Source organism: Rhinolophus sinicus, linkage group LG09, assembly GCF_036562045.2.
Source record: "Rhinolophus sinicus isolate RSC01 linkage group LG09, ASM3656204v1, whole genome shotgun sequence".
In the NCBI taxonomy this organism is placed as follows: Eukaryota; Metazoa; Chordata; class Mammalia; order Chiroptera; family Rhinolophidae; genus Rhinolophus; species Rhinolophus sinicus.
Window position 1 is genome coordinate 39,473,098 of NC_133758.1, and position 576,716 is coordinate 40,049,813.

The following is a 576,716-nucleotide window of genomic DNA, read 5'->3' on the forward strand; positions in this document are numbered from 1 at the left end:
AGACATTGGTATTAGGTAGAGAGCTGAAGGAAGGAGTCTGTACACCATATCAAGCCTTGAATATGGTTGTTTTCATAAATCATTGACCTCCCCCCATGAAGAATTTCCCCTTGTCCTCTCAGGCACAGGATTACAAGCCATGATGCCATCTCCCTGTTTCCTCTTCCCTACCCCCCTTTTCCCTTTCTTCTGTCATCCTATGGTTCCTCCATCCCAGATTCGTTTTGGAAACCCCACCATTCTCAATTTCTTTGTTATATGGAAAAATTAAACTCTCTCTATATATAGTTATTATGCCCAAATTCAGCTTTTGCCCCCTCACTCCTTTGTATATCACACACATCAAGCTGCTCACAGAGTTGATTTTTACAACATAAATCCATCCTCCTCAAAAAATCCTGTGTGCTGATCAATAATTATTTTAAATGTAAATGGACTAAATTCTCCAATCAGAAGACATAGAATGGCTAGATGGATAAGAAAACAAGACACAAAACAAGACCCAACTTTATGGTGCCTATGAGAGACTCCAACTTCAGCTTTAAGGACACACATAGGCTGAAAGTAAAAGGATGGAAAATGATATTCCATGCAAATAGAAACCAAAAGAGATCCAGAGTAGCTATACTTATATCAGACAAAATAGACTTTAAGTCAAAAACTGTAATAAGAGATAAAGAGGGTCATTATACAATGATAAAAGTCCATTCATCAAGAAGAAATCACAATAGTAAATATTTATGCACCCAACATCAGAGCACCCAAATACATAAAGCAAATATTAACAGCTCTGAAGTTAGAAATAGAAAGCATACAATAATAGCAGGGAACTTCGATACATTACTTTCAACAACAGATCATCCAGACAGAAAATCAATAAGAAAACATTGGACCTGAACAACACTTTATACCAAATGGACCTAACACACATATTAAGAACATTCCATCCAACAGCAGCAGAATACATACTTTTCTCAAGAGCACATGGAACATTCTTCAGATTAGATCATATACAGGTTCCTCAAAAAATAAAAAATAAAACTATCATGTGATTCAACAATCCCACTTCTGGATCTATATCCAAAAGAAATAAAATTACTGTCTCAAATCAATATCTGCACCCTCATGTTCATTGCTGCATTCTTCACAGGAGCCAAAATATGAAAACAACCTAAGTGTCTGTCAACAGACAAATGGATAAAGAAAATATGATATATCTGTATATATAGAGAGAGATAGATATATCTATATATCAATATCTACATAGATATTTCTATAACTACATAGATATAGATATATAGATATATGTTATTCAGCCTTAAAAAGAAGGAAATCCTGACATTTGCAACAATATGGATGAACCTGAAGGACATTATACAAAGTGAAATAAGCCAGACACAGAAAGACAAATATCACATGATCTTATATGTGGAATTAAAAAATAAAAAGTCAAACTCATAGTAACAGAGAGTAGAATGGTGTTTACCAGAGGCTGAGCAGTGGGAAAAGGGGGACATATTGCAAATTCTGACCTATAAGATAATTAAGTTCTGGAGACCTAATGGACAGCATGGTGACTATAGTTAGTAATATTGTATTGTATACTTGGAAGTTTGCTAAGAGAGTAGATCCCAAGTGTTCTCAGCACACACACACACACACACACACACACACACACACACACACACAAATGGTAACTAGGGGAGGTGATGGATATGTTAATGTATTTCTTGTGTTAATCATTTCACAACACACACATATATCAAAACATCACATTGTATACCTTAAATATGAGCAATTTTTGTCAAAAATAAATACATAAGAATAAAAATAAAAGCTCTGTAAGCTATACATAGCAATATTTCTTCTTCATTGCATAAACTTATTGGAAGTTCTGAGATTTTTTTTCCCGCTATTTTTTTTATAAGCCCCCCCTCAATACATATAATCAGAACCTGGATTACTTCAATGGTTTTTTGCTGCTAATGCATATAAACTTTCACAATTGTTCTAATCAACATGCACTTTATGTTCTTTGTCTCTGTGCAGATGGTGTCTACATCATGTTAAGCAAACAGGTTGACTGAAACAATCCGATGTTGACCTTTGCTAAGTGAAAAGAGAGACTCCATTTTTAATTTCATGTTTGATGTACTTTGTACATTGTAGGTATTCAATAACACTGGTTAAATGAATAGCTGTAAAAATATGCTGCTGGTAAATAAACTCTGAAGTCTTGGCTGCAATTAACATTTTAAATGGGGAAGATAAAAATGATAGCTCAACATTCAACGTTTGTCAAGAAGGATATTAGCCTGAGGGGCAATGTTACCAGTGTGCAATTTAAGTAGCACCACTATAATAATTAGTTGAGTAAAAGGAAATTGATTCTGAATATTTTTTAAGCCACACAGTATGTACTCACATAAAGCTTAAACTGGCTTAAACATTGAGGTGATTAAGTGTTAGGTTGGTGCAAAAGTAATTGTGATTTAAAAGGTTAAAAATAATTGCAAAAACCGCAATTACTTTTGCACCAACCTAACAAAAGCCCAGCAAGAATGACAGGCAGTATATTCAGAAGGGAAAGTTATTATCAAATAGAACTATGAATGCACTTGTGGTGTCTTTCTGGCATTCCTAATTTTATTGCTCTGAACATTAATATTTATATGGTGAAATAACATAAAAGTCTCATTTTTTTCAAAACACTTTTCAGGTATACTGCTTACTTAATAGCTCCACTTCCTCAAGAACACAGTAGACTATCTATGACGCCATGTTTACACAACCACCTTTTTACAACAGTCCAAATTTCTGGATTTTGCAATAACAGACTCCAACAAGTTAAAAAATTAATTAGATACATCTATTATATTAAATTTTCATCCATGGAAGTTTAAGTCTCTATGCTTGGTACTGCCTAACCCCTGGCCATATTTTTGCTGTTGCCTCCACCATGGGTATTATAATTATCTGTTGGTATATGTCAGCCACTAGACTATCAGTTCGCTGAACATAGAAACTGGGTCTTGCTCCATGCGTCATGCCTGACAAGAAGGCTTTCAAAAATGCTTATTACATGAGTGAACGCCGTGATCTGATTATTTGCTCTTTGGGGCCCCTCTGAAATTTATAGCTACAATGTCAACTTTAAGTTTCTTCTGTCCTTTCTTGAGCCATCTCATGCATCTCCATACAAGCAGCTAGCTTTTTGGGAGCATGTTGCATGTACAGGCACTGTGCTACACACCCCTAAATGCATTCTCATGTAATCCTTAGCATGACCATGGAGGGTTGATAATATGGTTATCACTGTTTTCATCCTCAAAAGAGATCACTGAAGTTTAAAATTCAGTCATTTGCCTGAGGTTACACAGCCAGAAAGAGAGCCCAAGGAAAAACAGTGCCCATTAGTAATGGATAAAAAGCATTTTGTTTCTAAGGGCCTTGGGGCTTGTAAAAATTCAGGGAGTTCATCTCTTCTATCTTTTGTTTCTCTACATGGAGGCCCTGAACTTGGGTTTCTAAATGAAGGAATGAGTGCTGGAGGAGAGACGCTCTGGGCAGTAAGTAAGATGAAGACACAGTCTCCACTGAAAGAATGGCTGTTGGTGAGGGAACAGGAAAGGGTAATGCTTTCTCCTAGTAGCTTTAAAATGCAAAGCCTTTCTGTGGCTGAGGTTCTACCATTCTATACCAGAAGCGGGTACAAAACTAGGATTCAATTACGGGATCTCACCTTTACATAGCTCTAGGGAGGCAGAGAACTATATTAATTACATTTAAGCACTGTGCTTACCAGGGGCATCTCCATAAAAATCACGCTCGCTATGAGCAGCCAGAGTAAGCAGTCGCTCTTACAGGATCCAAAGGAGGCCAGAAAGCCCGCGGCCTTTCTCCTAAGCCCCAATTGGCTTGCTCCAGGAACAGAACCTTCCACAATTGATCCTTCCCACACTCCCTAGGGCTGGGCCAAGCCACATCCTCTAAACTCCCACAGCATCCTTTGCAAAGTACGTAACATCATATGGCATTCATGAAAGAACAGCAAAGATGTGATTTAAAGAAAGATCTTGCTTTCCATCCCTTCCAGTTCTGTTCCAGCACTCCAGCTGGAACAAGCTGCTTGGTGAATCTGTGAGCGTGGTTTCTGGAGTGTTCAAACAGAGGCAGGTGGCTGTTCATTCAGGTCCTAGAGGGGATTCCTGTATTAGGCAGAATGTTGGAAGAGGTGATCTCTAAAATGTGATTCTTCAGTTCCATGAATACTGTTCTAATGTGTGTTCTATGTGTGGCACAGACCTTCAACAATTTTGGTATTCAGACAAAAGGGAAACTATGGCTTTCCCTCAGGTTATTCTGAAGACAGTTTGTAAGTACCCAAACAGCTCTTCAGTCACATAAATCACATCATCAACCACAGTTAATCCTCGGTAAAATGAATTTTATTTCTTTGTCGAGCTGCTTATTCATAATCCATCCTTGCTTCAAAGAAGCTCTGGGTGACTGTAATGCAAACTGGACAAAGAAGGAGTGTTAAAAATGCAGCGACAGACCTACAAAACCATCCAAATCCTCAAACCTAGTGGCTGTGCCCACAGTATTTATATGGAGCAGGAGTGACATCTAGTGGTCAATTAAGTTATACCTGGATGAAATTTATAATTTGCCCCAACCTAGAAGTAATTATACCTGGAATATTATTTTTTAAGCAACTCAATTTAGGGCTCTTCTGAACTTCAAGGAAGGTCTGAATTTTGTGTCCTCAAATGTAGGAAAACACTTTCCTCTGTCTTTCAGCTTGTAGCTTTAATGTCTGCAGACAGGCTTTGCTCAACTGTAGAAAAAAAAGAGCTCTCTACTGCCTCATCTATAAAATGGAGCAGGTAATAAACTACCTGCCAAATTGGAGCCAGCAATGAGCTGCCACGGGAAGCACAGTGTGTGAGGACGGCCATAAACACGCACCGGAGGAAGAAAGGAGAGAAGGTATTCCATAAGTCAAACCGAGAACAAAGAAAGGAAAGCTGAAAGAATGAGGCCAGATTAATGCTCTCAGGCAGAGAACTGTGTTGAGGGTAAAGGCTTTTGGCTTATTTGCTGTTGCATCCCCAGCACTTAGCACAATAGCTGGCATATAGCAGGTGCTCAGATGTTTTTTCTTTATGAATAAGTGAATGAATGGGTGGAGGATTTTCTAGGCATTGTATCCCAAAGGATCTGCCAGTTAAGGGTGAGGTGAGTTTGCTCAGACCAATTTTGATCTGAACAATGCCCCTCAAGGTTGCATCTGAAGACCAGCAGGAAGAGAGAAAGACTCAGAATGATCTTACTGGTCTGAGTGTAAAACAGGCTAGAACCGTAGCAGTGTTAAGGATCAAATCAATATAAATTCCATATCTGTGTAGTTAACACTGAAAATCTACATGTTTAGTTATCTAATGTGATAAGTAAGCCTCTGGCGGGAGTTCAGTGGCTGACCCACCACCAAGCGGTGGCCCCAGGAGAAGGGAACAGGAGCCTGTGACAGACAGCAGCCCCCAAGATCACGGTTCAGGCAGCCCTCCCCTCATTCCCTTGGGTCATGACAACCAGATGTATCAGAGGTCAGTCTAAAGAGCCTTTTGTGTAATCCTGCTCGCAATAGTTTTGCATAAACTATAGTTTAGATTATCTCATTTTAAATAAAATATTTGTTACAAGAAAATTTTATTCAATATAAATACTTTTCCTTAACATTTTAGGAGCCTGTTACACAGAAAAATATCTTCATTGTTTAAGAAGCTTTTACTACAAAATCTGTTGATCATATTGGTACAGTGCTAGCAAACAAAGCAAAATATTTAAAGATATTGTTCAAATAATCTGATCCTACTCTTCTCTAGATGCACTGGATTCACCTTTGGGAACTGAAAAAAAAGTTAAAAAAGTCTTTAAACAACATCAAACGGCAGTTTTCCATTGCCTGTAAAAAAAAAAAAAAAGGCCAAAAATGATTATTTCCAATTCATATCACTATTTATCATCCTATAACCTCACAAAAATGTAGTAAAATATGATATTCTTGATAAAAGTGGTATATATGAGATTCTAATTACAAGAAAATATAGAGAACTTCAAGTCAATTTCTTCCTAAAACTGTAATTAGTACAAAAGAGCAGAAAGTCTTATAACAACAATAACACATTTGTGTTAAAAAGATAATCTTTGCCATTACTAGAAAATTGTTAAATCTTGAAAAGGCAAAGGTATATAAATCGTTAGTGTAATTATTATACTGTTCTCCCTACATGAAATATGATAATGTCAACATTACAACTGATAATAAAGAGTGTGTGTGTATGTGTGTGTGTGTGAATTCATTTAATAATTTTACTATGTCTCCTGTACAGATGGGTTGCAGTCTAGATTAAAATAAAGACTTGTGAGATTCAAGAATTGCTGAAATGAATCACTAGGAGTATAATACCATCTTCGTGGTTATGGTGCACTCTGACGTCATACATAATCCCCACAACTTCCCAAGAGGAAGTTCCGCGTACTAGAATGAATTCAGCCCTCAGTTTTCGCAAGTAATTCTTCTCAAGGTCCAAAAGACCAAGTATCACAGAAAAGAGAAAGGTACAATCTGAGACCAAAGAAAGAGGCCTTCTGCATCCGTGATAATGGGTGCCAGCCACACTCTGTCATTTGATTTGATTTAATTCACTACATAACATAAAATGCATGATACAGAAATAAAACTGTTTTAAGTAAAAATCAATTTAAAATAATTTTCTCTGAGTGTTTTTGAGGATTTCAAGGCAACTTTTAAAATATTAGACATATTGATACCTTTTAATAATGGCATCATTTCTCAGCTAAAATCTCTGCAGTGGCTTTCTATCACCTGTCACATGGATTCTAACTGCCTGAAGTAGCATATATAAGACCTCAGTGTGCTAAACCTCCCTCCTCCATCCCTTCATACACCCTACATACTCCACCCCTCTGCCAAAGAACACTCAATATCCCAAACAAGAACAAAACCAAATAAGGGACTTATTTATCTACATTTCTCTCATTCATTTAGCAAATGTCTATTCCACACCTTCTACACTCTTGGCTCTGAGGATAAAATGATGGACAAAACGTTGTTCCTTTCCAAAAAGCTCTTAATCTGGGAGAGCTATCAAATGTTGCAGTTACCTCTACCTCTTATCAAAGAAATGAGACACCCACCATCTTTCCAATCAACAAGAAGAAAGAGACTGAGGCCTTAACAACAAATTGGTAACCAAAGCTTCCAATTAGAGAAGTAGCTTCAGATTATCAATCACATCCAAATATGGGCCAACCCAGACTAGCCGCTCCCTGGGCGCACCCCCACCCCACCACCAAAAAAAAAAAAAAAAAAAAAAAGATGAAGAATAGGAACGAGAACTGGCCTTGGAAGAGCAAAGTGGAAGATAAGAGTGCATCATCAAACGTCAAGCAGGTCTTGCAAGATCCCTGATTTCTGATCATGTCAGAAAGAAACAAGGCCCACCAACTGACCATGATGAGAAAAATGATCAGGCCTGGCAGGGTATGAACAGGAGATGAAACTTAGGGATCTGGAAGGTTGTGGACAGGAGAGGAAAGGAGAGGAGGAGGAGGAGGGAGGGAGGGAGGAGGGAGGAGGGAGGGAGGAGGAGGGAGGAGGGAGGAGAGGAGAGGAGAGGAGGAGAGGAGAGGAGAGGAGAGGAGAGGAGAGGAGGGGAGGGGAGGGGAGGAGAGTGGTGGATTTAAACTCACCAAGAGATCATTCAGGTTGGGAAATGGATGTAAAGAAAGATCAGTAATTTGGCACCTGGAAGAGTCAATGATTTCTGCCCTTTGACAGAGAACAGTCATTAAAAGGTGTAGATGAAGAGTGGAACAAGAGTGGCAGTGCCCTTGGCAGTCCTGTGGATCTATCGCTTGCTTCAACAGTGTTTGAATCAAACAGACTCAGGGACGACCCTTCTTCCAGCCTCCGACCACCCTCCAACCTCTTTTCCAGTTGCCACCGTTGGAACCATCTCAGCCATCCTCAGCCTCTGAGACCAGCCAACACCATTTTTTGAGCTTAACTCCTTATTGCAGAGCAACCATGAGCTCCAAAGTTCAGCAGAATTATTCTACCAAGATGGAGACCGCAGTCAACCACCTCGTCAACCTGCACCTGCAGACCTCCTATACCTACCTCTCTCTGGGCTTCCATTTTGACCACAACAATGTGACTCAAAGGCTTAGGCTACTTCTTCCTAGAGTTGGCCAAGGAGAAGCACAAGAGTGCTGAGCATCTCTTGAAGATGCAAAACCAGTGTGGTGTCCACACCTCTTCCAGGACCTGAAGAAGCCCTCCCAAGATGAGTGTGGTAAACCCCAGAATGGCATGGAAGCTACCATGGTCATGGAGAAGAACTTGAACTAGACCCTTTGGGATCTCCATGCCCTGGGTCTTACCCACACAGACCCACATCTCTGTGACTTTCTAATGAACCACTTCCTAGATGAGGAGGCGAAACTCATGAAGAAGATAGGCAACCACCTGACTAACCTCCCCATGCTGCCCAGCCCCCAGGCTGGGCTGGGCAACTATCTCTTTGAAAGGCTCACCCTCAAGCATAACAAGAAGCCTTTGAAGCTCAGAGGCCTTTGAGGAACCCCTTGCATCCCCTTGGTGTTGGGCTTCTGCCTGAGCCTCTTCCTGTAACCACTAGGCAGCATTCTAACCACCCAGGTGCCCTCTTCCATGCCAGTGGGCCAAACCGAAACAATAAAGCTTTTTGCAGAAAAGAAAAAAAGGTGGAACAAGAGTAAGCTGACTAATTCCTTAATGGATATAGGGAAGGGAATATTGAACGATGAAAGACTAGGTGCCCAGCTCTCATTGATGACCAATATTTCTCATCAATGTAAGGAAGGCAAATAATGGAGGAGAGGTCACCAAATGAAGAGCATATGCATCTCTCATTTTCTCAAAGCTACCATTTATTGGGCCCTTGTGAATCCTCCTGGCCATCTATGCAATGTTATGATCTCCATTCTATAAATTAAAAACTTGAGGCCCATTTAAATTAAGTAACTTGCTCAATATCCACATAATTTACTATATGCTAGGTAACTTGCTCAATATCCACAAAATTTACTGCACGCTAGAGCCACAATTCCAAAACCAGTCGTTTTAATCACTATGCTATGCTGTCTCCCTATTTGAATCATTTAACTGGCCCCAAGTCTCAGAATTGGAGCCCTATTGGACACCATTAGGCAAAAGGTAAATGCAGTTATGCTGTTCTCCACAAAAGGTCTTAAGGAACACTGGTCACCTCAGAGATTTCCAGGTTGACTTCACACCAGCGGAGACTTCAGGATTGAAGGTATTAGACTCTTAACAAAAAATAATAATAATAACTAAACAGTTTTAACCCTGTCTGATCAAAACATAATACCAGCAACCATGTAAATGCACACCTGGTATATACTACAGAGCATTCATTGCTAATTAGAACTAATTTCTCTTAAAACGAAAATGCAAGACCAAACTACAATGAAAAAGAAAAAAAAAGCTATTCCATTTAGAAGTCAGTTCTACAAGATGGTCACATATGAAGGGAACTAATTTTTAGCCTATAAGCACGACAGGATGGAGTTGGTGGTCATCGTAAGTTTTTGCTGTGCTACACAGAGATTGTTTATGCTGCAAGCAGTGCGTATGGAGGCAGGGCCTGGAATGCGCATGCCTCAGCAGAAGCAAAAGAGTGTGGGGACCTGCCAACCAAAACTTGGTGTACTGAATAAAAATATTTACAGCAACATTTTATGAAATGATCCATTTTCAAGGCATTAACTGCTTTATGTAATATTCCATCGCGCTGAAAATGTTCCCTTCTGGGTCTACATATAGAGGAGGTTGAAATATGTTCTTATGAATATGTACATGATTGGAACAGTGAGTTGTAACTATTCCTAAAAATGTATTTTAAGGGGCATAGGATTAAAGATGCTGCAAATTGAAATTTTGGATGTATCTAATTTCGTATTGTGAACAGGACTTCTGTAAGCTTTTTTTTTTTTTACTTTTTTCATGCCATTAAAAAGCTATGTACACTGTGCAATTTCAGAATATAATGGAATGAATGCCGCTGAAAATTTGTCTCTGCAGCACACCTAGAATACTAATATCCCAGTTATCATATAACTTGCATTTATTTAGAAAGATGAGACAAGTCTCTCTTTTTCTTTTTATTCATTCAGTTCAGTAAATGCTATATGTAAGGAAAAGAAATATGTATGTTCCACTAAACCAAACATTCTCAACCTCAGCACTACTGACATTATAGGCCAGATAATTTTCTCTTGTGAGGGGCTGTCCTTTGCTTTGTAGGATGTTTATTAGCATCTCTGGCCTGTATTCTCTAGATGCCAGCAACACCCATCCCCCTCAAATGTGACAATTAAAAATGTCTCCTGACATTGCCAATGTCCCCTGTGAGGCAAAGTCACCCCAGTTGACAAAAATATTCTGCACTGTTCTTCAAGATGTACTTTCAAAGCCCAAAGGGCAGCATAATGGAGCCCTGATTTTCCTGACATGCGGTCAACAGCTATCTTCTTTACCAGAGGCCATTTTATTTCTGGATGAGATCTCCCTATTTAAGCATCTCAAATGCAAGTAAATTGGATGTTCCGCTCTCATATAGCTGAGAATAATGACCAGTTTCAGGTGTACACAAAGAGAGTTCTCCCCTCTAATATTTAAGTACAATTTTGTTTTTGTTTTTTAACTAACCTCTGTTCCACTACCTTCCATACATCTAATAATGTTGTCAAGGAGACAACCACCAACTAATAGATAACAGCCAGACCAAGATAATATGATCTTGGTTCCTTTCTGTTGATCCCTAGTACTGCATACAGTGGACCTTGCAGCCTCCTTAAATCAGGGCCGGCTGCATGATTATTGTATCCAAATGAGAAACTCACAGATCCTAATCTCCTGCTCTTACCTGGTTTAGAACCAGAGACACATTTCATTTCCTTCACCAGATCAAATAAAGAGGGAGTCTGGCAATAGCGATAAACCCCAGAGATCAGCTAAATTGTGTCCCAACTTGACATTTATATGAGCACACACCTCTCAATCTCTGGTGGTGATTAGATTAAATGTATTTTATCATGCACTTCATGCACGTACCTCCTAAAGACTCAGGCACAGGGTGGATTGTGACTAATAGCATCACTATTTTTATCCAAATGCTTTGTATTGCCAATATGCTTCCTAAAACGTTTCTTAAGATAAAGAACTGCATTTCCACAAAGTGCACACAAAACCTCTTACATTTTAAAAGCAAGGTTTTCACACCTGCCCTAGCTCAGACCCTGAGCAAATATTTGTGCCCTTGGGACATGTGATCATGGTTTCCTATCTGGGCATCATCCCACATGGCATACTCTACCTCCAGGGACTGAAACTATTTTGCTCAGAGATTTTGATTGACTTCATTAACTCCAGAAACCTCAGGAGAGGCTGTGAGACAGTGCACTGGAATGCAGGCTGACGGCAGTGAGCCTCCTGGGAGAGTGGTGAAAGGCTCAGCCCTACCTCTATTCTAAGTTAAAAGCAAAAAAAAAAAAAAAAAAAAAAAAAAACCAGAAACACTGGTGTATCATAAAATTCAGAATTAGAGCTGAAATGCCAAGTCACCAACAGCTAGCCAAAACCAATCTCTTTGTCCTGGTATGAGTCAAAAATCCCATTGATGTCATTCAGGGGATAGTGTATTTGTCATGGAGACATCTGCTCTTAAAAGGAGAAAGAGCAGTCAAGAAGGGTTTCGGATCAGATCTGATAAAGTACATCTCAAAATGCACTCTTGATGGGCATGGAGAAGGAGGAAAATATGACAGTCTTTTGTTTTATAAATTACTAAATTCTTCTCACCCAAGATATGTTTCAGTCTTGGTTAAAAAAAATTCTAAGTCGCAGTTTAATGCTATGAATTATAAAATTACTTTATCTGTAACTCATCAAATAAAACTTAAATTCTTTCAAGTTTTGTAGAAATTTATATTCTTTTCTCTGGCTTCTCCTTGGCTCTTTATGTATTATTTAATCTATAGATATTATGACAATTCATCCTCTATTTAGCAGGCCTATTGCAAAAATTCTGTCCTATTGTCATTGTATCAGACCCTACTTCAGAACATGTGTCCCAATTTTAGTGTCCAAAAATAGCCACAAGTGTCTAATGAGTGCAAAACACAAGCTACTGTGGAAGGAGAAATCCCTAATCGCAGCCAAACTCCCAATATCCTATTACACAGAACTGTCAGGCACAATGAAAACTCCATAATTCATTGTCTTTCTTTCTTACCCTCACCTCAATCCACAAAGGATCTCAGGCAACTTAACAAAAGTATATACATTACAAAAGAATAAAATAGGTGAGGGAATCACAGCAAAGGTAAATGAGGATAGGAAGTTGGTGAAAGCCAGAGGTAAGATCAGAAGGCAGACATGGGTAGCCATGGGACCCTGTCTAGTTGGGAGAGGTGAGCCCAGAGCGTGACTTCAAGCTTCCTAGTGACCGTATCAATGACAGAAAGATGATCAATTGTGAGATTGAAAGCAAACTGTTCAAGAGTGACTCTGTTGGTTGTCAAATCTTGAGAGGAATCCCTGTGGGGCTGCCTCCTACAGAGGCTGTAAAACACAAGGACCTCCAGGGCACCTGAATTCATTTTTTTCTTCATATTTTTTAACCTTTATTAAAGCAACTCTTAAGCCCTCCCAGTAGGACATGGATGATCTCATTGTTAAAAATAATCTCTAGGGAGGGAAACTTGGAGATATCATCCATGACTCCGCTCTGCAAACATTTTTCCTTCTTCCTCCTAGTCTCTCACAGTTGTTGTGGTTTTTTTCTCTCATTTAAAGTTTATTGGGGTGACAATTTTAGTAAAGTTACATAGGTTTCAGGTGTACAATTCTGTAATACATCATCTACATACCACATTGTGTGTTCACCACCCAGAGTCAATTCCCCTTCCTCAAAAAATTAAGACTAGAATTGCCATATGACCCAGCAATACCTCTCCTGAGTATCTACCCCAAAAATCTGAAAACATTTATCCGTGAAGATATATGTGCTCTGATGTTCACTGCAGCTTTATTTACACTGGTCAAGACATGGAAACAACCAAAGTGTCCTTCGACAGATGATTGGATAAAGAAGATGTGGTATATATACTCAACAGAATACTATTCTGCCATAAGAAAAGATGAAATAGTGCCATTTGCAACAACATGGGTGGATCTCACAGTTTTGTTGCATGCCTTCTTTTCTTTCCGCAGCCTGCTCCCTTACTATCCTATTATAGAGATGAAGACATAACTACCATACAGATCCATTCTTGGAAAGTAATATATGTATATAATCTCAGAGCACCAGCCCCAAAACACATTTTAAAGTAAAAATACATTTTGTTCTAAAATGCACCCTACCAATTTCCATGGGAAATAATGGCAAATCTGGATTGTTTTTATTTATAATTGCCTATGATACACATGTCCTACCTAAAATGGTTAGCTCTCAGTAAAACCTCTTTTTCTGTTTGGTTGGGGGGCGGTGTATATCATGGAAAAAAGCAGGCAGCAAAGAGTAATAATGAATATTAGATGCTCTTGTAAAGAATGGCTTCAAAGGAGAGGAGGCTTGCCAGCATTACTGAATAATGATCTCTGAATACAACATTAAAGTTGTAACATGAAGGAAGGGAGATAAAATATTTAATGACATCTTAATATTCCCAGCTCTTGCAAAAAGCCAAGAACTGGTCACAGTTTATCAGTGACTGTACATTTTAATATCATTAGACAATGTTTTCCCTCAATCAGAGTATTTAGAATTACCAAAATCATGGGGTGGTAGAAAGGAAGGAAAATAAAGTGGGCTATAAACTACTTGGAAATCCTGTCTTTTCCAATTGACTTTTAATATGAATGTGGAAACTGGGCTCAACAATCAATTGGCTCACTTGGTTAACAGCATGGCCAGAGCCTCAATAAATATTGAGGATATCTCTATGAAATAACCTTTGACTAACCACATTCTGAACAATATCTCTAAAACCCCACTCACCTCCTGAGACAAAATGTTGCCAGAAGTCATATTGGGGTCTAGTATGTCATTGCCCCCAAATTTCCCAATCCTCCTTATCACCTTCAGTTCAAGGAGAATTATACATCTAGAACTTTGCACCAGGCAAATGGGTGTTTAATAAGGATGGGTGGGGGAAAAGATAAAGCAAGGAAACCTATTCCTCATAAAGAAAGAAGGCAGGAGTGAAGAAACAAAGGTGTGGAAACAGAAAGCAGGCTATGGAGACATCAATTTGCTTGTGTTCTCGGTGCATTTGCCCCTCCTCCACTCTGCCACTCCTTCCAAATAGCAATGTCCTTACTATTTTCCTGCCGCAGAAATTTGAGAGGGAACACAGAAGCTACTCAAAGGCAATCGATTTTCCTCCTTTTGTAAATACCGGAGCTGATCAAGGAAGAAAAAAAAAAAAAAGGATACAAAGTATATTAGTCTGCTAGGGCTGCCATAACAAAGGACCAGACTAGGGGACATAAACAACAGATATTTATTTTCCCACAGTTCTGGAGGCTTGAAATCCAAATTCAAGGTGTCAGCAGTGTTGGTTCTTCTGAGGTCTCTCTCCTTGGCTTGTAGTTGGCAGCCTGTCCTCTCTGTGTCTTCACCTGGTCTTTTCTCTGGGTGTGTCTGTATCCTAACCTCCTCATTTTATAAAGACACCTGTCATAGGGGATTAGGGACCTCCCTGATCATGTCATTTTAACTGAATTACCTCTTTAAAGGCCCTACCTCCAAATAGTCAGCTTCTCATGTGCTAGAGGTAAGGATTTCAACATATAGATTTGGGGGAGAACATAAGTCAGACCATGACACAGAGAAATATACATTTGGAGATGGAGAGAGAACTGTGTGATTCATTGAAGCAGGAAGGTGATAAGAACTAGGAGTCGCTCTGAGGGATACCTAAGGAGGACAGAACTGAGGCAGCAATTGCTCGGCCGCCTCCGGGATTCCTCTGCTGTAAGCACTCCGTTCAAGTAACAGAGTCTCTCAGTCTGAAGACCAGGACACTAAAAGTTTCTGCAGTTAGAGGAGCGGACTGGTGAATAGTGACCAGATGGTCTTCTCTGATATCCAGGCTCAAAGTCCCAAATCCGTGGCACAGTTCAGGGCTGAGAGCATAACCAAAACTGAATTTCTAGACATCCTGTGGAATAGGGGCTTCACAGCAGATTTATATTAATTTAAAGGAAATACAGAATATGATACTTTTTATTGTATGTGAACTGAGTTCATATGTGCTGGACTTAGGTGAGCATGTATATAACGTTTGGAAAAGAATTAAACAAAACAGAAACCAGGTCCATATCTACATAGTAAGTCGACCAAGGTAACTAACACAGCACAGAAGCAGTCTCAAACTAAGAAGTCTTGGGGTTCTAAGAAATTTATTTGGACATTGGAGGCAAGCATACGTCAGGTCTCCTCACCTACTCCAACAATACATTCATCTCCTCCATGAATGATAATAACAGTAGTTAATGGTGCTACGTGCTAACATGCTCAGCCTTCCCACCCCATCCAATCGTGCCAATACTCTCATTTCTGTTTGAAATCCTTCCTGCAGATCTCCGGTATAGCTCAATATTTTAGCATCATTTGTGGTTTTATATATGTTTTGTTTATGCAGCTCTCCTTCTTAAAGGATAAACTTTATGAGAACAAGATCTCTGTTTTCTACCTCCTTTCGATTGCCTCACAGAACCTAGAGAAATTTCACTCAGTTACACAGGTCACAGGCATAACTAAGACATCCTTCTTTTTCTCCCTCAATAGGTCTTAAAAGAACCTATGTGTTGGTTCATTTGTACTCTTGAGACAGAATAGTCAAACTGGATGAAATCTCCCCAGTTTTCCATTAACACAGGTTAAGGGTGATTTCAGGAAATTTTTATTGGAGATAGCTAAGTTCTAGAAAGACCACTGAGAGAAAAAAAGAAATCTGGCCTGAGAAAGATAAAAGAAACCAGAGGAGAAGCAAATTCCAGAAAAAAAAAAACCATGAGAACATGATGAATGAAGTTTGGGATAACTTTAGCACTTCAAAGTCCTAATCCCACTCCCCTACCTTTCCAAGCTTTTCCAAGCCTGGGGTTCTGAACCAATTAACAAATACAACAAAAGAGTAAAGCAAATAGGACACCAAAATGTCCCTTTTGTTTAAAATAAAATTGATGTTATTCAACATAGTGCACACCTGTAGGCCAGTGGACTTCCTAACATGGAGCCACTGAATTAGACTATCGTCCCCACCTGGGAGAACTGAGTGTCCTTTGGCTCCTCGGATAGGTGCCAGGCCTTTGCCCCTACATTTCCTGCTGATCAAGAACAATCAGGAGCACATGGTCTCTGAGAGCATCTCACCCGTCAGGGAGGTTTCGCCTCTCCAAAATGGAGAGAGGTTTGAGAGAGGCTAATAGGGTCATGTTGATGAGCATAACTCCCCATTGGAAGAAAACAAAAGAAGTGAAGAATAAGTGTTCTCCCTCTAATGGGTATGTTGAAAGTAAGGTTTCATAGAAGATCTCAGTGGACCATCCCACTGGCAGATTCAGAGAAAGAGATGGGGAATGTACAGGAGAGACATCTGGGCTGTGACACGCATTTGGATGTCATCAGTGTAGAGTAGTGGCTGAAATCACAAATGGAGATAAGATTCCTCAGAAAGAGGATGCACAGTGTGAGAAAAAAGGACTAGGAATAGAGCTCTTAGGAAGATGAACATTTAAGGGTAGAGCAGACAAAGAGAAGCCAGGAAAGAAATGAAGAAGGAAAAGCCCAAGAATGGCATTACAAAAGTCAAGAAAATAAAAGCTGGAAGAAAAGAAGACAATAACATTAAACGCTGCCAAGCCGTTACGTAACTGAAGATTGGATGCAGGGTTTTGCAGCTAGGTGGTTTTGGAGGACACTTCCGCCCTTCTGCAGAGTAGTTTCAAGGGGCTGGTGGTGAGAAGCCATACTGCAGTGTGTTAAAAACTGAATAGGAGTCGGGCCGGCCCGGTGGCTCAGGCGGTTAGAGCTCCATGCTCCTAACTCCGAAGGCTGCCGGTTCGATTCCCACATGGGCCAGTGGGCTCTCAACCACAAGGTTGCCAGTTCAATTCCTCGAGTCCCACAAGGGATGGTGGGCAGCGCCCCCTGCAACTAAAATTGAACACGGCACCTTGAGCTGAGCTGCCGCTGAGCTCCCAGATGGCTCAGTTGGTTGGAGCGCGTCCTCTCAACCACAAGGTTGCCAGTTCAATTCCTCGACTCCTGCAAGGGATGGTGGGCTGTGCCCCCTGCAACTAGAAAACAGCAACTGGACCTGGAGCTGAGCTGCGCCCTCCACAACTAAGGCTGAAAGGACAACTTGAAGCTGAACAGAACCCTCCACAACTAAGATTGAAAGGACAACAACTTGACTTGGAAAAAAGTCCTGGAAGTACACACTGTTCCCCAATAAAGTCCTGTTCCCCTTCCCCAATAAAATCTTAAAAAAAAAAAAACTGAATAGGAGTCGAAAAAGACCCTGTTCCCCAGCAGTAACTATCAATAATTAAATGAGCAATTACAAAAGGTATTGTCTTTATCTTAGATCCATGAATATGTTCCCAAAAAGTCCCCCCAAAAATCATATGCCAAATTCTGTATGCTCTATGTGTCTGTATTTTTCTGAGGAGAGATTTATAGCTTTCATAAAATCCAATTATCCAGTATTAGGAGTCAAGAAACAAGATAACTGAATGCAGATGGGTCATAATTCTAAACCCTCATAAGGGGACATATGTAGTTATAGTCATTTATAGGCTTTGGGGTCCAAGTTGGATAGAAAAAGAACTAAACAAAGAAGGCAATTCTTCTGTTTAACCAGTTGATGTGTAGGAGATACTTGAAGGGTCAGTTGAACAGATCTCGGTAAAGAACAGGAGAAACAAAAGCAAGCATGAGAGAGCTTGTAGGCCAGACTGCCACCCATTCATTTCCCAAGCACTTGATAATTTCCTGCTATGTCCCAGGTGCACTGCTAGGTCCTGAGGAGATAGCCTAAGAGAATTTGTGTTTAGAAAGCAAGAGACTAAAACTTGAGATTTCGTGGGTAAAAACAATTCTTTCACTATCTCAGCGTAGGTTTGCTCAATTATTTCATTCATAAGCCACAAGGTTCACATTTGGAGAGAAAAAAAAAACAAATGAAAGAAAGCAAAACCACGCATGGTGAATTAATCCACCAAGCTGCCAAGATCAATCTCCTATTCACTCATTTGAGTCATGGGGGGAAGGAGAAACATTCAGGACAACAATAGAAAAGGAGAGAAAATTAAGATGTTCAAACTTTGCATTTCAACTTTGAGCTGACATTGTGGTGAGGCTCTTTCCAGCTGCTTTGTCTGGCCATGTCAAGAAGTGACCATGATTTATTGTGCCGCCTCCATAATTTCAATGCTCTTGATCTCCCACCGGAAGCAGTGACAAGTAAGGTTAACTGCTGTGTAAAGAGACAGTATGAATAATGCTTCATGCACAGAGCTGGCACTGATCTTCAGTTCGAGGTAGGGGAAGCAGGGATGTTAGCCATTGGTTAAATCCCTTCCAAACAGCAACCTCCCAAATGCCCTAACACCTTTTGGAACAATCTGCACTTGTAGTGGGAAACACCCTGAATTGTGTTAGAAATTGTTTCCTTGTTCTCGTCCCTCACAAACATACAAACAGCCAACTTTGCTCACATTTGCATCTTGTATTGTTAGTAATAGCTAACATTAATTGTCCCTACACCATGCCATCCTTGTCTGCAGGCTTTATACTCGTTACTTCAGTTAATCCTCAGCTTGTCATCCACTATTATCATCCCCATATACAGATGAGAAGAATAAGGCACTGAAGGTTAAACAGCTCATCAAAGAGTAGGAAGCAAATCCAGGATTTGAGCCCCTGCGTTCAAACTGCATGACCCTGCTATCCTGCTCCTTTACTGGCCCATTCTTATTCATTTAATTCAATCAACTTCATCTAACTTGTATTTCCTCTTCAACATTTCTTTTTTTTTTCTTTCTCTTCAACATTTCTAAAGGACTATTGCTCTGCCACTACTGAGTAAAGTTGGGTGTGCATGACCATAGAATACACTTTTCAGTCTTCCAAAGTCACAGCTTGCCTTGATGAACAGGTTCTAGATTGGAAGTTTCTGTACCTGCAAATATTTCATTAATGCTAATCACTTTTTCCCCTGTTGACCTCTCATTTCCCACAAATAAAGGAAGAGGAAGAACCAACATTGACTGAATACCTATTGCATTCCAAAGATGGTGTCAGGTGAATTAAGCATACAATGACCCCATGAGGTTAGAATAATTATCCCCACATTATAAATTGGAAGATGGATGCTCAAGAAAGTTAAGGAAATTTCTCCAGGTCTAACTATGTGTGAGGTAGAAGTGGGCTCAAAGTCCTCCATGATTCCATTTCACCAGGACTGGACTCATGCTGTGTATGTCTTAGTAACACGGGGCTTTATTATACATCCTATTTTTCATATGGGTGAGGGAAAATCAAAGGGGAAAGAAAAAGGCAGGAAGAGAAGAGATTGAGGAATAGGATGAGAGTTGGCTTCAGAGCTTAGATATCCCTGAGAAACTGGAGAAATGGCTTCTCTACCTCCCAAGTTTCCTCAAGTTTTGTCTAAACTATTGTCAAGGACTTTCGTTTACAGTAATCTGGATGGCAACCTTGAGACGCTACACTCAAAGTTTCTTCTCTGGCAAAAAGCCAAACTCCCTCCATCTTCTGGCAAATGCACAACACCTGTGTGAGGTCTTCTGCTTTCCAAAATGCCTGAGGACAAGGTCAAGGATGAGCTGCTATTGGGATCTCAAGCCCCACAGTGACTCAGCTGGTAGAGATTGGGTTCCTGGAGAAGGAGGTAGGGGCCCAGGCTCCTCTCATCACAGGAATAATTGCCTTAATCTTATCTTCTAAACTTTCCCTTTACTGAAAAGTTCTGGAAAGTCAATTCAAATCTCACTTCAAACTCCTTTTCACCTAGAGAAAAAAACGCTGTTGTTTTTGTCTAATGGAAGTACTATGCCGTGACAGGATTTGTAACAGCGGCGTGTCAAAACGCCAAAAAAGTGTATCAAAAATAACATTTAAAAAAAACTCCGGGGAGACATGTTATAGTCCTAAATGAGTATCTTTATTTCTCTGTGTTGAAATTTGTTAGCCTCTTCTCAAGGGTCTTAGTAAATCTCAAAGAAACACACAACACTTAATGAACACAATTTAAGGGCCAATTCAGCCCTCGATACTCCCATTACTGTCAAAATGTCTCTCACTTGTATTTCTGAGTTCTCCTCTTCCAAGTCTTTCTATTCAATTTCTTTTTCAATGAATGCCTGTTTTCCGAGCATCCTTAACCTCCAAAGTATATGCATAGTGCCATGAAGTTAATCAACTAAAATGAATTAATTTCAATTTATTTTCTTTGTCATTGCTGAGGAAAATACCACAAAGTATTTTCTGACACATTACAGATAACAGTCAAATTCATGGCAATCCCATGTTGCCGAGGGTTTGTATATTTAATTTAACTGGCTTTTAAATAATACTCAGGCACATCTATAGGCAGGATGCTGGCCTCCCATGATCTGGCTGAGAGAAGATAAGAATATTAAAGTTTCCAAGGATATTCAGATAATTCAAAGTATCACAGTGTCCTTTGCATAAATTGAACAGAAGATATTTAGTTCCAATAAGACAGGGTGAAGATTTGCTCAAATGCCAGGAATCTCCTTGAATTTCCTGCTTCCACCACCTCAATAGTCATCTACTGTTTGTTGACTGCTTTACTTCCCCACTGCAAAGGCAAATGCAAATCAAATCAAAATCAAAATTACCTGATTTCCTGGGCAAAGTGATTAGAAAACAAGTGGGCCTATGACATAGCGGGGCCATAGTCATTTTGCAAGAATTATTTTGATACTAGGAGGGATAGTGTGTCTCTTCTTAGTTCAAGAACAGTAAAGGATGATATAAACCTAGAAGAGCTGGTGGCCATTTTGCTCTGATGTGGAGAACATCTTTCTAAGCATGAATTCAACAAAGGTAGCTACCGCCCAAGAACTGAAGAGCAGTCTTTGTAATAGTGTTTCTACCCTTGGATCCAGCTGTCTCTAAAATCAGATTCACCCTCTTAGATTTCCAAGTTACACAAGCCTTTGTGCTCATGTTAGTCGAATTTGGCTTGTCTGCATTCCTGAATAACATACAGGATTATTCCCATAGGCACCCCAAGCAATGCTTCATCAGCTAGAGGAATCATTGTTCAACGTGGGTGGGTTGTGAACTTTTCTGTTGCATAGCTGCGTGCTGCAAAAATGCAGGGTGCTTATACCCAGATGGTTTTACCCGGAAGCCAACTAAGGTTGAATATCTGCCCACCCCTCATCTTTTTAGTGGTAACTTTTCACTGCAGAAGACCACTGATCACCCAATACTATGTTTGCTAGATGCTCTGATACATCTATGGTGGGATTATAAACCAGTGCAATCTTTCTACACAATTTAGCAGTAAGGATCAAGAGTCTTTGATATCCAGGAATTATTCAAAAAATCCTGAGAAAGCCATCCATGGATCAAAAGTGAAAACTCACACAACTGTCTCATAAATGCTGAAAGGATATTTGAAAATTCCACTATCTGCTTTTCACTTTTTAAATCAAAATAGGAAAAGATGGATACTTCCTTAGCATGATTCACTATGTCTATCTTAACCCCAAACCTTCATTATACTTAATGGGGGTAAAACTACATATATTTTCAGTAAAAGGTGAAGCAAAATAAAGATGTTAATTATGTTAAGTACTATTTAACATCATATTGGAAATATGTATCTCCAAATACAGTTTATATAACAAAACAAGAAAAAGAAATGAGGAGTAAAAATAAGAAAAGAGTAAGTAAAATTATCATGATTTGAAGTGGTCTAACATTTTACTATGTAAAGTCAACAGAATTAATTTCAAAACTGTTATTAAAACTAAAGACAAGTCATAGTATGACTAGCAACAAAATTATTACAAGTATTTATAGCCTCCATATAGTATACAACCACCAGTTTTATTGTAAAAATGAGGAAAGTCCCCCATTTGCAATAATAGCAAAATAAATAAGTTTTAAAATATCTAGGAATGAACTTAGCAAGACATGTGCAAAATATACGTAATGTACTAAGGAGTAAGTAGACAATAAACACATGGAAGGGCAACTATTTTCTGAAACAGAGAAAATCAAATTATAAACGTCATTTATTTAAAAAAAGAAAATGCATAATTTAAAAGAAAAAAGTCATTTCTTTTCAAAATGAATTTAAAACAATCAATGAAAACATAAAATTAAGAGGAAAAAAGCAGAAAAAATAATTCTAATGTTTCTCTGGAAAAAAATAAATGGATAAAGATATAAAAAGAAAGAAATCTGAAAAGGAATAATAAAGAAGGGAGACTAGCTAAGCTAAATATTGAAATATATTATAACGCTAAAATAAGCTTATAAATAGAATACAGCTCATGAAAAACAGATATATCAGTAGAACAGAATAGAAAAACTGAAATAGACCCAAATATATAAGGGAATTTAATATAGGATAATTCTGGCATTTTAATATAATGGGGAAAAGATAGATTATACAACAAATGGTATTGGTTAGCTACCTGGAAAAAAATAAGTTGTATCTCTTTCTCGCACTTTATACAAAAATAAATTTTAGATCGAGCAAAAATTTATGTAAAATATAAACTCGTAAATGTACCAAAGGAAAATAAAATAACATATTTAAAATCTCCAAGTGAAGAAAGGCTTTCTATGTATATGACAAAACTTAGTATCCTTAACACTAAGAAAAAAAAATTGATAGGTACAACCATATATATAAAACGTTCATGGATGGCGAAAAAACAAATAAACTAATAACATAAACAACTGAAAAGATAACCTGGACAAAAAATTCTTGCAAAGAAAAGCCAAAGATCTAAAATTTCATCAATATAAAAAGAATGCCTACAAATTAATAAGGAAAACACTAAGAACCCAAAAGAAAACACCTCCCAAAAATACCCACCCCCAAAAAGAAAATAAGTGGCTACTGGAAAATGTTCAACCTCACTCAAAATAAAAGAAGTTTAAAAGATAATGAAATAACATTTTAACCTCTTAAACTGGCAAAGATCAAAACATTTTGTAATATATTATGTAAATGGGAATAAAAAAATAGACTACTGAAAAAAATAGACTCTTCACTCTCATATTACTACTTTCAATGGAAATACAGTTCGTAACATTTATCAAAATGTTAGATGTTCAGAACTTCTGACCCAGCAATTCTGCTCCTAATGTCTGTCACACCGTGAGAAATAAGGTCTGTACAATGATAGTCAATACAGTATTGTTTACAGAATAAAAAGATTAGGATCTATGTACTGTTTTTCCCTGAACATAAGACCGGGTCTTATATTAATCTTTGTTCCAAAAGACACGTTAGGGCTTATTTTCAGGGGATGTCTTATTTTTTTCATGGATAACAATCTACATTTATTCAAATACAGTCATGTTATCTTCCTCTGGAACATCGTCATAACGTACTAAATGCATCTGTCTGGCTGACCATCTTAACTGGGGCTTGTTTTCGGGGTAGGTCTTATTTTCAGGGAAACATGGTAAGTGTCCACCAACAGGAGACATACCCTCAAATATTCCACAGTTATTAAAAAGAAAAATGCGTCTTATGCACTGACATGAAATGATCTTCAGGACATATGTGCTCACAATATAAAGATTTCTCTGAAAGGAAAAATCAAGAAATTGAGGCTGGTTTCTTGGTGGCTGGGAGACAGAAATGGGAAAGAGACTCAATTTCATTATACAACATTTTGTATCTTTAGAATCTGTATCTTATACATATTTATATAATTCATTAAAATAACTAAAATAATTTCAAATTATTAAACTGTTTTTAAAATGATAAAGCATATCCATACTTTAATAACGTTAAGATCATTTCTAAGATGCTATTTTAAGAAAATAATCTGAAATGCAGACCAAAGTACATGCACAAAGATATTCATCACTAGGGATTTTGTTTGTTTGTTTTGTTTTGTTTTAATAATAAGGAAAAATGGCAACATCCTAAATTGCCAACGTTAAGGGAACAGTAACGAAATAATATTACATTCATAAAATGAAATATTATGCAGCCATTAAAAATGATGTTTATGAAGCACTTTAACAACACGAGAACGTGCTTAAATGATATGATTTAGGGGAAAAAGCAAGCCAGAGAATTTTTATACACTGTGATCTCAGCTAAGTAAAATCATAGAAAACATGCTAAAATATTAATAATAATCTCTGAGCAATGGGATTATAGGAAATCTTTTTTCCTGTGTACTTTTTCACAGTTTCCAAAAGGAGAATGTATTTTTACTATAGTAATCAGAAAAGTGTTTAATAAAAACTGAAATCTGTGTGCCCTTGTTCACAATCTCTGGCCTCCTTACTTACTAATGACTTACTCAGAGAAACATGCCCTCTGGGACTTTATCTTACACAGCATGTAACGTTGTTCTCTGCTTTCTAGCACGATGCTACCACAAGTGATTTCATTTTATGCCTTCACTGGATGCTGAAGAGATCAGTGCCCGCCTTTTCATCATCGCGCCCCCTGTATGACACTGGGAGTCCAGCAGCGTGGCAGTTTCTGGGGTCAGCCTGCTTGGATACACAGTCCATCCTACCATTTTCTACTTCATTTCTCTGTCCTTCATGGGGACACAAGATATCCACCATGAAGTGTCACCATGTGGATTAGATAATTCATGGAGGGTGCAAGCTCATAGTGCCTGACAAACAGCCAGTCCTTAATAAGTATTCCATATTCTGTACAAGAGACATTTGCTTTTTGATTCACAACTGTGACTTCAAAACATAAAGATAAACTCTCCTAATAACACCTCAATTCTCTATCAATTTATCTGCTTCTATTGTTTCCCAACGGTTTGAGGTTCTGTCACGTGGCTTGAGGTTTTTTTTCTCAGCCTCTTTGCATTAATTCCACATTGATTCAGCTGCCTTTGAAACCCACACCAGCAGGAAGCTTCAGGGACTTTACAAAGATTTTAGTGCTGATGCCCTAGGAGGGCTGTCTGTCCTAGGACAGAGAAAATGAGTAGGGTGAAGGGAAGTTCCGAGGAAGCCCATGACCAATAGGCCTCCAGAAGATTTGTGTTACCTCTATCCCTTATTCCCCTGAAAGGCCACAGTGATGGTCAGAATTCTTTATGCAGAGCAAGAATACAAGATTTCTCATTGACCAGAAGAAGCAGACTGATTCCAAGGCGACACTCAAAGGAAAGTGAACTAAGATCTTGATTTTATAAAGACTATTCTGCACTAAAAGGAACCAAGAGCTCCTTGAAGGAAAGTCTGGTTCCAGGACTGGGGCAGAGAAAGTAAAAGGTGTTCCTGGAATATTTTGTTGTGCCAGAAAGTAAGGAAAGGCTCAAAGAATGATGGGAATATGTCACAGGAACACAGAAGCCAGCTTGAATGGGCTCCCACTGGCCAAATTGGGGACAATTCCAGTATCAAAATAAATAAGGGTAGTATGAACGATAACCATTAAAAATAAAGTAAAATTCCAAAAGTACATACTGATGGAAGGAAGGAAGGAAGGAAGGAAGGAAGGAAGGAAGGAAGGAAGGAAGGAAGGAAGGAAGGAAGGAAGGAAGGAAGGAAGGAAGGAAGGAAGGAAGGAAGGAAGGAAGGAAGGAAGGAAGGAAGGAAGGAAGGAAGGAAGGAAGGGAGGGAGGGAGGGACAGAAGCCTCTTCCTTAGAGAAGAAGGCCAACTAATAAATATAGAAGGAATAACGGGGTTAGAAAAGCATCAATGATACAGGGAATTGGGAATTAACAGGGGCGGGGTGAAAATCCTGCACAGAGGATTTCAGGAAGGGACGTCAGGCGATGGTGGTGATGGCAGTGTGTAGCAAGCAGCAGCCCATCTCCCTGCAGCTGCAGGCATAGCAGGGCTGAGGAGCAGCCAACAACAGAGATGGGAGACCACAACAACTTTAAGTCTCAGAAAAACTAAAGGCATGTCAAGCAACAGTATCTACATATAAAATGATGAGCCCCCAACTTCCCCATCTAATGTGCATTTTCTAGCACCTTCTCCCAGTGTCTAACAATGAAAGGCAAAGCAATCATGTGATATATTATTGATCTCATCTGTAACACATATAATAATAAAGGCAAGTACTTACATACATTTACTGGGTACTAGGCACTGTTTTAAAGCACATGGTAACACACCTAATATAACAATTATATAAGGGAGACACTTTTATTATCATCCTCAGTTTATAGGTGAGGAAACTAAGGCACATCCAGGTCACAAGGCTTAGAGAGCAGTGCTAGAATGTGAATGTAAACTGTCCAGTTCTAAGACTATGATCTTCATTATGACACTCTACTGTCTCTGCATATATATCTTCATCTGTAATCACCCCAAAAACACCTCTTTCAATACAATTTCAGTGAGTCGGGACAGTAAATAAAGTGGCAGGTCATATGTCATTATTTCTGATCTGGGCAATATGTGCCAAAGCTTAGAGACTCCCAAACACAGACTCAAACACTTTATGACAGAATATCCAACATTCCTTCCAAACTGACTGGGATTTAAATCTTTGATTCAATGATTAAAGTTTCTGTTGTGGAATTTCAGGCAGCCTCCTAGAAATGTAGGAAAATCTAAAAGGGGGGAAGTTTCCAGTCAAGGACACTTTACTAACACCCCAAATTGCTCTGGGTGAGCAGCTATCTTTTTTCGGGATGCATTGGGCTGGCCCCACCTGCAATCTCCCTGCACCCAAAGTCTCTCTTCCAGTGTTTAGTGGGTTTTTCCCCTCAATTCCATATTTGCCTCTTGATGCCTCAATTTCCTTATCTGTAAAATGGGCTAATTAAAGTACCTATGTCATAGGATCATTGTGAGCATTAAATAGATAACACATATGAAGTTCTTTGGCTGGCGCAGTGTTTGGTAATGTTTGTTGTTATTGTCATTATCAGCCCTACTGAAGATTTTCGTCTCCCTTGTTTTGCATGTTGTGTGATGTATCCAAAAGGATATTTCTTTCCTGTGGTCTGTTCTACCCACTTCGTGACACCATCATAGACAGCTTCAGTAACATAATGCTGTAGATTGAATTGTGTCCCTCAAAAAGACATGTTGAAGTCCTAACCCCCATAACTTTATTTAGAAATAGGGTCTTTGCAGATGTATTCAAGTTAAGATGAGGCCATACTGGATTACAGTGGACCCCAACCCAATATAACTGGTGTCCTTATAAGTACACACATACACACACACACACACACACACACACACACACACACACAGAATAACACATCACAATGGAGGCAGAGATTGGAGTGATGTATCTACAAACCAAGGAATGCCAAGGATTGCCGGCAACCACCAGAAGTTAGGAAAAAGCAAGAGCCTTCAGACATCTTGATTTCAGACTTCTAGCTTCCAGAACTGTGAGAGAATAAATTTCTGTTGTTTTAAGCCACTCAGCTTGCTTTTCACATTCACTATATGGTTGTCCTTCTCAAACTTCCGTCCCCAAAACAGTGTCTCTCGTTTATGTTTTTGTGTATGAACTTCCCCTCATCTTAGGAAATATCTGAGGAAATACTTAATCACAGTGGTCTGTGTTAGAAACTGCCCTGTTCTCTAGGGTGTCTTTTTTTTTTTAATTCATTACACGTTAATTCTTTCCCTACCACTAAATATGATAGTGCAACAAAAGGATGTGACACAGAACACTGAATTTCTTTTATTCAAGTTCATCAGTGGTGGCGAACCATCTGTTATCATTGGAATCAGAAGCCACTCTGATCCTGCTAGGTTATCGTGAATCCTCATTTGGCGCCAGCCATTCATAATGTTGATGTTCTAATATTCTTTCAACTGGGAGATTGACAAAGAAACCACTGTCGTTTTGCTGACTGATTATTCAATTCTATATTCCTAAATCTCATTTTTTCCAGCTTCTCTGAGTTAAACATTACATTTTATTTCAGCTAAATCACCCCTGTAATAAGCTGAATCTTATTCTGTTACAGATTTTGATGACTTCTCCACTGATGGAACATAAAACAGGGTCTAGCATATATACATTTTTACAGTTTAATTCTGGGCTCCCAAAAGATAAATTGTGAACCAAATGGGGAAAGAGACATGAATAAATAATACCAGCTGAACAGACTAAAATATGTAGGAGAAGTTAAGCCCCTCTCTGTAAATGTCAAGTATGAAATTGTTTTATATAATTTTATTCATTGGACCTAACCTACTCCCACAAGATTTCATTTGATTTTCAGTGATTGATACTATTATGGTCTCCATTCCAAGTATGCGATCAAAACATTCCCAGTCCCAGACTATAGCTTCTTGCACAGTGACACAAAACTTGCTCTAACAATGGTGCATCCACCGGAACAGAGTCAGGTCAGTGGTTCAGCTAGGCCCTCCCCAGCACTACTCACTGAGCCCTGCTGTGTGGGGGTCATCACCGACTGAGGACAGGGTTGAGACACAAGTCTCCATTACTATCGCTGATCAGAGCAAGGAAGCTTAATGCAAGAGCAGAGAAACCAGTCCTCATTTCTAACAGCTATTGACCCATCTGGGGTTGGTTGGAGAGAGCACAGCCATTGAGCTGGTTGCACATGGAGGCAGATGTGGCAGGTTATTCACCAAATCATTTGCCTTTCCTTCTAGACACACAGCTAGACTACAGATCCCAGCCTCTCTTGTGATGAGATGTGGCCAGGTGACTGAGTTCATGGATCCATTGGTGAATCAAAGTGGTATATTCTACTTTCAAGACTGTGCTACAAAATGTCCCATGCCATCCTCCCTCTTCTCTCTCTTTCTTCAGCTGCCAGCCAGACTCAGAGGATTCAAGGGGAAATGCCAAGACCCTGGGGCAGATGCCAGCAAATTTTTTCTATAAAGAGACAGAGAGTATATATTTTAGGCTTTGGGAGAATATACAGTCTATCATGACTACTCAACTCTGCTGTTCTAGCAGGAAAGCAGCCATGAACAATATGTAAACGAATGAATGTGCCTGTGCTTTCAATAAAACTTTATTTATTGCTATCCAAGCAGACTGGATTTGGTCCACAGGTTATAGTTTTTCAAACTCTGCCCCCAGGGGACCATAGATGGAAGGATCTTAGGTTCCTGAATAACTGTGTGGGTTAGACCATCACCTCCCATGTGTTGACCTTATTGGCTGGGACATGAGTGATGGGTTGTCATGGAGTTCTGCTCATAGCAATCACTCCAGGCCAACAGAGGCATCATCTTTAGCATACGCTTCCACAATCACCCCTCCTGTTGAAAGGAAGTAATTGAGATTGCACCCTTCTCAAACCTTCCTCCTAGAAGTGGCATGTGTGATTCCCAGTCACATTTTCTTGGCTAAGTCAGGCATATGACTACCTGTAACTTCAAAAGGAGAACAAAAAGGAAAAAGAAAAATGGAGAGGTGACCCAACCCTAGGCCCAACAGGAGAACAGATTCCAATTATTTGTGAATGGCACTGATGATACTACAGAATGTTAAACAAAGCTATCAGTCATGCACATTCTAAATGCAAGAAAAATGTCATCAGACTGCTGTCCTCCTAAGCTGTAGACTGACCTGCTAAAGAGAAGTGAAAGGTGATATTAGAACTCAGGTCTCTGTGGGTAGAGCAGGCTTGGATTAGTTGACCAGCTCAGGGTTTTCAGAAAGCAATGTATGACACAAGGGAAGTGGGAACTGGGGTGGGGGGTGGGGGTGTGCTATGGGTAGGGGTAAGGAAAAATAGGGGACCTAGGTTAGCATCCTGGATACAATTTTGCTTCCCATTCATCCTGTTCTCTTTCCTTACAGGAATGACAGAATTAAACTGGCCCACTTATAAATGATTCTCACTTAGGTTGAGATTACCAACACTTGACTGTTTTTACCTATAAAAACAGTTTCACGTGGTCAAACCTAATATAGTTTAAATATTACTAACATTGATCTTAAAATAGAATAGCATAAAACAGTTACATTATATTCATAATATTGGAGGGTTCTATCCAAAACTGTGCTCAGAAAACAAAATATTCACCAGACTGTGTAACTAGATCTAGTCCTTAAACATACTCATAATAGGAGCAAAACTGACTATATTCTTCCCTTGATGCTGCTTTTGAAAAGTTAGAAGTCACCTCACTTCTAAACCAACGGAAGAGAGAACCAGTGTATATTGAGCTCCAATTATGTAAGAGGCTTAGAGCCAAGGTCACAGTTGAGCTGAAATGGGGATGAATGGTCTGGCTGACCTCAGGCACCCCCAAGGATCTTTTTGTCTAGAGGAATGGAAACTGCAGCCATGCAGAGGCGGAGAGAAGATGAAATGAAGATGACAATATAGAGATGGCTCTGAGCCCTGCACTAAAAGTCTGGAAGGGCTGTTTTCTTGAGCGATTTTGTGAGATACAAGACTTAAGTGGTGAGTGTTCAGGGCCATTGGGATTTTGCACCTTCTGGGTAGCAGGAACCAAGCACCTGCAGTAGAGTCTTGTTTTGCTGAACAACAAACAGCAACAAGTAGAGGGCTGTGAGAAGACTGTTCATAAGCACAGGTGAGATAACCCTCAGGAAGCTCAGAAATAATGAAGACATAGGAAAGAGGGGAAGACTGATGATTTAGGCAGATGGGGGCAACTGGCCATAGAAATGTGGGCATTTCTTATAAAGTGTGTTAGGGTTCTCCAGAGAAACTGAACCAATAGGATGTGTGTGTGTGTGTGTGTGTGTGTGTGTGTGTGTGTGTGTGTTGAGAGAGAGAGAGAGAGAGAGAGAGAGAGAGAGAGAGAGATTCATTAAGGAATTAGCTCATGCAATTAAGGAGGCTGGCAAGTCCCAAGAGCTGTAAGGTTAGTCAGCAAGATCAAGGCCTAGGAAGGTCAATAGTGTAATTCCAGTGCCAAGGCTGGCAGGCTCAAGACTCAGGAAGAGCTAATGGTCAGTTCGAGTCCAAAGGCAGAAAAAAAAAAAAGCAATATTCTAGTTTGCAGGCCATCAGGCAGGAAGAATTCTCTTTTACCCAGGGGAAGGTCAGCTTTTTAGTTCTATTCAGGCCTTCAGCTGATTGGAGAAGGCCCACCCACATTAAGGAGGGCAATCTGCTTTATTCAGTCTACTGATTTAAATGTTAATTTCATATAGAAATATCCTCTCAGAAACACCCAGAATAATGTTTTACCAAATATCTGGGTACTCTGTGGCCCAATCAAATTGATATAGAGAACCATCACACAAAGTAATCTCATTTATTCACACAGACCGATGATTTTCCATTTCACAGAATCTTTCCAACAAACTCCGAATTATGTATTGCTGAGGCAAGTGAAGAGATTAAGTGGATTACTTGAGGTCACAGCTAGTGGAGGAGCTAGAATGTAAACCCATGACTTCGTGTATCAGTTGTTTTTAAGTTTCCAGCATAAAGATTCCTTTGTCATAGCAACAAAGTACCATAACTTTGTTTATGTCTTGATTCAAGAAAATAAACTACTAAGAAAAAATTTTTGAAACAACTGAGGAAAACTAATACAATCTGGGTTGTAGACTATATTAAGAAATTATTGTAAATATTTTTAGGAGTAATATGGCATGGTTATGTAAAAATTAAAAATCACAAACAGACCATTATGTGACAGTATTTTTCTTTCAGATGACACATCATAAATAAAGTTTTGTGTTTTTTTAAGCTATGCATTCCTCCAGGCAAGCCCCAAAATGCTCTCCCCCGCACCCTTTCTTATCTTGTAAAACTCCTGCTTACCTTTGGTGTACAGGTCAGATGCCACTTTCTTCACAAAGGTTTCCCTGAGCTCCTCTCCTCACAGCTCTCCCCATACAACCTGATCCAACCTTTTTGAACCTCTACAGCACGACACACCTCTCATATGACACCTCTACTCTTCTCATGAATTCAGGGGGTGCAGTTTAATTGTGTTGTCATCTCATTTTTCCCTTCCAGACTGAGGCAAGCTTATTTTTATTCATCTTTATATGCCCCAGCACCAACTCATTGTCAGCACTCAACATTTATTAAATTCCATTCAACTCAGCAGCCAAAGATATGTCAATTCCCACAATGATTTCAACCACCATTAACACAAATCAAGATGTTCTTTTTTTAAAATCTGGATGGTGGGTTCAAGAGCATCATTTTAATTATTATTATTATTATTAAATTTTTAATATGTGTGATATAAAAATGTTTTAAATGCAAACAGGAAAAATGGAGCCCGAGTTCTCATGGATTCGCCATCATCTACATATCACTTTCACACACGACAAGCTGCTTAAATTGTAGAGGGTTCTAGGTAGACAGTATCCTGGCTCTATTTGCTCTGAGTCCCCCCTAAGCTTCTTAGAGCTCAGTCACTGCTACCTTAAGAAAGAACTAGTTGAAACTTGATGCCTATAATTCTTAATTACAATTGCAATGCTGGCTTTATGTGCATCTCTGCTCATTTAAACTCAATGCTGACTGACAAATTGTGCTCATCCGCCTAGTCGACAGTAATTTAGTCAGGCAACCTGCAGCTTGCACCAGACTGATGAGCAGCTGTTGGATCTGTTTGGGGATGTATTGTTGTTTTCTTGGTGTAGGCGGCTTTGTGCTGCTGCTGAATAGATGGATGGTTTTGTCTCCTCCAGTGACATTCTGGACACTGGATGGCCTTTCCTGTAACTCCAAATGTACATTTTTAATAAATCAATCACCTTCCATCCCAGACATAGCATCACACAGAAGAACAGAAGAGCAGGATGGAATGGCTCATCAGATTCAACTCAAACTCACATTTCTGCTTTTCCGACCAGCCAAAGTCCAGGTTGATTCCCCAAAAATGGCTATCTTTAAACTGCCAATTAAAACCTATTGAATGGTTACACATGGTGACTTCTCTCTAAAGAATTTTATGCTAGTAAAGTTGCCTTCGGTAGAATTACCCTACTCATAACAATACAATACGAATTATAGTTCTGAACTGCCCACTCTTCCTCTGCCAGGCCCATGGCCTACAGCCTCTTAAGTATGGCGAGTTTTTGAGCTAAATATCGACATCTCTTCAAGCTGTGAGGTGATCTACCTCTCCCATGACTCACACCTTATTTTTTTTCCAGTTCAGGTTTTTCATGGTCCTTGTGACCTGAATGCATGCAGAGTTAAGAGTTCCTAAAGTATCAGCAACTCCTTTACTGAGATATAATTCACGTACCATGCACTTCACCCGTTTTATGTGTACAATTTAATGGTTTCTGGTATATTACAAGTATTAACTTTTTAAAATTGTGGTAAAATATATGTAATGTACAATTTGCCATACTAACTATATTTAAGTATACAATTCAGTGGTATTAATTCCATTTGCAATGCTATGCAATCATCATCACTATGTCCAAAACTTTTCCTCACCCCAACAGAAGTTTTGTAACTGTTAAGGAACACCCCATTGCTCTCCCCCCATCTCCTGGTAACCTCTATTCTACTTTCGATCTCTATGAATTTGCCTATTCAAGATACCTCATGTAAGTGGAATCGGACAATATTTGTCCTGTGTGACTGGCATATTTCATTTAGCATGTTTTTAAGGTTCATCCATGTTGTAGCATGTGTCAAAATTTCTAAGTCTGAATAATACTCCATTGTGTGTGTGTGTGTGTGTGTGTGTGTGTGTGTGTGTATAATTTTATTTATCCATTCATCTGTTGGTGGACTTTTGGGTTGTTTCCATTTGTTGGTTATTGTGAGTAATGCTACAATGAATATGAGTGTACAAGTATGTGTTCGGGTCCCTGCTTTCAATTCCTTCAGGTATATGCTTAGAAATTGAATTGCTGGGTCATATGGTACCTCTATGTTTAGCTTTTTGAGGAATTGAACTGCCAAACTGTTTTCCCTAACATCTGCACAATTTTTCATTCCCCCTAGCAATGCACTAGGGCTCCACTTTCTCCACATCCTCACCAACACTTGTTATTTCTCATTTCTTGTTTTTATAGCCATCCTCGTAGATGTGCCCGCCACCATTTTAATTCTTAGAACAATTTTCACAAGTAGCAATAGAAAGGAAGTAGGAGATTGTCAATGTGGGTTTGAAAATATTTTGACACCACCACACTTTAAGGAACTTAATCTAGGTCAGTTTTAGTTGCAGATGTGTTCTGGTCATCTCATTTTGTGCCCTGTGACGTTGAGGGAGGGCACTAGGGACCCTCAGTTCACATAGATCCTCCCCATTTGCAAACATATTACTTGGTTCCTGTTAAGGGAAAATATCAAATGAACTCATGACAATAAAGCATAGGCACATAACAGTAATATATTTTATATCCCATGTGTAAGGAAGTCTCCAAAAATTGAAGACAAATATCAGGTGGGGTGGGCGGGGCGGGGGGGGGGAATTCAACTTCTGAAACTGAAGCTAGTAAGAACCACATACATGCACTCTTTTCAAACTCCCAACCTGATACCAACTCAATATCATAACCAATAAGGTCAATGCCCTCTTCACCGAGAAAATAAAAGAAATTGATGTGGGCTCCTTAAATCTCTGTTCTCCATCAAAATGTGTCTTTATCTTCACTTACTATCTCTGTCTCCTTTCCTGTTGTCTCTTCTTCAAGACTATTTTCCCTCATTGCTGGCCTCCACCTCCCCTCAGTTTTGCTAGGATCTTTCCTTATAATGCCCCATCAGCTTTTTTATTCTTTCTCTCTGCTCTTATCCCTCCAAAATCACAAGCATATTTAAGTTTCCTTACCATTCCTTTGTCTCTCTCCCTCACCCCACCATCTCATCTCTTTTCGACACAGTAGTTTAAATTCACCCTTTCCAGTTGCTCATCTCATATAGACTCCTTAACCCCTTACAATTCTGTATTTCCACTAGCCAACCCCTAGAAGATTGAACACAGAGTGAAAGGGCACTGCTCAGTGCTGAGTGACGTCTAGAAACCAAGAAAGAAGGAAGACCAATGAAACAGTAAATTCAAAGGAGGCAGGCAGTAAGGTGATGATAGAGTTGGAGGCAAAGATGCGACAACATGGAGAAGGAACTTGAGCAGGCATATAGAAAACGGAACATGAAACCTTATTCATAATAGAACCAGGGCCGTTTTATGGGGCTCCTGTGATCTTGCTCCTAAATAAGAGAACTGAACTCACCGGGACACTGTAGCAAGTTCTCTAATGAAATCCTTCTAATCATGCCATTTTCAGGTTGTCAGAGTTAGCAAACAAAAATGTAAGATGCCCAGTTAAGTTTAATTTCAGATAAACAAATATTATTCATTCTTCTTTTTTATTTGTAAGTATTTTATTCGTAAGTACGTCCAGTGCAATATCTCAATGTCCTCAATATAAGTATATCCCAAACGATGCATGAAAAAATAAATGAAATTTTTTGTTTGTTTATCTGAAATTCAAATTAAATTGGGCACCTTGTATTTTATCTGGCAATCCTAGTCACACTTCACCTCCGTGGAAGATTTTTACCAACCTCTTCCTGACTCTTCGTTCTCATTTGAGTTCCAGAACACTGTTCTCTCTCAGTTTCTGGCAATGGTTTCTGTTCTTCAACTTGATCCTTGAATTTAGAGATTCCGCAGTGTTTAAGCTGCAGGCCAGTTCCTGTATCACTGTGTCTCCCCCCAGTTAATCTATTCCCCTTGATTTCTTTCTCAAGCTGAACTTATGGCTCACATGTCCCCAGTCGGTATCTCCAGCCCTCACTGAATTCCTTTTATCTTTTTTAAGCATTTTCATTTAGAATTTCCCTCCCTTATCTCAAACATAACACATATAAAACTGAATTCACCATCTAACTCCAAAACCTGTCCCCAATTTCCTCATCTAAGCTAATTGTGCTGACATCAACCCGATCGTCCATTCAAGAAATGTCAGACCTAAATTTGATCCTTCTTCTTTGGCTGCTTATATCCAATCACCAAATCCTTTCTATTCCACCTGTGACTCTGTCGTCATTGTCACCAGGGCTTCCCCTTTGGTCATTTCTTGCTTGAACAATTGTAACTGCCCTCCCAGACACCCATTCCTCATCTCTCCAGTTCTGTCTTCAAACTACTATCACACGACATCCAGAAATACCTTCTAATCACATCATTCTCTTCCTCAAAGTTCTGCATGGTTTCCACTAACTAAGAATAAACTTTGTTTGGGTCTTACATCCATTCTTGAAGGAGGCTTCTCTAGTTTTCTGAATCAACGTCTAGGGCCATTATGAGAGTCAGCTTTTGCTCAACTACAATGTACACCTACATCTCTCTTTTTTTTTTTTTTTTTTTTTTTTTTTGCGTGTGACTTGTAGACAATTTGAAAATACATAAATTATGTTTTTAAAAGATTGAACTTTTAACCCCTTAGTAGGCTGTTCAAAGTTTCAGTGATCTGACCCAAATAATATCTACAGGCCCATCTGGAATTAAATGTTGGGGTTTACTCATTATTTCACAACTACATCATGCCTTTTCATGCCCATGTGCCTTTTTCCAGTTTGAAATTCCCTTTCGCCCATTCCCCACCTACTCAGTTTTCAAAAGCAGCTCTTCGGTGAGGTCATCCCCAATTCCTCTGCCTTCGCCAGTCAGAATTCATTTCTTCCTTCTAAATTCTCACATTTTGCACCTTTATATAGCACTTACTTATTCACCTTCTCACTAATTTCTTGAACAAACATGAATTGATTGGGTTAGTTACTGTGACAGGCATTAAGAGAGGCAAGATCTGATGAAGATTGCAAGACCAACTAGACTTAGAGTTGGGTGATGTGGGCTCAGGAAGTGAGAAATAGTCAGAACACCAGGACTCATATTGGACCCCCATTACTGACCATAACGTGTCTCACCCAAATCTCCTTGGAAAGGGCCCCCACCTGTGGCCTTCTCTGAAGCCCTGGCCAACAGCCACTGTCTTGGCTTAGGAGCCTGGACAGTGACACAACCCACACTACTCATGGCCCCTGCCCCTTTGCTAATGACCGATTTTGGGGTAAAAAAAACTCAACTCCTCGACCTTAATGGGACAACTTTTCAGTCAGATTTAGGCTCCAAAAGACCTCTCCCAGCCCTCCACCCTCAGCAGGCCAAAGCTAGATTTTACCTGAGGACACATTTTGCTCAGCTTCTTCCCATCCCTCTCATGCTTCCCTCGGTTTCCTGGTGTCCTGCAATAATAAATCACAAGTACCTGAAGGTTTGGCTGGTAATTAGGCCTTGCACCTAGAATGCATTCTCTCATGGACCTATTCTCATTTCTAAACCGGGGATGAAGTTCTTTCCCAGGGTTTTGAAGGAGGACCTGCGGCAGCACTTAGCAGGCAGTCAGGGAATTAACAGGCATCCATTCATTGTGGTTGGAATCTGCACTTGAGCCCTTATGGTATACAGTCCTCAGGCGCAGATAGTAAACAACACTGAATACTCAGGTGGAGGTGAGGGTGAGGTGGTTGGCCTGGAAGGATGGGGAGAGCTCCATGGCTATTGCAGCTCAATCCAGACACCCCTGGTGACTAATTTTAATAATTATTTCTAGTTATTGCTATGTGACACCCCCCCCCAAGAAACTAGAACTGTTAGGCACCCCATGGTTGGTCAGTAAGCACTGAAATCCTCTGGTGAGGGAAATACCGCCTTGTTTCAACATGCATGGTCATTCAAGAGGATGATGGCATGCAGTCTGACAAAATGGACACAATGCAGAGGAGATGGGGTGCTATTCTGGACATTTAGGGCCCCGAAGGAGAGTCAGGGGATGGCTCTCCTAAGGCTACAGAATGCGTTTTCCCGTTTGTCTCTTGGTATACTACTCTCCAGCCCTACGTGTGCAATCATGACTTATGGTCTTTGTCTACTTTGTACTTTGGTCCTCAAACACTGAGAATTCTGCTTGCTTAGACTTAAAAGTCCTGCCCAGAACATTTTAATTTGCACGTAGATAAAAGATCTTATTACAGATCAACCAAGAGCATTTAATCTTTCCTTCCTATGACTTCCATCCCAAAGTGTACAATTCAAGAAACAGACATAATACTTGTGAAGTCAGACATAAGCAGATGGTTCTCCAGTCCTGGCTCTCTAAATACCACGTTATCTGTGTTACATAATTCTTACAGAAAGCACACCGCTTTAATTGTGCAGCACAGAGCATGACAGATTGCTCAGTTTTTTGACATCATTTTCTTTGGTGTTTTCTCTGCTCTGAGCACAGGGAAACTAATTATGTCCAGGTGGGGTCCAGGTGCAAGTATGTGTGCTAACTCCAGAGGGCCCGCTTATATATAAAACGGTTTTGTTGGAGTGTTCTACCTTTGAAAACTTGCTCTCTTGGCCCTTTTTAATAAGTGCTCATCTCTCTCTAAATATTCCCCCACCCCACGCTGACTAATGACTAATTGAAGTTCTACGGGAATGGAATGGGCTCTGAGAAGGAAGAGAGCATTTTCAGGCTCCATTGCAGAGTGTGGGCTGCCATTCTTAACAGTCTCTCTGGAAACCTATCTTTACAACATATGGGCTCATTCCTTAAATTATCATCATCACACACAGGGCTGAGATAATTTAGCTTCACTTCAAATTTAGAATAGAAAATTACACTTGTTAAGAAGATATATTTCCTGTTATCAAAAGTAACTGGAGTTTCAAAGATGGATGATGGTGATGGTTGCTCCACTTTGTGAATGTACCTAATGTCACAGAACTGTACATTTAAAAATGGTGAAAATGGTACATTTTATGTTATGTATATTTTACCACAATGAAAGAAAAAGTAACTGGTTTTGTTTTAAATTCAGGAGGTGGGGTCAGTAGAAAGTAGAGTAACATGCCAACTTCAGAACAGTAGTATTTACAGAATCCTTCCATTCTGTTAGTTACCTCAGAGATTATCACCTTACATTGGCATAGGATTGCTTTATACTTTGAAAGCACTTTAATATACCCTATCCTTTTTGAAATACAAGTCAAATGGGTTTATCACCAGATTGCAAATGAGGATTGTTGCAATTAGCTTTGCTGAGTAACAAAGTACTCCAAAGCCTAATGGCTTAAGAAGAACACTCATTTGTTTTGCTCTCCAATCTGCAGCAGTGGGCAGTGCATGGCCAGGATGGCCATCTCTGCTCCATGCAACATTACTTGGGGTGGCTCAATGAGGGCCAGAGGATCCACTTCCAAGAATGGTTCTCTCACATGGCTGGCAAGTTGGTGCTGGCTATCAGCTGGGAATTCATTCGAGTTTGTCAGCTAAGGTTGCTTCTCCACAGGACTGCTTGGGCGTCCTACAGCATAGTGGCTAGGTTTCAAAAGTGAGTGATTCTGTTCCAAAAGACCGGAAGTGGAGGCCCCAAGTTCTTAAGGCTTGGGTCCAAAAACTGGCGCATCATCTCTTCAGCTGTGTTCTATTGGTCAAAGCAGTCACAAAGCCCACCAATATTCAAAGGAAGCAGACACAGACACAACCTCTTAAAAGGAGAAACATCAACAAATTTGTGGCCATCTTTAGTCTGCCACAGGACGTCAAGGTTTAGAGTGAGTTAACCATGGTTACTGAGCTAGTAAGTAAGATTTGACCCTTCGTTTTCTTCACTAGATCATTCTGGATTTGTGTGATGATTTTTACACCAAAATCCATCTAAGTCACTTGAAATTACTTATTTCCCTTGAAGCCAGCGGATAATCATGCTTGAAACACTTTTCCTTCTTTGTCAGAGTACAGAAGTGAGTTCTTAAGAGTAATTGTTTAAACTACCAAATGCTTTGAAACACATTTCTTCTGGATCTGAGATCTAGGTTACAGTTGACCTTGAACAACACAGGGGTTAGGGGCACCCACCCCCAGTGCAGTTGAAAATCCATGTATAACCTTTGACTCTATAGTTGAGAGACTAAGGGCCAACTGTATTTATTAAAAAGAATCCACATACAAGTAGACCCATGCATTTCAAACCCGTGTTATTCAAGGATTAACTGTATATAAGGAAAACCTTAATTAAGTTTCTACCAATGGTTTAAACACTACCTCCCATAATATTTTTAACACTACCAAAATATATATGAATATGTCTTGAGTTTTAGCAATTTTAATATCCAAAATGTCGTGTTTATCAAATTATCTCAAGTAGGAAAGGAATTCATTTTATGTTACCTAAAAATCTCAAAGATTAGAAATGTTCTATTACAGTTAAGATATATTTTTCATGGCATGAAGCTCTCATTTTAGGGAGAAGCTCTATAAGTGAAATAGCCATTTTGCTTTGAACAATTTTACCATGCAGCCAAATTTACTGGAAAGAAACTATTCCATCAAGTGGGAAATACTGAACTTTGAGTGCTTCATATTGACAAATGAGGTTGTTAAGCCATGGAGATCTGGAAAAATGTCCTTTACAATAGAGAAAACTGGCTGTCACCATCTTAACCATGTGATCAAACTCCACACCCACATCACTAATAGTGGAACAACCTGATGTTAAATGGCTCTCAGTGTGATACAGTAGGAAGTACACAGTACCACCTGTAAAATATTCTTGCCAAAAATGTTTAACTCGACTCTAGTCAGCCTTCAGACCTAACTTTCAATGATCTTTTCTCAACTGGGGTTTCTCCACTGAACCATAGATCACACAAAATGAATTGAGTGATGATTTGTTCGATTCTCCCAAGAATGGAACATTACTGGTACCATTCTAGATGCACAGGATAGAAGTTAACTCATCATATAACATCAATGCCTCAGGACAATACAGCTCAACTTTCTCACGGATCCCCAGTTATGAAGGATCAAGTTAAATGAGAAGATGATCAGACAAATCCGGAGAGTGAGACATTCTACAAAACAACTCACCTAGTCTCTGCAAAAGAAAATACCATGAACAAAAACGGGTGATTGTTAATTAAAAGAGACTAATGACTTTTCTCACAATAGCTGATTTTTCCCTGACTTTTTTTTTTCCCTTCATCTACAAGGATTCATACAGTATGTACTCTCTTTGTATCAATATTGCTTCACTCAACATAATATCTGAGCTTAACCCAAGCTATTGCATGGTTCAGTATCTGTCTCCTTAGTATTGCTGTGTAGTATTCCTTTGTGTAAATACACCACAATTTATTTATCCATTTTATTATTGATGGACATTTGGGACAGTTCCAGTTTGGAGAAATTATGAATAAAGCTGCTATGAGCATTGTTGCACGGGTCTTGTAGTGGTGTATACACTCATTTCTCTTAAGTATGTACTGAGAAATGGAATTGTTGGGTCAGCCATAAAGTCAGTATATGTTGGAATTTATTTGGTGCTGGTAAACAATTTTCCTAAGTGGATAAACCTATTTACACTTCCAACCAGAAGATCTGAGAGTTCCAGCTGTTTCACATCCTCTTCCTTTCTGGTAGATGGGGAGGAGGAGATATTGACAGGGAAAGAGCATAAGGAAACCTTCTGGGGTGATGGAAATATTCTATTTATCAATCTGGTGAGTGGTTACATAGCGGTATACTTAATGTAAAAAATTTATCAAGGTCTAAAACTGCTATGAAAAATAAAACCTATTTTTAAAAATTCATCAAGTATACATTTAAGATGTAAACACTTTGTATGTAGGGTCCACCTCAATGAGAAAAGAGAGAGCAAGAGACTAAAAAAGACTTAACAACCAAATTTATGGATGCCTTGATAGGTTCCTGGTTCAAAATGAAAACCAGTTACGAAAGGTAGCTAGGCGTCAATTGGAGAAGTTTTAATATGGAGTGAATGTTAAAGGTTATTAGAGAATTATTTTTAACTTTCTTAGGTGTAATGATTGTATTGTGGTTATGTTGGAGAATGTTGTTGTTAGGAAATGCATGCTGGAATATTTAGGGGTGAAGTAAGTCTGTACTTACTTTCAAATGGTTCAGCAAAAATGTGTGTGGGCGTGTATGGGTGTGAATGTATACACCCATAAAAAAAGATAAAACAAACATGGAAAAATGTTTACCATTGTTGAATCTAGAGAGTGAATATAAAGGTGTTTGTCATATTATTTCTCAACTTTTCCGAATATTTCAAAATTTCTATAGTAAAAAATTATTTGGCGGGAGGGGGAGATATAGAGACCTGATGTGACCAGCTTAAAATAATAAAATAACTAAGAAGAAGACCCTAAAACAAAATCTAGGAGTCTTAACACCTAACTTTCTGTGCCATCCCCTGCATTGTTGCTTTCTGTATTACAAACTGATTGTTAAATTTGAACATGCTTTTTAAAATTAATTTCTTTCTGCAAAGTACCCCCGATAGTCTAACCAGGCAGCACAGCAACACCCCAAGATTTCTGTTAAAAATAAATCGAACTTGCATTCTGCCTGTACTCACACCTGCCTCTATAGATCTTCCTCCTTCCCTCTCTCCCTCCCTCCCTCTGCTATCCCCTCTCTCCATCTCTCTCTCTCTCTCTCAGGTTACACAGCCACTTTCAAAATCTCACCACAACCACTTTTCCCATGTCCACATACCCTTTTTCTAATGCAAAAGCTGAATTGAAAGCTGAGTGGCCCTGGCAGCCCACAAAGCCCGGTGATCCCCTTCCCCACCCCCAGGGCAGGAGGGGGACCTGGTAAATGCAGCACTTCTGTTTGAGGCTCATAGCTCAGCTGCAGAGCTCAGCGGAGCTTCTCAGGTGGCTGTGCCGCTTTGAAGGTTTACTTTCAATTAAAAAAAAAATAAGAAAGAAGCCAAATCAGCAGCTGTCAGGGATGCAAGGAAGATTTATTCAGGGTGGTCAAAGGGGAGCATGGCCAGCACTAAAGGCCTGAAGGTAGACAGGAAGGAAATTCAAGCTGGAGAGAGAAATTCCTCCTGGCAAGGTCAGGCCGGCACTGGGCTAGTCCTTCTGGGCAGGGCTGCACGGATCCTATTGCTGGGCTTGGTCACCAGGGAAAGGAGGGTCCTGTTTGCAGACACTTGAAGCGTGGGTTTGGGAAGGGGGGCACCCCAGGGGAAGGAAACGGGTAGGGCCTTGAAACCATAGCTTATTAATCAGACGAAACCAGGCCCACGGGATCAGAACATGACTGATTTTAAAATTACTTCCTGATTCAAAAGCTGGTGTTGCCCACCTCAAAATGTGATGAGGGGTGAAAAGGCCAGGTCCCCAGGCAGTTCCGCAGGCACAGAGCTTCCCTTGAAGTCGGCCTGCTTGGAAAAGCAGCACAGATGTGCAGAGAATAGTGGCCGCCAGGGTCTGTGGTTTTATCACCTTTCATTTCCTGTCTCTGTTCTTCTATGGCTTTAGACATTTGACATGCTATTGTGAAAACTAATGTGTGCTTTTCAGAAAGAATGAGCCAAGTCCCATGTTAACCCTAATCAATGACCGAGTAACTTCTAGAAGTAAACAGTTAAGCTACAGGCCTGAGTTAGAAAAAATTCTCCTCAGCTCCTCTCCCCACATTTACACCCCTTTTCCATCTCACCCAATCTTAGATACAGTTGGAATATAGAAGCTAGCGTGGGTTCCATGCCCTATCCTTTTCCTGCAGAGGTGGGAATTATCCAAATTATACCTGTTCCCACTTGTGCCACGAGTAACAAGGGTTACTGCTGAAGCTGCTGGCTACACTAGTAGATGTTGCCCCAATATCCCAGACCTCATTAGCCTGTGACTATTTTAAACCTATATATGTATATATCTATAAACAGATACATGTATATATACACATGTGTACATAGATATCATAATTTGATAACAATATATACAGAGAAAGTTAATTGTTTTAAACAAACAAAAAGGATGGTATATTAAGCCCACATTTGTCTGATTTCCAGATATTGGCTTTTTTGTACCTGTCCTGTCATTTCTAATGTCCCCAAAGAGATGCCTTTGCACATGCCCACAAACCAGTCTGTCAGCTGCAGGCAGCATGAGCAGATCAGCCTCTTTTCAGTATCTGGTTCTCCTTTGTCCTTGGCCATCACACATGAGACCCCCTGGGTGAGGAAGGCCCAGTGCTGCCAGCCAGTGCCCATCAGGAGAATCCACTGGACTCCAGACAATGAGCTGTCTAAGGTGAGCCCAGCATGGCAGACCAGTTGTCAGAACAATGCTGAGTTCCTGGCAGTGTGAAGTGAATGGCTTCCTTCCCAGCTCTGTGCCACATTTTGACATCTGGTCACCAAGGCAGCACTGTTATGCCAAGAGAATCACAAAGTCTCTCTTGAAATGTTTTATCAACTTCTGGAATCACCCCTCATCTGGAAGGGAGTCCTTAAGTAAAATAGTTCCATCAACTTCATTATGCTCTCCAGAGGAGCTCAAATATAAGCCAGGAAGATAAATATATATTATTATTCACTCCTTTCTTTTTCTTCCTCTTTTTTTCCTATCTTTTCTTCCCCAAAAGAAATTTGTATCTCTTTCCCAAGTTGCAGAACAAAACCTCACAGGGTTTTAGTAAATGATATTAATTGATAGAGATGGAATGAAAGTACTGTCTGCAGTGTCTGGGACTCTTCTTAGTGTGTCAAATTTTTGAATAAGTCTAAAATGCCTATCTATCGTCACCGCCAACACTTGGCTTCATTTTTTTAACAGCCGAGATTTTCAGAAATCTCCGTTTGTCTTGTGAATCATAAATAATGTCCACATTATGAAATTGATTTATTTCTGAAAATCTGACCATAGTACAGTTTTCACCAAAATATATATTATTTCCCATTAACATCCATTATAATATCAAAGATAGCCTCTTAAGAGCAAAAAGTTTGGAAGTCAGGGAAGGAAGCCGCAATTAGTCATATGGAAAAATTTTAGTAAGATAAAGATTTTAAATATGGCTAGATTCATGGCACATGGTATAACATGAAGTTAGAAATTATTTTATAATTGAAATAATTTCCATTTTTACATCCTGATCATATAATTACTAAATAAGCTTTATTGCTTCCTTTGGGACTGGACATTAACTAGAACTGAGCTGCAGTACCAAATTTAGCCAGTTGGTGGTGCTTTTTTAAATAGAGAAAATACTTGTTGAATGTTGTTTTAGATAAAATATTTGAAGTTAGAGGATCATGCGTTTACAGCGGCCTCTAACTTAAAGTTCTGGGTACTTTGGGTTATGACTCTAACGATGAGAAATAGACAGCTACTTTGGGGGAATCACAAGAAATGTAAAGAGTATATGTATGTAAGAAATACCAATAAAATAAAATGATGAGAATTACTTCTTTTCAGTGAATTATAAGGAAGATTTTTTTTTATATAAGCTTGGAGGTCCTGAAATGCAGTGATTTTTTTAAGCCAATAATTTGTAATATTTTTACAAAGAAAAGATAAGCAAATGACACTAAGGAAATAAGCACAGAAAAGTGTTCGACTTTCCTTATAGTATTAAGAGATTTTAAGGAACTCTTCTTGGAGTGTGTGTGCATGTGTGTGCGCGCGCGCGCTCACGCGTATATGCATGCCCTTATGTGGCTTTACCTTTTAATGGGGGAAAAGGAGAAGTCATTGTTTTGTTTTTATAGAGTTGATGTAGCCTTAACTGATTTTATGAGTTTAATTCAATAGAAAATATTGACATGTGAGAGGACTGTTATCAGATTTCTTTAAATTGTGACATAAAACAATATTACCCGTTTATTTATTCAGTGGCTGTTCAAATGGGAATAAAAGGGGGAGAAAAACTATGTGGAATTACTGCCATCTGGTGGGGAAAATAGAGACTGCTGTTGCGGAGGGGGAAAAACAGACCCTTAGATTTGGTATTTCTTGATTTGGATTGTTTTGTTTTGATTTAATTTCATTTGGAGTTTTGGTTAGTTCACTTACATTCACCTCCTTCTAAAAGCTCTTACTAACTTTCCTGTGTGAAAGAAGAAGTGAGAAGAGATTTCCTAAGCGCTGAGAGGCAGTGTAGGATGGGGCTTGTGCATCTGGACTAGTTTCAGACTCCCTGAGTACAAGTTCTAGCCTCATTGCCTGCTGATTGTATCACCTGGAGCAAGTCATCTACTCTCTTTATTCTTTAGTTTCCTCATCTATGGACTAATAATAAGAACAGTATCTGTTTACACAGGTGTTCTAAGAAATAAGATAATTAAACCAGTCTGGCACAGAGAAAGCACCATACATAAATTTCTGAATATCATTATCCATGCAAATCCTATTCTAGGCTTCTCCAGTCAAAGCCTTGTCTATACTAGTCAGGAGAACAGCTGCACAGCCTTGCCACGGAAGGATCAGGTTGCTTGGAAAGAAACAGGGCCAAGCAGGACAGTTCTGCAGCAGTACAGCGGTAGGAGCACTGCTCTCTCTTGCACCCCTACAAATATTACTATAAAAGAAACAATTCATTATTCTCTGTCGTATGGACACGTGAACCTGTTGATTCCAAGCCAAATGCTATATAACTCCCTGAAGGCAAGGATTCTGCCTAATTTGTCCTCCAGTACCCACTAAATGGTATGAAACATGTTGAGGCTATTATCTCAAAGCAGCAGACATTTTCCTCAATCCAGAGAATAGTATACAGGAGTATGACCTTCACACTCCAGGCCATCCTTTTCTTGGTTCCCTAGAGTGAAAAATACTGAGGAATAGATGGTGGTGACCAATTCCATATCAGGGGGACCACAGTCCCTTGAGAGCTATTCTTAGCTCAGTAATAATTAGGACCTTTAACTCAGCCTGAGCCTTGTGCAGCCAGAGGAATAAAACCCCAAAATAAGTACTGAACTCAAAACAGGTGGATTCTAGATGTGGGAAGCCAAGAAAGGCAGAACATCCAACCAGTTGCCTAACCACCACTTCAGCCATGACCCAGGTGCCCTAGATTGGGACAAGGACACAGGAAGGATGAAGTAGTAATTTTAAAACCATTTGTCTTTCAGTTTCTAAGAAGGAACTGGTAAGTGCCTTTCTATGATCTGATAAAGACTAACTGGAACTTTAAGCAAACATAATCAGTCAGGAGCGTCTATGAAAGCAGCTAAGGTTTATGGGAGCAGTTCTCCAACTCTATGTAACAGCAAGAACCCTACAGGAAGAACTCTGTGCTTATAATAAAGCTCTATGGCTCTGACTTTCTTTTCCCTTCTTCAAATACCACGCCATCATGGAAAGCCAGTGCGTGTATGTGGCTTGCCATGTCTGCATGCACTGAGTTGCAACTCTTTCTTTTTCCCAAATAAATCCATTTTGGTGATGAAGCACTTAGTTGATATTATTTTTCATTTGACCAGAAGAAAAAGCATATTTTTCACATCTTTATCTTGACTATTGGAACTTTTAGGTACAGGTGATAATCAAAAATAATGTTTCAACAGTTCCCTGAACTTTTCTTAGAATTTCCGTGTTTCTGCTTACGTGGCCTATCTTGCATGCTGCCTACTTTATCCATCAGATCCCTTAGCATACTCATCTTAGTTGTTTTAAATTCCAGTTCCAGTAATTCCAACATTTCTACCATGTCTGGTTATGATGCTCTCTCTTCTCTTCAACTTGTGTGTTTTACCTTTTGGTATGCCGTACAAATTTTTCTTCATTGCCAGACTGATGTACTGTATAAAAGGAATTGCTGTAAATAAGCCTTTAGTAATGAGGTGGTGAAGTGTGGGGGAGGGGAGCTATTCTATAGTCCTATGACTAGATCCCAGTCTTTTAGTGAGCCTGTGTCTCTGGACTGTGAACTTCACAAGTATTTCTGGGTTTTTTTTCCTCCCCACGTAAGTGGGTCAGGATGGCTAGAGTGGGAGGAGGTTGGACATTTCCCTTCCCCCGCATTCAGTTAGGCTCTGATAAAATGCCGGCAGATTAGGCTCTGGTTAATTAACAGTTATCTAAACTTTTCCTGCAGGATGTTACTGCAGAGATACTCTTCATTAACCAAACTGGCTGGTTCTGTTCAAGGTTCCCTCCCTTTTCCTCTTATTCTATAGTAGAAGTTTAAGCAGGTAAAGAAATGACTACAGGCATGAGCAAGGAGAAGAGCATCAAGGAGAGAGGGAGAGAGAGAGAGAGAGAGAGAGAGAGAGAGAGAGAGAGAGAGAGAGAGAGAGAGAGACTATTTAATACAAAGTGCAGGACCAGTCCTTAGGTTGCAGTATCTGACTTAAGATGGAAACTTGAACAGACTGAATGAGGCAGTTAAGGGAGATATACACATAGCTAAAAAACAGTTCGTTATAACTTTGATTTCTCTTCCATTCCCATGATGCAACTTTCCTACTCATGGGTACATCTCTCCTACTATTGTTATGTTGTATAGTTTATAATATTTCAGAATCAATTATCCTTGCTATTAAATAATTTTGTTCCTGTAGAGAAGTAGTCATGACCTTTTTACAAAACTCTGTCCTATTGCATAATAATGTTTCTATCTTTTGTCTCAGCTCCCACAAAAGAACAAGTGATATAAATATCTACATCCCTCTGGTATTCAACTTTCAGATTTAACATTTAATACACAGTAGGATAGATATTTGACATGTCATTCAGCAATTGTGGAATAAGGAACCACTCCCAAAATACAGTGTCTTATCACTGCTCAGGATTATCTGGGTGAGCTGAGTGGTTCTTCTGGTCTGGGCCATGCTAGGCTTCTTTCATTTAGCCTTGTTTAGCCTTCATTTGTCATGAATCTCCAATCAGCTGCTGAGTCAGCTGGAGGTTGGCTGCTCTAAGATGGGCTCAGTTACAACAGCTTGATTCTGCTCCACGTGGTCTCTCATCTTCCAACAGGCTAACCTGAGTGTGTTTACCTGGCAGATGAGAAAGGTTCTAAGAGATAGAGCAGATGTGCACAGTTCTCTTGAGGTCTAGGCTTGACACTGACGTGATGTTACTTTCATGGCCTGTTGGTAGCAGTTTATTGGCCAAAGCAAGTTCCTCTTGATGAGAACAATTACAAAGTAACATTGCAAAGGGTGGGGTAGAGAATTGTGACCATTTGGATAGTCTTACACAATATATGAGGAAGACAATGAAATGTTCGTGGCATCTCCAATTTTTGAATACCCCTTGAAGTAGACATTTATTATCTCTACCCCCTTCTGGTAACTGCATTGCCTTTTATTTGAAGAAACTGTTCCTCTCTCTTCTGGTCACATGGTTTGAAGGAGGCTGATCCTATCTCTCTGTCACAGAGACTAGTGTGAAGGGGAACTGACCCAAGGCGGCAGTACAAGTATCCACTTTCCTATGTAGAGATTGATCCTGGAATATCCACATGTGATACCCATTGGGTACTCAATTCATCTTTTCTGAGATTTTTTTTCCTCACTGTTATTAGGAGAGGCCCTTTTCCTATCTGATGAAGAAGGATGTGAGCATTCATCATCCCAGCCTTGTAGAGAAGCCACAGTATAAAATAAAGTTGTAACAGAGTCTCTGGTTTTAATCATCGCTGGGGCCTCCCACCATTGTCTTCATGCACTTTGGTCATGGGAACTAATCTGCTCACTTTTGCCCAGATGGTTCAAATTGTGTTTCTGTCACCTGTAACCAAAGAATCCTAACCAAAAGAGCCCAGAACATAAAATTTCCAACAGGAAAGGCAATGTTTCTGGGGTATTCACTAAAATAGTTTTATGAATCACTTTTTCTTTTTACATATAAAACATGGGTTGCAATTTAGATGCCTAAAAGGAACAGACAGGTAAATGAAATTGACTAAATGAAGGAAAGTGGAACTGAGAAGGACTGAAGGGTATCTCCCTGTCTATAAGAAGCAGCAACTGCTCAGATTTGGCAAACTGTTTTCTTGAGGGAATGTGGGCCTACTGTTGCTGGATCCTGTTTTTCAAAAAAGCCAAAAAATATCAATTTAATGTTAAATTCACTGATTTTTAAAAAACAACAAAATCAACTCATCTTGTCGACCAGATCCACCCTTGAACCACCAGTTTGAAATCTCTGTTATGAAATGTATAGTGAACCCACCAACTATAGGACTGACACGCTGCTGAGTTCCATGCGTTCTCGGACTTCTTCATTCCTCCCTCACTTCCATCACCAGCACAAAAAGGTTGAATACTTCATAAGCATTGCAGTCCGTGTGATAATAATAGAGGTCAAGAATGAGGATGCTAGGCTTAGCAGCCAAATTACTCAGCATACCAACCTACAGGTACATGATTTGAATTTGTGCCTTAAAAAAATTTACAAATTATAATGTTATGGGCCAGCAGGTTGCTTATATACAGTTAAAACTGTGAATGTCAAGTGCCTGAAGACAAAGTTCCACTTTATTATGCTTAAATACAGAATAAGATTTGCCAATTATCTGTTGTCCATTAGCTCCAATCCTACCTTTTTATACACAGCACTGGATTGGGGCTAGGAGTTATATAATTCCCTGACTCTCTTGACAACTGGCTTTTTATTAGGTTCTACTAATAGGAGGCACTGGCAAGAGATTGGAAGGCGGGAGGTACAAAGAAGAAAACTCACTTAGTCCTTCTAACCTGACTAGGCATCCTTCTAGCATCAGTTCACAATAATGCTTCTGCGTTGTTGTGTCTCACTGAAGGTGCCAACAGCAAACATGGCTGCCTGCCCCACTTCCCGTGGTAGTCTGAGCACCAGCTCTTCCCACCTCTTTGGCTGTTCAAATCCTAACTATTTGTCATCATGCATCAATCAGAGCTCCAAGCATCAGTTCTCCAGGGACTTCTCCAAAATCTTAGATTCTCTTTTATTCCTCTCTAGTCCTAAAGATAGTAGTTGTTTTCTTAAGTTATTGGTGTCTGGGTTTTGTCAACATCCACTTCTTGCTCTTTTAGCTTCCCAATACCTGTATCATCCCATTGCTTCTATTAAATTCCTTCTGTTTGAAATAATAAACATGGTTTTTCTTGACTCAATCTTAATTGGTAATTATTAGAACAAAAAGTTTACTTTATATGTTAGAATTTCTTTTTTTCTGAAATCATAATGTGAAAAATAATTTCCTCAAATGCCGAGATCCTTGTTATAGGAAGGTAGTTACCAAAAATCCACAAAAGGCACTTCTGTAAAATAGTTATGATTGTTCTGTCACTTATATCTAAAGCCTTCATAATTCAAAAAAAGCCTAGACTTAAAGTGTCCATCATAATTAGCATTTATATCCCTAAATCTAGCTTTATTCTTCTTGAATCTATTTCTATACAAACCAACTGAAGCCAATACTTCAGAACTAACGTTCAAAGGAATATTCTGCCTATTATGCCAGTAGAGTTGGGTCCAGATTAATAAGTATATTAATAAGTATATAAATAAGTATATTACAAGCTAATAAGTATATTAAAATTTTAAAAATACTTATTGAAAATTAAATATTGTCTATTGAAGTATTTCAAATCAATTTTAAATTAACTATTTTTAATTTAGAATTTAGTGAGTATTCATAAACCAGCTCAATTTGGGGAAGGGAACAGTAATTACTCATACCAAATCAGCAGCCTTCATTTTATGAAAGGATTCACCTGAGGCTATCCTGAAAACTTTAGACAAGCACGTGTTTCTAAAAAATGGGATTACATTTTGTTTCCTCTAGAAACATCTACACCAAATTAATAATTATGGTTGCTTCTTGGGTATAGGAATTGTTTTATTATTACCTTTTCCTTTTGTGATAAGTACATATTACTTTCATTGTAATGAAAAACATTTTAAAGTTCCTCCAGTGCAAATTTAAAATACTTGGATTTAAAAACTAGGATTCACATTTCATTTTTAAGGAAAATGCCTAATGCATGCCTTTTCAACAACTATCTATTGAGCACCTATGTGGTGCCCAGCATTGTATTAAGAGAACCCAAAGTCAACTTTCTACCCCAGGGAACCTCAATCATATTGGCAAGGTTCATAGACACCTTTGCAATAAGTAGCTAATGCATGATAGACTCTTAATAAACATTTGTATAATGACTACATGAATGTACCACCAAAACTGTTTATTTATTCAAACTCTTATTTCATAGACTATTAGCTCTGTTCTGTATATTTATTTTACTTATATCATATTTCACCACTTCTAAGACACACATCACTCACTTTTCAACAACTCTGAAATCTGAAGGGGACTTACTATCAATGTGATTTTTTAAAGTATTGTTTCAAAGACAATTTGCAACATTTTCTCTTTTATAGTGGTAAATAAAATAACAGTACGTTTTGCATTGATGACATCTTAGATTGAATAAACTACAGCATATATTACATTTGATATATTTTAGAAAATACACATGAATATTTAGGCATGTATCCCCGAGATTGAACTGAAAAAAGTTTTCATAGGGCTACTCCATTCAATGAATGTTCAAGCCTCCAATGATCATATGAAATTCACAACTACTAATTTATAAATGTTAAAACCAACAGCTGACAAATAACAACGTTATAAAATGTGCATATATGAGAACTTACTTTTCAAATTTTTAAAATTACTATTGAATGTTAAACATTAACTTCTATTTTTAACTGAATGCAAGGCATAATGTACATAAAAATTATGGCACTTCTAAGCATTATGCACTTAAAAGATTTTCATCTTTTAGAGTTTGAAATTAATTAAAGGTTTAAAAGATCTGAGAAATATTAAAATGAATAAACTATGTAAAAACTTATAGAAGAAATGCTGATAAAACCTTCTAGGAGAGATTAAATTAACTATGAAATAAAAACAAAAAGTTATAACAAAGACAAGCAAAGAACACTGAAAAAAAGAAAAATTAATAATGAAAAATAAAACTCACCAGCCTAATAAAATGTTACTCATCAGTAAGGAATAACCTACATTCACTGTATAATAAAGGAATCAATGTGAGCGTTGCAATGTAAAACAGTGGGTACACAAATTAAAGAATCAGAAAGTATAGAAATGTATTTTATTAATGATTATTGACACACAGTTCTATAACTGTTGTACCAGGTACACCAGGTTTTATCATATAGTCCTTCACCATTTCTTAGCCTTTCTCTTTCTTTCATATTTTCTCACAGAGAAGTTTCAACTGATACGGAAGTTTGGAGAAGTCAGGAAAAGACAGGGAAAGCCATCCTTTCAACCCATCGGTGACCATTGACTTTTCCTCACCCTTTCATCCTATGATTGCCAGGAATTCCAGGGTAATTTCACTGAGGACCTTTGAAAGCTGCAGTTACCTACTCTTTCCTCCACCACCCCACACTTCCTTCTTTTCTGGAATTAGGAATATAGAGTCTGGAAGTACACGTTACATGTACCCTCCACTCCTCCATCTGTGCACTCCCTCACTCCATGTTCCTGCCAATTCAAACCCCAACTTGCCTGCCCACTGGTCATGACAGAGTTGCACACCTCCAGGAGAGAGGGCAATATAGCTCCTTTTTCTATTGTATACTTTAGTGAATGGTTTTAAAACTTGACAAGTTTTTATCACTATAAAATAAAAAGGGAAATTTACTTAAGACTGTAGCAAACACCAAGCAGACAAAAAATCTTGACTTTCACAATCAATATTATAGCAATATCTAAAAGACAAGGAAGAGGTGATAACTAAGAAAAATACAGTGCTTTTGTGGCTATGAGCTTAGAAAAATATTATCAATTTCTAATGACACTGCTATTCACCAAAATAATTTTCCACTGACTTTCAGGTTTTGATATTTTTTTAAGTGTTGCAATTTTATGGACTTTTTTTGTTACAGTGAAAAAGGCAAGATGAAAGCCAGATCAAATTCATTTACGTGAGATTAAGACTAAAATATCTGTCAGCAATAAAATTATCTTTAAGCAGTGTCATGCAGGGCGGCCTGCGGGGTCTCTTCTGGGGTCTCTAGTCCCGCTCCCCACATAAGAACGGAGAACATGGTGAGGCCAAAAAGGAACACCCACGGAGCCGTAGATTCGGGAGTCATACCACTATAGTCTGGCTGGTGGCTGGGTTGGAGACACAGGAAGCAGGACCCACGCGATCTGCAGCCTGCTGCCCGCTTCTCTGCCAACCAACCTCACCTGCTAACTGCAATCCGCCATGGGAACTGCAATCTGCTCTTGCTAGCTCAGCCACCATCTTCTTGCTAGCCCCCATTTTCTGCTAGCGTAGCCACGGCAGTTATATTAGTGGCCAATGGCTCCCTGGTTACAGCTGACGGCCAACTAGCCACAGCTGATGGCCATGCAATCACAGTTGATGGCCATTTACTACCTGAGCCAGCACCTTTCCACGTGAGGCTGAGAGCCTGGAAACTGCACTCCTGGCTCTCTCCCCACAAGCAGATACTGGCTGATTGTGTGGTAGTATGAGTTGCTTTTTCATACAAAATATTTTCAAGAAAGCCTTCTGAAAATGCTTGTGACACAATGGATACAAAAAAGATTTGAAAAAGGAAGTACACCACTGAAGCACAAATGTGACATTGTACACAAATGTTTGAGGATGCTGATTTTGGTCTTAAAATGAAAAAACAAACATGAGCAAAGAATAAGGAGCCCAGCAAATGATGAAAACACCTAAGAGAATGGCCAGTGACTTGGCTAATTTCCTGGCTCTAAGCAGTTCAAGATGTTCCCTTTGGTGAAGAGTTAGGCTTTCTGAGTGGGAGAGGGAACCGTTTTGGAAGCAATTATATCACTCTTCTTCTGGGTTCTTATAGAAAACAAGAGACTACTCTTTCTTTCTTGTCTCTTGAAATGAAGGAATACTGCTGCTTCCTTCGGTTCAGCAAGAGATGCCCTTGAAAACAGTCCACACTTGAATGGGTGTACAGAGTTACAGGGAGAAGCAGAAGTGAGTCCAGGACGGCTTTGCCACCTACTGAGATGACCACACTTCCATAGTCTCCAGTAAATATACATGTTGAAATAAGCCACTGAGAAGATTGGGGCCAGGAATTCAAAGAATGATGTAATGGCAAGGACATTCCATTTTGAAATGAATCCAGGTTCACAACGTTCCATGTCTGTCTTCCAAGTCTCTGAAACTATAATTATTGGCCCATGCACTAAGAAGGCCAGCACCCAGACGGCCACCATCAGAGCCACAATCTTACGGATCCCAGTGTGTTGAGATCTATAAGATACCTAAGAGGCCAAATAAATTATTTTCAATGTTATGAGCATATGTTGCGTGCATAAAGCATACCACAGGCCCTCAGGAGTTTCAGGGAGGTGCAAGAAGTCAGGATATTAACTGGACCTGGGTAACTGACATGTGCCAGGACAGAGGGTTCAATTTCAGTGGAGCCTGCACCACAATGCAGACTGTCTTAACGATTTTCAAGGGGAAAGCTGTAACCTTCAAGGTTAAACCTCTTAACACTATAGAACATGTCAAAATCTGAACTGTTAGATGACTGAAACTGGGTGTACCTTCTCACGGTGTTTCCCAATCTGCCGGCTGGGTCATGACTGGCATATTTTTTAATGAAATAAAATAGTCAACGTTGCACTACATCACACATCATCAGGTATGTATTGTTTGATGAAACTTTTGCTTTGGGAATATAGATATATGTATATAGAGAGAAATGCATGTACTGAATCACAGTGTAAAATGTATTTCTCACTGTAATCATAGTCAAAAAAGTTTGAAAGCAACTGGCTTTCCTGGTTCTAATATAGGAAGAATCTACTCTGCAGTTTATGCTGATTCCTTAAGGTGGGATCAAAAAGAGAAAGAAAAACTCTTACATCACTTCCAAGAAGATAATGCACAAAAAGAAAGAAGTTTAAACCTGCTGTGGATAGATACTACAGTGTTATTGAGCATTTCATTACCAAATCAGTTGTTTCCACCTGACAAAAATGGTGCCAAAGCTATGGTGAGTAGCCATTTTGAGATACATACCTGTGGCAAGTGCCACAAGCTTTTTTAAGGGTTAAGAATGTTCTAGATCCACTTGGTCACAAGGGCAGGCTGCTAAAAGGAAAAATGAGGTTCTATCAGTGAGGACTGCTCTCAGGTCACAGGACCCATGATCTTTGATACATCCTGAAATTTTCAAGAATATTTTCTATAAGAAATGTAAAGACACCCAAGACCAACAACTCTATCCCAGGGATAAACATATGCATCAAGAATTTTGTAAGGAGGCCTGTAACAGGGGCCTCTTTGAACTTCTTTTAGATCAGTAAGTTTCCTTCTATCACAATGTTCCACGTTTCTCTGATTTCCTCACTGGAGGGAAAAGAAATGATCTACTCATGAAATTGCAACATGTCCCCCTTTCACCATCTCTCTTATACTGTTTTCTCTGTCAGTTTTTAAGTCTTGTTCTGCAATGTTTTCTCATTTTTATTACAAGGGTGCAACATTGCCCAGCACTGTCTCTCTTTGATGGATTATACATGCTGGGAAGGGCTCACCAATTGGCTAGAAGTAAGAAGAAACTGGTTGTTGTTTTGTGTTTTTTTTAACTGAGTTATTTTTAAAAACTGCAAGGAAGTGGGTTTTGTTTTGGCTTTTTTTTTTTTCCAAATTACTGGTATTTCTGAGGCTAAGCTAAAATGCATATGGTGCTGACCACAAACTCCTATGTATGATAGGCTTTTTTGCCTTCTGCTTCTCTTGCCACTAATTAATACATCTTTTGCACTAAATCTAATGATTATGAAGATGGTAACAATACCCAGATGGTCATAAAACTGCATTTAGTTTTTTAATTGCTCTGTTCAGCCTTTGTAATGATATGATGCAATATGCTGGAAGGTGATCTCTTTTCTATTATGCATAAGGTCAAATGGGATCATGGACATCCAAGGGAATAGAGAAGATGATGCCAATCTCTTCATCTCAGCATAGCATTTTTGACAGACAACTCAGGCATTGCTTGAACCTAAGCTCAGGACAGTTGGCAGTGGCCCTCCTGAAATCAGTCTGTGGCCCACTTCTCACCCACTACAGATTATGTCCATTATTCAGGATATTGCCTCTTACCCTGCAACAATATTTTTCATGGTCTTGATGTTACCACCAAGCTTTTTTCATCTGCAGGTAAAGAAATACTCTCTTCTTGCTATCTTAATTCTGCATACATTTCAATTTCCATTTCTTCCAACTACACTGTTTTCTACTTTGCCCCACACACTCTTGCTTCAGCCCCAGAATCTCCCCCTCCAGAAAACTTGTCTGAGCACTGTAATCTTGTGCTACCATCTGCACTGAACCTTCCTTTCCCAAATTATTGTCAGATTTCCATTTTCCAGGCTCGGCACACTACCCTGCCTTATCGCTCTGTCTTCTCTACTTTTAGCTACAGCAAGAGCCCAGCTTCCCCATGACTGTTTCCTACAAGCTCCAGTGGGCTTTGAAGGATTCCTTCTGGTTTCACACAGCTGTGTTGAAACCCTTAGCCAACAGACGTGCAAATGCTGCCTGAGCACCCCATACAAGCATTCATGCACTGATGTGTGGAGCTCTTGTTAGACACTTAGCTCTGGGCTATGTATTAGGAACCCGGGATCCAGCTTACCTGGCTTTCACCAAGTTTATAGCCTGCATTGCCAGAAAAATTCCTCAGAGCAAGACCAGGAAACAAACCTACCCATTTTCTCTCTGTGCATCATTCCTCATCTCTCTGTAACTTCTAAACGTTTTTTTCTAACTGGGCAAGCTTTCTAAACCTAAGTTAGATCCAACAGTTTGGACATTCAGTGAAGCAAATCCTAGAAATACCCAGTGAAGATTAAAAAGAAATATTAACTCAGAAAGCAAGGAAATGGGAAACAGCTTTTTGAACTGTTTTTCAAGCATTTTGACTGTGACCTAAAGTAAGAAATACATTTTATACTTAACCAAGTACACAGAAAGAAGTATTCATAAAACAATACGTACCCTTATTATGTGCAAGGTACTCTGATATTTTATACTCCAAACTTCTTATTCTATTCTATTCTGTTCCTTTTTGTATTTTTTCATTTAAAAATAAGTGACTGGTCAAAACCCACTGAACTGATTTCAAGACTAAATAACCGATCTTGAGACCTGCTATTTGAAAAACATGAGATTATAGACATCTGAATTGCTCATCCAAACTGCTCTGCACTCTCTCCACAGTTTGTCTAGTACAAATTGGACTCTGGTGCCAATGAAGTACCTAATGCCATCCTCCCCTTCTTCCTGGCCATATGGTAGCTCAGCTAGAGACCATGTTTTCCAGCTTTCCTTGCAGTGAGGTGGGACCATGTGACTAAGTTCCACCAATAAAATGTGAGTGCAAATGATTGTTGACTGTGCACTACCTGGTTAAAAGAAAATCCTTTGCCCTAGGCTTCTGCCCTTTGCCCTTCCTTTCTAGAACCTGGAGTCACAACAACCTGACTTTGACCATGCAGAAGAAGACTATGACGTAAAGAAGGGGTGACCAAACCACCTGTTCATGGAACAAATGTTTATGGAACAAATGTTTGAGTCAATAAAGTTTTATTGGAAGACAGTGAAGTCCTCCCCCCACTTTTTTTCTTTTTTAAATGTTACCTATGGCTGCTTTTGTGCTATAACAGCATATTTCAGCAGTTGCAGCAGAGAACATAGGTCCCTTTATAGTAAAAGTTTGCTGACCCCTGCCCTAGAGGATGCAGAGAGCCATCCCGCTAGCCTGGATCCCTGGGTTAGTTCCTGGAACAGACCCTCCCACCATTCCTGGATTATTCTGTGAGAGAAACTATACTTCTATCTTATTTGAGCCTCTGTCACAGCAGTTTATCCGTGCCTCATCCAATATACCCTCCCAATCCTGTATGCCTCCAAACTGCACAGGCTTCCCAGGCCAGAGTTATCACTGTCTTCTAAATGCCTCCAGCACCACACTTAGCCATTCTACTAAACCTATTTGTTTATAATTCTATCCCCGCTTTAGACTATTATGTGCCTCAAAAATAGAGATTCTGCTGGCTCATTTCTTTGTCCCAGCACTTAGCAAAGTCCCTGTCACCCAAGCATCCCTGGGACTTAGGAATAAAGGAAGTTTCTCATCTAGGACTCATTGCTCCATATTTCTATGGCCACTTAATTGTATCAAGGACAAGTTTTCTCCTTTGTTCTATTGCTGATAAATTTAGCTTGCTTAAGACTTGTCACTAGGGTGGACTGGTGGTTCAGTTGGTTAGAGCGCGAGCTCTGGGCAATGGGACTGCCGGTTCAATTCCCACATGTTCCAGCGAGCTGCGCCCTCCACAACTAGAATGAAGTCAATGAGCTGCCGCTCAGCTCCCAGGTAGTCAGATGGCTCAGTTGGTTGGAGCGCGGGCTCTCAAACATAAGGTTGCTGGTTCGACTCCTCGAATCCTGCAAAAGATTGTGGGCTGCGCCCCCTGCAACTAACAACAGCAACTGGACCTGGAGCTGAGCTGCACCCTCCACAACTAAGATTCAAAGAACAACAACTTGACTTGGAAAAGTCCTGGAAGTACACACTGTTCCCCAAAAAAGTCCTGTTCCCCTTCCCCAATAAAATCTTTTTTTAAAAAAAGTAAAAAAGACTTGTCACTTACTTGTTGAAGAGACTATTCTAATTCTTAGGTAAGTTCAGACTTTCTTGGTATGTGTCCTAAACTGGCATTGGGAATTGACCTTTCTGATTGGTTCTACTTTATAATCTATTTGTATATTGTCTTTTCCTTTGGCCATTAAAAATTGGTTTTCTCATGACATTCCTAAGTCTTGGAGTCTTTCTACTTGCCCACCAAGTTTTATCCTCAGGAAAATATTCAGGTCTCAATTTGTCTAAGGAGTCGAACAGACAAAGCTATTATGAACCTCATGTATAGCCAATGTACTATGGACTCAACTTCTAACAACTTGCCTTGAATTTCCTTTGATGACTTCACATTTTAGTAGCACAAAGGGGCCTGTCTTACCCAAATCACATGCAGAAAATGTTCACTAAAGGACAATAAGAACTTAGATAAAATAAAATAAAAACATAATCAGGCTTCTCTAAGAGTTTGTCAATTAAAAAAATTAGACTTAAAAAATTTTGCTTGGTGACCAAAAATTTTTAAGTATATACTCTTGTAAGGAAGATAAATCAATGGTTTGACTTACAGCATTGAGACTGACTGGTATTGATCATGGCTGATGAGTACAATGTTATACACAGATGCTGTACACAAGATAGTCAATAGTGAGCCAAAATACACAGATTTTACCAAATTTCCAATTGAACAGCATGTAAGTGATGTACAAAGGAATGGAGATCACACCTGTACGGGGGGGGCAGGGGGGGAAGGGGTAAAACAATAGCACATATCAATGAAAACAAAGAGGCATAGTACACAACACAGTGATGTATCTGAATTGACCAATAATGCCTTGATAATAATTTAGAAATTCACAGTATTCATCAACAAACTCAGGACTGCTTTCCTATACATTCTTTAAATACCATTTTTATAATAGCTGTCATAAACACCATACCTTCAATGGCTCCTTATTGCTTTCCAAATTAAGTTCGGATCCCAACCTGTATTTCCAGCCACTACAGCACAAATTATCTTTATGTTCATTATCCAACCCAAACAGAACGGGCCACTCTTCCCTCAAACACATCCCACATTTTCACATCTCTCTGCCTTTGCCAACATCATTCTTTCTTTCTAGAATGTCCTCCTCTCTTCTACTGAGAAATCTATTTACTTCCTTCTCATTCTTCACTTCACAAATGACTTCCTTCTTATCATCTTTCTTAGGACTTCCTTGGCAGAAGTGACTCCTCTGTCACCTGCACTCTCCTGACACTTTACTTATCTCTCCCTCTTTCATGTACAAAAACATTCTACTTTATATTGTCATCATTTTTTAACTTGTTTCTTCTGAGGATTAGAACCATGTTGTAAGTAGATCTTTGTATTTTTCGTAACATCTAGAGTTGACCAAATGGCTTACACATTTAACTTAAATAAATGAATAACTGTTAATATATATTGCACAATTACCACATGCCAGATATTGTGCTATGTGTGTTACATATATCATCTCATTTAACCTTCATAGAAACTTTGTGCGGTAGAGACCACGCTGAGTTAAATAAAGAACATGTAGCTCAAAAAAGAAGCCATAGTTAGCTCAAGGTCCACTCAGCAAGTAAGTGAAAGATTTGATTTGAAACCAAGCAATGTGATTTCAGAACCCTTGATTTTACCACTACTCTTCCCTGAATCAACAAATACATAAGTGATAATACTCAGCACCGAACCTGCTTAAGTGTGAAAAAATTACTAAACTGAGCTCCCTTTCCTTTAGCTTTGTTAGGGGTTCTTAATTGTATTGACCTTTCATACAGGTGGCACTAGTCAATGAAACCATAATTAAATGGAAGCTCAATTGAAATCTTAATTTGTTGAGTATCTTTATATTTTATCAGGCTCTTGCAGAATTTCCCATTTTTTATATCAGAACCAAGTTAGCCTATTATAAAGAACAATAGTAGACATAAAAGAAAGGAAAAGGAAAGGAAGGATGAAAGAAACGCTGTATTTCTCCCAAAACAAGACACCATGAGAATGTAATGGTGTGGTTTCAGAATCAGTGAAGGAAATGCAGAACTTAATATTCTGTACCTAGTTTTACACAAGTATGAGAGAGAAGACACCGTAGAGATGAAGAGTTATGTGGTCAGTTCTTATATATAGTTCAAATTGTCTGCTTGTTTTATGTTTCAATTATATTTTTAATGATAACTAACCTTCCTTATGGTGCCTTCCATCTCAAAAGTGTGTGTGAGTGTGTGTGTGTGCGCGCGCACACCTAAGATATATAATAGGTCACCAGGTTCACCTGAGTTAAATCAAAGTATCTTCAAAACAGAGGCATTCATTATATTAGGTTGATGTAAAGGTAATTGTGGTTTTTGCAATTATTTTTAACCTTTTAAACTACAATTACTTTTGCACCAACCCAATATTTTGACCTAGAGTTATAGCATCCAATGTTCCCCAACTGAGTATTTTCTGTACACATACTCATTTCCTCCAAAGATTGAGAAAGAATAATGCAATGCCAGTAATCATTTGCATCACAGACACTCCTATCTATTTAAAGGTTAAAGGGAGAATTTGAGTTAAATAATCTTTTCACACACTTTCTGAATAGACGAAAGGGAAGGGTGTGTCCAAAACCTTAGGAGTTGCTTGAAATAGCAGTTAGCTTAAAAACAAATTTATTCTTTTGGTTTTAATGAAAGCCTGCTGTCACCTTGTGTTCTACATGTTTTAGTACAAATGCCAAGCTCAGTTCCTGTCTTGCTGAATGGAGATGTTTGTGGCTCATTCCAAATGAGTTTCAAAAACTGTGACTTAGAAATATTTCTATGATATACCAGTCTAAAGGGTTTCTACAACTTTCACTCTGAAATCATGCTTCTGGGACAAATGGACTTGATATGTAAAATTAAGAGCCAGTTCCTTGAAAAGAGCAATAAGCCTTTGGCATGAGAAATTAAGGGGAGCAGGGAGTGAGAGAAAACAAACTATATTTTTAAGTGGTGGTGAATGGAGGTGGGAGAAGGAGGTGGAGGAACAGGGGGAGGAGAGCTGGAAGGGGATGGAAGATGAGAAGAAAAGCCCTATAAGACCCTTGATGACTTGGCAAACCCAGCTGCCCCCCAGCTCTCTGGTCTCATCTCCTGCTACTCCTTCCACCCCTCACTCTCTCCACTCCAGCCCTCTGGCCTCAAATACACCACACACTCACTGCCTCAGATCCTTGTACTTTCCTGGATGTGATACGCTGCCCTGCCAGAGTGCTCCTTGTTTGTTCAAATATCTTGATTAGGGAACCCTACCCTGAAGTTTAAATTGCAACCTCCACCTCAAACACACATTCCTTTCCTTCATTCCTGCTGTTTTTTTCAACAGCAATGATCACCCTCTAAAATGCTATGTTGTTTTATTTACTGTTTTATATTGTTTATTGTTCATTTCCCCACCTTCACCCTCAGTAGAAACAGAAGTACCATGAGGGAAGGAATTTTTGTCTGTCTTTTCACTGCTATGTCTTCAGTACCTCAAAGAGTTCCTGGTTCACAAGAAATCAGTATTACCCTGTTTCCCCAAAAATAAGACATGGCCAGACAATCAGCTCTCATGCATCTTTTGGAGCAGAAATTAATATAAGACCCAGTATTATTATATTATATTATATTATATTATATTATATTATATTATATTATATTATACCCATTCTTATAGTAAAATAAGACCCTATCTTATATTAAGTTTTTCTCCAAAAGATGCATTAGAGCTGATTGTCCGGCTAGGTCTTATTTTCAGGGAAACATGGTAGATGAATAGATGAGGACAGGGAAGCCCAGTTTGCCACCAGTCTGGTGTTGTCCCTGCTTTCTGAAGCCAGCTAAGAAGCTACATCATTCATAAAAAAAATGATAATCTGAAGAGGGGGGAAGCTAAAAGCCCCAGTGAATTCTTTGGGCCAACAGAAGACTGCATGGCTAACAGTGAGTGTATAGAGAATGTTATGAACTGAATATTTGTGTGACCCCAAAATTCATATATTGAAGCCCTAATCACCAAGGTGGCTATATTTGGAGACAGGACCTATATAGAAGTAATTAAAGTTAAATAAGTTCATAAAAATGAAGCCCTAACCCAACAGGATTAGTGTCCCTATAAGAAGAAACACCAGAGAGCTTGCTTGCTTGCCTTCATTCCATGTATACTCAGAAGAAAGTTCATGTGAGGATGTGTCAACAAGGCCGCCATCTACAAATGAGGAGAGCTCTCTCAGGAATCAAATCAGCTGGCACCTTGATCTGGGACTTTTTTAGAACTATGAGAAAGTAAATTGTTGTTGTGTAAGTCCAAACTATGGTATTTTGTTGTGGCAGCCCAAGCTGACTAACTCACAGTGAAAGAGAAGAGTCCGGAACTGAGACATGAAGGTACTAAAGAGAAACTTTGCCATCCTGAAAATGTGATTCAGACTCTGTGGCAATAACAACCTTTGCCCTTGAAGATCTTGTTTGGGCCATCTACCCATGGTCTTGTAGACCATAAATACCACACAATTGTCGATGTGAAAAAATTCCCCATAGATGGAAACATCAATCATGAGATACCAATTTTATAGATATTGATATAGATATAGATAGCATGTTTTTTCTCTAGAATAGTGTATATATGAAATATATTTATATCAATGTAGCTGGTACTGGAATTTTTCTTCAATTAACCTTTGCTATTTCCAATGAAGATGGTGATAGGTAAACACTGTGCTAGCCATCTCCCACAACCACATCAAAGATACAACTAAACTACATAAAAACCATCACTGAAAATTGCCTGAAGTCTAGCTGAACAGAAGTCCTACTTCTAAGGACATACAGAATAAGCCACCTTGAGACTGATAAGAGGGGCAGAGATGCTGAATGTCCTCGCCCCACATCAACCAGTAAAAATTGTGAGGGATATCTCAGCTGCAAAGTTCCCCCTAGAGGAATGAGGGATTTCAGCCCCATACCAGTCTCCCCACCCTAGTGTTCTAGTGCCAGGGAGAGATGACCCCATAACTTCTGGCTGTGAAAAACAGGGGGGACTGTGGTTGAGTAACATAAGGGTGGCTGTAGTCCCAGGCACTCCTCTTAAAGGGCCTGCACATAAACTTACTGACAGATTCACTCACTCAGAGCTCTAGTGCTGGGGCAGTGACTGGAAAGGCAACAGGGACATAGGGGGAGGAGCTGAGTTGTCTGGCTTCAAGATGAGGGCTGGAGGGGCAGCTTTCTCCCAGACAGAAGTGCTGATACACTCCATTGTTTCTCTGTTGAGCCCTCCCACCTCCTGGTATGCAGACACAGGCAGCCATCATATCTGAGTCTCCATTAACCTGGCTAACACCATTCATCTGCCTCACCCTGGTGGTTCCCTGAGACACCACCCCACCCAATTCTCATGCACACCAATCTATTTCCAGTGGCTTTTCATACAAACAGCCTGCCTTAGTTCATACTGCAGACTTTCCTAAAATCTCTCAAAGGTTCACAAAACCCAAACAAGCAGCATCTGGCTTCGACATGTCCCATACCTTTGACTGAGCAGCTCTAAGTCAGCACTAGCAGGAGCCAGACTCAGTTTGAGGTTTGGCCTCTCAAGGCATCTCCAAACCCAGCATGGGTGGTGGTCAACTGCAAGTTGCTTTGTGGCTCCTGCCAGGTGGCCCCAAGCAGGGCACAGGCTGAGGCTGAATTTGGCCTGCAGTGGGGCCCCTGCTAGGAGGCCCCAGTGCTGGTATACCTGGTGGCCAGTTTTGGACTGAGCCAAAACATCACTCGGCCAACTCCAAGGATGACACACCCAAAGGGTAGTCTGGGCAGAAACCAGAGCCCTTCTAAAGTGAATCCCGCTCCATAGAGTCAACCCCTGCACAACACTGTAGTCATGGCCAGTCCTCACAACCAACCAGCCTGAGGGTCAGTCCCTCCCACTGAGGTGCAAATAGCAACCAAGGCTCAATTACAACAGGAGGACACCCACAACCTATACAAGTGACACATCTGGAGCACCCAGCTCTGGTGACCAAGAAGAATGTGCCACTGGACCCCACAGAACAAATACTAGATAACACCCCTCTACCAAAATTAGGAGACATAGTAGCTCTAACTAATATGTAGGAACAAACACAGGGAGGCAGCCAAAATGGTGAGACAAAGAAACATGTCCCAAATGAAAGAACAGAACAAAACTCCAGAAAAAGGACTAGGCAAAATGGAAACAAGCAATCTACCAGATACAGAGTTCAAAACACTAGTTATAAGGATGCTCAATGATATCAATGAGAACTTCAACAAAGAGATACTAAACCTAAAAATGAAGGTAGAAAGTATAAAAAAGTACCAGTCAGAAATGAAAAACACAATCACTAAAATGAAGAATACACTGGAATCAACAGTAGATTAGATGAAGCAGAGGGTCAAATCAGCAATTTAGGAGATAAGGTAGCATAGAATACCCAATCAGAACAGCAAAAAGAAGAAAGAACACCCCCAAAAATTAAGATAGTTTAAGGAGTCTCTGGGACAACATCAAGCATACCAACATTCACATCACATTCATACCACCAAACCAGTATTGCAAGGAATATTAGAGGGACTTCTTTAAGACAAATCTTTTTTTAAAAAAAGACTAAAAATATTAATAATAAAATGGAAATGACTACATATCTACCAACAATTATTTTAAATGTAAATGGATTAAATGCTTCAATAAAAACATAGGGTGGCTGAATGGATAAGAAAACAAGACCCTTACATATGCTGCCTACAAGTGACTCATTTCAGATCATACTGTGCTGAGTGGAGTATGTCAGACAGAGAAAGACAGAGGCAATGTGATTTCACTTGTGTGTGGAATCTAAAGAACAAAATAAACAAACAAACAAATAAAAAAGAAACAAACGCTGGCCAACCCAGGGGCTCAGGTGGTTGGAGCTCCGTGCTCCTAATGCCGAAGACTGCTGGTTCGATTCCCACATGGGCCAGTGCCAGATGACTCAGTTGGTTGGAGTGCAGGCTCTCAACCACAAGGTTGCCGGTTCCACTACTCGATTCCTGCAAGGGATGGTGGACTGTGCCCCAGCAACTAAGATTGAACACGGCACCTTGAGCTGAGCTGTCGCTGAGCTCCAGGATGGCTCAGTTGGTTGGAGTGTGTCCTCTCAACCACAAAGTAGCCGGTTTGACTCCCGCAAGGGATGGTGGGCTATGCTCCCTGCAACTAACAACGGCAACTGGACCTGGAGCTGAGCTGTGCCCTCTACAACTAAGATTCAAAGGACAACAACTTGACTTGGAAAAAGTCGTGGAAGTACACACTGTTCCCCAATGAAATCCTGTTCCCCTTCCCCAAAAGGAAAAAAAAAAAAAGAAACAAACTTGTAGATACAGAGAACATTTTGATGGTTGCCAGATAGAAGGGGGTTGGGGGGGTGGTGAAAAAGGGGAAAGGATTAAGAAGTACAAATAAGTTGTTACGAAGTAGTTACAGGGCTGTAGGGTATAGCATAAGGAATATAATCAACAATATGTTAATAACTATTTATAGTTTCAGGTGGGCACTACACTAGTCGGGGGGGGGTCACTTCTTAAATTATATAAATAAATGTCTAACCAGTATGATGAACACTTGAAATTAAAATAAAATAATATTGAATGTCAACTGCAATTGAAAAACTATAAGCAGACATGAAAAATGGTGAAGGGCGAATAAGAGGTTCAAATTTCCAGGTTTAAACAAATAAGTCATGGGTATATAATGTACAGCATGTGGAATATAGTCAATAATATTGTGATTGCATAGTACAGTGTCAGATGGTTGCTAGACTTATTACGTTGATCACTTCTTTAGTTGAATAACTATGGTGTACACCTAAGACCAATATTATATTGTATGTTAGCTATATTTTAATGGAAATCTTTAAAAAAATAAAATAGCACCCTCAAATAATAAAATCTTTGCTTCCCAACACTCAATTCAGTCTGGAAGCTACTCAGGTGCCACAAATTTAGATTCTCTGCAGGAGGCCAGTTCTGAAACACATTCAACCAGAATGCCCACAATACTGAGCACATGTGATGCTTTAATCTGCCATCACCACATGGTTCTGGAGCTCTAGGTCTCATGATTCCAAATATTAAGAATTACTGGCTTAAAGCTACAGTAAACTTCCCATGAGCTCTGCTCTGGTTCACAACCACCACCATGAGGTCATATAGGCTCAGAGCTGAATGTCACACTTCTGAGCATGACAAAGGAGTAAGGACAGTCTTGACACAAAACTCAATCTCTTTACAAAACGCACTGCAGACTCTCCTAATTCTTATGTTGTTATGCAAATACAGACATATCTTGCTTTATTGTGCTTTGCAGGTACTGCATTTTCATTAACACTGAGGCAAGACCCTCCATCAGCAAAAAGATTATGACTCACTGAAGTCTCAGATGATGGTTAGCATATTTTAGCAATAAAGTATTTTTTAATTAAGGTACATACATTGTTTTTCAACATAATGCTATTGCACACTTAGACTACAGTACAATGCAAACATAACTTTTATATGCACTGAGAAACCAAAAACTTTGTATGAATCACTTTATTGCGATACTTTATTGTGATGGTCTGGAATCAAACCCACAATATCTCTGAGGTATTCCTGTATTACATTAAATAAGTGGACTTCTGGACGCACCTGGCAGGGTGCAGGGGATATGTGAAGTATGGGACTGGTAGATTAATAGAGATTGATCTGCGTCTGACTGCTCTTATCACTAGCAAAGCCATCTCTTTTCCCACCCATCTGCTGATGGCGGGGCACCACCAGGACTGGTGTATAATTACATCTGGAGAGCTATTTCTCAAAGACAAACCACATCTTCGTGGGTGCTCAAACCCATGATGGAGCTGCCATGATACAGACCCTGGGCCAACACATAGACACTCCGTTCTTATCTGGAACCATCTTTGTTCAAAAGATGAGCCTTAGGCCTCAGCATCTCTCATTTGGTTAAGTTTTACCCCATCTCTCCCTACCATCAGGTATTCAGGACCTCACTCATTTGGGGCTAGTCAAAACACATCATTGACTTCGAGTGCTCATTGTCATCTAAAAGTTGTACAGTTCTGTGAGGAAGGAAGAGAAGAATCCGTATATTGACAGAATATTCTTTCTGCTTTACAAGATTCTTTACAAAAATACATTTGTATATTTGCACGTGTTTATATTATCATAAGAATGATGAGAAGGATTTGCAAGAAGTTTTTAATGTTGGTTACCTGGAGGGGCAGAATTGAGGAGAGAAATGGGGAGATTGTTGCATGTTTAAAATACTTCTATATTGGTTAGCTACCTTTATCTGTGACCCTGTCATTTCTATATCATAACTCCTAAATCAATCTCTCCAGCTAGAAATTTTCTCCATAAGTTTTATCAGAACAACACTGGAAGTATAAGCGGCCCTCCCAAAATGTTTCCTCTTTCTATTAAGAGTTTTATACTTTTCTTAGTCCCCAGAACTCAGTCTCTAACTCATCTTTCTCTTTCTCCTTCCCGAGCCCACCCTTGCAGCTCTGCCTCCCAAATTTATTTTCCACTCTCACCCTAGCCCAGAGCCTTCCTACCTGACTTCTGTCTCGATTGCTATAGGATGGTCTCTGAAATCAAGCTGCCCCCTGCTCCAGCTTCTCCCACTACTAATGTCTCTCAGGTAAAGCTTCGATCCATCCGATCACTCACCTGCTTTAAAATTTTTTCAATCTCCACATTGCCTGCTGACTAAACTCCAATCCAGACTCACATTAGTATTCAAGTGCCTTCATTACATAGATTCCAACCACTCTGACTTCATCCCCTACTGTTCCCACGCAGCCACTGCACACCAGCCAGTCTGGAGCCCACCCTTAGGAAGATACCCACCGTGTTCCAGGCCATACACTAAGTATTCTATGAGTTTTGTTTTATTTTAATATAAATGCAAGCATTTATGTAGCTATAGACAGTGACAGATTAAATTATGCTAGAAGCTCCTATAAAATAATACCATCAGCTGACTGCACATTTACTTACGATAAACAGTTAAAAATCGATGCTCATCGAGCAGTGTAAAATTACAAAGTACATGTTTTCAAAAACTTTGATTTCTATGATCTCTTATAATGCCACGATGCCATATTATATGCAAGGTAGTTTAGTGTTGGGTATATTTTATAATATTCTATACTATATCATAAAATAATATTATTAGCTATATTATTTAATTGACCTGAATATCTCATTTTCTGATTGTGCTGGTTACCAGCATATACATTATTTCCTATTACTCCAACATTGTGATACTAAGGAAACTATGCTTACTTAAAGAGTAATACTTATAAACCTAAACATACAAGGAGAATAGCTCCAAAAACAATTCCCTCTTAGATTAAACAATTTTGGATATATTCTGAACTTACTTTTATTTTAGAAAAAGAAAATCGACTGTTTTCAGATGAAAATTCCCCTACAAACCTGATTCACATATGTATAACATTTTCCCAAAGTGCCATATAGCCTCCCCTGAACTTTAATCCTTAAACTTTTTGTTTTTAATCATTCCCAATTTCACACACTTCCTTGAAATAACAAAAGTCTATTTTAAGGTTTTATAAATAAATTATAACTGGAAAAGTTTATCTTAAATAAAGAGACATAACTTACCAACAAAGAAGTCAGAAATGGCTAAGTTAAGGAAAAAAATTACTTCGATGTCTAAGGTTTTTGTCCACCACAAAAGCTAAAATGACAATGGCATTTCCTAGCATTATAGCAAAAGCTAGTAAGCCCATTAAGAATGCTAAAGTAATGTTAGTGAAGCTCAATATAGCAAACTAATCCAGCAAGACAATTCTGCAAGTAAGTTTCTAATTGTAAACCTACAATATATGGTCTTCTACTCATAACAATATTTTTCAAAATCTAATGCTGATAACAATACTTCCTGATCTTGATAAGCAAACTTGTGGTAACAGTTTCCTTTTAACTAATACTGAAAAAAAATATTTCCAAAGACAGTGAAATTTTTATCTTAAACATTTTAATGTGATTCATCCACCTCCCATTAATAGAGCAATATTATATATTTGATACATTATATAGGTAAGAAATTGGGTGCAAATAAGATTCATTTTTACAACTAATATAGATCCAGTCAGTTAAACATTTTCTTCTAATCATGACAAAATATCTAGATTCACCATCCCATCTGAAACAACAAAAAATCTGGAAAACATATATGAAACAGTGGTTTTTCAAGGCACTGGACATTATTGGCCAGGTGAGAGAAGGAAAGAAAATTCAGTGAGCCATGCAGTGCCCCAGCTTAGTGTCTTGAGTTTCCAAGGTACAGAGCAAGAGGGGACACCAGGAGGACCCTAGAAGGTTCCTTGAGATGGGGAGATGGGGCTGAGAGTCTGGGAATACCAAACAGGGCTCTGTGCAGCAAAGGGGGACTAAAAGTGGGTTTCTGTTAGATAGACAATTATACTTTTGTGGTAGAATTAGAGGAAAAGTGGTAAGGGGTGTAATTTATTTGCAAGTCTTCCTTATTTCACCATAATTTTCTTTTCCAGTGGTGGATCTCACAGTCCCTAAAACCAGACCCATCATTAAGGGTCCCAAAATCTGGCATTATTATAAAACAAAGGAATATGTATATTAATTTGAAATTAAATGCAAAAATTCCATAGAGATAGTGGGATGAACTATCTATTCCATGCCCTTTGCTAAACTGGGGCTGACTCTTAATAAATGTTTTTGCCTAGTGGAAGAGATAATCCCATTGATTGGGACTGGACCTAACAGGAACCCTGGAATATTTCAACTTGCTACTAGCAATATAGACCAGCTCAGTGACTTGACCAGAGAAAACTACATTAGGGAGAAAGATTTGGATTTAAATTAATGATAAATGGAAGAAAGGTGAAATTATTGCTGAAGGGAGGGTAGCTAATAAATGGGTGTTACAAAGTGGAAAATCTAACATAATTTTGGAGCCTTAAGAGAAGTGTAGAGCAAGAGAATATTATTCTCTCTCAGCTTTGACTCAGGTCCCCATTGGGTGTAGAATTGGGGTTGCCAAACTCAGCTCTTTTGAATAACCACAAAGTAAGCAGAACAACAGCCAACCCAATGAATATACATTATACTTCTGAGAGTGGTCTGTTTCCTCAGAATGGATTAGCAGATGGAAGCTCTGACTACAACTCTATGGAATAATACTAATGAGGCTGTGTCTTTTGATTCCCATTTCACAGAATAAAGCTATTATTGAAATCCTGGGTCAGGAAGAAAACTATGGGAATATGTATCTGGTTGAATCTGGAGAACAACTGCATGGCCATTAATTTTGATGATGAAGGTTTAAGGTGCTGGGATCTAACAGTAGAAGTTTATCTCCTGCACCTCCCATCCGTCAAAATGTTATGTGTAAAAATAGCTCTTTGTCCTGTTATTGTGGTTGGAAAGCCATAAAGAGGTGGAGGGACAATTGGGACATTTGGATCATTGACAGAGGAAAAGAATTTAGTCTAATTTGGTGGGCCTGCATTCCTGAGAGTGAAAAGCCAGAAATGCTATATGGATGGCTATGGGAAACACTATGGTATCCCCAAAACAAAGCCCATTTAGTAGTGAGGTCTACTCCTAGGACCTTAGGCTAAGGGAGTCTACTTTATTGGGTCCCAAGTTTATTTCCAAATCATAAGAATGCAGTTATTACTCAACATCAACAACAGGTCTGGTGTATCAAACAGCTTTTGCCTGCTTGAAAAAAGAGAGCCTTGTGACAATTACGAGCTGAGCTAGGAGTAAATGACGATGAGGAATTCACTTTTGATGAGGAAAGATATTTTGGAAGTAAAAAAAGAAAGAAAGATTTCTGGAGCAAATGGGAAACCTCCAAGGCATGCATCCTCATCCAGGAGGAAAGACAGGATGACAACTGGAACAGCAACACAGTACTGGGAAAGAGGGCCTTGCAATCAAAGCAGACACTAAGGCAACAGAGTTGGAACCAAGATTGCATATCAACACAGCTGGGTTCCCATTTTCCTAATTCAAATGGAATCTGAGCTCTCCCTGGCCCAATAGCCAGAGATTCTCAGAGCATGGGAGACTTATGGGCTACACAGTCTATGGAAATTTGTAATTGGAGAATTCAATCTACTGAGGTGCTCTTTAACAATTTTAGTGCCATGACTGAGTGCTAACCATTCCTTTCATATAATATAATTCATGGGCATTGGACAAACTTTAAACAGAACGAGAGGGCCCCCCATGGAGAATAGATGGACCTAACTGTGGACACATCTCCCTGGGAAACGCTATCTCTCAAACCATGTAACCAGGTATTTGGCTGTGTTTTCAAGAGGTTTGAAATCCTGAAATAACAGATGAGTTTTCTAACCTATATTCCTATGAGAAAAGGTAGATTTTATTAAGAAGGACATAATAATGATATGTAATTACATCTGATGTATAATGTAGCATGTATCCATGATTTTACTGTACGGTATAATACAGAAATCATAGGTAAATTTAATATTATAGAAGCTAATAAAATTTGTGATATTACTGAGGTGGTTGATCAAATGTATTGTGAAATTGAATTAAACCCCTTTCATGATGTTATCCCTATGGAGGAGAATTGGATTGAAGAAGATTTAGACTTGATGAATAATAATTTGTATTCTCATTCACTCAGTAGATGTATACCTTAAAGTGCAGATTGCTGGTAAGTCAGGGAGACAAAATAATTATAAAGTTAGTCCAACATATGAGAAAGTTTTTGCTATTCTGTGCTAATAGTATTGGGTTGGTCAGCTGGTTAGTATTCAAATCCATACTAACCCCTTACTATGAATAGTTATTACAGGTATTTGCAATTTGGTGCATTTTGATTGCCTACGTGAATATATGATGCTTTAGGGGCAAATAGTTGCTGTCAAATCAAGAGGTATCATCAGGTCTTAAAAAGGCCTTGATCACGGGTCAAAGGGCTGGACTGTGCTGTGAGGGGTGATTCCAGAAAACCTGGAATTGACCGGAGTTGTTTTTCTAAACTACCTGCAGGGCACTAACCCCTTGATCAAGACATGAAATGTGCTGACGAAGAGTGTTGCTTTGTAACTATGGGTCTCAGGAGTTTGGGGCCAGTTTGTTTCAGCTTTTAGCATTGTTTATCAATAACAGTGAGATTGATGATTTGCACCTGGTCTCTACGGGACTTCAGAGGGCTGTGCTGTTGAGGCTGATTATGTAGCAAGAATATATCTATATTACCAGCAAAACATAAGAAACCCCAGCAGAGACTCCAATTTGGGCTCCCCGGTTTCAAGGTGTCCCATCCACCAGTCAGTGGGTGCTGGACCTTGAGAGGAAGCCTCAAGGATATATGTGGCCTTTACAAAGAGAGGACATTTGGACCTCAGGCCTGGTTTCTCTAGACCCCTCACTGTAAAGCAGCCCTGGGCTGTGCTCATGCTAGATTGGATCCTTTTCCTGCAATAAACCACAGCTTTATAAGTATTGTCATTTTGGCTCCTGTGAGTCTTCCTTAGCCATGTCATCATTAGTGCAGTTAAATTCCAGATACTTTAGGAAAAAACAGTTATTGTCATCATTTCTCACCCTTATCTCTTCCTCACTTTGCCCTCAACACACACACACACACACACACACACACACCCCTCTAGGACATCTCTTACCCAGCAGAAAGCAGACAGCCTAATGGCATGCAGTGAAAACTTGAGGCTGTCAAAATTCCTAGATACAAGAAGATACTGGAACTTGATCTTTTCTATAAGGGGTTAAAAAAAAAAAAAATCCCAGGAAGTGGAGAGGGAAGGGCTTTGGTAAGAAAGGTGCTGGTCAAAGATGACAGACTTCAAGGATGAGACAGAAGATAAAAATGGAAATTAAGGCTGAGAGAGCATTCACTTGGGAACTTCGGAAAGCTTATACGGTGAGGGCTCATCCTTTGTGCAGCCCAAGAGGTCAGTCACAAGACCAATGGCATAATACCCAATCTGCTCTCCACAGTATTGGCCAGACTCTTCTGAAGGCTTACAATGAAGAGCTGGGATCAGTGTGTATTCAAAACCAACAAGAGAAGAAGAACCCAGAGAAGGTGAGGAGCAGCAGACAAGTTGACGGGTATCTTAGTTTACATTATTCCAGAAGCATATCCTGAGACAAAGATCTGTACAAGTAGTTTATTTAAGAGATGATTCCCAGAGCACTGGGAGAAGAGTAAGGAAGGGAAGAAGACCATTAAAAGTGAATTGTCAGGTTACCACTGTGGCTATCGAAAGTTTAATCCCACTGGGATCCTCTGGAAGCCAATTTAGACCATGCCCCTCAGACTTATTCCCATTGTCAAGGAACCATAAGTCATGGGTTGAAGATTGCTAGGGTTCGAGGGTGGCATTAGTTCTTCGGTATTTTCAGCCTGAGGTGCACATGCAGAGCAGTCTCAGGCCTCCAGAGAAAGCTGTCTGGCAAAGAAATGCAGATGCTGACAGGTGGGAGGTCAGCAGGTGGGAGGTCAGCAGGTCCTAGCTAGAGCAATAAGGCCAAAGGGGATCAGGCTGGGCGGAGACAACATTAGTCACAACCCCACAGGCTTTTCTACAGCAAAGAGTAATAGCAACCACCATCCCAACTTTTACTTTTCTTAGATCAATTTGTAGACAAACAGGGGAGGCGTCTGTCTCATGGGTTACATTGGGTACTCCCTTTTGGGATTTTTTAATGTGGGTGCTATGTCCAGTTGTATCATACTTTAGATTCATGTCCTAGAACTGAGCCACCCAGGAAGATACATGCCACCCTCTACCAAGTGCTACCATGGACACAAATCTATTAGCAGAAGACACTATGAGGCAAAGTTGGCCTAACTCAAGGTATAAGGGTGTTTAGAATATCTTCACAGAATAAACAGAATATGATAGAATTCATTGTGACCTCAATGCTGGATTTGATGAAGTGCTAAACCATCTGAGAGTGGATTTTTCCTGAGAGTAGGTCAAACTTGGTGGAGAAAGCTTATTTTGCAGGTCTGGCCTGTATTGCAGCAGAGATGGAATGGTCTGCAAAGCCTAAAATATTTGTTATCTGATCCTTTCACAAAAAAAGTTTGCTATCCCCTGGGTTAAATTCTGGGTAGGAGTTCTAAAGGTTAAGGGGACTGGGAATCCCCAAGGCCCATACACTATAGCTAGAAGCCCCGGTCCAACTCACATGCTAACAAATATGTCCCAGTTTTTGCTATCAATGTTTATAAATTGGTTCCCACACCCAATTCCACCATGGGGGACAGGAGGACCCCCCGCACCAACAAACAATTCTCAGACACCAGCAGGGTGCCTGAGAATTCACCTCAATTCTGATACTTTCCCTCTCCTTGGGTTGAATTAATTTTCTGGAACAGCTTACAGAATTCAGAAAAACATGTTACTTACTAGATCACTGGTTTATCATAAAAGGAAGAGCCAGATCAAAGAGATACATTGGGCAAGGTATGTGGGAAGGGGCACAGAGCTTCCATGCATTCTCCAGGCACTCCACTCTCCCAGCACTCCCACACCTTCAACAACCTTCAAAACCCATCCCCTTGGGTTTTGATGGAGGCTTCATTCCATAGGGATGATTGATTCAATCTCCAGTCCCTCTCCCCTCCCTGAAGGTAAGGGAGAGTGGGGCTGAAAGTTCCAAACCTCTAATCACTTGTTTGGGTCTCCTGGCAACCAGCCCCCATCCTTAGGTGCTTCCCCAAAATTACCTTATTATCATAAGAAGACACTATTTTTACTCTCAACACTTGGAAATTCTAAGAGTTCCCAGAGCTGTCAGCAAGGAATTGTGGATAAAAAAACAGATACATATGAGAAATATATTTCGGTCATTCAGGTGACCAAATATGTATTTCTTATAAATCACAGTATCGCAGTGTGCAAAGTAGATATATAATGACAAGAACACTCTTCTAGAAAACTACTCTCTAGTGTTGGAGGAAACGTGAAATGGGTCATACACAAGAGCCATCTGGCCGTGTTAGGCTCAACACCCCAGCCATCCAAGTGTCCCACGGGTTGGACCACAGGCAAAGGGAGTAGGCCAGGCCAAGCTGAATCAGACAGTTCCTCTAATATTTAGAAGTTAAGTCGGTCTAGATCAGTACCACATACGTGTTTGATTGCAAAACCTGTGGTCTATCTACAGTTAAAGTAGATTATAGGGAACCTAAAATTTCTAACTGAGGTTGCTGGAGATGAAAGAAAGGTTGCTCTTACCCTAAGTCCTGTCAGGACTAGAACAGGGTTGATTAAGACCAACCGTATCTTCACAGTGTTAGCCCAGTATTGCAAGCAACAAGTGAGTCCCGCAACGCTAGTCAGGCTCCTACAATCTTACCAGCAGTGGGGAGCTCAAGAGGGAGCCAGAGAGACTGACTAGCTTTCTTACTGTTTTTCAGGGTCCCTAAGACCATATTCAGCCTCAATGATTAGCTAGAAAAACTCACAGAACTCAGAAAAGTCCTTATATTCACAGTTATGGCTTATTATAGCAAAAGAATACAAACTAAAATCATCAAAGGCAAAAGGCACATAGGGCAGATCCAGGATAGACCAGGGGCAAGCTTCCAGTTGTCCTCTCCCAGCGAGGTTATGTGGATAGTGCTTAACTCTCCCAGCAATGATGTATGAAAACATGCAGTAAGTATTGCCAGCCAAAGAGCTCACATGAGCCTTGGTGTGCAGGGTTTTTATTGGGGATTGATCACAAAGGTATGTAGTACCCACATGGCTGACCTTAATTACTCAGTCTCCAGCCCCTCCAGAGGTCAAACTGATATCATATGGCCCAAGATCCCCGCCATGAATCACATTGCTAGCATAGACTATCTGGCCTAGCCAAGGCCCCAGGTAAACAAAAACACTTTAACAGGCAAGGCATTCCAAGAGTATAGAGGTTACCTCCTAGGAGCTGCTCAAGGGCAAAACCTTTCTTTGAAATCTGAAGGGTTTGGACTACTTAGGCCTGCTGAGTTAATCCTTTGCTGCACATTTACCTTTGGTGATTCCCCAGACCTGGGTGAATGTGGAAAGATAAAGAAGTGGCTGCAGGAAAACAACAGCAAAAGAATCTGGATGGAGAACAGATTGGGAGGTGCTTTCAGCCCTGGAGAACCAGGGGCTGTGCTCTCTGTACATCACAGTGGGCTTTGTCCTGGACACCCATGAATGACAAATGTTTTCAGCTGTTTTGTTCTCTACATGGTCTTTTAAAAGCTCTCCACCAGGTTAGGGGCCATGAGACAGAGGCAAGTAGAGCTGTGGCAGCTATAAAACCTGACGTCTTTAAAAAAGAAGAAAGCTTTCGTGGCTACTTTAGAAATGAAAAAAAAAAAAAAAAAAAAAAAAATTAAATGCACAAACTAAAAAGCATACAGAAAATATAAGGCAGCTTAAAGAAGTAAAAAAGCAGACAAAAAAAAAAAAAGCAGTATGTGAAAAAGAATGAAAGAGGGAAAGAGAGATAAAGAAAATGCAAAATAGTCTCAGGAAGAAAAAAGCCTGGTCCTCCTACTTCCTTTTCATTTCTAAATGTAAACCTGCTAGAAAACCCCTACATGGCAATGGTTTTAGTCTCTCGTTTGTTGAAGGAGATGGACTGTTACAGACCAGGATGCAGAGTCCATCACCTGATGGGTGAGGTTAACGTTCTTGCTGTGTCACTGTTGACATTAGCAAAATGTATCTTTAACTCAATGTTCAATTGCCTTATATGTGCTTTTTGTCACAGTGACTGGATGTGGCAAGGTGAGGTCTATTTCTGTTCTTAGCTATATAAGCGTTGCTAATGGATTAAGTTAAAGGGCCCAAACAATACCAATAAGCCTTGGATCAGTGATCACCGTCCACTAACAGTCAATTATTTTAATTTACTATTAAATAGCAAACTGCTACTTGATATATAAAAGCCTCTAGATGTTTAACAATCTTGATTTAAAAGGCTTAATCATGACCTTTTGAACATTAAAGCATGATTCTAGAACAGTGTCTGTGAATCAGTTGATGGGGTTCTTTATTTGTATTTACTTTTATTTACAGAATTTGAATTTTAAAAGTATCATAGATATTTAAAAGGAATAGTCAGACTATATCAGGTGTGATAGAAAAGGGGACTGCTACACACATTTACAAAGATACTTGACACTTCAATAAGTTTAAATAAATTAAAATAGAGTACCTAGAATGAAATTCCGACCTTTGCATGTAACCAAATCTATTTTCACACAAAGAGAGCAAAATGTAGCCCAACATAATCCATCATTATTCTTTTCTTGAATGCTGCTTACCTGGCAGCCCACTTGGTGAAGGCAGTTCCCCACACACAACCTAAGGCCACCAGTTAAGATCCCCAAGGCTGTCAGGTTTCCTTCTCTTCCCACATCAACTATAAAAAAATATAGTGCAGATTAGTACCACACACAGTCCCCAGAATAAACTGTTTACCCCTGTGGCAACGCACCCAGTGCGTCTTCACTATCTTATCTACAGTGATTGCAGTCATCGTGTGTATTGTTGTACCTTTATCTTATACTACAAAGTCAGCCGTGTACTTATCAGCCTTCCTTTTCTCGCCCCTTCACACTGAAGCCTCTCTACAGACTCCAGTTTAGAGGTTAGAATTACACGGAAATCAAGTGTTGCATTGTTTTTTTAATAGCAAGTCCTTGAAAGCTGATTAAGCATAAATACTGGCTATTTTTGAAAGGAACTTTATAATCATGGAAGAATGTAAAATAACCTAGTGCCTCTTGGTAGTGAATTTATAATGAATGAATAAAAAAAAGAAGAAAGGTGAAGGAGAGTGACAAATGGGGAAATCATGTAGATGTCTTTTAAAGATTATTAGCATAAATTTGTATTCCATGAGTAGAACAATAATCAACTCAACCCTATTTTAAGTCACATGTCTCTATGTAATGTGGATTTTTATCTTTATCAGATACATTTTTTAAAAATCACAAGTACCATTTTGCACACAAGACTTCCAGCTTGTGTGCAGTTAAAACAAACAAACTACATACATATATATGGATGTCCGTCAGGATTTTGAAACAAATTGCTAAAACCTATAACGACCAGGTTATTGGAAGTTATCTGTTATCATACACACTCATCTATTATTAAAATTAAACTTGCTAGAGTTCATTCATAAACAACTACTTCACAGATATCAAAATGCTGTGATCTTTATCTTATATTAGTTGATTTATTAAGGCTTCGCACCTTTTTTACAGACTAGATTATGATTGTTAACATGTGGGTAACACAACATTAGTAATTTTATTGAAAGAAATGAAAAAATTACATATTATGATGTAATCCTACAGTAGACCCATAACATCCTGCCTGGTTCATGTTGTAAACTGGTCTTTATTTCTATTCACCTACAGTGTATAAATGTATATACTTGTCTTTTGTTTTCAAAATACTGAAATAAAACTAGAGTAATTTCCAAGATGATTTTTAAAATTAAATTCTTTATTGGAATGTGAATTTAATCATATTTTCCTCTTATATATGAAATTGTAACACTAGGTGCTTTGGAATCATTTCAAAAAGGAAACTTTTGAGAAATTCATAATGTTTTAAATATCAGATAAATTTTCTATGCTCTTCAGTGTATTTTGGTGACTGACTTATAATTTAATTGAAAATGTATTTAACAAAAAGTGTACCACAAATAATTATTTTGGAACATATGACACCAAAAGTTTCATATCTATATTTTATAATACCACTGTCCAAGATGGTGACAATCACATACATTATTCTTCTTTATTTTTAATCTTTATAGAGATATTCAACTACCATAAAATTAACCCACTTAAAATGTACATTTGGTATGTTTTAGTATATTAACAAAGTTGTATAATTGAATTCCAAAATATTTTCATTACCCCAAAAAGAAATTCTATACCCATTAGCAGCCACTTTCCATTCACTATCAACCTCCTGTCCCAGCCCCTTGTAGCCACAAATGTACTTTCTGTTTCTATATAGTTTTGCCTATTCTGGGCAGTTTGTATAAACAGCATCATATACTATGTGGTCTTTTGTTACTGGCTTCTTTCACATAGCATAATGTTTTCAAGGTTCATCAATGTTGTAACGTGAATCATTACTTCATTCCTTTTCGTGACTGAATAATATTCCAGTTATATGGATATGCCACATTTGTTTATCCATTCATTTATTGATGGGCATTTGGGTTGTTTTAACTTTAGGGCTGTTACGAATAATGTTGCTATAACACTTGTTTATAAGTTTTTGTGTGGACATATTTTCCAATTCTCTTGAGTATATACCTAAGAATGGAATTGCTGGGTCAAATGGTAATTCTATTTTTAACTTTTTGAAGAACTGCCAAAGTGTTTTCCAAAGTAGCTACACCATTTCACATTCCCATCAGCAATGTACAAGCATTCCAATCTCTCCACATCCCTGCCAACACTAGTTATTTTCCTTTTTAAAAAAAATTATTACATTCATTTTAGTGGGTATGACATGATACCTCATTGTGGTTTTGATTTACATTTCCCTAATGCCTAATGGTGTAGAATATCTTTTCATGTGTTTTTTAGCCATTTGTGTATTTTCTTTGGAAACATGTCTATTCAAGTCCTTTGCTTACTTTTCAATTGAGTTGTCGCTTATTTTTTGAGTTGTAAGACTTCTTTATATATTCTAGATTTTAGACCCTTATCAGATATACAGTTTGCAAATATTTTCTCTTATGTTGTGTGTTGTCTTCACTTTCTTAATAGTGTCCTTTGAAGCACAGTTTTTAATTTTGATGTATTATGACGTATCTATTTTTGTTTTTTCACTTGCTTGTGCTTTTGGTGTCATATCTAAGAAACCATTATCTGATGCAAGGTCATGAAGGTTGGCTATTGCTTTCTTCTATGAGTTTTACAGTTTTAGCTCTTACATTTAGGTCTTTATACATTTGAGCTAATTTTATATGTGATCTGAGGTGGGGGTGCATCAATGTTTTGCATATGGATATCAAGTTGACACTATTTGCTGGAAAGACTAATTTTTTACCCATTGAATTGTCTTGGCATCAATTGACTATAAAAAAATCAATTGGGGGGTGGCCAGATGGATCAGTTGGTTAGAGTGCAAGCTCTGAACAACAGGTTGCTGGTTTGAGTCCCACATGGGCTAGTGAGCTGCGCACTCCACAAGTAGATTGAAGGATGATGACTGGAGCTGATGGGCCCTAGAGAAACACACTGTTCCCCAATATTCCCCAATAAAATTTTTTAAAAAATTCAATTGACTATAAATGTATGTGTTTGCTTCTTGACTCTCAATTCTAGTCCATTGATCTATGTCTATCCTTATGCCAGTACTATACTCTATTTTTATTCAGTTTAACACTATCTTTATAATTTAAACATCAAATAAAATATATCTCAAACTTGCAAACAGAAATTTAAGGTGACTCAATGAAGCCAACATTAAAGAGAAAAATCACCAACACTTAAGATCAATATGAAATCACATTTTAACATTCAAACCATGTTAAGATTCTTCCAAGTTTTTATAAACACAAAAACATAATAGCATGACAGCATAGTTGACAGATGACAGAACTGAACAGTGTGATTTTACAGTGTTAAGTATAGAATTTATTTCCAAATCTGGTCATTATGATTACAAATTAGGTAAGATATACAAACATGGTCTTAGACTTCTAATTCCACATGTAAGCAGCTTGGAAGTCGCCACTCCATCCTACCAAGTAAAAAGCTGAACAAAAAAATCAACTCTTCTTGAATCCATAAGAAAAGAAAGACCACAAGGCAAACCTCTATCCCCAAGATTAGAGAGAAAGATAGTCAAGTATACTGAGTTGTGACTTACAAGAGCAGAGAGTATGAAAACAGAAAATGCCACAGGAATTAATGCCAGGGTAGGAAAACCTGAACCATATTTGATGAATTGCTGGAGGATCAGTGTAGACAACTCTGAAACTTAAAAATTCCAGAGGTATCCAGTCATAGGGAGGTCCTCACAATATTGTGAGATTTGCCTGCAGGAGCTTGACCAGAGCCTCACAGTAAATATCAGGAAAATACTCTCATACTTCCAGCAAGGGGAGGGGAAAAGGAACCATTTTGAAATATGCCAGAGCATTCTGCTCTTCTTAACAAGGCCTGTCCTACAGGAAAACTAGTTAACCAGAGCCTAACTTGCTCAGGTTTTATAAGAGGCTACCAGATCTAGGGGAAGGGAAATATCCAACTCCAGCCCACTCTAGCCATTCTGCCCCACCCAAAGTGGGGAAGGAAAGAACTAAGAAACACTTGTGAAGTTCATAATCCAGAGGCACAGCTCACTAAAAGACTGAGATCTAATCATAGAACTGTAGAACACGTCCCCTCCCCTACATCTCACCACCACATTAGTAAAGGCCTACTTGTAGCAGTTCCTTTTATAAATTACATCATGTCTGGTTATCAAGAAAAAAATTACAGGGGTGGCCACATGGCTCAGTTGGTTAGAGCACAACCTCTTAACAACATGGTTACTGGTTCGATTCCCATATGGGCCAGTGAGCTGAGCCCTCCACAACTAGATGGAAGAACAATGACTTGACTTGGAGCTGATAGGCCCTGGAAAAACACACTGTTCCTCAATATTCCCCAATAAAAAAAGAAAAGAAAAGAAAAGCAAAAGAAACAAATTACAAGGCATACCAAAAGGTAAAAAACACAATTTTAAGAGATAGAGCAAATATCATAACCCAGAAATGCAGGGATGTTGAACTGGAATTTAAAACAACTGTGATGAATATGCTAAGGGCTCTAATGAATAAAGTAAGCACCATGCAAGAAAAAATGGGCAACCACTAATTTGAAAAGATATCTGCATGCCCATGTTCATTGCAGCATTATTTACAATAACCGAGATATGGACACAACCTAAGTGTCCATCAGCAGATAAATGGTAAAGGTAACACACACACACACACACATGCACACATACACACACACACATGCACACACACAATGAGCCATTATTTATCCATAAAAAAATAAAAAATGAAATGCCATTTGTGACAATATGAATGGACCTTGAGGGCATTATGCTAAGTGAAAAAATCAGACACAGAAAGAGAAATACCATTCTTATATATGGAATCTAAAATAACAATAACAACAACAAAACAAGCTCATAGATAAAAACAACAGACTGGCAGAGACAGGGGTTGGAGGATGGGCAACATGGGTAAAGAGAGTGAAAAAGTACAATCTTCTAATTATAAAATAAGTCATGGGGATGTAATGTGTTGCATGATGATTATAGTTAATACTGTATTGCATATTTGAAAGTTGCTGAGACATTATCTCTTAAAATTTCTCATCATGAGATAAAAAACTCTATAACTACATATGATGACAGATATTAACTAGACTTATTGTGGTGATCATTTCACAATATATACAAATATCAAATCATTGTGTGTGCACCTGAAACTAATATAATCTAGTATGTCAATTATAACTCAATTTTATAAAAAAAAAAAAGAACGAATGGGCAATGTAAACAGAGAGATGGCAATCCTAAGAAAGGACCAAAAATTAAACAAAACAAAAAAAAAATGCTAGAGATTAAAAAAAAAAAAACACCTGTACAATAAATGAAGAATTCCATTGATTGGGCTCATTAGTAGACTGGACATGCCTTAAAAAAGAATCTGTGAGCTAGAGAGTATATCAATAAAATCCCAGAAAACCAAAAAGCAAAGAGAACAAAAATTGAAAGAAACAGAATGTAATATCTAAGGACTGTGGAACAACTGAAAATGTATAACATATGCATAATGGGAATACCAAAAGGAGAAGAAAGAAAGAAACAGAAATATTTGCACAAACAAGGATTGAGAATTTCCCCCAAATTAATAACGTCAGATGCCAAACCATAGACCCAGGAAGCTTAGAGAACACCAAGCCAACTAAATGCCCAAAAAACTACCTTGGGTAAATCATTTTCAAATTACAGAAAATGAAAGGTAAACAAAAAATCCTGATAGAATTTGAGAGGAAAAAAATACTTTAGCTATAGAAGAACAAAGACAAGAATTACATCCAACTTCTCAGAAAGTACGCAAGCAAGGAGAGAGTGGAGAAAAATATGTAAAGTGTTGAGAGAAAAACCACCAACCTCAAATCCTGTACCCTGAAAAATTATCCTTCAAAAGTAAATGAGAAATAGATATCTCAGACAGAGAAAAAAATGAGAGAATTTGTTCCAGTAGACCTGCCTTGCAAGAAATTTTAAAAGTTCTTTAGAGAGAACGAAAATAATATAGGTGAGACACTTGGGTCTATATAAAGCAAGGAAGAGCACTGAAGAAAGAATAAGTGAAGGCAAATTTAAACTTTTATTTTTATTCTTAATTGATATAACAGATAATTGTTTAGAATAATAATACCAACAATGTATTTGATAGTGTATGATTATGTGTATATCATATATATGCTTACGTATGCTTATATGTAAATGAAATTACAGCAGTGGTAAAAGGGACAAGAGCAAGGAATTAGGATTATTTTGATATTATAAGAAAGTTACACTAACTGTGAAGTACTGTAGTGTTATTTGAAAGTGGACTTGGGGAATCCAAGATGGCAGAGTAGATAAACACTGTGCCTGCATTCTTCTGTGAACACATAAAATTACAGGCTCCCCAGCGCAGAGTATTGGTGCCAAGAAAAGGAGCTTCCACAAGAACTGGTTGTGAAAAACAGTGGGGATTCTTACCATTCAGGTGAGCTGGAAGGCTGCAGGACATCCAGATGTCCTCTTAAACAGCCCGCACACAGACACACTAACTTAGAGGCACACACCTTGGGCTCCAGTGAAGAAACAGTGACTCAGGGGGCCTTGGAGACATACGAGGGGAGGGACAGACTGAGGTATGTGGTTTCAGGGGAAAATTGGAGGATAGTTGGCATTTTCCTAATGAGGGGTCTAACTTCCATGCAGCTAGCAGGAGGGCGCCATTTTTCCTGTGTTGAGCCCAGGCCCTCCAACCAAATCTGAATTTGATTGGCCTGCTGAGCTCCGCTGCTCCACCCTGCTAACTCACTGGGACCCCACCCACCCCAACTCCCGCTCTGCTAGAGGCACTTTCTCAGCGAGCAGCCAGCCCCACACTCATTGAACTCTTTCTTGGAGTTCAGCAGGCCTCAGGAGTCCAGCAGGCCTCAGGAGGGTGGTGATTGGCCTCGATGTACTCTGAGAATTTTGCTGAGTCACTCCAGGCTAAGGACTGGCAACAAACCAGAGTCTACATTAACCTGATGGCCACAATTCTTCCCACTCTAGTGACTCCCTGGGACCCTGCCTCACCCAACTCACACAACCTCGAGGTGTTATCAGTGGCTGAATCTTAAGGGAGCTGACAGGTGGCAACAGGCTTGGGGTGTCCTGATTTTTTACAGAGCTACTCTAGAAATAGTACTGGTGGCAGCCATCTTCAGTTTGCAGTGTGGCGTCTCCGTGTACCTCCAGGTCAAGCACAGCCAGCAAAAAAACTACAGATCAATTTGTAGCTCCTACTAGATAGCCACCGGCCAGTCATAGGCAGTGGCTGACCTGGGCCTACAATGAAGCCCCTCCCAAAAGGCCCCAGAACGAATATATTGGAGCTTGGCTTCAGACCAGAGCAGAGCACTACCCAATTAACCCCCAAGAGGCACACACAAAGGGTGATCTCAACAGGCACCAAAGCCCACTGGTGTGAATCTCACTCAGTGGCATAACCTCCCACATAGCAGCCCAAAAGCTGTGGATGTGGCCAACCCCACAGCCAGTCTGCCTAAAGGTCAATCTCACTCACTGACATGCCAAGAGCAATCAAGGCTCAACTATAATAGGAGGGCACACACAATCCACCCAAGGGACACTCCGGGAGCACCTGGCTCAAGTGACCAGAGAGACTGTACACTGGGCCACACAGGACACCTACTACATAAGGCCACCTGGCCAAGACTGGGAGATATATAAGATCTACCTAATACATAGAAACAAACACAGAGAGGAGGCCAAAATGAGGAAACAAAGAAAAGAGTTCCCAGTGAAAGAACAGGAGAAAAATTCAGGAAAATAACTAAATGAAATGAAGGCAAGCTATCTACCAGAGACAAAGCTCAAAACAATGGATATAGGGGGCCGGCCCGGTGGCTCAGGCAGTTGGAGCTCCATACTCCTAACTCCGAAGGTTGACGGTTTGATTCCCACATGGGCCAGTGGGCTCTCAACCACAAGGTTGCCAGTTCAACAACTTGAGTCCCGCAAGGGATGGTGGGCTGCGCCCCCTGCAACTAAGATTGAACACGGCACTTTGATCTGAGCTGCCACTGAGCTCCTGGATGGCTCAGTTGGTTGGAGTGCATCCTCTCAACCACAAAGTTGCCAGTTCGCGCGCCCCCCGCAACTAACAATGGCAACTGGACCTGGAGCTGAGCTGTGCCCTCCACAACTAAGACTGAAAAGACAACAACTTGAAGCTGAATGGCATCCTCCACATCTAAGATTGAAAGGACAACAACTTGACTTGGAAAAAAGTCCTGGAAGTACACATTGTTCCCCAATAAAGTCCTGTAAAAACAAACAAACAAAAACAATGGATATAAGAATGCTCAAGAAACTCAGTGAGAACTACAACAAAGAGATAGTAAGCATAAAAGAGGATATAAAAACCATGAAAAAGAACCATTCAGAAGTGAAGAATACAATAACTGAAGAATGCACTAGATAGAATCACCAGCAGACTAGATGAAGCAGAGGATCGAATCAGCAATTTGGAAGACAAGGTAGCAGAAAACACCCAAATTGGAACAGCAAAAAGAAAAAAAATCCCAAAAAATGAGGATAGTTTAAGAGATCTCTGGTTTAAGAGACCCACACAATGTGAATCCTGTAATGCAGGATTCACATTGTGTGGGTACCAGGAGGAGAAGAGAGAAAGCAAGAGATTGAGAACATATTTGAAGAAATAACGACTGAAAACTTTTCTAATCTGGCAAAGGAAATAGACATACAAGTCCAGGAAGCATAGACAATCCCAAACATGATGAACTCAAATAGGCCCACATCTAGACATATTTTAATTAAAATGTCAAAGGTTAAAGACAAGAGAGAACCTTAAAGCAGCAAGAGAAAGGGAACTTATAAAGGAGCTCCCATAACACTGTTAGCTGATTTCTCAACAGAAACTCTGCAGGCAAGAAGGGATTGGCACAAAATATTCATTCGATACGTTGAAAAGCAAGGACCTACAACCAAGACTATTCTGGCCAGCAAGCTTATCATTTAAAATCAAAAGACAAATAAAGAGCTTCTGAGATAAGAAAAAGCTAAAGGAGTTCATCACCAATGAACCAGTATTACAAGGAACATTAGAGGGACTTCTTTAAGATGGAAAAAAAGAAATCAAAATTATGAATAATAAAACGGCAATAACTACATATTTATCAACAATTACTTTCTATGTAAATGGATTAAATGCTCCAATCAAAAGGCATAGGAGGGCTGAATGGATAAGAAAACAAAACCCTTACATATGCTGCCTACTAGAGACTCATTTCAGATTGAAAGATACTCACAGAAAGTAAAGGGATGGAAAAAAATATTTCATGAAAATGGAAATGAAAACAAAACGAAACAAAAGCTGGAGTAGCAATACTTATACCAGACAAAATAAACTTTAAAACAAAGGCTATAAGAAGAGAAAATGAAGGACCCAATAATCCCACTCCAGGGTATTCATCTGAAGAAACCCAAAATGCTACTTCAAGGGGCTGTATACATTCATATCTTCATTGCAGCATTGTTTACAATGGCCAAGATGTGGAGGCAGCCTGGATGTCAGTCTATGGATGAATGGATAAAGAGTAGGTGGTACATATGTGTGTGTGTGTGTGTGTGTGTGTGTATATATATATATATATATATATATATATATATATATATACACACACACAATGGAATGGCCATGGAAGAAAATGGGTTCTTGCCATTTGTGGCAACATGGATGAATCTGGAGGGTGTTGTGCTGAGTGGAGTATATCAGACAGAGAAAGACAGATGCAATGTGATTTCGCTTAGATGAGGTCTGACAATTATGTTCGCGAACTTGTTGCAATGATTTTGCTATATTTCTTTGGTATCAAAGAGATTATTCTTTATGAGTTTGTACCAACTGGACAAACAGTTAACCAGGTTTACTATTCAGAGGTGCTGAGATGGTTGCGTGAAAAGGTTAGATGACTTGAACTTTCTGCCAACAATTCATGGCTCTTGCATCATGACAATGCACCAGCTCACACAGCACTGTCTGTGAGGGAGTTTTTAGCCAGTAAACAAATAATTGTATTTCAACACCTTCCCTACTCACCTGATCTGGCCCCCAGTGACTTCTTTCTTTACCCAAAGATAAAGGGAATATTGAAAGAAAGATATATTGATGACACTCAGGACATCAAGGATAAGATGATGACAGCTCTGATGGCCATTCTAGAAAAAGAGTTCCAAAATTGCTTTGACGGTGGACTAGGTGCTGGCATCAGTGCATAACTTCCCAACGGGAGTACTTTGAAGGTGACCATAGTGATATTCAGCAATGAGGTATGTAGCACTTTTTCTAGGGTGAGTTCGTGAACTTAATTATCAGGCTTCGTATGTGGAATCTAAGAATAAATTTAACAAAGAAAACAGAAACATATTAATACATACAGAAAATATTTTGATAGTTGCCAGATGGGAGGGGGGTTGGAGATGTGAGTGAAAAAGGGGGAAGAGATTAAGAAGTACAAATTGGTTGTTACAAAGTAATTATGGGAATGTAGAGCATAGCATAAGGAATATAGTCAATAATATTGTAATAACTATGTATAGTGTCAGATTGGTACTAGATTTGTTGGGGTGATAGATGGGAGGTGGCTGTGGGGTAGGGTGTAAAAGGTGAAGGGATTAAAAGTATAAATGGTAGTTACAAAATAGTCATGGGGATACAAACATAGTCAATGATATGGTAACAACTGTATAGAGGTAGGTGGTACATATGTATAGACTAGTCAGGGGGATCACTTCTTAAATTATATAAATGTCTAACCATATGCTGTACATCTGAAATTACTATAAAATAATATTAAATGTCAACTGTAATTGATAAATTTAAAAAGAGAGGGCAAGGGGAAGAGGAATAAGAGGTCCAAATTTCCAGGTATAAAACAAATAAGTCATGGGGATGTAATGCACAGCATGGGGAATATAGTCAATAATATTGTGACAGCGTGGTACGGTGTCAGATGGTTGCTGGACTTATCATGCTGATCACTACTTTAGGTACATAAATGTTGAATAACTATGGTGTATACCTGAAACCAATATAATATTGTATGTTAGCTATATTTTAATTAAAATCTTTTTTAAAAAGAGAGTGGACTTGGGTTAGCTCTAAGGGTGTATTGCAAACACAGTTTTATGACTACAGTACATAGACTTTGTCATCAGTAGATCGGTTCCATATCTATCTGATTATATGAGCAAAGCCAAATTTATTTTTTCCAATCCCATGTAATAAAAGCCAAAAGGAAATTCAGATTATTGAAAATCAAAAACAAATGAAACCACATTTTTTTCTCCAGTTATTTTTCACCCTGTTTAGAACATTTAACTAAATTTGCAAACAAATAAGCCAAACAAAACAAAATCAATTAAAGTTAAAAATAATTTTTTAAATTGTCATATGCCAATGAAATTCTGTGACATTCCAGTTTTGGAAACAGTAGCATTCCTTTATCATTCCTATGTCGAGTGATGGCAAACGTGTGTGTCATAGACAACTCACAAAAACCTAGGGTTAGGAATGCCAAAGAAACCCCCAGAAAATAAACCAAGAAAGTTCAACAGGTGTATTCATGAGAGAATCAGAATATGGATCTATGCCAGTGGCTTATCCTGTTATCCAATCTATCACCAGATTCTAATTTTGCTTCCTAAATATTTTTCAAATCCATCTACATAGTTTCATCTGCATTGCGATTAGTCTAGTCCAAATTACTACCATCTCTTCATTACCATAATAGGCCCTTAAATGCTTCCTATTATCCACTCATTTAATTTCAATCCACTTTCTGCTGAGCAACCAAAGTTATCTTTCTAAAAGACAAATCTGATGTGTCATTCTTCTGCTTAAAATCCTTCAGTTGTTTCATGTTGCTCTTTAAGACTTTATCAAGGTCTACAAGACCCTGCCTAAAGGACTCATTGTTTACATCTTCTGTTTCATCTCACAAAGTTCTTTCTCTAGCTCCATGCACTCCAGCTATACTGGCCCTTCATTTCCTCTAAACAAAATTCTCAATAAATTTATGGTTAACAAATGAATAGTAAGATAGGTCCTTCCACCAATGCAATTCTTCAGGTCCATTATTTTATTTGGGATTTTTTTCCCCACACTCATCAGCTGCAAGCCTTTGGACAATTTCCATCAGCTACTTCCACTGGAGCTTTCTTTCTGCCTGCCACCTCACCTTACTACAGTTAGAAGAAAGCCACTGCTACCCCAGGCGATCTAGGATCCTATTACCTTTTTTTAATTGTGGTGAAATATACATTAGATACATTAGATAAGATTTAATATCTTAATGGTACATTTTTAAGTATACCATTTGGTAGTGTTAAGTGTATTGACATTGTTGTGCAATCAATCTCCAGAAGTCTCTTCATCTTGCAAATCTGAAACTCATTACCAACAACTTCCACTTCTCCCCTCCTCTCAGCCCCTGGCAACTATTCTACTTTCTGTCTCTATGACTTTGTGTGTATGTGTGTAACTGGCTTATTTTACTTAGCATAATGATAATATCCTCAAGGTTTACCCATGTTGTAAAAAGTCAGAATTTCCTTCCCTTTTACAACTAAATAATATCCCTTTGTTTGTATATAACAAGTTTGATATATCCATTCATCTGCCGATGGACACTTAAGTTGCTTCTACCTTTGGCTATTGTGAATAATGCTGCTATGAACATAGAAGTACAAATCTCTTCAAGACCCTGCTTTCAATTCTTTTGGGTATGTCCCTAGAAGTGGAATTGCTTGGATCATATGGTAATTCATTATCTAATTTTTTTGAGGAGTCACCTATTGTTTTCCATAGTGGCCATACCATTTTACATTCCCACCAACAGTGCACAGGAGTTCCAATTTCTCCACAGCTTGCCAACACTGTTATTTTTTTTGTGTTTTTTTTTTCCATAGTAGCCATCACAATGGGTGTGAGGTGATGTCTCATTGTGGTTTTGATTTGCATTTCTGTAATGTTGAGCATCTCTTCATGTGCTTATTGTCCATTTGTATATCTTCTTTAGATAAATATCTATGCAAGTCCTTTACCCATTTTTAAATTAGCATTTTTTTATTGTTGAGTTTTAGGCATTCTCTATTAACCCCTTATCAGATAGTTTGCAAATATGTTCTCGCATTCCGTAAGTTGCCTTTTCACTCTGTTGATTGTGTCCTTTGATGGAAAGCATTTTTCATTTTGAAATAGTCTAATTTATCTATTTTTACTTCCCTTGCCCGTGCTTTTGGTGCCATATCCAATGAGTCCTATTAGTTTTTAAATATTTTATTATGAAAATCAGAAAAAGATAAAGCAGAAAATGAGAAATACTGAGTTTAAAAGAAGAAAAAGTTCCCCAAAGAAGAGTCAACATTGATGCTTAATTAATCCATCTATGGTCCTATTTTTCTTCGAGCTGTATACTCTTTCTATTATCTTTTCCATGATTATTCATCAATGCAGACCCAGAGAAAAGCCCCGTGACTGAAAATCTACTTCCATAATCAGAGGGCAGGGAAAGACCAAAGAAAGAGGCACACCACTCCAGTCTGGGAATTCACAGAGTTTACCAAAAGAAACTTACATATGAGGTGTATCTTGGGTGGCAAAACGATGAAGTGGATGTCCTCTACACCTCCGGGCAGGCACTAAAGAATTATATAGAACAGGGCAGGATGGATAGGGGTACTGGTGCTAAAACTGCCCAGATAAGGGGAAGTGTCTTACATGCTTGCCCAGGGCGGGGCAACAGCTGTTCCAGAATCAGCATGCCAGGAGGCATAGGGGAGCAGTCAAACAGTCTCTGAGGGGATTTATGGGAAGCAATCTCTGTTCTAGCCCAGATCTAGTTTGTGGGTCCTGCAGAAGTCCCATCATGAACAGTCTCTCCTCTAGAACGATACAATTTAAACATCTAGTTCAAATGCCTAGGCATTTTTCTTTGATATGTTCTAGAATTTTACCTCTGACAATTTGTTAATCCTGCTAACATCCCTTCTTTCAACTTTAAAATTAAATTACCTCTTGGCTTCAAGTGGTGCCACTATACTTGAGTCTGTAGTGGTGTTTTTTGTTGAAAGGAGAAAAGGCTCCTTTGGGACTTCTCATCACACCCTCCCACACATCCCACCAGCTGAGAATCACAGCTGTACACAAGCCAACATCCTTCCTGAATTCCACGGCTGGTTTCCTGACTCACTTTCCTGTTTGGACTCCAAAGAGCAACTGCATTTTGACTTGCAATCATCCAATAATGCTTATTTTGGTCATTTCCTTTTTCTTTCAAGGAAGTTTCTATGGGTTCTCTCCTCAGGAAATACAATTTTTCTGATGTCTGTCTCCTTTGTCCAATGTAATGTATCTGGATCAGCCCAGCCAGAACCAAAACATTACATCCAGGCTGACAGTATTCAGCAAGCAGCTACCTGAAGGGCACCGTGTAAATGAGTAAGACAGCAGAGCAACAGCAATGAAGGGGCCAGTGACATCTAAGTGGCAGTGAAATGGCTTCCCAATTAGGAAACCAGGTTTTACTTAAATGGCATCATCATCTACCCAATTGCCCAGCCCAGTACCTGAATGTCAATCTTAACTCCTCTCTTTCCCTCAGCCTACTCACATTCAATTGCCAAGTTGTCTCAATTTTACCTCCTAAATACATCTTAAATCCATCCACTTCCATCCATTCCCACTGTCAATAGCTCAATTCAGGCCACCATCATCTCTCACTTGGATTTTCTTCTGACACCCTTTTGTACAGTAAGGGAGGAAAAATAACTTTCCCTCTACACTTCTGAGTCCTTTGCTAAGACTCCCTGTAATAAAAAAATAAAAATAAAAAATAAAAAAACAAAGTAGAGAAAAACAAACAGAAGTATATTAACATGTATGCCTTATATCCACCTGAGAGATACCCAGAAAAATGAGTACAATTCCAGAGATAGCCCAAGCTACTACCTTAAATACCATCTTCAGTTAAAGACAAAAGAAAGATGTTGTGGTGAGGGAGTGGAAGGGGAGGCAATTCACAGAAAAGTGAGAAGAGGAAGGTTACCCTTTGCCTTATACCACATGAAAAAGTTGTATCTGATAATAGCTCTCTTCCTGGCACAGGAAGACACTTCCTGGCATGTAAGACACTTTCCCTTTCCAATGTAAATTTCATTTATAAATGTAGATTCCCCATACTAAAGGATAATCTCTGTTTTCAGAGCTTCTGATGTGTCTGCAGATTCTTGAAAAAATCAGCTCAAAATAATCCTTAGGCCAAAGAGGCATATTTCAGGGTGGTATATTCAGCTACTCTTACCACTAAGCTCTTACTGATTACAGACTAATCTGATTTCCTTCTTTGACAATGAAAAATATACTAAACATCATTTATTGAGCTCTTACAGTGTGTGACGCTTTAGACCAGTGACATTTCACTCATTATCTCATTTCATTTAACCCTCAAAAAATCCTATGAGGAAGGATTATTAGCCCCATTTTATAGATAAGAAAAATAAGGTTCAAAGAGGTAAGTAACTTGTCCAGAATGGCTTCCATGTCCAAGTCATGGAACCAAAATTGAAATACAACTCTGACTTCCAAATCTACTTCTCTTTGATTACAAACACACACATTTATGATTTATCTCTTGCCTGTCAAATGACATTTAAAATAATACAATTTGGTAATGAGTTTGATGTCCTTTATTCAAGGGAAAACAATCTGTGTATCAGGGAAAGTACAGGGCCTCACAGCAGTGGAGCACTCTGTGGGGGCAGAGCCCCAGAAAGTAGTTTACAGGCTCTCGGCCTCACGTGGAGGAGTGCTGGCTCGGGTAGTAGATGGCCGTCAGCTGTGGCTGATTGGCCGTCAGCTGTAGCCAGTTAGCCAATTAGCCGCCAATATAACTGCTGCGGCTACGGAGAAGAGAGAAAAAAGAGAAAGAATGGGGCTAGCAAGAAGATGGTGGCTGGGCTGGCAAGCGTGGATGGCAGTTTGCGGAAAGTGTGGATCCAGCCTCCAGTGAGAGTATAGTGCCGCCAGAGAGAATATAGTGGTGTGACTCCCCTACCTATGGCTCCGTGGGTGTTCCTTTTTGGCCTCACCATATCCTGCGTTCTTATGTGGGGAGCGGGAGCAGAGACCCCGCAGGCCTCCCCGCACGACAAATGGCGCAGCGAGCAGGGTATGGTGCCAGCCAAAGCTCTCCAAAGAGTGGTGGAGCAGTTTGTGTGTATGAACACTCAGTCTGAGGAAGACCAGGAGGAGCAGCTGCCGGAGAGCTGGACCCCCGTGGATGGGTGGGAGGATGTGGACGGTTCTCCCACCAGCACAGGAAAAGCCATGCAGCTGCTGGAGAGATGGAGCCCCGTGGAGAGGTGGAAAGATGTGGACGGTTCCCCAACCAGCACAGGCCGGAGAAAGCGAAGGTCGTTGCAGCCCTGTGGGCCGGGGAAGTTCCTGCTCAGGCAGCCCGGATGCAGGACTTATAGTCCCAGGAGGTAACGCTTGCTGAGTCCTCCGTGGGAGATGAGGGTGAGGTCAAGGTCATCCCTCACCCCCAGGACAGCCCTGGTGAATGACTATGGACTATGGGGAATTGCCTTCCATCCCTAATTTAATGGACCGCTTGACTGTTTGTTTGGGAACTGTTGTTAGTGGAACTGGGGGATATTTGCTTTTGTCTCTTGACTGGCCGCCGTTGAGAATATGTAAGCACCTTGATTGTGAGTCGCTGTTGTTCCAGCAGGGTGCCCTGAGAGGCACAGAGAGAGTGGCAGTGCCCTGAGAGCCCTGGCTGAGTCCAGGAAGTCTGGCTGAGCCCTGAGATGCCCTGGCTGTGCCCAGGAAGTCGGGCTGTTCCCAGAGAGAGAGTGGCAGTGCCCTGAGAGCCCTGGCTGAGTCCAGGAAGTGTGGCTGTGCCCACAGAGAGTGGCAGTGCCCTGAGAACCCTGGCTGTGTCCGGGAAGACAGGTGGTACCCTAAGAAGTCCAGGAAGTCTGGCCGTGCCCAGAAGTACTGGTGGTGCCCTGAGAAACCCTGACTGTGCCCAGAGAGCCTGGCTATGTCCAGGATATTGCATTCACCCCAGGCTCCTCGCACAGGGCCCCTCGCGGAAGACGCTTGTCGCGTAGATTGTGAGGCGAGAGCCTGTAGGGGTGGAGTGTGGGGGCGGAGCCCCAGAAAGTAGTTTACAGGCTCTCGGCCTCACATAGAAAGGTGTTGGCTCAGGTAGTAAATGGCCAACTGTGATTGCATGGCCATCAGCTGTGGCTAGTTGGCCGTCAGCTGTAACCAGTGAGCCATTGGCCACTAATATAACTGCTGTGGCTACGCTAGCAGAGAGAAGGAGGAGAGAAAAAGAATAGGGGCTAGCAAGAAGATGGCGGCTGGGCTGGCAAGCGTGGATGGCGGTTTGCGGAAAGTGTGGATCCAGCCTCCAGTGAGAGTATAGTGCCGCCAGAGAGAATATAGTGGTATGACTCCCCTACCTATGGCTCCGTGGGTGTTCCTTTTTGGCCTCACCATATCCTGCGTTCTTGTATGGGGAGCGGGAGCAGAGACCCCGCAGGCCTCCCTGCATGACAAATGGCGCAGCGAGCAGGGTCTCCCGCATGACAGTTGTTAGAAGAAGCAAGGTAGAAACAGGGCACGATTAGCTAGGAGGTCAGGGATTTTCTTAGAAGGCTAACAGGTCCTATTTTCTAGAGTAAAGTAAGCTAGTTAAAGCTGAGTTGGAGGATTGTGATTGGTGTAAGCAGGTTTCCTTAACAGATGTTTCCCATAAGTGCAGGTTGACTTAGCTTTAGGTTTGTGATGTGGCCTGGGCCTGGGACAGCCTCCATTTTGTGGGTCCTGATACACAAATTAACTACATCATGCCCCTAAACAGTACACAGCTCAAAACAGGGATAAATGGAAAAAACCTCTTCCCTAGGCTCAGAAACCAAAATTCTATGTGCTAGCATTACACTTTTTAACTTGCCTCTCTCTTTCTACCTGGTCTTTACCCCCTTAAGGATGGGGGCTGGTTGCCAGGGGAACCAAACAGGTGATTAGAAGATTGAAACTTTCATTCCCACCTGACCTCAGGAAAGGAGAGGGAAAGGACTGCAGGGTGACTCAATCACCAATAGCCAAAGATTTAATCAATTGTGCTTATGTGATGAAGCTTTTATAAAAACCCAAAAGGATGGAGTTTGGAGAGCTTCCAGGTTGGTGAACATATGAACAGGGAGGCTGGCATGCCCAAAGAGAGCATAGGAGCTCCATGCCTCTTCCCACATACTTTGCCCTGTGCATCTCTTCCATCAGGCTGTTTCCTGTTACAATAAACCAGTGATCTAGAAAATAAAATGTTTCCCTGAGTTCTGTCAGTCACTGTAGCAAATCAATCAACTGGAGGGGGTCGTGGGAACTTCTGGTCTATAGCCGGTTGGTCTGAAGTACAGGTGATGACCTGGACTTGCCATTGGCATCTGAAGTGGGGGCAGGGGTATTCTTGTAGGACTGAGCCCTTCACTGTGAGATCTAATGCTCTCTCCAGGTAAACAGCATCAGAACTGAATTGAATTATAGGACACCAAGCTGTTTGCGCAGAAGTTACTTGACCTGAGGAAAACTACACATCTGTGTCAGAAGTGACATATTCTGTTAGTAGAGTTTTGAGAATAGAGGAGACACACAGGAAGAGTGTTTCTCTTTACACATATTTACTCAGTTGAAAAAAATCAAAAGAATATTTCATGACACATGAAAATTATATGAAATTCAAATTTCTGTATCCAGTTTATTGGCACACATTCATGCTATTATTAGTGTACTATTATCTATGACTGCTTTCACACTACAATAATTGAGTAGCGGTGACAGAGATGGCTCACACAGCGTAAAATATATAGTATTTGGCTGTTTACAGAAAAAAGTTTGCCAAGCCTTGCAAATATTCTCCTTGACTAGATTCAGAGTTCTCTATTGCATCTCTGTAACTAAGCAGACTTTCAGTATCAGTCCCTGACCTGGTTAGTTCTTTATAAGCTTTTCAAAAGTGAAATTAGTTTGCCCACGCTTACAAGGCTTGCAAAAAGCAGACAGAATTCAAACCTGACAGATTCCAGAGACCCAGTTCTAAGCTACTATGCTTTATTGCCTCCCTAGGGGAGCCTAACAACTTAGTAACCTCAATGTCAACTTAAAATTCTAGGTACTGTTAAAATCCTCAGAAATAGCTTATCTCAAATGAGAGGTATCGGTATAGGACAGTTCTCCCTTAAAGAGTGAGGAAAAGATAATATTTACTTAATGACTTTATTGGATGCAAGTCACATACAAAGCACCATGGAAAGCATCTCATTTAACCCCCATAATCTCCCAGAGAGGCAGGAATCATAATCCACATTATTACAAATTAGGAAACTAAGAGCAAAAAATATTTTCTGATAAATTCACAGACTTAATATACCAATGGGGTGATGATGAAGTGCTGGAAATTACAGACTAGGTGCTCAGATATACAAAATTGTATCCTTATTTCCCTGTGTCTGAATCAAAATCAAAGTTGATAACAAGCCTCCATATTTCCATTCCTGGGTGAGAAAGAAATATGTCATTACAAGATTACTCAGTCACTTCAGGTACAAAATGTGGTAACCAAAGGTGTTCAATTTCATTAGTCATCAGGGAAATGCAAATAAAAACCAGGAAGTGATGCCACTATACACCACACAGCACAATTAAAATGAGTCAGATAATACCAAATATGGATGTGCAGCCACCAGAACTCATTCACTACTGGTGAGAATTGATGTAACTAGTTTAGAAAACTGCTTGGCAGTATGAGTGATGGGTGCTGCAGCTCCAAAGAAGTGATTGTTAAGTTTTAAAGAATGTTGTGAGCCTGTTGATTTCACAGGTGACATGTGAGCACCTTTCCATGTCAGGCCGAGAGCCTGGAAATTGCACTCCTGGCTCTGTCCCCAAAGGCAGTATACACTAAGCTCCACACATACAGAGGGTGCCAAAAAATGTATACAGATTTTAAGAAAGGAAAACCCTGTATTAATTGTAATACTCAATATACACCGATAACAAAAGATGAATACAAGTCACGTTTGACTTTTGCAATTACAAGAGGTGCTCAAAGTGGTTAGTTACCATCAGCGTCCAGACACTTCCGATTAATGGTGAACTACTGCTTGAACATAGATAACATTTCTTAAAAAGTGTATACATTTTTTGGCACCCCCGGTATACATCCTAAGACTCAATAAATCCATTTCTAGGTATGTACACTTAGGAGATGTGTACAACTGAGTATGTTGACCAAAAGCCATGTACAAAAACGTTCATAGCAGCGCTAAATAGCCTTAAACTGGAAACCCAAATATCCATAAATAGAATTTATGAATTGTCATGTTCATTTAGTGGAGTACTTATGCAATCATAAGAACTGCCACATGCAACAAACCAGATGAATCCCACAAAGTGTTGCAACAAAAGACCAAACAAGGATATATACTGTGTGATTGAACTTATGTAAGTCAAAACAGACCAAATTAACTCTAGTGTGAAAAATAAGAGAAGTGATTACTTTAGGGGGAGAGCAGCTAATGACTGGATGAGACACAAGCACTGTACAATGCTGGTACTGTCCTCTTTTTCAATCTAAGTGCTGGTTATTGAACTGTTTGTGAAAATTCATGAATAAAAGGTTCGATTTAAAAATTAGTCACTTCCATAATTGGACATCTATGTGCAAAAAACAAGAACTTCAAACTAAATCTCTCATACCTTATACAAAAATTAACTGAAGATGGGTAACAAATCTAAAAGAAATACATAAAACTAAAACTTTGTAAAAAGAGAACAGACAAAAATCTTCATGACCTGGGGATAGGCTGAGTCCTTAAACATTACACTAAAAACATGATCCACAAAATAAGATAAATTACATTCCAACAAAATTAAATACTTTTACTCTGAAAAATAATGAAAAGACAAGCTACAAACTGAGACATACCTAACCAAGAATTTGCATCCCGAATGCATTTCTTGGTTTTGATAATACTGTAGTTATTACCTATGTTTTCTTACATGCAGTTTGTTTCAGCTCTTATGTTTAGGACTTGGATCCATTTTAATTTTGGTATATGGTGACAGATCGCAGTCTAGTTTCATTCTTTTGCACGTGGCTTTCCAATTCTCCCAGCACCATTTATTGAAGAGGCTGTCTTTTCTCCATTGTATGTTTTTGGCTTGTCGAAAATTATGTCCATATCTGGGCTTATTTCTGGGTTTTCAATTCTATTCCATTGGTCTGCGTATCTGTTTTTCTGCCAATACCATACTGTTTTATTGTTACAACCAAAGTGTCCTTCAATAGATGAATGGATAAAGAATATGTGGTAAATATACACAATGGAATACTACTCTGCCATAAAAGATGAAATAGTGCCATTTATGACAACATGGATGGATCTTGAGATTATTATGCTAAGCAAAATAACTCAGACAGAAAATGTAGAGAACCATATGATGTCACTGATATGTGGGATATAAAACTGAAAACAAAGGAACAAGACAAATGAAGAAACAAAAACTCATAGACACAGACAATAGTTTAGTGGTTACCAGAGGGTAAAGGGGGAGGGAGGTGGTAGATGAGGGTAAAAGGCTAAATATATGGTGATGGAAGAACTGACTCTAGGTGAACACACATGATATATAGATGATGCATTACAGAATTGCACACTTGAAACCTATGTAACTTTACTAACAGTTGTCATCCCAATAAACTTTAATTTAAAAAGTTTGTAACAGAAAAAAAAATACTGTAGTTATGTAAGCTGTTACCATTAGAAAAAGCTGAGTATTTTTATAACTTTTTGTGAGTCTATAATTCAAAACAAAAAAAGGTAAATTAAAAAAAAAAGTTATTGCTACTCTTATCTACCAGACTTCCTCTTTTCCACATCTTTGATTGGTATTCTAAGTATATTCTAACACGATGCTAATGGAGATATAACTGATAAGCTTTTCCAGAGAGTAATTTGGCTAATCCAAATCAAGTTATTAGAATATGCAACCATTTGACAAAGAAATTCCATTTCTAGGAATTTTTTCTAAGAAAGTAACCAGAGATAATATATAAAACTCGGCATACAATGATTTTTTCATAGCTATTTATAACCGTGAAAAATGAAAAAACTTAAAAACTGGAAACAAGTGGGAACTAGTTAGTATATTATGATACACCAGAAGACAGAATATGACATAGCCATAAAAATTTAAGCCATAGAGTAATATTTATTGACATGGGAAAATGTTAACAATATATTTCTATATGAAATATCAAGATACAAAACAGTATATACAGTTTAATACCATTTTTATGGGAAGAAAAATAGCATATGTACAAAATCATGCATAGGAAAAAAATAGAAGGATGTACATACCAAATGTCACTAATGGTTATATTTAGATAGTGAAATTAGAGGTGATTATACAATTTCCCAATAAATTTCACCTTCTCAACAAACAGTATCTGCTTCATGCTATTCTTTCTTGGTTGTGATTAGTTTGATATAGCTCTCTTCAAATAGGCTCTGTTTCATGATATATACCTCCAAATCATACTGCTATTCCCATTTAAAAAGTAGATGCTACTTGCTCTTATATTCTGGCATATGGAGAATATTTTTAACTAATACAATATACTATAAAATATGCCACAGCATAGATCTGGCTATAGAAAATTATTATTTGGAAAAGTTGAAAATCCTCTAGTTGAGATAAATTTTAAAGAGAAAAAAGATATTATCACTAGTTAGGGTCCATAATGGTAGAGTGTGAAATAACTCAATTTTCAGAATTGGAGATTTTTAGATCTCTGTTTACTAACTTACTGGACATAGGAGATTAAGATTTTTAGTCGGGAAAATGTGGTTAATAATTTTGTAGAAAGAAGCAATAATAAGATTGTTTTTAAAGAAAGGAAAATGAAATCCCAGATATACAGGTTTTCCATAAAGACCTAAATAAATATTAGATAAAACAGCAAGAAAGAAATTCAAAGTTGCTGGTGCAGACAAATTAACTCACATTTATTTTTCTGCAGCACCAAAGTCTTACTGTTTTATATCTTCTATCACAGGTCTGATATGCCAAAATTGTGAAATTATTTTAATTAATGGTTTTTAACTTCACTTATTTTAAGTTAACACATAGGACATACTTAATTTTTCATGGAATCTGAAGTAAGTGTTCTAAATACATGTCATCCTCTGATGACTTGGTAACTGGTAACATTAAACACACAACAAATATCATTTAGATTTTATTTCTCAGAATCCATCCTAGGGTAAAGCTATTTACTAGATTCTTATTAAAAATAGCAAGAAACAAATAGCAAGTAAGGATGTTTTTTAAAGGTAAAACATCAGAGAACAGAAAAAAAAAAACATGTCTGTGTCCACTTTGCTTTGATGCTTCCCATGCTCCCACACCATCCCAAGTTGCCTCCTAATTTCTGTTCCCTCTCTTTGGAAGGGAATATTAGGCAAATCTGTGGTAATTAAAGTTTAATAATTATAATCAATCTGAAAGGGAATGGATAATGACTTGTTACATCTCAAAGTCAGATTTATTGTCTAGATGCCTAGAGATAAACCATACAACTTGAGGATGAAAGAAGGAACATAAAACACTGATGAAAAGGAAGATTTGACAAGAATAGGGGGAAAGAGAGATTTTTCTTTGTTTTTCCAATCAGAGCATTTGTTCCTTCTCTCCACAAAGTAATGGAATTGAGAAAGATGGCTGGAGCACAGGTGGGACACGTGCACCACATTTCCATAACAACACAACGTATCCTTGCCCTTCACCATTGTCATTCTGCCACTTCTATCCCATTCTATAAATGTCCTTAACCACAGCATAGCTTCTCGCGCAGTTCTAACTCCTCAATGAAGATCACAGGAAAGGAACTTCTAGGTTGTCAAAAGAAGTGAGAATATTACACCAACACATTTCAGGGGTGGGAGAAGACTACTGACACTCCACATTTATAGCTTCACATTACAAGAATTAAACAAAAAAGGTAGAGGCTAGAAAATCACTTTCTGAAATTTCACAATCACCAATGTGCGACAGAAATTGAGGCATAACACTTATGTGATCAAATGTTAGATGAATTACTTCAACACATAACTGCAGATGGATACTCCTGGATTTTCACTTAATCAATCCATTACTCAATGATGAACACTATAAAATGAAAGGTGACATACTTATGAACTAAAATCACAAGAAGAAACTCTCTAAGATCAATCTTCGGTGAGCTCCTGTTTCAATAAGCCATAAAGAGCAGTAAAAGGCAATATTCATTTAACAAAATGAGAATCCCGATGACAAGAAATCAAGTATTTATATTCCTCCAGAGACATATCTTCCTCACCTAACAAAGGCACTTGACATGTACTGAAATGGACAGTTAATTCAGGTACTGCCCTGGGCAACTGTTACCTTCCAAAAATTAGGTGAAGTGGTGATTAAGTTCAAATCAATCCTTCTGAATCTGCCTTGAAACACACATGAATATATCACAAGTTCTCTATTTTTAGCAGATGATATAACCAAAGAAGAAAAGATAATGTTGGTGTCCACGATGAATTGGCTGACTTGAGCAGTCTAGGATTCCCTCTCTGCACAATATATTCTTTAATGACTGTGGAATTTGTATATAATTATAGGCAAATTAACCTTTCATATAGTTTCAGGTATTAATGTTCACTCCTCTTCTTGTCCTTTCTTACTTTTTTATTCTTTCCCAAAGCCTTAGATGATTCCTCCTGAAAAAGACAAAAATCAATGTAGTATCTTTTCATTTGTATGAAGATACTTAGCTTAGGAACCTTAAATCTAATCACATAGAACATAACAGAGAAAGTATAATTACTTCCATATTTATCATCTTCCTGTTTTATAGGGCATTTTCACTTAAAATCTATTTAAATATTTACAAAACAATCAAGGATAATCAAGGAAAACACTCATTTATCTAACAGATTTATGCATGAATAATTGCAATATTTAATCTATTATCCACTTTCCAAAGTAAGGCAGCAGGGTTTAAATACAATAGATATGAACATACTTACAAAATATGAAATAAAGAGAAACCCTTAAAGTATAAAGGAAGAAGGCATCTAAAGACATGCCAGGGGAAAGAGGAGATGCTTTGATACTAACAAAATGTTAGAATTTTATAGATGTCTAAAGAACATCTAATTCACTGTAGTTATTAGCTGCAACCTCTCTGAGCCTCAATTTTAGGGAGTGTAATTAGTCTTGAAGGCTTTTATAAAACTCTATGAGTCTATGAAATTAAGGTTTGAAGAGACGAAGTTATCTACCCAAGGTCGCACAACTGGCCAGTCACATGGTTTTGACTAGAACGTAAGTCTCCAGTTTCCTAGTCCAAAGGTTGTTCTAATGCACCCCACAAATTCTGATTCATTCTTAATTTTGCTTTTTTTTTGTTTTTTAATTTCACAGGCAATGGTGAGAAACTCTTAGACATAACATCAATAACCACTTACCGGTGAATTTGTGTAGTTCTTCTCCACTAGTATGTTTCTGGCACAGTTGTTGATATGTTTGAAGCGATCTGGTCCTAGCAGAATCCCTCCATACCAGCGTGATACTACCACCATGACATTTCTCACATTCAAAATCTGTTATTTTCAGAGGCATAATTAGATATATATATAGACATGTACAAATGTGACTTTTAAAGGAGAGTGAAATAATCCATATACAAAACTGCACACAAAATTTCCCCAACTTTAACGGCAGAACCACACGCGTGAGCAGAGTGAGATTACTAACAATTCAGGGGAAGAACGTTATGAGAAGGGAATTTGGAAAACAAACACTGTGCTCCACAGTGTCCTCAAATTCCAAACTTTGGGGCAACCAGGCAGAGTGAAGGGGGAGATCATGCAGATAGGGTTCCAGTTCTTGGTGACTTCAACCAGAAAAGCTGTTTAGACAGCCTTTTACTCCTGGACAAAACAACCACACACCCTACTTCTGAACAAACTAGTAGAGCGAACTGGGACTGCATGGGTAATCGCTGATGCCTACCAGTAAGGTCTTCCTCAGTTTGATATTTGTCAAATGCTGCCCTTAAGGTGAAGCCCACCAGTCTACAGGCCTGACCCACACACAGAGTTCCTATCAAGGGAATGGCCTGGTTAGAAAACAAACCTCCACATACAATAGCAGAAGAAACTATAGCAACTACCTTAGGAAATAAAAAACAATCCATTCTTAAAACTAATGGACAATCAATGATCACCAGACAGATGAAGAAAATCCAGCAGCATGAAAGAGAAAGGACAAGATAAACAAACTAAAATGAACCAGGCAAAATTTGAGAGAACATCTTAAAAAAAACCAAAAAACAAAAAAACCACCTCTAATTAGTATATTCAGAGAAATTTTAGAACATATTGCATCTATAAAACCAGAACAGCACACCATGAAAAAGGAAAAAGAAAACAAAAAGAACTCTTTGACAATTAAATACATGGTTGCTAAAAAAATTTTTTTAATTCAATAGAAATTTTGGAAGACAGTCAAGAAAATGTCTCAGAACATAAGGCAATGAAATGACAACTTAATAAAAAAGAAACATTCTGGATCTATCCAGAAGGTCCAATACCCAACTAACAGGAATTTCACAAAGACAGAATACAGAAAATAAAGGGGAAGAAATTATCAAAAACCAAAAAGCAGTTTTTCCAGAGTTGAAGACAACCTTCTATTGTCTATGACTGAAAGAGCTTGAAAGCACAACACTTATTAACCCTTTGTTTTCTATCCCATATCCAATGGTTAAAATTTTCTCTCAGTCAGAGTTAAAAAATTAACTACTAATTCAACCAAATATATCGTATGTTACATGGTCTACCTGATTTACTTATTCCTAAATCAAGCTCTGTTTTGTTGAGAAATTTTCTGGCTCATAGAAGAGAATTAACAGGGTTTAAGTTACACTTACCTCCATGAGATGGAGAAGACGCCCACCAGCGGCTGTTTCCCCATCATCTTCACAATCCTGTAAGAAGGTCTGTTTATCCTCACAATATATTCTAGAAATACATATAACAGTGTTACACCTTGAAATCTCAAAATGTTATAATAAAAGTTACTTCTTTATACTTATTGCAATCAATTTACTTCCAAAATCAGCACATTTGTTTAAAAAAAAAAAAATCCTTCTTGAACTACATGTTAAGATATATTTTCACTGATAACTTACTATCCAGTATGTTTCACTTTTTATATTTGGGAAAGCTAGGAATCAAGGTGTCTCCTTCAAATCAGAAACACTGCAATTATGGGAAGGTGAGTTTACCCATCTGAAACTTCCCTCACTTAATTTAACCTTAAAGCTATGAGGTTATGTAAAGTACTCACTGAAAAACATTTATTGAGAATATACCATATAGAATAGGCATTGTGAAATGACATAAAAGAAATAAGTGGTGTACTCATGTCTTCAAAGACCCTAAGATCTGGTGAAAGAGAGAAAAGTATATAAAAAAGATGGAGGTGACGAAACCAACAAAAGTTAATATTTTATATATTTTTCACATCTTATTCTAGCCATCAAGTATTTTTCTACCTTCCCCATTTTGAGTTAAGATTTATAAGATTTCTTTTTCTCTGTAATTTACCGCTGGAGAGTTATTAATATCAGAAATAAATCATGGTACTTTTACCCATTCAAATTATCTGGAAAGTTAGTATTTGTAATAATAACGTAGGGCTTTGTAGTAGAATAAGCTTGACAAATAAGTGCGAGAATAAAAAGAAAATAGTACCAGTTAAGGTATGCCATCTAGTGGATTGCTAAGGCCCCTACAAGTGGTACCATCCAGGACTAGGCAAATGTAGCAAAAATATCTCTCTGGCTATGGCCATAAAAAGCCAGATACTACTTTATCTATACACCTAAATCAATTATGTTAATTTTATTATAGCAATCATATTCATTCATTCATTCATTCATTCGTCTTTCCATCCACTGTCCATCTATCCATTCATTCACTCAATAAATACAAAGGGTGCCAGAAAAATGTATACACATTTTAAGAAAGGAAAAAAACTATTAAAATTGTAATAGTCAACATATACCAATAACGAAAGATGAATACAAGTCACGTTTCCGTTCTACAATTACAAGAGGTGCTCAAAGTGGTTATCATCAGCGTCTAGACACTTCTGCTTATGGTGAACTACTGCTTGAGCAATGTTGACCAAAGTGTCCACTTGTACACATTTTGGGTTTTGGCACCCTTGGTATTTACTGCCCACCTACTATGACCAGGCTGTATTATTATTTAGAGTTGATTTTGTTCGAAGAAAAGAAAGTTAGTACTATTAAACAAAATTTTATATGGCAAATTTAAGGCAAAAAGGAATCAGCGACTGGTTTATATTAGGCTTGTAATTATAATTTAACACCATAATTTTATGAAACAAATGAAGAAAATTTGTCTATATAAATCAGTACTGTTAGGTTTTTAAAAAAATGAAACACCATGGACATTTTCACTAACTCTTTCCTTGTAGAAAGATAATGATGTGGCATCAGGCAGCTGTGTGTACCAGTAGCCTGAAGATGCCCCACAACTCCAAAGGGGGAACATAACCCCAGAACCAGGAAGTAACCTTAAAAGGACCCTAAACATTCAAAATACACAACACAAAGTCCATGTACCAAATAAAGGTCATTTATTTTACTCCCAATGGAGTCCTTCAGGCCTCAGCTTTGTGCCTTTTTAGTCTTATCTGACAATATAATTCTGACAAGTTTCTCTCTTTTATTCCCAAGTATCAATAATGTAAGGTGGAGGGGACTGCTACATGTAATCACGTTGACATTTGTGAGAAGTGACAGGTGATCACCCATTAATATGCAAAAGCAACAAAAACACAAGAACTTAAGACCCAAAAATCTGCGGCCTGAAATAGACTATCCAGCATATTATTTAATTTTTTGATAACTTAGAATCAGAATTATGCACAGCAATTGTTGAAGGTGCAGCCTCACAGCCATGTAGGAATAAAATAGAGATAAATGAAATTAGATTATCAAATTCAGCTCTACCACTTGACAATTGTGTTATCTTGAAAAAGTGAACCTATCTACAGTGGCAGAGTTGCTGAAATAATCAGAATTAACTTTTATAAAGTGCTCAGCACAAAATAGGCACTCAATAAACACATGGGATGAATGAATGTAACTATTAATACTTTTACAGCATAGTCTAAACACTGAGAGCAAGCACAATCTAATTCCTCATTTTTATACTGATGATCTAACTCATAAGAAAACATCAAATTTCTGTCAAGTGCTACTCTGGAATTATATAACAAATAGTGTTTCTAAGTTTTGGCACTTAAAAGGATGTGACTTAATAATATTAAAAACTCATGTACCCAAAGTGATGGATTTTTTTGAGTTCAAATAGCCTAGATTTTACAAATAGTCACAATCACATTTTAAATTGGCACCAAGTCCCTATGTCTATATTCTGATTTATTTCCATCCTAAACTATGTTCTTTACGTCTGTACTAATCTGCATATTTATACCATTCATCTCTTTACTAACAAATCAGCAAAGATTTGTATGACACTGTAGTACTCAAAATGAAAGAAGCACCCTGAATTCATTGTTAATGGGAGCATAAATTGGTTTAAAAGAAAAACTCTGAAAAAAATTTGGCAATATGTATCAGGAGTTTCAAAAATGTTCATACTTTTTGATAATTAATACTTCTAGGAATCTATTCTATCTTCCTATTTAGTTATACTCCCATTTCATTTCAAAAAAAAATCTGAAGCAACCAGAACCGATCCCAAGAAAACAGTCTAAAATGTAAACAAAGATGTTCATGGGACTATCCTTTACAATAGTGAAAAATATGAAAAACTGAAACAAAAACGGAAATGGTTAAACAAATTGTAGTTTGGAGCCTCAAACAAATATTATACAGCCATTAAAATAATGTTTATAAATGCAATTATAACAATATGGGAAAATGATTTTGTTAAATTAAGAAAAAATAGGACATACTAGGGTAAAGCATTGAAAAGATAAACTTTGCATAGAAAAGACAAAATATATCAAAATATTATCGGTTACATTTAATGGTAGAAATACGGCTAATTTTCCATCTGACTTTTCTTTTCTGCAGTTTCCAAATATGCTACACATGATTATTACTTTCATAATGGAAAAAACACATAACAGTTATTTTTTAAAATCATGCATGTTTCTTCTGTTGTTTTATAAACTGCACATTCCTAAAATTGTGATGATCACTCACCGGTACGCATAAATGTTGTGGGTGGCACTAGCTATTTTCTTATTCTCATACAATTTGGCAAGAACCATTTTCACCTTAAAAACAGCAGTAATATAAATAAATTAATGTATACTTTTTATTTGCTTTGTAAATAAATACTAGAAAAATATCTTAAAGCATATTTATATAAATACTATGGTATTGCATCGGCTATTTAAAGAATCTTCTATACTTTGAAAAAGCCACTTCCAAAGTTTCCTCCTCATTTTAGAGGCATAAACTGGTGCTCTCAATTGGAATAAAAATGCCGGACCTGGTATTTTTGAACACCAATTATCAACAAATATTTGAGCACTATGTCTAGGATGCTTGAACATGAAAATTTTTTCCCCATGTAGAGAATTTTAAATGTAAATATGAGAATCCCTAAAAATGAACTCTGAAAATTTAACAAATTTATGTATCCAGTGTGATAGGTACACAGTAATGGTATGTTCCAAATGTTATGAAACCAACTCTCTCTGGGAGTCACATAAGGTTCACAGAGGAGGAAGCATTAGTCACATCTTGAAAGATAAGTAGCAATTTTCTGCATCAAAAGGGAAGAGGGATGTGGGGCAGGAAGAAGCCATTTCATTCAGAGGAAACAGCATGTGCACATGCATCAGATTTAGCAAACAAAAATAAAGGATGTTCCGTTAAGTTGGAATTTCAGATAAACCACAAATAACCTTATTATAAGTATGTCACATGTAATAATGTTTATCTGAAATTCCAATTTAACTAGGTATCCTGTATTTCATCTGGCAATCCTATCAGAGACATAAAAGAGAAAGGTTCAGGAAGTGGCCAACAGTTTTATGGAACTGTAACTTAGAGTATGCATGAGAAGATGATAGAAGATACTTCCTGAATGATAAAGCTCAGGTCAGATCACAAATGACTTTGTACAGTAAGTTTAGATTTTTCCTTAATGACAATGGAAATCATCAGATTGTGTGGGGGTGGGGGCGTGGGGGGAGTGACACATGGTCAGATCTTTTAGAAAGGTAATTGGCAAAGAGTGTAGAAGAAATATTACAGGTAGGGACGACTGAGTTGAAATCAAGGAGACGAATTTGGATCAGAAATTGTGCAACATTATGTTTATCATTTTTTTAACCTTTTGGATTCTCAGATTCCTGATCAATAAAATAGACACTGACCTCTAAGAGTTATTTCAGCGCTCACAAATCATGATCCTTCAAGTCTAAGTGTGACTATAATTAGAAACAGAAAGAGGATCCAGGATGAACAGATAAAGAATAGAGTATCTAGGGAGGAGCTTGGCAACAAGATTATGAGCAAGGGCCATGGGCAAAATCAGGTTCCAGAGAGAAAAGCCCAGAAGCCTACACCAAAAGCTGTTATCCTGACCACAAATCAATGCAGAAAAACACTTGCTCTTCCAGAGGCTAAAAGAGAGTGAAAGGGGAGCCTGGTACAAAGAACTGTATCCCTATAGGTCAAGTCTTTAGAAGAGTTGAGAAAGTAGAGGAGCTGTAGAGACCAAAGGAAAGAGACTAATGCTTAAAACCTATGCTAAATTAATGAGACTTTATTTTTCGTTAATTTAACTTTATAGGTAGTGTTGAAATTGCCTCTTACATCAATAAAGTTTAAATAGGGCTAGATTGTAGCACCAAGGAAGAAGAAAATGATTCTGCCGAAAAAAGAGTGAAAAAGACAAAGACCTAGAAATACAGTTTTTCAATGAAAAGTTTCCCATTTGATATTCTTGGGTGAGAATCAGATCGCCAAAGATCAGGAAGCAGTAAGGAAAAGGAATTCAGGTCAGTCCCCTTAATTTGGCAACAATGGAACGGACTGGTTTTCTACAATGCCCATGCAAAAGGACAAATAATTCTTTTTAACAAGTCATAATTTTCTACAGCACCACAATGAGTTTTTCCTGTTTGAAAATCCATTAAAAGGTTAAGCCCCAGTCAGAGTTTAGATACAATTTTGAAAGCTGTGACAAACAGAAACAAAACAAATCTTCCATGATTCAGAATAATTTAGGGGCAGGTAAATCAACAAATATTTTTTATCTTACATGAAAATTAAACTATTAACAATAATAAGGATATTACTGCAAAACCACTTGCTTGAATTACTTTGGTAAAAACATCAAAGTGAGCTGGACTTAGTAACTTTACCTGTTTGGGACAAACTACTGGAGCCAAGTGTGCCTGAAAAGTACTTCTTCGGTCTGTAATAGGAATGCCATGATCAATCGGAGGTAATTCTTCTATTTCTATAAATTTAAAGAATTACATTACTTTTATTTTTAAAATTCAAATATTCAAATAATAAAAAATTGGCAATGGTGTGAGCAGGGGTGAGGGGGAGAAGAAAAGAAATGTAAATTACATGGAAATCAATGCAAATACCATTAATAGTTATTTATTAAAATTAAATTATAATTTTAACTAAAATGTTTCAAAATATATTGTATATAACATAAATCTACTTGACTTATAAATGATTTTCACCTGCCAAGATCACCCAGTGGAAGTGGTGGGTTGGTACTCAAATCTTGGACTGCTGCAGTAGTATAAGGTGGTACAGTATCTAATTTTTAAGAGTAAAGGGGTCCTGAGACCAAAAAAATTGACAGCTGTTAATATACCATAATTTATTTATCCATTCTACTGTTGATAGACTTCTGGGTTTGGAAACTTATGATTTTATTTTGTATAGTTATAATATAATGTCTTCTGCTAATAAAACTGTTCCTACTTCATAGGATTGAATTAAATATATTAATAATACATCGAGGTGGTATTCCATAAGGTATCATGATTTCCACTTATTCTGTCTCTTAAACAAGTCTAAGAACCACTAATTTACCCTTAATTCTGTTGAGAAACTTACCAACCATTCTAGCTGCTGTACCTGACTCATTTAAGATGAAAAGTTATTTAGGACAAAAGAATTACAATTTTTCCTATTTCTATTCACTAATCCGTTGAATCTTACCAAGTCAGCTTACCTTACAATTGATGAAATACTTCAACTAAGACATGTAAAAACATTTCTGGAGGGCTTTAAATAACTTTCCCAAAATCACTTCACTGCTTTGTAGCAGGACCAGGAAAAGAAACCAGGTGTAGCAGGATGTTTTACTTTGCCCCCGATAGTGCCTCTTCTTGAATGGATTGTGACCACTGCACAAGTACATTTCTAAGGTCAATATGAACTGGGTGTTATTTATTATGACTGTGATTTTCACTTTTTTAAAGGTGGATCCTGTTTCCCGAAAGAAATCTTATGCCAAATCCACAAAGACATAAATGAATAAAATGGGAGCTACTTAGATTGAAGCTGGACTAGGAGTCCTGGATCCTTTCCCCCACTCTTCCATTTCCTCTTCATCCCCTTCCACTAGTCCTGAGACACAATGTAAGAACTTTAAACCTTCATAACACTGTTTAAAAGCTGCTGTATAATGGATAGGAGTTCAAAGAGAATGCATGTTCCCTCTGATCTATCATGTTTTTATAAGAGACTGAAGGAAACTAGTATCATTCAAAATTTTAAAATACTAAAATGGAACATACTTTTCAAACTTTCTGGAACATATCATTCAAAATTTTAAAATTAAAGTGGAACATACTTTCTGATAGAAACACAGAGCTGATTTATCACATCAAACTTTCATAAGTTGAATACCACTTGACTATGGAACAAATTTGCATAAGCAAAAACTAAAATCTTAAAGGCATTTTACTAGCTTAATTCAGTGGTTGTACTTCAATTACTTATTTTGTGAGCATAAACAAAAATTTAACTCAGACATAAGAAGACAACAGAGGATTTCAAAATAGAAATATAAAAACACGATGTGAATTGAAAACATTAACACAACTTTTCTTGTTTTCAATTTCACCAACTACTAATTCAAAACTCTAGAAAGTAGAAAAAATAAAAATAAAAGTAAGTTTCTACTTCTTGCCTCACCAGGATAGACCAAGCAAACACCAGAATGACCAGCAGTCAGGGGGCAAAAAACCCTCAAGTCTCTGCAACTTAGTAACTATTTCCTAACATGTAGAAGTTTACTAAATTTCTAAACCATTTCTAAAACAATTCATAATACTACAATTCACTTTCCTCAAAGGAAATGAGTAAAACTATACCTGTTCGATTTTTACTGATATCAAAATGTAATGCTTTGACTGGATTTTCTGGTTGACAGGCTAAAATAATATCCTCGTCACATTCAACATCTTCCTCTTCAGTTTTCTTCTTTATGTCTGGGCCTATGTGGATATGAGACATTGTGTGAGTGATCTACAAAGACAACAAGAAATTACACTTAACCAATCATTGGTATTGGTCTCTAAACATCATTTTTTCAATAGAAGGAACCAGGCTTCTATGAGAAGTGGTTGATTCCATAGTTGAAGCAAGAAAAATGCAAGATGAGCCTGGAATATTTTGTGATTCCAGAGAGTAAAACAAGTGTTCAAAAAAAGATGGGAGCTCATCAAAAGAACACAGGAGCCTAACCTGAAGGAGCTCCTAAAGGGCAAACCTGAAACAATTTGAGCAAAATAATGACAATATGAAATTTTAACCCACGGAACAAAATATACATGAGTTCATACTGGTATAAATAATCAAATAAATAAATGGGAGAAAGAAACATCTCTTCTTCACAACAGAATTCTAATTAAATTAAATGTAGAGGGAAAGAAGGAAATGCGATCACCATTAGGCAAACACCTAAATATTGTAATAAATAATGTAAACAAGATATACTAATGGATACTAAAATTAGTGAGTGAACCTTTAAGGTGGAATAGAGTATTAGCATAGTCTCAAAGTATCTCCCCCCAAGATACTTATGAACTGCAAAGGAAAAGACAGTAACTGTGATGGTTAATTTCATTTGTCAATTTGGCTAGGCCACAGTATCCAGATGTTTGGTCAAGCACTATTCTAGATGTTTCTGTAAAGGTATTTCTCGGATAGAATTCACATTTAAATCAACTGACTTTAAGTAAAGCCAACTGCCTTCCACAATGTGAGCTTCATCCAGTTAAAGTCTTTATATAAAAAAAAAGGACTGATTTCCCCAGAGGAAGAAGGACTCCTGCCAGCAGACAGCCTTCAGACTTGAGCTGCAATGCAACATCAATTCTTCCCTAGGTCTTCAGCCTGCCAGCCTACCCTGCAGATGTTGGACTTGCCATCTCCACCATCTCAAGCCAATTCCTTAAAATAAATTAATTGCTCCCTCTCTCCACCCCCTTCCTCCTCTCTCTCTCTCTCTCTCTCTCTCTCTCTCTCTCTCTCTCTCTCTCCCTCCCTCCCTCCCTCCCTCCCTCCTCTCTCTCCTCTCTCTCCCTCTCTCTCCCTCCCCACATCTATTGGTTCTGTTTCTCTGGAGAACCTTGACTAAAACAGTGACTTTGCAGTGGAGACATCTGGCAGATACCACCTTAACCAAGTGATCAAAGTAAACATAACCAATAATAAAGCATACTAGTATCATGTGCTCCTTGACATAATGCACTGTGAAGGACACAATATCATTTTTGTGGTATTCTTGCCAAAATGCCTAATCTTACTCCAATCATGAGAAAACAACAGCCAAACCCAAACTGAGGGACATTCTATAAAAACAGTCAATCAGTTCTCTTCCAAAGTGTCCAGTCATAAAATGTCACAAAAGTCAAAGAAAGACTGAGTAACTGTTTATAGACTAGAAGAGAGTCAGGAGAAATAACAACTAAATGCAACATAGAATCCTGGACAGCATCCTATAAGAGCAAAAAGGACACTAGTGGAAAAATAAGTGAAATTTGAAGAAGCTCTTTAAAGTTGTACCAATGTTATTTTCCTATTCTTCATAATTATACTATGGTTATGTAAGATGTTACTAGGGAAAGCAAGGTGAGAGATATGAGAGCTCTATATTCTATTTTTGCAACTTTTTTGTAGTCTAAAATTAGTTCAGAATTTTTAAACATTGTAAATAGTTGTATACAATTATTTCAAAATTTCTATTGTAGAAAAAATGAAATAATAAAGAAATTTCTACTGAAGATTAACAATAAAATCAAAATAATTACTTGTCAAGTAGGTGCCTTACAGAGGATACTAATTCTCATGAGATGTCCTGACCACTAACTTGTACCTTTATTAGTTCTATGGATTTACTAAGCCTTCCATTTAATATGAAGTTTACAAAAACAATTTTTGATTAAGAAAAAATTCCAAACAAAATTTCTAAAAATTTCATATTGTAAATTTTACAAAAATCAGTAAGTAAAATTTGAAGAGTTGCTAAACTAAATTATGGCTATAAGGAAGAAAGGGAAAATATCATTTTTAAGATCAATAATTTTTAAAACTTCCTAAGAGCTGAGTGATCTCAAACTTTTTTGAGTGCTGTATTTTACTGGTATACATTCCATTTTTGCAATTATCTGACACTCTAGAATAGTGGATTGGCAAAAATCAATTTTTTTTTTCATTTACAGTTGACATTCAATACAATTTTGTTTTGAGACCACTTTTCTCATAGATGCCCTGAAATGCTGCAAAATCAGAACATGGGTTATAAAACCTTAAGGAAAATACTTAAAGAAAATTGTCACATGAACAGAATATCTTCATTTATCTCTTTGATTTTAATGGAAGCAGTAAAAATATTTGCTTCTATTGAAAAATAGTAAAATTATCTGAAAAAAATATATACTATCAACTATATGTATACTGATTCTGCTAAGGGAGTCCTAAATAATTGGTTCCCTGTAAATAACCTTCAAAAACATTAGTAGATAAACTATCGGGTTTTTTTTTTTTTAATCCCTCTTTTTCCAAATTGAAAACCATTCTATCAATAATAACAATACAACTCAATTTGGAAATAAAATCAGGTTAAATAGTTATTTCCCTCTCTAAAAGGCCTCTATGGTAACTGGAACAAAGACTAGCAAAGTAAATAGGAAACATCAGAAATTTGCATGTTGTCATATACTTAATGATTCAATAAAATAATAATAGAACAAAATAATAATTTTCAAATGTCCTGAAATTAGATAGTGGTGATGGTTGTACAACTTTGGAATATACTAAAACCATTAAATCATACATTTATAAAGGCTAAAGAATTATGGTATGTGAATTATATCTTAATTTTAAAAAATCAATTTTCAAAGTCAATTTTTATGTTAAATTTCAGTCAGTGTGGTTTTTAAAGTTCTTTTTCTATAAATACGATACTCATTTGAAGCTAATGTCTAACTTATATATTCTAATAATTCATAAAGAATGCTACATGGTTCATAATACCTTAACAATAATCAAAGAAAGCAAAGATTTTTTGACCTAAATTCTATAACTATAAAATTCTATTTCTATAAGACTATAATATGAAACCAGAGGCTAAACTGTATACAAAGAAATAACCAAAATTACATGAGTAAATGAACTTTCCACAGCAATACATATTTTCATTAAAAATTTCAATTAGAATATCAATGTGAAAATGTGATTACTGTAAGTTAAAAGAGCACTGATAATATTTTTCAATCCTACCTGGTTCTGTCATCTGAGATTTCTGTATTAGAACATCTCTTATTTTCTCCACCCAGAGGTAAAGAATACTTTCACCAATATTCTCTCTAAACAAAATTCAGGGGAAAAATATTTGTTATTTTAAAAAGTTTCCTTCTCAAATTCAAGAAAATACAACATATTTTCAACCTGAGACATTATATGCAATCTAGCCATGTCTTTTAAAAAAGAATTTATAAAATTTATAAAAACATGAGATTTACTAACATTCGTGGATGAGTATTTAATATAGATTGTTTATATCAACATTAAAAATTCCAACTGGCTCCAAAATTAACATTGCTTACTTAAAATAAGCAGAAGAGCTACAGCAAAAGAAGGGAAAGAAAATTTCTGAACTTGAACTAGATGAATTAGATAGCTATAAATGTGATTTAGTTTTTCAGTGGATATAGTTTCACTAATTGATGTCCGATCAAGGGAGTCCTCAGAGAGCTTACTTGCTTTACAAGACTTAAAAGACAATCAATGCAACAACTTTATATTCATAGTTTGTTTTTGACAAAATATTCTATTGCCCAGATTGATACATTTGGTTTCCAAATAACATCTGGTTGCCTCAGATAATTAAATCTATCTCAAAGGATCATTGAGAAAAAGAACGTATCATGGTTCATGTCCACAGAATTATGTTAAATAATGGCAACAGCAATGAAATAAAGGCCCAAGTGTTTACTCTTCAGGGAATGACACTAATTTTCGATAAGTTTTAGTATGTATATTTACAGAAATCACCACACTATTTCCTAACAACACCTTACCTCCCTCTAAAAGTTTCCCTTGAAACCATTATCTTTATCATCACTCATCAGCACCCAGCAAAGGAAACTTTCAAAACATGCAAACAGAAGAAAACAAAACTGTTTTCAAATAATTCGGTACCCTCAAATCTTCCCCATGTCACCCGTCCAGTAACTCCTTAGCACTAAAACAATCCTCTGTGTTTTTGGTAACCTGTCTTTTTAGGGGGAGCAAGAAGAATCAATTAGAAAGGTTTATAAAAATTAAGGATGTTGGTTGACTTTCTTTTAAACAATTCCCACTCCCATCCTCTCCTCAATAAAACTTAGTTAGAGAGGCAGAAAAAGGTAAAAAGTATTGAGTATATACTAAGCCTAAAGTACATTATGTGCATCAACACATTTAATACTCATAACTGTCAAATAAATAGGTATTATTTCCCCATTGTACAAATGAGAAAACAGACCTAGAGAGATCAGTTAATTTGTGTAAGACAGTCTTTTAAGTGTTAAGAAGCCCACAGCCAGATGGAATGCAGACTTACTACTCCAAAGCTCAGGTCTGCCCACAGCAGTTAGCTCTCCTATCAAGCAGGGGCGCCCTCAGGCAAGTAAGCCACTTGAACTCTGAGTTTCAGTTTCCTCATCTATATAAAACAGATTTAGAGCATCTTGTCTTACCTTACAAAATAGTTTCTTTTGAAGTGAACCTATCTTCATTCACTCAACAAATCTTTCAGGGTCTATAAACCAAGCACTACATGCAGCCCTGGGGGTATGGTTAGTTAATGAGAAAACTGGGTCCCTTATCTCAGTGTTTATAATTGTCCTTACAAACGGATGGTTTTGCAGGCAACTCTCTCCATCTCCAAATCTCATTCTATTGAATTCTCCATATCATCATCATTACCAAAATTAGTAATACTAATATCTAGTGTTTACTGAACACCTACTATATAGATGACAGGCAGAAACTGCTTTGTTAACTCATCCTTACAACCAACCACTCTTTGAGACAGGCAAATCATCCCTCTGCAAATATATGTTCACATTCAGATTTTGTTGCTGGTTAGGGGGGTGGGGGGTGGGATACCTTGGAAGAATTTTAACAGTATTTCCAAATAATAAAGAAAAAACTAAACCTTAACTCCAAATCTCCTCTCCTTTGGCCCATGGCTTCCTGCGAAAGAATATAGAACAGCACTCAGCATCGTTTACTAAATGCTTCCTTCTTCCCTGGCACTTAACTAGACTTAGTAAAATCCAGTGTAGAAAGTTGTAGTGGGTGTAAAAGGTTTCCTGAAGAAAATGAAAACTATTCTTTCCTTCGGACTCCAAAATTCTATCACTGATGGTGGGATTTTTTAAAAATGTGTTGTTGGGCCGGCCCGGTGGCTCAGGCGATTGGAGCTCTGTGCTCCTTACTCCGAAGGCTGCCGGTTCGATTCCCACATGGGCCAGTAGGCTCTCAACCACAATGTTGCCGATTCAACTCCTCAAGTCCCGCAAGGGATGGTGGGGTCTGCCCCCTGCAACTAAGATTGAACACGGCACCTTGAGCTGAGCTGCCGTAGAGCTCCTGGATGGCTCAGTTGGTTGGAATGCGTCCTCTCAACCACAAGGTTGCCGGTTCGACTCCCGCAAGGAATGGTGGGCAGCGCCCCCTGCAACTAGCAACCGCAACTGTACCTGGAGCTGAGCTGTGTCCTCCCCAACTAAGATTGAGAGGACAACTTGAAGCTGAACGGCACCCTCCACAACTAAGATTAAAAGAACAAAAACTTGACTTGGAAAAAAGTCCTGGAAGTACACACTGTTCCCCAATAAAATCCTGTTCCCCTTCCCCAATAAAATCTTAAAAAAAAAAAACAAAAACGTGTTGTTATTACTGCTGTATTTGTATCTTCTGTTGTGGAAATAATTTGTTCTTATCTTTTAACTATCCACTAGGATTTGGTCGTTTTCAAACTTTTGCCATAGCTGTAATGAAACCGCTCGCAGAATCAAAAATAAATTAAAACAGACAAAATCTGGGAGTCCTCTTTCTTGTACCCCGCCTCCCTTCCCCCAACAATTCTGGAGAAAGTCAGGTAATTCCTAAGGACTCTGGTGCAAAATCTGAGAACTACTTATTATAAAGCGAAATGCCAAGCTTTTATTTATGAAGTTCAATTATGGTAAAGTAGCTAAATATAAAAAGTTTGGAATAAAATTTGTTTCAAATTGAATAAAAGACCGAACTGGATTAAAAACTGATATTTTAGTTGAGATATTTTGTGAATAACTAAAATATACTATCCATTCTAGAATGATCAAAACAAGGTCAAGCTACTTTTGACTCTACTTTTACTTGTAGCTTTAATTTTTCTATCTTTAATTTTCCATTATTTATTGATTTAAGGGTAAAGCTACTCACTAAAATGCACTATGCTATGTGACCTTAGACAAATCACTCCATCTCTGAATTTTCGTTCTCATTTTCAAAATGACAAAATTAGATGATACGATTCTTAGTAAGAACAAAAATGAGAGCTGTTATTATATAGTGCTGAAGTACATTACATGAATTATGTCACTGAATCCTCACAATGATATTACTCTGTTATCCTCATTTTACATATAAGAAAATAGACTCCAAGAGGTCACACTATTTCAAAAACTGACTCCAGAGGCCTAAGACAAAAACCTCAGCTTGACTAAACTTCAGACGGGCACAACTTCTGACTCTAGGCCCTGACCTCCCTTTTCTTAGAGTATTTGCTCTAGAAAACTTGTCATTATAAACTTTTTGCTCCTTTGGGATATATAGACTCCTTTTAAGAAGACTCGTCAGTTTTACAGCCTAGGAGTGTCTTTCTCAAGGACCTGCGAGCCACCCTTTTGAAACGTGATCATGAAGGGAGACAGTATTTCCCAGCCTCTGACGGAGAGTAGGAGCCTAACTTCAGATGAGCAACAGTTAGCAAACACAGATGGCCTAATCACAGAGAAACACATTGCAAACTCAGGAAATAAAAATGTGCCGGACATATCTCATTGATCAACCTCCCCCGAACACCCTCCAGTACTTTTCTACTAGCACATCCCAGCCCTTAAAAATTCTCCTGCCTTTGTTTCAGGAAGTTGAGTTCAAACTGAGTTCTGCCTCTCTCCCCTATTACAAGTCTTGAATAGTCTTCTTTGCTTGTTTAACTTTGGTGCAATTTCTGCTTTGACAAGCCTCACTTTCCAACTTTCAAATCTAAAACTCCGCAATACATGAAAATATGAAGAGCTGTGGGAAATTAATCATTGGATTTTAAATTAAATATTGTTGACAGGGGCCATCATAAGTTCACTACTACAAAAAAAAATTCTAATCCCTTTCATTTTCTCTTAAACATCACCAATTTGTATAATGTTCTAAGTATCTTTAAATCTGTTATTGATCTTTGGTTTTCTTAAAATAATTATTTTCAAATATTCAAAATATCCACATAAAAAATATTTAAAAATAAGAGATAAGCAAATTAATCTACAGTTAATCACTAAATCCTAGTTTTATTCTTAAATATTTCTTTAACTGACCATTCTTCACCCACATTCTTCTTGGCTTAATAAAGGCCTCCATCATCTCCCTCCTGAGTTACAGACTGCTCTGCTCTTCCTATGGTGTCCCTTCCTACAAACTCTTCACAGCCCATCCTCTACATTGCTATACAAATCTGATTAATTCACCACCACCCACTGCCCACCTAAATGGCCTAGAGCCTACAAGATAATGCCCAACCCCCTTATCCCAGTTTACAGGTTCTTTCTTCTTATACGTACCTCAATTTATACCTGGTATCTTATACTACTTGCTGAACTCTGAAGATGCTTCAGACCTACATGATTTTACTCATGCAGTTTCCCCTTTGATCACCTGGCAAACGCTATGCTCAAAGGTCACCTTCCCAATGGAACCCTCCTTTACAGCCTCACCCACATGTCCAGAGATAATCTGTTCCTAAAACCTCTAAAAAATGCTACTATAGCACTTGGTTCAAATCTGGCAGTAATTATGTCACTATACTGTATTGGTATCTTAATTTTTAAATTTCAAACTCCTAACAGAATGCCAGCATATAGGAGATACTCAATAAATGTTTATGGAAAAACTGTTGGTTTTCTGACTTCTTACCTCCCTACATAAGAGGAAACAAACTATAACATCTTACTTAGGGAAAAATCCAATTTAGCATTCAAAATGATGCTAAATAAATATGAAAATCTCAATAGTTACAATATTTAGAACACAGTGAAATTATAAACATTGAGAACTTTATTCATACATTTATCTCATGTTTAATTTTCCAAAACCAGTAATATTTTTCACTTGCTGCCCTCTGCTGGAATTTTATGGAAAACTATGATTAAAAGTTGTCACATAAACCTTAAAAACAATGGGTATTTCTATTTAGACCACATGTGTGAAAATACTACCATTGGACTTGGGTTATTCAAGTCCTTTAGTAAGAAAGGAGACAGTATGAACCATATTCTATCTTTAGAACAAACTGCTTTGTAATTTCTGATCCATCCTAATTCTTAAATAGCTCAACTGAACTAGTCAGAGAGAATAGTTGTGTCCTATGGAAGTGTATCTTTCAGTAAAGGAGGAGGCAGGAATTTGGAGAGAAAAAAGACAGATGGGAAGCCACTTCAGAGTGCATGACACTGTGCATAGGTAAGAGAAAAATTTAACTAATGAATATGATTAAATGATGGAAGCCAAGTGTGGGAAGTTGTTTGAGAAAGAGGAAGTATTCAACCCCCCAATTTACTGAGGTTAAGTAAGAACTGAAAAATGTCCAGAAGAAATACAGTTACTAACTACGTCACTGGTGAATAAATTTTCAATATTTTTATCTTATTCTACTTAAAGGGGGGAGATAAACTGGTAAAAAAGCATAAGAAAGAATTACACAAAGCAGTTTGTTGGGGGCACAAAAATAGGAGTGGCCAGTAAGGTTAGGGACAGGTATCACAAAACATTTGAGTAAATAAATAATACTGATATGCTGCGGATGATGGAAACACTAAATGGCGGCATCTCCTATTGGTATGTCTAGTTCTCGGTTATTTCAGGAGTCAAGTATAAAGCTGGAGACTCAAGAAGACTACACTTCCTCTAGGAAGGAACAAAAGAATCAAACCATTTTTAAATTAAATATAGTATTTTTGGGGAAAAAAGTAACCTGGCCTAGATCCCAGAAATACAAAGGGGGTACTCTCACTATACCAAATAGGTGGCCACTTAGAACACACAAGACAATCCTTACCAATTCATGGATTACTGTAAAGCTGATATTCCAAAACATTATTTGTCTTACTAAATTAATATCTCATTAAAAGGTGATTTTTTAAATCACCTGTCACTTACACAAGTCAGTCATATCTTCTCTGGACTACTGCATTAGGCTCCTAACTGATGTCCTACATCTATATTCTTGTTCCCTTCCTATCAATCTCCACACAGAAACAGAATGGTGTTTTCAAAGCGAAAATCTTATCACGGCATCACACCACTTAAACCCTTCTCTGCTTCCCATGGGTATTAGGATAAAGACAAAAATCTTTAACGTGGCCTACAGGACTATGTATGACTTCCCTGCAGACCTCGCCAGGTCATTTTCTCACTAGACACCCTTCTCTTTCCTCCTCTCTCTTCCCACTTCATACCATTACTCTGTGTCTTTAAATGTGCCAAGCTCCTTGACACAGAGGCTTTGTACACGTTGTGGCCTTTCACTGGAGTTATCTTCACCTAAGTAATTCTGCTCTTAAGTCAAACAAGGCACCTCTTACCTCCTAAACTAGGCCAGGTCTTGTTTTAAACTCAATTAGTACTACACATTAATATCCTTCTTTTTATAGAATTTATCACAGCTGTAGTTTTACATAAATTTTTACGATGTTATTAAGTAATACATCTCCTACTGGCAAATTCTAAATGCCATGAAAACAGGAACCATTTCTGTTTTTGCTAACTATATGTATCCAGGAACTAGTACGATGCATGGCATATAGTATTTGTTGAATGAATGGAACAGTGAATAATATAGTATAGCAAGAGACTCTAAGTCTTATGGCCTAAGACAAGAAAATTACCATCAAAAGTATACCATCGTTTAATAAATAATTATATTTACAATTCTGCTATTACCAGTTTCATTCAACATAGTCTGTGAAAATATCAAGACAAGAGTAGTATCTCTGGATTTACTTTCACAAGCTGGTTAAGTGTTTTTTATAGTTACTAGTTCTATATATTACTACATGTTTGTATCTAAGCAGAAGTCATATAAATGTATATCTAAAATTATATTATTTAACCAATCTTTCAAGGACTCTTCAAGTGCATCCTTTTGTTAATGGAAAAGCAGCTTAACAAAAAGTTTGGGAAAGGCCCTAACGTATCACAGTATCAAAAAAGCCCACAATAGAACCACTAATAGAATTTTTTAAATTACCTGTCACTTACATATATATTTCCTCAAGGCTATTCGATAAATCCGCACGTTCTTGCCCTGTAAGCCAAGGAGCACTAAGATTAAATAAAACACAATAAAGATTATTTGAGGATTCTGTTTATATCTCAAACAGAAATTAGTGACTAAATCACAAGTTGGTCTTATTTAACTTTTAAAAATCATCTATTTTCATTAAAACGTTATCTTATATCATAAATCTATACAGTTCCAAAATGCTTTCGTTGGCATTAACTCATTTAGTCCTCCCAGGAAAATATGATGAAGCTAACACCAATATTATTCAATTAAAATATCATTTAAAAAACAGGGGTGAGTTCATAGGATATCATAAAACTGTCCAAGTTTACGTAAGTGGCAAAACAGGTTCCAGAATCTGAATTTCCAGATTTACGCATTTGCCACACTCTCAGGAAGTACCATTTTTTTCTAACTGGTATCTCCAAAACAGCTCTAACAAATAAGTTAGTTGCCACATAATTGTTAAAAAAATATTAACTTTTTCTGTGAAATGCATTTATGTTTACAACCATTTTATAATTACATCTATTGTTTTCAACAAATAAAAATTTTAAAATTACAGAACCATTATTAATGGCAAATTTTACTTCTGTGGTTTTAAAACATACTAAAAATTCCACTGGAAAGTAAAAATTTTAGTAATTGAGATTCAATGCAATTCTGTTCATGGAGGTTTATACATCTTAGTAGGTCAAGTAGGCAAGGCTGATCAAAGGTTAAGTGCAATCAACAGGTCATGACTCATTAAGATTAAACTTAGGCTGCTGAGAAAATAGTTCCTCAACATTAAGGGGAAGGAAGAAACACGAGAAGAACCATGGGTAAAATTCTTGGAAGGCAGGGGGTCTTAGGCAGAGGCATGTCAAGGAACTGTGGTCAGACCTGTGGCAGAACCAGGTTAGGAGAAACTCTACAGACCAGGGTTTCTAGATTACTAGATTGTCTAGGAAGGAAGATTACCTTCTTCACTTCAAAAGACAATTCTGTAGCTATTTTACCCTATAAACCCTGTGATTCTCTTTTATACTAAGTGGCATTCTTCAATGTGTTTATATATAATTTAATTTTTAATTTAAACGCTCTATAGAAAGTCCAAAGGCATTAACTTCTACACACATTGTAACTTCTATATATATTGTTTGCTATATTTTATAGCAACATAATGTACAGTATAAACAATTATTGAAAAATTTGACATTTTTATAAAAATGTAAATGTGGAAATAGAGCTTACTTCAGTTGATAGATAGGTGGAGCTGTACCTGGGTATTCATTTGGTAGCATCACCTACAAAGCAGTTTAAAAACAAATCTGTTTACACTTCACGGCTCAAAAATAACAGTATTTATAAAGCTAGTCACTGGACAAATTTCTAACTTGCCAAACTAAAAAACAAAACCATTGTTTTGTTAAATCTTGGGAGAGAATTCCCTCCTATTTATGTTTCTACCTTAAATATTTTGCGAATTACAATACCAATTTTTTAAGGAGCTTATTACTTGCAGAGAAAGTATAAAAGCAATGAAAGTAAAAAAAAAAAAAAAAAAAAAGGTGGGAGGACAAAGATGAAAGAAAAGAAAAACTGAATAGGGGCATTATACCCTAACCCTAAATAAACAGAGAGGCATTGTAACATGTTACAGGAATTTTTCTGAAGAAATACTAAAAAACAATATTATTAAATACATTATCAGCTAACACTTAAGTAGAAAACCATACAGATTTCTTTTCAAAACAGTATTATTAAAGACAAATACTGATAAAAACTCAATTTGTCATCTCTTACGCTGTAAGTATAGGCAGTCATCAAAGAATAAGCATTAAAATAGAAAGCCGTATCAATCTTCTCATTTTTTATCTTACCCACAATTAATTTCCAACTAATAAAGAAATGAGTATCTACTCTATGAATCATCTAAATTACTAACCTATTCTTCCTCTTAAATGTTAGCTATCTTCCCAGGTTTAGAGTCTCTATTAAAAGGACAGGATAATGAAAGGAAATGAAACTCAACTCTGTCAATGGTACATTAAGAAGATTTCAATAATTAAAATAACTAGGATAGGAAAGATTGACACTAACAATTAAAGCATGACTTGAGAATGAGCTGAGGTTTAATTACCCATACGTTTAGATAATCTATTGTTAATGAAAGCCAACAAAAAGACAATTTAGAAAAAGCCATACAAGAATAGTTATTAGAGAAATACAATAGTTAACCATACAAAGTCAACGTTGTAACTAGTAAATGGCCACAAAGAAAGGGGAAAAAAATACCTGCAAGCAAAGTGTCCATTTGGGGTCATCTATATCGTCGCTAATTCTAATACAAAATATTTTGGCACAGTCATCGATGACACACCATTCCTCGCCATATATAGCTGCCATTGCTTCAATTTCCTCATTCTGAAAGAAGTTGATGGGGGGAAAAAAGTCAACGCATGTACATACCCTAAAAAACTGAGTTTTCCTTACTCCTTTATAAGGCATTTGTCTGTAACATTACTAGCCTAAATGAAGGATCCCTGAATGAACACTGCCAAACCTTCTTAGCAGCAGGTCACCATGTTGTACTCTGGGTGGTTGCCAGACACCATTGCAATGACGGGAACCAGCCTTGCTACACTACACACACGGTGCTTTGGGCCACTACTGAGCCAAAATATGTATGCACCCCCCTGTCCTGTAGTGAGATCCACAAGTGAAAGGATAAATGTATCTTCTCCACCTTTTCATTTTTAACAGGTAACCCCACCCTCACTCCCCAGTAGCGTTGTTACTTACTAGCCCTATAGTCCTACTGGGTATCACCTCCGTTGGTTTTTGTTTTGGATTTGGGCACGAGGATGGGTGATTGGCTTGGGTTTTTGGAAATCAAACATTTCTGAAATTATTCTTTTGGGGTTAAAAAAAGAAAAAGAATCGGACCTAAAGGTGAAATGGGAAGCAAAGCATGCATTCAACTTGTTATCTCATTTTGTAGTCACAACCCAGTAGGAAAGCTTTAAGGGCGCCCACGTGAGCCACGCACAGGGGAAAGCTCAATACCAAGAGGAGTAAGAATCAGTGGGTCCTCGAAGAACTCCAGGATCTGTGTTAGTATTGCCCGTTTTGCAAAGGCAGAAACCGGGGCTCCTAAGTGGCTTGTCCAAGGTGACCCGGCGGAGACTGCGCGAGGAGCAGAACCCGGGTTTCTGCCTCCGGCCCGGAGCTGCGCAGTCACGTGCTGATGGTTTGACGATGACACCATCCGAGGCAGGCCCAGCCCGCCGAGGCCGGGCGAGGCCGGCATGAGAGTGCTCGGCCGAGAAAAAGCACCGAGAAAATGGAACCCGGTAGAGCATACGGCACGGCTAGCGGCCCGGGCGGTGCAGGTGGGACCTGGGGCGCCCCCGAGTGGAGGGCCCCTCGGCGGAGGAGGCCCGGGGCGGCGAGGCGAGGCCTAGCCGACCCTGGAGGTCGGCACCCCGCCGGGGCCTCACCTGCCTCTGGTCGCTCCCTGCGTCCCCCTCAGCCATGTGGCCCTGGGAGCTGTCGGGCGGCCACTGACTGCTCAAGTCCGGAGCGCCGGGGCGGGGCGCTGCGGCGACAAGCGAAGCGCAGGCTGCGGCGCGGCCCGACCCGGAACCGCAACCCCTGCTGCGCCGCGCAGTCCGCATCTGCTTCCGGGTTGCGGGCCAGGTGGCGTGAGGGGTTCCCGGGGCTTCCTCCCCTGGCCTGGCGCCAGCCGTACTCCTCCCCCTTGGCCGCGCCTGGAGGAAGCTGTACTGCCTGTGAGGCGGCCGGAGACCTCGGCTCACTCACCTGGCAAATCGCTGGGGCGGGGGGCTTCTTCTCGCCCGTTGTGGCCTCGGGACCGTCGGAACCCCCAGGAGACGCTTGGGGAGTCGGGTTTACAGCCACTTCCCAGGAAGAGAGTCGGCCGCAGTCCACAGCCCCAGGCTCGTCTTGACACCTCAAGGCTGGGGTTTTTTACGTGTTTTAAGATATTTTCTCCGACTTGAGCAGGGATGGGTTTTATTTCCCAAAAACAGGAGAGCAGGAGAGCGCCGGCGGCGATTTTGAAAGCGTGCGGAAAATCTTACCCACTCACTGTTGTATTGTGACAGTTTTCTTTCGTAGTCTTGGATATTTTGGGAGCAAGGACCATTGTTTCATTATCCAAAAAATTTGTATCAAATTGTGTCATTTCTCCCCTGCGCACCACGCATACATTCCAGTAATTGGTTGTGAATTGTATCGGTCACCTTATTGGAGACTCCTGGATCAGGCCCTTATTCCTTCAATGAAGAGGCATTCTATCCTCTCGTCTCACTTTTTCACATATACACATACAAACAAAAACTCAAAATGTTACTACATCTTTCCTCCTATCTGCCTTAATCATGGGCATGTTATAATTTCTCTTTAAAAACGAATTCTGAGTCAAGGGCGCACTACATAAGTACCTGTAAATAATTCCACCTGACGTACTGTGAGGGGATCCAATATAAACCTTGTGGATTTATTAATAAAACAAATATTTGTTAGGTTCTTACTGTGCTACGCTTTGGAGATGCAGAATCAGATATCATGCATTGCCTTTACTGAGCTAAGATCTAAGATGTGGGGGAACAAAAGTAAATCAACATTCAAATGCACTAGAATTGTGTCCTACTATTGTGTTAGTAGCACAAAGAATGGCCATCCATCCAAATTTTATTGAGCGTCTTGTTCCAGAGAATGTTTGAATTGAGTTAAAGAAGAGCAGGTAGAGAGGTTAGCTAATTGAAGAAGGGGAGGGATGTTCCAGATGGAGAGAAAAATGTTGGCATAAAAATTGTGGCCTGTTTAAGGAACTTCATGCAGTTCATTGCCTCTGACATCACAGCTGTCAATTTCCTCTTGTCATATGGCTTGCATAACCCCTCTCTGATTGTCTCCATAAATCTGCACATGCGCATTCATTTTGGTTCCAAGAGAGGCCTTGGAGGGATTTAACCCTCTGTGATGTCAACCACATCCCCTCCCTCCAGTTAATGGGTTTGGACAGTGTATTTTTTTATTCCTTAGTTGGGAAGCCCCAACCAAGTTTCCAACCAAGTTGGGCACCAGGATCCATGGTACAACTATTCCATCCTGGTATTTCTCTTCTAGGTGAGGAATTTGCCTTCAAGTGCTGAGGGTTTTTGGCCACACTGCATCTCTAGGTTGCCTGAAAACCTTCTTCAGTTATCAATGCTCATACTACCTAGATGGCCATCTATTCAACAATTTCCTTCCCTCTGACCTGTCACTGATTTCTTTATGTGGTTTACAGCTTGTCATGCAGGGTGTCATGCAGGGTGTCATGCAGGGTCTCAGGCCCCGCTCCCCACATAAGAACGCAGGACATGGTGAGGCCAAAAAGAAACACCCACGGAGCCATAGATAGGGGAGTTATACCACTATAGTCTCGCTGGTGGCTGGGTTGGAGACATAGGAAGCAGGAGCCACACCATCCGCAACCCGCTGTCTGCTTCTCTGCCAACTAACCAACCCCACTTGCTAGCTGCAATCCGCTGTGCCAACCACAATCCGCGCTTGTTAGCTCAGCCACCACCTTCCTGCTAGCCCCCATTTGCTGCTAGCATAGCCACGGCAGTTATATTAGTGGCCAATGGCTCCCTGGTTACAGCTGACGGCCAACTAGCCATAGCTGATGGCCATCCAATCACAGTTGATGGCCATTTACTACCTGAGCCAGCACCTTTCCACGTGAGGCTGAGAGCCTGGAAACTGCACTCCTGGCTCTGTCCCCACACAGCTTCTATTGCATAAAATAATGGTTTTCACACTTGCAGAAAAAACCATAGAACCTTCTTCACTGAAAACTTATGTGAAACAGATTTGGTTGTTCTGGCTGAAATAATGGTGATGAACTTGAAGTCCCAACTACTCAGTATCCTCCCTCCTGGCTTCTCAAAGACTTTAAACACAAATTTGAAAACAACCACATTAAAATGTGACAGCAAACGATGCACAGCAAAACTTAACCTTCTAAACAAAGCACAATATATCCAGTTTATTACACATAGCACCTCTTTTCTTATAACATGTCAAGTGTTAAAGAAAAAATTCAATCAAGTAAATTTGAAGATCTAATTGGCTTTATTAAGAGATTCATGAATCCAGCAGCATCCCATCCAACTAAAAGGGCGCTCCAAGGGGTTGTACAAAACAGAAGGTTTTTTACAGGCAGAAAAAGGTGGGACTTAGAAGTTAAAAGTGGATTATTTCAGGCAGGGATACCTTCCCTTAGGGGTTCTCATCAGGCAGATACCTCACTGGTGTTGATCAGGACCAGACTGATAGGTTTAAAATTCCACTTGTGGGAAAGGCTGAAACTGCAGTTAGATTAGTTACTAAGTTTCAGTTTGGTGACATGGCTTAGCAAAAGTGACTCCATTTTGGGGCTGTTGTTTTTTTAAACAATAGCAACCACGTCCATCTTCTGCAGATTATACCCATGGTTTTCTTCATTGCTAGTTCCTCTAGCTAGAGTCTTTAAATCTTCTTTTGAGCTCAGATTCTAAATGGAAGTGATTCTGCCGAAGGGAACTGAACAAAACCCTCCCTGCTTCTCGGAGTGTTGAAGCACATGGCCAATACAGAGAACCCTGAATAAGACTCAAAACTCAGATGTGCAAAAGCATTTTGGAAATAGAAGGAGAGAAGTAATTACTAAAGTAACAAGTGTAGCAGACAAGCTATATTTTGCAGAACATATGGGAGGAAAGTAAGACTAGATAATTCAGTTGAAAAAGACCTTACTTTATGTAAACTTTGAGCAGTTGTCTAAGCAGAAACTGAGAATGGTCTGGAAACAGTAACATAGACTTGGATACAAGAGGGGTCTCTAAGCCAAAGTCTTGATTTCCACATTCATTTACCCAAATAGTTCCAGAATGGCTCCCTGAAACTCACTATGTTCAATATATTCAACTCAATATACTCACAACTCAATATCAGGTAATGTCTGTTTTTTAATTCAAATCCACAATAAATAAATAATCATATTTATAAACTGATTGATTTTGAAAACCTTTGTTAATCAACTGTAACAATGTTGTTCTCTGGTGGCTATACTTCAAAGCTAAAACCATTTATATCATGTGCGTAAAATAAAAATTTGGCAATGCAAAAAAAAACACAAAACAAAACTCAACATATTTCTCCTTAAACCTGTTCCTCCTCCTCTTTCTCATTTCAGTAATTGCCAACCCCTGAACTCCTGCATCAATAATTGTCCAAGCTTGAAACTTGAGACACATTCTATACTCTTCTCTTCCACTCCCTCCACACCCATACAGCAAGTTCTGATGATTCTTTATTCCTTATGTCAATGTAAGAAACGTCCAAGCCTGTAGAGAATTTTTATGAGTTTCTTTGAGCCAAACTGACAACATTGCCCGAAAGCAAGATCTCAAATGCTCCAGACAAGGACAGTTTTGCAGTTTCTTTTATACATTTGGAATTAAGGAGGGAATATCAGGAAGATTACGTGAAGGTTGCAAAAAGCAAGGTACAGGACAATTAATAAGATTATGTGTTCTTGAGGGTGGTTATGTGCTCCCTTTGAGGGGTCTCGAAAAGAGGATTACTTCTGGTATTTCAAAGGTGTGTTAATCTAGATGCACAAGAACAATGGACAGGGCTTGCTTAAAAACCTTTTACTAAAGAAGTTACAGCCCTTTATATCTTTCTTGAAATCCTTATTTGCTCCCTGTGGGGACAGAGCCAGGAGTGCAGTTTCCAGGTTCTTGGCCTCATGTGGAAAGGTGTTGGCTCAGGTAGTAAATGGCCATCAACTGTGATTGGATGGCCATCAGCTATGGCTAGTTGGCCGTCAGCTATAACCAGTGAGCCATTGGCCACTAATATAACTGCTGTGGCTACACTCGCAGAAAATGGGGGCTAGTAAGAAGATGGTAGCTGAGCTAGCAAGCAGCGCAATGAAGATTGCGGATCATGTGGCTCCTGCTTCCTGTGTCTCCAACCCAGCCGCCAGCGAGACTGTAGTGGTATGACTCCCCTACCTATGGCTCCGTGGGTGTTCCTTTTTGGCCTCACCATGTCCTGCGTTCTTATGGGGGGAGCGGGACCAGAGACCCTGCCTGACAACCTGCATGACACTCCCTAATGCTTAAACACTATAATACACAAGATATGTTCCTGGCCACCTCTCTAATTTTATCTCCCACTGTTACAGCCAGACCAGCTTAATTTATTTTACTTAAGTTTTCTTTCTGATAAAAGAATTCCATGGCTTTAGAAAAAAGTATGAAAACTACTACTTATACAATAGTCACTGTGTAGAGAATTGAGCTGAAATACACAAAGAGGCCAGTAACAAGTGGAGGAAGAGAACAGACCTGTTAAATGATAGATGGACAGCTGCATGGTACTAGAATGATTAATGGCAGAGGTCTGGTGACCTGGAGGAGATGCATGTGGCCAGATTCCTCAGAACTCTCATATAAAAGAGAAACATAATGATTGGCTGCACCAGAATTTCTACATAGGGTGGACTTTAGATGGTTGGAAGGAGGGTCTTAAAACTTTTTGCTTAAGATTAAGCAACATAAACTGTCTAAACCAAATAATTGGAGGGGAGAAGGGAGATGTGATTAGATCACAGATCACAAAGGGCTAACATCCTCTCTTGTTACCCAAAATGAATGAATATGTATATAAAGAGAGATGATCGTTAAAGAGTTGTGCAAGCAGTGTGACAAGACGGAGTGACAGCTATGATATTAGAGGCAAGAGAAATGAGTTATTCAAATGGAAAACACTTAACCTAGAAGTGTATATATCTTCTGACTGCAACGGAGATGGCTGTCCATCGGGGTTGAGGTGTTAAGCCTCTGAAGGATTCTCCATAAACCTACTTAGATGGTTTGAATAGGCTCTTCCAAATAGTCTCTAGGACCTTGCTACTCAAAGTGGGGTCTGTGAGCCAACAGCATCATATTACCTGAGAGCTTGTTAGAAGTACAGAAACTTAGGCCCTACACCAGACCTACTGAACCTGCATTTTAATAAGATTCCTGGGTAATGTGTATGCATATTACATTTTGAGAATCTTGTAGATGACCATAAGAAAGTGCCTCTCAGATCTTAGAGGGCAACTAAGGGCTCCAGCGACTGTGCCCTGAGATCTGTTATTTCCTTAGCACTAAGACTATGCTTTCCATGGGCTGCTCTTAGCCAGAGAGCATGGCAGTTACTCAAACAGGTCATTTCTGGGAGACAAGACATTCCTCTGATGGGGGCTTGGCCTCCAGGGCTCCCTGAAGGCCTTGCTGAACTTTCCTTAGAACAATACACAATCTTTTTCAGTCCTTTCTTTCCTCTCACCATTCAGTCAGGGTCACAGCATTAGTCTGATGGTTGTCTGAGCCCCTTTGGGCTTCCTCCCCATTTTCTATCACAGGCATTTGTCACAGGCAATAAATTTCTCGCACATGTGACCTCATTTTGGCATGTGTTTCTCCAGGCCCTGACCAGCACAAGCTGCTTTAGGATACAGGTGAATTCTTTCCATACAATATAGACTTGTAGTAATATTATCTGTTTCAGAAATATTTTTTTTAGGGAAAGGTCCTTAAATATTATATTTAAGAAACAAAACACAAACATCCAAGCACACTGTTAATAATGTCTTTCCCCTGTTCTCTGTGTTTATCTAATATGCTCCCAGTTAATGAAAGCCATTGTGGTAGGCTACAGGCCAATGAATGCTGAGGCTATAGGTTCTCTTTGTGCCATTTATTTGTGCTCTAACCAGCAGTTTGACCAAGTATGGGCAAGAAAAGTAGCAGAGGTACAAAGGAAGATTAAAATTCTGGACATTAAACTAAGTTTTATGGAGAAGCTCTGTCAAAGAAATAGTCAAGGAAACTGTGGGGACAGAGCCAGGAGCGCTGTTTCCAGGCTCTCGCCCTCATGTGGAAAGGTGCTCACTTGGGTAGTAAACGGCCATCAACTGTGATGGGATGGCCATCAGCTGTGGCTGGTTGGCCGTCAGCTATAACCAGTGAGCCATTGCCCAATAATATAATTGCCATGGCTATGCTAGCAGCAAATGGGGGCTAGCAAGAAGATGGTGGCTGAGCTAGCAAGTAGCGGAGTGTGGATTGCGAATTGCAGAGAGGTGGGTTGCAGCTAGCAAGTGAGGTTGGCAGACAGGAAAGTGGACAGCAGGTCGCACGTTGTGTGAATCGAGACTATAGTGGTATGACTCCCCTACCTATGTCTCCGTGGGGGTTCCTTTTTGGCCTAGCCACATCCTGCGTTCTTATGTGGGGAGTGGGAGCTGAGACCCCGCAGGCCGCCTCGCACGACACATGGCACAGCGAGCAGGGTCTCCGCATGACAGAAACAGAGTCAAGATTAACCAGGCTTTGGGGAAGGGAGGAAATCTTTGAATATTTTAGTGTCACCATAAATAACATGCAGCCTGGTAAGATTAGCCTGCAATTGTATAAACAATCACTGGAAAAAGTAATGGTGCCAGGCTCTTCTTCACTTCAGGAGATTTGAAGGGGATGGAAGGGTGATGTCTAACGCAGAATGCCAGAGCGCACCTACAGTGGAACTGTGCTGTGAGGACCTTGCTACAGCACCGACCCATCAGCACTCCATTTCAGAACCGACATCTGCTAACATGTGGGCTAAAAAATAATACTTTTCCTCCCACCTTCTAAGTTTTTCTAGCTAGGCTAGTAATCAAATTAACAAAGACAGATTAACAGGAGAAAATCAAATGTTTAATACATGTACATGGTGAATTAACATAGGTATGAAAATTTGAAAAACACTGAGGCAACAGTGGGTATATAAGACATTTTTGGTCAAAGGAGAAAGGAGTGGGAGGGGTATTAGATTTCAGAAGCAAGAGATTTTGAGGTAGTTGAGGAAGAAGAGAACGTACACAGCAGAAAAATTCTTTCTGGGCATCTCAGAAACAATGGGACACAGGGGCCTGTGTGATGTCCTCTTATTTACCAGACTTAATTCAACTTAGGCTAAGGCAGCATTCTAAGATTTCCTTCCTGAAGGAGGTTTTTCTGTCTGAATCTCCAGGGCTGGAAAAGGGGGAGGGTCAAAAGGTCTTTCTGAGTTTTTTGTTTCTTAATTGGTAGCTTAAAGTCAATATCCCCGTAGGCGGCTATAGGGTGGCAAAATTTTGGTTCTCTTCAACTAACAAGGTGTGTAACCACTTCAGTGACCTTGTGGACAGTGTTTGATTTCCCAGTGACAGTGTCAAATATGTATTCCACAGAAATTAACCTCTCAGAGTGTAAAGTGGTCAAGGAGAGAAGGTGTCTGGTCAAACCAGTTTATCATCGCAGTGCTAAACACCCTTTATCTGATCATTTCAACTTAAAATTTTCAGAGCCCTTAACATTCTAATGTACAATATAAATCTCCAAGAGAGAACAATAGTATGTAGCTTTTCACAAAGTATTTGACTAAGGAATCTTTCTTTCCCCCTCCTTCTCATTCCCTAAAATCTTGGAACAGTAGAATTACTAGAGCACTCTTTGATAAGCACTACCCCATTTAGTATCGTTATACTTCATGTTCCCCTGGCGGTAGCAGTTCAAATAGCAGTCACTATTATATCTATTTCTGGTCCAATATTAAGGACCTGGATCCCCATTTACCAAAAAATGTTAACTCTGATTTTTTTTATTTTCAAGAAGCCTCTTCTTAATGAATATACTTCTAGAAGGGCTAGTTACCAGTTCTATTGTTAAAACCTTAGGAAGGACTGAGTTCTAGCCAACAGAGAGCAGGATACTGGATGGGAATGGGAGAGGGATAAGCCTTCCTCTTCAGCATTACGCACGCTTACTCTGTCTTAGAGCGAGTATCTTCGCATGCTACTTACTGACCGCTTACATGACACCTCAAATTTCTTTTGCTGTAAAAGCTTTTCTTGATTAAAAGTAGACTATTAGAATAGGATTAGGTCCTGCCTTGCCTCAAAATCAGTGGTCAAAGAAGATGACATATGTGAAATAAAAAAAATGTTGGATAAGAAAATACAAGTTACTTGCTTTTCCTTCTGATGGGAATGTTCTCCCATCTTCAAATGGCTGTCTCCTTACCTATCAGTTCTCAGCACAATGGCACCTCTTCATCAAAGACTTCCCTGACCACCTTAACTAAAGAAGTTTTCCCTTCTCCCTCTTGTTGATGCACGTTAATCAAACACCACCAGGAACATACTGTAACCGGACAACTCCTGGCAGCAAGTGAGACTGCACACATAGTTGAAACATGGGACATCTCAGTAAGAAAGTCTGTTGGGCCTTGTGTTCAAGGAATTGGGGTTTACTCTGGATGGGGGTCTGTCAGGAAATGAGAGTAATTTTATGATTGGTTACTTTAATGAATTCTATCCTAGAGGCAGAAGGAGCAGAGTGGGGCTAAAGCTGCAGTTAGTAAAGCAGCACTCACTCAAGTTAGCGAGGAAAGGGGGCTATTTGGTCATATTAGTGGTTTGCACAATGTACTTGGTTTTGTCTATGCTCAGACATGATTTCAGAGTAGTTTTTGTTTTTATTTTTTCTCCATCACGGTCACAGAGTGACCTTATCTCACATTGGTGTACCACGAAATTGTTATGTTTGACAGGAAAACACTTCCGTCTAGGCCAGCTCCCAGCAAACAGAGATTTTTTTCTTTCCCACTTTATCCCATTGTCCTGTGTTATTTTCTTCACAGTATGAATCTGTATCTTACAACTATCTAATTTACATATTTTTAATGTGTGCGTGATCTGTCTTCACGCGCACACACACACACACATATATACACACACTGTCTTTCATGAGGGCATGATATTGTCTTCTTGTTCATCACTCTGTCTCCAACATCAAAGCAGCCCCAGCACAAGGTAGATACTCAATAAATATTAGTTGAATGGATGCATCGATTAGATGCTTGGGGAAAGGGCTCCTCTGGAAGTGGGGGAGAGGTTCATGAAGAGAAGTGAGGAAGTGCCAAAGCGTACACCTGATTGTGCAGCCATTTCAAATTACCTCTGGGGTTGCCCTGTCATCCTGTGATAGAACATGTGATCTGGGAGGCTAGGGAACTACTGACCCTAGAATGAATGGTTGTTGAATTCTACCTAAAGAGTTCCGTGAGACTGTGAAATGTTAAAATCTGTATTCCTTCATTCAGTAGGTGCAGAGGTATTCTAATGCTTGCCAGTTTGGATTGTTTTACCTTCAGGAAATAGAACCTGAAAAAACCAGTCTTTCAATCACCTTCACCCAATGGACATCATAAAATGTCCTCTCGGAGGTTTTGTCTTAATGTCCAGGCCCAAGAGTCCCCTACATGTGAAAAGACTGTCAGTGACTGTAGCTCCTTGCCTCTCATTAAAATACTGTGGTATACTTGGATATCATTCCGAAGCTTTCAAAGAAAGCCTTCCAGGAAAATATATGTGTTCAACTGCACTTAAACACTTAAAGACTATTAGTGACCATTTTAAACAGTGTTTTTAAAAATATTCATTGAGCTATTTTCCCAAAGACAGCAAAAATTTGTATCTGAGAGGCAATAATGATGATTTATGTTTACATTTACTAGTTGTATATTTTACTACCACTGTTTATTAAATACCTTCTGGTACTTTTCTTACAAAATTACTGAAAAGTTACTAGTTTGGTTGAATTCAATAAATACCAAAAGCCTGTTTTGTGCCATGTACAAGACATTATGCAGTTCATTTCCAAGAAGCCTACAAAGGTATAAAGGAAAAGGCATAACTGCCTTTTTCAGTAAGACCTATTTTCAACTATGTGTAACACACTGATTTATCCTCATGCATTTGTGCTGAAGAGATTTAAAATTGTTAGCCTTAGCCAAGCGCTATTTAACATCATTTTGTGAGGTTGATATGGTATAAATTTAAGCTGCAATAAGCATATAGTTTCTTCATGTACTTTGGGAGGGCTCTGAGCCAGGATGCGTAGGTACAAATACTGACTTTGCAAATGACTAGTTGTATTACTTAATGGTTCTGTGCCTCAGTTCCTGGTCTGTAAATGGGGATGATAATAATAGTATCTATTTCATAGGATTACTGTGAAAATAAAATGATCTAATCTATGTAAAGGGCTTAGTATATTGCATGGCACACAGTAAACGTTCAATAAACATTAAATACTATTTGTATTATAAGTTACATTATAATATGTTATATTACTACATGATATCATAGTTTTATCATGGAGTTTAGAAGACTTGCATAATTAATAAACAGTGATTTTACATTAAATATCTCAACAATGTTTTATACAGAAAACAGTATGGAGTATCACTATCCACTTAGTAAATACATGGTGGGAACAAAACTCTAGACTTCTTACCTACTTTTTCTAAGTGTATATGCAAAACCAAATTTTTCTCCTTCCTATCTCCTGTGACCTATGTCAGTTAGCTAACGTGATTCTTGCCACCACTGTGTAGCTCTGTTAACCATGATCTTTGTACAATGCCAAGCAAATCTCTGTTCAAATTACTTATTTATAGACCCATTCTCTCTCTCCTTCTTACTACTACTATTTTATAATTACCCACTACTTACTTCTAAGCACATCATCTAGTTTATTATTATTTTTGGTCCTAGCAAAATAGCATAGAGGTTAAGGGCATGGGCTTTAAAAGTAGACTATTTGATTCGTTTCTTGACTCATGTAGTAGTTATAGTTATTTAGCTTCTCTGAGTCTCAGTTTCCTTACTTGTAAAATGAAAATGTCAATGTCTATTTGGAGAATTGTTTAAAAAAAAGAAAAGAAAAGAAAAAAGGTGCACCTAGCACATTTCTTGGAATGTAGTGAGCTTTCAAGAAATGGTAGCTAATGCTACTGAAAATACAGCTATGATATTAAATCCTTGGGTGCATGATAAGTAGAGTTTTATTCCCACCACATAGGTCTCCAACAGGAAAAGGAAGAACAAAACTACTGAGAAAGAGAATAGAGTGGCTCAAATTACTTTATGGGGTATCTATAGCTATGGATGAAGACTAGAGTTACCATGTATAACCATTTCCAGAATTAAGCTAATGAAAAGAAAGGATTCTTTCCTGGAGAATGTGTGGACTGAAAACTTTCAGGATGAGGTTCTAAAATGGAAATTTGACGACAGTGGTCACTTGTACCCCTTCTGATGGAAAAAAACTCAAGTAAATCACCCATAAAATCGTACATTGGTAATTGAAATGGAATGAATGTGAATCAGTCAACAATGTGTCAGCGTTTCAACAGGAAACAAATGACATACACAAAGGATTTAACTGAAGAGAGACTAAGGAAGGGATGATTTACAGAAGAATGGACAAGGTTAAAGGACCCCATACGGGATGGAAAAGCAGCCAGGGACTCTAGGAAGTTGTTAAAATATCCCGAATGGAAGGAACAGTGTTTTTGCACGCCAGCAAGAGCTGTAGCCACAGGACAGGGACTGCCCAACAGACGCCGTGGCTGTAGAAAAATGCAGCCACTGCCAGGAATTCTTGACAGTGTCAGGAGTAAAGAAGTAATAGATACTTCAACCTCTCTCTCTTCCTGTTTACACTCTCCTGCTGGTACCTCTCCTGAACCCAACTGGAAGCCAGAGGGCAAGGGAGCTCAGGTGGTTCAATTCCTAGAGGCCAGGATACAGAGCTGAGTAGAGAAGGGCAGAGAATGGATTGAGAATGCAAATGGATAGCCCGGAGAAGCAATCAGTCTGAAGCCAAGGAGAGGACAAAAACAGATGGGTAGAGTGATATAAACCACTTCCAGGCCCATCCATAAAACCTCTAGGACAATCCTCTATGCTCTCTGTCCTCTGCAGGGACTCTGGAGGCCATGCATTGACAGTGCTGATGTTCACCGTGGAAGAAACCTGGATCTTGAATGACTGTTCAGAGCAGAACCTCCATCTTGACCACGTTGCACTATATTATGAAGTCCTTGAGGCTTCTGTGTAGTTTGTTTCAGATGTCAGATGGCGGTAAGGGCCGAGGGTTGTGACTCACACTGACCTAAGGTACCTCTGTCCAGGCTTCTTCTCTCAAATGAGCTTCTGAGCACTTACTCTTTCTGTAAGTATCTATAAGATATTTACAAGTGGATATTTTAGATGTCATCTTAAACTCAATGTTTCACAGCCATATTCAAAAACCTTCTCAAAAAGATTTGTTTTTTTTGTAGATACCCTGCCCTTCCAACTTCTGTATTCACTGAGTTTGTCATTTCAGGATATTTAGTCAGACTTGATGTATGCCATAATCTGGGCTCTACATTAAAGATATAAAATTAAAGAGGACATGGTTTCTGATTTCAAGCCCATAGTCTGATAGAGGCCAACATGTAAACAAACAGTCACACACTGCATGATAACAGGGATATGTTCTGAGAAGTGCATCGTTCTGTGGTATCGTATGTGTGAACATCATAGAGTGACTGACACAAACCTAGATGGTACAGCCTACTGCACACCTAGGCTGTATGGTATCGCCTAGTACTCTTGGACTACGTCTTTCTGGCATGTTACTGTACAAAATGGCGTAAGATTAAATCAAGTGTAACAGAAAAACGACATAATCATGAGATGTATGAGGCTGTTGCTAGCGTTACACAGCATACTGTTTGACAGCAAGCCTTTTTTTTTTTTATAAGTCCAATGAGTACATTCTAAAGTAACAAAAAGTATAGTATAGTAAGTACATAAACCATTAACATAGTGGTTCATTATCATCAAATATTATGTACTGTACATAATTTATGCATTATGCTTTTATACAGCAGGCAGCACCATAAGTTTGTTTACAGTAGCATCACCACAAACATGTGAGTAATGCATTGTGCTGCGATGTTATGATGTCACTAGGCAATAGGAATTTTTCAGCTTCATTATAATCTTATGGAATCATAAGATTATATGGTCCCATAATCTTATATATGGGATTGTATAAGATTATATATAGTCCATCATTGACTGAAACGTCATTATGCATTGCATGACGGTAATTACTGAAAATGTGTTATGTGCCACGGTGTGTGGCAGTTGCTCTCTCTCTCGTTTACACTTCACAGCAAATGAGCCACAAGTATCTTAATTCTTCCTCAGTAATAACCACTTTCTCACAGTGCTATGTGTGAATAATAACCACAGTCTCCTTTGCTGCCTCTTTCTTCCCTCACTCTAGTTCTGGTTTCTTCCTTTACTCCTTCTAGTTCTAGTGTACCCTTGTATACTATCGTTAGACTAATGTTCCTTAAATTCTACTTTGTTCAGTAATATTTTAAAGTTTTCTCTCTTCCTACCAAGTCAAGTCTCAATTCTTCTGCTTGGCTTTCAGAGATCTGCATATCAGCTCCTCTGATGCAGCTATTCAATACTGCCCTTCAGAAAGCTCCATGGTAATCGCCAAGCCCTGTCTAGTGTTACTTCACTCTCCCTTCCATCCCCACTGCTCAGCTTGGTTCAGGCCTCTCATCTCACCCCTAGACTAAGGCAGGAACTTCTTAGCTCATTTTCCTGACATTTCCTTTTCACCCATCCTGCTTCCTGCCAACAGAACTCTCTCATTAAAGCATCACTTTGATACTGTCAGTTCTCTGTTCAAAAGCCTTTTCACCTTCTGTATTTCCTATCTCAGTAAAGACACCTCTATATACCAATGTCCCGTACCAGAAACGTGGATGCCATCTTTACTCTTCCTTGTTCCTCCCCCCCTCATACAGTCAATCACCAAGTTCTTTGTTCTCTCATTGACATATTCCTTGAATCAGTTTACTACTAATTTTCTCCATCTTCAAAGTTCTGGCCAAAGTTCAGGCCACTTCTGTCTCTTGAGTGGACTACCGCCAACAGCTTCCTAACTGGTGTTCTTAGTGCTAACATCACCATCGTCTTTTCAACCCATTATCTACCTACCAGACTTATCGCTTTCTGTGATAAAAATCTAATATTGTGACTCTCCTGCTTAAAATTCTTTTGGGTTTTAATTCCATATTTTTAAGGATGAATCTCAAACTCTACGACACATTGTAAAGGACCTTTCATGATGTGACTTCTATTTATCTCTCCAGTTTCCTCTCTTGCTCCCAACTCGCTCCAGTTGCCTGTTCTGCACTTCATGTCCCAGCTTCATTGAAGTATGTCCGCTTCCCACAATGGGGCACGTCATGTCTCACCTGCGATCCTTTTCACTTGTTACTCGCTCTACTTGTTCTTTCCTCCTACCTTCTCCCACACATTGTTTGGACTCAGCTTCCTTGATGGCAGTTACTATTTCTTTCTGTATCCTTGCATTGCCAGCACCCATTACAATCCCTAGCACCTGGTGGGCTCTCTATTCAGAGAAGTTACATACATTTTTCATGGTCATACAACTGGTTAAGTGTCAGAGAGCTGGGATTCAATCTAGCTTTCTGATTCTAAATTGTGTGTACATTCCGTTTCACTATACTGCCTCCAACCTTAGATTAAAAAAAAAAAAAAAAATGTTAGACATAGTTTAAAGTCCCAGTTCTTTCATTAATTCAACAATGATTGATTTCTGTAGAGGAGAGACTGTTCCATGACGTGACCACTGCCTGTCCTACGAGCTGGACCAAGGCCTGCAGGGGGAGATTTTTCACCACAAACACCCCTCAGAGACCATCTGATTATAATCGATGTTCCCTCTGGCATACATCAGCACCCCTCCCTTGCCTCCTGCTATGTGCTGTTTCCTGGAACAGGTTGTTGTCCTGACCTGATTAAGCATGTGAAGTCATTTTCCATACCTGGTAGCATTCACGTACTATTCCATTTTTATTCTATATAATTCTCTGGCACCTGTGAAGCGGCACAGAAGGCATCCACTGGTCTTGAGCTGCCCAAGTACACCTCACACGTAGGTTTCCCTTAATAAACTATGGTAACTGACAGACTGGAGTGGCCTCTTTCTTGGGTCTTTCCCTGCCCTCCACTTACGAGATAGATTTTCAAGCCTCAGGGCTTTTCCCCAGGTCTCCGTGTACTAACAATTTCCTAACATGGGTCATGCACTGTGTTAGATAAAGGGAGTAAACTGGCATACAAGGCATTCCCTCCCTGCCTTCAATATACTTCTAGCCTATGAAAGACATAGATCAATATGGAGGCATTTGTAGCACAGTGTGGTTAATGTTATCCTAGAAGTAAGTACAAGGCAGATTGGAAAGCCTACAAGAGGGACACGTAACCCAGTCAGAGAGTGGCAAGGAAGGCCCTTGGAGAGAAGTGATTTCTAAGCTCAGACTGCATGAAGCGTAAGCCTCAGAAGGATAACGAAGCTGTGGAAGAGATTTCAAGGCACAAAAGAACGACACGGACAAAGGTCCTGAAGTGTCAGAGCCTGCATCAGTACAGGGAACTGAAAGTTGTTCCTAACTGCTGATGTGTAAAACACCACGGTGATAATGATGAGGGATGAGTCAAGACAGTGTGAGCTTTATGATGCTAAAGAATTTAGACTACATCCCACAGCAATTAAAAGGCACAGTGGAATTTTAAGCAAGATAATTAATTGATCAGATTTAAAATTTGGAAACATCCTCTGACTACAAAGTAAAGAACAGATTGAGAATAAATTAAGATTGGGTGTGCTAGGTAGGGGCATAGGGGAACAGATAGGATGGAGAGAATGGAAGAAAAGAAACAAGAATACTTGCCACTGAGCTAGAGAATATAAGGGGGGAAGCAGGTTGCGGGAGTGGGTGGGATTGTCCAGTTGTATTGAGTGTGACTTACAGATTTGTGAGATGCGAGCATATAGAGGGGTAGTCAGCCACAGCAGCACATGACCTCACCCGGAAAGGGTATGAGAAGTGGTAGAGTTTAAGGCAGAACTTGCAACATCTAAGGGAAGGGCCAAAGACAAGGAGCTCAGGGAATTAAGGGAAAAGTATTCCAAGGAGGAGGGAAGGGGTCATGGGTGTTGAATGCTGCTCAAAGCGCAAATAAAATTAGGACTTGTAAGGGTCCATTGGATTTTGCAATAAGGAGGCCTTTGGTGTCCTCAGCAGGACCAATTTTAGTGGAGTAGTGGGAGCAGAAGCCAGGACAGAGTAGAGAGGAAATGGAGAGAGCCAGTATAGACCACTCGTTCAAGTAGTTTAATTCAGATGGAGGATTGAAAAAAAAAGGTTTTTAAAAGGTCACAGAGATTAATAAACACTTGTGCAGCAAGTACAGCGAGAGCACTTAAAGATGTAGAAGAGAGAGAATTGATGGAGTGAGGTGAGGAGGCATCATGAATATGGGTGGAGGCTCTGGCCTTAGATGGGAAGGGTAGGAAAAGTAGGAAAGGGTATGGCTGCAGGTACACTTGTACATTTGGTGGTAAGAAGTATGAGGCCTTCTCATCTAACAGCTCTTGTTTTCTTGGTAATGTAGGAGGTGAAGTTATCTGCTGAGCATGTGCTTGGGAGCTGGTAGGGTAAGGGATTTGAGAAAGTGAAGAACGTGCTGTCAAAAGCAGGAAACAAAGCTCAGTCCTGAGCTAGAAACATTTATGAACCACCCACAAATGTCTTATTCTCACTCTATTCTTTCTCCCTAAGCCATCTCCTACAAGACTCACAGCTTCAAGTCACTTCTACACAGATGATAACAAATTTATAGCTTGAGTCCAACCTCACCTCTGAGCTCTCAACCATCTACCATCACCTACACTTGAGTGTCTGAAAGGCTCCTTCAACTCCTTACCCCTCCAACTACAGCTCAGAATGGACAGGGAAGGATCTAAGATTGTTGGGCAGTGCTGAGAATTCAGTCAATGTTTAGTTTCATGCATTTGCAGTGTGGTCTGCTCTGTGCAAGACCCTATGCTAGCTTTTATGTCCACTCATTCTCCCGTTTGTCAGTTTTTCTCATATATTTTCATCTGCTTAACATGTCATTTCCCCAACCATTTCCATGTGTTCAAATCCGATGCATTGGAATGACTTAACTTTAAAAGTCATCTTTTGGGGTGGGCGGTTAGGTCAGCTGGTTAGAACGTGGTGCTAATAACACCAAAGTTGCTGGTTTGATCCCTCCATGGGCCACTGTGAGCTGCGCCCTCCTTTAAAAAACACACACAAAAAGTCATCTTTTCTGCAAAGCATTCATAGTCCCAGCTGGAAAACAAAACAAAGCAAAACTTTCTTCTTTTCTTCCTTATCTGAATTATTATTTTCTATCTCTTAATATACCTGCTGATTTACAAGTCTTATATTGTCTTAGCTGCATCACTGGGTTATGTTCTTGAAGGGAAGTCTGTTATCAGATTCATCTTTTATCTCTCAGCCTAAAACAGTGCTTTGCACATGTATCCACATACAAAATCATCTTTTACTGAGTTAATATATATTTACTGACAAATTAATAATCAATGACGAACGACAAATTCTCTGCTCTGGTAAATCTTTACATGTTATTATTGCAATCTTCTTTCCATTGGTAATCCTATAAAATGTCATAGATACTTGTGGGCGATTCGTAAATCTGTTTCTAGTTCTAAGTTCTTAAAGTACATTCCCACAGTTTCATTTTCTTGCCACTTGTCTTAAATTTACTATGTTGAAGGTACTCATTTCCCATTTCCTGGTTTTTCCCATGTAAAGCTGAAGCCAAGTGTATATACCACTCCTTCTAAATGTCTCTATTGTAGTCCTCACTAATCTAGTCTTTCCAAGTCCTTTAGAATTTACTTATTGCTTTTGGGTGTTCTTATGGCTTGTCTTTTTTGTTAGTTTTCGTTGTATACTTTGCCTCCCAATTAGATTATAAACTTCATGGGCCCAAGAATTGCCTATAAATGTATCACTTTTTGCCGCACTCCCTTCCTCCTTTCTCCAATCTCTCTGCTCTCCAATTCTTTCAGTTGAGAAAAAATAAGTACCACCAGAGGGCAGTAGAGAGGTCAGATGATAAGGATAGGAAAAAGGCCACAGGTTTAGCAAAGTTGATACAGTAGGACTTAACACAGATTTCTCTAGTCTCTTTAGCTTCATAGCAACGCATGTGATTTGCTTAATTCTGGGTGTTACGTTTCAAGAGAGAAAAGTACAAACTGTATATCAGAATGCCATGACCAATTGGAACATGAGCCCAGGTTGGAGCATCTGGGAACGCAAGAAAACAAAAAACAAGGCCGCTCATACTAGTTGTCTTTAACTTTTTAGAAGAATGGTGTGTGAAAGGGTAATTAAACTTATTCAGTTCAGCTTTATATTGAGAACTAACAAGTGAAGCTGTTTGGAGCCAGCGTTTGTCGCAGTAAGAGGAACTTCTAATAATAATGATGTTGGGGGGCAGTGGTTTGAGCTCGAAGGGGCAGAAAACGTTTCCCTTCTTCCCTTTAGGTTCTTTGGCTGGTCTCATAATTAGATTGACATACGGCAGATTGACAGGAGAAAAAAAAATTCTGTACATACCAGAGCCCTATAAAAATAGGAGACTTTCCCAGCAGTCAGGTAATTGAGGCTTATGTACCATCCTGAGCTAAGGCGAAGGGGGTACGTATCTGGGGCTTCAAAGGGGAGGAAGACAATTCACAAGAAGATGAGAAAAGCAAGTGTTTGGTTAACAAATGTCTGCCAGGCCATGCAGGTAAGTCTTTCTGATATAAAAGTTATCTCTGATAATAGCTCTCTTCCTGGTACAGGCCCCCTGTCTAAATTATTTTAGGCAGCTAAAGGAGAGGTAAAAAGCTCTGCCTGAGTCTGTTGGCCCCAATTGTCTTCAGCTCAAAATAATTTACATGCCAAAGTGGTGCCACTCCGGGGTGGCATATTCTGTTCCCCCTCAAGATGCACTGTGAAGCAGTGATCTGCCAGCCTATGAATTTCCCAGCCTCAAGAAATATCTCTTCAGAATGTGGTTAAGGACATTCCGGCTTTAGGTTTGGATGAGATTAATTCTGATGACTTCCAAATTTAAGATTTGATCTATACTTCCAATTCAGGCCCCAAGACTGGCCCATCGAATCCCCTTACTTAGATCTTTGTGACTTCAGTAAATGAACTGAAATCTCATACTTTGTAACTCATTGAGATTGGGGCCTTTGACTGGACCATGTCAGCTGTTGACAGGTGATGCAGGAATAGTGGAGGTTAGTGGAGATCTGGAAAAGAGATGTGTTTTAGAAGGCTCAGAAGAGCAAAGAGCAGTAGAGACCCTAAAGGAAGAGGTGGCTATTGAAAGAAAGGCGGTATTGACACGTTGTTAAAGATGAAGAATGAGAGCAGAGAGCAAGAAAGGCGGTAGTAGTGGCGTGTTAGGCTTTCTCTACATTCAAGGAATAGAGAAACCCTCAGGTTACATACATTAGGTAAAGAGTAGGAATTTATTGCAACAATGCAGAGATAAAAAGCAGAAACATCTGTGCTCTTTGAAAGGTTTTTGAAGATAATGCTGCAGCCACCAGTTATCACCCTCTCAGCAGGGAGACACACTTGGCTCTCTATAGAGTTTCCATACTGGGGTCTCCATCCTGCTCTCTCTGCTCTTGCATCTGCTGTTCCCGATTGCCTTTTTTTCTACTCTCCTTGATGTCCCATGGTTTCTGCTTTCTCTCTGCCTTCTCTTCCTTCTGTATGCCTTTCTTCATATACCCTGGCTGCAGACTCTACTTTGCATATTTCACAGTCAAACAGACCCAGAGAGAATCTAGATGGTTTAATTCTACTAAGTAGAGAGCTTTTCGTTTGCGCAGAACAGATCTCCCAGGCCTTTGGTAAGCCTAATAAAAAAGTGCCATTTCCTTAGGTCCTGACCCTACGCCTTCTGCTGAGTCAGGAATAATAGGCTGCAGAGGAAGCTCTCAAAATGGGCTATGGGCAGGGCAAACTTGCTGAGGCTTCCAAGAAAGGGTAGTCAGACACAGTGCTTCGCCAGATCATTATGGATGGGAAATCAGGGTATATTCGTGATGAAAAGAGCTAAGGGCTAAAGGTAGACCCAAAGATATTGCCCAAGCTGTTTGTGCCTTATGGGAAAAGCTATGAAAGGGAAGGGCTTGATTGAAAAAGAAAAAAAGAAGCTGTAGTGGATATTTTTGTGACTGTGGCTGCCCGTTATCTATTGCCCCTTCTTCTGATAATAGCACTGCATCAGGATAGTGTGTGTGTGTGTGTGTGTGTGTGTGTGTGTGTGTGTGTGTGTGTAGGTGGCATATACCGCTTCTATGGAAGGTAGTAGTGTAGGATTTTCAGTCAAGCTGCCCTGCCCTAGAAGTCAAAAAGTTCTCTCTCTCTCCTCTTCTGAAGAATGACAAAAGGACAGAAAAACTTATTCTTTCCCACTGGTGGCACCCAGGAAAAACCGTAGACTAGCTCTTCTACCCAGATCCCTGCAAGTGTGCTGGCCAGTCCAGATTTTCAGCTGTTTCTTTGATCCTGTCCAGTACCCTCCCTATTTGCTTAAGTTAAGTGCTTGTTGCTTGCAACTAGGAAACAACATATAGGGGACTTTTCTAAAATTTTCGAGGGAACCCAGCAAAATCAATCATTGGTGCTTGGACATCTGTGTGTCACACCCCTAGGAAAAGAGGGACAGGCACGGAATTAAGTCTACATAAAAATAATTTAATATTTGAAAATATACCAACTCACTTATTTCAGTTATTAAATAAACTGAGTGTAAAGGCACAAATGACCAGCTAAGGAAAAAAAAAATTTAAGACAGCTTTTAAGAGAGAAAAAGCCCCAGTGACCTCATAGCCTTGGTGGTCTGGAGTTATAACTACAAAGGGTTAATAGTATGTAGGTGTAGGGAATGGTTACTTTCCGCAGCTCAACGATTTATCTGGCTTTGCCTGCTGACATCTGACCTACTTTTTAGCATTCCAGGCAGTAATTACCAAAGCCCTCCCCAAAGTCTTAGTCCATAAAATCTTCCTTTTAATAAGATTTAACAAGCCTTTAGGGTGCTCCCACAGCACTTCAAAGACACACTAGCACCAGGGGAGTGTTTTCAAAACATGCAACGCAGGAAGTACATTCTGGGGTGTTTCAGACCTAAGACAAAACTACAGGGACACAAACGTCAGGTGCTGTATTCTGGAGGGAATTGGTGGGATATAGAGAGTGCAATAGGAGTAGAGAACTGTGGGCTCCTAAGGTTCCTGAAACAAGCAAACAAAAGAATCCTAGGCGGATCCAGTCTGAACCAGGCAATGGGCAATTCTGATGAATCGCATTGTGGTCTAAAGTTAATTAGACCATGGTTAATTTTTCAACTGGGTCAGTCAGGCATGGGAATGGTAGGGTAAAGGGCTCGTTACTCCCAAATCCTTTTCCATCCATCCGGAGCTCCCATTTCTGTTCCTATTCACATGCACTGTAGATAAGGATGACATACTAGTTACTTTAACATGCTCTATCTGCAATACTAAAATATCTACCTACTCATAAGCTCAGAGAAGAGTTTGAAGAAAATACTTATTGTTTCCAGAGATGCTGTCTGCCAAACGTTTCTTAAAATAGATTATGGCATGATTTGGGACAATATAGTAATTGATTTGTTGTTCTAGAACAGCAATGTCCAATATGGTAGCTGCTATCCACTTGTGGCTATTAAAATGAAAAGATTTAAATCTTCAGTTGCATTAGCCAAATTTCAAGAACTCAGTAGGCATTTGTGGCTAGTGAATACTATATTGGACAAAACAGAATTATAGAACATGTCCATCATCACAGAAAGTTGCATTGGACAGCAGTGTTCTACAATATCTGTACTAGGTTTCAATAAAAATGCCAGAGATATATTTTCCTAACCGTTATTGACGTAAATACGAAAGAGACTCCTTAGCCTAAAAATAAAAGGGCCTTTCAAAGTGAGAGGCAAACAAGAATTTATTTGAGATAAGAATAGCTATTCAGGAATCATTAATGCAGACAGAAGCCCAAATAATGTTAGCAGACGAAGACAATGGGTATTTATGAGTAAGGGAAGGGAAACAATTACATCAGTAAAGGAAGGCATTTCTATTGGTGCAGAGAACCCAACATAGTGATGTTAATTCTAAACAATGTTTCTAATTATCAGTTCAGTAGTCATAATAACTGCTTTTTTGTTATCTTTGCAAAAATTTCTTTGGGACACAATGTTGCCTAGGCCTAGTCCAAAATTATTTGCCCTGTTTTTAACATTTCAAGGTTTGAAATGCAAGGCAATACCTCTGGCATGGCAGCTCCAGCTCTGCTTTAAAGTGGCTCTGTTTATATTATTGCTTACGTGATGATATTATGAAGATTGGAACTTCTCTTATTGGTAATCATGATTATTTTCTATTACCTTCATCCTCCTATTGGCTAAGATCTGTTATTTATTTACAAATTCAAGAAGAGCAAAGTGAATTGGAAAATCAGAGTAGTGAATTTAGGCAGTTCAATCATAGTAAAAATGAAGACTTTAGGGGAATCATGGAAAATTATTTCAATAGTCAATTTTTATTTTGGCTCTGAAGATAATTTAGTATCCTTAGAAAATAAGACCTGAGGTTTCTTCTTCGCAAGGCAAATATGACTGCCTTCATTACTACACATTTTGCAGTTGAAGTATTGTGCTACTCAAGTCCTTTTTTATTAGTGAAAGATGATGCTAGCCTGGGATACACAAGCCAGGCTGCCTGTGCTCTCCAAAGACATTCTAAGATCTGCCGCGTGTCACATGTAGTGCTTAAATGTTCTCAGTACGTTTGTAGACTTGAATTGACTAAAAAACTACAGTCTCTTAAAAATGATACCTATTTGTTAATTTTTCATTACAAAAGGTTGTTTATTAAATACACTGGAGAATACAAGAAGTTGAAAAAATTTTCATATGCACATAACTTTACTTTGTCTCTTAGTTATACATAATTATATTCGAGTATAAACCTGCACATTACGCACTATGTTAACCCCTCTGGCTAGACCTGTTTTGCGTTGAGCCTGAAGGGGTGGACTCTTTATGAAAGATCATTTGATGGGGGCAAGAAGTGAAGGACATTTTGTAAATCCTTATCTCTTTAAGCATCCCTCATTCATATCTATCTCAGAACGGTTACACCTGTATGGCATTTTAAGACCATCCTTTGTCGTGTGAAAAGGAAAACGGGTGTAGTTAATTCACAATGCCAATTAAGTTCCCATGGGCAAGTCGCAACCAGAGCAGAAAAGAAAAAATGTGGGCAACTGGGTGATGTATTTGTTTAATAACAAATTTCCAGAGCATTAACCCAATACTCATATTTACTTCGGCTTGGGGGGCGGGGGTCCCGTCCACACCACAGCTCCTACGTGTCCTTCGGTAGTGTCCACTGCTTCTTTCCGGGTGTGGTGGGAGGAGCGCAGAGGCTTTGGCCCCTCCTCGCAGGCGTTGGCAAAGCCTGGAACCGGCCCCGGGTGGTCGAGGCGGGACTGGAGCGGGGCGGGGGCGGGGGCGGGGGCTTGCCGTGTCGGAGGCGGGGCCCGAGGCTGAGCGCGCTGCGGAGTCCGCCCGCCGGTCACATGCTGCATAGGCCGGGCACAAATAACAGAGGCGCGCACACTCGCGCTCGTGGGGCGGGCGGCGCGGAGAGGCGGTACCACTGCCTCGCTGAGCCGTGTCCCCGTGTCTTGCGCTCCTCCGGGTTCTCGGCGCTGGGATCAGGGAGACTGCCCTTCCGCGGTGCCGCGAGTCCTCGGTGAGTGCGAGCCTGGTGACGGCTGCCTCCTTGGCGTGGGTTGAGCAGACGGGAAGCAGCCTGGGGTCGTGGCCTACGTCCCTGGAGCTCTGCGTGCCGGGTTGACCGCGTAGGTCAATTTCCGAAGCCGGCTCCCGTGAGAGCGGGTTCCACGCTGCGTGGTCCTCGGGGGGAAGTCTGTCCGCACCTGGTGGGGGGCGCGTGCTCGTTTCCCGCGCGCCTCTGAGGATGATGAGAGTCGTGGCGTGGCGATGCTGGGCTCCAAGCCCGAGTTCGGCTTCCTGGCAGCCGCTGGCTGCTCCAGAGCTGCAAGGAACTTGTTAAAAGTAGCAAGCTGTTGGCATTTGTTGCACTTCCACTGGTGGTGCTACGATTTCGTGCTGATGCCACATGCATTCTCTACCAAGTCATCAACTGCGTGCTTTCTCGATATGTTGATGTTTGCATCATAACTTAGTTTCCTACTAATGTGAGGAGAATTGATTCACAGGGGAAGTCACGAGCTGATCATGTGACCGTTCTCACTGTACAGCGTGGATAATTCGACAAGCATGAAAAACTCAGAGGGATTCAGAAACAATATGAAAGATTGCAGCTGCACAATAGAAACAAAGCTTCATTTACTCGGTAGCCCTATTGATTGGAAGGAGGCATTGGAAAAGATTGTCCTGATTTTGTTAATATTAGCTTTCAGTTGTGGAAATCGTCGCTTTATGCAGACTGTATTGTGAAGTTGAACTGTTGGCATTGTGATATTAAGTTAACTTAATCACGGTGCTTGAATGTTACAAATTTGGGTATTAGGTTTTTGTGGATAGTTGGTAATATAATTAAGTCAGCGATGTTTTCCCTGAAAACTTTAGCCTTAGTATTGTAGTTAATGCATTCTGGATATGAGTTAAGAACATCGTCAGCTCTTTAGCCAACATTTGGAAAATACTCTGTTGGTTTGTTTTGAGGGCTAGCAATGTTCTGTTCTAACCCTGATAGAATTTTTTGCAGTCAGTGTGGTAGGTATAATTTCTGAATCCCCCAGCTGAAAATTTAAGATCTCTGTATTAATTGTAGAATAGTTACAAAATCCACTCTTTTCATCTCCTAGTTCTAAACGAGGGACTCTACTATCTGTGGGGGAAAGTGAGATAAAACTGTCCTTTTTAAAAGTTAACTATCATTTTCTTTCTCCCAGGTAGAGCAACTTTCCTCAGCATTGAGCAACTGATATTCAAAACAGAGGAGTCAACTGCTGCAAGTTGAGTAGATTTATCTGAAGCAGTTGTTTATCTCAGTGTAGGGTTTTGCCAAGGTCTGTTTATCAGATGACACTTGGCTAAATGTCTCATTGTTCGTTGGCAGAAATTTGCGGTGGGTGGCTAATCCTTGTCTCTGGAGCCAGCTGTTGTGCAGGTGTTATACCTGTAATTCAGAGCAACTGAAAGTTATTTCCGTAAAAAAGACCATTGCTCCCTACTTTTCCCCCTGAAACAAAGGGAAGTGATACTTGTTGAGAACCAACAATTAGGTAGATATAATACACAGACAACAGTATGGTGGTTACTAGAGGGGAAAGGAGGTTGGGGGGAGGTAGAAAAGCATAAAGAAGTCAAGTATATGGTGACAAAAGAGACGACTTTGGGTGGTGAACACACAATGCAAATATACAGATGATGTATTATATAGAATTGCACACGTGAAACCTAATCTTATTAACAATGTCACCCTAACAAATTTAAATAAAATTAAAAGCAGGGTTAATGGAAGTATGAGCAGTTAACTATATTTTACTCTTATCACCAACTTTAAATAAAAAATTAAAATATGAAAAAAGAATACAGCCAGTTTCTTTTGAGTAATAACGTGGTGTAGTGTCTGTTAAATAAAACATTTTCTTCTTGTGTCTTTATTTTACTTAGAGGTGCATTTATATTTCTAATCAAATTTTTAAGTTGGAACTCTGCTGTGGCAATTTCTTACATCTTAATATGACTGGAAGCTGAGCTTTTGTACATTGTATGAATTCACTGAGAAGAGTAGTCAGTAGCAAGTAGAAATCAGCTTAACTAATAACATATGGAGGAGAAAGAATACGATAGCAAGTGCATATGAGAAATTTGAAGTGGTTCTGAACCTTGTCAGTTTTTTCAAGCCAAGCCTGATGGTGGTCAGAACTTCACTGATGACTGGTAAATTCTCTCTGGTTCTAGAAAGAGGGCAGTTGTTAGCAGTGTAGGCATCAGCTTATACCATCTGGCCAGAATTTATTAATGAGATGTCAAAAAAGATACTGTCATGCCCTCTCTACAGTATACGTTGGTTATCTTATGCCATATAATTACAGGATGTTCTTGATTCCCAGAAATGTTGGCTTTTGCCTCACTTCACCCACTAATAAGGCGGGCAAGAAATAGAAATAGTCTTAATGCTTTTAGTTAAGAGTTATACTAGGCCACTTAATCTGAGTTCTTTGACTCATCCACTCGCAAATAGGAAATTACTATATAGTGAAAGCAGTCCTTAACTACATTTTCCTATCATGTGATGATGGAAAGTAACCACATTTTTAATTTCTTGTTTAACGTTTTTCTTTAAAGAGAAACTTCTGAATATATGGTATGTAACTGGTCAGTATTATACATTCGTTTGGAAGATAATTTTCAAATGTGAAATAATCAAAATGGGGAACCTTTATATTTTGTCAGTAATTCAAGGATTTTTATCCTTGAAAGGTAACAATCAACCTTCTTAGTATTTTTATTATCTAAAACTGGATTTATCTAATTTGTGGACATCTCTGGCCTTTCCTTTTATGGATCCAATCTGTTTTGAAATAGTAATGACTTTCAGAATCAAGTCAAATTCCAATCAGTTTAGCATCTCAGGGTTCTTGATTGTTGAAGTAGATAAAATGTATAGCAATTTAAGGTTAAACAGTTTCATAAAGCAAAGACATGAAGCTTATTTAATTTTCACCAATTTTGATAAACATTAAAATTTTCATTTGAATAAAGATAAAATGATAAATATCTTGCAAGTAGGATTTTTCTTTTACTATGTTTATGTGGCATCTAAGGCACTGAGTGTGTAATGAATACGAATAAGAAGGTAATGTAAATGTGTCAAATACGAAGTGAATAATAGGGTGTAAACATTTTATGATAGATTGATTTCAGTGGTTTACAAACTAATATGAAATGTTACAAATATAGTCCGTTCTCTTATTTCTCCTTCAAAAGAGACAATGCCATTTATCTGGGCTTATGAAGTCTTATCAAGGGAGTTAGAGAAAAAGTTTCACTGAATTAAAAATTGAATGATTTTTAATTTTATATATTTTAAAAGAAAGAGTGAGTGCTTTCTAAAGTAGACTTTAAAATTTGTTGTTTTTTTCCTTAAATTGCCATGTTTTGGATATCTCATTTCAGTTAGTAAATAAAGCTCCTAAAATGAGTAATGCAGAGTTGACTTAATGCTCACACATGAACAGTAACTAGGATCAGTGGCATTTAATTTTAGAGGCTGATTTGAGTTTTATGAAATATATACCATTAATATTATTTCACCCCCTGAGTTAAGTTCTAGATTCTGGTTGTGGCTTTACTGTCATACAACACTTAGCAAGTAACTTTACCTTTGTTCTTTCCAGTTTCTCCATCTCTAAAATCAGTATTAGATTAAATATGAATCTCTACCAATGTTGAATTTCTAAAACAAAAATGCATTTAGTTGTGTTTATGTTATAACAAATGTCATAGTTTTCTCTCTATATACACATATGTTTGTATATACATACACATATGTGTATACACATACATACATGTATGGTCATACCAGAGAACTTACTGATTGTTTGCTAGTAACTAATAAGATTGAGAGCAAAATTTATTGTTTCGCTATTGCTGTGATTTTACATAGTAACTTTAATTTTTAATACTTTTCTCATATTAAAAGAATATATTATCACAAAGAGCCAACACCATTGAGCAGCTACTTTGGAATGCAGTGCTAAGCACACTACGGATTTTTTTGTTTCTAAGATTTAGATTGTAATATATATGTATTTGTTCATGAACACATTTAATTTTTTTCACTATTCAAATTCCTACTATACAATGTGTTTCAAATATTTTAGTGTAATACCAACCATAAAATCAGTACTTGAGAATTTAAAAAATAATCACAACAGAGTTGTAACAATTTTTGAATAATTAGGCTCCAGTTGGCTTTGTTAATAGGATAAAAGCTATTTGGCAATTGTGAGAGCCATATGTCAAATGCTTCCTGATTTATTTTTTTATTGTGGTAAAATACACATGACACAAAATTAACTTTTTTTCCATTTTCAAGTGTACTATTGCATGGCATTAAGTACATTCACATTGTTGTGCAACCATCGCCACCATCCATTTCTAGAACTTCATCATCCCAAAAGGAAATTCTGTCCCCATTAAACACAGACTCCCCATTCCCTCCTCCCTCAGCTTCTAGTTATAACCATCCTACTTTCTGTTGTATGAATTTGTCTAGTACCTCATATAATAGTGTAATAGTATATCTGCCCTTTTGTTTATGGCTTATTTCACTTAGCACAATGTGTTCACGGTTCATCCATGTTGTAGCATATATCAGAATTTCATTCCTTTTTAAGGCTGAATAATATTCCTCTCTGTGTGTGTGTGTGTGTGTGTGTGTGTGTGTGTGTGTGTGTGTGTACCACATTGTTTTTCTATTGCTCCATCACTGGACACTTAGGTTGCTTCCAGCACTTGGCTGTTGTGAAGAATGCTGCTATTAACAGGGGCGTGCAGATAGCTCTTTGCGTCCCTGCTTTCAGTTCTTTTGGGTACACATAATACCATATGAATTACGGATCATATGGTAATTGTAGGCTTAACTTTTTAGGAACTGCTTTACTTTCATAATGTTTTATGAAGTCCAGTTGAAGTATGTATTGATAAAATTAGCTGGGATTTCTTTGAATTTTTAGCTTTTCATATACCATTAACTCAAAGGATACATTGTTTAATATTTTGAATTTAGGATACTTGGGTGAATTAGTGCTGATTGTTGAACTTTATTTTCTTATTTCTCTAGGAATTTTCTGCTTTGATCCTGTAGAAATTAAATTTGAATAGTAAAGTAGCAGTTCAAATCATAAAATAGTAGACCTCTGACCAAATTTAACAAGTCATGATTGCCCTTTAAACTGTAAGTTATAGGGTCTCTGCCAGGATCTCAGAGTTGTCAGCGCTAGCATTTAAGCACTATACAGAATGGGGATATAGTGGCATGGACTGTCAACTATGGGTACCACTTTAATTAGGTAATTTGCTATGTTTATAAAACAACAAAACACAAATTTGCTTTCCACAAAATAATTTTGAATTAGAAGCCTAGCTTCCCCAATGGACCTTGGAGGAGAGGAAAGAAGGCAGAATGGTCTCTAGTCTCCCAGTTTTTGAAGCTCAGAATGTTTTTTGTCTAGTTATTTCCTTGAAAATATTCCCTTGACCATTAAAATCTCATTAATTGATCTTAAAAACAGAGCTTGGAATTGCGTGAGTGTGAAAAGAGCACTTGAAAACATCCATAAAGTGATTATGAAAAATACTGTGTGTGCTGCTAGGACATGGCTCAAATCCATTCTGATCAGCTGCGTTAAGGGATTGCTTGTCTTTTGGCTTAAACATCAGAGACAAAGTACTTTTCTGAAATAAGCTCTTATAGTTCCAACGAACGTTGTAAAAAGTCTGTTCAACATGTGAATTTCGATTCTTTTATTTTGTATTTTTTCTGAAGTTAACTGTTAATCACAGAAATTAAATAACATAAATTAGAGATGCATCAAATTAAAGAAGTAGCGCCAATCCTAAATAATCCTAGAGTGTGTATTTTTAAAATTTGTCCCTCTTGGTATCAATTTACTTCTTGTGGCATATAAGAAGAAACTTAAATTAATTTTTTTGTCACTAGATAAAGGTGTGCCACTCATAAATACATCGTCTTCAGACCCTGCTATAGGGAAACTTGATTGCCTTGTTCTCAAAGAACTAAGTCCCATCCATTCATCCATCTGTCCGTTTAATTAATATTAGTATTTGATTGTAGACTGTGTTCTAGGCACCTTGCTAGGTACTAGGGATATAGTGGGGAATGTAATAGATACAGGATTCGTTTTCTAATCCAGTTTACAGTGTAGTGTAGGCAGGAACCAAAGAAACGACCCCATCTAGTTATACCTACAGGCAGACATGTTGTGGCCAAAAAAAAAAACAAAAAAAAACAACTGAGGGTTTATAAAGAGGATCCATATAGTTGAGGGTGGAGGTGGAGAGGGAAAGTCAGATCTCTTGAGAGATGTGGCTAGTAATTTATTTGTGCACTTGTCTTCCTTATAGCATTTATAAGTTCTCCAGGTCTAGTAGAAGTCCTGGTTTTATTCATTAGTGTGTCATCAAAGTTTAGGACAATATCTGGAATGTGGTAGGCCCTCAATTAAGTGGTTTATTTATTTATTAATTATTGGGGAATATTGAGGAAACACTATGTTTCTCCAGGGCCCATCAGCTCCAAGTCATTGTCCTTCAGCGCAGCTCAGCTCCAAGTCTAGTCGCCGTTTTCAATCTTTAGTTGCAGGGGGCGCAGCGCAGCATCCCATATGGGAATTGAACCGGCAATCTTGTTGAGAGCTCGTGCCCTAACCAACTGAGCCACCTGGCTGCCCCAATTAAGTGGTTTATTGATTCATCTCCTTGTGTGGTAATCGCGATTGGAATGGTGATACAGCTGGTCCTTGAATCCTTATTCCTTATAATGATGACATGCCTAGGAACTTAACTCTTGTTTATATCACTTATCCTATGGTAAAATTGGTTTTATTATATGTCATTTAAAGTTGCAGAACCTATTCACACACAAAGTGAGGACTTAAATCACCCTCATCACCACCAGGTGTTAATGGGGAAACTGCAGCTTCTAGGGGCTGTCACATTGGACACCTTCCCAGCTGGTGCTGGTGACTTAGTAGGTGCCCCTTAAGGAATAAGGTTTTAGATACTAGTGATACTAAGAATGATATTCTACATATTGAGGTCTGCATAGACAGCAATGGGCTTTTAGTTGTGATGGTTCTTGGATGAAAAAAGAAATAGGAATGTTTTTATGCCTTGGTTTGGAACATTTTCTTAGTAGTTTCTTTGTAGCATAGCTGAAAGGAACTTAGAGATCATTTTATTATACTGGTATTTTAGGATGTTCAGTTGGTTTTTAAATTACAGGTATTTTTTTGGAATTGTGCTATTTTGACTGGGTGTTAGAGCCACTAGGAAATTATTTTGCTATAAAAATGTAGTTTTACTGTTTTCTGCTCCAAAAAGATGATTTGTTTGTGGAAGTAAGTTTTAAATGTATACATGATTTTATAAATTTGTTTCTAAGGGGAGATAGGAGAAAGTGTCAGTCCCCTCCCACCAGTGCCACTCATTTTTTTTTTTTAAATTGGGGAACAGTGTGTTTCTCCAGGGCCTATCAGCTCCAAGTCATTGTCCTTCAATCTATTTGTGGAGAGCGCAGCTCAGTTCTAAGTACAGTCACCATTTTCAATCTTAGCTGCAGGGGGCACAGCCCACCATCCCATGTGGGAATTGAACCGGCAACCTTGTTAAGAGCTTGCGCGCTAATCAGCTGAGCCACCCGGCCATCCCTGCCACTCCTTTTTAAAGTAATGGAAGTTGATAAAGGGAAAGGCTCGAAAATGCCTGTTTGCATTTTGGAATTTATCCTCATGGTATTGCTTATTTGAGTAAGTTCCAAGTTTTACAGTTGACAAACCTTTAGAGTTGGTTCAGTCTACAGATAGAGTAACTAGTTTTGATGGGTGAAGTGTTAAATTACATTGAAAAGGAGAGAATGTCTAAGTTGCCTTCAGAATATTTTGCCTGTGTTAAAATGGATACATATGGGATTTAGGCATAGAGCAACAAGAGTTTTGTTTTATTTTTCTGTCTTGGTGAAATTTAACTGGCCTTGTTCCCCTCTTAATTTTAAAATACTATTTTATTTACTTCTGTTCCTCCTCCCCTCCCCAACACCCCCAACATCCCGTTGTGTAGTAAGAACCCTCTTTCCTGTTAACGGTACCTAAGAATCTGTTTCTTTTTTTAGGGAAATGGCAGTCATCTTGGGCTTTCATCCACCTGCTTCAGTCTCTTCTAGGATCTTGTTCAGTCTCTCCTTCTCCCTTCCTTTCACCTGTATTTACAGCTTTCCCTCTCTCCTGACACTTGCCCCACTGCCTATAAACATACCCAGGTATCTAATATACTAAAACTGAGGCTATCACCAGCTCTTCAGAACCAAGTTATCTTAAAGGAGTCTGGTGTACTCCTCCCCATTATCCCACTTTAACTTCTCAATTTACCCAAATCTGTTTTTTGTCTCTGTCATTTGCACTGAGTATTCTTGAGTTCATCAGTGGCCTCCTACTTGCCCAACCAATTGTCATTTGCAGGTCTGGTCCTTGCTTTTCCTGGGCATTTCACAGCAATCTGACTCCCTTGAAACACTCTTCTCTCTTGGTTTCAGTGCTACCACCAACGCTCTTCTGTGTTCTCCTCCACCCTTAGTCCTTTTTGCTAGTTTTCAGTCCCTGGTCTCCTTCACCTTAAATGTTAGTCTTCTTCTAGGAGAAGGGGTCTTTTTTACCCTTACGAATTTAAAGACCAATGATATGCTGATAACTCACTGTTGGAATTCTAGCCTAGGAGAGCATTCTCTAGCGTACTCAAACTGGTATTAGTTAATTGCACATGGGATACCTCCCTCTCCATTTCCCATGGGAATCTCAAACTCACCATGACCAAAATGGAATCACATCTTCACCCAAGATTGTTTCTTTTCTAACAGGTGTTCAGGTTAGAAACCTTGTTCAACCTGGTGGTCTTGGTGAATTCCTCATTCAAGTCTCAGCTTAAATTTCACTTTCTCTGTGATCCCTTCCATAACTAATGCAGGTGAGTAGCTAATCTCCCCTCTTTTCTGTACAGCCGCTGTCCCTTGTATTTTACTGTACTTGGCACATGTTGGTGTGATTATTGTTTGTCCTGTTTCTGGGCGGCAGGGATTGTCTTGTTCATCATTGTACCTGCAGTGCCTATAGCAGAACCTACCATTGGTACATACTCAAGAAACATTTGTTAAATACATTTTAACCCCAATCCCAGCGTTTATGAGCAACTGGCATGGCTAATATATTACAATGGCCTGTTTAAATACATGATAGATGTTTATCCTTTTCATATTTATTACACAGAAATTGAAGAACTTAAAAATATTCATTTAATTTTGACTTGAATATTTGTTATCTTTAATAACTTATATTTTCTTATAAAGGAATTCCTTTATGTTGTAGGAAATTTAGAAAATACGACTGTGAAAAGAAGACATTTAAAACCATTCATAATTTTACTGCATGGAGTAAGTAACCACTGTTATTATCCTGGTGTATTTTCCCACTCTTTATGACTATATAGAACACATGTAGAGATTATGCTGTGTTGAGACCATCCGACCTAACAATATATTGCAATTCCACAGTTTTAGAAATTATTTTACCTTTTTAATGGTTTCATAGTATTCAGTTAGGTGAGCAAACCTTTATTGATGGACATTCTTTAATGTTTTTGCTTTATATCAGTGCTAAAATGAATATAAGTACAATGAAACTTTTAAAATGATTAGTCAGATGTTTAATTTTAATAAATATGCACATAGATGAATGCAGAGGTGGTTAGTGTAAAAGCTGATTAACGAGTTATGTGAAGAAAGGGTGTCATGGTCACTATTAGATGAAGTCTCCCAGGAAAATATACACTGAAAATAAGTCTGTTGGTCAGAGTTTGGGTTTGGCTCCCGTCAGAGGTTATGTGAGCCCTTTGAAGAGGCAGTGAGCCTGGCCTTGAGTGAGTGCTGGGAACAGGGTTTACAGTATGGTTACTTGATAGGCCTATAAGGGGACCCCTGGTTCTGGGTTCTGGGCCCCTGCCTGGCAGGAGTTTGTGTGGGTACGGGGGGCGGGGAGAGAAGGGGGAGTCTCACAGAGACCAACCTCTACTTCTCAGGGATAGGTGGAAGCAGAACACTTCCTGGGGTGGAATGAGTACCCTCAGCTGGTCAGGTAGAAGAACATGGAATTCAGAAATGGGATTAACAGAAAACCCAGAAGAACCAAGAATGGATAAGAGCCAGGCTAAGCACACAGCTAAATTTCAGATGTCTCCCTTTACTCTGGGGAACTTCCTTTGTGAATTTCCTGTATTTCACAACTTCCTTTCTTGGTTTATGAATTTTGGTGGACCATATCCTCCAGTAGTAGTTTCCTGAGAAATGATGCGTGGCAGGTGAGTGCATCCTTGCATGGCTAAAAACGTCTTTATTCTACCCCTGCCTTTAAGTGTCTGCTTTAAATTTTGGGTTGGAAATAATTTTTCTCTAGAACTTTGGGGTATTGCTTTGTTGTCTTTTAGCAGCTGCTTGTGTTGAGGTTGAGAAGTCAAAATCATTCTGATACCTGCTCCTTTATTACCTTATATATATATACTTTTCCTTCCCTGGAAGCTTATGGGATATTCTTTGTCTCCAAAGTTCTAAAATTTTGTGATGATGTGCCTTAGTGGGGTCTCTTTTGTCTATAGTTTCAGCACTGCTGGGCTCTTATTGGGCCCTTTTATTCTGTAAAATTTTCTTGCATTTTTTTATTTCCTCCCTATTTTCTTTTTCTAGAACTTCTATTATTTGGAAGTTCAACCTCCTGGACCAGTCCTCTTAATTCTCTTATATTTTCTCTTGTGTTTTCTTAACAGCTTTATTTTCTAAGACATATTTCAGTCTTATTTTCCAACTCTTTTATTGCGCTTTTAACTTTTGCTACCATTTTTAATGGCTAGAGTTCTTTTATTCTCCAATTTTATTGTTATTTTACATTTTAGTATGGCATCTTGTTTTTGTTTAAGGACATATTTTTTTATCCTCTATGAATGTTAGTTTTTCTTTTTTAACAGATCCTCTGAATAATTTGTTTTCTCCAAGTTGCTTTTTTTTCCTGCCTTTTTGCTTGGCTTTGGTCTCTGCCTTTCATATTTTAGAGGCTCCATCCTTGTTTATTGGCTCTTGTTTAAAAGTGGGGAACTAGAAATCTGATTGGAAACTGAGAAAGTAGGTGGGCCTTATTGACTGCCAGCTTCATTATAGGATTTATCTGGCTTGGCCATTTGTTTGGAGCTCCTGGTATTTTTCTTCTTAGAATATGTTCTTCTCTAGGGTCCATAACTAGCTTAGTCTCCTCTTGGAGGGTAGAACCTGGATTGCCAGATTAGAAAAGCTGATGAAAGAAAGAGGGCTGAGGGTCATGGTGCTCACTATGCATAGATGGCTATTTTTTGAAACCATACGTTCAATTCTGTCTTCCATACTCCAGTTTATAGGCCATCTCTTTTAGCTTCTCTAGAGGATGTATTTAACCAGTCCTCTATTGAGGGATGTGGACTTGTTTCTACCTTTTCACTATTGTAAATTGTAAATAATAGTCTTTAAGAACATGCTTAGAAAATAATCTCGTGTAAACATTTCCACAGGATAGATATCTAGAAATTGAGCTATTTGGCAAAGAAAATGACGTATGTGTATTTTTTCATTTTTATTCTAAAATATACGGTTTACCATCTTAAGTATTTTTAAGTGTACAGTTCAGTGGTATTAAATACATTCATAATACTGTGCTATGATCACCACCATCCGTCTCTGTAACTTTTCATTTGTAAAACTGAAACTCTGTCCCATAAACAACTCCTCATTCCCCTCTTCCCTAATTCTCTGGCAACCATCATTTAACTTCTGTCTCTATGATTTTGACTACTCTAAGTACTATAAATCATATAATGTTTCTTTTTGTGGCTAGCTCATTCACTTAGCATAATGTCATCATGGTTCATCCATGCTGTAGCATATTGCAGAATTTCCTTCCATTTTAAAGGCTGAATGATACTCCATTGTGTGTACAAATTGTATATACCATATTTTGCTTATCCATTTGTTTGTTAGTGGAGACTTAGGTTGTTTCCATATTTTAGCTATTGTGAATACTGCTGCGGTGAACATGGATGTACAAGTATCTCTTCAAGACCCTGCTTTCAGTTCTTTTGGGTGTATACCCAGAAGTGGAATTGCTGGATCATATGGCAATTCTATTTTTAATTTTTAAGGAATCACCATATGGTTTTCCACAGTGGCTGTACCATTTTACATTCCAGGGCTTTTCTTTGTCAGGAGATTTTTTTTGATTACTGATTCAGACTTACTTGTTGTAGGTCTGTTCCGAGGTCTCTTTCTTTATGAGTTGGTATTAGTAGAGTTTTATATTTCTAGGACTTTGTCCATTTTATCTAGGTTATCCAATTTATTGTCATGTAATTGTTCTCAGTACTCTTTTATAAATCTTTTTATTTCTGTAGTAATGTCCTTCCTTTCATGTCTGATTTTAGTAATTTGAGTCTTTTTTTCAGTCTAGCTAAAGGTTTGTCAGTTTTACTGACCTTTTCAATGAACCAAATTCTGATTTTATTGATTTTTCTCTAATTTTCTATTCTCTATATTGTTTATCTCTGGTTTAATCTTTATAGTTTTCCTTCTGTGATCTTTGGGTTTACTTTGTTCTTTTTAGGTGTTTTTTTTTTTTTTTTTCTATTTCCTTAAGTTGTAAAGTTAGGTTGGTGATTTGAGAGCTTTCTTGCTTTTTAATGTAAGCATTTGTAGCTATGAATTTTCCCCTTAGCACCACTTTGTATGTTGTATGTTCATTTTCATTTGTCTAAGCATTTTCTTATTCCCTTGTGATTTCTTCCTTGATCCATTGGTTGTTTAAAAGTATGTTGTTTAATTTCCACAACTTTGTGAATTTTCCAGTTTTTCTTCTGTTACTGATTTCTAACTTCATCCCATTGTGGTTGGAGAACATATTTTATGATATGTATCTTTTACAATCTATTGAGACTTAATTTGTGACCTAACATATGATCTCATGTTGGAAAATGTCCATGTACACTTGAGAAGTTGTGTTGGATAGAGTCCTCTATGTGTTAGATCTAATTGGTTTATTGTGTTAAGTTCTCTATTTGCTTAGTTATCTTCTGTCTGGTTATTCAGTTCTTTATTGTGAGTGGGGTATTGAAGTTTCCAACTATTGTGGAACTGTTTCTTCCTTTAATTATCACAGTTTTTGCTTTATATATTTTGATAATCTGTTTTAGTTATGTACATGTTTATAATTGTTATATATTGCTGCTGTGTTGAAACTTTTTTTTTTTTAAAGATTTTATTGGGGAAGGGGAACAGGACTTTATTGGGGAACAGCGTGCACTTTCAAGACTTTTCTCCAAGTCAAGTTGTTGTCCTTTCAATCTTAGTTGTGGAGGGTTCTGTTCAGCTTCAAGTTGTCCTTTCAGTCTTAGTTGCGGAGGGCGCAGCTCAGCTCCAGGTCCAGTTGCTGTTGCTAGTTGCAGGGGGCACAGCCCACCATCCCTTGCGGGACTCGAGGAACCGAATTGACAACCCTGTGGTTGAGAGCCCACTGGCCCATGTGGGAATCCAACCGGCAGCCTTCGGAGCCAGGAGCACGGAGCTCCAACCACCTGAGCCACTGGGCTGGCCCCTATGTTGAAACTTTTATTAATACATAATGCCTTTCTTTATCTCTTGTAAACTTTTAAAAATTTAAAGTCTCTTGTGTCTGCTATTAGTGTCATCATACCTGCTCTGTTTTGGTTACTATTTGCATGGAATATCTTCTTCCATCCTTTCACCTTCAATGTACTAGTGTCTTTGGATTTAAAGTGAGTCTCTTCTGGACAGCATATAGTTGGATCATGTGTTTTTATCCATTCTTCCAATCTCTGTCATTGTTGGAGAATTTAATCTATTTACATTTAAAGTAATTATTGATAAGGAGGGACTTCTGTCATTTATTTATATGCCTTAATCACTTTTTTCCCCATTTCCTGCATTATTGTCTTGTTTTGTGTTTAGTTGATTCTTTTGTACTGAAATATTTAAATTCTTTTCTCATTTTCTTTTGTGTACATTCTATAGCTATTTTCTTTGTGGTTGCCGTGGGGATTACTTTCCACATCCTAAAATTGACACACCAGTTTGAATTTATACCAGCTTCAATAACATACAAAAACTCTGCACCTTTTGGTGGTTGTCACAAAATTTCATCTTTATAGATTGTATGCCCCAAATCATAAACCAATAATTCTTTGAAATAGTCTCAGATTATCCAGAAAACAAGATTTGGAATTACAAACCAAAGTTACAATAATACTAGCTTTTAGACTGTGAATGTAAGAAATGTCCAAACCTATAGAGAAGTTTTATGAGTTTATTTGAGCCAAACTAAGGACATTGCCAGGAAGCAAGCTCAGATGATTCAGAGAATGTCAGTTTTGGAGTGTTTTTTTAAAAAATACATTTGGAATTAAAGAGGGAACATAAGTGAGATTGCAGTAAGGTGGGAGAATGCAAGGTACAGGCTGGTTAACAGGATTATTTGCTCCCACGAGGGTGGTTAGTCTTTGAGGGGTCTGGAAAAGAGGATTACTTCTGGCATGTCAAAGGTGTGTTAAATTAGATTCGCGAGAACAGTGGACAGGGCTTGCTTAAAAACCTTTTACTAAAATTATAGACCCACCATGACCTGCCCAGTTAGGAATTTCTGATCAGATCACCCTGTAAGGTAACTCTTGGTTTGATTTATTACAGTACCCCCTTTTTATCAACAAGACTAATACTTGTTTTTTTCTTTAAATGTGTTTCTTAAATCATGTAGAAAACAAAGTACAATTAAAAACCAGTGTTACAATAATCAATTTATATTTGCCCTTGTATTTACATTTATTGAGATGTTTATTCTCCATATGGCTTTGAGTTACTGTTTAATGTCCTTTCATTTTACCTTGTAGGACTCTCTTGAGCATTTCTTTCTAGGCCAGGTCTAAAGATAATGACCTCCCTCAGCTTTTGTTTTTCTAGGAATGTCTTAATTTTCCCTCATTTTGAGGGACAGTTTGCTAGATACAGGATTCTTGGTTGACACTTGTTTTCTGTTAGCACTTTGACTATATCAGCCCACTGTCTCCTGGACTCCAAAGTTTCTGACGAGTAATCTGCTGGTAAATTTATTGAAAATCCCTTGTATGTGATTATTTCTTCTCTCTTTCTGCTTTCAAGATTATTTCTTTGTCTTTGGTGCTTGAAAATTTGATTCCAGTGTGTCTCGATTTGCATCACTTGAGGTTAGCTCATTTGGAGTTTGTTGAGATTCTTGGATGTATTCAAGTCTTTTATCATATTGGTGAAGTGTTCAGCCATTATTTCTTAAAATATTCTCCCTGCCCCTCTCTCTTTGTTTGGGACTCCCACAATGCATATATTGGTCCCCTTAATAGTGTTCCAGAGGTCCCTTAGGCTTCATTCACTTTACTTAAATCTTTTCTTTCTGTTCTTCAGATTCAGTAACTTCCATTGTCCTATCTTCAAGTTTGTTGATTCTTCTGCCTGCTCAAATCTGCCTTTGAATCCCTCTAGTAAGTTTTTCATTTCAGTTATTGTATTTTCAGCTCCAGAATTTCTTTTTGGTTTCTTTTTAGATTTTCTCTTTATTGATATTCCCATTTTGTTCATACGTCATTTTCGTACATCTTCCTTTAGTTCTTTGAGCATCTTTAAAACAGTTGTATTAAAGTCTGTCTAGTATATATCTGCCATCAGGTCTTTTCAGGGACAGTTTTTGTTGATTTACTTTTTTCCTTTGAATGGACCATACTTTCCTGTATCTTTTGTTGCCTTGTGATTTTTTTTTTTTGTCAAATAGTAGACATTTGAATCTAATAATGTGGTAACTCTGGAAATCATATTTTCTCCCTTCCCCAGGATTTTCTGTTTGTTGTTTATTGTCTTTTGATTGATGTAGGCTGTCTCTGTGCCACGGATCAGCCTAAGGTATAAACTTAAGGTCTACATAGGTCTTTCCTGAGCCTTTCTCTGGGCAAGAGCAGTCACATTCTAATTTTTCCCATATATGCAGTTGTTTTGAATCTCCTAGTCTTGAATGTCTGGCTCTTAAAAGGGGAAAAAGAGAGAAATGGAGGGGGGGAAAAGGGCACTGGCCCTTTAACTTCCTTGGAAGTCACTTTAATGGGAGAGGGAGGGTCTTGCAGCGATTACTGCCCACCTCTTTTCCTGCACCTCTGTGATCAGAAGCAGCAGTCAGTGATCAGAGCACAGAGCCCTGATATTTGGAGGACAAGATCCTTTTTGTTAATCCTGGCTCCCATAGGTTGTTCCAGGAATACTGTATAGCTGCCGGCCATGAGGCTGGGGTTGGAGGATGGGTAGTTGTTTCTGAGCTAAGAGCTGAAATTGATCAAAATTAACTATAGTTTACCTTCCAAATCTTTTCCTGGTAGTTGCAAGCCTTCAATAAATTCTAGAGTTCCAAAATAGTTACATCAGATTTTCCTGGTGCCTTTGTTGTCTAGGTGGGGAGAAAGATTTCCGGTGCATCCTCCATGCTATCTTCCCAGAATTCTCCCTAGGTGTTTGTGTATTTTGAAAATTATTTGATATTATCAAATTGTTGCATCTCTCCCTACAACATATTAAAAATTGTATCCATTTATATTCATTTATATTAGCAGTTTATCAGAGTGCACATTTCCTGTCCATACAAGCATTGGGTGTGTTTAATCTTTTTTTTTTTTTTTGCTAATCTGGTGTGCAGAAAAATTCTTTGTGTTTATTTGTATTTATTTGATTAATAGTAAGAATGAAATTTGTATTAGTTTTAGGAATTGTTATTCATAACATGTTGACATAAATGCCTTAGATTTGTTCATAGTCCTCTATATTTGGTAAGAAAATATGAAAGAAAAAATTTATTTCTAATAATAGTGACTCCAAGGTACTTATCAAAATTTATTTTTTTCTGTTTAAAATGGTTTTTTTGAACAGGTTTTGAATGTTTTAATTTATGCCAGTCTTTTAATAATTCTTTTTGAATGGCAATATTTTAACTTTATCTAATTATTGATGTAATAACTGTTTGAAAAATACTTTGTATTTGACAGAATGCTTTTATAGACACAATTTTACAACAGCTCATGGGATTGGTTGTATTTTGTAGATGAGGAAACAGAGACTTGGAGAGATTAAGAAACTTCCCCAAATGTCTAGTGTACTTCTTTGATAGTAATACAAAAGGCAGGGCGTCTGGCTGGGTTATGTTTTGGCCCTGCAACTGATTTTTTTAAATCAGTTTTTGTGTCTATCTTATTAGCTGCAAAATCAAGATCATTCTTTTCCCTTTTTGGCAGGTAATATCTGAACGCTATTTAGATAATAATAATATTATCTTAGATAATAGTAACATTATTACTTTTTAAATATAGAAATGAACACAGAAGCAGAACAACGGCTTCTCCATCATGCCAGAAATGGCAATGCTGAAGAAGTAAGACAGCTATTAGAAACTATGGAAAGGAATGAAGTAATTGCTGACATTAATTGCAAAGGTAAGTTTTGAATGGATTTTTAAAATTTTCTCTTGCACCTACTTATGTACTTTCTCTTATGCACTACTCTATCATTTACTTAGCACTGAGTTTTGTGGTTTTGCTTGCAATAAATGTCCATTTCTTATTCTAAAAAGAACCCCCACGAGAGTAGGTAAAATGCTTCTCCTAATTACTTCAAAGTCAGAGAAGTTAAGATCCAGTCTTACAACTGTCAGTGGATCCCAAACCTTATGATTTACAAGAGTAAGCCTGTGCCCATAAGATGCATGCTGTGATAATTTTTCTTCTCAGAGACATTGTAGTTGAACCAGCAGGTTTGAATGTTTCCTGTATGCCCAGAGTCGTGTGAAGTACCTTGGAGATCATATCAGTCAGAATCCCTTCCCTCACTGAGACTAGTCTAGTTGATTAATAGATCAGACTAGTCTGCATTAACAATATGTATCAGAATACAGAAGTGCAGGATGTCATGGAACCTCTTAGGAGAGGTATATAAATAGACCTTGAAAGATTAACTTCGTGGAGGAATTGATTCTAAGGTGACATATGAAGAATGTGTAGGACTTACCCACGTGAAACTAGAGAAGAAAAGGGTTCAAGCCAGAAGAAATAGCATGTGCCAAGGTCCTGAGGTGAGAGGTGACCTAGATGGCAAAGACCTGCAGGCAGGAGGGGGTGAGGGATAAGGCTAGGTGGATAGGTAGCAGCCAAATCATAATGTGCCTTGTGCAACAAGGTTGCACATACATTATACTCAAGTATGCAAAGAAATAGAATTTATTTTCTACAATAGTTCTGATATTTCAACCAGCACCTCTCACTCTGGGAATATGGAGGACTAAATGTTAGTCTTTGGGTACCTCACTCTCAGGAGCTTTTTTGGTAAATGATTGATCTTCCAGAGCCTCTTACCTCTCTCCTTCCCCCATCTCCCGTGAGGTGGCATTTAAATGTAAAGGTGAGCCTTGCTGTGTGTTTGTATAGCCTTTGGTTCCTCAGTGACCCTTTTCTTCCTAGTTCTCCTTAAGCATTTGTAGCTGAAGTAGAACTTAGGGACAAAGTCAAACTCAGGTGCCTCAGTTTGTTATGTGATATTGGTGGTACTCCTGGACTGTCAGGAAAGTCACCTTGGCTCTTGTTAGCTTTGTGTCACCCCGACCCTCTGTCACACTTCCATCTGCTACATGGCCAAGGTATGCTGATTGAACTCATCCACACAGGAGTGTGGCCGAGGGTGACATGTGGGAATTCAGTGACATATGGGAGCTAAGAGCAGCTATGGTTAGCCAGAATTTGGCCTCCCCTGTGCCTACACTACAGAGTTTACTTTGCTGTGGCCACCTTGCAGGTGAGTGCTGGGATAGGTGGTCTGCTAGGGTAGCTTTTCCTAGCATCCCACATGCCACACGCTTATTGTCAGTGTTCCCTCATTTTACTCTGTGGGCTTACAATCAGGAGCCACAGATCTCATCTTATGTCTTTTCCTCTTCCCAAATCCTCTGTCCTAGATGGATATTTCATTCTGTATACATCCTCTTGTTCTAGAGCAATAAACCTCATGGCCTCACCTTCAGTGGGGGAGGAGTATTATTATCTGTGCAGCAAGGAAGAAACTGTGATCTGAGTTGTCCAGGAAGTACAGTCTGATCTGGTTCTTGGTATGCTAAGGAATTCTAAAATTACTCCCAAAGTGTTTGAGGTCCAAAAGCATATCTGTTACAGAAGCACTGAATCAGGCTTCTAAGAAACCCAAATAGTGTTGTAATTAGGAGGCGAAGGCAAGGGGTATTTATGAGAAAGGGAATTGGAGTAATTACATTAACAGAAGGAAGGAATTTCTGTAGGTGCAGATAAGCTAACATAGTGATGCTAGTTCTAAAGAATATCTTGATTTTCAGTCCGGTATCATAACAAACAGTTGTTTGGAATACAGTGCTGCTTTAGGCTCGACCCAAAGGTTATTTTACCCAATTTTAACATTCCAAAGTTTTGAGGAGTATGATGTTCAAGGCAGTTCCTCTGGGATGGAAGTTCTGGCTCCATTTTAAAGTGGTTCTGTCTATATTATAGTTCACATTTCCCCCTTTTGATCAAGATCTTTCCTTGAAAGCATCACAGATCAATCATTGGAAAGCCACACTGATCAATTATTAAAAGCATCATTGGTCCTTTGTTGCTGGGAAAGCACTTTCCCAGTATATCATGTCCCACAGAGGAAGGAAAGAGGGTGTATGTTTGATTTTTTTTGTTTTGTTTTTGTTTTAAGGAGCCTAAGACCACATTTGAGCAATAAGAGCGCCAGAACAGAGTAAGACTGTATGGTCCTGTTCCTTTAGGCAAACATCCTCTGTAGTTTCTTGAAGTTTCTCATATGAAGTCTCCTAGTTCTTAGTGATCATCTCACAGTGTTGAGATGTTTGATTGTTTCATCTGCTTTCACTGGATATCTGAGCGGTGGCTTTGTAACATCAAGCTATGTAACACAAAGTTTTGTAACAGGAAAAATTTCTGTGATAACAAACCATTAAGTCCAATTTGAAGAATAAATCTGAACCAGGAGGCAGTACCAGAGGGAAGCCAGCTGAAGATACCAAAGAACCATGAGGCACTGTATTTAATCATTTGATTTGTGCCTAGATTTTTATCTAATTCCATCTCTGTTTCATCAGAGGTTTTTTTTTTCCCAGGTACAACAAGACATGTTAACAATAGAGCAAACCCTACCTTGTTCAGCTAGGATATGGTCAGGAGCAATTCTGTTACCTGATACAACTAGTGTAAGGGGATTTAAACATTTTTCCTGGTTGGTTATTGCTTTGGTGGTAGCTCTCGCAATTTCCCGTAAGATTTTTTGATAAGTTTCTAATTATGTATTCATTCATTGCAACACCTGCCCAAGGAAAAAGGTATTCTTCCAAATCTGGCATCTTCACTGGGGTTGGCATCGCCAGGCATCGAACACCTGAGACTGTGTTGCAACCACTTGCGTGTTTTGACCTGTGAAATAGGTTTAAAGATCATATCCAATGCTGAGTTTATCTTTCCAGGAAGAAATTAAGGGGAAAAAAGGAAATGATAACTATCACAGTGAGTTGTTGGCCTCTTATTTGTGAGTATGAGTGAACTAAAGTGAGGGAAAATGAAGATGTAGAACATACACGCCTGGCCAAGAACCTTGGATTAGCTGATCACAACAGATGCCATCTACTTCACTTCCTTAGTAATTTTTATTTTCAAATTTTCTGTTGCTGTATACTGATTACTTAAAATTACCTGATACGGTCTTTTCCTTCTTGGTTATAAAGAGTCCTTTTGGGGGGTGGCCGGTTAGCTCAGTTGGTTAGAGTGCGGTGCTCATAACACCAAGGTTGCTGGTTTGATCCCTACATGGTCCACTGTGAGCTGCGCCCTCCACAACTAGATTGAAACAACTACTTGACTTGGGGCTGATGGGTCCTGAAAACACACACTTAAATAAATAAAAGTTTAAAAAAAATTTAAAAAGACCTTTTGATGGTGTCTTTTCCAGTACACATAATCTCCTGGTTGTTAGCTTGTGATATTTGATTGTTTCATCTCTTTTCATTGGAAATCAAAAGCAGGGAAATCTAAACGCATAGGTCTCCCTGGTAAGGCTGCTGGGAACCCTGTAAGCAATGTGTACCAGGCTGATTTTCCCAAGGAGGCTCCCGTAAGTCAGTCTTTTTTCCTTAAAGCTGTCTGGTTATGTCTGAGACTATTCATGAATTTCTCAAACATGACGTTCCAGTCAAGGCCTTGGTAATATAATTAGTGTTTCCAATTGAGTCCTAGTATAAAGAGAAAAGATTCTGATTGAAGTTATGTAAATAATTACATGGCCATGAAAATAGGCATGCTCACTAAGAGTTTCCAAATTCTGAGGGATCAGGTAGGAAGGAAAAGATAAATGTTTGAATTCTGCTTACAAAGGTATAATTTACCGAATTACTGTAGGTTGTATGTAGCTTCAGATAAAAAATTTCCTTATATCCTGAAAACAAAGATAAAAAAAGTAATATATTTTTTTATCCTTTTTTAAAAAATTTATTGGGGTGACAATTGCTAGTAAAATTACATAGATTTCAGGTGTAAAAAAGTAATATTTTAAAGAAAAAGTCATAAAGGTTATAATCATCCTTATCAGTTCTTCAGTCCCATGTTATGAATTCTCACTGACCTTTATCTTTTGTTAGCTTGAATCCGGTTTTTCCTTAGAGTTCTGCAAATCCTTGCCGGGTTTAATGGTATAATCTGGAAGTTTATCAGAAACCTTTATTTTAGAGTAAGTGTCAAGAGTTCTCTCCATGAATCTCTCTGAAGATGAATCAGATTTGCAAAAAGTGTGAGACAGTGACTCTCTGTAAATGACAAGACTTAATAACATGGTTAAAGATCTGATTACAGTGCGATTGACAAAGAAATTTGTTGCTTTTCTTTGCAACACACAACTTTTTAAGATACCAGCTAGAATTACAGACCAAAACATTATATCAGGGTATTTCAGATTTTTAGAAATTTTTATAAAATTTTAGAACATTTTAATAATATATGCATACAAGTTTATTTCTTGTATGATGTCTTCCCTTTTATTAAGAGAGAAAGAGAGATCTTTTGAAATATTTCAGGGATCCTTCTGAAAAACCTGTTTTTTTCAGGTTAAGAAAGAGACTCATTTTTTATTTTTGGGAAGCTTATCAAACATATCAAAACTTTTAAAACACTTGATCAAATAGATTCATAGGTCATTGTGAAATAATACTCATTCATATAATCATGGTGACAAACAGGTAAATACAGAACATTAACAGGTAAATACAGAAAGTTAAATAGTTGTAAGCAAAATTTAGCTCTTTTTATATTTGGAAAACTCAGTTTACCTAAGCAATCAAAGACCTGATGATAAAGAACATAAGAAATCACAAAATCTTTGCTTTCCCTTTATAATCTTTTATTGACAGCATACCAAATGTACAGGAGAACTTTGTCCCTTTAGCAGATGAAAGAATACTGTTTTATTTTTATATAAATACCCTGTTGATATTAAAGCTTATAATAAATTCATTCAATCTTATCTAGCTTGACCATACACAGAATTTTCTCTCAAGATTCCTTTTCACAAACCTTTTATAGTTTTCCTTGTATTAATAATTTCCTCAAAAAAGGATTTCCATACCTTTTACCTCAGTTTAGTGAAAATGCATATCCACCTTACCTTACATTTGTTTCCCTTATTATTCCTAGTAGTTTCAATTACATATATTGGAATTTTTAACCCTTAAAAGCCTCAATTTCTAATGAAAACGAATTGTGAACTTTCATATCAGTATTTTTTTAGATTGACAAATTTATGAATACATTTCATAGTTTCAAGAAATGTGCACTTTTAAATAGTACAGTCTTTCATTGTGACACAAAAGATGTTTATTAATAAACCCAAATTTATATTTTAGTTTCTCTGTAATAAGAGCTAAAAGTAGGTACACTTAGGCTTCTTTAGCAATTAATGAATGTTTCACTATTTGATCTTATTTGGAAATGATCTAAGTATTCAGCAGATTTCCATCAGATTTCCATCATTTAATTTAGCTAGCAAAATGTTCAAGTTTCAAGATACCAAAAGATATTAGGAAATTATCTTTAAGTGTATATACCATCATACATAATTATTGCTAGAGTTTCACTGAAAAATCTTTTATTCTATTTACATTTATTTATTAGTTCTTAACAAATATGTTTAGATTACTTATGAAAATTTCATTATACCAGGTTATTTTTCTTGACAAATTTCTTAGTTTAGGTAGAATAAAAGTATTATACTTTATTCTGATAACTCTAAAGACATGTCTATTTTAACTAAACCAACAAACTTAAATTAGCTTTAATACCAAATAATTTTTCAGAACCTGAAAAACATTTGGATGAGTTTCTGTTATAGTTCTTAATTTATGTAAGTGCTTAATTTCTTTAAGTTAATTAAACAGCTTTTTACAAACTAATTTTATTAATATCTTCTGGAGGTAGATGTCCATATACATATATAGACAGATGTACACAGAGACCTGATTGTTTCTTTTTTAAAGTTTAAGCCAGGAGACAGGTACAATAAGGCAAAAATCCACTAGTTTACAACAGTTGGAGTAAGTTAAGTTTATTCGTTCAGATAGCTAAGGCTTTTACTATTTTTAGAGAAGCTGTAAGTTTTGTATTTGTCCTTGACAATTTTTAGGGAGGCTGGGGCTGGAACGGTGAGGTCAGTTGTAGGCTGTGTTTACATTCCACAGGATGGCGCGGAAAGTTGCTGAGGAGTCTTTAAAAATTCTTATCAGACTTTTAATTCTGTCAAATTTCTGATCATAGTCATTAAATTCTTTGAAGTATCTTGCCAGGTTTCAGGCAGGACAAAGAGTAAGAAATTTTAAAGCACCTGCTCAGATGGCCACGTTTCTTTTCGGATCATTTTAGAGCTGTTTTTTAAAAGTGGTTTTGTCTTTTAGAAGCTTCTGCATATCAATCAAGAATGTATTCTACTGACCCTGAGATGCTGGGAATCCTTTCTTTTGAAGGGGGAAAAGGGCTTGAGGTAGACTTAAAATGAAGGCTTTCCTGAGTGGCTATTAGAGTTTAAAATTATTTTGGCTAAGTTGGTCCATTTTATTAAAAAAGCATAAGAGGAGGAACCGAAACATTATGCAAATACTAGCTAGAGTCTCAAGAAAGGAACTTTTAGAGGGTGAATGTCTCATGTTAAAGACAAATTCCTGAGAGCTGTCATGTTTGGACAAAAAGACAAAAGAGATATTAACTACAGCCCCAGGTAGTTTGACTGCCAAAAATACACTGACACTTGCACTTTTTGAATGGCAGGAAACAAAAAGTCAACATTCTCAAGATGAGAGAAAAACTCCCTTTTTTTCGGTTTTTTTGTTTTATTACATACGCATTGATGGCTTTAGTTAAGCCTTGGTTCTTGGAGCCAGACTAATACCTAAGGGGGATGTGCAATCTAATCCATTCCATGATGAATTTATCCTATTACGGGAGACTTTTTTTTTTTTTTTTTAATCAGTTTCAGGTACACAAAACAAAGTAATACTTAGACGTTTATCATTTATATCCCTCACACTGTGTGAACTCCCCTCCCCCATCTACTATCCCTCTGACAATCGCACAGAGCCATTACATTTCCACTGTCTCTATTCCTAATGCTATACTCTGATTCTTGTAAGTATATACATACATACATACATATATATATGTATATATATACATACATACATATATATGTGTGTGTGTGTGTATATATATATATATATATATAATTATAGTTGGCATTCATTATTGTTCAGCTTCAGCTTCACGTGTACAGTGCAGTGATCAGGCATCTACATCATCCCTGAGGTGGTCTCCCAAATGGGACAAGTGTCCATCGAATACCCTACAAAATCTTTACAGCATTATTGATTACATTCCCCAAATTAATTTTCAAAACCCCGTGGCCATCTTGTGGTTACTGACTGTTTTCTAATCCCCTCACCTTCCCCCTTATCCCCACCCCCCCATCTAACAACCCTCAGTTTTTCCTTTATGTCTCCAAAACTGTTTCTGATTAGTTCATTCACTTACTCTTTTCTTTAGATTCCACATATAAGTGAGATCATATGGTATTTGTCGTTCTCTGTCTGACTTATTTCACTTAACATAATGTTCTCTAGGTCCATCCATGTTGTTGCAAATGGTACGATTTCTTTCTTCTTTATGTCTGTGTAATACTCCATTGTATAAATGTACCACAGTTTCTTAATCCAGTCATCTACCGTTCGGCATTTCGGTTGTTTCCATGTCTTGGCTGCTGTGTATATGTATAGTGCTGTAATAAACATAGGAGTGCATAAAGTTTTTTGAATTAGTGTTTTGGATTTCTCCGGATAGATACCTAGGAGTGGGATTGCTGGATCATAAGGTAGTTCCGTTTTCAGATTTTTGAGATACCTCCATATTGTTTTCCATAGTGGCTGCACCAATCTGCAGTCCCACCAACAGTGCACAAGCGTTCCCTTTTCTCCACATCTGCACCAGCACTTGTTGTTTGTTGATTTATTGATGATAGCCATTTTGACTGGGGTGAGGTGGTATCTCATTGTGGTTTTTATTTGCATTTCTCTGATGGTTAGTGAGGTTGAGCATTTCTTCATATGTCTGTTTGCCATCTGTATGTCCTTTTTAGAAAAATGTCTCTTCATGTCCTCTGCCCATTTTTTAATTGGATTGTTTGTTTTTTTGGAGTTGAGTTGAGTGAGCTTTTCATAAATTTGTGATATTAACCCCTTATCAGATATATCATTGGCAAATATCTTTTCCCGTTCAGTAGAATCCCTTTTTGTTTTATTGATGGTTTCCTTTCCTTTGCTGTGAAAAAACTTTTTAGTTTGATGTAATCCCACATGTTTATTTTCTCTCTTCCCTCGCAAGAGGGGATATATCAGTAAAAATCTTACTCCAGGTAATGTCTGTGAAGTTTTTTCCTATATTTTCTTTCAGGAATTTTATGGTTTCAGATCTTACATTTAAGTCTTTAAGCCATTTTGAATTTATTTTTGTATATGGTGTAAGGAGGTGGTCCAGCTTCATTTTTTTGCATGTGTCTGTCCAGATTTCCCAGCACCATTTATTGAATAGACTGTCTTTACCCCACCGTACATTCTTGCTTCCATTGTCGTAGATTAAATGGCCATATAGGCATGGATTTATTTCTGGACTCTCTATTCTGTTCCGTTGATCTATGTGTCTGTTTTTATGCCAGTACCATGCTGTTTTGATTACTGTAGCCTTGTAGTATAATTTGATGTCAGGTATTGTTATACCTCCCACTTTGTTCTTATTTCTCAAGATTGCTGAGGCTATCCGGGGTCTTTTATGGTCCCATATAAATTTTAGGATTATATGTTCTATTTCTGTGAAAAACGTTGGTAGTTTGATAGGAATTGCATTGAATATGTATATTGCCTTAGGCAGTATGGACATTTTAACTAAATGAATTCTTCCTATCCATGAACATGGTATATGTTTCCATCTATTTGTATCTTCTTTCATTTCTTTCTTTGGTGTCTTATAATTTTCTGAGTACAGATCTTTTACTTCTTTGGTTAAATTTATTCCCAGGTATTTTATAGTCTTTGAAGCAATTGTAAATGGGATTTTTTAAAAAAAATTCTCCTTCTGATGTTTTATTATGGGTATATACAAATGCAACTGATTTCTGAATATTAGTTTTGTATCCTGCTACTTTACTAAATTTGTCTATCAGCTCTAGTAGTTTCTTGGTGGAGTCTTTAGGGTTCTCTATATATAATATCATGTCATCTGCATATAATGACAATTTTACTTTCACCTTACCGATTTGGATGCTTTTTATTTCTTTTTCTTGTCTGATTGCTGTGGCTAGAACTTCCAGCACTCTGTTGAATAGAAGTGGAGAAAGTGGGCAACCTTGCCTTGTTTATGATCTTAAGGGGAATGGTTTTAGCTTTTCCCCATTGAGTATGATGTTAGCTGTGGGTTTATCATATATGGCCTTTATTATGTTGAGATATGATCCCTCTATTCCCACTTTCCTAAGGGTTTTTATCATAAATGGCTACTGGATTTTATTAAATGCTTTTTCTGCATCTATTGATATGATCAAGTGATTTTTATTTTTCATTTTATTAATGTGGTGTATCACATTAATTGATTTCCGGATGTTGAACCACCCTTGCATACCAGGGATGAATCCCACTTGATCATGGTGTGTGATCTTTTTAATGTATTGCTGAATTCTGTTTGCTAGTATTTTGTTGACGATTTTTGCATCTATATTCATTAGAGATATTGGCCTGTAGTTTCCTTTTTTTGTGGTGTCTTTGTCTGATTTTGGGATCAGGGTGATAGTGGCTTCGTAAAAAGTGTTTGGGAGCCTTCCCTCCTTCTGGATTTTTTTGGAAGAGCTTGAGGAGAATAGGTGATAATTCTTTTTTGAACATTTTGTAAAATTCACCTGTAAAGCCATCTGATCCAGGGCTTTTGTTTGTTGGAAGATTGTTGATTACTGATTCAATTTCCCTGGTGGTAATCAGTCTATTCAGGTTTTCTGTTTCTTCTTGAGTTAGCCTTGGAAGGTTGTACGCCTCTAGAAAATTGTCCATTTCTTCCAGATTGTCAAATTTGTCGGCATATAGTTGTTCATAGTAATTTCTTAAAATTTTTTGTATTTCTGTGGTATCTGTTTTCACTTCTCTTTCGTTTCTGATTTTATTAATTTGGGTCCTCTCTCTTTTTTTTAATGAGTCTGGCTAAAGGTTTGTCGATTTTGTTTTATCTTCTCTAAGAACCAACTCTTGGATTCATTGATCTTTTGTATTGTTTTTCTGGTTTCTATTTCATTTATTTCCGCTCTGATCTTTATTATCTCCTTCCTTGTACTCCCTTTGGACTTATTTTGCTGTTCTTTTTCCAGATCCCTTAAGTGTGAAGATAAACTGTTGATTAGTGATTTTTCTTGTTTCTTTAGGTAGGCCTGCAATGCTATGAATTTCCCTCTTAGGACTGCTTTCGCGGCATCCCATAGATTTTGGGTCGTCGTGTTTTCATTTTCGTTTGTCTTGTGATATCTTTTGATTTCTTCCTTGATCTCCTGGTTGACCCATTCATTATTTAGTAACATGTTATTCAGCCTCCATGCATTGGTGTGTCTTCCAGTTTTTTTCCTGTGATTCATTTCTAATTTCATAGCACTGTGGTCAGAGAAGACATTTGGTATGATTTCAATTTTCTTAAATTTATGAAGACTTGTTTTGTGGCCTAACATATGGTCTATCTTGGAAAATGTTCCATGTGCGCTTGAGAAGAATGTGTATTCTGCAGCTTTAGGGTGAAATGCTCTGAAAATATCGATTAAATCCAAATGGTCCAATGTGTCATTTAAAGCTGTTGTTTCCATATTGATTTTCTGTCTGGAAGACCTGTCCCTTGTTGTCAGAGGTGTGTTGAAGTCCCCTACTATGATAGTGTTACTGTTGATCTCAGTCTTTATGTCAGTCAATATCTGTTTTATATACTTAGGTGCTCCTATGTTGGGTGCATAGATGTTTACTAGGGTTATGTCCTCTTGTCGAATTGATCCCTTTATTATTATATAGTGCCCATCTTTGTCTTTAAATATTTTCTTCATTTTAAAGTCTATTTTGTCAGATATAAGTATTGCAACTGCAGCTTTTTTCTCATTTCTATTTGCATGAAACATCTTACTCCAACCCTTCACTTTCAGCCTGTGTGTGTCTTTTGATCTGAGGTGAGTCTCTTGTATACAGCATATACAAGGGTCTTGCTTTCTTATCCACTCAGCCACCCTATGTCTCTTGATTGGAGCATTTAATCCATTTACATTTAAAGTGATTATTGATAGGTACATAGTTATTGCCATTTTTAAATTTGTAGTTAGATTGTTTTCATCTTTCTTCTATTTACAGAAGTCCTTTTAGTATTTCTTGCAATGCTGGCTTGGTGGTAATAAATTCCTTTAGCTTATTCTTTTCTGGGAAGCTCTTTATCTCTCCATCAACTTTAAATGATAGCCTTGCTGGATAAAGCAATCTAGGTTGTAGGCCTTTGTTTTCCATCACTTTGAGTATCTCCTGCCACTCCCTCCTGGCCTTCAATGTTTCTGTAGAAAAGTCATTTGATAGTCTTATGGGAGTTCCTATGTATGTAACCCTCTGTCTTTCTCTTGCTGCTTTTAGGATTCTCTCTTTGTCTTTAACCTTTGCCATTTTAACTATAATGTGTCTTGGTGTGGACCTGTTTGGGTTTATCCTGGTTGGAACTCTCTGCACTTCCTGGGCTTGTATGTTGGTTTCCTTCATCAGGTTAGGGAAGTTTTCGGACATTATTACTTCAAATATGTTCTCAATCCCTTGCTTCCTCTCTTCACCTTCTGGTATTCCTATGATGCGCATGTTGTTGCGCTTGATGTTATCCCAGAGGTCTCTTAAACCATCTTCATTGTTTTTTATTCTTTTTTATTTCTGTTGTTCCGTTTGGGTGATCTCTGCTAACTTGTGTTCTAAGTCGCTGATTCGATCCTCTGCTTCATCTAACCTGCTGTTAATTCTTTCAAGTGAGTTCTTTATTTCAGTAATTGTGTTCTTTAGTTCTAACTGGTTGTTCATTATGATTTCTCTATCCTTTATGTTGTCTCTAAGCTCCTTAAAGATTCTTATCAGCAGTGTTCTGACCTCTGTCTCTGATAGGTTGGTTATGTCTGTTTCATTTGGTTCCATTTCTGGAGGTTTCTTCTGTTCTTTTATTTTGGACATGTTTCTTTGTTTCCCCATTCTGGCTGACTCTTTGTGTTTGCTTTGATGTATTAGGTAGATCCCCTAGCGTTCTTAGTTCTTGCTGGGTTATCTTATGTAGTATGTGTCCTTTATATTTGACTTGCACTACTTCGTTCTTCTCCTCTGCGTGTGCTCCAAAGGTGACTCTTGTGTTGTGTATATTGTCCTGTTAAAGAAGATCTTTAATTGCTTTTTGCTTGTGAGTAGGTGGGGTTAACTCCTAGGCTGACTAGTTGTGAGACTTGGCTCTGCCCACTGCAGGGTGTTCTGCTGCGTGAGGGTTGACCACTTAAATGTGGTTTGGCCTCTATGGGCCCTTGTGCCTGTAGAGAACTCCCTCTGGGTGTGTCACTTGTAGGCCAAACCCGGTAGTACTCTGGTTTGGTCTGGAGTTTGCCTCTGGGTGTGTTGAATCTTGTGCCTCTTAAACTGGGCCCTGGTAGGGCAATTTCAGAACAAAGCAAATCACCAAGCACAATAACAACAACAACAAAGAAAAAATCAAATACATTCACATGTAAAAACAACCAACAACCCACCCTCAACACAGGCAGAGATATCAAAGATATAAAGACAAAACAAAACAAACAAACAAACAAACAAAAAGCAGCGCCAGTCTTGGCTTAAGCCCACCAAGTAATCTCCAGGTTGTCCTCTGCTATACCAAAGAGTCCTCTGTATTGTGCAGGCAGAGCCAGTCACCTGGTGCCCAGGGTGATGTTGGGACTGCAGATTTAGATGCATGGGGCTCAGGCGTCTAGATGGTAGTTTCTACAAAGTCAGTGCAGTTTCTGCCCTTGCCTGCACATATGCGCACTGAGAGTAGCACCACCAGCCCTGTGTCCAGTTCTCCTGAGTCTTAGGGCACTTCTCCAGTGTGTGTGTGTGTGTGTGTGTATGTGTGTGTGGTGGGCGGGAGATTTCTGAGCTGCCGAAAGCCCAGAGCTTCGTCTGCTGCCTACTGCTGATCCCTGGGAGTGCCTCCTCCGATGTAATTGCCCCGCCCTAGGCAGGCCAGAAAGGGTGGGGGTGGGGATGGAGGGGTCTTCTCTCTCCCAGCCCAGCTGTGTCGCACTCCTCCCGCAGGCCAGAAAAGGTGGTGGCTGGGGGTGGAGGAGTCTCTTCTCTCCTAGCCCAGCAAAAATCACACTCTTCCCAGCCTCTTCCCTGGGTCAGAGCTGCACACCATTCTTCCCAGAGCCTGAGCACTAAGACTCCTCTGTAATCTGACACTACTCCTCAGTTCAGGGGCCAGTTTAAGTCTCTGGAAGGGCGGGGATAGGATTGGAAGAGCGGGGAGGGGCCCAGGTATGGAGTTTGTGTCCTTTGTCCGGCCTAGGGCCCAACTGGAGGTCTCAGCTGAGGTTATTGCCTCAAATGCTGGATATGCTGCCCCCTCAGAGGGAGAGATCAGCTGTGGGACGCAGGGAAAGAGCCCACCTCCTGGCTTTTGTGTTCTCTGTTCCGTCCTGGGATCCCCTGCGTCTCTGCAGCTGCGGATGCTGGCAGCGTTTCCACAGCCGCAGATTTGGGCCGCGTCTCCACTCCATTCCCTTCTCTCTTCCCCTGCTCGCCCAATTTGCCCACCTTCAAGTAACCCTTGCACGAGTCTCTTAGCTGTTCTGCGTGATGAGCAGAGAGTCCTTTGATGGGTTATAGATGTCCCGTTTGTGATAAGATCCGGAGGAGAACTCAAAAAGTGCTCCTCGCTGCTGCCATTTCTATGACGTCGCTCAGAGACCTTTTTTTAAGGTGGTAAGTGTCTTAATGACCTTTACATGCTTGACCCATGCCCACCAATTTGCGGCTTTGGCCTCCGAGATTCCTTTCATAATAGCTTTTACCTCATGTTCATGTAATCCACAGTAAAGTTTGTTTAAATAAATGCCTGTCCGTCAATATCCACAAGCTCTTCAGTTTGCGGGTGTCGGCCCAAAGAACAGGTTTATAGGATTTAGGAGTACGTCTGTGTCCTCTCCCCCGAAATTTCTTTCTTATAGCAGCAATACAACAGACAGTGATAAGGAAAGGAAAAAAACATTCCAAAGGTTTGAGGAGTAAGACATGCAAGGCATTTCCTTTGGGATGGCAGCTCTGACTCCATTTTAAAGTTTATATTATTTTTTACACAATCAACATAGAAATGTTATTGGTTGGAAGAAATCCACTGATGTCAAGTCAAAAGCCAGAGAAGGAAGTGCTCAGCAGTTGAAAGTTAAGGTCAACATTTCTAGGCGAGGGGCACAAAGGAGGATCTAATCAGTGTTGCCTGTATGCTGTTACCATGTTATAAGTGTGTGTTCATAGTTTCGTCTGTTGCTAGTGGTGAGACATTCTTGCAAATAAAATAAATATTAATGTGTTTATATGTATATATGCATAGTGTACTTTATGTAGCTTACAAGTGGTGTTCCAAGAAATAAGTTTTGGAAGCAAAATAAGAATTTATATTGGCAATGTCAGCACAGCACTCTGCGTAGTGCTGTTCTGTCACTCTGCTAGAAGGTCTGAATATGAAGTTACCTAACTATTACCCATAACATATGCTGGTGTTCCCCAGTGTTTTAACATTCTATATTTAGGGTATAGCTCTTTGTAAATATTCCTAAGCTTGATATTTCTTATTCATTGAACAAAATATTTTGGATATCTGTGATAGGTAGTAAAGAGTATAAAGAACGTTTGGAGTATTTTAAGAATAAGTTAGGATTTTGGAAATTTTGATTTCTTCATCCATAACCCCATTTGGGAACACTAGGTGTGCAGAGACCAGTTAACAAGCTGTCATAGTAACTTAGAAGATACCATTATGAGTTAGATGGGAGTAGAAGCAATGGGAATGACAAAAAGTAGATATAGTTAACACTTAGGTGATAGAATCAATAGCACTAATTGAGTACAGGGATAAAAAGGAGAAAGCAGGCAAGGGTGATGCCTATTTCTGACTTGAGAAATGAGGTGAATGATGGGGCAATTTATTGAGAAAACAAATGTGGAGGGGAACAGGTAGTTTTTGTGTGAACATGTGTATATGTAAGATGACAGATGAGTCCAGCTTTGTACTTTTTGAGCATGAGGTATTGTTGTATTATCCAAATGGAGGTATCTAGTAGAGAGTTGGAAATACGGAGTTTGAAGTCAATAGCATATAAGCAAAACAGTGGGAAAGTGCCAGGAGATATCATTATTGGAGAAACCAATAATAATGGACTAACCAGAGAGCTTCCAAAGGACTCTGGGAAGAAGTGCCAGAGCAGTGAGAGAAACTTCACAGATTGCAGGGCTGCAGGAGCCACAAAGGCACACAGCTATGATATCTGGTGTTGCACAGTGACACAATAGGGTGACAGCAAAAAGTGCCCCTAGGATTTGATGACAGAATTTATTGATAACAATTGAGGACAGTTTTAATGATGTGGTGGGAGGTTATTTGGTGAGGGGCCAACCACTGGGAGGCAGGTACCTAGATGGCAGCAGAGAAGGCATTTGAGGGAGCTATAGCTATGGCTTGTTGGCAGAAGTCTCAAAGGAGGGGTTGTAACGCGAGTGAAGTCATTGTCCAAAGATAGCATTGGGTTTTGATGCAGAGGTTCACATGGCTTCTTTTCTGTGATGACGAGTGGGTGTGCAAATGGGGGGAGGCTCTACCTGAGGGGTAAGGAGAATCACTGTCAGGACAAGCTAGGTTTCAGTTAAGAACAGCGGGTAAAAGAAATGTTCCATTAAATAGACTGAGGCTTTGGGGATTTGATAGGCTGTATCCTCTCAAGCCCGATTTGGAATTTTGGTAAGCTTTTGGAGTGATCTCAACTCTAAGCTATAGTGCCACCCCCGCCCCTTCTTCTTCTTCTTCTTCTTTTTTTTTTCTATATTGAATTATATAGTTTCGGTTTTTGCAACACTCATCGTCTTATGCCTCCCCTCAGTTCCGCTAGGGTCTCACATTTCATTGCTTTAAATTTTGGTTCTTGTTACCTAGTTGGCCTCTCTACACACTGGTAACCCAATATCCTCACTACTTGAGATTTTATCTGAAGTCAAGACTCCATTTTCAGTCACTACCTGCAGAGCTAAACAGCTTTCCAAATGCTGCAGGAAAGATTTTTTTTTTAATCCTCTTTCCCATCTACCCTTCTAACATGGTACAGGTTTTCAAAGACAGGTGCTTTTCATGAAATACTGGGAAAAGAGAACTACAGCTTTGCTAGATGAGGTCAAGATGGTTAGAGACTCAGAACCTTAAAAGCCAACAGGCTACCAGAAATCATCTAGTTTGAATGTAACCCCTCATGTCTCCTTCCACCCTTTCAGGAATGAGAACATTGACTTTGGAAAGTGGCATCCAGAATCTGGGTCTTCTAAGTTCTAATCCATTACACTCATTATACTTCTAACTCTGTCATGTAAAAGGGAGCCATTGGCCAATGTACTGAAGTAGCCTGTTAGGGAGAATTTAATTTTATTGTAATATTACCTAAGTAATATCTAAAAACATCTTTTTTCCATTTTTAGGAAGTAGTAAGTCTAATTTGGGTTGGACACCTCTTCATCTGGCATGCTACTTTGGACATAGACAAGTGGTCCAGGATCTGTTAAAGGTATATTTATGGTTTTAACTTTTAAATGAATATAATAAATAGTGCTATTATAGAAATTATAAAAGTCTTAGAAAAGCCAATTGAGCCGTAATGGTTTATTTAAAGCAATAGCTCATCACTAACAACACTTAATTGTTCTTTACTAAATACATGAGTTAAGTTAGTTTGAAAAATTAAAATTCGTTTTTTTCAGTCATTTGAATTTTGCATTATTGACTTTTTAAAATTGCAAAATGGACCTATGAATTAATGAAAATATGTTTTCAGCTTTTTTGAGCGTAACAGTTAAAAAAAAAAAAACCAAAGCACATCGTAAATAATTCAAAAATAATGTCAGAATCTCTTAATGAGCACCATTTAAGACTGCCTATCTCTCAGGTCTCTGAATAATTTTTCACGTATTGATATTTTTGAACTTGTGTTTCATCGTAAAATTGATCTGTACATTAAAATGGTGGCATCTTTTTCATTTTGAAAACAATAATCGAATGGAGAAAATAGGGTATTGCATTCAGGGACCATTCTTTTTTCAATATGACTGTTTCTAAAGTAGAGTCAAGGTGTAGAGTTTTAAAGAAAATGACTTTTCATGTTTTTACTTATCAGGTAGATTTTCACCTTCAGGAAGCTTGCTATTTACTTTTATTTTGAATTGAATTGATTTTTAGTAGTGACAACCAGTCAACATTAACAATTTAGTATTTGGAATATTTAATATATTTTTAAGGAATTATTTTCACCTTTGTATATTTCTTGAAAGATGTTTAAAGTTTTCATATTTACTAGGCTGGTGCAGAAGTAAATATATTAAATGACATGGGAGATACGCCACTTCATCGAGCTGCCTTTACGGGACGAAAGGTGAAAAACATTTTGTTATTTAATGTTTGCAAGTGAAATGTTTGGAAGAGTAGTCACAAATGTTTTCTCTTTTATAACCATATGAATTGCAACTGGGAAAAGTCACAAAAATGTATAAACCAGAACTTTGGGTCAAAAGGCCACAAGCTCAGCATTGGACAGTGAGGTCAGGTACGAAGGCCGTGGAGACTTCCACTTTAGCATCCCTGACAGGAGCTCATTCACTCTCTGCTTGTGTACTACAGGGATGAGGAACCCCTGACTGTTCCTTTTAAAAAAAACACAACAACAAAAACAAAAAACCAGCTTCACTGAGGAATAATTTACATTGCATAAAACTCACCTGCTATGAGTGTACATGTCAGTGATTTTTAATACATTTACACAGTTGTAGAACCATCATCACCATAGTCCAGTTTCAGAACATTTCCATTCCCCCCAAAGTTTCCTCGTGCTGATTTGCGTTCATTTTCTCCTAGCTCAAGTGTCAGACTACCACTGATACACTCTCTGTCTCTAGATATTTGCCTTTTCTAGAAATTTCTTATAAATGGAATTATACAAACTTCTGTGTCTGGCTTCTTTACAAGTTGAGCATAATGCTATTGAGGTTCATCTATGCTGTAGCATGTATCAGTAATTTGTTCCTTTTCATGGCTGAATAATATTCCATTGTGTGGATATACCACATTTTGAAATTTATTCACTGTTTATTATAAAGACTCTTTTTCCATTGTATTGCCTTGACATCTTTGTTGAAAATGAATTGACCATAAATGTAGGGATTTATTTCAGGACTTTCTATTTTCTTCCTTTGATCTATATGTCTATCATTATACCAGTACCATGCTGTCTTTATTATAGTAACTTTAAACTAAGGTGTGGTATTGTGTAGTGTAAGTTCTCCAAATATGATCTTTTAAAAAATGTTTTGGTTATTTTTAGTCAAAAGTCTGTCTTTCCATATAAATTTTAATATCTCATCTATTTCTATAAAACACCTGTTGAAATTTTGGTAGAAATTGTGTTTCCTTGAATCTCTACATCAATTTCAATCCATAAACATATTGAAGTGCCATTACATTGATTTAGATCTTTTAAAATTTCTCTCAGCAATGTTTTGAAGTTTTCAATATACACACCCTGTACACATTTTGTTAAATTTATTCCTATGTATCGTATTCTTTTTGATGCTATTAATGAATGGAATTTTTCTCTTAATTTCTTTTTTTTAAATTTCTTCTTGCTACTATATAGAAAGACAATTGATTTTTTATGTTGATCTTGTATCCTGTGTCCTTACTGAACTGTTTATTAGTTCTGGTAGGTTTTTGTAGATTCCTTAGGATTTTCTATATACTGGATGATATCATCTGCAAATAAAGATAGATGTATTTCTTCCTTTACAATCTGGATGCTTTTTTCCCCCTCTTTATTTTACTTTATTTATTCTTGAATAAATATGGTGAGAACAGAAATCTTTGCCTTGTTTTTTGATCTTAGGGGCATAGCATCTAGTTTTTTACCAGTAAGTATGATGTTAGTTGTAAGTTTCTATTAGATGCTCTTTATTAGTTTGAGGAAGTTTTATTCTATTTCTAGTTTGTTGAGAGGTGTTTATCATGAATGGGTGTCACGTGCTTTTTCCTCTGTCTTTTGAAGTGACTGTGATTTTTGTCCATTAGTTTATTAACATGGCATTTACATTAATTGATTTAGGGATGTTAAGCCAACCTTGCATTCCTGTACAAAAGGTGTATTAGTTGATAATCTTTTTTTTTTTTAATGTTTTAATTATTTTTGTTAGAAACGCTTTATTTTATTTTATTTTTTATTTTTAGATTTTTATTGGGGAAGGGGAACAGGACTTCATTGGGGAACAGTGTGTATTGTTCCAGGGTTTTTTCCAAGTTGTTTTCCTTTCAGTCTTAGTTGTGGATGGTGCTGTCAGCTTCACGTTGTTGTCCTTCAGTCTTAGTTGTGGAGGCCGCAACTCAGCTCTAGGTCCAGTTGCCGTTGCTAGTTGTAGGGGGCGCAGCCCACCATCCCTTGCGGGAAATGGAACCACCAACCTTGTGGTTGAGAGGATGCGCTCCAACCAACTGAGCCATCTGTGAGCTCAGTGGCAGCTCAGCTCAAGGTGCCGTGTTCAATCATTAGTTGCAGGGGGCGCTGCCCTCCTCCATCCCTTGTGGGAAATCGAACCTGGCAACCTTGTGGGTGAGAGCCCACTGGCCCATGTGGGAATCGAACCACAGCCTTCGGAGTTAGGAGCATGGAGCTCCAACTGGCTGAGCCACCAGGCCGGCCGATAATCTTTTTTATATGTTGCTGGATTCTGTTTGCTTATACTTTGTTAAGGATTCTTTGGGTCTGTATTCATGAGAGATATTGCTGTATACTTTTCTTGAGATGTGTTTCTCTGGCTTTGGTAACAGGCTAATACTGCCTTCATAGAATGAATTGGGAAATGTTCTTTCTTCCTCTATTTTCTGAAATAGTTTGTGAAGGATTGGCATTATTTCTAGAATTAGAATTCAGCAGTGAAGCCAATTATGCTTGGAATTTCTGTGTGAGAAGATTTTTTTTTTTTTAATTTTTTTATTGGGGAATATTGAGAAAGTGTTTCTCCAGGGCCCATCAGCTCCAAGTCGTTGTCCTTCAATTTAGTTGTGGAAGTCACAGCTCAGCTCCAAGTCCAGTTGCCGTTTTCAATCTCTAGTTACAGGCGGCGCTGTCCACCATGCGGGAATTGAACCGGCAACCCTGTTGTTCAGAGCTCATGCTCCAACCAGCTGAGCCATCTGGCTGTCTCAGTACAGGCATTTTTTAAAGCTATATTTTTTCCTCTTTGGTGCATACAATAAATTTTGACATGTGTTTTTGTTTCATTTATTTTAAGATATTGTAAATTTTTCCTTAGGATTGCTTCTTTGACCCATAGGTTATTTAGAAGTATGTTGTTGGCCAAATATTTGGAGATTTCCTAAACTTTTTTCCATTGTTGATTTCTAATTTAACTTCCCTTATGATCAGTTAACTTAATTTGAATTATTTATTGAAGAATCTCTTTTAAATTCTTTTAAAATTTATTAGGAATTATTTTATAGTATAGCATTTGATCTGTCACTCACGGAGAATGTTGAAATGAATGTGTATTTTTCTGTTTTGGGGAATTCTATACCCATTAGGTTAAGTTAGTTGATAGGGTTGTTTAAGTTTTTTTTAAAAATACTTAACTGATTTTCTGTTTGGTTGTTTTATCAATTATTGAGAGTACAGTATTGAAATCTCCAACTCTGATTCTTAAATTGTGTCTTTTTACTTTTGTCAATTTTTGCTTCATGAATTTTGGGGTTCTATTAGGTGCATATCCATTTATAATATGACTATGTGGGGTATATGGGATATGTCTTCCTGATGTAAAGTGTACAATTCTATACTACATCATCTATATATTGCATTGTGTGTTCATCACCCAAAGTGTAGTCTCCTTCTGTCACCATACATTTGTCCCCCTTTGCCCACTTTATCCTTCTCCCCACCCTCCTTCCCCATGGTAATCACTGTACTGTTGTCTGTGTCTGAGTTTGTGTATTTGTTTTGTTTTTTGTTTACTCTCTGTTTTCTATTCCACATATGAGTAAAATCATATGGTTCTTGTCCTTTTCCATCTGACTTATTTCACTAAGTATGGTGCTCTCAAGACCCACTCTGTCCCCTGGACCTGGCTCTGTACTCCCTGGCATATATCCTATGCTCCAGAGCCTGTAAGTAATAAACTCTGTCTTTTCCTTCAAAGTTTCCTAATGGTTATTGCTGAAGGGTGTCTTGCAATAGTAATAAGAGCACAAGGGCTGATCCAATTGTAACATTGATTTAGAAAGAGTAGATGTCTGGGGGAAGCTCACCTGGGCCCAGGTGAAGCCCCTGGGCATTTCTGGCAGATACATACCATTCATTATTGTTGATGATAGACTGAAACTGGCACAGAACAGCAATACGTTGCACTTTGACTGGACAGCTAAGTCAGAAGTGAGCAATTTTTCAGTTCCATTATAATTTTATGGGACCACCATCATATATGTGGTTCCTCATTGAGGGACCATGAAACATTATTCAGCTCATGACTATTTAAGACTAGACATTCTCTGTAATGTATTTTAGCAACTCTGAGTTCTGACTTTTCCCCATTCTAGTTATTATTATTTTTTTACTTATTAGTAACTTGTCTGGGCTTCACCTTGAAATCTAGAATGTATCTGGCCTGCTGATATCTCTATATTTAAAAAAAAATTGTTTGAATGTTTAATTAGTGTGATTTTTGTTAAGGACTGATTATGTCTCCATAATATTCACATGTTGGCATCTGAACCCCCCAGTGTGACGGTACTAAGGGATGAGGCCTGTGGGAGGTGATTAGGTCATGGTGGTGGAGCCTTCATGAGTGGGAGTAGTTCCCTTATGAAAGAGGCCCCGGAGAGCTCTCTTGCCCTTTGTGCCATGTGAGGACACAGCGAGAAGACAGTCATGTGTGATCCAGGAAGAGGGCTCATCAGACACTGAATCGGCTCGTGTCTCGATCTTGGCCTTCCCAGCCTCCCTAACTGTGGGAAATAAATGTTTGAGCCACCCATCTATGGTGCCTTTGTTATGATACCCCAAATGGACTAAGTTTTGTAGAGTTTGCCCCCCCATCTACATAGCTTAGTGGTCAGGCAGTGTTTGGGTAGAGCTTGTGCTGGAATATTCAATCCTCTTGGGCATCTACCCTCTGCCTGTGGATCTGTGTATAGGCTGGAGAGTGGTGTCAGACTGCAGGCATTACTCACTTCTACTTCTGCTTTTACTTTCTGCAAGGCCTGCTCTCGTGTCCCCCACACATGTGTGGAGTTACCCAATCAGGAATGTGAAGGCAGCTTACCTAGTCCTCTGGTTCTCTCATTTCCAGGCTATTATGCCATTTGCCCTATGTGTGTGGGCATAACAGGGGCCGTCCAGTATAGCCCCATCTGAATTCCCGAAACCTGTATATATATTTGGTTACATGACAAGGGGAAATTAAAGTTGCAGATGGAATTGAGGTTGCTAATCAGCTGACTTTAAGATAGGAAAATTAATCTGGGTTATCTGGGTGGGTCCAGTATAATCACAAAGTTCCTTAAAAGTGTAAGAGGGAGGCAGAAGACATAGTTAGAGAGGGTGATGTGCCTGTGAGAGTATGGTTGGAGAAATGCCACATCTGGCTTGGAAAATAGGGGAAAGGTGCCACGAGCCAGGGAATGTAGGTGACCTCTAGAAGCTGGGAAAAGCAAGGAAATGAATTCTCCAGAGCTTCTGAAAGTAATGTAGCCCTGCTAACACTTTTGTGCTGGCCCCGTGAGACCCAGCTCTGAAATACAGAATCATAAGATGATAAATTTGTGTTTTAAGCTGCCAAGTTTGTGCTGATTTGTTAACAGCAGTAATAGAAAGCTAATACACTTTAATGGGAAAAGCAGCCTCATGCTATCAGACCTGTAGGTTTTCCCATTTGTTTCTTACTGAATTTGCTACTTATACTGATAATGCCTCTTGGCCTTTTGCTCCAAATCAAGTCAGTTCCCTCTGGCAGCAAAACTACTGGTTTTCACTGCCAGCCCTGGCCTGGTCAGACTTCTGGGGGAGGTAGACAGGAATAGCTTGTGACTAGAAGGCCAAAGGTGGCTGATGTTCTTATCTGAAGTTCTAGTTCCTGTTGATTATCCTTCTTAATTTGTTGTTTGTATTTCGTGGATATCCAGCGTCATAAAATGATTTGTTTTGTCATTTTACCTAGTTTTATAATTCATTTTTTAGGATGAAAATTCTCTGATCTTTTTACTCCACCATAACCCAAAGTTGATTCACTCCTTTTTCCTGATTTTTTTTTTTATTATTTGAATGATCTGGTAAATTAACTTTATGACATAGGATGTATTTCTGATTATTGACCATAGTCTAACATGATCCCTAAAGCTTATTTTTTCATACGCCCATAATTGGAAGATGTACATTTATCATGAGTTAAAAAGAATGAATTTATTATATTTCACACTTTTCATTATTCTGATGACTAGATTTAACTATTTTTATATAAATTATGAATCAACTCTGTAAGTATGTGCTAAGCATGTTTGAATTAGTACATTTTACAGCATTCGAGTCTATTTGTTCATAGTTTGATACTTGTGAACCAGATATGGAGTCTCATTAATGCTGAGACTAAAGTACCTTTTATAGTAAAACAGTAAAAAAAATAAGGTACTGGGTTAATTACAGTGCTCGTCTCTATAAGGTTTCAAAAATGAGATGCCAATAGTTTAATTTGCCTGACCATACGTGAACTACTTGTTTCCTTCATAGCCCTGCACTCCTCATTCTTTTCTATGTACCTAAGAAAGTTCTTTGCCTTCTAGTTCCATATGGCCTAAGCCCACCCATTCTTGAAAGTACAGTTCAAATGCTGTCTCCATAAATTCTTTCCTGGTTTCTTGCAGCTGAAGGAAGCTGTGTTTTTCCAGATTTCTCAAGCACATTACAGCACTTGCATTCATCTTCCTCCTTGTATTATAGTTATTGTTGTATCTTTCTTAACTCTACAATTAGATTGCATTCATCTTGCTCTCGAGGAATGAACGCACTTCATTTTTTGTATCATCCATGAGTACAAGTCTTATTGCCCACCTCTAATTACCTAGATCAAATCGGTTTCATTTATGTATGCTTGATTCTTCACTTGTTTGACCATTTCTGCTATTTTCTTGAACTCTGAACATGATGAAACTGTGCTAAATTGGCCTTAGTTTGATTTGAACATTAGCATATATATTATCTGTTATATTAGAAAATAAAATTTAGCGGAAGCTAAATGGTTATGTCATATCAGAAACATTAAAAATTTATGTGCTTAATATCTAAATGATTGAATTTTGCAAAAAGTTTAATTTCTAATTGTACTCATAAAAGGAATCAAATTACCTTATTGCATTGTAATCTTTTACCCCGAAGATAATTTAAATTATCTTATGATAGTAAGATTCTGTGATTTAATAAATAAAATGATGAGTTGAACAGGGATTTGGTTTATTATAGAGCACTTTAAATTGCTGTCCTTTGGACTATATAAAAATACAACTCCAAAATTTTGAGGGACCTTTGGGCTTTACTTGGTACATTAGCGACCCCTAGTGTTCCTTAATAAAAATTAATATACGGTACCAGAATTTTAAGATGTATTTAACAGTTAGTTGTTCCTTACTTTATTTTTCAAATGCAGTTCAAATTCTGAAGTTTTTACATCTTTTGTAAATAGTTTAAAATAGGGATAAAGTCAATATAGTAAATCATTGGGTTGTGGTACTGACCTTTGTTTTGATTTACTATTTTCTAGTAGAACTAAGAATACATTTAGAACAAATGCTTCCAATCTTCTGTGTCTCAGAAATTGTGTATTTCTCACCTGGCATATAGAAGATACATATAATTCTGGGATTTTTGTAAGAGTATCTATCTTGAATGCCTACTATGTGTTAGGCACTGTCCAAACAACTTGACATGTATTATTTCATTTAATGGAAAAGTAACAATCCTGAAATATAGGTATAAAAATTGCTATTTCTTGTAGGCTGGGCTTCCCAGGAAGCCAACTGAGATGGAGATTAGTATGCAAAAGGTATATTGGAGTGCAGTCGTATCACACCTGGAAAGTGTGGAAGGGACGGGAGGAAACAGGAGTGGGAAGAGGCTGCAGCCAAGCTGTGATGCGCTCGTAAGGGATGCCTTAGCCAGCCATGGGGAGCTCTGCAGAAGAGATGACCCTTCAGAGCTGTCCTGATTTGAGGTGAGAGGGCTTGACTTCTGGGATGGTCGGTCAGTGGATACAGGCTGCCCTGGGAAGGGGAATGACCTTGCGTGAGGCAGCTTTCTTCACCTGAGACAATATGTGATGTAGCTGCTTCCTGGGCACTCAGCATCTGGGGTAACAAGTCCTTTACTCCTCAAGGGGGATCTGGGTGGGGCGTCACAGCTTTGACCACAGACCACCCTTTATTCCACTCGTATTCATTTTTTCATACATTTCTGGGAGTATCGCCTTCAGGGATTCCAGTGGACCTTTCCTCCTGGGAGAAACTTAGAAGAGGAAGGTTGGTGCCACAGACTATAGCTCCTGTTGCTGTGGTTGGCCTTGGGGTCCCACGTGAATCATCACTTCTTTGCTGTAATATCCATTCTAGATTCCTCCTCCCCTTGGCTAGCACATCGTGTGACTCGTGTGCTAGCATTGTGTGGTGGTGTGACTCAGGCCCTCATCCCTGGAGGTCTGAGCTGCTGGTTACCATGTCCGTTTACTGTCAAAATAGGGTAAGGGACTACCACGAGACACCGAAGAGTATCATCTGCATGCCAAACATATCCCTCCACATCCCCACTGTGATTAGTCCCACTACTGATGTTCAAACTCAGTTACCTCTGCCGAGACGGTGACTCTTCTTGCCTGCTGGTCCTTGGACACAGGAGCCCAGTGTTCAGGCTGCCTGTCTCATCTCCTGAAATACGGATCAGAACATCATCCTGAGGTATGGAATGTGCCGCTCTAGAACCTGAAGAAGCCAGCCAGGCATTGTGCTTCCTTCTCTGTTTTGGGCAGTGCAAGATGGAATAACTTGTTCTTTGGAGGCAATATCTGTCATTTCCCAGACCACTGAATCCCTAAAAATTTGCTGACATGGCATAGCTCCTGAATTCTTCCTAAGATTTATCTCCCACTAGGTGGAGCATATGGGTCTTAAAAGGCTTTCAACATTCTAACCTCTTCTTGCTCGTCTGGTTCTATTAACATGATGCCGTTGATAAAGTGGACCAGTGTGATGTTCTGTAGGATGCCCAAATGGCTCTGAGGCAAGACTATAAATGTATACTGTTGTCCACGTGAGTGTAAACTGCCTTTGGTCTTTTTTTCCTAATAGGGATAGAAAGAATACATTTGTCAGATCAGTGCTGTGTATTGTGTACTTAGGTTGTATTATCCTGCTCTAGCAGAGATACCACGTTTGGCAGAGTAGGGCTACTGTTTGGTTGTTTGTGGAAGTCCACTGTCATACTCTATGTTCCATCTGCTTTTTGCAGTGGCAAACGGGTGAATTAAATAGAAACACGATAGGGACCATCACCTCTGCATTCTCAGGTTTTTAAGGGTGGCACTAATTTCTGCCATTCCTCCCCATGTGTGATACTGGTTTTGATTTATCTTGGCCAGAGTGTGGGGGAGGGCAATTTTAAAGCCTTCTCTTTGGCTCTTCCGACTATAGACCAAGGAAGAAACGTGAGAGCTTGTCATTTAGATGCAAGATTTTGTTGTGGGCTTATATTTTCTTTTTTTAAGATTTTTATTGGGGAAGGGGAACAGGACTTTTTATTGGGGAACAGTGTGTACTTCCAGGATTTTTTCCAAGTCAAGTTGACCGCAGTTCTGCTCCAGGTCCAGTTGCCGTTGTTAGTTGCAGGGGGCGCAGCCCATCATCCCTTGTGGGAGTCGAACAGGCAACCTTGTGGTTGAGAGGTCACGCTCCAACCGCTGAGCCATCTGGGAGCTCAGCGGCAGCTCAGCTCAAGGTGCCGTGTTCAATCTTAGTTGCAGGGGGCACAGCCCACCATCCCTTGTGGGAGGTGAGGAGTCGAACCGGCAACTTTGTGGTTGAGAGCCCACACTCCAACTCAGCCACCTTGCAATGGCCCATGTGGGAATCGAACCGGCAGCCTTCTTCGTTAGGAGCATTGAGCTTCAACTGCCTAAGCCACTGGGCCGGCCCTCTGGACATATGTTTTCATTTCTGTTGAGTATATACCGAGGAGTAGAATTGCTTTGTCATATGGTATCGCTGTTTAGTATTTTGTGGAGCTGCCAAACTGTTTTCCAAAGCTGCACCATTTTACATTCCCATTGGCGTTGTATGAAGGTTCCGATTTCTCCACATCCTCACCAACACTTGTTATTGTCAGTCTTCTTAATTAGGCATCTTAAAGGTTGTGAAACAGTATCTGATTTGGTGTTGATTTGCATTTCAGTAATGATTAATGATGTTGAGCATTTGTCCGTTTGCTTATTGACTATTCTTCTTCAGAGAAATGTCTATTGAATTCGTTTGCCCATTTATTAATTTTTTAAAATTTTATTTTAAAGACTTAAAATTTTTAAAGCCTTTTCAAGTTTACAGCAAAATTGAGAAGAACATATAGAGATTTCCTGTACATGCCCTGCCCCCACCCATGCATAGCCTCCCCCAGTATCAGCACCCCCCACTAGAGTGGTTTTTTAGAATTGATGAACCTACATTGACAGATCCATCATAACCATCCAAAGCCCATAGTTTACCTTAGGGTTCACTCTTATTTTATGTTCTTTGGGTTTAGACAAATGTATAATGATAACGTATCTATCATGATCGAATCATACTGAGTAAATGTGCAGTGCTCCACCTGTTCATCCCTCCTCCCACTCCAACCCCTGGCAATCACAAAACTATTCTCTCCGTAATTTTGCGTTTTCCAGAACATCATATGGGTGCAATCATATAATATGTATGTAGACTTTTCATATTCTTTGCCCGTTTTTTAATTGGATTGTTTAAATGAGTTGTGCCATTACCAAACTCTTTTGGTCACTGTAGCTTTGAGGTAAGTTTTGAAATCAAATTGTGAGATCTCCAACTTTGTCCTTTTTTTTTCAATACTGTTTGTTTTGGTTATTCAGGATTCCTTGATATGCTGTATAAATTTTAGGATGGGATTTTCTATTTCTGGAAAAAAACATCATTGGGATTTGATAGGTATTGCATTGAATATGTAGATTGCTTTGGGTAGTATTCACATCTTAACAATATTAAGTCTTCCCATCATGAAGACTAGCTGTCTCTGCATTTATTTATGTTTTCATTAATTTCTTCCAGCTGTATTTTATAGTTTAAGTGTACAAGATATTTACCTCCATGGTTAAGTTTATTCCTAAGCATTTTATTCCTTTTATTTTTATTTTTTTAAAGATTTTTTTTTCTTGGGGAAGGGGAACAGGACTTTATTGGGGAACAGTGTGTACTTTCAGGCCTTTTTCCCAAGTCAAGTTGTTGTCCTTTCAATCTTAGTTGTGGAGGGCGCAGCCCAGCTCCAGGTCCAGTCGCCGTTTCTAGTTGCAGGGGGCACAGCCCACCATCCCTTGCGGGAGTCGAACCGGCAACCTTGTGGTTGAGAGGACGCATTCCAACCAACTGAGCTCAGCGGCAGCTCAGCTCAAGGTGCCGTGTTCAATCTTAGTTGCAAGGGGTGCTGCCCACTATCCCTTGTGGGACTCGAGTTGAATCGGCAACCTTGTGGTTGAGAGTCCACTGGCTCATGTGGGAATCGAACTGGCAGCCTTCGGAGTTAGGAGCATGGAGCTCTAACCGCCTGAGCCACCGGGCCGGCCCCTAAGCATTTTATTCTTGATGCTATTGTAAATGGAGTTATTTTTCTTAATTTCCTTTTTAATTAATTAATTAATTTTTTAATTGGGTAAGGGGAACAGGACTTTATTGGGGAATAGTGTGTACTTCCAGGACTTTTTCCAAGGCAAGTTGTCTTTTCAATCTTAGTTGTGCAGGGCGCAGCTCAGCTCCAGGTCCAGTTGCTGTTGTTAGTTGCAGGGGGCGCAGCCCACCATCCCTTGCGGGGGTCAAGGAATCGAACTGGCAGCCTTGTGGTTGAGAGCCCATTGGCCTATGTGGGAATCGAACCGGCAGCCTTAGGAGTTAGGAGCACAGAGCTCCAACCACCTGAGCCACTGGGCCGGCCCTTAATTTCCTTTTCTGATTGTTCATTTTTATCTTAGCTCATTTTTAAATTGAGATATTTGTCCTTTTATTGTTGAATTGGAAAAGTTCTTTATATGTTCTCGATACAAGTCCCTTATCTGATATATGGTTGGTAAGTATTTTCTGTCCTTCTGTGGATTGTTCTACTTTCTTTACTAATATGAACTCTTTACATACAGTATATAAAAAAACACGTCTTCCAAAATGTTACCTTTGATAGGAAATGCTAAGATATTTTGTAAGACACACTTATTGAAATATTAGACTTCTTAACCATTTTTCTATTTTTAAAATGTGGTAGTACATTTTATAGAATAATATTCAGCCATGGAAAGTGTGTTTTTAGGTCCTATGTAATACCCTGGAGCGCATATGATATATTAGGTGAAAGGGCTATAACATGGACAACTGTATCATATAAGTAATATTAGGTTTAAAAAAAAATCTCAAACTTATGCATAGGAAAAACAATTAGAAAGAAATAGACCAAAATGTTTATAAGGGTCATATAATGACTAGGACAATGAGTATTTTGTTTTCTTCTTTCTTTGTTTTTTTAGATTGTATTTAAGCATTTTTTTACTACAATTTTTGAAAAAGAATGTAGGATATTTTATGGCCCAAAGGAAAAATGAAAGTCATTGGAAAACATAACTAATGACATGTGCTATCACTTCACACGCATATGTATCATTGCACCATCAGGCTGGAAGTTAGAATAGCACTGTATTTCATCCTGCCTTAGTCTAGAACTAAAGAGCATGTGTTACCACCACTCCTTCCCAGGAATCTGCACATCCCAGTAACATTAAACATCAAATCTCTAATATTCTCCTGCAAATCTTGCTGCAATCTTCCTCCATTTTTATTGAACCAGTGCTACTGGACTCATATACATTGCCAATTGATGTGAAATTCCTAGATGGACCGTTAGCCAGTTAGAGTAAATATGAGCTACGTAGTTTATTCTCCATTGTTGAATACTGACTTTAGGAGAGCATTTGCTTCATTATAGGCCATTGCTTCAATAGTGGTGTATCCTATCACTTTAGAAAATAATGTTGTATTTTTCTTTGTCTTTTATTTATTTGTAAGTGTGTTTTTCCAGGACCCATCAAGTAGTTGTTTCAATCTAGTTGTGGAGGGCACAGCTCACTGGCCCATGTGGGGATCGAATCGCTAACCTTGGTGTTATGAGCATCGCGCTCTAACCAGTTGAGCTAAACCGGCCGCCCCAATAATGTTCTATTTCTTATTAACATCAAAATTAATTAAAAAATTTCTAGGTCTGTTGGGGAAATTATTTTTTCCACAGGTTTTGGAGGAATAATGTTAAATGAATGTACTATCTGCTGTGATTTAAATAATGGCTTTGCTAACTTACACATTTAGTTTGATCAGATGAGTTTATTTGGTAAAACAACCAGATAGTTTATTTTAAAAATCAGTTATAGAAGTTATCTGTGTTAATTGTGGATTGGCAATAGTTTAGGCAATCATCAATTATTATTACTATTAATTTAATTGTAGTATTTGACTTATGTAGTTACTTAGTATTCATTTACTGTAGACAAAACTGATATGATATAAAAATTCCTACATGGTACTTTTTTCTATTGTAGAAACTCGGTAGCAATTAGTAATTTATAAAAGGACTATAAAACTATGAAGACTTAGTTTACTAATAGCTAAAATAATTTCTCTGCTTTTTTAGGAGTTGGTAATGCTTCTTGTAGAATATAATGCTGATACTACTGTGGTTAATGGGAGTGGACAGACAGCAAAAGAAGTCACTCATGACAAAGAAATCAGAAACATGCTTGAAGGTAAATATTATTGATTTTAACATAAATAGCATTTATTTTAATTATAGTCAAGGTCCAGAATATAAGTAGAAATGGCTTCTAAGATGCCAAAATAGAGGTCACGAGACTACGCTCTAAAGATGATGTAATTTGGGAGTCAGTGATTAGACACAAAATGATCTGTATGAAAATCTCTTCACAGCTTTTAAATTGTTACAACATAATGTCAAATTTTTAAAAAAATCTATCAAATCTCCAGCAAAATTAAAAGTAAAAAGTTGGAGATATGAGGGACGGTGGCTGCTGGGCTGCAGAAGCATAATGGAGGAATCCAGAAATGCAGCACAGAGCCTGTAAGAAGCATGGCTTTGGGAGTCATTTGATGTTGGGGAAGATAGCTATGGCCAGCTTCATTGTCCTGAGGACTTCATTGTAGCTCAGAAGCTAACAGAAATTTCTTGATGGATCAACTTGATTGTTAGGAACTTCAAAGATTAAATTGCACTTAAGACATACGAGTCTGCGGTTACTCAGAGGGATTTCTCTAAAATAGTTTAAAACAAAAAATATTTTGATGCTTACAGTGGGAAGCCTTCATGCTTTAGGATTATCCTCCGAAAGGCTAGGGCTTTGCTATAATTACTTTTTGGTAGTAGTTATACGGTAGAGAAGAGAAGCTTTTCAAATTACTAATTTATAAATAACGACATTGAATTAAAGTGGCACTTTCACACATATCCTGTGTTTGTAATTCAGAGAGGGGCAAGATAATTTTGTATTTAAAAGGGGTTAGTTTCTTAATCATTAGTATTTGTATCTATGAAAACCAAGATCTTGCTTTTTATTACTTTCTAATTGGCCTTGAGAAATGAAACCTTTCTTGTTCTCCAATATAATGTGCTTGTCAGACATCTTTAGATCGGTGTCTTAACTCACTCTTGCATTTTGAATGAACCTTCTCATTTTCAATAAACAAATCAACACATAACATCTTCTTTAAGGCTCTGTATTACATGATTTTTGGGGAGATCAAACATATTAGATGTGATCCCTGCCCTTTGATAAAGTAAATGACCTAATTGGGAGGATGAGGTACTTTGATCTTGTTCTGTCATTTTAATTGTAACAAGATGAGAACCCAGAACTGAGGGTCACCACCCCCCCACCCCCACCCCAGTTAGGTTAGGTTAGGTTAGCCTGACAAGTTGACATTTAATGTGGCCAGTTGTAAAGACATGCTCTAACCATGCACCTCCCTCCCCCCACCAACCCCTTATCCTCAACCCAAATTACTAAGGACAAGGGCTTAATTGACTTTATTGGCACTGTGATTTGTCAGTTAATGGTCCTAGCCAGGAAAATAGAAGTAGAAACTTAACTGAGTGATTCTGCTCTGATGAGATCACTTTAACCGAATATAATATCATTTGTAGATAGCATGTTAAATGGGTCAGACTGCAGGGACTACCCACAACCCACCAAGGTCACAGGTAGACCAGAAACCATATCGTAGGGTATTGCACATAGAGACAGGAAATGTTTCATCCCAGAAAGACATCGGTAGACACACAAAATCATATGAACAGCTGTCTGGAGGAGGGAATCTTCCCAGTGTCAGACCAGGGCCAGTTGATGGTTGAGTTGATGGATTGCCAGGGAGTTCATTTTTGGGCCCAATGTATTGTAATGGGTTGCTTGAAAGGTTGAATGAGTTTCCCATGATCAGAGGTACTTGGGAGAAAATAGATTACTACTTCTTAGGCACTAGAAAGGAATACCTTCTTCTGTGTATGATTTGGCTTTCTTGTTATTTTGAGAAAATTTCCAGTGTATGGGAAAGTTTCAATAATGGTACAATGAACACTTGCATTAGGTTGGTGCAAAAGTAATTGTGGTTTAAAAGTTTAAAAATAATTGCCAAAATCGCAATTACTTTTCCACCAACCTAGTATATCCCTCACTTAACTTCACCAGTCATTAATATTTTACTACATGTGGTTTATCCTTTTATATATTACTTAATGTCGTTTTTTTACTTTTTCTGCTGAACTATTTGGGAGTAATTTGCAGACATAGTGATATTTTTGCCCTAACCTAAATACTTAAGTATGTCTCCTAAGAACAAGGATATTTTCTTACATAATCATAATATAATGATTAATTTCAGAAATTTAACATTAATATAATAACATTATATAATATGCAGTTTATATTCAAATTTTGCCAATTGTCCAAATAATGTCTTGTTGCATTTTTCCCCTTAAGCCAGGATCCAATCCAGAATCCCACATGGCATTTAATTGTCACATCTCTTTAGTCTTTTATCTGGAATAATTCCTTAGCGTTTGCCTTTCATGATCTTGACATTTTTGAAGAGGAAGGCAACTGTAGAATTGTTTATAGAATGTCCCTTGATTTGAGTTTTTCTCTTTTCATATAATTGTATTCAGGATATGCATTTCTGGCAGGAATGTTGTAGGTGAGGTGGTATCCTATATGAGTGCGTCACATAGGAGATGCATGATGTCATTTTGTTCCATTACTGGTACTGTTAACTCTGATCCATTGGTAGTGCACTGCAGGGTTTCCAGGCGGGAATTCCCGCCCCTTCTCAGGAATGTTTTTCGCTTTCCCATTCCCGAATCCCAAGATATAAACCATTTTCTGTTCTCTGCAATGAATCGTTTCCACAAAGTGACTGCCGATACTACCAACCACCTGGGTTTAAGGAGCCGATTTTCCTGATTTCCCGACCAACTTTTCTCAGGATTCGGGAACAGGAAAGTGAAAAAAATTCCTGAGAACAGGCAGGAATTCCCGCCTGGAAACCCTAGTCCACTGCACAGGTATCTTCCCCATTTTGTAATAAATAATTTGTGGGGAGAAAAGTTGAGACCATGTAAATATCCTGATTACCAGTAAACTCTTAGTGGCTTTAGCATTCATGGATAATTCTTGCCTGAATCACTTATTACTGTAGAGATTGCAAAATACTGATTTTCTGTTGTCAGTGAAGTACATTTGCCTGGTTCTTGCCTGCATTTCAAGTGCACTACTATTTAACCTACCCTGTGCATGTGTATGAGTGTCTTGTCAGGATGGAGTTAGACTTCATAATCTCTGTGATCCTCACTATGGATTCTGATTGAAAAGAAAGATAAAGAGTTATAGTCATATTAAACTTAAAATTTATAGGACAAATGATTTTTTTGGATGGAGTATTTCCTTGAAAGAACATTTATTGAGGTGTGAAATGTAGGGGTAGAAGTGAACATCTTTAATGAACAGCTCACTGTTTTCACAAATGGAAAACATCCATGTATACAGCACCCACATCAAAGCATAGAACATTACCAGCACTCTAGAAGCCTCGTCTTCCAAACTTGAATATTTGTTTTCATTGGCTGGAGCAATAGTCTTTTTTTCAATGTCCTAAATGAACACAGGACAGGAACATATGGAGGGTTTTCAACTCCAAGTCTCTATTTTCCTTCATTTATGAGCCTGGGAAATGGAGAAAGAAACTTAGGGTTCCCTTTACCTCCCTTCCTTAAAGTCTAGAACTAGTATTATTAAGGATAATTTGATTATTCAATAAATATTTATTGGCCAAATATGCATTATACCAGACACTGTCATAAATGTCTTGGATTCTCAGGAGAGTGAGAACAGGTACCTGACTTCATGAATGACAGAGGGGATGAATGACACTGAGTAATACACGTAGTAGTAGAGGTATGTACAAAAGGGATAGGGACGTGACTGTTCTCAAAGAGCTCACAGTCCAGTAGCCATAGAACGAGTGAGAGGAAAGATTGAAGAGAGTGAATCTCAGCGAAAGAAGAAGGCATAGAGAGTCTGTGTAGAGACTTGGCCGCCCTCCTGCGCAGTAGAGAGGTAGTTTGGATGTGGTAATAAAAATGTTAGAGTAGAAGATGATGGTATGTAGTACTGTTCGTCATTTCTTAAGACAACGCTAAACTAATTCCAGCTATTCCTGTATTTAAGAGATGGGTTCCCTGTAGTTGAAATGCGGTGGCTCAAACAACACTTAACGCATTGTAATCGCTAACTGTTAATAACTGTTCATTATTTCTCAGGAAGACCTGAGAAACCTTTTATAGGTCTTTCCTTTCGGTGTTTGCACAGGACATTGTACACGTTTTAAGTGGGATTACTAAGCCTTTCTACGAAATTGCATCATTTCTGTAAGCTATTATAAAACAATGAAATGAGGCATTATTACATAGTCCAGTCTCTTCAATCAGATTGTCAGTTGCTGTCATTCTCTGCAAGTATGATGTGGGAAGCAGCATAGAGTAGTGATAAGAGCACGGACTCTGGAACCAGCCTGCCCAAGTTCAAATCCCATCTCTTCTACTTCCTGACTGTGTGACCTTGGTTAAGTTCCTTAATCTCTTGGTGCTTCAGTTTCTTTACTTATAAAATCAGGATAATAGTAACACTTAACTTCATAGAGTAGTTATGAGGACTTAATGAGTTAATACTTTTAAAGTGCTTTGAATAGTATTTGGCACATAGTGCTATAGTATTTGTTAAAGAAATAAATTTGTATTCTTACATGGAAGTATATATATAAATCTAAGTACATTTATGTTGTTTGTACATCTTTCTACCAATGCTATTTTCTTTTATTACTTTTAACACTAAGGTTCTAGAAGGTATGAACGCCTCTCCCCATTTATCTGCCTTTCCAAGGCCGATACATAATACTGTTTCAGAATAGAAAAGTAATTCATAATTATTTGTGATCGGTATTGTAGTGGGTAATATACTTAAAGACCTCTGAATTGAACGCATAAATTCATTCCAACCTGAAAGAAGATGAAATCTGTAATTTTAAATGTAAGGCAATGAGAGTAACAATAGTCTAACTGCATTTGAATCATAATTCAAAACATTGTGACTTTTCTCACCATGATCTTTATTCTTTATACATCTTTGTAATGAATTTGCTCATAGAATCCTGACTAGATGTAGAGTAATATATATGTATTTTCCTTTTGCAGCTGTAGAAAGGACTCAACAAAGAAAGCTTGAAGAATTACTTTTAGCAGCAGCAAGAGAAGGCAAAACAGCAGAACTCATAGCTCTGGTAAAAAAAGAAAAGCATTATTTCTTTACACTTCAGGAAAATTTTTTACATAAGTTAACTTTATAATTTAGTGGAATTGTTGGGCAAAAATACTCAAGATCATAATGAGAGAAGAAAAGTCCTTACATACCTAAAAATACTTAGCATGGTAATAGTTTACACAGGCTACGTTTTAAATGATAATGTTTCTGTCTGCATTTTTGATTTATATCCCACCTCCTACTAAAAACCTGATGGATTAAGAATCCGATTTTTCAAGGCACATACTTAGTGTAAGGACAATTTAAAATTGAAGAACAATGTATAGGATACTATAAAGGAATAAGTTTCTCTAATTTTGATGTGCAATAATTTCTGAGAGGTATGCTATACTTCTAGAAAGTAACATACAAAGAAGGGACAATATTTTGGAATGTTTGTATCATGTTAGAACAGACTGAAAGCTTTACCCTGTTTATTTTCTTCTTAGGAGACCTACTTTCCAGTGTGCATTACCTGCATGGTCTCATTAAACATGAAACTCTAAATTTGTTCTAAGTTCAAGACTGAAGCATTGCCATTTGCTTTAAAGTTATTTCAGCTCATTTGAAAGGCCTCTTTGGTTTCCAAATATAGTGCCTAAAACATTTTTTTAACTTTGTGACATGGAGAGTGTATAAAGAAGTGTTTAAAGCAGTGAGTTGGGAAAAACAAATTCAGTTGAACTTCAACATTTACACAGTTAACATTTATGGCTTTAACTCTTCTGAGTGACTGTCTCTGGTGGATTGATTTGTAATTTTGTTGTAACAAGTATGAGTTGCAAGCCTGGCAGGGACAAGTAATCTTAGTAAAATCTTAATATGGGTGGAGTGGGTGGGGTGGCACTCATGTGGTGGCACTGGTATAGTGTGTAGTGTCTGTTGTCAAGGGAGTGTGGAACCTGAGATTTCATGGCACCTTGAGGACAAGCATGGGGCGTGACATGAATTGGCTGGTTTAGTGTGCAAGAAGCCACTGACAGTCCCGATGCCAAGGGGCCCAGATGTATGTCAGACTCTAGTATGAGGGTTCACGTGAACATTCAGTTATATTATACCTTCATGTGTTTTATGGGAGAAAAATCTAACTTTGATATATAATTGTGCACTGCATTTCTTCGATTGTTAGCTCAACAGGCCAAATCCTCCTGATGTTAACTGTTCGGATCAGTTAGGAAACACGCCTTTGCATTGTGCAGCTTACCGGGCTCATAAGCAATGTGCCTTAAAGCTTCTAAAAAGTGGAGCAGACCCTAATCTGAAGAACAAAAATGGTAAGCATGTTGGTGAAAGCCACTGTTGGTCATTTTGAAACTATAAAAAGAAGTCAATGCCATATAAAATTAAGTGTTTTCTTTCAGCATCCAGCCTTTGTTAAATTGTACGGTTACTACTTAATTTTGAAGTGAAGGCATTCACACAAAAGAAAAAGTAAACTAGTTAATTTACTTCCCAGTTAAGACTGTAATGTCTAATAATGCCTACTCCATAGAAGGCACTAATGATGACTAAGATAGATTTCCACCCTCAAGGAAACGATTCTCCTTATTTGTACTACTTATGTTCTATAAAATTATTGTGATTGCTGAATTAGTGAATACTGAACAAACCATTGTTCCTAGGGGAAGTACAGAGTTAGGTTCCTGCAAGCCTCTGGTCACAATATTTTTGTCTATTGATCAATACATAATCTTGTTTTGTGTGTGTTTCTGTTTAAAAACTCCTTATTTAATGTATATTACTGATTAATTAGCACCGAGCTCCCTGCCAACAGCACTGTAACTCAAGTCTGAATGAAGCTTATCTAACACACATACTCAAACAGTATGGTGAATGTTTAAATAAATAAAAAAATTATTACAGTAAAAGACACATTGCAAATAATCCCCCTCAAAATACTCCCTCTTGCTTTGAACACATTTACCCATCATTCTAGCCACTTTCTGAAACAATTCTGGAAGTCCTCTTTCGTTAGTGTCTTTAGTTATGCAGTCATGGCTGCCTTGATGTCCTGAATCATTTTGATTTTGGGGAAGAGCCAGAAGTCACACGGTGCCAGATCTGGTGAATAAGGTGGATGAGGACACACCATAGTGTTTTTATGTGACAGAAATTCCCGTATCAGAAGCGATGTGTGACACGGAGCATTGTCATGATGGAGGATGATTTACACAGCACACTTTAAAACACACCTTCTCTCAACCGTAGCTCACACCTGACTGACTGTACCAAACAAGTTGAAACTTGTCAGACACTGTTACGAAGGCTCGATTCACTGCTTCCTGTGTTGAAGATCCCTGCCTTTCCATTGGATGGCACTGGGCTGCAGCATTCACCATCTTTTCTTTATCACAACAGAAAGGCTCTGTGTCACACATCGCTTCTGGTAGGGCAATTTCTGTTAAATAAAAACATTGCAGTGTGTCCTCATCCACATTATTCACCGGATCTGGCACCGTGTGACTTCTGGCTCTTCCCCAAAGTCAAAATGACCACGAAAGGTAAATGTTTTGATCAATTCAGGACATAGAGGCAGCCATGACAGTACAACTAAAGACACTCACAAAGGAGGACTTCCGGAACTGCTTCAGAAAGTGGCAAGAACAATGGGATAAGTGTGTTTGAAGCGAGGGGGAGTATTTTGAGGGGGATTAATGACAATGTGCCTTTTACTGTAATTATTTTTTTTTAAATTTAAACATTCACTGTATTTTTTAATCACACCTTGTATATTTTTCACAGCCTTGTGCTTAACACTGAACAGCACTTCACAGTATGGTTGGCAGCTAGTGTCAACAGCAGAATCACTAATAAAGAGCTCAAAATATGAAAAATGTGGCACTAGATAGACTGTGACAAGGACACTTGTGTATAGTGTGAAAGCTAAAATAAGAAGGCAGAGATCACCTTGATCTACCTTAGCTGGGAACGTGTGCATTAGAAGACTCAAATTTTCACCATTCTGGACATACCTGTGAATGGCTGAGAAATTGCCAGGAGTATTGATTTTGGGCTTATAAATAAATTTTGCAATAGGTGAATTTGCAAATACGGAATCTACAAGTAATGAGTATCAATTGTATATTCCTGATAGTACCAAAGAAAGAATTGGATAATCAGAAGAGAAATAGCAAAAGGTGTCTTGGGTATTCAAAGGGAGAACATTCCATTAGGGCCTTTACACATCACTTTTTAGGGTACTTCCCTCTGCCTGTCACCAAGCTGGATTAGGACTTGTCAGTGGTCCCATAGGACCCTATGTTCACCTCCACTGTAGCCTAAATCATATTCCATGGTAATTGTTGGCTTATATAGCTGTCTCCCTTGGGCAGGGCTAACATTTCACTGTGTAGTTTACCCAGCACCTAGAGCACATCTACATGTAGTATATTTGTTGAAGGTTTTGGTGATTAGAAACACCTTCGTGAAGGAATAGGTATTTGATAATAGACCCTGAAGTCCTGGTAGGATTTAAAAAAAAAAAAAAAAAAGTTTCTAAATACTTCAGTTTGTATCTCTTACAAAGCCCCCTTCCCGATATGTTTTTTCTTTTAAAATATAAACTGAATACCATTATTATCTAGTGAGATTTTGATAAGCAGAAATTGAGAAAGGGTATTCTAAGCAGAGGGAAGATTATGAGCAAAGACATTAAGGTGAAAAATATAAGTCAAGTTTAGGTGACTGGCCCATTTTGACACATCCAGGTGTGTGAAAGGGAGCAGTGCTAGGTAATCTATAAATGCAGATTAGGCTGGTATAGTGGAAAGCCTTGAAATGCCAGACTGTTTTCCCCTTACTTTGAAAGGTCAGGGGGACCATGAGAAAGAAACAGGTGACCAGTGGAGGGATGAGGGTGTTTTGAAAAGATTTAATATGTTCTTCTCTCTGCCTGAAATGCCCTTTTCCTGCTTGTTCATCTGGTAAACTCTAGTCTCACTTCAAGAGTTAGCTCAAAGTCTCTTACCCAGAGATTCTTTTCCTGTATCTCTTCGGTATAGGTTCTTCTTGGAATAAAAATTAGAAAAGAAATTGGGGGATGGAGAAGGAGAAGCACTCGGGGGACATGAGGGTTAATACCAGTTCCATGGTAACCAAAGGAAGAGGTAAAATGCAGAGTAAAGGAGTAGAATATTTTTGTTGTCATGTGCTCCTTAGACTGAAGAAGATAAACACTGAGAAAAGGCTGTGGAATCCAGTGACACAGTGGCCAGAGGTCCTTTCTGAACAAGCAGTTTCCACTGAGTAGTTGCACACAAGCTGGGTTAGGGATTAAGGACTGAGTAGGAAATGAAAAGGCTGAGACAGCACTAAATTCTTATCTTCTACTTTGTAGTATTTAAGAACAGAAGGAATGGCTCCTTGGCTAAGTGGAAGACGTCTTAGGCAAAGAGAAATTTAAGCATGTTTAAAGTTAAGGAAGACCAAGGCAATAGATAAAGAGCTTGATGATTTAATTATGACAGAAAATGAATTTTTAAAAAGGTAATGCTTTGATAATAGCAGAAAAGAAAGTAGAAACATAATTGATAAAAGATGCTTAATTTTTGTTGGAGACAAATTTAAACATAACTGAAAGACAAAAGAGAAGACCTAAGAAATGGAGACACCTACAATGTTTTTGGAGTGAAAAACTCAGCATCAAGAAACGAGCAATTCTCCCCAAATTAATCCATAAATTCAAAGCAATTCCAGCCAGAATCCTCAAGGGTTTTGACAGAACTTATCTAGCTCATTGTACATTTACATAGAAAAGCCCAGGGCAGAGAATTTTAAAGGACAAGAGAAGCAGGGGGCTTGCCCTGCTGTATAAAAAGACTAATTATGAACCTATAGTAAGTAAAACATTCATTTATTCAACAAATGTTTATTGAGTGCTTATGTGCCAGATATCTTTCCAGTAGTTGGAGAATCTAGAGCAGTGAAGATGAAAAAAAACGAAAAACAGGCAAGTTCCTACCTTCACGTAATAGGGGAGGGCCAATAAAAAGCAATATTTAATATGTCATGTGATAAGTGCTATGAGAGAAAAAGAGGCAAAGAAAGGGGATCAGAAGTGTGTTGGGTGTATAGAGGGTTGCTACTTGTAAAGGGTGACAAGAAAAGCTCTCTGGTCGGATGATATTTAAAACTTGAAGTGAGGGAGCAAACCATGCCAGTATGTGGGAGATGAGCATGGTTCCAGGCAGAAGAAGCAGGAGAGACTGTTTATGTGTTGGGAAAAGCAAGGAGGCCAGTATGTCCACAGTAGAGTGAAAAAGATGGGGAGTGGTTGGAGGAAGAGATTAGAGAAGTGATGGGAACTGGATCATGAAAGGGTTTGTGGGTTATTATAAGGATTTGGCTTTGATTCTGTGTGAGATGTGAAGATGTGGGAGGGTTTAGAATGGAACAGTGATATGATCTGACTTACGTAATAAAAAAATGATCACTCTGGTTGTTGTGAGAATAGATTCTAGGACAGCAAGGAGGAAAAAGTGTTATCAGTTAAGAGGCTATTGGTTGGCATAATGATGGTTAGAGATGGTACTGGCCTGGATCAGGTTAGTGGCAAAGTCCCTGTGAACGCGAAAAAGTTGTTATTGGTGTTCAAATATACTTCTACCCTGTAGTTTATGTTAGTAACCAAAGTTGAACATTCCTGTTAAAGTGTTCTTGATAAAAGTCAAGATGACACCTTCTGAAAAAGTGTGTGTATACACACACACATATAAGTATATATGTATATACACACATATATATATATATATATAAATACAGATATCATAAGAGTTATATCTGCATTATAGAAAATTTTACGTATAGAGAAAAAACACAAATTACCAAAATACAACCTTTGTTACTTTGACATATTGCATATCCTTCTAATCTATTTTCATACCTGTTTTAGAATATTTTAAAATTGCAAAACTAATGCTTTTTTATGCTCAAAATGAGGAAAATGAAGTGTAATCAACTATAACCCAAACATTCAAAGATTAAGTTTTAGTTGTCAATGTTTTATGGTAGACTAGATTTTTAAAAATGGATTCTTCTGTGAGTGTCCTTTATTAAGTTTCTTACTTTTTAAATTGAGATATTATTGACATATAACATTATATTAGTTTCAGGTATACAACATAATGTTTTGATGTTTGTATATATTGCAAAAGGATCACCACAATAAGTCTAGTTAATATCCATCACCATACATAGTTACAAATTTTTTTTCTTATAATGAAAACTTTTAAGATTTACTCTCTTAACAGCTTTCAAATATGCAGCATAGCGTTATTAACTATAGTCCCCATGCTATACGTTACATTCCCATTTATTTTATAGTTGGAAGTTTGTGCCTTTTGACCCCTTTCACTCATATTGTCTACCCCCGCCTCAGACAACCACCAATCTGTTTTTTTGGTTTTTTTTTAAGTTTTAATTAACATATACCAACTCAAGGGTATAAGCAAAAGAATATCATGTATTCTTAATATAAGAATACAGAGGTATCTCATGGTATTCCAAAGCAGGAAATGGTGTTAGGCGTCAGAAGGGATGGAATCAGGAACCTGTTAGGAAACAAGATGGCTGCCACTTACTGTATGTGTATCTTCCATTGCGTGGTCTCTCATTTTGGTCTTTTAGCAGATCAGCTTTTTTTCTGTTTTTAAGTATAAATGATGGAAGATGGCTGCCCTGTAACTCTGTAAACAAGGATCTCCTAACCTCAGTTTTAAATTTCAGTGAGAGACAATCTGATGATACCTACTTGTGTTTGGTGTCTTCTCTGGTACAGTCATGTGGGACAATGTGGACAGGGCTACATGGTACAAACATGGCTGTTACAGCCTTTCCCTAGGGGTATAGAAAGGGCAGGGCTTAGGGAATGGGGAAAGGATGTGTGGTCTGGCAAACAGCTCAGAAAGTCTCTACTACTTTTAGTTTATGGCTTGTAAATAGAGTCGACATATTAAAATCCTACTTTTTGTCAAGCATCAACAGTTTTTTCATATTGTCACTGGAAGCATAGTCTTCAGGGCTCGCCTTTTGGATAATAGTATTTCACATGGGTATAATACAACGTTTGTCCCCCTAACTCTGTTGATAAGGACAACAATTATTTCTATATTTTTTCTATGATTAAATTTTCTTAATCTTTTTTCAAAACAAAGATGTTTAAAAATTTTAATCAAATTTGTTGATCCTCTTCTTTGATTTCTTCTGACACTTCTAAGCTTAGGTAGAGATTTGGTAAATATTTGATTTTATTTTTTCCTAATTTATCTATAATCACATTCATTTATTCATCAAATGCTGAGCTTCTGCTGTGTGCCAAGAACTATTATATGTGCTGGAGCTCCAATAGTGAACAAAACCCAACAGTCTCCATGCTCTTGGAGCGTGTGTTCTGGTGGGAGGAGTTAGACAAAACATAAATACACATATAATGTCAGGCAGTAAGGTGCAGAAAAATAAAATAGAATGAAGGAGATACAGAGTGATGGTCATGGGAAAGAGCTATTGTTTTGGAAACGGGTTACGGTAAGGCCTCCCTGAAGTGACTGAACATAGAGCTGAATTGAGTAAGGGAGTGAGCCCTGAGGATACCTGGCAGAGGAACCTTAAAAGCAAAGGGCAAGCAAGTGTGACAGCTCTGGGGTAGGAGAGCACTTGGGATATTTGAAGAAGAAAGCTGCCAGGGTGCCTAAAGCAGGGCAAGTGGGAGAAGATAGGTAATCTCAGAAAAGTAGCCAGAGACCCAGCCCTGTTTGTAGGTGTGGTTGGAGGGTTTTGAGCAGGAAAAGTGATGTGAGAATGTGTGTTAGGATGTGAGACATTTGCTAACCACTTATCTTTACTAATCACCTACCCTTTATCAAGCAATCTTTCGCTTTCTGTTATTTTGTTATGCATTACTCATGCATTTGAAGAATTTACTTCCTTCTTGTGTTTCCTATTCTCTTGCATTCCCTCATCTCTTCCTTCCTTCACCAGTATTGTACTTTTTTTATTTATTAAATTTATTGGGGGTGACAATGGTTAGTAAAACAATATAGGTTTTCAGTGTACATTTCTGTAATACATCATCTTTTTTGCAGTGTGTGTTCGCCACCCAGAGTCAGTTCTCCTTCCCTCACCTTATAGTTGATCTCCTTTACCCTCTTCTACCATCCCTCCTCCCCGTTTTCCCTCTGGTAACCACTAAACTGTTGTCTGTGTCTATGAGTTTTTGTTTGTTTGTTTGTCTTGTTCCTTTGTTGCTTTCAGTTTTATATCCCACAAATGAGTGAAGTCATATGGGTTTTTACTTTTTCTGACTTATTTTGCTTAGCATAATAATCTCAAGATCCATTCACGTTGTTGCATATGGGAGTATTGCATCTTTTTTATGGCAGAGTATCATTCCATTGTGTATATATACCACATGTTGTTTATCCCATCATCTTTGAAGGTCACCTTGGTTGTTTCCATATCTTGGCCACCATAAATAATGCTGCAGTGAACACTGGGGTACACACAAGTATATCTTTGTGTTTAAATGTTTTCAGAATTTTTTGGTAGATACGCAGGAAAGAGATTGCTGGGTCCTATGGTAATTCTATTCTTAATTTTTTGAGACACCTCCATACTGTTTTCTATTGCGGCTGTACCAATTTACATTTCCACCAACAGTGTATGAGGATTCCTTTTGTGCCACAGCCTCTCCAACACTTGTTATTGTTTTTCTTGTGGATGATAGCCATTCTAACAGGTGTGAGGTGATATCTCTTTGTGGTTTTGGTTTGCATTTCTCTAATAGCTAGTGAAGTTGAGCACTTTTTCATATATGTGTTGGCCGTTTGTGTGTCTTCAGGAATTGAAATCCAGAAATAAACTCATATATATATGGGCAGATAATTTTCAACAAAGGAGCCAAAAATATACAATGGAGAAAAAGCCTCTTCAATAAATGGTGCTGGGAAAATTGGAAAACCATGTGCAAAAGAATGAAACTAGACTGCTATCTGTCACCATATACTAAAATTAACTCAAAATGGATCAAAGACCTAAATAAACATAAGATCTGAAACAGTAAACTGCATAGAAGAAAGTATAGGTACTAAACTTATGGACCTTGGTTTCAAAGAGGATTTTATGAATTTGACCGCAAGGGAAGTAAAAGCTAAAATAAATGAATAGGACTGTATCAAACTAAAAAGCTTCTGCACAGCAAAAGAAACCATCAACAAAACAAAGAGGCAACCAACTGAATGGGAGAAGATATTTGCAAACAATGCCTCCTATAAGGGGCTAATAACCAAAATATATAAAGAACTTGTATAATTCAACAATACAAAAACAATCCAATTAAAAACTGGGCAGAGGAGCTAACGGTCACTTCTCACAGTATTGCACTTTTTAATGATTATTTTTGTAATGTTTTAATATCTGATAGTTTCTCCTTATCACTCTTCTCTTTTGAGGATTTTCTTGAACATTTTTATCTGTTTATTCTTCCAGATGGCATCTAAAATAAGTTTCATACATTCTTAATAAATACTTCATACTGTTGGCATCTAATTGAAATTGCATTCTATGTAAATTAATTTGAGGAGTGTTGACATTTTTATTTAGTTTTCCCATTAAGGGACAAATCTGTATCATACAAAAATTTAAATATGGGTCATTCCTATTTTTTACTTTATTTTGTTGTGATTGATAGGAAATGTAGTGCACTTTTGAAATGACTGGTATAGTGCCCATCCGGGTAGGGATGCTATTTAATTCAGTTCAAAAGCATTTTGTTGAATTCTTACTGTGTGCCAGGCATTTTTGGCGTTGAATCCGTAAATGAGGGCTCTGTCCTGGGAATTCAGCTAGTTAGCAGGAATTCAGAATTTATTTTTGGTGTTAGGGCAGAATTCTATAAAAGAAATGACATTGTCATTTTTGCTGCCTAAAGGAATAATTTCTCAAATGCCGGAATGAAAATAACAGAGTTGACAGACATTTTTATAAGACGTCTTCCGTATGCTAGCTAGAAAAACTAAAGTGATTATTAATTTCTCAGTTAACATTTTAAAAAGGTTTTTTCCCCACTGAAGAAGTAATACATGGTCAGCCCCAGTTTTATCTATTAGCCATTCTGTAACCCTACCTCTCAAATAAATCTGAAACCCATAAACTTCTCTCCGTATTTACTACTGTCTGCATTTTACTGCTAACTCTAGTCCAGACCACCAGTGTCTGTCACCTAGACTGTTACTGTTGCTTTGTGACTATTGTCCTTTTCTCTTGTCCACATTTATAAGCTATTTTCCACACAACAGCCACAGTGACCTTTTTTCTTTTTTTTAGATTTTATTTTTTTAATTGGGGAAGGGGAACAGGACTTTATTAGGGAACAGTGTATATTTCCAGGACACTGGGAATTTTTTATTGGGGATCAGTGGTGTGTTTTTCCCAGGACTCATCAGCTCCATCCAAGTCAAGTTGTCCTTTTCAATCTTAGTTGCGGAGGGTACAGCTCGCTGGCCCATGTAGGAATCGAACCAGCAGCCCTGTTGCCCAGAGCTCGCACTCAAACCAACTGAGCTACTCATCCGCCCTCCAGCCACAGTGGTCTTTTAAAAAATTTTTTTTTTATTATAGAAATTATCAAAGCTTAAAAAAAATAGAATAGTGTAATTAATTGATGTGTACTCATCACTGTCTTTCAGGAATTATCAATAATGATCGCTTTCCAAATATGTTATTTCATGTGTAAATGCTTTCTTATATTTATAAAAGATTAAGGTCTCCTTTAAAAATACCATAACCATGTGATAGTTGCACAACTCTGAATGTACTAGAAAGCATTGCATTGTATACTTTAGATGGAATTATATGGTATGTGAATTATATCTCAATAGAGCTATTAAAAAAACAGCCATTTTTGCATTATCCTATTAGTAATGTTACAATAATTTCTCAAAGTCATCCAAGTTCACATTTCCCCAATTATCCTTATAAAAATTTTTTAACACTTTGACAAAGTTTTAAACATAAGTCTGATCATGTTACTTTTGTACTTAAAACCCTTCAATGGCTTTTCATCGTATTTAAAATAAATGTAAACTCAAACTTCTTATACTAGCTTGCTAAGGTCTGGCCTACAAAGCTCTTACTTAATGTGGCTATCTGTATGTCTCTGACTGTATCTCTTGACAACTAAATTGTTCCTACCTCAGGGCCTTTGCATTAGCTGTCCCCTCTGCTGGTATGCCCTTCCCCTGTATTTTTACGAGGCTGGTTTCTTTCAATTTAAATATTCCTTTTTCACAGAGCCTTTCCCTGATAGTCCCCCAATCTCTAATCTAAAATGGTATCCCAGTCATTCTCTGTCAAATCATTCAGTTAAAAAATATTCGCATAGTATGTATTATCTGTTATACGAGTATATCCTTTTTAATTAATTTATTGTCTCTTTCCGTTTTTCTATACAGCACCCCCTTTTTTCTGTCATATTCACTGCTGAATCCCCAGTGCCTAAAATATTAATTGGTGCATAATAGACTCTCATTAGGAGGAGATATTTATACAAAAAATTGCCCAACCCAAACCAGGTGTTTGATATTTATAAAAACGTTATTTGTACATTGAGGCCTGTGCAGATCCCAACCTGTCTGTGGTTTGAGGTTGCCATCCACCTCATGAAAGCAAAGTAGGGGATTGTCTTCTAGGAAGACAAAGTCTTGTCCTCTGAAAAAGCCTCCTGTACGAGACTTCATAAATCTGAGTCTTCAGTTGAGGTAGAGAGAGAAGACAGTGGTTATAACCAGGAAATCCAGAGTAGGGTGTAGTCACCCCCAGAGTATGTTACTGTTAACCCAGGCTTCATGACAATCATTAAAGTGGATTCCTTAATAAAATAATAATACAATTTCAATAAAACAAAAAAGGTTATTTGTAGAATATATTCACTTACTGCATAAACAGCGTTCCAGAGTTCCAGGCTGATACGCTATTTGGAAGGGCTATTTTTTGCTTTAAATTTTTATGTGTGGCTTTTGTTTCTCTAGCAGTTAGAAGCTATCTGAGGTTACGAGATGATGACTTTTTTAGTTTGCATCTTTCATATAGAGTTCTCATTTCAGAATTCAACTTGGATAAACAAACTCTGCTTTTGTTGTTATTTGGCAAAACAGGGAGTACTTGCATATGTAAGGTTGAGAACTGTCATGTTGATGTCCGAGTGGACGGTGTCCGGTGTCCGGGGGTAAGGTGTCTGTGCCTTGGGGAGCTGGAAGAAGATGCATGGAGCCGGAGGCAAAGCAGACAGTTTATTCACAGGCTTCCTGGGATATAGCCAGGGGTTTTCATTGCTTCACACAGCTGGACATTCTCAGGTTACAACCTGCAGCCAGCAGCAGCCTCATAACTCACAGCAGCCTGTTTCTCAGCAGCCTGCTTCACAGCAGCCCAGCTCGGCAGTCGCCCTTGGGCACAGGCCCCACAGCCCCACATCTCAACAGCCCTGTACAATACAGCCCATGGCCCCAGCTGTATCCACTCCTCCGGTCCCCTAAAATGGCCAGGCCCCTTTATACCATACAGAGACAAAAGAGGCGCACAGCCAAGGTGCTTACATAAGCATATACACAAATAACAGCTTTAGGATGGACGGCGCCTGCGCTGCATTCCATCTTACTGGACACTGGGTGAGGGCCAGCAGCTGGCCAGGGAGGGAGCCTGACCAATTCTATTTTCCCTGTAGAACGTTACCATCATACCTTGCTAGTTTCATTCTCCAGTGTCACGTTTTCCTTTTGTCCCTGGTGGTGGACCATCACACCCCTAGTTTGTGAGTTATCTCTGCTACTTTTTCTCCAGTGAGGTAGCTTAAGAGTAGCTGTACTAGGCTGAATAATGGCCCTCAAAGATGTGATTAGTTAAGTATCTTGAGATAGGGAGATAATTCTGGATTATCCAGGTGGGCCCATTGTAATCACAAAGGGTCCTTACAGGAAGGAGGCTGAAGGAACAGAATATCGAGAGAGAAAATGTAAGGATGGAAGCAGAGGCTGGAATGATGTGCTTTGTGGATGGAGAGAGGAATCACGAATCAAGGGATGTATGTGGCCCTTAGAAGCTGGAAAAGGCAAGGAAACAGATTCTGTCTTAGAGCCTCGAGAAAGAATGCAGCTCTGCCAACACCTTGACTTTATCCCTGTGAGATCCATTTCAGACTTCCGGCCTCCAGAACTGTAAGAGAAGAAACGTATGTTGTTTTAAGCAGTAAGGTGTGGTAATGTGTTACATACAGCAGCCATAGGAAGCTAATATAGGGACTTAAGGCAGGAAAGCTTGAAGGATCCCAGAACCTGTACAAGGTGTTCTGAGGTTAATTTGATTTGCTGGTTTAATAGTTAGCTACTGAAAAGGAGCTTAAATAAATAGTTGAGATGGCAACTTTGGGTAGGTAATTTTGGGGGAGAAGAAAAAGGTGTAGTTGATGGAATAATGAAAGAATATTATGTACTGCAGCTGCAGCATCAATTTTATAGTGCGATTAAGCTCCTGATGGCTTTTTTCCTTGTATTTTACACAGATCAGAAACCCCTTGACCTGGCCCAGGGGGCTGAAGTGAAACACATTCTGGTGGGTAATAAGGTATGTAGCAATGGGTTCCACTTATATCATCATTTTTGGGAAAAAAATGTAATTCTTAAAATATGTGAATGCATTTTAAATGAAAATATGTTTTTCAATAGGTCCTCTACAAAGCATTGAAACGATATGAAGGCCCTCTCTATAAGGTAGGGTTGGGATGGTTTTTGAATTATGAAACTGGAAAGAATTCTCAGGTGTTCTGTTTTTGTTAAAATTTTTTTCCTGTTATTTCTGAAATATATGTGATTTAATCATTCTTGGATTTTTATAATGCAGCCATTTTTGACTGCTGGACTTCATTAGGTGTCCACTTACAGCAGTTACTACCTTTTGTGTTGATGGTCTAACACTTCTAGGTGACCATGTTTGCAGAAAGCAGAGTGGGGAAAAATACGTTTTTTTCTTACTTCATCATAGGATTATAGTATTTTTGTTATGAAGATTGAACCATGGAGGACTTAGGAAGAATTTAATATATGAATTGTCACAGAGCACACATAGTCTTTCTGTTTCTAAAAATTTCTATGTATTTTGGAGTTCATTTATTTTCCATGATTAACTATTTTAGAGCACATAATTTCTTCTGCACTTGTAAGCACTCTCTACATATTTATGTACATGTATGCTTATATTGTATGAAATAAATTTAGGATGATTCTCTTTTTTTTAGAAGTTCATTTGGGACTTTGAGGGAATTGTCTTTGCAGCCCACAACTGATATATTTCCTATAAATATCCCTGAACAGTATTGTCAGAACTATAAACTGTGCGCATTGTTCATCTTATCAGTATGGCATTTCTTCTGTTCCTGTTACCCTGTAATGGTCTGTTTTCATTACTGCACCTAGTACCTACGTTCATGTTTGATCATTTTTTAATGTTCAGTAGTACTAGTTGAAAGACTCAGGTAGAACTGTTATAACTTAATTACTTTTTTTTTTAATTAAAATTTATTGGGGTGACAATGGTTAGTAAAATTACATCGGTTTCAAGTGTACAATTCTGCAGTACATCATCTATATATCACATTGTGTGTTCACCACCCGGAGTCAGTTTTCTTTCCATCACCATATGTTTGATCCCTTTTACCCTTCTCCCTCCCTCCCCCTCTGGTAACCACTAAACTATTGTCTGTGTCTATGAGTTTTTATTTCTTTGTGTGTTTGTCTTGTTCCTTTGTTGCTTTCAGTTTTATATCCCACATATCAGTGAAGTCACATGGCTCTTGACTTTTTCTGACTTATTTCGTTTAGCATAATAATCTCAAGATCCATCCATGTTGTCACAAATAGTACAATTTCACCTTTCCTTATGACAGAGTAGTATTCCATTGTGTATATGTACCATATCTTCTTTATCGAATCATCTATTGAAGGACACTTTGTTTCTTTCCATGTCCTGGCCACCGTAAATGAAGCTGCAGTGAACATCGGAGCACAAATATCTTTACAGATAAATGTTTAATTACTTCTTAACAGTCAAAGGTTTGAATCTAGATGTTTTAGCTTGGAAAATCTTTGTTCTTTTTCCCCTTAGAGCTCAAGATTTTTTGGCTGGAGATTATTCTGGGTAGTGTTAGAACACGGAGTCCTTTCATGGTATAGGAAACAGTAAGTATTATGATCCTTATACTTATTAAATTTCAGCATCTAAAATTAGAAAAATGAAATGTTTTCACTTATCTCTTTTCCTTTTCCCTTGATAATCTAATATTTATTTTGAAGGCCTGATGCAGTCCATAATATTTATCGCCAGGGATGCAAACACCTAACTCAAGCAGTGTGCACGGTAGGATGACACACGCATCTTTTGCTCAAACCCTAAAATCAGTTCTGCAAGTGATTGCCCTAAATCATTTATATAAGCTGCCTTGTTAAAACTGGGGTAGAAAGTACTTGTATATGTTTTTATTTGAGAATAAGTGAAGTTGGGGGATCTTCGTTTTAAAACTGTGATCAACTTTTGTTTATCTCCACATATTATGGGATGAGAGATGAGTGATCTAAACACATTTACACAGAGCTTTTAACATTTTGTATGTGTATGTATGTATGTACATATACATATGTGCATGTCCCTATATGTGTCTGTGTGTTAGTACATGGGTAAATCAGGACAATGCAGATTTTTCTGATGTTAAAATACAGTTTAAAGCCTATGTCAAAATCAGGATTCTTAGGTTCTCCATATTCACATCTGGCTGTTTTACTTTTACCAACCAGGAGACAAAGCAAGTTTTTCCTCTTTAAAGATTAGTCTAAGTCTGTAGTGTAGACATACCTCCTTGGTTCTCACGTCAAGTCCTTCAGGGTTGTCAGCATGCCATGGCTGTCTGTGTACTCCTTAGAGCTCAATACCTGCCATTTCATTGTGACCATTCTCAGACCAGCATATGATATGATCTCGTCTTTTAAGGCTGAATGATATTCCGTTGTATGTATACACCACATTTTCTTTATCCACTCATCATCCATCAATGGGCATTTGGATTGCTTCTATTTCTTGGCTTCTATGATAATTGCTACAATGAACATGGGTGTGCAAATATCTCTTCAAGATCCTGCTTTCGATTCTTCTACCTTGAAGTGGAATTGCTGGATCATGTGGTAGTTCTATTTTAAATTTTTTGAGGAACTTCCATACTGTTTTCCCTCGCAGCTGCACCATTTTACATTCATTATCGTCAGTACACAAGGGCTCCAATTTCCGTTTCTTCACATCCTCACCAACCCTTATTAACCACTCAGGCCTTCTTATGCTTACTGTTTGCATAGTCTCTTTTTCTACTTCTGTCCTTTCAACCTATCTAAAATTTTGTATTTTCTGTCTTTTGTAGCTAGTATATATTTGGGTCCCTAACAACCATTCTGACAATTTTTGCCTTTCAATTAGATTTCTTTTTAGAACGTTCCACTTTTTAGAACGTTCCACTTTCTTATTTTGTCGTATGTCAGGTAATTATGGATTACATCTTTAATATTATGAATGTTAACTTCTGGAGATTGAAGATTCGGTTCTTTTCCCTATTAAATGTTATTTCCTTTGTTTCAGCAGGTCATTTTCTTGGCCAGGTTTGGACTATAAACTGTTTCTTAGACAGCAGCTCTTGTCCTCATTCAGATAGGCTGTATTTATCGGTTAGAGATGTGTGTACACAGTTTTGGGATCCCTCTTCTTCTGTCTCTTTTTTTGGGGGATTCCCCTACTCTCTTTAGTGTTTATGTTTCCCCAGCTTTGTTTTTTTAATTCCCAAAGACAGAAAGACTGGATTTTTCCACCTGTGCCCTTGCTGTAGTGTCACCATGTGGTGTACTTAGTCCCAGGTGAAAAACCTTGGGGATGGGAACTCATTGGCAAAACTCCTTGTTTCCTTTCCTCCAAGAGAATGTGTCCCTCTCCTCCCCCATCAGAGTCTGTCAGCTTTTGTTCACTCTCCAGTTCTTCCAGGTAGTGGCTATTTGTTTTGTGTCTAGGTTTTATAGTTGTTTTTTGCAAGGGGGTGGAGAGGTCCCCTGGTAGGGTCTTGAAGCAAAAGTCTATCTTTCCATTGTTAAATCCCCTCACTTTCCAAATTTATATTTTAAAAAGACATAATTACTTCTTCTTTTCCTTTTCCCCTTCTTTGTCAGTCTTATCTATCGTGTTCTTTTAAACTCAGTTCACACATTTTTCTAACACTCGCCTCAAACAAAAGGTTTAGGAGACTGGTATGAATAAGAAATTGGAGCTGTGCTATTGAAAGGATTTTACAGCCCAAGTGCATGCTAAGCTATATTTCATAGAAAGAATAAAACTACAACTACATACATAGTGGACTGTTAGCATTTACATTGAGTAACTAAGAATATGAAAGCCAGGTTTGACATAGATAAGCTACAATGCATTTGATAATTCCAATGTATCAATTTTTCTCCTAATTCTTATCAATCGGTATTTTAAATGTTCAATTGGGTACAATTAAGTAATGTTAGTACCTTTAATTTTATGTGTAGGTAATTTCAGAGCGGTGTTTTATGTGCATGGATGGTATTGCCTTACTGACTTCTTTATATCCAAGGTAAAATCCACTGATAGCTGCCTCTTCTTTATTAAATGTTTTGATGATACGGTTCATGGCTTCAGTGTGCCTAAGAATAGCCTTCGACAGACAAGAGAGGTAATTTTATGGATTCTTTTATCTTTTATAAAACTAACACTTAGAAACAAAGAGGATAGGTTCAATATTACCATATCAAATCTTGTTCATTGTACCTTCTTAATGGAGGCAAGTCTATGAAACTTTTGAAATATGGCTTATGAATTAGGTCTTTATCAATACGTGCCTGGAGGAATTTTCTGTTCATAATTTGTTTTTTTTTTCCATTTTGATTCTGTTAATATAAGGGGCTCTCATTGGTTTTGGAAAAAAAACTAAATGATTATTTAGTTTGCCACTTAATTTGTAGGTGAAAAAACTGAAAACAGTAAGATTGAGATCTCCCAAGGTCAAGTAGCTTGCAAGTGACAGAACCTGGACGCCAATCCAGGTGTGATTTAATACAGTGTAGACTCAGTTCTTGTGGTAAATTGAACAATAGCAGCAGGCAAGAAAATTGGGACTCATGCGACAGAAATTCACAAGCAGTTATTTAATGGAGAAGCCATATTCCTTTGGATCAAAGCAATATTCGTAGACCCTTTATTTTTTTTTGTAAATTGTGTAAGGGTTTGAAAGAATCTATCTTCCAAAGTGGTTAACTTTGGCCCTGCAAAGAACCCCTAAATAATCCAAATCATGACTGTCCCAGCATTTCATAAAATGGTAAGATTTGACCCTGAGTAATGGCTATAAGAAATGAAGAAGTAAGACGGGTATTTTTAGTGGAAATATTCTGTCTTTTTGTGAAATCATTGATTTTTTTTTTTTAACTTAGTAAAAGTTAAAACATCAGGGCAATTGTTTGTTGACTCTTTTAAGATGATCTGAGTTTTTTGTGCTTATAATTTGATTGCAAGTTAGTAAAATTGTTTTTGGATACATTATTATACAATAATTTCAACAGGTTTGAGAACCTATCATTTTAAGTGAAAAATTCTCTATCCATCATTTAGTTTTTCTAATGCATTTGAGTATTAATACTACTGAGTATAAAAGCTTATAGATGATATTTTTTATAAGTATTGGGACTTTTTTTTATCTAGACATGTCATGAACAAGAGATCTGCATCATTATTTCATTGTTGGTTGTTTTTCTTAGGCCATAATATTTTTTTCTCTATGTTAACTTTTATGTTTTCCAGATTGTCCTATTACGTAAAAATGCATTTGACTTTTATTTAAATCCCGGGATTATTTCAGGACTGGCTGGAAGCAATAGAAGAGCATTCTGCTTATAGCACTCACTACTGTTCCCAGGACCAGATGACTGATGATGAAGAGGAAGATGCAGTTTCTGCTGTAGACTTGAAGGAATCCTTAGAGGTAAACAGGAAAACTTAAGCTGACCTTGATAGCTAACTCTATCATTCAACCTGAACCTCATTCAGGTTTTATCATGAATTAGAAAATATTTTTTTAATATGAAGTTTTGAAATTAAGCTTTCTGACCATGGCAATAGAATTGTTCTTTGTCTAGTAATATTCTATTGCTGTTTATAATGTCTCTGTTATGGTAATACCTGTTTACCTGAAAATAAGACCTAGCCTGACAGTCAGCTCTAAGGCGTCTTTTGGAGCAAACATTAATATAAGACCCAGTCTTATTTTACTATAATATAACACCAGGTCTTTACAATATAATATTATAATAACAATAATATAATATAATACCAGGTCTTATATTAATTTTTGCTCCAAAGGACTCATTAGAGCTGGTTGTCTGGCTAGGTCTTATTTTCGGGGAAACATAGTACTATCAAATGTCTCTGTAGATATTCTCTGAAGCTGTAGGCATCTGTATCTTTTTTTGTTAAAATTTTTACATTGCTGTAATCAGATGGTCATTCTATTTGAAAACTGCCGCCACTAGGGGGAGCATCCATAACTTGACTTGCTGCCAGTTAGGACTTCACTGCATATTTCAGAGTTTAAATAATGCAACCACAGGGATACATTTCTTGGTCAGTATTTTCATTTAAAATCACTGGTAACCTGTAAACTTTGATTAGAGATAAAGTAAAATGTCAGTAATGAATGGAGAGGCCCTCATGTGAAGTGACACCTATATCATATCCAGAAAGAAATATCAACATATATATTATAATTGAAATGAAATAGGTATTTTTGTCTTGTCATAAATTTTCTGGCTGTACCTTTTAAGTGGGGATTGGGTTCGGAAGAATTGGAACTACGAAAGGATGATGAGTTTCAATCCAAACAATTATGTCAGAGCGTATGAATTTGCGTACTAAATTTAATTCTTTTCTTTTAATGAAATGAATTACTTGTAGTATTTGAGTGTTTTTAAATCAACAACTTTATTGAAATTAAGCTTGCTTATACGTAAGGAATTATAATAAGGGCCTATACATTTAAATTAGAAAGACATTTTGACTCTTTTGATCCCTAGTCTTAATTTACTATGGAACATGAAAGAATTTTAGCTCTTTCATATTATGTTGAAGACATTCCCTGGAATTTATTGACAATGGCCCTACCAGTACTGCTTCTGTTTTAAAGCCTATTGTGTAATGTGATAACCATGAACATAATTTTCAGATCAGTGAACTTTGCAAAAGTTACATCTAACAGAGCATCTAAAGGACACTAACACTGTTTGGATAAATAAAGAAGACTTAAATATTCATGGCCAAAATCATGTTAAACAAGTGAAAAATAAGACTATGCTAAATGTTTTAACTTTTATTCAGTATTCCCTGAGTGAAAAGAAATCCTTTCCTATTTATCTACCATCAATATAAGATAAATAATAAAACCTGGAAGACTAAAAAGTATACCAGTATCTTTCCAGGACTATGGGGTAATTTTAAAACCTTTTTAATGGAAGGTACAGGTGAAATAAATGTGTACTAATTTACATATTGTTAAAAACTTTCCTGAAGAAATATTTCTTCTTTAGCATAGTTTTCAAATTTTCGTGTTCTCAGCCTCAACTATGCCTTTCATTTTACTCATTTGAATATTGTTTTTCTGTGTTAACTTTACAACCATGAAATTTCTGTTTTCTAGATTTTATAACACCGAAGTCAGTGAGAGTTTTAGCCAGTGTTAAGCACTTTTAGATTTTGCAGGTTGTAGACATATCTCTGTCCAACAATTTTAATGCTAATTTCGTGACTCTTGACTCTGTGTCAGTTTCTGAAGGTTGGTCCAAAATAGGTAAAATCTGAAATGAGCTTTGATGTGTGTTGAATTATAGCTGTGGGAGACTGGCTCTAGAATGCCCTTGATCCTTGGATCCTTAAGTTGCAAGGAAATTCTGGGACCCATTTGTGAAACACCTATTCTAAATGTCTTTAGACTTTCTAAAGGAAATTAGGAACTCTAGGACTGGAATACTCTAAAACCATCTGAATTAACATAAACTAACCTTATTTCCTCAACATGCTTTTGGACTTGTAAGTAGACCTATTAGAAATTACAGGAAAAACATGTCGACACTGAAAAAGTTGACTATAGTTACTTTTGATTTCAGTTTACTTCCACTCAAAATGAGGGCTTCCAAAAGCTGAAAACATTTTCTGTTAGCTCTCTGTCTGTCACTGCCTTGCACTTACACCTCCAAGAGAGAAAATTATTAGACAAATCATAGAAATATTGGCCTCCTGATTTTTGCCTTAATGGCAACTTGAACTATTTCAGAAATAAAAATTGGAAGAGAAATTCAAACACAGTATTGGTATAGAACTGTATGATAGCTACTAGACACATGTGGCTATTTGCATTTAAGTAAATGAGACTCAAATAATAAAGTCGGATCCTCATTTTAACTAGATACAGTCAAGGCTCAATAATCCCACGTGGCTGCCATCGTAGACAGTGCAGATATAGTAATAGAATGTTTCCATCATCATGGAAAGTTCTGTTGAACACAACTCGAATAGGCCATTAGATTTGGGGTGCTGCTAGCAAAGTGGGAGTTTATTTGTTGAATATATCTTGATTCTACAGGATCTGAACTCCTTGTTATAACAAGTAATAAGCAGATGATGCTAAATTTTAACCAAATGAGAAAGTATTAAATGAGGTGGATTTATGTAAAAATATTTAAGATATATATTTAAGTGAAAATGGCAAGGTATAAAATGCTGTATTATGCTACTAGGGAGAAAAAAAAGTAGTGATGTACACCCACAAATTTGTGCAGGCTTAGATCATCCCTGGAAAGATGAGAAATTATTAGCAGTTTTGTTTTGAGGCTGGGAAAGAGGCATTACAGGGACTGTATGGCTGATACGTAGGTATGTGAGGACAAATTGCCTCTCTGTATAACTTTTCCTTTTTTTTTTTAATTTTTACTTTGTGTAAAGATCTATTGCAATGTAAAACATTAAGAAGTTTACAGAGCATGGCCATAATAATCACCTGGTAGCAAAAGAATAAATGTGTTATGGATTGATTTAGATTGAGGGAAGATGTAGTATGGGGCTAGAGTTAGGAAGACTTGGAGATGAGTACTGGGGTACCAGTGCTCAACAATACTGCCTATTTCCTGCAAGGAGGAAACTTATCAGAGTTCTACAGTCTATTAAACATTTAATATATTGAGGTATAATTTTTATACAATGAAATGTATACGCTTTGTGCCTTCAATTTGATGTTTCGACAAGTGTATGTACCCTGTTTAACTACCACTCCTGTCAAGATACAGAACATTTTTATCACCTCACAGAGTTCCCTTGTGCCCCTTCCCGGACAATGCCCTCCATCTTCATCTCAGGTAACCACTGATGTGCTTTCTGTCATTTATAGGCATTGTCAGTTTTGCCTGTTCTAGACTGTCACATAAATGGAATCAAACAGTATGGTGAATGTTTAAATTTAAAAAGTTATTACATTAAAAAACACATTGCCATTAATCCCCCTCAAAATTCTCCCCCTCACTTCGAACACACTTATTCCGTCATTCTTGCCACTTTCTGAAGCAGTTCTGGAAGTCCTCTTTTGTGAGTGTTTTTAGTTGTATGGTTGTGGCTGTCTCCATGTCCCAAATTGATTCAAAACGTTTACCTTTCATGGTCATTTTGACTTTGGGGAAGAGCCAGAAATCACATGGTGCCAGATCTGGTGAATAAGGTGGTTGGTGACACACCATAATGTTTTTATTTGACAGGAATTACCGTACCAGAAGTGATGTGATCCCAAAATATGGTGAATACTGCTGCTGAGTGCCATCCAATGGAAAGGCAGGGATTTTCAATACAGGAAGTGGTGCCTCGAACCTTAGTAACAGTGTGTGACAAGTTTCAGTTGTTCGGTGCAGTCAGTTGGGTGTGAGCTATGGTTGAAAGAAGGTGTGTTTTAAAGTGTGCCTTAAATCATGGATCATGAACCATGCATTAACATGAAATGTGCAAACAGTTTCATCTTCCATTATGAGAACGCTCTGTGTCACACATCGCTTCTGGTATATGGCAATTTCTCTCAAATAAACACATCATGGTGTGTCCTCATCCACCTTATTCACCAGAACTGGCACCATGCGACTTCTGGATCTTCCATAAACTCAAAATGACCGTGAAAAGTAAACATTTTGAATGGCTTCAGGACATGGAGGCAGCCATGCCAGCGCAACTAAAGACATTCACGTAAGAGAACTTCCAGAACTGCTTTAGAAAGTGGCAAGAATGATGGGATAAGTGTGTTCAAAGCAAGGGGGAAATATTATGAGGGGGCTCAAGGGCAATGTGTCTTTTACTGTAATACATTTTTAAAAATTTAAACATTCACTGCAGTTTTTGATCACACTGTGTATGTACTCTTTGGTGCCTGTCTTCTTTCACTCACTATGTTGTGTATCAGTAGTTTGCTCTTTTTGATTCCTGAGTAGAAGTCTGCTGCTGTTCTTAATTAACCAAATGTGGATTGTCTGTAGCAAATAGCCTGGAATTAATGACGTCTCCCTTTCCTTGTCCACTCTTCCCTAGATGCTCTCTCCTTGATACATATTTTTAAGTTGTCTCATAGGACAGGGATCATAAAGCAGTTTAACATCAATTTGAATCAAATGAAAACAACAGCTGAAACCTTGGGGGGGGGGCAGAGGTGGGAGAAGGGGTTCTGGGTTGTGAATGTGTCTCGGCTGCTCAGCTGGAGGCTTCTGGGGGCTTTTGGGCCCCGCGTCTGTGGGTATGATCCTGGCCTTGTGTTCTGTGCCGAGATGGCAAGGGTTTAAAATACTGTCACACTTTGAGAGTTAGAACATTGCTTATAGTGGATTCCATATATGCAGGATAAATAAAAATTAAAACCTAAAGAGAGTCCTGTATTCACCGTAAGGTCAATGGCATAGATGTCAAGAATGAAACACTACGCTGGACTCTGCAAAGAACTCATAAACATTAACCTTCACAAATATATTTTAAGTTTTCATAATATAACCAGTAGCTGCAAAGATGTAATTACAGCAAACTGAAGAATGTGTTACAGTTTTTTGTTTCTCTTTTTATTCTTTTTGGTTTCAGTTAAATGGCACTAATTGTTTAGAACAGAAGATACTTCTTGTACCCAACCATAAAACAGTATATGGAGAGTGAACCTTCTCCAGCTGACCTATTGTATACCTTTTAAAACAAGTAGCTCATCAGTTGAGAAAACTTTCTTTAGTAACTGTCAAACACGCTAAAGGAAGTTAAATAAGATTCAGGTATTTAAGGATAATGCTATGGATAGTGAGTGATTCTTGTTTTAATTATAACCTCAGGAACTATCATCTTTCTTACAAATTTGCAGTCTGCAAATGAAGCCAGTGCTTACTTTTATGCATCCAGCTAACTATCGCCATGAAAAGGAAAACAGTAGTCTTGACTTGAACATGGGGAGGAGTATTAAATATGGATAGAGTGAAAATGATGATTTTGTATTAATAAATTATGAGTGTTACATTTGGTTGTAGTGCATGTTTGCAGTGCCCCCAGATGGACTTTTTTTTTTTTTTCCTGCCTTCAACCTGTATTCACAGGCTGTCTGAAAAAACTATCCATCATACCATTTCACTTTCTATGGGGTTTTAAATTGCATAGTGTAAGTATTCTCTCTCCTAAAAAAAAAAAGTAAATTGCATTTTTATGTTGTTAGAGCTCTCAAAACAGAATAATGTCGATTTTCAAGAGAACATTGCCTGACACTAATGTGGTAACATGAATAATTCTACTGTGGTTGAGCTGAGCTTCATAAGCACTAAAAAATTTATAAGGGGAAAAAGGAGCAAAGGGTGCTTACCTATGTCACCTTGGCACATAGATCTGACTTAGGGGGACAATCAAAAATGTTTAGTGTTGGGCAGTTGAGATTAGGAATATAAAGTAGGGAAGATTCATAAAGCTAAATATATTATTCTGTCTACAACAGTGTGATTCTAATATTAATAAGGTCAAGGTTCTCAGAATAAGTATTTTTTTATTGCCGTAACCAACCAACTTTACAAGGATAATTGTCTGGCTTATTCTCCCACCTCTTTAAAGGGAAACTATAAATAAAATTAACTCCAAAGTTACATTGTTGGTATAATAAATGAATTTATCTAATTTTTCATTTTGGACTTCCATATATACTCATACTAAAGATGGGATTCAGCTTATACCATAAAACTCTGTATGTTTTGCTTTTAGAGATCTATATATGGAGAAATTTCAAGTTACAAGGAATGATGCTTTCTGTAGTTGAGTTTACCTTGTTTTTACAAGCTTTTTAGAAAATGTCCTTATTCATCTGATTATGTGGGGGCTGTGTGCATTTAGATTGCATGAACAAAAATCAACTTGAGATTTCCAAATGTTAGTACCATCTGGATTTTTTTTTTAACAAACAGTTTTTAAAATATATTCTTAAGGGATGTATTTTTAAATTTCTCGATGAATTTACTCAAGCCCACTAAAAGTTTTAATAAATCAGAAATCTAACTCCTCAGATATGCTGGGGGTGCCAAGGGGATGCCAAAAAAATCTATACACATGACTTGTATTATCTTTTGTTATCTGTATATACTGAGTATTACAATTTTTAATACAGTTTTCCTTTCCTAAAATGTGTATACATTTTTTTGGCACCCTCTGTATATGGTGTAATGATTTATTCAGAGTGATTAATGCAGTTTTATGACATCTACACAGCAGATGTTGAATATATTTAAAATTTATAAACACTTTTCTTAATCTGTATGTGATTTAATGTTATATTCAATTTTTATGGAAAATTTCTCTGTTAGGAGTATCTCAATTATTACAATGTATCAACCTATGAACTAGAAGTTTTGATAGAAACATTAAAGCATCTGAAATGCAAAAGTTCTTTATTAGTTTGTTTTAACTTTGTCTTCTTTTTTTTTCTTTTCTAGAAAGCACAAACATGCCAACAGAGACTAGATAGGGAAATTTCCAGCTTTCTCAAAATGATTAAGGAATGTGACATGGCTAAAGGTAAAAAAAATAAAAAATAAAAAATAAAAGAAATAGACAAACACTACCAAAAAAACCTCCCACAACCTATTATTATAGATATTGACCTTTGTAGTTTTGATTGACTATACATATTAAATAATTTTTGGTTTTGAATTTAGCACTCCATTCGATAAAACTATTTTGAAATTTTAACAGGGCTATTTAAAATTTCTATGCATGGAAGAGACTTGCTTTATCTATTAAAAATGTTTTTATTCTTTTAAGAAAAAGAAAAACAGTTAACATTTTGGGGCTGTAAACTCATATTGGCTGTACAATGAAAATTCTGTTTATGAGTGTCAGAAGACTTGGAATTTGGAGTGAAACACTTGGGTTTGAATCCTTGCTCCCTCACTTACTAGTTCTTACTTTGAGTAGTACATTTAACTTCTCTGAGCCTCAGTTTTCTTATTTATAAATGAATGGATTGGTTGTTTCCAGGTCTTAACCTTTTATCATTCCAAGATCATATACATGAACTTGTCTAGCTATGATTAATCTACTGTTAAACTCTTTATGTCTTCACTGTCCATTATTTATGAATTATCATGTGTTGACTATAAATACATCAAAAATCAAAACACAATCTGATATAAAACCCAATATGAAAATTAAGTATTGAGAAAAATTTCTTTGTTAATTAAAACACTATCATGTTTCATAGACTTTATCTCTGATGTTTTTATAAATAACTCCACTAAAATATAATTGGTTTAGTTGTCTGTGAATTTATTATTAACTCTCCATTTTAATAATGAACTAGTTCCCCTCAGTGAACTCAAAGTTTAGTTTATATGTTCCCAAAGGATGTGAAGAAATGTTAATATTAGAGTACCTGAGCATAAATATCCTGTATTGGTCCAAATGTACCTTAGGTGTCCCTTTACTTCAGTTCAACAATTATTTATATTAGCAGCGATAGCTTTTAGAAGGATAGCAGTTAAATCATTTTGATTATTAATTGCAGGTTGGAATATTGTATTGCCTAGCACTGTTCATCTTCAGTGGACTTTTAAAATAATAACATATTTATTAGATATAATTCATATAATCTAAAATTCACTGATGAAAAGTATACCATTCAATGCTTTAAAAAAAATATTCATAGTTATGCAACTTAACACCATTAATGAGCTTTTAAAACACCATCTTTACCAAGAACCATCAAAAGTAAGAAGAGATACTAACATTTAAAAGATGTAGAAAATGGCCAGAGTGAGGTGAAATATAAAGATTAATTCCTTTAACCTGGACCAAAGAAAGAAATTATATTAGGTTGGTGCAAAAGTAATTGTGTTTTTTGCAATAATTTTTAAGCTTTTAAACTGCAACCTACCTAACATAACCAAATTAAGATTTTTTTTAAACCTTGAGTCAAATCTCTTGGTTCAGATTATCTTTATGCTGTGTCACTCACGATGATGGCATGCCCCATTTGTGCTTTCAGAAATGCACAATATTCAGTACCACAAAAGAGATATTTCATTCTGTACAGTGCCATCTCTGATCTTTGTGATGTTTGATTATGATCTGACAACCCTATTTCATAAATCTGCAATAAAATTCAATGGACTTATACATAAACAATTATAAACATTATTTTCTGAAAGATTGGTGTAGACAAATAAAACAACATCTTACATAAATAGTAAGTAAATAGAGTTAAGATGATTTCATGAATGGAATTGGAGCATTGAAGGTTGCTCTTAATGCCAAGAGATTGTACAGAATCATCTCGCACCATGTGTTTTATTAAAGGAAGCTGATAGATACACATCCTGCTCCAGACTGTCTACACATTTTGTCAGTGATGTCTCAAGATGAGGAACTAAAATGTCTGTGGACAGAATCCAGATCTTGTGCTTGAAATTGTTCATTGTCTGACAATTTAGCACAAAATTTTATGAACTTTAAGACTCATTTCCCTTCCTTGTTATTCGAACTTCTACCATTATAGTTTACTTTGTATCACCTCAAATCCCAATTACTGAAGAAGCCTGCCCTTTATTCTTCCTTCTGGGAGACACCCCTCTCCCACCCCATGAATTCTGTCCTTAAAGGGAATTGAATGAGAAGACTTTCAGGAATGCTTCCAACTTAAAATCTGTGTAATACTGCATTATTGCTTGCCAAATTTATTTTAGAAAGATACATTTTTGATAGTTTTTTTTCTGTTGAAAAAATCTTTTATGGGTCTTTGAAACTATAGAATAAAATGCTCTTTATTTAGAATTTAGGGACTTTTGGCATTTAGCCCTATTTCAACCTGATTTTTCAGCTTTATTTATAATTATTCTGTTCTATGACCCCTGTAAACACTTTTGACCAAACACTGTGCCTTAGGTCTGAAATGTCCCTCTGTTGTAATACCACTTTCAGTTTCATGAATGGACCTTAAACATGATTTCTCTCTAGATGAATGCCAAAATTTATGTATCTGGCATTGGCAACATACCATTCAAAGTTCAAAGAGTGCAATCTTGAAATCTCTCCTGTTTTATCTTTACCAAAAGCCTAGTCGCAGAAACAAATAAAATCACCCAAACTAATAAAACTTTCAGGAGACTTCCTGAAGGCCAGGTAGTCAATCTGTTCTTCCATAAAACCCTAAATATACCATTAAGTAATAGTAGCCAGTTTTTTACTATTATAAATAATATTGTATCGTGCATTTATATTTGGTCACATTACTTTATTACTGAAGGATTTTTGGAAATGGGATTAGTGGGTGAAAACATCTTAACATTTTTGAGCCTATTGATACATACTGGTAAATTACTTTCCAGAAAAGATATATTACTTTACGTGTCATCTTTAATGCATACACTTTATTGAATGTTACTAGATGTATATAACTGAATCCCTGGTTAAAAAAAATCGCAGCATTTCAGTTATCTAAAAGAATACAAATCTTAAGGGAAAAGCCCTCTTATTCAACCCACTTAAAATTCTCCCATCAAGGGCCGGCCCGGTGGCTCAGGTGGTTAGAGCTCCATGCTCCTAACTCCGAAGGCTGCCGGTTCGATTCCCACATGGGCCAGTGGGCTCTCAACCACAAGGTTGCCAGTTCAATAAAAACAAACAAACAAACAAAAAAAACCACAGCAATCATTAAAGACTACATTTAAAGAAATTCAATATAGTCCAAAAAAAACTAATAAAATAATCTATTAAAAAAAAAATAAAAAAATTCTCCCATCAAAGTCTTAGGGTTCTGGCAAACATACTGCCCCCTTCACTGTTGCCACCATGGTCTATCTCCCACATAGACCATTAAAACAGCCTCCTGATCTGGCCCTCAGATTCCATCCTCGGCCGTAGAGTCCCTGCCCAGGAACCCTTCTAAAACATCAGTGTATGATGTCCTTTACTCAAAACATCCATTAGCTTTCAGGTCATCTCACTTAGAATGAAAGATGAAGTCCTTTCAATGACTCACAGACCTGCCAGTCCCCCTTTCCTCTCTGTCCTCATCTCCTAGGTCCCCTTGCTTGCTCCTCTCCAGCCTCACTGGCCTTCTTGCTGTCCCTGGAAGAGCTGGGCTGACTCCTGCCTCAGGCCTGTCCTATGCCGGCCCCTCTGCCTACCAGACTTTTCTCTAGGCTACTCACTCATATCCTTACTGCCCCAGGTATTAACCCAAACAGAACCTCTGATTTTCTCCTCCCACCAGCGCTGGTTGGTTCCTGCACATCCGTTTTCAGCCCTGCGTGGTGCCTTGGGCCTTGGATCCCTACAGGCTTCCTTGCCCTTGGACTTCCGATGGCATTCAGCCAATGGGAGCTCCTGTCAGGACATTGGTGGAGGGGTAGGAGGAGATTTAGGTCGGGATATCTCAATCCGTCTAGCTGGGTTGTGGTCTTACAGTGCTGAGGGTTCCTCTGCCTGGGTGGCCCCATTCCGATAACACCAGCTCCTGCTGTGCTTAGCAACAGTGTTCCCTCCCTTTGCTCTTCTGTTCCAGCATGATAACTGTCCTGCATGTCAGTCTCCTTAGTTCACTAACCCTCCTCTCCTTTGTGAGTAATCTCTTTTTAAAATTCTTTTCAGGTCCCTTTGGAGTTGGCCCACTGTTCCCTCCCAGGACGTTTCTGATACTTCATCCTATCTACGTTTGCAAGTCCTCTCAACACTTGCTGTCCCCTACCTTCTACCTTGCTTTGTTTTTTTTGTTTATCAGTTAAACTTCCTATATACGTATGTACAAGTAGCTGATTGTCTGCCTGTCATATTAGAATATGAACCACGAGGGCAGGAATTTTTGTCTGTTTTATTTGCTGATTACCTTATGCATCTTAACCGTGCATGGCACATATGGGCACGTGAGATTACACACGCACAAACACTAACACACATATACGTATGTATGTTTTGAATGAATGAGTAGATAAAGATGAGTGACCAACTTATTTAGCTTATACATTTATAACTTATTCCTCTGGAACTTGGGGAGAAACAAGTACTAATTTGTTCTGTCAAATTAGTAAATATGAAGCGTAAGCAAATAAATACAAGTCAATGAGACTTTATGGAGAGAAACAAAATGGGGAAGAAGCCAGCAGTAGAGGAATGTTCTCTGCATTCTTTCACCATTAGGGTTCCTCAGTTAATGCCATTGGTTTTTGTATCCTACTCCTCTCTTCTGGATTCAGTTTTTAACTGAGGTAAATCTTTGAGTAATTCTTTCACTGAGGGTCTGTGAGTGGTAAAAAATCTCTATCTTACCTAAATCTTTATTTCACTCTAGTTAGGTTAGAGTTATCATTCATTAGCATTTTGAAGATGTGAATCCAACTTCTGGCTTCTGATATTCTAATGATGATATTTTTGATAGGCAATGTGTCTTTTTTTTTTTTTTTTTTTATGCTCTCATTGCTTCTAAGGTCTTCACTTTGGTGTTCTGCAGTTTTATTCTGTCATTAGGTTTGACTTTTGTTGTTATATATATATGCTGCCTGGGACTCTGTTTTTAATTCAAAGACTCACTCATTATCTCTCTTCAATCTAGGAAGGTTCTTATTATCTCTTCAAATTTCGCCGCTTCATTCTTTCTGTTCTCTTCTGCCTGAACTCCTTATAGACATGTGTCGGAACTTCTCATTTTACCTTCCACCCCTTAGTTTTTCATTCCATTTCTATTTTCCTGTGTTTCATTCTGCGTAATTACTCAGATTTATTTTCTAATTTGAATTTATTTCTCAGTTGGATCTATTTTTCTGTTTAATGCTTGGACTTTTTAATTTTTGTGACTGTATTTTATAATTCTAGGTGGTGGTTTTTTAAAGTTTTAACTTTTTCTATAGGGACAAGTTATTGCATATAACATATTTCTAATTTTATCTCACATATTTAAAACATAAATGTAAAGTCTTTTTCAGAACGTTTTTATGGCTCAAGTTGTTGTGGAGCTAATTCTGTTTTGTCTGCTGACTGTCCCTGGGGAAGGATTGTTTCTCTCACAGTGGATTATAACTTTATTGAGAGCTCATCTTCAGGGAGACTTGTTTTTTTTCTGTCTTCTGGATTATGGAAGTGTCCCTACACAGTAGCCTTGTTCTGTTTCTGTTGAGGCTATATAAAGGTTTTTCTGGTTCTGGGCTACAAGTTTTAAAATTGGATTTCATACTTAGGTGTGGCACAAGCTAGGACTTCCTATTTCTCTTGATTCCAACCAACCCAGAGCAATAGGCAGAAAAAATGCCATCCTTCACTTCTTCCCTGAGCCTAAGGGCAGTTTTTCCATTGTTGGTTTCACTGGGGGTCTAGCCCTACACAGGCCTTAGCCCTTTGCTTTGTGAGACCATAACCACGTCTCCTCCCCTTGGGTGGGTGTGAAAGCTCAGCTCTCAGTCCCCTAGCTGACATCCACCTCTGTCCTTGGACTTCCCCACCCAGGCTTCACTAGCATATGCCTGTTTTATCAGCTTTGACTTTTCTTTTGATTTCTGGCAGATTGGGGACTTTGTTCTTTCAAACTCTGCGATATGTTATGTTATTCAACATCTTTATGGGTTGGGGTTGAAGGATGGTTCCCCATCAACTTAGTTTGCCAGGTACCACAAGTGTCCCATTTTCTTTCTAATGTAAAACATATCAATAATTCACAAATTGTATTATCTAGAATAACAGCAAATATATACAACCTTTTTGTGTGTTCTATGTACGTTACATATATTAACTCATTTATTCCTTATAACTACCTATGTAGTTCATACAACTATTATGTCCATTTTACAGATAATCTAACTGAGGCACAGAGAGTTTAGGTAATGTGCCTAATGTCACATGGCTAGTGGAAACCTAAGTCAGGGTTTGACCCCATGCAGCCTGCTCCACTCTGCTCTTGTCCAACAGAGTCTGGAATAAACAAAAAATTCGATATTTACCCCTAAACATTTGATCTATGAACTAGAAAAGTTTATAGATTTATACCTTGATGGACAGTGAAAGGTAGAATTTGTTGAGGACAATAATATTAGCTTGGCTCCTGTAGTTGAGGTGTTGTTCAAATCCTCATGGGCTCCTATTCAGAAGCTAAAGGGTATGCTGGGATTGATGTGGAGCAGAAGTTTCCAACTCATAATAAAGAAATCCTCTTTATTTTTCCCGTCAACTTTTTCCTTCTCTTTTCTTGCCCTGATGTTCTTTCTTGTGTTCTTCATCTCAAAGACTGTATTGCTGATTCACACAATTTCCAAAGCCTTGGAGTCATCTTAAATTCTTGCTCTACCATATGTATTCTCTCTCCACACTGTTATCTTCTCTGTATTTCCCTACGAATGCGCTAAGAGAGGCCACAGCTATGTTCCTGTAAGTTACAACAACAGCTTCTTCTCTGACCACACTGCTTTCAGTTTCAGATTCCTCCATTTCCCTCCATGGAATGTTCCAGGATGCAGTTAGATGTAGTTACGTGGGGAAACTTGTGAAAGTGAATAATTATTATTTCCAATATTCAGGGAAGAGAAAACATCTTAAACAAAGGTTTGGAGGCAGTAAAATAGAAGAATATTTCGAGGAAAACAAATATTCCCAGGAAAACAGTCTGGCTGAGACAGACTCAGTTTATGGAGTATCTTAAGTGTTAGTCTAAGGAATGTGGACATTTTCTATATTAGGAGAACAATAAAGGTCATCTGTATTAGGGTTTAGTTTGTTAACAGAAGCAAGTATTTCCGTAAGTTTTAAAACTTACCCAAAAAATTGTACAGTGTATCATGGAAATGACAGATTGTGAGCTTTTTATACATGCCTCTAAAGATAAGCTTGTCTTCTACCATCTTTCCTGAGTTCAAAAATAATTTTGGTATAAAAAGGAACATTTTCCCCAAAATTAAGTGTCCAATTTGTGTGGTAGACCAATTAAGGTAACATACTGGCCATTTTACATTTATTCATTACAGCTTAGTCTCTAAATATTCATTGGCTAAGATATATTTGCAGTGGTTCCCAGTTGGGAACTTTTCTAGAAGCTTAGCCGTTTTCTTTCTTTTTATATAACCGAATGCAAACATCATTATATAAGAAGCATGCCAGTGTGACCCGCCTGGCCTCGATGCCCTGTGCTGGAGTGTCTGCCTAAATCCTTCAGGTCTTACATCGTGCTACTGTGCAAGTGAATCCTAATTCCAACAACTTGTTTAAACACTAGATTATCAGAGAGATTAGGTAACTTTTGACTCTGTTTTGGACAAAAGAATTTGGCACTCGCTCAATAATGGATTCTTATAAAAACTTGTCTTACTAAATATTTCTTGGAATGTCTTTTGAGAGCTTGTAGAATCACTTTTGTTTAAAAACTTGTCAGTGTTCCTAAACATGTATTTGGCTATTTAATGTTTGTTTTCTGCTGATCATTGTGTAGCTAAAGTGTGAAATATCTAAAATGTAGATAACATTGGAGATGATTAAGCATGTGATGGTATTTAATAAAAGCAGTACATCCATGAGCAACAATGCTTCCATCTTCCTATCATTTGTACCATGAAAGTGGAAAATTACTAGATTACCCAGAACATTTATGGAAGGCAGAGGCTGTGTCTGTTTTTTTCCTGTGCTTTTCCTCTTAGTACGCAGCCCGCAGCTCTGCATGAGACATCTGTTGAGGTACTATTTAAGTCATATGGCATCTAGCATACGGTATTCTCATTCGCAGTTTAGCAACTAAGTACAGAATAAATCTTCACATGTGTTTTAAAGATTCAAAATGAAAAATAAAGTATGTTTAAATCACATTTATTTTAGATTATAGTAATTTTCAGTCATTTGGATATTATTAAGAGTAGCTAACACTAAGAAACTGTACCATAAGATGAAAAATATGATAAAATGTCACGTGGTCTTTATATCCAGCTATTAATGAAAGGTTGTTTTATACCTTCATTCACTCTGACCTTTTCCTTTCGTTGCCCCCTTCTGCCTTAGGAGTTTTGAGGAATAATTTTTCCAGGAAAAGGACTTATCTTTGGTATAATAAATCACATTTATATGGAAAATTTGAAAAATTAAAAAAAAAAGGATAATCACAATTTTATCACCTAGAAACCAAAACCAAGAATAATTTGTTATGTATTCTTGGTAGATTTCGTTTTCCTTTCTGTTTCTTTTTTTAAGGAGGGTGCAGCTCACAGTGGCCCATGTGGAGGTTGAACTGGCAACCGTGGTGCTACTAGCACCGTGCTCTAACCAACTGAGCTAACCGGCCACCCCCTCCTTTCTATTTCTTATTTGAAAATTTTTGTTTCTTGGTGGACCCACTGTTTTATGGCCTAATTGCAAATTGCTGGCGTTTGGATTTACTTGATTGCTTTTGTTTATTTACCTTGTTTACTGTGTTTTTAAGACTGTTTTAAATAAATCAGGGTTATTTGAAATACAAGGGATGCTACCAATTTGTCTTTCTCCTTTTAAGTTATTTTTTTGTGAAAAGCTTTCTGAATGTTATGATTTGTATTTGATGAAAGGGAAAGATTTAAAGGATCTTGATGTATAATTAACATAAAGTCCAAAACTTTTTCAACTAAGTGCATTTCTCTCGAATTAATCTGGACAGGATATGATATTTCCCTTGTTTTTTAAGTGATGTGTGTGCATTTTGCAGCTTTCTCTTGCCAGCATTCTTTGTTTTGTTTTGTATTGTTTTTTGTAACGGATTAAGATTTTCTTTAGAGGACTTGAGAAGATACTGATACAGTATCGTTTCAGTATCTGTGGGGCCTGGTACCCCAAGGATACCAAAATCTGCAGATGCTCAAGTCCCTTATATAAAATGGCATAGTATTTGCATATAACCTACGTGCACCTTCCTGTATACTTTAAATCATTTCTAGATTACTTACACTAATACAATGTAAATGATATGTAAATAATTGTTACACTGTATTGTTTAGGGAATAATGACAAGAAAAATAGTCTGTACATGTTCAGTACAGACGGGAACCATTGTAGGCTTAACTAGTACACGTCAGCAACAATGTAACATTTGTTTCCTGAATATTTTCCATCTGCAGTTGGTTGAATCCTTGGATGTGGGACCTGTGGATAAGGAGGCCCAACTGTACTACCATTTCTTTGCTCCCAAGTTAAACATATATTAAGAGATACTGAAATTCCACAGGGACACATTTTTGACAGTGAAAAGACCTATTTATGCCGAACATTTATCCAAATAAGAACTAGAGAAAGTTGAGTTAATGCCACCTTCAGATATGTTAGCCATCATGTCAACTACAGAATTATTTTTGTCTCTCTTTAGCACTTTGCTTATCTAGCATAGAATATCACTAAAGGAAGTGTTAATATTTTATAATTAGTGCTATCAGTCCTTCTTCCCAGCTGCTTTTCTTAAACATTATATTATTATTTATAAACTTGATTCTCCTTGTAGGATATATGCCTTTATAGGACAAGGCTTCATCCTTTCTTTTTCTGTACCAATTTGTGTGCCCTGCATATAGTAGGTGCTTAATGATGATGCCCAAGGAACATATTGTATGCTTTGTTTAAGACAGGTGGAAGGAAACATGAAGTTAGTAGAAATAAAAATGTTTATTGTCTTAGTTTACTTTGATTACTTAAAATCCCACTCATCTGATTTACTTTTTTTTATTTATAGAGATGCTTCCGTCATTTCTTCAGAAAGTTGAAGTTGTCTCTGAAGCTTCTAGAGAAACTTGTGTAGCTTTGAGTGATTGCCTTAATCTCTTCACTAAACAAGAAGGGGTAGGTAGTGCGGAATTGAATTTTTTAACCATTGTTTCAGAGTCACATACTGGATCATCCAATAAGTCACTGCTTTCAAAATGTCCAAAGGTAGGAGAAAATAGTCTTAACAAAGGAAATGAAAGCTTCATTCTTCACCAAAATTTAGAACTTATTTATTCTTGATTAAGCAAGATGATTCTGAAATAACTTCCGTTCATATCATCTAATTGATTTGTATAGCCATATTTAACAAGTATGTTTTAAAGTTGTTCTACTCAGGGTTGTTGGAACATTTCAGTAAGAGGGTTATAAAAATACTCTAGAAACCACAGGTCTTTATATGAAAATAAATAACACTTTTATTTATAGAGTGCTGTTATACTTACCTATGTAAACTGTGCTCAACGGGTTAAATGTTTTTTTGTGCTCTCTTTTCCTTGCTCTCTCTAATTGAAAAATTTGCCATTGGCTTTTCCAAATGTGAGTAAGAGTGGTACACTTATTCATCAGTAATTCTTTTTCTAAGGACTGAAAAGTTGTAAAGATGTGTTTGGGTTGCCTGAACTAGAATTTTTCTTGTTTTATGTTTTTCCCCCATTTTTATGATTTTAATGCAAGCCAAGTAGCAATAGGCTTTCCTTCCCCTTTTGTTAATTTCTGCATATATGTACAATCAACTTTTTAGATTGACACCAAATTTCTTATTCTCATTACAATTTATATGCACTGTTTGGTTAGAGATTAGGTTTTGGTAAAACAAGATAGATGGAAATGGTTTTATTATGTTTCTCTCATATGTAAAGATCTAAAATTTGATTTTGCCATGACTAGAATGGAAGCCTTGTGAATTCATATAAAAATTTTTAAATGTTGTGTTTGTTAACCACAAATTCCATATATTTAATTTCGAGAATATGTAAATAATAATCTGAATTCACTTAAAACAAACTTACAGAAAGTCTTTCAACAGAATTCTATTAGTAGGAAAACATACGTAATTGCTTAAACATTTTATGGTCGATTCTTCTAATACTCATATTCTAGCTTATTTAAATTAGGGATGATTTAGTCATCTAAATAGGATGATAGCATTGCAAATTATAATGTGATGGGATTCAGGTACATTGTAAAACCAAATTTCATTCACATCTCTTATGTGGTACCTGGTGGATGCATTGATAACTTTTTTTTTTTTAAGAGATGTATAGTTTTAAGGTGAACAGTAGATTAGAAGTAATTTAAGTTCTGGAGAAGCCAACCTATACTAATTTTTAAACTATTTGCTTAAAAAGTAGCCTAGGTATTCACCTCTCTGGTAGATGTGCAAGACTATTAGGCTAAAGTTCACACTAATTAACCTCTTAAATTTGTCATGAGGATTAAATAGGATAATATAAGCAAAATGCTTAGCATAATTCCTGACACATAGTCAGCCCTGAGTAAAAGTCAACAGATACTCTTGTTGGATGCTAACACTTGTGACCTCTTTTCCTCTGATGGCATCTTGAAGCTTTTGTGTCTTTAACATTGGTTTTATCTCATTTTTGGGAGGAGGTGGTGGTATCTAAAGCAAATATGACTATTCATGGAATCATTGCGTTGTTTCCATCCTCATTACTTGTTATTTAAGTGATGATGGGCTACTTAACTTCTTTGAACCTGGATGTCTTCGTCTTTTAGATAAGGGAGGCCGTATAGAAAGTTGATAGGAGCACTAGTCTCAAAGTCTAATGGACTTCTTTTAAATGTCAATTGTGGGGCCTTGGGTACGAGTTTCTGTAAAATAAAAAAATATAGAGACACCTCAGAGTCACATGTGGGGATCAAATATGTATAGATGAGTAATATGTATATAGTGTATGTATTAGCATTTTGTGTGACACACAGTATACATTTAGTAAATGGCATTTATTGCTTCAAACTTTTAGAGTGTCTTTATGATTCCCTTTCAGTAATTCTGTGAAATGTCAACTCTGTGAGACTCTCGGTAGAAAACATGGATTTTCTGAGAAATAGATTATAGACAATGAGAAAGCCTTAAAAATATTTGAAAGTTAAATGGCATCATTGAAGTTAGTTTTTCAAACGGCTAAAAATTACAGTGTAGGAATTTTATAGTTTAATTGAGGTCCTAGTGGAATAATTATGTACTATAATGCCTTATTTGGCATCATAAATTATATTTCTATTATCTGGAAATTTTATTAAAGAGCAGTCATAAGCTTTAAATGCACTTAGACCTGCATCTGGTTCTTGGCTCTGCTATTTAATCTCTCTTTGCCTCAGTTTTTAAATACAATCTCTTTTCAAAATGATGACCAATCAAAACAGTGTTTTGAAGAGTAAATGAGATCATATTGGCAAAATACCTTGTATAGTACCTGGCACAATGTTAGGGACCCAATAGATGTAAGAGATCCCAGCCCCTAGGGCAGCAAAACTGTTTTTATGATGACAGTTATTCTAAATGTTACACATTTATTCTTAAGCTAAATTTTTAAAACTTAATTGTATCTTTTCTGGGTGCCTTACGATTGTCCTTGTGTGTAATTACCCTGTGCCTTAACACAGAGGTGCCTTCAGGGGATAACATTTGTGCATTCTGTTTTTTGATGAAATGGACCAGTCCTGCTAATGCTTTTTGAATTCTCTTTTGTTCTTTATGGTTGTTTTTTTTTGATACGCCAAATTTTTATTATTATTGAGTTCAAAATATCTCATAACTACTATTGTGATTTCCTTTGAAAAGTTTTTTATTAAAATGTAGTTGACATACAATATTACCATATTTTGCCATGTATAATGTGCATTTTTTTGCCCAAATTTGTGAGGGAAAAATAAGGATGTGCATTATATATGGGTAGTACTAATTTCATGTCTATACAAATGTTTTTAATTCTTTTGTTTATGCTTATGAGTTAAAAGTGTAACTCTAGAAATCAATAACGATATCCATATACAAAATAATACCCTGAAATATATAATAGGTTTTCTTGAACTTACAATGAAAATGCAAGGTCAAAGAGTTCTTGGCTTTTTATGATGGGTAAATATCGTAAATTTGTTACCGGTACATAAAATTTCTTCTACCTATCTGTATCTATCTGTTCTTATGTTTTGTAATTATTTGTTACATAAAATTTCTTGTACCATAATGTTAAAAAATAAACGCTGAAATTCCTTTATAATACAAAAAACAAGTATTTAAATGTAAACAAATAAAAATTTGAATTAAAAAATTAAAACGAAAGATGTTTTCCCCTGAAAGTTTGAGCCAAAAATGTGGGTACGCATTATACTTGGAAGCCCATTACACATGGCAAAATACGGTATATTAGATTCAGGTATACAACATTCATTGACACTTATTAGGGTGGTGCAAAAGTAATTGTGTTTTTGCAGTTATTTTTAACCTTTTAAACCGCATTTACTTTTGCACCAACCTAATATATACCTTATGGTGTGATCATCTTGATAAGTCTAATGACCATCTGTCACTATGCAAAGTTATTACAATATTATTATTGATTATGTTCTTTATGGCACCATATGTATTTTAAAAAATTCTCTCTGATTTTTAGATCAACTGTGTGCCTGTCTCTAGCAGTGAAATACTTTTGATTTACTCTTTAGATTTCCTGTTTATTAAAATGAAAACCAAATAACCGAAGTTGGTAAAATTATGTCCACAGTAAAAGAAATCTGGCTCTGTGTGAGAAACTTAGGGGATTACAGTGAGCACAGGCCTTATTGCGTAGATTTGGGGCCTTCCATTTCTGTGGTACGTGGATGTTCTTTGTTTATTTGGGAGTGCTCTGAAACGATCCAGATACTAGAGGTTTCCACATGACTTATACAAAAATGAGGCATTATGTAGGTGTATTGTACTTGTAAATAACACCACTTATGTTGAAAAAAACTTCAATAAAATAAGCTGTAACGTTTGTGATTGATATGGTACAGGGAAAGTTACTAAATGTTTTTAGGGTGATATACTTGGGAGACAAACTGTAACAGAATGTAAATGCTGTGATTTTTCTTTAACCTAGTTTAAAGGTTCAATCAAAAGGCTAGTAACTAGTCTCGTGAATTAGTTTTGTTTCTGTAGTTTTCCTCATAGAGGGTAGTATCAGAGTGGTTAAAATGTCACACAGAAGCCGTCATTGGTGCCCTTCTTGTTGTGTGTATTATCAAGCTCCTCTTGATATTAGACAAACCTGTTTTTCCTAGGTGGGAACTTGCCTATTCAAATTTAGTGTAAGCTCCCTTATCATATGTTTTTATACTTCCCTGTTAAGTCTCCTAACTGCTGAAGCGCTGTAACCCAAATGTGTGATTGGGATGATAATGATGCTAAGTTTGTGATGTAATGGAAAGGTTCAGACTCTAAATTGGAGCCAACCTAAAGGTACTGCTGCTCTGGACCAGATGCTGATGTCTTTGGAGAGAAACCATACCCTCTTGTAGGCTTGTAACTCTATAACATTGTTGTCTCTAATATTCATTTAGCTTCCTGTGCTGTTCAGAGTCCTTTAATCATTTTGTGTCCATAGTCTCTTTTTCATTTCCTGATGTTTATATCTTTCAGGCTTTTACCTTTCTGTTTCTCATCTCTACAGTTTCTTAGCTTCCCTCTACTCTTAGCAAAATTCTTTGTTAAACATTAGACAATCATTGTATTAATACATGCTATCAGCTCCCTACCACTCCCTAACTCCAATTTTTATCTTTCTCTTCTTTCATTGGAGGCATCTGTCTCCTTCCATCCTGCTTCAAAATCAGTGTCTCTCTTCTTTTGAAGTCTATACTCCCTTATAGCTTCTATCTCCCTATATCCCTTTCCAGTTCCAGTTTTGAAAATGTGATATTTGTTTCTATTTTGTTTCTATTTTTTTATTCCTCAACTGGTCCACTGAAACCACTCTTACCAATATCTCCTTATTGATGAATCAGAGGACACCCTTTAATTATCTTGTCCTTGGAAGGGTCTGGCAGTTGACTCCTGCTTGCTTGTTGGAATTCTTCTCTGTGATTTTCATGGTGCCTATCTCTTAGGGGCTTTTATTTCCTTTATTTCAGCTCCTTCTCAGTTTTCGGGCCAGAGATCTTCTAAAGCATCTTTTCTTCTGCCTGAGCCTTGAATGTTAGTGTTCTCTAGCTTTCTGTGGGTGGCCTCAGCATTCTCCCTGGATGATTTCACCCACTCCAACCAGAAATCCATGATGACTCAGATACCTCCACCTTAGATCTCTCCTGAGCTATGAACCAGTATGTCCAGCTGCCTTTCGATCATTTACATATGGTTATATCAGAGGCATTTCAAAACAAATGTGTCTAAAACTGAGTCATCAATACAACTCAGAGTTACCACCTATTCAGTAACTCGAGCCAGAAATATGAGCGCTGTCTTTGGTTTATCCTTCTTTTTCATCCTCAACTTTAATTAAGTTCTGTCATTTTTATGTCCTGTGTTTCAGTTGTCTATCTCCCTTTACTCTCTCTCTCCCCACCTAACACACAAGTTCCCCATTGCCACTCTGCTAGATAAAATTCTCAGGATGGCTCTGCTGGATTACTGCCACCATTTCCTAATCTCAGGTGCTACCTTTCAAAACAGGTTAAATGTTCCTCCTAGTCCATGAGTTCCTTGCTATTATAGCATTTATCACATTGTATCATTATATATTTACTTGCCTATATAGCTACTGAACTGGAGCTCCTTAAGTAAGCAACTGTATCTTAGTTATTTTTGTAAGATCTGTGTCTAGCATTGTACTTGGCATGTAGTAGACAGTTAATAAATATTTGGATAAGTGAATAATGATTGTACAAAGGAAAGAATAGAAGCTTTTGGGTCAGACCAATCAAGATCTAAAGTCTGCTTTCTTGACCTTGAACAAATGAATATGTTCAGGAATTCCATTTCCAGAATACAAATGAGCTATTTTATGTGTACTTAGTATAGTGCCTGGCACATTTTAGGTGACCTGTAAATTGCCTTCTAAAACAAAGTAGCCTATGCTGTGCATTGTTTTGTTTTTGCTTCCTAGTACTACTTTGTAAACTGAATTCATTCTCTAATTTTCAGGGCCTTGGGAGAAAGATTCTGTAGCAAGGGCTCCTTGTACTGCCAAAATAAGAATTTTTGAAATATAATACTATTTAGTTATCAATTTAGAATGAAAAAAAGAAAAAAGAAAGCAAACTGGCTTTTCAAAGACACCATGAAGCCTCACTGACACTAATTCCAAATTTTCTGAGTATGACATTGTGTTATATTCTACACATTCTACATCTGTAGTGCAAATACAGCCACCGCTGTTGGAACGGTGAGATTACCCTAGGATCTTGTCAAAGAAGTAATCAATTTTGTTCGGTATTACTCTTCCCTAAAGTTTGAGGACAGATTTATGCATGTTAGAAAGGTTTAAAATTACTGTTGGAACAAAAAGTCTGACCTCCCCCCACCCCCAGCCTCATAGTTAACCAGAATTTTCATTAGCTTGAACGTCCCACTCAAGTGTAGTATTTATGTGGTAGGTTTTCCTGTCCTTTGGGCCCTTCAAGCCTGGCTGGAATGAGAAACCATCTATTTCCTCTTAAGTAGGTTTCACATTAGTGGGATTAATATCGTTGTTTTTCCTAATTGTTCAAATGGTAGCCCAGGAAGCATATAAAAAATAAATATGTGAAGACCAGCTCTGTCCTTGTTTGGAATTGGAAACATTAACACTTCAGTGTAAGCCTGAGTGTCAGTTATGTTCGACATGGAAGACTCCAGAAGAGGATTTCTTTGCTTTTCCCCAGGGGCTTGCTGGCCATTTAAAAGTTGTCAGGGCAGTCATCTCCAGCAGAGGGCTTGCGCACACAGCCCACTCTAGGACCTTGCAGGCGCCTCCGCGGGATGCACGCAGAGCATGAGTGGCAGTTTCCTGACTTCCTTCCCCGAAAATTCCGGGCCAGCAGTCCTGTATCTTGCTCTAAGAGGCAGAGTGCAGGCTCTCGCCGCCCCGTAGCAGGTTCCTACCTGCGCCTCTAGGCGACGCAGAGGGGAGGGCGAAGGAGGAGGGACTGGACGACGACAGCAGCACCGCAAGCCGCCAGCTGCCCGCCATCCCTGTGCCGCTTGCACGCACTGTCCCCAGCGAGCCCTGGAGGGCGGCTCTGTGGCCCAGAAGCACAGCGGGGACCTCTGGGGGCCCGGGAGTTCTGGGCCGCGGGCGGGCGGGCCGCGCCTCTGCTCGACCTCGCTGGAGCCGGGGGTGGGCCGCACGGCGCAGAGGTGACTTAGGGAGACCTTGTGGTGCCGCCCTGGGTCGCGCCTCCTGGCTCGGCTGGAGGGGAGGTGGAGGAACAGGCCGAGCGCATTTGTGCTGGAGCTGGCGGAGAAGCGCAGGGTGGAGCGCGAGCTGGGATCCCCAGATTTGGCTCAGGTGTGTTGGGTGTGTGTGCTTGCTGGGGGCTTTACTGGATCAGCCTTGGGACAACAGAGAACCTTGGGGAGTGAAGAGGGCAGGGCAGCCAGACGAGATCGAGGGATGTGAGTAGATCCAAGAATAGTTGGACGGGTGTGTACAGAGCGGACTGCAGCCGTGGGCGTGTGGGGAGGGGTACGGAAAGCTGGGAGACCCTACCCGGCTCTGGGGTCTTCCTGCCGGCCCTACGTTTGCATCGGGTTCCCACAGGAAGAGCCCCTGGGAGAAAAGCCCGTGGACTAATATTTTTTAAAGGTAAATATTGGTAGTAGGTCAAGTGGGGCCGGAGTGGGAGGGGAAAGGCAGTGAAAGACATTATTGTCCTAAATAACCTTCCAAGTTAGTGATTTTTTGCATGTCTGTGCCCTGACTGACATTGAGATGAACTTAACCATCTGCTGTTCAGAGGCCACTAAAATTCCAAGAAAACGAGGAAAAATGCATGAGTGGATTGAAGAGAGAAAGGGCAGTTACACTGGGGCTGGGGAGTGGGGAGGTGGCTTTCAACTTTGTTTTGGTTAAGGATTTTTGATTACTCATAGGCTTTCTTTGTAGCCTAAACGAGAGGAGAATCACGTTCCCTAGCGTTCAGACATGTGGCTAGTGTTTTGTGTTTTCTGTTGTGCTGGTGTTTTTCTGGATTTGGGGGGGGGGGGGGGGGAGATACCAGGGAAGAGCTTAGCACAGTTTTGAGTTATGAAAGCTTTTAAAAGTTGCTTAATTTGAATTAGGTTCAAAGACAGAATGAAAGCATTTCATTTTGAAAACATAGCATTGCTTAGCGGGAATCTTTTTCAAAAGAGAAAAATGCTTAAAATGCGTGTTGGTGGAGTAATGTGTAGGCTAGAATTTGGGAATCTTAAATGTAAGTTTTCATTTCAGTTTGAGGACTCACCAGAGTTAATCTCTGATCCAAATAATGTTTGATTTCAGTCCTGAAGCTGATGACTTTGGCAAGGTAGCTGTTTAGATTGAGTAGATATTTAATCTGAACATGAAGACCAGAAAGCTATTTCAGCCTTTGTCCCAGTACTAGGTACGTTTACTAGACTCTGGGATCTTAAAGGAATTTGTATCACTGTGAATATAATTGCAAGACTCTAGTCTCCCCTCTTTAGAAGCTCTTTAAAGGTTAATTTTGGGGAATTTCATGGATGGAGAAAGTGACCCACATCTCTCTACTCTCAGTTGTGCACCTGCAGAATTAGGGAAAATTAAAAAGCTTATTAGATGTTCTATATTAAAAGTAAATCTAACATTCAAGGTAGTATATATAGTTCAAGTGCTTTTTAAATATTGTCCACAGAATCATTGATAACATGATTATGCAATGCTATGCTGTGCTCTATATACAATGTATGACATTTGCCATTTAGACAGCTTTTATAAATGTATCGTTAGTATTTCTGGCATTCATATACGTAATTGTGTTTATCAGCTCCATGAGGATTATAAGAAAACGTTAATTACTTTAAAAATTGGAAATTTAGAATTTTTACTTGGTCTACATTATTGAACATATAGTCCTAATTTTTAGCTTGTTGCACATGTAATCCAGAAACACACTGCTACAAATTAATTTTGGAAGCAGCTAGGACTTAGTTAAACATAAAGATGAAGTTTATGTAAAATGAAGATGGTTTTCATTTTGATAACTTGTGGAGTTTTGAACAAAATTACATAAGGTTTTAATTAGTAACATGAAGAGAGAGAGAGACAGAGACAGAGAGAGTGTGAGTGTGTGTGTGTGTGTGTGTGTGTGTGTGTGGCTTATCATGCTTGATATGAATGACCCAAGATTTATCCTGATAAGTTTTTGTATCTCAGAATGATACCAAGACTGTAGCCTGCATGCAATTGTTTATCTTGTTCCCCTACCGTATTCCTATTAGAGAGTGCAGTGCCTGCCTTAGACCCTATATGATGAATTTTGAATGAGTTATAGGCACATATAATTTTACTCTCATGTTAACTTCAGAATGTTAAGGATATAATTCAATACATTTCTATAATTCCACCATAGGCTTGATATCTATTCCTTTATATACTTTATATAGTATTTCATATAGTATACTTTATGTAATATTTGTGTAAAAATTTTTTCTCAATTCAATAAGTATTTACAGAATGTTTATCTTGTCAGATACTGCTATGTCAGTCTGTCATCATAAAACTTAAGAGTTTACCAAAGGAGCCAAATGACTAAAAAGCTCCTTAGAAAAGGCACACCATATCCAGAGGGAACAGAAAGGATGAATTCTAGCAAATAGTTCTTTAAGACTGGAACAGAGGGTGGGAAAATCAAGGCTAGATGAGTAGAAGCAGGATCTTCTTGGAAGACATGGTAAATTAGGCCTAAAGAGTTTGAATCTTAATTTGGGCAGTTAGAATCACTGAAAGATTTAATCGGGGAGAGATTTAATCAGATTTGCTCTTTATGAGAAGCATTAGAGGGCAGGCCTTGAAAGCAGGGAGACCAGGTACAGGAATTCAAGAGAGATAATCAGCATTTTAACCAAGTTGGTGGCAGTAGAAAAGGAAAGGAAGATACAGAGCAGAGAGAGACTTCAAAAATAAATGACATGTCGGTATTATTATCTCTTGAATTCCTACATGGTGGCCCTGCTTTCAAGGCCTGTCCTCTAATCCTTCTCATAAGGAGCAAAGCTGATTAAATCTCTCCCGTGATTAAAATCTTTCAGTGATTTTAACTGCCCAGATTAAGATTCAAACTCTTTAACCTGAAACTAATAAAAAAGTAAAAAAAAAAGAATTACCTTAATGATAAGAAAAGGACATAAATAAGAGCTGATAATGTTAATAGATTGACTATGAGGAATGAGGGAGAAGGTGGAGTCATAGATGACTCCCAGGGTTAGGGCATAAGTCACTGTAATAAAGGGAATAGGGGAGGAAGAGTTCCCCTTTGGGCATGATGACATCCCAGTAAGACTGTCCTTACTTGTCCAGTAAAAATTTGGGCCTCATTAGTGTTGAGAGTCACCTGAATAAACATGGTGATGGAGGCTGAAGGAGTAAATAATATCACCTAGGAGAAGTATAGCTTGAAAGAGTTGAAAATGAAAAGGTTGCATACCTTTTTAGAAAGGGAGCCAGTGGCGAGCACTGAGAAAAAGCAGCCAGAGAGGCAAGAGAAGAGGCAGAAGAGGGGAGGCCAGGGGAGACAAGCGGTTCAAGAAGGTGAGATAACAGCTGAAACGTGTCCCTTAGATTTGGTAGCCAGGTGGTCATTGCAGTCCTTGAGGGATGTTTTAGAAGCATGACACAGGAAGAAGCCAGATGGCAGCAAGGAGAGGAGGAGTAAATGGGAAGTAAGAAAGTAGAAATAATGAAGCTAGACTGTGATTCCATCTCTGTAGACAGTCATAATCCCGTGCTTCCCCGAAAATAAGACCTAGCCGGACAATCAGCTGTAATTCATCTTTTGGAGCAAATATTAATATAAGACCCGGTCTTATTTTACTATAAGACCTAGCCAGATAATCAGCTCTAATGTGTCTTTATAGTAAAAGTAAAATACTGTAGTAAAATACTTATAGTAAAGTAAAATACTTATAGTAAAATAAGACCGGGTCTTATATAATATAACATAAGACTGGGTCTAATCGGGTCTTATATAATATAACATAAGACTGGGTCTAATTTTACTATAAGACCAGTTATACTATACTATACTGTACTATACTATACTATATTATACTATACTATACTATACTATACTATACTATACTATACTATACTATACTATACTACTGGGTCTTATATTAATTTTTGCAAAAGACACATTAGAGCTGATTATCTGGCTAGGTCTTATTTTTGGGGAAACACGGTCTATGACTAATTACAGTTTTGTTCCTTTCTTTCATTCCTCATATCTCTTAGTTATTTATTTTTCTGGCTACTCATGGAAATGTGGTGACCAGGCTAGGGGTTTCAGGACATTGTTGATTAGAAGCTGAGATGGTGGCAATCAGTGTTCATCCCTGATTTTTAGGAAAGGCGTGCTTCTAACTTCTAATGATTCACTGTCAAGAATGATACTTCACAAATACCATTTATCAGACTTCCCTTGCGTTCTTATATTGTTGAACTTCTTAATGTTTATCATGAGAGGGGTACTGATTTTTATCAAATGTTCTTTCTGCATCTATTAAGAAAGATAATCAAGGTTTTTAAAAATTTTGTTAAGGTGGCAAATTATATTTTTAGACTGTTTTTCTTGTAATAAACCATACTATGTACCTGGAGTAAGCCTATTTTGGTCATGATGCATTATGTTTAACATTCTCCTAAATTTGGTTACTTTTGGGTTTTATCATCTGTTTATGAGTGAGATTGGCTTGTAATTTCTTTTTGTTCTGTCTTCATCAGGATTTAGTATCAAGGTTACCCTGGTCTCATAAAATGAGTTCTGGGAGTATTCCTCTTTCGTTCTTCTCTGGAAGAGCTTGTATAAAATTGAAATGGTCTGTTCCTTGAAAATTTAGTAGAACTTGCTTATAAAACCATCTTATTTTATGAGTTTTTAAAAAATTGCTAGTTAGATGTATTTAATGGTTATAGGAGTATTTTAGTTTTCTGTTTCTTATTGGATCAGCTTTGACAAGTTATATTTCTAGGAATTTATTCTTTGCATTTAAGTTTTGAAATTTATTATTATAAAGATGTTCATAATATTTTATTGTCTTTTTAATTTATGTTGAATCTGTAATTATTCCTTTTCCTAATTTTTTCCATTTTCTTTTTCCCAATATTCATTTGGATATTTCCAAATAAATTTTTTCTCTTTTAAAAATCAGCCCCATTAAGGCTTTCTCTATTTGATTATTTTTTTTTGAAGAACTGCCTTTAGCTTTTTATTTCATCTTTTCCTTTTAAATTAATTTTTATTATCTCTATCATTTTTCTTTGAGTTCATTTTTCCCTGGGGTCTGTACTTTTTTTATTCGTTGTCTCTTAAAAGAGAATAATTTGTTCAAAATTTGTTATTTTTCAGATTTCACATTGTATATTTCTCAGTTCTAGTATCACTGCTTACTTTAACTAATAGACTTTAGTAATGTATTTCCCAGACTGCATCTTTCCAGACTGAGGAATGCTAATGTATGTAGTGTAGAATACTGCCCTCCCAATATTTAAAATACCTAAACTTTTGGAAGGTCTTAACTACGTACATATTTTTTCTCTTACCCAACTCTTTCCTTTTTTCATTGCTTGGCATTTATCTCCTTTCTTCTTTTCCCACCTTGCTGCTCACCTTTTTCCTCTTTTTCCCTCACCCCTCACTTCTTTTCTATCCCTTAATACTTTGGGTGTTGTCTTCATTCACTTGCCTCCTTCCTCCACTTTTTTCTTCTGTCATCTCCAGTTTTCTATCCCCCACCCCCCAAGACTTGGAAGATTTTTTCCATTATCTGCTCAACATATTTTATCTTGTTCTTTCCTTCTCAACACCTTGGCTCCAGCGCCAGAGAGGAAAAGTGGATAAGCTTATTTTCCTCAGATGCTCAAAGGTTCACCATTATACCATGTGATCTTTGTTATTCCTTATATAATCCAACTCATGACAAAGTCAGAGAGAGCATGGAAGGCCTCTGAAGAAAGCATAGATGGTAGAATATAAACCTGCTGTAGTTTGGAGTCCTGAGGTTGGGGCTCCAGTATTAGTCACCTTTTTCTTGCTATACGAGTATAACTCTGGTCAGTTTACTCCAAGGCCTCACATTCCTCCTGTGTGACACAGGGTTATTAACGTAGACCCCCCCCCACCTCTCCTTTATGAGTTGCTATGAGACTCAAATGAGTTAAGAATAAATCCATCGGTTTATGTAAGATACTCTTCCCATGCTTTCTTTTCAGAAAAATATCTTGAAAGGATTTAGTGTTCAATTCAGGGACAGAGAAGTGAAGTAAGAGTGGTTTGTGGCATGGGGTGTTGGATCATAAAAGCCCTGATGGGAAGCAGTAGGTGGTGATCAGAATGACAAGAGGCACAGGAGTTCTGCTCAGCAGTTGAGAGGATCAGGAAGGTGTCTGTCCTCTGGTACAAGGGAGCCCATAACGTCCCAGGCTGGAGACGTGTTACATCTGGTGGCTGGATCCTAGCCTGTAGTGACATCATCTGTTCCTGTAGCTAATATTTATTATTTGCTACATTCAGGACACCCAAGCCTCTTTGAGCTTACTTGAGAAAGTAAGCTCACTTCTAATAATGTTTCTATGGGAGAGATTTATTTGTTCCGGGTTCTAAACAACTGAATTAAAAAGGAAGCTTGTGACTAATTCTCCTTAGTAATATCTCTTCCTTGTGATAGAAGTGATTTAATTTTGAATATTTTCTTCACTTACTTTTATTTTACTTTGTGTTATGGATTAGTTGTTCAAAATCCCCAGATCATGGACTCAATCTTAGATTGTAGAGCATCCTGTCTGGTGATTTTCAAAGGTTTTATTGGGGAGTAAGGTGGATGCCAGTACATAAGATAGATGGAAGTGAAGGCACCTCCATAAAACACAGTTTGATATGATTGATATAATTGATCTGTTCTCCTTTATTTTACAGATGAGAAGAGCAGGGCCTGGGGAGAGAGTCAGCTACTTCTTCAAGTTTATGTAGCTAGGAGGGAGGGCCACTTAGAGCTAAATGCAGCATTCTGCCTCCAAATTTAGTGCTGAAGAACAACCCCATCGTGTCACATACGAGTATGGCTTGAATTAGGAAAATTCATCCATTAGAGAAGATAGTCCGCCTTGATTCAAGGCTGATGTGGCCATATATAAGATAATTTTCAGTTTAACAAAAGGATACCAACTTTAGAAATAAGCAGATGGCCAAGAATATGGCAGTGTCTTCAGGTTTTGCACAGAATACCTGTATTCCAGGTTCTCAATAGGAAATGTCTGTCTTTTTGTGAAAATTGTGCTTGGTAGAGGTCACATTTTTGGAAGATACAGAATTTCTCCATTTTTTTCTAGGTCTTCTAAATTTTATCTTAAAATTACACTAGACCGTCAGAAAGCTGCAGCCTGGTCTATATTTTCTTGGTTTTCTAAAAAATGACTCTCACTGAGTTGTAAGTTGGAATTAAACCCTCAGTATCTGTTGAGGGGCATTTAAAGAATTAGCTTTAATGACATTACTGATTATTTTGACCTTGAATACACTTCCTCCCTTGTATATTACTCTGAATGAGAAATTAGAGGTAAAGACAAAGAGGGAGTGTTTTCCCCGAAAGAACTGATATACAGAGGGTGCCAAATATATATATATATATATATATATATATATATACACACACACACACACATTTTAAGAAAGGAAAAGACTATTAAAATTGTAATACTCAATATATACTGATAACAAAAGGTGAATACAAGTCATGTGTATACATTTTTTTGGCACCTCCTGGTATACATTTTTTCCTTGTGGACAATTAAAAGGGCATAATTTTGTATCTCACTCTGTTTTGTCCTTTAGAGAATTCAGAGCCAGATTTTATGGCTCGTCCACAGTGGTTGTGTAGGTTCCATCTCTTGTAGGTCCTACCTAGTACCATATCAGAAATTGTTCTCTATTTTCATAGCTATTTTTCTAGTTTTGAAATCACTGGATTTACTGCATTCTCTCGTGAATTAGTTGCATGTGGTTGTGCCCCAGAGTGCATTCAGGTATATGATGATTATATTTTGGGATTTTTCTGTAAGTAATAACAACTAAGTAAATAGTTGTTAAAATGTTAGGAATATATTTGGACTTTATACTATGGTTTTATGTCAAGAGTATATGCATTTTGATACTGACTTTATAATAGATAATTTGAAATTAAAATATATGGTATATGTTACAATGGGAGCTTATTTTTTTCATGATAATGCAAGTCAAACTCAGTATACATTTTAGACCAATATTTGGAAAAAAAATATTTTTATTTGTGGTAAAATACACATAGCATGAAATTTACCATCTTAACCATTTATAAGTGTGTATAGTTCAGTGGCATTAAGTACATTCAGATTGTTGGGCATCCATCACCACCATCCATCTCCAGAACTCTTTTTGTCTTCTTAAACTAAAACTCTGTACCTATTAAAGAGCAATTTCCCATTCTCCTCTCTCCCCCACTCCAGTCCCTGGCAACCACTATTCTACTTTCTGTTTCTGAATTTGGCTATTTTAGGTACCTTACATAAATGGAGTCATACAATATTTGTTTTTTCTGACTGTCTTATTTCACTTAGCATAATGTCTTCAGGTTTCCTCCATGTTATATAGCATGGGTTAGATTTCTTTCCTTTATAAGGCTGAGTAATATTCCATTGTATGTATATATACACCACATTTTGTTATTTCATTCATCCATCACTGGTGCACTTGGGCTGCTTTATCTTTTGGCTGTTGTGAATAATGCTGCTATGAACATGAGTGTGTAAGTATCTCTTTGTGTCTCTGCTTTTAGTTATTTGTAGTGTATATACTCAGAAGTAGAATTGCTGAATCGTATGGTAATTCTGTTTTTAATTTTTTGAGGACCCGCCATACTGTTTTCCACAGTGGCTATACTATTTTACATTCCCACCAGCAGTACATACAAGTGTTCCAGTTTCTCTGTATCCTCACCAATGCTTATTTTCTGGGTTTTCTTTCTTCCTTCCCCCCTCCCCCTCCCCCTTCCCTCCTACCCTTTCTCTCTTTCTTTCTTTCTTTCTTTCTTTCTTTCTTTCTTTCTTTCTTTCTTTCTTTCTCTCTCTCTCTCTCTCTCTCTCTCTCTCTCTCTCTCTCCCCCCCCACCCCCCTTCTCTCTCTCCTTTCTTTCTTTCAATGGTAGCCATCCTGGTGGTAGTGAAGTGTGGAGAAAACAATTTTTTTATAAGTAGAGTTAATCACTTTTTATATCCAAATGTTAACTCCAGGCATACCAAACTATCTCTTTTTACATTGGACCATAATTGCCCTACAGAGCAGTAATTTTCCGTTGTTTCTCAGACCATTCAAAAGTTGCTCCGGTTGAAGTGTGATGGAGGGTGCACAGCTCCAATTCTCTTTAGTTCCTTCTTTTCCCTCAGTTGGATGAAAAAACAACTGCATAAAGCAGGGATGACTCTTGAGGTTTCCATGGATGTAAGAGTTAATTTAAGCCTACATATCTGTATTCTACTTTTATATTTTCTATCCTTCTTTCTGTGCTTTAGATTGGTTACCAGATGTGTTTTGAAGGATAAATGCTTAATTGAAAACAATTTTTTCTTGTCCTTAGAGTTAGCATAGGAAAATGAAGAAATGTTTGAATCACCACAGATATATAAAATATGGGACCAGGAAACTGATATACTTGAGAAAAGTCAAGCCTACCTTCACTTGTACATGGGAACTAATAAAGTAAAATATGTTACTGAAAACCAGGGAATGATTTACCTGAGTGCTAGAATTTGATAGGAAATTTAATATATTCTATAATGAAATTATTATTTGATCTTTAGCCATATTTAGGAGTACAAAATTTCTATAAATCATGGAATCAAAGGAAAAATTTTAAAAATCAGATGGAAACTTGGGGAAAATGTTACCACAAAATTATAAAAGGGATCTTAGAGGCCATCTAATTTTCCTCCATTTGCAAAAATCCTCTCTCCAACTTCCTGCCTCCTAGATGGTCATTTTATGTACTATGTAAACTCGTAGGTAATGTAAACATATAGGTTACGACTTGGAACCTGAATCGCCAAACCTGTGTTTGCGTACCGGCTCTGTCACTTAACTAGTTATATGATCCTAGCAGGTCATGTAAATTGAATAAGCTTGAGTTTCCTCATCATTAATAATACTACCTCACAGGATTGTGGGAGGGTATGAGACAGAAAGAGCTAGATATTAGCTCCTTCTCTTCCTGCTGCTACTACAGTTATACATGAATTATCTCTTAGGGCCTCCCATTCCATTGCAGGAAACTGTAAATACTAGAAAGTTAAACCTTAGACTAAGGTGAAGTTTTTTCTTTTCTTGTTTTTAAATTCATGATTTCAAGTCTGTGCTCTGCAGCATCACAGAAAAGGTATGTTTCCTCTCTCTGACAATTCCTCTGCTATTTGGATCAACCAGTAAATTCCTTTCCCCAGGCCAGACATCTCCAAATTCCTTCAACTGTTACTATGTCAAGCTTTCCAGATCCTTCCTTTTTCTCAGTCTTCACTGATCCCTCTCAGGTTTTTTTCTCAAAACGTGCCATCCAGAAATGAGTTTAGTGTTCCACATGAAGTTGGCATGCAGAGCATGGCACTTCTCAGTTGGCTTTCCATCCTGCTCAGGGGAAAGAACCTCCGTGGCTACAATGACCTACAAAGACGCCTTGTGGGATGGGCTCTGTTGCCTGCCCTACCTCTCCAACCTGTCCTTTCCTTTCCTGTCACCTGCTCGCTTTGTTTTGAGAATCGTGGCCTCCTATTGTTCTCAAATTCATGAGCCCATTCCTACCTCAGAACTTTTGCTGTTCTGCTGCCCAGAACACACTACTCTCCCAGATGCTTGCCTGGCGCTCTCCTCGCCTTTGTCAGTCTTTAATCCAATGGCACCTGATCAGCGAATCCTCTGGTCATTCTATCTCCCAGGACTCCCTTTCCCAGCTTTATTTTTGTCTTTCATATTTCCTACCACCAAGAACTTGAAGTATTTCATTCATTTACTGTTTCTTTCCCTGCAGTAGACTGGAAGTTCTCTGAGTACAGTAATTTTTGTCTGTATAATTTATTCACTGCTGACACTCTGCAGGCTGGAATGCTTGGCATGGTGTAGGTGGTTGATGAGTATTTATTGCGTGAAGAACATGATGAAATGATTGATTCCCCTCTGCTTAGAAGTTGCATCATATTGGGCTTGGGAGGGGCACGTGGGCAGCAGGTCACAGTCATTGGTCAATTTTTTGTTTCTTTTTAAAACATCAGAAAAGAAAAGTGTACCTGAAGAAGGAAAAATAAGAAGCCATGTTCACTGTTTGAGGACTTGGGAAATTTTCAGATCACTTTGCTTGCCTAGTCAATATTTTATTTCACATATAATTGTATTTGCTCATAAGATTTTTATATTTTGTAAAAATAAATATAGGTTATTAAAACAAGAATATTTGTTCTTTACATATATATTAGCAGAGTTTTCCAAGTAGTGGGCTTAAGATAAATGATCTTTTCAACCCTCAGAAAGGCCAGAACCCCAAACCAGGGGTCTCACCTGGTTTCGTCTCGCCCATGTGCCATACAGAGATCATTTTCTGTGTGTGCCAAGACTTCTAAACATGGGAAACACTGCTTTAAGATATTTAAAATGTTTTCTTCAGATGGAATTCTAACCTACTGAGTTGATTACAGCATTTATTAGTTTTTTCCCTCCCTAGTTTGAGAACCATGAAAACACTTGCCAAAAATAGAATAAAACATCAAAATTCTGTGAAAGCAAAGTTGTTGCCTTCCAGGACTTAACAATGTTCAGCATACTTTACAGAAAGATATTTCCAGAGACTGAACCAAAGGCATTAGAAAAATAGAGTTGGAAATCAAAGTATAGTTATACAGTGGAACGAACCTCAGCAGTGAAAAAACGAACTGCTTATGCAGTCATGCACCACGTAATAAACTAACGTTTTGGTCAACAACAGACCACATATACTATGGTGGTCCCATAGGATTAAAATGGAGCTGAAAAACTCCTGTTGCCTAGTGGCATCATAGCTGTCATAATGTCATATAGTGCATTACTCATGTGTTTGTGGTGCATGCTGGTATAAACAAGCCTTCTATGCTGCTAGATGTATAAAAGTATAGCACATACAATTATGTACGGTACATAATATATACTTGATAATAAAGCACTGTGTTACTGGTTTGTGTATTTAGTATACTTTTGATCGTTTTTTTAGAGTGTACTCTTTCTACTAATAAAAAAAGTTTGCTGTAAAACAGTATGCCATGTTATACCAGCAGCAGCCTCATGCATCTTGTGTTTAGAGCATCTCTTGATTGCATCATTTTCTCGTGCTTGATTTAATCTCGTGTTGTTTTGTACAGTGACATCCACACAGGCTTGTAGCCGAGGAGCACTAGGCTGTGCCATATAGCCCAGGTGTACAGTAGGCTATGCCATCGAGGTTTGTGTAAGTCTTTCTATGATGTTCACACAAGGACAGAATCACGTAATGATGCATTTCTCAGAATGCATCTGCATTATTAAGTGGCTCACGACTATGTTTGCAACAACATAAGTGAATCTGAAAAACATTATACTGAAACAAGTCAGACACAAACGAGTATATCCTACATGATTCCATTTGTTTGACGTTCAAGCACAGACAAACCTAACGCATGGTTACAGAAGTCAGCGGTGGTTGCCTGGGGTTGGCAGAATGGGGAGAGTGACTGTAAAAGGGACACAGGAGAATTTGGGGAAGAGGGGGACAGAAGTGTTCTATATCTTTATAGTGAGGCTAGTTAAACGGTATATGTTTGTGAAAATTCATTGAACTGTATGTCTAAAATGGATGTATTTTATTGTGTTCATTTAAAAATTAGAGCTGTTAAGCTGTTACTTTTCTGTATAACTTTTTCTAGTTATTTTTATCCACAGAACTATCAACTATAGAGCCCTTGAATAACTTATGAAAATAAGGTTTGGTTAGATTATGATTAAATTTGTCTGCTTTTAAAAATGATTGTTTACCTCTTGTTGTGGCATATCACTAAAAGAGAAATTTACTTCCAGGATACATAAAACATATAAATCTGCTGTGAGTGATTATATAAGAGTAAACCATTTTTAGGTAGAAGCTTTGCAACCATGATGAGACAGGAGCGTTCTTAACAGAATCTCAGATTGGGTACCTACACTAAACGACTGAGAAAGCCATGCATTCTACACTTATTTGAGAGTACCTTGCAAACATTGTTCTGTGTTTGATACTGCAAAGTTTTACAAATTTGATGTACATATTTGATGATGTGACCATCAATTCCTAAGTAGACATATTTAAAGATATTTTTGTTAATTGTAAAATTATGAGAGAGGTATGGAAGATATACAAGAGTATACAGAAAGCTATTTTCTATAAAGCATAGAGAAGAGTATAAAATCCAGAACACAGCAACCACTGGCAGGATTTTGATGTCTTAGTTTATTCATACTGGCAAACACACAAATGCAGTATACATTACTGTTTAATATCCTACATTGTTTTCAGTAGTATCAGTGTATTTTTTTGTCGTACATGTCCTTTGAAATGTTTGCACAAGAAATGTATTATTATTTTAGCTCCCATTGTCAGTATATGAGCAGTCTTTTCACTGTGCCCTTAGTGTTGCTAACTACCACTTTTATAGATTTATTGAGGTGTAATTGACATAAAATAAGCTGCACATATTTAAACTGTAATTTATTGAGTTTTGACATATGTTTATACTAGTGTAACCATAACCACAGTCGAGATAAGGACTACTTCTGTTACTTCTGAAAGTTTCTCCCTGCCTTTTGTAATACCTCCCACTTTTCTGCCTACCCCTATCCATAGGCAATTATGGATCAACTTTCTATCACTAGAGATGAGTAGTCATTCTCTGGAGTATTACATAAGTGGGATCATATGGTTTGTACTTTTCTGAGGGGTGGCAGAGGTTTGGCTTCTCTAACTCAGCATAATTATTTTGAGATTCATCCATGTTGTTGCATGTGTCAATACTTCATTCCTATTTATTGCTGGATAGTATTCCATTTTATGGCTGTACCACAATTTATTTGTTCAGCTGTTGATGGACATTTGAATTGTTTCCAGTTTTTGGCTATTACAAATAAAGCTGTGAATATTTATGTACTAGTCGATGTGTGGACATAGTCTTTCATTTTTATTAGGTAAATACCTAGAAGTCAGTAGAATGGCTGGGTCATAATGAAATATGCATGTTTGTGGGGCTTTTATTTGAGTTTGTTTTTAATTTTTAAAAAATTGAGGTAGAATTCACAAAGCGTGAAATTAACTGTTTTGAGCATATAATTCAGTGGCATTTAGTACATTCACAATGTTGTGCAAGCATCACCTCTATCCACTTCCAAAACATTTTCATCACCCCGAAAGGGAACCCCATACCCATTGAGCAGTCACTCCCCATTTTCTGCCTCTGCCCCAAGCCCCTGAAAGTCACTCATTGGTTTTGTTTCTATGGATTTGCCTGTTTGGGACATTTCATATAAATGGAATCATACATGTACTGTGAACTTTAGTGTCTGACTTATTTTCACTTAGCATAATGTTTTTGAGCTTCATGTGCATTATGACGTATCCCAGTACTTCCTTTCTATGGTGTAATGGTATTCTATTGTATGTATATGACACATCTTATTTATCCATTCATCCACTTACGGATATTTGGGTTATTTCCACCTTTTGGCTATTGTGAATGGTGTGCTTCGAAAATTTTTTTACAAGTACTTGTTTGAACATGTTTCAGTTCTTTTGGGTATATACCTAAGAGTGAATTTTCTAGGTTATATTATAACTCCATGTTTAGTTTTTTGAACAAACACCAAACTTTTCCACAGCATGTGCACCATTTTACAGTCCTACCAGCAATGCACAAGGGTTTCATTTTCTCCACATCCTTGCCAACACTTATTTACCTTTTTAAAAAATATATAGCCATTCTAGTGGGTGTAAAGTAATAGCTCATTGTTGTAATGATTTGCCTCCCTCTGATGACTAAAGATGTTGAACGTCTTTTCGTATACTTGGTGGCTATTTGTATATGCTTAGAGAATGTCTGTTCAAGTCCTTTGCTCATTTTTAAATTGGGTTGCTTGTTATTCTGTTGGTGTTATAAGAAATCTTTATATAGTCCAGATACAGGTCCTTTATTGGATGTATATATGGTTTGCATATATTTTCTCCTAATCTCTTGCTTGCCTTTCATTTTCTTAACATTATTTTTTGAAAATCAAGAGTTTTGATTTTGATGATGTCCAAGTTTCATTGCTTCTTTTATATGTATTGCTTTTTGTAAACTTTTTAAGAAATCTCAGCCAAACCCATGTTTACTAAAATTTTCTCCTGTTTTCTTCCAGAAGTGTTCTAATTTTAGCCTTACATTTGGATCTGTGATCCATTAAGAGTTAGTTTTTGCTTTTGTTCTCTTTTTGTATGTTGCTGAGAGAAGCTAAAGACTAAATTAAACAGATATATTTTTTATTTGTATCAGAAGACTCAACATTGTTAAGATGTCAGGTTTCCCCAAATTGATCTACATAGTGAAAAATAATTCCAAGCAAAATTCCAGGGGGGGGAGGGTTTGTTTTGGGTTTTTTTCTTACAGAAATTGACGAGTTGATTCTAAAATTTATAAAGAAATGCAAAGGACCTACAATAGCTACAAATTTTGAAAGAGCAAAGTTATAGGACTTATTCTAACTGATTTCAACACTTATTATAAAGCTCTAGTAATTAAGAGTATGGTATCGATGAAAGAATAGACCCATAGATCAGTGGAACAGATTAGAGTCCAGAAATAAACCGACACATATATATGGTCAATGGATTCTTGATAAAGGTGCCAACGCAGTTCAGTGGGGAAAGGGTTACATTTGGCTTTGTGCTTGATGTTGACTTTGTATATTGATCTTACATGCAGCAACCTCACTAAACTTTCTTATTAAATCTAAATAATTCTAGATTATTTTGACATTTATGTTCAGTCATATCTTTTGAAAACAACGTTTTGTTTCTTTATTCTCAGTTCTTGTATCTTTCAGTTTCTTGAGGAAGCATGTTAGTAGGGCTTCACAACATACAACGTTGAACTTGTTACACCTGTCTTATTCCTTACTTTAAGAGGAATGTTTTTAATGTTTTGGCATTGAATGAGATGTTTGCTCTAAGTTTTTTTCATAGACCCTTTTCAAGTTGTTTTATGTTAAAGAAACACACACACACACACACACAGACATACAGACATGCACATACTCCACACAATTGTAATGTTTTCGAACTTAGTTTTTCAACTGGTTTACTTTTACCAATGATTGTATATATTATAATGATCATATAATGTTTCCACATTAATTAGAAACCTATTGATCTAATTATGTAGGATTATATTGATAGATTTTCACCTTACATTTCTGGAATAAATACCCACCTTAGTTGTGATGTATTTTCTTTTTATGCATAATTCAATGTGTTAATATTTTGCTTATTTTTTAAATCTATATTGCTGATTAAGATTGGCCTGTAATTTTCCTTCCTTATATTTTCCTAATCACACTTGTGATATCAAATTTATCAGAATCTCTTAAAAATTATGGTCAGAGTACTCCATGAATGTACTACATTTATACACATATACACAGTTTTCCATAAAATGTTTTAAATAGTTACTATTGAGAATTTATTTTCTTTGGTACATTTTCCTCTTAGAGTTTCATAAAATAACCAGTTTTTGTAGTTTTTTATTCAAACATGGTTTAGCCGGGACATGTTTGAAGCATCTGCAATTTTTTATATGGTATAAATATCCCACACTAAATTTTTTTTCATATCTTTAGCAGTTTTGTCTGTGTATCTTACAGTAATATTTTCTGACAAAAGAATATATCTTAGTTTTACATCATACTATTTTCTGATATATTTCATACTTTTTTTGTAGTTTGAAAATAAGTATATCCCCAAGTGATTTGTAGCTCTTTTGGTCTTTTCTATAAAAAAAAAAAAAAAAAAAAAAACACAACCACACACACACACAAAACTAACCTTAAAAGAGTTTCTCTTTAAACATTTTATTACAGTTAGTGAAGAAATGTAATAGTAAAGCCCTGGACTGAATGTCATGTGACTTTAAAAATCACTGAAAAAATTTTGGGAGGTTTATTTTCACTTTCTGGAGGCTTAGAACTTTAAGTGTTGAGCCAAATGTCATGGCTTCATGTGCTCATTAGCTTGTATCTCACATAATAATAACATGACTAAAGGGTGGCCTACATTATATACATCCATCCGTATTTTAGATGGCCTTCTGGAGAATTTGCTTATTTGTCCTCTGATTATATATGATCTGTTTTCACCAGGGTAGCTAACAAAGAACTCATAGCAATAAAAGCCTTTGCCATTTTCTGTTTGTTCACTTTGCATATTAGTATTATCCAGTCTGGAGTTCTTTATGATTTGGGTGTATTTTGTGAGTTAACAAAAACTAAATAATACAGTCTATAAATTTTCGTAACCAAGCTCTCATAAACCGCAGCACATCACCATACCCCGAAAGCAGGTGCTTCTGGCAGTATCTGAATGGTAGTTGAAGTTACTGGAACATTCTTCCCTGAAGTTACTGTGCATCCTTCATGTGTCCTCTGGCCATGTGATGTGTGGACCATGTGAGGGCACCACTCTCAGATCTGTATGTAATATTTTGTTTAATATTAATATTTTTGGCAATAAATATTAAAGACTGTCGAATATTCCTATATCCCACGTGTACAATCTGCTTTGAGACTAACTGAAGGCAATAAGGAACCACTGAAAAGCTTTAGATAAGGAAGAAATGCTGGGTTTGCGTTTTTACTACATGAGCTGGGTAGGAACGGGAAGTGTTTTTCTCCTACTAGACTGTAATCTCCAGTGAGTAACCAATCTCTTATTCTACTTTGTATCTCTAGCACTTAATAGAGTAGTAGGCATTCAGTAAATGTTTTTTTAACTAAACTGAAATTCTCCTAAATCAGTGATTCTTATCCAGAAACCATATCACGATAATCTGTGGGGTTTTGAAAAAACACTACATGTAGTAGTGATAGTATTAGCAAAAAACCCCAAACCAAATGCATTAGCTTAAATGAGTTAGAGGTTTTTTGTTGTTGTTGTTGTTGTTTTTCTCTCCCCACGTTAAAGAAGACAGAAGGTGGATGGGCAGTCTGGGTCTGGTATAGCAGTTTCAGGTATTGGGTGCTGTTCCAAATACCAAATTCTAGTGAGGAGGAAGGGGCAAAAATAGGTGTACTTCCCTGAGATCTGGTGAATGCCTCACAATACATCCATTCTTCTTGGGAAGAACTTAGCCATATGGCCACAGCTGCCAGAGAGGCTGAGAAGTAGTCTTTTAGTTGGAGGGCAATGTAGCCATCTAACAAATTGGAGTTCTTACTAAAGAAGGAGAGGAGAACAGATAGTTTGAGAAATTAGCAATCTGTCACAATACACAGGCCTCTTTCCCTCTTGGAAGTCTTGTTTTAGTAAGTCTAGGTTAGAACTGGGCCTTCTAACTACGAAAAAAAAGAAGAAAGAAAAGCAAAACCAAACAAACCCTGTAGCTGATCTAGATATACTCTTCATGATAGAGAACCTCGGCCCTTAGCCAGGTGGTTTTGGACAAGATAGATCTACTAATTTTTGGAATGAGAAACCATCCTCCTGGAGGGCATGGATTCAGCTCAGTTTCTAACCTACCTAATTAATTTGCCATTTATAGTAATGTAATCCTTGACAGGCGCCCAGAGGATGGTTCTCAAAAACGCTTTACTGTAGTCTACGTAATTCTGTTTCCCCTCCTCATTTGCCTGGTTCACCAGTCTGATAATCAGTACTCCTCAACCCCCCCAAAAGTGAGACCCTCTGCTTCTAAGACTCATGATCATTTATCTCCATCCACAATGTTATTGGATTATATAGTTATTGGCAGCACCGGGCGCTGGAAAACTTATGGGGTTTCAAGTTAAAAGATCTTGGTTTCAGTTCTTATTCTTCTGCTAACCTTTGGCAAGTAACTACTTTATAGCCTTCATTTTATACAAATATACATGTACATTCCTCATAGGGTTGTTAGGGAGATTTATTGAACTAACAATCTATAAACATGCCTTTTAAACTGTAAAAATGCTATGCATATATTTTATCAGTGGTAGATATAGAAATACCCCTGTGTACAGAGAACCATTATTTACACAAATGCTTAGGAAGTAAAGTCCTTTTTTTGGCTAGATAAACTCATACTGAAAGTAAGAATGATGAGATTTTTGGAGACACTTTTGCTCAGGTTCCTGCACTTAAATTATTACTTTCTTGGTAAAGTTTAAAATGCTTATTAATACTGGTTAAAGAAATCTTATCAAAAAAAATTATTTTGCCTTGCTTGCATCCCCACTCTATATACCTTGATATTTATTTATATAAAAATGTTTCAATACTTACCTTTGAGCATGTTCCAGCCACCATTCCAAGCAGTGGGGAATATAGTCGTGAACAAATATTTAATTGAGAGTTGAAAAGATGTGATTAAAATATAGACTTAAGAATTTCAGCATCTTAATAATTAGGTTGTTTGAGAATTTTACCATTTTTATATATAGCCAAAATTGATTTATTACATTACATTGAAAGTTGTTTGCAGTGTGCTTAATATATACCATACCATTACATGGCAATTTAACATTCTCTTCCATAATTTATATGATGATACATAAAACCTTTTGAAATTTTTGATACATTATATTACAATCTACAGTATTATAAATTGGAAATTATACATTAAAGGGCATAGTGCTTTTATGAGTATAAAGTGCTACTTCTGGAATGTAAAATGTAGTTACGGAAATTTTAATGTGTTGTAGATGTTCCTTATGTGAGTGTTATAATCAGTGTCAAGTGATTCAACTTTGCAATGAAAAGAAAAATACTATGGTATCCTACTCACACCAAATTATTTTCAGTGACAGAGCCATTGAACAGGAAGTAGAGTAAATCTGTATTGAATCTACTGTTGGTAGCATACTGTGGAAGTAAACAGTACTTTTGTTTCAAGAGACATTTCTTTTCTTTTCTTTTTTTTAAGAAATGTGAAAACTAAACTTACTATATTGTTGTTTGTCTCTAGTACTAGTCTCCAATCGATTTTATTTTCATGGGAGGTTATTTTTAAATCAGTCTGACAAAAATAAACATCAAATATTCTGGATTTATATTGATTCTGCTAAGTATCATAATCACCTTGCTTTTAAACCCCCTACCCCCCATCTGTTTTACCCAATATTTAAGAGCCTATTTATTGGGCTCTGTCCTAGATACAGGAGTAGTCAGTTATCCCCCAAATTCCTCCCTGATTTAAATGTCTGAAAATAAATTTGGAAATATTTAACAGATTATTAGCGGAAACTTCAGTTTAGCACGTTCCTTTGAGGTCCTTTTACTTAGGGCTTGTCAGTAAATCAACAGCCAGAGGTAGCCCTCATCTTTCCTAAGTTGGAGCCCAAGGGCAATGAAGTACAGAGGTATTTCCCAATGAGATTTCCTTTTCTCTTGGCTTGAGCCAGATTGAGGAAGATGCCAGTGCCAGTAAGAAAGGGGCTTTTTTAATGGTTCCAGGAGCCAGTCACAATCGACTGTAAGCAAATGGGAAAATGCTTGATCACCTGTCCTGTTTTGGGTTGACCATGTTAGTATGAGTAAGATTCTGGGTCCGTGGAAATGATCTCCTTTTTAATCCCAGGGTGAACTTTTTTGTGTTGTGTATAGTGTTAAGAGACTAGAGGCTTCCTGCATTACATGCTGGGACCTATAGGTTGATAACTTCTTTGTCTGTTTTCTGTTCTCTATATCTCATATGCACTGAGACAAAGGAAGCAATTGGAAGAAAACTTTGTTACACATACCTGCCTATCTGAATCTGCACAAACACTCTGCCTTTTCTCCTGCAACTGAGGATGCACTTTCTGTGCTCTTAGCAAGGGCCGGCTGTATATTTATAGATTAGATTCCATCCGTTTTGCAAACTCAAGATGATTGCAGCAGTTCTCTTCCCCTCACTGCTACAACATTTATTACCCCCTCTTTATTGAATCTTTCCCATTGATGTAGCAACATGCTGGATCGTCTTCCATAATAAAGCCTTATCGACCCCCACATCCCCTTCCAGTAGTTCCCTCAATTTTGTCCTTCCCTTTTTAACACAACTTCTTAAGAATGGGCTCTATTCACTCTCTTCCAGTTTCCTTCTTTCATTTTGTTGACTCACTCTCGTCAGGTCTTTGCCTTTACACTCTACTGAAACTGCACCTGTCACGTTCCCCAATGACCCCTTCACTGCCAAATCCAGAGGTCTTTTCTTAGTTCTCATATTATTTGATCTGTCATTAGTGTTTGACATAGTTAATCACTTTTTCCTCCTTGAAATACGTCTTTTAGGCTTCCACTCCTGGTTTTCTTTCTATCTTTGTTCCCCCCCTTCTCCCACCCCTGTTTCTTTTGGTGATTTCTTTCCCATTTCCTATCAGAAGGAAATCACAGTCCTTGGATTTCTTCCTATTTCTTCTCACTTTCTCCTTTAGTAATTCTGTCTAGTCTTATGGTTTACAGTATGATCTATTTGCAGATGATTCCCAGAGTGACGTCTCCAGCCTGGGCATCTTCCCTGAACACCTGATTTGATATCTAATTGCCTACTTGACATCTGCACTTGGATGTCTGATGGCATTTCACACTTACCATATATGAACCTGAGTTCCTGCTTGTCCCTGTTCCTCCTGCGGTCTTCCTCGTGTTAGGTAATGATGAGTCTATCTTTCGTGGCTCAGGCCAAAACCGTGGCGTCCTCCTTGTTTTTTCTCACATCTCATAGTCTGTCAGCAAATCATTTAGACTTTTCTTCAGAATATATCCAGAATCTGACTACTTCTCAACACCTCCGTTGCTATCATGCATCTCTTACCTGGATTTTTGCAGTAGCCTCTTAAGGGATCTTTCTGACTTCGCCCCTAATTTCTTCTTCCGCGTTATCAGCCACAGAGGTTGCATTAAAATATAAATCAAATAATGTTACTCCTCTGCTTAAAACCCTTCAGTGGCTCCCATCTCACTCAGAGTTAAAGCCAGAGTCGTTACAGTGGTCTGCCAGCTCGGTGTTATCCGTCCACCCACATCCTGCCTCCTCCATTTCCTCCGATCTGAGAAATCTGTGTTGGTCATTGAGGCATATTTATTTTTAAATAAGTATCTTTTCTTAGTAGTAAGAAGGACTGGGGAAAAATACCTTCAGGAGCATAAAGAAATTCATTACATTTGAAAAGGCAGTGAGGAAAGGTCACTAGAGTCAATAAAAATCCTAAAATGTAATGTGTCCACAGGTGCTTTATAAATCTATAAAATAAAGCAAGTACTACTATACGGTTATGAGGATATATTTCCATACTTGATCATGCCTCAGACTTGGGATCACATGTTAGTTTTCCTGGACCCTGGAGGTGAGTGTGTGATTTCAGCTCCCTGCCAGCCTGGGTAGTGCATTCACACGAAAGCGCTATCCTCCTCCACCAAAACAACGTCATAGTCTTCTATGAGCAGAGGAGCCCTTCTCAACTGTAAACCACCAGACCCACTCTTTAAAAGCTATGGCCATAGCAGGGAGTCGCCTAAAGCACGTATCTTTAGAAAACTTTTAAAGTTACTATATTTTTGGTCCTATAACCACAAAAATAAGTGTCAAATATCATTCCTTATTTGAGAGATAAAATTAGATATTTTTAAATTCAAGATGTAGCATTTCAGTCATAAGCTAATACATTCTTTGTTATTGTAGCCATACTCGTATGTAGCACTTTTTCTAGGATGAGTTCACGAACTTAGTTATCAAACCTGGTATATCCAATAAGAAGAAATGAGTTAGGTTGAAATGCTGTTGAACTGACCAAAGTGTGGGCTGTTGAAAGAGATTTATCAGACATCATCGAGGCCAGAACCTCACCTGTCCTATCACCTAACCTAGGGTTTCCAGGCAAATTCACTCCCATTCTTGGGAATTTTTTTCACTTTCCCATTCCCAAATTCCGAGAAAAGCTAGTCGGGAAATTGGGAAAATCGGCTCCTTGAACCCAGGTGATTGGTAGTATCGGCCGTCACTTTGTGGAAATGATTCAGCGTGGAGAACAGAAAACAGTTTGTATCTCGGGATCCGGGAATGGGAAAGCGAAAAACACTCCTGAGAACGGGTGGGAATTCCCACCCAGAAACCCTAATAACTGCATAGTTGTACACAGTGTTCTGTGAGTGCTAATCACGCCCCAGTCAGTGGTGTGTCTTTGCCAGATTTAATTATTATCTCTGCCTGATTTAACCTGTATGAAATGTTGTAAGTAAATAACAGGGTACTTTATAGAATGAGAGAGTAGATGAAATGTGTATATGCTGGCTAGCACATGACTTTTTATAACTCTGGATTCTTTTCCTGGCATCCATTCACTGTCAGTGTGAAGAACACTTTGGAAATACTCATTGTGAATTTCACCTGCCAGCATGAAATGGAGTAAAATGAGAGATTTTCCTGACAAAATGGTTTGAATAGACTACTGGCAAGGCTTAAATTTGCGTTAGTCTTAAGGGGCTACAGACACGGAGCAGTGTATATTATTAAGTGTGTGGTGGTTCAGTCCTTAAATCTTTCCTAATAAAAAGTTTGACAGTTATGTCTACTTGCATATATGTTCATTTTTACTGTGGGAAAGTCATAGGTCTGAGGGTGTAAATTTCATATATGAATTTGAAAAATAGAATACCAACCATATTCTAGAAATGTTCTAATGTAATTATACGTGTAACATATGCTGGGCCACACGAATTTTGTGAAGAAAGTTCTTTATTCCTTTAATAACTACAGTAGTTATTATAGTTTGAGGATTTAAAAAACCATCATCAATATGTATGTATTGATACATAATATAAATGTAGCACTGTGCCCAGAATGGCCAAGAGATATTGCATAAAAGGTACTGTTTCTATTATAACATCGTTTCTAAGCCAGCAAGGAAGAATTTGGAAACCATTTAAAAGTAAACTGAAGAGTTTATGGACTTGCAGTCTGCATAACTTTATCAGGAGTTCCATACAAATTTTTAAATGTAGAATATCCCCTAGGTATTTCTGAAACGTTGAGATTGTAGAGGATTTGGAATTGCATTGTTCCAGTGATCTTTCTAATCCACTAAAATGTGTGTTAATGGAAGTTAAGTATGTTTTTAAATGCTTTTCTAAGGCAATAAGAGCTCTTTACTAGTGCAGTTTCTGTGATATGTATACCTACTCTCAGATACATCAGTGTATGTGATGGGAGAAATGACGTTTTGTGGGTAATTTTAGAGTAAGGTATCTTCAGTGCAGAAGATCCTGTTATGCTTGAAACTGATACAAGTGAACTCACATAAAGTGACAGATAAAAACAAGGTATGAACTAGAACATGGAGAGCCTCTTCCCCCTCTGCTTGCCACCCCTTTCACTCCTTCCCTGAAGAACTAGTGAGAACAAATGCTGAGGTGGCAGAGATGAAGTGATACTTCAGTTGGATAAAGGATAAATTGGATTTTGAAAAAGATTATGTTGAGGGAAAGTGATATTTTTACCTCGTTTATTTTGCCACTTTTCTGAAGTCTGCTAGATGAAATTAGGTATTAAAACTAATGTATTTGTTAACTGCAAGGGATAATTTATAATAGTTGATTTTTATATTGAAAGGTACAATCGCAACAGCACATTTGCATTTTGATATATGAGAAGCTAAAAAGCTAAAGCTAAAGGGAGCAGATGGGCACTGGTAGTTTAGATCATCCAGCTGTGGTGTTTTTGGAAATCTGCAAATATAACAGTCCTGATATATCTTTTCCTTTAAAAGAAAGGATCATTTTGGATATCGTGCCCAATTTTGTAGTTTTTGTTTATAGATAAAATTGTCTGACCTCTCCAAGGAAGAACAACTTTTTTCCTTTTCCTTTTTTTTTTTTTTTTTAAGTTGACTCTAGCCATAGTAAAAGTATTTTCTGCTTTGGAGATAAAATTTAGATTATAGGAATATTAGCAAGTAGTTTGCAATTTCTTAAAAATTATAATTTAAAATATTCAATTACTTAGAAGAATATTCCTTTTTTTTCAAGTTTTGTCTACTCTGCTCATTAGTTCTTCCCATGTATTGCTATTTTTCTCTAATAATAATAATCTCACTGCTAAAATGATAAACCCTAAGGTGCCCAAGGACTGGAACTATTCTCAAAATAATTAGGGCTTAATCTTATTTCGGTTAGGAACTTAGCATTTTAATAAAGCTGTATTTTAAATTATATTCAAGACTCTTAAAGTGTTGTACCTAATGTGTGGCTTTTAGGAACTCAGGGCCACAAAGGACTCTGGAGTCAGAACAGAGGAGATGACTGCATCCTTGGGCCACAGGGAGATGAATGTGGGAGGGAATGTCAGGAGGTGAAAGGGTGAGATTCTGCAGAGAGAGTGTGAGTACTTTAGAGAACAATAGTGGGAGAGTTCTGCAGCTCCCAGGACCCAGAGAGACTGAACTTGTAACCTGGAGGAGGTTTCAGAAGTCATCCCTTCCAGTACTTTTCACACTATTGGATCAGCCCCTGGCGTTGGGCCTTGAGGGGACCTCAGGGAGGCGGGCAGGGCTCCTGACCTGCCCCAGTGCCACCAGTGCAGTGCTGCTTTTTAAAACGTTTGCTTTCTATGTGGGGATTATATTTCAGAAATAGGTTATGCTGCTAAAGTTAAAAAAATCTTAGAAGACCACTGAGTTGAATACTACTAATTAGATCATTAGACTTCAGTAGAATCTTATTTTATACATGAGGAACTAGGAACACGAGATTTCTGAGATTATACAGTAGGTAACGGTAGGTCCGAATTTTTCTGGCTCCTGTCTGAAGTGCCACATGGACTTTAGAAATTGAGGGAGATTATGGAACAGTTGTGATTTTCAGAGTTCTGATACAGAAATAGGTGAAACTGTTCATAGCCAGTGCCTGTTGTTTTCTATGAGGATTAGGTTACTTAAATTTTAGATTTTAGTTAACTGCAAAGGTTCAGATGTTCCTGAATCAGATAGGAAGAATAAATTTTACCTTCAAGGGATGAAAAGTCAAAGAAGCCTTTGCCTTTTTTATAATCTACTGTTTTTTTAGTGTACTAAATTCAAGGTAAATTATGGAAGAAATCCCAGACTATGGTATTTAAAAATGAAAAGTAAAATGTCATTTCTTGGTAACTTATTTCCCTTCATTTGCTGTGCCAACTATTTTGGAAGTAAACTGGAGGATTATATCTTAGGCTTTGATGTGGTGTACATTTTGATATTTAGAATGGTTTTAATTATTTTGTTCAAAAACTCGCTGGTATTAATCAAAAACTAAACTGCCTTCTTAATTTCATGATTAATGTTGAGAGAGATAGATATTCTCTGTTTTTTAAAAAAAATTAATGATGTCTAAATTGGGTCATGTTCTTATAGTGGGTTCCTGATCGTTTGAGCTGAGTTCGTTTGTTATTTTGGATTAATCTCTTAATCTATTTTCATTAGCTAGAGCTGTTGTGAAAAAAGGCCCCATGGGAAGAACAGAATTAGCTTGGTAATTTTGCTCATTCATCTGTGTGTGTATAACGTGTCTGTTTTCATTTCTGATGTTGCAGTTGGACTGGATAAAAGCAAATCATTTTTCACATTCTTCTGAGTGTGTCTGTGTCTCCTGTGCCTCTGAAGTCTTTTTTGTATGTCTGTTTTCTTCCAGGTGAGGAATTTTAAATTGGAACAGGAGCAAGAAAAAAACAAAATTTTGTCAGAAGCACTGGAGACTTTAGCCACTGAACATCATGAATTAGAGCAGTCCCTGGTGAAAGGCTCACCACCTCTCAGCATCCTTAGTGAGGACGAGTTCTATGATGCACTGTCAGGTAATTCTAGAATCCTGCCATCTGTATTGTTGGTGATTAAAAGCCCACCACCTACACGTTGTCTTAGAGTGGATGTCACCTTGCGTTTCCTGGAATGAACACTAGAGATGTATCACCACAGCTCCTCAAACTACCTATTATTTAGGTTTCTAGGAGCCTGAAAGCTTGGAATGAAAACCAGTCCTGAGTCTGCCTGTGTTGATGGCATATCCTGTACTGGGTATGCAGTGCAATTAAAACTGTACGAGTTTATTTCTTTATTCAGTGGCCATTAAATACCTCCCAGTTGCCGGTGCTATTACGTGTTTAAGGATAGAGATGGACATTTTCTGTCCTCTGGATACTGAGAAGTAATGGTAACAGTGCAGTATGCTAAGTGCTAAAGTAGAGGTGAGACCATGGTATAGCTGGAGCTGAGAAGAGCAAGTGCTAAGACTCAGAAATACATGCCAAACCACAGTGTTGCACACTGGAATCCTGCCTCTGACAGTAGCTAGCTGTGTGACCTTCCATAAGTTCCCTGACCTCTCTGGCTCTCAGTTTATACATATTTAAAATGGGGATAATTACAGTATCCATTTCAGCAGGTTGGGTCAGGACTAACTGAATTCATATGTTTCAGTATTATTTAGGACAGTACCTGACGTGTACTGAGAACTCAAAAAATGGGAGATGTATGTGGTGAGTCGAGAATGACTAGCAAGAGGAGATACTGCTAAGTAGTTTAGACCTTTTAGGAATTGACTTTAAAATGTTTGAAGTAGGTATAGGCAGGGCAGTGGAAGGAACATGGAGTGGGGAGTGTTTGGAGATTAGTGAGACTGTGAACAACTAATTCTTTTATGTGAGGAAATTAAGTGCTCATATAATAGGTGGACATATTATAATTACTGGGTTTCACAAAACTTGACCCTGGAAGCAGGAGACCTTGATGGATAAGGAGTTAAAGGATGAAATTCATATTAGGAAATTAAAGGAAACACAGTGAGAGGTAATAGAAATGAGAACTAAAGAAGATTAGATTAAGGAAATTAAAATGATTTGATAATATAGGATAAAGAAAATGATATTCTTAGACTTATGGAAGAAATTCATTATGTAAGATAAAACAGAGCAAATAGGAATATTAGTATTAGAAGTGAGCTAATCAAAAAAGGTAGAAAAGTAATTTTAAAAGCCAGATTTGGGGATAATTAGAGAAAAGATGATGGTGGGGATGATGCTGTCAATTAGATACAGTATTTGTGAAAAGAGTGACTCGTATTGAGAAGAGAAAGTAAAGATAGGATTGGAAAGCAGTGGAATAAGTGACAGGGTAAAGGAAATATGGAATATGATTGCAGGAGGGGAGAGGGGAGAGTGAATGACATTTATTCACATCTACCCTGTGCCAAGTACAGTAGCGTTATCTCCTCTATTTCTTCCGTTTGGGGCATCCAAAAAGGAAAGTCGGTAGGGAGATTATAGCATTAAATGTAAGGAAGCATGAATATGAAAGAGCCCACACTTCATCTGTTCATCCTTTAGGTCCTGAAAAAAAGTTTTTAATTTTCATTAAAAAACCTCATATTATAAACAATTCAATATAAAAGTGTGTGCAGTACTTAGTGAAATTTCTCCTTCATCCCTTATCCTATATGTACTCTACTTCCAAGGTTCTTAGTAACAGTCTTACATATTCTTTTTCAGACGTTTCAAAGCATTCACATGTACGTGTGCATGTGTACACACAGGACTTACCTGCGTAATTGTTCTGGATCTGCTTTTTCACGTAACGACGGGTCTTGGAAGTCTTTCCCATGAGTACTACAACTCTAGCCCATTCTTGTTAAAGGTTTCATAAAAGCCCATGATATGATTTACCAGTTTTCTTAATCATTCTGTTCTTTATAGACATTTAGCAGTTACTGTCATCTTTGTTTCTTAGTCATGTTTTAACACTCATCTCCACAATTGTCTCCTCTGGAAGGAGGAGACAGAAAGAACTGTATTTCTAAGTCAAGACTGGCAAACACATTTCATCGCAAGTGTCACTTCGGTTTGGTTTGCACTGTCTGCTGCTTTCTGGGTTGCTGTGTTGAGAAGGAACCTGAGGCTGAGTCCAAGTGTCTAGCTGAATCAGCGTGTTCTACTGTGGCTGCTGGGAATGAAGGACAGGGACAGCTGCCATGCATTTGAATGACCCACCGAGTTTTGTTACATTTGCCTGAACATAGTAGCCTCTCTGTGGCCACTCCTGTTTCCTACTATACATCTTGGGAATTATTAGGTACAATGTAGAACTCCATTAAAATTCACATTAACCTCCATTCCCACTTCCTCCTTCCCTTCTGTTACAAAAGAAGAAATGTTCCTCCTTAATTAAAGCTGTCTCCTCTTCAGTTGTTCAGGAACCCATCTCCTTGTGCCTACTCAAGAACTTTTGTTAGTTACTGTTTCTTCCGCCTACACTGTCAATACCACATCATTTAGATACTAACTTAAAATTGCTGTAGTAGTTTCCTGTTGCAGCTGTAACAAATGATCACAAACGCAGTGGCTTAAACAATATGCAGGTTTATTCCCATATAGTCCTGGCTGGAGGTCAGAAGTCCTAAAGTCAGGTGTGGGTAGGGCTTGTTCCTTCAGGACGATCTAGGGGAGGATCTGTTTCCTTGCCTTTTTCTAGCTTCCAGAGACACCGACATTCTTCAGTTTGAGGCCACAACCTCCATCTTTAAAGCCAGCCATGTGACAGTGATCTCTCTCTCGCTCTCTCACGCTCTCTCTCACTCTCTCTGACTCTGACCTTCTTCCCTCCGTTTTTTAAGGACCCTAGGGATTACAGTGGGCCCACCCTGATAATCCTGGATAGTCTCCCGTCTCAAGGTCCTTAACTCAGTCATGTCTGCAGAGGCCTTTTATCATGGAGGAGAACATGTCCACAGGTCCCAGAGATTAGGACATGAACATCTTTGGGGCTGGTTTCTGACTACCACAATTCCCATATCTGTATCTTCAACTCTGACCTCTTGTTTGAGATTTATGTACTTAACCATCCTCTGGATAAATAAAAAATGAATTCTTGACCTTCTTCCCAGATCCCCTTCCTTCTAGGGTTTGCCTCGTTTTAGTAAATGGTACCTCTTTCATCTAAAGCCAGAAACCTGGGAGTGATTCGTGACATTGATGTGCCACAGCAATGAAACCCAGACCAAGGCCTGTTTGTTTTACCTTCAACTCATTCCCTGAATCCATCTATGTTCTATTACTAGCGTAGTAGTTAAAAGGTCGGTGCTGAGGCTGGAAGGCTGTTGGTCAGTGATGTCTACCAATCTCTGTACCTTGTGGACAGTTACTTCTCTTTTCTGTGCCTCATTTCTTATCTGCAAATAAGTCATAGGATTATGGTAAGGAATAAATTCACAAATATTTTTACTTAACACAGTGTCTGGCACACTAACAGGATGACAACTGTTCTCATTATCATCACCGGTGCTGTACCCACTCTTGTCTGGCCCCTCTTAACTGACTGCTGTGCTTCCAGCCCTGCCCTCCTCAAGTTCAGTCTGTACATATCATCCACAGTGACACTTTGTAGACAATCGTATCATCGCATTCCCCTGCCTGAAATTACTCAGTGGCCTCTCATTGCACCTACAATAAAATTCAGACTCCTTACCCAGGGCTTCAGAACTCTCGATGTGATCCAGACCCTGCCTGTCTCTTCAGACCAATCGTGTCCCCTCATCCCCTTCCCTTACTGCGCTCTTGCCACGCTGGCTTCCTGCAGTCCTCACGTGCACTAGTGATAGCTGGCATTTGGATCCAGAATTAAAAGAGAACAGAAAAGCATACAAACCTATATTTCATTATTTGTAATTGCTGAATCAAAACAATAGATTCAATCAAGCCAGTCTCAATATTGAAATGATGTGAAAAAAAGACTTAGAGATACTTCTCTTAAAATGTTTGTAAATTATTTTCATTAAATGCTGGATCTTCAGAAATTGCTTACAAATTGTGTTACTTCCTTTGAAATAAAAGGATAGTTTTATTTGTTTAGACAGAAAGTTTGTGTGTGTTCAAGGAAGGAAATGGTTCTGTTGAGTGAAATTTCTGATATTACTGTAAGTGAACACTTACTGAGAAAAGGGCTAAACAAACATTCATGCATATTGAAGCAAAAAGATTTAATGAGAAACTAACTAGTTCTGTGGAAAAAATATATTCTGCCAGCAAAATAAGTGTAGAAATATGTAGAAGAAACCACTTTAGGAAAGAAGAAAGAGGTTCCTTCTACATATTCTTACCATATTTCTACCCTTTCAGTTTCATCTTTTTTATGTGCTACCCTTTTCTCCTACCAAAGCTCTCAACTATCTCTAAATTGTCTCTTCTTTTGGGTCAGCTTTCCTGACTCTGCCAGGCAGAATTAATCATTTCTTCTTTCGTGTTCCCTCAATTTGCCCATCATTTATAACCTGTTCATTGTTTTGTGCTCTTTATGATGGTAGGGACCATATCTATTCATATTCCTGAAGTACATTGCCTAGAATTATAGTTGCTTTCTAATGTTCATTGAGTATAGGTTGTTGAACAAATGACATTGCTTTTTCTGTCTTTCTGGAAAGTACATTGGAATTTACTGAAGAGCACAAGAGTATTGGTAATATTGATTCATATCATCTGCATATAGCACTTTAGATGCCATGAAGGAGAAGAGGGGTGGTGACAAAGGAGTGAGCGGGGGTGAGAGTATTAATGATAAAATTTGTTCATGAGGAACTTATGTGTGTAATCAAGTTGGAGCTATAAGACCTGCTCATGGCGGGGTGAGGGGGGGCGGAGATGAAAAAGTAGCTAAAGGGGAGAAAACTAAAGGTACGTGAGTTTAGGAATCTCTGATAATCTTCAAAGAAATTATTTTTGAAACATTTACTGCCAGTTAAATAATTTCCTGGCTGTTATTCTTTAATACTGGTCTGAGATAGTAGCTTCATGAAAATATCTGCCTTTTCAATATGATAACTTCAAAATGGATTGTTTTTCTTACTTTTTTTTTTTTTTTTTCATTTTTACAAACATGTTGAGATCCATGCTCAAAAAAGATTTTCTTGGATGGTTTTCCTTTTAATGCGATTTTGGTCAAAATGTGCATGACTAATTCGTACAATCCAGTAGTGTAGACTGGCCAAACCAATAGAGTTATGTCACACAATTGAAGCCAGTTTTAGCAATATCTCAGCAGTTGCAAGGATCGGTGGAAATCTACTAATAGTTGCAAGGGTAGGTGCTCAAAGTCTTTTAATTAACTTGATTCATTTATTTAATTTTGGAGATTATTTACTTTATTATTTATTTATAGTTGATATTCAATATTATTTTATATTAGTTTCAGGTATACAGCATAGTGGTTAGACATTTATATAATTTATGAAGTGATCCCCCCGGTAAGTCTAGTACCCTCCTGGCACTGTACATAATTATAACAATATTATTGACTGTATTCCCTATGCTGTACTTTACATCCTCATGACTGTTTTGTAACTACCAATTCGTACTTTTTAATCCCTTCACCTTTTCACCCAGGCTCCCAACCCCCCTCTTACCTGGTAACCATCACTTTCTTCTCTGTGTCTATGAATCTGTTTCTGGGCTATTTTGTTGTTGTTTATTTTGTTCTTTAGATTCCACATATAAGTGAAGTCATGATATTTGTCTTTCTCGGTATGACTTAGCATAATACCCCCTGGGTCCATCCATGTTGTTGCAGATGGTAAGATTTCATTTTTACTTTTATGGCTGAGTCATATTGCATTATATAATATATGTACCACATCTTCTTTATCCAGTTGTCTATTGATGGGCACTTATGTTGTTTCCATATCTTGGCTATTATAAATAGTGTTTCAGCGAACATAGGAGTACATATATCTTTTTGAATTGTGTTTTTGGATTTCTTCAGATAAGTGCCCAGAAATGGAATTGGTAGGTCTATTTTTAATTTTTTGAGAAACCTCCAAACTTTTCCGTAGAGACTATACCAGTGTGCAGTCCCACCAACAGTGCACGAGGATTGCCTTTTCTCCACATCCTTGTCAGCACTTATTGTTTTTTGATTTATTGATGATAGTCATTCTGACAGGTGTGAGATGATACCTTACTGTGGTGTTAATTTGCATTTCTTTGATGATTAGTGATGTTCAGCATATTTTCATATGTCTATTCACCATCTGCATGTCCTCTAGAGAAATGTCTGTTCAGGTCCTCTGCCTATGTGTTAATTGGACTGTTTGTTTTTTGGTGCTGAATTGTATGAGTTCTTTATAAATTTTGGATATTAACCATTTGTCAGATGTGTCACTGGCAGATATCTTGTCCCATTCAGTAAGATGTCTTTTCATTTTGTTGATGGTTTCCATTGCTGTGTGAAAACATTTTAGTTTGACATAGTCCCATTTGTTTATTTTTTCTTTTGATCCCTTGTCTGAGGATATATATCCGAAAAAAATATTACTAAGAGCAATGTCAGAGTTTACTGCCTTATGTTTTCTTCCAGGAGTTTTATGGATTCAGGCCTCACATGTAAGTCTTTCATCCATTTTTAGTTTATTCTTGTATACAGAGTAAGAAGGTGGTCCAGTTTAAATTTTTTTTTTTAGAGGGAAGGTTCTCCCCCCTCTTAATTTTATTGGGGAATATTGGGGAACAATGTGTTTCTCCAGGGCCCATCAGCTCCAAGTCGTTGTCCTTCAATCTAGTTGTGGAGGGCGCAGCTCAGCTCAAAGTCCACTCCCCGTTTTCAATCTTAGGTGCAGCGGACGCAGCCCACCATCCTATGCGGGAGTTGAACTGGCGACCTTGTTGTTCAGAGCTCGCACTGTAACCAATTGAGCCATCTGGCCACCCCCCCACCCCCACTGGTATTTTGATAGGGATTGCATTGCATATTTATATTGCTTTGGATAGTATGGACATTTTAACTATGTTAATTCTTCCTATCCATGAGCATGTTATATGCTTCCATTTATTTATATCTTCTTGAATTTCTCTCTTCAATGTCTTACAATTTTCCAAGTACAGGTCTTTTACCTCCTTGATTAAAGTTATTCCTAGGTATTTTTTGGATGCAATTGTAAATGGGGTTGTTTTCTTAATTTCTCTTTCTGATAGTTTCTTATTGATGTATAAAAATGCAACTGATTTGTGAATATTAATTTTGTATCCTGCTATTTATTGAATTCATTTATCAGTTCTAATAGATTTTGGTGGAATCTTTGGGATGCTCTATATAGTATCATGTCATCTGCAAATAATGACAGTTTTACTTCTTCCTATCCAACTTGGATGCCTTTTATTTTTTTCTTCTCTGATTGCTGTAGCTAGGACTTCCAATACTATGTTGAATAAACGTGGTGAAAGTGGACATCTTGCCTTGTTCCTGATCTTAAGTAAAATGCTTTTAGCTTTTCCCCATTGAGTGTGTTGTTAGCTGTGAGTTTGTCATATATGGCCTTTATTATGTTGAGATATGTTCCTTCTATCCCCACTTTGCTGAAAGTTCTTGTCATAAATGGATGCTGGTTTTGTTAAACACTTTTTCTGCATCTATTGATATGATCATATGACTTTTATCTTTCATTTTGTTTATGTGGTGTGTCACATTAATTGATTTGCAGATATTGAACCAACCCTGCATCCCAGGAATAAATCCCACTTTATCGTGGTGTATGATATTTTTAATGTATTGCTGAATTCAGTTTTCTAATATTTTGTTGAGGATTTTTGCATCTATGTTCATCAAGGATATCAGTGTATAGTCTTTTTTTTTTTTTTTTTGTAATGTCTTTGTCTCGTTTTAGAATCAGTATAGCAGTGGCCTTGTAGAATGTGTTTGGAAGCCTTTCCTCCTTTTAAATTTTTTGGAAAAGTTTGAGAAGAACAGGTGTTAATTTTTGTTTGAATGTTTGGTATAATTCACCTGTGAAGCCATTAGTCCAGGACTTCTGTTTGTTGGGAGTTTTTTTTATTACTGATCGATTTCATTATTAATTTGTTGGTTCAGATCTTCTGTTTCTTCCTGATTCAGTTTTGGAGGATTGTATGCTTTGGGGAATTTATCCGTTTCTCCCAGATTATCCGATTTGTTGGCATAATTGCTCCTAGTATTTTCTTAATTTTTTTTGTATTTCTGTGGTGTCCTTGTCACGACTTCTCCTCTTTCATTTCTGATGTTATTTATTTGGGTCCTTTCTCTTTTTCTCTTCATGGGTCTGGTTAAAGGTTTATCAATTTTGTTTATCTTTTCAAAGAACTAGCTTTTGACTTCGTTAATCTTTTGTATTGTTATTTTAGACTCTACTTCATTTACTTCTGCTCTGATCTTTGTTATTTCCTTCCTTCTATTCACTTTGGGTTCATCTGCTGTTCTTTTTCTAGTTTCTTTAAATGTAAATTTAGATTGTTTATTTGAGATTTTTCTTGTTTCTTGAGGTAGGCATGTATTTCTATGATGCTCCCTTTTAGGACTGCTTTCTCTGTGTCCCCAATTTTTTGCGTCGTTGTTTTTCCTTTTTCATTTGTCTCAGGTATCTTTTGATTTCTTCTTGATCTCATTGTTAACCTATTCGTTGTTTAGTAGCATGTTATTTAGTATCTATGTATTTGTGTGCGTTAAGGTGATTTTTTGTTTGTTTGTTTCTGTAATTGATTTCTAGTTTCATACCATTGTTGTTGGAGAAGATGCTTGATATGATATCAATCTTCTTGAATTTATTGACACTTGTTTTGTGGCCTAACTTGTGGTTTATCTTAGAAAATGTTCCATTTACTTGTGAAAAGAATGTATATTCTGCTTTTGGGGGTAGAATGCTCTAAAAATATCAATTAAATCTATCTAGTATGTCATTTAAGTCTGCTATTTCCTTGTTCATCTTCTGTCTGGAAGATCTGTCCATTGGTATCAATGGGGTTTTAAAGTCCCCTACTATGATTGTATTACTTTGGTCTTTCTCTTTATGTCAGTTAGTATTTGCTTAATATATTTATGTGCTACTATGTTGGGTGCATAGGTATTTACTAGGGTTATATCTTTTTGTTGGATTGATCCCTTTTATGATTATGTAATATCCTTTTTTGTGTATTATTATAATCTTCATTTTAAAGTCTATTCTGTCTGATATAAATATTGCTATACCAGTTTTTTGTTTTGTTTTGTTTTTGTTTTTTTTTGGTTTCCATTTGCCTGAAATATTCCATCCCTTTATTTTCAGTCAATGTGCCTTTCAATCTGAAGTTGGTCTTTTGTAGACAGCATATGCATGGGTCCTGTTTTCTTATCCATTCAGCTACCGTATGTCTTTTGATTGGAACATTTAATCCATTTACATTTAAAGTGATTATTGATAGGTACATAGTTATTGCCATTTTATTATTTGCATTTTTTATCTTCTTGTTTGTTTGTTTGTTTTCCCCCTTCTTCTTAAAGAAGTCCCTTTAATATTTCTTGTAATATTGACTTGGTAATAATGAATTCCTTTAACTTTTTCTTTTCTGGAAAGCTCTTTATTTCTCCTTCTATTTTAAATGATAGCCTTGCTGGATACAGTAGTCTTGGTTATAGATCCTTGCTTGTCATCACTTTCAATGTTTTGTACTAATCCCTTCTGGCCTGCAAAATTTCTGTTGAGAAATCAGCTGATACTCTTATGGGAGCTCCTTTGTAAGTAACTAGTTGTCTTTCTCTTGCTTCTTTTAAGATTCTCTCTTTGTCTTTAACCTTTGTCATTTTAATTTTGATGTGTCTTGGTGTATACCTGTTTGGGTTCATCTTGTTTTGGACTCTCTGTGCCTCCGGGACCTGTACGTCTTTTTCTTTTGCCAGGTTAGGAAAATTTTCAGTCATTATTCTTCAAATACATTTTCAGTCCCTTGTGCCCTCTCTTCTTCTGTTACTCCTATGATATGAATGTTGTTACATTTGATGTTGTCCCAAAAGTCCCTTAAACTATCTTCATTTTTTAACTCTTTTTTTCTTTTGCCATTCTGATTGGGTGCTTTCTGCTACCTTGTTTTCTAAATCACTGATTCGATCCTCTGCTTCATCTAATCTGTTGATTCCTTATAGAGTACTCATCAGTTCAGTTATTGTAGTCTTTATTTCTGCCTGGTTCTTTTTTATGGTTTCTATTTCCTTCTTTATGCTTCCTATCTCTTTGTTGAAGTTCTCACTAAGTTCCTTGAGCATCCGTACAATCAGTGGTTTGAACTCTATCTCTGGTAGGTTGTGTACCTCCATTTCATTTAGTTCTGTTTCTGGAGTTTTCTTCTGTTCTTTTATTTGGGACATGTTTCTTTGTTTCCTCATTTGGCTGCCTCTCTGTGTTCGTTTATATGTATTAGGTAGATCTAATGAGATCTATCAGTCTTCATGATGTCTCTCAGTAGTCTTATGTATAATAGTAGGTGTCCTATATGCCAAGTGGTGCCGTCTCCCTCATCACCTGTGCATGTGCTCCAGGAGTTTCCTTTGTGTGCGTTGTGTGTGCTCCTCCTGTTGTAGTTGAACCTTGATTGCTTTTGGCAGATCAGCGGCTGGGATTGATTCTCAGGCTAACTGGTTATGAGAACTGGCCACACCCACAGCGTCTGAGCTGTTGTGTCCAGTCTGACCCCGTAGAGAGCAATTCTCCCCAGCAAGCTCCAGTGCCTGTTGAGACGACTCTTTGGGTGTGCCACTGGTGGGGCTAATCAGGTAGTGCTCTGTTGTGGTCTGAAGCTGGCCTCCAGGTGTGTTGTTTCTGGGCCCTCTTGGTGGGGGTGGGCTCCTGTACAGGCCAATTCAGCCACTGCCTGTGACCTGTTTCTGACTACCTAGTAGCAACTACAAAGCTGTGCATGGTTGGTCACTGCCTGTACTGGACCTGGAGGTATGTGTGGGTGGCCACGCTGAGAGCTTAGCCTGGCTGTCATCAGTATTGGGCCTGGGGAGCTTGGTACAAAGCCCAGAGTACCTTGAGGCCTGATGCCACCTGCTGGCTGCCTGGTAGGCTCAGCCACTGAAAGAGCCTTCTGTGGTGTGTTGGGTCGGTCTGGTTGCCCTGGTGCTGAAAGTGTCTCTAGTGGTACTGCGTGAGTTGGGTGAGGTCCCAGGGAATCACCAAGGTAGGGCGGTTGATGTTCCCAAGTTTAGTGGAGATTCAGTTCTAGTGCCAGTGCTGAGCCTGTGGTCACTCTGCAAAATGCCCAGAGAACACCGAGGCCATGTGCCACTTCTCTTGGCCCATAGATTCTCTAGAGTTGTCCAAGAAAGACTACCAAATGACTTGGGGCTGGTTGCCTGCCACCGAAAGTGCCTCAGGTGGTCGTACAAGCCACTGTGGGTTGTTTGCTGCTAACAGAGCTTTCTGCAGTGTGCGGTGCCAGGCTGGTTGTCCAGGCGCCCAAAGTGCCTCTGGGGATGTTGAGTGGATTGGGCGGGGAGGGGTACCAAGGAGTCACTGGGGTGGAGTGAACAGATTTCACCAGGCCAGTGTTGTTTCAGATTTGGTCATGTGTGGGAGGACTCAAAATAGGAAAGATGGCGCCCAGCTGTAGGCTATACCAGAGGTGGGCACCACACAGGGATAATTGAAGCTGTTCCTCTGTCCCTCACCCTGAAGGCACACAACTCAGTCTTTCACTGTATATCTCTGGAACCTCTCGAGTTGCTGCCCCTGCGTCAGAGCCCAGGGTGAGTGCTTGCATGCAAGTGAGTCTGTGTGCAGGCCCTTTAAGAGGATGTCTGGGTTTCCAGCAGACTTTAGTCTCACTTAGACGGGCAGAATCCTTGCTGATTTTCACAACCAGATATTGTGGGTACTCCTTTCCCAGCACTGGACCCCTGGGCTGGGGATCCCAGGGCGGGGCTAGGACCCCTCACTCCTCGGGGGCCATTTCTGCCATTGAGATATCCCTCCTGATGCTACTACCCGTGGGTGTGGGACCAGTGCTCATGTCATTTTAAATCAAAACTTTCAAAATGGAAGGTGGTACTATAATGGCTTTGGCTTTGTCTGGAAAAAAGTAACACAGGCACAGTTATGACCTATGTCGAATAAAGGTTACTCAAATAAATATAACTGATAATAGTTTAGAACAGCAGTACCATCTATACTGACATCTTGCATAATAGAAGACAAAGGATTTGACCAAGGCTGGTCAGTGTAGTTGGGAAGAAGGCAGCAGTGCCTCTTGGCCTGTTACTAAGGCGTTCTCCATGCTGTAGTTTACGTTCCCAATCCCAGTGTTCATTCCCTACAGTTTATTTTTGAAATAGCTGTACATTTCTTATTTGGACCTTTTCTGTATGTCTCTTTTATAGTCTGGATCTGCCTAGTACTTGGTGACCTCATTCACCTCTGTATTCCCAGAACTTATTTCTCTCTTGTCCCCTCACCTTTTTTTTTTTTTTTTTTGGACAATTAGCTATACTACCTTGGTCTTACCTTTTTTATTATTAATAATTTTTTGTGTATTTCTTCATCTCCCCAGCAGCATTGCATGTCTCTTAAAGGCAGAGACCTTGTTGTATTAATTTTTATATTTCCTCTATTACCCATACAAAACAGGTTGATTGGTTGATGTAATGTATAACCAGTTAGGTGCTATAGAATATGAATGTTACAAAACACATTCTGTATGTAATACATGGGACAGCATTCTAGAGGAAATCCTTAGTGGCAGGGACTCTCAATCTAGTTTTGTGTTTATGACATTAAATAATTAACCTAGCAGCTTACTCATACTGTATGCATGTTTTAGGTAAAAACTGGTGAATATATTTACCCATTAGGTTTTGAGTTGACCTCTGGGCCCATCTTCATTTTCTGAAATGTTTTTATTGAGTAAATTAATGTATCCATTAAATATTTATTGAAAAACCATGTGCATTTTTTCTGCACTCCCCCGCCCCCCAAGGGTACCTTTCTTGGCTTCCTCAAGCCAACAGCCTTGTCTGGTGTCCCCACATACCAGGCAGGGATAAAGAGCCATTCAAGTTTTGTTCCTGCCCTTATCCTGACGCTCTGTCAGATTCAGGTGTGTGTGTTATGTGGTGACAGAATGGACCCCCAGCCAGAGTGGTGGGTCAGGACTCTGAACCAGCTGTGCGTGCTTTCTTATATCGATGTAAGAACATCCACACTAGAGAATTTTTATAATAATTTATTCAATCCAAACAGAGGATAAACCTGGAAGAAGGGAAGATCTCAACAGACTGAGAAAAATGCTTCCAACCATGTGCATTTTGTACTGTCCTTAGCATTGAGAGGATTTCATCAACCAGGCATGTTTTTTGAGTGTCCACTGTGTGCCAGGTGCTTTGTTGGGCATGGCTGTACCAACATAAATAAGATCCACTCCCTGAATCAGGATTTTTAGAAAGTCTAACAGAGAAAAAGATGGTTATACTGGACGGTAAAGGGAATCTGGTCCTCCAGCCCTCTGCCCCTACTCACTCCCAAGATCAGACCCTAGAGTTTGCCTCAGTTTCTTACATCTCACAATCTTGACTGACCACTGACTCCTGTCTTTCTATTCACTCTCTCTAAAATCCCTATCCCAACATTTCTGTGACCGCACCATGACATCTGCTTCATCTTTTCACTGTCCCTTACTCTATTCATGTCCTTGCTTCCCTCCTTACCAGGCTTAAGTTGCATGGCGTATCATGTAATCACCTGCCTTTCTTTCCCTGCATTATACTCACCTGGCAAAACTCCAGTCCATCCCTCTCCCCCTTCCATACCAGTCCTCAGGTGACTTGGTGAGGCTGGAGACAAATAAATACTAGGCCACACTGGTGGGTCTTGCTTTAAACCCATGGCTGTTAACTTTTGTTGTGCTCTTTTCCTGCTAAACAGTCCTACTAAATTTTTCTAGTCAGTTCCTTTTACATGCTTAGAAATTTAACTCACCTAAAATTTCTAATACCTTCTCCTTCGTCCTGCTCCATAGAGGGCATTGTGCCCCTGAGAAACTCCCCATGTTTCAACTATCAAAGCCACCTTCACATGTGAATGTGTACCCACATATTCTGCCTTCTCTACGTTGACGACTATTGTGTCCCTAACTGAAGACAACATCTGTGTTTGTGCCTGAGATCCCAGGCCTTCTGACCCACATAGGACAGTAATGCAGCTCCTTTTCTCTCCCAGATAATCAGTTATCCCTTGTCGCCATCAGCTGTTTTGTCTTTTAAAATATGGTCTATCTTATAAATATACCTTTGATCCCACATCACTTTCTTATTCTTTCTTGAGCGCCCTCTGTTTATATGCTGGTTCTCACCATTCCACTGCAGTTGCTCTTGACTAGGTAGGTCACCATTGTAATATACTCTGTTACATAATTGAGTGGTTCTTTCTCAGGTCTCATCTTTCTTGATCTTTCACCAGCACTTAAAAGTTGTTGGTTATCGTAACCTCCTTCATAGAACACTTTCCTTACTTGGCTTCTAAAAGACCGCTCTCATTTGATTTTATCTCTTAGTTTCCTGTGCTGGTCCTTTCGTATCCTTCTACCTTTAGCTATTAGAGTATCTCAGGGTGCAGGCATTGAACCTCTTCTTGTTTCTTTCTACACATACTCCCTATATTCCTTGTGCTCAGAGTGAGGTCTGAGGATCAGCAACATAGGCATTGCCCAAGAGCTTGTTAGACATGCAGAACCCAAGGCCCCAACTCAGACCTGGCAAATAAGAATCTGCATTTTTAATAAATCCGTAGGTGATTCATAGGGACATTAAAGCTTGAGCAACATTGCCTTTAAATGTTATCTATATTCTGATGAATCCGTAAGTTTATGTCTTCAGCCTCAGTCTTCTCCCTGAATTTCAGATTCATGTCTATCTACTGGGCATAGTCACTTAAATGTATAATGATATCTAAATGTCTTAAAATGTCCAGATGAGAACTCTTGATTTCTGCTGCCCTTTCTGCAGTCTCCGTGTTTTGGTAGATGGAAGATCTGTCTTTCTAGTTGCTTCGGCCAAGGCTGAAAACCTTTAAATTATCCATCACAGATGGTTTTATGTTTTTGGCCTCACATCCACATTCAGTCCATCAGAAAATTCTGTCAGATGTACTTTCAAAATACAGCAGAATCTGACCTCTTCTCATAATCCCACTCCTGTCACCCAGACCCAAAGCCCCCTCGTCCTGCACTTAGATTAATACAGTAGCTTTCTAACTGGTCTCTCTGCTTGCACCCTTATTTCCAACAGTATTTTAAACACAGGTGTTAGAGTGATCATTTTGAAACATGAATCAGTTCTCTGCACAAAACCCTCCAAAGGCTTTGCTTTTTGGCTGGAATAAGAGCCAGAATCCTAGGTGATCTGGCCCTCTGCCACCTTTCTGACATCTGCCTCTGTTCTCCTCACTCACTTTCTTCTATCAGTCTGACCTCAATGCTGGTTCTTGAACTTTCCAAGCATGTTCTTCCTCAGGCCTTTACTTTTCATTATTTCCCCTGCCTGGAATTCTCATATCCCAGGTGTCCATACTTCTCACTCCCTCACTTGCTTCATTTTTCTGCTCAGAGAGATCTTCAGTGTCATTTTTCTATCCTTTTTTCTTGCATTAAAAAGCACCTTTCACAGTAATATTCATTTGTTTGTTTATCTCCCACAATTAAAATGACGTAAGCTCCTCAGTGAAGGGAGGGATATATTCTCAGTCCTACAATAATGCTAGACAAAGAAAGATGCTCAATAAATACATGTTGGACAAGTTAATGATTAAGTACTGAAATTCAGAGGAGAGGCAGCTGACTGCTTGAGAAGGTTGTAGGAAGCATCACAAAGAAGTGACATTCATGGGGTGTTTAGAAGAATCAGTAAAGAGTTCTCTAGACAGATGAGATGGGGGAAGAATATTCTTTGTGGAAGAAGGCAACACATGCAAAGATAGAGAAAAATAGTTTCCAAAAACATCATAAAATGTGCTGTGACAGAAGCAGGGCTGAGTGTTTTGGACGCTGAGAGATAGTGATAAGATTAAGCCAAGACGGTAGTTTAAGACCAGGCCGTAATGAGTTGTAAGATTCTTGTTGTAAGATTCTGTTGAATAATTTGGATCTTAGCGTATAGGTGGTAGGAAGCTAACAGACACAATTAAACATACAGAGTGATATAGATTAGTATTTTAAAATTCACTTTTTTTAGTAAACATTGTGGAGTTTTTATAATATGCTTATAATTATACTGACAATTAAGAATTTAAAGAAAATAAGACATGGTCCCTACTCAGGAGTACACATCCTAGTAGAATGTAAGTGTTTTAGGAGTAAAGATTGATTTGAGGTCCTACTGTCCTAGATAAGAGATGACAACAGTTTGAATAAAAGCAATGTAAGTGAGAATGGGAAGTTTCAGTTCTGTCCCTTTATGTCTCTGGTAAACAAGTATCCTTCTGACATTTTCTCAAGGGTCAGAGGCTTCTTCAAGGATGCCTGGTTGACTTGCTTGAGTTGATCAAATCCCCGCTTACATAGGTTCTCCGTGCACCATTGCATTTCCCATAGTTGAAATTTTTAATTGTTTGTATAATTACTTGGTTCTTGTAGGCCTTGCCACCCAACTAGACAGTATATTCCATGAGGAACTCTGCATCCCTAGCAACTAGCATAGATTCTGGCACATACTGGTTCAAATATTTGAGTGAATGAATTTTTGAGATAAAATACTTTAAGACTAAATTGGCTGACCTTAAGGACCAGTTGGTTGTGGAGGAGGATGATAGCCTTACTTTCCATCTGTTTATTGAAAATTCCCACTTTGGCCCAAAGCATCTCAAACTCTATATAATGAAAACTAGACTTGTCATCCTATTCTGTCCCTTTCTACATTCCCTGTCTTGGTAAATGGCACCATCATTTACCCACTATGAAAACCACAAATGTGGAAGTCATCTTTTATGCCTTTTCTTTGCCCCTCCCCCATATCTAGGTATTTAGTCTTTGTCTTTTTTCCTGTTTTCTTCCCCCAATATTCACTGCCAGTGCTTTAGTTCAGCTCCCCCTCCCACAGACTATGACAGTCCCTTTCTAGTAGGTTTCCCTGGTTCCAGTCTTTGTACCTGCCATCCATCTTCCACGTTGCATGTTATCAGGTATGGGAGGCTTAAAAATAGCCCTCAAAAGATATGTTCAACTTCTAATTCCAGGAACCTATAACCTTCTTTTGGAAAAAAAGATCTTTGCAGATGTGATTAAGTTAAGGATTTTGAGATGAGAGGATCATCATGGACGACATGGGTGGGACCTAAATGCCGTCACAAGTATCCTTATAAGAGGAATGCTGGCCGCCACCAGAGCTGGAAGAGAGAAGGAACATATTCTCCCCGAAAGCCCCCAGAGGGACAGTGGTCCTGCCAACACTTTGATTTTGGTCCAGTGAAACGGATTTTGTACTTTTGGCCTCCAGAATTATGAAAGACTAAATTTTTGTTGTTTTAAGCCACCAAGTCTGTGGTAATTATTACAGTGGCCATGGGTTATCTATAAAGTCTAAAACTCTGAAGAGTTATCAGAGTTACTATAAAGTCTAAAACTGAGCTTACCACTCCCTGGAAAATCATCCAGTGACTCTCCATTACTACAGGTTAAGTCCAAACTCTGTAATCTGACTCACTTTAAGGCTTTCTCTTTGGCAGTCACATCCCTTCCAGCAGGCCAGCCTTCTGTCTAGCCATGCCAGATATTCTTGGACACACCTAGTTCTTTCAGGCCTTGGGACTGTTTACTCTTCTCCTCACACCCAGGGTTCTCTTTTCCTGCCTTAAACACTTTTTCATCATTGCAGTTCAAATGTCATCTTTGCTCGGAAACTTAACTTGGGTCCCCTAAGAGTGACTTCTGTCATTCCCACAAACACTTTGTGTAAACATATCTTTATTTGTGTGTCTTTCATTAGATTGGACTTTGAATACTTGGAGGGCACCAACCATATGTCATTAATCTTTCTAAACAGTTTCAGCAACTAACCCTTTACCTGGTGTGTGGTAGGTACTTGGTAAATGTTAATTTATTAAATTGAATCACAATACTTGTTTTATAACTATGGATTATTTTATAACTGGTCTTCAGTTCTAGAATGTTTTTCTCTGTAGAGTGCCTGCATCGGTGACCTTCTTGAAAATAATTTTAAGGATGTCAGCAAGACAAATTAGAAAGCTCTCTGGATTTAGTAGTCTAAAATAGATACATATAAGATTTCCAGTAGCCCACACACTACGGTTTGCATAATTCTTCATCCTCAATTACATGTGCAGATTTTGCAAGTTGTGGAAAGCAGTATATTTAGTTGCTTGGGGAAAAGTCAATACTTTAAGAAACTCTGTCATAAGCAACACTGTACCATTTGGCTGATTTTGACCTTGGACATCATTCAGAGAGAATATGTCTATATCCCTGAATGAGAGGATATGTCTAAAATGTCTTCTGACGCTTGGTGCTTGCTGCCAAGATTCCCTTTCAAGTTTTTCTCACTTTCTCAGTAGATTATTGTAGCAGTCTCTTGGCAGCCCCTTCTGGACTCATCTTGATTTTCACTTTATTCTAAATGTGGTATTTATTTTCTTCATGTTCTGCATATTTACTGTGTTGTTTTTGAGTTTACAAATTGTACCTTAAAGCTAAATAAAAACTTATCACTGATATTTTAAGCTTGGGTTACCTTGGGTTACTCTGGACATTTTTAGAACTTGCCTAGTTCGTGGGAAACCGTAATCAGTAAAGGTATTAAATCGAGTGTGTGTGCCTGACCATTTCCTGTTACCTTAAGTAACAGGGGGAGGGGTTATTTGGACATGATCCACGGTTCTTCCACATGTTGATCCTTTGTACTATTTGTTCCCAAGCTGATTTTCAAAGGTCATGTTAAAAAAAAAAAGTTTATCAGGATAACTTATAAGAATTGTTGGCATGTTTATATTGTTAACTTCATGACCTCTTCTTTCAGCCTTTTAATAGGAGGAAAAAAACTCAAAAATGTAGGAAGGAGGTAATGATCTTCTTAATTCCAAAATTTTTGTTTTTTTTAAACCACTTTATTGAGGTATGACTGACACACAGAAAGTTGTACATAGTTAATGTATACAACTTGATGAGTAAATTTTTAGTCATGTAAACCCAATTACAACCCTTGCTTTCATGCTATTTGGATGAGATTGGGGATTGTGTTAAATCTGAAATGTGTTCAAAATAATTCTAAGTCCTAATGTAGAGAGAGGTTCAAAGATCTGGGCCATTGAAGATTTGTGATATTAAAACAAACTTTCTATTAATATGACTTTTAATTGAGAAATAAATCAGGCACAGATTCTGTTTATCTTATGTGCTTGTCTGTAGTCTAGAGCATTTATCTTGTAAAATATAGTCTGTTTTTCACTGTTACTCTGACACTTTCTCTGTAAAATATAATTATCAATTAAGCCACCCAAACCCCTTTGCAACTAGATGGGAATAAGCAAACTTACAAATAAGTACATACTAAGAATTCCTTTTCCAGTCATTACACAGGGCTATAAAAATTATCCTAATTGCCATCAAAAGTTCAGTAAATAATGTAAGTCTATTTTACAAATCCTTTACTTTGTTTCTCAGAGGTGAATGAAGTATTCTGAAAATTTGGGGTGGATTTACTTATTATAGAAACCTGTATATTTGTAAGGGGGAAATGCAGAGGGAAATAAAAGGAAAAATTAAAGCTAACTTCGTGTGAAATCTAGCTATGTATATTGTTAAAATAAATCTCTTCTACACCATTTAAAAATACATCTGTATAAAAATGAACTAGTTTGGCTTCTAGGTGGTTTTCTTTCATCATTGTCATTGAGGTGAGAGATGACAGGCCCAGAATGTAGCTCATGCATACGGCATGATAGAGCTTTGGCTTTGGCCTGACCACCTTTTGTCTGCTTGTATGTTTGGGTTTTGTTTTGTTTTTGTTTTTATTGTGGTAAAATATACATAATGTATTTACCTTACCACTTTAAGGATTTTGTAGTATACAGTTCAGTGACATGAAGGGCAGTCACCTTGTTATGTACCCATCACCACTATCCCTCTCCAGCACTTTTTCATCATCCCCAAATGAAACTTTGTACCCATTAAACTCTAAGTCCACATCTCCCCCCTTGTTTTTAAAGCATGAGTCTAGTGGCCTCATGCTACGATAAGAGAGCACTGTGCACAAATAGGCATTAATACACTCTTTCCAATACTTTCTGCTTTCCACTAAGGAATTAATATATCGCCCAGTAACAGTGAATGGTAGATATGTATTTGATATGTATGTACATGTGTGGGTCTATTTGATATGTATATGTGTGGGCAAAATTGAAAAACGTGAAGTTTTAGGATTGAATTATCACCTCAGAGGCACTGACATCCATCACTGATTTTTCAGTACAGAGAGACTTGAAAAGTACTTTTGTGGGCAGGCTGTACCTTAATCAGTAAGCCTCCTCTGTTGCTGGGGCCTTTTGGTACTTAGGTAAATATGTTTGAATTTAAATATATTTGGAACTATAGACCTCCAAATGAAATGATGTTATCCTGGAGACAGATTGATGTGGCTAATGCTATGAAGCAATAGAATTTAAGAATGGCTCCCTCTTGCCAATAAAGTAACTCAGAACTACTTCATGCTGTATATACTGGTAGACATCTTGCTGTTCGTAGTATTAGAAATGACCGAGCTTTTGTTCTTAAACAGCTGGTGAGTTTTTATCTCACAGGCACTATAAATCATGTAATTGATCATTTTTCCTTTGCCTCTGAAGCTAGAATGCTCAGAGATAAGTTTGTGATTTACGGCTGGCAAGTATCCCAAACATCATGGCACGTATGGGATACTACATGATTCCTAGCTTCATTTTGTATTTTCCTCATCCCACTGCTTGCCTTTGGCTTTTATTTATCACGTCTAGTCAGACTCATGACTGACTCATAGCTTCACTTCCACCCAACTGGCCATACCACCGCTTCTTTCTTACGTCTTCTACTCCCGTCTTACTGAATGCTTCGTTCCTGTTGGGTCATGCTGTGACCTTTGCTTGGAACAGTTTGTCTGTTGTAACTCTCTTCCCCATCCCCACTCTTACTCCTTGTCAACTTAGCTCATTCATAAGCCACAATCCTATCCAGACACCCTGTCCTTCACTCTGTAAAATCAGCGGATCCTCCTCTGTGGCCACTGTCCCCATTTAGACTTCTGTTACTGCACCTACAAAAATTTACTGAGCTCACGTTTTCACAGAATAATTTACCTCTGCTGGACCATGGTCAGGAACCGTGTTACTGTACTTTGAATCCCACCATGCCTTGCACTTGAAGGAGGGGAGGATGGAATTCAGCAGTGTCAGAGGTGGTGGATGAGTCATGATAAGAACTGAACAATGACCATTGGACTTTGCAGTGTGGAGGTAATTGGTGACCTTTGTCAGAGCCTTCTGGGGGAAAGGATAGGGATAGCCTGATTGTGTTAACGAAGCAATGATGTTGGGAACAATGTAGAAAGGAGTGAGGATTAGGGGAGGAGGAGAAGCAGAGGAATAGGGAGAAAGAGACTAGAAGAGAGAAGGACTAAGAGAGAGGGAGTCAGGTACTGTCACCCCAGGAGCACAGGGTTCTATACTGCCGTCTCATAGTGTATCCCTAGGGTCCCAGGGTATGGATACAGCTAGCAGGTCTTCGGTTTGTAGTCACTGAGTTGAAATCTTGTTTAGAGCAAAGTTTGTCTTTGCTTCATTGAAACTCTTACTGTGTTACCGCTTGTCTGGTGTTTATTGTATATCTGCTTTTTGTTAAGAATGTTCTTTGTAGATGGATCAGTCCCTGTCTTATGAATTGTATCTCTTAAATAGCAGACACTGTATCTTCAGCATAAATGCTTGAGGTTTAATAAAGGCTTGAGGCTTTTTGCTTCAGTGCTTTTTGGTTTGTAAGATGTGGGGGAGGAAGCAATTTTTCTCTGTCTTTCTAGGTTCTTTCAGCTGGTCTAATAATTAAATCAACATGAAACAGATTAACAAAATTTAATTACATACATGTGAATGGGAACCCCACATGTATGAGTCAGAGATCCCACGTACATGACAGGTTCTGAGACAGAAAGGGAAAAATGTACATATGGCATCCTGAGCCAAGGAATGCGGTATGGTGCCTGGGGCTTCAGAAGGGAGGAAGGTCGTAAGAAGGGCAAATGTTCATAATGAGATGTTTGGCCTGCCCTATATATAGGCCATAAATAGTTATCTCTGGTAGTAACATTATGGGCAAGGCCCCCTGCTTAGATTCTTCTAGGTAGTAGTTAAGGGAGGGACAGAAGTTTCTCCTGAGCCCACAGGGTCTCGATTGCTTTTAGCTCAAAATAATTCATGTCAAGCTAGTACATCGTAGGCAGGGCTGTTCTGAACTCCTTGAATCACATCTAAATTGTGAAGTAATAATGCATCTTAAATAATACTGACCAAAACAGACAAGATTATCTTGTTTGACTCTTTAAATTCTTTTTTTTATATGAAACAAATTTGAAAATGTAGAAGTGAAAAAAAATCACCCCAAGGCCATTGTCATCATCTTTTAGTAAGATTTTGCTCATGCTGCCCTCTCAGAACAATGCTGCTCTCCCACCTGAGCACCATTTTCATTTGTAAAAGATTTATCTGTAGTTCCCACCTCTCCGACGTAGCCTTTCCTGATACGCATTTGCCTCCCCCAGAAAGTGGTCTGATCCCTTCTATGCCTCACTGTGCTCTAGGCAAACTTCTGTCATGTTACTGCTCTCGTTTGTACAGGTACGTATCTGTTCATCTGAGCTAGACTGGTCTTTCTTTAGGACAGAGTAAAATTATTATTTTGCTTATATTTTAGAGTTGTAAAATGATATCCTGATTTTTTGTCTTTGCATTATGTTAAAAGAATTTTATATTTTATTAAATTATTTTACAAGTATAATTTTAACTGCTTATTTCATATAGTGGGTGTCCCCTTGTTACTGGCTACACAGGTCATCTTTAATTTTTTTTTCAGTAAAATATCGTGACTACCTGCCAGAATTGACAATGAAAAATAAATATCTCTTTATTATTAAAATATGTTTCTTTGTTATAAGGCACATGACAGAACAAAGCTGTATTTTTAATTCCAGTAGTATTATATTTACAGGAAATAAAAATAACTTTACCAGCATTGCAATTCTTTCTGTAAGTAACTTACACCATTCAGAGGGTCCAGAGTTCAGGGCTGAAGGTGTGTTGTCCAGCCTGCGGTAGTGCTTGGTCATCAGTTGTTACTAATCAACCAAATGTGATAAAAATAAGGTTCTGTGGTTTTGACTGAATTATTGAATCAGTAGCGGGGAAAGAAAGTACTGAAAAAAATTTTTTTCTAAACATTTTAGCTATAAGGCATATTAAGCAGATGGTCCAAAATTTCTTTAAGGGAAGTTTGCTTGAGTAAGAGTGCTTCTCCAGCGCTGAGGACAGTTGAGTGTATAGTCATCTGCTTAAGGAGAAGTTAGAAGCTACCTTGAATTTACATTGTAATAAAAACTTAAAAATTCCTAGAGATTGTGACTCCTGCTTTGAGTTGAAGTATCTAGAGCATTGAACAAGGAATTAGAAAACTTGGTTCGCTTCCTGTTTTGCCTAATTCACAAACCATGAGACCACTAGCATTCTTGTTAACGCCATGGTCCTCCCTCACCTTCACCGAAGCACCTTAGAGAGGCTCAAAGGAGGTGAAGACTGTGAATGTGCCCCCAAAACAATAATGTACTATACGTTATATAAATAAGGTATCTTATTCCCTCACAGGCAGATGGCTCCATTCTGAATACTCAGCCAATTGGGAACATGGCGTTTTCATCCCCAAAATGCCTGCCTGATAATTAGATTTTATACAGACACTTCTGGCTTTAGCTCTTGAGGATTTAAGTAATATCATACCAGAAGAAGTATCTTTAAAAGTATTTTTAAATTACCTTTGCTTCTGTGTCTGTGGTATTGGATATAATTTATGCTTCTCACAAGTATAGACACTCTAGCTTTTTCCTTATAATGAATTTTAAAAACTGAATGTTTTTTGGTAAGTTATGCTTAAGCAGTTTTGAGAGGGAAGATAAAAATAGAAATGTTGGGAAACACTGAATATTCCTTAAAGAATTAGGTACTCTTTGGTAATCTCTCTTAATATAAAAAAGCTGTTTGTCAGTCAGTGTAAACTTATATCTGTTTCATAAATTCTCTTTGGCCTTATTGGGTGCAGGTTCACTGAAATCCCCAAGGAGGTAGTTAACGGATGGATTATTGAAGGACAAAGTACACTCCTTAAGTTTCAAAGCCTGATGCATTAAAGGGAGCTATCCATTGTTACCGAAGCCAAGTTCAATTCACTGACTATGAACCTGCTCTGCTACAGATTCCGAGTCTGAACGGTCCCTGAGTAGATTGGAAGCAGTGACAGCGCACTCCTTTGAAGAGGAAGGCAAGCATTTGAGCAGTAAACACAGAATGTCCGAAGGAAAAGATTGTGGTGGGGGAGATGCTCTCTCCAATGGCATCAAAAAACACAGGTAGGAGAGCCTTTAACATTATCATTGCTGACATTTTGTTATCAAGTACATTTGGGTTCTTCAGAGTATGCCTTCTCTTCCCCCCCCCCCCCATTGGATATTTCTATTGCTATATCGCCTCACAGAAAGGATTTCTCTTTGTCCATTTACGAGAACGTCATCATCTGTAATTGTAGAAACAAAGCACACAACTTGGTTTTAGCTAGATGGTTTTCAGGGAACATAAATCTTTTAGTTGGTGATTTAGAAAGGCTATTCAGAAGTCCCTATTGAAATTGATGCTGGGTTCCTTTTTTCATCATACATCTTTTATGACTTTGCCTCCCAGTGCTATTTTAGTTTCTAGTCATTTGATCTTGTTGGTTTTATTAAGAATGGATGGTAATATTGCCTGTCTGTTGATTCAATTTAGTTACATTTTAACAAAGACTTTTATTAAGACCCAGGGCTTGTTGGACATATCCATTTTATACTGTCTAATAATATTAGTATCTTTTTATTCCCTTGATGATTGTCCCAAATTAATGAGACGTAACAGACACTAGAGTTCTCCAGTTTCAGCACAGGTTTACAGACACAGTGGCATATGTGCATGCTGGCATTCATAGAGTAAAATATTTTATCTAATTATCAATAAAGGATATATCCTGTTGTCATTGTAAAAAGCACTTGGTGGGTAAGAAGTTATTCATGGTTAATTTCTATAAGATAGTTTTTATTTAATCTTTGTGTAACATGCACCCCATTTCTACACCATGATTCTGGCCACAATGGTCTCAATTATTTTTCTACTGGAAAAAGTGTACATATCACTTTTGATTTATGTGTTTTTGCCCCTTGTTTAACAAAATGTCTCAGTTTGTACTTACTTTGACAAGATCAGTGAGTTTTAGGTAATAGACTAGATAAAACCAGAGTTTTCTTTCTTTGATGAGAGGGTATCCTCCAAACATGCTGACTGATGGTTGTCTTTTGGTGGAGTTTACCATTGCAAATTATGTGGCCAGCAGTGAGTGTCTTTCCTGATTTCCTCTGCAGTTCCTGTCAGCAACTTTGGAGGGCCAAGATTCAGTTCTGAGCTGGTCATGACCTAACAGGAAACCTGGCAGGTCTACAAATCTCGAGCGAAAAATGACCTTTATTTAATACATATATCATGACAGTTTAGTGAGGACGCAAGTGAAATATTTGGAATGTTCAAGGAAGCATACAGATGTTGATGCAACTGTTAAAATACCAGAAACAGCACTGTGCTTCGATGCTATCATATCCTATGGCTGAAAGGGGATTTCTCTGCTTTTCAGGGCCTGATAGCACTTTTGTGTGTGTGCTGTAATCACAACAGTAGTTCTTTTGCTTTTGACAGAAATTTATTACACTATATTCATATATGCTGTGTTCTGTCTTAAACCCAGAATTTACAGATGATGCAGATTTAAGATGAATTTAAGATGAAATTGTTCAAAAAATGAAATCAGAACAAGTCAAAAAAAACCCCACAAAGAAGTGCAACTAGATAGTGACCTAACCAGGAAAGGTAAAGTGATAAACAGGAGGCAACTTATTAAATCTATAAATGTAATAAAACATTCTTCAGTTATTCAAAGGAAAAGAGGACAATTTAGGAAATTGTCAGCACTCAAATATGTGGGAAATCATAACTTTTTATTTTGAAAAGTAGCGATTATAGGGTTTTTTTTAAAAGCCTGACCTTTTTTCATACAATTCTTCTTTAATCAAATAAGAACATACATAAGCATAAATTATGCCACATGTAACTTAAAAGTTTCATTTTAGAACAGGAAAATAGGTGGAATATTCAATGTTATCAAATCTCTCTTGCCTGTGTTTTACATTGCATTATAAGTAATCTGTTTATAATAGGCAATTATTGATATTAAGACTAATTTGAATTAATAGTAATTTTGGTGATGTTTTAGAAAAGCAGATGTATGTTGCTATTGGGGTATCGACCTGACATGACCATGAAATTGATTTGAAGTTTTCTATTATATCTTTAAGTGAAATTTGTATTTAACCTTGTCATACATTTCTGTTTTCTTTAATATTGAAAAATAATTTATTCACCACTTGCTTAATTTTCCCATGAAAACCTTACATTTCCTGCCTACCTCATATCACCACTTACCCCAGGATATGCACACTTAAATTTAGGAAGGGAAACGGGAAGAATGTGGATTATAAAAAAAGAGAGGAATGCTTATTTTTAAGTGGGAAAAGAGAAGACTTACAAATTATAGGTCACATGGAATGGATTAAATTGTGGCTTAATTTGCTGATAAAATAGAACAAGTGTTTTCAACCATTTTTGTTTTTTAGCCATGGCACCATTTGGTCCACATAAATTCAGTGTGGAAACTACTAATATCTCAGCCACCTTCAGAGATTGATGAGATTCCCTACAGAGGGGTCTTCTCTTTCCTCCCCATTCTCCTGCTTCAGTGGGAATCACCATATCTACTTCATGTCCTTAGCCATCAAAAAATACTTAAGCTTTCCTTTCTATAGTAAATGTCATAGAAACAACAGGTCCCCCCCAAATATAACATAATAAACCATTCCAGGCTATGTTTCTGCTCCTATTTAATGTGTTAGCCTACACAGAGCACCTAGGAGAGGGCCTGCCACATAGGAAGTACTCAGTGTAAAGGGCTTGTTTTTAACGCTGTTTACTCCCTTTCTCCTCAAAGACGGTGATTTGCTTTGCTTTGAAGAACCTCTGCCCTCTTGTTTTCCTTTTCTATCTAATTATCATAGGATGACATCATGGGGTGCAGTCTGAAAATCTCTCACCCAGAGAAACATTAGCTATAGGGCACACTATGAGTATGTCATATTAATTTAATGTAAGATAAGGCATGCCACACTAATTGAATTTATTTCTATGATAATAGAAGTATAGATTTTATGGATTTTGAATCCATTCCATGTGATAATTACCAACAAAATAATTCTTCTGTTAGCTAACTAGGTAACTTCGGTCATCTCTTAAATAAGAGTTCGGGTTAAATGATCCGTGAGTTCTCATCTCACTCTGAAAATCCTGTGATTGCAAACTGAAATCTTGAAAAATGGTTGTTCTACCACAGTGAAGTTTTAAAATACTTGTACGATGTCTCCTAGTATCAGTAGGCCTAGGGAAAAAGTAGTTTCTGTTTTTTATTCACTGAATTACTGATGTGCTGCTGTGTACTCTGCCGGCCAGTGCTCTTTACTACAGTGCTGTACGTCATTGGGCTTTTAGGTTAGTTCTAGAGAAATCTCAACAGGAAGAATTAGGGTTTTATTTAAGACCTAGAACCAGAAGTCCTGCAGCACTCGAGAATATACAAAGCTCCATTTTGATGGTACGTTTTGCCTCAGAAAATACATTGAGTTGCTTTGTGGAAAATTAGCCTACACCGTTCTGTGGTCCGGTTTATATTTACAGGGCTTCTTGTCATCTCGGCTGTGTTCCACAGGATCAGTTCTCTATTCTTGGACCTAATTTACTAAATTTATTCTGAGCTTAACCTTTTAACTTGTTAGCAGTTTGACCCAAGTTGTGAAGATACTGATATTTATATCATCGTGTAACAGGATATGGTGTGAAAGATATTAATATAGAACAGATTAGTCAGAATTTGAAATGTTGGGTCCGTATTATGATTCTATAAATGGCACTCAAATGTTATTCACTGTATTAATAGCACTAACAGATTAAAGGAGGAAAACCATACGATCATCCTAATAGATAAAAAACATTCAGTAAAATCAAGCAGTCATTTATGATTGACCTAGAAAAGTATAGTTATTAAGAACTACCTGGGTTTGAAACCTATATCTACCACTTTTCAGATCTTAAACTTAAGTTTTAATTTATTTGAAACTCAACTTCTTCATCTGTAAAGTGGGTGTAATACGAGGACCTACCTTGTTGGCTTGTTACGGTAATCAAATCAGATAATCTATGCAAAGTACTCACAGTGATTTTAGCTAATTAAATGTTGGGTGCTGTTATAAGTAGAAAACCTGTAAACCCTAAGCAAAAGTGAGTAAATAGAATTGTCTTCCTTTCTTTTGACCTATAAGAAAAGGTCTTCGGATGGGTTTTAGAAGTTTATATTGTCCTCTGAAAAGTGAAAGTGTGGATCTTCAAATAACATTGTTTTCTTTTGGTAAATGTGAAATAAGGAAAATTATACCCACATTTAATGGCTCCTGCGGTTGATTTGCATTGTGGTTAAATTGCAACATGGTTTTTCTTTCTGTTGAGAATACAATGGTGTGGCTGGCTTCCACAAAGCCGGTTGTAAACTTACATTGTCAGAAGTGTAAACAAGAGGTGACTAGAGGCTTGAAGCTCTTACTCATTCCTTGGTCCCTTGATAGCACTTTCCCAGTGCAGAGGTCTCATTACTTGATCCCTAGGCTTTTTGAATCTCTTAGGTAGATATACAATTTCTGTTTCAAGTTTGCTTTCGATATACCTGTAATCCTCAGAATGTCAAGTGAAAGAGTCAATATTTAATAAACTGTGTATTCTTGCTTTATTTGAAGAGGTACCCTCCTCCTCCATATGGATGGACACAGGGTTTTGAGTGCCTAGGAAATATCTTTCATTGTAACCTAGTCTTTCAATGGTCTGCCTTATTTTTATTCTGCCCATTTCTTAATTACAATAATTCATAGATTGGGTATCTTCTGATGACATATGGGATTTGGTCTTTACAAATACATTTAAGTGTCTCTTTCCTATTGGAGCTGTGCCAATCTAAATTTTGCCTAAAGGAGAAAACTACCTCAGGGGACATAGTTCTTCGGTATTGTTTGCTTGTTAGCTCAGGAAGAATAGTCCTCTTTCAGAAAACACTGTGTATAATAATGATGATTTACAAGGTAAATATAGGTATTAGAGAAGTGATTGTTTTAAAAACATAGAGGTCCTTTAATGGTTTGTTTGCCTTGTGTCTTTAAAATCTTCAGAAAATATTTGGTTGAGACACAACTTCAAAACACATTCATGGCATAAAATGTGATATATCCTAACCATGGGATCTAACCTGCTGCTGAGTCATGTTAACGCAGCACGATGTTGAGCCAGGCTTTGAGATTTGAGACCTTAGGATGAACTTCCATTTTACCATGGGAAGTATTCTTAAAGCCAGTTCCTTCTTAACGTGGCGGCGACTCACGTTAATGACACATCCTGGTTCTCAGTCAGGAAGCATTGTCACTTCATGTAACAAGCATGGAAAACATAAATAACTACAATTAGGAACGTATACTATAATCATATACGATGGGGCATTGATCGTGTTGCGGAAAAATTACAAGGACCGAGAGACTCAAGCGGCACGCAGAGATCAGGGAGAACACAGCTTTATTACGCCGGCGGGCTCAGTGGGATTGTTCTCAGAGACTGAGCACTTACCTGGGTGGGGCACTTTGTTTTATAGGCCTCTGGGTTTGGGGGGATTCGCGCTATTGCTATTGTGACGCTAGGGATTGGTTAAATCTGGCTAGGGTGCCGGGAGGTCCGTCCCTAACAGCTGTGATCCTTCAACATTGTTTTGACGGGGAGGCCTCTAACTATGGTGCCCCCCGGAGACAGCTCCGAAAAGGGGGATGGAGCTCCTGGCGGGGACCGCCGGAAAAAACCGTCCCGACATGTTCCCCCGGAGATGATCGGAAGGGGAATCCTGAAGATCATCATTTAAACTGAGAGGGCGGTAGCCCCGTAGGGCTAGAATGCGGGTGGCGGTCAGACGGGAGACAGTATTTTCAGTGAAGTGGACAAGGGCATTGAAGATGCACGGGCCGATGGTGGCAAGGAGAAAAATGGAGAGTAAGGGACCCGCCAAAGGGAGGAGCCAGGAAGTCCAGGACTCAGAGCCAAACCCCCAGGAGGCAGCTCCTCACGGCGGTGCTGTATGCGATCCCGGAGCTCACGGACCTTGGTGGCGACCATCCCAGACTGGTTTATGTAGTAGCAACATTCTTCTTGGAGGAAGAGACAGGTCTCACCCTTTTCGGCCGTGAGCAGGTCTAGGGCTCGCTGGTTCTGGAGGGCGACTGCCGCCAGGCTGGAGAGTTGGGTCTGGAGGGACTCTCCGACCTGCTCCATGTCATCATTGATTTCTTGAGCAAGTTTGTAGTAAAAGTCAATGGAAGTCCCAAGGCCGGAGGCACCAGCGGCGACCCCTGTAAAGATGCCAGCACCTATGAGGAAAGGGATGAAAGCCGCCCGGTGGGTGCGAAGGGAAGGAAAGACCTGCGACTGGAATTCAGCGTCAGTAAAATTGGTGGCAGAAGGGAAAATGAAAATGAGGATGCAGCCACTTCCATTGTGATGTGCGTCCTGACACCTGTATGGGTAGCCTCCATCACAGAAGAGAAATATGCCGGGAGGAGTGCAGAAGCTCTGGCAGCGGGGGTCGGAAGCCTGGGTGAGGCCAGGGGGTAGTAACAGCTGAGGCTTGTGGCCAGAGCCAGCGGAGCCAGCAGGATGGGATCGCCGATGGGTTCGGTGATTATTGAGGTGGAAATGTTGGTGGAGTTGTGGAGGGGCCAGTTGGGCGGAACGGGTATTCCGAAGAAAGCTGAACGGATAAGGGGCAGACAAATCCAACAGGGGGGACTGATAGGGAGAGAAGTGGAGTTGAGCCAAAGCTGGTAAGATGTATTGAGGAGGTGCTGAGTGAAGTCCGGGGAGCTAAGGAGTGGTGGCCGGCGTAAAGAGGTGAGGTTAAGTCGCCGGTAGCGGGGCCAGGGTGGAGTGGCCAGAGCTATTGCAGCAATCCGGGTTGCCGCAGCTTGTGGAGGGAAGTGTCTTGGACACCTCCGCCATCGGAGGACCCGGCCTGGGCCAGGTAGGACCAGCAGACAGGCCCTCGCGGGAAGGAATTGCAGGGGGACTGGAAGGTCTGAGTCAGAGTGGCGGTCCAATAGGTGCAGCCGGATTCCTCGCAGGTGGACGGCATGGTTCCCTGGTAGCATTCCCGGGGCATGAGAGTAAAGAATTGGAAGTGGGCCCTTGTCCCGGACCCCCGGGTGCAGGGACATTTTGAGCCATCTGGTGTGCGGACAGGGGCGTTCCAGCAGAGGTACCCTCGACCATAAAACCTACAATTGTTTGAGGAGGGCTGTGTAGCAAGGGCAGTCCTGTAGGTCTTACCGTCCTTTACGCAGAGGAAAGGCAAGGCGCCGCGGTAACAATCCGGGGTCATGGAGTCATAGGAGGAAAAAGAGGATCTTAAAGTCGGGTAGAAAGGGGACCCGCGGCAAGTACATGTCCACTGGGTTGGGGCACTCAGGGAAGGGTAGAATAGGCCTAAGAGGCAGAGGGCCGTAAGCAGGTGAGCGCAAATAGGGGAAAGATCCATAGTAGAAACCCAAACAGGAGGAGGCTTCTTTGGGCTGGGCTCCAATCAGACGGGGTCGCAGAGATAAGAAAAGAGGCTAAAAGAATCAGTAGACAGAGGGTTGAGATGGTTAGGGAGGAGCAGATGAGAACTGGCATTCAGGTGATTTTTTTAAACGTGGTCTTCAGTGGCTCATCGGGCAGTGGATGAGAAGTCCAGGCAGGCTGGTCTGACTCTGCTCGTTTGACGCGGGAGTGGTGACTCCACAGTGTGATTCTGGAGACCTTAAGGGCAGTGGGGGTGACAAGGTTTACTGTGTGTGGGCCCGTCCATATTGGGCGGAGGGGCTCACGCTTCCAATCTTTTACCCAGACCCTGTCACCTGGAAGGTGGGGATGGACAGGGGTTCCTAATGAGATAGGAATTCTTTCTAGTAGATGTGAGTGCAGGCTCGTAAGGATCTTTCCTAGGGCAATAAGCTGACCTGAGAGTCACAGACTACTCTGAGGCTGTCTGGGATGGATGACAACAACGGGGGAGGCCAGCCATAGAGAATTTCAAACAAGGAGAAACCATCCTTTCGAGGAGTACACCGGGAGCAGAGGACGGCTAAGGGGAGTAGATCCGTCCATCCCAGGGAGGTTTCTTGGCATAGCTTAGACAATGTTTCTTTGAGGGTACGGTTCATGCATTCTACTTTCCCTGAACTCTGAGGCCGGTAGGCTGTGTGAAGCTCTCAGGAGACATTGAGGGCCGAGGCCAGAGTCCGTAGTACATCTGAGACAAGGCTGGTCCGTTGTTGCTGTGAATGGTGAGGGGAAGACCATACCGTGGGATGATTTTGCGGAGGAGAACTTTGGTGACTTCTCTGGCTTTTTCAGTTCGGGTGGGAAAGGCTTCTACCCAGCCCGAGAAGGTACAGACTAGGACCAGAAGGTATTTCGTCCCTCGGTGAGGGGTCATTTTTGTGAAGTCTACCTCGATATCCTCAAAGGGGGCAGATCCCGTTCGTTGGACCCCAGGTGGTGGGGGGTCGGTCCATTCTTGGGATTGTGTCTGGCACAGGTAGTACAGTGCTCTGTGATAGAGCAGCATAGGGCTGTGAGCCTGGCTATATAGAAGTTTTTGGCTAGCAGCCTTTTAAGTCCAGTCTTCCCTAGGTGGGAAGTAGAGTGGTGGTCTGAAATGATGCAGGGAGCAAGGGCGGCCGATATGAATAGCAGCCATCACGCAGTATCCACCAACCTTGAGGGTGCCGGATGCCACCCTCATTTTGTGCCCAGCTGTCTTCTGCTGTGGTGCAGGTAGGGCTTGGCGAGGCTGGGGTGGTGGAAGCAATGATGGCTGCATCTGTGTCCTGGGCAGCCGCCTTTGCGGAGTGATCGGCGAGGCGATTGCCAGCAGCCGGCTCATCGTTCCCTTTCTGGTGTCCTCGGCAGTGGATAATAGCTAGGCGCTGGGGTGCCCAAACAGCTTCCAGTAACTGTAGGATCTCGCTTTTGTTTTTGATGTTTTTTCCTTCAGACATGTTCTTTATAGATGGCCCCGTGTATGTGCACGGTGGCAAAAGCATACCTGGAGTCTGTGTAAATGTTAGCCCTTTTGTCTTTTGAGAGCTGTAGTGCCCGTATGAGAGTCCAGAGTTCGGCTCGTTGTGCTGACCACCCGGCTGGAAGTGCCTTTGCCTCCAGAACCTCCGAGGCAGTAGTTACAGCATAGCCAGCTCTACGTAGCCCACCCTGTAGGAAACTGCTGCCGTCAGTATAGAGTGTAACCTCCGCGTCCTGCAGAGGGGAGTCTTGTAGGTCCAGTCGTGTGGCATGGACCTCAGTAATGACTTCTAGGCAGTCGTGTTCAGGCTCGCCTTCGGCTGTGGGGAGGAAGGTTGCTGGGTTTAAGGCTTAAACAGTCGGGAGGCTTATGCGAGAATTTTCCAGAAGGAGCCCCTGGTATTGGGTGAGCCTGGCATTGGAGAGCCATTGTGGACCCTGACAATTCATGAGCGTAATTACAGAATGGGGAACCTTGACTGTGAGTTGTCGAGGGTGAGCTTGTCAGCTTCCCGGACGAGGAGTACTGTAGTGGCTGAGGCCTGCAGGCATGGGGGCCACCCGGAAGCTACCGGGTCTAGTCTTTTGGACAGGTAAGTAATAGGCCTCATCCAGGGTCCAACTGTCTGGGCTAGGAGTCCTAATGCAGTTTTGTCTTTTTCATGGACAAATAAGCAGAAAGGTTTTTCCATGTCAGGTAGACCTGAAGCTGGGGCTCTCCCGAGCAAGTCTCTGAGTTCTATGAAGGCCTTTTCCTGTGTCTCTCCCCATTTTAGGGGTTGCTTGTCCTGTCCTGTGAGTGACTCATAAAGTGGTCAGGCTATGGCCGAGAACACGGGGATCCAGATCCGACAGAATACAGCTGTCCCCAAAAATTCACATAGTACTCGCCTAGTGGTGGGCAGTGGGAGGTTGGTAATAACCGCTTTTCGCTCTGCGCTGAAGGCCCATTTTCCTTGGGTGATTATAAAGCCCAAATATTTGACTTCTTGTCTGCAGAGTTGAGCCTTTTTCCAGGACACCTGGTACCCTTTGGTGGCCAGACGTTGTAAGAGGGCAATTGTGGCTTGGTGGCAGGCCTTTCTTGTTGGGCAGGCAATGAGGAGATCATCTACATATTGTAAGAGAGTACAATTGACTTGTTCTCGCGGGAAACCCGCAAGGTCAGAAGCCAGGGCCTCACTGAATAGCGTGGGGGAGTTCTTAAACCCTTGTGGAAGCCTCATCCAGGTGTGCTGCATTTGACGCCCTGAATTAGGGTCAGTCCACTCAAAGGCAAAGATGGGTTGGCTTATCGGGGCTAGTTGAATGCAGAAGAAGGTGTCCTTAAGATCCAGGCACGTGAACCAGGCGGCCTCCCGTGGAACTTGGGAAGGGTGTACGGATTGGGAACTACTGGATGCAGAAACTGAGTTACTTGGTTCAATGCACAGAGGTCCTGAACTGGGCGATATTCACCATTTGGCTTCTTGACGGGGAGTATCGGTGTATTCCAGGGGGACTGACACTCAACGAGAATGCCCACATCTTTCAGCCGTTCAAGATGTGTCTGAATGCCTATTTGAGCTTCCCTGGAAATCGGGTATTGTCGAAGCTGTTGTGGCTGGGCTCCGGCCTTTAGCTCAATTATGACAGGGGTCCGTTTGCTGGCAAGTCCGGGAGGATTGCTTTCTGCCCATACCCCTGGTACCTCAGTTCGGTAGTACTCAGGGTTTTTTTCAGCGGCCTCTGATTCAAATAGTCTCCTTTCTTTGTCCCTAGGCGTGTTGAGAGACAGGATGAGTTGTGGTTCGGCGGGGCTCAAGTTCATAGTTGTTTGGCCGGATTGCTCGAAAGAAATTCGTGCCCCTAACTTAGTGAGTAGGTCTCTCCCGAGCAGTTGGATCGGGCACTCAGGTACATATAAGAACTCATGGGAGACGATGTGGCCTCCTACTTTGTAAGTTCGAGACCTGTAGAATGGCTGACTTACTGCCTGGTCTCTGGTGGCCCCCATGATGGTTACAGTCCGATTAGTAAGGGGAGCCACTGGGGAAGTAACCACTGAGTGTTCTGCTCCTGTGTCTACCATAAAGGTAATCTTTTGGCCCCCTATGTCTAAATCAACCGTGGGCAATCTTTTGGCCCCCTATGTCTAAATCAACTGTGGGCTCGCGGGGGCCTAGCAGTAGAGAGTCCGGTCCCCATCAATCAGAGTCTATGCCAGCCAGGCCGATGAACTCAGGTTCCTTCTCACTAGGAGGGGTAGGCCGCAGATGGCTTCTGGGTTGAGGCTGTCGCCGATTGGGGCATTCATTATTCCAGTGCCCCATCTCCTTGCAATAGGCACATTGATCCTTTTTGAGCATCCCGTGAGGCTGCGTCGGATTCCTCGTCTGCCCCACAGTCTTTCTTTGGTTGGTGTTTTGTTGGAGTGCCGCTGCCAAGAGAGTTACTTTCTGTCTCGTCCTCTTATCAGCTTCTCAGTTGGCTATGTTGTCGCGGTTGCAGAACACTTTGTTAGCCACCTCTAACAGCTGGGTGATGTTCATCCCGGTGAAGCCTTCGAGTTTTTGGAGTTTTCGGCAGATGTCGGGGGCCAACTGCGCAACAAAAGCCACATTTACCATTCGCTGATTTTCTGGTGCCTCTGGATCAAATGGGGTGTATATGTGGAAGCCTTCACATAGTCTTTCGTAGAAGTCTCCAGGCGTTTCTTCACTGTCTTGAGTTACGTCAGCTGTCTTTGACATATTAGTCGGTTTCTTTGCCCCTTGTCGGAAGCCCCGCAGAATGGCCTCTTGATATCTCCTGATAGCACCTCTGCCTTCTTCCGTGTTGAAGTCCCAGTCCTGCCGGTTGTCAGGAGCAGCCTCGTTAGCGCATCTCCCCATGTCCATGACGCCTCCTGGAGCCATCTCTTCGAGCCAATTCTGAGGTTCTTGTAGGATTCTCCACCTCTTTTTGGTGTTAAAGAGGGTGTGAAGAAGTTGTTGGCAGTCTTCCCAGGGAGGCCGGTGTGTTTGGAAGATGGATTCCATGAGGTCAATTATAGCTTGGGGCTTTTCTGAGTAGGCTGGGGTGTGATGTTTCCAGTTCAGAAGGTCAGTGGTGGTAAAAGGCTGGTAGTAGATTATAGGTCGGCCAGGAAGGGGAGTCCCATCCGGGCTGATAAGGTCAGGCCCTCGGGTTTCGCAGAGAGGCATCTGGAGGGCTGGGACGTTTCGCTGCCGAAGGCGGCAGGGGACATCTTGGGGTGTGGGCTCTGCAGGCCGACCCTCGGGTTGAGCGGCTGGCAAGGGTGTGGGCTCTGCAGGCCGACCCTCGGGTTGAGCGGCTGGCTAGGGTGTGGACTCTGCAGGCCGACCCTCGGGTGGAGCGGCTGGCGAGGGTGTGGGCTCTGCAGGCCGACCCTCGGGTGGAGCGGCCGGCAGGGAAACGGAGGGCGGCGGGGTGTCTGGAATTGCATCCGGAGCGGTTGGCAGGACTGCTGGGACGTATGGTGGCGGCAGGATTTGCAGCTCCTCCTCATGGTCCCCTTGGTGTATAGTCTTTGTTGGAGGGGCGTTGGGAGTTCCTTTTAGAGCCTGGGTTACGAGAATCCTGCACTGTCCCTTTTTACTAGAGCAGAATCGTACCCAAGGTGGAAGGGTCCTGGCAATTTCCAACCAGGAGTCAATGTATGGCAACTGATCTGGGTGACCAGGATTGCTGTCACCACAATATAAACGCGTTGGACGACGGCCAGGTCTAGGGTTCCCTCTGACGGCCAGCCGACATTAAAAGTGGGCCACTCCAATTCACAGAGGGTTCTTAACTTTCCTGGGGTCATGCGGACTCCATAATCTCCTCCATAACCCTTCTTAAAATTCTTTAACATGCAGTCTAAGACTGTGGGCTTGCTCTGTTTCCCTCCCATAGTGTACGATGTTGCAGACGGTGGGGAGGAGGATTTACTCAGGTGCTGCCCTGCTCGCATGCCTCGCGGGAACTTAGGAGCATTTTGGCTACAGTGTACAGAACAATTTACAGAACAGGCCACTCCGTAGAGTGAATCACCATTATGTCAAATGATGCTCCGCGAGAATCAGGGTGAAGCTTACTCAGGTATCCATAGCTAAAGCAGTGGAATCAAACAATCAGGCACACAGTCAGTCACTCACACACCGGGTTGACACCCTCCTATGGGCGTCTTTGCCTGGGTAGGTTATAAGAACCTACCGGGAGGTGATCAGGCTCCCCTTCTGTCGCGTGCGACAGGACTGACTCGGACAGTGGCCCCAAGGCTTACCTGGTCCGACGGGAGGATCCAGCTGGTTGTCCCCGGTCCCTCTCGGCAGGTCCAGCTGGGGAGGTGCGGGCCACGATCACCCAGGGAAGGTCCAGTTCAGGGTCCGCCAAAATTGGCGGGGCACGCCTACACCCTTCTCGGGCTTCCCGTAGCTCCGCGGCCCGCCTGTCGCCCCACACCGGTGACGCAAGGGGCCAGCGCGGTTGGGTTTCCCGGCCAACGCACCGAATGTTGCAGAAAAATGACGAGGACCGAGAGACTCAAGCGGCACGCAGTGATCAGGGAGAACACAGCTTTATTACGCTGTCGGACTCAGCGGGATTGTTCCCAGAGACAGCACTTACTGGTGTCGGGTGCATTGTTTTATAGGGTTAGGCCTCCGGGATTGAGGGGATTCGCGCTATTGCTATTGCGATGCTAGGGACTGGTTAAATCTGGCTAGGGTGCCGGGAGGTCCGTCACTAACAGCTGTGATCGTTCAACATTGTTTTGACCGGGAGGTCTCTAACTATTGTGCCCGCCAGAGACAGCTCTGATAGGAGGGGGATGGAGCTCTTAGCGGGGCCCTCCAGAAAAAACCGTCCCGACAATCTAAGCAGATAGTGGGATTTGTGGTAGAGCAGGGTGTGGCCAGCTTTGAGAAGAGGTAAAGAGATGGAGCGTAATGTCAAACCAATGCTAAAGTAAAATAAATATGTGCTTTCTGGACTGTAAGAGAGCACAGCTGGGAAGGTTAACAGTGTTTTCTGTGGTTGAACCAAGTAGATAGTATATCACTGTAGATTCTTCTCAATATTGTTTTACTATTGTGCTCTGGTATTTTGAATCTTTTAATACCTTAAGTATGTTGTCAAGGATCCTAGCAGGTGAAGGTGTACCATGATCATAAGACGATTGAGAACCCATCAGTTTAATGTGCTTTCTCTTCTCTCCAGCTCTGTGACTTAATATAGCTTTATGGCCTTGGTAAGCATTTAATCTCTCCACACTTCAGCTGCTTCATCTCTAAAATGAGCAGTACCCCCACAAAAGCACCATCCAGTAGCAAGATGGCTAGAACCTAGGTCTGTCTGCTCTATAGCTGCTCTCTTCTGACTATACTTGTCAACTTCAGATCCAGAGCTGTTCACAATATTGTGCATAATAGTAATGATTACAATTTACATTGGATTATAAATTGGTATATAAGGTACTTTGACAAACTCCGTAGCTTTTGAATCTCAAAGTATCTGAGTTATGGATAGGGCAGATATTATAGCCTCAATTTTATGTATGAAAAAACTGAAGTGCAGAAACTTTGCCTTGCCTGAGATCACTTAGCAAATAAGTGATAGGACCTACATTCAAACCAGGTTTTCTTACTCCAGAGCCTCTCTTCTTTTCTTAAAATTTAGAATGTTTATAGCTGTTTAGAATAACAAAGATTTACATTCCTAGACAAAAGCTTCATATTCTGAAATTTAAGACAGTTTGTCCCAGCCTTGAATTAATGTAATTCTGTTTGTTTCTTTTATGTGATAATTTATAGAGAATTAACATCATAGTCCTAAAGCGTTAAGTACCCATCTGTCCTTGGCTCAGTGCTGGGCACTATTACAAATTAAAGTGGACATGGAACTTGTTCTCTGGGCCTTTGTAAATTTCTACTGGTATTGACATGAGCATATAAAAGAACACATGAACACAATGAAAGTTCTGCCAGTTTTAAACAGATCTGATAAAAATTTGTTCTCCTTAAACAGTCCTGGAGGAAAAAATAATTTTCTGTTTCTGTAATAAATCTCCATTCTCCACCAACTTCCTACCAATGCAGGATACTCCAAAGGATGTAGGATTGATTAAAGGTGTACTGTTTTCATGGAAATTACTTGTTTCTCCTCAATAATTATGCGTTCACTTATTATTAGTGAAAACCAAGCTCTGCAGCTATTTTCCTTCAGGATATGTTTGACATAACCTATGTCATTTGGAAGAACAAAAATATCTCAGAAGGCCACATGGATCTGATTGTGTTTTAGGACACTGTGTAATCTTTCCTAGCAGAAGAAACCTTCCTAGGAAAGAAGAAGAATGCTGTTCTTTGCAGTACAGATTTTTCTCTATGATCAGTATAATCAGAAAGGAAACAGAAGGGAAACTAACATATATGTCAGATAACACCCATGGAGATATTATGTGTCACAGAGCAGGAAGGAACCTGACATTCAACTCTTCTTAGAAATTCTATACTTCTGATGGTAAGCAGTCAAAAACATCTCAGATCACTTGAAAAGGAAGTTAAATCAAGGCAGTTGAACTGACTAAAGCAGATCACAAACAAATGGTTATATTCATTCTGAAAAAGTGGGTGTGGCTTAAAAGGAAATAAGTCTAAAAAGTTCAGAGCCACAGAAAGAGGCAGAGTGGTATTTATAGGATGTCTTTTATTCAGTCCATCACTAAAGACATTTTTATGTCTTCCCTTTCGTTAATGGTGTTTTGCATAGTTCTTAAACCCTTGTTTGGAGTCTCTGAAGTCCTGTGGTGTTCTAGGAAACATAACAGCCTCTTAAACATAGTCTTTCTCCAGAGTTGCATTTCAACCACTGCTAACAAGCTCTCAGGTCTATTGTAGGGTCTCGCCATACCTCGCACTGCCTACTGCCGGACTCTCCGTATCCAGCTGGAGTACATTCAAGTTCCAAAATGGGACATTTCTTTTTCTTTTTTTTTTAAATTTAATTTTTATAAGAGTTTATTTGAGCCAATCTGATGACATATGTTGGGGAGCAAGATCTCAAATGCTCCCCCAAGTGGGATATTTCTTAGTAGAGAGTCCAAGAAATCTCTGTTATAGTCAGAAAAGGTTTCTTTCCTCTCCCCTGCCAACAAAGTGGATTCAGATCCCTTCTAGAATATGGGGAAGTATTAGTGGAAGATTCGAGCTCACCATCTTGATGCCTCTCTGCTCCTTAACTGTCCATACTGCAAGAGGCTTAGGTGAGTCTTCGTGTAAGACAGGGAGGAAGGTAGTTGGCTCTGATTTGTGCTGCACACATCATGTATTTCATCAGTATTTTCTGTTATTAAGAGGTCAAAATGACGTTGCCATGATCTGCTCTTCCTCACTTCATTTCAATTCATGTCTGTTCCAGCACCCATTGCGTGAAATCTTAGTTATTCTTAGAGAGAATGGTGAGCAAAGAATGCACCTTGCCCTTAGGTTAAGGTCTGCTTTTCTGTGTCCTGCCTTTCTCCCAACTGTGCTGTTGTAGGAAATGTAGTCTGTTAAACACAGTATTTCAACTGTGCGGAACACCACGAAGTAGGTCGAAGTGAGGGAATCTAGGAGCCCAAACAGACAACTTCTTTCTAAACCAAAGAAATGAGGTATATTCCAGTCAGTCAGCTTTAGCTGGGAAATGTGGTGATTCTGGAGGCTATCCTGTTAATCCAGTAATGATAATAAACAGGAATAGGAAATCAATTTATTATTTACTGAAGTTGGACAGTGAATTCTAAATTTTAGAAAGCCAATGAGAAAATCAATTCGAAATTTTGAATAAACAAATTGAACTTATTAAAATGGAAACAAGTACAGCCTTTTGTAAAACAAGTATAATTACCCTAACCTCTTTGCTATAGAGAGCCAGATTTAGTAAGTGATAATCATACACTTTGTATAATTTAAAAGATCAAAAATGAAAAGCAATCTCAGATTGTAAAAATACACAGCAAAATCAAGTGGTAGTATCAGATAATTACATAAAATTTTCAATATTACAGTTAAGTAAGCTTACAATAGGAAACCAAGTTACTGGGTTTTTAGAAGACTCATAGTAGTAACTAAAAATCCTATGACTAGTTGTAGGGATCTTAGAGTTGTACTGACCTGCTTCCAAGACTCTAGGCTTGTTTCAGTTGAAGATATCTAGAAGCATGTTAAATACCCAGCTGTCCAGCTAACCAGTCACCTTCATGTCTGACTCAGCCCTAAGTTACAAGGCTTCAGAACGGCATTCTAGCTATGCAGAGGAAACGTGTGATTCCTGTTTATGTCTGAATTCAAACCCGGAAGTTGGTAGAAGGTACATTACAATATATTAAGTTTATAAAAATTTTCATATGTAAGATGCCTTTGGAGACCTTAAATCCACACATTTTACAACTACAATTTTTGTTAATATTACATGACTGAGGAGTAATAGTAGTAATTTTAAGAGAGCATCAGTTTCATAATGATAAATCAGACTGAATCTACTGAAGCTGAAATTCTTTTGAGTTTCATGGCCAAGGAAACTTGTTTTGCTCCCAGATTTAAATGTTAGATAATACGAAAAATCTTACTGATTCCAAATAGCTTTAAACCCATTGAACTGAAGAAGTGCCAGGGTTTTAAAGTGTTAAAGCACAACCCAGACATGAAGTAACATTTTAAATACAAATATCTCAGCTGTAAATATTCTTGAATATGTTGTTGGCCCAGCCTACTAGGATCCTCAGACTAAGCATTAGTAGTAGTTGAAATTCAACCAATATTTGTGAGTGAACGTTTGTTTGTTTTTTGATTGCCTGTTCCTAGAGACATACTGAGGAAAAGGGAGTGCCCTTTTGCCAACTGTGTATACCAATGGTTCTATAAAGTGGCGTCTATGGGCCCTTGGTGGTGGTGGTGGATTACCTAGGACCCTTTCACGGGGAACCGCAAGGTTAAAACAATATTCATAATATTACTAAGACATTCACCTGCTTCATTATCATTCACTTGTAAGTGTACGGTGAAGTTTTCTAGAGACTACATGGTGTGTGATATCACAGTCAATGCAGAAGCAGTTATGAGAAGCCAGCTATCTTCTATAATTTCGACATTAACGGGACTGCAAAAATGTTTAATGATGCCACTCTTTTTACTAAGTTATTTTTGTTTTGGAAAATATAATTATTTTTTCATAAAAATGTTATCTGTTAACATTGGTTTTACTGTTATTAAATTCATAAGTAAAAAAAAAATTTTTCCCTCAGTTTTTTCTAATACAGTAAACAATGATAGGTATAACCCACAGTTAAAGAAAACTAACTCTTTGGGGTCCTAAATAATTTTTAAGAGTTAAATTGATCTTAACACCAAAAAAGTTTTAGAAATGCCGATCTATACCAACAAATTATAATTTCTTTGTTTAAGTAAAATTTATATATAGTGAAATTCATAGATCTTAAATATGTAATTTGGTGAGTCTTGGCAGATGCATATACCCATGTAACTACCACCCCTATCAAGATGGAGAACCATTCCATCATTCCAGAAAGTTTGCTCTAACTGCCTTCCAGTCAATCCCCAAATCCTCTCAAGAAAGCCACTGTCCTGATTTCTGTCACTGTAGATTACTCTTATCTATTTTTGGACTGCATTATAGGTGGAATCATACAGTATGTACTCTTTTTCAGTCTGGCTTGAATCACTCAACGTAATGTTTTTGAGATTCATCCTTATTGTATATATCAATGTTCATTGCTTTTTTTTATTGTTGAGTGGTATGTCATTGTTTGAATATGGGACAGTTTGTTTTTCTATACCCCTGTTGATTGACATTTGAGTTGATTTCCAGTTTGGAGTAATGATGAAAAAGCTGTTCTAAGTGTTCTTACGTTTTTTGTGGACATTGGCTTATTCTCTTTGTTATGTAGGAGTAGAATTTTTGGGTCATAGAGAGGTGTATGTTTAGCCTTATAAGATATTACTATACTGTTTTCCAAAGTCATTGTACCATTTCTCAGCAATATGTGAGAATTTCCGTTGCTCCATATCCTCACTAGCATTTGGTGTTTTCAAGGGTATGATATGGTATTGTGTTGTGGTTTTAATTTACATTTCCTAAATGATTTTGAGCACTTGTTCATGTGTTTATTAGCTGTTTTTATATCTTTGTGAACTATGTGAGAGTTTGTACATCTTAAATTGGGTTGTATGTCTTTGTATTATTGATTTGTAGGGCTTCTTTATGTATTCTGGATATAGTCCTTTACCAGATATATGTATCACATATTTTCTCTTAGTTTGTAGCTTGCCTTTCCATTTACTTAATAATGAACAGATATCTTTAATATCTTTGAACAGAAGTTTTTATTTTTTAGTTTTTATATGTAGTATAGTATAGATCTAATATTTTATTTATTTATTTAGAACAGAAGTTTTAAGTTTTGTCGAAGTCTACTTCATAACAGTTGTCCTTTATGTTATGGCTTTTTTGTGTGTATCTTCTCTAAGAAATCTTTGCCTACCCCAAATTTTAACCACTATTTGATCTCTCTGGTATCACCAATGATATTATGCTTTAAGGTAACTTCATCAATATCTTTTGATGAAAATGACATAAAATTTAATTTCTCAAGGTAAATATATAGCCTTTTTAAATTGTTACTATGGAAAAGTTATTTTGTGTTATATGGGACAGTTTACTCAAGCCAGATCCCTAATTAATAGAAAATCAACTGGCATAAAGTTTTATTATCTCCGCAGCATATACTGAGTACATGCTGTGTTCTGACTGCAGGTTCAACAGAGCTTAGAATCTAATGGTAATAGGAATTTAAGTAAATCTGCAACAACAGCCTTGTATGTTTTCAATGAATGAGTGGAGAATGAATAGTAGTGTTACATTCTCTATGGTTCTTTGTACTAACTAGGAGGAAGAAGAGATAGAGAGGAGTGGTTAATTTCTAAAAATGGAACTGGATAATTTTCACGTGACTTGTAAGTAAGAATATATTTACCCATCAGTGGTGACATTACTAGGCTTCTCCACATATCGTTTAGTTTTCAACCTTTTTAAAAGAGTAGACTTGTAAACTTTATTCCAGATGAACTATGTAAAGATTGTTTCAAGTAAGATTATACATAATTTATGAAAATGAAATAAGACTTTTTATTACTATAGTTTATTCTTGTAACGCCATTTTAAAATCTAATCTTCAATTTATTGAATATAGGTTTATTTTATAGTTGTTTCTAATGGCTTCCTAATTTGTAAGACAACTTCAATTTAGATGTTTATTAAACATCAATAGTGCAATCGAAATTAAAGATGATTAGATTTAGATACAATCTATGTTCATTGGATTACATTTAAATTGGGAATTGTGGGAGAAAATTTGGGGGAGAGGGAATGAATTTGATAGTTGAGAAAAGAGGTGATAAGTATCTAATAACTGCAAATAGATATACACATACAAGTACAAAATACATAATTATATATATACACGTGTACACATAGATTTTCAGTATTACAGTTATAGATATATTTGAAGTCTGCTTGTCTATGAAATTATTTTCTTAGATTTTTAGTTCATTCTTTTGATCTTGAATCAGAGATTAAAAATAGGGTGTTCTTTTAATTTTCAAAATATACAAATGAATATCTTCCTACTTAAAATTATGATTCTTTCAAAATATTTAGTAACATGAACAAATGTGGAATTATGAAGTGCAAGTGAAAATCTGTAAAGGAATTTGATTTTGAATTTCCTAAGAATGACTTAGAGACAGAAAATTTGATGATTTGTCTTCTTTATACCTCACTAATCCATATCTCTCGTGTTGTTTTTTTTCCTTTGGCCTTTTTTAACTTAAAGAGATGTTAGGTAAAACCATTTGTTTGAAAACATTGAGAACCTGATGCTTGCAAAATGTTCTGCAGTGTGGGAGGCAGAGAACCTTGGGGAGTTACAGTCCAGTGAGTGGCAGTTCTGTACAAAAATAACAGAGAGGAGGAAGATAGGGAAAATAAAGAATTGTGAAATTATTGGCCAACCACAGTGTTTTAAATCCGAGCATTGGAATTGTTTTTAAAATCCCACTGCTGACAGCATCTTTGAGTTTGAGATCGTTTCCCTAGTAAGTGCCTGAATGGAGGGGAGAGGCTTAAAGTCTCTCCCTAAGGATGTATTTGGTGAAAGGAAGTGCCATCAACTTAGTGTTAATACTATTTAATAATGTCAATGGAATGTTTAAAGCACAATAAAATTAAATTTGGGATTTATTAGTATATTCTCTTTCATCATTTCAATTAAATGAAAAATGCTATTTGGACAGAGTTGTTTTAGCACTTCACACAGGTCATATGACAGTAAAACAAAGAATAGCTAAGAAGTATTAAATGACAAGAAAGAAAGGAACTTTAGGAAGTCAGAGCTCCTCCCAAGTTGCTTCTTTGTGCCTTAACTGCAATCTATTTAAAGAATCTTTGTTTAAGATTCCACCACCTCCTAAACAGAGGTTCTGGGGCCAGGGTCTGAAGTTCCAAATATAACCTCCGGCTTTACTGGTATCTGATTACAAGTGAGACCACTGGCTAAATGTCTATCATCCTGTGTAATGCCTTACCAGGGAGAAATAACGCAAGTGTCAAAACATTTCATAGTCTGCTTGCCTTTGGGTAATAGAAGTAATTCTTACCTGTTTCTCTATGCAAGCTTGTATACAGTTATGAATATTGTTCAATAAACAGCCATATTTCTGGCTCATCTTTTGAAATTAATTAGTAAATTATTCCTCCAGAAAGTAGTAGTAGTACCAAATCTTTCACAACTCAGAAAAATGAGATGGTTTCCCCTGAAATAATTAACTAATAATTAATGTCAATACTCACTCTATTTTGAGAGTTTCTACCTGCCAGGCACTGAGCTGAATGTTCTATATCACTGATATAAAGTCCCAGAATAAAAAGCTGTATATTTTTTATATTTGACCATGTAGTGCACACACACAGGGCTGTGTGTATAATTGGAACAGAATTTTCATTTACAATACCTATCCTTGTTGCATGTATTCTGTTTCATTTTTTAAATTGCTGGTTATTTGAACCCTTAAATTGAGTTTACAAAACCACCAGTGAATAGGTCTAAAAGTTTAAAAAGCACTATTCTATAGTCATTGTCCCATTGAAAGCTCACCATGACCATATGAAATGGTACTGTCATTCTCTAAGTAGAAAGAAACACTGAGGCTTGGAATAGTTAATTACTTGTCCAAGTTTATGCAAAGTGGTAGTCAGAGCTCAAACCCAAGAGCTCAGGATCTGGATTTAAAGGATTCCAGTTTCTGTCACTCATTAAGTTTGTGACCATTGACAAGTTATTTAATGAGTGCTTAGTTTATAGGATTATTTTGAGAATTAAGTGAGATGATGCATGTTCAGGGATTAGCACAGGGTCTACAATGGAGTAAACACTAAATATTAGCTGTTAGTTTTCAAACACTTCATCTTGATAGAACTCATTTACAGTTAGCTCAGTGATAGTGTGATGTCAGAGCATTTGTGAAAATGTTACTTTAAAAAAAAAAACACAAAAAACCGAACTTTTCCTGAAGCATACAGATCAATGATCAAGGGTGTTTTTAAAGGCGATAGAAGCTGGAATGAAGCTAAAGAAAAATGTAGATTATTAAGATTCCTGGAAGCGTGGGTGACAGAAATGTTGGAAAGAGAGCTCCACTGTTTTGTAAGAAAGGGAACTGGGCTTTCTAATCCCCACAGTCAATAACCACAAGGTTGCCACAGGGTTACGAAAGTCAATTTGGGGAATGTAATCAATAATGTTGTCAAGATTTTGTAGGGTATCCGATGACACTCGTCTCGTTAGGGAGACCACCTCAGGGAAGATGAAGATGCCTGATCACTGCACTGTACACCTGAAGCTGAAGCTGAACAATAATGAATGTCAACTATAAGTTTATATATATATATATATATATATATATATATATATATATATAAAACACACATATATATATATTTACAAGAAGCAGAGTACAGCATTAGGAATAGAGACAGTGGAAATGTAATGGCTGTGTGCGATGTCAGAGGGATAGTGCATGGGGATAGGGGGATTATCACTGTGAAGGATATAAATGATAAATGTCTAACTATTACATTGTTTTGTGCACCTGAAACTAATAAAAAAAAAGGGGGGAGGGGCAATGCCAGAAAAAAAGTAAAATTCAAAAGAGAAGATCAGAATGTATTACTAATGAAAGGGTGTTTCAGGATAATGGGTTTTCACAACACCCTAAACAAAGAAACTTCTCCCTGAAACCTTGAGACTGGTCGAAATACATACCCTGTCATAATATTTTATTCATTAAATAATTGTTAAATTAAAAAAAAGAAAGAAAGAAAGGGAACTGGGCTACGAATTCACAGGCCCATTGTGAAAGGCATTCAGGCGAGAGGGCATAAGACTTTTCTACTGTAATCACAGGTCGCCCACTACGAACAAACAAGGACAATCACCTTAAAGGTTTCTAGCTATTTTCATGTAGAGGTAGGGTCTTGAGATAGACGTACGCATATATGTTTGGTCACTTAAAGAATTCAATTGCAATCTAAATAAAAGATTAATAAAAGACAAAAGATTAATATCATATGCAACAAATCCTTACAAATTGACAGAAAAAAATCTAGTGTTTATAAATTATGTAAAGAGGGGGCCGGCCGGTGGCTCAGGCGGTTGGAGCTCCGTGCTCCTAACTCCGAAGGCTGCCAGTTTGATTCCCACATGGGCCAGTGGGCTCTCAACCACAAGGTTGCCGGTTGGACTCCTCGAGTCCTGCAAGGGATGGTGGTCTCCGCCCCCTGCAACTAAGATTGAATACGGCACCTTGAGCTGAGGTGCTGCTGAGCTCCCGGATTGCTCAGTTGGTTGGAGCGCGTCCTCTCAACCACAAGGTTGCGGGTTCAACTGCCGCAAGGGATGGTGGGCTGTGCCCCCTGCAACTAGCAACGACAACTGAACCTGGAGCTGAGCTACGCCCTCCACAACTAAGACTGAAAGGACAACAACTTGAAGCTGAACAGCACCCTCCACAACTAAGATTGAAAGGACGACAACTTGACTTGGAAAAAAGTCCTGGAAGTGCACACTGTTCCCCAATAAAGTCCTGTTCCCCTCCCCCAATAAAATCTTCCAAAAAAATGTATGTAAAGAGACAGTTTACAGATGTGTAAACCTAAATTGTCATTAAACATATGAAAAGATGGTCTAACTCGTTAGTAGTCAAGAAAAGCAAAATAAAATAGCAATGCGATATTACTTTCTAGTAGGCAGACTGACAATGCGTGGGTAAGAATACCTCTTGACACCATTGCTGCAGGTGATGTGGGAAAAAGTGCTCTCATAAATTATTGGTGAAATACGAAACTGTTAAAACCTTTTGGGAAAGTTATCGGGCAACATCCATGGAAATGTAAAATAGAGATACTTTCTGACCCAGCAATCATACCCCTGGTACTCTGTCCCATGGAAATGAAAGCGTAAGATTTAAATAAGAGTATAATATAGTAAGATGTTTTTGCTGCATTGTTTTGACAAAAGAATGAGAACAGTGAATGCCTTTCATGGAGAATGGCAAAATGTATATCTGATATATCGTATTCTTGTCTTGGAATATTCATTCATTGAAAGAATTAGTTTACCATTTGACTTGAACAAATTTCCACGAAGTATTGAATGGGAAAAGCAAACCACAGAGAAGTGTATATAACTGGTATTCTATTTTGGAATCTTCAACTCAGAAAACTCCTTTGTATGCGCACACAGGAATGTTCTATTTGTGACTTGAGAAAATGTAGAAAAGTATAGAAAAATACATATCAGTTTTTTAACATGGGTTACAGTGTAGTACAGTGGCAGAAATGGGGAAGTGGGTTGGAAAGCAAAAAGAACAAAACTCAGGGGTAAAGACTGCATCAAAAATAAGACCAGCATGCATGATATTCTACTTATATAAAGTTACACTTATGTGCATGGTTACCTGTGTATAAAGGTATTGAAAAGATAGATACACTTATGTCTGTCAACTTGAAGGGCTGTCCTTAGTATATTATTATTTAGTGATAGAACAATGTGAAGTGTAGTGTAATATTTCAATTAAAAATACATACTTTTATCTGCCTGTGCAGGGAGAAAAGTACGGAAGGAGAGCATTCCAGGCTGTTATATTGGTACTGGAGATGGGAATAGATGAAGAGCTTGTTCTTTTTTTTTTTGCTCTTTTTTTTCTTTTTAATTAAATTTATTGGGGTGACAATGGTTAGTAAAATTACATCAGTTTCAAATGTACAATTCTGAAATACATCATCTATGTATGATGTTGTATGTTCACCCACAGGGGCAGTTCTCCTGCCATCATATATTTAACCCCCTTTTCCCTCACGAAAAGCTTATTCTTTATTGTGGATGATTTCATTTGTTATGTAATATATTATTTTATAATTTGAAAAATGAACCACATTCTTTTTTCCCATTTATGTTTACTTCCATGTGGTAAATGCTTGAGAAGATTATTTTTGTTGTTGTATATTATCTTGGTTTTGATGTAGAACTTGAATTTCTAAAAATTTAAGAATGAGATTATAAAATGTTATGATTTAAGAGAGTTACCTGTATTTCTGGAGTGACTATTAATAGAATCAATGACAAAGTGATTTTATTTAGTCCATAGGGAAAATACTGAAAGATAACTGTTTTTAAAGTTTCACATATAGATTTTGATCATAACATGTATAGTCTTCCCAGGTAGATTTGGTTTGGAAAATTATACTACATACAGAATCAGAAGACTAACGTTAGACTTGGACCAAGTATAGGTGGTAAATAAAGTATTTATAATATACAAAGAGCTCTTATAAATTGAGAAGCTAAGTCAGTGGGCAAATGATATATCACCGAGGAGTATGAGTGTTTTTATCTTAATATGTTTGTATTTCATAAAAATAACAAAGAATTTTTAAAATTCTTTAAAACTGATATACAGGTAAGGAAGCAAAAACTTTCTTCTGAGTGATTGTAATTGTCCCGGGCATTACTTTTCTTCGTATAGATGCCAAATAAGGTGACTTGTACGGCTGTGTAGCTGCCTTGGAGGTTTGCCCCAGGTTGTACAGACAGACTGTGGTAAGAGCGTTCGTTGTAGCCCTGGCTCCCATCCCATCCCATGGTTCTTTTATACGAATCCTCTATGAAAAAGAACCCCGACTCAAGTATAATGGTATTTCAGTAGAGTACACTCATGCCCGTATGCAAAAACCAGAAGAGCTCACGTGGCCTCATGAATATTAAAACGCAAGCCTGAAAAGCATGAAACACCTGGTAGCTAATTCCAGCTGAAGCTTAATTTTACCTGCCTTTGTTTAATGATCATTTTCTACTCTTTTTTTCTCATGAGCATACAGTGTTGTGTGTTTAACCTAGTAATCCATGGAGCAGGAGCTGGAAGGCAGTGGCCCGGTATCCCGCAGGTGGACTAAGAGCATGTGGGCAGGTCACGGGAATTTGACAGGCTCTGTCAAGATGAGCCTTACATATAGTTTCTGCAATTCAAAAACATGTTACAGATTTGGGAGATAGTGATCTCCTTAGCTCGTACAACTTTTTTCAGAATAAGAAGGATTCTAGTACAGTATTTGTCAGTCTCACTTCATAAATTAATTTGGTTCAGTTTGAGGTCTGTCTACAACACTGTGGGGCAGGGAATAATGGTGGGATAACAAGCAGAGCCATTTGTGTCACATCGAACAAACAACTGTGATGGGGCTTTTCGTGAAAAAACCAGTTATTGTGTCGTTGTGTAAATAGTCAGAATGTCATCTGTATGGTTGAAAATAGAACCAGGACATATCACTCTCAGTCCCTGGTACAGGGTGTTTTTTTCTCTGTGTGGAGAAAAAAAAGGAAGCATAGAATTCAGGATAATGACTCTCAGATCAACTCCAAGGGAAGAGAATAATTTATCTTTGGTTTCAGCCTGAAAATTCTGATTGCTGCTCTTTTTTTTTTTTCGTGTTTGTGGGGAGAAAAATTTTAAATATTGAAATGTATCCTTTTCAGTATAAATCATTTTTTAAAATTTCAAATCTGTCTAATTTTGTAAAAATTTTATTCCCTCTACTTCTTTAAAATAATGATACAGAAGTTTTAGCATTTTCTTCATGATTAGGTTGTGGACTCTTTTGTCTGTCATTGACTTTAGCCTCCTATACTTGAGCAATTTTTTGCTGTTCCCCCACAATCTGAGAGCAGTTCTGTTCTTTTGTTTTCAGAAGTAATCACGGAAATTCGTATGTTCAATAGTAGCTGCTAGCCACCTGTGGCTTTTGAGCACTTGAAATGTGGTTAGTGTGACTGAGAAACTGAATTTTCAGTCTTATGTAATTTTAATTAATATAAGTGATTATGTTTAATTAATATAACTAAAAATGAACTAGTATAAGGATGTGTTTCCATTAAACATTATTGTTTTGGTAGGATTAATTTCACTTCGTTGAAAACTTAGTAGCAAAATTGAGATGTGCTCTAAGTGTGAAATACACACTGGATTTTGAAGTCTTAGTATGGGGAAAATATAAAATATCTCATTAATATTTTTTACATTGATTAGGTATTGACATGCTAATATTTTGGATATATTGGATTAAGTAAAATACATTATTAAAATTAATTAATGTTATTCCTTTTTACTTTTTTAATATAGCCACTAGAAAATTTAAGATTATTTGTAAACTCTCATTGTATTTCTATGCCAGATTTTCTGAGCTTTGGCACTATTGACATTTGGGTCTGGATAATTCTTTGTTGTGGGGGTCTGTCCTGTTCTCTGTCGGACGCTTAGCAAGATCCCGGCCCTCGTTGATCTACACCAACTTCCCACCGGGCGCAGGAATGCCTTTTTGGGTGGTGACCAAAAAGGATCTTCCAGTCTCTGTTTTAAACCCTCCCTTAATAAGACGATCTCTTCTCCCATTTTTGGAATTAATTATAAGACAGGGCTCAATGTTAGCTGTCCTGGAATTCCCATCAATGGTCCAAATGCTTATCTTTTGAGTAGCACAGACAAAACCAAATTCTTACTGAAAGAGATAATGTGTGCTAAAAGGTCTTAGAAATTCCGAAGTTCATTCATGAAATAAACTCCGTCTTTCTGTTAGGCATTGTTCTAGGCAACAGGGATATAACAGCAGATGAAACATGACTTCTCAGGGAACTTGCCTATCGTTTTGGGGGCCATCCTCAGCAAATACTCAAGAGACCCTACAGCATATCACATGTTGATCAGTGCTGTGGAGAAAAACCAAGCAGGCATAGGCGCATAGGGAATGCTGGTGGTGGTGGTTGTGGTGGTGGTGGAGGTGGTGGTGGTGTGGGATTATGGAGGTGTTATTACTTCTACACACCTAGCCCCATCCTCTTTTACCCCAAGACCTCTCTCATGCCCACTGTTCCCCAGATCTCAAAGTTCTTTTGTTTCTTCTAGACTACACATTTTTCTTGAGCCATTGCCTGACTTGTTTTCTTGATACCTTTGCCTCGTCTCTGATAAGTCCTCCTGAGTGGGGGTGTTAAAGTTCCTTTTTAAAGTAGCATGTGGATCTGAACCCTAGCTCTGCTCTGACCACTGCAGAGTTGCCCTTGGGCGTGTTCTGGCTGCTCTTCTCGTTCTGTCAGTCTGAGGTTGCACCTGCCTTCTTTGGCAGCCTCATTGTGCTGTTGACTTCGGCTGCAGTCAGTAACCCTGAGATCATTGACTGTGCTGACTTCTGCATTGTGTATTTGTCCTGGGCTAGGCCCGCGTTTCTCTTGCTGCGCCTGATCAGTTTATTGCACACATGTGGTCTGAGGGAGGGCTTGAGTTTGGCTCTGCCTGTCCTGCACAAGAAAATAGCATGGGCTCTGTGATGGTCCTTTACCTTTCACAATCCCTTTCACCTGTGCTTTTTGATTGTGTCCTAGAATAGATTACAATATTGCAGATAACCTGGCCTCCTCATAAATGAGTGATGACTACATTTTCATAAGACACCACTGAGGGTTATGTGCATAAAAATGAGTATACGATATTCCTGGGTGTGATTCTTGGCTGGCAATCCTGTGATGATTTCTAAATTGAGAATAAAAATAAAGTTTGAATGTCTCCTCTGTTGTCTTGCTTCCAAAATATTTCTTGCTTTTCTTGCCCTTTTGCTGCTCTTGCCTTTAATCAATATAGTAACATATACATTTTAGGCATTTGTTGGGGGGAATTACAGCGCCTCATTTGGTCTTCACAAAGCTTATTCAGGCTCACAACTTCCTAGGTGTATGTTATATTTCTGACTTACTTTCATAGACAGGAGATGAAAAATTTAGTTTACATACATCTCTAAAACTGCATTTTACATGCAAATGGTAGATAATGGCATCCTATTCCTGTGTTCCGTTGTTCAAGTCACAGAGATTGATAGTCTTGGATTGAGGAGACCGTGATTTAAATACCATCTGTGGCCACTTATCCAGCAGATTGGTTAGATGACAGATCTGCCAAATGAGCAGTGTGTGTTCCTAAAAAAGAAAAAGCAATCAGAAGAATTTTACCATGGAGGATTTAAGAATATTATTATTTATTTAGAGCCTTAAAATTTTGTTAACTTCTATAACTCAAATTCATTCATTTAGTTTTCTAGAATAGAGGTTCTTTAGAAGATAAATGTTTATGTTTTTAAATAGTTTCTTTAATATTTTGGTGACATGGGTATTTCTTAAACGGCAGCTGGAAAACCAGTATCTCTTGCTATAACCTGAGGTAACACAAAAGAGTGCATTATAATGAAATTTCAGAAAACTGTCTGGGCACCTCTCATTTCTCCCCCTGGTCGTACAGCCCTTGTGGTCTGTGGAAGGCTGGTTGGCTTCCTGCAGGCCACACCTGGCTCAGCATGCCTGAGCTCAGAGGTATTGCTCATTGAAGCCATAGACTCTGCCTCAGAAAGCCACCATCCTCCTGGCTACTTCCAACCCCCTGCAGAAGCTTGGAAAATGCTCCTTTTGTAGAGGTGAATTTCTAAGGGGTTTTTCAATATATCCAGAGTTGCTAAATTTTGTTCATTGTTACTGTCTTTGGGAAAGTCCTAATGTATGTGATACAGGGCCTAAATTTTACTTTGCCTTTCATAGTTTTGTTTGCATTTTCCCACTTCATTTCTTAAAAACCTTCAGCTGGGCTCTGTGATGGCATTTTGTTTACATTATTTAACAGCCAGAGTAAAATATTAAGTATCAGAATATGGCAGGTGTGTCTTGAACCGAACAACGGGGTCAGATATGCCAGCAGATGAAATGACAGCGTCCCTCTGAGGTGGTCCAAACAGCTAGACACCAACTGAGGAGACCTGGGAGAATTCAAATGAGAACAATACTGACAACATAGGGCCAGCTGGTCTGCTGTGAAACTTTCCAGGGGCAAAAATAGCAGTGAACAAGGCTACAACCCCATATTGACTCTTGCTTTACCTTATCTGTGATGCACATTTTAAAGATATATGCATGTATGCCTGTGGCTCTCGTGTTAGTGACAATATTTTTTCCTTCCCAATATCAATGACATTAAAGTTAAATCTTTCTTTTTCTTTTCTTTTTTTCAGAACAAGCTTGCCCTCCCCTATGTTTTCCAGAAATGACTTCAGTATCTGGAGCATCCTGAGAAAATGTATTGGAATGGTAAATTAACTATTAATTTTGTAATATAACATTAAGCAGATATGTGTTTCGTCAATAGCAATGTTAATGGAAACTTTTGAGAATCAGAAATTGGGAAAAATCTTATATTCAGTTTTCCTCACAGAATTTGAACCACGCTTGGTGACATTTAGTGTGGCTTTAAGGTGACTTTTCATTGTAAGAAAACAGGAAAAGAAAATGCTCTTTTCCTGTTGTCAAACCTCATTTTTGTTGCCCCATAGAATTACCCAGAGATTTCTTGAGAAAGATCAGACTCCCTACGGTATAGACTATAATTTCACTTAGACTTCTGTGCACAAAGCAAGTTTTTGCAGTTTGAATTTGTAAGTGTGGTGCATTAGGAACATGGTGTATTTGGAATATGTCTCTGTTGAGTTGTGCAGGTGGATCTGGTTTTTGGGGGGAGGGCAAAATTTATTATTATGTAAATCCTTGGATTCCCTTTAAAATAGCAGCCCACATCACCGTCCTGACGTCAGTCAGGCTAGAATTTTGAGTAAAGTCCTGTCAATTCCTCTTGCATGACCTTTGACCAACTAGAATGATGAAAACTTAAAAACATGAGTCCTGAGCTGCTAAAGAGTCTGCCTGGATGTTACCTTTGTAAATTTTGCATTCTAGTGTGCAGCTGGGAGTATTCCAAGAGGTTTCCCACACTGAGAAGTGTAGTCACTACACATTTTCACTCTGGTGCTTGAAATCCTTTCAACTGGTGATGTGCCCACTTTGGCATTTTTCTCATGTCCCTATTCTCTGCTTGGGGTAATGTCACTGAGACTTCCTAAATGTGATTTCCCAGGAGCTAATCCCAGAAGCACTCATTTAAAACAGATATTTTCTGATCCTACTGTGTGGAGAGCAATTCAGCTAAGTTCTGTACCTGAATGAGGTGTGATTTATCCCAGCCCTGCCACTTTCTGTCTATGAGACCCTGCGCAAGTTGCAGTACCTCCCTGAGTAGCGTTTCCTCCTGTGTAAAATTAGGAGAATAATTTGTTCCTTATAGGTATGTTGAGCAATTAATAAGATAGTTTTTGTAAAATGTCTAGGATAGTCTCTGGTTTGTTAGAACTCTGTATTATTATTAACAGCTAATTACACCTGAGAAACAGAAGACCTAGGGCTCTAATCCTATTTCTATTAGGATTCATCAGGACAAACCAAATGTATATGTTCTTAAATAAGATGTTAATTGTACATTTTTGTCCCTGTGGAACTGATATTTTCAGGACAAAAATTAATATTTATTCACATTATACAGAGTCAGTATTGTTCAAACCCTTAGTAAACATAGTCACCATTGTGATCAAGGATGCAAATATGCATGTATGCTTAAATTAAAACCAGTTTCACAAAAGAATACTCATCGTTACAACAAATGATATTTTCTGTTATGTTGAATTCATGGTGATTTCAGCTCATTAAATTGGTTTTACAACCTGCCAATGAATGAAACCCACCATTACTGTAGAATTGGTACCATATCAATCAGTCCAAGGCTATTTTGTTGACAGAGTTTGTGCAGAAACCTCAGATGTGGTTTAGTCTTTTGGGCCATTGTGGAAAGTACTTGCTTGAGTCTATCTCCTACCATCTCTTATCTCACTAGGTGTCAGATTTAGTGGTGGTGTCATGAGCTTGTTCAGACTAGTTACTAAGAATCTCTCTAGTTTATGTCTAGAGCAAGCATTCTGTCCAAATGGAGATTAACAGTTCTTTTGAATGATGGGAAATCATGTTATGTTGCATCGTACCTGTCATTCTTTGAAAGATATGCCTTTCTCTAGAAGAATGTGTTTACTTTTATTTTTAGGTGCAGAACTATTTGTGCAAATAAATGCTATGCTGAATCATAATTAAATAAAGCTATTAAAAGCAGAGCTGTTTGGGTTGAAAGGGCACCATGGAATATTTTGAAACATATCTATAGTACTGACTGAATAAAATCACAGAGAGAGCTGCAGGGGAAGTAATATTTTTGGGAAGTGTTCTCTGCTGAGGTTTTATAAGAGGCTATCATTCTGGAAGAATATTTATTAATGTGGATTGAAACGGAATCATCTAACATTTGGAAATATCCTTTGGACACTCTCAGTCATAGGATCTCTTCTCATAGGCAGGAGAAACACACAATCAAAAGGTGTAAATGCTGGGCAACAGAAGAGATTTAAAGTACAGAGTATCTTGAAAGCAAATGAAAATTAGATTAAATTTTTAAAAATAATTTTTGGTATTGACCCTTCCAATATCTGCCTCCTTCCACCCACCCCAAAAGAAAGTAGGTCAAAACTTGGAAAATAATAGTATCCATAGTTTTAATTGCACTTAAATTCACAGTGGAATCACTTTTAAAAATCCCCCATCGCACGTTTCTATTAGTGTTAATAATCCAAACACTTCACTTCAGGTCCTTGCTGTGTGGGTAACTCTCAGTTACCAAGTGATGTGCAGACCTTTCAGCTAGCTCTTGCCTTAGCTTCATATTCCTAGTTTCGTATTTTCATAAGAAGTCTTACAAGTAGTGGAGGGAATTGAGTATTGAACCATAGCTTTTTAAGACATCTCTGTCGACGTGAGGAGGGTGCCAGATCCGAGTGGGGAGTGTGAGCCTCCTGCAGGCCAAAACCTCCCAGCTCTACACTGAACTGGGGTCCAGTCCCAACTTTTTCTAAAATTAACCCCTGTCCTTTATGATGATATAGTTTGATGGCATAGTATCATTATTCAAAACACATGGTGTTTGATAACTCGATAGATGCTTATCTGCCAGGTATGGTGTAGGTGTCATTTTGTCTTAATCAGGAAGGAAAGTCAGAATACCTTCTCCGGGCATTTGTCATCCTGGACCTCTGTGTCTCAGCAGCACCTTCTCCAGCCAGGCTCACGGGCCGCCGTGTCCTCCATTGCCAAATATGTACACATTGTGCTGTGCTTTTTTTGCTAAAAAGATTTCCAAAACTAATGACACCCTTCCTTTTTCCTCTCAGTCTGTTTTGGGCAGGATTATGTTACCAAATCTTGGATTATGCTGCGTAAAAAGAATACTTTACATAACTGGAATTTAATCCTAATCTCTCTGTGATTGAAGCTTTTATCAAATAGACTCCCAGCTCAGAATTAATATGGATACTGGTTAGTAGTTTGAAACCTTTGTTTCTTATTTCCTTACTCCTGTTGTCTTTTTGTTGAAGGACTCTAATCCCATAATCCCATTGTCCTATGCTTCCCCTGTTTTCTTCCTCCTCATCAGTCCCATCCCTTTAGGATTTCTCAGCAGGGCTCACCCAGAGGTTAGGTCGCGGGGTGTTCATACTTAGTGACTTTGGAAACCAGGGCCAGCACAAGGGTGAGACGAGCAAGGCACCTAGATGCAAAATTTGAGTAGGCACTTGTGCCTGGGGCCGTGTAAGTCCCAACCCTGTTTTGCTAAATATCTTAGGGTCGTAGAATCTTAGTGTTGAGTTTTATAAGAGATGAAGAAGGTCTGATATATTATAAATACTGGCTCTTTAAAATGAAAATGTTGTATCACTCTTTTAAAGTTTTCCAGTGGAACCAAATACCATAGAAATTTGGATACAAGAGCAAGCTGTTCTTGAAGAGTTAAAAAGTTTATAGTTCCATTTGCTCCTTTAACACATATTTCCATTCCATATTTCCTATAGAATATTATCCTAACTTAATGTTTTATCTTTGAAGGTCTTTTATGGATTACCTTATCATACTTTCCTATCACAAAAACACATATAAAAATTAAAAAGTTTAAATTTATGTCCTGTGACCATAAGACTTTAGTACTAAAACATTCTTTGCACCAACTTATTGTTAAAAATATTAGTAATCGAACAGTCAAAATAACAAATATCACAAAATTTATGAAAATATTAACATAAAAGGTAAAATGTTATTTGTAAAATTGATTGTTTCAGTTGGGTTTAGGTATCTGAAAATGAATATCACCTACCACTAGAATGAGACAGGATTTTCAGTAACAATTATGTTCTTATTTTTTAATAGATTCAAGGATTAGGAAACCTTGCTCATATTAATAGACAGATGGGAGTAGGAGTTCTGTGTTTTTATCTAGCAATGTCATTTAATTCTTTGACCTTTTCCCAACTGTAGCCCAAAAATCAGATAGTAATGTATTATCAAAAATAATTTTTTATGATCCATAAGCTGACAACTCAATGAGGACTTCTTTCAGTGTTATTGAAAACAAAAATTTGCAAAACCCTAACTTGCAAAAAGCCTTGTTACTTTCTATTGGAGTCGCAAGCATCTCAGTCTCTAGGAAACATACTGGAGAAGCTATGCTAGGACTCTTAACTCCTGATGCGGTAACTGTTTCCTGTCACTCAGGTATATCTTGCAGTGTTGACAAAATTGAAATATTTTTTACTGAAACACATCTTTGCCAATATAATACTTTTTTGATGAAGTTATTTTATCTTACCATGGAGCTTTAAAATTTTTCCCTCAAAATTTCAGATTTAGCTCTTTTACATGATGTAGAATCCCTGCCACATAACCAGAGGGCCAGACCGCGCCCAGCCGCATCCCAGGTCAACTGACTGTCAGGAGTGTGATGGTATTTTTGGATTCAGAGAAACATATTAGCATATTAGCATCTGTCACTGTGACAACATCCCCATTTTGAATTCTAAATCTAACATAGTAAAGATCTAGATAAGATTTGGAGCTTGACAATTTTGGTACATTATAAATATTTGAGAGATGAGAGATGGGAGACAGAAGAAGCAACAGTAGTTAAGCAAATTTTAGCATCTCTACCACCTCACTCTACAATGATCTGAAATCAGAGTATCCCAATGTGGGAGAAATGGCTGGAAGGCCGTTTCTGATATCAAGTCTTTCCCTTAATTGAAACAGGGAAAGTCATGCAGATTAATTGTGCCTTAATTAAAAGAGGCTCCACTGATTCCAGTACTGTATTTCTAAACCTACCTTCGTTTGGTGCCCTGAAGATTTTTACGCTTCAGGGAAAGAATACTATACTATGATTCAGGATGGTACAAAGTATATATTTTTTAAAATAATAAGTAGCAGAAGGGTGACTGTAAACGGAGAAGTGGGAAAAGAGGAATAACATGACATCTTCAATGCAGGTGCATTCTTGGACTCTCAGTTCTTATGGGTAAGGGCAGGTATGGAGGTTGAACATCCAGACATCGATTCCCTTAAGGCACCTCGGCCTGGGAATTGCTGGACAGTCTTTGTGTACATTGAGTGAATACAGTGTGAAGATTTCCAGCATCACTTGTCCTCTCATATTCCCAGGTAGCAGATAGCCAGCCTTTGGTTAAATGCCTCCAGAAGAGGGCTGGCACTGCCTCCCAACTCTGGAAAGACTCAGCTACTAGACAGGAAGAATAAAAAAGGAATACACTTTTAGTTCCCTTTTTCCACGTAGCTTTTCTTAGCTTTTCCACCCTGTTTTTGCCATTGGTTGCACCAAGGTGCCCATAGCGTGGTTCAGTTCACATACAAACATTCCTTTGCTGCTCCATAGTTCCTTCATTTCTGGGTGTGTGTCTTCCACTCAGCCCCCTGTTCCCCCTGGGCTGGTCTGTGTGAGTTGAGGAACAGTGGTGTAACTAATAGCAGAAGGCGTGAGGGCAGCAGGCTTTTTTTAGACTGCTCATTCAGAGGGGTACCAGGAGGGCTGTCTTGTGATGTCTAGTGTGACTGCTTTGGACATAATCGGTTGGTATTCAGATGGCAAGGACCTCTTAGGCAGTGATAAACTAATGGTAGACGTCTTGTGGAGAGGGAGCAGACCAAGTAGCACAAGATGGGAGACACCTTTGTCTCTTCGAGGCCCTTAAATGTAAGAAGGATGACTTTTTACATCAGTGGTAGTTGCGGGCAGTAAAGATGTGGTGGAGAAAGGATTCATTGCCAACTTCATCCTCCAGAATAAATATCTAAGGGACAGAGCAAAGACTGCTGTCAGCACTTGAAGAGCCTAGAAACCCACTTAGTACGTGGGTCATGCACCTGGGTATGGACACTGCCCACAGACTGGCTGCAGAACAGGCCGATCCAGCCTAAGACCTAAGTTGAGTTTCTGTCCATAAGCCACATCTTAAATATTTGCACATTTGGGCATTAGAATGCTAGAGTTTACATATATAAACTACTTTCCATTTCTGTTGACAACAAACTTGGCCTTTGTCTTCCAGTTGTTTATATAATGCTCTCTTTTTTTGTCTTAGTTTATCGGCTGATAAGCAGTTGCAATTAAGAGTTTCTTCAGTTTCATCATTGGTTGCTATTCATTTGCATGGATAAATTTAAGCTTTGCTTTTAGCTGGGTTACAAGGTCGAATTGCCTGGCATAAATATTTAATTTTCTAGCTGACTGAAGCTCCCAGTGATAAAAAGCATTCTAGCTAATGTGTCTTCCTGAAACTTGACTTTCATAATGTGCATTAGTGCCTTTCCTATTACTGAAATATACATAATACTAATTAGTTGTATGTAATATCTAGAGAATGCAATACCAAACTTCATTGTATTGGAACTAAAAATGGTGTCTCCGTGCATTTCCCAGAGGGAGCGACATGTAATTGAGTTTTTCATTCCATATCCAGAAAATGTAGATTTTAACAAAATAAGTGTAAGGTTATTAAACATAATTGCAGACTAATAGAAGCAATAAAATTGCAAGTCTGTTGCTATATTTTAAAACAGCATGTGATACTCTTCTGAGAAGTGGAGGTTGTTTTTGTGGCAGTCCGGGTGTATTCTCTCAGGTCTTTTTCTTTCCCTTCCACTCATTTTGCCCAGATATATGCCTTTATATTTTCTTGAAGGTTTCCATTCTGAGTTACTAAAAGGAAGAAGAAAGGTGTTTAAATTACTCTAAATTTCAAAAATGAACTTAAAGAATCTTTTAGATTTTTAGGAGCTTCTCAAATGATAAAAAAATAATCTACCCATTGAATTGATGATAAAACATTGTCCTTCATGCCTTGGTCTCCAGAATTTACACTATGCTCTTCACTGTCTTGCTAACTCATGTACTGTCTAGCCAACTAGTGTTGAGCAGCCAATGGCTAGTAGACACTTTCCTGTCCCATTCTACTTACGTCCGATTTTCCCGGGGAGATATATGTGTAGAAATAATAACATACAGAGAGTTGCTTAGAGTTGAAAGATTAAGTCCCTAGGCCAGGATTCCCATCTGATCTTCCATAATTGGGGAAGGGATAAAATGCCTTGTCACCCCCAGCACATCTCTTATTTCCTCAGTGAGCATTGTATAGTCCTTATAATGGTGTTCTTGGGGGCGGGGGGGGGGGGGGGGGGAATCCAGAATCAAACTTATAGGTAAAGATCTTCATTCCTTTAACGAATAAATCCTTTAAATTCCTTTAAAATGAACCTCACCCTGCTATTGTGTGCAGCAACGTGAAATGCAGAATACAGAAGAGAGCTGATCCAGAAACAGCAGAGTTTGTGTGGAATAGGCTCATGTCACCACTGCAGTGAACTCCTGTGGTCTTGGTGGTTGGATAGGACAGCCATCTGGGACTCCAGGTAGAGCAGATGTCCTTCCCCCCCTCCCTCCCCGTTTAAGGTCAGAACTCGAAAGCTATGCTGCCATCTAAGTAGTATTTTTGTAGCTCAGCTGCCCAGGTGACAGGGCAAAGTAGCCCAGCCTTTGAAACCTCCTTGCCTCTGTGCAGTCTTGGAGAACTTGGAACTCTTGCATGTATTATTAATAATTAATGAAGATAACTAACATTTATTGCTCCCTTAACTTATGCCTGGCACTGTTCTAAGTGTTTTATATGAATTAATTAATCTTCATAAAAAACAGAGGTGAGCGACTTACTCATGGCCACACAAGTAATAGGTAGTGAGGGACATTTGATCTCAGAGCCCAGTCCTTTTTCTTTAAAAAAAAAAAAAAAAATGTGGTAAAATACATGTGACATAAAATTTACTATCTTATCCGTTTTTAAATGTACAGTTAAGTGGCATTAAGTACATAACATTGTTGTAATGCCATCACCACTATCACCCACAGACTCTTTTCATCTTGCAGAATTGACACTCTGTGTCCATTAAACACTAATTCCCTGTCCCCTCGCCCCTGGCAACCACCGTTCTGCTTTCTGCTCAGAACTCATTCTTTTAACCATAATGCTTTACTGTCCCTAGAACTTAGGACTGGACTAGCCTGAGCATATTTTGTTGCTCCACTTTTTCTATTATGCTACTTAACACTTTGCTTTTCTCTTGTACATTTTATGATTAGCATAATGAATGTGTGTACAACTGTGTTGTAAGGTGGTCCCATTTCTGTGATGCAAGGTTATTAGCTTTCTCATTCTTTTGCCAGGCTGAAAGTGTTAGTTTTCGAAAAGACATGTATTTTATAAAATTAGAATTTTTTTAACATGTTGCTTTATAATTTACTTTTTTCACATTTCGCTGTGTGAACTATTGGGAATCTTAAACAAGAGGGTTTTGACTTCAAGGAGCTCGTATTCCAGTGAAGGAGGTAGGAAAATGCAGTGCATTGTGATAAATGTCCATTAGGAATAAACTCTGGGCAGTGGGAATACTGTGTTTCCCTGAAAATAAGACCTAGCCAGACCATCAGCTCTAATGCGTCTTTTGAAGCAAAAATTAATATAAGACACTGTCTTATGCTATATAAGATCCGGTCTTATATTATATTATGTTATACAAGACCCGGTCTTATGTAATATAAGACCGGGTCTTATATTATATTAAAATAAGATCAGGTCTTATATTAATTTTTGCTCCAAAAGATGCATTAGAGCTCATGGTCTGACTAGGTCTTATTTTCAGGGAAACACAGTAGGTGCTTGATGAAATTTTTAAAGAAAGATGTTTTGAAACAATTGTATTTCTATCTGCATATTCCATACTGCAAGGTTGCTTTAGAATAGATGAGATTGGTTGTTTGGTTGTTTTGATGAATAATTGACAAAATGGTAAGATATTCAAAGTATGCATCAAAATGATTGGATATATGTATACATTGTGAAAGAATTCCCTATCAAGTTAATTAACACAGTCACATCCATCACCTCACATACTTACCTCCGCCCCTCTTTTTTTGATAACATTTAAATTCTACTCTCCTAGCACATTTCATTTATACAACACAGTGTTACCTATAGTCACCATATGACACAGATCGCCAGACCTCATTTATCTTGTAACTGAAGATTTGTCCCCTTTCACCAACGTCTTCCTATTTCTCCTACTCCCAGCCCCTGGCAACCACCTTTCTACTCTGTTTCTACGACTTGGACTTCTTTTTTCAGGTTCCATATATAAGTGATACCATGCAGTATTTGCCTTTCTCTGTCTGGCTTCTTTCACTTAGCGTAAATGCCCTCCATGTTCATCCATGTTGTCGCAAATGGCAGGAATTCCTTCTTTTTTAATACTGATAAATATTCCATTGTGTGTACACACACACACCCCACTTTCTTGATTCATTCATCCATTGATGGACACTGAGGTCGTTTCCATACCTTGGCTATTGTAAATAATGCTGCAGTGAACACGGGAGTATGGATGCTTCTTTGAGATAATGGTTTCATTTCCTTTGGATGTATAGCCAAAAAGTGGGCTTGCTGGAAACTCTGTACAGTCTTCCCTAGTGACTGTACCAGTTTCCATTTCCAACAGTAATGAACAAGGGTTCCCTTTTCTCCACATCCTTGACAGCATTTATCTAGTCTTTTTGATAATAGTTATTCTAACAGGTATGAGGTGATACCTTATTGTGGTTTTGATTTGCATTTCCCTGATAATTAGTGATGCTGAGCATCTTTTTATGTACTTCTGTATGTCGTTGGAAAGATGTATGTTCAATTCCTCTGCCCACTTTTTAATAGGATTATTTGTTTTTCTGTCCTTTATATATTTTGGATACTAACCCCTTATCAGAGATATGATTTACAAATATATTCTCCCATTCATTAGGTTACCTTCTCATTTTGTTGGTGATTTCCTTTGCTGTGCACAAGCTTTTTGTTTGATGTAGTACCACTAGTTTTTTATTTTGTTGTCTTTGTTTTGGGTCTCCGATCCAAAAAAATCATCAGCAAGACTAATGTCAAGGACCTTACCCCCATGTTTCCTTCTAGACATTTTACGGTTCCAATTCTTATGTTGAAGTCTTTAAATCCATCTTGAGTTGATTTTTGTGTATGGTGTAAAATCAGGATCCAGTTTCATTTTTTTGCATATGGCTGTTCAGTTTTCTCAACACCATTTATTGAACAGACTGTTCTTTCCCCATTGTATATTCTTGGCTCCTTTGTCTAAAATTAATTGACCATATATGCATGGGTTTATTTCTGTGCTCTCCATTCTGTTCCATTCATCTATGTGTCTGTGTTTGTGCCATACCATACTGTTTTGATTATTATAGGTTTGTAATATAGTTTGAAATTAGGAAATGTGATACCTCCAGCTTTGTTTTTTCTCAAGGTTGCTTTAGCTATTTGGAGTTTATACAAATACAAATTTTAGGGATTTTTTCCTATTTCTGTGAAAAATGTCATTGAAATTTTGATAGGGATTGTATTGAATCTATAAATTGCTTTGGGTAATATGGACATTTTAACAATATTAATTTTTCCAACCCATGAGCACAGAATATCTCTCCATATATTTATGTATTCTGCAATTTCTTTCATTAATATCTTATAGTTTCTAGTGTTTAGATTTTTCACCTGTTTATTCAAAAGTATTTTGAATTTATTCAAAGGTATTTTTTTAATGCTATTGTAAATGGGATTATTTTCTTTATTTGTCTTTCTGATAATTTGTTATTGTATAGAAATGCAATAGATTTTTACGTATTGATTTTGTATCTTGCAACTTTATCGAATTCATTTATTAGTTCTAACAGTTTTTTGATGGAGTCTCTAGGGTTTTCTGTATATAATATCTCACCTGCAAATAGTGAAAGTTTTATTTCTTTCTTTCCAATCTGGATGCCTTTTATTTCTTTTTCTTGCCTAATTAATTACTCTGACTAGATCTTTCAGTACTACGTTGAATAAAAGTGGTGAGAGTAGGCAACCTTGTCTTGTTTCTGATCTTAGAGGAAGAGCGTTTGGCTTTTCACCATTGAGTATGATGTTAACTGTGGGCTTGTCTTATATGGCTTTTATTATGTTGAGGTATGTTCCCTCTTTATCCAGTTTGTTGAAAATTTTTATGAAAAGATGTTGAATTTTGTCAAATGCTTTTTTTGCATCTATTAAAATGGTCATATGATTTTTATCTTTTTGTTAATGTAGCATGTCATATTGATTGATTTGAGGGTCTTGTACCATCTTTGCATCCCTAGAATAAATCCCACTTGAATGTGGTATGTGATCAATCCTTTTAATGTACTGTTGAATTCAGTTCACTAATATTTTGTTGAGGATTTTTGCATGTATATTCATCGGGGATGTTGGCCTATAATTTTCTTGTGTTCTTATCTGATTTTGATATTAGGGAAATGTTGGCCTCATAAACTAAGGAATCTTCCCTCCTTTTCTGTTTTTTGGGAGTGTTATAGAAGGATAAGTATTTATTCTTCAAGTGTCTGGCAGGATTCACTAGTGAAGCCTTCAAGTCCTGGATTTTTGTTTATTGGGAGGTACTTGATTAGTGCTTCAGTCTCCTTCATAGTAATTGAGCTGTTCAGATTTTCAGTCTTCGTAGGTTGTATGTTCTAAGAATTTATCTATTTCCTCTACAGTGTTCTGTTTGATGGCATCTAATTGTTTAAGTAGTCTCTTATGATCTTTTGTATTTGTGTTCTGTTCTTTCATTTATAATTTCATTTATTTGAATCTTCTTTGTTTGTGAGTGTACCTAAAGGTTTGTCTATCTTGTTTATCTTTTCAAAAAACCAGTTCTCAGTTTCCTTGATCTGTCCCATTGTCTTTTTAGTCTCTATTTCATTTATTTCTACTCTGATGTTTGTTTCCTTCCTTCTACTAACTTTGGGTGTAGTTTGTCCTTCTTTTTCTAGTTCCTTGAGGTGTAAAGTTAGGCTGGGTGTTTGAGATTTTTCTTGGTTCTTAATTAGATGTTTATTGCTATGAACTTCCCTCTTAGAAATGCTTTTGCTGTATCCTATAAGTTTTGTTATGTTGTATTTCCATTTTCATTTGTCTCAAGATATATTTTGATTTCTCCTTTGACCCATTGGTTGTTCAGTAGCGTGTTGTTTAATCTTTACATATTTGTGAATTTCCCAGTTTTCATCTTGTAATTTAATTCTGATTTCATATCATTGTGGTCAGAAAAGATGCTTGATATGATTTCAGTCTTCTTAAAATTTTAAGACTTGTTTTGTGGCTATTTTGGAAAATGTTTCATGTGTATTTGAGAACAACGTGTATTTTGCTGCTTTTGTATGGGATGTTCTTTATATGTCTATCAGGTCTATCTGGTCTAAGGTGTCATTTAAATCCAGTGTTTCCTTATTGATTTTCTGTTTGGATGATTTATCCATTGTTGAAAGTAGGGTATTGAGGTTCTCTAATACTAGTGTTTTGCTATTTATTTCTCCCTTCAGATCTATTAATATTTGCTTTATATATTTAGATGCTCCTATATGAGGTGCATAAATATTTATAATTGTTATATCTTCTTGATGAATTGACCACTTTGTCATTATATAATGACCTGTCTTGTTAGTTTTTGGCTTAAAGGCTTTTTTGTCTGATGTAAATATAGCTACTCCTGCTTGCTTTTGGTTTCCATTTACATGGAATACTTTTTCCAACCCTTCACTTTGGGTCCTTGTGTGCCCTTAAAGCTGAAGTGATTCTCTTGCAGGCAATATATGGTTAGGTCTTGGTTTTTCTGTTTGTCTGTTTTTGCTTTTGTTTTTTTTTAATCCATTCAGGCACTCTGTGTCTTTTGATAGGATAATTTAGTCTATTTATATGTAAAGTAATTACTAATAGGTATGAACTTACTGTTGACTATTTATATGTAAAGTAATTACTAATAGGTATGGACTTACTGTTGACATTTGAATTTTTCTTTTCCTGGCATTTTGTAATTACTTGGTTCCTTTGTTCCCCTCTTGCTTTCTTCCTTTGTGATTTATGTTTTCCTGTGGCAGTATGCTTTGATTCCTTTCTCTTTACATTTTATGTATCTATGATAGATTTTTGATTTCTGGTGGTGCTTCATGAGGCTTACATAAAATATCTTACATTTATAACAGTCTATTTTAAGCTGATAAGAACTTCAAATGCATATAAAAGTTCTACTTTTTACATTCCCTGCATTTTATGTTTCTGATGTCATAACTTACATTTTGTTACATGGTATACACATTAACAAAGTATTATTATAGTTATTTTTAATACTTTAAATATTTTTAACATTTTAATGTCTTTTATCTTCATACTAGTTATAAGTGATTCAGCTACCACCATTTACAACATTAGAATATTCTTCAGTTAAATATCTCTGAAGAAAGAGTGAACATGACCAAATGAACAGATTAGAAGTAGTGCCCTTTCTTTGACATTAAAAGATCTGGCTCTCTTGCAGCATTGGTGGGAGTATAAATTGGTAAACCTTTTTGGAAGACATTTAACTTGGTAGTCACCATAAAAAATTTTAAATGAGTAGACATTTAACCCAGAAATTCCACTTAGAGAAATCTATAATAAAGCCATATTTAGCCATGTTCTAAAAGATATATGATTAAATAATTCATGGTATATCTATACCTAGACTCTTTTTGTTTTTAACAAACACATATAGCATTTACTAATGTGCCCAGAACTGTTCTAAGTGTTTTGTAAGTATTGATCTTAGAACAATGCTTTGTGGTAGATACTATTACATTAGCGCCATGTTATTGATGAGGAAGCTGGCAGAGTTTAACTTGGCCATAATCACAAAGCTAGTAGGTGAGAAAGCCATCAGTGGAACTCAGTCTGGTTCTCTGGTCTTACCGTTACACTATCCAGCAATCACAAAGTACTTGGCAGATTCAGTGATTTACGCACATGTGTGTAAGACCTCCACAACACAGTAAAAGTGAAAAGAGCAAGTTATGGGTCAATATATAGAGCAGATCCCATGCATTAAAAAACACACAAAAATATATGTGTGTATATGAATACACATCGTGTGTGAATACACAGCTGTCTCCCAAAATGTTGATAGGGCTTTGCCTCTGGGGAGAGGAGCATTTTCATGTTTTTACTTCTGTATTATTATATGTTTCATTGAGAGTTATGTATTCCTCTATTGGTTTCTTTTCTAACAAATAAGTTCCAGTTTTTTTTACTTCTCCCCAACACTGAATTTCCGGATTTAATGAGATCTTAGGGTATATATAGTTGAACCTTCTTTTCTTTATCTCTTTATAGATTTTATCCTCCCTGGTCCTCTCATTGAGGCAGAAGTGGTACACTACCGTTTCTTTTAATTATGTTGAGTTGCTACATGTCTTTGTTCTGGAATATTTTATGGTAATGATTTTTTTTAAGTGTGCTCCAACTGTAGTTTTGGGAAGGTTGCATTATTTTTAATTGGGCAGATCGGTAAGAATGTGGATATTTAGGGGGAAAGCATCAGAGCTGGGACAGGTAGCATTCAACCTGGATGGCATCTTGCAGTGTTGACCATTTGACTTTAAGTCAGCAGGTTTCATGAAAGATCCGATTCCCAAGGGAAAAGTAAATAATGGTAGGTGGGAGGTTGGGAAGATCATGAGAAAAATACCAGGATAAGTTTGTTACCTAATGAATGTTTCAAAGGACCGCATGGTGCTGTTGCTTGCTGGTGGCATATGGTAAACAGAGTTCAAAGGTTGCAATTCAGGCCAGAGACCCCCTGCCCAATCATTAAATTCTTTTTGGAAGTCTGTGATTGTGTCATTCAGGCAGACAGAATTTAAAATCTATTCTGCAAAATACAGAGTAGTCTTCTAGTACCCTAGCCCACAATTTATGGTAGATTGGTGTTCAGAAAGTCTCAGTGTTGTCAGTTAAAAACAGCCTGAAATTTTTCTTGGAAAATTATCCATAAAGATAGTGTATGTGATTGATCCCTAGTCCATTATGGAGATTTTTGCTTTTTGTGCCTGATCACCTTTATATCCCATTTGCTAATTCAGATCTGAGGCCGGGTTAGTAATAGCCATCGCCTTGTGCTCAGCACTAGATGGTCAAGGAGAATGTTTGCATCATCTTTGTGTTTCCTTCAAGATCTAGAACAATGTACTCCATACTGTTAGGTACTCTGGAAAGATTTGTGAAATTGAACAGATATTAATTTCATGGGTTGCTATTTCTGTTACTTCCTTTCCAGGTTCATGTTATATAAAGATAGCAGCAGATAAGTATGTTGTGTTGATGGGACATAATGGTTTTCATTTTGTTAAACAGGAACTATCCAAGATTACGATGCCAGTCATATTCAATGAGCCTTTGAGCTTCCTACAGCGACTCACTGAATATATGGAGCATACATACCTCATCCATAAGGCCAGTTCATTTTCTGATCCTGTGGAAAGGATGCAGGTATGTGTCAAGCAAGTACTAGAAAAGGTTTAAGTCTTAGAAACTTCTTTACCACTCCTATCCCAAACGCACTGACACCGAATTAGTGTTAAGTCCAATGTGAGGTTGGGAAATGTTAGTAAAACATAGCCAGCATGTTTGGAGTGTCCTCTGTGTTCCTGAGTCTTCATTTTACAAAGTAGCATTCATTGTGTTGGGAAAAAAATTCAATCTTTCTTCTTTCAGACTTTCCCGGTGTTTCCAAGAAGGAATGAATGCACACATACATACAAAAATATGTACATTTATGCTTATATATGTATATATACACACACACACTGCTATAGGTTAAAACAAAAGACAACAGGAGAGCACTTTTTAATTTTCTTTTGAATAGAAGATGTTTATTTGATGTATATGGATGGAGCAGACTCAGGCAGAGTATAGTAGGTACATTGTTCTGCTTCACACAAAGCAAGAACGTTCTAAATGGAAGCTTTCTGTCTTTTCATTTAATATGAATAAGTTTTCCCAACTTCATTGGGCTTCACACCAATTTGTTCTTTCTTTTCTCCCCTATCCTAAAAGTGTTGTACTTTTTAGAAATGTTAAAGGAATTGAAAGTTTTGGGCTTGAGAGAATTTGTAGAACTTTTTAGAGTGTTATAAAAAACACAGTTGGGAATGACGCTATAGGAATAGACTCAGTAATTTTCATTCTGAATATTCATGTTTGCATATTAAGTTGCTAGAACCATATTAAAAATCCAAAGCAATTAAACTCCTCAAAATAATTTTGTAAATTACTATGTTCAGCAAACTTTCAGTTCCTGAAAGAATGCGTAGCAAGCTGAGCTGTTTTTAACTTCTAATGCTCCGTTCCACAGTGTGTAGCTGCATTTGCTGTATCTGCTGTTGCTTCTCAGTGGGAACGCACTGGAAAGCCTTTCAACCCGCTTCTGGGAGAGACTTACGAATTGGTTCGGTGAGATCTTTCCCTCTATTCCAGATGGATAATTGAATTTGCGTGATTTATATAGCTTTTCAAATGAAAGCGAAAAAAACTATTTTGAGCATTATCAACAACAATTTTGTATGACTGAATCAAGTTAACAATTTTGACTTTTGTTTCTATGATACTTACTGCTTTAGGGACTATGTCAAAAATATTGAAACATACATAAAATGTACCATTATAAAAAGTAATTACTCAAGAACTGTATGACATCACTTATATGTGGGATATAAAACTGAAAGCAACAAATGAACAAGACAAAGAAAGATACAAACACTCATAGACACAGACAATAGTTTAGTGGTTACCAGAGGATAAGGAGGGGAGGGGGGTAGTAGATGAGGGTAAAGGGGGTCAAATATATGGTGATGAAAGGAGAACTGACTCTGGATGGTGAATATACAATGCAATATATAGATGATGTGTTATAGAAATGTATACTTGAAACGTATATAATTTTGCTAACCATTGTCCCCCCCAATAAATTTAATTTTTAAAAAACTAATTATGAAGATTTCAGTATTCCTAATCATTTTGGATTCATTATCTGCCTTTCTTCTTACATAGCTCATAAGACATGATTGGATTTTGTTAATAACCATATAACATATTAGTATAAATTCATACTGTTGTCATGAAGGCAATACATGCACCTACATCTGCAGTTCTGTTTGCCTGCTGTAACCTGCTTCTTGTTTACACATAACTAGGAATTCATTTGGCTTTAGTTTTTCTGAATGAATCTTGCTCTTCTCTGCACAAGTTTTGTTTTCATTTATTCCCTAGGATGTTTGAAAATAGACACACTAAATTCTTCTATCTCAATATAAATGGAATAAATTTTAAATTTACATGGCTAGTATTATCAATCAATTCGTGCAACTCACCCAAATTCTTATGGGTGTTCTTTATTTTAATGTGTTCAAGTAACTAGAATTATAATAACATTGGATTTAGCAGTTTGAGTTGCGTTTGTACAGTTTCTCATATATTGTTATTCTTCCAGGGTGATAAAGAATTGTTTACTTATATAGCTTTTTAAAGGAAATGACAATAAGGTACACACATTCCCTAATAAGAATTAATCACTGTGTTGCTTTTTTTGTTTTTTTTAATCTTAAGAGATGACCTTGGTTTCAGACTCATCTCTGAGCAGGTCAGCCATCACCCACCCATTAGTGCGTTTCATGCTGAAGGATTAAACAATGATTTCATCTTTCATGGCTCAATCTATCCCAAACTGAAGTTCTGGGGGAAAAGTGTAGAAGCAGAACCCAAAGGAACCATTACCTTGGAGCTTCTTGAGTAAGTTGGAATCAAGCCATTTGTATATACATTTGCACACAGACCTGATCTTGTTCAAAAACTGTAGATAAAGAAACAGCTTTTATGAAGTCAGTTATCTACCTCCATGTAAAAAACCTTGAGAAACATGGCATTAGCTTGTTAATCAATCTAGGTATGTTTTTAAAAGTATAACTTGATGTTTCACTATGGTGTTTGGATCTATTTTAAGACAGAATGGAGTTTGTCACTCCATGTCAAGTTTTAGGAAAGAAGCTGCCTATATATTACGGTGGTAATGTTGTGTCCCACCATCTTTCAAAATGAATTCACTTTGAGAAATATTGAAATAACAATTGTGTGGCACATTTTGGACATTAGGTAAGTTGGAAGTTCCTTTCCATTAGAAAAAAAGATTTGCCTTATATGCAAAGGCAGTTTCAGTTCTATTTAAGATAGTTAATAAGCCCATTCTAGCCTATCTTTCCTACTGATTACAATGAAAGACCTGGATAGGAGACATAAAACAACTATCTGAAGACTTTGAAAAGTAATTAATAACAGGTCAATTCAGGAGAGAACCAAAAACCTGAAGACCCATGTAGCAGTGAGTTTCTTGGTTTTGCCCCGCCCCCCATGCCAATGTCTCCTGCCTTAGAGTCAGAGCGGCCCGAATCTCAGAATCTGGGCAGTGGAGGCAGACAGAAAAAGTTCCAAGAGAAACCCTCTTTTTTTTTGGTTAGAGAACCTGGAAAGATGCCCGTGTAGGATAGAGAGAATGGGAGAAATCCTTTTTATTTTTCTCTCCCTGCCTTGTCCGAAACAAACTCTAGGACCCATGGGTATATTACCTGTAATGGTAGTGGCAGCAGCAGCCACACAAGTACCTAAAATTCAGAAAAAGGCTTTCTTCTTGTCCAGAGGAGCTGGAAAAAGGGGCTCCTTTGGTCCAAAGAGTGAGAGGAGAATCCCTGTTACTTTTTTCTCTTTTTTTTTCTCATCTCTTTGCCCCAAAGGAAGACCCAGTTGTGAAAAATGCAAGACAGAGCAGAGAAGCTAAAACCCCAGCTTGCTAGCCAACCCCTCTGGTGTCTGAGCGTGTGGGGAAAACCACAGAGAGGAGGAAGCTCAAGAAGGGGGTCCCGTAAAGCTGTGTGTGGATTCCTAAGCTTCTCCTTGTGCTCTTGCTTTGAAATGGCCCCAAATGGCCTTGCGACCTGAACTACTGTGTGGACTGGTGCTCAGGCCCCCAAATGGCTATTGAGGGATGGATCTGAACAGCACTGAAAAGTCTTTGAAAATTAAACTGACACTAAAAGCAGAGGCCACAGAAAGTGGGTCAGGACTTATGGCCTGAAACTATAATCACCTGCAAAAAACAAGACAAAACAAACCATCAATATGCTCCAGAAGATTTTAAGAGGATTTTAAGAGTCTACATTCAAATGTAGAGTCACTCTGGAGAATAGTTGGCAATTTCTTATAAGGTTAACCATATATTTACTATGTGACTCAGCAGGTCCACTTGTAGGTATTTACTCTAGAGAAATGAAAACTGATGTTCACACAACAACCTGTACACAAATGTTTATGGCACTGTTATACATAATCACCAAAAACTGAATGCACTCTAAAATACCCTTCAATGAGTGAATGGTTAAACTATGGTACATCCATACAGTGGAACACTGCTCAGAAATAAGAAAGAACAAATTATTGATACATAGAATGTAAAAGGCATTATACAAATTGAAGAAGCTAATCTCAAAAAGTTACATGGTATATCTTATTTTTATGGCATCCTGGAAAAGGCAAAACTGTTGCAATGGAGAATAGATGAGTTATTTAGGGAGTAGGGATGAAATAGAGATTAGGGATGGGAGGGGCAGCATGAGTGAATTTTGTGAAGGGTGATAGAATTGTTCTGTATTCTGGTTGTGGTGGTGGTTATACAGATCTCTACGTGATTAAACTCATAGAACTGTACACCAACAAAGGTGAATTTCACCGTATGTAATTAAAAATAAATTTAAAAAACATGTGTTTAAGGATAAATGTATGAACATATAAAGCAGATATTTTCAAAAGCAAAGGATATGCAAAATTCAAGCTTATTCACATATGTGAGTTTTTCCCGTTGGTGAGCTGGAAAATATTTCCTCCGGAAAGTGCTAAATACTAATCGGCCTTCATTTTTATTTTCTACCTGTAATTTAATTTTACTTTTCTATGTATTTTCACCTAACTTTTGAATTCTTAAGGTGATTATTTGCATAGTTTATTTGGCATTTGGTGGAAGTGTAGAGTTTTTTTCCTTAAGCTTTTGCATCCTTTTAAGAAACGGTAAGAGTGGTCAGGTGACAGCAGCTGTTTTACTCTGTGTTAATCCCAGTAGCGCTAGTTATCTCCAGAACTCTGATTTGTTATCCTGAGTAATGTCATTTGAGACAAATGCACTTTTTAAACAAAATAACACTTCTCACTTATTTTTGTGGGTTTTGGTTTTATTTTTGTTTTTTAGACACAATGAAGCATATACATGGACAAATCCTACCTGCTGTGTGCATAATATCATTGTGGGTAAGCTCTGGATTGAGCAGTACGGCAACGTGGAAATCACCAACCACAAGTAAGACACTTAGGGTCCTTATGTATCTCTGTAATGGTCATCATACGGTATCAGTGGACTTCATTTTTTAAAAAAAGCTCTAGAAGAGCCTGATGATAAATTAAGTACAGGAAATGTAATTGTTAAATAAATAGACACCCATCCATTTAATGAACAGAGTTCATTAAAGTTTCTGATTAGGTGAACACTGAGCTCTCCCAGCCTCTGTGAATTTTAATTCCAGCCTCAGCTCATTTTGCTTATATTGTTTAGTTCATATTATGCACACTGGGGAGTGGGATGGGAGGGACATAAAAATTGTAAAGAATTGGGTTCAAAGCCTACTTTGTGACCTTAGGCAAGTGTGTTAGCTCGGGCTGCTGTAACAGAATGCCACAAACTGGATTAAACTGCAGTAATTTATTTCTCCCAGTTCTGGAGGCTGGGAAATCCCAGATCAGTGGGTCAGCAGATTTGATGTCCGATGAAGCCTGTTCTCGGTTGGCATCGTATCCATACATGGCAGGGAGAGAGATCATCTCTCGTGTCTCTTATTTTACTGGCACTAACCCTATTCACCGGGGCTCCACCCTCGTGACCTGATAACCTCCAAATGCCATCACATTGGGGATTACCACTTCAACATAGGAATTTGGGGCGGGGGCACAAACATTCATTCCATAGCAACTTATTCTTTATGAATCCTGCTCACCTTTTCTTTATGATGGGCCCAGTACTAAGTAAGGATTAATCATGATAACCTCTGCATGGAATCTGACATGTGTTAGAAAATGTGTAAACAGCCACTGTTGCTAAAAAGGTTAGTATAGTCATTATTCCCTACTACTTCTTGCACGTTGCATGGTAATCTGAGCTTCATATCTCCTCCGCAGGACTGGGGACAAGTGTGTGCTGAATTTTAAGCCATGTGGCCTTTTTGGTAAGGAATTACACAAAGTTGAAGGCTACATTCAAGATAAAAGGTAAAATATCCATTTTAAATCTTGAGTACTATAGGTATCGTTCACTAAATAAAACGTTAGTATTAAAATCTGCCATAACCTAGGAAACAAGCATTTCAATAAGTTAAAAAAAAAAAATCTTTTTTCTACAAGGAAATATCTGTTCTTTCAAAGAATCTGATTCATAAGCATCTTTATAATACTCAAAACACTGGTTTAAATTGTTGGCTAAACATCAGTTTCTCTTGACAGCAAAAGGAAGCTCTGTGCCCTGTATGGGAAGTGGACTGAATGTTTATACAGTATTGACCCTGCCACTTTTGATGCTTACAAAAAAAACGATAAGAAAAATACTGAAGAGAAGAAGAACAGCAAACAGGTGAACATCCTGTGAGGTGGTATTGAAGGAATCATTGGACTCTTAAATTTGTACTAATCCTTTTGGTGGTGGCCTATTATTGGGTCACAGTTTGACTTTTTTTTTTTTTATGGTTGCTAATGCATGTAATTTTCCTCCTTGAATCTTTTTTTTATTTTTTTTATTGAGGTATAACTGATATATCCTTGAATCTTTCTCAGGAACAGATAATCTGCCTTAGTAGCTAATGTTTGGCATAATCTTATATAGAGTATGGGTGTGTGCCGGTTTGGTAATTATGTGCAGTTGTTTGAATTTACATAGCTTTGATTGAATTCATACCTTTGGAAAGTTGGAAGTTTGTCTACCTCAGACAAATTTTCTTTTCTTCCTTTCTGTTTATGTGCATTAGAAGTTGAGATCAGTTGAATATTTAAAATTTCCTCCCAAATTATCGTCTACATTTTCATGCTTATCAGCATTTTTGTGGCCTCTCCCTCATCTCTAAATCACTGAAGCTAAGACGCATCGCTAAGGGAGTCATTCCTGGACCGCTGTTCTTCTGTTATTAAACTTTCTTCCTCATGGGACAGTTAATGTCCTGATGGTACTTCTCGCATGTGAGGCACATAGCTTCTTGTCTCAGAGCCCCAAGGAGGCTCTAACGTTCAGCAGACTCCTGTCCCTTCCCTCCAGGCAGGGGAGCTGAGAGCTAAAGAAAGATTGCACCTGTTTGGACAGGAAATATTTGAAGACTGATCCCTTTCCAGTGACGGGTGTCATGGTTCATAGCACACACTCTGGGTTAGAAGCCTGTTTCCACCATTTCTGCACCGTACACCCTTACGCAGACTTGGCACCTCCTCTCTGCCCCAGTGCCTTCCTTTGTAAGATGGAGATAATTATAGGACCTGCTTGTCAAATGACTGGATAAAGGTAAAGGGCTCTGAATAGCATCAGCTCATAGTAAAGATGGCTAACGTCCTTTCTTTTCAAAGTATGTCGGCGGACTAGCAACCTGGACATCATCGGAGGGCCTGCAGGCTCCCAGACTTACCACAGACCTTCCGAAGTGTAGTCTGTGGGGCTCTTTGGGTAGTTCTTCTGCATGCAAAAGCCCTAATCTTCCTCAAAAACAGAAGGTGTATTTATGAGTAACTTTCTTTGTAAATCAAGTTAACTATGGTCCTGAGGTGAAAATAATTTTATTAAATGACCAGAACGTACTATTTTCCGGGGGCTTTGGCTTTTTTTCCTTCTTTCTATTTCCCTTCATCTGTCTGTGCACAATTCTGCTCTCCTGCTCACATCCTACCTGCTTTTTCTTCATTCTGGGAGGTGCACTGACACCTCTCTGCAGCTGTTATGAAACTGATGGGGCTGCAGAAGGAAATAATCCAGGATTCTGGGAGCCCTGATACAAATTCCTCAGCAGCAGCTCCAGCCAGTACAAGGCAACTTGGCAAACACAACTTCACCAACACACACGTCATCCACCCTCCTGTTACAGAGGTGGGGTCGAGGACAGCAAAGGACATTGGCGGAATTGCAGAAAATTTTCCTCATGTCCCATAAATCCCTGGTCAGTCTTTGTAGAAAAGTGGCCTTACGCCTTGGAGACAGAAATTATTTCCACACATTCACTCCTTTCCTAGTCTCTCCTTGCGTGCATCTAGCTACCATAGATTTCTGATGTCCCTGAGCATATTCAGATGCCACGGGAGATTTGTCGTCATCAGTGTGGTTGCTTCCCTGTGCTGTTTTTTAAACTACGTATTCACTGAAAGTGTCTCATGTAGTCGTTCTAATCTGACATTGGGGATATTCACCTTCCGAAGGCTTAAAGCCTTTATAGATAAACTGGTAATAATATAACCTCATAGATTTATTATGTAAGGACTAAATATAGAGAGAGCTCCTAGCATAGCTCTGGCCTATGAGGGGCAGCCAAAAAAAAAAAGTTAGTTTCCTATTTAGCCTGTCATCTTTTAAAATTCTTGTTTAGTCACATGCTTTTGGGATCTCTGCTAGTTTTGTGTCATTGATAATTTAGCTAACTGCTCCAAGAATTTAACCTTTGCTTGAAGTTCTTTACAATTTTCCAGTAAATATTCTAAGGAGTTATTCTGTCTTTTTTAAAAAGCTTTAAAAACATTAAAACACCAGAGTAAAGAATGATGGTAATAATGCCTCAAATGCAAATACCACTAATTGATGTAACACCCGGTGACTCATGGCGCTTAAGTCGTGCAGCAAGTGTTTTACTCACTCCCTATATTGTGGGAAAAGGTAAGGAGATAAGAATGAGAAGGCCGTGGTGCCCCGCCCTCATGCGGTTTGCCTTCAGTGGTGTGCAATAAATGGTGCTCAGTTTCTAATTCGTAAGTATCTTCTTTTGAAAGCATTTTGCTTTTATTCATGTGTTGGTTCTTCCAGATGAGCACATCTGAGGAGTCAGATGAAATGCCGATGCCAGATTCTGAAAGTGTGTTTGTTATCCCTGGAAGTGTCCTCCTGTGGCGAATAGCCCCACGGCCTCCAAATTCTGCTCAGGTGAGACAGGGCTTGCTGAATGTGGCCTCGCTGTTTGCACTGAGCATGGTGGTGTTCTTTCCCCAGCACATGCAAGGCCAGCCCAGGCAAAAGGGGGCAGGTTGTCGTGGAAATGCTCCTCAGCTGTGCCCCCCCTGCTGCCTTCTGTGTTCAGTGTCCCTTCTGAGGCCCAGTGCATTCATGCCAGCCAGCCCCTCTGGTGCCTGGCTGTGTTCAGCAGGGACTTTGGGGAGCTTCTTTAACAATGACTTAGGAGAAAGACTGGCTCTCATTAAAAACAAGATGATGCAATCTCTTCAGTATAAGCCCCCCAGATCAGTGAGTAATGATTTCAATGAAGAGAGTAGAAACAATGCTGGTTTCGCTCTTAGTTCTACTGAAAGTTGATAGCGATAGAGAGTATTCATTCTGTGAGGCATGCTTCAAGATTTCTTTGAGACCAATAATACCTATTTCGTGAAAACATTTAGATGTGTGGTCTGAGAAAGGCTGACCATCTTTGCCATAAAAGGGAGGAGAGGTTACTGTCAGATCAAACTTATGCTACCTTCAGGGGTTTTCATTTTTCCTTGTGCCTTGGTATATGTTAATTTGAATGGTGTGCTTCTTTTCAGATGTACAATTTTACTAGCTTTGCAATGGTTTTGAATGAAATAGACAAAGAAATGGAGAGTGTGATTCCTAAGACAGATTGCAGGTTACGGCCTGACATCAGAGCTATGGAGAATGGAGAAATTGGTAAGTAGAATCGGAGGGTGCTACCAGTGAGGAGTGATTTCTGTGGGGATGATGGTTTGTTTTATTCCTGGTGATGTTGGCATCATTGAAGTACAAACGTTTTTAGTCTCTCATAGATTTTTAAATTTAAATTCAGTAACTTCTGTTTTAAATTTGGAAATCTGAGGTAGACTTTCTTTGCTCATATCCATTATTTCAGTGATACTCACTGATAACTGAATATACTGTGTATGACCAGAGACATATCTTAAATGTCAGAGAGGAATTTGAAAAAATAATAGCATCTTTATCAACTTTAAACATTTTACTATGTAGTTCAGAATTTAAATGTCACCTTGTAAGCCTCTAAGAAGAACTTTACCTCCCCTTGGTTAATTAAAACATTTTTGTCTTACGGTGTTAAATTTCTTCTAATTCAGGGACTTTCAAAGTGGGGGAGCAATTTTTTTCCCCTGGGGATATATAGCAATGTCTGGAGACTTTGGTTGTCACATCTGGGAAACTACTACTGGCACCAAGTGGGTAGAGGCCAGAGATGAAGCTGAACGTCCTACAGTGCACAGGAGGGCCCCACAAAGAGTCATCTGGTCCAGGATGTCATTAGTGCCAAGGTTGAGAAACCCTGTTCTAACTAAATCCTCTGATGCTCTTTTTGAATTGTCAATAAGATAGTGCAACAGTATTTTGGAAAGTTGTTTGGATTTCTTATGAATGGAATCTACAGGAGCTCTGCAAAGTCTCATTAAGAATTTAGAAAAATTCACATTTAGTTTTTCTGCCTAATTTTTCATTGAAGCATTGTAACAGGTTTTTTTTTTTTAGCTTTAAGAATAAACAGGTTCCTTTGGGTAAATGCAGGCTGTAGAAAGATATGACTGAGTCTTGAATGCCAGTTCTGCCTCTTACAAACCTAGGAGTGTGTTACAACTTGATGGTCGATGATGGTGCTTGCATTCTGATAAAACGGAAGTGATTCTAATACCCGTGGATGGTGCTTCTCCATAAAGTTATGCTTGGTGCTGTGCTGGGCAGTCTCTTCTCACAGAATAACTTTTCCATTGATGTTCTTATTTTAGATCAAGCTAGTGAAGAAAAAAAACGACTTGAAGAAAAACAAAGAGCAGCCCGCAAAAACAGGTCCAAGTCAGAAGAGGACTGGAAGACGAGGTGTGTGAGTTCTCAGACCTCTTGCCTGAGCCCTCAGGTGGGACGGGGCTGTCAGATGTGGTGAACTGCAGAGCAAGGCCTTGTGTGAGCCTTGCCAAGTTGTTCCCAGGCCTGAAAGAAAAGTCCTCTCCACTGACTAAATATGCAAGCTGAGAGAATTGCGTGTGTGACAAAGAAGAAGGATTAGTTGGAAATTAAGGTTAAAATAGTCCCATACAGTTTTCTTACCAATTGAGAAAACTATCTTGCTTGCTTATCCAACAAAACTATCCTTTCCATATATAAGAGGAGATGTAAACTCCAGAACGACAGATTTGGGCATGAAAATAGGTTCCAAACCATTTGTTTATATATATCAGTAAATTATAAGGCGTGCACGCACACACACACACACACACACACACACACACACACGGTGCCAAAAAATGTATACCCATTTTAAGAAAGGAAAAAACTAATAAATTGTAATACTCAATATACACCAATAACAAAAGATGAACACAAGTCATGTTTGACTTCTGTGATTACAAGAGGTGCTCAAAGTGGTTACTATCAGCCTCTAGACACTTCTGATTACAGCAAACTACTGCTTGAGCAACACTGACCAAAGTCCACTTGTATCACTGCGCATGCCATTTCAAGTTTTTCACACAGTACCATGTGTCTCCAACTTATCACAAATGCGTGCACTTGTTAGGCACGTTGGAGGTTCTGTTGCACACTCACATCTCCATTGTCGTTGTACTTCCACCACATTTTCAACTTTCAAATACCACTTCAAAATAGGCTTGCACTCCTCAAACAACTGTGCTTCCGCCATTTCCTCTGACTGTCCTGCCTGTCGTATGGTGACGCCAGCATTCATTTGATTAACGCCATCTTTTGAGCGAATGTCATACTACACATTGCTACCACAATTCAATTCAACTTCAAAAAGTAATACATAGATAACATCTCTTAAAATGTGTATACATTATTTTGGTACCCCCAGTATATATCATGTATCAAGGATATTTAAGACAGTACCTTTATTCTGCCAAATACAAGAGATTTGACATGTAATGGATATATGATTTGCATAAAGTAACATCCTGGACTCCATTCAGAAATAGAAAGAGGCAGTAAAATTTCTAAGTTTTTAAGGATCAGGAGTTATTTAGTAGTCACTTTATTGAATAATAGAATCTCTTATAAATAAGAATAGAATAAAAACTTTTCCTACATTTGTATCATGTAAATAGAAACCATTGTCCTATAATTCAGTTAGTGAATCAATTTTAGAACCAATATGAACAGAATTTTGCAAGCATTTCAGCAGATACTATTTGGTAGCCCTTTTACATCATAAAGGAAGATAATTATTAGAATGTGAAATGACCTTAGATATCATCTAGACCAGTGGGTTTGGACGTTTTGTTAGCATTCACATCTTTGTTGCTAATGAATGCATAAAGAACCTACAAATATAGAACACATGCAAGTGGAGCTGCTATGTTTGGATCAAGGCTGAGGGACGGGGCCACTCCCACCTCCTCCCACCCTGCACATACCCGACGTCCCTAAACTCCATGTAACAGAGTTTGAAAAACCATTAGTTGACAAATTCCTTCATTGTACCGGAGGAAACCAAATGCGGTGTGTTTCATTTAGTAAGGGACTCATGCAAGAGCACACAATTAGTAAGCCGCAGATCTGTGATTGGAACCTCCAAGTTCATTAATCCTTCAGGCAAAGACACAAGTCTTTATGGTGATCCCTTTTGAAAAGATTTGATACATTTTATTGTTATTTCTTGTCTCTTTTGTGTAGAACCCCACTTTTGTACTATATTTCTAATTTAATTCTTATTTTTCTGGTCACGTTTTCAAGTATACAGTATAAGTGAAAAGCCCAGGAAGAATTTTTACTGTCAGATAAAGTCTTAACATTCAGAAAGCAGAGCTTCAAACAGTTCTGTTGTCACCTGAAAAATAAAAGCGAGCAGCTACGTTTGTGAGCTCTAATTTGGAACCTTACACATGCTTCCTTCCACAGCTGTTTCATAGCACTAGTAGTTCTCACGTGCATATCTAGATCTTTACAGGGATCCTACTGACACTTTGTCAAAAAAAATATATATATATATGTGTGTGTGGGTGTATGTGTGCTTTGAGCACTTTTCTGGTGGTGGTAAGATTGCACATTCACAGACTTGGTTCTTTTCATTTCTGATAGTGTATATTTGAATAACTTGGTTCATTCAGTTCAAGTAGGGGAGGTGGTGCGGTAACCTTTGTAACGGAACATTTTTCTCCTGTATAGAGCTAGCTAGCTTCATAGAAATCAAACTCAGAAATTTTACTGTAACTTGTCCCAAGTGTTTCTGCACTAAAAGCTGACATTGCTGCTAACGGCTTGTGCCACTCACTTGAAGAGAGTTCAGGCGCCAGGGTTTTTCAGGCTGTAAACTGTGGTCCCTGCTTATGAAAATGGCTGCTTGGGATCCTGACCTATTTTCCTAGCGGAGCTCACAGACTTTAATACGTCGAGTATGGGGAAGAAGTGGAGGGACTGATGGAGACAAAGATTTGAAGAGGAGAAGAGGCAGGTGAAGAGGCAAGAAAATTGATGACATTATCTCCCGCCACAATATGAGCATTGTGCAGAATTAATGTTTTATAATGTTATTTTCTGATGTTGCCCCATGGACACTATAGACTCAAAAATATTGAATGAAAGCTAGCAAAGAAATCCTCTTACCCTCCTTACTCTTCCCCATTACCCATGCTTTTCTAAAATGTTTGACTTTAGAAAGATAAATTAATTGGACTTTTTGTGTGTGGAGGGGGTATGATGATAGCAGCAGAGGTTTCCAGGCGTGAATGCTCCAAATCAGGAGAACTAGAAGTTGAAAGAAACCCTAATCCTGTGCATCAGATCAGCAACTCCAAGGTGCTCCTCTCTAGTGCAGTGTTAGAATTCTCCCCAAGCATAAGTGACCCCTAAAGGGAGGTTTGCAGACGTGTTCTTTAGAGAACTATGCTTACATGTGAACAAGAAAACATCCTTTGCTATTAAATCTATTATTCTGTGAAATGTATCATTGTAATTCTTTTTCCTTCACTACACTTTGTATGGAAGATATCCTATGGCACAGTGCCTAAAGCTTGGTTAATTTTTAAAATTATTTTTGATTACCCTGATTTTGATTTGCCTGCTTTTCTGAAGTGCTTGACTTTGCTAGGCCTGACTACAAAAGTGCTTCTGTTGTTTAGAAGTGTTCTATTGGGGCTAGAGGATGAACAATTAGACAAAAATATTGGCTGTAACAACCCTGCTAGACAGAAGGTCCTACTTCTGTTTAGTATTGCTAGATGCTCTGGAAAATACATAGACCTTTTATGTGGTATCATTACACATTTTGGAATATTATTCTACATATGTGCTCTCTAAAGAGAAAAACTATCAGTTCTTCACCCCCTTTGGAAATTCCTAACTCAGAATGAATTGCTTCAGTAGGGAAATACTGCAAACTAGTAAAACAGCAGGTATGCTGTGATTTTAAAGTTTCTCCCGTAAATCTTGTCCTTTCTCTTCAACAGGTGGTTTCATCAAGGTCCTAATCCCTACAACGGAGCACAGGACTGGCTTTACTCGGGCAGCTACTGGGACAGAAACTACTTTAATTTGCCTGACATTTATTAAAATGCAGACAAGTCAGGGCATTTGACTAATCTACAAATAAGTCTTAAACATATGTTTTTAAATTTCTTTCCCTTGGTTTCTACTCATCTTTTAAAGAAAGAAAACCCCACTCATAACTTGCATTTCACCAAACAAAAGTAGGGCTAAGGTGATATTGGTGATGAGTCTTACAGAAAATGGGTAATTTTGCTATCCAAACATATTTGGAATACTGTTTTATAGAGCGGTAAGAGAAACTGCTGGAGAATGGAGAATGTGCTTTTTATGGTTGCTATTGCCATATTTACTGAAGGTTTATACTAAATGTAACTTTAGCTTTATGAAATTATATAGTAATCCCAAATCAAGTTATTTTTGAATATTTTATGCTGTCAGGCTTCAATGTTTTAGATGTAACTTTGAAATGTTTAGAATTCTCCTATACAATGTTTATGTGCTCAAATGGAGAGAAGGTTATGTCATTTTGTAAAGTCTACATCCGTAAGATGGCTTTTCTTCTAACTAATCCTCTCAATTTTACCCCTTCCCACCTCCAAAAAGAAAAAAAATGGCTGAATATTCAGAACAGACATTCCTGATTTGAAAATTCTAAAGAATTACGCAAATGATACACATTTTCAGTTTATTTTAGTGCTCTGTATTGACCTTTACAATTCTGTAATCAATGTCTAGACTATAAGAGGTGTTTAATTGTACATGTTTCAATTGAAAATATGTATGAAAACCTAGCAATACACAAAAATGCCCTAGAAATAGATTTTAATCACCATCATCATTACATAATGACAAACCTTTTTAAATGCTTCAACTTCCAGTGGCAAATTCCACCAGAGAAATTAAGTTGCACTTATGTATTATAAATGTCAAACTATATAACAGGAGGTCTTGTGCATTTCAAGTTTGCAAAGCACCTGTGTACTTAAAATATGTATGGAGACCTACTGTACAGTAGTAGCTTTGCCCCTTTAATTGGGGTACATTAATCTTATATTTATCCACCCAACCCCAGCCTCAGATATTATTCCCAGGGGCCTTAGGTAACTGCAAGTAAATTATTTTAATTGCTGTCTTGAAGTTCACAAGTGTTATAATGAAATAATCTACCTGATGCTAAATAAAAGCTTTAGAATGTTGAAAAAAAGTGTGATTTCTTTGAAACTTTCAAATGTGCTAACGTTGCCACTTCATGCTATCCTAAATCATCAAGACTGTCCTTACAAAGAAGTCCTTGTGGTGCCACAGACCCCAGTGCCCAAGAGACACCAGCTGCGTGGCCAACACAGTGGTGAGTAGGCAGTCGGAGTGAGTAGTCTCTGGGGAAATACACACGGTGTTACAGCAAGGTGCTGCTCTTCATTGAATGTCAAATTCACTTCATTGAATGCGTGAATGACAAATACACAATTATCGAGTGGGAATACCTGGCGAGAAAAGCTACACTGGGAATGGTTGGTTGTTTTTACAGTGTGTGCAACAACTGGAAAATGCTACTGTCACGAGTCTGAAAAGATTTAAGGGCTTTTTGTGTTTGGTTGTATACCTCCTAAATTACAAAATAAGCAAGAATGCAAGGTTTTCTGCTCGCGTGAAGTTTATTGATACGTTACACTTAGTGGCAGACTCCACCTTGAAGGTCGATTCAAGCAGCCTCATTTTCCGCATCTGTTAGGAATAACATAAGCATCGAATTGTTTAAATTTAATCATGAAATAAAACATGTGAAACTAGTAGATCAGAAATGCAAGATCTCCCCTCCTGCTCTCTGGCACTAGGCTCTTAACTAATCAGTTACCTGTGCGTTTGCACTAACCTATCCTAGCATTGAACATATCCTAACATATCCTGAAAACAGCCATTTTGACAATTCCATTAAAAGTCTAAAAAGGGGGAGAAGAGTAAATGCACATGGCCTTAAGGTATTTTGATGACTAAGAGTTGTCACTTTAAACATAGTTACTGTAATACTTGAACCTGCCTGTGAATGAAATCCAGTTTTTGTCCATCAGATGTTCAGCTTGAAATCCCCACAAAATGCTTTAAGTAACTGAACTCATTGGTGTCTAGGTATTATATACTCTTAGCTCGTCTCCCCACTTCCTCTGATGACCTCCTCCTGACTGGTTTTCAGCCAGCAGGATCTACCCTTCATCTAGTTTCTCATTGAACTTTTATTCCAAATCTTTCTTGGTATGCAGGGACCCGAAATTATGGTCCCCTCTTCACGTCTCCAACATCCTCCCATGTACTCTCGCCCAGCTCCTCCCAGCCAGTCTCATTTTGGCCGACTTGCAGTGTCTGGAACTCTAATGACCTTTCCTGCCCTAGGGCTCTGTCTATGGGCTCTTTGCAAGGCTGGCTCTTTTCATTCATATATTAGTTTACATCTGGGCCAAATAAAGGAGGGCCTGTATCAGTACCTTGTTTGTTTTCTTCATCACACTTCACAATTTCCTTTTTCTTAACCTCCCCCACTGACTGTAGGGTCCATGTTTTGCTCACTCTCCTATACACAAGTGGAGGAGGAGGGGCTAGCACAGTATGTCACACTTGTGGAATGAAAAAATTTTTTTAATTGATTGATAAAACTGTGCTATCGACAGTTAATTCCAATGCGCTCTTGAGCTCTTTACTGTGTTTCCAATCTTTCCACTCTGCTGTAAATACTCACTCTAGGAGGGAAAACTCTTTACTGCGTTGATTGGATAATCTCTTGCTGTCCAGTTCCCTGCTCTTATTAAGTCTGGTCTCTGCTCCGCCCTACCCCTTCGACATGGCAACTACAGTGGTACCTCGGTTTTCGAACATAATCATTCCGGAAGACCGTTCAAGTTATGAAAGTTCAAAAACAGCCGACAGCTAGGCCTCAGGATCTTGCACTCAGGGGCAGCCTCGTGACATGTTTGACTTCCGAGGCATGTTCGAAAACTGAAGCATTTACTTCCGGGTTTACGGCATTCATAAACCGAAATGTTCGTCAATGGAGACATTCAAAAACCGAGGTACTACTGTAGATTGTAAATTCCCACTTTATGAGACGGGATAAGTAGCCTAGGAAATTGACCACGCCCTCCAGGATATAAAGGGGAACCTCACTGGTTACACAAGTAGCAACTGAGTGTATCTGACACCTGTGGCTGGAGGAAAACTGTTTCTTTCATCCAGGAAAGCTAATCCCTATGCCCGGGATTTGACCTTGAGCTAATTTCAATCTCATTTACATTGTGGTTACTACGACTCCCAGCATGCATCTGATGCCAGGACAGTTCTGGAGAAACCAAATAAGGAAGGAAAAAGCGGGAAACCGAGGAGCAACATCAATGGGACGTCACTGCCCTGGGAGGGATAAAAACTTTCGGTCAGGCCTTCCTCCTGGGGACTTGCTCAGAATTCGCCCACCTTTCCCTCTCGTGTGTACTTTCATTTCAATAAACTCCCCGTGCTTTCCTACATCTGTCTCCCTCTTGAAGCCTTTCTTGCGTGGAGACCAGGACCTGGACACCACTGCTCTGGGTGCAGTCCTCTCTTGGATATCCCCATGGGCCTCTGGCGACACTAAGAATGGTTTTCATTTTTTGTTAAATCCATCCGCCTTCAGCATCGTCCATGACTAGACACAGAAGGAGGTATTCAGAGGTGATTGGTTCCGGTCTGAGCACCAGATCCTTGGAGTGAGTGATCATGGTGCAATGCACGGCTGTGCATTTATTAGGCGGTAAGGAAGCTGGAGACAATAACCTCAGCAAATTGGAGGACACCCAACTCATTGCATATCTCGATTCAATTTAAATTTTAAATATCTCAGTCTCCAGGTTAACAAATCACAATGCTGAAAACTGCCACATATTATGGTATGGAAATTTACCTGCCAGTTTTAAGTTTCTGCTCTGCGAACATGGGCAGTAGTCACGGTTATTTCTCCAGCAATACCATAACTCCCAAAGGGAGTATATTTGTCACCAGATCCTGAACCCTTTTTGGCTACACCCTCTACTGGGAAAGCAACAGAAAGAAAAGTTGGGCTTTGTGGCCTGGGGACATCTTGTCCACTTGGAGGAGGACTAGCATTCCGGGGGCTTGGGGGGTATTTCTGGAATTTCTGATCTGCAGGAACCGCAATGGGTACTTGGACTGTAGCGTATCTCTTCAAGGAATCTGCCTGGGAGACCACAGCATGTCCAGGAAGAGGTTTCCAGTCCTGCGTTTCCTGAACATTTGAGCCTACTAGAATAAAAAGTGGGGCCCCGGTCTTCGTGCTGTTGTCCATCATCACATAAGTTGGAGGAGTAACTTTCGGTGGATGTTCCAGAAACTGTGGATCCTTAGAATTAGGTAAATAGAGGGTTGCTTGGGGGAAAGGCCCAGTAGCAGGTGGTGGTGATGGGCGATTTTGTTGATTCATATCAGTTAGACAATAAAGGGTCCACATGTTAGAATATGGTGGTGCTTGTCCTGCTTCGCTTGTTGCTATTGCTATAAAAAAGAATTTGTAGGCATTAAAGGTTTGGTCTCTGTACCAGGTGCTATGCACAGAAATATCTCTAAAAAATTTTTTTTTTTTTTTTTACATATAAACAAACAGCCGTAGTAGTATATGCCATAAAGCATGTTATAGAGAGGGCTAAGTAAATTGTGTTTGGTAATGCGAAATGAGATTCTCTACAGTTGGAAAATGAGAACAGTGCTGCGATAGAAACTGGCAAGGACACTAGAGTTGTGGCTGAAGAAGCAATCTCATTCTAAGGTGCTGTTTCCAGGTACTTAAACTTTAGACATGGCTTCTACAGGGACCTCAAGAGGAAATGGAAACTCAGCAATTTTGGCTTTACAAAAAAAAAAAAATCAATTGAAGAGTGTTTTATGCCATTGAAAAAAGGGTTAAGTCATCTGCAGTTATTTTTTTTTTTAGTTCCAGGTGTACAAAACCGTATAATGATCAGACGTTTACACCCCTCATACAGTGATAACCCCACCAAGTCTATTACTACCCCTTTGACATCATACATGGCTATTACAATACCATTAATTATATTCCCTATGCTATGCTTTACATCCCAGGACTATATATAATCTCCACATATATTTGTATATATATTTAATTATAGTTGACATTCAGTATTATTCTATATCAGCTTCAGGTGTCTAGTGCAGTGGTCAGGCATCTACATAATCTATGAAGTGATGCCCCAATAAGAGCCATACTCATCTGACACACTACATAGTGTTTACAGCATTACTGATTATATTCCTCATGCTGTATTTCACATCCCCGTGACTATTTTGTGACTACCAATTTCTGCTTTCTAATCCCTTCACCTTTCTCACCCATCCACAAACCCCCTCCCATCTAGCAACCATCAGTATGTTCTCTGTATCTATGAGTTTACTTCTGTTTTGTTTGCTCGTTTATTCTGGCCTTTAGATTCCATACATAAGTGAGATCATATGGTATTTGTCTTTCTCAGTCTCACTTAGCATAATGTTCTCTAGGTCCATCCATATTGTTGCAAATGGTAAGATTTCATTCTTTTTAATGGCAGAGTAATACTCCATTGTATAAATGTACCACAATTTCTTTATTCAGTCACCTATTGGTGGGCATTTTGGTTGGTTCCATATCTTGGCTATTGTGCATAGCATGGGAATAAACAGAGCGGTGCATATATTTTTTTGAATTAGTGTTTTGGATTTCATAGATAAATACCTGGGAGTGGAATTGCTGGATCATAAAGTAGTTCTATTTTTAATTTTTTGAGGAACCTCCATACTGTTTTCCATAGTGGCTGCACCAATTTGCTATCCCACCAACAGTACACGAGGGTTCCCTTTTCTCTACATCTGCGCCAACACTCGTTTGTTGATTTATTGATGATAGCCATTCTGACGAGTGGTGTGGTATCACTGTGGTTTTTTATTTGTATTTCTCTGATGATCAGTGACACTGAGCATCTTTTCATGTCTGTTGGCCTTCTGTATGTCCTCTTTGGAGAAATGCCTATTCAGGTCCTCTACCCTTTTTTAAGTGGGTTGTTTGTTTTTTTGGTGTTGTATGAGATTTTATATAAATTTTGGACATTAACCCCTTATCAGGTGTATCATTGGCAAATATCTTCTCTCATTCAGTGGGTTGTCTTTTTGTTTTGTTAATGATTTCCTTTGCTGTGAAAAAAGTTTTTAGTCTGTTGTAGTCCTATCTGTTTTTTGTTTTTTTCCTGAATACTAATTTCATACCCTACTACTTCACTAAATTCATTTATCAGTTCTAATAGTTTTTTAGTGGGATCTTTGTCTATATATAGTATGTCATCTGCAAATAACGACAATTTTTCTTCTTCCTTTTCCATTTGGAGGCCTTTTATATCTTTTTCTTGTCTGACTGCTGTGGCTAGAACTGCCAGGACTGTGTTGAATAAAAGTGGTGAAAATGGGCATCCCTGTCTTGTTGCTCATCTTAAAGGGAATGCATTTAGCTTTTCCCCATTGAGTATGATATTAGCTGTGCGTTTGTCATATATGGCCTTTATTATGTTGGCATATATATGTTCCTTGTAGTCCCACTTTACTGAGAGTGTTTTTATCATAAATGGCTGCTGGATTTTGTCAAATGCTTTTTCTGCATCTATTGATATGACCATATGATTTTTATTTTTCATTTTGTTTATGTGGTGTATTACATTAATTGATTTGCAAATATCAAACCAATATTGCATACCAGGAATGAATCCCAGTTGATCATAATATATGATCATTTTAATGTATTCCTGAATTCGGTTTGTTTTGTTGAGGATATTTGCATCTATGTTCATTAGGGATATTGGCCTATAGTTTTTCTGTAATGTCTTTATCTGGTTTTTGGATCAGGGTGATGTTGGTCTTATAAAATGTGCTTGGGAGCCTTCCCCTCTCCTGGATTTTTTTGAATAGTCTGAGGAAAATTGGTGTTAATCATTTTTTGAGTGTTTTGTAAAATTCACCTGTGAAGCCATCTGGTCCAGGACTTTTGTTTGTGGGAACTTGATGATTACTGATTCAATTTCATTGGTAGTAATCAGTCAGTTCAGATTTTCAGTTTCTTCTTGATTCAGCCTTGAAAGATTGTTTGCTTCTAGGAATTTATCCATTTCTTCCAGATTCTCCAATTTGTTGGTGTATAGTTACTCATAGTATTTTCTTAAAATTTGTTGTATTGCTGTGTGTTGGTTATCACTTATCCTCTTTCATTTCTACTTGGGTCTTCCTTTTCTTTCTTGATGAGGGTGGTTAAAGGTTTGTCAATTTTGTTTATCTTTTCAAAAAACCAGCTCTTGGTTTCATTGATCTTTTATATTGTTTTTTAGTCTCTATTTCATTTATTTCCGCTCTGAGATTATTTCCTTCCTTGTACTCACTTTGGGCTTATTTTGCTGTTCTTTTTCCATTTCCCTTATGAGTCAAGATAAATTGTTGATTTGAGATTTTTCTTGTTTCTTTAGGTAGGCCTGCATTGCTATGTATTTCCCTGTTAGGACTACTTTTGCTGTGTCCCATAGATTTTGGGCCATGTGTTTTCATTTTCATTTGTCTCAAGGTACCTTTTGATTTCTTCCTTGATCTCATTTTTGACCCATTCATTGTTTAATAGCATGCTATGTAGTCTCTGTAAATTTGTGTGTTTTTCAGGGTTTTTTTCCTTGTAATTGAATTCTAGTATCATACCACTGTGGTCAGAAAAGACGTTTGATATGATTTCAGTCTTCCTAAATTTATTGAGGCTTATTTTGTGGCCTAACATATGGCCTATCTTGGAAAATGTTCCATGTGCTCTTGAAAAGAATGCATATTCTGCTGCTTTGGGGTGAAATGCTCTAAAAATATCAAGTAAATCCATCTGCTCTAGTATGTCATTTAAGGCCGCTGTTTCCATGTTGATTTTCTTTCTGGAAAGTCTGTCCATTGGTGTCAGTGGGGTGTTAAAGTCCCCTACTATGATTGTGTTACTGTTGATCTCTGCCTTTTTGTCAGTGAGTCTTTGCTTTATAAATTTAGGTGCTCCTCTGTTAGGTGCATAGATGTTTACTAGGGTGATGACCTCTTTTTGGATTGACCCTTTTATTATTACATAATGTCCTTCTTTGTCTCTTATTATAGTCTTTGTTTTAAAGTCTATTTTATCCGATATAAGTATTGTTACCCCAGCTTTTTTCTCATTTCCATTTGTGTGAAATATCCATTTTCATCTGTTTACTTTCAATCTGTGTCTTTCAGTCTGAGGTGTGGGTCTCTGGTAGACAACATATGCATGGATCTTGTTTTCTTATCCATTCAGCTACCCTATGTCTTTTGATTGGAACATTTACTCCATTTACATTTAAAGTAAAATAGGTACATAGTTATTATAATTTTATTATACATATTTTTAATCTTCATTTATTTGTTTTCTCCTTTCTTCTGCTTAACGAAGTCCTTTCAACATGTCTTGTAATACTGGCTCTTTAGTAATGAATTCCTTTAGTTTTCTTCTCTGGAAAGCTCTTTATCTCTCCTTCAATTTTAAATGTTAGCCTTGCTGGGTACAGTAGTAAGCTTGGTTGTAGGTCCTTCTTTTTCATTACTTTCAATATTTCCTGCCACTCCCTTCTGGCCTGCAAAGTTTCTGTCGAGATATCAGCTGACAGTGTAACGGGAACTCCTTTGTTAGTAACTAGTTGTCTTTGTCTTGCTTTTAGGATTCTGTCTTTAACCTTTGTCATTTTAATTATGATGTGTCTTGGTGTTTGCCTGTTTGGGTTCATCTTGTTTGGTACTCTTCACTTCCTAGGCTTGTATTTCTATTTATTTTGCCAGGTTAAAGTTTTCAGTCATTATTTCTTCAGATAGGTTCTTAATCCCTTGCTCCTTCTCTTCTCCTTCTGGTACTCCTATGACACAAATGTTGCTGCACTTGATGTTGTCCCACAGTGTCCCTTAAATTATGTTCATTCTTTTATATTCTTTTTTATTTTTGTTGTTCTGATTGGGTGTTTCCTTCTACCTTGTTTTCTAAATGACTGATTTGATCCTCTGCTTCATCTAATTTGCTGTTGATTCCTTCTCATGTATTCTTCATTTCAATTATTCTTTCTGACTGGGTTTTTTTAAATGGTTTTTATGTCCTTCTTTTGTGCTTGCTATCTCTTTGTTAAAATTCTCACTAAATTCCTTAAGCATTCTTATAGTCAGTGTTTTAAACTCTGGTAAATTTCTTGCCTCCATTTCATTTAGTTCTATTTCTGGAGGTTTCTCCTGTTCTTTTATTTGGGACATGTTTCTTTGTTTCCTCATTCTGGCGTCCTCTCTCTGTTTGCTTCTATGTATTAGATAGATCTCCTATGTCTCTCAGTCTTTTCTGGGTGGCCTTATGTAGTATGTGTCCTGTGTGGTCCAATGGTGCAGTCGCCTTAATTTCCTGTGCGTGTGTTCCAGGAATGTCCCTTGAGTGTGTTGTGTGTGTTCCATTGTAGTTGAGCCTTGATTGGTTTTGGCGGATTGGTGGGATTGACTCCCAGGCTGACTGTGAGGATTGGCTATTCCCACTGTATATGAGCTGCTGTGTGGGGGTGACCTCTCAGAGGATTTGCAATTGCAGGCTCGTGTCTGTTGAGACTCTCCTTTGGGTGTGACCCTTGTGGGGCTAGCCAGGTAGTGTTCTGGTATAGTCTGAAATTGGCCTCTGGGTGTGTTGTTTCTGGTGTCTCTTGAAGGGGCTCCTGTGCAGGCCAATTTCAGCCTTGCCCTTTACCAGCCCACAGCTACCTAGTAGGAGCACAAAGCTATATTTGGTTGGTTGCTGCCTGGTGCTGGACCTGAAGGCATGTGTGGGTGGCTTCGCTGTGAACAGAGGCAGGCTACCACCTGAGGCACCTTAGCAAAAGGCCCAGTGCCCTCTAAGCTTACTGTCACCCGCCAGTGCCTGTAAGGCCCAGCTGTTGAAATAAATAGTCTTCTTAGGTACACGGTCCGGGCTGGATGACCCAGTGTTGAGGGTACACTTGGCGATACAGTACTAGCTGTGTGGAGCAGAGTCCCAGGGAATCACGAGACATGGCCAGTGGTTTTTACAAAGTTAGTGCAGATGCAGTTTTTACGCTAGTGACCAGCCAGTGCCCACTTTGCACAGCACCCTGAGAACACCACTACCAGCCACCACTCACCTCGAGGCAGTGCCTGGCCTGTGACCACTTTGTGAAATGCCCTTAGTATACTATAGCCATCCACCGTTTGCCTCAGGCTCGCAAATCCCTGAGAGCTGCCTAAGTGTAGCTGCGGCACTGGTTTTGGGTCACTGACCACCAACAAAATAGCCCTAGGCCATCGCAGACCCTCCCCTGTTGTAAAAGGCCTCTGCATCTTGTGGAGCGGGGCCAGACACCCAGATGCTCAGAGTGACCTGGCATGCAGCTTTTAGTGGGCAGGGTGCGATTCCAGGGATCTAAGAGGTTTGGTTGGTGCTTTCTACAAAGTTGGTGCAATCTCTCGTCTCCCATACTGGTGCTGAGCCCATGATCACTCCACAAAAATGCCTGAAAAGACCACAGCCAGTCACTTCTTGTCTCAGGCACACAGGTTCCTGAAAACTGCCCAAGAGATGCTGCTGCACAAGTCTTGGGTTACAGCCCAGTAAACCTTTCCTGTGCTACGGTGGGTCTGCAGCCATGGTAGAAGGATTCTACAGCCTGTGTGTGTATGGGGGGGGGGAGCAGGCCAGCAGTCAAGAGTGTCCTGTGTGATGTAGCACCAGCTATGCATGGGGCAGGGACCCAGGGCATCACCAAGGCAATGCACATGTGCACATTCCACCAGACCAATGTGGTTTGAGACCTGGCCCTTTGGGGGAGGGCTTATCTCTGAAAAGATGGCACCCTCCTGTAAGACACACGTGTGTCAGGTTCCACACAGGGACAATGGCTCCTATCCCTCCAGCTCCCACCCCACAACCACACAACTCAGTCCTTCCCCGCCTGTCCCTGGGCCTCCTGAGCTACTGCCCCTCCACCAGAAACCAGGTGAGTGCCCGCAAGTAAGCAAGTCCATATGCTGGTTCTATAAGAGGGCATCTGGGTTTCCAGCCACCCTCTACCCCATCAGGAAGGGCAGACAGAGTCCTCGCTGATTTTTACTGCCAGATGCTATGGGAACTTCTCTTCCCAACACAGGACCCCTGGGCTGGGGAGCCAGGAGTGGGGCTGGAACCTCTCATCTTCAGGGGGAAACTCTGCCACTGAGGGATCCCTCCTGGCCCATGAAGGGTCCCACCATCCATGGGGTGGTGGTCAGCCTGCTTCACATCTCCCCCCCTCCTACCAGTCTCAATGTGGCCTCTTCTTTATATCTTTAGTTATAGGTGTTCTGTTCAGTTACTCTTCAGATGATTCTTGAGGTTGATTGTTCTATAATTTATTTCTGTTTTGGTATGATCCTGGGATGCAGTAGGATTAGCGTTTACCTAATCCACGATCTTGCACCAGTTCTATATTCTTTTCTAAAGAAATCTGCACTATGTGTCATCTTTTGATCACATAATCAAATATCTTTGGCCCTTCAGGTACTGTATTATTTCCCATTAATTTGTTACCATGCACAAAACATCTGATAATCTAGGATTCAGAACCCCAGAGAACACCGCTTTTAGGAAAGGCTTAAATCGTAGGTCCTAAGTGGCAGTAAAAGGCTGGTGGTCCCACAGGGTCCATTAAGAGATCGAGGCATTCCATCCATCTGCTTACACCAAGGACTCTACAATGTCAGCTTTGACTTTCCTAATGAAGACAGCACTGCCTTGGAGGACTGCGGCCTAGAAGATGGGACGGAGGAGAGAAGGTACCTGATGGAAGAGCTGAACTTCGCCCAAATGTGCCGAGTTCTGTTGAATGCTGGGCCCTCTGTCACTGCTGCAGTTTTGTCGCTTCCCCAGAAGAGACTACGCTATGCACACAATTAAGCTAGTGTGTTTTCAATAGCTTCAAATACTTTCAATGGATCTTTCTTGAAGCTACTTAAAACAGATGCACAAGCCAAGTCTTCAGTATTTTTGTTAACGCCCCTCTTAGCGCTTGCTTGAGAAATAGTGAAGCACTGGAGAACAGTAACTTGGTATGAAGTGCTGCATAAGCCACAGGTGTGATGCCAGGCCCACACACTACACTCTCAGCACGGCCTCTGCCTTTTCAGCTGTGCAGAACCCCTGTCACACTACCAGACACAATTTGTTCTCTAAACACCTGCTTGGTTAACAGTCCTTTTGGTAACATTCTGGCTCTAGCAAGAGTCAAAGTTCAGGGAGTTTCTGCAAAAGAAATGGGGGAGGCTGGCTCATGCACGTCCCATCTATCCTCAACGGCACAAGGACCGTGCACTTGTCTAGATGGGGCAGGACGGTGGGCAGACCAAATGCCATAATTAGATGGAGACAGAGGTCAAATCCCATCTGTGTCACAGGAAAACCATGGCGATAGTTCAGCAGCCAAAGGCAGCTTGATGTGGGCACTTGTGGGGGAACTAATAGAAGAAGCCATCATCTCAGCTGCGTCCATTATGGCTCAAGCACCTGCCTGTCCTTTCTGGTGCTGCTACCTCCCGGCTCCTGTGTGACAGACAGACCTTCAACCTGACCCATCCTCTCTCCATCCAACTGCTTATGAAGCTGCTCCCTCAGCTGAGGAAGCTCGCAGGCAGGAAATCAGTGCTTGACCAACTCCCCAAACCTGGCTCCTGGCTCCTGCCTCCATGTGAAAGCACCAACACACCACCATTTCTTTCACTTTTAAAATGCCATAGCCTATGTGAAGGCATTGTTGTAGTTTGACCTTACATTCACAAGTGAGACATTTCAAACCAACATCCCCTCATCACAGCTTTTCAGTAGGAGTATTCAGAACACACGAATATGTTTGTCCCTGACAGCAGGTTCTAACGCTTTTCACTACATAATATGTTCAAAAGAAGAACACAAAGCGCTGATTGACCAAACTTGAGAACAACTTTTGGTGACGTCACTTTAAAATCGCTCATCTCATGAGAGTAAAATTTGAAATACAACAAAGTCTTTAAATAGGTTTGGCATTTCAAAAACCCTTGAAAATAAAGACTTTTGACCAACCTTCAGAGAGCCTACCTAGATGGTTACCTGAAATACAGATGTGAACTGGAAAGTAATTTTCAACTTTGTGAGTATCTAACTTTCTTACCTGGCTCCAGCAAACCTTGCTCAGGTGCTGCTTCCCATTCTGGTTCAATTTCTAGTTCAGCAGAACCTTCTGGAACAGGAGGAAGGGGGCCACTAGAAGCACGTGAGTGCCCAGCTTTTGCAGCTTCCCCAGAGGGTTTGACCTCCTTTTCCTGGGATGCAGAGTTTTCACATGACTCTTCCTGCCCAGGCACTAGTGCAACGATCTCCACGTCAAGGTGCAGAGAGTTCTCAGAGCCTACTGCTTTGGCAGAGCCCTCTGCATCCAGGGATTGTGCAGGTGGGCCTTTCAAAGAGTTGTCAGAGATCACAACTGTGGCTTCTCCCTCCATATAGACTGAGGGATCATATTTTGCATCCTCCAACTGTGCACATTTTGCAGATTTTTCAGACATGTCTGAGGCTGTCTTGCCTACAGGTATGAGACTAACTGGTGGGGACAGCTCATTTTCTTTAAGACAAGCAACATGATCGCTTAAAGGGACGGCTATTTGTTCTGGTATTTGCTGCACATAAGCAACTCCTTCAGTCACAGGCTCATCTTTATAGATGGATGATATATGAATGGTTGATGTAACCTCAATACCAGCCTGCAAAGGGACCTCAGGAGCTTGATGGTAAGCAGGAGGTTCTTGTTCATCCTGCAAGGGGAGTGAGGGAGCTGTGGATGGTTCAGCCTTATCGTCTTTATGTTTAGAACCCAAGTCTACATGGACAGATGTGTAGTTTACAACCTGCATTGCTACCCCCTCTCCAGAACACACAACAGAAGCAGCCACCACATTATCTTCAGCAGCCTCTGAGCTCAGCACCTCGTTGGAAAGAACAGGCATACTTGTTGCCACATCCACCATTAAAACGTCAGACTGATCAGAATGAATAGATGAAACGTTACCTAACATCTGAGCAGCAAACTGAACTGGGTCAGCTGGGACATAGGCCAACTCTGAGGAGACAGCTGCTGGATATGGTGATGAGGGTGGGGTGGTGGTCTTGGGCGTGGATGGATTTGAAGGACCGCAGACTGCTTCGGATGTCTCCTCAGGCTCTGGGAGCAGCTCAGCATGAGCTGAAGGGCACTGAGTGGTTTTGTTGCTAACCAGTGGTCCAGCTATACCGTCCTCCCTTGTGTCCGTAGATTTTTGTATCCGTGTAGGTTCTTGGGAAATGGTAGGTATTTCTGTTGGTTCTTTTACACTTTTGGATATCTTCTCTTGTGCTGTTCCTTTTGTCCACTTCTCAACTAAAAAAAAAAGATGATTAATAAGCATATATCCCAGAAATGAAGAATTTTAAAGAAAGCAACAAGAGGTTCAGTGTTCAAATGTCATATATATACACAAGTACAAAGGGTTTTGCTTTATTTTCTAATATCTGTGATTCGAGTGTGTAAGGAAGTATTCCTGTCCTATGCACTCAAAAGACCTCAGTTCATCTCCTTAGAAATGAGGGACTCCAAGTAGCACAGTGACAAAACTAGTAACCAGATACCACTTCTGGCTGGTCAGCATCAGGGGAAAGGTCCTAACTGCCTAGAAATATGGAAGCTGAAAACCTCCATGCAAAAAGCTGCTGACCCAAACTTCCACACACAACTAAGGAAGCGGGGAAAAGACTTCAGTGTGGCCAATAAATGCCTAATCTTCAGCTGGTATAATAACAGTAATGAAACAAATGTTGTCATATTAATAAAGGCATTCCTCAATTTAAGGAAATTGTGTGTTAATTTTATCCTCACGAATTGGAAAACTTGAGGATGATAGGGTATTTTTACATTAGGAAACATCACATTTTCCAACCTAAAAATGGTAGCACCCCCTGGCACGGCATAATAATGCAGCCAAATTCCTGCTGCCTCAGACAGAGGGGCAGAAAAGTGACCTCTGGATCCATCAGTATGGACTCTGAATCCTCAGGCATGAGGAAAATTCCTTGGAAGTTTTGGGAGGTCAAGGCAGCTGATGACATAGGAACTCCTAGAGCTGGAAAACTGAAATCCTGTGCTTGTCACCCACACACCTGTGTAACCACCTCACTGAACGTTTTCGTATCTGCTGACTTTACCGAGGATTTCTCTTGGGGATGCATTCCCCTAATATCATAATGAAATCTGTAAGTAGAATTTGCTTTACAAGAATGTGTTTGCTTCAAGTCAAAACTTGATTTGGAGACATATGTTCATATGTTCAGATACTTCCCAAAGAAAATGTCTCTTTCCACTGTAGCTGCTGATTTCTTGTAAACTCAAGGTGTAGGTGTCTTGTTCTGGACGTGAATCCAACACCAAATGATCATGTACAGAAAAAGAAAAGCTACATCTACTCTTACTTAGAATAATAACCCCATTTTCCTAACCATTCACTCTTTGGGACTCCCTCACCCACTTTTTAACAAAGCCTTTTATCCACTAATACACTTTAGCTAGTCCTTATACTGTATTAAGACACTGTACTAAGCACTGTTGAGGATATAAAATTACTTTCTTAAATAACAAATAGTGATAGGTTTGTATTATTATTGCTTTTTAAGCTTTTACAGGCTACTAAAATGGCTGACAATTGAAAGTAAATTCAGTTAGTTTAAATCAGGAAATTAAGTTTTTGACATATTGTATTCGTGATTACTGATACATTTTGCATATATTATTTATGCATATATTTATTTTAGTTATTCTTTATATATTTATTTTAATTATTATGGTAAACCTTGTATAATCCTTTCCCAAACATTTTTTCCCTTTTTTCTATTAGTTTCAGGTGTATAAAACAATATAATGATTAGACATTTATACCTCCTCTGAAAGTGAAAACCCCCCTCCCAGTCTACTGCCCCTCTGACATCGTATATGGCTGTAACTATATCATTGACTATATTCCCTATACTATACTTTACATCCCATGACCATATATATATATATATATTTGGTATAGTTGACATTTGATATTATTCTACATCATCTTCAGGTGTACAGCACAGTAGTCAGGCATCTACAGAATCTATGAATTGATCCCCCCAATAAGTCTAGTACCCATCTTGCACCCTACACGATCCTGACATTATTGATTATATTTCCTATATTGTATTTGATATCCATCCCCATGACTATTTTGTGACTACAAATTTCTAATCCCTTCACCTTCTCGCCTATCCCCAACCTATTTCCCATCTAGCAGCCATCAGTTTTTTCTCTGTATCTCTGAATCTATTTGTTTTGTTTGCTTGTTTATTCTGTTCTTTAGATTCCACATATAAGTGAGATCATATGGTATTTGTCTTTCTCATTCAGACTTATTTTACTTAGCATAGTATCTTCTAGTTCCATCCATGTTGTTGCAAATGGTAAGATTTCATTCTTTTTTTTGGCAGAGTAATACTGCATTGTATAAATGTACCACAATTTCTTTATTTAGTTGGCATTTTGTTTGTTTCCATATCTTGGCTATTGTGAATAGCACAGCAATAAACATAGCGATGCGTATATTTTTCAAATTAGTGTTTTCGATTTCTTTGGATAAACACCCAGAAGTGGAATTGCTAGGTCGTAAAGTAGCTCTATTTTTAATTTTTTGAGGAGCCTCCATACTGTTTTCCACAGTGGCTGCACCAATTTTGCAATCCCACCAAGAGTGCATGAGGGTACCCTTTTCTTCACATCCTCGACACTTGTTTGTTGATTTACTAAAGACAGCTATTCTGACAGGAGTGAGGTGCTATCTCATTGTGGTTTTTATTTGCATTTCTCTGATGATCAATGATGGTGAGCATCTTGTCATATGTCTATTGACCATCTGTATGTCCTCTTTGTGTCCAAAAATGTCTCTTTGTGTCCTCTGCTCATTTTTCAATTGGGTTGTTTTTTTTAGTGTTGAACTGTATGAGTTTTTCATAAATTTTGGATATTAACCCTTTATCAGATGTATCATTGGCAAATATCTTCTCCCATTCAGCAGGATGTCTTTTTGTTTTGTTGATGATTTCCTTTGCTGTGAAAAAACTTTTTAGTTTGATGTAGTCCCACTTGTTTATTTTTTCTTTTGCTTTCCTTGCCAAGTATATCAGTAAAAATATTACTAAGGGTAATATCTGTGAGCTTAGTTTACTTCCTATATTTTCTTCTAGGAGTTTTATGGTTTTGAGTCTTACATTGAAGTCTTTAATCCAATTTGAGTTTGTTATTGTATGTGGTGTAAGAAAGCGGTCCAGTTTCATTTTTTTTGCGTGTATCTGTCCAATTTCCCCAGCACCATTTATTAAATAGACTTGTAAATTCATGCTTCCATTGTCATAGATTAAATGACCATATAGGCATGGATTTATTTATGGGCTCTCTATTCTGTTCCATTGATCTATATGTCTGTTTTTATGCCAATATAATGCTGTTTTGATTACTATAGAATTGTAGTATAATTTGATATCAGGTAGTGTGTCATCTCCTGCTTTGTTCTCATTTCTTAGGATTGTCATGACTGTTCGTGGTCTTTTATGGTTCCATATAAATTTTAGGATTATTTGTTCTAGTTCTGTGAAAAATGTCATTGGTATTTTGATAGGGATTGTGTTGAATCTATATATTGTTTGGCAGTATAGACATTTTAACTATATTAATGCTTCTGATAGTCTGTGCAGTTTTATTGTGGTGATGGTGGTGGTGGTTGTAGTATAGACATTTTAACTATATTAATGCATCCTATCCATGAGCATGGTATATGTTTCCATTTATTTCTATCTTCTTTAATTTCTCTCTTCAATGTCTTATATTTTCTGAGTATAAGTCTTTCACTTCCTTGATTAAATTTATTCTTTGTTTTTATGTTTTGTTTTGTTTTAGTTTCAGGTGTACAAAACAATGTAATAGACATTTGCAGCCCCCACAAAGTGACAACCCCCCCAAAGTACTACCCCTCTGACATCAAACATAGCTGTTACAATTCCATTGACTATATTCCCTATGTTGTACTCCACCTCCTGTGACTATACACACATAAACACACACACAAGTTCTGACAATTATGTTCGCATACTCATCCTAGAAAAAGTGCTACATACCTCATTGCTGAATATCACTACAGTCACCGTCGAAGTATTCCCCTTGGGAAATTATGCACTGACAACAGCGCCTAATCCACCCTTCAAAGCAATTTTGGAACTCTTTTTCTGAAATGGCCATCAGAGCTGTCATCGTATTACCCTTTATGTCATAAATGTCATCAAAATGTCTTCCTTTCAATATTTCCTTCATCTTCATGTAAAGAAAGAAGTTATTGGGGGCCAGATCAGGTGAGTAGGGAGGATGTTCCAATACAGTTATTTGTTTACTGGCTAGAAACTCCCTCACAGACAGTGCCGTGTGAACTAGTGCATTGTCGTGATGCAAGAGCCATGAATTGTTGGCGAAACGTTCAGGTCGTCTAACTTTTTCATGCAGCATTTTCAGCACTTCCAAATAGTAAGCTTGGTTAACGTTTGTCCAGTTGGTACAAATTCATAATGTATAATCCCTCTGATATCAAAAAAGAAAAGCAACATCACTGCAACAAGTTCTCGAACTTAGTTGTCAGATCTCGTATGCTTCACAAACTCTGTCTCTTGACTGAATTCTTTCCTTCAAGAAGACAAAGAGCTGAGATACATTCATGGTAACAGGTTGATTTTATCAATTTTATGAAGATGAACCCAATGTGACTTCAGTGAACTGGTTCCACTTAAACTAACCACCACCACCACCACCACCATAATAAAACTGCACAGACTCTCAGAATTAACAGCACAGCTAAAGGTCTTCATTCCTGTAAAAAGTTTAAGTATTCTTTTTAAGTGTAATAAAGTGACTGATTAAAACTCATTGTAGAATACTTATATTGAAATTCCATGGAACCAATAAGATAGATAAGATCCAAGCATACAGTAAATCTTTTTTTTTAAATTAAAGTTTTTGAGGTGACAATTGTTAGTAAAGTTACATAGATTTCAGGTGTACAATTCTGTATTACATCATCTATAAATCCCATTGTGTTCACCACCCAGAATCAGTTCTCCTTCCATCACCATATATTTGTTCCACTTTACCCTCATCTACCACCCCTTTTCCCCCTTAATTCTTGAATAAGCAGAACTCATATGGAGACTTGGGGTGCTGGGACATATAACTGCCAAGGAAGAATAAGGAAAAAGGCATATTTTAGCACTAAAAGGAAGTCTGAACATTGTCAAAGACAACAGGAAAGTAAGAAGTAGGACATAATAGGAGATAGGAGAGGTGATTAATAGGAGAAGAGACAGGAGATAAAGACTGGAGGTGGAAAACTTAAGTAGCGTGCTTAAAGTTGAGAATTTGGAATATATACAGTACATATAATTTTTTAAGAGTTTCCTTGCTAGTCAGCACTCTGGGACAATCTAAACACATCTGAACCCACTGAAAACCACACATAGGTCACAGGAAACCAGAAATATTATCTCAGGCCCATCTGAGAAAGATTTCCCATTATTTATCATCTATAGCTTTAAATGAAATTCTTTTATTCAACAAATATTAACTGAATCTCTGATCACGATAATAATAGTGTAGGTACTGAATGTAGCATCTGTCATGCTAAATGCAGGGCCATGCTAACCACACAGCTACTCTGAGAGGCATGCGTTCTTCTAGACAGCACAGGGGAGAGCAAAAAACAACCCTTCTGCCCAGATTGTAAAAGATTTGATCAGAGATTCTACCTTCCTTCCTTGTCCATCATTTTAATGTCAGCTAGCACTTCTCATACACTACCCACACCCCAGCACCACAATCCCACTGCCAAGAAGGACCTTTCATTTCCCTTTCCTTTGCAGCAGGAAAAGACTTTATATCCTATGTTTTTATTCCCTCCTCTATGGCTCATATAAAGTAAAAACTTGATTCTGGTAGCTTTGGCTTTTAAATCAAAAATCAGCTCTGAAAATTCCAAAAAAATGTTAACAAAAACAGGCTCCTGCAAAACTCCAAAGTTTTACTTTTCTTACTATGAACTTTGGAAATTCAATATTGAGCAATGACTTCCTTCCTCCAGGCTATATTTGCCTTTCCCTTAAAGCAAATGAATGCTTCAATGGGTAGAGATAAACAGAACAGGAAATATTAGAGGTTATCTGAATTCAATACACTAGTTTAACATTTTTGAAAAGTATCCTTACAACGTTGAAGAGTTTGGATTTTGTGAAATAAGGGGACCTACCAAAGCTTCTGGATAGCAGAGTGAGACGTTATAAGCACAAGATGTTCTTCTTTCACATACTGACTCTTGTCTCCTTGTGCTCCTGCTCTCATCTTGGCAACCTGGTTTCCTGTTCTAGCTTTCCTGGTTTGCCTTGTCTGCTTCCCACCCAGCCCCCTCCTCTCTTAATGCTGACCCTATGTTTCTGCCCCTAGTCTGACAATCTGACCCCAATTCTTGACTATACCATGCTCGATAATTTATTTCCTTTGTTTAGTATAGCCTGTTCCCCAACTGATTAATCTTACCGGAATGGGAAAGAACTAAGACCCATGAAGGACCTAAGACCTCCTCCCCAAAACATCACAGATGATCATTCAAACCTTTTATATCTTCATGAAATTATTACCATGGTAATAAAATTGTTTATGACCTCGCCTAGGCAAGTGAAAGACTCAAGAAACAAAAGGGTCCGTTTGGCATAATACGTTTTATGTCTGTGTTTAGGGAATCAGAATAACCTTACTTGAAAAAATACTCAGAAAAGTGCTGAGTAGCACCAGAGCTTCCCAAAATTTAGTATGGATCGTCCCAAAATAGTTATATTCCTTGTTTGTTTAGTAAGAGTGTATAGCCTAAAGTATGTGTAACCAACTAGAAAAATAATGCATAAATACAGAATTTGGCATAAGAAAGTAAACACATTTATTATGAATATTTAATATGAATAAGTAACTCAAGACAATATTGAATGGTATGCATAACTACTGTGTTGCTGCATAGGAATTGAAATTGGGCCCAAAGATCAGCAGCAGTTCCTGAGTATGATTGCTAGTATCTGGCCAAGCCAAGAATGTCCAGGATCAGTTAGAAAAGTTAACAGGGTAACTCAGCTGGGGATGCAGGTGGGCTAGGCCTTCTTGATTCTTCAAAAGAGGTGGTTTTCCTTACCTCTGCTGGAGGCTGACACTGGAAACTGGACTCAATTAGGTTTAGGGAAATGGAGGTGATAGTGGTGTTGAGATTCTCTGAAGGAGAAACCACTGCCCTTTTCACTGAGTGGTGAAAAGATCAGAATTAACTCAATCTAGTTTTCAGGTCCACACAAGGTGACAGGGGAGGAAGAAGTGAAATAGTGGTAGATAATGGGGGAAAGGGGAGCTTAAATACCTCTCCCTTCACTCTTTTAGTTCAAGAATTTAAGATTTTTTCAGAGCGATGCTAGAACATTACTGACTCTATTGTGGAAAGAGAATGAATAATGCTTCTAGGAAGATCTAAGTTTAGATCCTAACTCTACCAATTATTTAATATTTAGAAGCTTGTCAGTTATTTAATCACGCCCAAGCATCAGATTTCTCTGAGTAAAATTGGAATGATGTCCCCTACCTTGTAAAGTTGTCTTGACTGACAAAATATATTGTAAGTGCCTAGGAGAAAACAGGTGCTCAATAAATACCATTCCCTTCTTTCTTCTTTTCCTAGCATATACTAAATGGTGGCACTTAAGAGACAACTCTTTCACCTTAAAATAACTCCTGAGTTTCTAAAATCCCCCCAATGAATGATTTACTTGGATAATGAAGAAACTCGCTTGAGAAGACTGAGAAGTGGGGGAGCTTTTGTTGATTCATATGGTCATGTGATCTGTTTATAATCAAACTGCAGAAAAACAAGAGGGGGATCCAAGAATGTGTTTCATAGTATGAGCTGTTTTAGAAATGGACATATGTGGGTGAAATGCCACAATGAAGGCTCGGGTAGAGTCAGGGACCATCTTAAAGATCCTAGGCTCCAGAAAATGTGGGAAAAGATGAGAGACAACAGAAAGGTGAGAAAAGTTTGCTCCCATGTCTGTTTCTTTTCCTCCTCCCTACTCCATCACCTGTCTCTGCATAACATTTTGAAGGCACTGGGGAGATGGTCAAACACTACTGGCCCTATGGTGAGGCCTACCAAGAATGGGGCTCCTTCTAAGAAAAATCCCAGGATGAAGAGTTCAAATCAAAGAAATGATATGTGTAGGCATGTATTCATCCCCATGCTTTCCATGCATATGGGCAGCTTGGAGGTAGTGCTGCTAGGCAGCGAACTAACCAATCGGCAATAACTTTGGAGGATACAGCATCCCGCTGAACATTCTTATGAAACACACGTCTTTCATGCTCACATCTGGGAGATGAGTGAGGACAGTGCATTACGGGTGGCAGTTAGCTCTTGCCCTCATGATCAAGTTCTAATACTTCCTGTTGAAGAGACTAAAAGACTAGAATAAGTCACTTGACTTAGTCCTCAAAGAATGGTTAATTTCCCCATACTGCGAGTCACCAAAAGCCTGGGAGAACCACAGTCCTCTGCACCAATAGAACATGTAGGGTATTGTAAGTGCCACCATCCATAGTTAATACTGGGACCCACTTAAGTTCTGTTTAGAGGAAGGAGAAGATGCCGCCTCTTAAACCCAAGTTTTATTGTAGAGAACTGAACAACCATGCAGCCAAATTTACCCACAGCTCCCACAGGAATAGCAGTTGGGGAATTAAACCAGTCAGTGGGTTAGGAGGATGTCACTCGGGGGAGGAAATGCCCTGTACCAAGTGGGAACCTTATGGTGTCTGTTTATCCCCAGATAAACAGGCGCCATAGTGATGCTTTCCTGGATGTAGGTGGACTCATGCCGTCTCTATGGTAGGACCTGAGTTAATGGATCCAGTTTCTCCATTCAGGATGACAATAAAAGGCCAACAGAGAAATGAGCCTAACTGATATTAGACAATAACGTTGAACTCTATGTTTTCTGGTCATCCCTTCATATTACCTTCCCATCTGCTCGCTAAACTCAACAAGCAGTGTTCGTTTCTAGTCTGCTGCCTAAAGAGCAATTGCCTTCTACAGCCACACTGTGAGCTGATTTTTAGGATTATCTGTACACTACATCAATTTCCTTGACATCTGTAGTTATTAGTAGAGAAAAGCAGCAGTATCGCCTGCCCCTTACCTCCATTGAAAGTATAACTGCTCCATTAATTCACTATGTTAATTTTGAACACTTGAGAGTCAAAGACATTAACCTAGCTGGACCAGAAACCACTTTAGTTTAGTCTACTTGCTAAGTGGAATGGTGGGTAAGTTGTTCAGTAAACAAATTCGCATCAAAGGCTAACAGTTAGTTCCATTTCATCATAAAGATTCACTGACTTCATCACCACTCTCAAACACAGTAAGCTTGCACACTCCCCTAGCTCTCAAACAGCTCCTGGTACAGAGGACACACGCCCAAAGGCCATAATCACCTTGACTGCTTGGGAAACCAGGCTTATGGGGAGGGGGAGAGGATCAGTGTTCTAGCACTTGTCTGTACACCTTGCTGGTGGTAAGCAAATCCCAGAGCTGTTTCCCATGGTAAGCTGAGAATGCCATCAGGACCATGCAGGAGAGAAGCCAGACTGGGCAATAAAATATCCCTGAATCTCAGCCATTCACTCTCCTGCCCCTTCAAATGCTTGACTCGTGTTAATCTTGGTTTCTGTTATGGGTGTCCTGTTCACGCAGGTCCAAACGCTCATGACTTACTGCTGATTTGTCTCTATCAGGGCCATGTTATCTATTAACATCACACAATGGTAGAATACAAAATTGGCTGAAACTTTACTGATCATACGTTTTCTTTCTCTATGATCATTCCAAAATGGTGGTCAGCCAGAATTTATTTGTTTCCCACACTGAACACGAGTCTCCATTTTCAACACAAAATTCTTCCAAAAGCTTTTTCTTACCATTCTTTTAGACATGAGTTCCTGCCCTTGGGATTTGACCAAAATATATTTTTTGTTTATAGTGATCTTCACAAATTTTCATCATGAAACTCAGTTTCATGCTGTCATGTTTGCATAAGATAGACATTTACACATTATACACATAAAACACAACTGTTTTTCTAAGCAGATATACAGCCCTATGTCAAAGAGCCTGGGAGAGACCAATTTCTGTGAAAAACTTCTCTCTTCACTACATAGAGACACATACAGAATAGATGGTCAGTGACACCTCAGTGATTTCCTGTCCTCCAACCTGGACTGCAGTTAAACCATCATGGGGAGAGAAAAAAGGCGTGGTAAACTTCTTTACAAAAAATCTTCTACGGTGAAAGTTTATACAACTTTCCTAAGTAATGTATTTCATTATAATTTGAGTCTTTATTACTACAAAATCTAATTCTTTTTAAGGTCACTGTACTTCCTTAAAGACAGGGCATATTGGAAAAGTTTGAGTCCCAGTTTACAAATCCTGTTCTCATTGTACCAAATGGTTTTCAATACATGTGTCCTATTTTTGCCTTCTTAAAATTTAGAATCCTCCAAAATGTCAGTCCCCAGGTTTAAAAAAACACCTGATTCAATATAAAAAACTAAGCATCCGTTTGATTATTTAAACATAAACAGTGTGATTAAACAGATAATATTTGTGGGCATCTCTCTGAAGTTTGATGTATGCTATTAATGATGCGATAGTTTATAACTAGTATTCTTATACTATTACCAATTGCGGTACTTACCTTTAATCTGATGAAATTGCTTAACCAGATCTTTTATATCCAGACAAGAATTCCCTGAAGGAATAAATACAGGAAATCACATACAAGAAATCCCAACTTAAAATTCTTTCTTTTCCAGAGCAACAAATATACTATCTAAAGCAATAACAAACCTTCTCTAAACAGAATAAGTTCTTCAAAATAAACTGCTACAAACTGGGTGATGTTTTGCGGGCAGGTTCTGAGGACGGCTCTGCTAATTCCCTCGAGCAGGTTCTTGAGGCCATAAGGTATGACAATTTGGGGCTTTGAAGAAATCATTTTTGGCAGATGTCTGTAATCTCAAATAATGAAGAAGAACAAAGTCTCATAGTGTATTCTTTCATTAAAATATTTGAGTTAACTATAGTTTCTAAGAACAAATATATCTCCTATTAAAATTATTAGCTTTAGTTCTAATCTCTTAAAATTTATCCTAGTAAAATAGGCTAATTGTTGATGATAGTAAAAAGATTAAAAAATGACATTACCAGTAGGTTTTTATGTGCAGGCGAGCAATCTAGTACTATTACAGAAATTCATGGGAAAAGCTGTGACAGACACTACAGGATATTTAAAAACAAACAAACAAACAAACAAAACAAAAAAAACAGGGAAAAAAACAAAACCAACCAACCAAACAAAAAAAACTTGTTTCTGTAAAATTCAGTAGATACTTTGTAGAAGAAAATTTCAAGAAAAATAAATTAAGCTTATCTGTGTCCAAACTATATCCCTCCAAAACACATGGGCACTGACTTTTCTGTACATTTATCCAATGGAGCTACAAAGTAGGGTTTCTGCAAGAAAATGTCTTCTTTTATATATATACATTTTTCTAAATATGTCCCTGGACATTGATCATCTAAGTATACATTTTTAGCTTTATATTTAATTTTTTTAATGTTAATCAGAATAGGTATAAGTTATATGTGGTATTGTACCACCTACCACCAGGTGCACCTCTTTCTTTTCTCATATCCTTCCTTAACCTGTGCCCTAGTATCTGGATCTTAAGTGGCACCAAGGGTACTGCATAGTATAAACTAATTCTCAGAATTGCAGAGGTTGCCACCCTAAACTGTGTGTGTGTGTGTGTGTGTGTGTTCTTTTGTGTTCTAAAAAAGGTTTAAGAAGGCTTATAAATACACATAAAGAACAAAATTAAATATTGAAGGAAATCAGTCCAGTGATAAATGAAAAATTATGGTAGGAAAAATAGGATGAAGCTACAGGGAAGGTTAGTATTCCAATAAAAGCCCCAGACCCTACACTTTGATAAAAGATGGGGTGTCACATCAGTCCCTGAGCTACCAAGCAGCCATCACAAGAAAGGAAACTGGTGGTTAAGTGATTCAGGTTTTCTGACATTAAAAAAATCAGTAGCTTAGGAGAATCACAACTATTCTGGACACTGAGACCCACGAGAAATTTCTCCTGTGGGTCCTCATACAGAGGAGAATAGTGTGTGACATAATGTACCATGTCCTTCATAACAACCCTACAGTAAACAGATTAACAAGTAGCATGGAGCTAAGAGGCAGTATAGTTACAGCAATTATACAAGGGGCCAAGCTCTAATAAAAAGCAACTAATGTGTCACAGCAAAATGCTGAATAATTGAAAGTACATTTCATCTTCAAAAAGGTCAGGAAAAACATGAAGCTGGATTGGCCAGAGCAAACCCTTTGAGACTATAACTAAGTGTATTGAATCCTTTAAGGAAATGAAACTATCAGAGTACAATTAAAAATAACTGCACTGACTTAAACCATTAAAAAAAAATTTGTGAAAAACAAAACCGAAAACAGTATGCAGGGTTGGCAGGCCCACATGCTAAATGTTAAGGGACATAGGCAGTAATTATATGCTACATATACATACATACATATGCATTTATATACATACATAATTTTTTTTTAAGTACATCCTTTGCACCCTAGTGTAAGTGCATGGGTCATGTTTTCAAAGTGGCTTATCAATAGCCACGTGGGAGCTAACAAAACACACTTTCTGCAGGAAGTTAGCAGTTGGTGCCACAAACTGGGGGGCAAGCAGCCATGAGGTGATCTTAACCTTCCTCAACACAGGCGGCGCTTCCAGCCCACCAGACTATCTGAACACGTGGGGACATTTAGTGCCCCAGGACCAGGAATGCTGAGCGTCCTACAACGCAATCCTGTACCAGGAATTGTGCTGAGCAACTTGAGAAATACTGGGACACCAAGCCTCACTACATCAAGGGGAAAAGTCACAAGTACAGACAGTGAGGGTTGTTTGAAAGTGAAAGCTTAATAACTGCTCCCTCGTCTCTTCTTTAAAGAACGTTTTTGCAAAACTAACAAATGTAGAACCCACATTCCGCGCGCCAAACTGTGAACCTCCTTTACCCACTGCCACAGGGTAACACCCTCCTGGGAAGCAGTGCCTTTGACTGAAGATGCGAGTGGGGGGCTTCGGAGCCACTCCAAACGTAACCCGCACTCCACGCCCTCCCTAAAGACCTGGGCCGGCTCTGCGGGACGCGCTGGGTCTGGGCTGGTTTTGCCCTTTGGTTTGCTTGGTGGAGACGGCAGTGAAATGTGGGAAACCGGGCATCCTGATAAGCCAAGTGGTTCAGGAGAGGCAGATAGCGGGTCCGCTACCCGCGGCCACAGTGGCGCTGGCCGGCTGTTGCCACACTCACCTGTGTGGCCGGCCCCTCCCTAGCGGCCCCCACTCCCACCCGGGCGGCCCTCCGCCTCTCCCGACACTGAGGAACCGTCCTAACTGCCTCCGGGGCGCAGAAGGGACCCGCCCCACCTCCTCCTTTGCGGCTACGTTCGAACAAGCTTCTTCGTTGCCCCCTTGCCCGCGCTCCTAAAGGAGGGCGCCTCCTGCCGGCCTTTTATACCTCTGGGGACGTCAGCACGTGACTCATAAAGCCCGCGCCCACGCAGCCGGCCAGGGACGGCCACGACAAGAGGCGGGGCCTCGGCGTCCCAGCCAATAGGGAGCCGAAAGGGACAAAGGCCGGAATTCCGCCAGCCACGTGGCAGGCTGCGAGCTTTTCTGGCAGGACACCAAAGGGCAGAGGAAAACGGCCGTTTCCAAACCCGGGAGTCCAGGTGTAGGTCAAGGTGACAGCCTCTCCGCTTTGGGCGCTTAATCGAAGAGCTGATTTGGAAGAGGTTTATGCCTGTTCTGTCTTGCTGTCAACTCCTCTCTTCACACAACCCATCCTCCCATAATCCGTTACTCTCGAGTCACTGTGTCAAAGAGTAATTTTCGCCACGGTGTGCACATCAAACACCAATATAAAGACAATAATTTTACGCGACACAGTACTTTTCCCCCTGAGAAACTGGCCCGTGGAAAGACAAATTTGGCATTATTTCTGCAGTTTCCGGTTTCTTGGTAGTTCGGATTCTTACAATACCGCAGCCACAGTCTATCCTCCCCAAGTCATACCTTTGCCAGCAACAGGTTGCAAGTCTTAGAGTTGCATCTGTGTATCACATCAGCTCAGTTTTACCCAACGAAAGGAACGCTGACTCATTTAAAATACCCACTGTCTGCCCTTTCACCCCGTCAGGCTCACATATTTGCGCTGGGCATTAACACCATAGACAGAAACATCGGATTCTAAGCAGCCTTCATTAGAATCGATGTTCAAAGGTTTAAAATGCAACAAGAATCTTTAGAAATCAACCAGTAAGTATCCTCAGTGCATATAATTGACAACAATAACCACAACAAAAAAACCCAAAAACTTTAATTCAGAGAAAAATTATGGCTTCCAGAGTACTTTGCAATAGAGGCATTGTTGAAACTCCAATTCCACATCTGTGCTGCACACAGCGTTTTCTAGGGATATTAATTCATCTATTCAATAATTATTACCAAATGCCTATTATGTGGCAGACAAGCTCCCTCTTGTCACATTTTAAAAGTAAAGAAGAAATGCTCTGTGGGGACAGAGTCCCAGAAAGCAGTTTCCAGGCTCTCAGCCTCACATGGAAAGGTGCTGGTTCAGGTAGTAGATGGCCATCAGCTGTGACTAATTGGCCATCAGCTGTTACCGGTTAGCCATTAGCCACTGATATAATTGCCATGGCTAAGCAGGCAAGCAGCAGATTGCAGTCAGCAAGTGAGGTTGGTTGGCAGAGAAGGGGACAGCAAGCTGCGGATCCTGTGGATCCTGCTTCCTGTGTCTCCAACCCAGCCGCCACTGAGACTATACTGGTATGAACCCCGCATCCTTGGCTCTGTTGGTGTTCCTTTCTGGCCTCACCATACCCTGCGTTCTTATGTGGGGACTGGAAGCTGAGACCCCGCATGACACCCTGCATGACATGCTCTTTTAGACTTTGATGTGATGATAGGTCTACAAAGGGTACATTTTTCGGTCATTCATCGCTGTCCCCAGCCCCACTTTGGTAATGTAAATAAAAGTGACGTGAATGAGGCTGTCGTGATTTCTGATGGTTTGATTTACAATACATTTAACTATCAAAGAAACTGAGCTACTAAAAACCCCAAGTGTAACATTTGAGACCCTACTTGTGGTGTCTTTTGGAATTCGAGACATTTATGCTTGTGTAGCTGAATTTGGTGGGCCATCTTGAACACCGACTAGGTGTTAGTTACTATGCATAATACCAGTAACTCAGAGGGCACGCTTTCACTCTTTCCACACTTCTTTAATGATGATTTTTGTCCAAATCCCTCTGAAAGGCAAATTGTTACAGTGAAAACATTTAACGCCCAAATTTCAAACCACTATTTGCTGCTTTGATTTCTAGAACTTTTAATGATTTGATGTGGTTTTACAATCTTCTTGTCCTTGTGTTCATCTCCCTTTGCAGTCACTAGGGATCTAACTAAAATGGGAATCCACTTCGTTATTCATTGCTTCCTGTCCCCAGCCCCAAATCCTTCCTCTATAGAAGTCCATGGTCTTTGTTGTGACCTCAAGTTACTCCCATCTCACAGTATTACCATTTGCTTCCTACTTGACTCTCTAGAGATTGGTCCTGAACACACATGTTGTTTGTCCCCTCTGTGCCTTTGTTCATTGGGTACAATGACTGAGACATCCTTCTAGCCATCATGTTCTCCTTGATTGCATTCTTGTCCTTTAAAACTCAGCTCAGGAATCTCCTAACTTAGAAAGACATTGGTTAAAAGCATTTCCCCAGTGGCCCAATGATATACACTCTATAACTGATCATAACCTGGCTACATAATTCTATTTGTTTGATTCTTCTCTCAGATTTACTAAATACTTACCAAAGATGATAACATAGGGCAAATTTCCCCTAATTTAGACCACCCACATTAAAATCATTCTTGGAGCTCGTTATAAATGCCTTTGTATGGTCTACCTATAACTTGCTGAATCAGAACCTCAGAGAGGACTAATGTGTAAAACTAATATTTGAGAACCACTGGCCTGTTGGGGGAGAAAGCATACCCCAGACTTCACCTGCGTGAAGTGTGTTGCTTCTATTTCATACCCCAGTCAACTAGGAGCTAGAGCTCAGGTCCCGTGCTAGTTTTCACAAGGAAGCCAATTACAGTGTGCACTGGTTGATTTTTGCACACTTTACTGAAGAAGAGGCACATCTTTTAGGGACCAACTTTCCATTCTCTTGCTCCCCTTGTCTTTTTCTCTTTCTGTACTTCCTCTTCCTATCTTCCAAGTCTCCTTCCTCTACTATGATCTTCTTGAGATGATCTGGGCTGCACATTTTTTTTTTCCAGAAAATATACCATCAATAACATCCAAAAAACATATGAAATACCAACAGTATACCATGACTGTATGAATGTATATCTTCATAGGTACAGAGCTATATTTGAATACTTGCCACCACAATTTGCTTAAGTAAGTAATCAACATAGAGAGTTTATATACCAAAACAGCGCACACACACACACACACACACACACACACACACACACGAGTGAATTTTAAAGATCAGGTATGTGTTATCCTTTCATTTTAGTTGACAGAAACATAGAAGAGCAAATTCTGCATATAATTGGCATATAATATGCTGCAATAAATATTGTCATTTGTTGTGATGTCTGAAAATCGGAATTCTTAACTCAAACACTTAGCTATCATGTGCTGAAATAAAAAAGATACCTAACCCAATAAAAGTAAAATCCTAAATCTACTAACCACAAAGGTTCATATTACATTATCATTAGAACATGCTTTCAAGTGTCAGACTATAATGTGTCCAGAGCACATCAAATATACATTAGACATTTCTCTCATCATAGGCACAATCTAATACAAAAATATATATTGCCACTTATAAATTAGAAGATCCGCTTCAGAGCCTCCAAAATAGGAAAGCGGAAGAGTGAGTGATGCCAACATTAAGCACACATAGATGTAAACAATTCCACTTATATGATTATTTTCTTCACCAGCAAGGGGTAACGAGCAATTTACACCAAACTGTTTCCGGGCAGATCACGTAGTGCACAGGTTGGGTAAGTCATAGCACACAGGCCAGGTAACAGTTAGAATTACTCAACTCAAACAGTGTACTAGGATTTCAGTAATCTAATGGTACAGTGTACTTGCACTGTGCTTTTGTTAGAGCCTTTAGCATCACCATCTACCCCTCTCCATACCCTACCGCCATGTTAGGGGCTATCCTGTACCAAACCGAGGAGAGACGGTTCATAAACAGACCTGTTTTTTGACTAGTCAAAGAAAGCCTACGGGGTGGTGTCAAGTTGTCTATTCAGTTAAGTGAACTGAACACAAACTTATTTGAAATCCTGAAATCAATCTCTCTGGAGAAATAGAAAATTTTTAAGGCAGTTAACACAGGAACAATTCTTTAAAAAACTTTAAGGTACCGATCTTTATGTAACCTTTGAAAATTGAATAACTGTTCCAACAGTATTTGGACTGAAAATTCAAGTGTAAACCACACTAAGCTTTCCAACGTAAAATCTCTCACACTCCCACTAAAGGCTTTACATCCACTTGACTTTCTTATTCTCCAAACCTCAAACTGTGTTCATTTTTAAAATCTCAACTGAATGTGTTGGAAAATTTCCCTCATGTTATTCCTGACACAGGAATCTTAAATTGTGCTCAATGTAAGTCGCTGTTAGAAATTCTTAATTCAAGAATGTAGTTACGAAATAGCAAAAGTTATTTTCCCAATGAAATAAGCAGAATGTTTCTAAAGCTGAATGAGCAATTTCATAGGAGTTTTTGATGATATTGGTAATTTCACTTAAGTGCTCACTGGATTCAATTATCATAACTTTTCCTTTCCAGAAATATCAACCAGAACAATCATTTCACAAAATTTCTTGAAATCAGACTTAAGTATATATTACAGAGGCTAAGAAGGCCACCGGAAAGAGGCAAATTCAGTATTTTTACCTTTGCTTGAAGAAGTAGAGTTCTGCCTCTTGCCACAGTCTATGAATGGAAGAAAAACATTATCTCTTAATGCCTATACTTATATACACTCAAGCAGAAAATGTTACAATAGGAAGAAATGCTAACTGAATCAATTTATAGTAGACATAGAGGTGAGTCAATTACTCACTCAATTAGAATGACTCAATTTTTCCTTAATATAATGATGTTAATAAGTTTACATCAAGACATTACTTGATAAAAAATTTTTCATAATCTTCACGGTAATTCTATAAAGGATAACAGCTTTTAAGTGTTATAGTTGTTTAGGTTAAGATCTTACTAAACTACCTAAAATCGGTGATAGTTAAAAAGTGTATTTGAAGTCAGTAAGTTGTATTTCCTTTTGAAGGCGTTAATGATTGAGGACATAATTTCACTTTTCAAGGAATAGATCAGTCTTGTTATATTTTATGTATATATGTTAAGGCTGCATTAGGAATAAAAATTACCTTCAAAAAAAGACTAGTGTTAGGAATTTCTATCAAAATTCATTAAATTCCATTTTCTATTTTGTAAAATTAGAATTTCAAATGGAAAGTCTTACCAATTAAAAGCCTACGTTTGGCAAGATAGGCTGCATATATAAGGGGTGTGCTTTAATCATGTTTTTGTGACATAGCTCAACTTTTAGAAAGTCCATACATTTGAAAGGTGAGTTGAACTTACTAAAAATTTGAACATTATAAAGCCAATAATATGTCACTGAGCTTCTAAAAGAAGGTACCAAGCAAATGCAGCACTATTGAAATCCTATGAAACAAACTGCCCATTGTACTTAAATATACATTAATAGTAATTGAATATACTATTACATATACATCTTAATAGTAATTGTCAGCTTAAATTTATATGGTATGCTAAAATGTTAAAAATAATCATCCACATCACTCTCATTTATTCTCACTACGATCTTTATTACATTGACAAGAAAGGTATTTTTTATCCTGTTTAGGAAGAAGGGATGTGGTTAAGTAATGTAACCAGTGTCATTCACTGAAGGAAATGGCAGAGCGAGAATTAGAATGCGATTCTGTGTCCCTCCGAGTGGACCACACTACATCGTAGCATTCCATTCTAAAAACGGCAACGAATTTTCCCCCAAATAAATTTTTGTCAAAAAGTTAACATTTATAAATCTAATTCCAGAGAAGACATTATCGCCTTAAACGCAGATAGAATGATTAGCTTCTTGGTCTCATCCTACATGAAATCAAGGAAAAGAAAGAAGAAAGCACTATGTTTAATCATTTAAAAAAGAGAATGCTCTGTGTCTGCTCATTTGCACATTTTTGATGATGAATCTTATTTAAGAAAATATATCACCTTTTCTGTCCATGGACGCCGCTGAGGAAGCATCGTTTAAAGTCTCCCCTCCCGAGCTCGTCATGTGTAAGTCAGTTTCCCAAAGAGCTGGAGCAGCTGTGGAAGCTCTTCATCGGAGCTTGGAGCTTTGAAACAACCGATGAGAGTCTGAGGAGCCATTCTGAGCAATGGGGAACACTCACAGACTGAGTGGTGATGAGAGACCCAAACAGCAAGCGCTCCAGAGGCTTCGGGTTTGTCTCCTATGCCACCGTGGAGGAGGTGGGTGCAGCCATGAAGGCAAGGCCACACAGGGTGGATGGAGGAGTTGTGGAACCAAAGAGGGCTGTCTCAGGAGAAGATTCTCAAAGACCTGGTGTGCACTTATCTGTGAAAAAGATGTTTGTGGGTGATATTAAAGAAGACACTGAAGAACATCACCTAAGAGATGATTTTGAACAGTATGGGGAAATTGAAGTGATGGAAATCATGACTGACCGAGGCAGTGGCAAGAAGAGAGGCTTTGGTTTTGTAGCCTTTGATGACCATGACTCTGCAGACAAGATTGTCATTCAGAAATACCATACGGTGAATGGCCACAACTGGGAAGTAAGGAAAGCCCTATCTAAGCAAGAGATGGCCAGTGCTTCATCCAGTCAAAGAGGTCGAAGTGGTTCTGGAAACTTCAGTGGTGGTTGAGGAGGTGGTTTTGGTGGGAATGACAACTTTGGTCGTGGAGGAAACTTCAGTGGTTGAGGTGCTTTGGTGGCAGTTGTGGTGGTGGAGGGTATGGTGGCAGTGGAGACGGCTATCATGGATTTGGTAATGATGGAAGCAATTTTGGAGGTGGCTGAAGCTACAACGATTTTGGCAATTACAACAATCAAGCTTCAAATTTTGGACCCATGAAAGAAATAAACTTTGGAGGCAGAGGCTCTGGCCCCTATGGTGGTGGAGGCCAATGCTTTACCAAGACACAAAACCAAGGTGGCTATGGTGGTTCCAGCAGCAGCAGTAGCTATGGCAGTGGCAGAAGGTATTAATTACTGCCAGAAAACAAAGCTTAGCAGGAGAGGAGAGCCAGAGAAGTGACAGGGAAGCTACAGGTTATGACAGATTTGTCAACTCAGCCAAGCACAGTGGTGGCAGGGCCTAGCTGCTACAAAGAAGACATGTTTTAGACAATACTCATGGGCAAAAAAACTTGAGGACTGTATTTGTGACTAATTGTATAATAGGTTATTTTAGTTTCCGTTCTGTGTAAAGCATTCCAACAAAGGGTTTTAATGTAGGTTTTCTTTTAAGGGGAACAGGACTTTATTGGGGAACAGTGTGTACTTCCAGGACATTTTTCCAAAGCCAAGTTGTTGTCCTTTCAATCTTAGTTGTGGAGGGCGCAGCTCAGCTCCAGGTCCAGTTGCCACTGCCACTTGCAGGGGGCGCAGCCCACCATCCCTTGCGGGACTCGAGGAATTGAACTGGCAACCTTGTGTTTGAGAGTCCACTGGCCCATGTGGGAATCGAACCGGCAGACTTTGGAGTTAGGAGCATGGAGCTCTAACCGCCTGAGCCACCGGGCCGGCCCATAGATTTTTGTGTTTTGCACCCATGCTATTGATTGCTAAATGTAATAGTCTGATCATTATGATGAATAAATGTGTCCTTAAAAAAAAAAAAAAAAAGAAAATATGCATATCAGATCTTACCTCTGGTTTGTTTAATAGAAGACAACCAAGTTCATCGCAAGCATATAGCTGAACATATGCTGACAATTAAGTTCATGAACTTGTTCCAATGATGTTGCTAACCTTTTTTGATATCAGAGAAATTATTCATTATGAATTTGTACCAACTGGACAAACAGTTAACCAAGTTTACTATTTGGAACTGCTGAAAAGGTTGCGTGAAAAAGTTAGATGAAAACAACCCAAACTTTTTGCCAACAATTCATGGCTCTTGCATCACGACAATGCACCAGCTCACACGACACTGTCTGTGAGGGAGTTTTTAGCCAGTAAACAAATAACTGTATTGGAACACCCTTTTTACTCACCTGATCTGGCCCCCAATGACTCCTTTCTTTACCCCAAGATAAAGGAAATATTGAAAGGAAGACATTTTGATGACATTCAGGATATCAAGGGTAGTACAATGACAGCTCTGATGGCCATTCCAGAAAAAGAGTTCCAAAATTGCTTTGAAGGGTGGACTAGGTGCTAGAATTGGTGCATAGCTTCCCGAGGAGAGTACTTCGAAGGTGACTGTAGTGATATTCTGCAGTGAGGTGTGTAGCACTTTTTCTAGGACTAGTTCACGAACTTAATTGTCCAACCTCATAACTTATTCTGATGACACAACTCATCCTTAACAGCTCACTGAAAGAACTGAAAGTAATACAAATGTCATTGGAATTAACTGATTTCTCTAATTAGGCTCCTTTTCCCACTTAAGGCTCATCACATCTTCAGGACACAAGAAGGGGGACTCATCTTATTTCTGTATTCTATATCAGATTTTCTCTTCTTTCTGCATCTTTCTTCCTTCCCATCCATTCTCATCCATTCTTAGAAGTCCTTTCCATGCTTCTCTGGTGAGCTTCTTCCAGAATATGCTACCCATCTGTCAGTCAAATTCATGCTACTTATTTTTCCAGTGACATTCCAGCCTCTACTGATTTTGTTGCAGAGAACACCTTTATCTGCATCTCAAAGTCTGAACATCCCACTTTATAATATTTAAAACAGAAAGCACACAAGCCAAGAACCATCTCTTGACATGTGTCTTGTCTGTATCTTGCTGATACTTAAGCCTATGATCTAAAAGAAGCTATTCAGAGCTCTGTAATAACTACTATGACCCCGTACTAAAATATTAATTTAAAATTATCATACAAGTACATCAACACTCTAGGAATTAAAGTCTAAAGTCTCCTATTATTGCATATAAACTCTTTCAAACAGTAATCAAAATAACACTGGGATATAATTAATAAACAAAAACAAAAAACTCAGAAAAGTCCCTCCAACTCTATTTGAAAGTAATGAGTGGTGCTTTTTCATATAATACGCACATAGACTACCCTAAGCCAACAGATTTCGAGGCCTCATTTCCAGTACTGCATCAGTTATCTGCAGTCATAGAGAGAGGAAAAGTGAGCACACACGCTGACACGCCAATTCATTTTTGTGTTTGTCTAACTAAGAGGCTTCATTCTGCTTTTTCAAAACTGTCTGCACCCTCATTTCCTCCTCTTCCAGGTTAGACTGTCATCTTTGATAAAAAACTAGTACCAGGAAAAAGAAGCCTGTATGTAAAGAAGTAAGAATCTGAAGTTACACTAAAAACTAGTATTAACCATCATCAGCTTCTAGGATTTGAGGAGACAATATTAATTAAAGTAGATAAGCTTACATTCCCATAGGAGGTTTGGTTGTTTAATGCTTTTTCATTTTTCTTATTCACAAGCATGTATCTATGTTCTCACATGTTATTTTTCTTAGCCATGACACCAACATTAACAGTTTACTGAAGAGCAACTTCTGAGTTTCCTAGACATTTGTGTATGGCACCAAGAAGCAAATAGTTTAATCCAATGACAGATGAACCATCCACTTTGTGGCAAGCTTAAAGAGAAATGAAAATACAAGGTGTGATCAAACAATACGGTGAATGTTTAAATAAAAAAATTTAATTACAGTAAAAGGCACATTGCCATTAATCCCGCTCAAAATATTCCCCCTTGCTTCAAACACAATTATCCCATTGTTCTTGCCACTTTCTGAAGCAGTTCTGGAAGTCCTCTTTTGTTATTGTCTTTAGTTGTGCTGTCGTGACTGCCTTGATGTCCTGAATCATTTTGATGAGTCAGAAGTTGCACGGCTCCAGATGCGGTGAATAAGGAGGATGAGGACACAACGTAATGTTTTTATTAGACAGAAATAGCTGTACAGCAGAAGCGATGTGTGACATGGAATATTGTCATGATGGAGGATGATTTATGCCACACTTTAAAAGACACCTTCTCTCAACCGTAGATCACACCGGACTAACTGCACCAAACAAGTTGAAACTTGTCACACACTGTTACTAAGGTTTGACGCACCACTTCCCATCCTGAGGATCCCTGCCTTTTTGTTGGATGGCACTCAGTAGCAACATCACCGTATTTTGTAATCACAACGGAAAGGCTCTGTGTCACACATCGGTTCTGGTACGGCAATTTCTATCAAATAAAAACATTACAGTGTGTCCTAATCCTCCTTATCCACTGGATCTGGCACCGTAGGACTTCTGGCTCTTCCCCAACATCAAAATTACTATGAAAGGTAAACATTTTGAATGAATTCAGGACATTGAGGCAACCGCAACAACACAACTAAAGACACTCACGAAAGCGGACTTCCAGAACTGCTTCAGAAAGTGGCAAGAATGATAGGATGAGAGTGTTTGAAGTGAGGGGGAGTATTTTGAGGGGGATTAATGGCATTGTGTCTTTTACTGTAATCAATTTTTAATTAAATTTTAATCGCATTTCTTGATCACACGGTGTAAGCTACAGAGCTATATGAAAATGGATACCCTGTGAGGATTGCAGTAAGGAGTGTGGAGATAAACGGTTTTCATCCGGATGGCTAATGGACTGCAGCTTAAGAACATCCAGGATGTACATATTGGTCACTGTTAATTGAATCGTATTTTAAATAATCAGTTAAGGGGATAGAATGACAGGAGGTGTTTCATTAAATCCAAATTCATTATTCCGGGACATAAGAAAATATTTAAAATAATGTTTGGATTTTTTAAAAAATTTACTTGAATTTTAAGTAAAAGCATCACTTGTATGGCTGTATACGGAGAATTCATCATTAGATCCAGAAAATGTACAGCCACCACTTGGGTTTCTTCAATTCTGACCTCTACAATTCTACATCACAAGGGCACTTATTTCTCTCAGGACACAGACAACCCTTTCGTCCACCAGGTGGCAGTACATCTTTAACTATCTCCTCATACACGGGCAAAAAGGCAAGAAACCCTCATAGCCGTATTAGAAATTAGCGGTACGTCTGCTATAAAACACGTAGTGTTGAAACACCTCGTGTTCCTCAGAATCACACTGTGAATAGAACAGGCTTAATAGGTAAAACAAGGTTGCAGCAGACTAATCAAAATCTATGCAACTTGGTAACCAAGGACTAACATTCCAAACAAAGATATTAACACAATGAAAAAGACATGTGAAATTCTTACTCTTTAAATTCCTAATAAATAAAATTATACATTTTAGAAAATAGAGGGGTAAGGTTGAGACTGTTTAGGGTAAAATGCACAAAAACAGGGAAAACCTTGCAATAAGCATTTCCAAGACAGAGCACGTGACCAAACCAGTCCAGCGGGGGAGATTGGGGAAGACGCGTGGTGCGTGGTGCCTATTACGGAAATGCCCCGAGATCTGCTGGGTCAGCGAACCCTGTATTTTGCTGCTATTTACTTGGCAGCACAAATCATTCATGGGTAATTTTATTTTAGTTGAGAAAATTGAGAAAGAACACAACTTCTGCATGCTCCCGCCCTCATCCTTGCATCTGCCCACACGTGTGCGCTAAATCATGGTAGAAGACGTGTACTCACCCGCAGTTAAATAGGCATAATAGCACTGGGACCACCTGGACTCATTTTTCAGCCTCTCAAAGGAATCAAATGCATCCTTGAAATTGAGCTCTATCATGCTGCACCAACCTGTGAGAGAAGTAGCCTTAGTATACAGGCCTCCAGTGCTGTGGTGAGCTTCACACCCCGTCTCTAAGCTACAGGTCTCTGATCCTGTATCTTTCTCTGTGAATATTGTATGTACAGTATGTGAAAACTTAAAAAAAATTTTCTCTCTATAACGTACTTTCAATGAGACATTTTGAGTAAGACAAGGCATTTCTGCTTTCACCACCAATTATTCAGTGTAGAAGAAAGGGATGTAAACATATCTATACATTCCATTTTGTCTCCTACAGTTGTTAGATTACCAAAAGCCCAGCAGTACTTCTCCAGAACAGGCATAGGCATAGAAAAAGCAATACCATTAGGTTACGTAGATACAGTGACTACCTCAAAAAGTCTTAAAGCACTCACTTGCTCATTAATGATTCTATTAATTCTCCAACTGTTATGAGAAGAAGACGGCAAGCCAGTTAGAAATTAAGTGCCTGCCCACCTAATAACTCTGTAGGTTAGTAGCAGAGCTGAGAAGGACCCCATCTTTTAGACTGTCATTCTGGTAAGGAGTAGCAACAACGAAATTCAAGGAATTTCATCCCTATTGTAACAGTATCTCCTGTTGACTGAACCTTTCTGTGTGGCCATGAAAAAAGTGCATGAAAAAGGCCGCCAAAGCTAGGTCTTTTAACTCAAGTTCTTTGCAACATATTCCATTCTACATTATGGCTACCAAACAGCTCCAGAGTAGTATAGATGACATAAAAATACATTTTCCACTGCACTATACTTCATTCCCACCCTAACCATAATGGGCATATAAAATATAATATTGCTTACTGGGTGGCTCCCAGTCTTTGAGTTTGCACTTTTCTCTAAAAAGATTCAGGAAGACAATTATGTCCACAGCGGGCCAGCAAGTGGCAGGCAACACCGGGCCCCACCTGACAGCTATCAACTGCCACCCCAGGGCTCTTCACGTGTTCTTCCATCTCAGTGCAGATCGCCTTTTGAGTCCCAATTCCCCTTTAATTCCCATCACGACCTCATCATGTTCCCTTTCTCTACCCCTTCTTCATTCCTCTTGTATGTGCTATACGATGTGACCTTGTAGTATTGGGCTGAAATTCTAAAAAGTATGAACCCTTATGAAAAATTTGTTGTTGTTGTTGCAAAAGCTGACATAAGCTGAGTGCATTAATAGATAAATTCGTAGTTATTTCATGACAAGAAGCTACACAGACATTTCATGTTTACCAATTTCATACAGACACACATGTTGGATTTCTCTCTGATCTACTGCGAGTTCCAAAGCCGTGTGGAAGGAAGCCAAGGCACTGTTGATCTGACACTAGGAAAAAGAGACAACAGAGTTACTGGCGAATCTGCTGTTAACACTGTAATATCATAATTCAGAAGCATCTTTTCCCTTAAGGGCTATTTAAAACCAATGAAGAAGTAAAGAAGAACGTGATTTAAAGATTTTTTATGGGAAACGCTCCAATTTGCCTCACACAGTGTGAGATGAACCTAAGCGCACGGGACTTCTTTCACTCAGGCAGGAGATTCCACCAGTAAAGGACTCAGCTCACGCCCACCTTCTCCCAGCCGCCTTCAATCCTGTACAATAGAACCGATTGATTCTATTATAAATTTGCTAATCTAGCTCCTTGCTACCAGATAAGTCGTATGAGGGTAGGGACTGTATTTTGTCTTCCTGTGTACACCCACCCCGGGCCCGGAAAGACTCAGTCAGTGCTGAGTGACTGCATGAAGACAGTCCATTAGTCCAGCCCTCAGCACTCTCTCCTTCTGCAACTCATTCTCCACCGTACAACTGAGAGAGTGATTCTATATCCCAGAATACTGCTCTCCGACTGCTTCTGGTCATCACATCTATCCCAACGCTTCAGAAATTCTCTGAGGATCCAGACTGTAGTTCTGACTTTTGCTTTCATCAAGACTGTCTAAAACCCAATACTCTCTCCAATGTCTGTTCTACTTATTCCTGGTTAAATACATTTAGAGTTTCCTTCCACTAAAGATCTCTCTCTGCGTCTGCCAACCTGATGCCACAAGCACCTGATCAGAGCACCTAAAAAGCATCACCAGCATCAAAAGGGTTAGATTAAATCCAAAACACAGCAATGGCAGGTGTTAAGTATCGAGAATCGATAATAAACGCAAATCCTAAATGCCAAAGATCTGCCAGTCTGCTCTCAGTGACGCACGCCTAGGAGCATTCCTTGTTGTTCCACTGCTGCCAGCACTGCTCTCCCTGCCCTGCACTCAGCCCTCCTCTCCGTGCCCCCTCTGCTGCTCTTCACCACTCCCTTCCCAAGGTCCCTCATGCTCTCTCCTCTCCCTGGCAGCTGGGGGAGGGGGGCGTGAAGTGTCTTGGGAGAGGGGTTGCCCTTAGAACCAGTCCCTACCATGTTCCTTGGCTCTGTTAGTGATTGATGCATGGTCACTGCAGCAGGCCCCTAGGACACAATACACCTCAGTGATGAGTCAGCCAGGAGATCTTGAGGACAGTCTGTGACTCAGGGACATTAGAAGCCAAATGACTCATTAATCAAGGACATGGCTGGCTCAGTAACTGCTCATGCTCCATTACTCTGTTGTCAGGAAGATCAGCCCATAGCGTTCAAGCCCTTCTCACTATCCATGAATGCTGACCAGGTAGCCATGGAATATACATGTCACTGTATCACTAATTACCGTTCTCAAGTAGCTTAGTCTCTCAAGCAGCTAGTTGGAGAAACCTCACGGAAATGTAGAAGAGACCCACAACTCTGAAGTTCGACATTCACAGTGACTGTAGGCACAAGGCCAAAATATGAATGAGGTGAAACATCAATCCATTGTTTATGAAGAACATACGTGTGTGGAGAGAGAGACCTGGACCCTCATGACAAACAGCTAACTTTTCCGTTTATGGATCAACAGTTCTTTTCCTGCGTCACACATGCAGTCGATTTAACATATTTACACAGAAACCAGTCTTAGGGATTCTGTTCTTCACGTATCTCCCCAGTTCACTAAGTTAATGACATTCAAATATCACACACAGGGTATTTCTGGATAAGCCATCACTACCAAGCTGTCCCCAGCTGGGTTTAGTGCGTGACAGTGCAATGTCACAATACCCTTCAGAGGACAGACAACTACTTGCTGAACATTTATTTATTGAGTAACGTCTACGTGCCTGGGATGGTAGTAGTTTCTGAAGATACACAGACTAGTCAAAACCAAGCTCTGAATGCAAGTAAAGCAAAAAGGAATAAAGTGATATTTGTATCAGCATCCAGTCTCTTAATTCTTTTAAAATCTCTCTGAGATAGTGATGTGTTAGTTCCATTTTCAGATGAAGAAACTGAAGTTCAAAGAGGTCAAGCAGGTTGGTCAAGGTCAACAAGCTAACAACTGACTAGTATTCAAACTCTGCTCCCATTTCCTCCAGAGTAGGGTTTATTTCAGGGGGAGTGTAAATGATTTCATCCCAGTGCAAATGATTTGACTTCTGGCCTCTAGAGTTATGAGAAATTAAATTTATGTCATTTTAAGCCACCAAATTTGTAGTAATTTGTTACACAGCCTTAGAAAACTAACATAATATATTTCTTTAGGCAGTAAACTGTGAAGAAAGTGTCATGGTCTTTCTGTTATAAGCACTCTAATTAAACTGGAAAGTACTTAGACCATTTATGGAGCTTAATGACATTATCTCAAGAGTAAGCATAACTCCAAAATTAATTCTAGTTTTGTTTGATCATTTATTGAGGAATTACAATGAACAGCCATGACAACAGTGGAAATATATTTCCCCTTGTTTTTCACCAAAATATTTTAAAATAAAAACGATCTGTGGGAGTTTTTATCAGTACCAATTAAAATATCCACGACACTGCAGAGAAAGGAGAATCATCCTCAATTCATACCTGTTTCTCAGTTTAGTTTTTAAAAGAAATACATACCTTGGCCTAAACAGAATATAGAAAATGGGCTAATATGAAACAGCCATGAAGCCAAGAATTAGACAGTTAGTACCGTATAGATATTTGTGTCCTGAATTATGTATGCATTTGTGTGCTGGGTCACAAAAACCACTTGAAGCTTCACTTTCCTCGCTGGTAAAATGAGAAAAGAAAATGTTGGCTGGTTTTATCTGCTTTCAGAAGAAACCCTAAAAAAACAAAAGGATAAATCTTTGCCAAATTAAATGGAGCATATTTATTGCCAAATTAAAACCAGCATATTTACAGCTACTGCATTGTTACTACAGAGATATAACATGTGTTTCCAATTATTCAGGACTTCTTTTTGATAGTTGTACTCGTAGGTATTTTACAAGACTATTGCAGTTGTAAAACGGATGTGTTACTCCATTTTATTCTCTAAGTGGATGTTCCTGGTGTGTAGGAAAACTTTTGATATTTGCTAATTGATTTTAAATGTCACATTTCTATACTCCTATGATTCTCATAATTGTTTTATTTTGGGGGGTTCCAGGAAGATATTCAAGTCATTTGCAAATAATGACAGTTATTTTACATTTTTTTCTACAATTTACAGTAGACTTAAATAATTGGCTAGGACAACCAGCTAAAATACTGAGTATTACCAAGAACAGCATGCATTTTTTCTTTATTTTCTCCTTTAATGAGGATATTCTAAAGTCACACCATTAAACAGTTTGCTGTACATTTTTAGCAGATGCCATTTTCACAAAAAGAGAGAATTTCCTTTCTATTTCTAGTTTGCTAATAGTTTTTGAAGGAAAGTTCACGATGGTGAAATAGGTAAATTGCTAAGCCTGCTGGCTCCCAGCATCACATTAAAATTACAACTAAATTATATATCAATCAACCTCAAGAATTATTTTGATAAGCTGAACAGAAGCCCTATAACTAAGGATATAAAGGGGAGACAACATCAAGACTGGTAGAAGGGACAGAGATGTGAAACAGGCTGACCCCACATCCACAGGTAGTGGATGAGTACTGGGAGGGACACCTCGGTGGTGGAGGTCTCCGCTGAACAGGGAGGGGTTTCAGCCCCACACTGGGCTCCCCAGCACAGTGGTCCTGTACTGGAAAGAAGAGTCTCCACCACATCTGGCAATGAAAATTAGCAAGGATTCCATCCATCCTTCCTGGTGAGACAGAAGGTGGCTGGAAACCCAGACACCCTCTTAAAGGGCCTGCTCACAGACTCACTCACTTGCAAGCACTCACCCTGGGTTCCGTCAGAGGGGCAGAAACTCAAGAAGTACAAGACACGTACAGGGAAAGACTGAGTTATGTGGCTTCAAGACGAGGGCTAGAGGGACAGCTGCCATTATCCCTGTGGGGAGACTGCCTCATGTGTAGCCTATAGGAGGTTACCACCTTTCCTGCTTTGAACTCACCACCACAGAGCCAAATCTGAGACCCCATTGGTCTGGTAAAATCCTTGCTCTTACCACCTTGGTGACTCCTTGGGACTTCGCTCTGCCCAGCTGGTGTGGCATCAACTGGGGCACTCTTGGCTCCTGGGAAGCCAGCCTGGCCCCACGATCTGCTGGAGGTTTGTACAGCAGTGGACAGACCCAGGGGCCCTGGGAAAGTTTCTGTGGCAGGAGGTCAGCCCAATTTGTGATGCAGTCTTTCTTGGGCAGCTCTCAAGGATCTGTGGTGTTCTCAGGGCATTTTTGTGGAGTGGCCACAGGCTCAGCACTGGTGCAAGAACTGAATCTGCATTAACTTTGTGCAAAACACCTGCCACACCCTGTGATTCTCTGGGACACTGCCCCACCCAACTTGGGTGGCATTGCCGGGGCACAGTCAACATCAGATCAATGAGACCAATCCATGAACCTAAGGAGTTTCTTTCAGTTGCTGAGCCTCATGGGGAGCTGACAGGTGGCAACAGGCCTGGGGTGCCCTGGGCTTTACTCTAAGTTGCCCCAGGCCCAATACTGGTGTCATCCAGCCTCAGTTCACAAAGGGGCAACTTCCACATGCTTCCAGGTCCAACACAGGCAGCAACTAATTGCATATAGATCTGTAGCTCTGACCAGGTAGCCCCGGGCCAGTCACAAGCAGGGCTGAAATTGGCCTTCATGGGAACCTCTCCCAAGGGCACCAGAAACAACATTAATGAGAGGCTAGCCTCACACCATGCCAGAGCACTACCTGATTAGCCCCACAAGTGGCACACCCAAAAGGTGGTCTAAACAGGCATAAGAGACAGCTGTGGCAAATTCCCCTCTGAGGAGTCATCCTCCACACAGCAGCCCATATGCTGTGGGCATAGCTGATCCTCACAGCCAGTCAGTGTGAAAGTCAATCCCACCCACTGACATGCCAAAAGCAATCAAGGCCCAACTACAACAGGAGAATACACACAACACACACAAAGTACACTCCTGGAATGCACTCACAGGTGATCAAGGAGACTATACCATGGGGCCACACAAAACATCTATTATATAAGGATATTGGCAAAGACTCAGAAACATAGGAAATCTATCTAATACATAGAAGCAAATAGAGAGAGGCAGCCAGAATGAGAAAACAAAGAAACATATCCCAAATAAAAGAACAGAAGAAAACTCCAGAAAAATAATGAAATGAAATGGAGGCAAACAACCTACCAGAGACAGTGATTAAAGCACTGGTTATAAGAATGCTAAAGTAACCTAGTGAGAACTTCAACAAAGAGATAGCAAGCCTAAAGAAGGGCATAGAAACCATAAAAAAGAGTCAGTCAGAAATAAAGACTACAATCACTAAAATTAAGAATATACCAGAAGTAATCAACAGCAGATTAGATGAAGGAGAGGATTGAATCAGTGATTCTGAAGACAAGGTAGCAGAAAACAATCAGAACAATAAAAAGAAAAAAGAATAAAAGAAAATGAAGATAGTTTAAGGGACCTCTGGGACATCAAATATAACAACACTTGTATCATAGGAGTACTAGAAGAAGAGAGGGAGCAAGGGATTGAGAACGTATTTGAGAGATAATTGTGACGAGCCAGCCGCCACGAGTCGAACAGTTCCTGACAAGGGGAGTGGGAATGAAAAAAGGCACTCACACATATGCTAATGCGGCCGGTCTTCAGTGGTCCTGAAGCACCAGGTTTATTTTCTCTGCTGAATTTATACCTTTTGAGTACGTGCAAGCTCACAATCACAAAAATGCATTACATCATTAACAGTTGATTTTTTAACTTTTTCACAGAAACTTTACTTAATCACTGAAACTCCCCAAAACGATTGTCCCATGACAGAATCCATCAATTATCCTGATTAGCATCACTATGTCTTGAAACTGGTTGTTCCCACTTCATACCTTAGCAGTTCGTAAGCACCTCCAGGTGCAGGCAAAGACAATGCCTCAGGAGCACAAACCGGTTATGCATTAGCAGAGCCATTAAGGCTTGCAATTAGCTTTAACCATGGCTCCCCACATCTCCCCCTTTTTTATTTATTGAGAGCAATTTCCATCCAGCCGGAATGGCGAGGAGACGGCGCCTGACTTAGGTGCCCCGGGAAGCCAACTTCAGAAGATTTTTCACTTAAGGGCCTAAACGTGGCCCTTCTGAAGTGGTGCCCAAGTACTTGCCCGTCTTTGGCTGACCCGTCCCTCGGAATGCTCAGGGAGGAACTGCTAAGGCTTTGTCTTGAGCTTTAGATGATGAATATCAGTACGCATGTCTAACATGCCATTAACAAAACACTTAACAAGGAGTGGGAACAGACACAGAGCCAAGCAAATACAAATACCCAAAGTGAGAAATAATGTAATCGAATGGGTAATTGTAGGCAAAGAAGGAAAAGCATTCTTCAAAACAGTAACAAAATTAGAGGCAGCCTGAGCAGCATCGAATTTCAAAGGCTCAGCTTCTCTCAAACTCTGAATCTCATCATGAAGTCTAAACATATCCAGAGATAAATTAGCGTTATGCCAAATACCCTGAAGATGCAGACGAACTCGATTCCAATCATACTGACTATTATTATATTCTTTGGAGGTAACACAAATCCAATGATATTCTGGATGACACTCTAGATGAGATTTGACCTTCATACCCTGAATAACATCCCCCATATACTGAACGGTATCATAAAGGGCATTCACCTTTTGCTCCAATTTCTCATCAATAGCCTCTTGGGTTCCCAAGGCTAAAGAAACATTCTTAGAAAGGGTATTTACATACTGAGCATTTTGGTGGTTTGGGAAAGAGCAACAGCCGCTGTAGCTGCAGTGGCAATTATTGTAACCAAAGCCATAATTCCTGCAATTAGAAGTCCAATAAACCGTTTTTGTCTACTCAAGGCATACTCAATTTCTTTAAAAATCTGTAAACTTCTTTCAGCATACCAGGGTCCAGAAATGTTAACAGGAAGCATTACAAACGAGGGCTGCTTTAAAATCATAACTTGGGTTCCGAGGGTACCCAGGAAACACAATTAGTCAGAATACAATTATTACAAGACACATTAAATTGACCTCCCACAAAATGTACACTAATATTTCCCATCAATAAAGCATAAGGGGAGGGAACACAAGCAGATATATTAACAGATTTAGTAACAGTATCCCAACTTTCAGTTCCATCTTCCAAAATCTTCATAGGCAGGGAGAGCCAGGTTTCAACTTTATCCATTGCTCCCAAAAGTCTCCATAATGAATTTTGCTGATACTGCGTATCAGAAGTCCATAGTCCAGAAATCAATTCACGGGTCCGTCCGGACCGGTTGTTTCTCGACCAGTCAATGATATATCTGCCTGTTCCAGGGATGTCATAACGAACAGGATCACTGCCAGGGCAAGCTCTCCATGGAACAGTCTCAACATTTAATTTCAACTGTTTAGCACAAGATGGACGTGATGGAGGGATGGGCAGTTTTACTTCCCCGGACCAGTCGCCTAGCATGTTAAGACGAACAGTCCATCCAATTAAAGAATCCTCAATATGCATAGTGACAGGGAACTACGCAAACACCCAGTCATGGAGCTATTTTTTGCAATACAAATAGGCAATCCCAGACCTATGCCATTGTAAGTGAAATTTTTTTCCAAATGCTGTCTCATATGTCCATTAGAAGGCAATCCTAAGGCATGAGTATCATTGACATATACTGGAATTTCCGGACCTTCCCAGATAGCAGGATGAAGAATAGGTGGATCGGGCACATAGGCCCAATACTCTGGTCAGGTTCCGCTGTCACTTGGCAAAGCATCAGCAACATCATCAATGGGCTGAGGGTCCACATGTCGCACCAATCTTTCTGGCAGCCACCGAGGGCCTTCTGCATCCTGTGGAAAAACACAAACATGTCCTCGGCCCCATACGAGGACTGGGTCTGGGCCATGCCAGGAGCCCATAAGTGGGTCTTTCCATTTAACCAAAGCCTGAGGGGCTGTAGAAGGATGCCAAAAGCGCTCTGCAGCACTCTTACCATGGGCATCCAAAGTCAAAAAATTTTGAATAAAGAGAGAATGAGACAAATAATTATGAGGTGTCAGGGGGTATAGCTCCCCCTTTTTTATTTTTTGTAAAGTGAGTTTTAATGTTTTATGAGTACGTTTCACAATCCCTTGTCCTTGGGGATTGTAAGGAATGCCAGTAACATGATCGATCGAAAATTGCTGACAAAATAGAGCAAATTTTTTGCTGGTATAACATGTGCCATTGTCTGTTTTAAGTTTTTTAGGAGTTCCAATCATGGCAAATGCAGCAAGGCAATGTCTAATTACATGCGATGTGGCTTCTCCTGCTTGGACGGAAGCCACAACATATCCAGAGAACGTATCGATGGAGACATGAACATATTTTAACTTTCCAAATTCAGGTATATGAGTTACATCCATTTGCCATAGATCATTAGGACGTAAGCCTCGGGGGTTAACTCCATAATGAGGCACAGGCAGAAGATGTGAACAATCTGGACACTGTTTTACTATTTGACGTGCTGCTTCTCTGGTTATTTTATACTGCAATCTTAGGCTCTGACTATTTAGATGGTGGAGGCTATGAGCCTTTTGTGCTTTTTCTACTCGAGTTAAGGCAACAAGCTGAGTAGCAGAGTCTGCAATTTGATTTTCTGAGGCCAAAGGGCCAGGAAGATTAGAATGAGCTCTAATATGGCCAATGTAAAATTTTTCACAGCGCAGCTGAATGGCCTGTTGTATCTGAAGAAATAGATCCTGAATAACAGGATTGCTGGTACTAATAAAGGGTACTGTTTTTAAATTTTGGATAGCACGAACTATATAATGGCTGTCAGAAAATAAATTAAATGACTGGGAAGCAAAGTCAAGCAATACCATATGAACTGCTCGAAGCTCAACTATTTGAGCTGAGGCTGGAGGTGTCTGCACTCTTTTGATGACCTTATCATTGAGTGCATAGACAGCTACACCATTACTAGATCCATCAGTAAAAATATTAAGTACAGCAGGAAGAGGAGCATGTGACACAACCGAAGGAAAAATAGGAGCATGATGCTGAAAAAATTGAAGCAATTTATGCTTGGGATAATGATTGTCCAATGTTCCTGTAAAACCAGCCAATGCAACAGGAAAGCTATCAGTAAACTGCATCAAACCTTGAATTTGGATTTTTGTAAAGGAAACAATAGAATCTGGCTCTTTTCCATAATATTTTCTAGCTTCTAAGCGACTTTCTTGAATTAAACTAGCCACAAATTCATAATAAGGAGTAAGATTTTTCTGAGCAGTCACAGGAAGATGTATCCATCTAAGTGGCCCTTGTTGCCACAAAACTGCGGTGGGTGTATGCTTAGTACTTAATACATACACATCCAAAGATTTATCATAATCAAGGAAGGAAACATGTTGTTCCTGAATAGCTTTCTCTACTTTAAGGAGCGCTTTTCGTGCAGGCTCAGTAAGAGACCTGGGAGAGGTTGGATCAGAATCCCCTTTTAAAATTTCAAACAATGGTTTAAGATCTCCAGTAGTTAGTCCCAAAGAAGGACGCAGCCAATTAATATCTCCCAACAGCTTTTGAAAATCATTAAGAGACTTAAGATGATTTTTTTTGAGTTCTATCTTTTGAGGGGAAAAATGTTGAGCAAATAACTGAAATCCCAAGTAAGAGTAAGGCTCACTTTTCTGTACTTTTTCAGGTGCAATAATAAGACCTGAAGCCAGAAGGTTTTTTTTCATATTTATAAAGCAGGCTAATAACATTTTTTCTTTCTTACAAGCCAACAGGATGTCATCCATATAATGAATGATATACACAGAAGGAAATTGTTGTCTGGTGTTATCAATTGCTTTACTAACAAACTTTTGACACAAGGTGGGGCTGTTTGCCATACCCTGGGGAAGAACCCGCCACTGATATCTCCTCATTGGCTCTTGAAAATTTGGACTAGGGACACTAAAAGCAAATCTCTTGCAATCTTGCGGATGAAGGGGAATAGTATAAAAACAATCCTTCAAATCCAAGACTATTTTATAAGTGTCTTTTGGTATGGCAGAGGGATGAGGTAATCCTGGTTGCAAAGCCCCATAACTTCCATAGTTTCATTCACTTTTCTTAAATCCTGCAACAATCTCCATTTCCTGATTTTTCTTAATTACAAAAATGGGTGAATTCAAGGAGAGGTTGATTCAGTTATGTTGTCTTGTTTAAGCTGTTTTTGTACTAGCGCTTGAGCGGCCAAGATTTTTTTTTTAGTAAGGGGCCATTGATCTATCCACACAGGCGTATCAGATTTTTAAGTTATTGTTTTTGTTGTTTTTTGGTGGAGTATAGGTAAATCTATGACCCCTGGGGAAAATACCCCAAACCTGTCCTCTGTAAATTGGGATTGGGCGATATAGGTTTTTGACGTCCTTGTTTTGTGTTTTTTAAGCCTTTCCCGGGAAGAAGCCCCTGATCAAACATCTGCTGAGTAACTTGAACACTCGGGCTGTAAAGATAAACTCCCATATTGTTTATAATATCACGTCCCCACAAATTTACCGGCAAACCGGGAATAATATAAGGCTGAAATGTTTTTTGATGACCATCATCATCCTGTCATGATAACAAATTATTACTTTGCCGTGGGGCGTGAGACTGACCGATACCTTGTAGGCTTGTACTCGGACTTTGTATTGGCCAATTAGATGGCCAATGTTGTGCAGATATGCAAGATACATCGGCTCCAGTATCTAAAAGCCCTTGAAAATCTTTCCCAGCAATCTTAAGCTGTAAAACAGGTCGATCTTTCTTTATCTCTTGAACCCAATATACATCCGAGGAACCAAAGCCTCGATCTCCTCGTTCTTGGTCTTGTCTATTTTTCCTATTTTCATCCTAGGCAAAATTATTAATTGAGCAATCCGAGTTCCAGAGGGAATATTGGAAATAGTCAGGGTGAATGAACCATAATCTTAATTTCTCCGGTAAAATCCTCATCAATAACTCCAAACTTGAATTCCTTCATGGTTGTGCTACTTCTCCCTAATAGAAGCCCAACGGTTTTTGGCGGCAGCGGCCCAAACACCCCTGTGGGTAGGGCTTGCATTCCCATTTCAGGAGTTAATACGATGTCGGCGGTGGAACACAAGTCCAATCCTGCGCTGCCTGAGGTGGCCCGGAATAAATCTGTGATGTATTTCTTTTCTGAGGTTCGTTCCCTTTCTGCTCGGGAACCTGCAGAGCCCCATAACATTGCTGATTCGGGGCCTGGGGCTGGCCCCTCACCCAGTTTCCCTGAATCAGTTTTCCATCTTTATCTGTCCTAGATTTACACTCATTAGCCCAATGTTTCCCTCTTCTGCATTTAGGGCAGACATCTGGAGGTTTTCTAGCAGGAGCAGCTGTATTCTCAGTTTCTCCCTTGTCTGGGCATTGGGCTGCTCGATGTCCCCTTTTCCCGCAAGTAAAACATGCTCCAGTACGATTCCCTGTATGAAGTCTTGCCTGTTGATTTAGCACTTCCCTCATAGGCTTTCCCTGAAGAGCAGCTGCTATCGCTATTCCCTGGGTAAAAGAGGGCCCCACATCAGTACACAGGCGAAGGTATTCAGATAAATCTCCTTTCTTCCTAATTGGCCTGATAACGGCTTGACATGCCGAATTGGCATTTTCATAGGCAAGCTGCGTTATAAAGGACTGGGTAGCCATTGACGCCCCAAAAATCCGTCCAGCCGCAGTGGTAAGGCGGGACACAAAATCTTGGAAGGGCTCGTCAGGTCTCTGTCTTATCTGAGATACATGCTCCTCTTTACGGAAGTGTCTGGCAGCTTACGCCAGGCTTCCTTTGCAGCGGAAGAAGTCTGAGCATAAGCTCCTACTGCAAAGCCCATTTGGTTTCTTATTTCAGTATAAATGCCTTCACCGGCCAACATCTCAAAAGTGATGGGAACTCGCCTTAAATTGTTCTGATGAGCTTTCTTTTTGCAGTTTTCATAAAACTCAGATCTCCATAAGAGATAATCGCCTCCCGAAAGGCAAGCATGAGCAAGAAGCTTCCAATCCTCTGGAGGGATGGCTTCAATAGCCAGAATATCCAAAATTGCCAGGGTGAAAGGGCAATAGGTCCATACTGCACACAAGCCTCTTTCAATTCTTTTATCTGCTTCCACTGGAAAGGCGTCCAATCCCTAACCCTACGCCCTGCCTGATCATACCTTTCAATAATAGGATATACACCAAACTGCTCTGTAGATTCCCCTTGCTTGTGGGCTTGTTCACAAGCCATTTGGAGCGGCGATTTTACATCAAAGGAATCAGATCCCGGTTTAACATAACCCGGTGGAGGCTGTGTGGGCATATCCCAGACAGGAGGCTGTAATGGAGGGTCCCTCATTCCAGTCTCATCGGGGGGCGGTGCTGAAGGATCAAATGGAGGATCCCTTCCCCCCGGATTCCAGGGATCTCTACAAGAGACTTGTGAGCCTCGAGGACCGTTTCCCTCATTTTTTGAAACCTTTAGTTCTATTAATTGTCCCTGAATCTTTTTAATCTGTTCTGACAGTGTAAGAAGAGCATCAGATGTCGGTCCCTCTTCTTGGGCCATAGCCACAACAGGGGGATATTTCTCCCTATCATACTTGGCAGCCTCATCCTCTAATTCTTCCTGATCTTTAGGGCTCAAATCTTCCCATATGTCGTCTGGAAACTCTTGAGCAACCGGCTCTTTGTTAACCTTAAGAACTCCTTCTAAAAACTTTGCGCCTCCTCCCTCCTCATCGCCGGCTTGTTTCACTTTCTCTAATTTACATTCCTCATTTTTAAGGTTCATACAGTCCCGGATCAAAGTCCACAGTCCAAATGTTTCAATCGGAACCTGCTGAGGCCCGTGGACAGTGTAAAAATCCTTTAATTGTTCTCCCACTTTCTGCCAGATTTCCAAGCTGACTGTTCCTTCCTCAGGAAACCACGGACAGACTTCTTTTATAAAGTCTATGAATTTATCTAACTGCTCTCGGCTTACACGACTACCACGAGCGGCAAGCAACTTCCTAAGTCCTCTAACATACAGGTCCTTGCTGGTTGCGAGACCCATCCCTTTTCCCTGACTCGGTCCTTCTTTCACACAGAAATCACCCAGGTGCCCGTCTGGCCGTGTCCCTAAATCTGTCTTAGCTAGAGGCGCTATAATTCCCGGACAGGTGGGTTGTAAAGCCCAGTCGCCGTTATGCCGTATGACAGAACCGGAACCGCAGATTGGGGCCCAATCAAGCTCCGTAACACAAAGTCGTGGAGCTATCACTCACTCACACACTCATTCGACCGAGGGACAGTGCCGTACTCACCACGCATCTACTGATAAGCTCCAATGAGCCGGGCCCTTCCCACGCGGTGTTCCTCACTATTACCCCTATATTCAGGTCCCTGTTCGGCGCCACTTGTGACGAGCCAGCCGCCACGAGTCGAACAGTTCCTGACAAGGGAGTGGGAATGAAAAAGGCACTCACACATATGCTAATGCGGCCGGTCTTCAGTGGTCCTGAAGCACCAGGTTTATTTTCTCTGCTGAATTTATACCTTTTGAGTACGTGCAAGCTCACAATCACAAAAATGCATTACATCATTAACAGTTGATTTTTTAACTTTTTCACAGAAACTTTACTTAATCACTGAAACTCCCCAAAACGATTGTCCCATGACAGAATCCATCAATTACCCTGATTAGCATCACTATGTCTTGAAACTGGTTGTTCCCACTTCATACCTTAGCAGTTCGTAAGCACCCTCCAGGTGCAGGCAAAGACAATGCCTCAGGAGCACAAACCGGTTATGCATTAGCAGAGCCATTAAGGCTTGCAATTAGCTTTAACCATGGCTCCCCACAGATAATGATGGAAAACTTCACCAATCTTTCAAAGGAAATATGCCTATATGTCTAGGAAGTGAAGCGTTCCAAACAAGATGAACCCAAAGAAGGCGACACGAATACACATTATAATTAAAATGGCAAAGGTTAAAGACAAAGAGAGAATCCTAAAAGAAACAAAAGAAAGACAACTAGTTACTTACAAGGGAGCTCCCATAAGACTATCAGCTGATTTCTCAACAGAAACTTTGAAGGCCAGAAGGGAGTGGCAGGAAATATTCTAAGTGATGAAAAGCAAGGGCCTATAACCACGACTACTCTACGCAGCCTGGCTATCATTTAAAACTTGAGGAGAGATAAAGAGCTTCACAAACAAGGAAAATGATAAAGGAATTTAGTACCACCAAGTCAGTATTACAAGAAATGTTAAAGGCACTTAAGAAGAAGAAGGGGAAAGCAAACAAATCAACAAAAGAAGATAAAAATAAATTGACTAATACAATAGCAATAACTATGTACCTGTTAATAATCACTTTAAATGTAAATGTATTAAATGCTCCAAACAAAAAACATAGGGTAACTGAATGGATAAGTGGATAAGAAAACAAGACTTATACATATGCTGTCTATAAGAGACCCACCTCAAATCAAAAGACACACTTATACTGGAAATAAAGGGATGGAATAAAATATTTCAGGTAAAATGGAAACCAAAAAAAATCCAGGGTGGCAATGTTTATATCAGACAAAATAGACTTTAAAACAAAGACTATAATAAGAGACAAAGAAGGACATTACATAATGATAAAGAGATCAATCCAACAAGAGGACATATCTCTAGTAAACATGTATGCACCCAACATAGGAGCACATAAATATATAAAACAATTATTGACCAACATAAAGGGAAAGACTAACAGTAACACAAATCATAGTAGGGGAGTTTAATACCCCATTGACACCAAGAGACAGATATCCCAGACAGAAAATCAACAGGAAACAGTGGCCTTAAATGACACACTATACCAGATGGATTTATTTGATATTTTAAGAGCATTTCACCCCAAAGCAAAAGAATATACATTCTTTTCAAGTGCACATAGAACATTTTCCAAGACAAACCATATGTTAGGCTACAAAACAAATCTCAGTAAATTTAAGAAGACTGAAATTATAGGAAGCATTTTCTCTGACCACAATAATATGAAACTAGAAATCAATAGCAAACAAACAAACAAAAACCAGAAAAACATATAAATGCATGGAGGCTAAATAACATGCTATTAGGCAATGAATGGATTAACAGTGAGATCAAGGAAGAACTCAAAAGATATCTTGAGATAAGTGAAAATGAAAACACAACAATCCAAAATCTATGGGACACAAGGAAAGCAGTCCTAAGAGGGAGATTCATAACAATGCAGGCCTACCTCTAGAAACAAGAAAAATCTCAAATAAATAATCTAACTTTATACCTAAGGGAACAGGAAAAAGAACAGCAAACAGAGCCCAAAGTGTGTAGAAGCAAGGAAATAATAAAGATCAAAGTGGAAATAAATTAAATAGAGGCTAAAAAATACAAAAGATCAATGAAACCAAGAGCTGGGTTTTTGAAAAGATAATATTAACAAACTTTTAACCAGACTCATCAAGAAAAAAAGAGAAATGACCTAAATAAATAATATCAGAAATAAAGAAGGAAAAGTGACAACAGACACCACAGAAATACATAAAATTTTAGGAAAATACTATGAGCAACTACACACCAACAAATTGGACAATCGGGAATAAATGGATAAATTCATAGGAGCATACACTCTTCCTCAAGGCTGAGTCAAGAAGAAACAGAAAATCTGAACTGACTGATTAATGAAATCAACTTTGTAATCAACAAGCTCCCAATAAACTAAAAGTCCTGGACCAGATGGCTTCATAGGTGAATTTTACCAAACATTCATAAAAGAGTTAACACCTATTTTCCTCAAACTATTCCAAAAAATCCAGAAGGAGGAACTGCTCCCAAGAACATGAGGCCACTATTACTCTGATCCCCAAACTAAAGACGTTACAAAAAATGAAAACTACAGGCTGATATCCCTAATGAACATAAATGCAAAAATCCTCAACGAAATATTAGCAAACTGAATTCAGCAATACATTAAAAATATCATACACCACGATCAAGTGAGATTCATTCCTGGTATGCAAGGTTGGTTCAATATCTGCAAATCAATTAATGTGATATACCACATTAACAAAATGAAAAATAAAAATCATGTGGTCATATCAATAGATGCAGAAAAAGCATTTGACAAAATCCAGCATTCATTTATGATAAAAACTCTTAACAAAGTGGGAATAAAGGGATCATATCTCAACACAATAAAGTCTATATATGATAAACCCACAGCTAACATCGTACTCAATGGGGAAAACCTAAAAACTATTCCCCTTAAGATCAGGAACACGACAAGTTTTTCCACTTTCACCACTTTTATTCAACATAGTTCTGGAAGTTATAGCCACAGCAATCATACAAGAAAAAGAAATAAAAGGCATCCAAATTGGAAAAGAGGAAGCAAAACAGTCATTATATGCAGATGACATGATACTATATATAGAGAACCCCAAAGACTGCACCAACAAACTATTAGAACTGATAAATAAATTTAACAAAGTAGCAGGATACAAAATTAATATTCAGAAATCAGTTGCATTTGTATAGACCAACAATAAGCTACCAGAAGGAGAAATTAAGAAAACAATCCCATTTACAATTGCATCAAAAAATAATATACTAAAGAATAAATTTAACCAAGGAAGTAAAAGACCTGTATTCAGAAAATTATAAGACATTGAAGAGAGAAATTAAAGAAGATACAAATAGATGGATAGGAAGAATTAACATAGTCCATAATACCCAAAGCAATCTATAGATTCATGCGACATCTATCAAAATATCAATGGCATTTTTCACAGAACTAGAAAAAATAATCCTAAAATTTATGTGAAACCATAAAAGATCCTGAATAGTCATGGAAATCCTGAGAGAGAAGAACAAAGTTGGAGGTGTCACAGTACCTGATATCAAACTATACTACGAGTTCATAGTAATCTAAACAGCATGGTAATGACATTAAAACAGACACAAAGATCAATGCAACAAAATAGAGAGATGAAAATAAACCCACACCTAGCATATGGTCAATTAATCTATGACAAAGGCAGCAAGAATATACAATGGGTGAAGACAGTCTATTCAATATATAGTGCTGGGAAAACTGGATAGATACATGCCAAAAAAAAAAAAGAAAGAAAAGAAACTGGACCACTTACTTACTCCACATATAAGAATAAACTCAAAATGGGTTAGAGACTTAAACATAAGACCCGAAACCATAAAACTCCTAGAAGAAAATATAGGTAATAAACTCTCAGTCAACACCTTTACTAATATTTTAAAGGTGGACAAGGGAAACAGAGGAACAAATAAACAAATGGGACCACATCAAACTAAAAAGTTTTTTCACAGCAAAGGAAACCATCAACAAAACAAAATGTCATTCTACTGAATCGGAGAAGATATTCACCGATGATACATCTCACAAGTGGTTAATATCCAAAATTTATAAAGAACTCATACAACTCAACACCAAAAAAGCAAACAGTCCAATTAAAAAATGGGCAGAGGACTTGAATAAACATTTCTCCAAAGAGGGCATACACATGGCCAATAGACATAGGAAAAGGTACTCAACGTCACTAACCATCAGAGAAATGCAAATAAAAACAACAATGAGCTATCACCTCACACCTGTCAGAACATCATCCACAAATCAACAAACGACAAGTGTTGACGAGGATTTGAAGAAAATGGAACACTTGTGCACTGTTGGTGGGATTAGAAATTGGTGCAGCCGCTCTTGAAAATAGCACGGAGTTTCCTCAAAAAGTTAAAAATGGAACTACTGTATGACCTAACAATTTCACTCCTGGGTATTTATCTAAAGAAATCCAAAACACTAATTCCAAAACAAATATGCACCCCTATGTTCACTGCAATGCTATTCACAATAAGATATGGAAACAACAAATGCCCATCAATAGACCATTGGCTAAAGAAATGGTGGTATACATGTACAATGGAATATTTGTCTGCATAAAAAGGAATAAAATCTTACCATTTGCAACAACATGGATGGACCTAGAGGGTATTGTGTTAAGTAAAATAAGTAAGACTGAGAAACACAAACAATATGATCTCACTTGTATGTGGAATCTAAAGAACAAAAGAAACAAATAAACAAAACAGAAGCAGATTCATACCCCCCAAAATAAGACCAAGTTTTATATTAATTTTTGCTCCAAAAGACGCATTAGGGCTTATGTTCAGGGGATGTCATCCTGAAAAATCATGCTAGGGCTTATTTTCTGGTTAGGTCTTATTTTCAGGGAAACACGGTAGACACAGAGAACTGATGGTTACTAGATGGGAGGGGGGTTGGGGCTGGGTGAGAAGGGTGAAAAGATTAAAAAGTACAAATTGTTAGTTACAAAAGAGTCACAGGGATGTAAAGTACAGTATGGGAATATAGTGAATAATATTGTAAAATTTACATAGTGTCAGATTGGTATTAGATTTATTGGGGGAATCACTTCATAAATTATATAAATCTCTAACCATTATGCTAAGCTAACATAAAATAATATTGAATGTCAACTATAATTAATAGTCATGGGGATATAAAGCACAGCATGGGGACTATAGTAAAAAATACTCTAATAAGTATGTATAGTGTCAGACGGGTAACAGATTTATCACTTTGTGAGGTATATAAATGCCAAATCAGTATGTTATTTTTGTACACCTGAAACTAATTTTAAAAAGGAGGGGAACAGTAAGTAGAGAAAGCTCCCACTAATGGTATGTGTTTTCTCTGAGGGTGGCTGGAAAAAGAAAGTGATAAAAAAGGATAAAAATTTAGACTATATCCTAAAGGCAATGGGAGAGGAAGCAGACTGGTGACATAAAGCATGTTTGGGTACTCCCCAGAGCCCAGCTAATGCTAGAAATCAAAGGGTGGTACCAGTTCATAAGGCTGTATAAATATCTCTAGCAGTGTTCTATACCCTAGCTGTAAGAATGGAGAAAAAGGATGGCTGGACTTTAACTGGAGGTGAGTTATAGGACAAATGAAGTAGAGAAACAAGAGAGAAAGGAGTTTGAGGGCACGTCAAGAAGGAAGAGAGGCAAGGGGGGCTCTAAGAAGAAAATGACACGGTCGGAGGCCTAGCAATTCCAATCAAGATGAAGAGCAGCTATAACCAGAGGGAGGGCTTGCTAGAATAATAGGGGTTTTCATCGGAGGGATTAATGGCACTATCATTACCAGACTCGAAACATCTAAGTTATCTTCAAGTTTATAGATGTAGTCCATTTCACTACAGTAATTTTTCTAAATGACGATCACGGTCATATTCTGTTTCAGTTGCTTCCCACCATTATCAAAAGTTCCAAATTCTCTGTGTGGTGACCAGGATTCTCATGATCTAGCCATGACCTAAATTTTCATTCATTTCTCACTACTGTCCTTCGTACATTTACTCCCTGATCAAATTTAGCCCCACATTTGTCAGTGACCTCGAGCTTTCTTACTTTCAGACTCAGGCTTGGGAAGTTCTCTTACCTAGAATTCTCGTGCCTGTATCTACTAGCACAATTCCACCATTCTGCAAGACCCCATTCAAGTGCAACTATAATTCCTCTGATAGATACTATATCTTCTCTCCTATTTCCTATAAAACTATGCTTGTCTTAGAGTGCTTACCATATTAACTTTATCATTATTTGTGTAGCTTGACTCTCCTATTAATCAGCAAAGACCCATATCTTACTTGTATTTTTGTATCCTAAGTACCTCGAATAAAACACACTTTAAAAAAAAAACACGCATTGACCTTGTGTGTGGTATCATTACACATTTTGGAACATTATGCTACATATGTGCTCTCTAAAAAGAAAAATTATTGATTCTTCACACACTTTGGAAATACCAACTCACAAAGAATTGCTTAAGCAGGGAAATACTACAAATTAGTGAAGCAGCAGGTACCCTTTCCCCCATAAATCTTGTCCATTCTCTTCGAACAGGTGGTTCCATCAAAGTCCTAATCCATACAATTAGGTACAGGACTGGCTTTACTTGGGCAGCTACTGGGACCAAAACTAATTTGCCTGACATTCACTAAAATGCAGACAAGTCAGGGTATTTGGCTAATCTACACATAAGTCTTAAACACATATGTTTAAAAAAAATTTTTTTTTGGTTTCTAGTTATCTTTAAAAAAAATAAAAAAAACCCACTCATAACTTGAATTTCACCCAAGAAAAGTAGGACATAAGGTGACATTGGTGATGAGTCTTACGGAAAATGGGTAATTTTGCTATACTAACATACTTATTTGGAATACTGTTTTATAAAGAAGAGGAACTGCTGGCGAACTAGAGAATATACATTCTATGGTGCTGCTGCCATATTTACTGAATGTTTATACCTAAATGTAACTTTAGCTTTATGAAACTATATCGTAATCCCAAATCCAGTTATTTTTGAATATTTTATGTGGTCAGTCTTGAATGTTTTAGATGTAACTTTGAAATTTAGAATTCTCCTATACAATGTTTATGTGCTCATATGCAGAGAAGGTTATGTCATTTTGTAAAGTCTACATCCGTAAGATGGCTTTTCTTATACTAATCTGTTTTACCCCTTCCCAACTCTAAAAAGAAAAAAAAAAGGCTGAATATTCAGAACAGATATTCCTGATTTGAAAATTCTAAAGAACTACGCAAATGATACACATTTTCAGTTTATTTTAGTGCTCTGTATTGACCTTTACAATTCTGTAATCAATGTCTAGACTATAAGAGATGTTTAATTGTACATGTTTGAATTGAAAATATGTATGAAAACCTAGCAATACACAAAAATGCCCTAGAAATAGATTTTAATCACCATCATCATTACATAACGGCAAACCTTTTTAAATGCTTCAACTTCCAGTGGCAAGTGCCACCAGAGAAATTAAGTTGCACTTATGTATTATAAATGTCAAACTATATAACATTTCAAGTTTGCAAAGCACCTGTGTACTTAAAATATGTATGGAGACCTACTGTACAAAAGCTTTGCCCCTTTAATTGGGGTACGTTAAGCTTATATCTATCCGCCCAACCCCAGCCTCAGATATTATTACCAGGGACCTTAGGGAGCTGCCAGTAAATTATTTTAATTGCTGTTTTGAAGTTCACAAGTGTTATAATGAAATAATCTACCTGATGCTAAATAAAGGCTTTAAGAATGTTGAAAAGAAGTGTGATTTCCTTGAAACTTTCAAATGTACTAACATTGCCACGTCATGCTATCCTAAATCATCAAGACTGTCTTTACAAAGAAGTCCTTGTGGTGCCACAGACCCCAGGGCCCAAGGGCCACCAGCTGCGTGGCTAGCACAGTGGTGAGTAGGCAGTCGGAGTGAGTAGTCTCTGGGGAAATACACACGGTGTTACAGCAAGGTGCTGCTCTTCATTGGGCGTGAATGCCAGATACATACACAATTATCGAGTGGGATGGGAATACCTGGCGAGAAAAGCTACACTGGGAATGGTTGGTTGTTTTTACAGTGTGTGCAACAACTGGAAAATGCTATTGTCACGAGTCTGAAAAGATTTAAGGGCTTTTTGTGTTGGGTTGTTTGTATACCTTCTAAATTACAAAATAAGCAAGAATGCAAGGTTTTCTGCTCGCGTGAAGTTTATTGATACATTACACTTAGTGGCAGACTCCACCTTGAAGGTCGATTCAAACAGCCTCATTTTCCGCATGTTAGGAATAACGTAAACAGCGAATTGTTTAAATTTAATCATGAAATAAAACATGTGAAACTAGTAGATCAGAAATGCAAGCTCTCCCCTCCTGCTCTCTGGCACTAGGCTCTTAACTAATCAGTTACCTGTGCGTTTGCACTAACCTATCCTAGCATTGAACGTATCCTAACATATCCTGAAAACAGCCATTTTGACAATTCCACTAAAAGTCTAAAAAGGGGGAGAAGAGTAAATGCACATGGCCTTAAGGTATTTTGATAACTAAGAGTTGTCACTTTAAACATAGTTACTGTAATACTTGAACCTGCCTGTGAATGAAATCCAGTTTTCGTCCATCAGATGTTCAGCTTGAAATCCCCACAAAATGCTTTAAGTAACTGAACTCGTCTATGTGTAGGTATTATATACTCTTAGCTCGTCTCCCCACTTCCTCTGATGACCTCCTCCTGACTGGTTTTCAGCCAGCAGGATGTACCCTTCATCTGGTTTCTCATTGAACTTTTATTCCAAATCTCCTTCCTTGGTATGCAGGGACCTGAAATTATGGTCCCCTCTTCACGTCTCCAACATCCTCCCATGTACTCGCGCCCAGCTCCTCCCAGCCAGTCTCACTTTGGCCGACTTGCAGTGTCTGGAACTCTAATGACCTTTCCTGCCCTAGGGCTCTGTCTGTGGGCTCTTTGCAAGGCTGGCTCCTTTTATTCACGTATCAGTTTACATCTGGGCCAAATAAAGGAGGGCCTGTATCAGTACCTTGGTTGTTTTCTTCATCACACTTAACAATTTCCTTTTTCTCAACCTCCCCCACTGAGTGTAGGCTCCATGTTTTGCTCACTGTCTGTAATGCAGGGACTCAGCTCCCGCTCCCCTCATAAGAACACAGGATAGGGTGAGGCCAAAAAGGAACAACAGTGGAGCCATAGATAGGGGAGTCATACCACTATATTCTCGATGGTGGCTGGTTGTGGGGACAGAGCCCCAGAGAGTAGTTTACAGGCTCTCGGCCTCACATGAAGGAGTACTGGCTCGGGTGGTGAATGGCCGTTGGCTGTGGCTGATTGGCTGTCGGCTGTGGCCGGTTAGCCAATTGGCCACTGGTATAACTGCTGCAGCTACGGAGCAGAGCCGAGCAGAGCTGAAGAGAGCGGAAGAGGAGGGCCGAGAGAGAGGAACAGAGGAGAGAGTGGAGGAGAGTCGTAGGTCGGTCGGTTGGCGGAAAAGCGGACGGCAGGTCGGCTTCCGGTGGGCCCAGCCTCCAGTGAGACCATAGTGGTATGGCTCCCCTGCCTGTGGCTCCGTGGGTGTTCCTTTTCGGCCTCACCATATCCTGCGTTCTTGTGTGGGGAGCGGGAGCAGAGACCCCGCAGGCCGCCCCGCCTAAAAGATGGCGCGGCGAGAAGGCCTCCGCGCACGACAAATGGCGCAGCGAGCAGGGTCTCCCGCACGACACTGGTCGACACACAAAAGCAAACATCTGCCCATACTCGAACGAGGGGTCTTCTTGCACCACAGTTTTGCTGGTGGCTGGGCAAGACACAGGAGGTAGGATCCACACAGTCCGCAATCAGCCCTCTGTGCCTGCTAACCCCACTTGCTAGCCGCAATCTGCCATCTGCTTCTCTGCCCACCAACCGACCCCCCTAGCATAGCCACCGCAGTTACATTAGTGGCTACTGTAAGAGACTGTTAGCATAAGAACTGCTACTTTAAGATAGGGTTAACAGCCCTGAGCTTAAAATAACCTAATGGCTTAATTGTTAATTCCAGGATGTGGGCATAGAGACCAGATGGCTGGTAGCTTCTCTCTCCTGTTCTCTGAAGCTATGGAGGCTTTTGTAGCCTATCTGTAAACTCTGAAACATAGACCAACGTGTACTCCTTAAGCATAGCTCAACCTGCACTCCCTAAGACTATGACAAATTACTAAATGCCTTAGCTATGTGAAAACTGTAGTTTAACTTGTACTCCCTAAAACTATGGAAAAGTACTGAGTGCCTTAGAAACGATATAAAAACCCTTAGCTTTAAGGGCTGGGGGTCCTTGTTAAAACCCGCTGCGTCGGGCAGAGACGGGGACCCCAGCTAGCTGGAAATAAACCTCGCTGTGTGACTTGCATTATCGTGTGTGTCCTCTGTCTGTCTGAGGGGGGACGATTCCAGGACTTAACTCTACTGATTAACTGGCAACAGCTGATGGCCACCCAGACACACCGGATGGCCATCTGATTACAGCTGATGTCCATCTAATAACTGAGCCAGCACCTTTCCACAAGAAGCCAAGAGCCTGGAAACTGCTCTCTGGGACTCTGTCCCCACACTGTTCTATACACAAGTGGAGGAGGAGGGGCTAGCACAGTATGTCACACTTGTGGAATGAAAAAATTTTTTTAATTGACTGAGTGATACAACTGTCTTATCGACAGTTAATTCCAATGGGCTCTTTAGCTCTTTACTGTGTTTCCAATCTGTCCATTCTATTGTAAATATTCACTCTAAGAGGGAAAACTCTTTACTACATTGATTGGATAATCTCTTGCTCTCCAGTTCCCTGCTCTTATTAAGTCTGGTTTCTGCTTTGCCCTACCTCTTCAACATGCCAACTAGATTGTAAATTCCTACTTTATGAGACGGGATAAGTAGCCTAGGAAATTGACCACGCTCTCCAGGATATAAAGAGGCACCTCACTGGTTACACAAGTAGCAACTGACTATATCTGAAACCTGCAGCTGGAGGAAAACAAGAGCGTTTCATCCAAAAAGGCTAATCCCTATGCCTGGGACCTGACCTTTAGCTAATTTCAATGTCATTATAATCTCATTTACATTGTGGTTACTACGACTCCCAGCATGCATTTGATGCCAGGACAGTTCTGGAGAAACCAAATAAGGAAGGAAAAAGCGGGTAACTGAGGAGCGACATCAATGAGATGTCACCAAGCCCTGCCCTGAGAGTATAAAAACTTTCAGTCAGGCCTTCCTCCTGGGGACTTGCTCAGAATTCGCCCACATTTTCCTCTCGTGTGTACTTTCATTTCAATAAACTCCCCGTGCTTTCCTACATCTGTCTCCCTCTTGAAGCCTTTCTTGCGTGGAGACCAGGACCTGGTCACCACTGCTCTGGGTTCAGTCCTCTCTTGGATATCCCCATGGGCCTCTGGCGACACTAAGAATGGTTTTCATTTTTTGTTAAATCCATCCGCCTTCAGCATCGTCCATGACTAGACACAGAAGGAGGTATTCAGAGGTGATTGGTTCCGGTCTGAGGCACCAGATCCTTGGAGTGAGTGATCACGGTGCAATGCACGGCTGTGCATTTATTAGGCGGTAAGGAAGCTGGAGACAATAACCTCAGCAAATTACAGGACACCCAACTCATTGCATATCTCGATTCAATTTAATTTTTTAAATATCTCAATCTCCAGGTCAACAAATCACAATGCTGAAAACTGCCACATATTATGGTATGGAAATTTACCTGCCAGTTTTAAGTTTCTGCTCTGCGAATATGGGCAGTAGTCACGGTTATTTCTCCAGCAATACCATAACTCCCAAAGGGAGTATGTTTGTCACCAGATCCTGAACCCTTTTTGGCTACACCCTCTACTGGGAAAGCAACAGAAAGAAAAGCTGGGCTTTGTGGCCTGGGGACATCTTGTCCACTTGTAGGAGGACTAACATTCTGGGGGTTTGGGGGGTATTTCTGGAATTTCTGATCTGCAGGAACTGCAATGGGTACTTGGACTGTAGCATATCTCTTCAAGGGATCTGCCTGGGAGACCACAGCATGTCCAGGAAGAGGTTTCCAGTCCTGCGCTTCCTGTACATTTGAGCCTACTAGAATGAAAGGTGGGGCCCCGGTCTTCGTGCTGTTGTCCATCATCACATAAGTTGGAGGAGTAACTTTCGGTGAATGCTCCAGAAACTGTGGATCCTTAGAATTAGGTAAATAGAGGGTTGCTTGGGGGAAAGGCCCAGTAGCAGGTGGTGGTGATGGGCGATTTTGTTGATTCATATCAGTTAGACAATAAAGGGTCCACATGTTAGAATATGGTGGTGCTTGTCCTGCTTCGCTTGTTGCTATTGCTATAAAAACAAAAATACAAGCATTAAAGTTTGGTCTCTGCATTAGGCACTATGCACAGAAATGTCTTTGCAAAATATTTTTTACATATAAACAAACAGCCATAGTAGTATGTGCCATAAAGCATGTTATAGAGAGGGCTAAGTAAATTGTGTTTGGTAATGCGAAATGAGATTCTCTACAGTTGGAAAATGAGAACAGTGCTGCGATAGAAACTCGCAAGGACACTAGAATTGTGGCTGAAGAAGCAATCTCATTCTAAGGTGCTTTTTCCAGGTACTTAAACTTTAGACAAGCTTTCTACAGGGTCTTTGAGAGAAAATGGAAACTCAGCAATATTGGCTTTACAAAAAAACAACAAAAAATCAATTGAAGAGGGTGTTAAGCCATTGAAAAAAAGTGTTAAGGCATCTGCGGTGATTTTTTTGTTTACTAGAGAAATCTGCACTATGTGTCATCTTTTGATCACATAATCAAATATCTTTGGCCCTTCAGGTACTGTATTATCTTTCATTAATTTGTTACCACACACAAAACATTACATAATCTAGGACTCAGAACCCCAGAGAACACCGCTTTTAGGAAAGGCTTAAATCGTAGGTCCTAGGTGGCAGTAAAAGGCTGGTTGGTCCCACAGGGTCCATTAAGAGATCGAGGCATTCCATCCATCTGCTTACACCAAGGACTCTACAATGTCAGCTTTGACTTTCTGAATGAAGATGGCACTGCCTTGGAGGACTGCGGCCTAGAAGATGGGACGGAGGAGAGAAGGTATCTGATGGAAGAGCTGAACTTTGCCCAATTGTGCTGAGTTCTGTTGAATGCTGGGCCCTCTGTCACTGCTGCAGCTTTGTCGCTTCCCCAGAAGAAACAACGCTATGCACACAATTAAGCTAGTATGTTTTCAATAGCACCTCGTTGGAAAGAACAGGCATACTTGTTGCCACATCCACCATTAAAACGTCAGACTGATCAGAATGAATAGATGAAACGTTACCTAACATCTGAGCAGCAAACTGAGCTGGGTCAGCTGGGACATAGGCCAACTCTGGTGAGACAGCTGCTGGACGTGGTGATGAAGGTGGGGTGGTGGTCTTGGGCATGGATGGTTTTGAAGGACCGCAGACTGGTTCGGATGTCTCCTCAGGCTCTGGGAGCAGCTCAGCATGAGCTGAAGGGCACTGAGTGGTTTTGTTGCTAACCAGTGGTCCAGCTATATCGTCCTCCCTTGTGTCCGTAGATTTTTCCATTCGTGTAGGTTCTTGGGAAACGGTAGGTATTTCTTTTGGTTCTTTTACACTTTTGGATATCTTCTCTTGTGCTGTTCCTTTTGTCCACTTCTCAACTAAAAAAAAAAAAAAAAAAAAAAAAGGCCAGATGATTAATAAGCATGTATCCCAGAAAGGACGAATTTTTAAAAAAGCAACAAGAGGTTGAGCATTCAAATGTCATATATATACACAAGTACAAAGGGTTTTGCTTTATTTTCTAATATCTGTGATTCCAAGTGTGTAAGGAAGTATTCCTGTCCTATGCATTCAAAAGACCTCAGTTCATCTCCTTAGAAATGAGGGACTCCAAGTAGCACAGTGACAAAATTAGTAACCAGATACCACTTCAGCATCAGGGGAAAGGTCCTAACTGCCTAGAAATAAGGAAGCTGAAAACCTCCATGCAAAAAGCTGCTGACCCAAACTTCCACACACAACTAAGGAAGCGGGGAAAAGACTTCAGCGTGGCCAATAAATGCCTAATCTTCAGCTGGTATAATAACAGTAATGAAACAAATGCTGTCATATTAATAAAGGCATTCCTCAATTTAAGGAAATTGTATGTTAATTTTATCTTCACGAATTGGAAAACTTGAGGATGATAGGGTATTTTTACATTAGGAAACATCACATTTTCAAACCTAAATATGGCAGCATCCACTGGCGCGGCATGATAATGCAGCCAAATTCCTGCTGCCTCAGACAGAGGGGCAGAAAAGTGACCTCTGGATCCATCAGTATGGACTCTGAATCCTCAGGCATGAGGAAAATTCCTTGGAAGTTTTGGGAGGTCAAGGCAGCTGATGACATAGGAACTCCTAGAGCTGGAAAACTGAAATCCTGTACTTGTCACCCATACTCCTGTGTAACTACCTTACCATTTTTCCCCTAAAATAAGACCTAGCCGGACAATCAGCTCTAATGTGTCTTTTGGAGCAAAAATTAACATAAATCCAGTCTTATTTTATTATAATATAAGATGGGAATATAATCCAATCCAAAATGATATAATATAGTATAATATAATATAATACAATAATATTATAATACCGGTCTTATATTAATTTTTGCTCCAGAAGACACAGTAGAGCTGATTGTCCGGTTAGGTTTTATTTTCTGGGAAACATGGTAGTTGTTACTCACTGAATGTTTTCATATCTGCTGACTTTACTGAGGATTTCTCTTGAGGATCATTCTCCTAATATCACAATGAAATCTGCAAGAAAAGTAGAATTTGCTTTACAAGAATGTGTTTGCTTCAAGTCAAAAAACGTGGTTTGGAGACATGTGCTCATATGTTCAGATACTTCCCAAAGACAGTGTCTCCTTCCACTGTAGCTGCTTATTTCTTGTAAATTCAAGTTAGGTGTCTCATTCTGGACTTGGATACAACACCAAATGATCATGTGGAGAAAAAGAAAAGGTACATCTAATCTTACCTTAGAGGTTATTGCTTAGAACAATAACCTAATTTTCCTAGCCATTCTCCTCTTTGGGACTCCCCTACCCACTTTTTAACAAAGCCCTTTATCCTCTAATACACTTGACTGAGTGCTTGTACTGTGTTAAGACACTGTAATAAGCACTGTTGAAGATATAAACATTATTAAGATGAGATCTTATAAAGCCTACATTCATTCAGTGGGGAGATAGCATAGATATACAAACACAGGTGAAAAAGTATAAGAACCTAATAATGGTCCTAATAAAGATCTATGGACATTCAGAGGAAGAAAAGAACAATTCTTGCTGGAGGAATAAGGGAAAATTTATTTAAATAAGTATGGCCTTACACATAACATATAGCAAGCTGCAAATTACCATTCCCATTATAATGAGGAAAAGCCAGATAAATGACAAAGTAACTTGTCTTGAGCCCATCAGAGAAGAGAGTCGCAAAGCAATCAAGTAACCTGATTTCCAAAGAGAAGAAAGGCCACAACTGTCTGATGTGTGGCAGGGCCCAGAAAGGAGAGGCCACCACCATACTAGCTGGTAAGTTGTCAGCTAAAATCTTAATGTACCGGTAAAGGCCAAATGTGGGCTAGGATGTCAGTGTGGAAAAGCCTGCGACTCCAGACCCAAGGAGAGTGCAACTCACTCACAAGCACTGTTCCATGGGCCTCACATGAAGGATGGAAGCAGGAGAGATGACCAAAGAGAAGGACTTATATCAACACCCAATAGTTTCCATTGGGGCAGGGGCAGGAAACACTGGCTTCAAGACTGACCCCAGAAGCAAGGCAGTTTGGTTGCCACAAGGATGAGCAGCAGGAACCCTGAGAAAGCCCCACCCCCATCTGAGCTCCGTGCTCAGCGCCAGCCTAGGCCAGAGAGGCCCCCTGCAGTGACCAGTAGCCCAGTACCAAGTAACAAGAAACAACAGGCTGCCCAGCCCTGGGTGCGGAACAAGACTGTGGGAAGAGATGCCCTCTGAGGGGCAGGTTGGTGGGGAAAGCTGAGGGTGAGGCCCAGGCATGAGACACAGGCTGGCAGCCCAGCCCCACCCTCAGCACAAGGTAACAGCAGCCCATTGCTAGAGGAATCTGAGGCCTGCAGTACAGTGAAGGTAATGAAAACCACCACAAATCCAAGCCCAACTTGTGACTAGACTTACTCACCCTTACACTAGTTCAAGGCCTCTATGACTCTGTTCTCCCCCACAAGGTCTTAAATTCCCCAATGATTTACTTACTGTGAGAGTTTTCCAGAATCCAATCAATGGAGGTATTGAATTACTCCAGTCTCTACATTGCCTGCCTGGGAACTCTCTGATACATCACTTACATGATACAGTTTCAGCAACGCTGGAAAGGCCCACCAACCCTATAAAAGTGTCTACCTCACAGGCTGTTGTACCGGTAATTCTATTTAGGAGATTAACCCTGGGGCTTAATATTTTTGTCTCTAGAAGTCTCCGATTAAACAACAACCATTCTAGAAAGGTAAAGCATTATGTAACTGTGAGTCATTAACTCATCAGGGAATTTATATTCTTTCTTTCCTGCAGCTTTTTCATAGTAAAAGCATATGTGAGAAGACCTGGGTTTCAGTCCTGTGATTTAATAGCTGCATGACCTTGAGATTATTGTTCGTGCAGAAAGCTATTTCTTAAAGTCGTAAATTAGGTTTGTTATAGGCTGATCTTATCAACCTTATGAAGATTAACCCAATGTGACTTCAGTGAACTGGTTCTACATAAAATAACAACAAAACTGCACAGACTCTCAGAATTAAGAGCACAATTAAAGGTCTTCCTTCCTGTAAAACGTGTTAAGTATTCTTTTTAAGTGTAATAAAGTGATTGATTAGAACTCATTGTAGAATCTCGGTATTGAAATTCCCTGGAACCAAAAAGGTTAGATAAGTTCCAAGCATACAGTATTTCTTCGAATAAGCAGAATTCATGTGGAGACTTGTGGTGCTGGGACACATAACTGCCGGGGAAGAATAAAGAAAAAGGCGTATTCTGGCACTAAAAAGAAGTCTGAACGGTGTCAAAGACAAAAGGAAAATAAGAAGTAGGACACAATAGGAAATAGGAGAGGTGATTAATAGAAGAGACAGGAAATATAGACTGGTGGTGGAAAACTCTGTGGAGTGCTTAAGGTCGAGAATTTGGAATATGTACCATACATATAACTTTTAAGAGTTTCAAACAGAAGAGAATTCCAACTATTGTGTGTTGAACTGATTGAAATAAGGAATACCAGAGAGTATATAAAGTAGGCAGTCTGTGTTTTTTCTCCCCTCCCCCTCTTCTATTCCTTCCCCAATCATGAACTTCTATGATGTGACGGACACTGAGGAATCAAAGATGATTAAGACCTCCTAGAGAGCACTGTCTGATTGCGGATAGAGGCACATAAACAGCTGGTTATATGACAGTGTGGTGGGTGCAGTGACTGAAATATGTATGGGGTACAATGGCTTTGAAGTCATCTTTGTTAGCTTTGAAAATGAGAAGGGGCAGGTGTGAAAGGGGCCCCACTTGATTGCCCCAACCTAGAAGCCAAGCAGTCCCCTGCAGGAAAATATAGGTCTAAACCAGCCTTACCCATTCTGATGTCCCTTACTAGAAACTTGATCAGACTCCCTAGCCCAGTGAGACAGAAGTGGAAGTCTGCTAGACTTCTTGGAAAGATTTTTCTTTCTTAATGAAGGGAACAAGTGTCATTGGTGCCACCACTTTCTCCTTCTTCCTGACTGAAACATGGACATAATGCCAAGAGCAGTGGCATGAGGGGCCAAGTAAAATATGCTAAGAATGATAGAACAGAGAGCCTAGATAACTGATGCTTTATCAGAATGTTAGCAGTGGAATGAACACTACTTCCAGATATCTTATTTTTTAAGTCACTGTTAATTGGTTTACTGTTACTTGCAGCTGAATGCTTCCCTAATTGATATGTAGCATACAGTAGAAATAGTAAAGAAACATGAAAGAGAGGGATTGTGGTATATGCTGCTTTTTAGATACCACATCTGTTTTTATTTGATGAATTCTGTAATATATTTTTCTCATTGGGTATTTGTTGAATTCACTATCTTAAGATTAGATAATACATCACTACTTCTTTAACTTATACTCCATAAAAATCTGCGCTGTGTCACATATACCCTCTCTTTTGTGGTATAATAAGACTGATTATCAAGATGATGATGCTTTTCAATTTCTTACATAACAATCATGTCATCTGTGAATAGTTTACTTCTTCCTTTCCAATATGTATCTTTTCTCCTACTTTTTTTCCTCTTTTGTTGTTCTTATTGCATTGACTAGAACCTACAGTACCAACGCTGAACAGTAATGGTAATTTTAGCCATTTCTGTCCTGGTTCCGATCTGAGGGGAAAGTAGTCAATATTCACCACTGAGTGTGTTAGTTCTAAGTTTGTATGCATAGACGTTATCAGATTTAGGAAGTTCCCTTTTATTCCTTGTTTGTTTGTAAACTTCTTTAGAAGTATTTCTTGTAAAGCAGATCTGATGACTGGATTCTCTCAGCATTTGTCTGCCTGAGAATATCTTTGTTTTGCTTTTTTTAAAAAAAATAATATATTCACTGGGTATATGTTCACTCTAGATTGGAAGTGTTTTGCTTTCAGTACTTTGGAGATGTCATTCCATTGTCTTTCGGCTTCTAGGGTTTCTGTTAAGTAATCAGCTATTTGTATTATTATTATTCCCCTGAAAGCAATGTACCTTTTTATTTTTACCTTCCCTGTTTTCATAATTTGTCATCATCTTTTTTAACAATGTGACCATGTGCTGAAATGTGGTTTACTTTGTATTTATCCTGCTTTGGGGTTCTCCAAACTTTTTGAGTATACAGATTGATATCTTTCAATTAGACTGGGATAATTCTAAGCCATTATTTTTTCAAAAAATACTTACTTTGCCATCTATTCTCTTTTCTCCTCCTGTGACTCCAGTTACACATTAGTCCTTTTGATCGTATCCCACATATATCTCTTACACTGTCCTGTTATTTTTCTCTTTGCTTCAATTTGTATATTTTCTATTGCCCGGTTTTTTAGTTTCCTAATTCTGTTTTCTGCTAGTGACACTATCCAATAAGTTTTCAGTTTGCTGTTATGAAATAACCATTTAGTTCTTATTTTTTAGGTTCTATCTCTGTTGAAGTTCTTCATATTTTCATCCATTCCCCCCCATCTTTTGAAAACATATTAAAAGTAGCTATTTTCATTCCTTATATAGTAATTCCAATATTTAAATCTTGTTTGGATCTGCTTCTTGTGAGTGTTTTATTATTTTATTTCTTCATTATTAGTCACTCCTTCCTTCTTCTTTGAATGTCTACTAATTTTTAGTGGTATGCTGGAAACTATAAATGACACTTTGTAGGAAATTATGGCACTTTTTCCTAAATGGTGTTGATCTTGTTCTAATAATTGTACATCTGATCCTCTTGAGACTTGGTTTTAGATTTTGTTCAAGTGGTTATATTTCAGCTTCGTTCTTATTCCTAGCACACTGTCTTTATTCCTATGGTATACCCTTTCTTGGGTCTCAACTGAATTGCCGGGGTTTCAAAAGTCTTTTCATTTTGGTCCGGCCCAAACTCCAAAGCCTCCCCAGCAGTGTGCCATTTCTGAAATCCCTGTTCAGCTTTCAATCTCCCAGCTCTTCTCTGCTAAGCCTCCTCCAGCCTTACTCTCCACATGAACAGATTAGGAGTTGGCCCAAAACAGAAAAGAAATATTTTTGCAGTTTTGGGATATCTTTCTTTGCAAATGCCTTCTCTGGGGTAATTTGTCACCCAAATCCCAACCACAAGAGTAGCCTCAAACTCTGTTTTTCTTTCTTCTTCCCAGAGAGACTCCCACTCTCTCTATTTGGCCTCTATTTCCCTGCACAAGAATTTGAAAAATGCCACGAGGGTGAATATAGGGCTCAGTTTCTGTAAATGCCTTCTTCCAAGAATCCAGGCACAGGACTTTATTTTATATAATTTCTCCAGGTTTTATGGTTATTTATAGTAGCAGGGTAAGTCCGATATTAGCAATTCCATCACAGCTGAAACTGAAATCTCTCTTCCTCCACTGAATATCACCTAGCACAGCATCTAGCAATGGGTAGGAATTTAAATATTTGTTAAATGAAATAATGAGTTGGATTTTAAGAATACATAGGATTTGAAAGGTAGAAAGGGGAGGGAAGGGAACTCCGAGAAGGAAAATTAGCATAAATCAAATCAAATGACTTGAAATTACTCCACATTTTCAGGTGATGGCGAGTAGTCTGTGTGGTGCATAAGGTCTATGAGGATATGAAATGAGATGATTGCAAAGGTTGGATAGATTCAGATCACAGAAATCTTGGCATGCCATGGTGTTATAAAGAGATCAAAATTTATATACTATGACTTAGACATGTTAGAAAGCATTACTTTACTTTCTCTAACTGATGTCAATTTGCATTAAAATGCTCATTTCCCGATGGCAAAATTGATCTCAAAAATATTTGTCCCTTCTAGTTTAAAAGCCTCTTTTGGTTAATTATTCAGTCTTTTGGGATAGTCCAATCTTTTATGAAAGGTCCACTCACTTCTACAGAGGACATCTGAATGCTACAATAAGCTCTGGCTCTGATCCACACGTCGCTCTTTTCAGCTGGTTCTCAGTTAACTCTGGCAGAGGCATAACTCTTATTGCCTGGGCTCTGGGTGCTAGTCTCTGACTCAGCTGTATTTACTACTCAAGCATTCTACTTTCTGGAAAATGTGGCCTGTTTGCTTATTTCACTCAAGGACTGGGAGAGCCCCTTCTTAATTTGGTCCTCTTTAGCAGAAGACCAATTTTTATTTATTCCCAGGTTGGACATTATGTGCTATCATACTCTGCTACCAGGATGAGTAAGTGTACTCCTTTCCATCCGGATTCCTCGCTATTCAGCACTATGGGACACATCTGGAACTACTAAAACCCACACACAGGACACAGGAAACCAGAAATATTATCTCAGCCCCATCTGAGAAGAATTCCCCATTATTCTTTTATTCAACAAATATTAACTGAATGTCTGATCACGATGATAATAGTGCAGGTATTGAACGTAGCATGTCATGCTAAATGCAGGGCCATGCTAACCACACAGCTACTCTGAGAGGCATGCGTTCTTCTAGACAGCACAGGGGAGAGCAAAAACCAAGCCTTCTGCCCAGATTGTACAGGATTTGATCAGAGATTCTACCTTCCTTCCTTGTCCATCATTTTAATGTCAGCTAGCACTTCTCATACACTACCCACAACCCAGCACCACAATCCCACTGCCAAGAAGGACCTTTCATTTCCCTTTCCTTTGCAGCAGGAAAAGACTTTATGTCCTATCTTTTTATTCCCCCCTCTGTGGCTTATACAAAGTAAAAACTTGATTCTGGTCTCTTTGGCTCTTAAATCAAAAATCAGCTCTGGAAATTCCAAGAAAATATTAACAAAAACAGGCTCCTGCAAAACTCCAAAGTTTTACTTTTCTTACTATGAACTTTGGAAATTCAATATTGAGCAATGACTTCCTTCCTCCAGGCTATATTTGCCTTTCCCTTAAAGCAAATGAATGCTTCAATGGGTAGAGATAAACAGAACAGGAACAATTAAGAGATTATCTGAATTCAATACACTAGTTTAACATTTTTGAAAAGTATCCTTACAACGTTGAAGAGTTTGGATTTTGTGAAATAAGGGGACCTACCAAAGCTTCTGGATAGCAGAGTGAGACGTTATAAGCACAAGATGTTCTTCTTTCACATACTGACTCTTGTCTCCTTGTGCTCCTGCTCTCATCTTGGCAACCTGGTTTCCCGTTCTAGCTTTCCTGGTTTGCCTTGTCTGCTTCCCACCCAGCCCCCTCCTCTCTTAATGCTGACCCTATGTTTCTGCCCCTAGTCTGACAATCTGACCCCAATTCTTGACTATACCATGCTCGATAATTTATTTGCTTTGTTTAGTATAGCCTGTTCCCCAACTGATTAATCTTACCAGAATGGGAAAGAACTAAGACCCACGAAGGACCTAAGACTTCCTCCCCAAAACATCACCAGATGATCATTCAAACCTTTTATAGCTTCATGAAATTATTACCATGGTAATAAAATTGTTTATGACCTCGCCTAGGCAAGTGAAAGACTCAAGAAACAAAAGGGTCATTTTGGCATAATACCTATCTCTGTGTTTAGGGAATCAGAATAGCCTTACTCGAAAAAATACCCAGAAAAGTGCAGAGTAGCACCAGAGCTTCACAAATTTACTATGGATCGTCCCAAAATAGTTATATTCCTTGTTTGTTTAGTAAGAGTGTATAGCCTAAAGTATGTGTAACCAACTAGAAAAATAATGCATAAAGACAGAATTTGGCATAAGAAAGTAAACACATTTATTACTAATACTTAATATGAATAAGTAACTCAGGACAATATCGAATGATATGCATAACTACTGTGGTGCTGCATAGGAATTGAAATTGGGCCCAAAGATCAGCAGCAGTTCCTGAGTATGATTGCTAGTATCTGGCCAAGCCAAGAATGTCCAGGATCAGTTAGAAAAGTCAACAATTGGGGATGCAGGTGGGCTAGGCCTTCTTGATTCTTCAAAGAGGTGGTTATTTTTACCTCTGCTGGAAGCCAAGACAGGGCTGACACTGGAAACTGGACTCAGTTAGGCTTAGGGGAATGGAAGGTGATAGTGGTGTTGAGATTCTCTGAAGGAGAAACCACTGCCCTTTTCACTGAGTGGTGAAAAGATCAGAATTAGCAGAATCCAGGCTACATGTTCCACACAAGAAGGGGACAAGGGAGGAAGAAGTGAAATAGTGGGAGATAATGGGGTAAAGGGAGCTGAAATTCCTCCCCCTTCATTCTTTCAGTTCAAGAATTTAAGATTATTACAGGGGGATTCTAGAACACTACTGACTCTATTGTGGAAAGAGAATGAGTAATGCTTCTAGGAAGATCAAAGTTTAGATCCTAACTCTACCAATTATTTAATATTTAGAAGCTTGTAAGTTATTTAATCATGCCCAAGCATTAGATTTCTCTTGAGTAAAATTGCAATGATGTCCCCAGACGCCATGCAGCAGCCTAACCATTTGTTTCCTTGTACCTGCCCCCAAAGAAAGGAGAATCTGTAAGATGGATCCTTTCAGGGACTTTGCTAAACCTTTGTGTTTGCACCTTATTCCTCCCTGTTTGGTCCCAGAAAGATGACTGGACAGTCAATGATGAGTAAGATTTCTCACAGAAGGAACAACTCAAGCCAGACGCAGCCGTGGGGACCAACAGGAGAACCCATGGGGTTCACAGAGGTGGGCACAGCCCCCCACCTTGCTCAGGCTAAGGAAAGCCTCAGCCTCTGTGGCTGCATTCCTTCCCTAAACCTGCAAGGAAAGTGATTCAATGAGGTGCTCTCCATCTATTCATATGCATATAGGTTTTGTCCCTTGGGGAAGTTGAGACTTTACAGTCCAGCTGCCTGCAAGCAAGGGTGATTGACTTAAATGGTTTCCTATTATGATGTATGGAATTCACAGATCTTGAGATTAACGAGCTATATTCACAGATCTTGAGATTAACGAGCTACAGCTCCTTTACTTCCCCACCAAACTAATAAAAGTTGATGCGAGGCCCAATTCGGGGCTTCCAGTCCTTGAGATTGGGGGTCCCTTTGTCTGCTTAAACTTTATTCATGGCAACTGTCTTTTCTTAACCCTGCGCCACCCTCCTCGCTCCCCACAACTCTTGTCACCTGGGACGTGACAGTCCCCTACCTTGTAATGTTGTCTTGATTGACAAAATGTATTGTAAGTACTTAGGACAAAACAGGTGCTCAATAAATTCCATTCCCTTCTTCCTCTTTTCCTAGCATATACTAAGTGGTGGGACTTAAGACACAACTCTTTCACCTTGAAATATCTCCTGACTTTCTAAAATCCCCCCAATGAATGATTTACTTGGATAATGAAGAAATTCTCCTGAGATGACTGAGAAATGGGGGAGTTTTAATTGATTGATATGGTCATGAGATCTGTTTAATTAAATTGCAGAAAAACAAGAGGGGGATCGAAGAACGTGTTTCATAGTATGAGCTGTTTTAAAAATGGACATATGTGGGTGAAATGCCACAATGAAGGCTCCAGTAGAGTCAGGGACCATCTTAAAGATCCTAGGCTCCGGAAAACGTGGGAAAAGATGAGAGACAGCAGAAAAGTGAGAAAAGTTTGCTCCCATGTCTGTTTCTTTTCCTCCTCCCTACTCCATCACCTGTCTCTGCATAAAATGTTGAAGGCACTGAGGAGATGGATAAACACTATCTGTCCTATGGTGAGGCCTACCAAGAATGGGGCTCCTTCTGAGAAAAATCCCAGGATGAAGTGTTTAGATCAAAGAAGTGATATGTGCAGGATATATTCATCCCCATGCTTTCCATGCATTGGGCAGCTTGGAGGTAGTGCTGCTAGGCAGCGAACTAACCAATAGGCAATAACTTTGGAGGATACAGCATCCCGCTGAACATTCTTATGAAACACACGTCTTTCATGCTCACATCTGGGAGATGAGTGAGGACAGTGCATTAGGGGTGGCAGTTAGCTCTTGCCCTCATGATCAAGTTCTAATACTTCCTGTTGAAGAGACTAAAAGACTAGAATAAGGGTCACTTGACTTAGTCCTCAAAGAATGGTTAATTTCCCCATACTGCGAGTCACCAAAAGCCTCGGAGAACCACAGTCCTCTGCACCAATAGAACATGTAGGGTATTGTAAGTGCCACCATCCATAGTTAATACTGGGACCCACTTAAGTTCTGTTTAGAGGAAGGAGAAGACGCCGCCTCTTAAACCCAATTTTTATTGTAGAGAACTGAACAACCATGCAGCCAAATTTACCCACAGCTCCCACAGGAATAGCAGTTGGGGAATTAAACCAGTCAGTGGGTTAGGAGGATGTCACTCGGGGGAGGAAATGCCCTGTACCAAGTGGGAACCTTATGGTGTCTGTTTATCCCCAGATAAACAGGCGCCATAGTGATGCTTTCCTGGATGTAGGTGGACTCATGCCGTCTCTATGGTAGGACCTGAGTTAATGGATCCAGTTTCTCCATTTAGGATGACAATAAAAGGCCAACAGAGAAATGAGCCTAACTGATATTAGACAGTAATGTTGAACTCTATATTTTCTGGTCATCCCTTCATATTACCTTCCCATCTGCTCGCTAAACTCAACAAACAGTGTTCGTTTCTAGTCTGCTGCCTAAAGAGCAATTTCCTTCTACAGCCACACTGTGAGCTGATTTTTAGGATTATCTGTACACTACATCAATTTCCTTGACATCTGTAGTTATTAGTAGAGAAAAGCAGCAGTATCGCCTGCCCCTTACCTCCATTGAAAGTATAACTGCTCCATTAATTCACTATGTTAATTTTGAACACTTGAGAGTCAAAGACATTAACCTAGCTGGACCAGAAACCACTTTAGTTTAGTCTACTTGCTAAGTGGAATGGTGGGTAAGTTGTTCAGTAAACAAATTCGCATCAAAGGCTACCAGTTAGTTACATTTCGTCATAAAGATTCACTGACTTCATCACCACTCTCAAACACAGTAAGCCTGCACACTCCCCTAGCTCTCAAACAGCTCCTGGTACAGAGGACACATGCCCAAAGGCCATAATCACCTTGACTGCTTGGGAAACCAGGCTTATGGGGATGGGGAGAGGATCAGTGTTCTAGCACTTGTCTGTACACCTTGCTGGTGGTAAGCAAATCCCAGAGCTGTTTCCCATGGTAAGCTGAGAATGCCATCAGGACCATGCAGGAGAGAAGCCAGACTGGGCAATAAAACATCCCTGAACCTCAGCGATTCACTCTCCTGCCCCTTCAAATGCTGACTCTGGTTATTCTTAATCTTGGTTTCTGTTATGGGTGTCCCGTTCATGCAGGTCCAAATGCTTATGATATTTAAGTTTTCCTAAGTCTTACTTCTGATTTCTCCCTATCTTGCCTATGTTATCTATTAACATCACCAAAGTGGCTATGTTGTTTATTAACACCACAAAGTGGCAGAGTTATCTTTGGGATATGACCAATTATACTCTTTTGCTTAAAGTGATTTTGCCAAATTTTCATTATGTGAACTTTTTCTCCCCCTTTGCTTTTTTCATTGCTCCTCTGTCCACTCAGTTTCATTTTGTCATGTTCACATAAGACAGACATTTACACATATACACATAAAACACAACAATTTTTCTAAGCAGTTATATAGCCCTATGTCAAAGAGCCTGGAAGGGATCACTTTCTGTGAAAAACTCCTCTCTTCACTACATAGAGAGACATACAGAATATGTGGTCAGTGACACCTCACTGATTTCCTGTCCTCCAACCTGGGCTGCAGTTAAACCATATCATGGGGAGAGAAAAAAGGCGTGGTAAACTTCTTTTAAAACAATCTTCTAAGGTGAAAGTTTATACAACTTTCCTAAGTAACGTATTTCATTATAACGAGTCTTTATTACTACAAAATCCAATTCTCTTCAAGTTCACTGTACTCCCTAAAGACAGGGCATATTGGAAAGGGTTTGAGTCACAATTTACCAACCCCGTTCTCGGTCTCATTGTACCAATCGGTTTGCAATAGATGTGTCCTATTTTTGCCTTTTTAAGATTTAGAATCCTCCAAAATGTCGGTCCCCAGATTTAAAAAAACACCTGATTCAATTAAAAATATAAAGCATCCGTTTGATTATTTAAACATAGTTTGATGTATGCTATTAATGATGCAATAGTTTATAATTAGTATTCTTATACTATGACTGCTTGTGGTACTTACCTTTAACCTGCTGAAACTGCTTAACCAGATCTTTTATATCCAGAGAAGAATTCCCTGAAGGAATAAATACAGGAAATCACATACAAGAAATCCCAACTTAAAATGCTTTCTTTTCCAGAGCAACAAATATACAATCTAAAGCAATAACAAACCTTCTCTAAACAGAATAAGTTCTTTAAAATAAACTGCTGCAAACTGGGTGATGTTTTGTGGGCTGGTTTTGAGGACGGCTCTGCTAACTCCCTCCAGCAGTGTCTTAAGCCCATAAGGTACGACAAGTTTGGGCTTTGAAGAAATCATTTTTGGCAGATGTCTCTAATCTCAACTATAAATGAAGAAAAACAAAGTCTTATAAATAGTGTGTTAGTTTTTTATTAAAATATTTATAAGTTAACTATAGTTTGTAAGAACAAATCTATCTTCTATGAAATTTATTAGCTTTACTTTTAATCTCTCAGTATTTATTCTAGTAAAATGGGCTAATTCTTGATGGTAGTTAAAAAAAAAATGATGTTACCAGTAGCTTTTTATGTGCAGGAGAGCAATCTATTACTATTAAAGAAATTCACTGGAAAAGATCTGCCAAGCTACAGGATGGCATTAAAAACAATAACAACAACAAACAAGCTACCAACCAAACAAAACCTGTTTCTGTAAAATTCAGTAAATATTTTGTGCAAGAAAATTTTAAGAAAAATAAATTAAGCTCATTTATCTGTGTCCAAACAAAATCCTTCCAAACCTCATGGGCACTGGTTTTTCCATACATTCATCCAATAGAGTTACAAAGTTGGGTTTCTGCAAGAAAATGTCTTTATTTTATTTTTTTACATTTTTTAAAATATATCCCTGGACACATTGATCATCTAAGTATACATTTTCAGCTTTATATTTAATTTTTTTAACATTAATCAGAATAGGAATAAGTTACATGTCGTATTGTACCATCTATGACCACGTGTACCTCTTTTCTTATATCCTCCCTTAACCTCTGCCCTAGTTTTCTATTTCTCCCGTGTCCCGACTTTCTGGATCTTAATTGGTACTATGGGTACTGCATAGTATAAACTGTAATTCTCAAAGAGTTGCAGAGGTTGCCACCCTAGACTGTGTGTGTGTCTCTGTGTGTGGGTGCATGTGTGCGTGTGTGTGTTCTGTTTTGTTCTAAAAACGATTTAAGAAGGCTTATAAATGACTGCAAAGTGCAAAATTAAATATTGAAACAACACAGTCCAGTGATAAAGGAAAAATTATGGTAGGAAAAATAGGATGAAGCTACAGGGAAGGTCAGTATTCCAATAAAAGCTCTAGGCCCTACACTTTGATAAGAGATGGGGTGTCACATCAGTCTCTGAGCTGCCAAGCAGCCATCATAAGAAAGGAAACAGGTGGTTAAGTGATTCACGTTTTCTGAGATAAAAGAAACAAATCAGTAGCTTAGGAGAATCACAAATATTCTGGACACTGAGACCCAGGAGAAATTCCTCCTGTGGGTCCTCATACAGAGGAGAATAGTGTGTGACATAATGTACCATGTCCTTCATAACAACCCTACAGTAAACAGTTGCATGGAGCTAAGAGGCAGTATAGTTACAGCAATTATACAAGGGGCCAAGTTTAATAAAATGCAACTAATGTGTCACAGCAAAATGCTGAATATTTGAAAGTACATTTCATCTTCAAAAAGGTCAGGAAAAACATGAAGCTGGATTGGCGAGAGCAAACACTTTGACAATATAACTAAGTGTATTGAATCCTTTAAGGAAATGATACTATCAGAGTATCATTCAAAAGGAGCTGTACTCAATTAAACCATCTTTAAAAAAAAATTTGTGAAAAAACCCCCCAAACAGTGTGCAGATTGGGCAGGCCCTCAAGCTAAATGTTAAGGGACATAGGCAGTAATTATATGCTACTGTGTTTCCCCAAAAATAAGACCTAGCCAGACAATCAGCTGTAATGCATCTTTTGGAGCAAAAATTAATATAAGACCCAGTCTTATTTTACTATAAGACCGGATCTTTAATTAATATAAATAAAAATAATGTAATGTAATATAATAATATAATACCAGGTTAATATAATACTGGGTCTTATATTAATTTTTGCTCCAAAAGATGCATTAGAGCTGATGGTCGGGCTAGGTCTTATTTTCGGGGAAACACGGTACATATACATACATACATATATGTATTTGTATCTATATAGCTATATCTCTATATATACATATATATATAATTTTTTAAAAAGTACATCCTTTGCACCCCAGTGTAAGTGCATGGGTCATGTTTTCAAAGTGCCTTATCAGTAGCCACGTGGGCACTAACAAAACACACTTTCTGCAGGCAGTTAGCAGTTGGTGCCACAAACTGGGGGGCAAGCAGCCATGAGGTGATCTTAACCTTCCTCAACACAGGCGGCGCTTCCAGCCCACCAGACTATCTGAACACGTGGGGACATTTAGTGCCCCAGGACCAGGAATGCTGAGCGTCCTACAACGCAATCCTGTACCAGGAATTGTGCTGAGCAACTTGAGAAATACTGGGACACCAAGCCTCACTACATCAAGGGGAAAAGTCACAAGTACAGACAGTGAGGGTTGTTTGAAAGTGAAAGCTTAATAACTGCTCCCACGTCTCTTCTTTAAAGAACGTTTTTGCAAAGCTAACAAATGTAGAACCCACATTCCGCGCGCCAAACTGTGAACCTCCTTTACCCACTGCCACAGGGTAACACCGTCCTGGGAAGCAGTGCCTTTGACTGAAGATGCGAGTGGGGGGCTTCGGAGCCACTCCAAACCTAACCCGCACTCCACGCCCTCCCTCAAGACCTGGGCCGGCTCTGCGGGACGCGCTGGATCTGGGCTGGTTTTGCCCTTTGGTTTGCTTGGTGGAGAGGGCAGTGAAAGGTGGGAGACCGGGCATCCTGATAAGCCAAGTGGTTCAGGAGAGGCAGGTAGCGGGTCCGCCACCCGCGGCCACAGTGGCGCTGGCCGGCTGTTGCCACACTCACCTGTGTGGCCGGCCCCTCCCTAGCGGCCCCCACTCCCACCCGGGCGGCCCTCCGCCTCTCCCGACACTGAGGAACCGTCCTAACTGCCTCCGGGGCGCAGAAGGGACCCGCCCCACCTCCTCCTTTCCGGCTACGTTCAAACAAGTTTCCGCGTTGCCTCCTTGCCGGCGGCTCCTAAAGGAGGGCGCCTCCCGCCCGGCCTTTTATACCTCTGGGGACGTCAGCACGTGACTCATAAAGCCCAAGCCCACGCAGCCGGCCAGGGACGGCCACGACAAGAGGCGGGGCCTCGGCGTCCCAGCCAATAGGGAGCCGAAAGGGACAAAGGCCGGAATTCCGCCGGCCTGGTGGCAGGCTGCGAGCTTTTCTGGCAGGACACCAAAGGGCAGAGGAAAACGGCCGTTTCCAAACCCGGGAGTCCAGGTGTAGGGCAAGGTGACAGCCTCTCCGCTTTGGGCGCTTAATCGAAGAGCTGATTTGGAAGAGGTTTATGCCTGTTCTGTCTTGCTGTCAACTCCTCTCTTCACACAACCCATCCTCCCATAATCCGTTACTCTCGAGTCACCGTGTCAAAGAGTAATTTTCGCCACGGTGTGCACATCAAACACCAATATAAAGACACTAATTTTACGCGACACAGTACTTTTCCCCCTGAGACACTGGCCCGTGGAAAGACAAATTTGGCATTATTTCTGCAGTTCCCAGTGTCTCGGTATTTCGGATTCTTACAATACCTCAGCCACAGTCTATCCTCCCCAAGTCATACCTTTGCCAGCAACAGGTTGCAAGTCTTAGAGTTGCATCTGTGTATCACATCAGCTCAGTTTTACCCAACGAAAGGAACGCTGACTCATTTAAAATACCCACTGTCTGCCCTTTCACCCCGTCAGGCTCACATATTTGCGCTGGGCATTAAATAACACCATAGACATGAGCATCGGATTCTAAGCAGCCTTCATTAGAATCGATGTTCAAAGGTTTAAAACGCAACAAGAATCTCTAGAAATCAACCAGTGAGTATCATCAGGGCATATATTTGACAACCACCACCACAACAAAAAACCCCCAAAAACTTTAATTCAGAGAAAAATTATGGCTTCCAGAGTACTACAATTCCACATTTAAGCTGCAGACAGCATTTTCTAGAGATATTAATTCATCTACTCAATAATTACTACCAAGCGCCTATTATGTGGCAACCTCTCTCATCACATTTTAAAAGTAAAGGAGAAATGCTCCTTTCTACTTTGATGTGATGATAGATCTGCAGATAGAACATTTTTTTGTCCATCGCTGTCCCCAGCCCCACTTTGGTAATGTAAATAAAAGTGACATGAATGAGGCTCTCATGATTTCTGATGGTTTGATTTACAATATGTTTAACTGGCAAAGGTGTAATAAAACTGAGCTACTAAAAACCCCAAGTACAAACACTTGGGACCCCACTGATGGTGTCTTTTGGATTCGAGACATTTATGCTTGTGTAGCCTAACTTGGTGGGTCATCTTGAACACCGACTAGGTGTTCGGTACTATGCAGAACACCTGTAACTCAAAAGGCAAGTTTTTCCCCACACTTCTTCAATGATGGTTTTGTCAAGTCCTTCTGGAATGCAAATTGTTAGTGAAATCATTTAACCCCAAAATTTCAAACCACTACTTGCTGCCTTGATTTCTAGAACTTTTAATGATTTGATGTGGTTTTACGATCTTCTTGTCCTTGTGTTCATCTCCCTTTGCAGTCACTAGGGATCTAACTAAAATGGGAATCCACTTTGTTATTCATTACTTCCTGTCCCCAGCCCCAAATCCTTCCTCTATAGAAGTCCATGGTCCTTGTTGTGACCTTGACTAACTCCCATCTCATATTACCAATTGCTCTCTACTTGACTCTCTAGAGATTGGTCCTGAACACACATGTCGTTTGTCCCCTTGTGATGACAAGAGTACCAGAGAACAGTTTCCAGGCTCTAGGCCATGCGTGGGGAGGTGCTGGCTCGGGTAGTGAATGACCATCAACTGTGATTGGTTGGTCATCAGCTGTAACCGGTTAGCGAACTGGCTACTGATACAACTGCAGGGCTGCGTTGATTGGTTGGTTGGTTGGCAGGCAGAGAGGTGAATGGCGGACTGCAGATCCTGTGGATCCTACTTCGTGTCTCGCCCGGCTGCCAGAGAGAATATAGTGGTATGACTCCCCTATCTATGGCTCCATGGGTGTTCCTTTTTTGGCCTAGCCATATCCTGCGTTCTTATGTGGGGAACGGGACCAGAGGCCCAGCAGGCTGCCTCACATGACACCTGCTATGCCTTAGTTCATTGGGTACAATGCCTGAGACATCCTTCTAGCCATGATTTTCACCTTGCATTCTTGTCCTTTAAAACTCAGCTCAGAAATCTCGTAACTTAGAAAGACAATGGTTAGAAGCATTTCCTCAGTGGCCCCATGATACACACTTTATGACTGAGCATAACCTGGCTACATATATGTTTGACTTTTATCTCAGATTTACTACTTACCAAAAGATGATAACATGGGGAAATTTTCCCCTAATTTAGACCACCCACATAAGATCATCCTAGGAGCTCGCCAAATATATAGTGATGGAAGGACAACTGACTCTGGGTGGTGAACAAACAAGGCAATGTACAGATGATGTATTTAAATGTACACTTGAAACCTATATAATTTTACTGACCAATGTCACCCCAATAAATTTAATATAAAAAAAATCAAGAAAGCTACCAGAGGGGTGGAAAATGCCTTCCTAAATCCTTCCTAGAACTTAACTGAATCACAATCTCAGAGAGGATTAATGTGTAAAACTAGAATTTGAGAACCACTGTCCTGGGGGAGGAGAAAGTGTACCCCAGAGCTCACCTGGGTTACGAGTATGTTGCTTCTATTTCATACCCCAGTCAACTAGGAGCTAGAGCTCAGGCCCCGTGCTAGTTTTCACAAGGAAGCTAATTACACTGTGCACTGGTTGATTTTTGCACACTTTACTGAAGAAGAGGCACATCTTTTATGGACCAACTTTCCATTCTCTTGCTCCCTTTGTCCTTTTCTCTTTCTGTACTTCCTCTTCTTATCTTCCAAGTCTCCTTCCTCTACTATGATCTTCCTGGGATGACCTGGGCTTAACATTTTTTTTTTTTTCCCTACAAAATATACAACTGGCAAGGTAAAAAAAAAAATGTAAGGAATACCAAGCAGTACATCATGACAGTGTGAATGTATGTCTTATAGGTACAGACCATATTTTAATACTTGCCACCACAATTTGCTTAAGGAAGCAATCAACTAGGAGAGTTTACGTACCAAAGGAATACACACACGTGTGTTGTTGTGTGTGTGTGTGTACATTTTAAAAATCAGGTATGCATTGTCATTTCATTTTAGTTGGCAGAAATATAAAAGTGCAAATTCTGTATACAGGTAACCCCCAAATAACACGGCACTTCTATAACACGGTTTTGCCTCTAACATGTTTCGAGAATTGGGGAAAATCCTCGTACAATACGGCATCCTAGAACACGGTTTCACTCTAACACGGTTTGAGAATTAGAGGAATTCCCTAACAACACAGACCGTAATAAGAGCTTTTAAGAGCAAAAAATATCTCATTCGAAATTAGGGAAATCCCCGAACAACACGGAATGTAATAAAAGCTTTTAGGAGCAAAAGATATCTCATTTGAAAATTTTCATTTGAGTGTGGATGTTGTATCAGATTTGACTGCAGAATTTTAAAATTTATTATAATTTTAAATCCATTTTGTTTGTGGAGTATTAAGTTCAGAGGATGAAGATATCTTGTCAAAAAGAAAATGCCCTTGGTTAATGGTGCATAGTAGTGATGACGAAGAAAACATTATTTAATACATATTTATGTTAAATTTTGGTGCAAATTGCTTTAATAAAGATATTTCTCTTAATTATAAAAATATAATACTATGTTTTTTAAAATTTTGGAAACTAACCGCCTTTTTTGTACTAGTTCTTTGTTTTGTATAACACGGATTGGCATAACATGGCATTTTAGGAACCTAACAACCGTGTTATACGGTGGTTACCTGTATAACTGACTTACACAATATGTAACAATATTCAAATTTGCTGTGACATCTGAAAGTAGTAATTCTTAACTCAAACACTTAGCTATCATGTGCTGAAATAAAAAAGATACCTAACCCAATAAAAGTAAAATCCTAAATCTACTAACCACAAAGGTTCATGTTACATTATCATTAGACCATGCTTTCAAGTGTCAGACTATAAATGTGTCCAGAGCACATCAAATATACATTAGACATTTCTCTCGTCATAGGCACAATCTAATACAAAAATATATTTGTCACTTATAAATTAGAAGATCCGCTTCAGAGCCTCCAAAATAGGAAAGCGGAAGAGTGAGTGATGCCAACATTAAGCACACATAGATGTAAACAGTTCTGCTTATATGATTATTTTCTTCACCAGCAAGGGGTAACGAGCAATTTACACCAAACTGTTTCTGGGCAGATCACGTAGTGCACAGGTTGGGTAAGTCATAGCACACAGGCCAGGTAACAGTTAGAATTACTCAACTAAAACAGTGTACTAGGATTTCAGTAATCTAATGGTACAGTGTACTTGCACTGTGCTTTTGTTAGAGTCTTTAGCATCACCATCTACCCCTCTCCATGCCCTACCGCCATGTTAGGGGCTATCCTGTACCAAACCGAGGAGAGACGGTTCATAAACAGACATGTTCTTTGACTAGTCAAAGAAAGCCTACGGGGTGGTGTCAAGTTGTCTATTCAGTTAAGTGAACTGAACACAAACTTATTTGAAATCCTGAAATCAATCTCTCTGGAGAAATAGAAAAATTTTAAAGCAGTTAACACAGGAACAATGCTTTAAAAAATTTTAAGGTACCAGTCTTTATGTAACCTTTGAAGGTTGAATAACTGTTCAGACAGTATTTGAACTGAAAACTAAAGTGTGAACTCTGAAGCAAGAACTTCAACATTCAGAAATGCTCCATAATCCTGAGAAGTTTGCACAAATACTGTAGTGAAGAAGACAACAAAATGGCAAGAGCCATTTTCTAAAGATTTGTAATGTTGTTTCTTTCAGTCTAGATGAAACCAGCTATCCAATATTTTTAGACACTAATTTTTCTCTTCAGAATGTACCTACTTGGCTTCTGGATGTACTCATTCACTGAGTGTAGAAATCTTTTCTTTCTGGCCACTACATAAAATTCATGCAGGATTCACACCACAAAGAAAGTCAATGTGAATAAACACTTTGTGGGGAAACATGAAGATCATATAGCCAAAATCAGTGAAGAATAATCGTTTTTTTCAAAGAAATTATCATTCCCTCAAAACCAGATTAAGTGGATTAAACCTACTCACATTCTAAGCTGCTCTACCCATGTTGTTTTGAGGAGACATTTTAAAGTGTTAACATTTCATGAGCTTGTACTTCAGCTAAAAGGATATGTAAATAAATGATACCCCAAGATGATACTCTTTACCTCAATATACACTTAAAAAATATCTAACCTTAGATTGTGCCAAGTTAGCCATACAATTATGGCAGAAACTCTTACATGACAGAGGTATTTTGATTCTTCAGAACCATAGGTGTACAGTACTGGACAAAGAGGTAAATTAAATGACAATAAAAATCAGCAACAAAGGATTAAAAATAACTTTGAACTTCTTTTATAGTAGCAAATAATCTGAGCTAAGGGGAAAATGATTAAATTCTGTAGAAGGTAGCCCAGGAAAATCCTTCACCAGCACATATTTGAGGCAAGAAACAAAACCAAACCTATGTTCATTCAAGAATTGACCTTTTCTTTTTTTTAAATTAATCTTTAATTTTTTAAATAAACTTTAATTAGGAAAAAAAAAAAAAAAAAGAATTGACCTTTTCAAGTAATATAAGATTTCCAAAAGTTGGTAATTACACAATTTATCAGTAGGGGAAGATCGTAAAATGTAGACATTATTTATCTAGTCCGTAGACTAGGCTTTCTAATAAATTAGCCAAACTGTTATTCCTTTTCTTAACTATCTTCTGTTTACTTCTACTTGGTTGACTTTCAAAGGTAAAATGTGTTCGTCAGTTGGAAACGTTTTGTAGAAAATCTGGAGATAAATACTTTTGATGACACAACTTCAGCTGAAGAGCAATTATTTTTTAATAAGGAAAACATGGAATTCTGGGTCATTAGCATATATTTTTTACAATAAAAGAATACTCCGTCCGCGGTCGGGAGATCAGCATTCTAGTCCTTGCTCCACTGATAACAGGAATAATTAGTTGGAATAACTTAATTAGCCTTTTGGTGCCTAAGTTTCATTGTCTGGACAATAGGGATAAAAATATCTCTGCTACATTATTCACAGGGATAGTTTGAGGATAGCACTTTTAGAAAGCACTTTTATTTTTTCAAAACACAATATAAATGCTGTCATGAAACTGTTAATAATTTTACATGTACCTCTTAGTGTTACCCAGTCAGATGTGTGCTTAAGATACGTATTCCTACAAGATCACAGGTTGAATATTTAGTTTGATTTTATTTTAAAAATAATAAATCACAAAACTAAATGTTTGAACAAGGTCACTTTAACCTTCTCCCCAGGTTGTTATTCATAATTACTATTATCGTCGTTGTTATTACTTTGGAGTGAAAGGCTAAAAGAGGAGATCTTTACTATGTCAGCCTAACTGGGAAAACGTGTCCTGGCACAGTTGGTTTTCAGAAGAAAAGCCGATCTTCATGTGAGCTGTGTCCTCTGCTTTTATTTGAAAGTGCAGAACCTAGGTGGGAAGGGATGGAGGGACACTCCAGGTCTGTCACTGAGGAACCAATTCCCTCAGAGAGGCCAGAGCGGCATGGATGCGGACATGCAATCTGTTTTCAAAGTCGTAGCCAGAGAAATCCTCCTGTAAAACCAAAGAAAGACGCTTATGGCCTCTATTAACCAAGCTTTCTGAACTACTGCAGTGTAAACCAACACTAAGCTTCCCAACGTAAAATCTCTCACACTCCCACTAAAGGCTTTACATCCACTTGACTTTCTTATTCTCCAAACCTCAAACTGTGTTCATTTTTAAAATCTCAACTGAAAGTCATTGAAAATTTCCCTCATGTTATTCCTGACACAGGAATCTTAAATTGTGCTCAATGTAAGTTGCTGTTAGAAATTCTTAATTCAAGAATGTAGTTACGAAATAGCAAAAGTTATTATTTTCCCACTGAAATAAGCAGAGTATTTCTAAAGCTGGATGAGCAATTTTATAGGAGTTTTTGATGATATTGGTAATTTCACTTAAAAATCAAGTGCTTGCTGATTCAATTATTATGATTTTTCCTTTCCAGAAATATCAATCAGAACAATCATTTCACAAAATTTCTTGAAATCAGACTTAAGTATATGTTACAGAGGATAAGAAGGCCACTGGAAAGAGGAAAATTCAGTATTTTTACCTTTGCTTGAAGAAGTAGAGTTCTGCCTCTTGCCACAGTCTATGAATGGAAGAAAAACATTATCTCTTAATGCCTATACTTATATACACTCAAGCAGAAAATGTTACAATAGGAAGAAATGTTAACTGAATCAATTTATAGTAGACATAGAGGTGAGTCAATTGCTCACTCAATTAAAATGACTCGATTTTTCCTTAATATAATGATGTTATTAATAAGTTTACATCAAGACATTACTTGATAAATAATTTTTCATAATCTTCACGGTAACTCTATAAAGGATAACAGCTTTTAAGTGTTATAGTTGTTTAGGTTAAGGTCTTACTAAACTACCTAAAATTGGTGATAGTTAAAAGGTGTATTTGAAGTCAGTAAGTTGTATCTCCTTTTGAAGGCATTACTGATTGAGGACATAATTTCACTTTTCAAGGAATAGATCAGTCTTGTTATAGTTTATGTATATATTTTAAGGCTGCATTAAGAATAAAAATTACCTTCAAATAAAGACTAGTGTTAGGAATTTCTATCAAAATTCATTAAATTCCATTTTCTCTTTTGGTAAAATTAGAATTTCAAATGGAAAGTCTTACCAATTAAAAGCCTATGTTTGGAAAGAAAGGCTGCTATAATCATATTTCTGTTGGCGTAGCTCAACTTTTAGAAAGTCCATAGATTTGAAAGATGAATTGAACTTACTAAAAATTATAACTTTATAAAGCCAATAATATATCACTGAGCTTTTAAAAGAAGGTACCAAGCAAATGCAGTACTATTGAAATCCTATGAAACAAACTGCCTCATTGTACTTAAATATACATCTTAATAGTAATTGTCAGCTTAAATTTATATGGTATGCTAAAATGTTAAAAATAATCATCCACATCACTCTCATTTATTCTCACTACAATCTTTATTACATTGACAAGAAAGGTATTTTTTATCCTGTTTTAAAGAGTAGGAAGAAGGGATGTGGTTAAGTAATGTAACCAGTGTCATTCACTGAAGGAAATGGCAGAGCGAGAATTAGAATGTGATTCTGTGTCCCTCCGAGTGGACCACACTACATCGTAGCATTCCATTCTAAAAACGGCAACGAATTTTCCCCCAAATAAATTTTTGTCAAAAAGTTAACATTTATAAATCTAATTCCAGAGAAGACATTATCGCCTTAAATGCAGATAGAATGAGTAGCTTCTTGGGCTCATCCTACATGAAATGAAGGAAAATGAAACTAATAATTTTTAAATGAAGGATGCTCTGTCCCTGCCCTCTTGCACATTTTTGGTGATGAATAGTATTTAAGAAAATATATCCGATCTTACCTCTGGTTTGTCTAATAGAAGACAGCCAAGTTCATAGCAAGCATACGGCTGGACATACAAGTTATTCTGACGACATAACTCATCCTTAACAGCTCGCTGAAAGAACTGAAAGTAATACAAATGTCATTGGAATTAACTGATTTCTCTAATTAGGCTCCTTTTCCCACTTAAGGCTCATCACATCTTCAGGACACAAGAAGGGGGACTCATCTTATTTCTGTATTCTATATCAGATTTTCTCTTCTTTCTGCATCTTTCTTCCTTCCCATCCTTCTCATCCATATCTTAAAAATCTTTTCCATGCTTGTCTGGTGAGTTTCTTCCAGAATATGCTACCCATCCGTCAGCCCAATTCATGCTACTTATTTTTCCAGTGACACTCCAGCCTCTACTGATTTTATTGCAGAGAACACCTTCATCTGCATCTCAAAGTCTGAACATCCCATTTTATAATATTTAAAATAGAAAGCACACAAGCCAAGAACCATCTGTTGACAGGTGTCTTGTCTGTATCTTGCTGATACTTAAGCCTATGATCTAAAACAAGCTATTCAGAGCTCTGTAATAACTATTATCTCTTCACACTGAAACATTAATTTAAAATGATTATACAAGTGCATCAATACTTTAGAATTGAAAAGCCAAGTCTCCTATTACAGTACATGAACTCTTTCAAAGAGTACTCAAAATAACACTGGGATATACTTAACAAAAAAACAAACAAACAAACAACCAAACAAAAAACTCAGAAAAGTCCCTCCAACTCTATTTGAAAGTAATGAGTGGTGCTTTTTCATTTTTCTTATTCACAAGCATATATGTATGTTCTCACAGTTTATTTTCCTTCGCCACGATACCAACATTAACCATTTACCTGAACAGCATCTTCTGAGTTCCCTAGACATTTGTGTATGGCACCAAGAAGCAAATACTTTAATCCAACGACAGATGAATCATCCACTTCATGGCAAGCTTAAAGAGAAGTGAAAATAGCAGCAAGGAAATACATTCACTGAATTCCTTAAATATCATCACAAGTATTTCATTGTTTAGACTAATTCAGTTCATGACTGTGCCCCTGAAACTCATACAGTTCCCCCTTCTCATCCATTAGTGACTATCCTTAGTCAAAGGAAGGCAAAGATACCAAACTTCACTGGGCCAAGAAGACTCCAACCTGCATCACGTTGTTACTCAGCTAAAGAAGCCAATCTGAAAAGGCTACATACTGTGTAATTCAAACTATATGACATTCTGAAAAAGGCAAAACTATGGAGACAGAAACAAGACTGGTAGTTGCCAGAGGTCCGGGGGGTAGGAAGGGATGAACAGGTCATTTTTAAGGCAGTGAACGTTCTGTATGATATTGTCCGGCTGTAAGGGTGGATACATGTCATTACACATTTGTCAAACCCTATAGAATGTACAAAACAAAGAGTGAACCTAATGTAAACTATGAATTTGGGGTGATGATGTACCAGTATTGGTTCGTCAGTTGTAACAAATATACCGTTCTGGTGGGGGAAGTTGCTGGTGGGGCAGGCAGTGTGCATGCGGGTGGGGTGGGGTATGTGGTATGCGCTCAGTTTTTCTGTGAAATTAAAACTGCTCTAAAGAATAAAGTCTATTGATATATTTTTAAAATTGTACATTAATTTCACAAGCCATGCAATGGGCACCATTACATGATTGCATGGGTGCTGCATTAGTCACTGAGAAGGCACCAGACCTGATCCCTCCACTTCAAGAAGCTTGCCATCTACTGTGGAAGATGGGCATACATGGCGAGGATGACAGGGAAGTTTTCCAAGGAAATAAAAGTTAGGAAATGAAAACAGAGTGGAGCTATTAAAGGAAGAGAAGAAGTACTTATTTCAATGGACCAATAAAGATATTGAGATTTGATAAAATTTGATAAACATATATACCACACACACACACACAAATGTGTGTGTGTGTGCATGTGTGAGTATGTGTGTATTAGAACAAGATATTGGAAGTTAATTAGAAAAGTTAGGTAGAGTAGCAAGAGGTAAATGTAAAGAATAGAATCTGAACCTATAGAAACAGGAGTTACCTCCAAAAACTAGGCTGGGAATACCTCCATATAAAAATAACTCAAATGACCTTAAGGCAGCAGTATTAAGGAAGGCGGAATGCAGTTCAAGCACTCACTCACTCACTCACTCACTCAATATTTACTGAGCACCTACTATGTCCTTGGCTGTTCTAGGTGCTTGGAATATGGCAGAAACAAAACAGAAAAAAATTTTCTGCTAACCGACATTTTGTGGAGGACAGAGACAATACAGAAGACAAATAGGTAAAAACAAAAAATGTATGTTAAAGAGGTGTGAGTACTAAGGTAAAAAAATAAAGCCAGGAAGGGGAATGAGGGCGTGTGTGTGTGTGTGTGTCAGAAAGGTACAGTTTATGCCTCCCTGAAAAGTTAACATTTAGTAAAGACCTGAAGGAAATGAGTGAAGAAGCCATGTGGATGTTTGGAAGAACATTTGCAGGCAGAATGAAGAGCTGGTGCAAAGGCACTGAGGCCAGCACATGCCTGTGTGTTCAGGAACAGTACGGAGGAGTGTGGCTGAAGCCTGGAGAGCGAGGAGGAAGAGTAGTGGTGAGAGGCAATGGCACTGGAGGAGGTAGCTGTGTGTGTGTGTGTGTGTGTGTGTGTGTACAGACTATAGGGCATTGTGGACCTCTGAGTAGATTTGGCTTTCACTTTGAACAAAGTGAGACCATAGATGGTTCTGAGCTGCAAAATGATACGATACGACTTAGTTTCTTCATAGGATCACTCTGGGTGCTGTGCGGAGAATACACAGAAGTATCTTTAAAATGCAGTGGAGATGGGAGGGTGGGTGGTGGAGGAATGAAACCACAAGACAAGGGTGTAAGAATCCAACTAGCTTTGCTGATGAAGGGAGTACAGATGGCGACTCTGATGAGCTAAATGCACAAAGCTATGTGGGCTTGATGAAAAAAGTTTAATAAACGCATATGATCACTATTCACCCACTACTTGTTTTATCTGAAATGTAAACTTTCTCTACAAAAATGTTCATATGGTTGAATTGACTTGGATCATTACTGCCTAACATGGGGGAATGATATAATCTAATCAATAGACTGTAAACCCAGGCTCACTTTTTAACAAAGACATTAAAGAATCATCTCATTTTTGCTTCAGAGCCAGCCTCCCTCTCTATGACCGCATCTTTGTTGTTTATTTGATACCTGGAAAGGGGTTCAAAGAGTATTTAATTACATTAAGTGATAATCGTTCTCGTGCCTGCCAATTACTGCCGGTTTTATATTTGTATTCGTGTTTGGATTCTCTCAAAATACATGGTCCTGTGCTTGTACACTCAGAAGAATACTTAAAATTCTTCATTGTTCTTTTGAATTAGACACTGGTAGATATTCTAGACTTCCATCAACAACTAGGGATGGGTTTAAAGTTATGCATAGCCTTTTAACATGATATCCTTTTATGAGCACGTAATGCCCGTACAGAAGGCTAGCACACTTATGCTGTACACGTATGTTTGTAGCAGTTTTACTCATGACAGCTAAAAGATCAGAGACAAAACAAATGCCTATTAACAGGGGAATGAATAAAGAAGTTGTGCTATAGGTAGAACCATACGATGGAGTACCACTCAGGAAACAAAAGGAACAAACTACTGACACAGGCTACAACGTGAATCAATCTCAGTTAGTAATAAACAAAAAAGCCAAGCACTATAAAGTACACACTGTCTGATCCCACTTATATGCAGTTCAAGGACAAGCAAAAGTAATCTGTGGAGAGAGAAATCAGAACAGTGGTTGCATTGGGGTGTGGACTGACTGAGAAGAGAGTCTTCGGGGTGGTGTAAATGTTCTATATCTTGATTGTGGTGTGGATGCCAAGGTGTATACGTTTGTCAAAACTAATTGAACCATACACTTAGTATCTGTGCATTTTAATAACTGTACATTAAACCTATAAGAAACACACTGGCTTTATTGGATAAAATATGCTTCCAGCACCTCTCACTGCTATAGAATTAGTAACGTCTACAATCATTGTGCATCACCCTACACTGCTGACAACGCAAGCATGTCTGCACATTTCTGTGCTTCCTGCTCCCATCACCTAAGTGACTGAGTTCCTTTCATCACTACACCATTTATCCAAGAATGACAGATATGTACTCACTGAATGAGAGAATACCAATGAGAAACTGTAGCTTGAAGCACCTAAGAAACAAGCTGATGTGTGTGGTTTTGCGTTTTGTTTTGTTATTTTTTACCTTGACTCATCCTCTGTAGGTTGGGGAAGGAACAGTTTGGAAGGGCTTTCCACAAGTACAACACTTCGATGGAGGCCAGCACACAAAGTACTCTGGTTGGTGTTTGTTTCCGAAATCTGTCAGCCTGCAAGTAGTTAGAATGATTAGGCTACATTTTTTTAAAAAACAAATTCAAATAAAAATATATACATCAGAGACATTTAAAAATGCACAGTTCATATTCCACACGAACAACCCCTCCTACAAATCTATAAATGCAAATTTTTCTCTATGAAAAATTTTTGCTTTCCAATTTTTAATATACTGGGGAGATAGACACACCACCCATTCATTATTCAACTCAATCTACTATTAAGATTTGGTGTATGTTCTGAAAACTGGGGGATGAATCTAGTTTTGTTTCAGTTTAAATCAAAGGAGCTTATAAAAGCTGGGGGACAAATAACTCAATGGGTTTATATGGAGGATGTAATACTAGATGCCTTTTAGTTATGGTTTTATCAAATTTTTTATTTTTCTCATGAGTCGCAATGCTCTCAGTGGCATTCCTCATTACAATCTACTTTATCTTCTAAGTCATCAAATGTTAATTCAACAAAACTTATAAAACTAAAATCAGAAAACTCAAGATACGAAAAGTTGTCATGTAACCCACAGTAATTCAGCTAAATTTTATTCTTAAAAGTGTAGAATAAATTGGGGATATTGTCCCTAGAGCCCTGGCATTTTTCTTTTCTTTCTTTCTTTTTTTTTGCTGGTATGTTTGATATATACTGTTTTATTTTTTTATTAGGTCAAAATGTGATGTGTTCATTATATTCAGAACCAACAGCCTGTATCTCTTGCCTAGGGTCTGCCTATTTGTAGAAAGTTCCTAACTTTAGACAGATGCTTTCACTCTCCAGATATGCTCATTAGCTCTACAGTCTGTCATATTTCTACTCAGTTAAAACAAAACAAACAAAACCCCAAACAAACTAATGATTTGCAGCAAAACAAGCACTTTCCTTTCAGAGCATAAGTAGGACCAGGGGAGTAAATTTCTTACCACAGTGGTAAATTGCATTCTGCACAGCAAGTAAGTTGCCAGCTTTGAATATGATTTTCTAAAACTTATGCTACGTAGTGTTGGTTAAAAGTGGCCATCATAAATAATATGCCCAATAAGTAGACTTCAACATACCTTTTTCACTGAGAACTGTTCAATCTGATTGTTTTTCCTTTTGAAGAGTTTCTGAACTTCTTTGAAGACAATCTGTGCCCCATCCACATCACCAGTGGCTCCCTGACAAACTGTAAGAAATCATCATTGTATTTCTTAAGTATTAGGGGGGAAATGCCACTCAAGGTTACCTAGGTTGATGGTACTTGGAAATGTTACCTAAGGAAAACAGGCAGCAAATATTTTAAGAGACTATTACATAAAGGACTACACCATCCTGCTGATTGTCGTTCCATTTATTCAACACCTAATTCTCCGGTGCTGGGTTCCTAGAGCTTTCGGGGGACATATGGGAATGCCATGGTCCCACTCTTCTTGGTGTGGAGGTAGTCTCGCACGCAACAAAATCCCCAGCGATTGTCTCAGTGTCCAGTCTAGTTAGAGTCCACATACTCAGAAAGTGGAATATAAAGGAATCTAGGCACAAACAATGAGGAGTCAAGAGGATCCTGAAAGCTTCGTGGTGGAAGGAGGCCATCCCTGTTCCTGGAAAGAAAGTCATGCAAGTCCTATACGTGTTCACTGGCCACCCACTACCAAAAGCCACCAGCCAGGATGTGAAGAAGAAACACATGCTTCTACCCTGAAGAAATGGCAATTTCAGCTGGAGGGTTAAGACACACACACACAGGGCCACAGCTACCGTGTACATAAGAGCGATTGGAGTAGGAGAACCAAAGTGCTTTGGGGAAAGTTCAGAAAGAAAAGGGATTGCTTCTCTTTGGAGTGATCATGGAAGCTTTGACGAGGAGCTAGGAGTTGAGCTGAGTCTTGGCGGATGGTAAGACTGTGACAGTCTGCACAACACCCTCATCCACCCCAAGCCCCAGGCAAAGCCTTAATCACACGCCCTTTGTGTCACCTGCTCTCTCTCTAAACTTCATACCTGGCTTCAGTCCCATCTCCTTCATGAAACTCTACCCACTCGTCTTTGTCCTCCTCTTCTTGATGCCTACGACACTGAAATCATTTCTGTTATTTTTTTTTGGTTAGATGTTATCTTCATTAGATGTCATTTTTCAGTCTCCAGTTGGAACGTATGTGGATTTGCTAGTTGTTCTTTCTATATTTGAGTACCCCTAAAACTAGCTGATTGTGTACTCCCATTTTGGGCTTGGCCACACAGAGCACAGGGTCATGGCATGTCAGACGGGAGCCTACTATCAGCAGGGCCAAAGAAACAGAAGCAGCAAGGGTTGGAGACAGCTGAGGATGTTGAGGTGATGGGAAAGGCAGTAGATTTCTACTGGGAGTAAAGGGATTCAAATATTCAAAGGGAGGGACTTCACCGTACATACAAATATCAAATCATTATTTTGTAGCCTGAAACTAATATAATGCCAATTGTATGTCAATTATACCTCAATAAAAAGATAATTCAAACAAACAACAAGGGGGGAACAACCCCAATCCTAGTTATAGGAGCAGCATTGGTCCAGATGTGGGGTTCTGAATCCATCCAGAACTCATCAGTTGCAGCTATAACACTTCAAAACCAGAAGGAAGCTCAGTTATTGGTTTGTAAAGCAACCCCTTCATGTTATGGATCAGAGGAAGTAGAGGAAAAATTAGGAACATCAGCAGGAAAGTTGACTTGCAAGGTCACACAGTAACCCAATAAAAAAGAGTAATTTCTGTTGCCTTAGCTTGAGGTCTTCCTCAGATAGTTGATAACATTCTTATAGTGTCACATAATATTAAAAAAAGAATGAGTGATCAAGCATAATGAGTCATAAACAGCAACAGTATCAGGATCCGAACCACCTTTTAAGTTCTATGACACTAATACCTGAGATCCTGAAGAATAACCACCACCTACTCCTCTCACAGTAGTTACGGACAGATGCTTTATGAGGTACAGATGACTGAAAGCATGAGAGTCTGACTCATACTAAATTTGAGACCTACGAGGTGTGATCAAAACATACGGTGAATGTTTAAACTAAAAAAAAAAAAGCATTACAGTGAGACAGATTACCATTAATCCCCCTCAAAATACTCCCCCTTACTTCAAATATACTTATTCCAACATTCTTGCCACTTTCTGAAGCAGTTCTGGAAGTCCTCTTTCATGAATGTCTTTAGTTGCGCTGTTGTGGCTGCTTCGATGTCCTGAATCGATTCAAAAGGTTTTCGTTTCATTGCCATTTTGACTTTGGGGAAGAAGTCGCACGGTGCCAGACCCAGTGAATAAGGAGGATGAGGACACAGTGGAACGTTTTTATTTGACAGAAATTGCTGTACCAGAAGCAATATGTGACATGGAACATTGTCATGATGGAGGATGAAGTAAAGACACTCACAAAAGAGATCTTCCAGAACTGCTTCAGAAAGTGGCAAGAAAGAAGGGAGAGTGTGTTAGAAGCAAGGGGGAGTATTCTAAGGGAGATGAATGGCAATGTGTCTTTTACTGTAATGCATTTTTTTAAAATTTAAACATTCACTGTATTTTTTTAATCATACCTCATATCTTACTGTCTGCACAAAGTTCCCCTTGCAGAAGCAGAGACTAGAATCTTCCATGCTTTATCATCTTCTACAATTTGAATAATCCTGAGATTTCCAATAGTTGGAGGATAAATGCTCTATATAGCATTTAGTTCTTCATGTTCTACTTTCAACAAACATGAAAAAAGAGAGCTGCCCACGACTGATTATTTGACCCATTACATGTTAACAATTGTTGGTTTGTTGTGCAGGTCTCTCTTTTTTGATTCATTCACTCTTCAACATGTTGGGCCCTCTGAGGCCGCTCAATAAATAGCTGCTGCTTTAATCTGAGATGGCTGCAAATTCTGTAAAACAATTCTTAAAGTGTGAGACAGGGTATACTAATCAGTATATTGAAAATAATCCTATTTAGACATAAGTTACAGAGCTATATGAAAAAGGATGCCCTGTGGGGATTGCAGCAAGGAGTGTGGAGATAAAGGGGTTTCATCCGGATGGCTAATGGACTGCAGCTTAGGAACATCCAGGATGTACATATCGGCCACTGTTAATTGCATTGATAGTTTAGTCAGTTAAGGGGATAGAATGACAGGAGGTGTTTCATTAAATCCAAACTCATTATTATTCAGAGACATAAGAAGACATTAAAATGATGTTTGGATTATTATTATTATTTTATTTACTTGAATTTTAAGTAAAAGCATCACTTGTATGGCTGTGTACAGAGAATTCATCATTAGAGCCAGAAAATGTACAGCCACCACTTGGGTTTCTTCAATTCTGACCTCTACAATTCTACATCACAAGGGCACTTATTTCTCTCAGGACACAGACAACCCTTTCGTCCACCAGGTGGCAGTACATCTTTAACTATCTCCTCATACACGGGCAAAAAGGCAAGAAACCCTCATAGCCGTTATTAGAAATTAGCGGTACGTCTGCTATAAAACACGCAGTGTTGAAACACCTCGTGTTCCTCAGAATCACACTGTGAATAAAACAGGCTTAATAGGTAAAACAAGGTTGCAGCAGACTAATCAAAATCTATGCAACTTGGTAACCAAGGACTAACAATCCAAACAAAGATATTAACACAATGAAAAAGACATGTGAAATTCTTACTCTTTAAATTCCTAATAAATAAAATTATACATTTTAGAAAATAGAGGGGTAAGGTTGAGACTGTTTAGGGTAAAATGCACAAAAACAGGGAGAAGCTTGCAATAAGCATTTCCAAGACAGAGCACGTGACCAAACCAGTCCAGCGGGGGAGGTTGGGGAAGACGCGTGGTGCGTGGTGCCTATTACTGAAATGCCCCGAGTTCTGCTGGGTCAGCGAACTCTGTATTTTGCTGCTATTTACTTGGCAGCACAAATCATTCATGGGGTAATTTTTTTAGCTGAGAAAATTGAGAGAGAACACAACTTCTGCATGCTCCCGCCCTCATCCTTGCATCTGCCCACACGTGTGCGCTAAATCATGGTAGAAGACGTGTACTCACCCGCAGTTAAATAGGCATAATAGCACTGGGACCACCTGGACTCATTTTTCAGCCTCTCAAAGGAATCAAATGCATCCTTGAAATTGAGCTCTATCATGCTGCACCAACCTGTGAGAGAAGTATCCTTAGTATACAGTCCTCCAGTGCTGTGGTGAGCTTCACACCCCGTCTCTAAGCTACAGGTCTCTGATCCTGTATCTTTCTCTGTGAGTGTTGTACATACAGTACGTGAAAACTTAAAAAAATTATCTTTTTTCTCTAAAATATATTCAATGTCACATTTTGAGTAAAACAAGGCACTTCTGATTTCACAACCAATTACGCAGTATAGAGAAAAGGGATGTAAAGATTTCTATAGAAATACTCCATTTTTGTCTCCTACAGCTGTGAGATTAACCCAAGCACAGCAGTACTTCTCCAAGAGCAGGCACAAGCACAGAAAAAGCAGCATCATTAGGTTTTTTATATATATATATAAAAAATATATATACATATATATATACTTTTAAAAATTGTCTATCTATCTATCTATCTATCTATCTATCTATCTATCTATCTATCTATCATCTATCTGTCTATCTATCTAGACTAAGTCTTCAAGCACTCACTTGCTCATTAATGATTCTATTAATTCTTTCACTGTTGTGAGAAGAAGACAGCAAGCCAGCCAGAAATTAAGTGCCTGCCCACCCTCCCTCTGTAGGCTGGTGGCAGAGCTGAGAAAGGACCCCATCTTTTCCAGATCTAAACGGAATTAGACTGTCATTCTGGTAAGGATTAGCAGCAACAAAAATGCAAAGAATTTTATCCCCACTCTTGTAATAGTATCTCCCATCCACTGAGCCCTTCTGTGTGGCCAAGCATGTGGCAGCCACGGGGTACAATTCTCTCTAATCCCACTATTGCCTTGCAAAGGTGGCTGGTGGTGTGCGCACTATACCAAGGAGAAAATCTAAGGCATGAAGAGGTCTTGTGACTTGCTCAAGGCCACACAGCTAAAAAGAGGGAAAAAAACTGAGGATCACAGGCCAATGCTCTTTCCTGCGTATGATACTGTCACCATAAAAAGACAATTCTGGTTATCAGGTACGTCATAAAGCAATTGTATCATCTTGGACTTGCCATCTGAACTATAGGGAGGAGGGGGATCCATACTGCCAGAAAAGTCAGTGTAAAATTCTATGGGATACGATATGAAGTTGGCATATTTTAGTGTAAAAAGTGGGGCTAATTATTTCTACCCTGTAACAGAAATCAGGGCAAGATTTGAACAAACTACAGGTAGGAGGTAACTCTGAACCTGAAAAAGAAGCCTGAGTTCTGAGTTTGCTACTTTTCTCCAGAGTTAAGCTTCTGAAGGCCTTAGTGTTGGGTTGGATGATTTCCAGACTTCCTTCTGCTCTGGCATTCTGTACTACCACAGGCCTTGAAACGGTGCCTGAAAAAATCACCAAAGCTGGGTTTATTTCACTCAAGTTCTTTGAAATGCATTCCATTCCAACTTATGGCTACCAAACAGAGCACTGGAAGAGTTTAGATGACATAAAAATACATTTTCCACTGCACTATGCTTCATTCCCACCCTAACCATAATGGGCATATAAAATATAATATTGCTTACTGGGTGGCTCCCAGTCTTTGAGTTTGCACTTTTCTCTAAAAAGATTCAGGAAGACAATTATGTCCACAGCAGGCAAGCCAGTGGCAGGCAACACCGGGCCCCACCTGACAGCTATCAACTGCCACCCCAGGGCTCTTCACGTGTTCTTCCATCTCTGTGCAGATCGCCTTTTGTGTCCCAATTCCCCTTTAATTCTCATCACGACCTCATCATGTTCCCTTTCTCTACCCCTTCTTCATTCTTCTTCTATGTGCTATACGATGTGACCTTGTAGTATTGGGCTGAAATTCTAAAAAGTATGAACCTTTATGAAACATTTGTTGTTGTTGCTTCAAGCCCAAAGTTGTACTTATGCTTGTCAGCAACTGAAACGTAAAAGGATTATGGCATTACTAATGTAACAGGACAGAATTTTAGTGCAGTCAAGAAAATAATCTTAGCAACAAATTTGGGGAAGGAGGAGGGACATCTTCAGCAAATAAATACTTCTGTTTATAAATTAATCTCCAGGCGGGTAGGAGCCAAAGGAGGCAGCTAACATGGCGAGGGCCGTCTGTGTGCCAGGCACCTGCCTGAGGCTCAGCCGGGTCATTTCTTCTGAACCTCACAACTACGACGAGGGGAGGCACCTTAACTTCAATGGCAACTGAGGACCTACGCACTTCTCCTAGGCCCCTGAGCTGGTGGGTAGAAGAGCTGGGACTGGAAGCCACACGCCCAGCTCGCTCCTATGCCATATTTTTCTCCTCAGGTAAATATTGGTGGGGGGAAGAGGAAATAGTTTTGTGCAGTCAAATAAGTTATTTACAAGCAGTTTTCAGTCAATTCATTTCATATTGATTAACACTGATCACACCTATTATACTAAATCCAAACTACTATATGAAATAAGGAGAATCATTGAGATAAGCTTCATTACTTCTGCTGAGATAACAAAGTCCTATTATTACAAATGGCAGCAAGCATTTTCTAAAGATACAAACTGCAAGTGTTAATAATGAAAAAGTGCACAAGAAGGAATTACTTGCATGACAGAAGCTGACATAAGCTGAGTGCATTAATAGATGCACTCATAGTTATTTCATGACAAGAAGCTACACAGACATTTCATATTTACCAATTTCATACAGACAGACATGTTGGATTTCTCTCTGATCTACTGCGAGTTCCAAAGCCGTGTGGAAGGAAGCCAAGGCACTGTTGATCTGACACTAGGAAAAAGAGACAACAGAGTTACTGGCGAATCTGCTGTTAACACTGTAATATGATAATTCAGAAGCATCTTTTCCCTTAAGGGCTATTTAAAACCAATGAAGAAGTAAAGAAGAAAGTGATTTAAAGATTTTTTATGGGAAACGCTCCAATTTGCCTCACACAGTGTGAGATGAACCTAAGTGCACGGGGCTTCTTTCACTCAGGCAGGAGATTCCACCAGTGAAGGACTCAGCTCACGCCCACCTTCTCCCAGCCGCCTTCAATCTTGTGCAACAGAACCGATTCTGTTATAAAATTTGCTAATCTAGCTCCTTGCTACCAGATAAGTTGTATGAGGGTAGGGACTGTATTTTGTCTTCCTGTGTACACCCACCCCGGGCCCGGAAAGACTCAGTCAGTGCTGAGTGACTGCATGAAGCCAGTCCATTAGTCCAGCCCTCAGCACTCTCTCCTTCTGCAACTCATTCTCCACCGTACAACTGAGAGTGATTCTATATCCCAGAATACTGCTCTCCGACTGCTTCTGGTCATCACATCTATCCCAACGCTTCAGAAATTCTCTGAGGATCCAGACTGTAGTTCTGACTTTTGCTTTCATCGAGCACTGTCTAAAACCCAATACTCTCTCCAATGTCTGTTCTACTTATTCCTGGTTAAATACATTTAGAGTTTCCTTCCACTAAAGATCTCTCTCCGCGTCTGCCAACTCGATGCCACAAGCACCTGATCAGAGCACCTAACAAGCATCACCAGGATCAGAAGGGTTAGATTGAATCCTAAACACAGCAATGGCAGGTGTTAAGTATCGAGCATCGGTAATGAACGCAAATCCTAAACGCCAAAGATCTGCCAGTCTGCTCTCAGTGATGCACGCCTAGGAGCATTTCTTGTTGTTCCACTGCTGTCAGCACTGCTCTCCCTGCCCTGCACTCAGCCCTCCTCCCCATACTCTCCTCTCTTGATCTTCACCACTCCCTTCCCAAGGTCCCTCATGCTCTCTCCTCTTCCTGGCAGCTGGGGTGGGGGCGGGGCGGGGCATGAAGTGTCTTGGGAGAGGGGTTGCCCTTAGAACCAGCCCCTACCATGTTCCTTGGCTCTGTTAGTGATTGATGCATGGTCACTGCAGCAGGCCCCTAGGACACAATACACCTCAGTGATGAGTCAGCCAGGAGATCTTGAGGACAGTCTGTGACTCAGGGACATTAGAAGTCAAATGACTCATTAACCAAGGACATGGCTGGCTCAGTAACTGCTCATGCTCCATTACTCTGTTGTCAGGAAGATCAGCCCATAGCGTTCAAGCCCTTCTCACTATCCACGAATGCTGACCAGGTAGCCACGGAAGACACATGTCAATGTATCACTAATTACCGTTCTCAAGTAGCTTAGTCTCTCAAGCAGCTAGTTGGAGAAACCTCACGGAAATGTAGAAGAGACCCGCAACTCTGAAGTTCGACACTCACAGTGACTGTAAGCTCAAGGCCAAAATATGAATGAGGTGAAACATCAATCCATTGTTTATGAAGAACATATGTGTGTGGAGAGAGAGACCTGGACCCTCATTACAAACAGCTAACTTTTCCGTTTATGGATCAACAGTTCTTTTCCTGCGTCACACATGCAGTCGATTTAACATATTTACACAGAAACCAGTCTTAGGGATTCTGTTCTTCACGTATCTCCCCAGTTCACTAAGTTAATGACATTCAAATATCACACACAGGGTATTTCTGGATAAGCCATCACTACCAAGCTGTCCCCAACTGGGTTTAGTGCATGACAGTGCAATGTCACAATACCCTTCAGAGGACAGACAACTACTTGCTGAACATTTATTTATTGGGTAACGTCTACGTGCCTGGGATGGTACCAGGCTCTGGAGATACACAGACTAGTCAAAACCAAGCTCTGAATGCAAGTAAAGCAAAAAGGAACAAAACAATATTTGTATCAGCATCCATTCTCTTAACTCTTTCAAAATCTCTCTGAGACAGTGATATGTTAGTTCCATTTTCAGATGAAGAAACTGAAGTTCAAAGAGGTCAAGCAGGTTGTTCAAGGTCAACAAGCTAACAACTGACTAGTATTCAAACTCTGCTCCCATTTCCTCCAGAATAGGCTTTTTTCAGGAAGAGTGTGTGCAAATGTGATTCAGAATCTTGCAATGAGGGACAATAGCTTGCATTATCCAGGTGTGTACTGAATGCAATCACAAGTGTCCGTATAAAAGGGAGGCAGAGAGAAAGAGTCGGTACACATAAAAGAGGAGGCAATGTGACCACAGAGGCACAGGTTGGAGTGATGTGGCCACAAGCCCCAGCCTGCAGGCAGCCAGCCACTAGTGGTTCCAAGAGGCAAGGAAAAGATTCTCCCCAGAGTCTCCAGAGGGAGCACTCACCTGCCAGCGCCTTGATTTCATCCCAGGCCAAATGATAGGACTTCTGGCCTCCAGAATTATGAGAAAGTTAAATTTGTATCATTTTAAACCATCAAATTTGTGGTAATTTGTTACAAGCCTTAGAAAATATAGTGTATTTCTTTAAAAATTAAACTGGGAAGAAAGCACCATGGTCTTTCTGTTATGAGCACTCTAAGAAAGCTGGAAAGTACTGAGACCATTTACGGAGCTTAATGACATTATCTCAAGAGTAAGCAAAACTCCAAAATTAATTCTAGTTCTATTCTGATCACTCACTGAGGAATTACAATGAACAGCCATTAAAACAGTGGAAGTATATTTCCCCTATTTTTCACCAAAATAATTTAAAATAAAAATGATCTGTGTGAGTTTTTATAATTACCAATTAAACTACCCATGACACTGCAGAGAAAGGAGAATTATCCTCAATTTGATACTTGTTTCTCAGTTTAGTTTTTAAAATAAATATACACACCCTGGCCTGAAGAGAATATAGAAAATAGGCTGGTATGAAAAAGCCATGAAGCCAAGAATTACACAGCAGTACCATATAGATTTTTGTCTCGTGAATTACACATTGGCATGCTGTGTTACAAAAATGAAGCTTTAGTTTCCTTGGTGGTAAAATGAGAAAAGAAATGTTGGCTAGTTATATCTGATTTCAGAGGAGACCCTAATGAACAAATACACAAATTTTTGCCAAATTAAGTGGAGTATATTTATGGCCAAATTAAAACCAGCACCTTTTATAGGTATTGCATTATTATTATAGAGATATAGCGTATTTTTTTCAATTATTCAAGGCTTCCTTCTTGACAGGTGTACTCCTAAGTTATAATATTTGTGGCAACTGTAAAAGGGATTTGTTCCTCCATTTTATTCTCTAAGTGGATGTTGCTGGTGTGTAGGAAAACTCAGGATTTTTGCTAATTGATTTTGCACGTCACATTATTATACTCTTATCAATTCTCATAATTCTTTGTGGGCAGATGTTTTCAGAGAGATATTCAAATCATTTGCAAATAATGAGTTATTTTATAATCTTTTTTTTTTTTTTTTTTTTTTTTTTACCACGTACAATAGACATATAATTAGCTAGAACCACCAGCTAAAATACTGCGTATTAGCAAGCAGGGCATGCATTCTTGTTTCTTTCCCTCCTTTCATGAGGACAGTCTAAAGTAGTACTGGTAAACAGCTTGTACATTTTTAGTAGATGCTATTTTCACCAAATAGAGAGATTTCCTTTCTAGTTCTAATTTTCTAACAGCTTTTATTTTTAAAGTACATTTTATTAAATAAAATTTGGGCATCTTTGATAGGATTGTATGGTTTTATCAATTACTTCCATAATGAAGAGAATAATAGAAAAACATTTCCTGAGGTTGAACCATGCTTGCCTTTTTGGAGTAATCCCTACTAGGTCGTAATATGGCATTTAAAAAGTACATTATTAGATGTGATTTGCTAATATTTATTTAGAATGTACATATTCAGAATCATGTTGACTTAGTTTTTTGTGTAGTGCTCTCCCCTGTGAAGTTTGGTATTAGGATAATGCCAGAACTTGCTGACTTGTAGAAAATATTTCCATATTTTCTATGCTCTATGTAAATAACTAGTTTACTATAGAGCCATCTCTTTCAATGAAATAATTCTTTAAAAATGTTTCAATTACCATAATTTAATTTTTTTTCTTTTACTGGGAACACAATGTAGCAAAGAATATTAAATTTTAGGCAATAGGACCATATTTCAGTGCCATCCTTCATAACCAACACAATTGTGGACCTTACGAAATAATGTGTTTTGTTTAAATTTGGCAGATGAGCAGGAAGTAACAAAAGGGATGGAGGAGTGGCCAATGAGCCTGGAGGAAAAGCAGGAGCATACAAAATCGCTGAAGGCAAGGAGAGGGAAGAGGGAATGAGCAACACTGAACAGAAATCCAACTGCAGGAAATTAGTTCCCGTAGAAACATGGTTGATGAGGGCTGTATTTAAAGAGATAATGTGGAGCAAGTGGATATAAAAAGGATACAAAAAGAGGATATAAGGATATTAGAAGAGTCCTCTGAAATTCCTAATTAATAAAATACTATATATAAGAAAGGGACCACCCAAGGTGAATAACAGAAGACATGAAAGAGCCTTAGCAAATAAAAGATGGTGGTGACCTTGAAACACATTTCTAGGAAATATGACAGAGGACTGCAGTGAGTCCCTAAGAACAGGATCACAATAAATACGATGTGTTACTGCTGATTGCACATAGATGATCGATTAGTAAAATATACATAGATTTCTATACCACAGGGATGATCTGTGAATCTCCATTTGTCCTTTCATGGTCTGCACAAATTTCTGACATAAGAACTCCTACAGAGCTATTGTGAATGACTGTTGAGAAGATATAGATCTATAGCTGGTAATTATAGTCAATACTATCTAGCAAAAGGTAAATACTAGTTATTACTGGAATGTAAGATTTTTATCTGCTCTTTGTACTTTGTATTTTACCATGTTCCCAAATGAATATGCATTATTTAGACATAACAAGGTAGCTGAAAATGTATGTTCTGATGTTGAGCCTTTAAAGAAGGCTGCCTTAACAAGCCTGTTCTGGTCTTTTCATCATCGCCATCAAAGCTAACGTGTGGTGCTCTCATGTCGCGGGCAAGATGGCCAACAGTTTTGGTAGCTCAATGAGACAATCTGTGTGCTTTGTTAGAGGTAGAGCCGCTGAAACTGAACCTGTTTGTTCAGACTCCAGGGCCAACACTCCTCACCTCCATGTTCCACTGCCTCCTCATTCTACAGACAGTCTCCCCTCCCTCAGGTCCCACCTCCTCCATCCCCACTTCCCCAGTCATCCCCACCCACAAGGGTCACCCATTCATTTGTCACTTTCCTTTTACTGCCTTTTCATGCGTTCACATTGCTATGTTCGTAATTAGATTTTAAGATTCTTTTTGGGGCAGGGCCTTTTTCTATTTCTCTCTGCATCCCCCAGAAGGCCTTTTACATCATAGGCAACACATCTCTGATTATGTACAAATAATGGCATATAGTGGTTATGTTTTCAGCACCTCCAAAAGAATGGACAGCAATCCCCTTGAAAAGTGAGTTATGTAACCAAATGCACCACTAATGGTAGAGGAACTGAATAATGCACCAGTTATAAGATTTCCTTGGTCTCTCAACAGTTATGCACACTATTTTGACAAAATCTGTGATGGAAAGTGCTTTACAGTGTGGATTTACAACCTAGACACATTCTGTCTAAATAGGAAAAACCTTGACCAAGTACCATATGCTTAGTACTTTACCGTATCCATATTACATTATTTAAGGCAGACAGGGAAGTTACTGCCTTATTTATTTATTTGTTTGACAAGACACAGGCTAAGAAAGCTCAAGCAGCCAGTAAGTGAGCCCATTTTGAGCTGAGCTCATGCTTTTTCAGCTGTAACATGCTGCCTTTTAAAATTACAGAAAAATGCAGTAAATTTAAAATAAATGTGTTAAAGATGCTATCAAAGAATTAAAAAAACATTGAAGAAGATAATGCAAAGAACTAACTCGGAAAAACAAAGACGACAGAAATATAGAATACACTAATATACAACAGTCACACTACTCAAAAGAAGACAGTAATTCAAGATAAACAGACAAACCTAGAAAATAGATGGAGATGATCTAATATGCATAGAGACTTGTATGAGAGAAACAAATAGAAGCCATACTCAGGAAAGCGATTTTGAAAAGCTTTCCTAGAACTGAATGGCGTTCTGTTCTCTATAAAGGATATCAAAGGGCAAGCTGCTACTTGGGTTTTTTTCAAAGAGGAATTAAAGACAAGTTGAAGAAAGCAGAAATAATACAGGTACCAAGTTTCCCCGAAAATAAGACCTAGACAGACCATCAGCTCTAATGTGTTTTTTGGAGCAAAAAGTAATGTAAGACCCGGTATTACATATTATATTATATTCCTGGTCTTATATTAAAATAAGACTGGATCTTATATTAATTTTTGCTCCAAAAGATGCATTAGAGATGATGGTCCAGCTAGGTTTTATTTTCAGGGAAACACGGTAGTTCTCAAGATTAAAGAACCATAAAAATGTACAACAGCTTTGCTGAGATACATTCCACACACAGGCATACATCGGAGATACTGTGGGTTTGGTTGTAGACCAGCACAATAAAGTGAGTCACGCGAAGTTTTTTGGTTTCCCAGTGCATATTGCAGTCTGTTAAGTGTGCAATAGCATTATGTTTAAAAAAACCAATGTAGATACCTTAATTAAAAATATTGCTAAAAAATGCTAACCATCATCTGAGATGTTACAATAACATCAAAGGTCATTGGTCACAGATCACCATAACAAATGTCAAAATGAAAAACATTTGAAATACTTTGAGAATTACCAAAAGGTGACATAGACACACGAAGTGAGCAAACGCTGTTGGAAAAATGACACCAAAAGACTTGCTCAACACAGGCTGCCACAAACCTTTAATTTGTAAAAAATGTAGTATCTGTGAAGCGCAATAAAACAGAGTATTCCTGTAGCAGGAAGTTCGTACTTTTAGTATACAATTAAGTGGCTTTTAGTACATTCACAGAACCATAAAATTGGAACGCTGGAAGAAGTCTTAAAAATTATGTTGCCTAGTGTTTCTGAAAGTGTGTTCTATCGAACCCTTCTATTTTTACAGGCTACTGTATGAAAAAGAATTTTTCTGATCAAATAAATTGGGTAAACACGGCACACATATCTGCATATTTTACCTCCCTCATGTTGCAAAATAAAGTCTCTGAGAAACCCCAGGATACCCTGATTGACCTGACAGAGAACCTCTCCTTGTGGAACACGTACAAACTAGTCATCAAAGCAACTGCTCAGGGTGGATGATGTTTCAGAAAACACCGATTTATTCCAAACCCCTAATTTTCCAGGTAAAAACAACAGTGCCATGGAAGGTTGGCTGGCTTGACTGAGGTCTCACAGCTCTCTCCAATGTGTGAGCAACCAAATGGAAGCAGAGAGTGTTCTTACTGTTAATGATAGGGCTGAAACCAGATCCCCAGATTTTGAATCCAGTACTCTTTCTCCAATGCTACACATCAAAACCTGAAGCTCTGAAGCAATACGACAACAAATTCCCAGAGCAAACAAGTCCTCTACAAGAAACCACAGAGAAATGAAGACTGGTACACTGAAGAAAGAAACTCACAGATGTAAGAAACCAGTGTGCCACACATTAAGAGTCCAAAATCATAAAGGAAACCAGAAAAGGTCAATATACTATGAGAAAATATAAAATTTCATAGAAGAGCTCTAGAAGAGTAGTACCTACCCCTAGACAAGGGGTAGGTTTCTTAAAACTAGGCTTTGTGTCACCCCTCAGTGGGAGTTTACTATACATTTATTAGCATTAGAAGAGTGAGAAACACAGAAGAATTGGAATGCTGACTGCATGAATAGGTAAACCCGTGTTTAAAATAGGAGAAAAACAAATGGTCATGTTTCCAATCTGATATGAAGGGACAATCTACCCCCCAAATACGAGGTAGAAGTGAAAACAAACAAGAACAATAAACACAACCCTGAAGGGCAAAGAAACAATACACATGCATCCCATACACTGTGTATCCTATACAGTCCATTCACTTTGAACAAGAAACTCCTCTCTGAGAAAGGAGATTTGCATTGAGAAACAAAATTCAATGCTCTGTTGATTCCCAGGTCATCCCTCTTCCACCTGCCTCTGTCCACCAAATGCTCTATTCCCACTGAGACTGGATCTCCCAGAGTCTTGCCTTTTCTGGGTACTGGGCTTGACTGCAAGCTCATCTTCCATGCTGTTACCTCTACTGCAAATTCCTACTAATCCCCGAGAGCCAGCCCAAATACCCCCACTTCTGGGCCGTCTTTCCCAGCTGTGAGGGTTGCACTATGGGTGAGTCATACCATAATTTACCCTCCTGTTTCTCAAAGCCTGGCCATGTCTGCGTCTGCTTACACGCCTACCTGCCATTTGGTCCTTATCTCCCAGTGCATGAGCTCTGCAGTTGTCACCATTAGTACCACGGCCCTAACAGCAGCCACAGTGGTGCCACCATCATTACAGCCAACAACTGGCACTCACTCAGAGCTCCATCGGCAGCACAGGCCTCCCAGATTACCACCTCACTGAATCCTAACAGCAAATTGTGCCTCACGTACCTCTAGGGTCCCCATTCACTGAGGAGGGAAGGCTTAAAGCGATCAAGGGTCTCATCAAAGGGCCCTTGGCGAGAGTGAGGAGCCAGGACTCAGCCCAGGCAGTTGGCCTCTATAGCTGAGCCCTTAGGCTCCTTCCAGGCAGAGGACGAGGGTCACACACAGCCTCAACAAGGCTCCAGACTGAGCAAGCCTCACCACACAATTTACTGAATGACACGACTATGATTAAGCACACCACCAAAAAAACGCTGGCAATGAGTATCTAATAACACTAAGCCTTTAGATAGCTGATGGGGTTTCAAGGCAGGCCACTCCAAAATGTGCCACTTTGGCATACTGATTATTTTGAACTAAAGTTACTTGAAAAACAGTTGGTACAAGAAGGACACCGTGACCCCTCTCTGTCTCCCTGAAAGCAGGAAATAAATTTCTCGCGTGAAAGGTACCCCCTCTGCACAAGGAGACAGAGAGACATCCTTATCACCAGAGACGGGGAACTCAGAGCTGAGAACGCTGTATAAAGAAACTCCTCTTAGTTTCTTCACTATTTAGTCCCCTGCCTAAGTTTCTTTGTCTCCTCATTTATTCACAAATGTATTATTTCTTTGTCTAAAGGGATAAACAGCCTGCTCTGGTCATTTCTTAGGTCCCTTATCTATGGGATCTCCGTTAAGTATGAAGTTAACGTATATATATATGTATATATGTCATATATAATATGTAACTTATTAGCAAATAAAAGCTAAACACACATAACTGTGGAATTGCTGGGTTATATGGTAGATCTATGTTTAATGTTTTGAGGAACTGCCAAACTGTTTCCCAAAGTGGCTGCAGTATTTTACATTTCCACCAGCAATGAATAAGGGTCCCAATTTCTCTACATGCTTGCCTACACCTGTTATTGGCTGTCTTCATTATAGTTAGCCTGGTGGATGTGAAATAGCATCTTGCTTGGTTTTGATTTGCATTTCTTCATAATGACTTATGATGTCAGGCATCTTTTTATGCGCTTATTGGTTACTTACATATCTTTGAAGAAACGTCTCATCAAATACTTTGCCTATTTTTTAAATTGGGTTATTTGTCTTTCAATAATCAAGCGTTAGAGTTCTTTACATATTCTGAATATAAATCCTTATCAGATCTATAACTTGCAAATATTTTCTCCTATTCTGTGCGTTGTCTTTTCACTTTCTTGATGGTATTCTTTGCAGCACAAAGGTTTTAAATTTCGATATAGTTAAATTTACCTATTTTTTCTTCTGTTGTGCTTTCATGTCACATCTAAGAAATGACTGCGTCATCCAAGAGTTGATAGTTTTAGCTTTTACATTTAGGTCTATGATCCATGTAGCATTAATTCTTGTTTATGGTGTGAGGCAGTGGGTCCAACTTCATTCTTTATTATTATTTTTTAGCAGTACAGAGGTCTTTTATTTTTTTTACACTTATCATACCATGAATTCATAGGGAATGGGTTCCAGCAGCTCAGGATCCTTCCTGTTGGTTCTCACAGCGTGTGCCTCTCTGGGTGGAGCAGGCTGGCGCTTCAGTCGAACCCAGGTACCTTTCTCTTTGGCTTCCTTCTCTTTTTGATTATTTTCCTTCATGAGCTTCAGGAAGTGAAACTTGACTCAGAGTGCTTCATATGCTCAATATGTACATTCATTCCCTTGGCAAGAATCTTTCCCTTGTTTGTTTACCACAATGCCAATCGTATGCTGGGCAACACTGCAGACTCTTCTAGTTTTGCCATGGGAACATCTGCGGGGCATTCCGTTTTGAAAAGTGCCCATTCCCTTGACATCTACAATATCACTTTTCTTTTAGATTCATATGTTTGTGGCCAAAAACTCTTATATTTTCCAGAAGGCCTAGAGAACATATAGCAGGGGCCTCTCTTCTTCCCCTTTGTGTTAGTCATTTTGGTGAATTACTGGAACATGGTGGTTCCGGCTGAAAGGCCCAATTTCATTCTTTTCATGTGAGTATTCAGTTGCCCTAACACCTTTACATTTGTTGAAAAGACTATTCTTGGCCCATCGTCTTGTCTTGGTGCCCTTGTCAAAAGTCAATTGACCCATAAATGTAAAGGTTTATTTCTGGACTCTTACTGATCTAGATGTCTATTCTTATGCCAGTACCACCTGTCTTGATTACTGTGTAGTAAGTTCTGAGCTTAGGAAACATGAATCTTCCAACTTTGTTCTTCCTTTTCAGGAATATTTTGTCTATTTTGGGTGTCTGCAGTTTATCAGTTTGTCAATTTCTGCAAAAAAGCAAGCTGTGGTTTTGATAGGAACTGAACTGAATCTGTAGCTTAAGTAAGAAATATTGCAATCTTAATGAGTCTCTGATACATGAACACAAGAGGTCGCATCAGTAATATTTTAAGAACCGTCTTTACAATACTTTAATTTCCATCATATGGAAATAAAAAATAAATTAAAAGAACACTATACCATGCACAAAATAATGAATGACTCGACTCTGGCCTACTATTTGTTTGAGTATAATCGCTCATCATTTAGCAAGAGTTACAGAGCTTGCCATACTCTTTTGATTCTAATAATGACATCACTAAAGCTATCACCCAAGGAAATAATTCAAGGGAAAAAATAAGAAAAAATATGCTAAGATATTTATTGCAGTAGTTGCTATCACAGTGAAATACTGGGAAATAACAAGGAAACGGTCAAATAGCCCAACAATTTTCCAACAGGGAAATATCGAATTATTAACACAATGGAAATCTAAATGGTCTGCATACCAGTTATTTATAAAATGTTAAAACATGTAAACATTAGATTTATAAACAAAACTGAACAAAGTCTCATAAAGCACATTAAAGATCACAAAACAATTTGAAGTGAAACCGAATTTAATTATAACCGGACTATTTTTATGAAGTTGCTTAATGTCTTAAAATAAACTATGTGTTTTAAAATGAAAGGCCCTCCTTGTCACATGTTGTGGGACACGCAGAAGGACATGTTGTGACAACCCACTTACTTACATGTGATTCAGCATTCATGCTGCTGTGTAGCAGAATCAGGTTAGCAGAACAGCTATCACGGCCACCTAACAGCAGATTATGCATTTAACCCCTACCCTTCGGACCAGGGCTAATATAGGAAAGGAAAGCTCATCCTCTTATGCACAGTTAGCAGCTCCAGGGTATAAATCCATATTAACCTTCTACTTGCTTTTCAACCCAACAGCCTGTAAAGACAGAGTTAAACTCTAGCAATAGCACATGTATTTAACTTACTAGCAATTTTACTATTATCTTCTTATTTCAGTGAACCAAGTCATTAAACCACACAATATGCATTTATCTCATTGGGAAGTGAAGGCAAATACTTCCTTCATCTCTCCTCAATCTCTCATTCTGTGTACTTCTAAGAATAAATGGCAACCCAATTTTTGTGTGCCTGAAGTAATAAGGAGAACCACGTAGGACGGAGGAAGACAAGACTACACTTAGTAGAACTTCTGGGAATTATTTCTCTTCCTGCATTGTCTTTTTCCTGATCCTATAAATAACAACATTACATCGTGCTGGCCAGGCATGTTGCTCAAACACAGAGGGCAGACTTGCTTGTCAACAGATGCAAAGAAGCACTGCTACCAAATGTTAACATGCCCCAGAGACAGGCGCACGGGCCCAGGCCCTCCTCTGTATTTGGCGCTTCTGCCCTGGACCCTACTCTCCATGACCCCCTAGCCCCACAGGGTCTTCTGTCTCTTTTTCTGTCTGATAAATTAATCACCAGAGGGATCAACCTCCACTTTTCTGTTCCTGCCACAATCGTGAACTCATGGGCTAAAAAAGCCACACAGCCTTCCCACTTATTCTGGGAGCACCAATGAAAAATGTAATTTTATCTTAAAGAAAGTCTATAGAAAGAAAGCACTACAGCCAGTTTTTAAAAGGTACCTCAGACCACTGAAGACACCTGAAATAAAGATGGAATGAGCTCCAGAGACAGGACACACACATGCTGGGATAGAAGAAGTATAAATAAATGCCTTTCACACAGAACCTCATAGGTAATAGAAAATAGGGATAAAACCCCCCACCCTCCTGGAAGGAAACGGGACGTGAATATGTCGAAGTGGTTCCCGCAGATGCTGCTCAGCAGATGCTGCTCATGAAGAATAGAAACCACATCCTACCATATACCTGTCTCAGCAGGACAGGGATGGAGGGAAGGAAACTCAAAGCAGAGGAGCAGACTGTGGAGTGAGAAAGCTGTATTTCTCAGAAAGGACAAAGAAGGCAGCTTCAAATGAGAGATGGTATGATAAGGGCACACATACACATAAAGGTGAAGTTCATTATAACTGCTCAGTGTGGCCTCTAGGCCTCGTGCAAACTTCCATTTTGTCCTTGTGAAGTAGTACTGTAGTTGTAATTATTTGAGAGGCAGTTATAGCAAAGTGACTACCAGGCTGCATCTGTGGAGTACAGGGGCTCATGTCTTCTCATCTTGGCACTTCCAGCATGGGGCACAGATGTCATTTAAATCCAATTGCTTTTGATTTCATTTAAATGTATTTAATTCATTTCTGTAGAGTCATACTTCTTTAGCCAGCACATCAGAATCTAAACATCTGATTTGGTACGCTCCTTAGGAGGCCATCCTCTTTATTCTCACTGTCAAGACATTTTGGCACCCTCCTCAGAATTGGCTTTAGAAAATGGTTTGTGTGTCACACGAGAATAGTAGACAGTTCTTAATAACCAATTTCCTTCCTTAACAAAGAAATAATGTCACTCACACTGATCAATGGATTTCCTTCCAATAGACTCATACACTCTCACTCAACAAACATACATTGATGGTCAGTCTCATGCTAGCCCCAGACTTCTGAGTTTTAAAATGCCAACATGCAGGATATTCAAAAAGTATGGGTCCAAGCTCAGAAGATAGTTTCAAAATAGGAGCTCTCAAAGTGCTTGCATAATAGCAACTTCATTAGAATATGTTTATCAACTTTCATTCATTCAAATATTTGAGCACTTATTATAAATACAGATACAGATAGACTAATATTAAAAATTAGTTTTATCACTAGCTGTACCATATAAAGTATATATACAAAACTATGTATATACATAAAACCAAATACATGTATCTATATATTACATACTACGTAGATTGTTAAAACTGAAGGGGAGGAAAGTCATGCAAAGCTGTATTGTTTAGAGAAAAAAGAGGATAAGAGAAATAAAAAGTTTATTAAAATGTAGGCTTGTCCCTAACACTTTTTAAACAATCAAGAAACACACTCAATCACTCGTTTATGAATGGACTTAGCACTACCATAGTCTTAACAGAATGCAGTGGGGAGAAGCAAAGGCAGTAACGGAAGAGAATTCTTTCTGCAGCCTGGCTAAGAATCAGTCACAAAGAGCAGAGGTGCTCTCCATCCTGAGGTACAAGTGGACTCCACGCATCACCAAAGGTGTAGAAGTTACTACTGTGTCAAGTTAGGCTGTAACAGCAGAAAATAATGAAGCCACTATACAACAAGGGCGATGCAAGTGGCAGGATAGGGGTGGGTATGTTAAAGACAAACTTCCCATGAGGACTCCAAATTATCCGAAAACATGTAAAAAGTTGTTAATGGTATTAGAAAATGCACATAATGTGAAAATAACGAGTATAGGAAAATGAAAACTAACCAGCACATATTGAGCTCATCACCCTGTATGATAGTAAGCTTACATAAAAGCAGCTATTAAATAATTTTGCAGATTCAGAGTCACTGAAGAAACTAAATCAGTGTCACATGATGCAACTGCCTAAATCAGAGCCCCGACCATGTTCTGTGTTTGTTGATAAAAAGATCTCAAGGGGCCCTATCTCAAACGCTCACTGAGAAGAAAAAGATTCGTTGCAAATTCATCGACTGAGCCCTGGGTTTTCATAAACTGAGTTGGAACTTTACAGGCCTTACAAAGCCTTTGACAAGAGCCATATACAGCCTCTCCGGGCAGAGTTCCTCATCTGCAAACGAAGGATGTCACCATCTGATAGCTTCCTACAGGGTTACTTGGGAAGATTAATGAAATACTGGTGTCTGGGCACCCTGAGGATAATATCAATAATATTTCAAGTTCGCCATAAAATCCTTTTATCCTCTGCACCTATGAGAAGGGCCACACAGAAACACTCTTCACTGGGCCCTCAGGCTACAGCTCACTAAACCATCAGTAACCGATCTTTTAGTCTTTTTTTCTTTAAACAAAGTATCAGTTGGGTAAGCAAGCTGCTCACAGTGGAGTTCTAGCATCTACTACTTTATTCAGATCACAAATATCTCCCCTAAAAGAGACTAAATGCCTGCTAAGAGCTATAATGTTGACTGTGTGCCGCCCAAACCGTATTTATAAGAATACTTTGATGGCACTTATGGCTTCCTCATTTCTAGACCCAACTCAGCAACAATGAATGACCCCTTACTTATTGCACTCACTCAGTCCCTAATAAGAATGAATTGTGGCATAAACTAAAACCACACCAAATTAAGTATTTTTATGGGGGGAAAAAGTTATCACTTTAGCTAAAAATTAAGCATTTTTGTTGTAAAATGAAAAATAAACTAAAATGACTAGCATAACAAATCTTGACTTTTACATTTCTATTTAACAGCTTCAAAACCCAGTTTAGAGCATTCACTGAGCAGTGGAGTACAGAGTCCTAATAAGTGCCTGAGGCTATGGTACCTTACTGCTGGGTTGCACACACTTCTAAACTTCAGGCTCTCATTCCCGGTCAGCAAATCTCTGATGAACAACTAAACCTAATATCATGTTCAGTTACTCAAAATGTATGAGGCTTACCCTTTAAGAAATTTACATCTAAGAAAGCACTTACCCTGTACCCAACTTTCATTTCAGAAATGGTCACTGAAGTGGAAAGGCTTAGTCAATTTAAAATTTCCTTTTACAGTGCTATTTCCTCCTGCACAAACCCAGGAGACTAGAGAAACTTTAATAGCCTGAATAGCCTTCCCTACGTGTAGGACCATAACCTGAGCTTGAAAGAAAAGAACACAAACATGTAGACCAGACTGCACAAAAGATTGATCAGAACTGTATTTTTAAGATAGCAAGAGAAAAAAGGGAGAAAAATAACTGAAGGCTCACGAGTTTCACAGAAAATTTGTTTCAAGAAAAGGGGAAGAGGAGGAACTCGGACGTGGGTTTACAATAATTTCGATCCTACTGAGTTTTCTGTTCTGTTTCAATAATAAATTATTAGTATAATTTCAAAAATACAACTTCCATATATGAAGGTGAAGAGTCCTCAGATTTAAGGAGCACTTCATGAAGGAAATAAATTACTGGGGAACTAATATACACTCCACTGCCAACCCCCCAAAATTAGTGAACAAAACACCACCGTGCTCATGAAAGCATTCCTAGGCCAAAATCTTCAAAAGCACTCATGGAGTTTGCTGGGGGCTGACTTCTAGTTCTGACTGTGCTAGCCTGGTTAACTGGAGGACAGAGGTTGTTAAAACCTCACACTGATTCACTACCAGCTGTTGGTGAGAATATGGGTGGTGCACCTAGCATACAGCCACCTTCTTTCCTTTGTATGATTTCTTATAAATATTTTCATTTTTCTTCAAATCCTGATGTCCTCAAGTGAGCAAAGAAAAAACAAGGCACAAAAGAGAAATAAAGTACCTGCTCCCTCCCCCCGCTCCCACCCTCCCCACCCCACACAAGGACAGGGCACATTCTGTTTCTGGAATGAGACAGCCTGGCCTCACTTGCTGGGTGAGCTTGAAAGTCACTTAAAGCCCTCTTGGATCCCTGTTCTTTTCTATGAAACGCCGATGACAATTTTGTATCTATGTCATAATGTTGTTCTGGGGATTAAATGGGATAGCAAGTGTAATGCTCCTGGCACAATAGCTAGCCAAATGAAGCACACACACAAAAATAACAAAAGCTACTACAATTTCAAAGTTGATGCTTTCAAAGTTATTGCATTTAAGCAATAACTTGTGCATAAATCAACTGTTAGCCAAGATGAAAATTTAGAAATAGATTGTCAGTAATTCCAAAGAAGAGAAACACTGTATTTTGTGTTCTTCAACTTAGAACAACTAATACTCCTCTGCCTCCAGCTTAGAGCACACCGAACTCGTCTCATTACAGACGCGGACTCTCATCCTGCTTCGCCCACGTCTCCTGAACAGAAGGTAACTGAATAACATCCTGGATTCCTGGAAGAGTCTTTCATAGCACTCGTAAAATGAAAGAAAGGCACAAGAACAAACTATTCCTTGGCCTTAGGACATTCAGGCTCATAGCGATACTAGTCCTCAAGCAAGAATTATACATGTGATCAACAGAGGCTTTAAAAAGTTGGGGAAGGCACAGTACCTCTAATCGTTGTATGCGTCCCTTGAAAAACATGAAGAGGGAAGAATTGGGATAAGCAGCTTCTTTTTTGAGAAGAATTTCCTTTGCTTCATCCAGGCCTGCTTTGTTATCACTGCCATCCAAGGCGAAAAACGGGCGGACTACAGTATGATACCAGAGCAGAGCTAATCTAAAGGAAAAGGGAGAGAAACATTGAGCAAAAGACTTTTCTTATGGAGCTTCTACTTTTCAGAACACCAGTATGTGCTCGTCCAATGTACACTCCTTCCAAAGGCAGTCTCTGAAGTAAAACCAGAGTATCTTTCCCCCTTTTAATTTTATCAATATTTGGAAAACTGCAACTTTGACACAACATATAAACCAGCATACTCCCTTCCACCAGGTGAGAAGAGAATCAGATGATAGAAGCATTTAGCTCCTCTGAGGCTTCTAGATGAATCTCTGACATAAATCTCTGAATTCTACATTTTATTCATCAGTGCATAAATTAGAAACAATAACTAGTTACCGTGAATTTACTGTCCTCTCATAATAAAAGCATTACCTTTTACAAATGGAAAAATGTTTTCTCCTGTGTTCACAAAAGTTATACTAAGCCTCAGAATCTGAATTTAAATACAGGAGCCACAGACAAAATTTATGCTTCATTGGGTTATAATAAATGAGAGTACCACATAAAAGGCTCTTTCTCTGGCCTTTGAGGATGCTCAATTTAAAAAAACAAATAACTAAATCAGTCACTTCAAACTCACCCGTTTCAAGAAAAATGCCATGTTAAAATAGGTAAACAAAATACACTCATTGGGATCTGCTTTAATGAATAGACAAAAACGTTTTAACCAACGCAACACAGATTTTTACCTAAATGCGTTTCAAGCATGCTCATAAATTTAGTTCTTGTCTGGAGATCAGGTTAATTTATATTATTAATTTAATTCATTCCTTTCTCAGAAAATAAAAAGATATAAATAGACAAATTATCACAAGTTAAAAATCTGTTAAGTCAAATTGATAAGGACCACTGTTTGTGTAATTTAATGAGTCTGGGGAGGAACAAATATCTTTGAAATAAAAATTAATGATCTTCTTAATAGCTACCAAGTAATTAAGAGTTAACATCCAAAGTTCTCAATACTGACATGAGTAGAACTAAAGCTCACTAAGATTCTCTGTGATATCAACATTTTTTGGAAAAATTTTGATAAGTGGTAAATGTCAAAGGATATCTAGTATCTGGTAAAATTACACAAATTGCAAATGGTAGATATTTACCAGATTGGAAAAAAACATCATGTCATTTTTAACTGATGGAGAAATGGGCGAATCCTTGCTGTGGACAGAACAGTCTTCTGTTTAAATAACTGTCATTTAAGTTTAGACTGAACAACTTAGTACAACTCGATTTAGTTGAATAGCACAAAATATCCAAGCCACATGAAAGAGACCAATGGACTAACCAGATTCATCAAGGAAAACTATCCAATATGAAGATAAAAGAATAAAAATTTCAGAATCAGAAAAAAGTCTGATCAATGTTGGTATCCCTTAAGTCCAAAAATCAGAATCATGCATCTCAGTGATCATGGTAAAGGTCACAAAAACTGCTTATAAAATCATTTCAGCTTGAAGAATAGGATCATATTTACCAGTTTAAAACACAGGACTCATGAGACTTAAGAACAGTGCCTTGTTCTCCAAAGGCAGCTCATAAACACCACCAAAAACACAGTCCTTGACATGACAGTAAAAGACGTAAGTCATGGCATCATGTCAACCAACCAGGCATTTTACCTGAAGTCTCCTTTAAAGGTTTTGATTGTTGTTCACTTACTTTCAACACTATATTATCTACCAAAGCATTGCAATATAGCTACTCACGTAGCTAAAGGGGCCTTCATGTCCTTACTTTCGCTTGCATACATCAGTGAAGAAAGCCCCTGTAGGCGGTCTCCAGGAAAACCCAGCAGGTTGATGATTTTGAGCAGGTTTGGGGGCACCATGGATATGCAAAGGTGAAAAAGGCCATATCCAAAGCTAACAGCACCTTTCAGTCTGTTTAGAGACTCCTCAGACACCCCTTCAGTCACAATGTGATTATCATTTGCAGCATCAGAAGTCAAGGGCTCTTCAGTTAGCTTCTTCTGATACAGTTCCTGGAGGGCATTGATGTCCAGATAGCATTTATTGTAAATCTTCCAGGCTTTCCTAAGGATCCACCCACCTTTTATATACGCTATAAGAGAAAGGGAGAAAAGCATGAAAAAAATAAGCATTCAAAATAATTTTCCTGTATTAGTAATAAGGGATAGTGAAGAACCACCTGAAACTCAAGCAAAATTTTAAAAAACAAAATAAAAATTATCACCTATCATTGCATCTGGTTCTTCACAGGGCTTAAATTCTTTACTTGTTGTCTGTTTCCCTTTACTACACTGGATGACCCCTTGGCAAAAACCATGCATTATTTTGTTCACTATTGTACCAAGCCCCCCACACATTAGCTAGGTCATAATATATAATGTATACTGAATGAAAGAATGACGAATGATGACGAGCATGCAAGTATCACTTGAATCTGACTTTTTCCCCATGCATTCTGTGACACATAAACCTCCACTGCATCTCTGAACGTCCAAAGTGCTTTCCTGATAACCCTCTTTTATTAACTCTTCCATTTGTCTACCCTGTGTTTCATTCCCCCTCGAGAGCAAGCTCTAAGTCTAATTCACTACTAAATTTATACCCAGGCACCAAACATGGAGACTTGCCCCCAAAATAAAACAAGCAAACAAAAACAATATTTATTGGGTGAAGAAATGGCCAGTTTAATTAATAAAAAAGTCATAGTGTTAAACGCAGAAATGCAAAGAATCCCCAATTCATCTCCATCTAATGTCTACTAGTGGCTTAACCACCCCTTATTAGGATGGCTGTATTTGGTGTATGACAGCGACTCTCACACAGAGGGGGAAAATCGGTTATTTTTAAAGCTGCGTCCATTAGTTCCCTGAGGGCAATTTTCTTAAAAGACCCTTCCTGGGAACATGTGCCACAAAGAACATGTGCCACAGAGAGAAGACCTGGGAATCAACCCACTCTATGCCCGCGGCCCCTCTCAGATAAGCCCTCAGGTCCCATCCCAACCTTTCCTCCTGCAAACGTTTTTCTCTTCTGATGAGGAAGGGAAGGGGGAGCTGATTTATTTATGTTTATCTGAGGGCATCATCACCCCATTTTTAAGAAAAAGGTCTTCTGCAGGGATTTTTCTGTAAAAGTATTCTCTCGTAAGTGCAGAAGAGAGCGTATCCACTTGGCACTGTTACCAATATGGCACCAACACTCTGACCTCAACGTACAAACAGAAGACAGCATGAACCAATCCTACATTTCCAGGACCTTTAGAACAACAGGAAAAGAAGTTTTGAAAGAGTTATTTTTAAATTACAGAAAATGTGTAACATAAAATCTGATATCTAAGGGTCCAATCGCTGAACTGAAAGGGATCTAAGAATACATGGTACGTGCAGAAAAGAGTTAACACAGCAGGCTTACTGCTATCCTTTGAAAGACCTGCTTACATTGTTGGTCCTCGGCTGATATCTGGGAACTTGGATTTGGGAGGGTTCCCACCATTCACAGAACTGATAAGAGTGGCTCGCTGTGCCTATACTGTTGGTACAAACAATGTCTTTTATGTTGAACACCTGCTTTCCTTCTGGCAGTCTGGAATTTGGGTACATGCAAAGCACAGGGTGCCTACATGGAAGCGTCCCATAAAAATTCTGGACCCTGAGTCTCTAATGAGCTTCTAAGTCGGTAACATTTCACCTGTGTTGTCACACTCATTGCTTTGGGAATTAAGCACATCCTCTGCAACTCTACTGGGAGAGGACCCTGGGAAGCTTGTGCCTGATTTTTCCTGGACTTCTCCCCCTGCACTATTTTGTTTGCTGATTTTGCTTTGTATCCTTTGCTGTTAAAGATCAAAGCCATGAGCAGGATTATAGGCTGAGTCCTCCAAGCAAATCATTGAACCTGAGGGTCTTGAGGACCCCCAATCCATGGAATCAAGCTATTATTCGACTTAAATGTATTAATTTTCTGACAAATAATGACCGTATCTCCTATGAGATCACAATTCAAAACATAATCATTCTACAAGTTCCAGATTCTTAATGTCCTATAGCCTAAGTGCAGTGAAAAGAATGCTATAAGACAGGATGAACGAGCAAACCAAATCACTCTATAAAAGCTTTTTTAGAAAGAGAACTATTTTTATAACTTTGTAATTATAAAATACATGTTTGAAACAATGTATTTACATTCAGTTCAATTTAACAAAAACATTTACTGAGCACATACTACATTTCAGGCACTGAACAAGAAATGACACAAATCCTGCCTTCAGGAGTCTCAGTGACTTTTCCCCTCCTAAATAGAAATATTGTGGGAAAGGAAAGGTTTGAGAAAACTCTGGAGCGTCTCTGTATGCTAGCAAAGTGTTTCGGTCATTCAAATATGTGCACAAACATGAAAGATGACTCTCAGTTATGATCCAAAAAGCCAAAAACTGAATAGGAAAATGTAAAAAGAAAACAATGGGAAACTAACATATATTCTTGAAATAGGAAACTAGCACACATACTTGAGAACACAAAAGCAACTGGGATCTAACTGAAGTGAAATAAACATTGGCTATGAATTTTAAAAAATGAAGGAAAACTTGCAAAACCTTAAAAATATTAATCAGCTATTAAGTTCCCATTTTGGTTTAGGACTGTGCTTGGCACCTGAGGAACACAAAAGAACTATAAGGTACAAATAATATCAGCCCTCCAAATGCCCACAATAAAATTAGAAAATAAAACAAATAAGAAAATAAGTGTGTATGATAGGACTATATTTATGTATATGCTCCACTGGGTAATACACAGAAAAATGAAAACAGTGTTGACATTATGAATAATTTTTTTTTTTAATTTCTGTTTTCTCACTCGATTGTTTTCTATGTAATAAATACATAAATTAGAAAGCACAAATTAAGTATTGCAAGATTTTAGAAGGAAACTTGACGCCCTTCTATCCCCATGCCTAACTGGAAATTTAGAGGGGAAAATGTAACTCCATTTTTCATCCTGCATTTTCCAGGCTACTGTAGTGTTATTAAGGAAGTGAAGCTGCCATTAAGGGGAAGGCAGGATTCCAGGCGAGAGAAACAGGAATGTGGGTATGGAGGCACAGACGGACAAGTTGTTTACAGGCAGAGCCAAAAGGGGCACTGGGACAAAAGGGTGTAGGGATGGCGTGCTCTGATGATGGCGGCCCCTGCTGTCCAGCTGAGGAAGGACACCTGCACAGAAAAGCAGGGAATTTGTACAACTGGGGTTGAAGGGACTAGTGCTAGGGAAACCATCCAGATCTCAGGTGAAGAGTTACAGAAAAGGATGGTAGCAATAGAAACAAATATAAAAATCCACCAATGCCAACTTCACAGAACTCAGTTAATGAAACAAAACAACGTGATAAAAACTCCATTTTTATATGAAATGAAATGAATTCAACATGTCTTTGATTGTTTGCCTAAGAGAGGCGTTTAGGCGCCCATTGTTTAAAAGGACATGTTAAAATTTATAGTAACAAGTACCAATGCCTTTAATTTGAGCCAAGTAAATAGAGCCCAAAGCTTTGACTAAGTCAAAGATTAGAAACTGAAATATGTGCAAAACGAACTGAATGCACATGTAGAGGGAGATTTTGTTTTTACAACTTTGTAAGTTCACTTTGGCACTGAGACAGGTATCCCAGGACTTGTTCTACTACTCCCAGTCCTAAATACTGTGACTAAAACGTCTGAGGACAGACAGACCCTGAGTGGATGAGCAAAGGCTGAGTGAGGGTCAGGGCAGGGCGGGCAGCATACAGCACCTCAGCTCCTGCAGGAGGGACTCTTAGCTCAATGGCCTATCAATGTGGTCTGTAAGCACACATCTTCCCAACAAGCAGAGAAAGCAGTAGTCAAGAGCCTACACTCTGCACAGCCTTCCATATGACTCTTTGGAAAGGTCAAATATAAATCATTCAGCCAGTATTATCTGTGCCTGTGGAGGAAGACACAGAGAGCAGAAAACCAAAGACCATTTGCGATCCCCTACTGGTGCCAGCTTTAATCAGCTGGGACATGTAGGGGAGAGAGGAAACCCTGTCCCCATGAACGGGCAGGGGTGAAGTGAGGGGGTTCTTCCTGGGAAAGGGCAAGAGTTGTCTGGTAGATGAAAATATCAAGTTATCCCAAAGTGAGTTTGGAAAAAAATTTGTAGATGTTTCAGCAGAGATTGTATCTGGTGAGAGTGCGCCTACCATAGCATTCTGTTTGTTCACTTGTTCTAGATGAGGCTGGTTATCCCTAAAAGGGAAGGTAAATTGAGGCTTGCCTTTTCTATTATCCACATAATAGACTTTGAAAGGGAAAACAGATGATTTAGTTTGAACTAGGTATTATTATCTTTACCCTGTCAACAGACTTCCAATAGACTCACTTCTCCAATCCCAGGTATTTTGGGGGCTCCTTAGGGTTCAATACCATGCATCTCTTTCCTGAATGGCATCACCCTTCCTGTAATTCACATATTACAAACCCCACATGTGCTAGGCAAGGGCACTATATCAGGTGCCAGGGACACAGGGAAGAAAATGGACTTCCATTCCTTATAAGCCTGCTCAGGGACAGAATCAGGGATCCTTGATCTCCCCAGGCCAGGGATTAGGAACTGCTCATACCCTGTGCAACCTCTATGACTAACTTACATGTCTACGGGTTAAAGTACCGAGGAAAGAGTAAGGATTTGGAATATATAAGATGGAGTCATTTTAACCAAGCTGTTAAAATATTGCCATTACAAATATTGAAGCATGAGGAAATACTCCATTCTTGTTCTAACTAGCCTGGGAACTTAATTTTTTTTTAACTTTCCAGTCTTACATCAATGCCTGGATATACATCTGGACCTCCAGGTAACTTTCTAATTACCCACTGAAGGACTCACATATTCAGGCCACCTGGTTACCCCCTGAGGACTCATGTATCCAGACCTGATTGCACCCATCTTCAAATCACCTGGCATCCATCATCCTGACGGCCTGACATCTGAGCGATAACCATCCTGTACCAATCCTAGGGCTAAGAATGCAGGGCTGATCATTCTCAAGAATGTACTTTTTACTATAAGAACTTTTAACTTTTCTTTCTTCTTTGGAATACTTCTGGATTTTTGCCAAGCTGGGTATTTCTAGCAAAGCCTCCAGACTCTCTTTAAGTTTGTTGCACAGTTATCACTGTGAATTATAATGTTTTTACTCCTCTTTTTTCCCTTCTAAACCATCAGTTCCCTCAGGGAAAGAGCTACATCTCCCTCATCTCTAGACTATTAGCACCTATCACCTTGCAGTGTCTGACACATAGTAAGTGCTCAATAAATATGAGGAAAGAGACTGCAGGTAGACACAAGTCCCTCCCCTCAAGGAGTTTACAGCCTAATACTGTGGCAGACATGTAAATAAAATTTGTATTGCTGTGCTATGAATGCTCTGACTGGCTATGTACAGGGTACATGCAGAGCAACAAAGGTCTGATGATGAAGTCAGCGAGGAAGGAGTCCATGAAGTAAGTTGGTCTGGGCTCACCTGGATGGGCAAGAGAGAAGCATAAACGGGCTGGGGGAGTTCCAAGCTGAGGGTAGTCTGCACAAAGACATGAGGCAGCAAAGGGCATTCAGGGCACTGCAAGGAGCTCTGCTTAACTAGATGCGGTGGCGAGAAGGCAGGGAGGCTGGGAAGGGAGCCAGGTCCCTACATGCCTCCTGAGGAAGGAATTTAGACTTTACCTTGTAGGTAACGCAGAACAGCTAAGTGTTTAAAGCACACATGTATCAACTTTTAGAAAGATGGCTCCAATGGCCACATACAGAATGTGGCCTGGAGAAGCATGTGAGTCAACAGCAGGCAGTTATACGACTCCAGGGGCTACTTCCTTAGGGCCTGGGGAGAAAGTAGGCATGGGCCGTGAGGGAGAAGGCCTGAGAAACTCCGGCTTCTCAGCCACTTGGAGGGTGGTGGCTCAGGTAACCAAACCTAGGTGTTGGGAAAATGGTGAGAACACTAGGAATTCAGATGTGACATGGCTCAGTTGCTGGTTCTGTCATCATTAACAAGCTGTGAAAATCGTTCACCCTCAACCGAATCATTCAGCCTCAACTGCCTTACCTGTAAAATAAGGCAAACAATTTGAGGAAAATTTATTGTTCATATATTATGCCAAACAAAAAGTCAGACATGGGGCCTGTCATGCAGGGTGTCATGCAGGGTCTCTGGTCCTGCTCCCCACATAAGAACGCAGGATATGGTGAGGCCAAAAAGGAACACCCATGGAGCCACAGACAGGGGAGTCATACCACTATAGTCTCGCTGGCGCCTGGGTTGGAGACACAGGAAGCAGGATCCACACGATCCACAACCTGCCGTCTGCTTCTCTCTGTCAACCAACCCCACTTGCTAGCTGCAATCTGCCATGCTAACTGCAATCCACTTTTGCTACCATCTTCTTCCTAGCCCCTATTTTCTGCTAGTGTAGCTACGGGAGTTATATTAGTGGCCAATGGCTCACTGGTTACAGCTGATGGCCATCCAGTCACAGTTGGTGGCCATTTACTACCTTAGCCAGCACCTTTCCACATGAGGGTGAGAGCTGCACTCCTGCCTCTGTCCCCACAGGGCCTATCTTCAAGTTCACAAGGAAATAAAAGAAACATAAAAGAAGGTGGCAAGTGCCATAATATAGGTTTTAAAAATAATTTCTTTTTATTACAAAAGTAATTAATATATGTTCACTGAAACAAAAGGCCCTGAATATTAAAAAGATACTTACAAAGTAGTATGGGAAAATGAAGAGAGATGGAGCAATTCATTATAAAGAAGATCAAATGAGGTAAAGGACAAGAACTGTAATAAAAGTGTGAAGCATGACAAAATTCACACACACTCATGTCTACCTGGAGCTCAGGTAAGCGTGTGCACCCCCACCCACTCTGTGCTACCCACTCAAGGGGTAGGGGAGGGGCACCTATAACAAACATCCCAAGAAGGAGTTTCTCCCCCAAGAAAATTATCCATCAAAAATGTTTTCTAAGAAATGGACCCCAGCGAAGAAGTGCATAAATATTTTATAGTTTAATAAACCAGTGTGTTTCTGAAAGGCAAATAAAACCCACTTTTGGTTATGTTTGTTTGAAACAAATACTGAGCTATTCATAAAGCAAATGACTACTATTTACATTTATTAGAAACTGAGGTTCTCATGCATGTCAGAATTTTTATTTCAATATCAATATTACATTCAATAAACACTATGGCTTCAGGAAGAACCAAGAGCACTGCTAAAAATCTATGATAAACAGGATTAAATAATTAATTAGCATCAACCTACTGGGAGAATGCATAAAGGCCATTTTACAAGGTAATTTGTTAAAGAAATACAGTTTATGGATGAAATATAAAAATAGGTTTGAAATGAGAAACAAAAACTCATAGACACAGACAATAGTTTAGTGGTTACCAGAGGGTAAGGGGGAGGGGAGTGGGAGATGAGGGTAAGGGGGATCAAATATATGGTGATGGAAGGAGAACTGACTCTGGGTGATGAACACACAATGGGATTTATAGATGATGTAATACAGAATTGTACACCTGAAATCTATGTAATTTTACTAACAACTGTCACCCCAATAAACTTAAAAAAAAATTAAAAACAAAAAAAAAATAGCTTTGGCTTCACTAATAACAAAAACAAACAAAAAAAGCAGAGAATATCTGAATATCTGAGATGAATTATTAAATAAATTACAGAATGTTCATATGATAAACCAATATGCTATTTGTTAAAATTATATTTTGAAACTGAGTTACAGGGGAAATATGTAAAATATAAACTAGGAGGGAAACGTAGGATACAAAACACTATAGATTCGATTTTGGAAAAGAAATACAAAAAAACATAAAACAGATTATTACAGATCAATAAAGAGAGTGATTTTTCTCCAAGTGGTGAGATTAGTGATGACTTGCTTTCTTTCTTATTTTTCTCTATTTTCCAAATTCTCTTTAACAATATAGAGGGTATCAAAAAAATGTATACACATTTTAAGAAAGGAAAAAACTTTATTAAAATTGTAACTCTCAATATATACCGATAACAAAAGATGAATACAAGTCATACGTACACATTTTTTGGCACCCCCGGTATTTAGTAATTTTATAATCCGAATAATTTAAAAATAAATACTAACTGGTGATACTAAATTTCATGAGGGCAGGGACCATGGCCTCTGTTTGCTCATGTAACACAGTGCCTAACACACTGTATGTACTCAATAATTATTTGTTGAATGGACCAATGAATAAACAAATGAAGGTCAGATACACCCTCTTAAAATTTTTGTATACTTTCAGACTGATAGAAGAGTTGCAAGATTAATACAAAGAATTCCCAGATACCCTTTCCTCTGATTCCCCAAATATTTTACTACATTTGATTTAACCTTCTCTCTTAACAGATTTTTTCTTAATGGCTAAAATTAGCTCCTTAAAAAGGTCCTTGAGTATCAGGAAAAAATACAAAATCACAGATCACACCAGAGCTCCTGTCTTAGCACAAGAGGTCCAGAAAGTTCTGTTACTCTTTTACATATATGTCAGTATGGAGCTCCAATGGGGACCTTAATATTATTACATTATAGAAAATTCACATGAGCTATAAGCCCTCGACCATATAAATAAGTTATTGGGAGAATCCTGAGAATTAAAGAGAAAAAAAAGATTAAACCAAAGCAAAGGCCAAAGTACAATCATAGAACATATTTAAAGAAAAGGATAGATTCTAGGAAGTCCAAAATTTGGAAAAATAATAGTTAGATTCCACTTTTAACCTGAGCCAAATAAAAACAAAGCATCCTCAAGTATGAGATAGAGAGAAAAGAATTGAAGAGAACTAGTTTCTGGGAGTCTAGTAAGGAACGTGTGTATTATAACTTAGCAGCAATATACCCTTCTTAATTCAAGGGTTGGAAGAAAATGCTTTTCTGATTGTGAATTTTAATTGATTTCCATTTTGAATTTTCATTTTCCCCCCAAGTATTCTATCTACCAAAGTGGCAGATTTCCACTGTCAGTATCAGAGAGGCACACAGCCACATAAGCAGAAGAATTAGTGTCAATGTCAGGCAGTCTTACAGCGAGCTATTAGAAAGTCACTGTGAGTCTATATTACTCAAGACACTAAAGCTAGAAAACTGGGAAAAACATTTTCCTTGAACAAATTAATTAAGAAATTAGTTTATATCCCTTTCTAAAGGTTGTTCAAATGTAGATCATTCAAGTGTATATTAGGAAATCTTTAGTATGTGCTCAGGTCTTCAATAACAATTTCCAGAAAAATTTAAATTTAAACTAGTTATATTTAGGTGTAAAGGTTATTATCACAACTTTATTCCCACCAGAAAAATCTATCTAAAAATCAATCCATCCATCCATCCATCCATCCATCCATCCATCCATCCATCCATCCATCCATAGTAATTTCCATCCATCTACTGGTAATTTCTCTAAGTATGACAACTATCTTGAGACAAGAGGATGAAACAGACTTTGGTACTAAAAGTACCAAACACTAAACACACCTTAAGCAACTGTGGTTTCAATTTTCCAAGTAATAAATCAGTATCGTGACCCAAAAGGTGCCACACATTTTCAAAGACTGAGATATGAGGCGTTCTAAAGAAAGATTATTACCCATTGTGTTCACTGAATAGTGAAAGCCGTTAAAAACAATGCTTCAGCATACCTGACAATTCTTGTTTTACAAACGAGAGCACAGCCAGGTAAACTTGACAGTCGGCTATGATTATCTGCCTCTGAAGCCGATCAACCATAGAAGGGGTAGATTTTCGGACATCAACCTGTTTGGTGGGAAGAAAGCACACACTGATTAAGTCACGCACAAAAACAATACTCCTTCCATACAATCTTTAGTTTATTGTGCAAAATAATTTCACTGAAACAAGGCAGTTACTGAAAGCCAAGACCAAACTGATACCATGAGCCTGGTAGTTCTATATTCCCATTTGGTCTAGCTTTGCTTTGATAACAATATAATGCTGAAAAGCATTATAACTGAAAGACATATTCTAAATGATAAAAACTAAGCTCATGGAAAACATAAAAGCCAACAGAGAACTTCAGAGTTTTACCTTTTTTAAAACAATGTAAGTTGTTACTTATCCAAAATAAAAATCACTAAAGATATAAAACATTCCCCAAAGTAGATAACCTGAAAAGCCACTTTGAGGCCATCTACCTTCAGGAAAGATTGATATTAGGGTTCATTTCTCACTGGGATGTGAGGGTTAGAAACTGATTACATTTTAAGTTGGGAGAAGACACCCTGGAATTAAAAATTAGCTTTGAATTAATCAGATGCCGAACTTGAAATTTAAGTCATAACCTCTAAGCTGACTACCTCTATAAAATACTAGTTTATAGCCCTCACTAATGGTTGCTAAAATGTAGGTCATTTAAGTATTTTAGGAAATTCTCCATTTTAGGTCTTCAAAAATAAATAAAATAAGCAAAAAAAACCCAAAACCCTATTTTTTATAAGTTATTAGTCTTTATTGTAAAGACTGTTTCTAAATGAAGAAACATCATTCTGAAATAGAACACTGCATTCTTAATACAAAGTAAATAAGCAAAATAGCTTTCATACGCTTTCACAATGATATAAAAAATGAGAGGATTTTTGCAAATATGACCATAGTATACACAACAAAATGATCAGTTTGCCTTTTTTCTAGGTTAGCATAATTTATCATGGTCACAGGTGTTCATGATTTAGTCCCAGTACTCATTGCTTTGTTTGCTTAGGTAAAAGTCAATCTATTGATGCTTTGGTTTCTTTGCTTGTAATAAGACCTACTCTGCAGGGTTGTTGGAAGGGCTAATAAGATACTGCATGTGACAATGCTTTTTAAATTGCAAGGACCCATTACAAATGTTAAATATTAACATATATGCTAGGCATGATACTAGATACTGAGGACAGACATGTAAATAAAGGTACAGTTGAATGAGGGAAGGTTGATCTTATTACCATGTAATGTGTAGTAAGCGCTCTGAAGGACAATGTGTAAGGACCTATGAGAACCCATAGGAGACACAACAAGGTTTGGGGGCTCAGGCAAGAGTCCTTGGAGAAAATGACATTTCAGATGAAGTAAAGAATGAGTATGAAGCAGGTCAAGAGGGAGGGGAGTGTCCTAAGCAGAGGAAAAGTAAGTGCCAAGGCAGTCACATTAAGGAGCTTGGACTTATTGCAATGGCAATGGTGGGGGACAGGGACACTGAAAATGAAGCCAGCAACAGATTATTTGCATTTTAGTGACTGTATTATGGAGAATGAATTAGATAGCCATAAGATAAGAGGAAGAAATGCCAGTGAGGGCTATCTTATGAAAGTAGAGTTGGTGGCTGACTTAGGGAAGTGGCAGGAGGATGGGGAGAAGTAGATGAATTCAGGCGGTATTTAAGAGAGTCAACAGGACTTGCACATTGATTAGATGCAAGGTTTGTAGAGAGTGCAATCAAGAGAAACTCTGGCCTTTCTGGAGCATTAGGACACAGCACTCTCGGCCCATCAGTGGCTTTTTCATGGTGGACATCATAAACAAGAGCAGAGGTGAAGCAACCTGGACTGATATGAAGGAGCAGAAAAGACAGGTGGCTTTTGATGACTATAACCAACAGTCTGATTTGTGAGCTAAATAAGTGACATACGTGAGACCCCTGGGTACTCCAGAAATATCAGGGGTAGGAGGCTACCTCTCCAAAGCCTAGAACTTTAGCGCTGAAAAATCAAGAAAAGTGGATTATGGTTATTATTGTGACTTTATTTGTAACCAAAGGCTGGTGAGGCCTGGGAAAGGTAGGTAAACAGCTGAATTCCTGAATTATGCCAAAATGTACTGTATATGAATTGCATATATGAAAGCCTGATTTCAAAGCCCTTGCTACGTGGCCCATTATGGAAGACGATAATGTTAAGATACCTTAAGAACGTGCACTGAATGGCTCTAATGACTGAAGGGGGCTTCTCTTGTTTTAAGAAATACATTTTACATGATCAAAAGCCATAAGAAACACTTGGTGCTTTCAGCTATATTCTAAATACCAAAAACTAAGGAAATGAGCAATGTTTTAAATAAGTGGCACACAGTTTGTAACCTAAGGGTATGGTACTTACATTCTTCTTAATTTTATTCTTGATTGTTTCAAGTACTCCAGCCTCTTCACTTTCGCACAGCTTTTCTGTAGTTTTTAAGTCATCACATGCCAACTGCATCTTTTCTTCCTCAAATGTCATCATGGCATTCTTCCAAGAAAGAAATAAGGAAGGAATGAATGAATCAGTAAGTGTGTGAAAATTTAGACCAATTTATTAGGAAACATCAGTTAGTAGGTGTTCTTTGAAAAATCAGTCTTTTCAGGGGCCATTGCAATGGGTTCACTTACAAAGAACTCACTTTATAGCAACTACAGTGAAAAATTCCACTGACAGCTTGTTTCCATGCACCTGATCCTGGTAGATTTTTTCAGGTCACACTTGACTGGGTAGGGGCAATCCCTTCTCTGTTGAAAACCTGCTACTTTCACCAAGTAGGACTGAGTTTTCTGAGATGATGGGCTACAGGGGCACAGCCAGTCCACAAGGGTCTTGGAAGGCCCTAATGAACTCACTGGATGTAGCTGTCCATTGCCTACCACGTTCAGCCAATCGCTCCGGGGCACTCTAGGCCTCCTCAGCAGGACTCTAACCTACTTTTCCACTCTAGCCAAACCAAACCACAGATACCTTTGCCCACGTCTCCCCACCATATTCTTTTTCCTAAGCAAATCTCAACCCTGCCACAGTCCCCCTCCCCACCCACCTCTTCCACCCAGCCAAACCTCTGGTTGTGTCGCACTGATGTTACAATACTCACCCACCCAGTACCATTTTCCTTAAGGTAGGAAACTATATTTTCTTGTAAACAGTAGGCCTTAAAAATTTTAAGGAAATAAATAGCTTGAATGAAAATCCATGTCAGCAGAAGCTGGTCTGGTGCCTGAGGCTGGGAGCTGCCAGGCTGTGCACACCACACCCATTTACTGATTTCTTTCTAAATTTGGGATCTACATGCTTTTTTCATTTTACTTCTCTGGGTCTCTACTCATAACTTTTTTTTTTTTGGTTACTATATAATTCTATGATTTTTTTTAAAATTATGTGTTTGAAAGTAGTTTATGTGATGTGTTTCTGAAAAATAAAAAGCATGCAATTTTTCACATTGCCCAATTTACTTTAAAACCTAACTGCAACCTATTCCTTCAACTCATAAATAAATTACATTTTAAAATGCAATAGTAACTGACAAACTTTAGCTTCACTAATTTAACTTGTCTTCCAGTCCACATTTATTCAATAATTTTAGAGCAAATGTTTATTATCCAAAGTCTGACTTTTTAAGACTCTAACACAGTTTTAATTTTTTGGAAAGATCTTTCAATTGTATTTTTATTTAAAATGATTTTGGTTGGGAAAAAACAGAATACTTTACAAGGTATAAGCACTTCATTTTTAAAATTGGGAAAGAGGATATCTTATAGGTGATGATTAATAGCAAAAACTTTATTCCAGTTTTAAACTCTAAAAGATCTTTCAGAATAGTATATCTATACAGCCAGTAGCCACTAAAAGAATACATTATATACTCATTTCCTTCATTCCAATACCTCTCCCCATATCAACTTACCAAAAAACTCACAAAGCTGGCTCCAAAACTCATTAATGGGCTATGATTTCTGTTAAGGAAACAAAATAAAATTATTTTTATTCTAAACTTTTATTTTAAAAACATTTGATATATCAGGATCATGATATATTACTAACAATTGGATAAAAGAATTTAAGGTCTTCAAGCAGATTAAATTGCCCTAAGAAAAAAGTTAGAGGCATATATATCTGCTAAGACAGAATCTGCCCCTGCTTCTTCAAAGCTAGGCAAACAATAAAGTCAAATTATAAGAGAGACTGCCTTAATGAAACAATCCAACATCTGCAAAACACATGGCCAAAGAAAGGTTAATAATAATTTTAAACATGCAAAACATATTCAAAACTTTACATATGTTTCATTTTAAGAGCAGACCAAAGGGTTTTTACCGCTTAGCCACACCTTGTAAATCCACTTATCCCATCCCAGTAACTTTCAGAATGCCTCCCTAATACCACATCACACCTGTCATATGGCGATCATCAATAAGACAAATCACAACACGTGTTGGAGAGGTTGTGGAGAAAAAGGCACCCTCAGACACTGCTGGTGGGAATGTAAACTGGTACACATGCTACGGAAAACAGTATGAAGGTTCCTCAAAAAATTAAGACTAGAACTACCACATGACCCAGCAATCCTTCTTCTGGGTATTTACCCCAAAAATCTGAAAACATTTATCTATAAAGATGTATGTACCCCCATGTTCATTGCAGCATTATTCACGGTGGCCAAGACATCGAAACAACCGAAGTGTCCTTCAATAGATGAATGGATAAAGAAGACATACATATATACAATGGAATATTACTGGGCCATAAGAAAAGATGAAATGCTGCCATTTGTGACCATATGGATTGATCTTGAGATTTTGTGCTAAGTGAAATAAGTCAGATGGAAAAAAATGAGAACCATATGATTTCACTCATATATGGGATGTAAAACTGAAAGCAACAAACAAACAAAAACTCACAGATACAGATAACAGTTTAGAGGTTACCAGAGGATAAGGGGAAAGGATAGGAGTTAAAAGAGGGTAAAAGAGGGTCAAACATATGGTGCCTGAAGGAAATTTGACTTTGGGTGGTACATACAATACAATATATAGGTGATGTATTATAAAACTGTACACCTGAAACCTATATAATTTTGTTAACCCAATAAATTTAATAAATAAAAAACAAGAGTGCCTCTCTAGAGTCAGTCACTCCCCCACTGTAATGCAGTCATTATCCAATTTTACACGTAAGCCAAATATGAAACAAAATCAAACTAATACCAATTCAAAGAACATAAACTTTCTGCTTCAAATTCACAGCCAGTACAAAATCTAAATCTCTATAAATTGCACTAAAGGGGAAAGCAAGTTACAATTGCCTTGTTAAAGAAAAACAATTTTACCATTTTTTAATTATGTAAATAATACACGGTCATAAAAAGAACACAAGAACAATGTATTTAGTCAATCCTCTACTGAAAATTTAGTTTGTGTCCAAATTGAGGGTGTGTTTGGGGCATGGGGAGTGGGTATAGGAGGGGAACATGCACGTTTATATGTATATACATATATGTATACATACATATATACCCCATTGTCGGGTGGGAGACCCTGCTTACTGCGCATGTGTCACTCGGAGTGGCATGCGTGGTCTCAGTTCTCGCTCCCCACATAAGAATGCAGGACATGGTGAAGCCAAAAAGGAACACCCACGGAGCCATAGATAGGGGAGTCATACCACTACAGTCTCGCTGGAAGCTGGGTTGGAGACACAGGAAGCAGGATCCACACCATCTGCAACCTGCTGTCCACTTCTCTGCCAACCAACCAACCTCACTTGTTAGCTGCAACCTGCCATGCTAACTGCAATCCGCTCTTGCTAGCTCAGCCACCATGTTCTTGCTAGCCCCCATTTTTCTGCTAGCGTAGCCACAGCTGTTATATTGGTGGCCAATGGCTCACTGGTTACAGCTGATGGCCAACTAGCCACAGCTGATGGCCATGCAATCACAGTTGATGGCCATTTACTACCTGAGCCAGCACCTTTCCATGTGAGGCCGAGAGCCTGGAAACTGCACTCCTGGCTCTGTCCCCACACCCATGATCAGATGAACATCTTTGTATATGTATCTTTGCAAGCAAGTCCAAATATATTCTTGGGATAAACTGCTAGAGATATAGCATTGCTGAGTCAAATAGCATGCACATCTGTTTTCCAACTAGAGTGTGATACGTGTGTGGTGGTGGGGAGAGGGAGGGAGGAAGAAGGATCAGGAACTCAATTTATGTGCAATGTTAACCTGGTGAAATTTCTTCCCCATCTATAATACTTGATACCCACTCAAATTCTACAGCGAATATCTGTAGAATTTTAATAGGGTACTAAAAGCTACAAGAAAAAAATTAGAAAGGTCAACTCACTTGTGCAGCACTCCCCGCTAGCACTCATACCCACAGAACTAGCTCAAAGAGCACCTCTAACAGCAGAGTGAAGTCTCTGTCATCTCTACCCTCTGCACCAGAACAGCTGTTAGTTCTCTCATTCCACAGCTTTGCACAGATATAGCATTATAGGCTCCCACCCCACTATGTTATAATTTGGTTTGCCTGTCAGTGTCCCCTGTAGAATGCTATTTTCTGTCTCAATTCTCATCACCATCATGCCTTACATATAGCAGGCATTCAACACACATGAATCAGTCAAGGAATGAAATGACATAGATTCTGCCTTTCAGGAACAGACACTTCTCAATTGAGTGATTATTATGGTTTTCCCTTCCCTTGCTTGCATGTAACACTTTGCCACTTGAGAAATCAAAGAAGCTGAAACTAGGACCTACTGTTCCTACAGATGCTTCTTGTTCTTGACTAAAATTAGTTTTGACAGCCATGGCTATTGATTATTCATGGTACCCTAGCTTAGCCCTTAGTACCTCACACACCATCTTATCATTTAAGTGACAGAGCAGCCCAATGTAAACATTTGTTCCTCCTTGAAGCACCGTCTTTGTAAACCTCACAGCACCTGGGTATATTAGACACTCAATAACCATCTGATCAATAAGCAAGTAATCCCTCACACACTGCACGTTAACCTGGTGTTACAGAGCTTTCTCCAACAACGCTCACTTGTTTCGTCCACTTGGATTACTTTTAACTCAATATACTTCAAGTGATCTTATGTTAATGTACCTCATCTTAATCAGTTCTGGCCCACATGTTTCTACATAAAAGTTAATCATTTGGGGGATCTGGAAATGTTCTCACAAAGAGTACAAGAATCATTACTTCGAAACTTAGGCTCCAGGAGAAGGAAGAGACTCTTCGCTCATTTCAGTATGTTCATATTAGGAACCAATAAACAGTGACCAAAACCACGGGAGGGAGTGTATTATGTAAAGGTAAGCATTAGAACCAAAATACAAACCTTTCTAAATACCAGATGATATACAAAAGACGAAGTGAGGGTAAGTGAAATAGACCACGTAGTGAAAATCTCACTTAATAAAAAGAAGGGAGGATATATACATACAGATTTCCTAATATTGAAAAAAAAAAAAAAACAATGGCAAGATAACCCATAAATTAATAAAACAAAAAAACAGATATCTACAAGGTGAGGGACAGAATAGGGAAAAAGAAACAAGGATAGAAACAAAGCTTCTTTATAAATATTTTGTTTTGTAGAGTTGATTTTGGAACCATGTAAATATCATACATGATAATAAATTAAATTTTAATAATGCAATCCCTAAAAATAAAAAGTAAAATAAATTAAATGTACCTAAATGAAAATCCAACTGGTAAAATAACGACACAGAGCACTAACTATTCCAAGAGACTTTTAAAAAACAGTAATCTGACAGCAAATGCCTATTATGAAATATTCTTAAAAACAGACCCAAAAGATGGCAAATATTTTTAAAATTTGTCATCAGTAATCACAGTCTTACCAGTTAAGTTGGAATTGTTGTTCTATAAGGTTGCTGGGTATGTAGTTTGTGATAAAGCAATGTGTAGGTATGTTGGTATTTGTTGAGACCCAGAATTTTGTGAACAGGAAAAGAATGCAGTTAATTAAAAATCTTATAGTCCAGAATATGAACTGGAAAATCAATGCTCATTGTAATTTTTTTATCTTTAAAAAATACACATCTTCTAGCTCTGTCTACTGAAAAAGTCTAGAAACAATGACCACTCAGTAGTACCGAGCATGCCTAGCTCTTGAAATACATTAAGTAAAGGAAACCATGGCTCCTTGAAGAAATGGCTGATTCCAGGTCAGGGTCAAGAAATGTTTAAGAAATAGCCTAGAGTATCTTGTTACAGCAGAAAGGACGGGAGTTTAAAATATATATTAGAATCTTGAAGAGGTTCCCTCCAGCCAAACATGGAACAATTTGATCAACGAGGGTAAAAACAGTAATAGATTGAAATACCAAATAAGTTCAAACCGTAAGCTCACAATACTTTTAGTTTAAAAAAACAAACAAACAAACAAAAATCACCTCACGGGTTGCCTATGGAGGATGCTAGGGAATCAACTCATTGTTTTGAAAACTGATTTAAAAATGAAGGACTAAGCACATACCCTGCCTTCTCTCTGTGGATTCAGAGTAACTATAATAGTTGGGTGGCAGGGAGGAAGGCCTCTTTTTACAAAAATATCCTGGGCTTGTAAATGAAAAACAAATGATAGAATCAGACTATCTCATTTTGCAGCTTCTAGTGAATTAATGGACACAGGCAATGATCATAAAGACAGGGGAACCTATTAAACACCGCCATGCTGATATGACTGGCAAAATCTAAGCCGTGGGAAATTCTACAGGAAAAAGCATCCTAGTTTCTTCAACAACAATAAAAAAGCATATGGGGCAAAAAGAGACTAAAATAATCTCTAAAATAAAAGGCATATAAAACAACAGACACATAAAGACATATGTAAGAGACGTAAAACAGTAACAAATATATATTCATACAAAATGTAAACACATACATAAACACATACATATACACACTAGCAACAATTAGAAAATAAAACTTAAAAATCATTCACAATAGCACCAAAATATTAATTATCTAAGGATAAATCTAACAAAGATGTACAATATTGCTACACTGAAACCTCAAAACATTACTTAGAAAAAAAAAAGACCTAATTTAGGGTTTCTCAACAGTGGCATTCTTAACATTTTGGGCCCGATAAATTTTTGTTGTGAGGGCTGTCCTATGCATTGTAGAATATTGAATAGTATCCTCACCCTTGACTTACAAAATACCAGTAGCATACAGCCACCCCTCCCCCCCAAAATGATGTGACAACCAGAAATTCTCCAGACATAGTTAAATGTCCTCTGATGGCAAAATCAGTTCTGGCTGTGAACCACTAACCTAAATAAAGAGATACTAATTCTTATGGACTGAAAGGCTCAATATTGCTGAAATGTTAATTTCTCTTAAATTGAACTATAACTTTGATGCAATCCTAAGTAAAATTCCTGTGTGCATGCGTGTGTGTGTGTGTGTGTCTGTGTTTTGAAAAATGGATTCTAAAGTTTATATGGAAAAGCAAGATACTTAGAAATGGCCAAATCAAATATGAAGAACAAAAAAGCTAGGGACCTACATTACCTGATATCAAAACTTGAAGTTAAGAATTTCTGTTCACTCATTAAAAGATTGTAAGAGGCAGATCACAGACTGGGAGAAGATTTTTGCAATACACATCTAACAAAGTGATCATCTTCAGAATATGTACAGAACTCCCATGATTGAGTAAAAAATGACTGACAACCCAGTAAAAAAAATGGGCAAAAGTCTTAGACACTTCACAAAAGAGTCAATAAGCATATTAAAAAGTCCTGAAAAGCATTAATTATCAAGGAAATGCAAATTAAAACCAAAATGAGATACCACTATACATACTCTCATCATATTGGCCATGCTTATTACGTATGGGCTGACAATACCAAGTGTTACTGAGAATGTGGAGCAACTGGAACTCTCATACATTCTTTAGCAGTATCTACTAAAGCTAAATATATGCCTCCTCTATGACCCAGTAATTTCATTCCTGAGTATGTGTGTGTGTGTGTGTATGTGTGTGTGTGCGCGCGCGCACGTAAACAACAAAATTGAATTATTATGCCCCCAAAACACATGTATGGTTTGTTAATAGTAGTATTATTCATAGTAGTTTCATACTAATCCATCAATAGTAGAATGGATCAAATAATGGTAGCATATTCATTCAATGGAATAATTCACAACTATGAAAAAGAAAAAAATGACTGCTAAAGGCAAAAAACATGAATTAATCTCATGGACATGATGCTGAAAGAAGATAAACATAAAAGAGTACATACTGAGTGTTCCATTTATTTGAAGTTCAAAACTACTATTTTAACCTCTAATGATGAAAGAGGTCAGAACAGTGATACTTTGGGGGATGCTGACTGAGAAGGAGCCCATGGGAGGATGCTGGAATGCTAGAAATACCCTATTACTTTACCTTGATGTAAGTAGTTACACAGTCATGTTTACATATGTATACATTCTTTACTATATGTTTTTCCTTACCAAAAATAAAAAAGTTAAAGAGAAAAAAAATAAATGATCAGTGATGGATATTTGATGTATTAGTGAATTACTAGTAAAATCTGGCAATAGTATTATGGCTACATTTTAAGGAATCTTTTTTTAGAGGTATTTATGAAAGTATCTACAGATGAATAATATGATGGACTGGGATTTGTTTCAAATATAATTTGAGGTAAGAGAATTAAAAGTAAGCAGAAATTTAGATAGACTAAGATTGGCCATGACTTGATAATTATTGAAACTTGCTGACTGGAACATGGGAATTGATTAAACTATTTTATGTACTTTGGCAGATGTAGACTATTTTCCAAAATAAAAAGTTAAATAAAAACAAACTTATAAATAAAAACCCTCTGCAAAAGATGTCTTTTGCAGAGATCAATTCCTTTGATGAGAATTGATGAGGATTCCTTCGATGAGAAGACTTCTATTGGTCACTGCCATAATTTTCTTTTTAAATATGAACCATCAGTAATAAAATAGCTCTAAATTTTTATTTCTGTATAATGAGTTTCCCAAGGGTAGAAAAACTGTTGAGAATACAAAGAAGCAACTGATCCTCTATTTCTATATTTACTAACATTGCCATGGATTTTTAAAAAAACAAACTTTCTCCAGGATATTAAAAACTGGACAGATAAAGATATTGTTTCCTGAAATACAGTGAAAGGGAATGGATACATTTGATTCAAAAGGAATATTTTTCCATTAAATAAATGGGCATAATTACTATAAGACTGTGCCTAACTGAAAATGTTTCTTCAAATGTAATTTTGTCCCCTAAACACAGTGGCAAATGGCTAGAATTTAAGCCTTCCCTTGATTTTTCTGAAACTTCTATATTTATATAATTTTGAGTTCTCCAAAATGACTTTTCTCCTCTTCAAATGTGTGGGGAGACTGGACTTCGTATCACAAAGGAAATCCAGGGCCACCTGAACCTAATTGGCCCACGGCAGTAATCCTCATCTTTCACTGCAGCCGGGAGAACCCAGATCTGAGGGTTGAAGAAAAAATTGCTCAAATTCACCCCCACCCCTCTGCTGCTCTTAAGGGGGCTTTGCCTTTTCTGTGACACATGCTGTATTGAAAATCACAGTCCCAGGGGACCACGGGAGTTAACTTCATACAATCATCAATCAAGGCATTACTGAATGCTTCTCTAGACGCTTCTTACCTTGTCTTCAGAAACACAACTTTTGCTAACAGGACAAGTGCTATCCTCTGCTCAGCACAGTAACTCAAACAATGGTCTTTAAGGGGACAATATGAGTTCAGTACTTCATTTTCTTTCTGAAAGTAAATAATGCCAACAGAAGGAAAAAGCTAAGTGCATGAACCACTCACTGCAACATTATCCAGAATAGGGAAAACCTGGATTTAAAAAAAAAAAAAAACTACATCGAGGGAAAGCTTTATGACACTGAATCGGCAATGATTTCTTTGATATGACACCAAAAACACAGGCAACAAAAGTAAAAATACATAAACTGGACTACATATAAAAATTAAAAAACAGTCTGTGCATCAAAGGACATAATAGTGAAAAGGCAACCTGTAGAATGTGAGAGAATATTTGCAAATCATACATCTGATAATGGATTAATATCCAGACTATGTAAAGAACTCCTACAACTCAACAACAACAAAAAGAAACAACCCAATCAAAAAGTGGGCAAAGGACATGAACTGACATTTCTCCAAAGAAGATACATACACATAGCCAATAAGCACATGAAAAGATGCTCCACTTCACTATTAGGGAAATGCACATAAAAACCATAATGAGATACTACCTCACACCCATTAGGATGACTACACCAAAATAACAGAAAATAACAAGTGTTGGGGAGAATGTGGAGAAAAGGTACCCTTGCACAGTTGGTGGGAATGTAAAATGGTGCAGTCACTATGGAAAACAGTATGGTGGGTCCTCAAAAAATTAGCATTATAGTTATCCCTTGGCATTTGCAGGGGATTGATTCCAGGCCCCCCCACAAGTACCAAAATCCACGGATGCTCAAATCCCTTATATAAAATGGCATAGTATTTGCATATAACCTATGCATCCTTCCATGTATTTTAAATCATTTCCAGGTTACTTATGATGCCGAATACAACATAAATGTTATGTAACTAGTTGTTATACAGCGTTGTTTAGGAAATAATGACAAAAAATATCTCTAAATGTTCAGTACAGATGCAACCATCATAGGCCGGACTACCTCATACACGTCTACAACAATGTTAACATTTTTTCCCCAAATATGTTTGATCTGCCATTGGTTGAAATCATGGATGTTGAACCCATGGATATGCAGGACTTGGCTGTACCTTAAGATCCAGAAATTTCACTTATGCGTATATACCCCAAAGAACTGAAATCAGGAACTCAAACAGATGTTTGTACATCCATATTCTAGCAGCATTATTCACAATAACCAAAAGGTGGAAGCAACCCAAGTGTCTGTAGATGGACAAATGGATAAACAAACTGTGGTATATCCATTGAATGGAACATTACTCAGCCTTAAAAAGGAAAGAAATTCTGACACATCCTGCAATGTGGATGAAACTTGAGGACGTTATACTAAGTGAAATAATCCAGTTACAAAATGATAAATACTGTATGATTCCACTTATACGAAGGACCTCAAGTAGTCAAATTTAGAGAGACAGGAAATAGAATAGTGGTTGCCACAGCTTGGGGGAGGAGAGAATGAGGAGTTATTGCTTAATGGGTATAAGTTCAGTTTTGGAAGATTTTTAAGAGTTCTGGAGATGGGATGTACAACGATGTGAATGCACTTAGCAATACTGAACTGTACTCTTAAAAATAGTTGAGGGTAAACTTTATGTTATACATATTTTACAATTTAAAATTTTTGAAAATGGAAGAGTCTACAAAAAAATAAATGCCCATAACATCTTCAGATGGAATAGTATGACCTAGAAAAATGCCTGACCAAATTTAATGTAAAAACAAAAGTTCTGTGTGTACTTTATTCCAACACGTATGAACAAAAAATGAGTATTTGTCGTGAGGTGCAATAAGATTAAAAGTGATTTTTTTTCAGGAAATGCGTATCTGTGGGGAGATAAATAGTCACGACTAAAACTGCAGTAATCATCATCTGTTTCAATAATGTCACCATAGACATTCTCCTTACTTTCAGACACCTTTTAGAGAGAAACACACATCATTTAAGTCAATTACTTGCTCTAAATACTCCCTGTGATTCAGTTCTTGCTTTGATACAATTTCTCAACAGACTATATCATCCAGCCAAACAAACAGAATAATGGGGCGATTCAATAGCAAATAGCCAAAGCCTGCTATGTGGGAGTGAGTTGACTTAGTGACAAGCTAAGGTCTCTGCCCAGCTGTGGCCCAGGGTACCATTAACACAAGGATAATAAATTGTCCCCAAAGAAGAGAGAAACACTTATATGAAGTTAAGTCCCCCAAACAGTCTCTGATTGTTTTTCAGAAACAGATGCAAATGATTTGGGCATTATTTTTCACATTATCTGTATAAATAGTACAAATAAGATTTTAAATGCATCCCTATCAAAATTAAAGGGGGAAAAAAGGTAGTAGGACATCAAACAGAACCACATATTGTCTTGCTATTTGAACTAATTATTTTACTAAAATTTTTTTTTCAGTTTTAATACTGCAATCTTCCCTCTACCTCCCTGATTCCTCACCACACTAAGAAAAATAATAATAAATAAAAAGCCTTATAATAAGGAGTTTAATGAAAGCTGGGTTAAAAACTAAAACATGCCCAAGTCAGTACTGAGTAGATAAAACCTTGAAATGTTTAAATTTCACAGGACACTGACCACCTGAATGGAGCCCTCCCTTAACTTGTACTTGTGCTTCCTGGGTGACTGGCTCAATTTTTACTGCCTTGTATTTCAACTTTGAGGACACTCTGTTACACCATCAATAGATAAGATTAACTCGATTCTTCGGCAACAAACTATGTTTTCCAAATATACTGAACTTACTTTTTAATACCACTCAGAAATGGGAAACTATTATGGTGAGCTATTTGGAAGCCTTGATAGGAAGGATGTTTGGCCTTTCAGTGCCAAAGAGCATATAAGTTTTTATCACTAACTGACTAAAGAGACTGAAAGATTTATCTCTACTCTTACTGTGAAAGCAAGAAAGAACAGCAATGTTTTCAGTACAGTGTCCTTGCAGCATTCATTCAACAAACATTTTTTTAAAGAGAGCATCTGCCATATGCAGAAAAGGAAGAGGTTCCTACGAAGTGATGAAGGAAAAACTCTAGACCACAGCTCTAGGAACAAAAGTGCCTTATCGCTTAGAGGGTGGCCAAGGAAAATAAAATGTGAAAAAGGTTTGTTTAAAGGGTGTTTCTTGACATGATTTATAATAGTTGTTAAGAATAGTTTTCAAAAGGAAAAATCTAATTATTCTGAAAGCATCTTAGTGAAAAAGTACTACAAATGCTTCTTTTATGTATCACATATAGCATCCTTAGGGGCTCATATGTGATTGGAAAGCATCAGTAGAATGTTCCTTTTGAAGCTTGTTACGAATCAGATTAAAATATAAAATTCATTATCTGTGGTCTTCTAGAAAGCTAAATCACTTCCATAGGAAGCCCAGGTGGATGTATCCCATTCACTAAGTATCATCTTCCCTGCAAGCCTGAGAATTAGGTACCTGGGTCCATGCACCCCATTGCCCCACATCTTCTAATTCTCCTTGATAAATTTCCAGTTTTAAAGCATCTTCCCATAGTGCACAGCCAACTCTGAGCCTGCTCAGTGACAGACTAAAGTGTCACCCCTATCGAAGCCTAACAATTAAGAGAGTGATGAAGAAATCAGGCCCAAAACAAACAATGCAATTTACTATCAAAGTCAAAGAACTCACGGGTGGTTTTCCACATTGCCCCTTGTCTCCATCAACTGTTATCTAAGAGAAAACTATAAACTTAAAAAACAAAACAAAATAGATGTTTAATTTTAAAATCACATATGCAAGTCATAATCAGATAACATTCTACAGTTTAGAAGAAAGTAAATGAAAGTTCTATACATGGGATTATAAGGAAAATTCTAATAAATCTAGTTTTCTTTCATTCATCCATTCAAAATATATTTGTTGAATACCAAGTATACAGCAGGCACTGTGCTACGTACTGGAGATACAAACACAAACGAGAACATTTGTTTTCTTGACAGAGCCTACAAAGTCTAGTTTGGCTGCTAGAAAGAAACATTCCAATAATAATAAATGATGATGGAAAGTGGGTAGAGATGCTTCTTTATTTTACTCACAAAGTCACCTTCTAACACCATACAAGTATTTAATGAAGTCTCAAAAAGTCTGCTTACCAACTTTGATTTCCTCTTTTCTATGGTTTTTTTTTAAAGAGAATACGAGGTGTGATTGAAAAATACAGTAAATGTTTACATAAAAAATGTATTACAGTAAAAGACATATTGCCATTAATCCCCCTCAACATATGCCCCCATGCTTCAAACACACTTATTTCATTGTCCTTGCCACTTTCTGAAGCAGTTCTGGAAGTCCTCTTTCGTGAGTGTCTTTATTTCATCCTCCATCATGACAATGATCCATATCACACATAGCTTCTGGTATAGCAACTTCTGTCAAATAAAAACATTATGGTGTATCTACATTCACCTTATTCATCGGATCTGGCACCGTGCAACTTCTGGCTCTTCCCCAAAGTCAAAATAATTCAGGACATCAAGGCAGCCATGACTGTGTAAAGATACTCACGAAAGAGGACTTCCAGAACTGTTTTAGAAAGTGGCGAGACCAATGGGATAAGTGTGTTCAAAACGAGGGGGATTAATGACAATGTGTCTTTTATTATAGTACATGTTTTTAATTTAAATATTCACCATACTTTTTATCACATCTCGTATATTAATAAGCCTCTAATCACTGTCTATTGTATCTCTGTATGTTAATTTTCTACAGAGCACTTACTATTATTTGCTATCTATCTCACTTGTTTGTTTGAATAAAAGAAGTTCCCTGTGAGTGGGAACCCCATCTCTGCCATGTGCCGCTGTCCTGACCACATTGGACACAGCCTGGCATGTAGCAAGTCACTGATACATATTTGTTTAATAAACCAACCAATCATCTCCTACAAAATCCTCACTTCATGGTATTTCAATGGATGGACCTTCCTCCATAGGTCAAAAAAAAAATTACCAGATAGAAGACCATCATCAACCTGAGCCCATAAAAACTGCTTTCCTTAAGGAAAATAAGTGTGCTTGTTTTCTTTATCCGAAGACAACAGTGGGGAATTTCATAGAAAGGCTCTATTCTTACTTTTCAGACACAACTTAAAGCATGATCCTTGGGGAACTTTTTATCTAAAGGACAGCATGTCCCTAAAAACACTGATTGTCATAGACATTTAGTTTATAATTGTTTCATTTATGAGTGTTTTTGGAATAGGTCCAGGCTTCTGCTCAGACTTTTGTTTATGTGTGCCCACCCTTCCTGGGATTTGAGAGTGCTTAGCGTACCACCGGCTGGCCCCAAGGGCACCCCTCTTCAGGTCAGGGGCACCCCTGAGCCAGGAGGGACACCAGTCCCCAGGGAGCAGTGGCTCCTGTGTATGCAGCGATGTTTGCATTCACAGCCACTGGAGTGTCTTACTATTTACTTTAACTGCTTGTGATATGGCCTTATATCTTATCAGAAATTGACCTTGTAATTCACCATCTGGTGCCAAGGAGCCATGAAAGACTTTCGCCGGAAGCAGTGAAGCCATCAGCTTGCAGCAGAGCGTGGGAGGACCTCTGGGGGCAGGCTGAGATTCTGGGTCCCTTCCCCACATAGGGACAGAATAAGCAAGAGCCTTGATGGTCTGTATGTTCCTTGAAGTCGTTAATTATTTACAGGCAGATAATTAATGAGCCACTCTACACAACACTCTGAAAAAAGTCACTAGGCCCTTGATTCTTACTTCCAATGGACAATTGTTCTAATCGATGTAGTTCTAGGATGCACATATATTAAGATGCATCCCCTGCATACGGTAAAATACCCCTCAAAGCCACCTTGGTAATTTAAAATACAGACGAGTTCTACAACTGCATGGCAAAAACAGAATTTCACCTTTTAGGCTTGTCTCTGGTGTCCTGCAAAGGAAAAGCTAGCAGATTCAGGGCTATGACTTAGGACTTGGGGTGGAGGAAGACTTGGGGAACAACTACGAAAGAGAAATGGTGAACAGGACAGAGGACACGGAGGGCTTGGCCTGGAGTGGGAGCTGGGGAGTCTCCTGGAGGGCTGAGTGCTACCCCTCAATGTCCCAAATGGTGGCCCAGCACCTAGTCACCAGGCCTGTGAGGAGGGAGATGAGAAAAGACTGAGCAAAATGAAAGCCAGGAAAAACTTTGGTCCCCAGTTCCTATCTTTTAACTTCCAAATGATTTGCATTAGAATTCACTGGTCTAATTAATATGGTGGACTATTTAGTAAGTTGATATTTAAGATATAAAATATCTACATAAAAATTAAGTTTGTCTTGAGACAAAAACAGCGAAAATATATAAAATGTTTCCATTGTATTTCCCTCTCCATTACTTTATCCTGTAAAATTTCCAAATCAAGATGAAAACAATCAGAAGGGAATATCATGTTCTCATGCCTCGGGCTTTGGCACACAGGGTGTCCCTGCCTCTTTCCTCACCAGCTCCTGCTCATCCTCCAGGTCTCAGTACAAAAGGTGCTGGTTTCGAACCACCCCTTCTGGTCCCTCAGGTCAGAGTGGAGCCCTCCTCTGGGCTGCTCCTCACCCTTCACCCTTCGTAACACTACTCACATACTACCATGTTTCCCCGAAAATAAGACCTAACTGGAAACTAATCTCTAGCATGATTTTTCTGGATGACATCTGAACATAAGCCCTAACGCGTCTTTTGGAGCAAACCTTAATATAAAACCTGGTCTTATTTTCGGGGAAACAGGGTAATACTGCTTTTCCCACCAGAATGGTGCCTAGCACAGTGCCCGGCATCCAGAATACCCTCAATGAGTACTTGCTGAATAAATGAATGAATGAGTGAATGAATGAATGGAGTGAGTGAATAAATGAATGAGTGAATGAGTGTCCTGACAAACAAATGAGCAAAAAGAATAACAGAAGGAAGACAGAGTGATAGCTATATGTGTATGCTGAGTAGTAAGGGTGGCTATATGATCAGTGAAATTGTTTCTATTTCATTTCTTGTTGTAAAGCTGTTGGACTGAGTATAGAAATTCACTAAAGTAGTGCCTGGCATATAGTAGGTAAAACATAAGTATTTACTAAATAAAGCTAACAAATAATGAATTGGCCTAAGTAAAGAAAAAATCTTTTCCATGTCTAAAACGCTGCTTCTTAATATAGGATTAATACTTGCATAGTCCCTTGAGCATGCCAAATACTTAAAATGATTGCCTGCATTTATTGTTAGCTCTCCTTAAAATATCACTCTACAGTATATTTCTTAAACTGTTCACCTGCAGCACTCTGAAAAATATTTATGCTGACATTATAAAGACAGCTTCTTAAACTAGGACTTCTTTTCTGATATGATTATAAAAATTTCTCTTGAGTTGGCAAACATCTTAAGAACCACATAATCTTGTATTCATATGTTCATTTCATAATCGTATTTTAAAATTCTAATAATTTAAAATTTAAATAATTACATGGGGTTTTCACAAAGAATATATTCTACAACAGAGAATAACATCAATTTTTACCCACAGACTTATAGTCAACCCCAGCCTAAAATGAACTCCCTGCATTTGAAAAGCTCACTTAAGAAAAAACAAACTAGAGGCTTCGGGTCAAGATGATGGGGGTCAAGAACTGTGCTTGCCCCCTCCCATGACCACATCAAAATTACAACTAAAGGACAACCATCATTGAGAATCGCTTGGAATCTAGAACAGAAGTCCTATAACTAAAGACATACAGAAGAAGCCACTTTGAGACTGGTACTGAGGGCAGAGATGTGAAATGGCCTGGTCCCACACCCACGTGTGGAGGTTAAAAATCAAAAGGGATATCTCAGCTATGTCCCCTCTGAGGAGAGAAGGGTCCCAGCCACACGCCAGACTCCCCAGCTCAGAGTTCCAGTGCTGGGAAGAGAAGTCCTCATAACTTCTGGCGATAAAAACCAGCAGACATTGTGGTTGAGTGAGAGGGAAGGCTGCTGGAGTCCCAGGCATTGCTCTTAAAGGATGAGGGCATGGACTTAGCTGACAGACAAATGTGCTCTGAGCTCCAGCGATGAGGCAGCAGCTAGAAAAATGCCAAGGACATAGGGGAAGGAGCTAAATTATCTGGCTTCAGAGCAAGGGCTGGAGGGGCAGCTTTCTTGCAGACAAAAGTGCTGGCAGAAGCCACTGTTCCTTTGTTGAGCCTCCCTCACTGCCACCCTCACCGCCACCCCCCACGTAGGCAGGCACCATATCTGAGTCTCCATCAACCTGGCTAACACCATTCTCCCCACTCTGGTGATTGCCTGAGATCTCAGCCCACTCAACTTTCAGGCCCACCCCAGCCACTTCAAGTGGCTTTTCCATACAAACAGCCTGTCTTTGACTTTCCTAAAACATCTCAAAGGTTCCAAAACCTCAAACAAGCAGCATCTGGCCTCAGCATGCCCCATACGTCTTGCTAAGCAGCCCCAAGCCTGGCACTAGTGGCAGCCAGCCTCAGTTCGCTGCTTAGAATCTCCCAGGTACCTCCAAGCCCAGCACAAGTGGCAACCATCTGCAGATCACTTTGCAGCTCATACCAAGTGGTCCAGACAGGGCACAGGCAGCAAATAACCTTAGTCTGCCAGAGCCCCTCTCTGAAGCTACTGTGGCCAGCTTCAGACCATGCCAGAGCACCATTCAACCACCTTCACAAACGACACACCCAAAGGCAGAGTCAGAAGGCACCAGAGCTCCAACAAAGTGAATTCTGCTCTGAAGGGTCAGCCTCTGCACAACAGCTCCTCCACTGTAGTCATGGACAGTCCTCACAACCAGTCTTCCTGAGGGTCAATCCCTTCCACTTAGGTGCAAACAGCAATCAAGGCTCAACTACAACAAGAGGGCAAAACACTGGTTATAAGGATGCTCAGTGAGAACTTCAACAAAGATATAGGAACTATAAAAATGGAGATAGAAAACAAAAAAGAACCAATCATAAACAAAGAATACTATAACTGAAATGAAGAATACAATATTGGGAATCAACAGACTAGATGAAGCAAAGGATCAAATCAGTGGTTTGGAAGATAAGGTAGCAGAAAATAGCCAATCAGAACAGCAAAAATAAAAAAGAACCCAAAAATATGAGAATAGTTTAAGGGGCCTCTGAGACAACATCAAGTGTACCAACATTAGCATCATTGGGGTACCAAAAGGAGAAGAGTGAGCACAATGAGCTAAACACCTATTTGAAGAAATAATGACTGAAAACTTCCCTAACCTGGTAAAGCAAGTAGACTTAAAGCCCAGGAAGCACAGAGAGTCCCAAGTAAGATGAACCCAAACAGCCCACGCCAAGACACATTAAAATGGCAAAGGTTAAACACAAAGAGAGAATCCTAAAAGCAGCAAAAGAAAGGCGAGTACTTACTTACTTACAAGGGAGCTCCCATAAGACTATCAGCTGATTTCTCAACAGAAACTTCACAGGCCACAAGGGATTGGCACAAAATATTCAAAGTGATGAAAAGCAAGGGCCTACAACGAAGATTACTCTATCCAGCAAAGCTATCATTTAGAATTAAAGGAGAGATAAAGAACTTCCCAGACAAGAAAAAGCTAAAGGAGTTCATCACCACCAAACCAGTATGAAAAGAAATGTTAAAGGGGCTATTTAAGAAAAAGAAAAAAGATTAAATATATGAATAATAAAATGGCAATAACAACATATGTATCAATAATTAGTTTAAATATGAATGGATTAAATGTTCCAATCCTAAGACATAGGATTGGCTGAATGAATAAGGAAACAAGACCCTTACATATGCTGCCTACAAGAGACTCACTTCAGACTGGAAGACACACAGAAACTGAAAGTAAAGGGATGGAAAAAGATATTTCATGAAAATGGAAATGGGGGGGAGGAAAGCTAGGGTAGCAACACTTAAACCAGAAAAAATATATTTTAAAACAAAAGCTATAACAAGAAGGACCCAGCAATTCCACTTCTGGGTATTTATCTGAAGAAACCCAAAACATGAATTCAAAAAGACATATGCATCCATATGTTCATTGCAGCATTATTTACAATAGCCAAGACACAGAAGCAACCTAAGTGTCCATCAATAGATGAATAGACAAAAAGAAGTGGTATGTATATGCAATGGAATATTACTCGGCCATAAAAAAGAATGAAATCTTGCCATCTGCAACAACATGGATGGAACTAGAGGGTATTATGCTAAGTGAAATAAGTCAGACTGAGAAAGACAAATACCATATATCACTAACAACTTACCTTTAATTAAAATGCTTATCACACCATTATTTTTCAAATAATAAGCAATTAAAATCAAAATGGCAAAGGCCTTTAATTTCCTACTCATACTGGCACAACTGCCTTCAGACTATGTGCAGCCTTGCATAAATGGAAAAAGGCAGCAAGTAAAAACACCTCATTTATTTAAGGAAGTCAGAAATAGGGTACTTGATTGAATTTAACAATATCAATTATTTTCACAAGCCCTTAACTGCTTATGCAACTATCTAGTAATGTTTTGCTTATAGCTTATGAAATATTTCGAAATTGCAAAACTCTATAACATATTTTGGAAAGTACATGGATGTGTTTGTTTTCCAAATTCACTGGTTTATTAGTCTCAGACAAATTATTAAACTACAATGGTATATTTTTAAATTTCTGTTATAGTAGAGGTATTATCAGACCACAAATTCATACATGTAAGTAACAGATAAAACCTATCTACAATAGATCCTGTTGAATGACAGACTTAAGTTTTCTTTTGACAGATAAAAATGCTGTGATGATATCTGGGAAAGCTACATGACAGAAAAAATAGACAATATACCAAATAAATATGGCTAAATGAGTAAGATGGTGTTCTCCCTTCACATACTTTCATTATTTTCCTCTACTGGTCCTGTCTCCAGTATAAAGCTGTTATATTTTATAATGAGCTGTTATGATTCCAAACATGAACATTAGGAGATATTTTCTACTTCAATAGTTTTATTAAAATATCAAATAAATCTACATACAAGTTAAGGGTTTGTTTGGTTGTTTTTGCTGTTGTTATAACACACACAGCCTTTCCTCTCGGTATAACATCTGACTTTCTACTGTAAAAAGAAATAAAGAAGGAAGGGAGGGAAGGAGTGAAGACGAGAGGGCTGGAGAAAGGAAAAAAAAATGCTATGCTCTAATCTAAGAGTGATATAAATGTCATTGTTTTTGAGAAGAAAAAAGTGACATTAAATACATATTAGAGTTGAATAACTTGTATAACATAAAAGACTCAATGTATGAGAAGAATTCTAAGCTTAAAATATATAAATGAGTGTGAATGTACATCTTCTTAAACTGTGGACTTCATTAAACTAAGGTTTTGAATAGGGCAACATGAATGTCATGCTAAAATTCTATATAATATAGACACTGACTAAGACAGCTAAATATTTCAGTAAAAATATTCATTACATTTTGTGATATAAAAGTTAAAATTTTTAAAACAAAAAAATAAATTCAAATGGATTTTTTTCTGAAGAAGCTTGGTTTACATATTATTTTGCCCATATACATTCAAATATACAACATAACATTTACTGTGATGGGAACGAAAGCTGGTGCAAACCTTTTGGTAAGTTCTATATCTATTTTTCTATCAAAAGACTTAAAATATTTCTAAGAATGTACCCTAACAACAATGAAATGCAGAAAAATATTTCTACACAAGACGTTCGTTGTATTATGCATAGCATCAAGAAATACGAATACTAGACTGCTGAAAAATAGACTGTTAGACAAATTATGATATATTCACCTAGCAAAATATATTTTTACCCAATAAAAGATGTGATAACTAAGGAAGGGCTTACTCCAGTATATTTGAAAAAGCATGGGCTATAGAAAATGGCCCTGAGTGAAAATCTCAACTTTATCACACACTGGCTATGTGAGCACAGCAAGATATACAAACTGTCAGCCTGTTTCCTCATTTGAAAATTTGATGTAAATTATACTGCCTTATATGGATGTAGTAAGTAAATAAGAGAAGTGTCTAAAATGCCTAGTTTGAAGCTTGGTGCATAGTAATCATGCAATAAACCAGTTACTCTGTCATGATAAATGAAAAAGCAGAATACCAAGTATATGTGCAGTGAAACAAACTATGTGAAAACATTCACAAAAGGAAATATCTTAAAATTTTATCTATGAGTAATGGGAGTAAAGAGTGATTTTTCTTTTTTCTACTTTTCTTTCTTTTCCAAATTAGCAATAAATAAGCATTTATCTTCTTCACAATCTGAAGAGTTTTCAATTTAATCAGCATAAGGCACAGTTTTGAAATGTGCACATAAAAGTAATTTAAAATACTAGTATCTAATTTTTACACATTTATTTATTCAAAATATCACATACATCTTTTGAGCACCTATATATGCCAAGCACTGTTCCAGGCACTGAAATAAGACCCCTTCGATGGAGCTGATATTCTAGAGTGGAAAGACTGACAGCAAACAAAAACATATTTATCACTAAATCATTAATTCTATAACTGATTCCATATGCACTTTTAAAATGGTATTCCTGGCATTTATTACAGTGCTGCAGAAAACAAAACTTAACATATCATAAAAAAGTGTTTAAGTTACATTTTTTAAAAGTCACAAGAAGACAGTGTGTTGGAGCAGTGCTTCACATACTTTAGAATGCATTCAAATGCCCCCTTGTTAAAATCGGGTGATCTGGGGTGAGGCTGGGGATTCTCCACTCTCACCATCCCCTCAAAGACGCTGATGCTGCTGGGCCCCAAACCACACTTTAAATAGCAAAGTCTTAGAGGCACTGTTAGAATTTTTGTTTCAAAACAGTGGTAAGTTAATAACACTGGCAGACCGAGTTCTGCTAACTACAATAGTCTATATTCTAATATAAACCTTTCACTAATATTTTTTCCTCCTGAAATAAAGAATTCTTACATTTACTAAGGCCCACTTTGTTGAACCAAATTTAAGATCCCACTCCCAAAAGCATTTCTCAGTCTTTCCATATGACCACTAGCACCTCATCTCTCACAGGCCTTTGGGAGCTGAGGGGCCTGTGTTTCCCTTGTTCTTTCCCTCCCCTGCTCCCTTCACACCAGCCTCCATTTGGGCCTCACCTCTCATTCCAAGCTACACCAAACAGCCACAAAAGCAGTGTTCCCTGGGACACTTTTCAGTGTTGCCATCTGTCCTTGACCTGTTGCCTCTTTCCACTGCGCATCAGAACAAACTACTGCCACTGCTGGATGTTTAAGGTCCCCCAACAACCTGGCCCTCACTAGCTTTACTTCTCATTTGTTCTAAGTAGGCTCTGCGCTCCAGCTGCACAGATCTCCAAGCCCTGAAACACCCCACACTGCTGATCTTTTCCTCTCAGCCTTTGACGTTCTCCCCTCTCCTCTTCACACCCCGATTCAAATTCTGAAAAAAATCCAACTTTTCCTGTGGTGCTTCTCTGTGACATGTACCCATGCTGTGTCCACAAAAGAAATCAGAGTTCCTGGATTTACACCATGGTTCCAGCAAAACTGGTTATTAAACACACACACACACACACATACACATACACACACACAACTATTCTTTCTGCCAACCTCCATTACAGCATAGAATTTTCACTCTGATAGCTACAAAATCCAGTAGCTGGAGGTAAAGAGACTTTGGGCAAGGATTTAATGTCGTTGCCCTGACTTGTGATATGTTAAAAGTTAGAGGCAATGGAAACAATGTGCTAGGTAAGAATTCCTAGCAATACTTTCCAGATGCAAACACACTTCTTCAATCCCAAGCCTGTTGTGAGCCCCTTAATGCCAAACACCTCAGATTTTTCTCCTACCCTGAGAACTCCCCTGGGAGCACACTGTATCTGTGTGCGCCTTGCTCAGAGTCGTCTATGGGACTAAGGGGCAGCTGCTGCGCAAGACCAGAATTCAGTAAGCTCTGAGTGTGAGATGGCATGAAGCATACGATTCAACGCTAAGCATGGGACAGCGGGTGAAAAGCTCCTCCCCCCCCATGGCTTTGTGTTGAGCAGCCACAGTCCCAAGCGGCACACTGCACGTGTCTGGGACACATCTACAAGTGCCTGGATTCCAACCCAGCACCTAACCCCAGAGTCTCGGGCCCAGTACATGCTCAGAAGGCTCTGGTTTTTTTCTATCCACTTATTTTTCAGTGTGTTGACTAATAACTACTTCTCTAATAACTATTTCTCTAAATATTTAGGTTTAAGCTGGGAAAAAAGGGGTAGGAAAAAAAAAGTGGGATTACCAAATAGTTTCTGATTTCACTCTTTTCCACATATACTATTTCCATTTAATTTTCAAGCTATTTCTACAAATTATATTTTCTACTACTCTTAGTTTGCTCCATAAATGTGTACCTTTCATATTTATATATTATATAATCCCAGCGAGACTCTAAATTTCTTGAGGACAGAGACCATGCCTTATTTTGTCAACATAATTTCATTTATTTTATCACTGACATGTACTACTCTGCAGGCACCGCACACAAGAATTTTTATGAGAGGCACAGAACCGGCTCTCAAATACTTCGCAGAAGCTCCCACATGTCTCAGTACACAGGGTGTGTTCAATACATGACTGGCTAAATGGGAAATCCTTGAGACTCTAAATGTCATTAGGCACACCCGTTATTTAACCAGTATACAGAGTATATTTATTTTGCTTTTTAAAGTTTTTTATGTCTTAAAGTTAAATTTTCTTTCATATAGGAGAGGAGAGGCAGTTAAAGAGAAATCTGTAAGCCCTGTAAAGCCCCTGGGAGGGAGATTTGGCAATATATAGTAACACTGATCCTTCAACCAAACAATTCTACATCTAGAGATATACCCAGGTAACATTTTGCATGTGTGTGTAAGGTATGTATAAAGATACTGCACTGTTAGGAACCCTAAGGAAAGAGAACTCACCTAAACAGTTGTTGGTAGAGTAATGCACAAGTAAGTCATTTATGTATGATGAGACATTATGCTGAACAGTTAAAATTATTACACTTGATTTACATATATCAACATGGGGTAGACTTTATTTATTTATTTTTTAATTTATTTTTTAAATTTATTGGGGTGACAATTGTTAGTAAAATTACATAGATTTCAGGTGTACAATTCTGTATTACATCATCTATAAATCCCATTGTGTGTTCACCACTCAGAGTCAGTTCTCATTCCATCACCATATATTTGATCGCATGGGGTAGACTTTAAAAACAAAAAATTGGGTGAAAATGCAAACTGCAAAGAATACTCAATATATACATTAAAAAAACAAACCTCTATGTTGTTTATGGAGAGAAACATGCAATAAAGATGTAAATATGGACAGAAAAGATACCAACTTGAAGACAGTAGCTGGCTCTCAGGAGGGAAAGAGGGAAACTGCAATTGCACTGGAATACAAAGGGGGTCTTAACTGTCTATGATGTTTTATTTCTCTAAAAAAATCTGAAGCAAATATGGCAAATACTAAAATTTATTAATTCTGAGTATGAAGGACTTCTATGTTTTTATAACATGCTGTGTGTTTTTGTATGCTTAAAATATTTAACAATTTTAAAGAAACAGTGGTATTATACTACCATTAAAATTATTAAAAGCTTCAATTTTATCCATTGTTTAACTAAAGCAAAACAGATGAGAGGAAAGAGGTCACTAGGATATTTCATGATTATTAGCTATTCCTGACCTAATGACAATATTCCTGCTGGACCATACATCAGAGACTTGTTGCATCTTACATTTGCTTGGTCTCTTTTGAGCTGGCAGATCCCTAGCACTCCTGGGCCTTCTCCTGCACTGTTAACACACCACTGAGCCACTGGCTGGGCGTGTTCTCCACTGCTTAGCTACCCACCAGAACTCCATCAAACATAGGCTCTCTGCAAGGTAGAGCCAAGTGTTCTCAAAGACAAACAGCATTCTCTTCCAGTGCTAGCTAATCAATGCTAATCCAGTCATCAATGGAAAATAACTGAGTTTCTGCTACAATAGACTACATGTGCAGGCCGTTTTAGAAACTACAATTAGCATGCTTTTAGCATTCCTAGAAAGTAAGCAGGCTCAATTTGAAGCAATGATCATTTTAACTGATGGCATTAGGAATCTAAGAAGTCATAAATGATGAAATAACATAAATCTGACTCTCAAACGGAAATCCTTCTACTCATTTCTCTAGTAAATTCAACAATCCCTTGGATCCCCCTTTTTTTCCTTGAACTCAATCAATTTCATTTCATTACTGTATCTAATGAGAAATTCCATTAACAACAGTTTTACTTTAAACTGTTATTGCGTAACGCTTCCTACAATATACATTTCCTCTTTGTAACTGCTCCAAGTATAATCAGAAATTTAGAATGCAGCCCAGAAAGACATGGTACTACCACTTCAAACTGAAGTCTACAATTGTCCCTTGTTTTATATACACAATAGAAACTCAACCAATATCCAATCACTTACATCTCCAGATTAACCAGTATGAGAGGGAGAGAAGTAGATGCCTTTTGCCTATTGACACTCAAGTTACTGGGCTTTTCTGGGCTTACTGCGAGTCCCTGTTGACTTTATTATTGCAATTGTATAATTCATTGTTTATTATGTAAAATAGATGAAATAAGGGCAGGAAAAGTATGATATAGATGAAAAATAATAAAGTCCTTCAAAAAGATTTATAAAGGCATTATGAAGTTAAAGGATCCTTTAGGATTAGTGAGCGTGAGATAACTGTAAAAACTTATAAAACCAAGGAGCTTCCACCCAGATTGCTTCGTAAATGACTTCAATCTCTAGCTGTACTTTAAAGACCCGGGTATTGAAAATCACAGGACTGCATGACAGGTGTGGTATAGGCAAAAAAGCCAATTTGAAAATCCATCAGCAAACTCATAAAGGAAAGGGCTTTGGTCCTACATCAAAAGTCAAAACAGAATGCTCACTAGATGATCTTTTGTTGTTATAATCCCAAACTAAACAATCACTAGTGATCTGACCATGCTGAGTAAGAGGACGCCAGTATACTCAACCAGCTACACCGAGTCCTTTCTTAGTATTCAATACCACCACATACACTTCTTTCCCAAGAGAATTAAAAGACTTGGGGTAACATTTCTCAACTGATGACAAATCAGTAAAGAAATTGTTACGTTACTTAATCCTTCTAATGTGTTCCTCTTTCTGTAGTCTCTCTCTCTCTCAATGGCAGCACCATCTAGCTAGTGGCCCAGAACATCCTCAATTCCTATCCCCAACAACCAAACAACAAATCAAAACCAACAATCCTGTTGATTCTATTTCCTAAAAGCCTTTTACATGTATCGCCCCTGCCTTGGCAGCCCCCATGTGGGCTGTAACTGCTACCTAACGTGTTCTCTGACCTCCAGATTTACCGTGCATTGCCTCCAGAATTACCTTTCTAAAACAAAAATTGCATGTCACTCCTCTGCTCAAAAACTGCAACTGACTTCCCATTGCCCAAGGGGCAAGGCTGAAAATCCATGGTTCTCCATAGAACATGGACCCACCTACTTTAGCAGCTTCAACCTCCATCATTGCTTTTAATACATCTCTCTATATGCAACCAGTAGGGAGCCTGCCCCTGAATACAACACATGCCAGTCAGAGGCTGCTCCTCTCCACCTTGACCACCCGAGGCTACCTCCCTATTCATCCCCAAGGCACCTCCTTTAACACCTCCTAATTCCAGGGCCCAGGATTCAAGTCCTGACTCTGCCAAGTGGACTTGAAAAACAATTTAAGGAAATCCAAGATAGTGGAGTAGATAAACATTGTGCCTGCTTCCTTCTGTGAACAAATTAAAATTGCAACTAGATTACAGAACAATCAACCTGGAGAACCATCTGAAGTCTGGCTGAACAGAAGTTTTATAACTAAGGATATAAAGAAGAAGCCACATAGAGACTGGTAGGAGAGGCGAAGACATGGAACAGGCCCCAAACCTCCATGTGGTGGCTGAGAATCAGGAGGGATATCTCAGCCGCAGAGATTCCCCTGGAAGAGCAAGGAACCCCAGCCCCACACCAGGCTCTTCAGCCCAGAGTACTGGTGCTGGGAACAGGAGCCTTCACAACATCTGGCTGTGAAAAATGGGGATTCCGACCATCTAGGTGGGACAAAAGGCTGTGGGAAACCCAGACATTTTCTTAAAGGGCCTGTGCACAGCCTCCCTCACTCACAGGCACTCACCCTGGGCTCTGGCAGAGGGATGGTGACTTAGGGGGTGGGGTTCTGGAGACATATGGGAGGAGGTTGAGGGCAGACTGAGGTGTATGTCTTCAGGATGATGGCTAGAGGACAGCTGTCATTTTCCCTGTGTGGGGAACTTCTCCCATGCAGCCAGCAGGCAGGCACCATCTTTCCTGTGTTGAGCCCTCCTTCACATGGCCAAATCTGAATTGGTCTGGTGAGCTCCACTGAGACCCAGCCCTACCCAACTCCCTCAAATTGGGAGGCACTTTCTTGGCAAGCAGCACCCATACTGCACTCTTTCTTGGAAAACCACTGGAGTCCACAGGCCCCAGGCAGGCGGTAACTGGCCTCAGTGTGCTCTGAGATTTTGCTGAGTAGTTCTAGGTTCAGCACTGGCCACCAAAACAGAGTCTATATTAATTTGGTGAACACAACTCTTCCTACTCTAGTGACTCCGAGACCCTGCCTCATCCAATTTGCATACTGCATGAGGCTTTATCAGTGGCTGAACCTTAAGAAAGCTGGCAGGTGGCAGCAGGCCTCAGGGTGTCCTGGCTTTTTGCAGAGCTATCCTAGGCACAGTACCGGTGACAGCTGTCCTCAGTTCACAGTGTGGCCTCTATCATGTATCTCCAGGTTTAGCACAGGCAGCGAACAACAGTGAATTGCTTTGTAGCTCCTACCAGGTAGTACCTGGTCAGTCACAGGCAGTGGGTGATGTGGGCCTGCACTGGAGCCCCTCCCAAGAGGCCCCGGAACGAACATACTTAGAAGTTGGCTTCAGACCACAGTAGAGCACCACCCAATTAGCCCCACAAGCTGCACACACAAAGGGTGGTCTCAACAGGCATCAGATTCCCTGGGGTGAATTCCACTCAGTGGGATAAGCCCCCGGCAGGGTAGCTAATCAGCCTGAGGATCAATCCTACCCACTGACATGCCAACAGCAATCAAGGCTCAACTATAACAGAAGGGCACACAAAGGACAATCCTGCAGCACCTGAAACAGGTGACCAGGAAGACTGTGCCAGGGCCCTGCAGAGCAGCTACTACATAAGGCCACTTGGCCAAGACTGGGAGACATAGCATCTTTACCTAATACATAGAAACAAACACAGAGAGGCAGCCAAAATGAGAAAACAAAGAAATATATCCCAAATGAAAGAACAGGCGAAAACTCCAGAAATAGAACTAAACAAAATGGAGGCAAGCAACCTACCAGATACAGAGTTCAAAACGGTGTTTATAAGGATGCTCAAGGAGCTTAATGAGAACTTCAAAAAAGAGATAGCAAACATTAAAAAAAGGACATAGAAACCATAAAAAAGAACCAGTCAGAAGCGAAGAATACAATAACTGAAATGAAGACTGCACTAGAAGGAAGCACCAGCAGATTAGATGAAGCAGAAAATCAAATCAGCAATTTGGAAGACAAGGTAGCAAAATACACCCAACTGAACAGCAAAAAGAAAAACTAATCCAAAAGTGAGGATAGTTTAAGAGTCCTCTGGGACAACATCAAGTGTAACAACATTTGCATCATACGGGTGGCAGAAGAAGAGAGAAAACAAGGGACTGAGAACCTATTTGAAGAAATAATGACTGAAAACTTTCTTATCCTGGTGAAGGAATTAAACATGCAAGTCCAGGGAGCACAGAGTCCCAAACAAGATGAACCCAAAGAGGCCCACACCAAGATACATCATAATTAGCGTTTCCAGGCTTGAATTCCCTCCCGTTCTCAGGAATTTTTTTCACTTTCCTGTTTCCAAATCCCGAGATATAAACTGTTTTCTGTTCTCCACGACGAATCGTTTTCACAAAATGGCCGATACTACCAACCACCTGGGTTCAAGGAGCCGATTTTCCTGATTTCCCGACCAACTTTTCTCGGGATTCAGGAACGGAAAAGCAAAAAAAAATTCCCAAGAACGGGCAGGAATGGCCAACCAGAAACCCTAGTGATATAAATAGGGAAAAAGTCTAAGAGAAACACTGTGAGTAGTATGTTTATTTCCCATTGTGGGTATTAATGGGTTCAAGGAATCGATTTTCCCAATTTGCCAACCAACTTTTCTCAGGATTCGGGAACGGGAAAGCGAAAAAAATTGAGAATAGGAGGGAATTCTCGTTTGGAAACCCTAACCATAATTAAAATGGCAAAGGTTAAAGACAAAGAGAGAATCCTAAAAGCAGCAAGAGAAAGGCAACTAGTAACTTATAAGGGAGCTCCCATAAGACTGTCAGCTGATCAGGGTGGCTCGTTAGCTCAGTTGGTTAGAGCATGGTGCTAATAACACCAAGGTTGCCGGTTGGATCCCCGCATGGGCCACTGTGAGATGCACCCTCCTTAAAAAAAATAAAAAAAGACTGTCAGCTGATTTCTCAACAGAAAACTTTGCAGGCCAGAAGAGAGTGGCAAGAAACATTCAACATGAAGAAAAGCCAGGAACTACAACCAAGGCTATTCTATCCAGCAAGCCTATCATTTAGAATTGAAGGAGAGAAAAAGAGCTTCCCAGACAAGCAAAAGCTAAAGGAGTTCATCATCATCAAACCAGTATTACATGGAATGTTAGAAGAACTTCTTTAAAATGGAATATAAAGATCAAAATTATGAATCATAGAATGGCAATAGCTACATATCTATCAACAATTACTTTCAATGTAAATGGACTAAGTGCTCCAATCAAAAGACATAGGAGGGTTCAATGGATAAGAAAACAAAACCATTACAAATGCTGCCAACAGGAGACTCATTTCAGATTGAAAGAAACACAAAGGCTAAAAATGAGGGGATGGAAAAAGTTATTTCATGAAAGTGGAAACCAAAAGAAAACAAAATAATCTGGGGTAGTAATAGTTATACCAGACAAAATAGACTTTAAAACAAATGCTATAACAAGAGACAAAAAAGGACACAGTCAGTAATCCCACTCCTGGGTATTTATCTGAAGAAACCCAAAACACTACTTCAAGGGGATGTGTGAGCCATATGTTTACAATGGCCAAGATGTGGAGGCAGCCTGGGTGTGTGTCAATGGATCAATGGATAAAGAGGAGGTGGTACATATATACAATCTTTCAAAGTGATAATAATACTTAAACTTGGGGCTGTTGAGAGAATTGGAATTAAGGATGAAATGCACACGACATAGTAGGTGTTAAAAGTAAGCATTGAGGGGGCCTGCCCAGTGGCTCGGGCGATTAGAGTTCTGTGCTCCTAACTCCGAAGGCTGCTGGATAAAAAGGAGGTGGTACATATATACAATGGAATATTGCTCAGCCATGAAGGGAATGGGTTCTTGCCATCTGTGGCAGCAAGGATAGACCTGGAGGGTACTGTGCTGAGTGGAATGTCAGAGAAAGACAGATGTAATGTGATTTTGCTTATATGTGGACTCTAAAGAACAAAATAAACAAACGAAACAGAAACAAACTCATAATACAGAGAACATTCTGAAGGTTGCCAAATGGAAGGGGGCTTGGATGTATGTGTGAAAAAAAGGGGAAGGAATTAAGAAGTACAAATTGATAGTTACAAAACAGTAGTGGGGATATAAAACAAAGCATAGGGAATATAGTCAGTGATAAGGTAATAACTACGTATAGTGCCAGGTAGTTACTAGTCAGGGATATCACTTCTTAAATTACATAAATGTCTAGCTACTATGCTGTACACCTGAAATTAATATGAATGTCAACTGTACTTGAAAAATTAAAAAAGGGGAGGGAGGTGATGGGGAATAAGAGGCCCAAAATACCAGGTATAAAACTAGTAAGTCATGGGGATGTAATGTACAGCATAGGGAATATAGTCAATAATATTGTGATATAATAGTATGCTGTCAGATGGTTACTGGACTTACCATGGTGATCATTTCTTAGGTATATATAAATGTTGAATAACTATGGTGCACTCCTGAAACTAATATTGTATAGTAGTTATATTTTTAACAAAAATCTTACAATAAAAAAATAAAGTTCAGATTTCAATGGCAAAAAAACCCAAAAGAATGTAACTATTCTGAGCCTCAGTTTCCTCATCTGTAAAATAGGGAGAAATGGTAATATCTACCTACCTTGCAGGGTCATAGGGAGGATGAATAAGAATAAGCAGCCCAGTGCCTGGCACACTCTAAGTCTCAAAAGGTTTAGTGTCCTTGTGCTATGGACTGAATTGTGTTCCGCCAGATTCATATGTTGAAGTCCTAACCTTCTGATGTGACTATATTTGGAGATAGGACTTTTAGGAGGTAACCAAGGTTAAATGAAGTAATGAGGGTCGGGTCCTATTCTGATGGGACTAGTGGCTTTACAATAAGAGAAAGAGAGAGCTCTCCCTCTCTCTACACGTGTACTTGGCCATATAAGGACACAGTGAGAAGGTGGCAGTCTGCAAGTCAGCAAGAGAACTCTGACCAGAACCTGACCATGTGGTACCCTGATCTCGGACTTCCAGACTTCAGAACTGAGAGAAATCAAATTCCTATGGTTTAATCCACCAAGTCCATGGAATTTTGTTACAGCAGCCCATGTTGACTAATACACCTGTTCTTGTTTCTATTCTCATGATGTGACTCCATTTAAATTAGATGCTGTGTGGATCTTCCTCACCAAACTGATACCTCTTTCAGGGCAAAGAATGGGTCTTATTCAGCTTTGCTTTTTCTTCGCACCTACCATGGTGATTTGAAAACAGTAGGCAGTCAATAAATATCTAGTTTACTAATGAAAATACGTAATGAGAATTTGATTTTAATCAAACATTCCCCTTCCATAGAACTTGGTATTGAATTGTAACAACTAAATATCATCACCAGACATGCATTTGACTATTCAGAAAACAATGATGCATAGTATAGCAAGTGTCCTTTTTTTGGTTGTACTTTTTACTGACCCCAACCTGCAGGGAAGTCTCAATATGTAGCCTGAAGAATGAAAAGAAGTAAAATGTCTTTTCTCTTGACCTGATGCACAGTACCTGCCATCCACAGCTCCATATCAATGCAAAATGCCACAGTCCCTTCACAATCTCCTTGAAGCACTCTGAGTTCACAATGGCCACCCAGCCACCAACTATACTGTTTCAGTACATTTGTACTGAATGTTGTACTGCAAAAGGGATCATATACAGTGTCTAAATGCTAAATGGAAAATGCCAAAGAGTTACAATAACCAATGAACACTACACAGAGTGTCTAATACATGCAAGCCTTAAAACAAGTGGGAGAAACCAATTCACAATCTTATCCAGTCCTCCTAGTGATTCAGTTTACCTGAGACCTGCAACACTACCTTCCAATATCCCAGCCAAATCTATCACAAGGGATCCACACCTTTGAAGGACAAGGGATGAATGACACATACAGTGGGACCCCAGTAAAACTCATGTTTGAAAGCAAGGATGACTCATGCCTCATTTACTGAGTACCTACTACATGCCAGACATAAGGCTAGGTACGGGGGATACAACAGTGAGCTAATCATACAACGTTCTTAATCTCAAGGAGCATAGTCTAGTGGGGGGAAGTGATGTGTTAGGGAATGAAGCCAGCCGGCAGTGCTTGCTTTACACAGTAGTGCAGGATCTCAAAAAGAACCACGAAAACGAAAACCACACAAAGTGATCTTAATAATAAATGGGAAAGTTACAATTGTCCCACGATCTTTAAAGTTGTTTTTTATAATCAAAACATTAAATGCACTGCGAACATCATAATTAATGGTGAAAGACTGAAAGCTTTTCCTCTGAGAACAGGAACAAGATAAGGGTGACTACTCTCACCATTTCTATATAACATAGCACTGGAAGGTGTCCAAAATTGAAAGGAAGTAGTAAAACTATCTCTTTTCGCAGATGACATGATCTTATATGTAGTAAACCCTAAGAATACCGCAAGAAATGTTAGAACTAAAAAACAAATCCAGCAAAGTTGCAAGACAGAAAATCACCACATAAATATCAGTTGCACACCTATACACCAATAATGAACAATCTGAAAAGAAAATTAAGAAAACAATTCCATTTACAAAGCATCAGGGAGAATAAAATACTTAGGAATAAACTTAACCAAGGAGGCAAAAACTTGTAGTATACTGAAAACTACAAAATACTGCTGAAAAAAATTAAACAAGACATCAATTAATGGAAAGGCATCCTGTGGTCATGAATTGGAAGACTTACTCTTGTTAAGATGTCAACACTACCCAAAGCTATCTACAGTCAATGTAATTGCTATCAAAATTCCAACAACTTTTTTTTTTGAAGGAGAAAAGTCCATCTTAAAATTCATATGGAATCTCAGTGCACCCCTTATAGAAAAAAGTTGGAGATCTCACACTTCTTGATTTCAAAACTTACTACAAAGCCAGAGTAATCAAAAAAGTGTGGGACTGGCCCAATTACGTATAGACCAATGGAATAGAATCGAGGACCCAGAAATAAATCCTCACATATATGGTCAAATGATTTCTGACAAGAGTGCCAAGACCATTCAATCAGAAAGCGACAGTCTTTTCAACAAATGTGCTGGGAAAAACTGGGTATTGATATACAAAAGAATGAAGTTGAACACTTAACCTACACCACGCACAAGAAATGGATCAAGGACCTAAACGTAAGAGATAAAACTATAAAACTCTTAGAAGAAAACACAGGAAGAAAGCTTTTCACGTCATTCGATTTGGCAATGATTTCTTGGATGTGACACCAAAAGCACAGGCAGCAACAAAAAAAGGGTAGATAAATCGGACTACATCAAAATTAAAAACTTTCTGCATCAAAGGAAAATATCAACAGAGTGAAAAGGCAACTGCAACCCAAGAAATGGGAGGAAACATTTGCAAATCATATTATTTGATAAGGGGTAATATCCAGAATAAAGAACTCCTACAACTCAACAAAAACAAACAGATTCAAAAAATGGGCAAAGGACTTGAATAGACATTTCTGCGAAGAAGATACACAACTGACCAACAAGCATGTGAAAAGATGCTCAATATCACTAATCATTAGAAAAATATAAATGAAAGCTACCATGAGGTACCACCTCACATCCCTTAACATGGCTATTATCAAAGAGAAAGAGACAGAGACAGAGACAGAGACAGAGACAGAGAGACAGAGAGAGAGAGAGAGAGAGAGAAACAAGTGTTGGTGAGGATGTGGAGAAATTGGAACCCTTATGAACTGTTGGTGGGAATGCAAAATGGTGCAGCCACTATGGAAAACAGTATGCTAGTTCCTCAAAAAATTAGAAGTATAATTATCATATGACCCAGCAATTTCTCTTCTAGGTATATACCCAAAGGAAAGAATTGAGAACTCAAACAGATGCTTATACCCATATGCTAGCAGCATTATTCAAAATAGTCAAAAGGTGGAAGCAACCAGAGTGTCCATCAACAGATGAACGGATAAACAAAACACAATATATGTTTAAACAAAAAGTGGTATATACATACAATGGAATATTATTCAGGCTTAAAAAGGAAGGAAATTCTGACATAGGCACCACATGGATGAACCTTGAAGGCGTGCGAAGAGAAATAAGCCAGACACAAAAGGCCAAATACTGTATGATTCCACTTATATGAGGTAACCAGAGTAGTCAAATTCAGGGAGACAAGAAGTAAAATGGTGGTTGCCAGGGGCTGAAGAGTGGGAGGAATGGGGGGCTAGTGTTTAACAGGTACAAAGTTTCAGTTTGGATGATTAAAAAAGTTCTGGAGGTGGATGGTGGTGACAGTTGCACAACAATGTAATTGTATTTAATGCCACTGAACTGTAGAGTTAAAAATGCTTAAAATGGTAAATTTTTCCTTATATTTTAAGTAAAAATAATTTTAAAACATTAAAAACTTACCGTCAGTTATAAATATATAAGAAATGAAAAAACTGTAAAACTAATATTTATTCAGTGGGCTGTATAATTTAAAATATTAGAAACATCAACATTAAAGTGCTTGACTTCTTTGTAAAACACTTATGAAAAATACTTGAACAGTGTTTGCCTTCACATCTTGTAAATTATGATGCAGAGTGAGCATTTTTGCTATGATTTGGTCAACTGTCATACTTCCTACTAAGTTTGGATCAGCTTCCAACATTTTAGCCTCTGTGCTTTCAATGTTTTGAAATAGCTCCGAGAGTTTCTTTACTGTGAAGCTTTTTGCCTGCATCGCCAGCTCTGGGACAGCTTCATCTTTTTTCTTACAACTACCATTCTCCTTTGTGTCCATAAGCTTGCCGTCACTGGGCACTCGTGGCTGCACATGTGATCTCTTATACGGTGGCAGGGACAACATGCCAGATTGGCTACTCCAGTTATATTTGATTCAAATATCACTTCCAGCATTATCACTTTTTCTGTGCTGCACTCATCTTTGTGGGCCAATTCCCTCTTTCAATTATCCATTTTTGTAAGATGTCATGTGGGTCTATCACTACAAGACAAGGAGGCAACACAAAGAGAAACTGGAACCTGTCTGTGTGGGAGATGAGTAAGAGATGCGCCATGACCAATCACAGACTCTGAAAGAAGCGATGTGATTGGTCACTGATCATGATTGACATCTGTGGTGATTTGTGGGCTGAAGAGCTAGAAGCTTGTGTATACAGTTACAGTTTATACACAGAGGTAACTGAAATTTGAACCGTGTTATTGGGGAACTGGTTATTTAACCTCTGGTAACTGAAATCCATGCATATTAGAGTCAAACAAAGCAAGTGTTATCTGTGTATAATTACAGACTGAGGTAAGAAATCCAAAGGAAAGGAACATGATTCTTAGAGAATCTTCAAGAATCTGAAAGAAGACCATGGTGGCTAGAGGTCAAAGAGTAAGGGACGGGCACAGCAACTGACAACTGGCCAATAATAAGGCTCCAGTGTAACTGGGCGAAGTGTTTATATTTTCAATGAAGGTTAATACTGATTCTAAAGCTCATTCAAAACCCAAATCATTAATTAAGATATTTCACTTTTCCATTTTTATATAGACCCCCATAAGAAAAGAGGGGCTATGAGCGTATTTTACAGCATCTTATTACTTGGCTTTGTACAGCCCAGCCTAGGTGGACCACAAGGAAATTATTTTAAACTATAAGGGAAAAAAAGATAAAGAAGTCCATGGTCAAGGGGCAAACCCAGCAGGGCCAAGCCACACTGCAGAGATACTATTAGCGATTCTGGCCCTAATTCTGACAGCAGGGGGAGGCTGTATTAATTTCCTGTGGCTGCTGTAATAAATTAGTACAAACTTGGTGGCTTAAAACAATAGAAATTGATTCTCTCCTAGTTCTGGAGGCCAGAAGGCTGGAAGCAGTGTCATCAGGCTGAAATCAAGATGTGGGCCGGGCCCTGCTCCCTCGGGAGGCCCTTAGGGAGAATCCCCTCCCTGACTGGCCCAGCTGCTGGTGGCTGCCTACAGTCCTGGCCTTGTGGATGCCATCACTCCAATCTTCAGGGCCACCATGTCAAATCTTACTTGTGGCTCCATTTTCATCTTGCTTTCTCCTCTATGTGTGTAAACTTTCCCTCTGCCTCCCTCTCATAAGAATACATGTGATTGTATCTATCTAATGTGGGCGGAGTGGATATCCACTCAGATAATCTTCCCATCTTAAAATCTTTAACTTAACCACATCTGCAAAGGCCCCTTTTTCACCATATATGGTAAAGAGGTTCCCGGGAGTAAGATGTGGATATCTTTTGGAGGGCCGTTTTTCAGCCTACCACAGAGGACACGAAAGGGCTCTCAGCAGAGAGGCAATAGAATTAGACTCACATGTTGAAAAGATCACTGTGGTGGGAGTGGAGAAGGGACAGAGGATATGAGGAAGCCAGCTGGGTGGGCTCCTGCAACTGTCCAAGTGACAGGTGGTTTGGAGTAGGTGGAGGTAGTGGAGATGAAGGCAAGTGAACAAAGATACTCAGGAGGGAACACAGCAAGTTGGGAGGGAGGTGCCAAGAGGACCTTCTAGACTTCGGATGTGTATAGCCCTGTGCCAAGTGGTGCAATCCACTGAGCTTGGGAGCACCAGGAGCAGACCAGATGTGCCAGAGAAGATCAGGCTAAACAAGTGATGTGCAGTATTGCTGGGTAATACCGCACAGTGAAACAACAGGGTTCCTTCAGAGGAAGCAGAGGAAATGGCATACTCTAGGGCTGGGGCCAGATACTCCACTCATAATCTTTCAAAGTGATAATAATACTTAAACTCAGGGCTGTTGAGAGAATTGGGATTAAGGATGAAATGCACACAATATAGTACGTGCTAAAAGTAAGCATTGAGGGGGGCCTGTCCAGTGGCTCAGGTGATTGGAGCTCCGTGCTCCTAACTCTGAAGGCTGCTGGTTCGATTCCGACATGGGCCAGTGGACTCTGAACCACAAGGCTGACGGTTCAACTCCTGAGTCATGCAAGGGATGGTGGGCTCTGCCCCCTGCAACTAAGACTGAACACGGCACCTTGAGCTGAGCTGCTGCTGAGCTCCCGGATGGCTCAGTTGGTTGGAGCGTGTCCTCTCAATCGGCAGCTCGACTCCCGCAGGGGATGGTGGGCTGTGTCCCCTGCAACTAGCAATGGCAACTGGCCCTGGAGCTGAGTTGCGCCCTCCACAACTAAGATTGAAAGGACAACAACTTGCCTTGGAAAAAAGTCCTGGACGTACACACTGTTCCCCAATAAAGTCTTATTCTCCCTCCCCAATTAAATCTTAAAAAAAAAAAAGTAAGCATTGATTACCCACTTGATTACCATTCACTGTCATTCTCTGCCTGTGCAGTAATGCAAGCAAAGACCAAAACTGTTATATGATTACAAGATTATAATACTTCTAATTTTATTCTGATTTCTTCTCTAGCTTTGCTAATTCATATTCATTTACTGCTAAGGCCTGATGCTCATTTAGAGTTACTGATATGTTCAAAAAATAACTCACTGTTCAGGCTAAAGTCAATTTTTTTTATAGTTTTCCTAATTTTGTCCTTATTGTATATAAAATGTATCCCTAATTCATCAGCATTAGTTCCTTCTCTATCTCAAGTCATACAAATAATCAACTCAATTATTTCCATTATATGCCAATAGCAGATGGAGCCTGCATTGTAAGCAATTTACAAAGAGATCATCCAAACCACATTTTATCAACTACCTAAAGAGCCTTTCCAATCCAATCAATCCTTCAACAAGGGTGATTTTATAAGTAACAAAATCGATCAACATATTTTAATTATTTTCTCAACAAGTTATAATAGGGTTCCTTTATTATGTGTGGCAATAACCCACAAATTGCACAAATACTTTATCTGAGGCTTAAACACACTCAGCTGTTTATACAAGCAATTCAAACACTAATTTATTTTAGATAATCATTTAGAAATTTTAGATTTCTCTATTGTTATCAGTTCAAAGGCATGTTGACATGAAACTAGAGACTTATTGTGAGTAAAATTTTACTGAACAAGTTCTTAGTAAACAACTCTGAACTTCATACAGAAGTGTCTGTCTCTCACTGAGCCACCCGCATTCTCCTTCAGTTTTTAGTACAGAATAGGTCAAAAAATGTCATTTGTGTTTACTTCATTATTCATAAGCTTCCTTCACTATAAATTTAGATTTGAACACAATAGCAGAGGTTTTGTGTTGTTTTACTTTGAGATAAAACTCGACATTCTTCTATCAAGAGAAAAGCTCCCAATTTCAAGGTAGTTTCAACTGCTCTCCCTTCTAAGCCAAGCCTAGATCTGAGACACTACACAAGGGCTAAAGAAAAACACAAACCATTCTGTCATTTCTTGCCATTTGTACATTGGCAATTCCTCCAGAACAAGAATCTCTAAGAATTTCACCATAGCAGGTCCTGATGTTTGGCTAAACTACTTCAGACAGCTGTTTCCTCTCTCCCATGCCTTCCCCTAATTTTCTGTGCTATTTCAAGAGGCATAATTTCTAGCTCCATTTGTAGTTTTGATAATCTAAAGTAATGAGTGTCTCATCAATCATCAATACAGAAATGATCAAAAAACATTCAGATCCATATAGTTGATAGCTGAAGCCAAAGGCCTTCCAGGTATAAACAAAACTCATCTGAGCAATCAAAGTGCTGCAAACCTTGCTGTAACACAGAGGAACTATTCTAACAACCGCAGGCCTACAAAAGCCATTCTCACCATGGATGGTTCAAAAGGCACAACGTCAGACAAGTATGCAGTGGATGAATTCAACTTTAACATGCTTCTTTATTTCAGATCTAAATAAGGAAGAGGGTGAGCATGTTTTACACGACACAAAAATACCAAGTTTTCTTGCTCCAGAGATCAGTTGACAATACATAACCTGACATTTTGCAATTCACTGCTCAAAACGAGGGTGAGGGGAAAGCACTTAAAAGCCTTGACAGTGACTCATTATACTGCAAACAATCCTAACCAGGCCACACAGCATGGATTTTAGTTTAATCCAACTGCTTCTCAAAACCCAAATCTCCATCATTAAGCAAATACAACTTGAATTTGGATACAAAATGTCATTTTCCCCTCAAGTTGTCCCGTTAGAACAGTACCAAAAATTTTACTTGTGATAGAGATAAAATGATGTAAACATTTAAAAGTCTGTCAACCTGGTTGAGGGTTACTTTAGTGGCTGAATATTTTACATGAAGTATTCGGGTGGTGCAAAAGTAACTGCGGTTTTTGCAATTATTTTTACCCTTTTAGACTACAATCACTTTTGCAGTCAACCTAATAAAACCTGAAGGAGGGCTGCTGCAGAGACGAGGCCACAAAGTGCAGTTACAATGCAGAAGGATCTACCTAGACCAAGGGTGTCCAAACTTTTTTCAACGGTTTTCACCAAGGGCCATATGCGGTAAAATACACAAACAGCCGACCACTCACTTGAGGTGAAGTACGTATTGCCTCACCTGGTTTAAGTAAACTAAATATATTTTTGGAATTTGCTGCGGGCCAATAAAAAGTGGATCATGGGCCACAGTTGGCCCGCGGGCTGCAATTTGGACACCCCTGACCTAGACAGAAAGAAGGCCAAAGTGGGAAGAGCAGCAAATAATGCTCATTAACCACAGGAATTCAGAGAGCTAGCTGCATCACGCTCAGACTCACATTTCCTAGAAAAGCCCCACCTGGCAAGGAAGAGGATGGCGCGGTCAGCATGGAAAAACAGGTTGGGCTAACATGTATTACGGAATGCAGTTGATGTCATGGTCGGGCATGGGCCCAGGGAAAGCTCTGTATAGCCGGGGATGGAAGCACCCTTTCAGAGAGTCACCATTGTGCACGTGGATGTTTCCAACTAGCTGCTTCTAAGTACAACAGAACAGCAAACCATCAGGAAGCATTCTGCCCTATTTTCTCCCAGTAAAGAAGAATCACTTTTGTGGTCTCCTTGGCTATGTAATTTCAGGGCAACAACCATCCTTAGTCCTGGGGATTTGGCTTCTTTTGTGTGTGTGAGTAAAGCCTACTCACTTCTTGGGAAGGATGTGGACCAGTTTATTCCCTGAGAGTCAAAGGTAGAAAGACCTGAGAGGGGGACAGGGCAAGGAGACTAGGCGTCTGTAATCAAGTCACCTGAAGCTGGAAAGACACGAGTCCTGAAAGCTAGCTTCACACCGAGGATGAAGAAGGGAAGGGGCCCCAGTGGTTTTCCATCCACATGCAAGGGACAGAAGAACTGGTGCTGACAGCCCTTCCTGGAACTGTTTGGGCCCTAGAAGCTGCCATGTGTGTAGCCTGGAAAAACTGGTGTTTAGGAGCAGTAACCCATGGGGCCCAACACTGGAGAAACCCTACCCTAGAGCTCTGCCCTGGCACCAGTGGTCACAGATGCAATGGAGGCCCTGCAGTCTTCAGCAGCAGCCATGCCAGCCTCTTCCCTTCCTTTCTGCAGGGAGCTCCCACCCTGTGCTGTTCCTAGCAGCCCCCAGATTTCAGCGTCAGAGATCAAACTTGTCTTAAGCTTATGCCCTGCCCAAGCTTACTGCCTCTCAGTAGAGGCATCTGGAAATCTATTGGGCTGTTTTGGGATGACACAATGACAGTAGTGGAACAGACCTCAGACGCAAGACATCCTGCAGTGTGCAAGACAGGCCGGGGCTCTGTCTCATGTCCTGCGCAATTTCTGAACATCTGGAAATTCACATGGATAAAACACTGTCTATCCTTACTTAGTTCTAAAACGTACCTCCATTGACACAGAAACACAAAGCCATTTGGACACCTTTCTCAAGATTTATTCACAATTTTAGAAAATCGTGTCACCAACAGCAACACTGCTTATGGCATCTGAGTAGCCAACACACCACAGCTACACTTGTCTGCACTTGTAGTTCACATGCCAAAATTTAACAGGGATATTCAAAGCTCCTTTAAATATACAAGGGTGCCAAAAAAAATGTATACAAGTGGACACTGTGGTCAACGTTGCTCAAGCAGTAGTTTGCCATAATCAGAAGTGTCTGGACTCTGATGGTAACCACTTTGAGCACCTTTTGTAATTGCACAAGTCAAAGGTGGTTTGTGTTCATCTTTTGTTATCAGTATACATCAACTAGTACAATGTTAAGTTTTCCTTTTTTAAAATGTGTATACATTTTTTTGGCACCCTCTGTATATAAAGCCAAATAAATTATTAAAGATCCATGAAATTCTGGATACCAATGATCTTCATTAATAAATTTTTTACCATTCAATATTAGGAATTTGTGGCATAGTGAAATTTATATCATGAAATTTACATATTTATTTTAGGTTTCTTATTTTTCTACCTTACTCTGACGTGGTCCTCGGGTCACGCCGCAGCCCACGCCCCCACTGCTCCAACTTCCCCATACCTTTTTTTTTTTCCTTTAAGGCTAGACATCTATTAAAGGCTTTGGTCTCCGAAGTAGTTGGTTTGGGGAGGGATTTAAAGATGGGCGATCTGTGTTCTAAGGTACTTTGTCAGTACACATCCTGTGTCTAATGAAGGGAATTAGTTATTCTGACATTACCCTGAAATAGGCAGCCTGGCTCATTGCAAAAATGTCACGTTCCTCATTTCCTCCACTCCAACGGTGTTTTGTCATAGTATCCCTACTGCAAAAAGGGGGCTTCCCTGCCTTCTCTTAACACATACAGATAAGTTTGGTCTGTTCTTTCATTTTAAAAAGCATCCTCCTCTCTCTCCTATGGAATGGCTTCTGATCTTAAATCCAAAGTTATCTGTTATACACAGATGCAAGCATCTAATTACTTCATCTTTGGATGAAGGTGTGCTGAGCATTTACATTTTGAAATACATGTAGTTTTTATAACGAATCTCTTTTCACTTCTTTACTATTTGGGCGTTCTATTGACTTTAAGACATTGTATGTATGGGCAGGTCATTTCATCTATCGATTTAATTTTAGAATCATAAAAGGGGAATTACAAAATATTTGTTATAAAAAGAGGGCGTCAGATCTGATAGAGTCAAGAGCTGGTCCTCTAGAAAGCGTCCCCTCCCAGCCACCAACTTCTTCCAGAGTCCTGTTCTTCCTGAAACTCAGGATAGGGATTTTGGAGTCAGGGAACTAGATTTCTGCCTCATCATGCCAGAGAAGAAAATAATACCAGGCCATGTCATGCCACTGCCATGCAGGGGTTGCCCAGACGCCCATGGGTGGGTGAAGAGAGAAGTGCAAAGGCCAGCCAGTTAGGATAGGCCTTTTCTTGAACGGATACAACACTGAGCAGAGGACAGCTCACTCAAAGAGCTCTGGTGCCCAGAGTTCCAACTGAGCATGCCAGGCACAGCTGAGACCCACGGCCACTTCAGAAGCAGGCGACTTCATCAGAGCGCTCAGCTTTCCCTTTGATGGCACCTGTCAAGACGAGCCCATGCGCAGTGGTGGCTCTGCTCCCCGTCTCCCCACACTAAGCACTGGACAGCCTGGATGTACCGCCGGGAAGAGGCTGGTGGGCCAGACAGGAGTCCTGTTACTTGCTTATGACAAGCACAGTGTCAATCCAAGGAGCACTCTGGAGCACCTCCCCTGGGTCAAGAGACATGCCACTCCTCAATATGGGGTTGGGGAGGGGCAGGGTGAGGAATCAAGGCTTTCAGAGCTCCCAAAGGGCACTGCGCCCAGGCTGCACTTGCTGACTGGCAAAAAGAAGGGGGGGCAGGTATGCCTATAAAACCTCTTGGACCCCACATTATTCCAGCAACCTCAGGAAGGCCACGGACACCTGACAGGGAAGTCCATCCATCTCTACGACTATCTCAGCCCTCTCATGCAGACAGGTAGCCAGGTAAACAATGTCCACACATCACCAGTGCTGGGAAAAGGGGTGGAAGGACGCTGCAGGAGTACTGAGGACTCACTTCACCTTCTCATGGAAATCTGAGCTGCATCTTGAATGACAAGTAAGAAGTAGTTCGATGCTGCACAATACTCCCGCATGACTAGAGAGGAAGGGACAGGGGAAGAGGCAGGAGGGAGGCTAGGAAGCACAGAGCAGATCACAGGACATCCTACGCCAAGCCAGGACCTTGGACTTATCCAGTAGAAGACGGAGCCACAAAGGGTCTAAAGCTCGGGGTGACACGTTCCCTGAGGAGAGACCTCTCTGGTGGTTTACGGAGTAGCCTCTGGTGTTAACAGTGTAGTTTGCCCATTTCTGTGGAGTCACCCCCACCTTTAGTAGCACACAGGTAAACTTCTCTTATCATACAAGTTACAGAAGAGAGGTAGTGTAGCGGTTAAACATATAGACTCTGGAGCTGCAAAGCTTGGATTCAAACCAACCCTCCCACTTACTCTGAAACCTTGGACATGCCATTCAATGTCACCGGGCTTCCCCTTCTCCCCCTACACAGAGGGAGGTAACAAGAGGTGCCCTCTCAAAACTGGGAGGATTACATGAGAATTAACAGACAGGGATAACTGGTGTGTGGCCTGGCATAGAGTAAGCACCATTATGTTTATTTCGATGTGTGTTAGGAAAAGTAAGTCACCTAAACCAGTGATTTCACAAATATTACAGCTTTGGAAAAAACTAAGTGTCCAAGTGACTCTTTGTGAGGTAGATTTAAAGGTATTGAGTAAGCAGTACCTCCTTGAAGGAAGGACCTGCTTCTCATGTGTGTGTCCTGCACAGAGCAGACACCCTCTAGGGGCTTTCCCTGCAATAACCGACTATTTTTCTGTAAGACAGGAGTAACTACCTGTTATATATATACATACGGTTTCTTGTGTTCTGAAATTCTTGAGCAAGAAGGAAGAGATGGAGAAAGCAGCCTCAGCTGGGGAAAACGGCTGAGATGGCGAACTATTAACCATCTCTACATGTGAAGAAAAGCCCCTATTCTCAACCTTCAAATCAAATTCCAGGAAGTCATAACTATCTCTTCTTACACTGCAAGTTTCTGAATAGTTTTATATAAAAACATGTTTTTCTAACTATGTATGGTGATGGATGTTAACTAACTATGGTGATCATTTCACAATACATATAAATACTGAATCATTACTATTGTATACCTAAAATTAAGTATCAATTATACCTCAATTTAAAAAAAACAAAACACAAACATGCATGCAAAGTCATTTGTTCAGAAATTGGAATGAATTCCCCCTATAACAAAAAGGCTTTAAGTGGTGACTAGAGCCCCAGGTCAGCCCACAACGGCCATATCTGATCCCAAATTGTACCTATGTTACTGGTTGAACAGCATACCATGAATTTAGGGAATGGAGTAAGTGGTGGAAGAGGCATAAGACAGAGATGAGTTCCTCCCCAGACAGCCCCAACCCCTCTCATGGGGGAAGAGCTGGCGCTAAACAAAGTTTTTAAATTACTCTTTTATATTCTCTTCGCCTTGAGTCCTTCTCAGCATCAGTCTCCTCAGTCCCACTGCTGCTGCTAAGTGGGAAGGTTACTCTGGCCAAAGAGACTGGAGTGCAAAAAATGGTATTTTAGGACCTAAAACAGTCTGTACAGAAGGTCTAGAACCCTGAAATCTGATGTGTTTCGGGATCTACAAGTGGTTTTGTGTAACTGGAATAGAAAGCGCTCCATGCTTCAGTATTACTTCTCTCTGCCTTTTTTGTCTCATCCTCCCTGCTTCAGCAAAATTTCACCCAGTAGAGCTACTCTTGACGAGAGTAAGGGAAGGCGGTAATCTCATCAAGCTGCTTGTTAGCACAGCATGTGTGACTCAGAGCACAGAGTCTTTTAAGGGTTCACATCTTTAACGTCACATCTGTACACATCCACACACTCATCTCAGTACAAGTATTCACTTTTTTCTGATAATTTCCTATATAAACTCTATTATTCTCCAGGCAGTTGCATTTTTAAAAGAATCCCAATTAAGCCAAATTAATCTTTCATGAATATTTAATTGGAACCTTTTCAGACAGTGCAATAGTTGGAAAAAAATGAGCCTTTTTACAAACACACCACTGAGTTGAGGAGGATGGAAAAAGCAACAAATGAGTTTCCTGTCTCTCCTGCCTTACACCATTTCTGCTTCTCATCGCTTCTCCTTTTCTTGCATTTCTGCATCTATGGACTCTCCATAGACTCTGGCAACAAGAGCAGCCTGCAAGCTTTTCCTGTCCTCCAAAGTATGTGGCATGGTTTGGGACCAGAAGCAGCTCAGACGCCTACTGGCCTAGGTCTCTCACATGGGCCTTTTGAGTTTTTCCAGGGAGAACTAACTTTTTCTCTAAAGGGTCAAAGAGTAACTGTGTTAAGCTTTGTAACCCCTATGGTCTCTGTCACAGCCATTTCTGCTGCTGTACTGCACAAGCAGCCACAGAAAATACACAACTACATGAGCGTGGCTGGGTCCCAGTAAAAACTTCATTTACAAAAAATAGAAAAAGCAGACAACAGGCCATAGTTTGCAATGCCTGGTTTGTACTGAGCCATCGCTACGGTAAGTCTGGCTTCATAATCCAGACACTCACAAATAGGGCCACATGTCACATGGCTCTGTCGCATGTGCCATAAACTGTGCTCAACAGTTTAGGATCCATTATTCATTATAAATATACACATATTACCATGAGATTTTCTTGCTTTTTGTTTTTAATACATTTTTTGCCATTTTGTAATTTAAAACAAAGTGGCAAAGAAAAATATCACAATATGTAACACCAACTCCGTACTAATCCTGTATCATATTCGTGCAATTCGTCCTCAGTGAACATTCCTTATAACCATTATATGCGTGCTTTAGCTGACAATGACAAAATATAATTTTATTAATAATATCTACAGGCACAATTTGGTGGTAGCGTTGGCGAGGGTAAAAATTATAGATCCTTTAACATTAGAAAGAACGCCAGGAGTTGAAGCAGGAGATGGAGATGGTGGCCTCAAGGGGAGGAGGGGCAGTAATGTCACGCCTGTGGAAGGAAGAACTTCAAAGCTCATTTCGGCCAGGCCCTCCAAATGTCCCTGCCTTCCTCATAGCTCAGTGTGCCTCATCTCTTCTGCTAGTCCTCAGATTAAAAAACAAAGTAATATCTCAAGTCAATAAGAGATGATGACATTAGGACCCTGAGCCCCAAAGAGCCAGGAGTTACTGATGGACATGACGGCCACACTGCGAAGGACAAAGTCATCAGCGGACCAGCCACCTAGCAGCACTGCCTCCCAGGAAACACGGACCAACTGGTGGATCTGAGAAGAAAATAAGTACAGAATGAGCCACCAAATGTGACAACCTAATGATATCGATCAACTGATCAAGTCTCATCCCTCTTCTCCAGGTGCCATTTCACATATCCGCGTGGATGTTTCACTGTTTCCTCTCCTCGATTTCCTTTTCCACCTCCCTACCTTTCAGATTCTTCTCCCCACCTCACCATTCCTCCCAACTCCTTCTAATTAAACTCACTCACTTCAACCCTATTATGATGCTCAGGCCTCATTTCCTCCACAAAATTTTCCTTCAAGCTGGACTGTAAGTTCCTTCTCTCCACTCCTACAGAATACAGAACAGGCCATGGGTATTTCTCGCAGTCTCCCTACGCCGTAACACCTAAAAATCTAGTGCCTGTCTGAGCACATAACCACAGCCTATCTTATCCTGTGCTTGATTACCTAAAGGTCTGAGTGTGTCACACATGCGAACGTCAGTTAAGTGTTATGTGTGTAGGAGGAGGGGTGAACATTGCTGGATTATAGCACTGAGCTCTAAGATCAAGATTAGGAATTTGGTTTCAGGTTCAGTATCATGAACTTATCCAGGTATGTCCTTGGGCTCAAAGTGGAAAGGCCTCAAAGCAACACCAATGTAAGCCAACCTCGGGAAATACATCTCCCACTGTATGATGGTGGCTGAGCACCAATAATAGGGCAGCTTGTTAGATTACTGCTATAGTTAAAATGGAAGTGGCAGCTACATTTTGAAATCCCAACTATGGCATGTCTTACATCTCAAAAGGCTCTATTATGCATACATTTCTAATTCCTATAGGTACAATGTCTGAATTGTACAATCCAGACCTCCCGCTAATACAGAATGGCCTTCATGATAATCTGTTTCTACAAAGTAACCATTTCTCGTTATGTAGCTGATGGTGCAACTTATTATCCTAGTAATGTGGCTTGAGAAAATGACCTTGCTTTAATAAAAATGTTCTTGTTACGCTAGATACAAAATATGTTTCTACTGTTAAATTGTAACATTACTATTATGGAAGGCTGGGAAGGGTGGTCTTCTGTGACAAAACAATCCTAAGAAAAGAGATAACCAATTTCTCTTCTGCAAACTGAGCTAGAAGTGATCCTCAAACACTTCTGGTGAAGTTCCTCCCTGCTGAGTTTTCCAGCAGCGCCATTCAATTTTGGAACAGGAAGACAAGTTTCTAATGCATAATAGGATCTAAATCTTTCAACTGCAATATGTGAGGCTAACTGTAAATATAAAAGTAACCCTCATACAGGACGTTTTCTCTTCGACTCAAACTATGTTATCAAGCTGAAAGCATAATATTTGTGAGGAAGGCATCGAGTACAAAAGTTGGCTAGTGTTTACTGAGTGCTTAACATGGTGGCAGCTACCATGGAGTATTTCTTTTCATTCCAACCACACTATGTGTGCTACTCCCATTCTATAGGCAAGGAAGCAAATTCTGAGAAACCCAAGTCAGCAGCTACAAAAGTGGCAAAACAAGGGTTACAAGCCTGATTGTAGGAAAGCTGATACGATAATGTTATCACTGTCCAACCCTAGAAAAGTTTAAGTTGCTGGAGAACAAGGTCACGGGGCAAATTACAAAATATAATCAATTTAGTGAGAAAGGTAAATTGGTATAATGAAAAGAGCCCTTGATTTAGAACTACAGTGCTAAATACTGAGACTTGAGTCCCTTGTTATAAACTTGCCATGATAAAATACTAGTGACACTAGGGTTGTCACTAGAATACTGAGAATACAAGAAAACATGCCTAGCACTGCCCTTGGCAGAGAACAGATACTACGATATTTTGTTTCCTTCTTTATCTTCAGTCCCCATTTCAAAATACAAGCAGATAAGTACAGCATAAGGGGATATAGTCAATAATATTGGAACAACTACGGGTACTAGACTTATGGGGTGATCACTTTGTGAGGTACTATATAAGCATCTAATCACTATGTTGTACAACTGAAACCATTATTGTATGTCAACTGTAATTGAAAAAAATATACAAGCAGATAGCTCCTATCCAGATAATGTAAATCCTCCCTGGACACGTCCCCCCCTTTCTCACTCCTAACAGGCTCACCCATAGAGACACACCTTTCAAGGTGCATTTCTCTGCTGTTAACGTGAACAAAGAGTTTTCCTATCACTCAAAATCTGCCTCTACTATCATTGCATAAAATTCTCTAGATAAAATATAACAGCAAAAACACTGCTATTTCATGCATTCAATATATAGGAACCAGGAGGCAGTAATTAAGTACTACACCAAGACAGTTTCGAAGGAAAAATGATCATTAAAATAAGTAACATAGAACATTTCCAAGCAGGTAGTATGGAGACATGCAAGCACCATTATCTTGATCAGCAACTAAAGAGGAGTAAACTGGATTCTAAGACCTTCTCCACCCCTCTTTCATACAACACAGCCTGGCAGTCTAAAAAAAAAAAAGTCAGAGCACAGTACATGAAACATTCAGATGTTATCCTTGTTTTCATGACATACATTCTCAGAAGGCTAAATAAATCAACTAGACAAGAGAGACCGTGGGTCAAGTAAATCTAAATCCAGTCTCCATGAACAGCCTTGATAAAACTCTGGGTTGAAATCAGATGCATGTTTTAAAAAGAAAATGTTCTGATAAAGTTTTCATTTTCAGGTGAGAAAAACTGATTTAAAAGCAAAACGTCTTTAGTGAAAAGTTTACAGCTGTGAAATATTTGCTTTGCAATTGAGAATGCAGAAGCTCCAACCGGTAGAAACCACCATTCTCTGAGGTCTGAAAACCTGCGTCTGTATCTCAATCACCTTGTCACCCGCTCTCCTCTCCTGTTCTTACAGACTGTGTCCCTCAATCACAGCTGCACAGCTTTCCTCTCTCCTACCGGTACCAAACCACTAGGTCTAAAAAAGTGTGAAGCAGATGACCCTTGACCATTTACAGGGAAGCTGCTGATCAACATAACGAGTCTTGTCAACATTCAACCGGCAAATCACAAATTTGCTTCTTAAATCAGAAAGCAGATGCTTCTCCTCCCTAATGAATCTGACGGCTCCTCCTATACTCATAGAAAGCTACCAGGTTTCAGTTTTCCTTCATGTTTTAAAAGACGAATACAAATAATTAACTGAACACGCGTGTTCTTCCTTCCACTCTCACATATACTTAAAATCCTTCCGTTTTCTTCTTCCTCTAAGTTAGAGAAATCCAGAATAAATAGGCTCGCTTGAAAGGCATTAGGAACTCATTTTGAGAACTGAGTTTTAGAAGACAAGCAGAAGAGGTGAGGCAGCAGAGTTCGGTTTAGTTCCCCCCCCCCTTCAATTCCTGCATGCCAAGGCAATTGTGCATATCTGTTTGCAAACAACAAAAGCGTTTAGAATGCACAGCGATGCAAAGTGACGCGAGGCACAAGACACAGCACCACGCAGCCGGTGTGCTCCGTGCCATGAAGGCTGCTCGGGCACCACGCGAGCCGGAGTCACAACACTGCAAGTCCAAGGCTCACTGCTGACTCAAATCGCATCCGGTCCCATGTCCCAAAGCCAACGGGCTCCGCCGGAGGACGACCCCGCGACAGAGAAGCAGACAAAACACCGGGAGCCCCTCTCGGAGGACAAGGCCGGGAATAAAGTGAGGGGAGAGATGGCGGGAGCGCGGGGAGAGAAAGGACAACTGGGTGGGGGTGTAAAGGGGCGATGTGGCAAAGGCGCAGAAGCCCCGGCTGCAGATCAGGCCGAGGGAAGCCACGAAGGGACCGGGGCCAGAGATGAGTGAGCAATGGGAGGGGGAAAGCCAGGCGCAGATTCAAGCGCGTGAGCGGGACCCGAGGCGCGCGTGGCCTGGCCAGGGGAGCAGGGCGCGTCGGTCACCTGTATTGTTTGAAAAGCTGGTCCGACTCCCTAAAGCCGTTATTAAGCAGCATGTTGATGCCCGCCAGGGCCAGCTCCGCGTCCTGTAGGGGCGCCGCCGCCGTCGCCGACGAATCTCCGTCGTCCCGCCGCCGCGGCCGCTGCTGCTCGGAGCCGGCCATGGGAGCGCAAGGCTCTGCGCAGAGCCCAGGCGAGGTGGGGTGGGGCGGCAGCTGCTGCGGCCCCCGCGCGCGCCCGGAGCCCGGCTCTACCTGCCCGAAGCGCAGCGGAGCCGGGCGGCGGGGCGGGGCGCGGCGCGGCGCGGAGGGGAGGGAGGGGCCGTCCTCGCTGCAGCGCGGCGGGGAACGTGGGCGCCCAGGCCGCCGCCTCCCGCCGCCGCGGGGGATTACTCAGCAGCCGCCCGCCCGCGCCTCCTGCTCCCTTAGAGACGCGGGCTCGCGCGGGCACCGAAGCCGAATCCGTTTCCGGGTATCTTTAACCCTGCAGCGCCGGGGTCGGAGCGGCCTCCTTCCGCGCTTCCTGCAGCCCCCGTGTGCCCACGGGTCCACACACAGCGCCCTTCGCCCAGCCGTCCCGGGCCGACGCGCTGAGCCTGCTCGGAAACACGGAGGCCCCGAGGCCCGGACCTTGACTCGCTCCTCCGGGCTCTCTGGGAAGCGAGAAAGGGCAAGCGGGTTTGAAAAGGGGACGGAGAGCTCCGCCTGGGTCGCAGCGAGGGCGCGCGCCGCAGGAGACCAGCAGGCTGAAGCCAGCGCGCGGCGATTTTGGCCGTAGCACCTGAAACCCCACGCCGCCAGCGCCAGAGACCCCCAACTTCACCCCGCTCCTGGGGCCGCCCACCAGCCCGTGACAGCCAATCCCCAAGGAGGTGGGCGGCGGGGGCGGCGCCACTGAGCACCTGCCGGACAGCTGCCCAGAGCGCAGTACTTAGACACTGACAGGCAGAGCTCCTGTATCCAGGCACCCACCCTCTGGCCCGACACTACCATTTGTGCGCTGGGGCAAGAGGACAAAATGGAGGCCCATATGTCATATATTTAAAAGTTGTAAAATAAGCTGCTCAAGTGTGTTCTACTCTCATCCTGACAATTATACTTTCGTATCAATGAAACAGTAAAATAAGTGTGAAGCTATGGTTTTCACAAGACCGAATGTCAAAGATGACTGAATTTAGTTATTATTGTATATGTTCTGATGATGACCTGATTATGTCTCGGTGGGTAGTAATTCATAAATCATATTTGTTTTTCCATTAATTCATTTTTCTCACCTTTATTTTAGCAAAACACTAAATATGTTGTTATAATCAAGATGATATTCTTAACGTCAAATTAAGCCATCTTAAATCATAGTTCTTAGTGTACTTAGTGTACACTTAGTTCTTAGTGAAGTTTATTAATTTCAATTTGGAGAAACTTTGTTGAAGCATTTACCACTGATTTTGTTTTTAAAAATTAAAGCGATATTCAGGTTTTGAGATAACCCATGAATTTTAAATATCACGTCCAGCATTATAAGAGGATCAATAAATTACCACAGACAATATTACAAAATAATATAATTTTAGTATCTAAGTTACTATCATTTATTTTGTGACTTGTGCCATCTCTTACACAAATATCTAAATCCATACAGCATTCCCAACATTAATAGACACACATTTAAGAGTAATGTGAATTGCTATCACTCCTTAGCTGTCAGGTGTAACTGTTATGAAACCAGACTAATTCTTGAGCATATCTGCAGCCACAAATTGGAATACCAAAATAAGCAAGAAAGTGGACAATTTTCACCCGTGGGAAACAGCACTTTGTAACGCAGGAATCATTACATTCATGCAATCTGAGAAGGATTTGACAAGTTGACCAATTTTTTTTAAATCTACTCAGTCTTGGATTTAAATAGTGTTCCTCTCACACATCAGCAGTGTCACAGACCTGCATGGCATTCAGAGGCTGTAACTAGGATATTTAGCAAGGGATGAGTACTGTTTCCCTGGGGTCTGATCAATGTTAATGATGAGAATGGATATTAAGGGTTATAGGGTCCGCGGAGCCAGCACCGAGTGCCAGATCCTGGGTGACAAATGTGCCCATGTGTTCTTTACTAAATGTATGTGTGTGCACGTTTGGATGGGCAGGGCTGTCTAATGCAGGTACTATACTGGCCATGGGGCTCACATGGGGCTCTTGCCAGAGAGGGTGCCCTCGTCACACGTTGCCATTGGTAATAGAAACTGACAACGTGCCCAGCACTTACAAGCTGCCTGAACTTTGGATTTGTGGAATCATCCGCCCCCCAAATTCCTGAAACAATTTAGTCAGCAAGGGAGGGAAGTAAGAGAGCAACACCAAACTGAACAGAAGTCTGTACTCCCCCAACTGGAGAAGGCAGCCAAGCACAGTTCTCCATGTTCCTATTACTGAGGCCAGCAAAGAATAAAGTCAAGGAATTGATATCACCATGGGCATTGTAAACAAGTTGTGTGTACCTGGGGCCCTGTAGCTAACAATAGTGGGAGGAGTAAGCAAAATCAAAGCAGTCTTTGTGGTGCTAGTTCTGTCTCAAGAACCCAGCACAGTCGGCTTTGCTTATGCACACAGTGAAATTGAACTGTTGAGTGATTGGGGCAAGGTCTAGTGCAGCTGCCCAGCACCCCATATGTAGGTGGCAGTAGGAGGGCAGTGATATGGATAGAGGCAACTGCCATATACTATGCACCAGATAAGTGCCAACTTGGACTTAACCAGATACCAAAACAATTACATTAGCAACAGCATCATGGACACTTTCAAATATTTGCTCTGTGATAAGGGATACAAAGACAATTGAAAATGGGGCCCCACAATCCTGAAGAGAGACAACACATGAACCAGTAATCATATTCGTGGCAGCTGTAATTGGCACTGACACCTGCCCAAGGTTCACCTAGCAGGTGGGGAATTAAGGCTGATGATGTTTTCTTCACCAGATAATGACGGATATTTAAGAGGTCATGGTGTATATTACCTACAAAAGGAAGGCTGTTTCTCCACCAGGATGGATGCCTTTGACAGGGCTCTCATGCCACCCTAGCCATGACCATGGAGCAGGAAACCATCCCCTTTGCAGGGGATACTCCACATCTGCCTTTCCCCAAACCACATACCCAGTGGACAGAATGTGGGTTTAAGCAGGTGCTTACTAGAGTTTAGATCACTATTCTGCTGCTGTATAGATTCTGGGGCAAGACTAAGGAGCTGGCATTACGTCCCTCCTCCAGCTGTTTTCCTCCCCTGGGTAGCTCAAGCAGTGAGGCCTTTGGCCTAGTCCTTAACTGGCGTGTGTCTTTGAGTGAGAATATGGGTCCTTTCCTGGTCTTCAAAGGGTTTCTCTCTCTCTTTCACTCTCCTCTCTCTCTGCACATTCCTTTTGCCTTCCTTCCTACATCCCTTCCCTTTAACCTGTCTCCTTGCTTTTCATTGATTTGCTCTTCCCCAGATCTAGCAATTCTCCCTCCTCCTTACAGAGATAACTAAGTCTTCTCTCTTGGTCCCTTCTCACGATTTACACACTTTACAGCCTCTGGTGAATGTCCATGACTTCTCTGTCCACAGAGGGAGAGGCTGTCTCTGGTTTCAAGGTCTGGGTCTGCTGAGTCCCTGGGGAGAGAAGCTGATGAGCTCTTGTCCTGTAGATGGAGCGGGGGAGGGGTGTCACGGAATGTTCCGTCCAGTGCAGTGGTGGCTTTTCTCCTGGAGTATCGAAAACCAAATATATCTTGCCACTATGATTAATTTCTATCTGGGATCCCCATTTTTATCTAAATAAGAAAATTATTTTCCTTCTATTCATGTACCTTTACCTTATTTCTTCCTAACAGTCCTGGTCTTCTTAGGTTAAGATATTATTAATCCTTTCCAACATTAACAACAAACAGCACATCTTACTTCTTCTCTAACCACTAGGCTTCTCCCCTGACTGTAGGAGGAAGGAGGAGATTCCTTTCTGTTCACCTAACCACCTCTGTGAACCCCTTTGGGGTGGAAGTAGCAGCAGCCTTGGCATTTGCTTCTCAGAGTGGATTTGTTTCCAAACCTTAAAGTGGACTCAGGTTCCCTAGGACTGTCTAGTGACGCAGTAGACGCTCAATACCAGTTTGTAAGTTATATGGTGAGGGCGAGCTCTCAAGGGGATGAGGTGGGAGTGCGGGAGGAGGGAGGTTGGGCCAGGCGTCTGAATCATAGATTATGATTCTGGTTCTGCAATGCATTAACTTTGTGAGCTGAGGCAATTTTACCTAACCTCTTTCAGCCCCCGTTTCCCCATTTATAGTATGAAAAAAAATCGGTACTTTCAAGGCAAGTAAATGAAAGAGTGGGCACGTGCAAGTGCTTTGTAAGGACCAAGTACCAAGATATCTGAATCCATACAATTAGTTTTCTAATATTAATTAAAGCCATTGGATCCTTCTGTTCATGTCTTTGTCAAAGGTACCACCTTGAAATATCCAGCTATAAGAAAATCTGTGCAATGAAACAACTAGATGCATTATATGGAGATTGATTAATTTAAACCATTTATAATATAAACAATACATATTTGCTATTATCACTGCAGCCTGAGGAAAAAGTGCAGATTTTTTTCACAATGTCTAAAAATATAAAGCAAAAATGTCTAGGTTTTAGAGTTCTCTATTTGGTTCTGAGTTATTTCTGCTTTAATAGTCCATTAATGTGTTTTGAAACTACTTCAAGGGTTGGATAAGGAAATCGATAACGTTTGGTATGAAGATTTTTAAAACACATCTTTTGTGTCCTGTGTGTATAACATGTTTTGCAGTCAGCTCTTGTTTATCTTTGTAAGGAGAGATGCATTGCTAATATAAAATAATGCCTTGTTCATAAGTCACTTGTGTTTTGCTCTGGGGTTAAGTTAGCAATCCACACGTCATATCCCAGATCACAGCACCCAGCACCTCTGAATTCCACACGGTAACTTAACTAGTTGAAGGAAAGTTTTCTGTCACTGCGGTGATCCACACAGGTATTACCTGGGCTAAGTCATGGACATCCTGGAGCTGAGTGTCCTGACACTCTCGCTTTTCACACTGAGTGTTGCCACTATATCAGAACAGGTGTAAGTGCTGGCAGTATTTAGACAAATATTACAAGATCTCTCATGACTGCAGCTGAGACATGTAGCCAGATACATGTTCATAGTATAATATGGTAAGTATCAAGGCCATGTGACCTTGGTTCAAAGTTTTTCAGAATCCATTTAATTCTTGGATTTACTCCTTAAGTGATTACAACAAAAGTATACCTTATGAACTGATATTCACTGATTTTCTATTAATTTGTTGATTCTTTACACCTTCTGAGTTAGCATATAGGCTGTACCAGAACACCTGTCTCACTAATTTACGGCTAGGCCTTGATTTTTTGAGCCCCCAAATAGTATTAACCAGTTTGAGTTCCCCCATTAGTAACTGAAGGGAGCTAATTACTATTTTTGAGCACTTACACATCTATCTTCAAAAAATCCATCACAACTGAAAATATTTAAACCAATGTGAATAAAATTTTGAAGACAATTCCAGAAAAAGATTTGGAAAGATGAAAAAAAAAAACCTTAATAAAGAAAGCATTTTTGTAGTCTCCCGAGGTATGTAAAGGAAAAATATCCACTATGGTGAATAATATTGTTTATTTGTTTTAACAGATTCTATAAAACAGCTCACTTCCCTAAGGAGGGCATACACACACATTTACACACAGATATTAAAAACTCATTTTGAAAATGTTCTAAAATTCAATAGTGTCGATGGTTGCATAACTCTGTAAATATACTAAAAACCATTGGCATGTACGATGTAAATGGTGAATTTTTCAGTATGTAAATCATACCTCAATAAAGCTGTTCATTTAAAATAAAAAGAATCATTTTAAACCATAGGGTGCAGAATAGTGGGAGGAGGGAGTTCGTGGTTTGATTTTTTGATTTCATATATCTGGGGCAGAAAACAAATAGTTTATTATGAAAAAAAAAATCTCATCTTGAAGAGTGCCCATAAATCAGGAATGGCTGGTGGCTGCCATCACTACCTGCCTGGTGCCGGGTTAAGACTGCACAGGTTGTTCCATTTAATTCTCACAGTAACCCTGTGAGGTAGGCTTTATCCCAAGTTTACAGATATGAAAATAAATCCGAAGAAGTTGGATAATTTTCACAAGGCCATGCATCCAGTAAGGGTTAAAACACACTTTAAACCTGTGTCTGTCTCATTGACCACAGTGGGTGAGTCCTACTTGTTAAAGTAACACCTAGAGGCCTGACTGAGGGGGTCCACACACACACCCTTATGAGTTTCATGGGAGCATCATCATCTCTTCCTGAAAAGCAAGAATATCACTTACATTTAGAAGGTAATTTGAAGATAGGCAAATACATTGTCACGCAGGGTGTCATGCGGGGTCTCTGGTCCCACTCCCCACATAAGAACGCAGTACATGGAGAGGCCAAAAAGGAACACCCACGGAGCCATAGGTAGGGGAGTCATACCACTGTAATCTCGCTGGCAGCTGGGTTGGAGACACAGGAAGCAGGAGCCACACTATCCGCAACCTGCCGTCCGCTTCCCTGCCAACCAACCAACCCCTTGCTAACTGCAATGCCCACTTGCTAGATCAGCCACGGCAGTTATATTAGTGGCTAATGGCTAACCAATAACAGCTGATGGCCAACTAGTCACAGCTGCTGACCATCTACTACCTGAGCCAACACTTTTCCACGCGAGGCCGAGAGCCTGGAAACTGCTCTCTGGGGCTCTGTCCCCACATACATGATCTCATATGTGATCTGATAAACTAAAACTGGGAATACAGGCATCTATAGTTTACTGAGAACCTCAGGTGAGTCTAATTCAGCAAACCTCAGACAACCCTATGAGAAAGAGTTGGCTATACGGCAGCTTCTGGAAAGCAGAGCGGCTATTGTTCATCTTTGTGTACAGTGGTCTGATTTCTTACCCTGAGTATATTTTCAGAAATATTGCATGAATAAATGAGTGGAAGAATAACTTACTGTACGATTTTGATGGCAAATCATGTCTACAACCTTGGATATGAACTGTGTTATTACACTGAGGCTAAAGGTGTATATTTAGACATTTAAAACAAAAGCATCTCTTGTAATATCTTAAAAAATTGTATGCAATCAAAGCTAGTGATTTATATATCTGGAGGTGAAAGAAACACTCTATAGAGGGTTAACCAGTCAAAACAAGTCAGGGCCCCATTAAGGAGGGAAGTGGATGTGGACACTAAGAAATCACTTAAATCCTCACCCTTGACATTTATTTTTAAATGTGGTTGTAAAAGAAGGCTGAGAACATTCAGCTATGTCATGGCTAAAAATATACATTTCTTCACTCCTCCTTACCCGCTTCACCCTGCCATTTCCTCTGAGACAAAAACAGTGAAAACGGGGATGCTGTGAGATGATGAAGGGAAAATGAGAGTGCAGTTTATGTCCACAGATACAGAGTTGGATGCCCAGATACCACAGGGATTCGTTTCTTCATTCCCCAACCAGGCCAAAGAAAAACAAGGGCTCAGGAGCAATGCTGTTTCCTTCACCTTTCTGAAAAGGTACCTACCACCAGTGGGTGGGTCCCTCACCTCTGCTTACAAGCAATGTTTCTGTGCCCCTACCCCTCATACTTGCCTGGGGAACAAAGAGGGAACAGAAAGGGCCTTATGTAAATAAAAAATGCTTTCCTTCCTCCAGACTTAAAATAGATATTATTGTCCTTTGTTTAATTAAGTAATTCAAGCAAAATTATTTGCTTGTAAAAAGTTCTTTTTCATACAAGTGTCATAACAGATAGTCACAGGTACACGCGTGGTTCACTCCAAGAATGATACATTATATAAATTGCAGGTTATGTCAGATGTTGTCCAAGATGACTTAGTTATGGGATACAACAGAAAGATTATCATTGTTAACTATATAAGGGCCAATTCAGTCCAATCGTATCTTCTTCAAGGATGTACGATGTGCCATCCGCTGCATGCTAGGTGCTGTGGGAGACAAGTTGAAGAAGATACAACCCCTGAATCTGAGAATCTTCTAGTCTAGTGGGTAAGACAGACACACCAACAGATAATCTAGTATAAAATGGTCATAAGATACAGGTAGATGCTGTGTGCTCTGGGAGCACCGAGGAGGGGCATTAGTTTACCTGGGGGCTCATAGAAGGATCTGTGAGGGATTAGATGACAGAGTTGAGTCTGGAAGAAAGAAGGAGAAAGTGTATTCCAGGTAGAGAGACCAGCATGAGCAATAACATGGGCATATGAAAGAGCAGAAATCTTCAAGCAATGCAGTTGTTCTAGAGGGTAGAGTATGAGGCAGGAAGTGGCAAGGGATGAGGCTGGGGACAGGGGGGAGGAGTCAGGCCTTGAAGACTTTCTATGCTTGCTAAGGAGTGTGCAGACAACAAGGAGCCGGTAAGGAATTTAGTCATGGAAAAGACATGGTCAGATTGGTGAGTAGATGGAAGACTCACCTGATTTAACATCAAGGGCTAATTTAATGTGAAGACTAGAGACTTATGAGAGGCAAGTACAGAAAACCAGAGCATTTTTCCTCCCCAGTATGAAATTGTCAGATCTCTTTCTGTGGCGAGTGACCAAACCCAACTCAAACAGCTTAAATGGAAAAAGTGCAGCCTGAGGGCGGATCACAGGAATGTGCGGGCCTGGACACGGGTGTTCACTCAGTGACACCAGGACTCTGATTCTCTTTACAGTTTGGCCTTTTCCTCTGCTGCAGTGGGAGAGCACATAATAGGACAATTTTTCATTCTGAAGGACTGTCTTGTACATTGAATAGTCTAGCTTTCCTGCCTCCCAATGCTAAAAGCATCTCCCAAGCATTGCAATAACTCAGAAACCCACATATATTAAAAAAAGAAGGGAAAGACCTGAGAGTGGTACTATCCCCTATCTAGAATCATTGTCCTAGGGTATGAGCAATTCAAGGCGCTTCTTTGCCAGATTTGAGTCTTCACAAATACCACCAGCCCATGTAACTCTAAATGGATGCTGGTCAGTTCAAACTCTATTGATTCTATGAGCTAGTAATCAACATTAGAGATCTTGTCAAGTTGTACTCTCTAAATCTAGGTCCTACTCCCCACTTTTAGTTTTTCTCATGAGCATTTGTCTCCATGCTTGCCCATTTCTACCTTAAGTGAGACTTTTCCTCTCCAGTGTCCATATACTTGTTGTCCAGGATAATTCTGATTGGTGCTGCTTGCATCACATGGCAATCCCTGACACAATCACTGGAGGATAGAATGCTCTGATTGGCCAGCCTAAGTCATATGGGGAGGCAGCGAGGAGGGTAGAGCACCTGGCTAATAGCCCTACTAGACCCACACAGAATGGGGTGGGAGAAAGGAATTCCTAAGGAAGGAATGTAGACACACAACTTATGTCTACCTCAGAGGATGAATAAGCAACAACAAAACCTAATTACTGCACACCTCATTCTCCAGTGTTCCATTCTGTAGTAAAGAAAAAAATTTTAAACCCCAAAACCTCTTCCAAAAATTTTGGTGGATTTGGAAAATGATCTGTTTGTGTGGAACCCAAAAGTAAATTAAGCACAACATTATTAAATGTTTCTGTAGGACACTGATGATGTAGCTGACTTGAGAATCTTCAGGATGTATTGGTGATGCTGGCGGCAGAGCTATGAAGAACTGAGAAATTATAAGAAAACTGGTGGAACAGGGGCTGAGGGAAAAGGTAGGAAAAATCAAAGGGAGCAGGACCATTGGCCTGATGGAAGAGCATCAGTAAATCAAGGACAGAAGAGAGAGGACAGAGGAGGGAGAGATGGGGAAAGTCCATAATACACAGATTAGAAGAGTTGGTTTATCCCAGGAAAGCCAAGAGGCTGAATATCTAGAGGAGGTTAATTGATTCCTGAAGTTATTTTTCAAGGTCCTTGGCCAAGGGCACAACCCAGTGGCCTGAGGTCAGCAGTTTCTATCTGAACCCAAGCCAGGTGGACCTGGGACCCAGGCAGGCAACAACTCTGCTTCTCCAGAGATACAGTGCCTAATAGAAACACAGATAAAAGTAGACTAGAGAAGACCAGCCAGCAAAAAAAGACAATATCGCCAGTTGAGGCTGGTGGAGGAACTTCTTAACTAGGAAGCCAGGGACATCAAGGGTCTTTCAGAAGACAATGAGCCTGGTTTCACATGTGAAACGTCAGTCAAGATGACTGAATGTAAGCAAGAAAACTGTGTAATGGTTTCACCTCTAAATTCTCTCACTTTTTAAATGAGTTCTAAAGTTTACAGAATCTCAAAACTGCATGGAACACAAAAGTCATTGCATCAGAAACCTCAGCTGTTGATCCAACTCTGGGTAGTTTTGTTGACCTTGATCAAGTTGCTTAACTGCTTTCAGCTTCAGTCATCGTCAATAAGCACAAATAATGACAAAGTCCCTGTTTACCTCACAGGATTGTTGTGATAACTAGGTGACAGGACCAGCCTCATAATTTGTGGGGCCCCGTGCAAAATGAAAATATGGGGCTCCTTGTTTAAAAAAGCATTAAGAATTTCAAGATGGCAACAGCAGAGCATTAAACCAAGTGCAGGTACTTCTGAGAGCAGAGCCCTGCCTGACTAGACAGGTCTCCTGCCACGAAGTCCGCCCTGCCCGATGGGATAATGCACATCAAAGAGCTTTAGCAATCTACAAAGAGTTCAACAAACTGGTGAAGACTTTCTTCTGTTTTTCTCTTCTTGGCTCTCCAGCATTATATTAGTTTGCTAGGGCTGCCATAAACAAGCACCACAAACTGTGTAGCTTACACAACAGAAGTCTATTATCTCTCACTTCTGGAAGCCAGAAATCTAAAATCAAGGTGTTGGCGGGGTTGATTCCTCTTAAGGGCTGTGTGGGAAGGATCGGCTCCAGGCCTCTCTTGGCTTCTCTTCTCCTCATGTCTCTTTACGTTGTCTTCCCTCTATGCACGTCTCCGTGTCCAAATTTCCTCTTCTTATAAGGACACCAGTCATATTGGACGAGGGCCCACTCTAATGACCTCATTTCAACTTGATTATCACTGCGAAGACCCTGTCTCCAAGTAAAGTTACATTTTGAGGGACTGGGGATGGTTAGGACTTCAACATATGAATTTGGGAAGGAGGGGACATAATTCAAGCCACAATAAGCACCAACCCCCCTCTACTATTTTGGAGGTATGTCCAATGGTGTTTAGTCTCATATGGAGGCAGTAATGTGGGGCTGTGCTAGAGGGAGGGTTCTGCCCTGTGACAGGGGTATGTGGGCCACAGTTTCTGCTGCCTGGTGATGCAGCTTTCATTGCTTATTCTGTAAGACCTGTTTTTCAGTCTCTGAAAGATCTTATATGTTCATCCAGTAAGTTCCTTTCTGGCTTAAGAAAGCTAGAGTGTGTGCCTGTGGCTTGTGACCAAGCACCCTGACTGATACTCAAATATTACACTGGAATTGGAAAGGGTATTGTATTGGACCCGAGTTCTGTGCCTCCCCAGATTTGCTTGGCCCCATCTTCCCACTGCTTGTCAGGGAGAGCCCCAGCTTCCCACTGTGGTCTTATCTCTGCCACCATCTGTAGACACAGCCTCCTCTGGTGTGTAGGCCAAGGACCAGCTCTAGCACAGTTTCTACTGTGTCCACTGCATGGGAGCCGCAGTGGCTTTGCAGTCCAGCTCATGTCTCTGAGGAGACCTGCAGAGGCACTGGCTTTTCCCACCACTTGCAGATTCACAGGAAGCACCTTGCCACCTTGCTGGGGGCATAGAAGATGGCTGCCCACAGCTTCTTGAAGGGCCCAGCTGACAACTCAAATTGAGGGAGAGCTGAATCCTTGTGGAACCAACTCTGATCAATGTGAGTCAGGAGACAGAGGAAAACCAGCAGATAAATTTCTCTTCTGCCTCCCCATGACCAACAATGTCAGGAAGTGGAATTTCCATTTGGCCTACCCAGAGAGTCCTGCTGGCATGACTTTTGTGTCACGTGGCCAGTGCCGTCACATATCACTGTGCATTTGCTCTCACTCTGTCCTTGACTCACTTCTCTTTTCCTCTCTCTCTTCCACTCTGGGATAGAGCCTTACACCGTAAGCTTTCCCTTGGGCTCTGTTTTGTATTTGTTTTGTCCCCAAAGGCAGGGGCCTTAGAAAAAGTCTTCTGTTTGAAACTGGGAAGTGAAAGGAGGAAACCATTTCATCATATGCCTACTTCCATAGCTCTCAACTTACCTGAGGCTCAAAGACATAAAATGGCAGGCAACCAGGAATGCTAAACAAAGAGACTGGATATATTATGAGAACATCAATTACGGTTGAAGCTACTCAGAGATCTGAGGCAATCATCCAAGATGATTCAGAATGTCAGCTGGAAAACAAAAGAGCTTTCACCTGAATTAGCCATGTAAAGGAGGCTGTGTAAATGGAGGCCTGGGGCCGCAAGAGTATATTTAAAGGGTGTGGTTTATTCTCCCATAATTACAGGTTCCTGAGTAGCAGGATGGAAATAATTTGTAACATTGTACAGTAGTTTATCACTTCAGTGCTCCCGAGAGCTTCACTCTGTTTAGAACCAGCTTGACCTTTACAGTTCAAATCGCAGCGCTACACCAGAAGAAAAATTGAAAATGCAACTTCAGCATAGCATTTATTCTAGTGTACAAATGGTGACCGATTGGGCTATTCAGGGCGATGTAAATATAAATTCTTATAGCTCCTTTTTAAAAAATGAGTTTCAAGTAGGTCTTTAAAAAAAACAAAAAAACTAGAGTTTGGGTCAACCAAGGACAAAAATAAGTAGGAATTCCAGAAGAAAAAACAGCTCTGTTGTCTACTAGCTTTATGATCTTGGGCAAATGACCAGACCACTGCGAACCTCAGTTTCCTCTTCTACGAAATTGAGAATACAATAACCTCTCTCTAAGTTGTTATAAAAATTAAGGGAGCTAGTGTGTGGGAGAAGCCTAGTCCATAATTAGAACTCTACAAATATTAATTATTGTTGTGACCATTATTGATTTCTACACATCATTACTTCTCAACACAGAGGTATGATTATTCGTGAGAACTGCTTCTAGAAGACCAGTTTGGAAGTAGGCAAATACACTACCCTAGCTCTCTCTGTTGCCCACGTCTCTGAAGAGAACACAAGTTTCTATACCCCAAATTGGCTCAAGAAACCAATTTCTTAATAGAAGGGCATCTACTTGTGCCCTGAAGACAAGCTGCAGCAGACACTCTTCCAGCCCTGTGGTGAGTGTATGCAAACAACCTGAGCTCCTGGAAAACATTGTAGTTCCCTCCCTTGGACTGCAGGCATTTTGAATTGGCCAGTCCTGCCCAGACAGGCCTTATTTTAAGGTTAGCACAGGTGCAACAACTTAAGTTTAGAGTCTACCATGTAGAGAAGTTATAAGAAGGCAGTGCTTCCCAAACTTGGCTGCATATGAGAACTTTTAAAATAATCACCCCCGCCCCTCACTGCCATGACCAAATCCAATTAGAAAATGGCCAAAAGATATAAAGAGACACTTCATTGAAGAGGATACACAGATAGCAAATAGGCACATGAAGAGATATTCAACGTCACTAGCAACGAAGGAAAGGAAAATTAAACCACTAGGAGATACCACAATATACCTACCTATCAAAATGGCTAAAATAAAACTTAGTGATGATACCAAATGCTGGAAAGAATGTATTAAAATTGGATCTCTCATACATCACTGATGAGAATGTAAAATGGGACAGCTACTCTGGAAAATAGTTTGGCAGTTTCTTACAAAAACTAAACATATACTTGACATATGACCTAGCAACTGTGCTCCTGGCGTTTGTTCCAGAGAAATGAAACCTCATGTTCACAGAAAAACCTTTCTACAGATGTTCATGGCAGCTTTATTTGTAATAGCTCCAAGCTGTACACCACCAAAATATCCTACAGCAGGTGAATGTTAAACAAACTGTGGTAATCCATGTCATGGAATATTACTTAGCAATAAGAAGGAATGAACTATTGATACATACAACAACTGAGTGAAAAAGCCAATCTCAAAAGATTGCATACTGGATAATTCCATTAATATAACATTCTTGAAATGACAAAAGTATAGAGGTGGAGAACAGATTAGTGTCTGTCGGAATGTTAGGGAGGTGGGTAGGTGATACCATAAAGGAGTACAAGGGTGATTTTTACAATGATGGAATAGTTCTGTGTCTTCATTACACTAGTGATTAGAACATGTGAATAGAAAACTACACAGAATTATGCACAAACATTGTACCAATGTCAATTTCCTGGTTTTTAATATTGTAACTTCAGTTACGTAAGATGTAACCATTAGGGGAAACTTTGCAGTTATGTAAGATGTAACCATTAGGGGAAACTACTGATCCTGTGAATCAGTAGTTAATTTAAAAAGAGAAAGAAAAAAGAAAACCCCGATGCCCAGGCTGCTCCCCAAACCAATAAAATCAGAATGGGGGAGAGGCAGTCCAGGCATGAGCATGTTACACAGATCCCAGGGGATGGTTAAGTGCAGCCACGGTGGAGATCTATAGTAATACGTCCTTTCATAGCTTCTGCTGCCACTATGTTGTCATCTGCAGAGCATCAGTCAGTAGAAACAGTCATCAAATGTACAGCAGGGCTATGAGTGCCGGCATTGCTTGCATAGTGATGAGGCTTTTTTTTTTTTTTTTTTTTAAAGCCTTCAAACTGGGCTGGTGGATGATATTTCCTGCGTAGTGTAGTACCTACCATTAAATCCGTGTGTGGGGATAAGCCCAGCAATACAGAGTGCATGGACGTGGGGTGGGGTGGGGGACACATGGTGTTAAATTAGGCTAAGGAAGACCCTGGGTTTCATTTTTCTTTGTTTCTGCAGATTCCTGGACAAATACAAAAGCTCTTTTGGGTTTCTCTTTGAAGTTCATAACAGATTCCCTAAGTATTTGCAAAACATCTGCCAACCACAGGCTCTCTCACAAAGATTTTAGAGCTGCAGGCTGGTTTCCTTTGGTGACTACAATTAGTTTCATCTCCATAATTTTCTTCTCTAATACCTGTTGTAAACAAACGAAAACCACGGCACAAAACAAAGTTCTTGAGGAAGACATATTTATTTCTCCTTTTGTATCTTCAGCCAAAATATCTAAGGACTGATCATGAAAATAATAGAATACTTTTTGCCCTGATTGTTTCCCTGTTTTTTTGCCTTTTTATTTTCTGCTATTTTATTCCCATAGCTTCATATTGTTTCAGAGCTTCATGTGCCAGGTAGTTTTAAATGCTTTCCAAATGAATTTCTCCAGCTGCATCTCAGATGTGAAAGCTTTGTTAATTGTAACAGTTCATTTAAGATTAATATGAAGCTTTTTGGTTGATCGTTGGTGATGTCACATGAAACACCAAACCCTCTAATGTCATACTGGTTCCTTTCCCATTGTATTTTCCAAGATAATTAAACTGGTGTATATATTGTTTTTTCCCAAACTGATATTTGGTTTCTAATGTGTTGTGCCTTTAAATAATTATCCAGAATGGTATTTCTAATTGTGACATTACTTAAATATTTATGAAAAGTGAACTTTGATTTGCCATTTCACTCAAAGATCGTGGAGGACAAGGTCCAAACCTCACAGCTGGAGGACTGCATTTTGCTCTTTATACAACTTTAACTGAAATTCATGGTGACTTTTTGTGTCATTTTATATACTGGGAGTGCCAAAAAAAGTGTATACTTTGGTCAACGTTGCTCAAGCAGTAGTTTGCTGTAATCAGAAGTGTCTGGATGCTGATGGTAACCACTTTGAGCACCTCTTGTCATTGCAGAAGTTAAATGTGACTTGTATTCATCTTTTGTTATGGTATATATTGAGTATTACAATTTTAATAGTTTTCCTTTCTTAAAATGTATATACATTTCTTTGACACCCTCTGTATTCTCAACCAAGTAAAAGCACAAGACCTTTAAGTGGGGGGTCTACTAAATTATTTGATGTCGAAAGGGGCCACATACTTCATAACAATAGAGTCCATACCAATGCAGTGGGCATTTACTGATAGATACATTACACTCTAATACGTGTAGACATTATATGACCATATGTATTTTCTGCTAACCTGATGTTAAAGCATGTCTTTCCCCACTGAGTCTCCATAGAATACCATAGAACTGTTTATGATCTGGTTTTTGTTCAAATATTAGCAGAGATTTTTAAGAATGGTGTTGAAAAAGTCTCGTCCCATCTTATGATATGCATCTGGAAGCATTTCTTTCCACTATACTTCTTGTCCATTTCATACTGAAAGGCCTTTTATCATGTCCTCAATTTACACCCGTGATATTTTAGCATCCAAGATGAGCTTAATTCGTGCAATGAGATGCATGATAAAACCATAAAATGCTATAACAGTTTGATTCTTCTTGTCCTTCATGCTGTCTCATTAATCACCTACCACAAGAGAAACTTGGGATTTCTAGGAGAAAGACTGGAGAACTCTTAGGACTCAGCCTTTCTGAGCTAGTGGCAGGATGGTTCTTCCCATTGACACAGTGGCTGCAGCTGCGTGGGGGACCAGATATTCAGGAGAGACAAGAAAGGAACCTGAAAATAAATTCAGACTTCTGCCCCTCTTATAGCAAACTCCCCTTTCTCTCCCCAGTTTTGCTCAGAACAGGCATACGCAATTGTGGTTCACCTATATGTGTAAATGGGATTAAATAAAAACACTGACACAGCTTGGGCAGGCTTTTCTGTACTGCATACCCAGGAGCCCAGCCTTTTCTGCCTGAAGTGCACGGCTGCGGCTCTGGCTCTGTGTGTGGCACGTCGGTCTGTCCTGCCTGCCAATTACTCAATAGCTCTGCTGAGGGAGAAGCAAGCCATGCTTGTTAAGCAGGTTGCTGCACTCCAAGCACAGAAATGTCAAGTGCACATAATTACTATTAATTTGAAAACACAGAAAACCTGCTACAATTAGTGAGCAGTGGGGCAATGCCTTTCTTGTTTCTGGAAAGAACTAACATTGCAGCAGGGCAGTACATTGTACTTTCCCTGCCACCTATTATGCACACATCTTTCAATTTACTGCCATGCGTAATTACATATTTATATATAATTATATATTTATTTTGGGGTCTAAGCTCTCCCCGTCGGCTTCATGAGGACAGAGTACATCTGTCCATTCTGTTTACTACTGCACACACCCATGACAATGTAGGAACTCAGTAACTATTTATTTAATGAATGATGAGCATAGAATTTCATTGGTAGGGAAGAACTTCCAAATACATTTCTCCCAGTTATTGTGACCTTATTCAACCAAGTTAACTGAACACTCAGCATAACCTCCAGATTGTTCATGTTAAATTACTGGGCCAGACATGGGGGAAATGACATAGGGACCTATGAATATTTTATGTAAGGCACGACAGCCATGAAAGCTTCATTATAAAAAGTCATAGACAAGGAGGCACCTTAGCTGGTAATCTTTTCCATTTCTTTGTCTCTTGAAAGATCTGCATGTTGCTCATTCTGTATAGGCATTTTCTGTATCTAGATGATAAAGACTTCTTGGAAAGAAGATTTCATCGCCTTCTACAATTTATTCTAATGCTTAACAGCATTGGAGATGATTACCACACTGTTGACACATAACAGATGTTAAATAAATATTATTATAGTTTTTGTGAATTGAACTCAGCAATAAAAATGAAAATTGTAGCGACTAAATATTTGGTGTGAGCAGCTCTCTTTAATCTCCACTTTGAGTTCATCTGTGTTTGCATGAGTTAAATTGCTTTCCTTCTAGTACCCAATTTACATGCAGCTTTTCCACCAGAGGCGAGCTTTTTCCCAGCCATTTTGATTTTGTCCTGCTCAGCATTTTGAGGTAAATGGCTCCCGGCATAAGTCAGGTTCTGAGTCACTGGCTGAATCATTGCTCTAGGATCCTTTGCAGTGAGGGCCTCACAAAGTCATTCAGAGGTTTTCTTCTGTGTATTTGAAAGAAATACATGCTCTCGCCGTGTGCAGTGTGCTTCACAGATATCGCCTCTTAAATAAAACTTACTGGAAAATCAAATTTTTGCAGTACCTTACTTTATAGACCCATATAACTACTAGACATAAAGTATTATTGTGACACACATATTAAGCACTTCCTATGAGCCAAGGGCTAGGACTACAGCTATTGTTTTGATGAAAGCATTTGCTCACCACTTGGCTTACCACCAGAAGGCAAGGAGATGTTGCCTTCTTTGCAAAAAGTTATGTATGAGAAATCATCTTGTCCAAGGTCGAGGGCTAAATGTTAGGAGCATTATTTGTGGATAATTTTTATCTTAAACTTTAAAAAAATATAAAGTCTGATTGAGGTATAATTGATATGCAACATACTGCACACTGTAAAAATGTACTATTTGATAAGGTTTGACATATGTATAAACCAGTGAAACCATCACCACAAATCAAGGCAGTGAACATATCCATTACTCTAAAAAGTTTCCTCCTGCCCTTTTGTCATCCTTGCCCTTCACCCTTCCATGCCCCAACACATCTCCAGTCCACCATTTATCTTTTTTCTGTCACTATAGTTTACATTTTCTAGAATTTCATATAAACTGAATCTTATAGTACATACCCTTTGTCTGGCTTCTTTCATTCAGCCCACTTGTGTTGAGATTCATCCAAATTGTAGCATATATTAATAGTTTGTTCCTTTTTGTTGTTGAGTAGTATCCCATTGTATGAAAATAATAGTTGATCAATTCATCTGTGGATGAAAATTTGGGTTTGTTCTAGTTTTTCTTTTACAAATAAAGCTGTTTGACCATTCATGCATATGTCCTTGGATGGATTATATAGTATTTCCCTTCTTCTTGGATAAACACCTAGAAGTGGAATAGTTTGCTCATGATAGGAGTATGTTCAGCTTTTAAAGACTCTATCAAGTGTCTTCCAAAATGTCTGTATCATTTTTCCATTCCCAAACACAGTATATGAGAGTTTCAGTTCTTCTCATCCTCACCTACACTTGGCACAGTCATCTCATTGTGATTTTAATTTGTATTTCCCTAATGGACAATAATGTTGAACATTTTTTCATGTACTTATTAGTCATCAGTCTATATTGTTTGCTGAAGTGTCTGTTTAAATTTTTGGTCTAAGTTTCTATTGGATTTATTTTCTTATAGTTTTGAAAGTTCTTTACATATTCTTCCTACAATTCCCTCATTAGATATATGATTTGCAAATATATTTTTCTTAGTCTGTGACCTGTCTGTTCAACCTGTGGTAGATCAGAAGTTTATAATTTTGATGAAGTCCCACTTAATTTATTCTTTTTTTGGATTGTGCTTGGTGTTATATATATGAAATCTCTGTCTAACCAAAGGTCAAAAGATTATTTTCTTATGTTTTCTTAAAGAAGTTGTATACTGTTAGGTTTCATATTTAGTTCTATGACCAATGTTGAGGGTTTTTTTTTGTGTGTAGTATAAATAAAGCCTATTTTATTTTGCATGTTAATATCCAATAGTTCTAGCAGAGACTAATTTTTTTCTCCACTGCATTGCCTTTATCAAAAATCAGTTTCCCAGATACACATAGGTCTATTTCTGGATTCTCTCTTTTGTTCATTGCTCTATTTGTCTATCTTTATGACAATACCACCTATCTATTATTAGAGCTTTATAATAAGTCTTGAAATGAGGTAGTGTTAGTCTTCTAAATTTGCTCTTTTTTTCCCAAAGTTGTTTAGACTATTCTAAATCCCTTACATTTTAGAATCAACATCAATTTCTACAAAAACACAGCCTTCTGATATTTTGATTGTCAGTGAGTTGAATCTATAGATCAACCTGGGGAGAATGAACATCTTAATTTTGATTCTTCTGACCCATAAACATGCTACATTACTTCATTTATTTAAGTCTTATATAATTCCTGTTGACAATGTCTTACCGTTTTTAGTGTAGAAGACTTTCATATCTGGTGTCAGATTTATCTCTAAGTATTTCATATATTTGATGCTATTGTAAATGGTGTTTTTTAAATTTAAGTTTCCAATTGTTCATTGCTAATACATAGAAATACAGTTGATATTTATATATTTATCCTATATCCCATGACATTGCTAAACTCATTTATTCTAGTATCATTTTGGTAGATCGCATCACATTGACTACATAAACATATTGTCTGTGAATAAATGGAACAGACTTTATGAGCAATATTGGTCTGTTTTCTTGTCATTTCTTTGTTAGGTTTTGGTATCAGGGTAATGCTTGCCTCATCAAATGATTTTTCAGTACTTTTCATTATCTTCTCACTTGCATTGTTTCCAGTAAAAAAAAAAAAAAAAATCTGCTGTAGTCCTTGTCTTTGTTCTTCTGTATGTAGTGTGTGCACGCGTGCGTGCGTGCGTGTGTGTGTGTGTGTGTGTGTGTGTGTGTTTCCATCTGGCTGGTTTTAAGCTTTTTCTCTTTATCATTGTTTAATCATAATATGCCTTGATGTTGCCTTATTTATGTTTATTGCATTTGGAATTCACTGAGCTTATTGGATATGTGGGTTTATAGTTTTCACCAAATTTGGAAAAATTTCAGCCATTATTTCTTCATGTATATATTTTTTTCTAAACCCCTGTCCTTGTTCTCTTTCAGGGACTCCAACTGTACATGTACTATCCCAACTGAAATTTTCCCACAGCTCATCAACGCTCTGTTCATTAAAAAAAAAACCTCCTTTCTCTCTGTTTCATTTTGGATAGCTGCTATTTCTATGCCTTCAAGGTCACTAATCTTTTTATATACAATATCTAATCTACCATTAATACCATTCAGTGTACTGTATACCTCATACATTATAGTTTTCAGCTCTAGAAGATTGATTTGGATGTTTTTTATATCTTCCACACATCTATTTTTTTTTAACATATAGAATACAGTTATAACTATTATAATGTCCTTGTCTGCTAATTCCAACATTGGTGTCAGTTTTGAGTCAGTTTCAATGAATTGATTTTTCTCCTCATCATCAACTCCATTTTTCTGCTGCTTTGCATGCCTGGTAATTTTTTTTATTGAATTCCAGACATTGCGAATTTTCTCTTTTTGGATGCTGGACATTTCTGTATCCCTGTAAATATTATCAAGCCTTATTCTCGAATGCAAAGAAATTATATGAAAACAAATTGATCCTTTCAGGTCTTGCTTTTAAGATTTGTTAGATGGGTCTGAAGCAGTGCTCAGTCGAAAGCTAATCATTATTACTCGCTACTCAGTTCTCTTGTACTCTACCAACAGCCTGGGAATCACAAGGTTTACTGGCTGGCGGAAACAGAGGCTATTCCTGAATCGGTTTGAGCAATGAGCACTGTTACCTCTCATCTTTTTTAGTACTCTTTCCTAGTTGCCTCACATTCATACACTGGTCAGTACTCAGCTGAATACTTGAGGAGGATCCTCTTCAGATTGTTGGAATTTTGTCTACCTGGGTTTCTCCTCACTGTACTGTGCCCTGGAAACTCTCTCAGGGCACTCCCCTATGCTCACCTCATTCATTTGCTCTCGCTCAGCAACCACAATTCTTTACTTTCACCTGTTTCATATGTTTTGTTTGTCTCAGGTATGTCAGCAAATCCAGTCCTTATAACTTCATTTTGATCAGAAACCGTCTTAAAATTTTAGAGTCTCTAAACTTTAAGCTTAAATGGGTAATTTTGTCTTAGCCTTTAAAATGCTGTTTTCCTAAACTTACTGATATGATACCTGGACTTTTTTTTTGGACTGCATTTTTTAGAAAAGTTCAGATTACTGTTATGCTATTTATTACGGATGCTGTTCAAAATAGAGGTGGGTAATAGTAATGTTAATTGGTAAAATATAGTTATTTAAGATAATAGCAAATGTTAGCATTATTATTAAATAGTCATTTTAAAATTTTTAAGTCATCTTATTTTATTTATTGATTTAACCATAACCAACTAACAGTTGTAAATATTGTTAAAATTGGATGCAAAAAATAAACTCTTTAAAGATGATGTCAAGAAAACTATGTTGTCCTTTTCTTTGGCTTCCTGAACTCGAGTGCTAACTCAGTGCACAATATTTACTAAAATGTATAATATTTACTACATTTACTAAAGTGTTGCTTTAAATCTGATCATACAAGATTGGAAATCTTTGTGATTATTCATTTGCAAATCATTCAATGATGATGCATCATGTGTCAAGGCAGAATTTAGAAAAAGAAGAAATGTTAGGCCAAAACATCAATGTTTCAATTTTCCAGGAATTTCAGTGTATATCTGCTCATATGAAGTTTACTGCCTCAAACATATTTCCCTATCAGTGGAAAGTTTTCATTTTATTTTATTTATCTGAAGACCTTTTTATTTATTTTTCCTTTTAAAATTACATTTATTGGCGTGACATTCGTTAATAAACCATCAACAAAACAAAAAGGCAACCAACTGAATGAGAGAAAATACTTGAAAATGATACCTCCAATAAGGGGCAAATATTCAAAATATATAAAAAACTCGTAGAACTCAACAACAAAGAAACAAAAATCCAAGTTAAAAATGGGCAGAGGACCTGAACAGAGTATTATCCAAGAAACATACAGGTGACCAATCAACGTGTTTAAAAATGCTCAACATCCGTAGGTACAAGGGAAATGCAAATAAAAACTACAATGAGATACCACCTCACACCTGTTAGAATGATTATTATTGATAAGACAGGAATTGTATTGTAGAGAGTATGGAGAAAAGGGAATTGCTGGTGGGAATGTAAATTAGTACAGCCTCTATGGAAAGCAGTATGGCGGTTTCTCAAAAAATTAAGAATAGGGCTACCATATGACCCAGCAATTCCTCTTCTGGGTATCTAACCCCAAAATTTGAAAACACTTATTTTAAAGATATATGTACCCCTATGTTCATTGTAGCATTATTCATAATACCCAAGACATGGAGACAATGTAAGTGTCCTTTGATGGATGATAGGAAAAAGAAGACGTGGTACCTACATATATACTACTACTCAGTACGTACTATATATGACTATTACTTAGCCATTAAAAAGATGAAATATTGCCATTTGGACAACATGGATGAACTTTTAGAGTATTATGTTAAATGAAATAAATCAGATGAAAAAGGACAAGAACTGTATTTCACTCGTATGTGGGATATAAAATAAAAAGCAATAAATGAACAAGCAAAACAAAACAAAAAAATCCCCACAGACTCATAGATACAGAAAACAGGAGGGGAAGGAAAATGGAGGAGGACAAAGAAGGTAAAGGGGATCAAATATATGGTGCCAGAAGGAGAGTAGACTTCAAGTGGTGGACACACAGAGTATAAAGATGTTGTTTATAATATGTACACCTGAAACATGTATAATGTTATTATTAACCAATAGTCATCCTTTTAATACATATTTCTCGAGCCCCCACTATAAGCTAGGGATTCTGCTAGACTGAAGATACACTAATGAGTAAACATCCTCCCTGCCTGCAAGGAGCTGGTGCTCTAATGAGGGAGCAGATGGGTAAGTAGACAGAGTGACCAGAAAGTGTGAGGGCCCCGCGCTGAGAGAAAGCATGGCACCTTTCAGAAAGAGTGACTGGTTTGTCATAATTCACAATCTGAGACAGAAAGATACTCTTGAAAAACAACATCCCCAAAGAGTGTGAGCCCCATGGTGGTAGGATTTGATGATTATAATAGCAGCTAATGTTTATTGAGCAGTCATAACATGTCAGTCAATGCTTTATGTGTTTTCTCACTGAATCATCAAAACAACTTATATTTACACCTTATACTCTAAAGGTGTAAGTATGTTGTTACCCCCTTTTTATAATTGCGGAAACTGAGACACAGAGAAGTTAAGTAATAAGCCTAAGGCCATATTCATTGCTCTGGTTAAAGGGCAAACTCATTTAAACTCATTCTTCGACCACACATTCAATAACCATATTTCTTTTTATGGTAGTCAGTCATTCATCGACAGCAAACCATTCCTGCAAACCAATTAACCTGAACCTGAAAACTCAGTCCACAATCTTTTTTCTTCCTAGAATGTCTTCTGGCAAAAGATAAATTCTCATAGATGTTTCTAGTTTTATTCCACTTTCCTGTTCTCTGTGTTAAAGCAAAGGCTACCCTTTATACTTTCATTTAGCTGTTGCTCATCTAATCTCCTTCTCTAGCTATCTTGCTAGAATAACCACTGGCTTTCTCTTTCCCTCTCAGAATTTTCCCTTCAGTATCCTGGCTCTGCTCTGAAGAATGCGAGTCTAAGTTTTAACAAATGGGGAGGTTTGCAAACCTTCAGAACTTTATTTAGTGCTTGACTTCCTTTCTTATTTTTATTTTTTAAATTTATTGGGGTGACAATTGTTAGTAAAATTACATAGATTTCAGGTGTACATTCATTTGGAGAATGCAGTTCATTTCAAAAGACTTGTGGTTTCTTTATTCATGCAACATTTTTTATTGAGTACCTAGTATGTGCCAGGTGCTAATAGTACAGCATATTATTATCTCTATTAGCATAGGGCACAAAACAACAAATAAATCATGCCCATATGGAGCTTAATTTCTGCTGTGTGAGAGGGAGAGGGTGTACAGGCTATAAATAAATAATTAAAATATAGTAGGCAAATGAAAAGTATGCAAAACAAAGACAAAACAGAATGTAACTAATGTACAAAAAACGTGTGCTTGTGCACATAGCATCTTCATATACGCCTATCACTGTCTCATTGCAACAAACAGGCATAAGTTAATTAGGGGTTCTCCAGGTCTCAGATCTGGTTTAGGTGATCTGAAGAAGAAAAGTTGAGAAATCTGTTTTTGGTAATGTTTTATATTTTATTTACCTTAATATTCTTACTTACCTTGAAATGTTTTGTTATAAACTTTTCGAGTCTTTTTCCTAAGTTTCCACAATCAGTCTGAAATTCAGTATTTGCTTTACAGATATGTAATTGACGAGAAATTGCCCATAGCTCCAGGATATTTTTGCCTATATCTGATGAGTCACTTCAATAGCATTAATTTTCAAGTCATAATTCAGTTGAGGGTAGCTAAATGTTTACTTTGAATATGTTCCCTTCTTGAAGATTAAGACTAGACAAATGAAAGGGTTATAAACAGGAACTGTTCTCAACCATCCACTTTGTCTACTCGAAGACTGAGTCTTCTTGGTTTAAACCAATCAGCAACTTGAGGTTAGCCATCTAAAGAAATTAGTATATATTCCATTGATACTTGTACTGTTTCAGAAAATGACATAAATAAAATATTCACTCCTGGACAGAGGAGGGAATCTGAAAAAGTGAACTTAGTGGTTGGTGGTTTGTCTTTGGTACCCTCTTCCTCATCTCTCTCTCCCTCCACGCCCAGGGCTGCTATCTGCACCCATGAAATGAGTGGGCATCTGTGGTGTGACTGCAGGAAAAAGGAGGATTTGGAACTTTGTGCCTTGCCTATCAGTGACTGATGCTCCACATGCCCCTTTATTGAATCTCTGATATGTAGATACTGAGAATTCAAGTAATAGCAAGAATACTGGTAGCTGATACTCACATGTGGTATGTGGTAGGTAACCAGTCTAAGTATTTCACGTATGTTAACCCTTTTAATCACCACTATATCCTATGAGGTAGGTACTATTATCATCTCCATTTTACAGAGGAGAAAACTGAGGCACAATTAGCTCCTAAGTGGTAAAATTTGGATTTTTACCCAGGCAGTCTGGCTGCAGAGTCCTACCTCAACTAGGCTATATTGGCTTTCAGACTGAAAGGTAAATAAGACACCACTTCTGTTTTGAGGTGCTCTGGTCCAGTAGAAGAAACAGATGCATCATTCACTCATTTGTTCCTTCCTTCCTTCAATGTTCATTAAGTACCTGCTCTACACTGAAAACTACATATCTCGGAGCTTGGCATATTTTTCAGCCCCATGAAACTGACAGGCAAACAATCTATTATAAAATGTGGCACATGCAAGATGGAGACATTAGACATTACAGGGTATTATGGGGGCCCCAACTAGA

General features: G+C 38.8%; 6 protein-coding genes and 1 pseudogene across 18 annotated transcripts; 2 read left to right on the plus strand and 5 right to left on the minus strand.

The window, feature by feature from the left end:
* Nucleotides 1–70,490: 70,490 nt before the first annotated feature.
* Nucleotides 70,491–79,429, minus strand: HRH4 (histamine receptor H4). The gene is given in 3 exon segments (XM_074339733.1): nt 70,491–70,551; nt 70,553–70,683; nt 79,388–79,429. Coding segments are annotated over 3 exon segments (234 nt in total).
* Nucleotides 79,430–101,573: 22,144 nt separating this feature from the next.
* IMPACT (impact RWD domain protein) lies at nt 101,574–128,213 on the minus strand. Of its 4 annotated transcripts, none has more exons than XM_019741241.2 (11): nt 128,058–128,213; nt 126,853–126,981; nt 125,809–125,861; nt 124,548–124,610; nt 117,264–117,349; nt 113,852–113,974; nt 111,869–111,966; nt 109,692–109,765; nt 106,353–106,443; nt 104,887–105,021; nt 101,574–104,136 (listed from the first exon to the last, which is right to left on the minus strand). In XM_019741241.2, exons 1-11 carry the CDS (start codon nt 128,091–128,093, stop codon nt 104,068–104,070), a joined length of 957 nt encoding a protein of 318 aa, XP_019596800.2. In that variant the 5' UTR covers nt 128,094–128,213; the 3' UTR covers nt 101,574–104,067. The 4 variants fall into 4 exon arrangements, with proteins under 4 accessions (XP_019596800.2, XP_019596799.2, XP_019596802.1 ...); XM_019741240.2 differs by having other exon boundaries at nt 127,607–128,202; XM_019741243.2 differs by having other exon boundaries at nt 127,624–128,199.
* Nucleotides 128,214–152,161: 23,948 nt separating this feature from the next.
* Nucleotides 152,162–363,579, plus strand: OSBPL1A (oxysterol binding protein like 1A). 7 transcript variants are annotated; one of them, XM_019741214.2, is made up of 30 exons: nt 152,162–152,297; nt 161,199–161,305; nt 161,704–161,768; nt 169,793–169,915; nt 186,823–186,908; nt 187,695–187,769; nt 201,348–201,459; nt 206,469–206,554; nt 207,704–207,848; nt 220,124–220,185; nt 220,287–220,331; nt 221,722–221,795; nt 221,910–221,973; nt 224,243–224,341; nt 225,524–225,646; nt 232,680–232,761; nt 242,897–243,003; nt 277,040–277,202; nt 301,650–301,803; nt 332,417–332,492; nt 347,957–348,091; nt 348,957–349,054; nt 350,207–350,389; nt 352,890–352,997; nt 353,870–353,959; nt 354,191–354,317; nt 356,733–356,849; nt 357,464–357,587; nt 358,664–358,754; nt 362,336–363,579. In XM_019741214.2, exons 4-30 carry the CDS (start codon nt 169,795–169,797, stop codon nt 362,436–362,438), a joined length of 2,850 nt encoding a protein of 949 aa, XP_019596773.1. In that variant the 5' UTR covers nt 152,162–152,297; nt 161,199–161,305; nt 161,704–161,768; nt 169,793–169,794; the 3' UTR covers nt 362,439–363,579. The 7 variants fall into 7 exon arrangements, with proteins under 7 accessions (XP_019596773.1, XP_019596774.1, XP_074196315.1 ...); XM_019741215.2 differs by lacking the exons at nt 161,199–161,305; nt 161,704–161,768 and having other exon boundaries at nt 152,174–152,297; XM_074340214.1 differs by lacking the exons at nt 152,162–152,297; nt 161,199–161,305; nt 224,243–224,341.
* Nucleotides 363,580–363,738: 159 nt separating this feature from the next.
* On the minus strand, nt 363,739–390,430 carry LOC141573156 (calcium-binding tyrosine phosphorylation-regulated protein-like). Of its 3 annotated transcripts, none has more exons than XM_074340218.1 (6): nt 390,205–390,430; nt 387,537–387,697; nt 387,385–387,438; nt 375,638–376,879; nt 366,301–366,908; nt 363,739–364,100 (listed from the first exon to the last, which is right to left on the minus strand). In XM_074340218.1, the coding sequence occupies exons 2-5, from the start codon at nt 387,682–387,684 to the stop codon at nt 366,310–366,312; spliced, it is 2,043 nt and encodes a 680-aa protein (XP_074196319.1). In that variant the 5' UTR covers nt 387,685–387,697; nt 390,205–390,430; the 3' UTR covers nt 363,739–364,100; nt 366,301–366,309. The 3 variants fall into 3 exon arrangements, with proteins under 3 accessions (XP_074196319.1, XP_074196318.1, XP_074196320.1); XM_074340217.1 differs by having other exon boundaries at nt 387,537–387,704; XM_074340219.1 differs by lacking the exon at nt 366,301–366,908 and having other exon boundaries at nt 387,537–387,704.
* A 1,064-nt stretch (nt 390,431–391,494) lies between these two features.
* Nucleotides 391,495–397,335, plus strand: LOC141573109 (heterogeneous nuclear ribonucleoprotein A1-like 2; annotated as a pseudogene).
* A 31,074-nt stretch (nt 397,336–428,409) lies between these two features.
* On the minus strand, nt 428,410–450,672 carry LOC109452361 (uncharacterized). Of its 2 annotated transcripts, XM_074340221.1 has the most exons (5): nt 446,854–450,672; nt 443,878–444,050; nt 443,726–443,779; nt 430,116–430,463; nt 428,410–429,120 (listed from the first exon to the last, which is right to left on the minus strand). In XM_074340221.1, exons 2-5 carry the CDS (start codon nt 444,023–444,025, stop codon nt 428,522–428,524), a joined length of 1,149 nt encoding a protein of 382 aa, XP_074196322.1. In that variant the 5' UTR covers nt 444,026–444,050; nt 446,854–450,672; the 3' UTR covers nt 428,410–428,521. The 2 variants fall into 2 exon arrangements, with proteins under 2 accessions (XP_074196322.1, XP_074196323.1); XM_074340222.1 differs by lacking the exon at nt 443,878–444,050 and having other exon boundaries at nt 446,854–446,872.
* A 2,245-nt stretch (nt 450,673–452,917) lies between these two features.
* TTC39C (tetratricopeptide repeat domain 39C) lies at nt 452,918–551,398 on the minus strand. The gene is made up of 14 exons (XM_074340220.1): nt 550,552–551,398; nt 500,832–500,880; nt 499,283–499,411; nt 496,829–496,943; nt 486,817–487,171; nt 484,939–485,107; nt 467,777–467,870; nt 465,039–465,146; nt 461,047–461,156; nt 459,864–459,987; nt 456,428–456,525; nt 455,554–455,658; nt 454,232–454,270; nt 452,918–453,687 (listed from the first exon to the last, which is right to left on the minus strand). Exons 1-14 carry the CDS (start codon nt 550,710–550,712, stop codon nt 453,598–453,600), a joined length of 1,746 nt encoding a protein of 581 aa, XP_074196321.1. The 5' UTR covers nt 550,713–551,398; the 3' UTR covers nt 452,918–453,597.
* Between the last annotated feature and the right edge of the window lie 25,318 nt (nt 551,399–576,716).

Bases quoted from the DNA above. Each gene is read 5' to 3' on its own strand.
- IMPACT (XM_019741240.2), bottom strand. From the start codon at position 127,867: ATGCCGGCCTCGCCCGGCCTCGGCGGGCTGGGCCTGCCTCGGATGGTG. The intron at 111,967-113,851 runs GTATAGTTTTAC...TTAAATTTATAG, and splicing joins TATCAGTAAAAATCGAACAG to AAATAGAAGAATTACCTCCG. The intron at 105,022-106,352 runs GTAAGTGTAACT...TGAAAATAACAG, and splicing joins GTCTTCTCCATCTCATGGAG to ATTTTGAATGTGAGAAATGT.
- OSBPL1A (XM_019741214.2), top strand. From the start codon at position 169,795: ATGAACACAGAAGCAGAACAACGGCTTCTCCATCATGCCAGAAATGGC. The intron at 221,974-224,242 runs GTAGGATGACAC...TTTATATCCAAG, and splicing joins TAACTCAAGCAGTGTGCACG to GTAAAATCCACTGATAGCTG. The intron at 225,647-232,679 runs GTAAACAGGAAA...TTTCTTTTCTAG, and splicing joins ACTTGAAGGAATCCTTAGAG to AAAGCACAAACATGCCAACA.
- LOC141573156 (XM_074340218.1), bottom strand. From the start codon at position 387,684: ATGATTTCTTCAAAGCCCCAAATTGTCATACCTTATGGCCTCAAGAAC. The intron at 387,439-387,536 runs GTTTGTTATTGC...TTATTCCTTCAG, and splicing joins ACTTATTCTGTTTAGAGAAG to GGAATTCTTGTCTGGATATA. The intron at 376,880-387,384 runs GTAAGTACCGCA...TTTTTTTTTTAG, and splicing joins GCAATTTCATCAGATTAAAG to TTGAGAAGTGGACAAAAGGA.
- LOC109452361 (XM_074340221.1), bottom strand. From the start codon at position 444,025: ATGATTTCTTCAAAGCCCAAACTTGTCGTACCTTATGGGCTTAAGACA. The intron at 443,780-443,877 runs GTTTGTTATTGC...TTATTCCTTCAG, and splicing joins ACTTATTCTGTTTAGAGAAG to GGAATTCTTCTCTGGATATA. The intron at 430,464-443,725 runs GTAAGTACCACA...TTTTTTTTTTAG, and splicing joins GCAGTTTCAGCAGGTTAAAG to TTGAGAAGTGGACAAAAGGA.
- TTC39C (XM_074340220.1), bottom strand. From the start codon at position 550,712: ATGGCCGGCTCCGAGCAGCAGCGGCCGCGGCGGCGGGACGACGGAGAT. The intron at 467,871-484,938 runs GTACTGTGCCTT...TCTTTTTCCTAG, and splicing joins GACGCATACAACGATTAGAG to TGTCAGATCAACAGTGCCTT. The intron at 456,526-459,863 runs GTAAAAAATAAC...CTTCTCTTTAAG, and splicing joins CCTACAGAGGATGAGTCAAG to CTTGCCATGAAGTGGATGAT.